This window comes from Ranitomeya variabilis, chromosome 2, assembly GCF_051348905.1.
Source record: "Ranitomeya variabilis isolate aRanVar5 chromosome 2, aRanVar5.hap1, whole genome shotgun sequence".
NCBI classification, from domain to species: Eukaryota; Metazoa; Chordata; class Amphibia; order Anura; family Dendrobatidae; genus Ranitomeya; species Ranitomeya variabilis.
The window spans coordinates 854,737,709-855,314,424 of record NC_135233.1 but is presented as its reverse complement, the minus strand read 5'-3'; the positions used below and the strand labels follow the sequence as shown (position 1 = coordinate 855,314,424).

Genomic DNA, 576,716 nt, shown 5'->3' with positions numbered 1-576,716 from the left:
GTTTCAATACCCTTTACCTTTGCTTTCTGATTTGTTTGCTAGGATTAAGGGGGCTAGTTGGTTTACTAAGATTGACCTTCGGGGGGCATATAATCTTGTTCGTATTAAGCAGGGGGATGAATGGAAAACTGCGTTTAATACGCCCGAAGGCCATTTTGAATACCTTGTGGTGCCATTCGGGCTCTCTAATGCTCCATCTGTTTTTCAGTCCTTCATGCACGACATCTTCTGGACTTATCTTGATAAATTCATGATTGTATATTTGGATGACATTTTGATTTTTTCCGATGATTGGGAGTCTCATGTGGAGCAGGTCAGGATGGTATTTCAGATCCTTCGTGATAATGCTTTGTTTGTGAAGGGGTCTAAGTGTCTCTTTGGAGTGCAGAAGGTTTCTTTTTTGGGCTTCATTTTTTCTCCCTCATCTATTGAGATGGATCTGGTTAAGGTTCAGGCTATTCATGATTAGATTCAGCCCACATCCGTGAAGAGCCTTCAGAAATTTTGGGGCTTTGCTAATTTTTATCGCCGTTTCATTGCTAACTTCTCCAGTGTGGTTAAACCTTTGACCGATTTGACGAAGAAGGGCGCTGATGTGACGAATTGGTCTTCTGCGGCTGTTTCTGCCTTTCAGGAGCTTAAACGCCGATTTACTTCGGCCCCGGTGTTGCGTCAACCGGACATTTCTCTTCCGTTTCAGGTTGAGGTTGACGCTTCTCAGATTGGGGCAGGCGCCGTTTTGTCTCAGAGGAATTCTGATGGTTCCTTGATGAAACCGTGTGCCTTCTTTTCCCGTAAGTTTTCGCCTGCTGAACGCAATTATGATGTCGGCAATCGGGAGTTGTTGGCTATGAAGTGGGCGTTTGAGGAGTGGCGACATTGGATTGAGGGAGCTAAGCACCGTATTGTGGTCTTGACCGATCATAAAAATCTGATTTACCTCGAGTCTGCCAAGCGGCTGAATCCTAGACAGGCTCGATGGTCCCTTTTCTTTTCCCGTTTTGATTTCGTGGTCTCGTATCTTCCGGGTTCTAAGAATATTAAGGCTGATGCCCTCTCTAGGAGTTTTTTGCCTGATTCTCCTGAGGTCCTTGAACCGGTCGGCATTCTGAAAGAAGGGGTGGTCCTTTCTGCCATTTCCCCTGATTTACGACGGGTTCTTCAGGAATTCCAGGCTGACAAACCTGACCGCTGTCCAGTGGGGAAACTGTTTGTTCCTGATAGATGGACTGGTAGAGTGATTTCTGAGGTTCATTGTTCTGTGTTGGCTGGCCATCCTGGTATTTTTGGTACCAGAGATTTGGTTGGTAGGTCATTTTGGTGGCCTTCTTTGTCGCGGGATGTGCGTTCTTTTATGCAGTCCTGTGGGACTTGTGCGCGGGCTAAGCCTTGTTGTTCCCATGCAAGTGGGTTGCTTTTGCCTTTGCTGGTCCCTGAGAGGCCCTGGACGCATATTTCTATGGATTTTATTTCAGATCTTCCGGTTTCCCAGAGGATGTCTGTTATCTGGGTGGTTTGTGACCGGTTCTCTAAGATGGTCCATTTGGTGCCTTTGCCTAAATTGCCTTCCTCTTCTGATTTGGTTCCGTTGTTTTTTCAGCATGTGGTTCGTTTGCATGGTATTCCAGAGAATATTGTGTCTGACAGAGGCTCACAGTTTGTTTCTAGATTTTGGCGAGCCTTTTGTGCTAGGTTGGGCATTGATTTGTCTTTTTCCTCCGCATTTCATCCTCAGACAAATGGCCAGACGAGCGAACTAATCAGACTTTGGAAACTTATTTGAGATGCTTTGTGTCTGCTGATCAGGATGATTGGGTGGCTTTCTTGCCATTGGCCGAGTTTGCCCTTAATAATCGGGCTAGTTCGGCTACCTTGGTTTCGCCCTTCTTTTGTAATTTTGGTTTTCATCCTCATTTTTCTTCAGGGCAGGTTGAGCCTTCTGACTGTCCTGGTGTGGATTCTGTGGTTGTCAGGTTGCAGCAGATTTGGGCTCATGTGGTGGACAATTTGGTGTTGTCTCAGGAGGAGGCTCAGCGTTTTGCTAACCGTCGTCGGCGTGTTGGTTCCCGGCTTCGGGTTGGGGATTTGGTCTGGTTGTCTTCCCGTCATGTTCCTATGAAGGTTTCTTCCCCTAAGTTTAAGCCTCGGTTTATTGGTCCTTATAGGATTTCTGAGATTATCAATCCGGTCTCTTTTCGTTTGGCCCTTCCGGCCTCTTTTGCCATCCATAATGTTTTCCATAGATCTTTATTGCGGAAATATGTGGTGCCCGTTGTTCCCTCTGTTGATCCTCCGGCCCCTGTGTTGGTTGATGGGGAGTTGGAGTATGTGGTTGAGAAGATTTTGGATTCTCATTTTTCGAGGCGGAAGCTTCAGTATCTTGTCAAATGGAAGGGTTATGGCCAGGAGGATAATTCTTGGGTTTTTGCCTCTGATGTCCATGCTGCTGATTTGGTCCGTGCCTTTCATCTGGCTCGTCCTGATCGCCCTGGGGACTCTGGTGAGGGTTCGGTGACTTCTCTTCAAGGGGGGGGTACTGTTGTGAATTCTGTTCTTGGGCTCCCTCCGGTGGTTGTTTGTGATAGTGCAGTTGTCTCTGGGTTGTAATCCTGGCAGGTGTTTCTGCTGATTGCAGCTCTATTCGGTATTTAGGTGTGCTGGATTCATTAGTCAGTGCAAGTTTTCCATTGTTCTTGGAGGTTTTACATCCCTGTCTGGTTCCTTCTGCTCTGCTGCCAATTCAGCCAAGATAAGTGTCTTGTTTATTTTCCTGCAGCACACATACAGTGTGCTTTTCAGTTCAGAACAATTTATTGTTTTGTCTTGTCCAGCTTAGACTTGTTTGGATTTTTTCAGTCATGCTGGATTCTCTGGAGATGCAGATATACATTCTATGTCTTTAGTTAGCTGTGTAATTTTTGTATTTTCTGCTGTGGATATTTTCAGAGTTTTAATACTGACCGCTTAGTACTCTGTCCTATCCTTTACTATTTAGCTAGAAGTGCCTCTTTTGCTAAATCCTGTTTTCAGCCTGTGTGTGTCTTTACTCTTATATTCACCGTCAATATTTGTGGGGGGCTGCCTATCCTTTGGGGTTTCTGCTCTGAGGCAAGATAGAATTCCCATTTCCATCTATAGGGTTATTTAGTCCTCCGGCTGTGTCGAGGTGTCTAGGATGTGTTAGGTACACTCCACGGCTACTTCTAGTTGTGGTGTCAGTTTAGGGTTGCGGTATGTACAGGTACCACCTTCTCCAGAGAAGGTCTCATGCGGCTCCAAGGCCACCGGATCATAACAGTGGAACTCCACACTGCAGATGGTTCAGAGGCTGTGCGAACAGAGGCATGCTGTAATTTATTTGTGGGAGGATACACATACACGGGCAGGCACTTGGATGGCAGACATGGAGTTGTCTGGTGTGCAGAGGTCGAAGCTACAAGCCCTCTGTCAAGTCCTTCAGTGTTTTGAGGAATGCACACGGCTGGTAAGTGCAGACGACGCCATCATAAGCATGAGCATCCCACTAATGCGTCTGCTGATGCAAAGTTTGACGCACATTAAGGAGCAGGCGTCTGCAGCCGAGGAGGAGGGAAGCCTTGATGACAGTCAGCCATTGTCTGCTCAGGGAACTGTCCTGGATGAGGTGGCGGACAAAGAGGAGGAGGAGGATGATGGGGATGAATATTTATGGGAGGAGGATGCTTCTCAGGGGGCAATAGAAACTGGTGGCATTGCAAGGTCAGGTACAGGGTTTTTGCGGGACACAAGTGATGTTGATTTGCAATAAAGTGCTCCTCAACCCAGCACAAGCAGTGAATTGACACCTGGAACATTGGCCCACATGGCTGAGTATGCCTTGCATATCCTAAAAAGGGACCCCCGCATTATGAAAATGATGACCGATGACGATTACTGGTTGGCCTGCCTCCTGGATCCATGATATAATGGAAAATTACAAAATATCATGCCACATGAGAACCTTGAGCAAATATTGGCTACCAAACAAGCAACTCTTGTAGACCGTTTGGTTCAGGCATTCCCAGCACACAGCGGCGGTGATGGTTCTCACACGAGCCGTAGTGGGCAACATGGCAGAGGTGTTAGAGGTGCACAAATCCGATGTGGCGTTGGACAGAGGGGTTTTATGACCAGGTTGTGGAGTGATTTCGCAATGACCACTGACACGACAGGTACTGCTGCATCGATTCAAAGTGACAGGAGACAGCATTTCTCCAGTATGGTTACGAACTACTTTTCCTCCCTTATTGATGTTCTCCCTCACAGGTCATTCCCCTTTGATTACTGGGCATCTAAAATAGACACCTGGCCTGAATTGGCAGAATATGCATTACAGGAGCTCGCTTGCCCTGCTGCTAGTGTGCTATCAGAAAGAGTCTTCAGTGCTGGCTGCTGGTTCAATACTGACCGAAAAAAGGACAGGTCTGGCTACCCGAAATGTTGATGATCTAACCTTCATTAAAATGAACCAATCATGGATTTCAAATTATTTGGCCCCACCTTCCCCTGCTGATACGTAGCTTGCCTGAAAAATGTCTTGCTTTTGGCCTCCTCTTACTGACTGCTCCAATTCCTCCATTTGCAGCTGCTGAATGTCCACCATAGGCCATTTTTATACCTCCTTAAATGGGCTGACTCCCCCCACAGGGCCATGGTCACCACCTGGCGCAAGCACCCGTGCGAGTGCCGTTTGCCTGGACAGGTGGGTGTGCCCACTCTTGGGCGACGGCACTGGCACAGGGTCCCTCATAGTACAATGAAGTGTCTCTGATGGTGGTGGTGCACAACCAGCGTCAGACACACCGTCGTTATATGAGGGGCCCTGTGCCAGTACCGCCGCCCTTGAGAGAGTGTTCCCCCAGCTCAAACAGTGCTCTACCACTTGCAATACTTACCTCTCCCTGCTCCACCACTCTGTAGTCTGTGCTGTTAAATCCTTCAATGGCACTGCCAATACAAATTTGTTGAAATGATAGATGATAGTTAAAATATACAGGGGCCCTGGCCTCCATTTAGACCAGTAAATGTAAAGTAAATACTTTGCGCCTACTACCACTGTCTGGTACTCAGCAGAGGAGCCCACCCCTGTACCTAGCTATGCCTCCTGTTTATTTATGAACAATTTTTTGGCACACATTTAGCCCACTTTATTATTTGGGCCTACTAACTGTGTCTGCCGCTGATTACAGTTGTCCTCCACTGAACAAAGCAATGTCACCTGTTTAGTCCTGTTACCACATTTGAACTGCATTTAGCTCACTTTATTATTTGGGCCTACTAACTGTGTCTGCCGCTCATTACAGTTGTCCTCCACTGAACAAAGCAATGCCGCCTGTTTAGTCCTGTTACCAATTTTGAACTGCATTTAGCCTACTTTATTATTTGGGCCTACTAACTGTGTCTGCCCCTCATTACAGTTGTCCTCCACTGAACAAAGCAATGTCACCTGTTTAGTCCTGTTACCACATTTGAACTGCATTTAGCCCACTTTATTATTTGGGCCTACTAACTGTGTCTGCCGCTCATTACAGTTGTCCTCCACTGAACAAAGCAATGCCACCTGTTTAGTCCTGTTACCACATTTGAACTGCATTTAGCCCACTTTATTATTTGGGCCTACTGTGTCTGCCGTTCATTACAGCTGTCCTCCACTGAACAAAGCAATGCCGCCTGTTTAGTCCTGTTATCAATTTTGAACTGCATTTTGCCTACTTTATTATTTGGGCCTACTAACTGTGCCTGCCGCTCATTACCGTTGTCCTCCACTGAACAAAGCAATGCCACCTGTTTAGTCCTGTTACCAATTTTGAACTGCATTTAGCCTACTTTATTATTTGGGCCTATATCTGTGTTTCCTCCTCATCCTGCCCATTGCCCAGCCACTGCTAGATGAGTCTGCTGGTACATTGACCCAGACCACTACATTCCCCTTGCACTCTACACAGCCAGAATCTGACCCTGCTGAAAGTCAGGTTCCCCTTCCCGCATACTATACCACCTTACACGGGGACAAAGAGGAAAGTGCAGATGAAAGTGCAGGTTCCTTCATCAGGTGGGGGGGCATACTCGTTGGTGACATCACTGGCACAGGGCCCCTCATAGTATGCAAAAGTGTCTCTGCCAGTGGGAGGCGCCACCCGCCATCAAACACACCGCCGTACTATGAGGGGCCCTGTGCCAGTGACGTTGCCAACGAGTATGCCCCCCCACCTGATGAACGAACCTGCACTTTCATCTGCACCTTCCTACGAATGAGTGGGCCCCCCCTGCTTGCTCAGGATCACAGCACTTGCAAAGTTTAATACTTACCTCTCCCTGCTCCACCGCCGTGACGTATTCCGCGTTTCCTGGGCCCACGAAAATCTTGAGCCAGCCCTCCCCTCCCACAACTTTAGCCAAATGACCACCAGTTTTCAGTGCCTAACTATTATTATAAAGTAAATTAAGATTGACAAGCTTAAGTAATAAGAATTGATGTTTTTGGCATGAAAATGGGCACTGTAGGTGTTTTCCTGTCCTCCACTCACTACCGACTTTGATTCCCCATTGACTTGAATTGGGTTTCGTGTTTCAGTCAGCCGCCGACTTTTCGCAATAATCGGCCGATTTCACCCGACCCGACTTTTGACAAAGTCGGGTTTTGCAAAACCCGACTCGATCCGAAAAAAGTAAAAGTCACTCAACTCTAGTCACCGCACATCTAGATTAGTTCCACAGGAGGTCTAGTTTCCAATATAGGGTCACATGTGGGGGAGCTCCAATGTTTAGGCACACAGGGGCTCTCCAAACGCGACATGGTGTCCGATAACGATTGGAGCTAATTTTTCATTCAAAAAGTCAAATGGCGCTCCTTCCCTTCCAAGCCCTGCCGTGTGCCCAAACAATGGTTTACCCCCACATGTGAGGTATTGGTGTACTCAGGAGAAATTGCCCAATAAATTTTAGGATCCATTTTATCCTGCTGCCCATGTTGAAATGAACAAATTGAGGCTAAAAGAAATTTTTTGTGAAAAAAAAAGTACTTTTTCATTTGTACGGATAAATTTGTGAAGCACCTGGGGGTTCAAAGTGCTCACTATGCATCTAGATAAGCTCCTTGGGGGGGTCTAGTTTCCAAAATGGGGTCACATGTGGGGGAGCTCCAATGTTTAGGCACACAGGGGCTTTCCAAACGCGATATGGTGTCCGCTAATGATTGGAGGTAATTTTTCATTCAAAAGTCAAATGGCGCTCCTTCCCTTCCGAGCCCTGCCGTGTGCAAAAACAGTGGTTTACCCCCACATGTGAGGTATCGGTGTACTCAGGAGAAATTGTCCAACACATTTTAGGATCCATTTTATCCTGTTGCCTATGTGGAAATGAACAAATTGAGGCTAAAATAAATTTTTTGTGAAAAAAAAAGTACTTTTTCATTTTTACGGATAAATTTGTGAAGCACCTGGGGGTTCAAAGTGCTCACTATGCATCTAGATAAGCTCCTTGGGTGGTCTAGTTTCCAAAATGGGGTCACTTGTGGGGGAGCTCCAATGTTTAGGCGCACAGGGGCTCTCCAAATGCGACGTGGTGTCCGCTAAAGATTGGAGCCAATTTTTCATTGAAAAAGTCAAATGGCGCTCCTTCCCTTCCGAGCCCTGTCGTGCGCCCAAACAGTGGTTCCTCCCCCATATGGGGTATCGGTGTACTCAGGACAAATTGTACAATAACTTTTGGTGTCCAGTTTCTCTTTTTACCATTGGGAAAATAAAAAAATTGTTGCTAAAAGATCATTTTTGTGACTAAAAAGTTAAATGTTCATTTTTTCCTTCCACGTTGTCACGAAAAAACAATCTCAGAACCGCTTGGATCCGTTGAAGCGTTTCTGAGTTATTACCTCATAAAGGGACACTGGTCAGAATAGCAAAAAACGGCCAGGTCATTAAGGTCAAAATAGGCTGGGTCATGAAGGGGTTAAAGCCAGAAAGTTGCCATTTGAAATGACTTCAGTTTTGTGCCATGTCTGTGATCTTCTTTTTTCATACAAAATAAAACTGAATGAACATACTCAAAGGCCGATGATTCCATAATTTTTGCCAGGGGTTGTATATGTGTATGTATATACACTCACCGGCCACTTTATTAGGTACACCATGCTAGTAACGGGTTGGACAACCTTTTGCCTTCAGAACTGCCTCAATTCTTCGTGGCATAGATTCAACAAGGTGCTGGAAGCATTCCTCAGAGATTTTGGTCCATATTGACATGATGGCATCACACAGTTGCCGCAGATTTGTCGGCTGCACATCCCAAAGATGCTCCATACAAGGCAGGATGGATCCATGCTTTCATGTTGTTTACGCCAAATTCTGACCCTACCATCCGAATGTCGCAGCAGAAAGCGAGACTCATCAGACCAAGCAACGTTTTTCCAATCTTCTACTGTCCAATTTCGATGAGCTTGTACAAATTGTAGCCTCAGTTTCCTGTTCTTAGCTGAAAGGAGTGGTACCCGGTGTGGTCTTCTGCTGCTGTAGCCCATCTGCCTCAAAGTTCGACGCACTGTGCATTCAGAGATGCTCTTAGGCCTACCTTGGTTGTAACGGGTGGCGATTTGAGTCACTGTTGCCTTTCTATCAGCTCGAACCAGTCTGCCCATTCTCCTCTGACCTCTGGCATCAACAAGGCATTTCCGCCCACAGAACTGCCGCTCACTGGATTTTTTTTCTTTTTCGGACCATTCTCTGTAAACCCTAGAGATGGTTGTGCGTGAAAATCCCAGTAGATCAGCAGTTTCTGAAATACTCAGACCAGCCCTTCTGGCACCAACAACCATGCCACGTTCAAAGGCACTCAAATCACCTTTCTTCCCCATACTGATGCTCGGTTTGAACTGCAGGAGATTGTCTTGACCATGTCTACATGCCTAAATGCACTGAGTTGCCGCCATGTGATTGGCTGATTAGAAATTAAGTGTTAACAAGAAGTTGGACAGGTGTACCTAATAAAGTGGCCAGTGAGTGTATATATATAAATATATATATACATACAGTGGGGCAAAAAAGTATTTAGTCAGTCAGCAATAGTGCAAGTTCCACCACTTAAAAAGATGAGAGGCGTCTGTAATTTACATCATAGGTAGACCTCAACTATGGGAGACAAACTGAGAAAAAAAAATCCAGAAAATCACATTGTCTGTTTTTTTATCATTTTATTTGCATTTTATGGTGGAAAATAAGTATTTGGTCAGAAACAAAATTTAATCTCAATACTTTGTAATAAATCCTTTGTTGGCAATGACAGAGGTCAAACGTTTTCTGTAAGTCTTCACAAGGTTGCCACACACTGTTGTTGGTATTTTGGCCCATTCCTCCATGCAGATCTCCTCTAGAGCAGTGATGTTTTTGGCTTTTCGCTTGGCAACACGGACTTTCAACTCCCTCCAAAGGTTTTCTATAGGGTTGAGATCTGGAGACTGGCTAGGCCACTCCAGGACCTTGAAATGCTTCTTACGAAGCCACTCCTTCGTTGCCCTGGCGGTGTGCTTTGGATCATTGTCATGTTGAAAGACCCAGCCACGTTTCAACTTCAATGCCCTTGCTGATGGAAGGAGGTTTGCACTCAAAATCTCACAATACATGGCCCCATTCATTCTTTCATGTACCCGGATCAGTTGTCTTGGCCCCTTTGCAGAGAAACAGCCCCAAAGCATGATGTTTCCACCACCATGCTTTATAGTAGGTATGGTGTTTGATGGATGCAACTCAGTATTCTTTTTCCTCCAAACACGACAAGTTGTGTTTCTACCAAACAGTTCCAGTTTGGTTTCATCAGACCATAGGACATTCTCCCAAAACTCCTCTGGATCATCCAAATGCTCTCTAGCAAACTTCAGACGGGCCCGGACATGTACTGGCTTAAGCAGTGGGACACGTCTGGCACTGCAGGATCTGAGTCCATGGTGGCGTAGTGTGTTACTTATGGTAGGCCTTGTTACATTGGTCCCAGCTCTCTGCAGTTCATTCACTAGGTCCCCCCACGTGGTTCTGAGATTTTTGCTCACCGTTCTTGTGATCATTCTGACCCCACGGGGTGGGATTTTGCGTGGAGCCCCAGATCGAGGGAGATTATCAGTGGTCTTGTATGTCTTCCATTTTCTAATTATTGCTCCCACTGTTGATTTCTTCACTCCAAGCTGGTTGGCTATTGCAGATTCAGTCTTCCCAGCCTGGTGCAGGGCTACAATTTTGTTTCTGGTGTCCTTTGACAGCTCTTTGGTCTTCACCATAGTGGAGTTTGGAGTCAGACTGTTTGAGGGTGTGCACAGGTGTCTTTTTATACTGATAACAAGTTTAAACAGGTGTCATTACTACAGGTAATGAGTGGAGGAAAGAGGAGACTCTTAAAGAAGAAGTTACAGGTCTGTGAGAGCCAGAAATGTTGATTGTTTGTTTCTGACCAAATACCTATTTTCCACCATAAAATGCAAATAAAATGATTAAAAAAACAGACAATGTGATTTTCTGGATTTTTTTTTCTCAGTTTGTCTCCCATAGTTGAGGTCTACCTATGATGACCTATGATTTTGCCCCACTGTATATATATATATATATATATATATATATATATATATATATATATATATATATATATATACGTGTGTGTGCCACTGACTATTCTAGGTGTATATATATATATTCTATCTTTTCTATTATTCTAACCTGTCAGTGTGACTTTACAGTAGCCACATATGAATTGCCGGCTTTTCAAAGGACACCGGTGCGTAAAAATCGGATACCATGGTGCGAGTGCTGTGCAATTTTTTTCTCGCACCCATTGACTTCTATTGGGGATGCGATCTGATTTCTGATTGCAATCGCAGCATGCTGCGATTTTTTTCCAGCCCGATCATGATCTGATCTGAGTTGGAAAAAAAAATGCAGATGAACACACATAGATTAACATTGGTCCCGAATTCAATCCGATTTTTTTATCGGATTGAATTCGTCCGATTTTATTGCAAGTGGGAATGAGCCCTTTGAGAGCGACTCAGGAGGGGGTTAGGATGGGAGTCTGTACAGCGAGTCCAGACAACATAAAACTATTGTAATGTATCAATTTTAGTTCCTTCAATGCTAAACCAATGTTTTATACCTTATATGGACTATTATTGATGATTGCCATAGTTCTCAGCAGTCCGAGTCCTGTTTATACACTCCACAAAAGATCGGGTGACCTGCAGCCTATTTGCACTGAAAGATTACTGTATTGTGAAATGATCATTCTAAAGAACAATTGTTCATGGTAATCTTTCAGTGTAAATGCAGCTTCATAATCCAGGAAAATTAGGAATTTGATAGACAAGGTATTGCATAATACCCCAAGTATGCACATATACTCTTAATAGCCACCAGAGTGAGAAGTACATCTGAAAGATTAAACCATAATTGCTAGGGTAATTACATGAAACTTTTCTTTTTATTACCTTAAAGATTAAACACATTGCGACTTCAACCTCAGGAATCTTCATCAGGCGCATACATGTGAAAAGCAGGTGAGGAAACAAAAGACTTCACAAATTACAAGACCCCACTGGATAAACAAGTTATACATAAAAATTAATTTCAGTCATATTAAAACCAATAAATATCTTATGATGTGATGCTGAGTATTTGAGTTAGGATGGTAATTTCCCTACTATCTTTTGCAAAAAGAGATCTATATAATGCAACATTTGTGAAGTTAATACATTTCTGCTTGAATTAATGGGTCTTCAAGCAGGTTTGTTTTTAGGACCAGTGGAGCTTGGCCAAATGGTAGAAAAGGTGTTGGATGGCAAGTCATAAGAATTTTTTTCACCCTATTTTTAGGGGTCGTCACCTGGTTGGAAAATACAAATAAAACTTAACTTTTATTAAGTAGGTTTAAAAATGGTACAAAGTGCGAAAAAATAGTGCAAAAAAAGTGCTTGTGCTTCAAACATAAGTGCAACAATAAAACCACAAGAGTATCATTGCACATACCACGTTTCTAGATCTTCTATGGATATAAACATTGAGACTCATACATGTAGCCATACAAGGAAATACACAAGATTCTATATCTGTCTGTTACAAATCCAAGATCCTTCTTTTACATATCCTCAAGCAGTCAATTATATAAAAAAATGGAGATACCACTCATTTTAATATCCGCCTCGAATATAGCAACGCCACACAAAAGGCAAATCAATGCATATGGGTATTAATGCGGTAAATATCCGACCTTCAGTTGTACTTTTACTATGTGGTCACCTCCCACATTACCGATATAGAGGTGCCTCCAGTAATGACAGATAGTGGTAGTCCAAAAGTATAGCAAGCTCAAAATCTTGTCATACCAATCATAATATATTACCTAAAGATGTCACTAGAATACATAATACCTCCCACCAGGGATAGGCATGTTCCATACGTAACTCAAATAGGTATACTTTTCAAAGAAAGGTTTTATACTCATCTGTGGGACCATATATTCAATAGGTGCCTTATCTGAGTGTCCAGGATCTCATGTAGGGCATTGGTCTATGCTTGCCATGCCGCCCGATCCTTATAGCAATTGGTGACTCCCTACGCGTTTCGTCTTTTGACTCATCAGGGGGGTAGCGACATCAACCTTCTAATAAACGAGCATTGCTAAGCTCATGGTCTCCTTGCTTGCCTTAAATAGATTCCGTGCATATTCCCACATTGCGTGGTTTCCGGACGCCGGCAATTCACTTCCGGTATTCGGTGTGCTCATGCGCCGGAAAGTGAACGTCACTTCCAGGCCTTGAGCCGCAAGCGGTGAGCATTGGAACGCTCACATCATCTCCGGCTACAGATATAAGCATGGAGATGAATCGCTGACGCAATGCTCGAAGTTCAGATCATGTGACCCACAGCGGTGCATTACGTTAATGCGTCAGACATACATTATGCTGTCGCTATTACATGGCGTCCAGGTGGATATTTTTCATTTACCGCCATGAAGCCTGTCTTTAAAATAGGTTTAATATGTGCAGGTTTTTTGAAATCCCTAAATAAAATACACTTAACGGGATATAAGCTCTATTCTTGTTCTCGTTCAGGACGGTCCTCCATACTATGATGTCACCTATTCAATGCATTTTGTCTCTTTCATATAGATCTGGAAAGTGGAAGACATACATGTACATTCCTTATTGTGATAGAAGCCTGTTAGGACACTCTGGAACCTCCAATACAAATATGCTCATTAGGAAAAGAATAAACAAGGATAGAGAAGAGGTGACCCTCAAAAGTATCCCAAAACCCTAACTGCTGAGACCCTACCTGTCGCGGAGGTTGGCACCCTGGAACCTGCACAGCGGCGCCCCCTGTTGTGAATTCCGTTCTCGGGCTCCCTCCTGTGGTCATGAGTGGTACTTTGTGAGTTCTGTTCTTGGGCTCCCTCTGGTGGCTTTGAGTGTTATGGCTGGTCTGTAGCTGGACTCCAGCTGCCTCGTTTCCTGCTAGGCTTGCTGCCTATTTAACTCCACTTGGACCTTTACTTGTTGCCTGCTGTCATTGTATTCAGTACTGGTTCAGATCTCTCTGGGACTTCCCTTGTGACCTGTCTCCTCGTGGAGAAGCTAAGTTCATGCTAGTCTATTTTTTCTCATTGCTATTTGAAAATGTTTCTCAGTATATGATGAGTTCAGTCCAGCTTGCTTATATGCTATTTGATTGCTAGCTGGAAGCTCTGGGGTGCGGAGTTGCGCCCCTCACATCGTGAGTCGGTGTGGGGGTCTTTTTGTATTCTCTGCGTGGATAATTTTTTGTAGTATTTTATACTGACCGCACAGATTCCTTGCTGTCTTCTGACTATTTAGTGTTTAGCGGGCCTCATTTGCTAAAACCTGTTTTCATTTCTATGTTTGTGTTTTCCTCTTAACTCACCGTTATTATTTGTGGGGGCTGCTCTCACTTTGGGGAAAATTTCTCTGAGGCAAGTGAGGCTTTGTTTCTCTCTAGAGGTAGCTAGTTTCTCAGGCTGTGCAGAGGCGTCTAGGCCGAGTTAGGAACGCTCCACGGCTGCCTATAGTGTGTTTTGATAGGATCAGAATTGCGGTCAGTAAAGTTCCCACATCCCCAGAGCTTGTCCTATGTTTTGGTTTACCTATCAGGTCAGTTCATGTGTTCCTACCACCAGGACCATAACCGCCCCCACTCGACGATGGCTGTCCCTGCAGTTAGAGTCCCTATTCAATGGCCTATACTTAGAGGAAGGAAGAGAAATTCAGCTGTTCATTCAAGCCATTCGAATTCATTGTTTGTAACTGAAATATCCACATGCATTCGCTCTGTAAAATGCGTTTGTCCCAATTACCTCCTCTCTGGGACTGAAAAATCTTGTCTATCCCCATAAATTTAACTGCTCTTAGATCACCATCGTGTAGTCTATTGATGTGATTGGCCACTGATGTATCCCTCTTTTTGATGGTGTCCCTGTGATGCTCGCCTACTCTTCTCCTTAGTTCTCGGCTAGTCTTGCCTATATATTCCATACCGCACATACATGTCATCTTATAGACAACCCCTCTTGTCTTGCAGCTGATGAATTGCCGTATATCATACTTTTTTCCAGTCACATTACTGACAAACTCTTTCCCTTGGGTTATAGACCCGCAATACTTGCAGTTCCCGCATCTATAACACCCCTTTATTTCATCACCTAGCCAGGTGTTTTGTAGGGGAGGGGGAGGGGTGAAATGGCTGTGGACCACCCTATCTCTAATGGACCGTCCTTTCTTGAAGGTGATCTGTGGAGAAGTGGTGATAATGTCACCAAGATCATTATCCATCCGGAGGATAGGCCAATGACGCTGTAAAATTTATTTCAAGTCTCGGGCCCCACTAGTATAGTTTGTTATAAACCTGGTAACATTGTTCTCTTCTTTATTTGTCACTGGAATCAGTAAGTCTTTTCTGTCCTTTGATAGTGCCGACACATGGGCATCTTTAAGGACATTGTTGGGATAACCCCTTTCCAGAAAACGTGTTCTTAAATCATCTGCCTGTTTTTTGTACAGGTGAGGGTCGGAACAATTCCTCCGTATACGGAGGTATTGACCTTTGGGGATACCTTTCCTGAGGGGGAGAGGGTGGTTTGATTCCCACTTCAGGAGGGAATTGAAGGCAGATGTTTTCTATATGTGCTAGTGACAATTTGGCCATCTGTTGTGAATTCTGCTCTTGGGCTCCCTCCGGTGGTTGTAAGTGGCACTTTTGTGAGTTCTGCTCTTGGGCTCCCTCCGGTGGTTTTAAGTGGAACTGCTGCTCCTTGGATTTAGCAGTCAGCAGCTGCTTCCACTGATCGTCTTTCTGGCTCGGCTATTTATCCTGGCTCTATCCTTCAGCTAGTGCCAGTTGTCAATGGTTCCTGGTTGCATTCACATCTCTCTTGGATTATATTCTGACCAGTTCAGCAAAGATAAGTCCTTGCTTTGTTCTTTTGCAGTCCACTTTTTGTGGACTTAATCGTTCGGCACATTATATGTTTTTTCTAGTCCAGCTTGTCAGTATGGATTTATAAAGTTAAGCTGGAAGCTCTGGGAAGCAGATTTACCCTCCACACCTTTAGTCAGGTGTGGAGATTTTTGTAAACTCTGTGGTGGATTTTTCTAGTTTTTAATACTGACCGCACAGTATTCTGTCCTGTTCTATCTATCTAGCTAGAGTGGCCTCCTTTTGCTACATCCTGGTTTCATTCTGTGTATGTCATTTCCCTCTCCACTCACAGTCAATATTTGTGGGGGGCTGTCTGTCCTTTGGGAATTTTCTCTGAGGCAAGATAGCTTTCCAGTTTCTATCTTTAGGGGTAGTTAGTCCTCCGGCTGTGACGAGGTGTCTAGGGAGTGACAGGAACATCCCACGGCTACTTCTAGTGTTGTGTTAAGCTCAGGAACTGTGGTCAGTACAGGTACCACCTCCTCCAGAGCACGTCCCATGTTGCTCCTAAACCACCAGTTCATAACAGTACAACTGGCCAAAAATGAATTAAATTCATCTCAAAAGAAGGAAAAAAAAGTTCTGAGCCATTTTTTTTTCTGTAGTCTGTTTTGTCTTTTTTTTCCTCTTAATCTCTGGGTGGTTCAGGATTTTGGCGCTGGCATGGATGTTCAGGGTTTGTTTTCTCGTGTGGATCAACTTGCTGCAAGAGTACAGAGTATCCAAGATTATGTTGTCCAGACTCCGGCTTTAGAGCCTAAAATTCCTACTCCTGATTTGTTTTTTGGGGACAGATCTAAGTTTTTGAACTTTAAAAATAACTGCAAATTGTTTTTTGCTTTGAAACCCCGTTCCTCTGGTGATCCCATTCAGCAGGTTAAGATTGTCATCTCTCTGCTGCGTGGTGACCCTCAGGACTGGGCATTCTCCCTTGAATCAGGGAATCCGGCATTGCTTAATGTAGACGCATTTTTTCAAGCGCTTGGATTATTGTATGACGAACCTAATTCTGTGGATCATGCAGAAAACACCTTGTTGGCCGTATGTCAGGGTCAGGAAGTGGCAGAATTATACTGCCAGAAATTTAGAAAATGGTCTGTGCTCACTAAATGGAATGAGGATGCTCTGGCAGCAATTTTCAGAAAGGGTCTTTCTGAAGCCCTTAAAGATGTTATGGTGGGGTTCCCCACACCTGCTGGTTTGAACGAATCTATGTCTCTAGCCATTCAGATTGATCGGCGCCTGCACGAGCGCAAAGTTGTGCACCATATGGCAGTGTCCTCTGAGTGGAGTCCTGAGCCTATGCAATGTGATAGGATTTTGACTAGAGCAGAACGGCAGGGATTCAGACATCAGAATAAGCTGTGTTTTTACTGTGGTGATTCTGCTCATGTTATTTCTGATTGCCCTAAGCGTACTAAGAGGGTCGCTAGGTCTGTTACCATCAGTACTGTACAGCCTAAATTTCTCTTATCTGTGACCCTGATTTGCTCATTATCGTCCTTTTCTGTCATGGCATTTGTGGATTCAGGCGCTGCCCTGAACTTAATGGACTTGGAATTCGCCAGGCACTGTGGTTTTTCCTTGCAGCCTTTGCAGAGCCCTATTCCTTTGAGGGGCATTGATGCTACACTGTTGGCCAAGAATAAACCTCAGTATTGGACTCAGCTGACCATGTGCATGGCTCCAGCACATCAGGAGGATTGCCGTTTTCTGGTGTTGCATAACTTGCATGATGTTGTTGTACTGGGTTTTCCATGGTTACAGGAACATAATCCGGTGCTGGATTGGAAATCTATGTCTGTGACTAGTTGGGGTTGTCAAGGGGTACATTGTGACGTTCCTTTGATGTCAATTTCCTCTTCCCCCTCTTCTGAAGTCCCTGAGTTTTTGTCTGATTTCCAGGATGTATTTGATGAGCCCAAGTCCAGTTCCCTTCCTCCACATAGGGACTGTGATTGTGCTATTAACTTGATTCCTGGCTGTAAGTTCCCGAAGGGCCGGCTTTTCAATCTGTCTGTGCCAGAGCATGCCGCCATGCGGAGTTACGTCAAGGAGTCTTTGGAGAAGGGGCATATTCGGCCGTCTTCGTCACCATTGGGAGCGGGATTCTTTTTTGTTGCCAAGAAGGATGGCTCCTTGAGACCCTGTATTGATTATCGCCTTCTTAATAAGATCACGGTCAAATTCCAATACCCTTTACCTTTGCTTTCTGATTTGTTTGCTCGGATTAAGGGGGCTAGTTGGTTTACTAAGATTAACCTTCGAGGGGCATATAATCTTGTTCGTATTAAACAGGGTGACGAATGGAAAACTGCATTTAATACGCCCAAAGGCCATTTTGAATACCTTGTGATGCCTTTCGGGCTTTCTAATGCTCCTTCTGTATTTCAGTCCTTCATGCATGATATTTTCGGCAATTATCTTGATAAATTCATGATTGTGTATTTGGATGATATTTTGATTTTTTCCAATGATTGGGAGTCTCATGTGAAGCAGGTCAGGATGGTATTCCAGATCCTTCGTGATAATGCTTTATTTGTGAAGGGGTCTAAGTGCCTATTTGGAGTTCAGAAGGTCTCTTTTTTGGGTTTTATTTTTTCTCCCTCGTCTATAGAAATGGATCCTGTTAAGGTCCAAGCCATTCATGACTGGATTCAACCCACATCGGTGAAGAGCCTTCAGAAATTTTTGGGCTTTGCTAATTTTTATCGCCGTTTCATTGCCAACTTTTCCAGGGTGGTTAAGCCCTGACCGATTTGACGAAGAAAGGCGCTGATGTGACGAATTTGTCCTCTGCGGCGGTTGAGGCCTTTCAAGAGCTTAAACGCCGATTTACTTCTGCCCGTGTTGCATCAGCCGGATGTTTCTCTTCCTTTTCAGGTTGAGGTTGACGCTTCTGAGATTGGGGCAGGGGCCGTTTTGTCTCAGAGGAATTCTGATGGTTCTTTGATGAAACCGTGTGCCTTTTTTTCCAGAAAGTTTTTGCCTGCGGAGCGCAATTATGACGTTGGCAATCGGGAGTTGTTGGCTATGAAGTGGGCATTTGAGGAGTGGTGACATTGGCTTGAGGGAGCCAAGCACCGCGTTGTGGTCTTGACCGATCATAAGAATCTGATTTACCTCGAGTTGGCCAAGCGGCTGAACCCCCGACAGGCTCGATGGTCCCTGTTTTTCTCCCGTTTTGATTTTGTGGTCTCGTATCTTCCGGGATCTAAGAATGTTAAGGCTGATGCCCTCTCTAGGAGTTTTTTGCCTGATTCTCCTGGAGTCCTTGAGCCGGTTGGCATTCTTAAGGAAGGGGTGATTCTTTCTGCCATCTCCCCTGATTTGCGGCGGGTGCTTCAGGAATTTCAGGCTGATAAACCTGACTGCTGTCCAGTGGGGAAGCTGTTTGTTCCTGATAGATGGACTAGTAAGGTAATTTCTGAGGTTCATTGTTCAGTGTTGGCTGGTCATTCTGGGATTTTTGGTACCAGAGATTTGGTTGCTAGGTCCTTTTGGTGGCCTTCCTTGTCGCGGGATGTGCGTTCTTTTATGCAGTCCTGTGGGACTTGTGCCCGGGCCAAGCCTTGCTGTTCCCGTGCTAGTGGGTTGCTTTTGCCTTTGCCGGTCCCTGAGAGGCCCTGGACGCATATTTCCATGGATTTTATTTCGGATCTTCCTGTTTCCCAGAAGATGTCTGTTATCTGGGTGGTTTGTGACCGGTTCTCTAAAATGGTCCATTTGGTACCTTTGCCTAAATTGCCTTCCTCCTCTGATTTGGTTCCATTGTTTTTTCAGCATGTGGTTCGTTTGCATGGCATTCCGGAGAATATTGTGTCTGACAGAGGTTCCCAGTTTGTTTCTAGGTTTTGGCAGGCCTTTTGTGCTAGGATGGGCATTGATTTGTCTTTTTCTTCGGCGTTCCATCCTCAGACAAATGGCCAAACTGAGCGAACTAATCAGACCTTGGAAACCTATTTGAGATGCTTTGTGTCTGCTGATCAGGATGATTGGGTGGCTTTCTTGCCGTTGGCCGAGTTTGCCCTTAATAATCGGGCTAGTTCGGCTACTTTGGTTTTGCCTTTCTTTTGTAATTTTGGTTTTCATCCTCGTTTTTCTTCAGGGCAGGTTGAGCCTTCTGATTGTCCTGGTGTGGATTCTGTGGTGGACAGGTTACAGCAGATTTGGACTCGTGTGGTAGACAATTTGACGTTGTCTCAGGAAAAGGCTCAACGTTTTGCTAACCGCCGTCGGTGTGTTGGTCCCCGGCTTCGGGTGGGGGATTTAGTCTGGTTATGTTCTCGTCATGTTCCTATGAAGGTTTCTTCCCCTAAGTTCAAGCCTCGGTTTATTGGTCCTTATAAGATTTCTGAGATTATCAATCCGGTGTCTTTTCGTTTGGCCCTTCCAGCCTCTTTTGCCATCCATAATGTTTTCCATAGATCTTTGTTGCGGAGATATGTGGTGCCCGTTGTTCCCTCGGTTGATCCTCCTGCCCCGGTGTTGGTTGAGGGGGAGTTGGAATATGTGGTGGAGAAAATTTTGGATTCTCGTTTTTTGAGGCGGAGGCTTCAGTATCTTGTCAAGTGGAAGGGTTATGGCCAGGAGGATAATTCTTGGGTTGTTGCCTCCGATGTCCATGCCGCCGATTTGGTTCGTGCCTTTCACTTGGCTCACCCTGATCGGCCTTGGGGCTCTGGTGAGGGTTCGGTGACCCCTCCTCAAGGGGGGGGTACTGTTGTGAATTCCGCTCTTGGGCTCCCTCCGGTGGTTGTAAGTGCCACTTTTGTGAGTTCTGCTCTTGGGCTCCCTCCGGTGGTTTTAAGTGGAACTGCTGCTCCTTGGATTTAGCAGTCAGCAGCTGCTTCCACTGATCGTCTTTCTGGCTTGGCTATTTATCCTGGCTCTATCCTTCAGCTAGTGCCAGTTGTCAATGGTTCCTGGTTGGATTCACATCTCTCTTGGATTTCCCTGATATTCTGACCAGTTCAGCAAAGATAAGTCCTTGCTTTGTTCTTTTGCAGTCCACTTTTTGTGGACTAATTGTTCGGCACATTATATGTTTTTTCTAGTCCAGCTTGTCAGTATGGATTTATTCAGTTAAGCTGGAAGCTCTGGGAAGCAGATTTACCCTCCACACCTTTAGTCAGGTGTGGAGATTTTTGTAAACTCTGTGGTGGATTTTTCTAGTTTTTAATACTGACCGCACAGTATTCTGTCCTGTTCTATCTATCTAGCTAGAGTGGCCTCCTTTTGCTACATCCTGGTTTCATTCTGTGTATGTCATTTCCCTCTCCACTCACAGTCAATATTTGTGGGGGGCTGTCTGTCCTTTGGGAATTTTCTCTGAGGCAAGATAGCTTTCCAGTTTCTATCTTTAGGGGTAGTTAGTCCTCCGGAAGTGACGAGGTGTCTAGGGAGTGACAGGAACATCCCACGGCTACTTCTAGTGTTGTGTTAATCTCAGGAACTGCGGTCAGTACAGGTACCATCTCCTCCAGAGCACGTCCCATGTTGCTCCTAAACCACCAGTTCATAACAGCCATCCTCCCCTCTTTAAATAAGAACATCCAAAAAGGCAAGCCTGTGAGCGTTCAATTCAAAAGTGAAATGTAGACCAAGGTCATTGTCATTCAAGCCTGTAGTGAATGTACGGAAACTTGTTTCATCGCCTTTCCAAATGACGAACACGTCTTCTATGTAACGCAGCCACAGGACGATACTGTCCTCGGCTGCGTTCATAGTGTCCCTGAAAATCACATTTTCCTCCCACCAGCCCAGGAGCAAATTAGCATACGACGGGGCACAGGGGCTCCCCATCGCTGTGCCCCTGAGCTGGTGGAAGTACCTGTTATCGAATAGGAAATAATTCCTAGTAAGACAAAATTTAAGTGCCTGAATGAAAAATCTGTTGTGGTCACCGTATTGACATCCTCGCGTGCCTAGGTAGTAGTCCACAGCCATAACACCCTTGTCGTGTGGGATAGAAGAGTAAAGGGCTTCAACATCAATCGAACACAATATCATGTCCCTTTCCAAGGTGACATGATCAAGCTTCAGAAGGAGGTCCGTCGTGTCCCGTGTATATGAGCTTAGAGACACCACGAATGGTCTTAAAATGTTATCGACATACAAACCCAAGTTTTGTGTGAGACTCTCACCCTATTTTTAGTACATTTATCAGGGAGTTTTGGATGGCAGTGAGCATGATAAGGACATAATCTGTAAACATAGTTTATAGGCGACTTAATTTCATTGCAATGAATTTCAATCTTAAAGTCCAGACTATTTGCCAGGGGTTCTAAGGTCTACAGGAGCAGAAGGCGGGAAGGAAACATTCCTGTCTTGTGCTTCTGCAGATTTTTAAGGGGTTAAGAGATGGTATATCCAGTTTTGACAACCCATACTTACATAATCTAGAGGTGTACAAATCTGTGCCCAACACCCAATACACATGTAAGAGAGTGTACAATAAAAGATGAGATTCCCAAGTGGTGTGCATCATTTGTGAGTAGAGGCTTTCAGCTGCAGCTCAGACAGAATCCTACAGAATGAGAAGAAAGAGGAAGTGTTGCAGGGAGGATGGGTCCAAAGAGAGCACCAGATCAGGTGACTTCTGTGACGCAGCTCTCCAATATAAAAGACCGGAGGAGTGACAAGGCGAGAAGGTGTTTGGTGCCAAAGAGAGAGACCAGCAGGTCGTGCGCTGAGAGGCACGTCGCGACTGAGTCACAATTAATGGCCTGAGGGTGTGAATGGGACCCAGTCGATGGCTGTTAAGATCTGCGAGTCAGACTGCGCCTGTCAGGACCTGAGGTCCAGAAACATCTTTCCTGGCCCACCAGATAACCATTGAAGGTCCAGCACTGAAGCCAAGTGCGGATTCCAATCCAGAAGTAGATGTCCACTGTAGTGATCAAGTGGCGCGAATGAGAGGGGCACTTACTTTCAACACTGATGTACAATACAGGGGTCAGTCAAGGGTGGTGCAGCAGACAGGGTGGGGACGGTCCAAAGTGCGAGAAGCACAGAGAGCATTAATTGACTGAGTCAAAAAGACTTGCAGCCCAGCGGGAAGACCCCCGCTAGGACCTACTACATAAAGGGGATCGTTATAGTGGTACCCTTAAGACTGTGGACACTGCTCTCATAAGAAGCGGGATATATGTAAGGTAGTGGAATCTCTCTGCAAGAGTTATGGTGAGTTGATAACTGTGATATTGTATATTGAATTTTGTACTCTGTAATTACTCTATTATCCCTGAACTATTCTTCGTTCAAATCACCCCCTTTCCTATATTCACACAAATTACAGAAATTACAGTTAATTGTACAGGCAGACAATCACCAGAGTTCAACAATCATGGAGGATGCCCCCTGCGGGACAAAAATAACTGCGCTGACAGTGTCTCTCTTTTGTAACATGACACCGTTTTGTCATAGAAAAAAACCCATACTATATTACAGCATGTGAACACAGCCTAAAAGTACAGATAAATGGCATGTCATGCTGGATTTTTACCTATAGCTGGCAACAGTGGGATCATGAACACTCAGCCTAATTGTCATGAAATAGGGGCAAGAAATGGAGAATATTCTGTCTTGACTGTTTGCCGTGGTAGTAGTGTAGCATAACCACCATTCGTCAAACTCAAATCTGACAGGTGCCCCGCCCCTATCAAGATGTATCAAAAAGGGTGTAACCCCTCCTCCCCGCCCTGTCAGCAGCTGACCCTCCTTGTCTGGCTGTCAGCTTTTGATACAGTATGATATTGTTTGATAGAGCAATTATTATTCCAGTATTTTGTTTTTTCATTAGATTTTTCATATTGTTAATTGGATACTTTCTTACCTTTTCTATATAAATAGTGCAATAATCCTCACCCACGGACGGTTTTCCTTTAAAAATATGAATATTACTCAATATAATGCTTTACTTTCTTACCTTTTCTATATAAATAGTGCAATAATCCGCACCCACGGACGGTATTCCTTTAAAAATATGAATATTACTGAATAGTCTCATATCTCGTCTGCCGTAATAGACTCTAATGCTATAACACCCCACCTCTGCTTGCTGTCTCAGATCTCAACCACAGCAATAGAGTCTAATGGTATAACCGGCCACCTCAGTTTCTGTAACAGAAACTAGTTACCATTAACTAGATGCTATTTAAAAATATGAATATTATTGAATATAATGTTTTACTTATCTTACACTAATGCAATAACTTTATACATGACAGGTATATGAATATAAAAAAGTAAAAATCATCACATGTACAATTAACATACATCATTACACTTCTTACAAAATAGAGTATATTATGTATATTCTGACGCCCTGTCAGCTTTTCAAGTGCTACGAGATTAACACAAAACAGTTGTTTGTGGCCTCTGTAATATGTATTTTAGAAACAGCTGACCACTGCACATTTAGAATGAAGCAGCATAATTTACAGCTTATAACGCAGTTTCTCATTTTCAGGAGTTTTAAGGGGTGTCGTGTTAGGTGTGATAACGCCCCACCCTGTACAGATAATGTTTTCCTTTAAAAATATGAATATTATTGAATATAATGCTTTACTTTCTTACCTTTTCTATATAAATAGTGCAATAATCCTCACCCACGGGTGATTTTCCTTTAAAAATATGAATATTATTGAATATAATGCTTTACTTTCTTACCTTTTCTATATAAATAGTGCAATAAAAGTACAATGAACATACAACATTACAACTCTTGCTGTAGTGAATAGAGCTTCTATATGTAATTGTGCTGAGAGTGCACTCTGTAATCAGAGCAATACTGCTAGCTATCAGTGTGAAACTTTCAGACAAGTACAGCTGTGGCTCTACAAGTCATTTACCATGTCAGAGTTTCAGGGGTAGATATACAATACAAGGCAAGTACAGCATTTATTCAGTATATTCTGGACATATTATGTATAATTATTAGTTAATTTTTCACTAAAATTATCATTTCTGCCCGAACAACGGATTAAACTTGAAAATTTTGACAAAGACATTTCAATAATATAAAAATTCTTACAGAATATATGGATATAAAAAGTGAAAATCATCACAAGTACAATTAACATACATCATTACACTTCTTACAAAATAGATAATATACAGCATATAGTTCAGCGATAATTGTTACAGTATTTTATTTTCCCGGTGTTACTTTTGTTCATGTATTACCGGCTTCTTGAAATTTTGATGACACAGATATAACACAGCAGGCTCACTGTACGGGAATATTATGTATATCAAGTGTTTTTGACAGGTATAAAGCGGTTGTTTTATACATGACAGGTATATGAATATAAAAAAGTAAAAATCATCATATGTACAATGAACATACAACATTACACTTCTTGCTGTAGTGAATAGAGCTTCTATATGTAATTGTGCTGAGAGTGCACTCTGTAATCAGAGCAATACTGCTAGCTATCAGTGTGACACTTTCAGACAAGTACAGCTGTGGCTCTACAAGTCATTTACCATGTCAGAGTTTCAGGGGTAGATATACAATACAAGGCAAGTACAGCATTTATTCAGTATATTCTGGACATATTATGTATAATTATTAGTTAATTTTTCACTAAAATGATAATTTCTGCCCGAACAACGGATTAAACTTGAAAATTTTGACAAAGACATTTCAATAATATAAAAATTCTTACAGAATACATGGATATAAAAAGTAAAAATCATCACAAGTACAATTAACATACATCATTACACTTCTTACAAAATAGATAATATACAGCATATAGTTCAGCGATAATTGTTACAGTATTTTATTTTCCCGGTGTTACTTCTGTTCATGTATTACTGGCTTCTTGAAATTTTGATGACACAGATATAACACAGCAGGCTCACTGTGCGGGAATATTATGTATATCAAGTGTTTTTGACAGGTATAAAGCGGTTGTTTTATACATGACAGGTATATGAATATAAAAAGTAAAAATCATTACATGTACAATTAACATACACCATTACACTTCTTACAAAATAAAAAATGTATTATCGGCATCTTCTTCAGTTGTGATTCTCACCTTTTCTATATAAAAATATGAATATTATTGAATATAATGTTTTACTCTTATTTGCAACTGCTACGAGTTTGTTGTGTTTATTTTATATCCTAGGTTTTTTTATTTTTACACTTTAGAGCACCAGGGTCATTATATGAACACATAATGCATGCTCAGCATGTGGTTATGCTAGCTCAACTAAACAGACTAGCTGCCCAAGCCCACCGAAGCTTCAAAAGAAAGTTCGATGACACAAAAATCCCAGAACATCGGGTTAAGCTTGAAATTTTGATGACACAGATATAACACAGTAGGCTCACTGTACGGGAATATTATGTATATCAAGTGTTTTTGACAGGTATAAAGCGGTTGTTTTATACATGACAGGTATATGAATATAAAAAAAGTAAAAATCAACACATGTACAATGAACACACATCATTACACTTCTTACAAAATAGAGTATATTATGTATATTTTGTGTTTTGCATCATTATTTGATACTGTAATTCTCATTTTATATGAGATTTATAACACATTCTCATTTTTATATGAGTTTTATAACACATCACACGCATTTTACGGGCATATTATGTTTATTCTGTGTTTTTGCAGCATTATTTGTTTCAAACTTACAAATCTAAAATGGTCTGTATGTATATGCGCGTTGAAATTGCGGGGCGGCCTTTGATGATGATAAAAATGCTGTAAAACGTCTGAACGATCTACGACATTTCATTATTAGTTAATTTTTCAACCAATAGCCATCCAGGCTTAGTCATGCAGATTTAGATTTATTTAAATTCACAGGTGGGGTGTATGTACACATGCATGATTTAGTTTAAAAGCACATAGTTCAGCGATAATGTCAGGAGTCGGACAGGCATTTATCAATCTTTCATACGTATCACAGAAAGATTTTAGTTTGAGCAGTGCGAGTTTGATATGGACATACTGACCAGACAAGGCAATAAAGATTTTGATGTGTTCATCACGCCACACAGGGGTCTCCGTGTAAGATGAATGTTCAGTAACAGTGTGTTTTTTACTTACGCGGTGCCGCGGCACAACGCGTTTCTTTAGAGGTAGTACATTGTCAAAATCGCTAGAAGATCCTGCAAGAGCAGAATCTGCAGATTGTACAGCTTGACGCCCCCGTATATTGAACGGAACTGTGGGTGACCACATACCCTCGGAGAGCTGTTCATTTTCTCTGTTTTCAGAAGTAACTTGTGGGGTGCTGACTGTGCTATTGGCCTCCTGAGTTATACAGGGACTAGCGATCGGTGCTGCAGATCGCTTTCTTGAAACGTTCTTAGATTTTTGACGTGAAATCTTGGGGCTTGGATTCCCGGAATGTCTGGGTGCAGCGTAGCTTTCCTCACGGTCTACATCACAGATGGGTGAAAGAATCGCTGTTCTCACAGCCACATCAGCTCTTTGTGGTTGATTCTGCGCAGAGCCGTAATTACACCGCTGCAAATCTTGTGGTTGAAGATCCGGCGTATCTAAAAGAAAAGATGCAAGTGTCTGTTATCCGCAAAACCAGCGTAAAATTGAAAAAGCTGCATGGCGGTAGTTATCCATGAACCTGCGTAATATTTGAAAACTTAACGGCGCCAGTTACCCATGAAATCATTGTAACAATATTTGCATAAATCCAGTATAGAGCAGACCAGATATATACTTACAAGTATGAACCGGGAATTGCGCCTCCGCAGCTCCTGGTTTAATGGACCGCGCTTTGTTCAAACTCATCGAGACGGGGATATTCTCTTTTTCAAATTGAATTTTTCTGACAGCTAATTTCGCAGGTGTAAATAAAATATAACTATTAGTTAACACAGAAGTGATTTTCTACACAAAAGTGAGAGCCGTATGTATTTCAAGTGAACCGTTACCTTTTCTTTTCTTGAGACACCTGCTTAACAGGCTTTTAGGTGCTGCGGGTAGCGGTGAAATTACAGTGTTCTTGACATCTATGATCTCGATGTCTGAATCCAGATTGTCACATGGTTCTGGAACACACCAGTTTTCCAGCATATAGACCAATGGATACGTGTCAGTATCTGTATGAGAAATTACACTTAGTTCGTGTTTACATACAGAGGATTAAAGCAGCTGATACAGTATAATATAGTTTTACGGTATAACCGGTGTTTATGGTGTATTTGTTTTATTAATTTAACCGTATATTTATTATGACATAATTTGTGTAATACAATAGTTAAAAGCTGTTAACACATCCTAACTACCGTATTCATCGCTTGAGGTATTTAACCGTGTATAAAGACTTATTACATATGTTTTGTTTAACATAGTCATATTTATACAGTAGGTGCATATTTAGTTGTTGCGGTGTATAAAACGTGTTTGTCTGTGGTGTGGAATTAACATAGATAATATATATATATATATATATATATATATATATATATATATATATATAGCTTTCTTACTTGTGATACAGGAAAGATAAATATCTTGGTACCGTATTACAATGACATTTTTCCCTATCTAAATGCAAAAAGGAGAATCTAGTTACCTGTGATAAGGTGAAGAGCAGGTTCATTATCTTCTAACGGTTCCGCAGCTACGGATTCAAAGAGTTCATAATTCTGCGTGATGAAATCATTGCGATAATCGGGAGACATACACTCCTCTTAAATAAGAAAGAATGAAAGAATATATAATTAATATAAATTACTCGTAATATAATGACTTAATCAGAATGAGCCTTTACTCTACATTATATTCGGTATAATACCTAATGGTGTGCTTGTAAGAAGGAGACTGTATTGATCGCGGGGATATTGGGATTCCATCTTAAATAAAAAAAGGGGAAAAGTTTTATCTGTTTCTATACTGCCGATAAATACAGTTTAAAACTATATTACAAAAATATACGCTACAGACAATGATAATATTAGGGAGCAAATAAATCAGTAAACACTTACTTTTTCAGAGAGTAGAGCAGAGCCGCTGTTCAGATGCACAGAAAAACTGTCTTTAAGATTCTGTTTGTCAAACTGCTTGGCCTGTATTTAAAGAGAAAACGCCGCCCACAAGTTCTGGCCGTGTTCAGCCCTCGTCCCGCCACACGCCTTCTGTTAACACACAGAACACGCCCATACAGCCAATTATTGCGTGTATTAACTCAATCATGATAATCCGGACTAAAACCTGAAATTTTACTCAATTGAGTTTCTGAGAGGTCTAAATTTTCGCCTACTGCATAAATATGTTTATACTATGTAAAACATAGGTAATACGGAATAAGTCTTGCTATGTTAATTCCAGACCACAGACAAACACGTTTTATACACCGCAACAACTAAATATGCACCTACTGTATAAATATGACTATGTTAAACAAAACATATGTAATAAGTCTTTATACACGGTTAAATACCTCAAGCGATGAATACGGTAGTTAGGATGTGTTAACAGCTATTAACTATTGTATTACACAAATTATGTCATAATAAATATACGGTTAAATTAATAAAACAAATACACCATAAACACGGGTTATACCGTAAAACTATATTATACTGTATCAGCTGCTTTAATCCTCTGTATGTAAACACGAACTAAGTGCAATTTCTCATACAGATACTGACACGTATCCATCGGTCTATATGCCGGAAAACTGGTGTGTTCCAGAACCATGTGACAATCTGGATTCAGACATCGAGATCATAGATGTCAAGAACACTGTAATTTCACCGCTACCCGCAGCACCTAAAAGCCTGTTAAGCAGGTGTCTCAAGAAAAGAAAAGGTAACGGTTCACTTGAAATACATACGGCTCTCACTTTTGTGTAGAAAATCACTTCTGTGTTAACTAATAGTTATATTTTATTTACACCTGCGAAACTAGCTGTCAGAAAAATTCAATTTGAAAAAGAGAATATCCCCGTCTCGATGAGTTTGAACAAAGCGCGGTCCATTAAACCAGGAGCTGCGGAGGTGCAATTCCCGGTTCATACTTGTAAGTATATATCTGGTCTGCTCTATACTGGATTTATGCAAATATTGTTACAATGATTTCATGGGTAACTGGCGCCGTTAAGTTTTCAAATATTACGCAGGTTCATGGATAACTACCGCCATGCAGCTTTTCCAATTTTACGCTGGTTTTGCGGATAACAGACACTAGCATCTTTTCTTTTAGATACGCCGGATCTTCAACCACGAGATTTGCAGCGGTGTAATTACGGCTCTGCGCAGAATCAACCACAAAGAGCTCATGTGGCTGTGAGAACAGCGATTCTTTCGCCCATCTGTGATGTAGACCGCGAGGAAAGCTACGCTGCACCCAGACATTCCGGGAATCCAAGCCCCAAGATTTCACGTCAAAAATCTAAGAACGTTTCAAGAAAGCGATCTGCAGCACCGATCGCTAGTCCCTGTATAACTCAGGAGGCCAATAGCACAGTCAGCACCCCACAAGTTACTTCTGAAAACAGAGAAAATGAACAGCTCTCCGAGGGTATGTGGTCACCCACAGTTCCGTTCAATATACGGGGGCGTCAAGCTGTACAATCTGCAGATTCTGCTCTTGCAGGATCTTCTAGCGATTTTGACAATGTACTACCTCTAAAGAAACGCGTTGTGCCGCGGCGCCGCGTAAGTAAAAAACACACTGTTACTGAACATTCATCTTACACGGAGACCCCTGTGTGGCGTGATGAACACATCAAAATCTTTATTGCCTTGTCTGGTCAGTATGTCCATATCAAACTCGCACTGCTCAAACTAAAATCTTTCTGTGATACGTATGAAAGATTGATAAATGCCTGTCCGACTCCTGACATTATCGCTAAACTATGTGCTTTTAAACTAAATCATGCATGTGTACATACACCCCACCTGTGAATTTAAATAAATCTAAATCCGCATGACTAAGCCTGGATGGCTATTGGTTGAAAAATTAACTAATAATGAAATGTCGTAGATCGTTCAGACGTTTTACAGCATTTTTATCATCATCAAAGGCCGCCCCGCAATTTCAACGCGCATATACATACAGACCATTTTAGATTTGTAAGTTTGAAACAAATAATGCTGCAAAAACACAGAATAAACATAATATGCCCGTAAAATGCGTGTGATGTGTTATAAAACTCATATAAAAATGAGAATGTGTTATAAATCTCATAGAAAATGAGAATTACAGTATCAAATAATGATGCAAAACACAAAATATACATAATATACTCTATTTTGTAAGGAGTGTAATGATGTATGTTCATTGTACATGTGATGATTTTTACTTTTTTTATATTCATATACCTGTCATGTATAAAACAACCGCTTTATACCTGTCAAAAACACTTGATATACATAATATTCCCGTACAGTGAGCCTACTGTGCTATATCTGTGTCATCAAAATTTCAAGCTTAACCCGATGTTCTGGGATTTTTGTGTCATCGAACTTTCTTTTGATGCTGCGGTGGGTGTGGGCAGCTAGTCTGTTTAGTTGAGCTAGCATAACCACATGCTGAGCATGGATAATGTGTTCATATAATGACCCTGGTGCTCTAAAGTGTAAAAATGAAAATCCTAGGATATAAAATAAACACAACAAACTCGTAGCACTTGCAAATAAGAGTAAAACATTATATTCAATAATATTCATATTTTTATATAGAAAAGGTGAGAATCACAACTGAAGAAGATGCCGATAATACATTTTTTATTTTGTAAGAAGTGTAATGGTGTATGTTAATTGTACATGTGATGATTTTTACTTTTTATATTCATATACCTGTCATGTATAAAACAACCGCTTTATACCTGTCAAAAACACTTGATATACATAATATTCCCGCACAGTGAGCCTGCTGTGTTATATCTGTGTCATCAAAATTTCAAGAAGCCAATAATACATGAACAAAAGTAACACCGGGAAAATAAAATACTGTAACAATTATCGCTGAACTATATGCTGTATATTATCTATTTTGTAAGAAGTGTAATGATGTATGTTAATTGTACTTGTGATGATTTTTACTTTTTATATCCATATATTCTGTAAGAATTTTTATATTATTGAAATGTCTTTGTCAAAATTTTCAAGTTTAATCCGTTGTTCGGGCAGAAATTATCATTTTAGTGAAAAATTAACTAATAATTATACATAATATGTCCAGAATATACTGAATAAATGCTGTACTTGCCTTGTATTGTATATCTACCCCTGAAACTCTGACATGGTAAATGACTTGTAGAGCCACAGCTGTACTTGTCTGAAAGTGTCACACTGATAGCTAGCAGTATTGCTCTGATTACAGAGTGCACTCTCAGCACAATTACATATAGAAGCTCTATTCACTACAGCAAGAGGTGTAATGTTGTATGTTCATTGTACTTTTATTGCACTATTTATATTGAAAAGGTAAGAAAGTAAAGCATTATATTCAATAATATTCATATTTTTAAAGGAAAACCGCCCGTGGGTGAGGATTATTGCACTATTTATATAGAAAAGGTAAGAAAGTGAAGCATTAGGCTGGGGTCACACTTGGCGTAAGACAATAAGCCACGTATTATACGTCCGTACTACGGCCGTAATACGGAGAAATGTTCCCAAAATATTGATCCGTAGTCAGGGTCTGTCAGCGTATTTTGCGCATGGCATCCTCCGTATGTAATCCGTATGGCATCCGTACTGCGAGATTTTCGCGCAGGCTTGCAAAACCGACATCTAATGGATTTATGTGCTCAAATGTTCATTAAAACATATATACAGTATATATATATATATATATATATATATATATATATATATATATATGTCATTGAGACACATATATATACAGTGGGGCAAAAAAGTATTTAGTCATTCAGCAATAGTGCAAGTTCCACCACTTAAAAAGATGAGAGGCGTCTGTAATTTACATCATAGGTAGACCTCAACTATGGGAGACAAACTGAGAAAAAAAAATCCAGAAAATCACATTGTCTGTTTTTTTATCATTTTATTTGCATATTATGGTGGAAAATAAGTATTTGGTCAGAAACAAAATTTCATCTCAATACTTTGTAATATATCCTTTGTTGGCAATGACAGAGGTCAAACGTTTTCTGTAAGTCTTCACAAGGTTGCCACACACTGTTGTTGGTATGTTGGCCCATTCCTCCATGCAGATCTCCTCTAGAGCAGTGATGTTTTTGGCTTTTCACTTGGCAACACGGACTTTCAACTCCCTCCAAAGGTTTTCTATAGGGTTGAGATCTAGAGACTGGCTAGGCCACTCCAGGACATTGAAATGCTTCTTACGAAGCCACTCCTTCGTTGCCCTGGCGGTGTGCTTTGGATCATTGTCATGTTGAAAGACCCAGCCACATTTCATCTTCAATGCCCTTGCTGATGGAAGGAGGTTTGCACTCAAAATATCACGATACATGGCCCCATTCATTCTTTCATGTACCCGGATCAGTCGTCCTGGCCCCTTTGCAGAGAAACAGCCCCAAAGCATGATGTTTCCACCACCATTCTTTACAGTAGGTATGGTGTTTGATGGATGCAACTTAGTATTCTTTTTCCTCCAAACACGACAAGTTGTGTTTCTACCAAACAGTTCCAGTTTGGTTTCATCAGACCATAGGACATTCTCCCAAAACTCCTCTGGATCATCCAAATGCTCTCTAGCAAACTTCAGATGGGCCCGGACATGTACTGGCTTAAGCAGTGGGACACGTCTGGCACTGCAGGATCTGAGTCCATGGTGGCGTAGTGTGTTACTTATGGTAGGCCTTGTTACATTGGTCCCAGCTCTCTGCAGTTCATTCACTAGGTCCCCCCGCGTGGTTCTGGGATTTTTGCTCACCGTTCTTGTGATCATTCTGACCCCACGGGGTGGGATTTTGTGTGGAGCCCCAGATCGAGGGAGATTATCAGTGGTCTTGAATGTCTTCCATTTTCTAATTATTGCTCCCACTGTTGATTTCTTCACTCCAAGCTGGTTGGCTATTGCAGATTCAGTCTTTCCAGCCTGGTGCAGGGCTACAATTTTGTTTCTGGTGTCCTTTGACAGCTCTTTGGTCTTCACCATAGTGGAGTTTGGAGTCAGACTGTTTGAGGGTGTGCACAGGTGTCTTTTTATACTGATAACAAGTTTAAACAGGTGCCATTACTACAGGTAATGAGTGGAGGAAAGAGGAGACTATTAAAGAAGAAGTTACAGGTCTGTGAGAGCCAGAAATCTTGATTGTTTGTTTCTGACCAAATACTTATTTTCCACCATAATATGCAAATAAAATGATTAAAAAAAACAGACAATGTGATTTTCTGGATTTTTTTTTCTCAGTTTGTCTCCCATAGTTGAGGTCTACCTATGATGTAAATTACAGACGCCTCTCATCTTTTTAAGTGGTGGAACTTGCACTATTGCTGAATGACTAAATACTTTTTTGCCCCACTGTATATTCTGTATTTAGATTTCATTCAGCGCGATATCTGTGAAAAGTCGGTAATTCAATTGCCGGCTTTTCATTTCTCCTGCACAAACCCGACAGGATATGAGACATGGTTTACATATAGTAAACCATCTCATATCCCCATTTTTTTTGCATATTCCACACTACTGTTAGTAGTGTGTATGTGCAAAATTTCAGCGCTGTAGCTGCTAAAATAAAGGGTTAAATGGCGGAAAAAATTGGCGTGGGCTCCCGCGCAATTTTCTCCGCCAGAATGGTAAAGCCAGGGACTGAGGGCAGATATTAATAGCCAGGAGAGGGTCCATGGTTATTGGCCCCCCCGTGGCTAAAAACATCTGCCCCCAGCCACCCCAGAAAAGGCACATCTGGAAGATGCGCCTATTCTGGCACTTGGCCACTCTCTTCCCACTCCCTGTAGCGGTGGGATATGGGGTAATGAAGGGTTAATGCCACCTTGATATTGTAAGGTGACATTAAGCCAGATTAATATTGGAGAGGCGTCAATTATGACACCTATCCATTATTAATCCAATTGTTTGAAAGGGTTAAAAAAAACACACACATGATTTAAAAGTATTTTAATGAAATAAACACAGCGGTTGCTTTAATAATTTATTGCTCTCTCAATCCATTTGCAGGCCCTCGCTTGGCAAAATAATAAACGCACAAGATACATACCCTCAGCTGAACTGTCATGTCCCACGAAGTAATCCATCTGAAGGGGTTAAAATATTTTACAGGCAGGAGCCCTGCAAATGCAGCTGTGCTCCGTGCCTGTAATCCCCGGCGAATGAATGAAATGTAGGTCATTGACCTACATTTCCTTCAGTCGCGGTGATGCGCCCCCTGGTGGATGTCCTCATATGACCTGGAGCGTGGGAAAAAGTTCCCAGGCTGCAGTTCATGAGAACATCCAGCAGGGGCGCATCACCGCGACTGAATGTAAGTATAGATCACTCTGCTTTCCTTTCAGCACCCGGGGATTACAGGCACGAGCGAGTGGTTTATCGCAGCTCGTGCCTGTAATATTAGTTAACCCCTTCAGATGGATTACCTCGTTGGACGTGATAGGACATCAGAACGTATGTATCTTGTGCGTTTATTATTTTGCCAAGCGAGGGTGTTGCTGATGGATTGAGAGAGCAATAAATTATTAAAACAACCGCTGTGTTTATTTCATTAAAATACTTTTAAATCATGTGTGTGTGTGTGTGTTTTTTAACCCTTTCAAACAATTGGATTAATAATGGATAGGTGTCATAATTGACGCCTCTCCAATATTAATCTGGCTTAATGTCACCTTACAATAGCAAGGTGGCATTAACCCTTCATTACCCCATATCCCACCGCTACAGGGAGTGGGAAGAGAGTGGCCAAGTGCCAGAGTAGGCGCATCTTCCAGATGTGCCTTTTCTGGGGTGGCTGGGGGCAGATGTTTTTAGCCACGGGGGGGCCAATAACCATGGACCCTCTCCTGGCTATTAATATCTGCCCTCAATCACTGGCTTTACCATTCTGGCGGAGAAAATTGCGCGGGAGCCCACGCCAATTTTTTCCGCCATTTAACCCTTTATTTTAGCAGCTACAGCGCTGAAATTTTGCACATACACACTACTAACATTAGTAGTGTGGAATATGCCAAAAAAATGGGGATATGAGATGGTTTACTATATGTAAACCATGTCTCATATCCTGTCGGGTTTGTGCAGGAGAAATGAAAAGCCGGCAATTGAATTACCGACTTTTCACTAACACCGCTGCGTATTTCTCGCAAGTCACACTGCTGGTCCGTGTGTAATCCGTATTTTTCTCGCCCCCATAGACTTTCATTGGCGTATTATTTGCGCAATACGCTGACAAACGCAGCATGCTGCGATTTTGTACGGCTGTAGAAAGCCGTATATTACGGATCCGTAATATACGGCTGATAGGAGCAGCCCCATTGAGAATAATTCTGCCGTATGTAATGCGAGTTTTACGGACGTAGTTTCTGCGCTCTTACGTCCGTAAAACACGCATGTGTGACCCCGGCCTTATATTCAATAATATTCATATTTTTAAAGGAAAACATTATCTGTACAGGGTGGGGCGTTATCACACCTAACACGACCCCCCTTAAAACTCCTGAAAATGAGAAACTGCGTTATAAGCTGTAAATTATGCTGCTTCATTCTAAATGTGCAGTGGTCAGCTGTTTCTAAAATACATATTACAGAGGCCACAAACAACTGTTTTGTGTTAATCTCGTAGCACTTGAAAAGCTGACACGGCGTCAGAATATACATAATATACTCTATTTTGTAAGAAGTGTAATGATGTATGTTAATTGTACATGTGATGATTTTTACTTTTTTATATTCATATACCTGTCATGTATAAAGTTATAGCATTAGTGTAAGATAAGTAAAACATTATATTCAATAATATTCATATTTTTAAACAGCATCTAGTTAATGGTCACTAGTTTCTGTTACAGAAACTGAGGTGGCCGGTTATACCTTTAGACTCTATTGCTGTGGTTGAGATCTGAGACAGCAAGCAGAGGTGGGGTGTTATAGCATTAGAGTCTATTACGGCAGACGAGATATGAGACTATTCAGTAATATTCATATTTTTAAAGGAAAACCGTCCGTGGGTGAGGATTATTGCACTATTTATATAGAAAAGGTAAGAAAGTAAAGCATTATATTCAATAATATTCATATTTTTAAAGGAAAACATTATCTGTACAGGGTGTGGTGTTATCACACCTAACACGACCCCCCTTAAAACTCCTGAAAATGAGAAACTGCGTTATAAGCTGTAAATTATGGTGCTTCATTCCATATAATGAATAAACAGCATGGTGTATTATAAAACACAATTTTGACACAATACAGTGGCTACATGCCCTGATTACAGAATGCAATCGCTGTATCCAATTAACAATATGAAAAATCTAATTAAAAAACAAAATACTGGAATAATAATTGCTCTATCAAACAATATCATACTGTATCAAAAGCTGACAGCCAGACAAGGAGGGTCAGCTGCTGACAGGGCGGGGAGGAGGGGTTACACCCTTTTTGATACATCTTGATAGGGGCGGGGCACCTGTCAGATTTGAGTTTGACGAATGGTGGTTATTATCCTAGTATTTGTTGTAATTAGATTTTGATATTATTAGTTTGATACAGCGATTGCATTCTGTAATCAGGTCACTGTGTTTTATTACCCCCATGGTGTGTCGTGTTTCTTTTATAACAACAGCATCATTATATGGAGCTGCGAGATTAACACAAAACAGTTGTTTGTGGCAATTTCGGAAAATCACAGCAAATCAATCACACTATGTGAACATACCCTTAGCCATCTTAAGCATCCAAAACTTTTTGTACCCCTTGAAGAAGCACAATCTGACAATGCAGCCAATACACAAGATTGTGCCCCTCTAACATAAATGATCAACTACTGTTATCAAGAAAAAAATATTACATGTGTCTGTCTATCACTGTCTTTATCTATCTATTGTGACAGTGTCACTGGTAATGTAATAGAGGGGAGATATGTTTCACTACGCCTAATGGCATCAGTGTTATAAAATCCAGAGTTGTATTTCCTCCAGCACAGTAAGTGCTGCGAGGGTTAAGTTATGTTACCGTCTGATTTTAACCCCTTCACCCCCAAGGGTGGTTTGCACGTTAATGACCGGGCCAGTTTTTACAATTCTGACCACTGTCCCTTTATGAGGTTATAACTCTGGAACGCTTCAACGGATCTTGGCGATTCTGACATTGTTTTCTCGTGACATATTGTACTTCATGTTAGTGGTAAAATTTATTCGATATAACTTGCGTTTATTTGTGAAAAAAACGAATATTTGGCGAAAATTTTGAAAATTTCGCAATTTTCCAACTTTGAATTTGTATGCCCTTAAATCACAGACATATGTCACGCAAAATACTTAATAAGTAACATTTCCCACATGTGTACTTTACATCAGCACAATTTTGGAACCAACCTGAGTACGCTGATACCCCATATGTGGGTGTAAACCATTGTTTGGGCGCAGGGCAGAGCTCGGAAGGGAAGGAGCACCATTTGACTTTTCAATGCAAAATTGACTGAAATTGAGATGGGACGCCATGTTGTGTTTGGAGAGCCCCTGATGTGCCTAAACATTTAAACCCCCCACAAGTGACACCATTTTGGAAAGTAGACCCCTTAAGGAACTTATCTAGATGTGTGTTGAGCACTTTGACCCAACAAGTGCTTCACAGAAGTTTATAATGCAGAGCCGTAAAAATAAAAAATCATATTTTTTCACAAAAATGATCTTTTCGCCCCCAATTTTTTATTTTCCCAAGGGTAGGAGAAGAAATTGGACCCCAAAAATTGTTGTGCAATTTGTCCTGAGTACGCTGATACCCCATATGTGGGTGTAAACCATTGTTTGGGCGCAGGGCAGAGCTCGGAAGGGAAGGAGCGCCATTTGACTTTTCAATGCAAAATTGACTGGAATTGAGATGGGATGCCATGTTGCGTTTGGAGAGCCCCTGATGTGCCTAAACATTTAAACCCCCCACAAGTGACACCATTTTGGAAAGTAGACCCCTTGATGAACTTATCTAGATGTGTGTTGAGCACTTTGACCCAACAAGTGCTTCACAGAAGTTTATAATGCAGAGCCGTAAAAATAAAAAATCATATTTTTTCACAAAAATGATCTTTTCGCCCCCAATTTTTTATTTTCCCAAGGGTAGGAGAAGAAATTGGACCCCAAAAATTGTTGTGCAATTTGTCCTGAGTACGCTGATACCCCATATGTGGGTGTAAACCATTGTTTGGGCGCAGGGCAGAGCTCGGAAGGGAAGGAGCGCCATTTGACTTTTCAATGCAAAATTGACTGGAATTGAGATGGGACGCCATGTTGCGTTTGGAGAGCCCCTGATGTGCCTAAACATTTAAACCCCCCACAAGTGACACCATTTTGGAAAGTAGACCCCTTGAGGAACTTATCTAGATGTGTGTTGAGCACTTTGACCCAACAAGTGCTTCACAGAAGTTTATAATGCAGAGCCGTAAAAATAAAAAATCATATTTTTTCACAAAAATGATCTTTTCGCCCCCATTTTTTTATTTCCCTAAGGATAAGAGAAGAAATTAGACCACAAAAGTTGTTGTGCAATTTGTCCTGAGTACGGCGATACCCCATATGTGGGGGTAAACTGTTGTGGATTCTGTTTGTGGGCTCCCTCTGGTGGTTACTGCTGGTACTGGGTGACTTTGGTGGGTTGCGGCCTTTGGTTTCCACCTGTCCATCAGAGGCTGGGTGTTTCCTATTTTACCTGGCCTTTCTGTCATTCCCTTGCCGGCTATCAATGTATTCAGATGTGCTCTGTTTGGTTCCTGCCTACCTGCTCCCAGATCTTTCAGGATAAGCTAAGTGCTGATTTTCAGTTGTTTGGGTTTTTTGTCCAGCTTGCTTATTATGTCTCTATGCTAGCTGGTAGCTCTAGTGGACTGAGGTTCTCCCCATGTGCCATGAGTTGGCACATGGGTTCTTGTAATCTCAGGATGGTTTTTTTGATTAGGGTTTACCGTCAATACATGTGAGGGGGCAACTATATCTTTTGGGGTTCATTCCTCTGGAGGCAAGTGAGGTCTTTATTTTCTCTGCAGTACTAGTTAGCTCTTAGGCTGGTGCGTGGCGTCTAGAACCAACGTAGGCACGCTCCCTGGCTATCTCTAGTTGCGTTTGTCAGGCGTAGGGCAGCGGTCAGCCCAGGTTCCATCACCCTAGAGCTCGTCCGTTATCTATTTGTACTTTGCTTGTCCTGTGCTATCCCTAGCCATTGGGGATTCATGACAGTATAGCCGGCCCACAAAGTGTTAATTGTTTGGGCTGAAGCAGGAGAAAAAGAAGTGTTTAAGGGAAATTTTTTTTTTTTTTTTTTTTCCCTTCAGAGTTTTGCTGCCTAGCCCTTAATTGCTGTCTAGCTGCTTCTTACCTCCTCTTAACCCTTGAATGGCTCTGATCTTAGCTGTTTAACATGGATGTCCAGAGATTGGCTTCCAGCCTGAGTAATCTCGCGGCAAAAGTTCAAAACATACAGGATTTTGTTGTTCACACTCCCATGTCTGAACCTAGAATTCCTATTCCAGAGTTCTTTTCTGGAGATAGATCTACCTTCCTGAATTTCAGGAACAATTGTAAATTGTTTCTTTCTTTAAAATCTCGCTCCTCTGGAGACCCTGCTCAACAGGTCAAGATTGTAATATCTTTCCTGCGGGGCGACCCTCAGAATTGGGCATTTGCATTGGCACCAGGGGATCCTGCATTGCTCAGTGTGGATGCGTTTTTTCTGGCATTGGGATTGCTCTATGAGGAACCTAACCTAGAGATTCAGGCTGAAAAGGCTTTATTAGCCCTCTCTCAGGGGCATGATGAAGCGGAAATATATTGTCAAAAATTTCGGAAATGGTCGGTGCTTACTCAGTGGAATGAGTGCGCCCTGGCTGCAAACTTCAGAAATGGTCTTTCTGAGGCCATTAAGGATATTATGGTGGGGTTCCCTACGCCTACAGGTCTGAATGAGTCTATGGCTATGGCCATTCAGATTGATCGGCGTTTACGGGAGCGCAAACCCGTGCACCAGTTGGCTGTGTCTTCTGAACAGGCACCTGAGACTATGCAATGTGATAGAATTCAGTCCAGAAGTGAACGGCAAAATTATAGGCGGAAAAATGGATTGTGTTTTTATTGTGGTGATTCAGCTCATGTTATATCAGCATGCTCTAAACGCACAAAAAGGGTTGATAAATCTTTTGCCATTGGTACTCTGCAGCCTAAGTTCATTTTGTCTGTGACTCTGATTTTTTCACTGTCTTCCATTTCCGTCGATGCCTATGTGGATTCGGGCGCTGCCCTGAGTCTTATGGATTGGTCATTTGCTAAACGCTGCGGTTTTAGTCTGGAGCCTCTGGAAGTTCCTATTCCTCTGAAGGGAATTGACTCTACACCATTGGCTATGAATAAACCGCAGTATTGGACACAAGTGACCATGCGCATGACTCCCGTTCATCAGGAGGTGATTCGCTTCCTTGTACTGTATAATTTACATGATGTACTAGTGCTTGGTCTGCCATGGTTACAAACTCATAATCCTGTCCTGGACTGGAAAACAATGTCTGTGTTAAGCTGGGGATGTCAGGGGGTTCATGATTATGCACCTCCGATTTCAATCGCTTCATCTACTCCTTCTGAGATCCCTGCGTTTTTGTCTGACTATAGGGATGTTTTTGAGGAGCCTAAGCTCAATTCGCTCCCTCCTCATAGAGAGTGTGACTGTGCTATAGAATTGATTCCTGGCAGTAAGTTCCCTAAGGGTCGTTTATTTAATCTGTCACTGCCAGAGCATACTGCTATGCGGAATTATATTAAGGAGTCCTTGGAAAAGGGACATATTCGTCCATCTTCGTCCCCTCTGGGAGCAGGTTTCTTTTTCGTGGCTAAAAAAGATGGTTCCCTGAGGCCTTGTATAGATTATCGCCTTCTGAATAAGATTACGGTCAAATACCAGTATCCATTGCCATTATTAACTGATTTGTTTGCTCGCATTAAGGGGGCTAGGTGGTTCACTAAGATAGATCTTCGCGGTGCGTATAATCTGGTGCGGATAAAACAGGGTGATGAGTGGAAAACCGCATTTAATACGCCTGAGGGCCATTTTGAGTATTTGGTAATGCCTTTTGGACTCTCCAATGCTCCGTCAGTCTTTCAGTCCTTTATGCACAATATTTTCCGTGAATATCTGGATAAGTTTATGATTGTGTATTTGGATGATATTTTGGTGTTTTCTGATGACTGGGAGTCTCATGTTCTACAGGTCAGGAAGGTGTTTCAGGTTCTGCGGGCCAATTCTCTGTTTGTGAAGGGTTCAAAGTGTCTCTTCGGAGTCCAGAAGATTTCTTTTTTGGGGTACATTTTTTCTCCTTCTACTATTGAGATGGATCCCGTCAAGGTTCAGGCTATTTGTGACTGGACACAACCTACATCTGTTAAGAGCCTTCAGAAGTTCTTGGGGTTTGCTAATTTTTATCGTCGGTTCATTGCTAATTTTTCCAGTATTGTCAAACCATTGACTGATTTGACTAAAAAGGGTGCTGATGTTGCTGATTGGTCTCCTGCGGCCGTGGAGGCCTTTCAGGAACTTAAGCGCCGGTTTTCTTCTGCTCCTGTGTTGTGTCAACCAGATGTTTCACTTCCTTTTCAGGTTGAGGTTGATGCTTCCGAGATTGGAGCGGGGGCGGTTTTGTCACAGAGAAGTTCTAATGGCTCGGTGATGAAGCCATGTGCATTCTTCTCTAGAAAATTGTCGCCCGCCGAGCGCAATTATGATGTGGGTAATCGGGAGCTTTTGGCCATGAAGTGGGCATTTGAGGAGTGGCGTCATTGGCTTGAGGGTGCTAAACATCGTGTGGTGGTCTTGACTGATCACAAGAATCTCATTTACCTTGAGTCTGCCAGGCGTTTGAATCCTAGACAGGCTCGTTGGTCGTTGTTTTTTTCTCGTTTCAATTTCGTGGTTTCATACCTGCCAGGTTCAAAGAATGTGAAGGCAGATGCTCTTTCCAGGAGTTTTGTGCCTGACTCTCCTGGAGACTCTGGGCCTACTGGTATCCTTAGGGATGGGATAATATTGTCCGCCGTATCCCCAGACTTGCGACGTGCATTGCAGGAGTTTCAGGTGGATAAACCGGATCGTTGTCCACCAGAAAGACTGTTTGTTCCGGATGATTGGACCAGTAGAGTCATCTCCGAGGTCCATTCTTCTGTGTTGGCTGGTCATCCTGGAATATTTGGTACTAGAGACTTGGTGGCCAGGTCTTTTTGGTGGCCTTCCTTGTCTAGGGATGTGCGTACCTTTGTGCAGTCTTGTGAAGTGTGTGCTCGAGCTAAGCCTTGCTGTTCTCGGGCCAGTGGGTTGTTTGTTATGGTTCTCAATGGCAAGAGAACATAGCCCAGCAAACATACGAACTAGCTCTTGGAAGGATGGAAACTAAACTGACCATGAACTAAACCTGCCGCACAACTAACAGTAGCCGGGTAGCGTAGCCTGCGTTTTATCCCTAGACGCCCAGCGCCGGCCGGAGGACTAACTAATCCTGGCAGAGGAAAATATAGTCCTGGCTCACCTCTAGAGAAATTTCCCCGAAAGGCAGACAGAGGCCCCCACAAATATTGGCGGTGATTTTAGATGAAATGACAAACGTAGTATGAAAATAGGTTTAGCAAAATTGAGGTCCGCTTACTAGATAGCAGGAAGACAGAAAGGGCACTTTCATGGTCAGCTGAAAACCCTATCAAAATACCATCCTGAAATTACTTTAAGACTCTAGTATTAACTCATAACATCAGAGTGGCAATTTCAGATCACAAGAGCTTTCCAGACACAGAAACGAAACTACAGCTGTGAACTGGAACAAAATGCAAAAACAAACAAGGACTAAGTCCAACTTAGCTGGGAGTTGTCTAGCAGCAGGAACATGCACAGAAAGGCTTCTGATTACAATGTTGACCGGCATGGAAGTGACAGAGGAGCAAGGCTAAATAGCGACTCCCACATCCTGATGGAAACAGGTGAACAGAGAGGATGATGCACACCAGTTCAATTCCACCAGTGGCCACCGGGGGAGCCCAAAATCCAATTTCACAACAGTACCCCCCCCTCAAGGAGGGGGCACCGAACCCTCACCAGAACCACCAGGGCGATCAGGATGAGCCCTATGAAAGGCACGGACCAAATCGGAGGCATGAACATCAGAGGCAGTCACCCAAGAATTATCCTCCTGACCGTATCCCTTCCATTTGACCAGATACTGGAGTTTCCGTCTGGAAACACGGGAGTCCAAGATTTTTTCCACAACGTACTCCAACTCGCCCTCAACTAACACCGGAGCAGGAGGCTCAACGGAAGGCACAACCGGTACCTCATACCTGCGCAATAATGACCGATGAAAAACATTATGAATAGAAAAAGATGCAGGGAGGTCCAAACGGAAGGACACAGGGTTAAGAATCTCCAATATCTTGTACGGGCCGATGAACCGAGGCTTAAACTTGGGAGAAGAAACCCTCATAGGGACAAAACGAGAAGACAACCACACCAAGTCCCCAACACAAAGCCGAGGACCAACCCGACGCCGGCGGTTGGCAAAAAGCTGAGTCTTCTCCTGGGACAACTTCAAATTGTCCACTACCTGCCCCCAAATCTGATGCAACCTCTCCACCACAGCATCCACTCCAGGACAATCCGAAGATTCCACCTGACCAGAAGAAAATCGAGGATGAAACCCCGAATTACAGAAAAAGGGAGACACCAAGGTGGCAGAACTGGCCCGATTATTGAGGGCAAACTCCGCTAAAGGCAAAAAAGCAACCCAATCATCCTGATCTGCAGACACAAAACACCTCAAATATGTCTCCAAGGTCTGATTCGTCCGCTCGGTCTGGCCATTAGTCTGAGGATGGAAAGCAGACGAGAAAGACAAATCTATGCCCATCCTAGCACAGAATGCTCGCCAAAATCTAGACACGAATTGGGTACCTCTGTCAGAAACGATATTCTCCGGAATACCATGCAAACGGACCACATTTTGAAAAAACAGAGGAACCAACTCGGAAGAAGAAGGCAACTTAGGCAGGGGAACCAAATGGACCATCTTAGAGAAACGATCACACACCACCCAGATGACAGACATCTTCTGAGAAACAGGAAGATCCGAAATAAAATCCATTGAGATGTGCGTCCAGGGCCTCTTCGGGATAGGCAAGGGAAACAACAATCCACTAGCCCGAGAACAACAAGGCTTGGCCCGAGCTCAAATGTCACAAGACTGCACGAAGCCTCGCACATCTCGAGACAGGGAAGGCCACCAGAAGGACCTTGCCACCAAATCCCTGGTACCAAAGATTCCAGGATGACCTGCCAACGCAGAAGAATGAACCTCAGAAATGACTTTACTGGTCCAATCATCAGGAACAAACAGTCTACCAGGTGGGCAACGATCAGGTCTATCCGCCTGAAACTCCTGCAAGGCCCGCCGCAGGTCTGGAGAAACGGCAGACAATATCACTCCATCCTTAAGGATACCTGTAGGTTCAGAATTACCAGGGGAGTCAGGCTCAAAACTCCTAGAAAGGGCATCCGCCTTAACATTCTTAGAACCCGGCAGGTAGGACACCACAAAATTAAACCGAGAGAAAAACAACGACCAGCGCGCCTGTCTAGGATTCAGGCGTCTGGCGGACTCAAGATAAATTAGATTTTTGTGGTCAGTCAATACCACCACCTGATGTCTAGCCCCCTCAAGCCAATGACGCCACTCCTCAAAAGCCCACTTCATGGCCAAAAGCTCCCGATTCCCAACATCATAATTCCGCTCGGCGGGCGAAAATTTACGCGAGAAAAAAGCACAAGGTCTCATCACGGAGCAATCGGAACTTCTCTGCGACAAAACCGCCCCAGCTCCGATTTCAGAAGCGTCGACCTCAACCTGAAAAGGAAGAGCAACATCAGGCTGACGCAACACAGGGGCGGAAGAAAAGCGGCGCTTAAGCTCCCGAAAGGCCTCCACAGCAGCAGGGGACCAATCAGCAACATCAGCACCCTTCTTAGTCAAATCAGTCAATGGTTTAACAACATCAGAAAAACCAGCAATAAATCGACGATAAAAGTTAGCAAAGCCCAAAAATTTCTGAAGACTCTTAAGAGAAGAGGGTTGCGTCCAATCACAAATAGCCTGAACCTTGACAGGATCCATCTCGATGGAAGAGGGGGAAAAAATATATCCCAAAAAGGAAATCTTTTGAACCCCAAAAACGCACTTAGAACCCTTCACACACAAGGAATTAGACCGCAAAACCTGAAAAACCCTCCTGACCTGCTGGACATGAGAGTCCCAGTCATCCGAAAAAATCAAAATATCATCCAGATACACAATCATAAATTTATCCAAATAATCATGGAAAATGTCATGCATAAAGGACTGAAAGACTGAAGGGGCATTTGAAAGACCAAAAGGCATCACCAAATACTCAAAGTGGCCCTCGGGCGTATTAAATGCGGTTTTCCACTCATCCCCCTGCTTAATTCGCACCAAATTATACGCCCCACGAAGATCTATCTTAGAGAACCACTTGGCCCCCTTTATGCGAGCAAACAAATCAGTCAGCAGTGGCAACGGATATTGATATTTAACCGTGATTTTATTCAAAAGCCGATAATCAATGCACGGCCTCAAAGAGCCATCTTTCTTAGCCACAAAGAAAAAAACGGCTCCTAAGGGAGATGACGAAGGATGAATATGTCCCTTTTCCAAGGACTCCTTTATATATTCTCGCATAGCAGCATGTTCAGGCACAGACAGATTAAATAAACGACCCTTAGGGTATTTACTACCCGGAATCAAATCAATGGCACAATCGCACTCCCGGTGCGGAGGTAATGAACCAAGCTTAGGTTCTTCAAAAACGTCACGATATTCAGTCAAGAATTCAGGAATCTCAGAGGGAATAGATGATGAAATGGAAACCACAGGTACGTCCCCATGCGTCCCCTTACATCCCCAGCTTAACACAGACATAGCTTTCCAGTCAAGGACTGGGTTATGAGATTGCAGCCATGGCAATCCAAGCACCAACACATCATGTAGGTTATACAGCACAAGAAAGCGAATAATCTCCTGGTGATCCGAATTAATCCGCATAGTTACTTGTGTCCAGTATTGTGGTTTATTGCTAGCCAATGGGGTGGAGTCAATCCCCTTCAGGGGTATAGGAGTTTCAAGAGGCTCCAAATCATACCCACAGCGTTTGGCAAAGGACCAATCCATAAGACTCAAAGCGGCGCCAGAGTCGACATAGGCATCCGCGGTAATAGATGATAAAGAACAAATCAGGGTCACAGATAGAATAAACTTAGACTGTAAAGTGCCAATTGAAACAGACTTATCAAGCTTCTTAGTACGCTTAGAGCATGCTGATATAACATGAGTTGAATCACCGCAATAGAAGCACAACCCATTTTTTCGTCTAAAATTCTGCCGTTCACTTCTGGACAGAATTCTATCACATTGCATATTCTCTGGCGTCTTCTCAGTAGACACCGCCAAATGGTGCACAGGTTTGCGCTCCCGCAGACGCCTATCGATCTGGATAACCATTGTCATGGACTCATTCAGACCCGCAGGCACAGGGAACCCCACCATAACATCCTTAATGGCATCAGAGAGACCCTCTCTGAAATTCGCCGCCAGGGCGCACTCATTCCACTGAGTAAGCACAGCCCATTTACGGAATTTCTGGCAGTATATTTCAGCTTCGTCTTGCCCCTGAGATAGGGACATCAAGGCCTTTTCCGCCTGAAGTTCTAACTGAGGTTCCTCATAAAGCAACCCCAAGGCCAGAAAAAACGCATCCACATTGAGCAACGCAGGATCCCCTGGAGCCAATGCAAAAGCCCAATCCTGAGGGTCGCCCCGGAGCAAAGAAATCACAATCCTGACCTGCTGAGCAGGATCTCCAGCAGAGCGAGATTTCAGGGACAAAAACAACTTGCAATTATTTTTGAAATTTTGAAAGCAAGATCTATTCCCCGAGAAAAATTCAGGCAAAGGAATTCTAGGTTCAGATATAGGAACATGAACAACAAAATCTTGTAAGTTTTGAACTTTCGTGGTGAGATTATTCAAACCTGCAGCTAAACTCTGAATATCCATTTTAAACAGGTGAACACAGAGCCATTCCAGGATTAGAAGGAGAGAGAGAGAGAAAGGCTGCAATATAGGCAGACTTGCAAGAGATTCAATTACAAGCACACTCAGAACTGAGAAAAAAAAAAAAAAAAATCTTCAGCAGACTTCTCTTTTCTCTCCTTTCTGTCAATTAATTTAACCCTTTAGGGCCGGTCAAACTGTTATGGTTCTCAATGGCAAGAGAACATAGCCCAGCAAACATACGAACTAGCTCTTGGAAGGATGGAAACTAAACTGACCATGAACTAAACCTGCCGCACAACTAACAGTAGCCGGGTAGCGTAGCCTGCGTTTTATCCCTAGACGCCCAGCGCCGGCCGGAGGACTAACTAATCCTGGCAGAGGAAAATATAGTCCTGGCTCACCTCTAGAGAAATTTCCCCGAAAGGCAGACAGAGGCCCCCACAAATATTGGCGGTGATTTTAGATGAAATGACAAACGTAGTATGAAAATAGGTTTAGCAAAATTGAGGTCCGCTTACTAGATAGCAGGAAGACAGAAAGGGCACTTTCATGGTCAGCTGAAAACCCTATCAAAATACCATCCTGAAATTACTTTAAGACTCTAGTATTAACTCATAACATCAGAGTGGCAATTTCAGATCACAAGAGCTTTCCAGACACAGAAACGAAACTACAGCTGTGAACTGGAACAAAATGCAAAAACAAACAAGGACTAAGTCCAACTTAGCTGGGAGTTGTCTAGCAGCAGGAACATGCACAGAAAGGCTTCTGATTACAATGTTGACCGGCATGGAAGTGACAGAGGAGCAAGGCTAAATAGCGACTCCCACATCCTGATGGAAACAGGTGAACAGAGAGGATGATGCACACCAGTTCAATTCCACCAGTGGCCACCGGGGGAGCCCAAAATCCAATTTCACAACAGTTGTTGTTGTCCTTGCCCATCCCGAAGAGGCCTTGGACGCACATTTCCATGGATTTTATTTCTGATCTTCCGGTTTCACAGAAAATGTCCATTATCTGGGTTGTGTGTGACCGCTTTTCTAAGATGGTTCATTTGGTGCCCTTGCCTAAGTTGCCCTCCTCCTCTGAGTTGGTCCCTTTATTTTTTCAGAACGTGGTCCGTTTGCATGGGATTCCGGAGAATATCGTTTCTGACAGGGGATCCCAGTTTGTGTCTAGATTTTGGCGGACGTTTTGTGCCAAGATGGGCATTGATTTGTCTTTCTTGTCTGCATTCCATCCTCAGACGAATGGCCAGACGGAGCGAACTAATCAGACCTTGGAAACTTATTTGAGGTGTTTTGTTTCTGCTGATCAAGATGACTGGGTTGCTTTTTTGCCACTGGCCGAATTTGCTCTTAATAATCGGGCTAGTTCTGCCACGTTGGTCTCTCCTTTTTTTTGTAATTCGGGGTTTCATCCTCGTTTTTCCTCTGGTCAGGTGGAGTCTTCGGATTGTCCTGGAGTGGACGTGGTGGTGGACAGGCTACATCAGATTTGGAATCAGGTGGTGGACAATTTGAAGTTATCTCAGGAGAAGACTCAGCAGTTTGCTAATCGCCGTCGCCGCGTGGGTCCCCGACTTCTTGTTGGGGATTTGGTGTGGTTGTCTTCTCGTTTTGTCCCTATGAAGGTCTCTTCTCCTAAGTTCAAGCCTCGGTTCATCGGTCCTTATAGGATCTCGGAGATTCTTAACCCTGTATCTTTTCGTTTGGATCTCCCAGCATCGTTTGCTATTCATAATGTGTTCCATCGGTCATTGTTGCGGAGGTATGAGGTGCCCGTTGTTCCTTCGGTTGAGCCTCCTGCTCCGGTGCTGGTGGAGGGAGAATTGGAGTATGTTGTTGAGAAGATCTTGGATTCTCGTGTTTCCAGACGCAAACTCCAGTATTTGGTTAAGTGGAAGGGTTATGGTCAGGAGGATAATTCCTGGGTGGTCGCCTCCGATGTTCATGCGACTGATTTGGTCCGCGCCTTCCATAGAGCTCACCCTGATCGCCCTGGGGGTTCTCGTGAGGGTTCGGTGACCCCTCCTCAAGGGGGGGTACTGTTGTGGATTCTGTTTGTGGGCTCCCTCTGGTGGTTACTGCTGGTACTGGGTGACTTTGGTGGGTTGCGGCCTTTGGTTTCCACCTGTCCATCAGAGGCTGGGTGTTTCCTATTTTACCTGGCCTTTCTGTCATTCCCTTGCCGGCTATCAATGTATTCAGATGTGCTCTGTTTGGTTCCTGCCTACCTGCTCCCAGATCTTTCAGGATAAGCTAAGTGCTGATTTTAAGTTGTTTGGGTTTTTTGTCCAGCTTGCTTATTATGTCTCTATGCTAGCTGGTAGCTCTAGTGGACTGAGGTTCTCCCCATGTGCCATGAGTTGGCACATGGGTTCTTGTAATCTCAGGATGGTTTTTTTGATTAGGGTTTTTTGCTGACCGCTCAGTCCCCTTTTGTATCGTTCTGCTTTCTAGTTTACAGCGGGCCTCAATTTGCTAAAACTATATATATCATCTCTATGTGTGTGCCTTCCTCTCATTTCACCGTCAATACATGTGAGGGGGCAACTATATCTTTTGGGGTTCATTCCTCTGGAGGCAAGTGAGGTCTTTATTTTCTCTGCAGTACTGGTTAGCTCTTAGGCTGGTGCGTGGCGTCTAGAACCAACGTAGGCACGCTCCCTGGCTATCTCTAGTTGCGTTTGTCAGGCATAGGGCAGCGGTCAGCCCAGGTTCCATCACCCTAGAGCTCGTCCGTTATCTATTTGTACTTTGCTTGTCCTGTGCTATCCCTAGCCATTGGGGATTCATGACAGTAAACCACTGTTTGGGCGCATAGCAGAGCTCGGAAGGGAAGGAGCGCTATTTTACTTTTCAATGCAAAATTGATTGGAATTAAGATGGGATGCCATGCTGCGTTTAAAGAGCCCCTGATGTGCCTAAACATTAAAAACCCCCACAAGTGACACCATTTTGGAAAGTAGACCCCCTAAGGAACTTATCTAGATGTGTTTTGAGAGCTTTGAACCCCCAAGTGTTTCACTACAGTTTATAACGCAGAGCCGTGAAAATAAAAATTCTTTTTTTTTTCACAAAAATGATTTTTTAGCCCCCAGTTTTGTATTTTCACAAGGGTATCAGGATAAATTGGACCCCAAAAGTTGTTGTCCAATTTGTCCTGAGTACGCTGATACCCCATATGTGGGGGGAACCACTGTTTGGGCGCATGAAAGAGCTCGGAAGGGAAGGAGCGCCATTTGGAATGCAGACTTAAATGGATTGGTCTGCAGGCGTCACGTTGCATTTGCAGAGCCCCTGATGTACCCAAACAGTACAAACCCCCCACAAGTGACACCATATTGGAAACTAGACCCCCAAGGAACTTATCTAGATGTGTTGTGAGAACATTGAACCCCCAAGTGTTTCACTACAGTTTATAACGCAGAGCCGTGAAAATAAAAATTCTTTTTTTTTTCACAAAAATGATATTTTGCCCCCAGTTTTGTATTTTCACAAGGGTATCAGGATAAATTGGACCCCAAAAGTTGTTATCCAATTTGTCCTGAGTACGCTGATACCCTATATGTGGGGGGGAACCAGTGTTTGGGCGCAGGACAGAGCTCGGAAGGGAAGGAGCGCCATTTGGAATGCAGACTTAAATGGATTGGTCTGCAGGCGTCACTGTCATGATCTCAATGGCAAGAGAACATAGCATAAGCATATATAGGAACTAGCTCTTGGAAGATGGGAACTGAGCTGACCATGAACTAAACCTAACGCACAACTAGCAGTGGCCGGGTAGCATGCCTACGTTGATTCTAGATGCCCAGCACCAGCCGGAGGACTAAATAAAACTAGCAGAGGAAAATATTAGTCCTAGCTCACCTCTAGAGAAATACCCCGAAAGGAGACAGAGGCCCCCCACATGTATTGGCGGTGAGTTGAGATGAAATAACAAACGTAGTATGAAAATAGGTTTAGCAAATTTGAGGTCCACTTACTACATAGCAGAAGACAGAAAGGACACTTTCATGGTCAGCTGAAAACCCTATCAAAAACACCATCCAGAAATTACTTTAAAACTCTGGCATTAACTCATAACACCAGAGTGGCAATTCCTGTTCACAAGAGCTTTCCAGACACAGTAACGAAACTACAGCTGTGAACTGGAACAAAAATGCAAAAACAAACATGGACAAGAGTCCAACTTATCTAGTAGTTGTCTAGGAGCAGGAACAAGCACAGAGAGGCTTCTGATAACATTGTTGACCGGCAAGCAACTAACAGAGCAGCAAGGTTATATAGCGACTCCCACATCTTGATGGGAACAGGTGAACAGAGAAGATGAAGACACCAGTTCAATTCCACCAGTAGCCACCGGGGGAGCCCAGAATCCAAATTCACAACAGTACCCCCCCCTCAAGGAGGGGGCACCGAACCCTCACCAGAACCAGCAGGGCGATCAGGATGGGCCCTATGAAAGGCACGAACCAGATCGGAGGCATGAACATCAGATGCATTCACCCAAGAATTATCCTCCTGGCCGTATCCCTTCCACTTGACCAGATACTGGAGTCTCCGTCTGGAAACACGAGAGTCTAAGATTTTCTCCACAACGTACTCCAACTCACCCTCAACCAACACCGGAGCAGGAGGCTCAACGGAAGGCACAACCGGTACCTCATACCTGCGCAATAATGACCGATGAAAAACGTTATGAATAGAAAAGGATGCAGGGAGGTCCAAACGGAAGGAAACAGGGTTAAGAATCTCCAATATCTTATACGGGCCGATAAACCGAGGCTTAAACTTAGGAGAAGAGACCCTCATAGGGACAAAACGAGAAGACAACCACACCAAATCCCCAACAGAAAGCCGAGGACCAACACGACGGTGGCGGTTGGCAAAAAGCTGAGTCTTCTCCTGGGACAACCTCAAATTGTCCACCACCTGCCCCCAGATCTGATGCAATCTCTCCACCACAGCATCCACTCCAGGACAATCCGAAGATTCCACCTGACCAGAGGAAAATCGAGGATGAAACCCCGAATTACAGAAAAACGGGGACACCAAAGTGGCAGAGCTGGCCCGATTATTGAGAGCGAACTCCGCCAATGGCAAAAAAGCAACCCAATCATCCTGGTCAGCAGACACAAAACACCTCAGATATGTCTCCAGGGTCTGATTAATCCGCTCGGTCTGGCCATTCGTCTGAGGATGGAAAGCGGACGAAAAAGATAAATCTATGCCCATCCTAGCACAGAATGCCCGCCAAAATCTAGACACGAATTGGGTCCCTCTGTCAGAAACGATATTCTCAGGAATACCATGCAAACGAACAACATTTTGAAAAAACAGAGGAACCAACTCGGAAGAAGAAGGTAACTTGGGCAGAGGAACCAAATGGACCATCTTAGAAAAACGGTCACACACCACCCAGATGACAGACATCTTCTGAGAAACAGGCAGATCTGAAATAAAATCCATCGAGATGTGCGTCCAAGGCCTCTTAGGAATAGGCAAGGGCAACAATAATCCACTAGCCCGAGAACAACAAGGCTTGGCCCGAGCACAAACGTCACAAGACTGCACAAAGCCTCGCACATCTCGTGACAGAGAAGGCCACCAGAAGGACCTTGCCACCAAATCCCTGGTACCAAAAATGCCAGGATGACCTGCCAACGCAGAAGAATGAACCTCAGAGATGACTCTACTGGTCCAATCATCAGGAACAAACAGTTTATCAGGTGGGCAACGATCAGGTCTATCCGCCTGAAACTCCTGCAAGGCCCGCCGCAGGTCTGGAGAAACGGCTGACAATACCACTCCATCCTTAAGGATACCTGTGGGCTCAGAGTTACCAGGCGAGTCAGGCTCAAAACTCCTAGAAAGGGCATCCGCCTTAACATTCTTAGAACCCGGTAGGTATGACACCACAAAATTAAACCGAGAGAAAAATAATGACCAGCGCGCCTGTCTAGGATTCAGGCGCCTGGCGGTCTCAAGATAAATCAAATTTTTGTGGTCAGTCAATACCACCACCTGATGTCTGGCCCCCTCAAGCCAATGGCGCCACTCCTCAAAAGCCCACTTCATGGCCAAAAGCTCCCGATTCCCAACATCATAATTCCGCTCAGCGGGCGAAAATTTACGGGAAAAGAAGGCACAAGGCCTCATCACGGAGCAATCAGAACTTTTCTGCGACAACACTGCCCCAGCTCCGATCTCAGAAGCGTCGACCTCAACCTGAAAAGGTAGAGCAACATCAGGCTGACGCAACACAGGGGCAGAGGAAAAACGGCGCTTAAGCTCCCGAAAGGCCTCCACAGCATCAGGGGACCAATCAGCAACATCAGCACCCTTCTTAGTCAAATCGGTCAATGGTTTAGCAATATCCGAAAAACCAGCAATAAATCGACGATAAAAGTTAGCAAAGCCCAAAAATTTCTGAAGACTCTTAAGAGAAGAGGGCTGCGTCCAATCACAAATAGCTTGAACCTTGACAGGATCCATTTCAATGGAAGAGGGGGAAAAAATATATCCCAAAAAGGAAATCCTCTGTACCCCAAAAACACACTTAGAACCCTTCACACACAAAGAATTAGACCGCAAAACCTGAAAAACCCTCCTGACTTGCTGGACATGAGAGTCCCAGTCATCCGAAAAAATCAGAATATCATCCAGATACACAATCATAAATTTATCCAAATAATCGCGAAAAATATCATGCATAAAGGACTGGAAAACTGACGGAGCATTAGAAAGACCAAAAGGCATCACTAAATACTCAAAGTGGCCCTCGGGCGTATTAAATGCGGTTTTCCACTCATCCCCCTGCCTGATTCGCACCAAATTATACGCCCCACGAAGGTCAATCTTAGAGAACCACTTGGCCCCCTTTATGCGAGCAAACAAATCAGTCAGCAACGGCAATGGGTATTGATATTTAACAGTGATTTTATTCAAAAGCCGATAATCAATACATGGTCTCAAAGAGCCGTCTTTTTTTGACACAAAGAAAAAACCGGCTCCTAAGGGAGATGACGATGGACGAATATGTCCCTTTTCCAAGGACTCCTTTATATATTCTCGCATAGCAGCATGTTCAGGCACAGACAGATTAAATAAACGACCCTTTGGGTATTTACTACCCGGGATTAAATCTATGGCACAATCGCACTCTCGGTGCGGAGGTAACGAACCAAGCTTGGATTCTTCAAAGACGTCACGATAGTCAGACAGGAACTCAGGAATTTCAGAGGGAATGGATGATGAAATGGAAACCACAGGTACATCCCCATGAGCCCCCTTACATCCCCAGCTCAACACAGACATAGCTCTCCAGTCGAGGACTGGGTTGTGAGATTGCAGCCAAGGCAATCCTAGCACCAAATCATCATGTAGATTATACAGCACCAGAAAGCGAATAATCTCCTGGTGATCCGGATTAATACGCATAGTTACTTGTGTCCAGTATTGTGGTTTATTATTAGCCAATGGGGTGGAGTCAATCCCCTTCAGAGGAATAGAAGTCTCCAAAGGCTCTAAATCATACCCACAGCGTTTGGCAAAGGACCAATCCATAAGACTCAAAGCGGCGCCAGAGTCGACATAGGCGTCCGTGGTAATAGATGACAAAGAGCAAATCAGGGTCACAGATAGAATAAATTTAGACGGTAAGGTGCAAATGGAAACAGATTTACCAAGCTTTTTAGTGCGCTTAGAGCATGCTGATATAACATGAGTAGAATCACCACAATAGAAACACAACCCATTTTTCCGTCTAAAATTCTGCCGCTCGCTTCGGGACAGAATTCTATCACACTGCATACTCTCTGGCGACTTCTCAGTGGACACCGCCAGATGGTGCACTGGTTTGCGCTCCCGCAAACGCCTATCGATCTGAATAGCCATTGTCATGGACTCATTCAGACCCGCAGGCACAGGGAACCCCACCATAACATCCTTAATGGCATCAGAGAGACCCTCTCTGAAAGTCGCCGCCAGGGCGCACTCATTCCACTGAGTAAGCACAGACCATTTACGGAATCTTTGGCAGTAAATTTCCGCTTCATCTTGCCCCTGAGATAGGGACATCAAAGTTTTTTCTGCCTGAAGCTCCAAATGAGGTTCGTCATAAAGCAACCCCAAGGCCAGAAAAAACGCATCCACATTGAGCAACGCAGGATCCCCTGGTGTCAATGAAAAAGCCCAGTCTTGAGGGTCGCCCCGGAGCAAGGAAATCACAATCCTGACCTGCTGTGCAGGGTCTCCGGCAGAGCGAGATTTCAGGGACAAAAATAATTTGCAATTATTTCGAAAATTCTGAAACCCGGATCTATTCCCCGAGAAAAATTCCGTCAAAGGAATTCTCGGCTCAGATACAGGTGCATGACAAACAAAATCTTGCAAATTTTGTACCTTCGTGGCGAGATTATGCAAACCTGCAGTTACACTCTGAAGATCCATTACAAACAGGTGGACACAGAGCCATTCAAGGGTTAAGAGGAGGTAAGAAGCAGCTAGACAGCAATTAAGGGCTAGGCAGCAAAACTCTGAGGGGAAAAAAAAAAATTTTCCCTTCAACACTTCTTTTTCTCCTGCTTAGCCCAAACAATTAACACTTTGCTGGCCGGTCAAACTGTCATGATCTCAATGGCAAGAGAACATAGCATAAGCATATATAGGAACTAGCTCTTGGAAGATGGGAACTGAGCTGACCATGAACTAAACCTAACGCACAACTAGCAGTGGCCGGGTAGCATGCCTACGTTGATTCTAGATGCCCAGCACCAGCCGGAGGACTAAATAAAACTAGCAGAGGAAAATATTAGTCCTAGCTCACCTCTAGAGAAATACCCCGAAAGGAGACAGAGGCCCCCCACATGTATTGGCGGTGAGTTGAGATGAAATAACAAACGTAGTATGAAAATAGGTTTAGCAAATTTGAGGTCCACTTACTACATAGCAGAAGACAGAAAGGACACTTTCATGGTCAGCTGAAAACCCTATCAAAAACACCATCCAGAAATTACTTTAAAACTCTGGCATTAACTCATAACACCAGAGTGGCAATTCCTGTTCACAAGAGCTTTCCAGACACAGTAACGAAACTACAGCTGTGAACTGGAACAAAAATGCAAAAACAAACATGGACAAGAGTCCAACTTATCTAGTAGTTGTCTAGGAGCAGGAACAAGCACAGAGAGGCTTCTGATAACATTGTTGACCGGCAAGCAACTAACAGAGCAGCAAGGTTATATAGCGACTCCCACATCTTGATGGGAACAGGTGAACAGAGAAGATGAAGACACCAGTTCAATTCCACCAGTAGCCACCGGGGGAGCCCAGAATCCAAATTCACAACACGTCACGTTGCATTTGCAGAGCCCCTGATGTACCAAAACAGTACAAACCCCCCACAAGTGACCCCATATTGGAAACTAGACCCCCCAAGGAACTTATCTAGATGTGTTGTGAGAACTTTGAACCCCCAAGTGTTTCACTACAGTTTACAACGCAGAGCCGTGAAAATAAAAAATCTTTTTTTTTCCCACAAAACTTATTTTTTGGCCCCCAGTTTTGTATTTCCCAAGGGTAGCAGGAGAAATTGGACCCCAAAAGATGATGTCCAATTTGTCCTGAGTACGTCGATACCCCATATGTTGGGGTAAACCCCTGTTTGGGCACACGGGAGAGCTCTGAAGGGAAGGAGCACTGTTTTCCTTTTTCAACGCAGAATTGGCTGGAATTGAGATCAGATGCCATGTCCCGTTTGGAGAGCCCCTGATGTGCCTAAACAATGGAAACCCCCCAATTATAACTGATACCCTAATCCAAACACACCCCTTACCCTAATCCCAACAGTAACCCTAACCACACCTCTAACCCAGACACACCCAACCCTATTCCCAACCGTAAATGTAATCCAAACCCTAACCCTATCTTTAGCCCCATCCCTAACTGTAGCCCCAAACCTAGCCCCACTCCTAGCCCTAACCCTAGCAATAACCCTAGCCCTAACACTAGCCCTAACACTAGCAATAACCCTAGCCCTAACCCTAGCCCTAACACTAGCCCTAACACTAGCCGTAACGCTAGCCCTAACCCTAGCCCTAACCCTAGCCCCAACCCTAGCCCCAACCCTAGCCCCAACCCTAGCCTTAACCCTAGCCCTAACCCTAACCCTAGCCCTAACCCTAACCCTAGCCCTAACCCTAGCCCTAACCCTAGCCCTAACCCAAGCCCTAACCCTAATGGGAAAATGGAAATAAATACATTTTTTTATTTTTCCCTAACTAAGGGGGTGATGAAGGGGGGTTTGATTTACTTTTATAGCGGGTTATTTAGCGAATTTTTATGATTGGCAGCCGTCACACACTGAAAGACGCTTTTTATTGCAAAAAATATTTTTTGCGTTACCACATTTTGAGAGCTATAATTTTTCCATATTTTGGTCCACAGAGTCATGTGAGATCTTGTTTTTTGCGGGACGAGTTGACGTTTTTATTGGTAACAATTTCGGGCACGTGACATTTTTTGATCGCTTTTTATTCCGATTTTTGTGAGGCAGAGTGATCAAAAACCAGCTATTCATGAATTTCTTTTGGGGGAGGCGTTTATACCGTTCTGCGTTTGGTAAAATTGATAAAGCAGTTTTATTCGTCGGGTCAGTACGATTACAGCGATATCTCATTTATATCATTTTTTTAATGTTTTGGCGCTTTTATACGATAAAAACTATTTTATAGAAAAAATAATTATTTTGGTATCGCTTTATTCTCAGGACTATAACTTTTTTATTTTTTTGCTGATGATGCTGTATGGCGGCTCGTTTTTTGCGGAACAAGATGACGTTTTCAGCGGTACCATGGTTATTTATATCAGTCTTTTTGATCGCGTGTTATTCCACTTTTTGTTCGGCGGTATGATAATAAAGCGTTGTTTTTTGCCTCGTTTTTTTTTTTTTTTCTTACGGTGTTCACTGAAGGGGTTAACTAGTGGGGCAGTTTTATAGGTTGGGTCGTTACGGACGCGGCGATACTAAATATGTGTACTTTTATTGTTTGTTTTATTTTATTTAGCTAAAGAAATGTATTTATGGGAATAATAAAAAAAATTTTTTTTTCTTTATCTAGGATTTTTTTTTTTTTCTTTTTTACACACATGTGGAGAATTTTTTTTTTACTTTTTTACTTTGACCCAGGGGGGGACATTACAGATCGGTGATCTGACAGTGTGCACAGCACTCTGTCAGATCTGCGATCTGCTGTGCAGGGCTGCAGGCTTACCAGCGCCTGCTCTGAGCAGGCACTCGGTAAGCCACCTCCCTCCCTGCAGGACCCGGATGCTGCGGCCATCTTGGATCCGGGACCTGCGGCGAGGAGGGAGGTAGGAGACCCTCGGAGCAACGCGATCACATCGCGTTGCTGCGGGGGTCTCAGGGAAGCCCGCAGGGAGCCCCCTCCCTGAGCGATGCTTCCCTATACCGCCGGTACACCGCGATCATGTTTGATCACGGTGTGCCGGGGGTTAATGTGCCGGGGGCGGTCCGTGACCGCTCCTGGCACATAGTGCCGGATGTCAGCTGCGATATGCAGCTGACACCCGGCCGCGATCGGCCGCGCTCCCCCCGTGAGCGCGGCCGATCGCGCATGACGTACTATCCCGTCGGTGGTCATACGGGCCCACCCCACCTCGACGGGATAGTACATCTAATGTCAGAAAGGGGTTAAAGGAGACATTCATAGAGCGGATAGGAGAGTGTCGCCCCATATCTCCCCCTACAGAGCTCCTGCGCAGGCGTAATTCTCTGCCCTGTTGAGGGCAGCGTAAAGTACTGCAGTGCGCTGGGCATCTCTGACCTTTCTAGGCGCCTGCTCACTGCAGTACTTTGCTCTACCCTCAACAGGGCAGAGAATTACGCCTGCACAGGAGCAGCGACAGAAGCAAGGAAGAGGACATCATCGTGTGAAGATGGGAGACACCGGACCTGGACCTTTAAAACCCATGAGACCCGAACCACACCGGACCCCTCCTGGGTGAGAAAAATCAAACTTGTTTTTCTTATCTTTCAGGTTACATCGGGGACTTATCTACAGCATTACAGAATGCTGTAGATAAACCCCTAATGGCTGTGGCCGCAGCTTATAGGCGAAAAATGGGGTGACAGATTCCCTTTAAGCCCTGACCATGTGACTCCTCCACCACGTGACTGATCACATGACTATGACCTCACCAAGATCCTGTCAGCACACCATGGTGCCAGAGAGAGTAAAAATAATCCCAAAATATTCTTTAACTACGTAAATAGTAAGAAACTAAATAGTCTGGGTGAAATGGTGGATGAGGATGAGGAAAAATCCAATATGCTCAATGACTTTTTTTTCATCAGTATTTACACAAGAAAATTCCATGGCAGATAATCTGATCAGTGATAACAAAAATTCACCATTAAGTGTCTCCTGCTTAACCCAGCAGGAAGTACGGCGGCGTCTAAAAATCACTAAAATTGACAAATCTCTGGGCCCGGATGGGATACACCCCCGAGTACAGCAGGAATTAAGTACAGTCATTGATAGACCATTATTTTTAATCTTTAAAGACTCCATGATAACAGGGTCTGTACCACAGGACTGGCGTATAGCAAATTATAGGCCAGTAAGCTTAACCTCTACTGTGGGTAAAATCCTGGAGGGCATTCTAAGGGATGCTATACTGGGGTATCTGAAGAGGAATAACCTCATGACCCAGTATCAGCACAGGTTTACTAGGGACCTTTCCTGTCAGACTAATCTGATCAATTTCTATGAAGAGGTAAGTTCTGGACTGGACCAAGGGAACCCAGTTGACATAGTGTATAAGGACTTTTCAAAAGCTTTTGATACGGTGCCACACAAAAGGTTGATACATAAAATGAGAATAATGGGGATAGGGGAAAATATGTGTAAGTGGGTTAAGAGCTTGCTCAGGGATAGGAAACAAAGGGTGGAAATTAATGGAGCACACTCGGACTGGGTTGCGGTTAGCAGTGGGGTACTACAGGGGTCAGTATTGGGCCCTCTTCTTCTTAACATATTTATTAATGGCCTTGTAGAGGGCATACAGAGCATAATTTCAATATTTGCAGATGACACTAAACTCTGCAGGGTAATCAATACAGAGGAGGACAATTTTATATTACAAGATGATTTATGTAAACTAGAAGCTTGGGCTGATAAATGGCAAATGAGCTTTAATGGGGAAAAATGTAAGGTCATGCACTTGGGTAGGTGTAACAAGATGTATAACTATGTGCTTAATTCTAAAACTCTGGGCAAAACTCTGGGCAAAACCGTCAATGAAAATACCTTGGTGTATGGGTGGATGGCAAACTCACATTTCGTGGCCAATGTCAGGCAGCTGCTACAAAGGCAAATAAAATAATGGGATGCATTAAAAGAGGCATAGATGTTCATGAGGATAACATCATTTTAGCTCTATACAAGTCACTAGTTCGACCACAATTAGAATACTGTGTACAGTTCTGGTCTCTGGTGTACAAGAAAGACATAGCTGAACTAGAGCGGGTGCAGAGAAGAGCGACCAAGGTTATTAGAGGACTGGGGGGTCTGCAATTCCAAGATAGATTATTACACTTGGGGCTATTTAGTTTGGAAAAATGAAGGCTAAGGGGTGATCTTATAAGTATAATGTTACAGGTTATATATACTGGATTCCTTGATAGGGCGTTGATCCAGGGAACTAGTCTGATTGCCGTATGTGGAGTCGGGAAGCAATTTTTTTCCCCAATGAGGAGCTTACTCTTTGCCACATGGGTTTTTTTTGCCTTCCTCTGGATCAACATGTTAGGGCATGTTAGATTAGGCTATGGGTTGAACTAGATGGACTTAAAGTCTTCCTTCAACCTTAATAACTATGTTACTATGGTGCTAGCTCTGTAGGGGGAGATGTGGGGGGACACTCTCCCATCCACTCTATGAATGTCCCCCTAAAAACTAGCCCATAACAAAACTTAACCCTCGCAACACTAACTGTGCTGGAGGAAATACACTCACCGGCCACTTTATTAGGTACACCATGCTAGTAACGGGTTGGACCCCCTTTTGCCTTCAGAACTGCCTCAATTCTTCGTGGCATAGATTCAACAAGGTGCTGGAAGCATTCCTCAGAGATTTTGGTCCATATTGACATGATGGCATCACACAGTTGCCGCAGATTTGTCGGCTGCACATCCCAAAGATGCTCCATACAAGGCAGGATGGATCCATGCTTTCATGTTGTATACGCCAAATTCTGACCCTACCATCCGAATGTCGCAGCAGAAATCGAGACTCATCAGACCAAGCAACGTTTTTCCAATCTTCTACTGTCCAATTTCGATGAGCTTGTACAAATTGTAGCCTCAGTTTCCTGTTCTTAGCTGAAAGGAGTGGTACCCGGTGTGGTCTTCTGCTGCTGTAGCCCATCTGCCTCAAAGTTCGACGCACTGTGCGTTCAGAGATGCTCTTAGGCCTACCTTGGTTGTAACGGGTGGCGATTTGAGTCACTGTTGCCTTTCTATCAGCTCGAACCAGTCTGCCCATTCTCCTCTGACCTCTGGCATCAACAAGGCATTTCCGCCCACAGAACTGCCGCTCACTGGATTTTTTTTCTTTTTCGGACCATTCTCTGTAAACCCTAGAGATGGTTGTGCGTGAAAATCCCAGTAGATCAGCAGTTTCTGAAATACTCAGACCAGCCCTTCTGGCACCAACAACCATGCCACGTTCAAAGGCACTCAAATCACCTTTCTTCCCCATACTGATGCTCGGTTTGAACTGCAGGAGATTGTCTTGACCATGTCTACATGCCTAAATGCACTGAGTTGCCGCCATGTGATTGGCTGATTAGAAATTAAGTGTTAACAAGAAGTTGGACAGGTGTACCTAATAAAGTGGCCAGTGAGTGTACAACTCTGGATTTTATAACACTGAGGCCATTAGGTGTGGTGAAACATATCTCCCCTCTATTACATTACCAGTGACTCTGTCACACTATCTATCTTACCATAATTATTAATTTTTGCCAAATGCCAGAATGAGAGGCAGAAATGTTTTAAGGAATTTTTCTTACTGCAAAGTCAAAAGTTTACTATGCATTTAAACTGCCCATGTGATGATGTCATGTGTTTGGAAGCTTTTTTTAGCAACTGAGTTAATTATAGACAGACCTTTGGATGTATTTTAATGCACACCTGAAACACACTGCTTGTTTGTGTAGCATCACAGGATAGTCAAAAGAAATAAGCCAAGATATCGGGAAGAGAATTGTGGACTTGCACAAGTCTGGCTTATCCTTGGATACAATTTCAAGACACCTGATGGTGCCTCGTTCATCTGCACAATTATGCGCAAGTACAAAAAAAATGGGAATGTCCAGCCATCATATCGCTCAGGAAGAAGACGGGTTAGATGTCCCAGAGATGAACATTTGCATATCAACTCAAAGACAAAAGCAAAAGACCTTGTGTAGATGATGGCTGAAGTTGGTAAGATTGATCAATATCCACAGTGAAACGAGTACTTTGTCAACATGGGCTGAAAGGCCACTCTGCCAGGAAGAAGCCATTACACCAAGAGAAACATAAAAATGCCAGATTAATGTTTGCAAATGCACATAGGAACAAAGATCTTATTTTTTGGAGACATGTCCTGTGGTTTGATGAAACTAAAATTGAACTTTTTGGGCATAATGACCATCGTTACGTTTGGAGGAAAAAGGGAGAAGCTTGGAGAACACCCTCCCAATTGTGAAACACGGTGGTGGTACATCATGTTGTGGGGTTATCTTTTTGCAGGAGGGACTGGTGCACTTCACAAAATAGATAGCATCATAAGAAAAGTAGATTATGTGGCAATACTGAAGCAACATATCAAGACATCAGCAAGGAAGTTAAAGCTTGGGCGGAAATGGGTCTTCCAAATGGACAATGACCAAAAGCATAATGCCAAAATGGTAACAAAGTGGCTTAAGGATAACAAACTCAATGTTTTGGAGCGGCCATCACAAAGCCCTGATCTAAATCCTATTGAATATTTATGGGCAAAGCTGAAAACACAGGTGCAAGTATTACGGCGCACTGTGATACTCATCTAGCTTCCCGGGTCCCTCGCCGCGTTCCTCCTCCTCTTCCGGGTCCTCGGCCGCACTGGGGAACCTGTTCCCTGCGCCTGCGCGCTAGGCAGCTAAGTTCGCGTGCACTCCCGGCTTCTTTATGATGCTGGGTTGTACTGACCCGGAAGTGCTGTCCTGCCTGGGCAGTGGCCTCCGGGTATATCAGGTCGCTTCCTGCTAGAGGAAGTGTCTATTATTGTGTCCCTCCATGCTCCCACCAGGTCCACTTAGGTTCCAGTACTTCATGTCCCTGTACGCTTCCAGTGTGTGCGTGCTCTGCTCAAATCCCTGTACACTTCCAGTGCATGCTCTGCTCAATCCCTGTACACTTCCAGTGTGTGCGTGCTCTGCTCAGATCCATGTATGCTTCCAGTATGTGCGTGGTCTGCTCAGTACCCATACGCTGCCAGTGTGTGCTCTGCTCTGTCCCTGTGTGCTTCCAGTGCGTGCTCTGCTCCATCCAGGATCCGGTACCCTCTGTGTGAACCCTGCCATGCCCTGAGTTCTGGGTTTTCTCTGTGGCTGCACCACCCATCTGGTCCTTGGTGAGTACCCTGATTCTCCTCAATGTCCCCGAGTCGCCCCTCTGACACAAGCTATCACGGTGTGCCTCCCTCCTAGGCTTGCCCCTAATGATCCCTGTATAGGGGTCAGTTCCACCTGGTCAGCTCGCCTGGGAATGGTCGTCATCGCAATCCAGTGGGTCCACTCCAGGAATCATATCAGCAAGCAAGGTGAGCTACAAACCTGGATCAGTTACACCAGTTGTCAGGAGGGATGAGCCAAAATCCCGACCAACTATTGTGAGAAGCTTGTGGAAAGATATCCCAAACATTTGACTCAAGTCATTCAGTTTAAGGGCAATGTATGTCAAATTTTCACTTTGCAGTAAGTAATAAAAATGCCTTAATACATTTTCTCTCTCATTATTCTGGCATTTGGCAAATATTAATAACTAGATGGTGGCCTGATTCTAACGCATCGGGTATTTTAGAATATGTATGTAGTTTATTTATGAAGATTTCAGAATGCAATGAATACACAGGATTTGGCCGGCCGGGCGCAACCAATTAGTGAAGCGTGGCTCAAATCCCGCGCCAATTCGCAGCCGGACTGCGTCTTTTTCTGATTATTCGCGGCCGGCCGCGACCAATCAGTGATGGCAGGGCCAGCTCCAGGTTTTTGAGGGCCCTGGGCAAAAGAGTCTCACAGCCCACGTAGCATATGACACAGCCCAGGTAGTATATAGCACAGCCACGTAGTATATAGCACAGCCACGTAGTATATAGCACAGCTACGTAGTATATAACACAGCCATGTAGTATATAGTACAGCCACATAGTATATTGCACAGCCACATAGTATATAGCACAGCCCACGCAGTATATAACACAGCCGACGTAGTATATAGCACAGCCCACGTAGTATATAACACAGCCCACGCAGTATATAACACAGCCCACGCAGTATATAACACAGCCCACATAGTATATAACACAGCCCACATAGTATATAGCACAGCAGCGTAGTATATAACACAGCCCACGCAGTATATACACAGCCCATAGCTTTGTGGGCACCATATCCCTTTTAAAAAAAAGAATTAAAATAGAAAAGTTATATACTCACCTTCCGGCGGCTCCCGGATCCAGCCCAGACCTTTAGCAATGCTCCTCGCAATGCTCCATTTCCAGTAATGCCTTGCGGCAATAACCCGTGATGATGTAGCGGTCTCGTGGGTCATTGCCGCAATGCATTCTTGGGACCGGAGCGTCGCGAGGAGCGGGAAAGGCTTCCGCAGATGCCAGAAGGTGAGAATATGATTTTTTTTAATTATTATTTTTAACATTATATGTTTTTGCCTATTCAGCATCAATAGTAAAAAGTTGGTCACACTTACAGGGTTAATGGCAGCGTTAACGGACTGCGTTACACCGTGTTATGCCGCGGTGTAACGCAGTCAGTTTAATGGACTGCTAAAACGCTATGTGGGCGCTGACTGGAGGGGAGTAGGGAGGGGCCAATTCGCAGCCGGACTGTGCCTGTTGTTGATTGGTCACGCCCAGCCGGCCGCGACCAATCAGCGACGTGGGATTTCCGTGACAGACAAACAAACAGACGGAAGTGGACGTTAGACAATTATATATATAGATTATGATAATCCTAATTGACCTAAAATGGGAAAGGTTTATTCTTATTTCAAGTCAGATATTTAGAAAAACATGCATATGTGTCTTTTTATATAATGTATGCAAACTTCTGGTTTCAACTGTATGTATCCATCTATGCACCTTTTATCTATCTATCTTATGACGTTAGCTAGCTATTTGCATGGAATCTTGTGCGAATTTGAAATATTTTCCTTGTTAAATAAACAGTGTAACTTCTCAGCCCACAATTACCTAACATCCTTATTTCTAACTGTATTTTTTTCATGTTTAAGAAAACACTGTATCTTCAGTCCTTACAAAAGACAAGATTACAAAACGTTTGCTCAGCTACAGCAAATGTGTTTCTTCCTTCACTCACCAAGTCTGTGACATGCTTTCAGACTATTTATATCCTCCCAATTTTACTTGAAGTCCAAGGACGTCTTTGGGAGCTGTGACCTTGCATTCCATCCTGTAGAATTACAAAGCTTTGGAAATTAACCATAATACTGTTTTATTGTCAATGTGTTATTTTATGTACAAATCAAAGTATTGTTTTATAGAAGAACACTTAATAAATACTGGATTGGTACGTGGGTTTGGACGTTCCTCTTTTTTAAAAAAAATGAAATGTTAGGTGTTTTACATACATTGTGTGCAGAATTATTAGGTAATTTGTATTTTAGAGGATTATTTTTATTATTGATCAACAACTATGTTCTCAATCAACCCAAAAGACTCACAAATATCAAAGCTTAATATTTTTGGAAGTTGGAGTGGTTTTTTTTTAGATTTGGCTATCTTAGGAGGATATCTGTTTGTGCAGGTAACTATTACTGTGCACAATTATTAGGCAACTTAATAAAAACTAAATATATTCCCATCTCACTTGTTTATTTTCACCAGGTAAATCCATATCATTGCACAAAATTTAGAAATAAACATTTGTGACAAAAACAAAACCCCCCCAAATTAGTGACCAATATAGCCACCTTTCTTTATGACACTCAACAGCCTTCCATCCATAGATTCTGTCAGTTGCTGGATCTGTTTACGATGAACATTGCGTGCAGCAGCCACCACAGCCTCCCAGACATTGTTCCGAGAGGTGTACTGATTTCCCTCCCTGTAGATCTTACATTTTATGAGGGACCACAGGTTCTCTATGGGGTTCAGATCAGGTGAACAACGGGGCCATGTCATTATTTTTTCTTCTTTGAGACCTTTACTGGCCAGCCACGCTGTGGAGTAGTTGGAGGCATGTGATGGAGCATTGTCCTGCATGAAAATCATGTTTTTCTTGAGCAATACCAACTTCTTCCTGTACCACTGCTTGAAGAAGTTGTCTTCCAGAAACTAGCAGTAGGTCTGGGAGTTGAGCTTCACTCCATCCTCAACCCGAAAAGGTCCCACAAGTTCATCTTTGATGATACCAGCCCATACCAGTACCCCACCTCCACCTTGCTGGCATCTGAGTCAGAGTGGAGCTCTCTGCCCTTTACTGATCCAGCCTCTGGCCCATCCATCTGGCCCATCAAGAGTCACTCTCATTTCATTAGTCCATAAAACTTGAAAAGTCAGTCTTAAGATATTTCCTGGCCCAGTCTTGACATTTTATCTTATGTTTCTTGTTCAAAGGTGGTCGTTTTTCAGCCTTCCTTACCTTGGCCATGTCCCTGAGTATCGCACACCTTTTGTAACTTTTTGTTATTCCAGTAACGTTGCAGCTCTGAAATATGGCAAAACTGGTGGCAAATGGCATCTTGGCAGCTTCACGCTTGATTTTCCTCAATTCATGGGCAGTTATTTTGCACCTTTTTTGCCCAACACGCTTCTTGCGACCCTGTTGGCTATTTGCCATGAAACGCTTGATTGTTCGGTGATCACGCTTCAAAAGTTTGGTAATTTCAAGACTGCTGCATTCTTCTCCAAAACATCTGACAATTTTGGACTTTTCAGAGCCCATCAAATCTCTCTTCTGACCCATTTTGCCAAAGGAAAGGAAGATGCCTAATAATTAAGTACACCTTATATAGGGTTTTGATGTCATTAGACAGCACCCATCCGCATCACAGAGATGCACATCACCTGATTTACTTAATTGGTGGTTGGCTCTCAAGCCTGAACAGCTTGGAGTAGGACAACATGTATAAAAAGTATCATGTGATCAAAATACAACTTGCCTAATTCTGCACACAGTGTAATATCATTTTTTTCAGGGGATTCCCAAAGATAAAAAATTGTAGAAGCTTGATGTAAAAAGTACATTTATTTACTTATTTATTACAAAGATCAATGTGGCATGTCAAAACTGCTTACCTGACAAAGAGAACCTGACAGCAGATGCAATATGTGACAGCAGTCAAAAAGTCCGATACCTTGTGGCTTGTCCCCACTGGAGATGAGCAAACTTGTCCGGAAAATGCTCGCCAATCTCAAATTCAGCACGAATGTAGCAAATTTGGATTCTTATTCACTTTTTCCAGTATTTTTACTTAAAGTCGGGAAAATTCGGTCACAGTTTGGTAAATCATCGCGTTTCCACGAATGCTTTTGTTATGACTTTGGCTAGGATAGTGCTGCTGTATGATAAGCAAAGTGGACGGGGGGATGTGTTTGAGGAGGTGAGGTGATGTGGAGAGCATAGAGGAGTGGCACGCTCTTTTTTCCCCCCCTTAACTTTGTGTGTTGATTCCGGCAGCCAATCAGGGTGCAGAAACCATCCACAATGTCATGACATAAGGTCCTCTTTGATAGGCTGCCAAAGTCACAAACTATACCCTTGTTATATACTAATATGTAACACATCAACATCAGCAAGGAGTCATGCATACTGTAGTATATAAGTCCAAAGTGTGGCTATGTGGATTATTGAGTCAGTGTTACCACAGGAACTAGGAGCGCTAAGGTATAGGTACAGAGTTAAGTAGAGATAGTAAACTTACGTATAAAGTTTTTCTCATGCAGGGGGCGTCCACCCCGATGTGCAAAAAGCAGTTGAGCCGAAACGCACATTGGGGTGGACGCCAGCATCACAAGGACAACTTTATATGTAATTTTACTATCTATACTTACCTCTAAACCTTAGCGTTTCTAGTCTCTGCCATAACACTGACTGAACATAATCCACATGGCCACAATTGGGATTTATATACCACAGTATGCATGACTCCATTGCTGATATTGATGTGTTACATATCAATATATAACTAGAGTATAGTATGCATCACTATTAGCTTTGCAATATACCTGTTAACTTTACCTGCACTTGCACCTGCACTTTTTGGAACCCTCTTTTGCCATACACTTAGGATTACTTTACGAGGGTGCCTTAGGCATGGGATTTCTTCCACATGGACCATATACTATCAGTTCGCAACTGAATACACTTAGGTTGTATACAACCTTGTTTTCCCCTGAATACTGATCTGCTACCATCCAGATGTGTGCCCCTTGTTTTTATTAGTTTTTAGACATTTGGCATTGTTTTGCTTTTCCTTGTTATCACCTGAATGTTAATAAAACTTACAAAACATTGTTTCACGATCTCTACACAATGGACTTCATGGCCAGATCTGTTCTTTTTTCCTACTAATATTGGGGTGTAGCGAGGAGGCCCAATTAGCTAATCTAAATCAGTGGGGTTGGGATGAAGACTGTGGTAATGTTTTTAATGAGGTGGGATGGCATTCGGTCAAGTTCATCGGTGGTGAGATGTGATTTGGAGAGTAAAGAGGGAAATTGATTTTCCATGGTGGTGGTGAAGTTGTTTTTGGAGGAGAGTTTAGTATTTATGTGGAGGGGCTGCAAAATCTTTGCCTTAGTCTAGGTTCACATTAGCATTTCTGTGCACAGCATATCATCTGCACGCACAAACGCATACCAAAACGCATGCAAATGCATGTTTACGCATTTTTTATCGGCATCATTTTAAGCATGATGGCAAAAGCGTTGCATGTGCATGAGTTTGTATGCATTTTTTGCATGCGTTTTCGTTGTTTATGCCCATGCACACTGTATTTCCCAATGGACGTGGCTTATGGGATTTCTATAAACTACGGTCCAAAGTTTAGGGTCACCCAGACAATTATGTGTTTTCTATGAAAACTCATACTTTTATTAATCAAATAAGTTGCCAAATGAATTGAAAATCTAGTCCAGATATTGACAAGGTTTGAAAAAAATATTTTTATTTGAAATAATAATTTTTTCCTTCAAACTTTGCTTTCGTCAAAGAATGCTCCCTTTGCAGCAATTACAGCATTGCAGACCTTTGGCATTCTAGCAGTTAATTTGCTGAGGTAATCTGGAGAAATTTCACCCCATGCTTCTAGAAGCCCCTCCCACAACTTGGTTTGGCTTAATGGGCACTTTTTGCATACCATACAATCAAGCTGCTCCCATACGATCAAACAGCTCAATGGGTTTGAGATCTGGTGACTGCGATGACCACTCCACTACAGATAGAATACCAGCTGCCTGCTTCTTCCCTAAATAGTTGTTGCATAATTTGGAGGTGTGCTTTGGGTCATTGTCCTGTTGTAGGATGAAATTGGCTCCAATCAAGCGCTGTCCACAGGGTATGGCATGGCGTTGCAAAATGGAGTGATAGCCTTCGTAATCAAAATCCCTTTTAACTTGTACATATCTCCCAATTAATCAGCACCAAAGCAACCCCAGACCATCACATTACCTCCACCATGCTTGACAGATGGCATCAGGCACTCTTCCAGCATCTTTTCAGTTGTTCTGTATTTCACAAATGTTTTTCTGTGTGATCCAAACACCTCAAACTTGGATTCGTCTGTCCATAACACTTTTTTCCAATCTTCCTCTGTCCAATGTCTGTGTTCTTTTGTCCATATTAATCTTTTCCTTTTATTAGCCAGTCTCAGATATGGCTTTTTTTTTGCCACTCTGCACTGAAGGCCAGCATCCCGGAGTCGTCTCTTCACTGTAGACGCTGACACTGGCGTTTTGTGTGTACTAGTTAATGAAGCTGCAGTTGAGGACCTGTGAGGTGTCGATTTCTCAAACTACAGACTCTAATGTACTTGTCTTGTTGCTCATTTGTGCAGCGGGGCCTCCCACTTGTCTTTCTACTCTGGTTAGAGCCTGTTTGTGCTTTCCTCTGAAGGGAGTAAACACCGTTGTAGGAAATCTTCAGTTTCTTGGCCTTCTTTTTTAAGAACAAGAATAGGCTGACAAGTTTCACATGAAAGTTATTTTTTTCTGGCCATTCTGAGAGTTTAATGGAACCAACAAATGTAATGCTCCAGATTCTCAACTAGCTCAAAGGAAGGTCAGGTTTATATGTTCTCTAATCAGCCAAACTGTTTTCAGCTGTGCTAACATACTTGCACAAGGGTTTTCAAGGGTATTCAGTTAGCAAACACAAAGTACCATAAGAACACTGGAGTGATGGTTGTTGGAAATGGGCCTCTATACACCTATGAAGATATTGCATTACAAACAAGACGTTTGCAGCTAGAATAGTCATTTACCATATTAACAATGTATGGAGTGTATTTCTGAATCATTTAACCCCTTTCTGACATCTGACGTACTATCCCGTCGAGGTGGGGTGGGCCCGTATGACCACCGACGGGATAGTGCGTCATCACCGATCAGCGGCGCTCACGGGGGGAGCGCGGCCGATCGCGGCCGGGTGTCAGCTGCATATCGCAGCTGACATCCGGCACTATGTGCCAGGAGCGGTCACGGACCGCCCCCGGCACATTAACCCCCGGCACACCGCGATCAAACATGATCGCGGTGTACCGGCGGTATAGGGAAGCATCGCGCAGGGAGGGGGCTCCCTGCGGGCTTCCCTGAGACCCCCGGAGCAACGCGATGTGATCACGTTGCTCCGAGGGTCTCCTACCTCCCTCCTCACCGCAGGTCCCGGATCCAAGATGGCCGCGGCATCCGGGTCCTGCAGGGAGGGAGGTGGCTTACCGAGTGTCTGCTCAGAGCAGACACTTGGTAAGCCTGCAGCCCTGCACAGCAGATCGCAGATCTGGCAGAGTGCTGTGCACTCTGCCAGATCAATGATCTGTGATGTCCCCCCCTGGGACAAAGTAAAAAAGTTAAAAAAAATTCCCCACATGTGTGTAAAAAAAAAATAAAAAAAATATCCTAAATAAAGAAAAAAAAAAAAATATATTATTCCCATAAATACATTTCTTTAGCTAAATAAAATAAAAAAACAATAAAAGTACACATATTTAGTATCGCCGCGTCCGTAACGACCCAACCTATAAAACTGCCCCACTAGTTAACCCCTTCAGTAAACACCGTAAGAAAAAAAAAAAAACGAGGCAAAAAACAACGCTTTATTAACATACTGCCGAACAAAAAGTGGAATAACACGCGATCAAAAAGACTGATATAAATAACCATGGTACCGCTGAAAACGTCATCTTGTGCCGCAAAAAACAAGCTGCCATGCAGCATCATCAGCAAAAAAATAAAAAAGTTATAGTCCTGAGAATAAAGCGATACCAAAATAATTATTTTTTCTATAAAATAGTTTTTATCGTATAAAAGCGCCAAAACATAAAAAAATGATATAAATGAGATATCGCTGTAATCGTACTGACCCGACGAATAAAACTGCTTTATCAATTTTACCAAACGCAGAACGGTATAAACGCCTCCCCCAAAAGAAATTCATGAATAGCTGGTTTTTGATCACTCTGCCTCACAAAAATCGGAATAAAAAGCGATCAAAAAATGTCGCGTGTCCGAAAATGTTACCACTAAAAACGTCAACTCGTCCCGCAAAAAACAAGATCTCACATGACTCTGTGGACTCAAATATGGAAAAATTACAGCTCTCAAAATGTGGTAACGCAAAAAATATTTTTTGCAATGAAAAGCGTCTTTCAGTGTGTGACAGCTGCCAATCATAAAAATCCGCTAAATAACCCGCTATAAAAGTAAATCAAACCCCCCTTCATCACCCCCTTAGTTAGGGAAAAATAAAAAAATTAAAAAATGTATTTATTTCCATTTTCCCATTAGGGTTAGGGCTTGAGTTAGGACTAGAGTTAGGGTTAGGGCAAGGGTTAGGGCTAGGGTTAGGGTTGGGGCTAGGGTTAGGGCTAGGGTTAGGGCTAGGGTTGGGGCTAGGGTTAGGGCTAGGGTTAGGGCTAGGGTTGGGGCTAGGGTTAGGGCTAGGGTTAGGGCTAGGGTTGGGGCTAGGGTTGGGGCTAGGGTTAGGGCTAGGGTTAGGGCTAGTGTTACGGCTAGTGTTAGGGCTAGTGATAGGGCTAGGGTTATTGCTAGGGTTAGGGCTAGGGTTAGGGCTAGGGTTGGGGCTAGGGTTGGGGCTACAGTTAGGGTTGGGGCTAAAGATAGGGTTAGGGTTTGGATTACATTTACGGTTGGGAATAGGGTTGGGTGTGTCTGGGTTAGAGGAGTGGTTAGGGTTACTGTTGGGATTAGGGTAAGGGGTGTGTTTGGATTAGGGTTTCAGTTATAATTGGGGGGTTTCCACTGTTTAGGCACATCAGGGGCTCTCCAAACGGGACATGGCATCCGATCTGAATTCCAGCCAATTCTGCGTTGAAAAAGGAAAACAGTGCTCCTTCCCTTCAGAGCTCTCCCGTGTGCCCAAACAGGGGTTTACCCCAACATATGGGGTATCAGCGTACTCAGGACAAATTGGACATCATCTTTTGGCATCCAATTTATCCTGCTACCCTTGGGAAAATACAAAACTGGGGGCCAAAAAATAAGTTTTGTGGGAAAAAAAGGATTTTTTATTTTCACGGCTCTGCGTTGTAAACTGTAGTGAAACACTCGGGGGTTCAAAGTTCTCACAACACATCTAGATAAGTTCCTTGGGGGGTCTAGTTTCCGATATGGGGTCACTTGTGGGGGGTTTGTACTGTTTGGGTACATCAGGGGCTCTGCAAATGCAACGTGACGCCTGCAGACCAATCCATTTAAGTCTGCATTCCAAATGGCGCTCCTTCCCTTCCGAGCTCTGTCATGCGCCCAAACAGTGGTTCCCGCCCACATATGGGGTATCAGAGTACTCAGGACAAATTGAACAACAACTTTTGGGGTCCAATTTATCCTGATACCCTTGTGAAAATACAAAACTGGGGGCTAAAAAATCATTTTTGTGAAAAAAAAAAAAGAATTTTTATTTTCACGGCTCTGCGTTATAAACTGTAGTGAAACACTTGGGGGTTCAAAGTTCTCACAACACATCTAGATAAGTTCCTTGGGGGGTCTAGTTTCCAATATGGGGTCACTTGTGGGGGTTTGTACTGTTTGGGTACATCAGGGGCTCTGCAAATGCAACGTGACGCCTGCAGACCAATCCATTTAAGTCTGCATTCCAAATGGCGCTCCTTCCCTTCCGAGCTCTGTCATGCGCCCAAACAGTGGTTCCCCCCCACATATGGGGTATCAGCGTACTCAGGACAAATTGAACAACAACTTTTGGGGTCCAATTTATCCTGATACCCTTGTGAAAATACAAAACTGGGGGCTAAAAAATCATTTTTGTGAAAAAAAAAAAGAATTTTTATTTTCACGGCTCTGCGTTATAAACTGTAGTGAAACACTTGGGGGTTAAAAGCTATCAAAACACATCTAGATAAGTTCCTTAGGGGGTCTACTTTCCAAAATGGTGTCACTTGTGGGGGTTTTTAATGTTTAGGCACATCAGGGGCTCTCCAAAAGCAACATGGCATCCCATCTTAATTCCAGTCAATTTTGCATTGAAAAGTAAAATAGCGCTCCTTCCCTTCCGAGCTCTGCTATGCGCCCAAACAGTGGTTTACCCCCACATATGGGGTATCGTCGTACTCAGGACAAATTGCACAACAACTTTTGTGGTCTAATTTCTTCTCTTACCCTTGGGGAAATAAAAAAATGGGGGCGAAAAGATCATTTTTGTGAAAAAATATGATTTTTTATTTTTACGGCTCTGCATTATTAACTTCTGTGAAGCACTTGTTGGGTCAAAGTGCTCAACACACATCTAGATAAGTTCCTTAAGGGGTCTACTTTCCAAAATGGTGTCACTTGTGGGGGGTTTCAATGTTTAGGCACATCAGGGGCTCTCCAAACGCAACATGGCGTCCCATCTCAATTCCAGTCAATTTTGCATTGAAAAGTCAAATGGCGCTCCTTCCCTTCCGAGCTCTGCCCTGCGCCCAAACAATGGTTTACACCCACATATGGGGTATCAGCGTACTCAGGACAAATTGCACAACAATTTTTGGGGTCCAATTTCTTCTCTTACCCTTGGGAAAATAAAAAATTGGGGGCGAAAAGATCATTTTTGTGAAAAAATATGATTTTTTATTTTTACGGCTCTGCATTATAAACTTCTGTGAAGCACTTGTTGGGTCAAAGTGCTCACCACACATCTAGATAAGATCCTTAGGGGGTCTACTTTCCAAAATGGTGTCACTTGTGGGGGGTTTCAATGTTTAGGCACATCAGGGGCTCTCCAAATGCAACATGGCGTCCCATCTCAATTCCAGTCAATTTTGCATTGAAAAGTCAAATGGCGCTCCTTTCCTTCCGAGCTCTGCCATGCGCCAAAACAGTGGTTTACCCCCACATTTGGGGTATCAGCGTACTCAGGACAAATTGTACAACAAATTTTGGGGTCTATTTTCTCCTGTTACCCTTGGTAAAATAAAACAAATTGGAGCTGAAATAAATTTTGTGTGAAAAAAAGTTAAATGTTTATTTTTATTTAAACATTCCAAAAATTCCTGTGAAACACCTGAAGGGTTAATAAACTTCTTGAAAGTGGTTTTGAGTACCTTGAGGGGTGCAGTTTTTAGAATGGTGTCACACTTGGGTATTTTCTATCATATAGACCCCTCAAAATGACTTCAAATGAGATGTGGTCCCTAAAAAAAAATGGTGTTGTAAAAATGAGAAATTGCTGGTCAACTTTTAACCCTTATAACTCCGTCACAAAAAAAAATTTTGGTTCCAAAATTGTGCTGATGTAAAGCAGACATGTGGGAAATGTTACTTATTAAGTATTTTGTGTGACATATGTCTGTGATTTAAGGGCATAAAAATTCAAAGTTGGAAAATTGCGAAATTTTCAAAATTTTCGCCAAATATTCGTTTTTTTCACAAATAAATGCAAGTTATATCGAAGAAATTTTACCACTATCATGAAGTACAATATGTCACGAGAAAACAATGTCAGAATCGCCAAGATCCGTTGAAGCGTTCCAGAGTTATAACCTCATAAAGGGACAGTGGTCAGAATTGTAAAAATTGGCCCGGTCATTAACGTGCAAACCACCCTTGGGGGTGAAGGGGTTAATGTTAGCTTCATTGGAAAAAACTGTGCTTTTCTTTAAAAAATAAGGACATTTCTAAGTGACCATAAACTTTGGAACGGTAGTGTATATAGACCCTGCACAGATGACATCCTCTTCTTTTGATGCTGTATCCTGCTGCAAGATGGATCTTAGCATGGAGAACTTCAATGTGAATCTGGATTTATCATTGAAATTGGCTTTTGCTGTGGCTTGTGAGGAAGAAAGGAGAAGAGAAAGAAGGAGAAGACGTCATCGTCGCTATTGGCAACACCCTATTGTTGAAGTCCGAGAGAGCCGTGGAGCCTACCACTCATTGTACACCGAGCTTTGTGAAAACCTGCAAAAGTTTTTGAATACACAAGGATGTCTGAACAGAGCTTTGATGAATTGCTGCATCGTGTGCGAGGATCCATCACCAGGCAGAACACGCAACCAAGCAGAGCAATTTCTGCTGAGGTGACCCTAAGGTATACAATTTTGAAAAAAAAAACACCTGTGATTAATATTCTTGTTATAAAAGCAATGTATTGATTTGTTTCCCCCATTTTCTTTTCCACAGATTCCTGGCTACCGGACAGACCTTAAGATCTTTACATTTTCAATTTCAGATTGGACTGTCCACCCCATCTGGGATTGTTGGAGACATCTGCCGTGCATTATGTGACGATCTGTGTGCAGAATTCCTCCCCAACCCACAACTGAACTCTGGCTGAAAAATGCAGAAAAATTCAAGGAAATTTGTAATTTTCCAAACTGTGTGGGGGCTGTGGACGGCAAACACATTCGGATTCTAAAACCTGCTGGAAGTGGATCTGAGTACTTCAATTATAAAAAATACTTTTCCATTGTTCTCATGGTGATTGCGGATGCTAAATATCGATTTGTCGTCGTTGGCATTGGCTCATTTGGACGAGGAAACGACTCACAGACTTTCAAAAACTCTGACATGGGACGTTTCTATGCTAATAATTTTAATTTTCCACAGCCACAACCTCTTTTGAACACTGAAGGACCACCAATGCCATTTGTTGTTGTTGGGGATGAGGCGTTTCAAATGTGTGCCAACCTCATAAAACCATACTTAAGTTGGGACTTGAATCACACCAAAAGGATTTTCAACTACAGACTGATAAGGGCATGAAGAACTGTGGAGTGTGCCTTTGGTTTGCTGCCAGCTAAATGGCGCAATTTGGGAACATCAATCAATCTGAAAAATAGAGACAATTGATGAGGTTGTGAAAGCGTGTGTTTTTCTGCATAATTACATCCTGGCAAAAGAGTGACCTCACTAGGAACTAGTTAATACCACATTGCCAGATTATCATGCTCACCCTCTGAGGACTACAGTGGAAGTTGTCCAAATGAGGAATAAATTGGCTGCCTACTTTGTCTCTGATATTGGACATGTGTCATGGCAAGATGAAATGGTTTAAGTTGTAAATAAGTCAAATGCACCTGTAATGTTATGTACATGTACTTTTTTTTTACTGTAATATTGACACCTTGAATGTAACTTTAATAATAAACACCTTAGGCTACTTTCACACTAGCGTTAACTGCTATCCGTCACAATGCGTCGTTTTGCAGAAAAAACGCATCCTGCAAAAGTGCTTGCAGGATGCGTTTTTTCTCCATTGACTAACATTAGCGACGCATTGCGACGGATTGCCACACGTCGCAACCGTCGTGAGACGGTTGCGCCGTGTTGTGGCGGTCCGCCGGGAGCAAAAAACGTTACATGTAACGTTTTTTGCTCCCGACGGTCCGCTTTTTCCGACCGCGCATGCGCGGCCGGAACTCCGCCCCCACCTCCCCGCACCTCACAATGGGGCAGCGGATGCGCTGGAAAAATGCATCCGCTGCCCCCGTTGTGCGGCGGAGACAACGCTAGCGTCGGTGACCTCGGCCCGACGCACTGCGACGGGCCGAGCCCGATGCTAGTGTGAAAGTAGCCTTAACTATAACACCCGTTAATACTTCACTCAACAATACACTCAACAATACACACATGTTTAAATAAAGAGCTAAAGAAAACACAGTGAGACAGTTATTGTGAATAAAAATTATTAACAAAAATAAAAACAATTTTAATGAAAAAAAAATAAAAGAAAATGTGATTTACTTTCGGGTTCAGCGGGAGGGAGTTACATGGAGGACCTGGGGGGTGTCGGGCTGTGATGGTAGGCTTGGAGTGGTTGGCGAACTAGGGCAAGTGACACACAATTGGAGGATTGGGTCAGAAACATTGGCAGAGGACACATTGGAGGAAGAGGACACATTAGGAGTGGAAAACAAGTTGGAAGGGATTTACACGGTGGATGGAAAAGAGCCAAGGGAAAGTGTGGACAGACTGAAAAAAAAAGACACATTTGGAGGTGAGGGTGGAGGGGGTGGTTAATGATTATTAGCAGCTTTTAGTTTCCTGGACTTTGTTTTGCTGCTACCTCGGCCTTTTGCTTCCTGTTGCTGCATGGTTGAAGTGGAAGGCTGGGCTGCTGCACTCGGCTGCATGCTTGAAGGGGAAGGCTCGGCTGCTGCACTCGGCTGCATGGTGTAGCTGGGTACTGTTGGAACAGTCCTAATTTCCAGCGGTGGTTGTGGTGGTGGTGGATAGGTCCGGAAATGTGCTGGTGGATTCTGCCACTGATGCGGTCCTGGAGCTTGTTGCCCTGTAGGGAATGAAGTTTGTGCCTGCTGCTGATATCGGGACCGCTACATGGCCTTGGTGTAAGCAGCCTGACAGGCTTTCATCACATATGTTCTGATCTGGTGGCCCAGGAGTAGCATTGGACGTACTCTGGAGAAGGTGGTATCTATACTGACCGCGGACCCTGAACTTAACACCGCAACTAGAAGTAGCCGTGGGATGTACCTACTGATCCTAGACACCTCGACACAGCCGGAGGACTAATCAACCCTATAGATAGAAAAGGGAAAACTATCTCGCCTCAGAGAAAATTCCCAAAGGATAGGCAGCCCCCCACAAATATTGACTGTGAGAGGAGAGGAAAAAACATACACAGGCTGAAAACAGGATTTAGCAAAGGAGGCCAATCTAGCTAAATAGTAAAGATAGGACAGAGAACTATGCGGTCAGTATTAAAATACTAGGAAATATCCACCACAGAAAATACAAAAAACTTCACATCTAACTAAAGATATGGAGGGTATATCTGCCTCTCCAGAGATTCCAGCTTGACTGCATAAATCCTTACACAGATTAAGCTGGACAAGAAAAAACATGAAATGCACTGAACAATGAGGCCCACAACATGTGGGCTGCAAAACAAGCAGAACTTATCTTGGTGAAAAGACCAGGAAGCAGGAGAAACCATGAAGGGATGTGAATCCTCCAGAATAAAATGGACAACTGGCACTGACTAAAGGGTGAGGCCAGACTAAATAGCCCAGTCCAGAGTGGACACACCTGATAACTGCTGTGAAGGACAGACAGCAGCGCTACCACTTATAACCACCGGAGGGAGCCCAAGAACAGAATTCACAACACACATAGAGCTGGAGATCAGCACTAAGGTTTTACGTCACACCCCATTATATAGCGGAAAAATGATGATGCGCCGATCTATTAAGGTCGGCTTCCAGGCGGTCAAGGGGTCTGTGGATGTCCTGGAAAAGTGTGTTCACGTGAGTGAACCCACTATCCAGTCTTTCTACAACCGCCTTCATCCCAGCCTGGAAGACCGAGCTTAAGTGAATAAACTCGGTCATGACTGACCTCTCCCAGGCCCTCTGCCGCTGGCGAGCAGACCCAAGTAAAGTAGTGACAGAGGGCTGGGAGAGGTGAAAACCAGATGGACCGGCTTCCTGTTCCCCAGCCTGTGAAGCCTGCCTGGTTGTCCATCGCTGGTGGATGATTGGGATTGGGCCTGTTCATTGGCTGGTCGATAAGGGGGCGCTCAACAGAGGACGATCCAGGTTCTGTGGTGCTGCACCAGGTTCTGTGTGGAAAATAAATGAAAAACATTAGTAAAAAAATGAAAAGTATAAATAAAAGACAACACAAAAGATACTCACTTGCCTGAGCAAGCGCAGGCATCAGAAAAAAGCACCATAACGCTGTTATCCTGAAGATTAACCCCATATCTGCAGGTTAATAGCATTATTCCTGGTGACAGGTTCCCTTTAAATATTTTCTCTTTTTTCAATTCCTTTATTTTAGAGCTTTCAAAGTAAATTATGAAATTTATTCACACCAAGCAGACATGACTCCCAATTACAGTACAAAAAAAGTACATGTGTCTCTTCGTCTAATGGGTCTGATTTGTCTTCTGTAAACTAGAACCCCAGCAGGTTGCACCAATTTGTGTTGTATGTGTGACTTTCAGGATGTACAGGCGATTGTCAAAAAATCAAATTATCATCAAAAAGTTAATTTATTTCAGTTATTCAATACAAAAAGTGAAACTCATATTATATAGAGTCATTACAAACAGAGTGATCTATTTCAAGTGTTTACTTCTTTTAATGTTGATGATTATGGCTTACAGCCAATGAAAACTCAAAAGTCATTATCTCGGTAAATTATAATACTTTATAACACCAGCTTGAAAAATAATTTTAAAATACGAAATGTTGGCGTACTGAAATGTATGTACTTGGTTGGGGCTCCTTTTGCATCAATTACTGCATCAACGCGAAGTGGCATGGAGGTGATCAGCCTGTGGCTCTGCTGAGGTGCTATGGAAGCCCAGGTTGCTTTGATAGCAGCCTTCAGCTCATCTGCATTGTTGGGTCTGGTGTCTCTCATCTTCCTCTTGACAATACCCCATAGATTCTCAATGTGGTTACGGTCAGGTTAGGTGAGTATGCTGGCCAATCAAGCACAGTGATACTGTTGTTTTTAAACCAGATATTGGTACTTTTGGCAGTGTGGACAGGTGCCAATTCCTTCTGGAGAATTACATTTCCATCTCCAAAAAGCTTGTCGGCAGAGGGAAGCAAATTTCCTGGTAGACAGCTGTGCTGACTTTGGTCTTAAAAAACACAGTGGACCTACACCAGCAGATGACATGGCTCCCCAAACCATCACTGATTGTGGAAACTTCACACTAGACCTCAAGAAGCTTGGATAATGTGCCTCTCCACTCTTCCACCAGACTCTGGGACCTTGATTGAATAAAATGCAAAATTTACTTTAATCTTAAAACAACATCTTGGACCACTGAGCAACAGTCCAGTTCTTTTTCTCCTTGGCCCAGGTAAGACACTTCTGGCATTGTCTATTGGTCATGAGTGGCTTGACACAAGGAATGAGACACTTGTAACCCATGTCCTGGACATCTGTGTTTGGTGTCTCTTGAAGCAATGACTCCAGAAGCAGTCTATTCCTTGTGAATCTCCCCCAAACTGGCCTTTTCTTAACAATCCTTTCAAGGCTGTGGTAATCCGATTGCTTGTGCATTTTTTTCTACCACACTTTTCCCTTCCACTCAACTTTTCATTAATGTGCTTGGATACAGCACTCTGTGAACAGCCAGCTTCTTTAGCAATGAACTTTTGTGGCTTACCCTCCTTGTGGAGTGTGTCAATGACTGCCTTCTGGACATCTGTCAAGTCAGCAGTCTTCCCCATGATTGTGGAGCCTACTGAAACAGACTAAGGGACCGCTTAGGAAGCCTTTGCAGGTGTTTTTTGTTAATTATTCTAATTTACTGAGATAATGACTTTGGGGTTTTAATTGGCTGTAAGCCATAATCATCAACATTAGCAGAAATAAACACTTGAAATAGATCACTTAGTTTATAATGACTCTATATATGAGTTTCACTTTTTGTATTGAAGAACTGAAATAAATCAACTTTTTGATGATATTCTAATTCTGTGAGACACACCTGTATTTTCAGCGGCTGCACAGTGTAGTGTAACCTAGAAAAACCATGCAGCCCAAATTGGCATAAAAAGGTAGGTAATTCGTAGTAAAAAATGTGATTATTTCTTTGTGTTTTTTGACTCAATGGCATACTATTAGTCCATGTACACTCACTCCTAACAAACTCTTTAACATAAGAAAAGCAAAATAAAATGGATTTCCTGCATGACCTTCCACTATATATCTTATCATGTATACCCAACCTTAGCATTACCATCATATCATTACGTTCCTGTTTCCCTAGACATGCCTCAGGTGCTCATTGTAAAGGCTATTTGTGACAAATATTTCCATGCACATTTCAGACGGTAATAAAAAGAGGAAATAATAGTTGCAGCTTCCTGTATGGCAATGATCAGCACGATAAGTGCACTTGATAATGCATATTTAAGGAGCCTTGATACATTATTAAGAAACGTGAAAGCACTAATGAAAATCGATAGGAATTCTGCCTCTGCCTCCTCCAAAGCTGTCAGATTTCTTTTCTATAATAATCTGTGATTCAGCACAATGGAGTTGTATTTATCCATCAAATCAAGTGATTTCAAAATGTTTATGATTTAATGAAGATTTTATATACAGATTTCAAGAGAAATAAAAGTTCACCATAGACAAAGAACATTTTTGGCCATTTTCAGACACAATCAAAACTAGTCATATTTAACCCTCCAATCCTGTTTTCACCTTGATAACCAGGTCAAATTTTACAAATTTGACCAGTGTCATTTTATGAGGTAAGAACGCTTTATCGCATTCTAGTGATTCTGAGACTGTTTTCTCATTACATATTGTACTTCATGATAGTGGTTAAATTTGTTTGATATGACTTGCGTTTATTTGTGAAAATATTGGTAATTTGGTGAAAAGTTTGAAAATTTTCCTTGAACTCCACAGAAGTTTATAATGTAGAGCCATGAAAACTGCTTTTTAAGCCCCAATTTTTTTATTTTCACGAGGGTAGCAAAAGAAAATGGATCTCAAAATTTGTTGTGCAATGTCTCTTGAGTATGCAGATACCCCATATATGGGGGAAACTACTGTTTGGGCGCACAGCAGGGCTCAGAAAGGAAGGAGTGAACACAGACTTTGATAAAATGGTTTGCGGGTGTCATGTCACATTTGGAGAGTGCCTGATGCGCATAAACAGTGTAAATCTAGACCCCTCAAGGAATTTACAGTACATCGTGCAGCGGCATGCTATTCCACCCGGTTTGCGTTTAGTTGGACCATCATTTATTTTTCAACAGGACAATGACCCCAAAACACACCTCCAGGCTGTGTAAGGGCTATTTGTCCAAGAAGGAGAGTGATGGGGTGCTACGCCAGATGACCTGGCCTCCAAAGTCACCAGACCTGAACCCAATCGAGATGGTTTGGGTTTAGCTGGACCGCAGATTGAAGGCAAAAGGGCCAACAAGTTCTAAACATCTCTGGGAACTCCTTCAAGATTGTTGGAAGACCATTCCTGGTGACTACCTCATGAAGCTCATCAAGAGAATGCCAAGAGTGTGCAAAGCAGTCATCAAAGCAAAAGGTAACAACTTTGAAGAACCTAGAATATAAGACATATTTTCGGTTGTTTCACACTTTTTTGTTAAGTATATAATTCCACATGTGTTAATTCATAGTTTTGATGCCTTCGGTGTGAATGTACAATTTTCATAGTCATGAAAATTCAGAAAAATCTTAAAATGAGGTGTGTCCAAACTTTTGGTCTGTACTGTATCTAGGCATGTGGTGAGCATATTGAACCCACAGGTGCTTCACAAAATTTTACAACGTTGATCTGTGAAAATGAAAAAAATATATATTTTCCCTGAAAAATATTGTTTTAGCCCAAATGTTTTCATTTTCACAGTTATACCAGGAGAAAATTGACCCCAAAATTAATTGTGCAATTTCTCTTGAATACATTGATATCGCAAATGTGGCTGAAAACTCCCGTATATACTCTAGTATAAGCCGAGATTTTCAGCCCATTTTTTTAGGCTGAAAGTGCCCCTCTCGGCTTAAACTCGAGTCATTGTCCCAGGGGGTTGGCGGGGGAGGGGAAGTGGCAGCTGTCAAATCATACTCACCTGCTCCTGGCGAGTCTCTGCATGTCCCTGCTTCTCCGGCGCCCGCAGCTCTTCCTGTGTTCAGCAGTCACGTGGTACCGCTCATTAAAGTAATGAATATGGACGCGACTCCATAGGGGTGGAGCGCATATTCATTACTTTAATGAGCGGTACCAGTGATCGCTGAACACAGGAACAAGCTGCCGGCATCAGAGACCATCACATCGAAGAAGAAGAGACCGAGCCGGGAGGGTTATTATATTGTGGGGGGTAAGCATTGCGATATCCACCTGTCCCCGTTCCACTGCCGAGCGCCGCTGTGTCTTCTGCGTCTTCTGGATGTGACGTTCAGGTCAGAGGGTGCGAGGCGGTGGAACGGGGACAGGTGAATATCGCAAGTGACGGTGTCCCCGCCTGCTCAGGACAAGAGGGGAGTATGTCATTTTTTTTTTTAATCACAGCAGCATGGGGAAATTTTTCTATGGAGCATCTTATGGGGCCATAATCAACCTTTATGCAGCATTGTATGGGGCATAATATTCTATGGAGCATCTTATGGGGCCATAATCAACCTTTATGCAGCATTATATTGGGCACATTTTCTATAGAGCATCGTATGGGGCCATAATCAACTTTTATGCAGCATTGTATGGGGCATAATTATTATTATTATTTATTTATATAGCACCATTGATTCCATGGTGCTGTACATGATATAATCTATGGAGTATCTTATGGGGCCATAATCAACCTTTATGCAGCATTATATGGGGCAAATGTTTCTATGGAGCATCTTATGGGGCCATAATCAACCTTTGTGCAGCATTATATGGGGCAAATGTTTCTATGGAGCACCGTATGGGGCCATAATCAACCTTTGTGCAGCATTATATGGGGAATATTTTTGTATGAAGCATCTTATGGGGCCCATCACAAACTTTATGGAGCATTATATGGAGCATATTTTATTATGGAGCATCATATGGGGCCCATCATGAACTTTATGGAGAATTTTATGGGGCGTATTTTGCATGGAGCATCTTATTGGGCCCATCATGAACCTTATGGAGCATTATATGGGGTTCCTGATTCAATATGGATATTCAAAAACACTTAATCTACTGATGTCTCAATTAATTTTACTTTTATTGGTATCTATTTTTATTTTTGACATTTACCGGTAGCTGCTGCATTTCCCACCCTAGGCTTATACTCGAGTCATTAAGTTTTCCCAGTTTTTTGTGGCAAAATTAGGGGTCTCTGCTTATACTCGGGTTGGCTTATACTCGAGTATATACGGTACTTTTCAGGCATAGTGCAAAGCTCAGAAATTAAGAAGTGCCATATTGTAGTCCAAATTTTTCTGGAATGGTGATCATATTGACACCACATGTGGGTCACAGAATTTTATACCACTGGGCAGTGAAGAAAAATAATTAAATTTCTACCACCAAAATGTAGTTTTAGCCCAGATTTTACATTTTCACACAGGGAAATGGATAAAAATTACCCCAAATTTTGTTCTACTGAACGTAGATATACACCATATGTGGCTGTACTGTACTGCTTAGCCATATGGTGAGACTCGGGAAGGAGAGCGCACTATTTGCCTCCTGGAGCACAGATTTTCCTAAAATAGTTTGCAGACTTCATTAACCCCTTCACTCCCGATACATTTTTTGTTTTTGCGTTCCTGTTTTTCGCTCCCCTTCTTCCCAAAGCCATACCTTTTTTATTTTTTCCCTTTTTTATTTTTTCATAAATATGGCCATGAGAGAGATTGTTTTTTGCGGGATAAGTCGTAATTTTGAACGCCAACCATATAGTGTAATGGAACACGGGAAACAAAATTTCCAAGTGCGGTGAAATTGCAAAGAAAAGTGCAATTCCACAATTGTTGTTTTTTTTTTACCATGTTCATCATTGCTAAAACTAACCTGCCATTTTGATTCTCCAGGTCATAATGAGTCCATAGATATGAAGCATGTATATTTCTTTTTTATTTAAAGGGAACCTGTCACCCCCAAAATCGAAGATGAACTAAGCCCACCGGCATCAGGGGCTTATCTACAGCATTCTGGAATGCTGTAGATAAGCCCCCGATGTACCCTGAAAGATGAGAAAAAGAGGTTAGATTACACTCACCTGGGCGGGCGGTCCGATCCGATGGGCGTCGCGGTCCGGGGCCTCCCATCTTCTTACGATGACGTCCTCTTCTTGTCTCCGGCGCAGGCGTACTGTCTGACCTGTTGAGGGCAGAGCAAAGTACTGCATGCGCAGGCGCCAGGAAATGTCAGAGAGACCTGTTATTTCATTTTAATGCCATGTTGCGGCAATTTAAAAAAATGTAATTCTGGTGTTTTAACTTTTTTCGCGTTATACTGTTTACCGATCAGATTATTTTTATATATTGATAGATCGGGCAATTCTGAACGCAGCGATGCCAAATATGTGTATTTTTTTTAATTGTTATATTTTGAATGGTCTGTGAATTAAACTTTTATATTTTTTTTTTTATTTTTTTTTTACTGTACACTTGCTGAAATAGTCTCCATGGGAAACTAGAAGCTGCGATCATTTGATCGCTTTGTGTAGCAGAAATGTTCACTTGCTTTGAGCGCTGACTGCTGGGCAGCGCTAATAGCTATCTGACTAAGATAACCACAGGGGGCTGCTGCAGTCCTCAGGTTGTCATACCAACCCATCGGCGACTCGCGGTCATGGGAAATGGGTGCTGATCATGTTATGAAATCATGTCAGAGATTGACAGTAGCATTTAACAGGTTAATAGCTGCAAGTCAATCACGATTCCACCCGCGGCTGTTAGGGACACATGTGAGCTGTTGAAGTCAGCTGACATGTGCTGGAAAAGATATGGTTTAGCGCTGGAGTCCACATAAAATGGGGAGATCCGACATGAACCGTACATGTACAGCGCATGTCGGGAATAGGTTATCAGAACCCCAATGTGTTAGAAAAACAGAATCCCTCTTCTAGTGACCCCAATTTGGAAATGGGTGTTTTCTAGAAACATGCAGTAGTGGATGTTCCTGAGGAAAAATTGCAAACTGCCATTGTAGTTCCCAGTATGTTGTAGGGTACAGTACCTTATAGTGACCAGTACACTGTAGTGCTCAGCTCATGCTTCAGGAGACATGCACCCGTAAATTAGGAGGGCTCTCATCGCTATAGAAATATCAAACATGCGGACGCTAAATGCAGCTAAGACACACTGTGGGACTCAGAAGAGAGACGGGCATTTGGATTTGGGAGCACATAATTTGCTGAACTTCTTTTGGGGGCTGAGGAGTCATTTAGCTTTTCCAGAGCCTTTGTTCTATCAGTAACGTGGAAGCCCCCTATATTTCCATTAACTGCTGACAGACCGAAGTGGGGACTTGCTTTTTTCATAGATTGATTTGAAGCTTTAGTAGGAAACATTTTACATAACATTTTGGAACACATTTATCCTACGCTATACACTGAGCACTTACTTTGGAGTTTCCATCTAAATCTCCAAGCGACGTAAATCAGATGAAACCCCCAAGGAATCCATTCACTATTATGAGTCACCAGAATTACTCTGGACTCTGTCTGGCGTCTGTTCAGCTTGTCCATCTTTTTAGAGTTGCACAAAACTGTGGCCGACTGCACTTTTATGCATGCCTAAAAAGACGCTCACCGTCAGATCACAGGTTCTATGGTATCCATCCATCTGCCTCACTATAGGGAATCTTGCGGCGGGGGTTCTGTTTGAATCACGTATTTCATAGATTTACATGGAAACCCCGGTGTAAGCGCTCAGTACAGAGAGCATGAAAAATATGTGACGAGCCTTACTGCAATCTTTGGGAGGCAGAATGAAAAAATCAACAGCAGGTGAAGAATTTGTTTTCTCTATTTTTTACGATGTTCCTCATGCGGCATAAGTGATTAGACGACTTTATTCTTCGGGTCGGTCAGATTACAGTGATAACAGATTTAAATAGTTTTTTTCTGTTTGGCTGCTGTCAAACACTAAAAAAAGCTTTTTCTTGGCATTGCCATATTTTAAGAGCTATAGTTTTTTCATATTTTGGCCAAGATAATCTTGTGAGGGATTGTTTTTTTGGAGGACGAGCTGACATTTTTATTAATACCATTTTCGGGCACAAAGTTTTTTGATCGCTTTCTATTCTGATTTTTGTGAGCCAAAATTAACAAAAAAAGCAATTCAGTCATTTTTTATGTCGTTCCTTGTGTGGTAAAAAATGATAAGGCAGTTTTATTCTTGGGTTCAGTACGATTACAGCGATTTCCCATTTATATAGTTTTTTACTTTTTGGTGCTTTTACACATTAAAAACTATTTTCTAGAAAAAATAATAATATTTTTGCATCGCTTTATTCTGAGAGCTATAATTTTTTCACTGATGGAGCTGTATGGCGGCTTGCTTTTTGCGGTACAAGATGACGTTTTTAGCTTTATCGTTTTTATTTAATTTACATCTTAAACCCTAAAAGGTCCAACTAACTCATGTTTAACCCCTTTCTGACATCCGACGTACTATCCCGTCCATGTGGGCTGGGCCAGTCTGACCATGGATGGGATAGCTGACACCCCGCACTAAGTGCCAGGAACGGTCATGGACCGCTCCCGGCACTTTAACTCCCAGAACACTGCGATCAAACAAGATCACAGCTTTCCGGTGGCATAGAGAAGCATCGCACAGGGAGGTGATGGCGTTGTCCTGAGGGTCTCCATGGAGACCTCCGGCACCAAGATGGCCGCAGGGTCCTTTCGGGTCTTGCAGGGAGGTGGCTTCTCAGTGCCTGCTGAGAGAAGGACCTGAGAAACCTCCTTCACTGCCCGTCAGATCGCTAATCTGATATAGTGCAGTGCAAAGTGTCAGATCAGCGATCTGACTTTATATAGTGATGTCCCATCCTGGGACAATGTAAAAAAGATTTAAAAAAAATATTAGCATGTGTAAAAGGAATTTTTTTTTTAATTCCTAAATAAAGAAAAAAATATATATATTTTTCAAATAAATACATTTCTTATGTACAGTTGTGGCCAAAAGTATTGACACCCCTGCAATTATGTCAGATAATACTCAGTTTCTTCCTGAAAATGATTGCAAACACAAATTATTTGTTATTATTATCTTCATTTAATTTGTCTTAAATGAAAAAACACAAAAATAATGGTCCTAAAGCCAAATTGGATATAATTCCACACCAAACATAAAAAGGGGGTGGACAAAAGTATTGGCACTGTTCGAAAAATCATGTGATGCTTCTCTAATTTGTGTAATTAACAGCATCTGTAACTTACCTGTGGCACCTAACAGGTGTTGGCAATAACTAAATCACACTTGCAGCCAGTTGACATGGATTAAAGTTGACTCAACCTCTGTCCTGTGTCCTTGTGTGTACCACATTGAGCATGGAGAAAAGAAAGAAGACCAAAGAACTGTCTGAGGACTTGAGAAACCAAATTGTGAGGAAGCATGAGCAATCTCAAGGCTACAAGTTCATCTCCAAAGACCTGAATGTTCCTGTGTCTACCGTGCGCAGTGTCATCAAGAAGTTTAAAGCCCATGGCACTGTGGCTAACCTCCCTAGATGTGGACGGAAAATAAAAATTGACAAGGGATTTCAACGCAAGATTGTGCGGATGTTGGATAAAGAACCTCGACTAACATCCAAACAAGTTCAAGCTGCCCTGCAGTCCGAGGGTACAACAGTGTCAACCCGTACTATCCGTCGGCGTCTGAATGAAAAGGGACTGTATGGTAGGAGACCCAGGAAGACCCCACTTCTTACCCCGAGACATAAAAAAGCCAGGCTGGAGTTTGCCAAAACTTACCTGAAAAGCCTAAAACGTTTTGGAAGAATGTTCTCTAGTCAGATGAGACAAAAGTAGAGCTTTTTGGGCAAAGGCATCAACATAGAGTTTACAGGAGAAAAAAAGAGGCATTCAAAGAAAAGAACACGGTCCCTACAGTCAAACATGGCGGAGGTTCTCTGATGTTTTGGGGTTGCTTTGCTGCCTCTGCCACTGGACTGCTTGATTGTGTACATGGTATTATGAAGTCTGAAGACTATCAACAAATTTTGCAGCATAGCGTAGGTCCCAGTGTGAGAAAGCTGGGTCTCCCTCAGAGGTCATGGGTCTTCCAGCAGGACAATGACCCAAAACACACTTCAAAAAGTACTAGAAAATGGTTTGAGAGAAAGCACCGCACTGGAGACTTCTAAGGTGGCCAGCAATGAGTCCAGACCTAAATCCCATAGAACACCTGTGGAGAGATCTCAAAATGGCAGTTTGGAGAAGGCACCCTTCAAATATCAGGGACCTGGAGCATTTTGCCAAAGAAGAATGGTCTAAAATTCCAGCAGAGCATTGTAAGAAACTCATTGATGGTTACCGGAAGCGGTTGGTCGCAGTTATTTTGGCTAAAGGTTGTGCAACCAAGTATTAGGCTGAGGGTGCCAATACTTTTGTCTGGGCCATTTTTGGAGTTTTGTGTGAAATGATCAATATTTTGCTTTTTGCTTCATTCTCTTTTGTGCTTTTTCATTTAAGACAAATTAAATGAAGATAATACCAAAGAATTTGTTATTGCAATCATTTTCAGGAAGAAACTGAGTATTATCTGACAGAATTGCAGGCGTGTCAATACTTTTGGCCACAACTGTAAATAATTAAAAAAAAATAAAAGTAAACACCCGACCTATAAAACTGTCCAACTAGTTAACCCCTTTAGTGAACCCATAAAAAATAAAAAAACAACACGGCAAAAAAACAATGCTTTATCATCATACCGCTGAAGAAAAAGTGGCATAACACGCGATCAAAAATACGGATATAAATAACCATGGTACCGCTGAAAACATCATCTTGTCCCGCAAAAAACGAGCTGCCATACTGTATCATCAGCGAAAAACTAAAAAAGTTATAGCTCTCAGAATAAAGTGATGCAAAAATAATTATTTCTTTTATATAAAATAGTTATTTTATAAAAGCGCCAAAACATAAAAAAAGAGGTATCGCTGTAATCGTACTGACCCGAAGAATAAAACTGCTTTATCCATTTTACCAAACACGGAACGGTATAAACGCCCCCCCCAAAAGAAATTTATGAATTGCTGGTTTTTGTTCATTTTGCCTCACAAAAATCGTAATAAAAAACGATCAAACAATGTCATGTGGCTGAAAATGGTACTAATAAAAACATCAACTCGTCCCGCAAAAAACAAGACCTCACATGACTCTGTGGGCCGAAATATGGAAAAATTATAGCTCTGAAAATGTGGTGATGCAAAAACTGTTTTTTTGCAATAAAAAGCGTCTTTTAGCATGTGACAGCTGCCAAACATAAAAACCCGCTATAAATAGTAAATCAAACCCCCCCTTTATCACCCTCTTAGTAATAATAAAATTTTAAAAAAATGTATTTATTTCCATTTTCCCATTAGGGTTAGGGCTAAAGTTAGGGTTAGGGTTGGGGCTAAAGTTAGGGTTAGGGTTGGGGCTAAAGTTAGGGTTTGGATTATGTTTACGATTGGGATTAGGGTTAGGGGTACATCAGGGTTAGGGGTGTGGTTATGTGGGGGAGTGTGAGTACAGCACAGTTTTTTGTTTATTTTTTAAACAAACCACAGCTGCAGGACAGAAGTTCTCTGAAACCAGACTGAATTCCAGTGAATTGCAATTTGTAAGGCAGAGCTGTAATTATTCTCATTGCTGTACTAAATACTGGACACTGCTTCAGATGCAAAGAGGAAAAAGAAGTCAATGAAAACTGAAAATAAAGGTTTGATATGTTGTAACACAAAGTGAGGTAGTGCATAGTATAGAGTGGCACATTAGCAGGAAGTACACACTAGGGGCAAGGTCATATATGACCGACTTACACTGGTATTTCTGCTATAGACATTACATTAGTGGTAATCTTACTGTTGTTAAAGGGAACCTGTCTGTCATCATGATTTAGCATGTTAAAATAAACGTATGGTCACAGTGAGACAGCTGATGCATGGGATCAGCATCTTGCCTAACCTGTTAACAACGCTCAGGGATATGCTTTACCTCAACCACACGGATCACAGGAAACAACAGACTGCAGAAGCTTCGTGAATTCTGTGAGTCTTCCAGGCATGCTCACTGACCTGTGCAAAAGTCACTGTGGAGGGAGGGGAGATGAAGATATTGCTTCAATAATGGGCCCCATATATTGCTTCATGCTGAATAATGGGCCTTATATCATGCTCCATACAGAATAATGAGCTCCATGCAGATTAATGAACCTCATATAATGTACCATACAGAAAAATGGGCCCCATATAATTCTCCATACAGATAATGAGCCCCATATAATGCTCCACAGAGATTAATGAACACCATATAATGTACCATGCAGAATAATGAGCCCCATATAATGCTCCATACAGAATAATGATCCCCATATAGTGCTCCATACAGATTAGTGAACACCATATAATGTACCATACAGAATAATAGGCCCCATATAATGCTCCATACAGAATATTGGGCCTCATATAATGCTCCATACAGAATAGGCTCCATATAATACTCCATACAGAATGGGAACTATATATTGCTCCATACAGAAAGGGAACCATAATACTCCATACAGAATGGGCTCCATATAATGCTCCATACAGAATGAGCTCCATATACAGTGCCTTGCGAAAGTATTCGGCCCCCTGGAACTTTCCAGCCTTTTCCCACATATCATGCTTCAAACATAAAGATACCAAATATAAATTTTTGGTGAAGAATCAACAACAAGTGGAACACAATTGTGAAGTTGAAGGAGATTTATTGGTTACCGTATATACTCGAGTATAAGCCGACCCGAGTATAAGCCGACCCCACTAATTTTGCAACAAAAAACTGGGAAAACTTATTGACTCGAATATAAGCCTAGGGTGGAAAATGCAGCAGCTAACGGTAAATGTCAAAAATAAAAATAGATGCCAATAAAAGTAAAATTAATTGAGACATCAGTAGTATAAGTGTTTTTGAATAACCATATTGAATCAGGAGCCCCATATAATGCTCCATACAGTTCATGATGGGTCCCATAAGATGCTCCATACAAAATCCGCCCCATATAATGCTCCATAAAATTTATGATGGGCCCCATAAGAGGCTCCATATTAAAATATGGCCCATATAGTGCTGCACAAATGCTGATTATGGCCACACGTGTTCCGTGGTCTTCACGATGCTCTCTGTGCTTCTAACAGAACCCTGAGACTATCACAGAGCAGGTGCATTTATACGAAGACTTGATTACACACAGGTGGATTATATTTATCACCATTAGGCATTTAGGACAACATTGGATCATTCAGAGATCCACAATGAACTTCTGGAGTGAGTTTGCTGCACTGAAAGTAAAGGGGACGAATAATATTGCACGCCCCACTTTTCAGTTTTTGAATTTCCACAAAAATATAAAATAACCAATAAATTTCGTTCAACTTCACAATTGTGTTCCACTTGTTGATTCTTCACCAAAAATTAACATTTGGTATCTTTATGTTTGAAGCATATGTGGGAAAAGAATGAAAAGTTCCAGGGGGCTGAATACTTTCACAAGGCACTGTAATACTCCATACAGTATGGGATCCATATTTTGCTCCATACATAAAAAAGTCAAACACTCACCTCTCCTCGCTGGCTGCAGATCTGGACTCCTCAGTGTTGTGGTCTTCCGTTTCTCTGCACTCTGACTGCACAGAGCAGAGGGCGCACAGTAGTGACGTCATTGCACCTTCTGCTCTGAGACGTCAGAGTCAGAAAACGTGGAAGACCACCGGAGCTGCCGAGGAACAGGGAGAGGTAAGTATTGCAAGTGCCGGGACCCTGAGCAAATGGGGGGCCCACTCGTGAGTGCTGGCATGGGCCCCATAGCATGCCAGTGTCCCCAATGGCGAGCGGGTCCCCCGCTTGCTCATTTGCCTGGGTGTGCCGGGTGGTGATGCCGGTCCTAAATATAGAGTAAATAGTGGCAATTAAAATAATAACAGATAAAATCCTAATACCTATCATATACAGCTCTGGAAAAAATTAAGAGACCACCACATGAAAACCCTGTCATGGGCAGCCCAATCTCCAGAACTGAACCCCATTGAAAACCTCTGGAAAGTAATCAAGAGGATGATGGATAGTCACAAGCCATCAAAGAAGAACTGCTTAAATTTTTGCGCCAGAAGCAGTGTGAAAGACTGGTGGAAAGCATGCCAAGACGCATGAAAGCTGTGAATAAAAATCGTGGTTATTCCACAAAATATTGATTTCTGAACTCTTCCGGAGTTAAAACATTAGTATTGTTGTTTCTAAATGATTATGAACTTGTTTTCGTTGCATTATTTGAGGTCTGAAAGTACTGGTTATTTTAATTTTGAGTATTTCTCCTTTTCAGAAAAAAATTAAAAATTTATTGCTTGGAAATTCGGAGACATGATGTCAGAAGTTTATAGAATAAACGAACAATTTACATTTTACTCAAAAATATACCTATGAAGAGAAAAATCAGACAAACTGAACAATTTGCTGAGGTCTCTTAATTTTTGCCAGAGCTATGAGTAAACCATAAGCAGACATAAGATAAATGTAATTCTGAGTAGGTTCAATGTGAATGAAATGAATACTTATGAGATACCAGCCTCCGACGATCCTCCATGGCACCATTTGTGGTCAGAACATGAAATCTCAGCTTTGTTACAGGACTGCCTTCAGCATTAACCCCTTTCCGACTGGGCAGTTTTCTGTTTTTGCACTTTCATTTTTACTATCCCTTCTTCCGGGAGCCATAACTTTTATTTTTTCTTTTCACAAAGATGTATGAGGGAGGGACGAGTTGTAGTTTTGAAAGGCACCATTAATTTTACCACTCACAAAGTGCTGTGAAATTCTGAAAAAAAAATTAAATTCTGCAATTCTTTGTTCTTTTAAAGGGCCACTGTCACCCCCTCCAGCCGTTATAAACTAAAAGAGCCACCTTGTGCAGCAGTAATGCTGCAGTCTAACAAGGTGGCTCTTTTAGTTTTTGATTCAGTTATTCCCTCAATAAAGCGTTTTAAAATTTGCCCTACCTGTCCTTAGACCTGGAGGCGGTCCGAAGCCTCCTCTGTGAATCTCCCAACGGCCGTCACTCTTCTCTTCTGGGGATGTGGTCGCCGCCCCCTTCGCGCTGTTTTTCTTAAATCCGGCGCCTGCGCTGTGCGTGCCTGGTGCAGGCGCAGTCTTCATTGTCCTTCATAGCTCAGATGCCGGGTGCCTGACTGCGCCTGTGCGGGCAGTGCGGCCACCCTGTTGCTGAATCCCCGCCCCGCACTGTGCTACTCATTATGCACAGTGCGGGGCTGGTATTCCTGGGCATGCGCACTGCGCTGTTCAGACGCTCCCCCAGCTCCCCCGCCTTCCAGCGTTGCCGGAATATACAGGTTTCCTTGCCAGCGTTTGGAATGAAGCAGCCGCAAATAACAACGCTGGAAGGCGGGGGAGCTGGGGGAGCGTCTGAACAGCGCAGTGCGCATGCCCAGGAACCCCAGCCCCGCACTGTGCATAATGAATAACACAGTGCGGGGCAGGGATTCAGCAACAGGGTGGCCGCACTGCCCGCACAGGCGCAGTCAGGCACCCTGCATCTGACCTATGACGGACAATGAAGACTGCGCCTGTCCCAGGCAGGCACGCGCAGCGCAGGTGCCGGATTTAAGAAGAAACAGCGCGAAGGGGGCGGCGACCACATCCCCAGAAGAGAAGAGTGACGGCCGTTGGGAGATTCACAGAGAAGGCTTCGGACCTGCCTCCAGGTCTAAAGACAGGTATTTAGGGCAAATTTTAAAATGCTTTATTGAGGGAATAACTGAATCATAAACTAAAAGAGCCACCTTGTTAGACTGCAGCATTACTGCTGCACAAGGTGGCTCTTTTAGTTTATAACGGCTGGAGGGGGTGACTGTTGTGAATTCCGTTCTCGAACTGCCTCCTGTGGTCATGAATGGTACTTCGGTGAGTTCTGTCCTTGGACTCCCTCTGGTGGCTGTGAGGGGAGCTGCTGGTTCTGAGATTCCTTCCCCAGCTGCCCTCGTTTAGGGCTAGGCTAGGATTCTCTATTTAACTCCACTCAGATCGTTACTCCATGCCAGCTGTCAATGTTCTAGTACTGGTTCAGATCTCTCCTGGATCTTTCTGAGGACCTGTCTACTCCAGCAAAAGATAAGTTCCGGCTTGTTCATTTGTTACTTATGGTTTTTCTTGCTAAGTTCTAGTCCAGCTTGCTATCATGAAACTGCCTGGCTAGCTGGAAGCTCTGGGGGTGCAGAGTGGCACCACCGCACCGTGAGTCGGTGCTGGGGTATTTTTTGCACACTCTGCGTGGTTTTTGTAGTTTGTTGTGTTGACCGCAAAGATCCCTTTTCTATCCTCAATCTGTTTAGTTAGACTGGCCTCTCTTTGCTAAAGCCTATTTCATCCTGTGTTTGTGATTTCCTCTTAACTCACAGTCAATACTTGTGGGGGGCTGCTTTTACCTTTGGGGAAATTTCTCTGAGGCAAGTGAGGCTTTGTTTCCTTTCTTTAGGGGTAGTTAGCTCTTAGGCTGTGAAGAGGCGTCTAGGCAGAGTCAGGCACGCTCCACGGCTATTTCTAGTTGTGTTGATAGGAGTAGGGTTTGCGGTCAGCAGAGTTCCTATTTCCCCAGAGCTCGTCCCGATTCCGTGTTTAACTATCAGGTCATTCCTGGTGCACCTAACCACCAGGTCCATAACAGTACAGCTGGCCACAAAGTGTTAATGCATCTCAATAGAGGGAAAAGAGAAGTTCTGAGACCAGTTTTTTTTTTTTTTCTCTGCAGTGTGTTTTGCCTTTCTTTTCCCCTTACACTCTGGGTGGTTCAGAACTCAGGTGTGGATATGGACATTCAAGGTCTGTCCTCCAGTGTAGATCAACTCGCTGCAAGGGTACAAAACATTCAAGATTATGTAGTTCAGAATCCTATGTTGGAGCCTAGAATTCCAATTCCTGATTTGTTTTCTGGGGATAGATCTAAATTTCTGAATTTCAAAAACAATTGTAAACTGTTTCTTGCTCTGAAACCCCGCTCTTCTGGTGACCCTATTCAGCAAGTGAGAATCATTATTTCTTTGTTGCGTGGCGACCCTCAAGACTGGGCATTCGCCCTGGCGCCAGGAGATCCTGCATTGCGTAATGTAGATGCGTTTTTTCTGGCGCTGGGATTGCTTTATGATGAACCAAATTCTGTGGATCAGGCAGAGAAAATTTTGCTGGCTTTGTGTCAGGGTCAGGATGAAGCGGAGGTATATTGCCAGAAGTTCAGAAAGTGGTCTGTGCTTACTCAGTGGAATGAGTGTGCCCTGGCAGCAATTTTCAGAAAGGGTCTTTCTGAAGCCCTTAAGGATGTTATGGTGGGGTTCCCCACGCCTGCTGGTCTGAATGAATCAATGTCCTTGGCCATACAGATCGATCGGCGCTTACGTGAGCGCAAAACTGTGCACCATTTGGCGGTATCCTCTGAGCAGAGGCCTGAGCCTATGCAATGTGATAGGACTTTGACCAGAGCTGAACGGCAAGAACATAGACGTCAGAATGGGCTGTGTTTTTACTGTGGTGACTCCACTCATGCTATCTCTGATTGTCCTAAGCGCACTAAGCGGTTCGCTAGGTCTGTCACCATTGGTACTGTACAGCCTAAATTTCTTTTGTCCGTTACTCTGATTTGCTCTTTGTCATCCTATTCTGTTATGGCATTTGTGGATTCAGGCGCTGCCCTGAATTTGATGGACTTAGAGTTTGCCAGGCGCTGTGGTTTTTTCTTGGAGCCCTTGCAGCATCCCATTCCTTTGAGGGGAATTGATGCTACGCCTTTGGCCAAGAAAAAGGCCTCAGTACTGGACCCGGTTGACCATGTGCATGGCTCCTGCGCATCAGGAGGATATTCGCTTTTTGGTGTTGCATAATCTGCATGATGTGGTCGTGTTGGGTTTGCCATGGCTGCAGGTCCATAATCCAGTATTGGATTGGAAATCAATGTCGGTGTCCAGTTGGGGGTGTCAAGGGGTACATGGGGATGTTTCATTGTTGTCAATTTCTTCCTCCACTCCTTCTGAAGTCCCTGAGTTTTTGTCGGATTACCGGGATGTATTTGATGAGCCCAAGTCTAGTACCCTACCTCCTCATAGGGATTGTGATTGTGCTATTAATTTGATTCCTGGTAGCAAGTTCCCTAAGGGACGACTTTTCAATTTGTCTGTGCCAGAACACGCCGCTATGCGGAGTTATATAAAGGAGTCCTTGGAGAAAGGGCATATCCGCCCGTCGTCGTCACCATTGGGAGCAGGGTTCTTTTTTGTGGCCAAGAAGGATGGTTCTCTGAGACCTTGTATAGATTACCGCCTTCTTAATAAAATCACGGTCAAATTTCAGTACCCTTTGCCTCTACTGTCTGATTTATTTGCTCGGATTAAGAGGGCTAGTTGGTTCACCAAGATAGACCTTCGAGGGGCGTATAATCTCGTGCGTATTAAACAGGGCGATGAATGGAAAACAGCATTTAATACGCCCGAGGGCCATTTTGAGTACCTGGTGATGCCATTCGGCCTTTCTAATGCTCCCTCTGTGTTTCAGTCCTTTATGCATGACATCTTCCGAAAGTATCTGGATAGATTCATGATCGTATATTTGGATGATATTTTGGTCTTTTCGGATGATTGGGAGTCCCATGTGAAGCAGGTCAGAATGGTGTTCCAGATCCTTCGTGCTAATTCCTTGTTTGTGAAGGGGTCTAAGTGTCTCTTTGGAGTTCAGAAGGTTTCCTTTTTGGGCTTCATTTTTTCCCCTTCTACTATCGAGATGGATCCTGTTAAAGTCCAAGCTATTTATGATTGGACTCGGCCTACATCTGTGAAGAGCCTTCAGAAATTTCTGGGCTTTGCCAATTTTTACCGTCGCTTCATCGCTAATTTTTCTAGTGTTGTTAAACCGTTGACTGATTTGACCAAGAAGGGTGCTGATGTGAATTGGTCCTCTGCGGCCGTTGAGGCTTTTCAGGAGTTGAAACATCGTTTCTCTTCGGCTCCTGTGTTGTGTCAGCCAGATGTTTCGCTCCCTTTTCAGGTCGAGGTTGATGCTTCTGAAATTGGAGCAGGGGCTGTTTTGTCTCAGAGAAGTTCTGATTGCTCTGTAATGAAGCCATGTGCTTTCTTTTTGAGAAAGTTTTCGCCTGCTGAGCGTAATTATGATGTTGGCAATCGGGAGTTATTGGCTACGAAGTGGGCATTCGAGGAGTGGCGACATTGGCTTGAAGGAGCCAAGCATCGCGTGGTGGTCTTGACAGATCACAAGAATCTGACTTATCTCGAGTCTGCCAAGCGGTTGAATCCTAGACAAGCTCGTTGGTCGCTGTTTTTCTCCCGTTTCAATTTTGTGGTTTCGTACCTTCCGGGTTCTAAGAATGTGAAGGCTGATGCCCTTTCAAGGAGTTTTGTGCCTGATTCTCCTGGGGTTCCTGGGCCGGCTGGTATTCTCAGAGAGGGGGTAGTTCTGTCTGCCATCTCCCCTGATTTGCGGCGGGTGCTGCAGGAGTTCCAGGCTGATAGACCTGACCGTTGTCCAGCGGAGAAACTGTTTGTCCCTGATAGATGGACTAATAGAGTTATCTCTGAGGTTCATTGTTCGGTGTTGGCTGGTCATCCTGGGATTTTTGGTACCAGAGATTTGGTGGCTAAGTCCTTTTGGTGGCCTTCCTTGTCGCGGGATGTGCGTTCTTTTGTGCAGTCTTGTGGGACTTGTGCTCGGGCTAAGCCCTGCTGTTCTCGTGCCAGTGGGTTACTTTTGCCCTTGCCGGTCCCGAAAAGGCCCTGGACGCATGTTTCCATGGATTTTATTTCAGATCTTCCTGTTTCTCAAAGGATGTCGGTCATCTGGGTGGTTTGTGATCGCTTCTCTAAAATGGTCCATTTGGTAGCCTTGCCTAAATTGCCTTCTTCCTCTGATTTGGTTCCATTATTTTTCCAACATGTGGTTCGTTTGCATGGCATTCCGGAGAACATCGTGTCTGACAGAGGTTCCCAGTTTGTTTCAAGGTTTTGGCGGTCCTTTTGTGCTAAGATGGGCATTGATTTGTCTTTTTCTTTGAACGAACCAATCAGACTTTGGAAACTTATCTGAGATGTTTTGTTTCTGCGGATCAGGATGATTGGGTGACCTTCTTGCCATTGGCTGAGTTCGCCCTTAATAATCGGGCCAGTTCGGCTACTTTGGTTTCGCCTTTTTTTGTAATTCTGGTTTTCATCCTCGTTTTTCTTCAGGGCAGGTTGAGCCTTCGGACTGTCCTGGTGTGGATTCTGTGGTGGACAGGTTGCAACAAATTTGGACTCATGTGGTGGACAATTTGACCTTGTCCCAAGAGAAGGCTCAACGTTTCGCTAACCGCTGTCGCCGTGTTGGTCCCCGACTTCGTGTTGGGGATTTGGTTTGGTTATCATCTCGTTATGTTCCTATGAAGGTTTCTTCTCCTAAGTTTAAGCCTCGTTTCATTGGTCCTTATAAGATTTCTGAAATTCTTAATCCTGTATCATTTCGTTTGGCCCTTCCTGCTTCTTTTGCCATCCATAATGTGTTCCATAGGTCGTTGCTGCAGAGATATGTGGCGCCTATGGTTCCCTCCGTTGATCCTCCTGCTCCGGTGTTGGTCGAGGGGGAGTTGGAGTATGTGGTGGAGAAGATTTTGGATTCTCGTATTTCGAGACGAAAACTTCAGTACTTGGTCAAATGGAAGGGCTATGGTCAGGAGGATAATTCCTGGGTTGTTGCCTCTTATGTCCATGCTGCCGATTTAGTTCGTGCCTTTCATTTGGCTTGTCCTGATCGGCCTGGGGGCTCTGGTGAGGGTTCGGAGACCCCTCCTCAAGGGGGGGGTACTGTTGTGAATTCCGTTCTCGAACTCCCTCCTGTGGTCATGAATGGTACTTCGGTGAGTTCTGTCCTTGGACTCCCTCTGGTGGCTGTGAGGGGAGCTGCTGGTTCTGAGATTCCTTCCCCAGCTGCCCTCGTTTAGGGCTAGGCTAGGATTCTCTATTTAACTCCACTCAGATCGTTACTCCATGCCAGCTGTCAATGTTCTAGTACTGGTTCAGATCTCTCCTGGATCTTTCTGAGGACCTGTCTACTCCAGCAAAAGATAAGTTCCGGCTTGTTCATTTGTTACTTATGGTTTTTCTTGCTAAGTTCTAGTCCAGCTTGCTATCATGAAACTGCCTGGCTAGCTGGAAGCTCTGGGGGTGCAGAGTGGCACCACCGCACCGTGAGTCGGTGCGGGGGTATTTTTTGCACACTCTGCGTGGTTTTTGTAGTTTGTTGTGTTGACCGCAAAGATCCCTTTTCTATCCTCAATCTGTTTAGTTAGACTGGCCTCTCTTTGCTAAAGCCTATTTCATCCTGTGTTTGTGATTTCCTCTTAACTCACAGTCAATACTTGTGGGGGGCTGCTTTTACCTTTGGGGAAATTTCTCTGAGGCAAGTGAGGCTTTGTTTCCTTTCTTTAGGGGTAGTTAGCTCTTAGGCTGTGAAGAGGCATCTAGGCAGAGTCAGGCACGCTCCACGGCTATTTCTAGTTGTGTTGATAGGAGTAGGGTTTGCGGTCAGCAGAGTTCCCATTTCCCCAGAGCTCGTCCCGATTCCGTGTTTAACTATCAGGTCATTCCTGGTGCACCTAACCACCAGGTCCATAACAGGTGACAGTGGCCCTTTAAGGGTATGTTTCCATGTTCAGTATTGGCAGCGCTTTGGACGCAGCACATGTCCGCTCCGTCCAATGAGCTGCTGGATTTTGTACGCGCAGTGATTCCGCATGTGTTCATTGAACCGTGCAGAATCACAGCATCCAATACATTGTACGAGTGACAGTTATCTTGTGGAGACTGAGCGTCTCTGCAAGATAAATAGACATGCTGCGGTCTAGAAGGACGCACCGCATGTCCGGTTACGCAGGTGAGCCGAGGGCGTCGGTACATGCATAGTGGAGATATTTCATAAAATCCCATCCACTATGCTGTAACATCTGGCCTCTGCGGGTTGGACGCTGAGGATATACGCAGCGTCAAATCCGCAGCAAATACTGACCGTGGGAACATACCCTAAAACAGCGTTCATTGACCTTGCAATATGATTTGCCAGGTCAGTACAATGATGGAGAGAACAAACTTTTTTTTCTTTTATAGTGAAACATTTTTTGGGAAATTTGTATATAGCATTTTTTTCTCAGACCTGTAACATTTTTACTTTTTGGTTAATAGAGCAGTGTGAGCTCACATTTTCATAAATATCATTTTGTGCAGAGTTGTGGCGACCAAAAGAACATAATTCTGGGGTTTTCATTTCTCTTGACAGTGTATACCGCGGTATAGGGTAAATTTTATATTTTGATCGGACTTTTATGGATGCAGTGATATGACATTTCCTTTTTAAATGGGTGATTGGAATTTTTTTTTTCATTTTTAACCCCTTCATGACCCAGCCTATTTTGGCCTTAATGACCTTGCCGTTTTTTGCAATTCTGACCAGTGTCCCTTTATGAGGTAATAACTCAGGAACGCTTCAACGGATCCTAGCGATTCTGAGATTGTTTTTTCGTGACATATTGGGCTTCATGTTAGTGGTAAATTTAGGTCGATAATTTCTGAGTTTATTTGTGAAAAAAACGGAAATTTGGCAAAAATTTTGAAAATTTCGCAATTTTCACATTTTGAATTTTTATTCTGTTAAACCAGAGAGTTATGTGACACAAAATAGTTAATAAATAACATTTCCCACATGTCTACTTTACATCAGCACAATTTTGGAAACAAATTTTTTTTTTGCTAGGAAGTTATAAGGGTTAAAATTTGACCAGTGATTTCTCATTTTTACAACAAAATTTACAAAACCATTTTTTTTAGGGACCACCTCACATTTTAAGTCAGTTTCAGGGTTCTATATGGCTGAAAATACCCAAAAGTGACACCATTCTAAAAACTGCACCCCTCAAGGTGCTCAAAACCACATTCAAGAAGTTTATTAACCCTTCAGGTGTTTCACAGCAGCAGAAGCAACATGGAAGTAAAAAATGAACATTTAACTTTTTAGTCACAAAAATGATCTTTTAGCGAAAATTTTTTTATTTTCCCAAGGGTAAAAGGAGAAACTGGACCACGAACGTTGTTGTCCAATTTGTCCTGAGTACGCTGATACCTCATATGTGGGGGTAAACCACTGTTTGGGCGCACGGCAGAGCTCGGAAGGGAAGGAGCGCCATTTGACTTTTTGAATGAAAAATTGGCTCCAATCTTTAGCGGACACGATGTCGCGTTTCGAGAGCCCCCGTGTGCCTAAACATTGGAGCTTTCCCACAAGTGACCCCATTTTGGAAACTAGACCCCCCAAGGAACTTATCTAGAAGCATAGTGAGCACTTTAAACCCCCAGGTGCTTCACAAATTGATCCATAAAAATGAAACAGTACTTTTTTTTCACAAAAAAATTATTTTAGCCTCAGTTTTTTCATTTTCACATGGGCAACAGGATAAAATGGATCCTAAAGTTTGTTGGACAATTTCTCCTGAGTACACCGATACCTCACATGTGGGGGTAAACCACTGTTTGGGCACATGGTAAGGCTCGGAAGGGAAGGAGCGCCATTTGACTTTTTGAATGAAAATTATCTCCATCGCTAGAAGACACCATGTCACGTTTGGAGAGCCCCTGTGTGCCTAAACATTGGAGCGCTCCCACAAGTGACCCCATTTTGGAAACTAGACCCCCCAAGGAACTTATCTAGAAGCATAGTGAGCACTTTAAACTCTCAGGTGCTTCACAAATTGATCCGTAAAAATGAAAAGTACTTTTTTTTCACACAAAATTTCTTTTAGCCTCAATTTTTTCATTTTCACATGGGCAACAGGATAAAATGGATCCTAAAGTTTGTTGGACAATTTCTCCTGAGTACACCGATACCTCACATGTGGGGGTAAACCACTGTTTGGGCACATGGTAAGGCTCGGAAGGGAAGGAGCGCCATTTGACTTTTTGAATGAAAATTATCTCCATCGCTAGAAGACACCATGTCACGTTTGGAGAGCCCCTGTGTGCCTAAACATTGGAGCGCTCCCACAAGTGACCCCATTTTGGAAACTAGACCCCCCAAGGAACTTATCTAGAAGCATAGTGAGCACTTTAAACTCTCAGGTGCTTCACAAATTGATCCGTAAAAATGAAAAGTACTTTTTTTTCACACAAAATTTCTTTTAGCCTCAATTTTTTCATTTTCACATGGGCAACAGGATAAAATGGATCCTAAAATTTGTTGGGCAATTTCTCCTGAGTACGCCGATACCTCATATGTGGGGGTAAACCACTGTTTGGGTGCACGGCAAGGCTCGGAAGGGGAGGCGTGCCATTTGACTTTTTGAATAGAAAATTAGCTCCAATCGTTAGCGGACACCATGTCGCGTTTGGAGAGCCCCTGTGTGCCTAAACATTGGAGCTCCCCTACAAGTGACCCCATTTTGGAAACTAGACCCCCCAAGGAACTTATCTAGATGCATAGTGAGCACTTATAACCCCCAGGTGCTTCACAGAAGTTTATAACGCAGAGCCGTCAAAATAAAAAATAATTTTTCTTTCCTAAAAAATGATTTTTAGCCCAGAATTTTTTATTTTCCCAAGGGTAATAGGAGAAATTGGACCCCAAATGTTGTTGTCCAGTTTGTCCTGAGTACGATGATACCCCATATGTGGGGGTAAACCACTGTTTGGGCACATGCCGGGGCTCGGAAGGGAAGTAGTGACGTTTTGGAATGCAGACTTTGATGGAATGGTCTGCGGGCATCATGTTACGTTTGCAGAGCCCCTGATATGCTTAAACAGTAGAAACCCCCCACAAGTGACCCCATTTTGGAAACTAGACCCCCCAAGGAACTTATCTAGATGTGTGGTGAGCACGTTCAACCCCCAAGAGCTTCACAGAAGTTTACAACGCAGAGCCGTGAAAATAAAAAATCATTTTTCTTTCCTCAAAAAAGATGTTTTAGCAAGCAATTTTTTATTTTCACAAGGGTAACAGGAGAAATTGGACCCCAATATTTGTTGCCCAGTTTGTTGTGAGTACGCTGATACCCCATATGTGGGGGTAAACCACTGTTTGGGCACACGTCAGGGCTCGGAAGGGAAGTAGTGACATTTAAAATGCAGACTTTGATGGAATGGTCTGCGGGCGTCACATTGCATTTGCAGAGCCCCTGATGTGCCTAAACAGTAGAAACACCCCACAAGTGACCCCATTTTGGAAACTAGACCCCCCAAGGAACTTATCTAGATGTGTGGTGAGCACGTTCAACCCCCAAGAGCTTCACAGAAGTTTACAACGCAGAGCCGTAAAAATAAAAAATCATTTTTCTTTCCTCAAAAAAGATGTTTTAGCAAGCAATTTTTTATTTTCACAAGGGTAACAGGAGAAATTGGACCCCAATATTTGTTGCCCAGTTTGTTGTGAGTACGCTGATACCCCATATGTGGGGGTAAACCACTGTTTGGGCACACGTCAGGGCTCGGAAGGGAAGTAGTGACATTTGAAATGCAGACTTTGATGGAATGGTCTGCGGGCGTCACATTGCATTTGCAGAGCCCCTGATGTGCCTAAACAGTAGAAACACCCCACAAGTGACCCCATTTTGGAAACTAGACCCCCCAAGGAACTTATCTAGATGTGTGGTGAGCACTTTCAACCCCCAAGTGCTTCACAGAAGTTAATAACGCAGAGCCGTGAAAATAAAAAATAATTGTTCTTTCCTCAAAAATTATGTTTTAGCAAGTAATTTTTTATTTTTGCAAGGGTAACAGGAGAAATTGGACCCAACAGTTGTTGCCCAGTATGTCCTGAGTACGCTGGTACCCCAAATGTGGGGGTACACCACTGTTTGGGCGCACGTCGGGGCTTGGAAGGGAGGGAGCACCATTTGACTTTTTGAACGCAAGATTGGCTGGAATCAATGGTGGTGCCATGTTGAGTTTGGAGACCCCTGATGTGCCTAAACAGTGGAAACCCCTCAATTCTAACTTCAACACTAACCCCAACACACTCCTAATCCCAACTGTAGCCATAACTCTAATCACAACCCTAACCCCAACACACCCCTAACCCTAACCCCAACACACCCGTAACTCTAATTCCAACCCTAACCCTAATCCTAACCCTAATCCCAACCCTAACGCTAATCCCAACCCTAACCACAACTGTAACCCCAACACACCCCTAACCCTATCCGTAACCCTAACCACAAGCCTAATCTTAACCCTATTTCCAACCCTAGCCCTAATTCCAACCCTAACTCTAATTCCAACCCTAGCCCTAAGGCTATGTGCCCACATTGCGGATTCGTGTGAGATTTTTCCGCACGATTTTTGAAAAATCTGCAGGTAAAAGGCACTGCGTTTTACCTGCGGATTTACAGCAGATTTCCAGTATTTTTTTGTGCGGATTTCACCTGCGGATTCCTATTGAGGAACAGGTGTAAATCGCTGCGGAATCCTCACAAAGAATTGACATGCTGCGGAAAATACAACGCAGCGTTTCTGCACGGAATTTTCCGCACCATGGGCACAGCGGATTTGGTTTTCCATAGGTGTACATGGTACTGTAAACCTGATGGAAAACTGCTACGAATTCGCAGCGGCCAATCCGCTGCGGATCCGCGGCCAATCCGCTGCGGATCCGCGGCCAAATCCGCACTGTGTACACATGCCATAACCCTAACCCTAACCCTACCCCTAGTTCTAACCCTAACCCTACCCCTAGTTCTAACCCTAACCCTAACCCTAGCCCTAGTTCTAACCCTAGTGGAAAAAGAAAAAAAAAATATTTTCTTTATTTTATTATTGTCCCTACCTATGGGGGTGATAAAGGGGGTGGGGGTTATTTATTATTTTTTTATTTTGATCGCTGTGATAGAACCTACCACAGCGATCAAAATGTACTTTGTAATGAATCTGCCGGCCGGCAGATTCGGCGGGCGCACTGCGCATGCGCCCGCCATTTTGGAAGATGGCGGCGCCCAGGGAGAAGACGGACCGACTTCGGGAGGCTCGGTAAGTATGAGGGGGTGGTGGTGGGGTGGATCGGAGGACGGGGGGGATCGGAGGACCGGGGGAGCGGACAGGAGCACGGGGGAGCGGACAGGGGAACGGAGGGGGGTACCGGACAAAAACGGAGGACTGGGGAGGAGATCGGGGGCGGTGGGGGGGGGGGGGGCAGAACATGATTTCCAGCCATGGCAGATGCTATTGCAGCATCGGCCATGGCTGGATTGCAATATTTCACCATTTTCATAGGTGAAATATTGCAAATTGCTCTGATTGGCTGTTGCACTTTCAACAGCCAATCAGAGCGATCGTAGCCACGTGGGGGCAAAGCCACCCCCCCTGGGCTGAAGTACAACTCCCCCTCTCTCTGCAGATCGGGTGAAATCGGAGTTAACCCTTTCACCCGATCTGCAGAGACGCGATCATTCCATGACGCCACATAGGCGTCATGGGTCGGATTGGCACCGACTTTCATGACGCCTACGTGGCGTCAAAGGTCGGGAAGGGGTTAATGGACTTAAACCTGCAATCATCCAATCCCTTATATTACATACTACAATTACACAGTATTGTAGTATATAGAAAAAATGACGGCCTCCTATGAATGCCAGTTCCAGGCTGGCCTACACAGGTGCACCATCATGGTGGGCACATGGGGAGGACACTGCCCGGAAGATAACTCTGTCTCCAGAGCTTATATTACATGAAGAGGAGTTACCAGTGTGATTGCGTAATGGCCGCTTTCTGCTCTCCCTGCAGAGCTGTGTGTGATTATACCTGACACATCTACAGGTTCCTCTCAGCTTCCATCTCACAGGCAGACCGGGCTGCAATAGTGTTACAATACAGCAGAGCTCAGAGAGCTGCATAAGATGTGTCTGCAAGAAGACAAACTTAATTTCCCCTGTTCTGTGTAAGGCTGCTTTCACACTAGCGTCGGTACAGGGCCATCGTGCTGCGTCGGCCCGACGTACCGACGCATACTGTGAAAAAAAATGCCCCACGTGGGCAGCGGAAGCAGTCTTACGACGCTTCCGCTGCCCCATTGTAAGGTCCGGGGAGGAGGGGGCGGCGTTCCGGCCGTGCATGCGCGATTGAAAATGGCGGACACGACGTGCAAAAAAACGCTACATGTAACGTTTTTTGTGCCGACGGTCCGCCGTGACACGACGCAACCGTCACACGACGGTTGCGACGTGTGGCACTGCGTTGCAATGCGTAGCTAATAAAAGTCTATGGAGAAAAAACGCATCCCGCGGGCAACTTTGCAGGATGCGTTTTTTCTCCACAACGACGCATTGCGACGTGCAGTGCACGACGCTAGTGTGAAAGTAGCCTTAGTTACTTGTCTCACACTGGGAACTCCCCTTCATGTTATATGAGCACTGGAGGCAGAGCTATCTCCCAGGCAGCGTCTTCCCCAGAGCCTGGAACAGATCATTTATAAAAGTGATAAGAGGATTTCTCAACCACAAGACATCTGATATTAGACACACATGGAGGACTTTTTTTTTTTTTTTAAAGGCTCATACACACCATGCAAGAAAGCAGTTCAAAGCTTGTACACAGAATGATGGGGGCGCTGTGCGGGGCTCATACACAGAATGATGGGGGCGCTGTGTGGGGCTCATACACAGGATGATGGGGGCGCCGTGCGGGGCTCATACACAGGATGATGGGGGCGCTGTGCGGGGCTCATACACAGGATGGGGGCGCTGTGCGGGGCTCATACACAGAATGATGGGGGCGCTGTGTGGGGCTCATACACAGAATGATGGGGGCGCTGTGCGGGGCTCGGACACAGAATGATGGGGGCGCTGTGAGGGGCTCATACACAGAATGATGGGGGCGCTGTGCGGGGCTCGGACACAGAATGATGGGGGCGCTGTGCGGGGCATATACACAGAATGATGGGGGCGCTGTGCGGGGCTCATACACAGAATGATGGGGCGCTGTGCGGGGCTCATACACAGAATGATGGGGCGCTGTGCGGGGCTCATACACAGAATGATGGGGGCGCTGTGCGGGGCTCGGACACAGAATGATGGGGGTGCTGTGCGGGGCTCGGACACAGAATGATGGGGGCGCTGTGCGGGGCTCATACACAGAATGATGGGGCGCTGTGCGGGGCTCATACACAGAATGATGGGGGCGCTGTGCGGGGCTCGGACACAGAATGATGGGGGTGCTGTGCGGGGCTCATACACAGAATGATGGGGGCGCTGTGCGGGGCTCGGACACAGAATGATGGGGGCGCTGTGCGGGGCTCGGACACAGAATGATGGGGGCGCTGTGAGGGGCTCATACACAGAATGATGGGGGCGCTGTGCGGGGCTCGGACACAGAATGATGGGGGCGCTGTGCGGGGCTCGGACACAGAATGATGGGGGCGCTGTGAGGGGCTCATACACAGAATGATGGGGGCGCTGTGCGGGGCTCGGACACAGAATGATGGGGGCGCTGTGCGGGGCTCGGACACAGAATGATGGGGGCGCTGTGCGGGGCTCGGACACAGAATGATGGGGGCGCTGTGCGGGGCTCGGACACAGAATGATGGGGGCGCTGTGCGGGGCTCGGACACAGAATGATGGGGGCGCTGTGAGGGGCTCATACACAGAATGATGGGGGCGCTGTGCGGGGCTCATACACAGAATGATGGGGGCGCTGTGCGGGGCTCGTACACAGAATGATGGGGGCGCTGTGCGGGGCTCGTACACAGAATGATGGGGGCGCTGTGCGGGGCTCATACACAGAATGATGGGGGCGCTGTGCGGGGCTTATACACAGAATGATGGGGGCGCTGTGCGGGGCTCGGACACAGAATGATGGGGGCGCTGTGCGGGGCTCATACACAGAATGATGGGGGCGCTGTGCGGGGCTCGTACACAGAATGATGGGGGCGCTGTGCGGGGCTCATACACAGAATGATGGGGGCGCTGTGCGGGGCTCGGACACAGAATGATGGGGGCGCTGTGCGGGGCTCATACACAGAATGATGGGGGCGCTGTGCGGGGCTCGGACACAGAATGATGGGGGCGCTGTGCGGGGCTCGGACACAGAATGATGGGGGCGCTGTGCGGGGCTCGGATTCATGTGTATCGCACGCGTTGGCTTTCTTATGACCCCTGGCAGTTGCGCCGCCCTGTATCAGCAGCCATCCGGTCTTATCGGCGATCTACCTGGCAGTCTGAGGGCGGAGTCCAGATTCAGGGGGCGCGTCAGGCGGACGTGCTGAGGGGCGTATAAGGACTCGGCACATGCTTTAGTGAGGTCACTTGGCCGTGCGGGAGGTAAGTGATAGTTCCGGCACATGGCCGCCCGTACCGCTGCCGCCTCTTTGTCACCGGTCGTTGCTTTTGCTGCTGGCAGGACGGACCCGGCTGGTAACTCTTTATGTGCCGGGCTTTCATTCATTGCCGTGTGCTCCTGCGTGCTCCGCCCTGCACTGTCTGCCTCCGTGTGTGGCTGTCATTGGCCCTGCACCCCGGTCCATCTTTACTGAAGGTCATGTGTGGCGGCTGCGCGAGTCTCCTGTGTCTGCGGCCTCCACGCATGACGGCTCGGGATCTGGCGGTAGCTGCCCCATAGCACGTGCTGTCATGGCTGCCCTCCTTCCTGTGGTGCGGTTCTGGCACTTGTGGGGTTACATGTGGGAGCTTTCACCTGTGACTATTGGGAGGTGCTGGGGCCGTTACTTGTTACATGTATGACCTCAACTACCAAACCTCTGTGCACCTTTGGCCTGAAGGTGACCCCGCTGTCAGGGATGTCCCTGTCCTGCCCCAGTCTTCAGGGTGACAGAGACCCTTCTCCTCTGGGCTGTACCCCACCCCGGGGTCATCTAGGGTCTGACGCCGCATTGTTCTGTAATCGGCTTATCCCTATGGAGCCGCCTATGTGCTGCACGGGAATAATGTGACCTTCACGTGATTCTGGGAATGTGGCGGAGCGGACAGACCCGGCTTATGTCGTCGGCCATGAAGGGTCTTTCAGCAAATGTTTCTCTCAGGTTCCTCTATTAGACCCGGTCACCTCTACTTGTTCCTGCTGTAAATCCAAATATCGCTATCCCTCCTTCACTGAAAACCAAACTAATGTTGGGGACCCGGCTTGCAGTGGGGAGATCTGTCACAAAGCTCCTCCTAGATGCCGGCCAGTGACCATGTCTATTTTACATACGAAACATTAAGGGTATGTGCACACGTTGCGGTTTTTGCTGCGGATCCTCAGCAGTTTTCCATGCGGTGTACAGTACAATGTTAACCAATGGAAAACAAAAAACGCAGTGCACACGCTGCGGAAAATTCCGCACGGATTCGCTGCGGAAAAAAGTAGTAGCATGTCACTACTTTCTGCAGATTCCGCAGCGGTTTTCAACCTGCACCAATAGGAAAGTGCAGTTGAAAACCGCAGTGGTTTTGCACTGCGGATTTTCAAAATCCGCAGCAAAATCTGCAACGTGTGCACACACCTTAACACTTGAGTCCTCGGTGGCGGCTGCATTCGGTGGTTTATAACTTTTTTTTTTTTTTTAATGAACACGTTCTTAACATGGCACCTCGTGATGCTTTTCTAACAGTTGTAGTGCCTGTAGATATGAGCAGACAGGAACACCTAGAAAATAGACTTCACTTAGGCTAGGTTCACATTGCGTTAATGTGTGCACGCTAACGGACAGCGTTGCACGGCGAAAATGTCGCAATTAACGCCGTGCAACGGGTCCGTTAGCGCACCCATTGACAGCAATGTAAATTTCGCCTGTAGCGCATCGCTAGCGCGTGCCTTTTTCGGCTCGCGCTAGCGATGTGCCGTTCTTTTGTGACGCGCCGCGGACGCTGCTTGCAGCGTCCGCGGCGCGCCCGAGGTCCGTTCCCCGCTCTCGCAGATCGGGGATCTGCTAGAGCGGGGACGTTAACGCGACCCCTAAACGCGGCCCCGAAAAAAACATTGCGTTAGCGCAATCCGCTAGCGCTAAACGGATTGCCCTAACGCAATGTGAACCTAGCCTTAGGCAGGAGCTGCAGGAAGCTGTGCGCCAAATGGCAAGCTGGCAAATTGTCTTCCCACACTCACTCTTGGGCCACATTCTCACACTCAGTATTTGGTCTGCATCCTCCATCAGTATTTCACCTCAGTAATTGTAAGCCAAAACCAGGAGTGTAGCTTGCTAAAGCTCACAGCTGGGGGGTATTCTCAGGCTGGTTAGGGCCATGTATATTGCCCTCCTAACCCCCAGCCTAAAAATAGCAGCCCAGAGAAGGCACATCAATTAGATGCACCAATTCTGGCGCTTAGCCTGGCTCTTCCCACTTGTCCTGTAGGGGTGGCAAGCGGGGTAATATTTCTGGGGTTAATGTCACCAGTGACTTTAAGCCCACGGCTTAGTAACGGAGAGACATCTATAAAACACCTTTCCAATACTAATCCTATAGTTGTAATGTTAAATAAAGACACAGCCAGAATAAAGTCCTTTAATGAAATAAAATACAAGTTTTTTACCATTTTATTATTCAGGTAATCATTGGACTTCCTCTATCTCCTGAAATAAAAATAACCAACACAAATATTTCCTGTTCTGACGCAGTCCAATATAACGAGTGTCCCACAGAGTAATCTATATCTGGGGGAGATAAAATTTACAACCGGGAGCACTGCTAATGCGACAGCTCCTGGTTGTAAGCTACTGGGGAATGAGGAGAAGCTTCCGGCGCTTGCTTCAGGGACCAGGGGATGATGTCACTGAGCCTTCGCTCCCTCACAGCCTGACCTGAGGTGACCTCTGCACCGTGGGAAAATGCCAGTGAAGAGGTTACCGCAGGTAATGTCTGTTCTATGTACAGGAACTTTATTGGCCTGCACAAAGACAAAAAAATGAGAAAAAAGCAGCTTCTTTCCTGCCAAGAAATCAGGTTTTGCTGCAGGAAAAAAAGCCGCAGAAGCGCCCTGTGTAAACTTACCCTAAGGCTTGATAGATGGGACCATAACTTGGCCACAGTCTTAGGCCGGTTTCACACGTCAGTGGCTCCGGTACGTGAGGTGACAGTTTCCTCACGTACCGGAGACACTGACACACGTAGACCCATAAAAATCAATGCATCTGTGCAGATGTCATTGATTTTTTGCGGACCGTGTCTCCGTGTGCCAAACATGGAGACATGTCCGTGTTCGTGGGAGCGCACGTATTACACGGACCCTTTAAAGTCAATGGGTCGGTGTAAAACACGGACCGCACACGGACGTTGTCCGTCTGCAGTCCGTGTGCGTGCAGGAGACAGCGCTACAGTAAGCGCTGTCCCCCCCACATGGTGCTGAAGCCGCCATTCATATCTTCTCTGCAGCAGCGTTTGCTGCAGAGAAAATATGAATAATAGTGTTTAACATAAAGATCTATGTGTCCGCCGCCCTCCCACCCCCTGTGCGATCCCCCCCGCTGTTCAGAAAATACTCACCCGCTCCCTCGCAGTGTTCTGTGCTGGCCGCCCCTTCTACTGTATGCGGTCACGTGGGGCCGCCGATTAGACTCATGAATATGTGGCTCCACCTCCCATAGGGGTGGAGCCGCCTATTCATGAGTGTAAATGAGCGGCCCCACGTGACCGCATACAGTGGAAGCCGTGGCCAGACCAGGAAGCACCGACAGCCAACGAGGGAGCGGGTGAGTATTTTCTGAACAGTGGGGGGGCGGCGGACACATAGATCTTTATTTTAAACACTATTATTCATATTTTCTCTGCAGCAAACGCTGCTGCAGGGAACATATGAACCGCGGATTCAGCACCAGATGCTCGTACGTGTGGTACCCAGCACGGTGCGTGTGGTACCCAGTGGGCACACGGGCGGCACACGTGTGCCGCAAGTGTGCCACACTGATGTACACAAGAAACGTAGGGGCACACGGACACGGATAACTCCGGTACCGAATTTTCCGGTACCGGAATTATCTGGACGTGTGGGACAGCCCTTAGACCTATATTACACCTGCAATATCTAGATCGGTCTCCTCTCAAAGCCTTTACTGAACCATACTTGGATAAGATGCTGATCACTCTGCTAAGCAAATCCTAAGGCTATATGTGCACACGTTCAGGATTTCTTGCAGAAAAACCTAACATTTTCTGCAAGAAATCTGCATGCGTTTTTGGTGTTTTTTTTTTTTTTCGGGACATTTCCCAATGCATTTTATAGTGGGAAATCCGCAAAATTAATGAACATGCTGCATTTTTTTACCGCGATGCGTTTTTTTCGCGGAAAAAAACGCATCGTGCACAAAAATTGCGGGAATTCATTCTAAATGATGGGATGCATATTGTATGTTTTTTTTTTTTTTTTTTTTTGCAGTTTTATAGCGTTTTTATTGTGAATAATCAGCAATATGTGCACACAGCCTAACACCTAGCCGCACACCATGTGGGCTTGGAATACTCTACATGGGCAATGGCAACATTCCAATGGGCGAGGAACAGAACAGTGCAGGTGGTCGGCATTAGCCAAGATCCAGGCCTTTGATTTGATATTGGAGATTGAAGTCCGCCGTTGGGCATGTGTGGTCTGTGGCCAAGGTGATATGAAATCGCTGTGGGTCACACCCCATTTTATGGCACTGTAGCAAGTTATGGTTGCTGCAAGGGAGACCTGCCAATGTGTTATAGAACCATGTTGGCCTTTGCCCAGGTAGCTTTAGTGCCAACCGATTCTGATGCTTTATGCTCTAGTTGTAATTGAACTGTTCCTGGTTTTTGTACACAGATCTCTCCCATAAAACACAAAATAACCACAGTAGAGCGATCCTGCCCTTACCCTCTGTAACACCACACACATCCATCTAAAACTCCATAATCCACAGCTGTCAATCACTTCACGGTCTGTGGGCACACTAGGTTTGGGGTATGGTTTGAAGACCTGGGAGCTTGTGCTAATAATCTGTAATATGGCTTTTATTGCAGGGGTTTGACCAGGCTGTGATGAAAATGGATCGAGCGCGGACCACAATTACTAATATTGTAAGTATCGCCTTTGAATTCAGATCATCATGTTGACAATCAATCATAGATTCAACACCAGGCAAACCTGTACATTGTGAGGATTATGGAGTGGATTTTGGCAGAGTTGAGGGATAAAAAAAAAAAAAAAAAATGCTTGCTTGTTCTGGGTGGTGTATACTAAGGATATAGGTTTTAGCTGTGATGAATCTGTGCTGCACTTTATCCACATGCTCAGTAGTGACCAGTGCTGTGGGGTTGAAGGCTTGGCTTACAGAATCCACAGCCCTGTGCTGAGCTCTGTATGTTGCCACCCACAACACTAGTGGATTTCTGTGCAAACTGTTAATGGGTAGAAAGCTGCCAATCAGTGGTGGGTGCAGGGTTAGCCGGGGCTTGTGAGTATAGAGGCCGATACGGCAGTCGTGGTGGTCATCTGTTAAGTGACGTTGGCAAAAATACAGTAATGTTGGCTGTAAGACAGTAGTTACAAAATGTATTGCAATAGTTTTGTGTGCTATGGGGTGTTTTTGGTTCTTCCTCTTTCTTATGCTTATTTAGCTGCATTAAAGAGAATGTCACCAGTTTTTTTTTTTTTTTTTGTGGAATCTGAAAGCACCATAATAACCCAGATAGACCTGATTCCACCAATGTGTCACCTACTAAGTTGTATTGAAACGGAAAAACAATTGTTTTACCGGAAGGAGATGATCTCTACAGGACAAGCTGCCTTGTCCTTTCTGGTCCGGCTCCACTAAAAGCACTGCATAGCAGCTTTGTCACTATACAATGTACACAAGCTGCTACTCAGTAGTTTGGATGGGATTATATTGGATCAACATCTGAGCTCTGTTAGATGTGCTGCAGATCCAACTTTTTTTTTTTCTTTCAGGGTATATCTGAGTTTTAAAAAAAATTGTAGTTGCGAAGAGGCATCTACCTTTCGTACCCAGCGCTGGTCATCGACCAGCTCCTGCCAGAGATTCAGCTGCTCTGTCAACAGAGCAGCAGTTTCTCTTCCTGTTGACAGGGCACGGCCACTGGTGTCATGCTGACTGACACCAATCAGCATGACGCCAATAGTTCCGCCCTGTCAACAGTAAGAGAAACTGCTGCTCTGAGGGTATGTGCACACATTGTGGATTTGGCTGCAGATATGATGCTGCGAATTCGCAGCAGTGTACCATGTAAACCTATGGGAAAACCAAATCCGCATTGCCCATGCTGTGGAAACATTGCGGTGTATTTTCCACAGCATTTCAATTCTTTGTGTGGATTCCGCAGCATTTCAATTCTTTGTGTAGATTCCACATCATTTTACACCTGCTCCTCAATAGGAATCCGTAGGTGTAAAACTGCAGGTGGAATACTCACAAAAAAAAACTGCAGGTAAAATGCAGTGCGTTTTACCTGCAGATTTTTCAAAAACTGTGCAGAAAAATCTGCACAGAAGTGCAACGTGGGCACACAGCCTGACAAGGAGCAGCTGAATCTCTGGCAGGAGCAGTCAATGACTGGCACCAGGAACAACGGGCAGGTAGTTGCCTCTGTTAGTAACTACGTGACTTTACTTTTTAGAGTCCCAGATATCGCCTTCAACTGCTGCACCCAGTAAACTAAGTGCATTGCGGAATCGAGGTCTGTCACTACCTAGTGATCCTGTCAGATTACATTAACACCCTACACTAACAATCCATGTAAGAAGTCTCATGGGCATCATTGAAGACAACACCCTTAATAGACGGAATGCAAGCCAGTATAATAAGAAAGCCACACTGGTTTTCTATGTTTGAATAAAACGAGTATTAATATTGAGACACTAGTGAAACTAAAAGTGGGGACAACTGGAGAATGTTCTAAGAAAATGGCTTGTTTCCATTTGTAAATGGATAGCCTGGGTATCTTGGTACATATAGTTACAAAAAGAAACCTGTATGGCTTTTAATTGATTAGAGGATCGACCAAAATCAGTGCACCTCCCATGTAAAATATAATATGGCACATTCTTACCTGTGTACGTATTCCTGTAAGATGCTGACATGTGGCAAGCTGCACAAAAAGGAAAAATGCCCCCCCACCATAGCTTAGAGCAGACTTCTCAGACACGGCTGTGATCTCTTGGCCTCACTTCTGCATAAGTCGGTGTGAGGCAATGGGCCGTGCAGCTGAGTTTAGCTGTGTCGCACTACAAATGCTTATCAGCTCTCCTGGTTAGTGTCAGTAATCCGATTTGTCTGCTGTACTCAAGCAACTTGGGGTATTGTCACACTCTGCAACTTTCCAAAGATCACGACCAGCGATACGACCTGGCCGTGATCGTTGGAAAGTCGTTGTGTGGTCGCTGGGGAGCTGTCACACAGACAGCTCTCCAGCGACCAACGATGCCGAAGGCCCTGGGTAACCAGGGTAAACATCGGGTTACTAAGCGCAGGGCCACGCTTAGTAACCCGATGTTTACCGTGGTTACCAGCGTAAAAGTAAAAAAAAAAAACAGTACATACTCACATTCCGGTGTCCTTCAGGTCCCTTGCCGTCTGCTTCCCGCACTGACTGAGTGCCGCCGTAAAGTGAAAGCAGATCACAGCGGTGACGTCACCGCTGTGCTCTGTACTGCCTTACGGCCGGGAGTCAGTCAGTCAGCGGGAAGCAGACGGCAAGGGACCTGAAGGACACCGGAATGTGAGTATGTACGTTTTTGTTTTTTTACTTTTACGCTGGTAACCAGGGTAAACATCGGGTTACTAAGCGCGGCCCTGCGCTTAGTAACCCGATGTTTACCCTGGTTACAAGCGAACGCATCGCTGGATTGCTGTCACACACAACGATCCAGCAATGACAGCGGGAGATCCAGCGACGAAAGAAAGTTCCAAATGATCTGCTACGACGTACGATTCTCAGCAGGGTCCCTGATCGCTGCTGCGTGTCACAGTGATATCGTATGGATATCGCTGGAACGTCACAGATCGTACCGTCGTAGCGATCAAAGTGCCACTGTGAGACAGTACCCTTACTGCAGCGAGAACAGCACACATGCATGCGTGCACCAATCTCAAAGCAGTGATTGCAAGTTGCGCACCACAGACATAAGTGTGATTGCTGGAGAGTGTGTGGGAAGGGGGAAGTTCAGCTCTGCTGACAGTGCTGTTGAGTACTGCTAAACTCTGCTGTGCTTCCCCCTTGGTACACAGGGACCCTATCTGGAAGGTCTGTCATCTATGCTGTATAATTAAGCAGGTGGTAAGACCAGGAGACCAGTGTTGTATGATCACATTTCACCCACTAAGAAACCTGCACTAAGGCTACGTTCACATTTGCGGTCAGCGCCGCAGCGTCGGGCGGCGCCGCATGCGTCATGCGCCCCTATATTTAACATGGGGGCGCATGGACATGCGTTGTGCTGCGTTTTGCGCCGCATGGCCGCAAGCGTTGGACGCAAGAAACGCTTCAAGTTGCATTTTTTTTGCGTCCAACTTGCGGCCAAAAACGACGCATGCGGCGCAAAACGCAGCGTTTTAGCGTGCGTTTTGCCGCGTTTTCGTTTGCGTTGTGCGCTGCGGCTGCGGCGCACAACGCAAATGTGAACGTAGCCTAAGCTATTGTGAGGGTGTGGTGTGCTAAGTAAATTTTAAATATGTATTTACCACTTCCCTTCCTTAGCTTTCCCCTTATCAGAAAATAACCTATTGATTTGCTTTAGTTACATGCAGGGGTGTGTAGTTGGTAAGCCAAATCTCCAGACTTCTGACCCCACAGAACTGTCTCACTGCTGAGCATGTGCATAAAGTGCAGCTCAGATTCAGCTCAGCTAAAAGCAGAGATCCTTAGATCAGACACAACACATTTATAGGTCATTTAACTTTTCCATTTTATTATGAAAAAATATACAGCATTGAACCCAATTTATTATATATTATAGGAGTTGGTCCACTTTATATTCACTCCACCCAAATGGACCCCAATACCACAGCCCTGGTTACTTTAATTTTTCTCTGCTTTTTTTTTTTTTTTTTTTTTTTTTCTTAATTTTTATTAAAAAAAAAAAAAGGCATTCCCATCTAATAAAATCCTACTAGGACAGTTACACCACTTTTACATTATGGCAGCTGTGTACCAACTCCGTTTTTAACATGAGTTGATGCAAGTGACTATTTCTGAACACCACCAAATCGCCCAATTAGTGGTTGTTCACACTTATGCAACTACATTTTAATGTTAAGGCAGAAAATGAAAATAAACTTGTGTACAGATTGTGGGTGACAAAGGGACAATGTTCTGAAATGATTCTTCTTGGTATGATTAGTGAGAAGCGCTTCCCTGAATCCCAGCTGTTGCATTCCATAGGCTTGCAGCCATTTTGTTATGAAATCTATGGGAGATGCTCTAACAGCTGGGCTCTGCTTGTTGGTCTATGCGAGTTCCTCATTCTCTCCATTGAGGTGAAGGAAAAATGTGACTGGTGGCAATTGGCAGATAAGGATCAACAGACTTATTCCCTTCATGAGGTCCTGCACATATCAAATATCTAGAGTATGTGTTGTAGATGAGGCATACATTTCCAAATGGGGGAATATCCACCTACATGTGACACCATTCTCTAATAATTTCAGAGGTGTGTGTGTGTGTGTGTGTGTGTGTGTGTGTGTTCGTTTAGGCTAGTTTCACACTAGCGTCGGGAACAACCCGTCGCTGTGCATCTGGCCGACGTTCCCGACGCTAGGGTGGTCTCCGCCGCACAACGGGGGCAGCGGATGCATTTTTCCCACGCATCCGCTGCCCCATTGTGAGGTGCGGGGAGGTGGGGGCGGAGTTCCGGCCGCGCATGCGCGGTCGGAAAAAGTGGACCGTCGGGAGCAAAAAACGTTTTTTTTCTCCCGACGGTCCGCTACCACACGCCCAAGCGTCGCAAAACGGACGCGATGTTTGGCAATGCGTCGCAAATGCGTCGCTAATGTTAGTCTATGACGAAAAAACGTATCCAGCGAGAACTTTTGCTGGATGCGTATTTTCGGCAAAACGACGCATTTGCGACGTATTGCAGTTAACGCTAGTGTGAAACTAGCCTTAGCTTGCGTAATGTTTAACTGTTCTCTTTGCTTTAGTTTGGCAGGGTCCCTCTTACTTATACACGCTTCAGTTTAACCCCACAAACGGATGGAGACAGCAGTCAAGTTGAGATGAAGTTGGCAGATGAGGAAGAATGTGGCGATCAGCCTATGGGAGACCATCTTGTTTCACACCAGTCTGGAAAAAATGGATGTAAAAGTCTATGCTTTAAAATCCTAGTGGTTGTTCTTTTGTTTTTGATAGGTAAGAACCACCAAAATGTTGACAAGATGAGTTTAGTAGTTGAAGCATTGAATTGATCATAATGGTACAGAATCAGCAGCGGTGTGGACATGCTGCAGATTTTTAGTTGATAAGGATGTTACAGGAATGCAGCTAGTAATTTATATATTAACATCTTTGTAGTTCAAACAGCTGGTTTTCTTGGTTCTCTAGAAATGCATTTAAAACAAAAAAAAAACAAACAAATGTGAAGAATAGTGGGTATAGTTACACGACGGTCAACTGTATCCTCTATCAGATTCGGGAGTGTAGACCTTATTCAAAGTATGAAGCTGAGACAGGACACCTGGCTCATCGGGTGGTCCAGATTGAACAGCTGAATTGGGGGGGGGGGGGGGGGTAAAAACTCAAACCTTGCAACCTTCCCCCCCCCCCCCCCCAGCAAGGACTTTTTGGCAGGATGAACCCCTGCGGGGAGCCCAAGCTGGTTAACTGCTTCAAAGAGTTCCTCCAGACCTACAGGAGCTGTAATTTCCTAATGCATTAATTGTATGTCCTTGCCGTATACAAATTACACTCTAGGTATCTCTGAAACGAATAGCAAGTCCAAAAGAGGACTAAAATACTCCAAAAATTAAAAGACAAACACAGCAGAAAAAAAACAGCATTTCTTATTTGCCCAGGTCTTTAAACAAATGCATTACAGGATGCAGCCAGCCCATATAGCAAGATGTTAGCAACACAGGTGCATTCATGGTGGGGGTGACTTCTTGGTATACATTTGCACAACAAAAGTCTGTATAGGGCACTGAACACATAAAAGTAATGAATAGTGTCTGGTTCTCTGCCTATTAGTCATGCCCATTTCTATGGGCTAGCCGCCAGCACTCTCACTGCATCCTAGTGTGAACACCCCTGTACCAGACCAAACGTGCTGGGCTTGGCTGCACCCTGAAAAATGGTGCCTTAAAAAAAAAAAAAAAAAGGTAGATATATATCTCTCTAAGGGTCACTTCCGTCTGTCTGTCCTTCTGTCTTTCTGTCACGGATATTCATTGGTCGCGGCCTCTGTCATGGAATCCAAGTCGCTGATTGGTCGCGGCAGCCATGACAGGCAGCTAGCGAGACCAATTAGCGACGGCCACAGTCCGATTAGTCCCTCCCTACTCCCCTGCAGTCAGTGACCGGTGCCCGCTCCATACTCCCCGCAGTCACTGCTCACACAGGGTTAATGCCAGCGGTAACGGACTGCGTTATGCCGCGGGTAACTCATTGTTACTGCCGCTATTAACCCTGTGTGACCAAGTTTTTACTATTGATGCTGCCTATGCAGCGTCAATAGTAAAAACATCAGCATGGCACTTCCGATACCCCCAGGCGCCGGCAGCCAGCATGGCGGCAGAGGCTCTAGTGGTGCGTGAGACTGGCCGCAGTTTAGTGCGCAGGCGCAGCGGGAGTTCTTCCGGGTCAGCGCAGGGGCGCCTGGAAACCGGAAGCTAATGGCGCTGCGGGGGATTTAAACAGCTGAGCAGCCTGGAATCGCTGCTCAGCTATTTTCACCATGAGTGGATCAGAGCAACCCGCAGAATAAATTCTGCAACCCCTACCGAAAAAACGGCCGCAGCAGGACCCGCAACCACAGCCTACTCAGCGCCACAGCTCTGGATCACAATGCAGCAGAGGCTCCAGTGGATCCAGAAGGAAGGCAACGGTTCAAATTGAGGATGCATCTCCAAGATCTGAACCGGTACCTCCCTCATATCAGGAGGGTAAGTGAACTCCGTGAATGTACATATTCGAAATGTTTTTTTTTGTTGTGTCCCTAGGGAAAGAAATGTATGGGAAAAACTAAGCACAAAGAGTGAGAAATCTGCTCTGCAGATTTACCTGCCACATGGGTCAAACTCTGTGCGATTTGCATAGAGAGAACTTTAAGTGAAGAATCTCTCTCCCCCCACCCCCCACCCCCCCAAGATTTGCATCCGACCTTAAAGAACGCAAAAAGCCTTAAAAGGAAACGCAAATCGAGACGTAAATCCCCCAGATCCCAGTTTTAGTGAGGAACACCGTATCCAATATAGTTCCCTGTCCTTGTCGTCATCCTCGACATCGTCAGAGTGGTAGTGACTGTTTTCCTATAGAAGAAACAGATGCGCTAATAAAAGCGGTTAGAACAACTATGGGGCTAGCGGACACTCGGTCTAAAAAAAAAAAAAACGGCAGAAGATCTTATGTTCAGCGGCTTAGAGCTGAGAAAACGTCGGGCATTTCCGTTGAACGAAAAAATACAGACCCTAATAAGAGTGGAAGAGGCCAGACATAGTCCTCCTAGCCCCAAAGAGAAAATATCCGTTCGACCCTGCATGTTCTTCTTGGGCGGGGGGGGGATTAGCACCTAAAATAGATGTTGCTATTGCGAAGGCCTCTAAAAAATTTGCGTTACCCTTTGAGGATATGGGGGTCCGTTAAGGACCCTATGGCAAGAAGGCCGAGGTGTTCTTAAAAAGCTCCTGGGAAGCAGCTAGCGGGGGTCTAAAACCAGGAATAGCCACTACATGCACGGCAAGAGCATTGATGGTGTGGCTGGACCACCTAGAGTCTCAATTGAGGAACAAAACCTCACGGGAAACCATATTGGATTCTGTGTCAGTAATGAGGGGTGCTGCTGCGTATTTGGCAGACGCTTCCATAGACTGAGACTGACGGCAAGGTCAGCTTCATTTTCGAATGCAGCCAGAAGAGCATTATGGCTCGAATGCTGGCCAGGAGACCTACAAACAAAAGCAAAATTATGCTCCATACCATGTGAGGGAGAATTTTTGTTTGGGGCTACCATAGATGACATCCTTGAAGGCCGTAGACAAAGAGAGCCTTCCCAGGGTTTCTTAACCAATCTTACAAACGGCCCTTTCGGGGTAGGAAGTTCATGCGTAAACGCCCTCCAAAAAACCAAAAAGGATGGGAAGATAAAAGATGCAAAGGCTTCATGTTTAACAAACCGGACAACAAGAAGCAATCCCAATGAAGGTGCGCCCCAGGTGGGAGGAAGACTAACGTACTTCCTTCAAGCCTGGGAAAAAATATCAGGGAGCGAGTGGACACTGGGTATAATAAGGACAGGTCTAAAATTGAGATTCTATACAATGCCACACAACCATTTCGTGATAACACCACAGAGAAAATCAGAGGTCGAACAACTGGCCCTACAAAAGGAAATATACAGTCTCCTCGCAAAGAATGTCCTACAGGAGGTCCCACAACAGGAGGAAGATACAGGATTTTATTCTTCTCTTTTTCTCCGAACAAAGGCAGATGGGACATTCAGGACAATAATAAACCTGAAAAAATTAAACAAATATCTAGTGACCCAAAGTTTCAAGATGGAAACAATAAAAACCTGTGTCAGATCCCTTCATCCGTCTTGTTTCATGACAGTATGCGTCTTTCAGATCGACTACAATCATGTGCCTATCCATCCCAGTTACCAGAAATACCTCAGAGTGGCAGTGATAATGCAAGGGGAACTGAAACATTATCAGTTCAGAGCTCTCCCATTCGGCCTTGCTATAGCCCCGAGAGTATTTACGAAACGTCCCATATCTGGACGATCTCCTGGTAGTGGGCAGATCCTCACACCATTGCAGTCAACAGCTAGACAAGGTGATGACAGCCTTGTCAAATTTGGGTTGGATGTTGAATCTAGAGAAATCCAGAATTATTCCAGTACAAATACAACAGTACTTAGGAATAATGATAGATTCGACAAAACAAGAATGTCGTCTTCCAGGGACGAAAGTTACCAAGATGATACAACTAATAACTCAAATAAGGCTTTCTCCAGTCATCACTTTACGGAAGGCAATGTCTGTGTTAGGGTCAATGACAGCCTGTATGCCAGCAGTCCAATGGGCCCAGTACCACTCCAGAGATTTCCAGTGGGAGATACTAGAAGCACAACTCAGATTAAGAGGGGATTTAGAAAAGCGCTTAAATCTCCTCACGAACAATATGTTCCCTAGGTTGGTGGATAGACCCGACCAACTTAACCAGGGGGGTTCCATGGGTATGGCCAGTTTTGTTAACACTAACTACGGATGCGAGCCCATGGGGTTGGGGTTGGGGTGGGGGGGGGCTCATTTGAAAGATCAAATTGCCCAAAGCCCCTGGTCAGAAGCAGAAAAACTATGTTCATCAAACATGAAAGAACTATTGGCAGTAAAATATGCACTTGAACACTTCCTAATTTTCCTCCGTTCCCATCATGTAAGGGTACTATCAGACAACAGGGTGGTGGTGGCATACCTCAATCACCAGGGGGGAACAAGGTCCCGCTCGTTGATGGAAGTGACAAAATCTATCTTGACATTGGCAGAAACAAATCTGTCTTCTGTCAGCCCTTCACATCAAAGGGACGGGCAGATTTTTTTTTTTTTTTTTAAAGCAGAACACTTAAGACGGGGAATGGGAGTTGAACCAAGAGCTATTCAAAAGCATTGTAGCTTGCTGGGGAATACCGGAAATAGTTTGCGAACAAATCTATCTAAACCGCAAAACACAGGCATTTTGCTCAATCGACCCACGGGGGAACCCAGTGACCCTAGATGCTTTTCTGATTCCCTGGAACTTCCAACTGGCTTATGCCTTTCCTCTGATAGCATTAATTCCATTAGTTCTGCAGAAAATCCGGGAGGACAGGGCAAGAGTGATTATGATAGCCCCGTTCTGGCCAAAGAGAGCGTGGTTTCCATGGTTATGCTTGATGTCGGTAACAGCCATGGATTCTCCCGGACATCCCAAATCTTCTACGCCAAGGGCCAATAAACCATCCACGAGTAAAAAACCTACACATGACAGCATGGAATTTGAGAGGTAACTTTTAGCAAAAAAGGGGTTTTCCTCAAATTTAATTTCAACACTCTTGTCCAGTAGGAAACCAGTAACTACCAGAGCATATGGCAAGGTCTGGAAGAAGTTCCTCTCTAATCCAAATGTCAGTGTGTCGGGGAAAATCCCAATTAAGGAAGTACTAGAATTCCTTCAGAAAGGATTAGAAAAAGGGTTAGCAACAAGTACCCTTAAAGTTCAAATTGCAGCATTGGGTGCCTTATACAACTGTGACCTAGCAGGGTATCACTGGATAAAAAGGTTTGTAAAAGCCTCAATTAGGTCTAAACCAGTCATACACCACACTTCGCCTCCCTGGGACCTAAACCTGGTACTTTCTGCACTCACGAAAGCGCCTTTTGAACCCTTGTCTCAAGCTTCCTTAAAGATAATCTCCCCGAAAACCCCTCTCCTGGTAGCATTAACCTCAGGACGCAGAATTGGTGACTTGCAGGCTCTCAGCTTGCCCGCCTCTAACCCAGATACTAGAGGATAGAGTAGTCCTTAGGACTGACCCGTCTTACCTGCCCAAGGTAGCATCACATTTTCATAGATCTCAGCAAATATCCTTACCATCGTTTTGCCCAAATCCCAAAAACGAAAGAGAAGTCCCTACACACACTAGATCTTAAGAGATGCTTGACCCAATATATAACAGCCACAAGGGAGTGTAGGAAAGGCAGGTCTGTCTGTTTTCAGGGTCCAAATAAAGGGCACAAAGCATCAAAAGCAACATTGGCGAGATGGGTAAGGGAGGTATCACCCTGGCATACGCCTCGTCCAGTGAAGCCGCTCCAGAAGGGATCAAAGCTCATTCAACCAGATCAATATCAACCTCTTGGGCAGAGCGGGCAGGAGCATCGATCGACCAGATATGTAGAGCAGCCACTTGGTCTTCTCCCTCTACATTTTTCAAACACTACCAACTGGACCTATCCTGCTCTTCAGACCTAACCTTTGGTAGGAGGGTTCTGGAGGCAGTAGTCACACCCTAATATACATTCTATGAAATTCTCTCCGTGGTGCCGTCATTGGGGTAAGAGAATATCGTAGTTACTCACCGATAACTGTATTTCTCTGATCCCATGACGGCACCCGTATATTCCCTCCCTTTCACGTGTGGATGTGCACACTACTTCTTTTCCGACACCTCATGACTAAACATTAGAAGAAAAAAAAAAAAAAGATTTAATTTTGTTGTTTAATAACCATTTAAGTTACAGCTGAAGTCCTGTGAAGGCTCTGTAAACCAAACTGAGGTGGAAGAGAGGTCCTGCCTTTTTAACCTGTGGGTTTCCTGTCCCTGAGGGCGGACCCCTCTCTCCGTGGTGCCGTCATGGGATCAGAGAAATACCGTTATCGGTGAGTAACTAGATATTTTTTTATCTGCTTATACTTTTCGTACTACCACGTGTATTTGCATATCTGACCTATATATTAAGGCAGGGGTGGGCAATTCATTTTTCTGAGGAGGTGAAATTGGTTCTACTCCACATTAATATGTCAATATTATAACATTGTTATCGCATAATATTTAGCAGAATTGAGTATGCCGACATCCTCCTACATACAGAAGGAGCCCTCACATAGCTTCTCCATGACCAGCCAACCTTTCCATACACATTAAGGGTATGTGCACACGCTGCAGATTTTGCAGCGGAACTGCAGCGTTTCCGCAGCTGCAGGTCTGCAGCGGTTTCCCATGAGTTTACAGTACAATGTAAGCCTATGGGAAACTAAATCCGCAGTGCACCTGCTGCGGAAAAAACATGCGGAAACGGTGGTTTATATTCCACAGCATGTCAATTCTTTGTGCGGATTCTGCTGCGGGTTTACACCTGCTCCAATAGAAATCTGCAGGTGTAAACCCGCAGAGGAAACCGCGATAAATCTGCAGTAAAAACCGCAGCGGATTTATCAAATCCGCTGCAGAAAATTCCACAATGGAATCCGCAGCGTGTGCACAAGCCCTTAAAGAAAAAAAATACACCTACTCACCACTTTACCCCCTGGCGCTCTGCTTCTGCTCTCCGATGCGATGACATCTCATTGTCAGCTGTGCACTGCAGTCATTGCGTCATGTCACGCACACTGGTGGCCCTTCCTCCACCAATGTATTCACCACTTCCTGCATCCCAATGATGCAGACAGTGGTGACAATGGGTGCCGCCGGACAGGCTGGGGAGGGCATGTTGTGGCCTGTGGGCCTGTTTTCAGCATCTTGGTCCTCGGGCCGGATGTGGCCCGCGGGCTGCACTTTACCCAGGTCTGCCTTAAGGCAATTAAATATCCAAGTTAATCTTGGGCTGCTCTATTATCTCACTACACATGTCTGTTCATGGTTTAAGGCTACTTTTACACTTGCGTCGTGTGGCGCACATCGCAATGCGTTTTTTTTATCCAAAACTACGCATCCTGCAAAGTTGCCTGCAGGATGCTTTTTTTTTTTTTTTTTTCTCCATACACTTGCATTAGAGACGCTTTGCGACAGATTGCCACACACCGCAGCCATCGTGCGACGGCTGTCGTGTTTTGGCGGACCGTCGGCACAAAAACGTTCCATGTAACTTTTTTTTTGTGCGTCGTGCCTGCCATTTTCGACCGGGCATGCGTGGCCGAATCTCCTCCCCAGACATTACAATGGGGCAGCGGATGCGTTGAAAAACAACATCCGCTGCCCCCGTTGTGCATTTATTTCACAGCATGCGTTGGTACGTCGTCCCGACTCATTGCGATGGGCCAGTACCGACGCTAGTGTGAAAGTAGCCTAACTTCACATGCTTCCAGTGCTGGTTTCGGACCTGAAATAAACCAGTTAATGGACTGGGCTTGTATCGAACGAGGAACTGGTGGCAGGCCTACCGGGCTGGCAAGGCTTTCACTGGTGCTAGTGAAAGGGTTTCTCGGCCTGTCTGTGTTGTGCCACGTTGGTAGTTGCGTCGGCCACATCCTCTCACTCCCCATGCTCGTGTGGACAGGGGTTATCTGTGTCAGCTGACATTGCGTATCCTCAGGGGTGCAGAAAGTCACGTTGGTGACTGGTTACACGGTACAGTCTCCCCACTGGCATATTGGTGATGTCAGTCTTGGTTTTTGAGGTTCTCAACACCAAAGCAGATGTATGGTAACACTGATCTTGGGCTGTACTGGTGCTGTCTCTTGTGGTCTCATGGTTGTTAATCTCATCTATTTTTTTTTTTTTTTTTTAATTGCATTGTGTGAACGTGCCCTTAAACTTATTTATAAAATTTGGTTCCATGCAGAATCACTTGTGCTTCGTATTTGGAGACCCTTTAACCCCTTCCCGACCTGTGACACAGCGTATGCGTCATGAAAGTCTGTGCCAATCCGACCTGTGACGCATATGCTGTGTCACAGAATGATCGCGTCCCTGCAGATCGGGTGAAAGGGTTAACTCCTATTTCTCCCGATCTGCAGGGAGAGGGGGAGTTGTACTTCAGCCCAGGGGGGGTGGCTTTGCCCCCACGTGGCTAGGATCGCTCTGATTGGCTGCTGCACTTTCAACAGCCAATCAGAGCAATTTGCAATATTTCACCTATGAAAATGGTGAAATATTGCAATCCAGCCATGGCCGATGCTGCAATAGCACCTGCCATGGCTGGAAATCATGTTCTGCTCCCCCCACCGCCCCCGATCTCCCCAGTCATCCGTTATGTGGCCCGGTCCTCTCCGTCCTCTTGTCCGCTCCTCCTGCCCGCTCCTTCCTTGCTCCGATTCCCCCCCCCCCCCTTACCCCCACATACTTACCGAGCCTCCCGGTGTCGGTCCGTCTCCTCCCTGGGCGCCGCCACCTTCCAGAATGGCGGGCGCATGCGCAGTACGCCCGCCGAATCTGCCTGCCGGCAGATTCGTTCCATGTACATTTTGATCACTGTGAAAACCTATCACAGTGATCAAAATAAAAAAAAAAAAATTAAATGACCCCCCCCCCCCCCCCCCCCCTTTATCACCCTTATAGCTAGGGACAACAATAAAATAAAGAAAATATATATATTTTATTTTTTTTTTCCCCCCCCACTAGGTTCAGAACTAGGGTTAGGGTTAGGGTATTCTGGTCCTCTGTGGATTTTTCCACAGCACATTTGATAAATTCGCAGTGTAAAACCGCTGCGGACTTATCGCGGATTCAACGTGGTTTTTCTGCGGATTTCACAACTGCGGTTTTCTATTGGAGCAGTTGTAAAACCGCTGCGGAATCTGCAGAAAGAAGTGACATGCTGCAGAATGTAAACCGCTGCGTTTCCGCGCAGTTTTTTCCGCAGCATGGGCACAGCGTTTTTTGTTTCCCATAGGTTTACATTGAACTATAATCTCAAGGGAAACTGCTGCAGACCCGCAGCTGCGGATCCGCAGCGTTTTCCGCAGCGTGTGCACATAGCCTTAGAATTAGGCTATGTGCACACTGTGTGGATTTGGCTGCGGATCTGCAGCGGATTGGCTGCTGCAGATTCATAGCAGTTTTCCAACAGGTTTACAGTTCCATGTAAATCTTTGGAAAACCAAATCCGCTGTGCCCATGGTGCGGAAAATACCGCGCAGAAACGCTGCGTTGTATTTTACGCAGCATATCAATTCTTTGTGCGGATTCCGCAGTGTTTTACACCTGTTCCTCAATAGAAATCCGCAGGTGAAATCCGCACAAAAACCACTGGAAATCTGTGGTAAATCCGCAGGTAAACCGCAGTGCCTTTTACCTGCGGATTTTTCAAAAATGGTGCAAAAAAATCTCACACGAATCCACAACGTGGGCACATAGCCTTAGTGTTAAGGTACCGTCACACTAGGCGATATCGCCAGCAATCCGTGACGTTGCAGCGACCTGGATGGCGATATCGCTGTATTTGACACGCAGCAGCGATCTGGATCCCGCTGTGAAATTGCTGGTCGCTGCTAGAAGGTCTGCACATTATTTGGTCGCTAGGTCGCCGTGTATCGCCGTGTTTGACAGCAAAAGCGACGATACCAGCGATATTTTACACTGGTAACCAGGGTAAACATCGGGTTACTAAGCGCAGGGCCGCGCTTAGTAACCCGATGTTTACCCTGGTTACCAGCGTAAAAGTTAAAAAAACAAACAGTACATACTCACCTGCGCGTCCCCCAGCCTCTGCTTCCTGACACTAAAGCGCCGGCCCTAAACTGAAAGTGAAAGCAACAGCGGTGACGTCACCGCTCTGCTGTTAGGGCCGGAGCTCAGTCAGCGTCAGGATGCAGAGGCTGGGGGACGCGCAGGTGAGCATGTACTGTTTGTTTTTTTAACTTTTACGCTGGTAACCAGGGTAAACATCGGGTTACTAAGCGCGGCCCTGCGCTTAGCAACCCGATGTTTACCCTGGTTACCCGGGGACCTCGGCATCGCTGGTCGCTGGAGAGCGGTCTGTGTGACAGCTCTCCAGCGACCACACAGCGACGCTGCAGCGATCGGCATTGCTGTCGCTATCGCTGCAGCGTCGCTTAATGTGACGGTACCCTTAGGGATGGAATTAGGGCTAGGGTTGGAAATAGGTTTAAGATTAGGCTTGTGGTTAGGGTTATGGTTAGGGGTGTGTTGGGGTTAGGGTTATGGCTAGAGTTGGGATTCGGGTTAGGGGTGTGTTGGGGTTAGTGTTGAAGTTAGAATTGAGGGGTTTCCACTGTTTAGGCACATCAGGGGTCTCCAAACGCAACATGGCGCCACCATTGATTCCAGCCAATCTTGCGTTCCAAAAGACAAATGGTGCACCCTCCCTTCCGAGCCCCAACGTGCAACCAAACAGTGGTTTACCCCCACGTACAGAGTACCAGCATACTCGGGACAAACTGGGCAACAACTATTGGGGTCCAATTTCATCTGTTACCCTTGTGAAAATAAAAATGGGTATTATACCTACCGATGATTCGGTTTCCAGGAGTCCATCCTGACAGCACTCTGGAGGACGTCCTCCTCCTCCTTGCAGGGACAGGAAACAACACGAGAGGTTAAAAGGTCCCACTCCGCCCCCTTTCCTTTAGTGTTTTGACAAGTACCACACCATGGATAGATACCATTTGAATTTTTATTTAACCAAATCATATTTACAGCATATGACATAGTATACATAGGGGGGGAAGTAACGGTGCTGTCAGGATGGACTCCTGGAAACCGAATTATCGGTAGGTATAATACCCATTTTCCAGGACGTCCCCCTGACAGCACTCTGGAGAATACCAAAGAAACTCCTTTAGGGTGGGATAACTGCCTGGAGAACCTTTCTCCCAAATGACATTTGCTGTGTTGCTAACACGTCTAGTTTGTAGTGTTTACAGAATGTGTTTGCACTGGCCCATGTTGCGGCTTTACAGATTTGTTCTAATGATGCCCCCGCCCGTTCAGCCCATGATGCTGAAATGGCCCGAGTGGAATGAGCTTTTATTCCCACAGGACAATCTACCCCTTCTGACGCATAGGCTTTTGAGATAACTGTAGTGATCCATCTAGCTATAGAGGTTTTGGATGCTTTTTTACCCCTATTTTTACCTCCAAACAGGATAAATAGATTGGGATCTTTTCTCCAAGTACTAGTGGCCTCCAAATAGTCTAGTACTGCCTGTCTAACATCAAGAGAATGTAAGGATTGTTCTTTTGTATTAGAGGGTTTATTGCAAAAGGAGGGTAGAATTATTTCCTGATTTCTGTTTTGTACTGAAGCCACTTTGGGAATAAATGATGGATCTAGTTTTAAGATTATATGATCCTCACGAACCTGGAGGTACGGATCCCTAATTGACAGGGCTTGTATCTCCCCTACTCTTTTGGCCGTTGTAATTGCTACCAAAAAAGCTGTTTTCCAAGTTCGTATTGCAATGGGCATGTCACCTTTTAATGGTAAAGGGATCTTTACATAGGGCTCTGAGCACTAAATTTAAATCCCAAGTGGGAGTTATTTGTCTAAACGTGGGACATAATCTCTGGATTGCTTTTACAAATCTGATTACCCAAGGGTGAGAGGCCAATGGGTAATCCAGGAATGTGCTAAGAGCCTAAATCTGCACCTTAAGGGTACTAGGTCTCAGCCCCATATTGAATCCAGATTGGAGAAAATCCAGAACTCTGGGAACATCCGGGTTTTCCGACATCACGGCCGACCTGCCACCCTTCATACAGAATTTCTTCCAAATCTTGTGATAAATAGCTGAAGTCACTGGTTTACGACTAGTTTGGATTGTTGAGATGACTTCATCCGATAATCCCCGCGATTTCAAGATGTCCCTCTCAGGATCCACGCTGAAAGGTGTAATCGTTCCGGGTTTTGATGTAACACAGGCCCTTGATGAACGATGTCCTTCCATAGGGGAAGTCTGATTGGACTGTCTGTCATTTGTCCTGGTCTTCCTGAATCTTTCTGAGCACTCTCGGAATGAGTGCTATTGGAGGGAATGCATAAGAGTGGCTCGACCCATGTTTGACTCAAAGCGTCGACTGCTTCTGGCATGTCCATAGGGTTGAGGGAATAGAATCTGGCCACCTTCGAATTTTTTCTTGTAGCGAATAGGTCTATCCTGGGAGTTCCCCAATGATGACATAATTGGTGAAAGATTTCTTGATTTAATTCCCATTCTGTCGGACAGACTTCTTTTCTGCTCAAATAATCTGCCAGGACTTTTTGAGATCCCTCTAAGTGGACTGCTGTGATCGACAGGACTGTGTTCTCTGCCCAAAAAAATATTCTTCGTGCCAACTCTTGAAGTGGTTTGTGTCTGGGACCTCCCTGATGTCTTATGAAGGATACCGCTGTGATGTTGTCCGTTAGGACCTTCACATGTTTGTTCCTCAAGCGAGAGTGATTCCTTCTTAGAGCTTCCCAAATAGCGTAAAGCTCTCTGTAGTTTGAAGATCTTTGACTGATATCTTCTGGCCATCTGCCTTGGATGAATGATCCTTCTAGATGGGCTCCCCATCCCCACTGACTGGCGTCTGTGGTAATCACCACACAAGGGTTCAAGGTCCATGGAACACCCACTCTTAGGTTGCTGTTTTGAGTCCACCAGTGCAATGACTTTTTTACTGCTCTTGTCAGATGGATTACTTTGTCCAGTGATGACTGATGTCGATCCCATGTCGAGAGCACCTGATCTTGTAACAATCTTGAGTGAGCCTGTGCCCACCTTGCAAGTGATACAGGCCGTCCTCTTCCCTAAGATCTTCATGGCTGATCTTATAGTAATCCGATGTTTTAGGAATTCCACAATTAACGCTCTCATTGACACCTGTTTTTCTCTTGGCAAAAAGGATTGTCTTGAGGTGGCATCTAGAAGAACTCCCAGAAACACCTTCCGAGATTCGGGCTTTATGTGTGATTTCTCCTGGTTTACAACCCAACCTAGATATTCTAGGACTGAGATGGCTCGATCCCTGTGTAGGATTAAGGTGTTTTTTGTTCTGGCTACCAGCAGGAAATCGTCCAAATAAGGAATTATTGTAATTCCTTCGTTTCTTAAATATGCCACCACCTCTGCTACCAGTTTTGTAAATATCCTTGGTGCTGAGGCCAGGCCAAACGGGAGACACTGAAATTGTAGGTGGCAGGTTTGGTCCGGAATCTTTACAGAAAACCTCAGAAGCTCCTGAGATGTTACATGGATTGGAACCTGATGATAAGCGCTTTTTAGGTCGAGCGTACACATTACCGCATCTTTGTCTATGAGGTGGACAGTTGTTTTTATTGATTCCATTCTGAATCTTTTGTATCTTACATAGACGTTCAAGGGTTTTAGGTTTATTATTGTGCGAGTTTTTCCCGATGGCTTTGGAATTGAAAATAGTGAATAGTGACCTCTGGCTATTTCTGTTTTGGGAACCCGCACTATAACCTGAGACCTGAACAGCTTGTGAAGGTCCGAGAACATTGGTGAATCTTTTGCCACGCTGGTGGGTGGTATACACCTCTGTGGTGCTGGGGATACTAGCTCTATTTTGTATCCTTCTGAAATTATTTTGAGGACATAGGCATTTTTTGTAATTTTTTTTCCAGTTCAGGAAAAAACTGAGTCTGCCCCCTATACCTATGGCGTCATTGTCTCCTAGATCTAGGGCTTGATCCAAATAGGGTATTTCTTCCCCTTCGGTTCTGAGAGTATGCTCCTCTATAGGTATAGGTATAGATATATATATATATATATATATATATATACACACACACCATATATAGCACATCCCCTGCCAGATATACATATAGGGATTTAGCAGCCCTGCTGCACTTACCCCTTGTCTCTGGCATTGCAGACCTCCTTTCCGGCTCGTTTGAATGTGCGTCCCGGTTCACTGTAGCGCTTGCCGAGTAGAACGCTGGACGCTCATTTTCAAAACCGGCGCCTTTTTATAGACGCTTCAGCGTTCCACACTGTGGAACGCATGTTCTGTCACCGACTCCGCCGGAAATGACACCGCTGACGTCACCGGAAGTGACGATACACACTTACTTCCGCATTCCACGCAGTGGAACGCACGCTGAAGCCGGGAGGTTCTGCCGTCCCTGCATGCTCGCCTGAGATCATGTGGACCCATGCGCCTTTTCCCCTTACTGGCGCCTCTTGTTCCTCTTGGCGCCCGAGCAGAGAGCCTCCCCCTGGGAGGAAGCGGCTCACCCAGGAGCGCGTCCGCTCGACTGGTCTCTGGGCACAGGGACTCCCACCCGGGAAGTATGTGCCCTGGGCTATCGACGAGGGGGAAGGATATTGGACCAGCCGCACGATCCCCCTGAGCCCTCCGGTCCGGTAAGCTTGCTTCTCTCGCGTGTCCCTCCATGCAGGGACAGGAAAAACACTAAAGGGGGCGGAGTGGGACCTTTTAACCTCTCGTGTTTCTTGTCCCTGCAAGGAGGAGGAGGACGTCCTCCAGAGTGCTGTCAGGGGGACGTCCTGGAAAAATTGCTTGCTAACACATCTTTTTTGAGGAAATAAAAATGATTTTTTTATTTTCACGGCTCTGCGTTGTAAACTTCTGTGAAGCACTTGGGGGTTCAAAGTGCTCACCACATATCTAGATACGTTCCTTTTGGGGGTCTAGTTTCCAAAATGGGGTCACTTGTGGGGGGGGGTTTACTGTTTAAGGACATCAGGGGCTCTGCAAACGCAACGTGACACCCGCAGAGCATTCCATCAAAGTCTGCATTTCAAAACGTCACTACTTCCCTTCCGAGCCCCGGCGTGTGCCCAAATAGTGGTTTACCCCCACATATGGGATACCAGCATACTAGAGACAAACTGGGCAACAACTATTGGGGTCCAATTTCTCCTTTTAGCCTTGTGAAAATAAATAATTGCTTGCTGAAACATCATTTTTTGAGGAAAGAAAAATGATTTTTTATTTTCACAGCTCTGCGTTGTAAACTTCTGTGAAGCACTTGGGGGTTCAAAGTGCTCAATACAAATCTAGATAAGTTCCTTTGGGGGTCTAGTTTCCAAAATGGGGTCACTTGTGGGGGGGGTTTACTGTTTAAGGACATCAGGGGCTCTGCAAACGCAACGTGACACCCGCAGAGCATTCCATCAGTCTGCATTTCAAAACGTCACTACTTCCATTCCGAACCCCGACGTGTGCCCAAACAGTGGTTTACCCCCCACATATGGGGTATCGGCGTACTCAGGAGAAACTGTACAATAACTTTTGGGGTCAAATTTCTCCTGTTACCCTTGGGAAAATGAAAATAAAAAATTCAGGGCTAAAATCATTTTTGAGAAGAAAAATTATTTTTTATTTTCATGGCTCTGCGTTGTAAACTTCTGTGAAGCACTTTGGGGTTCAAAGTGCTCACCACACATCTAGATTAGTTCCTTCGGAGGTCTAGTTTCCAAAATGGGGTCACTTGTGGTGGAGCTCCAATGTTTAGGCACACAGGGGCTCTCCAAACGCGACATGGTGTCCGCTAACGATGGAGATAATTTTTCATTCAAAAAGTCAAATGGCGCTCCTTCCCTTCCGAGCCTTACCATATGCCCAAACAGTGGTTTACCCCCACATAAGAGGTATCGGTGTACTCAGGAGAAATTTCCCAACAAATTTTAGGAACCATTTTATCCTGTTGCCCATGTGAAAATGAAGAAATTGAGGCTAAAAGAATTTTTTTGTGAAAAAAAAAAAAAAAAAATACGTTTTCATTTTTATGGATCAATTTGTGAAGCACCTGGGGGTTTAAAGTGCTCACTATGCATCTAGATAAGCTCATTGGGGCGTCTAGTTTCCAAATTGGGGTCACTTGTGGAGGCGCTCCAATGTTTAGGCACACAGGGGCTCTCCAAACGTGACATGGTGTCCGCTAAAGATTGGAGCCAATTTTTCATTCAAAAAGTCAAATGGCGCTCCTTCCCTTCCGAGCCCTGCCGTGCGCCCAACCAGTGGTTTACCCCCACACATGAGGTATCAGCGTACTCAGGACAAATTGGACAATAACGTTCATGGTCCAGTTTCTCCTTTTACCCTTGGGAAAATAAAAAAATTGTTGCTAAAAGATCATTTTTGTGAATAAAAAGTTAAATGTTCATATTTTCCTTCCATGTTGCTTCTGCTGCTGTGAAACACCTGAAGGGTTAACAAACTTCTTGAATGTTGTTTTAAGCACCTTGAGGGGTGTAGTTTTTAGAATGGTGTCACTTTTGGGTATTTTCAGCCATATAGACCCCTCAAACTGACTTGAAATGTGAGGTGGTCTCTAAAAAAATGATTTTGTAAATTTTGTTGTAAAAAAAGAGAAATCACTGGTCAAATTTTAACCTTTATAACTTCCTAGCAAAAAAAAAAATGTTTCCAAAATTGTGCTGATGTAAAGTAGACGTGGGAAATGTTGTTTAACTATTTTGTGTCACATAACTCTCTGGTTTAACAGAATAAAAATTCAAAATTTGAAAATTGCAAAATTTTCGCCAAATTTCCATTTTTTTTTTTTCACAAACGCAGAAATTATTGACCTAAATTTACCGCTAACATGAAGCCCAATATGTCACGAAAAAACAATCTCAGAACCGCTAGGATCCGTTGAAGCGTTCCCGAGTTATTACCTCATAAAGGGACACTGGTCAGAATTGCAAAAAACGGCAAGGTCATTAAGGCCAAAATAGGCTGGGTCATGAAGGGGTTAAATATAGTTTATCAATAGTTCAGTTAATCTTGTTTGTTCTTGGTGATCATAACTGTGATTTTACAGATGGCATTCAGCTTGTCAAGAACCTGCTTGCTCTAAAAATGAACGGTGTTGAGCGCCCTCTTGTGGTTGCAGGCATAAACTTGTTAGGTTTGGGTTTTTGTTTGTTTCCATTCTGCAAATGTAAGAAGAAAAAAAATGTGTAAATTTTCTCATTTTAGTAATCGCTGATCGTCATCACGAGCAATACACTGTTGTAGTAATTAAGGTGTACCAGGGTTCACAGGAACTCTGGATCACTTGAACACCCCAACAAGACCTGACAGTCTTACAATAGGGAAGGGCAGACTAACTTCAGCCTGGTACGCTGCCTTTTACACAAAGCTTCTTTATAACGACTTATTACCCTTCCTTATCAACCATGACTAAAATGTGTGAAGCCTGATCCAGACCAGTCAGACTTCGGCTGTATTGCGTAGCAGACATCTACCTGTGACTGCATGGCTGTAGTTTAAAAAAAACAAACAAAAAAAAACCTTTCTCTGCTAAAATAATGTAACTGGAGAAGCTTTGGTATTGAAGGTCAGTACAATTGTGGCACTACGTAATGTATTACACCCATGACTTGTGTTGTTTTTTCAGTTAATGACTGTTTCTGTTCCAGGATTTCTTATTGGGTACTTAACTTACCGTGGTCGTGCCTGCCCCAGGCAGTCCAGTAATGGGGACTCTGAGGCGTGCCTGATGGCTAATGGCGTTACTGAAGATGAGGAGCCTGAGCCGGCTATGCCCACCATCATGTATTGGAGCAGTGTGAGGGCCATGTTTGTGAAAAAGCTAGATGCTACCTCATTTGTTACACAAATTTCGTAAGTGCCCAAAAATGTTATTAAATGTAAAAAAAAAAATTTCTTTTATGGTCACACTATTTCATAGACTTTAGTCCAATTGATGTCAGATTTATTGATGATCATGTCTAACTTCTCAGAATGCAGAGTTTACTGCAGATGTTGGTCCTTGCTGACGTCAAACGATCAGTTTACCATCTGTCACTGGGGGGGGGGGGAATTGTTAAGGTGAACATGTTAGCAGGATTGTGCACAGTAACCTGCAGTGTCATGTCGGCGCCGTTATACTGATTACAATGATACCTGGGTGACGAAATCCGTCTTGTGTCTTCAGTCGTATGGCTTCCGATGCTCGTGACGCTGGTGGTGATAATGAAGATAATTTGGCTAAAATGGTGCATGATAACTTCAACAGCGCAGGCCTAGATAAGGTGTGGGACGATGAGCATTATGTCACTTTACAAGACTTTACCAGGTATGTTCCTCACAGCTTCCCCCCCCCCCCCCCCTTCCTCTTCCCAACAAGTTTCTTACTGCCAATAGAGCAGGTTTTGCCTCTGGGGGGAAACCCACATAAAAGCAACATGTGAACATGGCCTATGAGGCGAGTCATTGCAAAAGTCCCTGGTGGGGAGGAGGGAGCAGCCGGGTCAGGAGTTGAAGAGTGAAATTTACTTCTGCAGGACAACTCCTTTTGTCTACATTGAGGAGAAAAAAAAAATAATTTAGTGGGTAGAAATGCAAAATGAGCAATTGTACGAACCCAGTGCTATCCAGTATGGTAACTGCAATATATTGAGGCTACACTCTTGCTGGGAGTGCTTCAATAATTTGCCTTTTACTACAGTGTGTGCGTGATTTGTTCATTTAACTTGTCTGTTTCCTGTTTTATAGAAATAACAACGTTACCCTTTTAAATGGGGATTCAGCAGAATGGATGCGTACTCCCACTTCATATGTGGCTTACAGCTATGCTGCCTCTGTTACTGTAAGTAGATTGTCTAATGTGAATTTGGGTACCCTGCATTTGGGAAAGGCATTAAGGGGTGGGTCTACATCAAATCGGTGGGGTCTGGCACCCTCCACCAATCAGCTGCCGGATATGAAATTTATGTAGTGGACGCACACAGCCCGACACCGTGTATTGGGTGCTGCTGGGTAGTATAGATCAGATCATTCATTTGATATTGAAGGCCATATTGTTCCATACTCTATTTATGCATGGGTTATATAAATATTTCCAATATTACCGTATATACTCGAGTACAAGCCGACCCCCCCCCCCTAATTTTGCCACAAAAAACTGGGAAAACTTAATGACTCGAGTATAAGCCTAGGGTGGAAAATGCAGCAGCTACTGGTAAATTTCAAGAGTAAAAATAGGTACCAATAAAAGTAAAATTAATTGAGACATCAGTAGGTTAAGTGTTTTTGAATATCCATATTGAATCAGGAGCCCCATATAATGCTCCATATTAAAATATGCCCCATATAATCCTGCATAAAGGTTAATAATGGCCCCATAGATGCTCCATACAGGCACTTGCCCCATATAGTACTGCACAAACATAATAGCCCCATAGATGCTCCATACAGGCACTTGCCCCTTAGTGCTGCACAAACATTATGGCCCCATAAGATGCTCTCTACAGACACTTGCCCGTTTGTGCAGCACTATCGTTATAGCCCCATAGATGATCCATACAGGCACTTGCCCCATATGCTGTGGCTGCGATTAAAAAAAAAAAAAAAAAAAAATCATACTCGCCTCTCCGTCGCTCAGGCCCCCGCACTTTTAATATTTACCTGCTCCTCTTTCCTGTGTGGCTCCGTCTTCAGCGTTCTCCGCACTGACGTTCAGGCAGACGGCGCGCACTGACCACGTCATCGCGCCCTCTGACCTGAGCGTCACAGCCAGAGGACGCCGAAGACTGAGCCACAACGGAACAGAGGAGAGCCCCTGCTCCCCCTCCCCCGCCGACCCCTGGGTATGACTCGAGTATAAGCCAAGAGGGGGACTTTCAGCCCCAAAAAATGGGCTGAAAATCTCAGCTTATACTCGAGTATATACGGTAGTTCTTTGCCATGTAAACTTTATTTTATTTCTTGGGTTTAATGAATTTGCTAAGCGGGTGTAGCTGTGCCTCCAGCTCTGTCCATTTTGGTGGAGCTTACTGAATCTGGCATGGAAAACTCCAAGTCACAATTGTTGCGTGTGTTGCTCCAGAAAACTGAGGGGCTAACTCACCGTGGCTGACAGTGTTTCCAATTGCCCGTGCAAAATATAGATGTGCTGTAGATATGGAAACTGGTAAAGGCCAAACCTAGGACGACTGGTGTAGATCTCGCTGGTGTGAATATTCCCTGTAGCTGAAACGGGTCATGAGATTCAAGCTGCCTGCATTAATGCTTTTGTTATAGGTGACGTTCAGTATTTGTAAGCCACAGCCATTAGAGGGTGAAAAATGCAGGGAGGATGCAGATTTTTCTGTTAAAACCAGGCGTGGGAAAGTATAATAGAAACACGTCACCACTTCTGTATTTCTCACACGCTCCTGGTCGTGGCTTACAGATCTGAGATAAAGTACTGACTGTGTGAATGTGGCCACACTTTTATCTCTGGTGTTCTCAGAAGAAAAAAAATACTTTAAGAAGCGGTCTGGGGAAAACCCACTGTCTACTCACATGAGGCAGTTAAGGGGCGGTTTGTTAATGTGTTAAGACCAGAATTCTGGCGTTAAATACAATATATTGTAAATTAAAATCGGGCCAAATTATTGCAAGTTAGTCCTGGCCAGTTATGCAGAAATGGGCATAGGATGCATAAGTAGTGCCACCTTGGTGACTGAGTGGAGTACTTCTTTGGCAGTGGTGCACGCTGGCTAACAGAGCCACCTAAGTCCTCCTGCTACACTTGGTAGGGCTTTGCTAGAGTACGATGCACCCATTCACTTAGATTGGTGTTGAGAATGCCAGTCCTCAATCTGCCTCCTAGTCCCTGACTAATTTTTCAGAGTATGGTGGTGTTTTTTTGTTTTTTTTTTTTTTTGGGGGGGGGGGGGATTGGGGTGCTGATCTTATGGACATTCCCCTTTAAGGGGGTGCAGCACCAATGTTAAATTCTTCCAGATGTTTAACCCCTGGGATCATGGTCATACGTGGTACACCATTCAGATACCTGAGGCTGTGCTTCTGGCAGACATGGCATAATGCAGTTTAAGCTTGGCAGGAGGATTCCCTGGTCCAGAATAGTTCATTGCATTTTACTGTAACTGCTTAAAGGCAATTGTACATTTCTTTCCAATCTGTTTCAGGGTAACCTTGTGTATGGCAACCAAGGAACTGAGAAAGACCTCAAAGATCTCAGTGGGAAAATAGATTTGAAGGGAAAAGTAATTCTCATGAGATCTGCACTGATACCATTTTCAGAAAAGGTATGTTTGTATTACACTTGTGTAAACCGCCATCAAGAAGCTAAGTAACACCATCACTTAGAGGAATTAATATTGTTCAACACTGGCTGAAACTGCTTTTTATACACGCTAATATTGCTCCAAGCTTTGTCCCATTGTAAGGATATGTTTTTAAAGAAAATGGTCCCTTTAGTACTTTGTTACTAATGACTGTAATCTGCCTGTCGTTACATGTTTGATCCCACCATGGTGCACACGCCTGCTTGTCTTTCCTCATTCTGTCCTCCGCTGGCTTCAATCAATGAACAGCAGGGTGGAGATGGTGGGAAGGTGAATTTAAAGATCTGGCCCCACCATGACTCTCCGAGCGCCTGTGCTTGGTTTGATCAGTTATTCTGTGCTGACTGTACCTCTAAGTATATAATGTTTCTAGAGGTACAATTATATATTGAGGTACGGTTAGTACAGAATGACTGTTCAAAAAGTGTTTAAAATAAATTGAATATCAGCACATGTACATGAATCTAGGCCATGTGAAAACAGACAAATATCCAATATGAATCATACTTCTCAAATATTTTTTCACATTTTTTCAAATTTTTTTCATAAAACTTACAGTAATAGATGAATTGAAGATTCTTAGCGCATAAATTGGCTAAATAAAGGAAAAAGTAGGACCCATCAGAAGGAGATCACCTTGCCGTGGTTGATGGGCACACATGAATTGGCCAATTTATGCGCTAAGAATCTTCAATTCATCTATTACTGTAGGTTTTATGAAAAATTTTTGAGAAAATATTTGAGAAGTATGATTCATATTGGATATTTGTCTGTTTTCACATGGCCTAGATTCATGTACATGTGCTGCTGTGTTCTTTTTTTTTTTTTTATATATATATCTATATTATGCAGTTTGCAGCGTGCACGTGTTCACATTAGGAGTGCTGGTTGGTTTATTTATATATATATATATATATATATATATATCTCCCGATTCTAACGTATCGGGTATTCTGGAATATGCATGGCCACGTAGTATATTGCCCAGCCACATATGTGACAGGTTAAAAAATTAAAATATACTCACCTTCCGATGGTACCCTTGTAATTCTGTTGCCTGCTTCTTGCGCAGGACCTGTGATGACGTCGCGCTCACATGACCGTGACGTCACGGCAGGTCCTTTTCGCAGACCATCCTTGCACCGGAACCTGCCTGGAGCGTCGCAAGGAGCGGGAAAGGTGAGTATATAATTTATTTTTTTTTATTTTTACCATTAGATGTTTTTACAATTGACGCTGCATAGGCAGCATCAATAGTAAAAACTTGGTCACACAGGGTTAATAGCGGCGGTAACGGTGTGAGTTACCCGCGGCATAACGCGGTCCGTTACCGCCAGCATTAACCCTGTGTGAGCCGTGACTGCGGGGAGTATGGAGCAGGCGCCGGGCAGTAACTGCAGGGGAGTAGGGAGGGGCTAATCGGACTGTGGCCGTCGCTGATTGGTCACGGCAGCCATGACAGGCAGCTGCCGAAACCAATCGTCGACTTGGATTCCATGACAGAGGCCGCAACCAATGAATATCCGTGACAGACAGAAAGACAGACGAAAGTGACCCTTAGACAATTATATAGTGGATAAATATATATCTATATATATCTATCTTTTTTTTTCATTTAGTGACGTTATGAATCTTTTAATTCTTTACGCTGTTTTGCTCTGTTCTATCTTTACCTCCATGCTGTCTTGTCTAATTCTTGGTCTTCGTGGTTCAAATAGCGGGTGTATCTAAGTGACTAGACAATATAGGCGATGGGTATCCCTCGACTGTATGTGTGCTCTGAAGAATTACGAGTAGTAATAAAGGTAAACTTCAGCACTCCAAGTTGCAGTAAATGAGAATTTATGAAGACTTGAATTGGACACTAAACCAATGTTTTGGCCCATATGTGGCCTTTCAGGGTAGGTCTATGAAACCTAAAATCTACAATGAAGAAAATAAACAAATACATCATACATAGTGAGAACCTATACAGCAGTTTGCAAGTAGAACGTGGAGGCTGCTGGAATCGTATCAAAAACAAAAAATGTACACTTAGTACTCAGTGCAACAGTGAGGGCGAGATGGCCATGAGGGAGCTCAAAGATGGAGGAGGATTAATGTACAAGGTAAGGGGACATTAATAATGTAGAGATAAATGATAAAAATCAACTGACAACCAAAAGGACCATATAGAATACTGAACTCTATCAAGGGACCGGACCATGGACTGGCAGAAGATGGGTTAAATGCCTGTCTAGAAACTTCTGAAACCCTCCTCTTTGCTCCTACACTTTTGTTTTTTGATTCCAGCAGCCTCCACGTTCTAATTGCAAACTGCTGTATAGATTTTTCACTATGTATGATTTGTTTTTTTTTTCTGTTTATTTTTCATTGTGTATTTTGTTTCATAGACCTACATTACACAAATTAAGCCAACATGTCAGGCTGTATGTGTTTTTTTTTTTTTTAAATGTAAGTTTTCATTTACTACAACTTGGAGTGCCGAAGCTTACTTTTACTATTGTGATTAGACAAGACGGCACTTGCCGCATGGAGTTAAAGAGAAGGAAACTGATGGAGGTTTTCCCAGAACAAAGTATATTTTAATCAATAGAATATAAATCCCTTCCACAATTGGATGTGATTAAATAAAATGTTCCTGTGCTGAGAATCTTATAAATGTGTAACGGCTGTCTGGCCGTACAGGGATATGGTCTGATCACACCACAGCTCCTGGGCGGGGGGAGTAAGAATACAGATCATGTCCCTGCACGGTCAGACAGCCATTACACCGTACACATTTATAAGGTTCTCAGCACAGGAACATTTTATTGAATTTCCATAATTGGATGTATTATTCCAAGATCCTTTTTGATTAAACTGAGATTTGTGGGAAATCTTCTCTTGATATATTACAAAGATTTCTAACTTTAGAAAGGCTGATAACTTTTTTTCAAAAGGAACCTGTGATGTAAAATGGCACTATTAATCTGCAGGTTAATAGTTCCACCATGTGGTGCCATCAGTGAGAGCTCTGCGGCTGAGAAGAGATACATTACGCCTCCGGCAGGCTGTCATAGGGGCTGCGCTGGGATGGTTTCAGTCAACGCTGTGTATATAGAGCCGGAGCTGTGACTGCCCTGATGCTGAGCTGCTGTCAGTCACTGGCGGTGCGGTTACAGGCCCTGCGCTCTATACACCGCGGTGACAAGCTGGTGGTGCCACCTATGACTAAGATGAGACAGGTGAATGCCAAGGTAAAGCACAGGTCAGCTTCAGAACTGCCGGTTAGTATGGCACTGGGGGCCGTTACTGCATTGTGTAAGCCTGACATGTCCCTACTTCATTTTAGGTAAGAAATGCTGAGCGTGTTGGAGCAGCCGGGGTTCTCATCTATCCTGAGCCTATGGATATGAGGTTTCCTGATGGGAAATATAGTGATGACATTGAAGCTCCCTTTGGCCATGTGAGTTATATTCTCACCGCTTTTCTTACTGTGCTTATCAAAATGTCTTGTTGGGCAGAACATTCTAGCGTTTGTTCTCTTGCTGGCAGGCTCACTTTGGTACTGGTGATCCTTTCACTCCTGGATTCCCTTCATTTAACCATACCCAGTTTCCACCCTCAATATCTTCTGGACTCCCCCAGATTCCAGTTCAAACACTTTCCAGCAACGATGGCAGAGTACTTTATGAGTAAGTGAGGTGTATGTTATGGGGGAAGCCTCAGTAAATCCACGGGAGCTTGGAGCAGGTGAGGCCTGACCAGGGGCCTTCACTTGTAACCTCTGTAAAGGTTCTTCTGTCTGGCGTGTCCATACACAGCCAATGTCACACAGATGACGAGAGTCTCGGTGCACGTTCTCTGGCTTATATGGTTGTGTGAGACGCCATGTTCCATAACACGTCCTGTTTTCTCCTAGTAAGCTGCAGAGTGCCGGCTGTGTGGGCAGTGGGCTGAGTGGCTGTACGCTCAAGGTTCTCCTCCAAGTGAACAATACTATGGCCGACAAGAAAATTTACAATGTTTTTGGTGTCATTAAAGGCCTTGAACCAGGTAATGAAAGCACTTCCTTGTTTTTCCTGGTGTGCCTTTCTAGCATTGCCATTTAATGAATAAACGTTTGTTTATCTAGACCGCTATGTTGTGGTTGGGGCCCAGAGAGACGCTGTAGGTATGGGAACGTGCAAGGCGGCTGTTGGGACATCGCTGCTGATGGAGCTTGCCCGCATGTTATCGGAAATGGTTAAGGGTAAGTTGTGTTTTTGTTTTTTGTTTTTTTTTCCGTGCCTAACAGCCAGCAGAGTTGTGAATATTACAGATATTAGATGTAATTCACTTGTCAGTTAAAGCATTGGTTGGCCTTTAACCACCTTTTACCATGTGCACTACATGTATGCAGACTCCCTTAAGGGTTTTCCCAGTAAGAATTAATAGCTTTTGGAATAATAGTTTCCACAATTGGATGTGTTTAAAATAAAATGTTCATGTGCTGAGAATCTTAGACTTGCTCCCGCTGTGTACTGTGATCATACCTCATCTCCAGGGCAGGAGCTTTACTAGGTGCTTCCACTTCACATCAGTAGCACTTGCCGATATCCTTTGCCATGTATGAAGTCGCTGATCTCTTCTGTATGGCCCATGCTACGGCCAACTTTTGTCTGTGGAAATTGCACAGCTATGTTGTGCAATGATTTGCAATGGGTCTATAACGTCCTGAACTCTGAGGAGGGGTGGGCACAACAGTTGATTGGTTACCTATTGTTAATGGTTGCATGGCTTTTTCTGCAACATCCATTAAAAAATATGGAAACAATGGGAGGTTAAAAAAAAAAAAACACCAACTTTTGCAATTGGGCTTCATTTAAAAACTTTTCTGTTTGCCTCATGATTCATTTATGATGTAACACTTAGTGAAAGAAGGGCTATTGAAGCAAGCTGCCAAATTCTTAGATAAGAAAACCCAGTTGCAGAAATGGTTTTCTTCCCCCAAAAAGGTATATGTTTAGAGGTTGTCCGGGCTGATATGTAACTTCTGCAGCAACATTATGCAGTCATGTGCTCTGACAGTGGGCATATAGGGTAATTGTGATGGCATGAGTACCTTCAGTCTCCATTTCAGGCCAGACGGCACAGGTAAAGGCAATTTGACACAAGGTTTTTGCTACTTCATCTGAACAGCATGATGTAGGCACAGAGACCCTGATTACAGCAATGTGTCACTTACTGGGCTGCTAGCTATCATCATGTTGATAAAATTACTTTTTATCAAAACTAAACCAAGCAGCCCAGTAAGACACATTTTTGGGATCGGGATGTCTCTCTGCACATTATGCCGTTCTCAGATAAGGTAACATACATGGTGACGGATTCCCTTTAAAGTAAACTTTCTACCACTCTCAGGATTCTGCAGACTTTTAATTTCAGCCCAGATAACTACTCTTAAAGCATTTAATCTATTTTTTTTTTTTTTTTCCTTCAGAGGGGTATAAACCTAGACGGAGCATTGTATTTGCAAGTTGGAGTGCTGGAGACTATGGAGCAGTTGGTGCAACAGAGTGGCTAGAGGTATATCTTTTACCTGATGTTTTAATTGTGCCCAAAGGTATCCCATCTCGTTGTCATTCCCAAACCTTGAAATTGTTTGAGGAACATCTTTTTAAGATTTCAGCCCCTTACTGACATCTGCAGCACAAGTTGCTAGCAGGTGTAAGGAGCAGGCTCACAGGCTGAGCCTGTCCGTACCTGACATATGTCTGTGACAGTCAGGACCTGGCTCTAACAGCCACAGGTGGTGCAGAGCTCTGCCTGCGACTATTAACCTGTTATCATTCAGTCAGTGGCATTAATGGAGTCTGCATTGAAGCTTGTCACTTTATGTGCCCATCAGCACCCCCATGAAGTGATTACAGGAAGCCAATGGGTTTCTGTAACAACCAGGGGGTAAGTTAATGACTTGTGACTGGCTTCAAAGCAGGCTTTTAACCCCTTTCTGATATCAGACGTACTACTCTGTCCATGTGACCTGGGCCCGTTTGACCATGGATGGAATAGTACGTCTAAGCAATCAACTGCGATCAAAGGGGTGATTGTTGCTGGGTGTCAGCTGACTTTCACAGCTGACACCCGGTACTATGTGCCAGGAGCAGTCATGGACCGCTGCTGGCACTTTAACACCTGGAACACTGCGATCAAACAGGATCGCAGCATTCCAGTGGCACAGAGAAGCATCGCGCAGAGAGGGGGTTCTGCAGGGAGGTGGCTTGCCGGCGCCTGCTGAGAGCAGGCGCTGAGAAGCCTCCTATACTGCCTGTTGGATCGCTGATCTGACACTATATAGTGGGACAATGTAAAAAATAAATAAATAAATAAAAATTCATAAATAAAGAGAAATTGTTCAAATATTAGTATCGCCGCGGCTGTAACTACCCGACCTATAAAACTGTCCCACTAGTTAACCCCTTCAGTGATCACCGTAAAAAAATAAAGAATTTTTTGCTTAGTTATTTTTAATCATACTACCAGCCAAAAAGTGGAATAACGTGCGATCAATAAGACCGATATAAATAAGCATTGTACTGCTGAAAGTCATCTTGTCCCGCAAAAAACGAGCCGCCATACAGCTCCGTCAGCGAGAAAATAAGTTACAGCGCTCAGAATAAAGCGATGCGAAATTTTTTTTAGATAAGTTTTTATTGTATAAAAGCGCCAAAACCTAAAGATATAAATGAGGTATCGCTGTAGTCGTACTGACCCGAAGACTAAAACTGCCTTATCAATTTTACCACACTCGGAACGGTATAAACACCCCACCTAAAACAAATTCATGAATTGCGTGTTTTTGCAATAAAAAGCGTCTTAGCGTGTGATGGCTTCCAAACATTAAAACCCCGCTATAAATAGTAAATCAAGCCAGCCCCTATATCACCCCCTTAGTTAGGGAAAAATAATAAAATGTATTTCCATTTTCCCACTAAGGTTGGTGTTAGGGGTGTGTTGGGGTTGGAGTCAGAATTGGGGAAGGGGGCTCCATTGTTTAGGCACATCAGGACAGAACATGACGCCCGCAGACCATTCCGTCAGTCTGCGTTCCAAAATGTCACTACTTCCCTTCCGAGCCCCGACGTGTGCCCAAACAGTGGTTTACCCCCACATATGGGGTATCTGTGTACTCGGGACAAATTGCACAACAACTTTTGGGGTCCAATTTCTTGTTACCCTTGGGGGAAAAAATGGGGGGGCGAAAAGAATTTTTGTGAAGGGGTTCAAAGTGCTCACCACACATCTAGAGAAGTACCTTAGGGGGTCTGCGTGCCAAAATGGTGTCACTTGTGGGGGGTTTCCACTGATTAGGCACATCAGGGGCTCTCCAAATGAGACATGGCGTCCGATTTCAGTGCAGAATTTGCTGAAACTGAGAAGTCAAACGACGCTCTGCCATGCGCCCAAACGGTGGTTCTCCTCCACTTATGGGGTATCGGCGTACTCGGGAGAAATTAAACCCCAAAAGTTGTTGTACAATTTATCCTGTTACCCTCGGGAAAACAAAAAAAATTAACTAACTTTTTTCACAAAAAATGTCCTTCAGATCCAAATTGTTTTAAACATTCCAAAAATTCCCATGAAGCACCTGAAGGGTTAATGAACTTCTTGAATGTGGTTTTGAGCATCTTGAGGGGTGCAGTTTTTAGAATGGTGTCACTTTTGGTATCTTCTATCATATAGACCCATCCCCACATAGTGACTTCAAATGTGATGTGGTCCCTTAATGCAAATTACCCCCCCCCCCCCCCCCCCATACACGTAGCGTCTCCACTTTTCATGATCTCGGGTTAGGTGAGGATTTTGTTTTTGTTTTTTTTGCATGCCGATCTGACGTTTTTAACGGTATTTTGGTGCAGATATGAGCTTTTGATCACCTATTATTGCATTTTAATGCAATGTCTCAGTGACCTTAATGTAATTCTGGCTTTTGATTTTTTTTTTGATTTTTTTTTTTTTCTCGTTACGCTTTTTAGCGATCAGGTTAATGGTTTTTGGGTTTTTTGTTTTTTTTTCTTAGGGCTATCTTACTACTCTACATCTTAAGGCAATATCGTATATTAGTTTGGATGCCATTATTCAAGGTATGTTACATGACCACCTGTGTAAATGGTGGGTTTTTTTGTTTTGTTTTTTTTATCACTTGCTAAGCTGGGAATCATCTGGTAAACTATAAAGGGAATCTGTCAGTAGGATCACCCCTCCTAAGCATTCTGTATGGGCACAGGAAGCTAATTAAAATGATGTCCTGCGATCTGTTTTATTCCAGAGAGATCCTCCTTATGTTAAATGTAAATGTCCTCTTCAGGTTATGGGGGATGCTGCTAGGAAGCTTATATTACATGAAAGGAAGTTACCAGTGTGAGACAAGTAACTAACACAGAACAGAAGAAATTAAGTTTGTCTTCTTGCAGACACATCTTATGCAGGTCTCTGAGCTCTGCTGTATTGTAACACTATTGCAGCCCTGTCTGCCTGTGAGATGGAGGCTGAAGCTGAGTGCAACCTGCAGATGTGTAGGGTATAATAACACAGCTCTGCAGTGAGAGCCAGTGTCCATTACACCACACTGGTAACTGCCTCCAGTGCTTATATTACATGAAGGGGGAGTTATCTTCCAGGCAGTGTCCTCCCCAGAGCCTAGAAAAGATAATTTACATAGTGATAAAAGATTTATCTTCAACAAGGCATTTGAGCCATACAGGGATCAATCTCTCCTCTGCAGTCTGTAACCTGTATGCCCGATATTAATAGTTTAGACGGCTTTGTACCTGTCGCCACATTTGACCTATATGGATGGGAGAAGCTATCGGCAGAGCCCCTCTCCCTTGTATCTACATAGAATCTCATCAGTAGCAACGGCCATCTCTTATCTCAATCAGTAATGGGAAAGTCTGTTCAGGGAGCTCAGCTTTTACCTCCAAATTGAGAATTTTGTTAATGGCTGATCTGGCAGAGAAAAATGCAGAATCCTCTAAGATGTATTACAAATGTGTTTATTTTTCATCTGTACTATTTATGAACTTTTTTTTTTTATACAGGCTCTGAATCTCTGCAGGTATCTACTAGTCCACTTTTGTACAACATGATTGTAAAAATCCTGAAAGAGGTAATATTCTGACTGATTTAAAACTTATCTAAAATGCATTTTTTTAAAAAAAAATCAACAAAGTGCAATATTGTACCTTTCTTGCATTGTCTTTCTGCTTAGATTCCTGATCCAGTGTCTAATGGACAGATGTCACCCAAGTTTAGGTAAGCCTTTCAAAATCGCTATTTCCGTGCAGACATGCATTAGTGTTCCCCCTTTGACAATACAATCGTACATCTACAAAGAATCTCGTACATGAGAGCTCCTGGACACGCAACCCTCATTGCCAAATCGCAGGTTACTACAACCGAATTGTTTCTATATCTGGGCGGCTGCTGTAGGACTCCTCAAGACCTCCAACACTGGAGAATTTTTACTGCTGGCAATAGGGGGACATTGAGTGGGCCGCAGTCTATGATTCTACAGTAATTTTAGCAAGAATACTTGGAAACCTAGCATTATAGGAGCGCTCTGCAAGGAGTGGAGGGATGGTGCAGTGCTAGAGGCAAGAACCCCCCCACTTGGCTGTCCGCAATAAATATTTGCAGGCTTTGACTTTCAAAATATAAGGCTACTTTCACACTAGCGTTAACTGCAATACGTCGCAAATGCGTCGTTTTGCCGAAAATACGCATCCAGCAAAAGTTCTTGCTGGATACGTTTTTTCGTCATAGACTAACATTAGCGACGCATTTGCGACGCATTGCCAAACGTTGCGTCCGTTTTGCGACGCTTGGGCGTGTGGTAGCGGACCGTCGGGAGAAAAAAACGTTACATGTAACGTTTTTTGCTCCCGACGGTCCGCTTTTTCCGACCGCGCATGCACGGCCAGAACTCCGCCCCCACCTCCCCGCACTTCCCCGCACCTCACAATGGGGCAGCGGATGCGTGGGAAAAATGCATCCGCTGCCCCCGTTGTGCGGCGGAGACCACGCTAGCGTCGGGAACGTCGGCCCGACGCACAGCGACAGGCTACTTTCACACTAGCGTCGGGAACAACCCAAGTTTCAAGTAGTCACTTAAGACATGACTTTCTGGAAATGGTTGTAATCCATTATGCATTGGTTTTGCAACATTGGACTAGACTACCTAAAGATGCACCAAGTTTAGCAGCTGGCTTAAACCGAACGCACCAGATTACGCTGTTAGAATACTCGATGGGGAAGATTTTTATTAACTATGATTTAAAGGAGGATTCCTCTTTCAGAAAAGTAGACCAAAACGCACTAAAGCACAAGCCCCCTGTTACTACTTGGCTATAGTAGTGATTCATGCCACTGTGACGTCACTGCTGCAGCCAAAATAAGAGGGTGGCATTATTCTAGTGCCTGTAACAGGTGACTAAACTTGCACACAAACCAAAATTTCTTTTTACTTCTATAAATGTATTTAAAATTATTCTAATTGAAGTTTACGGTGTTTGATCTTGTATATTGTCTTCAGTTATGGATTCCCCATGGATGACAGTGCATACCCGTTCCTTACATATTCGGGCATCCCATCGGCATCTTTCCGATTTCAGAAGGTATAGTATTTGTGACTGAGAAACTGGGGAAGACTCTTGTCTTAAAAGGTTTGATTTTCTATTGTACTATATATAATTGAATTACACTTTTTTTTTTTTTTCTATTATAGGAAGATAGACGCTATGCATATCTTGGCACTGATGACGACACTTTTGAACATTTTGATAAGTTAGTTAATATCAACAGTATGTGTAGGACGGCTGCAAATATTACAGGCCAGATAATTCTCCGTCTAACACATGACCACAAGCTGCCGCTGGACTTCACTAAATATACAGAGGAACTGCTTAGAAGAACTATGGATCTTAACAAGCAAAAGGGTGCACTAATTGTACGAAGCATTTAGTTTTTTTCTTTTTTTTATTGCTGCACATTACAATATGGCTTCAGCTTTGTAACCTTTACAGGATGTAGTGTATTAAGCCATGCTGAGCCAGGATCTGGCACACAAGGGGAAGAGGTGATTCCCCCGGTGGGCCCTTCTACAGGAGTAGTGCTTGGCAGAATCCTGTTAATTTGCGATTTACAGACAAAAGCGACATCTAATTTTTTTTTACTGTATCTACACTTCTCTATAATAAGCTTAGCAGTGTGCTAAAGTTGTGACTGAAGGTAAAGTCTACATGTAGCTTAACAGTGGTCTCCTACGGTCAGTGTTGCAGAATGGCCCCGGTCACCCCAGTCTGACACGATCAATCATTGTCCTTTAATGTTTTTGACTAAACCGCAAGGCTGGCTTTACATAAGTGTATTTTGCGGTTTGTATATAGGCCAAATAGCCCTCTCTGGCAGCAGGTCTCCTGACCTGAAATTACAGCCTCTTATGTGAATGAGATTGCAAGCTCTGAAGAGACAAGCCGCCGGACTGGGCATTTTGGTCCATATACAGACTACAAAATATGTTTGTGTGAACCTGGCCTTGGCATACCAGCCTGACGAAAGAACGAAGACTGGCTACCAGGGTTGCTGAGCAGAGATGGAAAAGATCCCACTCCAACGAGCACTTCATTGCATTCAAACAGTCCTCACTACTTACAAGGCCACACTCGCTGCAGCAAAACAAACTTATTTCGCATATCCTCCCTGTCTCACAACCCTAAACAGTTATTCAACACCTTCAATTCTCTCCTCCGTCCCCCAGCACCCTCTCCCTCTCCACTCATCTCGGCAGAAGACTTTGCCTCATTTTTCAAGCAGAAGATTGATAACATCAGACAGTTTTGATTGACAACCCCCAGAGCCCTTCCTCCTAACTGCCCAGCCCTCCTCCTCCAAAACCAACTTCTCAATCATTACAGAAGATCGACTCTCTACTCTAATCTCAAGCTCACATCTCACCACCTGTGCACTTGACCCGATCCCATCCCACTTCATCCCAAGCCGCACCATAGTCTTCAACCTAACCCATTTCTTCAACCCATCACTAACTGGTGTTTTCCCCTCTAGCTTTATACATGCCTCAATCACAACAATCTTCAAAAAGCCCTCTCTTGCTCCTCTGCATCTAGCTGTCACCCCATATCACTTCTCCCCTATGCCTCAAAACTACTGGTACAACACATCCATCTTGAACTGTCCTCCCACCTCTTCCTGCTCCCTTTTCGACAGCTTTCAATCTGGCTTCTGGCTGCATGACTCCACTGAATGTGTCTTATCTAAAGTCACCAATGACCTATTAACTGCAAAGCCAAGTGACACTACTGTCCTCCTAGACCTGTCCTCTGACACAGTGAACCATTCCCTACTATTACAGACCCTCTCATCTCTTTGCATCACTGACTTGGCCCTATCTTGGATTTCATCGTACCTAAGAAGAGATCGGACATTCGGTGTCTCTCACTAGAGTCCCATGGCTTTGTCATCTCTATGCCGATTACTCACAGATTTACATCTCTGGACCAGATATCACCACCCTACTAACCAGAACTCCACAATGTCTGTCTTTCATCCTTCTTCCCTAGATTTCTTAAACTTAATATGGACAAAACAGAATTCGTCATCTTTCCCCATTTCAATTGACTCCAGTCCCACAAGCTTGCTGCCTCGGGGTAATCCTTGACACTCGTCTCTCCTTCAAACCACATATCGAAGCCCTTTCCACTTCCTGCCAACTTCAACTCAAAAATATTTCCTGGATCTGTACATTCCTAAATGAAGAATCTGCAAAAACCCTAGTTAATGCCCTCATCTCCTGCTCTGTGGCCTCTCCTCTGAGGCCGGCCTCACACTCAGCGTATGTAAATACGGTCCGTTTTTTACGGCCGTAATACGCAGAAAAGTCCCCAAAATAGTGATCCGTATGTCATCCGTAGGCAGGGTGTGTCAGCGTATTTTGCGCATGGCATCCGTACTGCGATATTTTCTGGCAGGCTTGCAAAACCGACATCTAATGGATTTATGTGCTCAAATGTTCGTTAAAACATATATACAGTGATATATATATTCTGTATTTATATTTAATTCAGCGCGATATATGTGAAAAGCCGGTAATTCAATTGCCAGCTTTTCATTTCTCCTTCACAAACCCGACAGGATATGAGACATGGTTTACATACAGTAAACCATCTTGTATCCTTTTTTTTATGCATATTCCACACTACTAATGTTAGTAGTGTGTGTGTGCAAAATTTGGGCGCTGTAGCTGCTAAAATAAAGGGTTAAATCGCAGAAAATTGGCGTGGGCTCCCGCGCAATTTTCTCCGCCAGAGTGGGAAAGCCAGTGACTGAGGGCAGATATTAATAGCCTAGAGAGGGTCCATGGTTATTGGGCCCCCCCCCCCCCCCCGGCTACAAACATCTGCCCCCAGCCACCCCAGAAAAGGCACATCTGGAAGATGCGCCTATTCTGGCACTTGGCCATTCTCTTCCCACTCCCGTGTAGCGGTGGGATATGGTGTAATGAAGGGTTAATGTCACCTTGCTATTGTAAAGTGACATTAAGCCAGATTAATAATGGAGAGGCGTCAACTATCCATTATTAATCCAATAGTACGAAATGGTTAATAAAACACACACATTATTACAAAGTCCTTTAATGAAATAAAGACGCAGGTTGTTGTAATATTTTATTCTCAATCCAGCTGAAGACCCACGTTCTGTAAAAGTAAAAAAAACAAACAACAATATTCCATACCTTCCGTCGTTCTGTCCCACGATGTAAATCCATCTGAAGGGGTTAAATCATTTTACAGCCAAGAGCTGTGCTAATGCACTCTCTCGTGCCTGTAAACCCCCGGGTACTGAAAGGAAAGCTGGGTGACCTGTAGTTACCTTGAGTTGCGGTGATGCGCCCTCTGCTGGATGTCCTCATATGAACTCGAGCGTGGGAACTTTTCCAAGGCTCCAGTTCATGAGGACATCCAGCAGAGGGCGCCTCACCGCAACTCAAGGTAACTACAGGTCACCCAGCTTTCCTTTCAGTACCCGGGGGTTTACAGGCACGAGAGAGTGCATTAGCACAGCTCCTGGCTGTAAAATGATTTAACCCCTTCAGATGGATTTACATCGTGGGACAGAACGACGAAGGTATGGAATATTGTTTGTTTTTTTACTTTGTTTCAGGACAATGGTCTTCAGGTGGATTAAGAGTCTAATAAAATATTACAACATGTGTCTTTATTTCATTAAAATACTTAGTACTAAATGGTTAATAAAACACACACATTATTACAATTGGATTAATAATGGATAGGTGTCATAATTGACGCCTCTCCTTTATTAATCTGGCTTAATGTCACCTTACAATAGCAAGGTGACATTAACCCTTCATTACCCCATATCCCACCGCTACACGGGAGTGGGAAGAGTGGCCAAGTGCCAGAATAGGCGCATCTTCCAGATGTGCCTTTTCTGGGGTGGCTGGAGGCAGATGTTTGTAGCCAGGGGGGCCAATAACCATGGACCCTCTCTAGGCTATTAATATCTGCCCTCAGTCACTGGCTTTACCACTCTGGCGGAGAAAATTGCACGTGAGCCCACACCAATTTATTCCGCAATTTAACCCTTTATTTTAGCAGCTACAGCGCCCAAATTTTGCACATACACACTACTAACATTAGTAGGTTTTTTTTTTAAAACACAGCTTTGAAGCAAATACTCACAAACGTGGAAGTACAAAAGATTCTCTTTTTATTATAAGTACAATACATTATAAAATTAGTGCCAATCTAAGCAAATTATCACACATTAGTAAATGCAACCAGAGAAAATTTGAATGAGGTGCAGAGATGCACTCACTGAAGTGTGTGGCACAGTGAAAACAACATGGATCTTTAAACTTGGGGGGTACGGGGCAAATACCCACTGCTAGAGGCAATAATAAAGTGCTTAGTGCATGTCAAAAAGTGCTTGCCTAATACAGTGTCACTGCATAAATACAGTGATAATGACAGCCCATTTCGCTCAAAAATAGCTACCAGTTATCCCACATGAACAATGTTCCCAGTCGGTCATCTTACCCATGTTATAATCCACGTGCACACACCCGCGCCCCAAAGCGCGTTTCGCCCTCGGCTTCCTCAGGGGGCTGCTAGATCTTTGTCCCACTGTCAGGTTTTTATATCCTCCCCCACCATTTCAAAGCGGTGCATGCGCGCAATACCCACGGCATCGTTATGCCATCACATCCGGCGTCAGCAGAGGGTCCTGGGCGGGGAAAATTCCGATGACGTCATTATCCCACAAGCCCCTGCTTAAAGACGCCGGCGTGATGCCGCAATAAACCGTGGATCGCGGGCATGCGCACTCCGGCCAGTAGATGTCATAGTTGCCATCTTGATGAAGGGAACCAAGTTCCCATAACATACCGTTCATCACCCCGGATAACCAGGTGACAAACTAACATGGCCCAAAGGCGGGGAAGTTACCAAAAGGTAAAGGTACTATGTCTACTTATAATAAAAAGAGAATCTTTTGTACTTCTACGTTTGTGAGTATTTGCTTCAAAGCTGTGTTTTAATATATCGTCAGAAGCATCACATTAATAGTGGTTAGAGTAGCTTTGTGGAGCTCCCACTGACTACTGTTGATACTAATGGTGCCTGAGATCCTGTATTTAACATTAGTAGTGTGGAATATGCAAAAAAAAAGGGGATATGAGATGGTTTACTGTATGTAAACCATGTCTCATATCCTGTCTGGTTTGGGAAGGAGAAATGAAAAGCCGGCAATTGAATTACCGGCTTTTCTCTCTAACACCGGTGCGTATTTCTCGCAGGTCACACTGCTGGTCCGTGTGTAATCCGTATTTTTCTCGCCCCCATAGACTTTCATTGGATTTTTTTTTTTTTTTTTTTTGTGCAATACGGTGACAAACGCAGCATGCTGCGATTTTGTACGGCCGTACAAGACCGTATAATACGGATCAGTAAAATACGGCTGATAGGAGCTGGGACAAAGGGAATCATTGGGCCGTGTTATGCGTATTTTACGGACGTAGTTTATGCGCTCATACGTCCGTAAAACTCGCGTGTGAGGCCGGCCTAACACTCACGCACCCCTCCAATCCATTCTAAACTCTGCTGCCTGACTAATCCACCTGTCCCCCCGCTATTCCCCGGCCTCTCTCCTCCATCAATCCCTTCACTGGCTCCCCATTGCCCAGAGACTCCAGTGCAAAACCCTAACCATGACATACAAAGCCATCCACAACCTGTCTCCTCCATACATCTGTGACCTCGTCTCCCGGTACTTACCTACACGCGCAACCTCCGATCCTCACAAGATCTCCTTCTCTACTCCCCTCTTATCTCCTATTCCCACAATCGTATACAAGATTTCTCCCGCGCATCACCCCTACTCTGGAACTCTCTACCCCAACACATTAGGCTCTCCTACTGTTGAAACCTTTTAAAAAGAACCTGAAGACCTACCTCTTCTGACAAGCCGACAACCAGCAGTAACCACCAAACCGCTACATGACCAGCTCTATCCTCGCATACTGTATTCTCACCCATCCCTTGTAGATTGAGACCTCGCAGGCAGGGTCCTCTCTCCAGTCCTGTACCAGTCGTGACTTGTATTGATTTACGATTATTGTACTTGTTTTTGTATACCCCCTCCTCACATGTAAACTGCCATGGAATAAATTGCATTATAATAACTACCGGTAGGTATATGGGGAAACATGGATGAAGGGCTCTCCCAGCAGATTTTGAATATGAAGAGCAGAGTAAGTCACTGCCAATCACCTCTGGTGACAACTTATCACCTAAAGAGTTAAGGTACCTTCACACTAAACGACTTTGCAACGCTAACGATAGCGATCCGTGACGTTGCAGCGTCCTGGATAGCGATATCGTTGTGTTTGACAAGCAGCAGCGATCTGGATCCTGCTGTGATATCGCTAGTCGTTGCTGAAGTTCAGAACTTTATTTGGTCGTCAGATCGGCGTGTATCGTCGTGTTTGACAGCAAAAGCAACGATGCCAGCAATGTTTTACAATGGTAACCAGGGTAAATATCGGGTTACTAAGCGCAGGGCTGCGCTTAGTAACCCGATATTTACCCTGGTTACCATTGTAAATGTAAAAAAAAAAAACAGTACATACTTACCTTCTGATGTCCGTCAGGTCCCTGGCCGTCTGCTTCCCGCACTGACTGTGAGCGCCGGCCGGCTGTAAAGCACAGCGGTGACGTCACCGCTGTGCTCTGCTTTTACTTTACGGCCGGCGCTCAGTCAGTGCAGGGAAGCAGATGGCCAGGGACCTGACGGACATCAGAAGGTGAGTATGTACTGTTTTTTTTTTTTTTTTTTTTTTTTTTAAATTTACAATGGTAACCAGGGTAAACATCGGGTTACTAAGTGCGGCCCTGCGCTTAGTAACCCGATGGTTACCCGGGGACCGGCATCGTTGGTCACTGGAGAGCGGTCTGTGTGACAGCTCTCCAGCGACCACACAGCGACGCTGCAGCGATCGGCATCGTTGTCGATATCGCTGCAGCGTCGCTTAATGTGACGGTACCTTTACCCGTGGTTTAATCTTATCCATAAACCTTTAGTACACGTCTTATCTGATATTCTGTTAGCTCCTTCTTCCTCTCTCCAGTCTAAATTTTTTTTTTTTTTTTTTTTTAATTAGCAACGGCCATCTCATACTTCGAGGAATAGGCGAAAGGCAATGCTGCCATCTCTTATCTTGGGAATGTAACAATCTCTCTCCACTGAATACAGATTTTACCTGTGAACGGAGAATTTCGAGAACAAAAGATCAGACCTGGCAGAGAAAAAATAAACATTTTTTCCTAGAAGATATATTAGAGTTGCTTATTTCACATGTACTATTGATTAATGAAATATTAAAATGGTGGTTATTTTTTGTGTATTTAAGCATGCCTGATCCTTTGCTGAGGAGGTCCAGATAAACTAAAGCTGCCTTGCCAGTTCCCAAGAAATCCCTGTATTCACCTCCTTTTAATTTACTATTTTACATTTAAAAGACAAAATAAAATCCTGCACTCTGTAATAGTACACACAGAACCTGGACTAAACGGGTTTTTCCCTTTTTATCTTTAGAATATGAACCTAGATGTAAAATGGATGAATTCTGCTTTGGGAGACTTCAACCGAGCTGTTGCCACACTCAAGAAAGACTTTCTCGACTCTGACTTGGAAAATAATCCTTTTCTGCGTTCACTAAATGATCGTATTATGAAGGTAAAGTTTGTTTGAATTGCCACTTACTATGGATGTGTAGGGTCTTAATATTGTGTGTATGTATGTATGTATGTATGTATGTATGTACATACATACATGCATGTGTGTATGTATGTATGTATGTGTATATATATATATATATATACACATGCAAAAAAGTATTTAGTCATTCAGCAATAGTGCAAGTTCCACCACTTAAAAAGATGAGAGGCGTCTGTAATTTACATCATAGGTAGACCTCAACTATGGGAGACAAACTGAGAAAAAAAAAATCCAGAAAATCATTGTCTGTTTTTTTTATCATTTTATTTGCATATTATGGTGGAAAATAAGTATTTGGTCAGAAACAAAATTTCATCTCAATACTTTGTAATATATCCTTTGTTGGCAATGACAGAGGTCAAACGTTTTCTGTAAGTCTTCACAAGGTTGCCACACACTGTTGTTGGTATGTTGGCCCATTCCTCCATGCAGATCTCCTCTAGAGCAGTGATGTTTTTGGCTTTTCGCTTGGCAACACGGACTTTCAACTCCCTCCAAAGGTTTTCTATAGGGTTGAGATCTGGAGACTGGCTAGGCCACTCCAGGACCTTGAAATGCTTCTTACGAAGCCACTCCTTCGTTGCCCTGGCGGTGTGCTTTGAAAGACCCAGCCACGTTTCATCTTCAATGCCCTTGCTGATGGAAGGAGGTTTGCACTCAAAATCTCACGATACATGGCCCCATTCATTCTTTCATGTACCTGGATCAGTCGTCCTGGCCCCTTTGCAGAGAAACAGCCCCAAAGCATGATGTTTCCACCACCATGCTTTACAGTAGGTATGGTGTTTGATGGATGCAACTCAGTATTCTTTTTCCTCCAAACACGACAAGTTGTGTTTCTACCAAACAGTTCCAGTTTGGTTTCATCAGACATAGGACATTCTCCCAAAACTCTTCTGGATCATCCAAATGCTCTCTAGCAAGCTTCAGACGGGCCTGGACATGTACTGGCTTAAGCAGTGGGACACGTCTGGCACTGCAGGATCTGAGTCCATGGTGGCGTAGTGTGTTACTTATGGGTAGGCCTTGTTACATTGGTCCCAGCTCTCTGCAGTTCATTCACTAGGTCCCCCCGCGTGGTTCTGGGATTTTTGCTCACCGTTCTTGTGATCATTCTGACCCCACAGGGTGGGATTTTGCGTGGAGCCCCAGATCGAGGGAGATAATCAGTGGTCTTGAATGTCTTCCATTTTCTAATTATTGCTCCCACTGTTGATTTCTTCACTCCAAGCTGGTTGGCTATTGCAGATTCAGTCTTCCCAGCCTGGTGCAGGGCTACAATTTTGTTTCTGGTGTCCTTTGACAGCTCTTTGGTCTTCACCATAGTGGAGTTTGGAGTCAGACTGTTTGAGGGTGTGCACAGGTGTCTTTTTATACTGATAACAAGTTTAAACAGGTGCCATTACTACAGGTAATGAGTGGAGGAAAGAGGAGACTCTTAAAGAAGAAGTTACAGGTCTGTGAGAGCCAGAAATCTTGATTGTTTGTTTCTGACCAAATACTTACTTTCCACCATAATATGCAAATAAAATGATAAAAAAACAGACAATGTGATTTTCTGTATTTTTATTTCTCGGTTTGTCTCCCATAGTGGAGGTCTAACTATGGTGGAACGTGCACTATTGCTGACTGACTAAATGCTTTTTTGCCCCACTGTGTGTGTGTGTGTATGTATGTATGTATATATATATATATGTGATTTTTTTTTTTTTTTTTTTTTTTATTTGAGGGCACTTTTCTGCATTGTTGCCATAATTCCCAACATTTTAACCCCTTCATGACCTTGGGATTTTCCGTGTTCGTTTTTCGCTCCCCTCCTTCCCAGAGCCATAACTTTTTTTTTTTTTTTTTTTTTTTTTCCCCCCCGTCAATTTGGCCATGTGAGGGCTTATTTTTTGCAGGACGAGTTGTACTTTTGAACGACATTATTGGTTTTACCATGTTGTGTACTAGAAAACGGGAAAAAAATTCCAAGTGCGGTGAAATTGCAAAAAAAGTGCAGTCCCACACTTGTTTTGTTTGGCTTTTTTGCTAGGTTCACTAAATGCTAAAACTGACCTGATATTATGATTCTCCAGGTCAGTACGAGTTCATAGACACCTAACATGACTTGGTTATTTTTTTTTTTTTTTATCTAAGTGGTGAAAAAAAATTCCAAACTTTGCTAAAAAAAAAATTGCGCCATTTTCCGATACTCGTAGCGTCTCCATTTTTCATGATCTGGGGTCGGTTGAGGGCTTATATTTTTGCGTGCCGAGCTGGCATTTTTAATACCATTTCGGTGCAGATACGTTCTTTTGATCGCCCGTTATTGCATTTTAATGCAATGTCGCGGCGACCAAAAAAAGTAATTCTGGCGTTTCGAATTTTTCTCGCTACGCCATTTAGCGATCAGGTTAATACTTTTTTTTTTTTCTTCTGAACGCGGCGATACCAAATGTGTAGGTTTGGTTTTTTTTTTTTTGTTTTTTTTTTTTATTTTGATTCAAAGGGGGGTGATTTAAACTTTTTATATATATATTTTTTTTTTCTTTCATTTTTTTTTTTTTTTACTTTTGCCATGCTTCAATAGCCTCCATAGGAGGCCAGAAGCTGGCACAACGCGATTGGCTCTGCTACATAGCAGCGATTATCAGATCGCTGCTATGCAGCAGAAATGCAGGTGTGCTATGGGCGCCGACCACATGGTGGTGCTCACAGCTACCGGCGATCAGTAACCATAGAGGTCTCAAAGACCTCTATGGTTACTCTGCAGAAGCATCGCTGACCCCCGATCATGTGACGGGGGTCGGCGATGCGCTCATTTCTGGCCGGAAGCACCGGTTAAATGCCGCTGTCTGTTTGACAGTGGCATTTAACTACCGGTAGTTAATAGCGGCGGGTGAATCGCGATTTCACCCGCCGCTATTGCGGGCACGTCAGCTGTTCAAAACAGCTGACATGTTCCGGCTCTGATGCGGGCTCACCGCCGGAGCCCGCATCAAAGCGGGGCTTCTGACCTCGGACGTATTATCCCGTCCCAGGTCAGAAAGGGGTTAAATGTGGAATTTTCACACTACAAAAAAAATTTGGTGGTTTGTGACTAGGGAGTGTTCACTAATTCAGTGAACATAAAAGCCTCCCAAGTGTTCTACAGTTTTTGAATAAGCAATCTATTGATTCTAATGCAGAGTGTTTTGGAAGCAGTTTTTGTGGCCTATGTAGCTGACTACTAGTAATGAGCAAAAGTGCTTAAATAAGGCGTTATCGGAGCATGCTTGAAAAATGTTTGTCACTGCGGCTGCATGTCTCATGGCTGTTCGACTATTTGTTCGACAGCCGCAACACATGCATGGATTGCCTAAGGGTATGTGCACATGCTGCGGAATTTTCCGCAGCGGATTTTGAAAATCCGGAGTGCAAAACCACTGCAGTTTTCACTGCGGATTTTCACGCGGTTTCTTCTGCGGATTCCTCTGCGGGTTTTCAACTGCACTTTCCTATTGGTGCAGGTTGAAAACCGCTGCGGAATCCGCAGAAAGAAGTGACATGCTACTTTGTTTCCGCGCTGATTTTTCCGCAGCATGTGCGCAGCGGTTTTTTTTTTTTCCCATAGGTTTACTTGGTACTGTAAACTTAGGGAAAACTGCTGCGGATCCGCAGCGTCAAATCCGCTGCGGATCCACCGCAAAATCCGCAGCGTGTGCACATACCCTTAGGGTACGTTCACACAGGACTTTTTTGCTGCTTTTTTTTTGCTGCTTTTTTTATGCTAATTTTCAGCTGCTTTTTACAGTACCAGTAAAGCCTATGAGATTTCAGAAATCTCATGCACACACGTTGGTTTTTTGTTTGATCAGTTTTTTCTGCTTTGCTGCTTTTTTTGGACATAGGGCATGTCACTACTTTCAGCGTTTTTGCAGCGTTTTTTCACCCATTGACTTGAATGGGTGATGAAAAAAACGCTGAAAAAACGCATGTAGCATTATTTGCTGCGTTTTTTGTGCAGAAAATCCTGGCCAGCAGGAAGGGATCTCACAGCCAAGAGCTTAGGGGGTGTGGTTAGTGAGGTGTGAAGAGCCATTGTGAGGTGTCCTGTTTGTGATCTATTGTGAGGGAGTTCCTGGTAGTGAGGTGTGAAGAGCCATTGTGAGGTGTCCTAGCAGCTGAAAATTGGCATAAAAAAAGCAGCAAAAATCTGCAGCAAAAAAGTCCTGTGTGAACGCACCAAAAAACGCACCTAAATTAGCATAAAAAAAAAGCAGCAAAAAAGTCCTGTGTGAACGTACCCTAACAGTCACTAGACATGCAGCCTCGGGGACTCTGATATATTTTTCGAGCAAGTCAAAGACACTTGGTTAGCATATGAGCATGCTCTGATAACGCCTTATCCGAGCATTCACTTATCACTACTACTCCCAAATCTCATACAGTGAGAAAATACTATAAAAATGTGCTCGTTATTGTCTGTAGCGAGGTCTCTTTTTCAGACATCTTAATGTGATAAAAAAAAAATTATATTTTTTTTCTTCTCTACACTTTTAGGTTGAGCATTCTATGCTCTTTCCCTATGTTTCTCCTAAAGAGTCACCATTTCGACACATTCTTTATGGCTACGGCAATCACACTTTTGATGCAATGAAGAAGCACCTAGATTTACTGAAGGAAGACAAGTCCAAGTTTAATGAAGATGTCTTTAAAAACCAGTTGGCCCTTCTTACTTGGACTGTCCAGAGTGCTGCAAATGCCCTGGAGGGTGAGATTTGGGAAATAGATAATGAGTTTTAAGATGATGCTGTACCCCTCCAAAGTGAAGCACTTATTCCTATCCATGAGGCTGAAATGATTTCAATGTCAAAAGGAACTTTTCTTCTGATTCGTCCTGTCCAAACCACGGGCCGCACAATCCTGAGCATGAGTGCAAAATCGCAGGTGATTGATGGGTCTCTCCTTTTCTGTGTACATGGGGAGAGACCTGCACATTTTCTCTAAGTAGCGAAGGAAGAAGCCGGCCAAGAGATGTCTGGGCAGCATGAATCAGATAAGTTTCCTTAGTTTACAGATCTCCTCACCCCATCCCTCTTGTATTCACTTTCTTGAGCCAACATCTGGTGAAATAACTTTGGTTTGTGCCATACGAATACTAGCCACTGGAATAGAGGCGCCACTTTATTTCCCCCTCTCCTTACTTTCTATTGTGCACAAGGTTGGTATTTCAAGGCTGCTAATTCTGTCCCATTTAGAAAGTTTTTATACATGATCCCACTCCATTTTCCACACATTTCTACTTGAAACCCCAGAATAACTGTAGACACTATAGAGAAGCGGGAACCTTTTTAGAGCCCGGTGGCCAGCCTGGATCCGAATGGTGGCCAGCCTGGTTTTGGTTGGCAGTTGTTTGCTGCCCTGTTCAGGTTACACAGTAAGTAATCGGCTGACTACCTGCAGTGCAGGAGCAGTATGGATGGGCTCAAACTAGGAGGATTCTGAACGTATGTTAAGCACTGAATACTTATTTATTTATCAGTGACAGTGATCACTATAAATGGTGTTAATTTTTGTTATTTTGGTAATTATCGGAAGCAGTGACTTCCATAATTGACGGTTATACTGTCGGATTTTATTTTTTTCCGTAATAAAAGCAGCATCTGCTTAACCAGTCTGTCATGATACTGGAATATCTGCTCTCCCTGTGCCATGCAACAGAGGGCTGAAACTCTTGCGATTGCTAGAAATTCTTTCTGTGCTTTAGGTTGGTGGTTGGGTTCCTTAATGAGCAGCATGCATGGAAGGTTATAGAATGGCTATCTACATTTCCACTTGAATAACCTGATGCTGGGTAACACATGACTTTTGGTCAGTAACTTGATGCCATGGTATATAAATTATGTATGTTCAAGTGTGGAGCTTATGAAGGAAGTCAATCACCATCTGAAGGCGTACAAGGGCTTCTCTGTTGCATTGCATAGTCCATAATGGCACGTGCACACAAGCACTTCGAAGCTACATTTTGGCTATTTATCAGTTTTATACCCTTTCTATTAAGGGTTGAGTCACATGGGACATCAATTTAGCAGAGAAAATCGGTAAAATTAATATTCTTGCAGATTTTGCTTTTTTCCTTGGTGAAAAGTTACAGCATAAATTGACATGTTCTGGATTTAAATCTGCAGCGTGTTGTAATCCCTGCTGATTTTTCATGGACTTGCAATCACATGGTTGAGACTCCCATTCTCTCTCCTGCTACACTTCAGACTTGACATCCAGAGCATCTGCCCCATGTGCACGTGCCCTAAAGCAGACTTTCCAGTACCTTGTATCATGAAGCGTACGAGCTTACATTATCGGGAGCAGTGTCTTCCATAATGGATTGTGTACAAAATTGGTAGTTTTTGCCTACCACAGTGTTATATCGGGGGCAGTGATCCCTCATATGTTACACTACAGGTGTACTTAATTATCGGGGACAGTGTTTCCCATAATTAGTTTTAGGTTAAATACTTGCTTGCAATGCTTAGCTCTGTTCACTAACTGTATATTGTGTTGCCTGTGTGCATGTTGTGGTCTTTGGCTCCTCTTGAAGAAAGCGTTTGATTTCTGCTCTGTGCAATTGTCTTTTTAAATTTCTACAATATTTATACCAGTTTAGGAAAAAATTTCCACAAAGATTAAAAATGTCTTCACTTTAAAGATTGCGCCAGGTCTGTACAAATAGTACTGTTAAGTTACACCCTGAAGCTCTTGTTTGGGCCGAGAGTCTTCCTTTCCAGGATGAGCACTTATTATAAATTACCTTGATCCTACTTGGTGAAAAGTCTTTGCATATAAAGAATTTGTTTTGTGGTTGTTGAAAAATGTCGCTAAAACTATACTTCTCTAGAAGTCTATTTTCCGCAGTGCATGTTTCATGTGTGACTGAGCTCATGTCTAATCCATTATGCAAATCTACTGTATCATAACCCTGAGGGTTTACTGGCCTCAAAGCAGGAGAACCTGAGGAATTGTAAGATTAAGCTGACCCGTCGCCAAGTGTGACAGTACAAGCAGCATACATTGATTTCTTAGACCTAATGATACTGGTATACTCACTCTGGCTGTATAACTTGGACATTTTCAGTCTGTAATTAAGGGAAGTATTCCAGTATGATTAGGTGTAAGATAATGTATTGAGTTTGTATTTGGTGGTCTGCTTTGACCATGGCTATTGCCACTGAAATGTCTACACATGTAGGTACTCTGGCTATGCCATCCACTGATGGTAAATACATGCAATGAATTAAGAGTATATAAATATTTGGTCATTAACCCAAACAGGGAGAAAAAATTTTATTTAATGGGTTATACACCCAAGTTTAGACGGTCAGGGCAGTTTGTGGGGAATGATGGTTAACCCCATTAAAATATATTGAAAGCCGATTACTTAACATTCCTCTGGGATTTCCTTGCGTATGGGTCTATGATGTAACTAGCTGTTAATTTTACTGTCACTCTGCTTATAATGTCAATGATTGGCTGTGCTTAATTAAACAGTTCTCCCTAAAGTCTGTCTCCTGTGTGATTTACCTTGGATTTGAGGCACCTTTTGTAAGCCACATGGTTTGTTCACTCATTGCATTTTTTTTTTTTCTTTGCCGGTACTGTAAAACACTGCATTTCTTTCTATGGCAAAAGGCAAAGTGACTAGGATTCCTTTGCAGAATTTTGAACCATCAAAACCATTTTCAAATCTGTGGCATTGCTGCTTTTATTGTTTGCAGCATTTTTTTACTTATTCAAATGAATGGGGGGCACATCAAGTAACAATGTATCAAGCACGCACACAGGTAAGGTACACATTATCTCAGCAGAAATGTCTCCAAATAAAAAGATCTGTTAGTTTATAGAGGGCAGTAAACGGGGTTAGAAGTAGGGATGAGCGAACAGCTTTGGGTAACTCCTTATCCGAATAACTATAGCGCTTGATGAATAGCTGCAGCAGGAACCCGGCTTCCTGGAGCGCTCCCGATAATCAGTGGTTCAGCTCCGCAGCTGCAGGTCACAGCTGTGACTGTCACAACGCACAGGATCTCCATGTATGTGTTGTGACTGTGAAACAGCCGTGACACATGCAGCTATTCAGTAAGCGATATCCGAATAGCTAAATAATAAACTATATCGCTTACTGAATAGCTGCATGTGTCACGGCTGTTTCACAGTCACAACACATACATGGAGATCCTGTGCGTTGTGACAGTCACAGCTGTGACCTGCAGCTGCGGAGCTGAACCACTGATTATCGGGAGCGCTCCAGGAAGCCGGGTTCCTGCTGCAGCTATTCATCAAGCGCTATAGTTATTCGGATAAGGAGTTACCCAAAGCTGTTCGCTCATCCCTACTTATTAAGGCATTTACTCATTTTGCATGTTTACCAGACTTTATTAAAAAAAAAAAAATCGGATAAAATCTGGGCAATAACAGTTGTCAGAATTACTGCCTAGAAACTAGAGTATAGAAATTAACACTTGTTCCTTCCCCTGAATTGTCAAGAGGTGCAAGAGCCAGAATATGAAACAAATTGTACTGCTTTGTTACAGCTCTCAGACTTAATAAAAAGACTTGCTTTCAAACAAAAACCAATGTACCGTATTGTGCAGATTAGATACACCCCAAATTTTGAGAAGAAATGGGGAACAGATGTACAGTACAGATCAAAAGTTTGGACACGCCTTCTTAAACATTTTTCTGTATTTTCATGACTATGAAAACTGTAAATTCACACTGAAGGCATCAAAACTATGAATTAACACGTGTAATTATATACTTTCACACTTTTTTTTTTATTATGTCTTATATTCTACGTTCTTCAAAGTAGCCACCTTTTTTTGCTTTGACTGCTATGCACTCTTGGCATTCTCTTGATGAGCTTCAGGAGGTAGTCACTGGGAATGGTTTTCATTCACTTCACAGGTGTGCCCTGTCAGGTTTAATAATTGGGATTTCTTGCCTTATAAATGGGGTTGGGACCATCAGTTGTGTTGAGCAGAAGTCTGGTGGATACACAGCTGATAGTCCTACTGAATAGAGCTGTGTTGTTTTTTTTTGTTTTTTTTTCTTGCCATAATACAAATTCTAAGTAAAGAAAAATGAGTGGCCATCATTACTTTAAAAAATGAAGGTCAGTCTGAAAAATTGGGAAAACGTTGTGTCCCCAAGTGCAGTTGCAAAAACCATCAAGCGCTACAAAGAAACTGGCTCACATGAGGACTGCCCCAGGAAAGGAAGACCAAGAGTCACCTCTGCTTCTGAGGATAAGTTTATCTGAGTCACCAGCCTCAGAAATCGCAAGTTAACAGCAGCTCAGATTAGAGACCAGGTCAATGCCACAGAGTTCTAGCAGCAGACACATCTCTACAACAACTGTTAAGAGGAGACTTTGTGCAGCAGGCCTTCATGGTAAAATAGCTGCTAGGAAACCACTGCTAAGGACAGGCAACAAGCAGAAGAGACTTGTTTGGGCTAAAGAACACAAGGAATGGACATTAGACCAGTGGAAATCTGTGCTTTGGTCTGAGGAGTCCAAATTTGAGATCTTTGGTTCCAACCACCGTGTCTTTGTGACACAAAAGGTGAATGGATGGATTCTATATGCCTGGTTCCCACCGTGAAGCATGGAGGAGGAGGTGTGATGGTGTGGGTGCTTTGGTAGTGACTGCTGGGGATTTATTCAAAATTGAAGGCATACTGAACCAGCATGGCTACCACAGCATCTTGCAGCAGCATGCTATTCCATCTGGTTTGAGTTTATTTGGACCATTTTATTTTTCACCAGGACAATGACCCCAAACACACCTCCAGCCTGTGAAAGGGCTACTTGTCTAAGAAGGAGAGTGATGGGGTGCTATGCCAGATGACCTGGCCTCCACAGTCACCAGACCTGAACCCAATCGAGATGGTTTGGGGTGAGCTGGACTGCAGAGTGAAGGCAAAAGGGCCAACAAGTGCTAAGCATCTCTGGGAACTCCTTCAAGATTGTTGGAAGACCATTCCCGGTGACTACCTCTTGAAGCTCATCAAGAGAATGCCAAGAGTGTGCAAAGCAGTCATCAAAACAAAAGGTGGCTACTTTGAAGAACCTAGAATATAAGACATAATTTCAGTTGTTTCACACTTTTTTTGTAAAGTACATAATTCCACGTGTTAATTCATAGTTTTGATGTCTTCAGTGTGAATGTACAATTTTCATAGTCATGAAAATACAGAAATCTTTTAAATGGGAAGGTGTGTCCAAACTTTTGATCTGTAATGGGGTTTTTTTTTCTTCAATGTTCGGTTACAATCGGCAAAAATTGCGATTGTAATCCGAACACCAAGTCAGTGGGAGGCAAAACAAACGCCTTCAAACAGACCCAAAAGCTGCCAAGACACATCAAATTAGGGATAGACACTAGGAAAGTAGCCTCAATTCACCCACAGTACAAAATGTAGCATGGCATAGTATCAAGCAGCCATGCATTAGGTATCGTGATCTGGGCCAGAATTTATAGCTTTTACTTAAACACCAAAGTAAGATGAGGTGGTTGAGGATCGGTGTAGGCCTGCTGTGCTGGGAACCCTAATACCACATACAATAGCTCAGATTTTTATTGACAACGGTAGCCTCCGAAACTCGTATTTGTAACACGATAGTTCATTCCCATGAGGTGGAGGCCTGCTGGTCTCAGAGGCCTACTGCTACAGGCAATACACATGAAGGAGAACAAAAAACTGAAAAAAAGCTGAATGGCACTAAGAACCAGGTGGATGCTCATGAAGCAGGAGTAGCTGAGTCAACGACCTCACCCACGGTGAATACACTGGAGCTGGCGTGCTTGCTTGAAAAACACCTATATGGCAGTCCAGGTAAGAGAACGTAGCAGCACCACACAATGGGTCCGGGACCCGTTGACTGCACCAGCTCTGTCTGCAATTCGTCCTGCCCTCTATTCAAACATGCTGTGGACAAGGTGACAAAGGTTTTTATCGGAGTAACACATGAAGGAGACCTAACCAGTACGCTACATATTGCTAAAACTGATGCCACTTTGGCAGTGTCTGCCACTAATTTTTGGAATAGTATAATAGGTACCAACAAGTCTTCCACTACTCCCAACCAGGAGTGATCACATTACCAAAAAGTGTGCCACTTTGTTGGTGTCTGCCACTAATATTTATTCTCTTATGAAATTTATAATGGGGACCGACACACTTTCCACTACAGCCAACCTGCCTATACACATTTCCACAAATTAGTTTTAGCAGCGGCACAGAAGCCAAACTAAACATATCACAAAGTGTGGTTATGCAATATTAATGCAGCATATTAAAAATGCAACCACCTAGCCCAGTCTGTGGTTGGGATGCAAAAGTCCTTGGGGATCCATGTTAATCTTGATGAAAACTAGGCGGTCTACACTTTCAGGGGACAGCCAGCTGCGCTTATGTCAGCATACCTCCAGCAGCGCTGAAGACCCGTTCTGAGAGAATGCGGTCTGCTGGGCATAATAAAACCTGCAAGGTGAGAGGCAAGCTCAGGTCACTCGTCCATTTCTGAAGACCAAAATGTAAAAGGGTCCAAACCCTCCCTGATGGTATTGATATTCAGTTCTAGATACTCCTGCACCATCCTCTCCGTTTGTTTACCACATATAAGACTTGGTGTGACAAAGGTCTCACAGGAATGGCTTTTTGCACTGCTGCTAATGTCTTGGTGTTGACAAATTGACGTGCCGGACTTTGTGCATCACAGCTCTAGGCTTTCACTGTGCTTCACCGGCTTTGGGAAAAACCTCTCTAGGTAGGTTGTGTAAGTGTGTTTTGATAATCCAGCATTTGAGGGTCCCTTTCCAGGGTGGGAAGCATCTGGCAAATTTGGTGTTATAACATGGATCTAACAAAGTAGCAACCCAGTAATCGGCACCATTTCTAATCATAACTATACGGGGATCATGTTGCAAATAGTGCAGCAAGAAGGCACTTTTGTCATGCTCAACCATGAGGTCCAAGCCCATGCTGTGTTGGTGGCTGGGTAACACTGATGCTTATTTCCTCCGTCCCCTCCCGCCAACCACAGAAAAGAGATGAATCTTCTTTTCATCTCCTGAAAGTTGCTCACCAATCACATCATCTTCCTCCATTTGTTCCTCAGAGCTTGCACCTTCACCAACAGTTTCTGTTATCACCAGACCGCCTCGATTGCAGTAATCCACCCTCCCTTGGCGCCTACCTGTGTGACAACAGTCTGGAACTTAGAGACCATGTTATCCCTTCCGCATCCTCCTCTTCCTCTTGGACCACCACCTCCTCCTGCAGGCTATTCAAAGTCTGCTCCAGTATATAGATGACTGTAATAGTGATGCTGATGACGGCGGCGTCTGCGCTAACCATCTAGGTAGCCATTTCGAAACTGCAGAGGTCCTTAATCTGTGCCCGCTCTGTAAACGTGATATGCGCCACATCTGTACTGCTTTGGCCTAGGCTATACAACATGACATGCTGCATTAGGGCTTGTTGCCACTGTCGGCACATTGTTCATGCCAGTTAACAGGTTGATATGCAAAGACCTCTATCGATGCAAGTCGACGACCTAAGGGGTGTGAACAGCGGAAGTGAGCACACAGTTTCCATGCTTTCTGCAGCAGCTTGCCCAGGATAGTGGCGGCTAAAATGCTGTACCAGCAGATTGAGGATGTGAGCCATGCAAGGCACGTGTGAGCTTGCCTCACCGTAGGGCTGCCACTAGGTTTGCACTGTTATCAAACACTGCCTTCCCTGGATGCAGGTTCAGCGGAGACAGCCATTGATCAAACTGGGCCTGGAGAGCTGTCCACAACTCTTCAGCTGTATGACTTCGATCTCAAAGCGATATCAATTTTAACACTGCCTGATTGCAGTGAGCCCTGGCTAAGCAGTATGGAGGTGGTGGGGATTCGCTATGCACTGTTGGAGGCCCTAGAGGAGATAAAGGAGGAGGCAGAAACAGTGGAGGAAGTGTTAAATATAGATGTTTGTCCTGCAAGCCTTGAGGATTCCAAGACTTGTGGAGCAGCGCCTGCTCCACCAGAGTTACCCAGTGCCCAGTCAGAGATGTAACCCCCTTGGCCATGCTTGCTCATCCAAGTGTCTGTGGTGAAATGCACCTTAGCAGACAGATTTAGGCAAGGAACAGGTGATGTCTGTGACATGCTGGTGTAGCGCAGGCACGGCTTTCTTAGAAAAGTAACAACTGGGGGACTGCGACGGACAGCATGTGGACTTGAACACATACTTGCACACTTGCAATAAAATGCAAAATAATTATGTCAAAATCATACAATGTGGTTTTTCTGGATTTTTTTTTTTTAGATTCTGTGTCTCAGTTGAAGTGTACGTGTAATAAAAATCACAGACCCCTCCATTTTTTGTAGGTGGGAAAATTTGCCAAATCCACAGTATACAGTAGAGATAGATAGATAGAGATATATATATATATATATATATATATATATCTCTATTTATTTTTTTTTTTTCATAGGTCCGATTAATCAAAATATAAAATTAAACTGAAAATTAACCACAGTAATGAGAAAAAAATGTATCCAATCTTGATGGTACGATTACTCTTGCTGGCAACTAACATCTGATGATTCAATCATATGAGAGAATCAAATGCTATATGCAAATGCCCCTCAGCCCAAAATCTGCTGGGAGCGTGATCCGAGTGTCATTTTACTGTGCTACGATCCACTCCCTTAATTTCTCCATTCTGTCAGTTCGCGTATATTGGACTGCACTTGGATGACGTCCAAGTGCAGTCCGATGTTTCGCACTTACGCATAGACTTTTATGGGCGCATGCTGTCCAATGCTCGTACTCTGCCAGTTGCAGCATTCAGTCTTTTTTTTTTTCTCATGCCAGCTTGGCATGAGAAAGTAAACCTTAGTTAATTTGGGGGCATAGGCCTACCAAACATAACCGCTATATATTTATCGAATTTAATAAAACAAAGCCAGTACTGGTTTATGCAAGAAGACCCCCCCAAACTGGCTTGACCTTGAAATTGTACATAACCACAATAAATCACCTAAAGAATTGGTTTTTGACCATATCCTAAACAGACCTTGTAATGCCTATGCACATCACCCTATCTTTTCTCCCATTATATACGCCTGGGACAAACTGTCTAAACGAAAGAGAGGCTCCAACAGGAAAATCCTTCTCCGCAATACCCCTATAGAGATTATCATGCTTATCCAAAATATTAACCCCTCTCCCATATGGAGAGACAATGGGATCCAAAAATTAAATGATATCCATGATGGGGTTAAATTTCTCAGCTTCAGCTCTGTAAAACAAAAATTTAAACTTCCCTCCTCAGCCTTTTTCCCTTATATGGCACTGAAGGACCAAGCTCAAAATTTCATCACAAACAAACCAAAAATATCTGAAGCAATTATTAAATTATTAAAAAAAAAAACAAACATCATCTATTTTGGAGCAACAAGCAAATATATCGGTGGTTTAACAATGATACACAATTTAATAAGTTAACTTACATGACAAAATGGGAAAGGGATTTGAATACAACGTTCACTTCAGAACAGTGGGAAAATGCGATCCACTTTATTTACGCATCAAACATCTGTATGACATTGAAAAAGGCCTACTATAAAATCATCACAAGATGGTACTATACTCCGGCTCGCCTTTCTCATCTACCGTCAGGAGGATCTCCATTGTGCTGGAGAGAATGTGGAGAACACGGAAGTTTGCTACATGTGTTTTGGTCATGCCCCCGGGTGAAACCCTTATGGAGACAGGCCATAAAATTAATCAATAAACTATTAACAGACAACACTATAGTCACCCCTGCAATGGCCTTGTTGTCCTTGAACTGGGAAAGTACGGACACAAATGTGAGATCTATTATAATTCATATCTGTCTCGTAGTTAAACAAATTATAGGCTTCCAATGGAAAAACCCGATCTTACCGGCCTTTACCGAAATTATAGACCAAATTAACCTACACAAGACATGAAGAAAACTTCGCAATAGCAAACAATTATTATAAGAAATATGATAGGAAATGGAAGAAGTGGGTTGATGTAGACTCCAACTTATCGCATTAAAAGGAAAGATGGTGGTTACTGCATACCTGTGAGGATAATATATGTTAACCTGTTAAAAATTGTTAATAACTATCAAATTTTGTTATGACTGGACAGCGTGTCCACAAAGTTGTACTTACCCTTTCCCAGTCCCATTTCCCTTACCTCCCTCCCCCTCCTTACCCTTATTCCCTTGAGAGCTGATTATATGACTATTTCCGCATGTTCATACTAAATTTTAAAAGATACAATAAAATTATTTGAAAGAGAAAGTAAACCTTAGTCTGCACTGCTCCATAGTATAACATTGGAGTGAGTGCTATCCAATGAAACTTCAGATAGCACTCGTGCATATTATATGTGGACTACTTGCCAGTGTGAGCATACCCTAACCACGAGAATCATGATTTCGGGTAAGTTTTTGTTTTTCTTTACATTGAATGGTAAAATAAATAATGCCATTCAAAATTACAACTTGTCCTATAAATAAACAAATCTCCATACAGCTATGTAGACAGAAAAATATAAATAAAGTTATGGCTCTTGGAAGAAGGGAAAGGGACAAAAAATGAAAAAAATGAAAATTTGATGCGGAGGAAGGGGTTAACAAATTACAGATTAGTTTGCTGATATTGCCATCTTGTGACTGAAGGTGTAAACTACACTTTCTGAGATACATAGGAAATCTTTCTTACAGATATTGCAGTGCTAACTGCTATGATCTACTTGATCTATATTGTATTGGATCTTTTGCACTTGGATACTTCTAGGCTGCATTGTACAGTACAAGTCTATTTTTACACTGTAAACACACTGTACGTTATTCTGGCTTCTGTATTATGTGCAGAAATTAGTGGTTAGAATCAGGACGGAATGGCATCCCATCCTATAAGGTATAGTATGTACACACAATGTCTTCCAGATCCCAGGGGAACCCGCCTAGTTTTGCAGGAGGTAGACTCTTCAACTAACAACTGGCAGTGGGATTTTTCTGAAGCTTCTTTATTGGCATCCTTTTTTATGCTTTTTTTTTTGTACACTATGTATACAATAGTGAGTGGCTTCCAAGTAGAAACCGCTTGAAGGATGCTCAGATGACAAAAGACTGACTGGCACATCCAGACTAGTGTGAATAGCTGCATACCAGGTGGCGTTACCGCCATATACAATATACAAAAAAAGGTTGCACTCTATCGTGCTATAGCATGTCAATGTGAAATATATGAAATATGAATAGCAATACGGCTTTAGAATATTAGGAAAACATTTTTGAGACACTTGGCCAAAAATTTGGCCAAATTATATCTACCCATCAACCATCGTCAAGGTGGTCTCAAAAACTGATGGGTCCCTACGTGTGTGAATACCTCTCCTAGACTGATGTCTGAATGCCTGCATTTATAGGTAAGTAGGGACCTGCTGTAATTAAAATCACATGTTGAAGGGCGGAGTGCTCGGTCAGTAAGCTAACATACAAACAGGGCCGAATTTAGAGTTTCTGCTGCCCTAGGCACTTTTAGTGCTGCCTCCCCCATTGTTGAGTATGACACTATCGGCTGTGACTTTGGCAAAAATCGCTGATGTGAAGGTAGCCTTTTGCAGCAGATCCGGCAGTTTTTCCGCATCTGCCGCGTAACGGATCACTTACGGCAACACTGCGTTCGCCTCATTCATTCTCTATGGGACTTGCGGACATGTGCGGCACTTGCGGTTTTGCTGCGATCCGGCAAATGCGGTACTAGCAGCAATGGAAAAAAACACTGCTAGCAGTGTCTTTTTTTCTCTCACCGCAAGTGCAAAACCGCAAGTAGCCATCACTACCTGTCCTTGCACCTTGCTAGCTCATCCCTAACCATCCCTCTCTGACCTAAAACTACACTATAAAGCTTTAGAAAAACAATATATTAACTGACATATTCCTGTGATAATGAGGCTCCAGGCTACGGCGTAGACTGGGACGGGCAGTCTCTAGGTCTCCATTCTCTCTCTGTGCACATCCTCAGTCACTGCCTCTGCACAGATATCCCTCCACCGGACCCGGTAATTGCCGCTTGCAGTTGCAGAGGTGTATCTAGGGTTTCTGGCACCCGGGCCAAGAATTCATTTTGGCACCCCCCCCCCCCAAGAACAAGTGAAGCTTGTTGTCACAGGACCACAAGTATGAAAATCGCATATTATTTATTTATATAGCACCATTGATTCCATGGTGCTGTACATGAGAAGGGATTACATACAAATTACAGATATCACTTACAGTAAGCAAACTAACAATTACAGACTGGTACAGAGGGGCGAGAACCCTGCCCTTGCTGGCTTACATTCTATGAGTAAGTATGCAGATGAGTGAAGTGTCCATGTGATGACTATTGGAATCTGCAGAGCTGAGTCCTGACATCGAAAGGCTTCTGAATTCTCACAACTAATGCACTGCACACCTTTAGGATTCTCCTTTGCCGGTTGACAGTCATGTCAGCACAAGCATGTGATTTGTATACCTCGGGCCACACTCCGACTAGACGTGACCAGCCTCACTCAGTCCATTTTCATTGAGTGAGGCAACATATATCTAGTCAGCGCATGACTGCATGTATGTAAATCGCCAGCAAGAGAGAATCCTGACATTGTGCAGTGCGCACTGTGAGAATTCAAAAGTCTGCAGTCACAAAGAATGACTGCAGACTCATTACAAACCTGGACATTCCCGTTAATGCTCCTAACATAAATAAAAACATGAGAATTACCTTATATACCCGAGTATAAGCCGAGACCCCTAATTTTGCCACAAAAAAAACTTGAAAAACTTATTGACTCGAGTATAAGCCTAGGGTGGGAAATGCAGCAGCTACTGGTAAATTTCAAAAATAAAAATAGATACCAATAAAAGTAAAATTAATTGAGACATCAGTAGGTTAAATGTTTTTGAATATCCATATTGAATCAGGAGCCCCATAAGATGCTCCATACAAAATACGCCCCATATAATGCTCCATAAAGTTCATGATGGGCCCATAAGATGCTCCATACAAAAAATATGCCCCATATAATGCAGCACAAAGGTTAATAATGGCCCCATAATGTGCTCCATATTAAAATATGCCCCATATAATGCTGCATAAAAGGTTAAGGTTAATGATGGCCCCATAAGATGCTCCATAGAATAATATGCCCCGTATGCTGCTGTGATTACAAAAAAAAAATGACATACTCACCTGGCCAGGTACTGGTGTCCTGAGCAGGCGGGGACAGCGGTGAGCTATGGGGGCCAGGTGCCGCTGGCTCAGGCCCCCGGCACTTGCGATATTCACCTGTCCCCGTTCCACTGCTGCGCGCCGCTGTGTCTTCCGCGTCTCTGCAGCGACTGTTCAGGCATCGCACCCTTTGACCTGAATGTCACAGCCAGAGGACGCGAAAGACACAGCCCGGCGGTGGAACGGAGACAGGTGAATATCGTATGGCTCACCCTCCCCTGTTATACTCACCCTCCTGGTGCGGTCTCTGCACTTCCCCGCTTCGTCCCGGGGCCTGCAGCTCCTTCCAGTGTTAAGTGGTCACATGGTACCGCTCATTAAAGTAATGAATATGTGCTCCACGCCTATGGGAGTGGAGTCGCGTCCATATTCATCATCTTAATGAGCGTACCGCGTGACCGCTGAGCACAAGAAGAGCTGCCGGCGATGTGACCATCGGAGTTGCAGGCATCGCCGGAAAAGGACGAGTATGATGTCTTCAAGAAGGTGGGGAGGGAGGTGGGTGGAAAATGGAAGTAAATATATTTTCTTTATTTTATTATTTTTCCCTAACTAAGGGGGTGATAAAGGGGGGTTTATTTACTATTTTTTTTATTTTGACCGCTGTGATTGTGAACATTTAAAAAAAAAAAACACAAGGTATTGCCGCATTCAGAAAAGTCAGATGTATCAAAACTAACCCAATTGGTAAACGCTAAACAGAAAAAAATCACAAATACAAAAATTGTGTTTTTTTCCTTTCATTCCCACAACATTGCAAATAAAGGCTGTAAAGAGCAATCAAAATGTTACCTCTATCCCAAAATAGCACAAAAAAATAATCTAATCTGGAGCTGGTCAGATGTGACATCATTTCAAGTTACATCTTTTAAGTGTTTTGTCAGAAATATGCCACAATGGTAACCCATGGTATATTCTCCTTCACTCTGTCATGCCCTAACCCATCTGCTTCCATCCACAGGTACGTTTGAACTGTCTCCTAACCTGGAATACCCACTGCACCCCTGAATCCATGCACCTCTCTCCCTCTGTTCTACCTGGTAAGCTGCTACTTTTTCCCTGACTTTAATTCCATGTATCATACTTCGAATTTACTGCATGCTGATTGATATATCCATGCTCTTCACACCTAACACTATCCTCCCATCTTATTATATCTTTCTTTAGCTTTGATGGTAGTCAAATGTTTCTTTTAACTGCAATCTGCTAATTGTTCCCTGCTGTGAACTGTCCTCCACCTCCTTCCTCCTCCCCCTCCCTCTCTCACCTGGCTTCATTTCATGGACATTTGACTGATATAAGTTGAATGGAGCTGGTCAGATTTGACTTGAGTCAGATGTGACATCTTTTAAGTGTTTTGTTAGAAATAGTCCAGAAATCGGCTAGACGGTAAGACTAACCACTGTATTCTAATTTTACTTGCTTTTCTTTTCTTCCCCTGCTCTTTAACCCCTTACTGACATCGGACGGGATAGTACGTCCGATGTCAGCTCCCCTGCTTTGATGCAGGGCTCCGCGGTGAGCCCGCATCAAAGCTGGGACATGTCAGCTGTTTTGAACAGCTGACATGTGCCCGCAATAGCGGCGGGTGAAATCGCGATTCACCCGCCGCTATTAACTAGTTAAATGCTGCTGTCAAACGCAGACAGCGGCATTTAACTACCGCATCCGGCTGGGCGGCCGGAAATGATGGCATCGCCGACCCCCGTCACATGATCGGAGGTCGGCGATGCTTCTCCATTGTAACCATAGAGGTCCTTGAGACCTCTATGGTTACTGATCGCCGGTAGCTGTGAGCGCCACCCTGTGGTCGGCGCTCACAGCACACCTGATTTTCTACTACATAGCAGCGAACAGCAGATCGCTGCTATGTAGCAGAGGCGATCGTGCTGTGCCTGCTTCTAGCCTCCCATGGAGGCTATTGAAGCATGGCAAAAGTAAAAAAAAAAAAAAGTGAAAAAAAATAAAAATATAAAAGTTTAAATCACCCCCCTTTCGCCCCAATCAAAATAAATCAATAAAAAAAATCAAATCTACACATATTTGGTATCGCCACGTTCAGAATCGCCCGATCTATCAATAAAAAAAAGCATTAACCTGATCACTAAACGGCGTAACGAGAAAAAAAAATCGAAACGCCAGAATTACGTTTTTTTGGTCGCCGCGACATTGCATTAAAATGCAATAACGGGCGATCAAAAGAACGTATCTGCACCGAATTGGAATCATTAAAAACGCCAGCTCAGCACGCAAAAAATAAGCCCTCATCCGACCCCAGATCATGAAAAATGGAGACGCTACGAGTATCGGAAAATGGCGCAATTTATTTTTTTTTTAGCAAAGTTTGGAATTTTTTTTCACCACTTATGTAAAAAATAATCTAGTCATGTTAGGTGTCTATGAACTCGTAATGACCTGGAGAATCATAATGGCAGGTCAAATTTAGCATTTAGTGAACCTAGCAAAAAAGCCAAGCAAAAAACAAGTGTGGGATTGCACTTTTTTTGCAATTTCACTGCACTTGGAATTTTTTTCCCGTTTTCTAGTACACGACATGGTAAAACCAATGATGTCGTTCAAAAGTACAACTCGTCCCGCAAAAAAAAAAAAGCCCTCACATGGCCAAATTGACGTAAAAATAAAAAAGTTATGTCTCTGGGAAGGAGGGGAGTGAAAAATGAACACGGAAAAACGAAAAATCCCACGGTCATGAAGGGGTTAACCATACTCACATTTGCCATCACTTTTTTTCGACCCACTAATCCTCACTTTCCTTCGCTAACCCCTTACCCCTGCACCCTCAACCAAATAACTCCCCCTCTCTACCACCCCCCACCTCGCTTCATCCGCAGACCTGCCCTTCAACTTCAAACCTCACCTACTAACATATAATATAAACCGATTGCTCTCCTTCACCCACCTGCTTTCCCTTTTTCTTCTCATTCTCACTGCTGGCGACATATCCTCCAATCCTGCCCCCCGCCTCATACATCCCACTAATCCTCACCCCTATACTTCTCACACCAAGAGAAACCACCGCAATCCTTCACACTTTAAAATCTGTGCCACTGACCCCCACCCCCCTGCTTCCTCTCTCTGGGGCAGTTTGGAATGCCCGCTATGTCTACAACAAGCTCCACGTGATCCACGATCTCTTTACTTCCCGCAACCTTTCCTTCCTGGCCCTCACTGAGACCTGGCTGACGCCCCCTGACACGGCCTCCCCTGCTGCACTGAGTTATGGTGGCTTCCACTTTACCCACACTCCTCGCTCTGGCAACAGACATGGCCAGGGAGTGGGTTTCCTTCTTTCCAAAAACTGTTACTTCAACCCTATCCAATCCCCACCCTTCCTTATCCTCCCTTCTTTCGAGGTTCACTCTGTACGTATCTACTCTCCCTCTAATCTCCAAATAGCTGTCATATACCTACCATCGGGCTCAGCCACTGCCTTCATTGACCAATTCTCCACCTGGCTTCTTCACTTTCTCTCTGCTGACATCCCCACCATCATAATGGGTGACTTTAATATCCCTACTGACACCCGCCAGCAAGCAGCCTTCAAGCTCCTGTCCCTTACTTCATCCTTTGGACTTACTCAGTGGTCCTCCACAGCCACCCACACAGACGGACATATGCTAGACCTCATCTTCACCCGCCTCTATTCCTTATCTAATCTCACAACCTCTCCCTTCCCCCGATCTGCTCACCATCTACTCACCACCTCATCCTTGTCCTCCTCACCTGCCCCCCATGTCCAGCCACTACCACATCCTCGCAGAAACCTTGCACACCTAGACATTCACAGACTCTCAGACTCTCTTCTACCCCTGTCCTCCATATCTTCACTCCACGACACAGACAGCGCCACCGCTTTCTATAACTCCACCCTCACATCAGCCATAGACTCAGTCGCCCCTCTCATGCATGGCAAAGTGCGACAAATCAATAGGCAACCCTGGCATAACAACCTCACCAAAAAACTCCGACAAGCATCCAGGGTCGCGGAGCGGCTTTGGTAAAAAACATGCCTGCCAGACGACTTCACTGCTTTCAAACAAGCTACATACACTTGCCTTCAAACTACCCCTTACTTCTGCTAAACAGACCTATTTCACTAACCTTGTATCTTAACTATCCTACAACCCAAAACAACTGTTCAGCACATTTAACTCTCTCCTCCGCCCACCACTGCCACCTCCAACACTCCTCATCTCTTCTGAGGACTTTGCCACCTACTTAACAAGATCGACCAAACAAGGCAAGCCTTTACTGTTCCACCACCCCAACCACTCCATATACCAGACCTCTGCCCTTCCCTAATAACATCCCTCTCCAACATCACTGAAGGAGAACTTACTCGCCTCCTTTCCAAATCACACCTCACCACCTGTGCACTTGACCTCATCCCTTCCCACCTGGTCCCCAACCTCATTAACATGCTCATTCCAGCCCTAACCCATCTCTTCAACCTATCGCTATCTTCTGGTACCTTCTCCTCAGCCTTCAAACATGCCACCATCACACCCATCCTCAAAAAAGCTAACCTTGACCCTACTGCTATGCCCAGCTATCATCCCATATCACTGCTCCCGTTTGCTTCCAAACTCCTTGAGCAGCATGTCCACGCTCAACTTTCCTCCCACCTCTCATCTAACTCTCTCCTTGACAACCTCCAATCTGGCTTCTGCCCCCACCACTCCACCGAAACTGCTCTGACCAAAATTACTAATGACTTACTCACAGCCAAAGCTAACAGACAGTTCTCCATCCTCCTCCTTCTCGACCTGTCCTCTGCTTTCGACACAGTCGACCACTGCCTACTGCTACAGATTCTTTCTTCCCTTGGCATCAAAGGCCTCATCATCTCCCTCTTCGATTACTGCAAAACCCTCCTCCGTGGCCTCCTCGCTAGCTCCCTTGCACCACTCCAGTCTGTCCTCAACTCTGCTGCTCGGCTAATCGACCTCTCTCCTCGCTACTCCCCTGCTTCTCCCCTCTGCAAATCCCTCCACTGGCTCCCAATTCCCCAACGAATCTAGTTCAATCTACTAACACAGATCTACAAAGCCATCCAAAACCTGTCCCCTCCCTATGTCTCTGAACTAATCTCCCACTATCTTCCCTCACGTAATCTTTGATCCTCCCAAGACCTCCTACTCTCCTCCACACTTATTCGTTCCTCACACAACCGCCTCCAAGATTTCTCCCAAATATCCCCCATCGTCTGGAATTCCACGCCTCAACACGTCTGATTATCCACCACCCTCGGATCCTTCAGACGGAACCTGAAAATCCATCTCTTCAGGAAAGCCTACAGCCTGCAATAACCATTCTGCCGTCTCACCAGCCACCCGAGCTGCTGCCTTCAACCACCAAGCTGCCGCCTCACCAACCACCCGAGCTGCCGCCTCACCAACCACCTGAGCTGCCACCTCACCAACCACCAGTGCTGCAGCACCCCGACCTCCTGTCTCTTCCCCATTATCCTGTAGAATGTAAGTCCGCAAGGACAGGGTCCTCTCCCCTCTGTACTAGTCTGTCATTGTAAATTTATTTTCTCTTAATATCTATAACCATTGAATCAATGGTGCTATATAAATAAATAATAATAATAACCCTGTATGCTACCCCTTTTCTCAAGTACAGCACCATGGAATTAACCGCTTAATGACCGTCAATACGTCTTTTAACTGACCTGAGATATAAGAGAATAGCCTCCCCATACAAGTGACAATCCAGCAGCTGTCGACTGTCCACTATAACTGACAACTTTCTGCATCAGCCACGATCAATGTTGTCACCGTCCATATCTGTTTAACACCTTAGATGCTGCTGTCAATAGTGACTACATCATATAAATGGTTATCGGAGTGTGGGGGCTTCCTCTTTATCCCAATTGGTGCCCTCAGATCATCATTTTGTGGTCCTGATGTTTGCCATGGCAATTCATGACCAAATAGCGGCCTTAGAGTCTGATGGCTGTTGTAACCTGTTCAGAAGTTAGAGGCATTTAGGTGGTAAAAATACACATTTTCATTCCGGTTATGCCACTTTGCATTAATTCCTGAAATTCACCTGAAGGGTTAATAAACTACCTGACTGCAGTTTTCAATATGTCAGGGGGTGCTGTTTTTAAAATAGTATAAGTTTTGGGGGTTTCCCAATATATGGGACCCCTTAAGGCACTTCAAACATGGATAGGTCCATAAAAAATAAAATTTGTAAATTTCCTTGAAAAAAAATGAAAAATTACTGCTACATTTTTAAACCTCCTAAAATGCTAACAAAATAAAAGAACGTTTTACAAATAGTGCTGATATAAAGCCAACATGTGGGAAATGTTATTTATTAATGTTTTGCTGTGGTATGACTATCTGGATTAAAGGGATAATCATTCAAAGTTTGAAAATTGCTAATTTTTTTTCATTTTTCGCAAATTTCTGATACTTTTTCTAAAAAAAACACAAAACATATCAACCTAAATTTATAATTATCATAATGTGCCACGAAAAAAACAGTCTCAAAATCACTGGGATTTGTTGAAGCGTTCCAGAGTTATTACCACATAAGTGAAACTGGTCAGATTTCCAAAATTTGGCTGTCACTAATGGGTTAATGGTGCTATATAAATAAATAATAATAAATAATAATAATATGTTCTTACACAGCTTTATTGACTTAAAATGTTGTGGGTCTTTGAAAATGGAGACACAATCAAAAAAAAGTTTTTGTTTTTTTTTCCTTTTACAAAGCATTTTTTTTTCTTTCGCTACCACAAAAATAAATAAAAACGGGACAAGTTTGGTATCGCATAATAACCCTGATAAGGAAAATAATATTGTTAGGTCATTTTTACTGCACAATATATGCCGTAAAAACAATAAAAAAAAAACAATGTTTTTTTCTGCGTTTCTTTCGCAGTTTCAACGGCCTTGAATTTTCCTTTTTATCGGTTTCCAGTCTGGCATGAATGGCACCAATCAAAATTACAACTCGTCCCGCAAAAAGCAAGTCCTAAAACTGTACATCTTTGTCAACACAAAACTAAAAAAAGCTATGGCTCTTGGAAGAAGTTAAGGAAGAATCTAATCGCAAAAAAATTAAATTGGCCATGTCAGAAAGGGGTTAAAATGGCCATTGCCTTGTTACAGTGACTGAAATCTGTCTTAGTCCGGGGTCACACTAGACCGTAATAAGGACGAGTGCAATGCGAGAAAAAAATCGCATAGCGCTCGACCCAATGTTAATCTATGGGGCAGCTCCCATCATCCGATATTTTTGTCGGCCGTATTCAGGATCCGAGTGAAATCGCAGCATGCTGCGATTGTCAGCGTATCTTGGCCGAGAATCGCCAATGCAAGTCTATGGGTGCGAGAAAAAATCGGATTCCACACGGACCAGCAGTGTGACTTGCTAGAAAAATGCAGCGGTGTTCTATAGAAAAGCCGGTAATTCAATTGCCGGCTTTTTCTTTCTCCTTCACAAACCCGACATGATATGAGACATGGTTTACATACAGTAAACCATCTCATATCCCTTTTTTTTGGCATATTCCACAGTACTAAGTTAGTAGTGTGTATGTGCAAAATTTGGGCGCCGTAGCTTGTAAAATAAAGGGTTAAATCGCGAAAAAAATTGGCGTGGGCTCCCGCACAATTTTCTCCGCCAGAGTGGTAAAGCCAGTGACTGAGGTCAGATATTAATAGCCTAGAGAGGGTCCATGGTTATTGCCCCCCCCTGGCTAAAAACATCTGCCCCCAGCCACCCCAGAAAAGGCACATCTGGAAGATGCGCCTATTCTGGCACTTGGCCTCTCTCTTCCCACTCCCGTGTAGAGGTGGGATATGGGGTAATGAAGGGTTAATGTCACCTTGCTATTGTAAGGTGACATTAAGCCAGATTAATAATGGAGAGGCATCAATTATGACACCTATCCATTATTAATCCAATAGTACGAAATGGTTAATAAAACACACATTATTTAAAAGTATTTTAATGAAATAAAGACACAGGGTGTTTTAATATTTTATTATACTGGTAATCCACCTGAAGACCCTTGTCACCTGAAACAAAGTTAAACAAAACAAACAACAATATTCCATACCTTCCGTCGTTCCGTCAGTCCCATGATGTAAATCCATCTGAAGGGGTTAAATCATTTTACAGCCAGGAGCTGTGCTAATGCACCCGCTCCTGTCTGTAAAATGTTGTGAATGAATGGAGTGCAGGGGAATGTCCTGTAGTTACCTTGATTCGCGGTGATGCGCCCCCTGCTGGATGTCCTCATATGAACTCGAGCCTTTTTCCCACGCTCGAGTTTTTCCCACGCCAATTTTTTCCACAATTTAACCCTTTATTTTACAAGCTACAGCGCCCAAATTTTGCACATACACACTACTAACATTAGTAGTGTGGAATATGCAAACAAATAAGGGATATGAGATGGTTTACTGTATGTAAACCATGTTTCATATCCTGTCGGGTTTGTGAAGGAGAAATGAAAAGCCGGCAATTGAATTACCGGCTTTTGGGATATCTAGCGCTGAATTAAATATAAATACAGTATATATATATATATATATATATATATATATATATATATATATATATATATAATATATAAAGCTGAATGTGTGTATGTGTGTATGTCTGGGATTGGCATCTGAACCGTCGCAGTTACAGCCACAAAATTTTGCACAGTAAGGGTAAGTTCACACAGGACTTTTTTGCTGCGTATTTTTGCTGCGTTTTTTTATGCTAATTTTCAGCTGCTTTTTACAGTACCAGCAAAGCCTATGAGATTTCAGAAATCTCATGCACACACGTTGGGTTTTTGTTTGATCAGTATTTTCTGCTTTGCTGCGTTTTTTGGACATAGGGCATGTCACTTCTTTCAGCGTTTTTGCTATGTTTTTGCAGCGTTTTTTCACCCATTGACTTGAATGGGTGATGGAAAAAACGCTGCAAAAACACAGCAAAAACGCATGTAGCATTATTTGCTGCGTTTTTTGTGCAGAAAAATCATGGCCAGCAGGAAGTGATCTCACAGCCAAGAGCTTAGGGGTGTGGTTAGTGAGGTGTGAAGAGCCATTGTGAGCCATTGTGAGGTGTGAAGAGCCATTGTGAGGTGTCCTGCTTGTGATCTATTGTGAGGGAGTTCATGGTAGTGAGGTGTGAAGAGCCATTGTGAGCCATTGTGAGGTGCCCTGATTGTGATCTATTGTGAGGGAGTTTCTGGTAGTGAGGTGTTAGCCATGTCTTGGTATAGGAGGATGAGCATTAATGTTTCCCAACTAATCATGGAGGTAATATTTTTTTTAATTTGTGATATATATATCTATCCGATTGTTTGCAATGGTACACTTTGCGGTGCTCATGTGCTGTTATGTACATGTTCATGTGTTCTGCATGTGTATGTTTGTATCTTCCTTGTCATGAATGTTGGCTTCATTTCATCTTGCATTTGGTAATTACTTTTTCATTTATTTTTCCAAGGTGGAAGCAATGCCTGTAATTTGGGATGTAGCTTGCCCAAACTACAGTGATCGTTAAAAAAAGGCCGATGCATGGCATGTAATTCGCCGTAAATTGTTCCCCCGCTGGGATGAAGGCGATGCTAAGCTCCACTGGGGTCACTCAACTTTATTATCATGCACAAATAGAGAAAAAAACGCACCAAAACCGCACAAAAAACGCATCTATTATAAATTAAGCAGCTGTAAATTGGCATAAAAAACGCAGCAAAAATATGCAGCAAAAATACACAGCAAAAAAGACCTGTGTGAACTTACCCAAAAAAACGCACCAAATACGCACCAAAAAAACGCACCTAAATTAGCATAAAAAAACGCTGCAAAAATACGTAGCAAAAAAGTCCTGTGTGAACTTACCCTAACACGTCTGGACCCCGAGAGCGTCAAAGCTATGTTGTGAGGTGAAATTTTAACCCCGCGCTTTCCAATTCACCAAACAATTTTGCCCCTATCTACATAATGGGGAAAAAATGAAAGGAAAAGTGTTGGAGGCAAATTAACAGCTGCCAGATGTGAACAAGGGGGACTTAAAGAATGAGAGTGATGGCGCCAAAGAGTATATACTGTACAGTTGCTAAGGTGGGGCCCTGACATGGGATAATCACCAAACCACCACGGGGATATGAACACACACACAAAATGCGCCACACACTACCACGTGCTCGAACACATATACCACCCTCAGCGCACATTTCACCACACAAACACCAACCTCGCCACATAAAAGTCGAAACACAAAAGTCGACGCTCAAAACTCGCCACGCGCAAAATTCTCCACATGCAAAACTCGCCACACGCAAAACTTGCACACGCGGAAAAATTGCCACATGCACAAAAGTTGCAACACATGCAAAAGTTGCCTCACACAAAACTTGCACATACTCAAAAGGCACCACACATAAAACTCGCCACGCGCAAAACTCGCCATGTGCAAAACTTGCTGCACACAACTTGCTACACTAACCTGTCACATGCAACTCGACACACAAAAAGTTGCTACACGCATGTCGCCACACAAAACTCATCTCACAAAAGTCGCTACATGCATGTCGCCACACGCAACTCAACACACACAACTTGACACATGAAACTCGCCCTAAAACACACACAAGTCTGGTATTATCCTTCAAAAATAAACATCTGATTAATAAGCAGACAAACTACAAGAGCAACAAATGTACCATATAGGAATCCGGCAGCTGTCAGTCACATGACCAGTTATTATGTGTATGTGTGAGCTAATATATACTGCCAGGGGGTGGGCTTACTGTTGGCTGGGGATTTATCAGGCTGCCAATTTAGCTTACAAATACTGAGGTAAAAATACTGACCAAATAACGTGTGAACGAGGTCTAATACAGGAGGAGATGACATACAGATATATACTATATACAGGAGGAGATGACACACAGGTATATACTATTTACAGGGGAGATGACACACAGGTATATACTATATACAGGAGGAGATGACACACAGATATATACTATATACAGGAGAGAGGACACACAGGTATATACTATATAGAGGAGGATGTTATGTGTTATGACCCCAATGGCAGAGGGTCTCAGAAATAATTACTAAGTCTGCAAACACAAAAAACCAGCTCATAGGGCAGTGGTAACTGAGCTGACCATATATCTAATCCTAGCACCACAAATAGCAGCAGCCGGGGAACGTGCCTACGTTGGTTCTAGACGTCTCGCGCCAGCCGGAGAACTAACTAACCCTAGAAGGGAAAAGAAAGACCTTTCTTGCCTCCAGAGAAAAGACCCCAAAAGTTGGATACAAGCCCCCAACAAATAATAACGGTGAGGTAAGAGGAAAAGACAAACGTAAGAATGAGCTAGGAATTTAGCAAAGAGAGGCCCACTAGCTAATAGCAGAATATAGTAAGATGACTTATATGGTCAGCAAAAACCCTATCAAAATATCCATGCTGGATATTCAAGAACCCCCGAACCGTCTAACGGCCCGGGGGGAGAACACCAGCCCCCTAGAGCTTCCAGCAAAGTCAGGAATCACATTTAGTACAAGCTGGACCAAAAATAAGAGCAAAGCAAATAACCAAAAAACAAAGAAGCAGGACTTAGCTTAATTATGCACGAACCAGGACCATCAGACAGGAGCAAACAGAAAGGATCTGATTACAACGATGCCAGGCACTGGACTAAGGATCCAGGAAGTTTATATAGCAACACCCCTGGACTAACGACCCAGGTGGGTGCCAAACTGAGGGAAGACAATCCCAGAGTCATATCACTAGTAACAACAAGAGGGAGCCAAAAAGTCTAATTCACAACAGTACCCCCCCCTTAAGGAGGGGTCACCGAACCCTCACCAAGACCACTAGGGCGATCAGGATGAGCAGCGTGAAAGGCACGAACTAAATCGGCCGCATGCACATCAGAAGCAACCACCCAGGAATTATCCTCCTGACCATAGCCCTTCCACTTGACCAGATACTGAAGCCTCCGTCTGGAGAGACGAGAATCCAAGATCTTCTCCACCACGTACTCCAACTCGCCCTCAACCAACACCGGAGCAGGAGGCTCAACAGAAGGAACCACAGGTACAACGTACCGCCGCAACAAAGACCTATGGAACACGTTGTGAATGGCAAACGACACCGGAAGATCCAAGCGAAAGGACACAGGATTAAGGATTTCCAATATCTTGTAAGGACCGATGAAGCGAGGCTTAAATTTAGGAGAGGAGACCTTCATAGGAACAAATCGAGAAGACAGCCATACCAAATCCCCAACACGAAGTCGGGGACCCACACCGCGGCGGCGGTTGGCAAAACGCTGAGCCTTCTCCTGTGACAACTTTAAGTTGTCCACCACATGATTCCAGATCTGCTGCAACCTATCCACCACAGAATCTACCCCAGGACAGTCAGAAGGCTTCACATGTCCCGAGGAAAAACGAGGATGGAAACCAGAATTGCAGAAAAATGGCGAAACCAAAGTAGCGGAACTAGCCCGATTATTAAGGGCAAACTCAGCCAACGGCAAGAAGGTCACCCAATCATCCTGATCTGCCGAAACAAAACACCTCAAATAAGCCTCCAGAGTCTGATTAGTTCGCTCCGTTTGTCCATTAGTCTGAGGATGAAAGGCAGACGAAAACGACAAATCAATGCCCATCCTAGCACAAAAGGATCGCCAGAACCTGGAAACAAACTGGGATCCTCTGTCAGACACAATATTCTCAGGAATGCCGTGTTAACGAACCACATTCTGAAAGAACACAGGAACCAGATCGGAAGAGGAAGGCAGCTTAGGCAAAGGCACCAAATGGACCATTTTAGAAAAGCGATCACATACCACCCAGATGACAGACATGCCCTGAGACACCGGGAGATCTGAAATGAAATCCATGGAAATGTGTGTCCAAGGCCTCTTCGGGACAGGCAAGGGCAAGAGCAACCCGCTGGCACGAGAACAGCAAGGCTTAGCTCGAGCACAAGTCCCACAGGACTGCACAAAAGACCGCACATCCCGTGACAAGGAAGGCCACCAAAAGGACCTAGCCACCAGATCTCTGGTGCCAAAAATTCCCGGATGCCCTGCCAACACCGAGGAATGAACCTCGGAAATGACTCTGCTGGTCCACTTATCAGGAACAAACAGTCTGTCAGGTGGACAAGAGTCAGGTCTACCAGCCTGAAATCTCTGCAACACACGTCGCAAATCAGGAGAAATGGCCGACAAGATAACTCCCTCTTTAAGAATACCAACTGGTTCTGTGACTAAAGGAGAGTCAGGCACAAAGCTCCTTGAAAGAGCATCAGCCTTCACATTCTTTGAACCTGGTAAATACGAGACCACAAAGTCAAAACGGGAGAAAAACAATGACCAGCGGGCCTGTCTAGGATTCAGGCGTTTAGCAGACTCGAGATACATCAAATTTTTGTGATCAGTCAAGACCACCACACGATGCTTAGCACCCTCGAGCCAATGACGCCATTCCTCAAATGCCCACTTCATGGCCAGCAACTCCCGATTGCCAACATCATAATTCCGCTCAGCAGGCGAAAACTTCCTAGAGAAAAAAGCACATGGTCTCATTACAGAGCAACCAGGGCCTCTCTGCGACAAAACGGCCCCTGCCCCAATCTCAGAAGCATCCACTTCGACCTGAAAGGGAAGTGAGACATCAGGCTGGCACAAAACAGGCGCCGAAGTAAACCGGCGCTTCAACTCTTGGAACGCCTCCACGGCTGCAGGAGCCCAGTTAGCAACATCAGAACCTTTCTTGGTCATATCCGTCAAAGGTTTAACAACCTAGAAAAATTAGCGATAAAACGACGGTAGAAGTTAGCAAAACCCAAGAACTTCTGAAGACTCTTAACTGACGTGGGTTGAGTCCAATCATGAATAGCTCGGACCTTGACTGGGTCCATCTCCACAGCAGAAGGGGAAAAAATAAACCCCAAAAAGGGAACCTTCTGTACTCCAAAGAGACACTTTGAGCCCTTAACAAACAAAGCATTCTCACGCAAAACCTGAAACACCATCCTGACCTGCTCCACATGTGAGTCCCAATCTTCAGAGAAAACCAGAATATCATCCAGATAAACAATCATAAATTTATCCAGATACTTCCGGAAAATATCATGCATAAAGGACTGAAACACTGAGGGAGCATTAGAGAGCCCAAAAGTCATCACCAAGTACTCAAAATGACCTTCGGGCGTATTAAATGCTGTCTTCCATTCATCTCCTTGCTTAATGCGCACAAGGTTGTACGCACCACGAAGATCTATCTTGGTGAACCACTTGGCACCTTTAATCCGGGCAAACAAGTCCGACAACAGAGGCAAAGGATACTGAAATTTAACAGTGATTTTATACAGAAGCCGATAGTCAATACAAGGTCTCAAAGATCCGTCCTTCTTGGCCACAAAAAAGAATCCCGCACCAAGAGGGGAAGAGGATGGACGGATATGCCCCTTCTCCAGAGACTCCTTGATATACGAACGCATTGCGGCATGCTCAGGTACAGACAGATTAAATAGTCTTCCCTTAGGAAATTTACTACCTGGAATCAAATCTATGGCGCAGTCACAGTCCCTATGAGGAGGCAGAGCACTGGACCTGGACTCGCTGAATACATCCTGATAATCAGACAAATACTCAGGAACTTCCGAAGGAGTAGAGGAAGCAATAGACACCGGCGGGGAATCAGCATGAATTCCCTGACAGCCCCAACTTGACACAGACATTGCCTTCCAATCCAAGACTGGATTGTGGGTCTGTAACCATGGCAGACCCAAAACGACCAAATCATGCATTTTATGCAGAACAAGAAAACGAATCACCTCCCGATGTTCAGGAGTCATGCACATGGTTACCTGCGTCCAAAACTGCGGTTTATTTTCCGCCAATGGCGTAGCATCAATACCTCTAAGAGGAATAGGATTTACCAACGGTTCAAGAACAAAACCACAGCGCTTGGCAAATGACAGATCCATAAGACTCAGGGCAGCACCTGAATCCACAAACGCCATAACAGGGTAAGAAGACAATGAGCAAATTAAAGTCACAGACAAAATAAATTTAGGTTGCAAATTACCAATGGCGACAGGACTAACAACCCTTGTTAGGTGTTTAGAGCATGCTGATATAACATGTGTAGAATCACCACAGTAAAATCACAACCCATTCTGACGTCTATGATTTTTCCGCTCATTTCTAGTCTGAATTCTATCACATTGCATTAAATCAGGTGTTTGTTCAGACAACACCACCAGAGGATTAGCGGTTTTGCGCTCCCGCAAACGCCGGTCAATTTGAATAGCCAGCGCCATGGAATCATTCAGACTTGTAGGAATGGGGAAACCCACCATCACATTCTTAATGGCTTCAGAAAGGCCATTTCTGAAATTTGCGGCCAGAGCACACTCATTCCACTGAGTAAGCACGGACCATTTCCGAAATTTTTGGCAATACACTTCAGCTTCATCCTGGCCCTGAGAAATAGCCAGCAAGGCTTTTTCTGCCTGAACTTCAAGATTGGGTTCCTCGTAAAGCAATCCGAGCGCCAGAAAAAACGCATCAATATTTGCCAATGCCGGATCTCCTGGCGCTAGCGAGAAAGCCCAATCCTGAGGGTCGCCCCGTAAAAAAAAGAGATAACAATTTTAACTTGCTGAGCAAAATCTCCAGATGAACGGGGTCTCAGAGATAGAAACAATTTACAATTATTCCTGAAATTCCTAAACTTAAATCGGTCTCCAGAAAACAGTTCAGGAATAGGTATTTTAGGTTCAGACATTGGACTACTGGTAACAAAATCTTGTATGCCCTGCACACGAGCAGCAAGCTGGTCTACACTTGTAATCAAGGTCTGGACATTCATGTCTGCAGCAAGCACAAGCCACTCAGAGGTAAAGGGGAGGAAGAGAGGAAAAAAATAAAAAAAAACTCAGAATTTCCTTTCTTAATATCCCACTTCTGCAATGCATTAAACATTCAATGTTGGCCCGGCATACTGTTATGACCCCAATGGCAGAGGGTCTCAGAAATAATTACTAAGTCTGCAAACACAAAAAACCAGCTCATAGGGCAGTGGTAACTGAGCTGACCATATATCTAATCCTAGCACCACAAATAGCAGCAGCCGGGGAACGTGCCTACGTTGGTTCTAGACGTCTCGCGCCAGCCGGAGAACTAACTAACCCTAGAAGGGAAAAGAAAGACCTTTCTTGCCTCCAGAGAAAAGACCCCAAAAGTTGGATACAAGCCCCCAACAAATAATAACGGTGAGGTAAGAGGAAAAGACAAACGTAAGAATGAGCTAGGAATTTAGCAAAGAGAGGCCCACTAGCTAATAGCAGAATATAGTAAGATGACTTATATGGTCAGCAAAAACCCTATCAAAATATCCACGCTGGATATTCAAGAACCCCCGAACCGTCTAACGGCCCGGGGGGAGAACACCAGCCCCCTAGAGCTTCCAGCAAAGTCAGGAATCACATTTAGTACAAGCTGGACCAAAAATAAGAGCAAAGCAAATAACCAAAAAACAAAGAAGCAGGACTTTGCTTAATTATGCACGAACCAGGACCATCAGACAGGAGCAAACAGAAAGGATCTGATTACAACGATGCCAGGCACTGGACTAAGGATCCAGGAAGTTTATATAGCAACACCCCTGGACTAACGACCCAGGTGGGTGCCAAACTGAGGGAAGACAATCCCAGAGTCATATCACTAGTAACCACAAGAGGGAGCCAAAAAGTCTAATTCACAACAGTTATGATCCTAGTGGCAAGGATCGCAGGTCGGACTAGCTAAGTAACTGAACAGACTACTAGCTCTGGGGAAGTGGTAACTAGATTGACTGCAACCTGATCCTATCCGCAAACAACTATAGGCAGCCGTGGAACGTTACCTAAAAAATCGTAGACGTCTCGTCACGGCCTGAGAAACTGACTATTCTTGGAGGGAAAGTAAGTCCTCACTTGCCTCAGTGGAAGACCCCAAAGATATAGAATAGCCCCCCACAAGTATTAACGGTGAGTTAAGGGGAAAGCACAAACGCAGAGATGAAATCAGATTTAGCAAATGGGGCCCGCTAATACTAGATAGCAGAAAATAGGAAGGAAACTGTGCGGTCAATAAAAAACCCTATTCAAAATATCCACGCAGAGATTGCTCGAGCCCCCGCACCAACTAACGGTGTGGGGAAAGCAACTCCGTACCCCAGAGCTTACCAGCAAAAAGAAATCACATGTTAGCAAGCTGGACTAGACTCATCATACACAGAAATCATATTGCAGGCAGATGAGCAAAAAATATTCAAACAGAACTTAGCTTATCCTGAAGAGGCAGAAAACGAGATAATCAGGAGAAATCAGAATAGCACTGAATACATTGACAGCCGGCAACAAGTGGAAGTGAAGCAGAGCTAAATAGGAGCCTCCCTGGTGAATAACGAGGCAGCTGATCCAGCAGACCCGCAGGATAATAAACCAAACCACCAGGGGGAGCCAAAAAACCAAAGTCACACAATACCATCTGTGACCACAAGAGGGTGCCTGAAAACGGAGTTCACAACAGTACCCCCCCTTGAGGAGGGGTCACCGAACCCTCATCAAAACCCCCAGGGCGATCAGGGTGAGCCACATGGAAGGCACGAACCAAATCGGCCGCATGAACATCAGAGGCGACAACCCAGGAATTATCCTCCTGACCATAGCCTTTCCACTTAACCAAATACTGAAGCCTCCGTCTAGAAATACGAGAATCCAAGATCTTCTCCACCACGTATTCCAATTCTCCCTCAACCAGCACAGGGGCAGGAGGCTCAACCGAAGGAACCACAGGCACCACATACCTCCGCAACAACGAGCGATGGAACACATTATGAATAGCAAACGATGCCGGGAGGTCCAAACGAAATGACACAGGGTTAAGGACTTCCAAAATCTTATAAGGACCGATAAACCGAGGCTTAAACTTAGGAGAGGAGACCTTCATAGGAACAAAGCGAGAAGACAACCACACCAAATCCCCAACGCGAAGTCGGGGACCCACACAGCGACGGCGGTTGGCAAAGCGCTGAGCCTTCTCTTGTGACAGCTTCAAATTGTCCACCACATGATTCCAAATCTGATGCAACCTATCCACCACAACATCCACTCCAGGACAGTCAGAAGACTCCACCTGACCCGAGGAAAAACGAGGATGAAACCCTGAATTACAAAAAAAAGGCGAAACCAAAGTAGCAGAACTAGCCCGATTATTAAGGGCAAACTCGGCCAATGGCAAAAAAGTCACCCAGTCGTCCTGATCAGCAGAAACAAAACATCTTAAATAGGTTTCCAAAGTCTGATTAGTGCGCTCGGTTTGGCCATTCGTCTGAGGATGGAAGGCCGACGAAAACGACAAATTAATGCCCATCTTAGCACAAAAGGTCCGCCAAAATCTAGACACAAACTGGGATCCTCTGTCGGAAACAATATTTTCAGGGATCCCGTGCAAACGAACCACATTTTGAAAAAACAGAGGAACCAACTCGGAGGAGGAAGGCAACTTAGGCAAGGGCACCAAATGGACCATTTTAGAAAAACGATCACACACCACCCAAATGACCGACATTCTCTGAGAGACAGGGAGATCTGAAATAAAATCCATGGAAATGTGCGTCCAAGGCCTCTTCGGGACAGGCAAAGGCAACAACAAGCCACTGGCACGAGAACAGCAAGGCTTAGCCCGAGCACAAATTCCACAAGACTGCACAAAGGAACGCACATCCCGCGACAAGGAAGGCCACCAGAAGGACCTAGCCACCAAATCTCTGGTACCAAAAATCCCAGGATGGCCTGCCAACACCGAAGAATGAACCTCGGAAATAACTCTGCTGGTCCATCTATCCGGGACAAACAGTCTCTCCGGTGGACAACGGTCAGGTCTATCCGCCTGAAACTCCTGCAGCACTCTGATGGCAGACCAAATCACCCCTTCTCTGAGGATACCAGCTGGCTCTGAATCACCAGGCGAGTCAGGCACAAAACTCCTAGAAAGAGCATCAGCCTTCACATTCTTCGAACCAGGCAGGTATGAGACCACGAAATCAAAACGAGAGAAAAACAACGACCAACGAGCCTGTCTAGGATTCAGCCGCTTGGCCGACTCGAGATAAATCAAATTCTTGTGATCAGTCAAGACCACCACACGATGCTTAGCTCCCTCGAGCCAATGTCGCCACTCCTCAAATGCCCACTTCATAGCCAACAACTCCCGATTACCAACATCATAATTCCGCTCGGCAGGCGAAAACTTTCTTTAAAAGAAAGCACATGGCTTCATGACAGAGCCATCAGAGCTTCTCTGCGACAAAACAGCCCCCGCTCCAATCTCAGAAGCATCAACCTCGACCTGGAAAGGAAGGGAGACGTCTGGCTGACATAAGACCGGAGCCGAAGAAAACCGGCGCTTCAGCTCCCGAAAGGCCTCCACAGCCGCAGGAGACCAATTAGTAACATCAGAACCCTTCTTGGTCAAATCCGTCAATGGCTTAACAACACCAGAAAAATTAGCGATGAAGCAACGGTAAAAATTAGCAAAACCCAAGAACTTCTGAAGACTCTTAACAGATGTAGGCTGAGTCCAGTCATGAATAGCCTGAACCTTGACTGAGTCCATCTCAATAGCAGAAGGAGAAAAAATGAAACCCAAAAAAAAGACCTTCTGGACTCCAAAAAGACATTTTGAGCCCTTCACAAATAAAGCATTGGCACGCAGGACCTGAAACACCATCCTGACCTGCTTAACATGGGACTCCCAATCATCCGAAAAAAACAGAATATCATCCAGATACAAAATCATAAATTTATCCAGATATTCGCGGAAGATGTCATGCATAAAGGACTGAAAGACAGAAGGAGCGTTAGAAAGTCCAAAAGGCATCACCAAGTACTCAAAATGGCCTTCGGGCGTATTAAATGCAGTTTTCCATTCATCACCCTGCTTAATACGCAAAAGGTTATACGCACCACAAAGATCTATCTTGGTGAACCAACTAGACCCCTTAATGCGAGCAAACAGATCAGATAACAATGGCAAAGGATACTGAAATTTGACCGTGATTTTGTTTAGAAGGCGATAATCAATACAAGGTCTCAAGGAACCATCCTTCTTAGCCACAAAAAAGAACCCTGCACCAAGAGGGGAGGAGGAGGGGCGAATAAGTCCTTTCTCCAAAGACTCCTTTATATAACTCCGCATAGCAGCATGCTCCGGCACTGACAAATTGAAAAGTCGTCCCTTAGGAAACTTACTACCAGGAATCAAATTTATAGCACAATCACAATCCCTATGAGGAGGTAGAGAACTGAGTTTGGGCTCATCAAATACATGCTGGTAATCTGACAAAAACGCAGGGACCTCAGAAGGAGTGGATGAAGCAATTGACACCACAGGAGCGTCGCCATGAATTCCCTGACAACCCCAACTTGAAACAGACATTGCTTTCCAATCCAGGACTGGATTATGAGTCTGCAACCATGGCAGGCCCAACACGACAACATCATGCAAATTATGCAATACAAGAAAGCGAATCACCTCCTGATGAACAGGAGTCATGCACATGGTCACTTGTGTCCAGTACTGAGGTTTATTCGTAGCCAATGGTGTAGCATCAATTCCCCTTACTGGAATAGGGAATTTTAAAGGCTCCAAAACAAAACCACAGCGCCTGGCAAATGACAAATCCATCAGACTCAGGGCAGCACCTGAATCCACAAAAGCCATAACCGGGTAAGATGACAGGGAACAAATCAGGGTAACAGACAAAATAAACTTAGGCTGTAAAGTACCAATGGTGACAGATTTATCAATCTTTTTTGTGCGCTTAGAGCATGCTGAGATAACATGAGCTGAGTCACCACAGTAAAAGCACAACCCATTTTGCCGTCTATAATTTTGCCGTTCACTTCTGGTCAGAATTCTATCACATTGCATAGACTCAGGTGTCTGTTCAGAAGACACCGCCAAATGGTGCGCAGGTTTGCGCTCCCGCAAACGCCGATCAATCTGAATGGCCAGAGTCATTGACTCATTCAGACCTGCAAGCGTAGGGAACCCCACCATGACATTCTTAATGGCTTCAGAAAGACCTTTTCTGAAATTTGCAGCCAGGGCACACTCATTCCATTGAGTAAGCACCGACCATTTCCGAAATTTCTGGCAGTACACCTCTGCATCATCTTGCCCCTGAGAGAGGGCCAACAACGCTTTTTCAGCCTGGTTCTCAAGATTAGGTTCCTCATAGAGCAATCCAAGGGCCAGAAAAAACGCATCCACACTGAGCAACGCAGGATCCCCTGGAGCCAATGCGAAAGCCCAATCTTGAGGATCGCCACGCAAGAAATAAATAATAATCTTAACTTGCTGAACAGAATCCTCAGAGGAACGAGGTTTCAAAGAAAGAAACAACTTGCAATTGTTCTTAAAATTCAGGAACCTAGATCTATCTCCAGAAAACAACTCCGGAATAGGTATTCTAGGCTCTGACATAGGACTGTGCACAACAAAATCCTGAATACTTTGTACCCTTGCAGCAAGATGATCTACACTGGAGGCTAAACTCTGGATATCCATATCAGCAGCTGAACTCAGAGCCACACCAAGATTAAGAGGAGGAGAGAAGCCAGACACACAGCAGCTAGACACACGGCAGCAAAAAAAAAAAAAAAAAAAAAATATCTCCAAGCTTCTTTTCTCCTGCTTCTGCCATGCAATTAACACTTTATAGGCCGGCTGTACTGTTATGATCCTAGTGGCAAGGATCGCAGGTCGGACTAGCTAAGTAACTGAACAGACTACTAGCTCTGGGGAAGTGGTAACTAGATTGACCGCAACCTGATCCTATCCGCAAACAACTATAGGCAGCCGTGGAACGTTACCTAAAAAATCCTAGACGTCTCGTCACGGCCTGAGAAACTGACTATTCCTGGAGGGAAAGTAAGTCCTCACTTGCCTCAGTGGAAGACCCCAAAGATATAGAATAGCCCCCCACAAATATTAACGGTGAGTTAAGGGGAAAACACAAACGCAGAGATGAAATCAGATTTAGCAAATGAGGCCCGCTAATACTAGATAGCAGAAAATAGGAAGGAAACTGTGCGGTCAATAAAAAACCCTATTCAAAATATCCACGCAGAGATTGCTCGAGCCCCCGCACCAACTAACGGTGCGGGGGAAGCAACTCCGTACCCCAGAGCTTACCAGCAAAAAGAAATCACATGTTAGCAAGCTGGACTAGACTCATCATACACAGAAATCATATTGCAGGCAGATGAGCAAAAAATATTCAAACAGAACTTAGCTTATCCTGAAGAGGCAGAAAACGAGATAATCAGGAGAAATCAGAATAGTACTGAATACATTGACAGCCGGCAACAAGTGGAAGTGAAGCAGAGCTAAATAGGAGCCTCCCTGGTGAATAACGAGGCAGCTGATCCAGCAGACCCGCAGGATAATAAACCAAACCACCAGGGGGAGCCAAAAAACCAAAGTCACACAATACCATCTGTGACCACAAGAGGGAGCCTGAAAACGGAGTTCACAACAGGAGGAGATGACATACAGGTACATACTACATACAGGAGGAGATGACATACAGGTATATACTATATACAGGAGGAGATGACACACAGGTATATACTATATACAGGAGCAGATTACCTACAGGTATATAGTATATACAGGAGGAGATGACATACAGGTATATGCTATGTATAGGAGATGACATACAGGTATATACTATATACAGGAGGAGATGACACACAGATATATACTATATATAGGTGAGATGACACACAGGTATATACTATATACAGGAGGAGATTACATACAGGTATATACTATATATAGGAGGAGATGACATAGAGGTATATACTATATACAGGGGAGATGACACACAGCAGGTATATACTATATACAAGGGAGATGACATACAGGTATATACTATATACAGGAGATGACATACAGGTGTATACTGTATATAAGGGAGATGACAAACATGTATATACTGAAATGAAAATGAGAGGTGTGAGGTGAAAATGAAAAGGTGTGAGTGCAAAATGAGAGGAGTGAGGGAAAATAGTGGAGTGATCGGAAAATGACAGATGTGAGGTCGAAATGACAAGTGTTAGGGGGGAATGAGAGGAGTGAGGGGGAAAATGAGAGGAGTGAGGGGGAAAATGAGAGGTGTGAGGGGGAAAATGAGAGGTGTGAGGGAGAAAATGAGAGATGTGAGGGGGAAAATGAAAGATGTGATGGGGAAAATGAGAGGCGTGATGGGAAAATAAGAGAAGTGAGGTGCTATAACTAACCACAGATATTTACTATGCCCAGGCAACGCCATATATATATATATATGTGTCTCAATGATATATATATATGTATATATATATATATATATATATATATATATATATATATATATATATATATATATATATATACTGTATGTATGTTTAAACGAACATTTGAGCCGAAAAATCCATTAGATGTTGGTTTTGCAAGCCTGCGAGAAAATCTCGCCATACGGATGTCACACGGATAATTTGATGTGAGGAAATCGCATCCTCGCACTGCACACGGATCAATGTTTTGGAAACATTTGTGCGATTCTCATCCGTGAAAAACGGACCGTTTTTTAATACGTTGTGTGTGTCCCCGGCCTTAGAAATATCAATAGGACTGGTAACTATGAGCATGTGCAGTAGGAAGCATCACCCTTCACATTTCCTGTGTATAAAGATGTGTTCTCAGTGTATATACTGATCTAATACTGGATATACCAACGGTGCTAATGTAAGAAGATAAGTGCTCACATTGCTGTCTAGCCTGTCCTTTTGATCTAATAGCACAGGTCTATAAAAAATATTTTTTCTAATCATCGCAGATGACTTTGTACTTTTCTGAATCACCGTTTTGTCCAAATTTAAAAAAAATTATATATTTTTTCTGTAGCACGTATAGTTTCCATGGAGCAGCATCATTATTAAAAGATATAGGAAATATACTGGCAATATTAAGAAAACAGTAATCTACATATCAGAAAAAAATGCTTCACCTTACAAAACAGTTTTTATTGACCCCAAATAATTTCACATGCAAAATAGAAACCGAAATATGAGCAGAAATTAAAAGTGCTTGTCATTGATATTATTTTTCAGGGTTGTCCCTATATAACATCCAACAGTAATCTGCCATCATTGAGTCATTCCAAAAACCCTGGTAGCGGTGTTCCATTACTTTAATGTCCTGGTGAAACTGCTTGCCTTGTTCATTGCTTATATCCCCAAGTTTTTGAGGGATGAAGTCTAAATGTGAATGCAAAAAGTGCATTTTCAGAGTCATGCGACATCCAAGACACTGCTATGCATTTAGCAGTTCCTCAACACCTTCAACATATTCTGGAGATTTTTTTTTTCCTTAGAAGTTTTCACAGATCCACTTCAAGCTTTTCCAAGATCTCAATTCCTTCCATAATTTGGCAAATCCAACACTGAACCTGTTTCACAAAATTTGGCAAGCAGTTTGCTAATTGTAACATGGGAGATGGGTGGACTCGTAGGGTGTCTTGCATTGAAATCTTCTGCAATGACCCGGGTACTACGTTCACCAGACATCAACAAAATTTCTATCCGCTCCTCGTGAATTAACTTCTGCGACATGTCAAAGGCTGTAAACAAAGAGAAACTTGTAAATAACTCATGAAAGAATAAAGTTACGTTAAAACCAAGCACACCATTGTTTTTCTTGTGAAATTCTCAACAGGTTTGATGTGTCACATGACCCTCTTCCCATTGGAAAAATATAGCTGGATCCAAAATGGCTGACTTCAAAATGGCCGCCATGGTCACCACCCATCTTGAAAAGTTTCCCCCCTCCCATATACTAATGTGCCATAAACAGGAAGTTGATATCACCAACCATTCCCATTTTATTTAGGTGTATCCATATAAATGGCCCACCCTGTACATCTGGTACATCTTTTTAATATCATGAGTGATTGAACGTACATGGCCTTTTGGTGTAAAAGAACCACACACATAGCTGAATCTGTTCGAATGGTTGATACATGGTCGGGGCATTTTTCTCCTTTAAATCAGATCAAACAGTAGAGTAAGTTTAGTTCAATGGTGATGACAAAATAAAAAAATATGCGATGAGCCAACCGACTATACGTAGATATTTCCCCAGCGATGACAGAGGCATCTTGTATTTAGAACTGATTTTACTGGACGTAATCTGGTAGATAACTATATGCAGTTGTGAGGTAAACAGGTCAGCCTATTCTGTACAGATGAACATTTGCAGACAGACAGTTTCTCAGCGTTACATTGGCTGCTTTCAGGTTCTCTCTCTGTGGAGACCCTCACTCAGTTACACCTCAGTGGCTGTGCTGTTTTCTTCCCTCTGAGGCGACTTGCCATCCCAGAAATGCAGTGAAAATCCTCTCACAATGGCGGCTGTCCGCTGCTTTCCATTCTATCTCCCTATGGCAGGGCTCAGATCCCTGTACAGGCCTGTCTCCTGTCAGAGTCTCACATACCAGCCCTTGCTGCCATCACCATCCTTTTCTGACTGACTCAAATCTTACCACCTCATAACAGTTAGCTCCTCCCCATAACATGTGACTTTCCGAGAAGCAGTCATTGGTTGACTGCACTGTCAATACTCTTTCCCACAAAACTCACTAAAACCTTTACTGAAAATTCACAATTAGTAAGGCAAGCAAATAAATGGAAATAACATAGGAAAAACCACATACATTGAAAATGCAGAAATAATGTAATAACAAAAATACTTCTGTCTCAGAAACTTTATGTGATAGAGCAAAACTAAGCATATTTTTTATAATCAGCACATCAAACTCCATAAAACAGACATATTACCTTTGCTGATGATTTTTTTGTGTTGACCAGTGTAGTGGAGATATCAGGACTGCTGAAGTAACTAGAGGCTGCTCACACTACTGAGCACCCACCCTATGTATCTGATTTAATAAGGAGGACACCAATGGTCCAGAAGTAAAACGCCACTCATACTGCAGATCTTTCTGACCACTTTCTGGAGTGTTGAGGTAAGCAGAGGCTGCTCACACTTTGGTCCACCCTGTCTTTTTGATCAATAAAGGAGATACGACAAGTGCATAGGTTCCATGTTGCTCACACTATTGTCCACCATGTCTCTTTGAGTGTGGATAGGATGAAAAAGTCTTTGCTCCCTTCCTGATTTCCTATTCTTTTGCATGTTTGTCACACTTAAATTTGGTGATCTGAAACAATTAAATATTAGACAAAGAGAACACAAGTATACACAAAATGCAGGTCTTTATTATTAAGGGAAAAAAGAAATTCAAACCTCCAGGGCCCTGTGTGAAAAAGTGAATGTCCCCTAAACCTAACTGCAACCAAGCGTTTGCGATATCTGGCAATGAGTCTTTTACGATGTTCTGGACAATTTTTGGCCCACTCGTCTTTACCACCTTTTAAAGGTCATGCCACAGCATCTCAATCGGACTTTGACTAGGCCACTCCAAAGTCTTAATATATTTTTTCTTAAGCTATTCAGAGGAGGACTTGCTGGTGTGTTTTAGATCATTGATCTGCTGTGTAACCCAAATGTGCTTCCGCTTAAGATCACAAACAGATGGCTGCACATTCTCCTTCAGGATTTTTTGATAGACAGCAGAAATTGTAGTTCCATTTACCACAGGAAGTCTTCCAGGTTCAGAAGCAGCAAAAAAGCCCCAGACCATCACATAACCACCACCATATTTTACTTTTGGTATGATGCTCCTTTTCTGAAATGCTGTGTAACTTCTAGGCCAGATGTAATGGGATATATGCCTTACAAAAAGTTCCACTTTTGTCTCGTCAGTCCACAGAGTATTCGCCTCAAAGTCGTGGGGATCATGAAGATGTTTTCTGGCAAAACTGAGACAAGCCTTCATGTTCTTATTGCTCGGCAAAGGTTTTTTTCTTGGAACTTTGTAATGCAGGCAATTTTTGCCCAGTCTCTTATGGTGGAGTCATGAACACAGACCTTAATGGAGGCAAGTGAAGCCTGCAGTTCTTTGGATGTTGTTGTGGGGTCTTTTGTGACTTCTTGCATGAGTCGTCGCTGCGCTTTGGGGTAATTTTGGTCTGCTGGCCACTCTTGGAAAGGTTCACCACTGTTCCATGTTTTTGCCACTTGTGGATAATGACTGTCACTGTGGTTTGCTGGAGTGTCTAAGCCTATTTTCCATGACAAAATAAAGCTTTATAAGCACTTCAAAGATGATCTGATTATCATATGGAAGGGGACAGAGGAGGAAGCGGCACAATTAATAAAGGAGCTTAATAATAACAACACCTGGGGATTACGTTTACATCACAAATCAACAAAGTAAAAATGGTGTTTCTTTATCTGGAGATCAGCCATAGTGGGGGAAAAATTATTTCAAAAACCCATTTTAAAAAAGTGGATTCAAATGGCTTTTTAGATTTTAATAGTGCACATTACAAAAAGTGGAAGGTAAATATATCCCACAGTCAATTTTCTTGGTATAAGAAAGAATTGTACGAGAGAATCTGATTATGTGGCTCAGTCCAAAATCCTAAAAAGAAAATTTAAAGACTAAAGATACCCAAAAAAATCTGATAAATGGTGCATATAGAGACAACAAAATAAAGACACAGGAGGAATGTTTAGAAGGAAAAAATAGGAAAGGGGATAATTTGACTATTGGTAAAGAAAAAAGTGATGATTGCTTGAAATTGAATTTTGTGACTACATTCAATAGGGGAAATAAAGTTATAAGAACTGTGCTTTCAAAATATTGGTATACCTTGAAACGTGACCCAGTTTTGGGAAAACATCTCCCTGATAAACCAGGGATTAGATATAGAAGGGGGAAAACTTTGAAAAACTTGGTGGCCCCTAGTAAATTAAAAAACCTGTTGAATTTAAAAAGAAAAAAAAAAATAAGAATCTTATTCTGTTCTTCAAGAAACTAGAGTTCTTAAATGCAACTCCAAAAAATGTTTGACCTGTGGGATGCTAGATCATGGGGCCAAAATTATTAAATGCAATAATATCAGTGATGTTTTTGAGATCCCACAAAGACTCACCTGCAGTGATTAAATTGTATATGTCATCACTTGCAGTTGCGTTTGCAATATGTGGGAAGCACCAAGCAGACACTGCGGTCCCGAATCAATAGACACAGAAATTGAGCAAAAAATAGCTTTTTGAAGCCTAGCCTTTCGAGTCATTTGCTAATTAAACATAATAAAATGTTTAACATAAAAGTAACCCCGATGGAGCTGATACCCTCTGGTGTTACAAACAGGAATGCTCTTTTAAACCGAAAAGAAACGTTTTGGATATTTCGTTTGGGAACGTTATATCCAAATGGTTCGAATGATATTATAGGTGATAACCAGATGGGTTGGCATGATCATTGCTGGATCGCTATGAGTGCTGCCTGGTGGTCAGCGCTCATAGCAAGTGAGCATTTCTGCTACATAGAGCAGGACTGCAGCCCTGCTCTATGAAGCAGAGGCGATCGGACAACTGCAGCTTATAGTCTACCATGGGGACTATTGAAGCTAGTAAAAAGTAAAAAAAAAAATGTTTTTAAAAATATATAAAAAGTGAAAAAATATAAAAGTTCAAATCACCTCCCCTTTTGCCCCATTCAAAATAAAACAATAAAAAAATCAAATATACACATATTTGGTATCGCCGTGTTCAGAATAGCCCAATCTATCAATATATAAAAATAATTAACCCCTTTACCCCCAAGGGTGGTTTGCACATTAATGACCGGGCCAATTTTTACAATTCTGACCACTGTCCCTTTATGAGGTTATAACTCTGGAATGCTTCAACAAATCCTGTTGATTCTGACATTGTTTTCTCATGACATATTGTACGTCGTGATGGTGGTAACATTTCTTTGATATTATCTGCGTCTATTTGTGAAAAAATACAGAAATTTGGCGAAAATTTTGACAATTTTGCAATTTTACAACTTTGAATTTTTATGCCCTTAAATCACAGAGATATCTCAAACAAAATACTTAATAAGTAACATTTCCCACATGTCTACTTTACATCAGCACAATTTTGGAACCAAAATTTTTTTTGTTAGGGAGTTATAAGGGTTAAAAGTTGACCAGCAATTTCTCGTTTTTACAACACCATTTTTTTAGGGACCACATCACATTTGAAGTCATTTTGTGGGGTCTATATGATAGAAAATAACCAAGTGTGACACCATTCTAAAAACTGCACCCCTCAAGGTGCTCAAAATCACATTCAAGAAGTTTATTAACCATTCAGGTGTTTCACAGGAATTTTTGGAATGTTTAAAAAAAATTAACATTTAACTTTTTTTCACAAAAAATGTACTTCAGCTCCAATTTGTTTTATTCTACCAAGGGTAACAGGAGAAAATATACCTCAAAAGTTGTTGTACAATTTGTCCTGAGTACGCCGATACCCCATATGTGGGGGTAAACCACTGTTTGGGCGCATGACAAAGCTTGGAAGGGAAGGAGAGCCGTTTGACTTTTCAATGTAAAATTGACTGGAATTGAGATGGGACGTCACGTTGCGTTTGGAGAGCCCCTGATGTGCCTAAACATTGAAACCCCCCACAATTGACACCATTTTGGAAAGTAGACTGCCTAAGGAACTTATCTAGATGTGTGGTGAGCACTTTGACCCACCAAGTGCTTCACAGAAGTTTATAATGCAGAGCCGTAAAAATAAAAAATCATATTTTTTCACAAAAAATATCTTTTCGCCCCTAATTTTTTATTTTACCAAGGGTAAGAGAAGAAATTGGACCACAATAGTTGTTGTGCAATTTGTCCCAAGTATGCCAATACCCTATATGTGTGGGTAAACCACCGTTTGGGCGCATGGCAGAGCTCGGAAGGGAAGAAGTGCCGTTTGACTTTTCAATGCAAAATTGACTGAAATTGAGATGGGACGCCATGTTGCATTTGGAGAGCTCCTGATGTGCCTAAACAAAGAAACCCCTCACAAGCGACTTCATTTTGGAAAGTAGACCCCCTAAGGAACTTATATAGATGTGTGGTGAGCACTTTGACCCACCAAGTGCTTCACAGAAGTTTATAATACAGAGCAGTAAAAATTAAAAATCATATTTTTTCACAAAAATGATCTTTTCGCACCCAATTTTTTATTTTCCCAAGGGTAACAGAAGAAATTGGACCCCAAAAGTTGTGCAATTTGTCCTGAGTACGATAATACCTGATATGTGGGGGTAAACCACTGTTTGGGCGCATGGCAGAGCTCGGAAGGGAAGGAGCGCCGTTTGACTTTTCAATGCAAAATTTACTGGAATTGAGATGGGACACCATGTCGCGTTTGGAGAGCCCCTGATGTGCCTAAACATTGAAACCCCCCACAAGTGACACCATTTTGGAAAGTAGACCCCCTAAGGAACTTATCTACATGTGTTGTGAGAGCTTTGAACCCCCAAGTGTTTCACTACAGTTTATAACAGAGCCGTGAAAATAAAAATTCTTTTTTTTTTCACAAAAATTATATTTTAGCCCCCAGTTTTGTATTTTTCCAAGGGTAACAGGAGAAATTGGACCCCAAAAGTTGTTGTCCAATTTGTCCTGAGTACGCTGATACCCCATATGTGGGGGGGGACCACGGTTTGGGTACATGGCAGAGCTCAGAAGGGAAGGAGCGCCGTTTGGAATGCAGACTTAGATGGAATGGTCGGCAGGCGTCACATTACGTTTGCAGAGCCACTAATGTACCTAAACAGTAGAAATACCCCACAATTGACCCTGTATTAGAAACTAGACCCCCCCAAGGAACTTATCTAGATGTGTTGTGAGAGCTTTGAACCCCTAAGTGTTTCACTACAGTTTATAACGCAGAGCAGTGAAAATAAAAATTCTTTTTTTTTCACAAAAATTATTTTTTAGCCCCCAGTTTTGTATTTTCCCAAGGGTAACAGGAGAAACTGGATGACAAAAGTTGTTGTCCAATTTGTCCTGAGTATGCTGATACCCGATATGTGGGGGGAACCACCGTTTGGGCGCATGGCAGAGCTCGGAATGGAAGGAGCGCCGTTTGGAATGCAGACTTAGATGGATTGGTCTGCACGTGTCACATTGCATTTCCAGAGCCCCTGATTTTCCTAAACAGTAGAAACCCACCACAAGTGACCCCATATTGGAAATTAGACCCCCCAAGGAACTTATCTAGATGTGTTGTGAGAACTTTGAACCCCCAAGTGTTTCACTGCAGTTTATAACACAGAGCCATGAAAATAAATATTTTTTTCCGACAAAAAGGGTTTTTTAGCCCCCCAAATTTTTATTTTCCCAAAGGTAACAAGAGAAATTGGACCTCAAAAGTTGTTGTGCAATATGTGCTGAGTAAGCTGATACCCCATATGTTGGGGTAAACCCCTGTTTGGGCTCACGGGAGAGCAAGGAAGGGAAGGAGCACTGTTTTACTTTTTCAACGCAGAACTGGCTGGAATTGAGATCGGACGCCATGTTGCGTTTGGAGGGGCCTTAATGTGTCTAAACAGTGGAAACCCCCTATTCTAACTGAAACCCTAACCCAAACACACCCCTAACCCAAACACACCCCTAACCCTAATCCCAACTATAACCATAACCCTAACCACACCCCTAACCCGAACATGCCCCTAACCCTAATCCCAACCACACCCTAACCCCAACCACACCCTTAACTCCAACACACCCCTAACCCTAATCATAACCCTAACCACACCCCTAAATCCAACACACCCCTAACACTAATCCCAACCATAACCCTAACCACACCACTAACCCTGGCACACCCCTAACCCTAATCCCAACCTTAAATGTAATCCAAACCCTAACCCTAACTTTAGCCCCAACCCTAAATTTAGCCAGAACCCTAACTGTAGCGCTAACCCCAACCCTAGCCCCAACCCTAACCCCAACCCTAGCCCTAACCCCAACCCTAACCCTAGTACTAACACTAGCCCCAACCCTAGCCCCAACCCTAACCCTAGCCCCAACCTTAGCCCTAACCCTAGCCTCAACGCTAACCCTAACTCCAACCCTAACCCTAGCCCTAACACTAATGGGAAATGGAATTATATACATTTTTTTAATTTTATTAATTTTCCCTAACTAAGGGGGTGATGAAGGGGGGTTTGATTTACTTTTATAGCGGGTTTTTAGCGGATTTTTATGATTGGCAGCTGTCACACACCAAAAGATGCTTTTTATTGGAAAAAAATAGTTTTTGCATCTCCACATTTTGAGAGCTATAATTTTTCCATACTTTGGTCCACAGAGTCATGTGTGGTCTTGTATTTGCGGGACGAGTTGACGTTTTTATTGGTACCATTTTTGGGCATGTGACATTTTTTGATCGCTTTTTACTCTGATTTTTGTGAGGCAGATTGACCAAAAACCAACTATTCAAGAATTTCTTTTGGGGGGGGGGGGGCGTTTATACCATTCCGCGTTTCGTAAGATTGATCAAGCATTTTTATTCTTCGGGTTAGTACGATTACAGCGATACCTCATTTATATATTTTTTTATGTTTTGGCACTTTTATACGATAAAAACTATTTTATAGAAAAAATAATAATTTTTGCATCGCTTTATTCTGAGGACAATAACTTTTTTATTTTTTCACTGATGATGCTGTATGGTGATTCATTTTTTGCGGGACAAGATGACGTTTTCAGGGGTACCATGGTTATTTATATCCGTCTTTTTGATCGCGTGTTATTTCACTTTTTGTTTGGTGGTATGATATTAAAGTGTTGTTTTTTGCCTCTTTTTTTTTTACGGTGTTCACTGAAGGAATTAACTAGTGGGACAGTTTTATAGGTCGGGTCCTAACAGATCTTTGCACAGCACTGTGTCAGATCAGCCATCACAGCACTTTTGCAGGATGCGTTTTTTCTATAAAACGACGCATAGCGACGTGCAGTGCACGACGCTAGTGTGAAAGTAGCCTAAGTGGTGGAAAAAAAAATTCCAAAGTTTGTAAAAAAAAAAAAAAAAAAAGTTGCCATTTTCCAATGCCCGTTGCGTCTCCGTTTTTCGGGATCTGGGGCCGGGTGACAGTTTATTTTTTGCGCGCAGATCTGACATCTTTCTTGTTACCATTTTGGTGTAGATACGATCTTTTGTTCGCCCGTTATTGCATTTTATTGCAGTGTTGCAGCAACCAAAAAAGTAATTCTGGCGTTTCGATTTTTTTTCTCGCTACACTGTTTACCGATTGGATTAACCCCTTTCTGACATTAGTACTTACTATCCCGTCTAGGTAGGGTGGGCCCGTATGACCACCGATGGGATAGTACGTCATATGCGATCGGCCGCGCTCACGGGGGGAGCGAGGCCGATCGCGGCCGGGTGTCAGCTGACTATCGCAGCTGACATCCGGCACTATGTGCCAGGAGCGGTACGGACCATTAACATGATCACAGTGTTCTGGCGGTATAGGGAAGCATCGCGCAGGGAGGGGTGTTGTGAATTTGGTTTCTGGGCTCCCCCGGTGGTTTCTGGTGGTACTGCACTTGTGTGCTTCATCTCCTCTGTTCACCTGTTTCCATCAGGATGTGGGAGTTTTCTATTTAACCTTGCTCCTCAGTCATTTCTATGCCGGCCAACAATGTTACCAGAAGCCTTTCTGTTGCATGTTCCTGCTCCTAGACTACTATCAGCTAAGTTGGACTTGTAGTCCTAAGTTTGTTTTGCATTTTTGTTCCAGTTCTCTGTGATTGATTCTTCTGAGGCTGGAAGCTCTTGTGAGCTGAAATTGCCACTCTGGTGTCATGAGTTGATATTAGAGTCTTAAAGTAATTTCAGGATGGTGTTTTGAAAGGGTTTTCAGCTGACTGTGAAGTTCCCTTTTCTGTCTTCCTACTATCTAGTAAGCGGACCTCAATTTGCTAAACCTATCTTCATACTTCGTATGTCAATTTCCTCTGAAATCACCGACAATATATGTGGGGGCTACTGTCTGCCTTTTGGGGAAAATTTCTCTAGAGGTAAGCCAGGTCTGTATTTTCCTCTGCTAGGGTCAGTCAGTTCTCCGGCTGGCGCTGGGCGTCTAGGGATAAAACGTAGGCACGCTACCCGGCCACTGTTAGTTGTGCGGTAGGTTTAGCTCACAGTCAGCTCGAGTTCCCATCTTCCAAGAGCTAGTCCTTTTTGTATGCTTTACTATGTTCTCTTGCCATTGAGAACCATGACAGAGGGGGCTCCCTGCGTGCTTCCCTGAGACCCTCGGAGCAACGCGGTGTGTTCGCGTTACTCCGAGGGTCTCCTACCTCCTTCTCCCTGCAGGCCACGGATCCAAAATGGCCGTGGGACTGCTCAGAGCAGGCACTGGTAAGCCAGGAGCCCTGCTTGTCAGATCACACAGTGCTCTGCAAAGTGTCAGATCAGCGATCTGACCTTATAACATGATGCCCCCCCATCCTCGGCGCAATGTTATAAAGTAAAAAAAAAAATATTTAGTTGTGTAAAAAAAAAAAAAAAATTCTAAATAAAGAAAAAAAAATATTGTTCCGTAAAAACATTTCTTTATCTAAATAAAAAAAACAATGAAAGTACACATATTTAGTATCACCGTGCCCGTAACGACCCGACCTATAAAACTGTCCCACTAGTTAACCCCTTCAGTGAACACCGTAAAAAAAAAAAAAAAAAAAAAAACCGAGGCAAAAAACAACGCTTTGTTATCATACTGCCGAACAAAAAGTGCAATAGCACGCGATCAAAAAGACGGATATAAATAACCATGGTACCGCTGAAAACGTCATCTTGTCCCGCAAAAAACGAGCCAACACACAGCGTCATCAGCGAAAAAATATAAAGTTATAGTCCTCAGAATAAAGCGATGCAAGAATAATTATTTTTTCTATAAAATAGTTTTTATCGTATAAAAGCGACAAAACATAAAAAAAAGATTTAAATGAGGTATCGCTGTAATCGTACTGACCCGAAGAATAAAACTGCTTTATCCTTTTTACCAAACGCAGAACGGTATAAACGCCCCCACAAAAGAAATTCATGAATAGCTGTTTTTTGGTCATACTGCCTCACAAAAATCGGAAGAAAAAGCAATCAAAAAATGTCATGTGCCCGAAAATGTTACCAATAAAAACCTTAACTCGTCCCACAAAAAACAAGACCTCACATGACTCTGTGGACCAAAGTATGGAAAAATTATAGCTCTCAAAATGTGGAGACGCAAAAAACTATTTTTTGCAATAAAAAGCGTCTTTTGGTGTGTGACAGCTGCCAATCATAAAAATCCGCTAAAAAACCCGCTATAAAAGTAAATCAAACCCTCCTTCATCACACCCTTAGTTAGGGAAAATTAATAAAATTAAAAAAATGTATATATTTCCATTTTCCCATTAGGGTTAGGGCTAGGGTTAGGGTTGGAGCTAGGGTTGGGGCTAGGGTTGGGGCTAGGGTTAGGGCTAAGGTTGGGGCTAGAGTTAGGGTTGGGGCTAGTGTTAGTACTAGGGTTAGGGTTGGGGCTAGGGTTGGGCTAGGGTTAGGGGTTAGGGTTGGGGTTAGGGCTACAGTTAGGGTTGGGGCTAAAGTTAGGGTTAGGGTTGGGGCTAAATTTAGGGTTAGGGTTAGGGCTAAAGTTAGGGTTGGGGCTAAAGTTAGGGTTTGGATTACGTTTAAGGTTGGGATTAGGGTTAGGGGTGTGCCAGGGTTAGCGGTGTGGTTAGGGTTATGGTTGGTATTAGTGTTAGGGGTGTGTTAGGGGTGTGGTTGGGGTTAGGGGTGTGGTTGGGATTAGGGTTAGGGGCATCTTCGGATTAGGGGTGTGGTTAGGGTTATGGTTACAGTTGGGATTAGGGTTAGGGGTGTGTTTGGGTTAGGGGTGTGTTTGGGTTAGGGTTTCAGTTAGAATAGGGGGTTCGCACTGTTTAGGCACATCAAGGCGTCTTCAAACGCAACATGGCGTCCGATCTCAATTCCAGCCAGTTCTGCGTTGAAAAAGTAAAACAATGCTCCTTCCCTTCCGACCTCTCCCGTGAGCCCAAACAGGGGTTTACCCCAACATATGGGGTATCAGCTTACTCAGCACAAATTGGACAACAACTATTGGGGTCCAATTTCTCTTGTTACCTTTGGGAAAATAAAAATTTGGGGGGCTAAAAAACCCTTTTTGTCAGAAAAAAATATTTTTTATTTTCACGGCTCTGTGTTATAAACTGCAGTGAAACACTTGGGGGTTCAAAGTTCTCACAACACATCTAGATAAGTTCCTTGGGGGGGGTCTAATTTCCAATATGGGGTCACTTGTGGGGGGTTTCTACTGTTTAGGTATACCAGGAGTATATCGGGTATCAGCGTACTCAGGACAAATTGCACAACTTTTGGGGTCCAATTTCTTCTGTTACCCTTGGGAAAATAAAAAATTGGGTGCGAAAAGATCATTTTTGTGAAAAAATATGATTTTTAATTTTTACTGCTCTGCATTATCAACTTCTGTGAAGCACTTGATGGGTCAAAGTGCTCACCACACATCTATATAAGTTACTTAGGGGGTCTACTTTCCAAAATGAAGTCGCTTGTGGGGGGTTTCTTTGTTTAGGCACATCAGGAGCTCTCCAAACGCAACATGGCGTCCCATCTCAATTTCAGTCAATTTTGCATTGAAAAGTCAAACGGCGCTTCTTCCCTTCCGAGCTCTGCCATGCGCCCAAACAGTGGTTTACCCACACATTCGGGGTATTGGCATACTCGGGACAAATTGCACAACAACTTTTGTGGTCCAATTTCTCCTGTTACTCTTGGTAGAATAAAACAAATTGGAGCTGAAGTAAATTTTTTGTGAAAAAAAGTTAAATGTTAATTTTTTTTTAAACATTAAAAAAATTCCTGTGAAACACCTGAAGGGTTAATAAACTTCTTGAATGTGGTTTTGAGCACCTTGAGGGGTGCAGGTTTTAGATTGGTGTCACACTTGGTTATTTTCTATCATATAGACCCCTCAAAATTACTTCAAATGTGATGTGGTCCCTAAAAAAATATGGTGTTGTAAAAATGAGAAATTGCTGGTCAACTTTTAACCCTTATAACTCCCTAACAAAAAAAAATTTTACTTATTAAGTATTTTGTGTGACATATCTCTGTGATTTAAGGGCATAAAAATTAAAAGTTGGAAAACTGCGAAATTTTCAAAATTTTTGCCAAATTTCCGTTTTTTTTTCACAAATAAACGCAGGTGATATCAAAGAAATTTTACCACTATCATGAAGTACAATATGTCTCAAGAAAAAAAATGTCAGAATCACCGGGATCCGTTGAAGCGTTCCAGAGTTATAACCTCATAAAGGGACAGTGGTCAGAATTGTAAAAATTGGCCCGGTCATTAACGTGCAAACCACCCTCGGGGCTTAAGGGGTTAATGACCAAACCAATTTTTACAATTCTGACCACTGTCACTTTATAAGGTGATTCTGAGACTGTTTTTTCGTGAAATATTGTACTTTATGTTACTGGTAACATTTTTTCGATATTACCTGTCTATCCTACAGATAGACAATGACCCAAAACATAAAGCCAAAGCAACCCAGGAGTTTATTAAAGCAAAGAAGTGGAATATTCTTGAATGGCCAAGTCAGTCACCTGATCTCAACCAAATTGAGCATGCATTTCACTTGTTAAAGACTAAACTTCAGACAGAAAGGCCCACAAACAAACAGCAACTGAAAACCACCGCAGTGAAGGCCTGGCAGAGCATCAAAAAGGAGGAAACAAAGCGTCTGGTGATGTCCATGAGTTCAAGACTTCAGGCAGTCATTGCCAGCCAAGGGTTTTCAACCAAGTACTAAAAATGAACATTTTATTTAAAATTATTGAATCTGTTCAATTACTTTTGGTCCCTTTAAAAACAGGGTCGCACATGTTAAGGAGCTGAAACTCCTAAACCCTTCATCCAATTTTATTGTGGATACCCTCAAATGAAAGCTGAAAATCTGAACTTCAACTGCATCTGAATTGTTTTGTTTAAAATTCATTGTGGTACTGTCTATAACCAAAATTAGAAAAATGTTGTCTCTGTCCAAATATATATGGACCTAACTGTAGCTCCATCAATCCCTATATGAGAGACAAATGTGCCAATAGACGTGGTACACCATAGCAAGCTCCCACCCGCCAAGGTCGGAACCGCTATATGCACAAAACAACCAGTTCTCTATAGAAAGTATTGTCTGGTACCAGAGGTACGGAATTTCCTCATTTTTAGAAATCCTCCAATAAAATTATCATGCACGTATCATCAACATAAATATAAGTAATATAAATGGAAGCCAAAGTTTTGTGTAGCAAGACAGTCGTAAAAGCAGACAAAGTTAGATAAATGGTCAAAAAGGTTTGTGAGTAATCAAGTCCTAGAATTCATCTTCAGATTATCTGACTTTTCAAGATCATTTGTGGGGTCCACATTCTAACGCGTATTGATGTGGGTACGTGGACAAGAATTTGTTGGAATAGTAGTTTGGTATGGGATTGATCAAGTCCTAGAATTTTCAGATGACCTGACTTTGCAAGAACATTTGTGGGGTCCACACTCTAGAGCGTACAGACGTGGGTACGTGGACAAGAATTTGTTGGGATAGTAGTTTGGTACGGGATTGATCAAGTCCTAAAATTTTCAGATGACCTGACTTAGCAAGAACATTTGTGGGGTCCACACGCTAGAGTGTACAGACGTGGGTACGTGGACGAGAATTTGTTGGGATAGTAGTTTGGTATGGGATTGATCAAGTCCTAGAATTAATTGTGAAATGGGGTAAAATGGGATCTACTAATTAAAATATTCTTTATCAATTGTTCCAAATTGTTCTACTGGGGCCACTAAACAGAAAATAAAAATTATTGAAAAAAAACCCCAAACTAATAATTGTAGGTGAAAAGGGTAATTGCACGGCAGTCCGTAAAGGTGAGGTGCACGAATAGGGTACCACTCCCAATATTAGAGAAAGAAATCCGGCACTCTCAAATGTCATGCGGAAAACAAGATTCAGAAATGTATTATTGATCCACTGTTGACAAAAAAATCGTTGACGTTTCGGCCAACACCTAGGCCTTCATCAGAACTCTAATAAATAAACATAAAAGATACATATCAGTATAGTACATAGAATATCAAAAGCCACAACAGTGGAAAGCCACAGAACAAATGAAATAATAGAAACCATGATATCAGGATAATTAAAGTTAGTTATGAATCATGAAATACTACCTAAAGCGGATGGTAGGACATCAAAAAATATATAATATACATATAGAGCCAGGTATGGCCATAAGCCATAAAGTAATATGGGATTGTGGAAGAGTATCTAATAGTAAACATATATTATATATTTTTTAGATATGTATCTTTTATGTTCATTTATTAGAGTTCTGATGAAGGCCTAGGTATTGGCCAAAACGTCAACGATTTTTTTGTCAACAGTGGATCAATAATAAATTTCTGAATCTTGTTTTCAGCATGACATTTGAGAGTGCCGAATTTCTTTCTCTAATAATTGTAGGTGGTGTGGTAGGTCTCAAAACAGGGGGAGATACAAAGGCCTGGTTGGGATGGGCATGTGGGGCAATAGAAACGGGAATCACTCCGTCTGCCATGCTTTCTGCAAACTCAGCATCCTTTTTGAGGATACCTTTGAGTGGGAGTGACAGGGACAGGGTGAGGAAAATGGCATTCTGCAAGTCTCCGGGAATCCTCCAGTCGAAGGCTTCCCTCGGTGCCATTGACTCAAATATGAGGCTCTCTACAATTTTTTCCTGAAAGTGCAGGAACATAAGTGGTCCTTGAGACTTTTTATACAGGACAATGCTGTTATATGTGGCACTTTGAATAAGGTAGATTGCCACCTTTTTGTACAAGTCCCTGGTCTTCCTCTTGACCAGGTATGGTTGCAAAACCTGGTCCGACAAGTCTACGCCACCCATATATTTGTTATAGTCTGTGACGCAGACTGGTTTTTCCTTGTCCCTGGTGGACCCCTCTCTCTGACCATCACAGTGGTGTTCGCATGCAGAGTGGTAAGCATGTAGACGTCCTTCCTGTCTTTCCACTTCACTGCAAGAAGTTGGTCACTTGGGAGTGAGAATGACGCCCCTCTCTCCAAACATCTGGACACCAACTGTGACGGAAACCTCACTGTTTTTCCTGACTGTCCCACAGGCCCCTGTATTTGCAGCATGGAGGGATTTATATAGGGGGATGCTCGTGTAGTAGTTGTCAGTATACACATGGTACCCTTGATGGAGAAAGGGCGTCATTAGCTCCCAGACAATTTTGTCTGGGATACCAATTTTCTGGGGGCAGTTTGAGGGATTTATTTGGTGGTCCCTACATTCATAAATTAGGAAGGTGGAAGTGTACCCTGATGAGCTTTCCCAAGTTTTGTATAATTTTATGCTGTATTTGGCTCGCTTGGAGGGAATAAATTGGCAGAATGATAGATGGCCCTTGTAGCTCATCAAGGACTCGTCAACTGCCACATAGTTCTCTGGGGTATAGGAATTTAGAAATTAAGTTTTTAGGAGGGAAATTAGGGGTCTCAATTTATCCGATTGAAGTTGGGGTCAGTTCTTGGGGGGCTTGGGAATTGTCACTGAAGTGGAGGAATCTCATCAGGGCTTCGTAACGGACTCGGGACATGACGACTGCAAATACAGGGGTGCTGTGGACAGTTTTTGTTGCCCAATAAGAGCGGAGTGTGTTTTTTTTTTTACTAAACCCATATTCAGGGTGAGGCCTAAGAAATTTTTTATTTCGGGGACATTTGTGGGGATCCAGGAACGGGAATGAAAGGCAGTGGGTTTTTGGGAAATATATTATCGGGCATAAAGGTTTGTTTGGTGGACGATTAATTGCAGGACTTCGGGGCTAATGAAAATTTGGAAAAAATCAATGGGGGGTAAAATTGGCGACATCTCTTATTCCAGGGACTGCAGAAAAAGGGGGAATTTGAGGGGAAAATGAGGTGTCATTATACCACAGCGGTGGGGGGACTGCGGTACTTGGGCCTGCCTCTGAAGCTTCAGCAGTGACAACCGACTCCGCTACCATCGGGCTGGGGGATCCCGTCGAGGAAGAGTCGTCGTCACTGTCTGAAAGATGCTCAGCTTCAGAGGCAGATTCTGTTTCACTGCCGGAGCTGCAGGAGCAAAGCAGGCTGTAAGCTTGCTCCGCGCTGAAAGTTCTGTGGGCCATTTTATATATTTCCTCTGCTAACCCTAACTCTAATATGTGTAACCCTAGCCCTAATGTGTAACCCTAACCCTAATATGTGTAACCCTAACCCTTATATGTGTAACCCTAATATGTGTAACCCTAACTCTAATATGCGTAACCCTAACCCTAACCTTAACCCTAAAAAATTATTTAAAAAAATTATTAGAAAAAAAATTATATAAAAAAAGTTTTTTTTGTCACTGACAGGGCAGCACTTCAACTGTAGTCTCTCTCTCTCTTCTCTCCCAGAACAACTACAAGGAGAGAAGAGAGAGTTACAGCCCAAGTGCTGCCATGTTTATCAAACATTAGGGGTTTTGATCACTGTCATAGGATCTATTACAGTAATCAAAACCCAGCAGCCAATGAGAAAATTCTCACTGGTTGCCGGGTGTCGGCCGGCAGATCTTGGTGGGCGCACTGCGCATGCGCCCGCCATTTTCTTCCTGTCGAGGAGAAGGGGGGCCGTGGGCTGGGGACCGGGGGACAACCTCTACGGGGACAAAGGTATCGTAGGGGGCTCGGGGGACCCTATTTCACTCCCCTCTGATGTGCGATCACATCAGAGGGGAGAGAAAATGCAAAACAAACTTTTTTTTCCTATATACAGTACAGACCAAAAGTTTGGGTACACCTTCTCATTTTAAAATTTTTCTGTATTTTCATGACTATGAAAATTGTACAGTCACACTGAAGGCATCAAAACTATGAATTAAAACATGTGGAATTATATACTTAACAAAAAAGTGTGAAACAACTGAAAATATGTCTTATATTCTAGGTTCTTCAAAGTAGCCACCTTTTGCTTTGATGACTGCTTTGCACACTCTTGGCATTCTCTTGATGAGCTTCCCGAGGTAGTCACCGGAAATGGTTTTCACTTCATAGGTGTGCCCTGTCAGGTTTAATAAGTGGGATTTCTTGCCTTATAAATTGGGTTGTGTTGTGCAGAAGTCTGGTGGATACACAGCTGATAATCCTACTGAATAGACTGCTAGAATTTGTATTATGGCAAGAAAAAGCAGCTAAGTAAAGAAAAATGAGTGGCCATCACTCATCATTCCATTTTCTTTCTGCCGGAAGAGACGGAGGGGGGCTGGGGGACAGCTTTTCCGCTACTTAAGGTACCGTGGGGGGCTCGGGGGACCCTATTTCTGTCCCCTCTGATGAGTGATCACATCAGAGAGAGAAATTAAATGCAAAACCTTTTTTTTTCTTCTTTTGCGGTCGCTGGTAAAGGGTTAATTACGGGCGATCGCAGTACCGGGGTCGGTAAAAACTGACCTGAATCCTGTTCTCTGGGGTCTCGGCTACCCCCGGCAGCCGAGACCCCGGAGGTAATCTGGGGGGGGGGGGCGCTATACACTTTTTTCACAGTACCCTTAATGACCGTCGTTAAAAGGCGTATCGGCGGTCATTAAGGGGTTAATCTACCATAGTTACAGTGCCTTGCGAAAGTATTCGGCCCACTAGAACATTTTAACCTTTTTCCACATATCATGCTTCAAACATAAAAATACCAAATGTAAATTTTTGGTGAAGATTTAACAAGTGGAACACGTTTGTGAAGTTGAACAAAATTTTTGGGTTATTTTATTGTTAAATTTATTGCACGTCCCACTTTTCAGTTTTTGAATTTCCACAAAAATTTAAAATGACTAATAAATTTTGTTCAACTTCACAACTGTGTTCTACTAGTTGTTGATTCTTCACCAAATATTTACATTTGGTATCTTTATGTTTGAAGCATATGTGTGAAAAGGTTGAAAAGTTCCAGGGAGCCGAATACTTTCGCAAGGTACCGTATTGAACGCCTAATTCACGACGCCATTGTCTCCCGCAACAAACCTAAAATAATAAACCAACATATAATACTCCCTGTCCGACGTAGTCCATTACTGGGTGTTCCACGATGATCTCACGTGTAGAACAGTTGTGACTGCCCTATCTGGCCTGTGGCGATACATGGACAGGAGATAATTGCTCCCGCAGTGTATCACTGAGAGTTCACCGGAGTTCATCAGCTCCAGTGCTGTCACTTACGGCACCTGTAAGAATGTTCACATGCAGCGGTGCCGCAAGTGAGAGCACTGGAACTGATCAGCTGATGAATTCCAGTGAACTCTTACGGCGGCTCAGTGATACACTGCGGGAGCGATTACCTCCTGTCCATGTATCGCCGGAGGCCGGGTAGAGCAGTCACAACTGTTATACACGTGAGATCACTGAGGGACACTTGTTAGGAAATGGACTATGGCAGAAAGGTAAGTATATGTTGGTTTATTATTTTGGATTGCTTGCAGGAGACGCAGGCGTCGGGGATTAGCTATTTGTTGAGTATGAATATTGTGTGCAATTATGTAAATGTTTTTAATTTTTGTTTACAATTGAACAAAGGCGCTGGATGATGGGACTACTCTCCCATCATTGGCTCATGCTGTCACTGTTATATGTGACAGCAGACCTAGCTGCATGGGAGTGGTAGTTCCATCAGACGAAGCCTGGGTACTCAGACACCTGCAGACATGCATATAGTCTTCGCCCACACACTCTTCCTCCTTCTGACATTTCCTTTCTGCGTTTTTGGCAGCACATCCACAGACCTCCTTACACCTGCGGTTTTGGCAGCGCATCCACAGACCTCTTTACACCTGCGGTTTTGGCAGCACATCCACAGACCTCTTTACACCTGCGGTTTTGGCAGCACATCCACAGACCTCTTTACACCTGCGGTTTTGGCAGCACATCCACAGACCTCTTTACACCTGCGGTTTTGGCAGCACATCCACAGACCTCTTTACACCTGCGGTTTTGGCAGCACATCCACAGACCTCTTTACACCTGCGGTTTTGGCAGCACATCCACAGACCTCTTTACACCTGCGGTTTTGGCAGCGGATTTGACTGACACAATGGAAGTCAATGGGTGCAGAAATGCTGCAGATCCGCAAAAAGAATTGACATGCTGCGGAAAATAAAACGCTGAGAATCCGGACGGAATTATCCGCAGTATGTGCACACCATTTCTGGATTCTCATTGATTAACCTTGGTTGAGCAAATGCTTTGCAGATTTGGTGCAATTCCAAGCGGGAAAAAATGCTGCGGATCCCCAGCAAATCTGTAACGTGTGCACACAGCCTAAGGTATTGAGAACTATGTAATTGTCACGTTTCTTTTACTTTTCCAAAAAATAAGTGTGTGATGTATGGAAGAGGTTCCTGTATAGGGTCTGCCCTCACCGCCGCGGGTAGCCACAGGCCGACAGACCCCATAGACTGGCGCTAACCCTCAGCACTTTGTATGAGATTAGACCCTAAAGGCGCTGTGAGTGCGGCCTTTCAAGGAGGTCCAATGGCTGGCGGCATAAATGGGGGCACTCTGGCAGGCGTGGTACCTACAGAGCTCCCCTATGTAGCATAACACCAGTGACGCCATGGTCCCGGCATAGGGGAATATCCTGCCCCCTGTCAGACACAGGCCACATTCCGGCTGGGACCGCCATCACCTGCGCACAGAGCACGACAAGCCAGCGCCGGTTACCATGGTGTCAGGTCTGTGCGGCACGTGGGCGCTCGTCGCTGAGTGCGCGCTCTAGCGGGTTCCCGCCGCTCTCGGGAGCGCGCCCTGCACCCTACAAGCGACGAGGATCTTGTTGTGCTCCCCGGAGAGCGGGGCGACCTACATGACAGGCCAGGTCAGTTGTAGACTCGCTGCTGTTGTGTGAGTGGCGACCACCTGATGATATTTGCTGTGTGTGACGAGTGAGGAGACATGGCTGCATATTCCTGTCAGGGCAAGTGTGTACATCCCCTGTCTGCAGCAGCTCGCCGTGTGCTCCGCCGGCTGGCACCGACGTCACACAGGTAGGTACAGGGATGCCAGGGGGTCTGCACGGCTCGGAGCCATTACTGCCGGTGTGAGGTAGATGGCCCGTGTGTGGCGTGTGTCACCGGTGGCCATGGCCCGTGTGTGGTGTGTGTCACAGGTAGCCATGGCCCGTGTGTGGCGTGTGTCACTGGTGGCCATGGCCCGTGTGTGGTGTGTGTCACCGGTGGCCATGGCCCGTGGGTGGCGTGTGTCACTGGTGGCCATGGCCCGTGTGTGGTGTGTGTCACAGGTAGCCATGGCCCGTGTGTGGCGTGTGTCACTGGTGGCCATGGCCCGTGTGTGGCGTGTGTCACTGGTGGCCATGGCCCGTGTGTGGCGTGTGTCACAGGTGGCCATGGCCCGTGTGTGGCGTGTGTCACAGGTGGCCATGGCCCGTGTGTGGTGTGTGTCACCGGTGGCCATGGCCCGTGTGTGGTGTGTGTCACCGGTGGCCATGGCCCGTGTGTGGCGTGTGTCACTGGTGGCCATGGCCCGTGTGTGGCGTGTGTCACCGGTGGCCATGGCCCGTGTGTGGCGTGTGTCACCGGTGGCCATGGCCCGTGTGTGGCGTGTGTCACCGGTGGCCATGGCCCGTGTGTGGCGTGTGTCACCGGTGGCCATGGCCCGTGTGTGGCGTGTGTCACCGGTGGCCATGGCCCGTGTGTGGCGTGTGTCACCGGTGGCCATGGCCCGTGTGTGGCGTGTGTCATGGGTGGCGTGTGTCACAGGTGGCCATGGCCCGTGTGCCACAGGTGGCCGTGGCGTGTGCCACAGGTGGCCGTGGCCCGTGTGCCACAGGTGGCCGTGGCCCGTGTGCCACAGGTGGCCGTGGCCCGTGTGCCACAGGTGGCCGTGGCCCGTGTGCCACAGGTGGCCGTGGCCCGTGTGCCACAGGTGGCCGTGGCCCGTGTGCCACAGGTGGCCGTGGCCCGTGTGCCACAGGTGGCCGTGGCCCGTGTGCCACAGGTGGCCGTGGCCCGTGTGCCACAGGTGGCCGTGGCCCGTGTGCCACAGGTGGCCGTGGCCCGTGTGCCACAGGTGGCCGTGGCCCGTGTGCCACAGGTGGCCGTGGCCCGTGTGCCACAGGTGGCCGTGGCCCGTGTGTGGCGTGTGTCACAGGTGGCCATAGACCACACCACAAATGCCTCATTTTTTGGTGAATTATGCTTTTATTCGTGCATTCCTTGGTCCTAAGGTATGGGCTCGATGGCAAATTTTAGCCTGTGGGACAAGCTTCTGGCGCATGTGTTATTTATAATAATAAATAATAATAATAATAATGAACAATGGCCCATCCTTAATGCGTGTACATCTGACTGCTTCTTGATCAAATCACTGTATTGTCAGAGTGCTGCCCATAGGAAAAACGGACAGCCCTCGGACCAGTTCTCAAACTGAAATTAGTCATAAAGGGTGTGATAATGGGATTACAATGATTGATAAATTCCGATGCTGAAGTTGGTTTCTTATTTATCCAGTTTCTTATTAGGCAATTTTTTTTCTTTTTCTTTTTTTTTTTTACAGGTTTAGCGACAAAAATATTGTATTTTATTATTGTAATTTTTTATCGTTAAACTTGTAAAAAAACAGAATAAAATAAATTACTAAATAAGAAACCGCCTAATAAGAAACCAACTTTTGAGCATTGTTGTGAAATTCCAGATTACATTTCTGTAGGCGATTCAGCGTTCAGTGATATAATCACCTCATTACTAGTCTCTTAGGCCGGCGTCACACTAGCGAGTTTTACGGACGTAAGAGCGCAGAAAATACGTCCGTAAAACTGGCCAAACAAATGGCACAATTATTCTCAATGGGTCTGGTCCTATCAGCCGTATATTACGGTTCAGTATTATACGGCTTTCTACGGCCGTAGTAAATCGCAGCATGCTGCGTTTGTCAGCGTATTGCGCAAATAATACGCCAATGAAAGTCTATAGTGGCGAGAAAAATACGGATTACACACGGACCAGCAGTGTGACTTGCGAGAAATACGCAGCGGTGTTAGTGAAAAGTCGGTAATTCAATTGCCGGCTTTTCATTTCTCCTTCCCAAACCCGACAGGATATGAGACATGGTTTACATACAGTAAACCATCTCATATCCCCTTTTTTTTTTGCATATTCCACACTACTAATGTTAGTAGTGTGTATGTGCAAAATTTGGGCGCTGTAGCTGCTAAAATAAAGGGTTAAATTGCGGTAAAAATTGGCGTGGGCTCCCGCGCAATTTTCTCCGCCAGAGTGGTAAAGCCAGTGACTGACGGCAGATATTAATAGCCAAGAGAGGGTCCATGGTTATTGCCCCCCCCCCCCCCCCCCCCACCTGGCTACAAACATCTGCCCCCAGCCACCCCAGAAAAGGCACATCTAGAAGATGCGCCTATTCTGGCACTTGGCCACTCTCTTCCCACTCCCGTGTAGCGGTGGGATATGGGGTAATGAAGGGTTAATGCCACCTTGCTATTGTAAGGTGACATTAAGTCAGATTAATAATGGAGAGGCGTCAATTATAACACCTATCCATTATTAATCCAACTGTATGAAAGGGTTAAAAAACACACACACACGTTATTAAAAAGTATTTTAATGAAATAAACAAACAGGTTGTTTTAGTATTTTATTGCTCTCTCAATCCATCCAAAACACCCTCGCTTGGCAAAATAATAAACCAACAATATACATACCTTCAGATGTACTGTCAGGTCCCACGAGGTAATCTCAATGACATATATATATATATATATATATATATATATATATATATATATATATATATACTGTATATATGTTTTCCCGAACATTTGAGCACAGGTTTTGCAAGCCTGCGAGAAAATATCGCAGTACGGATGCCATACGGGTTACATACGGAGGATGCCATGCGCAAAATACGCTGACACACCCTGCCTACGGAGGACATACAGACCACTATTTTGGGAACATTTCTCCGTATTACGGCCGTAAAAAACGGACCGTATTGTCTTGCGCTGAGTGTGACGCCGGCCTTAGACTGGGAACATCAGCATCCCAAACAGAAAAATTCATCATACAGGAGACTTGGCACATTAGACTCTATACAGAATCCTCTTCAGCAAAGAACTGACGCTACTCAGATGCGATACTAGAAACAATCTACTTACATAGAAGCAGTAAAATAACCAGACCTACTACATCGATATCGTACCATGTCCCCACTTAGTGTAAATGCTGTGGGTTTTTTGTACAGAAAATCTGCTTTAGGGTCTGTGCACACGTTGCGGATTTGGCCCTGCGGATTCGCAGCAGTTTTCCATGCGGTTTACAGTACCATGTAAACCTATGGAAAACCAATCCGCAGTGCACATGGTGCGGAAAATACTGTGCGGAAACGCTGCTGTATATTTTCCACAGCATGTCAATTCTTAGTGCAGATTCCGCAGCCGTTTACTCCTGTTCCATAATTGGAATCCGCAGGTGTGAAAATGCATGTGAAATCCGCACAAAAACCGCGGTAAAACGCAGGGCGTCTTACCTGCGGATTTTTCAGAATCTGCATGGAAAAATCCACACACGAATCTGCAACGTGTGCACATACCCTAAGGTTATGTGCAGACGTTAGGATTTTTCATGTTTTTTTCGCGTTTTTTTTCTGCCGTTTTCCACGGAAAAACGCTAAAAAAACGCTTACATTAAGCATCCCATCATTTTAATGCATTCCGCAATTTTTGTGCACATGCTGCGTTTTTTCCGCGAAAAAAATGCAGCATGTTCATTAACCCCTTAGTGACAGAGCCAATTTGGTACTTAATGACCGAGCCAATTTTTACAATTCTGACCAGTGTCACTTTATGAGGTTATAACTCTGGAACGCTTTATCGGATCCCGCTGATTCTGAGATTGTTTTTTCGTGACATGTTGTACTTCAAGTTAGTGGTAACATTTCTTCGATATTACTTGCGATTATTTATGAAAAAAATGGAAATATGGCGAAAATTTTTAAAATTTTGCAATTTTCAAACTTTGTATTTTTATGCCCTTAAATCAGAGAGATATGTCACAAAAAATAGTTAATAAATAACATTTCTCACATGTCTACTTTACATCAGCACAATTTTGGAAACAATTTTTTTTTTTGTTAGGGAGTTATAAGGGTTAAAAGTTGACCAGCAATTTCTCATTTTTACAACACCATGTTTTTTTTAGGGACCACATCACCTTTGAAGTGATTTTGAGGGGTCTATATGATAGAAAATAACCAAGTGTGACACCATTATAAAAACTGCACCCCTCAAGCTGCTCAAAACCACATTCAAGAAGTTTATTAACCCTTTACGTACTTCACAGGAACTAAAACAATGTGGAAGAAAAAAATGAACATTTTACTTTTTTTTGCAAACATTTTACTTCAGAACCATTTTTTTTAATTTTCACAAGTGTAAAAACAGAAATTTAACCACAAATTTTGTTGTGCAATTTTTCATGAGTACGCCGATACCCCATATGTGGAGGTAAACCACTGTTTGGGCGCACCGCAGAGCTTGGAAGTGAAGGAGCACCGTTTGACTGTTTCAATGCAGAATTGGCTGGAATTGAGATCGGACGCCATGTCGCGTTTGGAGAGCCCCTAATGTGCCTAAACAGTGGAAACCCCCCACAAGTGACACCATTTTGGAAACTAGACCCCCCAAGGAACTTATCTAGATGTGTGGTGAGCACTTTAAACCCCCAAGTGCTTCACAGAAGTTTATAACGTAGAGCCGTGAAAATAAAAAATCGCATTTGTTTTCACAAAAATGATTTTTTCGCCCACAAATTCTTATTTTCACAAGGGTAACAGGAGAAATTAGACCACAAAAGTTGTTGTGCAATTTCTCCTGAGTACGTCGATACCCCATATGTGGAGGTAAACCACTGTTTGGGCGCACCGCAGAGCTTGGAAGTGAAGGAGCACCGTTTGACTTTTTCAATGCAGAATTGGCTGGAATTGAGATCGGATGCCATGTCGCGTTTGGAGAGTCCCTGATGTGCCTAAACAGTGGAAACCCCCCACAAGTGATACCATTTTGGAAACTAGACCCCCCAAGGAACTTATCTAGATGTGTGGTGAGCACTTTGAACCCCCAAGTGCTTCACAGAAGTTTATAACGTAGAGCCGTGAAAATAAAAAATCTCATTTTTTCTACAAAAATGATCTTTTTGCCCCAAAATTTTTATTTTCACAAGGGTAACAGGAGAAATTAGACCACAAAAGTTGTTGTGCAATTTCTCCTGAGTACGTCGATACCCCATATGTGGAGGTAAACCACTGTTTGGGCGCACCGCAGAGCTTGGAAGTGAAGGAGCACCGTTTGACTTTTTCAATGCAGAATTGGCTGGAATTGAGATCGGATGCCATGTCGCGTTTGGAGAGTCCCTGATGTGCCTAAACAGTGGAAACCCCCCACAAGTGATACCATTTTGGAAACTAGACCCCCCAAGGAACTTATCTAGATGTGTGGTGAGCACTTTGAACCCCCAAGTGCTTCACAGAAGTTTATAACGTAGAGCCGTGAAAATAAAAAATCTCATTTTTTCTACAAAAATGATCTTTTTGCCCCAAAATTTTTATTTTCACAAGGGTAACAGGAGAAATTAGACCACAAAAGTTGTTGTGCAATTTCTCCTGAGTACGTCGATACCCCATATGTGGAGGTAAACCACTGTTTGGGCGCACCGCAGAGCTTGGAAGTGAAGGAGCACGGTTTGACTTTTTCAATGCAGAATTGGCTGGAATTGAGATCGGATGCCATGTCGCGTTTGGAGAGTCCCTGATGTGCCTAAACAGTGGAAACCCCCCACAAGTGATACCATTTTGGAAACTAGACCCCCCAAGGAACTTATCTAGATGTGTGGTGAGCACTTTGAACCCCCAAGTGCTTCACAGAAGTTTATAACGTAGAGCCGTGAAAATAAAAAATCTCATTTTTTCTACAAAAATGATCTTTTTGCCCCCAAATTTTTATTTTCACAAGGGTAACAGGAGAAATTAGACCACAAAAGTTGTTGTGCAATTTCTCCTGAGTACGTCGATACCCCATATATGGGGGTAAACCACTGTTTGGGCGCACCGCAGAGCTTGGAAGAGAAGGAGTGTCGTTTTACTTTTTCAATGTAGAATTGGCTGGAATTGAGATCGGACGCCATGTCATGTTTGGAGAGCCGCTGATGTGCCTAAACAGTAGAGACCCCCCACATATGACACCATTTTGGAAACTAGACCCCTTAAGGAACTTATCTAGATGTGTGGTGAGCACTTTAAACCCCCAGGTGCTTCACAGAAGTTTATAACGTAGAGCCGTGAAAATAAAAAAATCGCATTTTTTCTACAAAAATGATCTTTTTGCCTCCAAATTTTTATTTTACCAAGGGTAACAGGAGAAAATGGACCCCAGAAGCTGTTGTACAATTTGTCTTGAGTACGCCGACACCCCATATGTGGGGGTAAACCACTGTTTGGGCGCATGGCTGAGCTCTGAAGCAAAGGAGCGCCATTTGACTTTTCAATGCAAAATTGACTGGAATTGAGATCGGACGCCATGTCGCATTTGGAGAGCCCCTGATGTGCCTAAACAGCAGAAACCCCCCAAAAGTGACCCCATTTTGGAAACTAGACCCCCCATGGAACTTTTCTAGATGTGTAGTGAGAACTTTGAATGCCCAAGTGCATCACAGAAGTTTATAATGCAGAGTCGTGAAAATAAAAAATATATATTTTTTAACAATAAAGATTTTTTAGCCCCCAAGTTTTTATTTTCACAAGGGTAACAAGAGAAATTGGACCCCAAAAGTTGTTGTCCAATTTGTCCTGAGTATGCTGGTACCCCATATGTGGGGGTAAACCACTGTTTGGGCGCATGGCAGAGCTCGGAAGGGAAGGAGTGCCATTTTGGAATGCAGACTTTGATAGAATTGTCTGCGGGCGTTATGTTGCCTTTGCAGACCCCTAATGTACCTAAACAGTAGAAACCCCCAACAAGTGACCCCATTTTGGAAAATAGACCCCCCAAGGAACTTATCTAGATATGTGGTGAGAACTTTGAATGCCCAAGTGCTTCACAGAAGTTTATAATGCAGAGTAGTGAAAATAAAAAATATTTTTTTTCCCACAAAAAAGATTTTTTTAGCCCCCAAATTTTTATTTTCACAAGGGTAACAAGAGAAATTGGACCCCAAAAGTTGTTGTCCAATTTGTCCTGAGTATGCTGGTACCCCATATGTGGGGGTAAACCACTGTTTGGGCGCACGGCAGAGCTCGGAAGGGAAGGAGCGCCATTTTGCAATGCAGACTTTGATAGAATTGTCTGCGGGCGTTATGTTGCGTTTGCAGACCCCTAATGTACCTAAACAGTAGAAACCCCCACAAGTGACCAAATTTTGGAAACTAGACCCCCTAAGGAACTTATCTAGATATGTGGTGAGAACTTTGAAAGCTCAAGTGCTTCACAGAAATTTATAATGCAGAGTAGTGAAAATAAAAAAATATATTTTTTTCCAACAAAAAAGATTTTTAGCCCCCAAGTTTTTATTTTCACAAGGGTAACAGGAGAAATTGGACCCCAAAAGTTGTTGTCCAATTTATCCCGAGTACGCTGATGCCCCATATGTGGGGGTAAACCACTGTTTGGGCGCACGGCAGAGCTCAGAAGGGAGGGAGTACCATTTGACTTTTTTAGCGCAAAATTGGCTGTCGTGTTTGGAGACCCCCTGATGTACCTAAACAGTGGAAACCCCCCAATTCTAACTCCAACCCTAACCCCAACACAGCCCTAACCCTAATCTCAACCCGATCCATAATCCTAATCACAACCCTAACGATAATCACAACCCTAACCCCAAAACAGCCCTAATCTCAACCCTAACCATAACCCTAATCAAAACCCTAAATCCAACACACCCCTAACCCTAATCCCAACCCTAACCCTAATCCCAACCCTAATCCCAAACGTAACACTAATCCCAACCCTAATCCAAACCCTAACCCTAATCCCAACTCTAACCCTAACTTTAGCCCCAACCCTAACTTTAGCCCCAACCCTAACCATAACTTTAGCCCCCGTCGTCACAAAAAAAGTTCAATGTAACCTTTTTTTTGTACGTCGCGTCCGCCATTTCCGCGGATGCGTGGCCGTAACTCTGCCCCCTCCTCCCCAGGACATAGACTGGGCAGCGGATGCGTTGAAAAACTGCATCCGCTGCCCACGTTGTGCACAATTTTCACAACGTGCGTCGGTACATCGGGCCGACGCATTGCGACCGCCCCGTACCGACGCAAGTGTGAAAGAAGCCTTAGGCTACTTTCAGACATAGCGCATTTTTGAGCGCTATTTTGCGGGCGCTTTTCAAAAATGCGCAATGTCATTTTCGTCTGCCGGCAAAGTGAATGAGAAATTCACTTTGCCGTTCAGACACACCGCAAAAAAACGCGGCGCTTTTGTCTGCAAACACGCCGGCGTAAAAAGAATTGACATGTCAATTCTTTACGCAGCGGCGTGTCTGCGTATCCCCCTAGGGCCCCATATTACCTTCCACACACAGCGCCTTTGTCCTGGGTGTCGGCGTCTTTGTACGGAGGGGTTGACACCCAGGACCGGACGTGACGTCGGACAGGAAGAGGGAAGCCCCCGCCCCCCAGTGAAGCAGCATGGAGTCCTTCTGTGTGTGTGTGTGTGTGTGCGTGTGTGTGCGTGTGTGTGCGTGTGTGTGCGTGTGTGTGCGTGTGTGTGCGTGTGTGTGTCCCCATGCGACGCTAGTGCCACCATTGTGCTAAGTCGCCGTATGGGACTACTACTCCCATCCGGTATTAGGATGGGAGAGTTGTCCCTGTGTCCGGCGACTTAGCACAATTGTAAAGTTACACAAAACACCTACACACAATACACATACATGACACACAGTACATACAACATATAACACAGAGTATATACTCACCAACAGCACACTTGTAGGCGAAGCCCTCGATCCTCCAGGAAAAAATCCCAAAATAATAAACCAAATTCATACTCCCTGTCCGCAGAATCCATAAAACGAGTGTCCCACGCCGATCGGCTGCTCTCCGGCGATACACTGCCAGGAGCGAAGCTCCTAGCAGTGTATCGCGTACTGTTCCGGAGTTCAATGACTCCGGCGTCTCGGTTAACAGCAGTACAGCTGCGTTGAACTTTCCCACGCAGCACTGCCGTTAAGCGAGAGTGCCGGGGTCAATGACCGCCGGTAAACTCGCTCGCGCATGCGCAGTGACACACCGACAGGAACTATGGCTCCTGTCAGTGTGTTGCTGCAGCCGTGGAGAGCAGACATATCTCTGGATGTGTCTGTTCTCCATGGAAAATCTTGATACGTGGCACTTAAATATGTGGCAATTAAATACGTGACACGTGGCACTTATACGTGATACGTGTCACTTAAATACGTGGCACTGAAATACGTGATACGTGGCACTTTGATACGTGGCACGTGGCACTTTGATACGTGACACGTGGCACTTTGATACGTGGCACGTGGCACTTTGATACGTGGCACGTGGCACTTTGATACGTGGCACGTGGCACTTTGATACGTGGCACGTGGCACTTTGATACGTGGCACGTGGCACTTTGATACGTGGCACGTGGCACTTTGATACGTGGCACTGAAATATGTGGCACGTGGCACTTTGATACGTGGCACGTGTCACTTAAATACGTGGCACGTGGCACTGAAATATGTGGCACGTGGCACTTTGATACGTGGCACGTGTCTCTTAAATACGTGGCACGTGGCACTGAAAGATGTGGCACGTGGCACTTTGATACGTGGCACGTGGCACTTTGATACGTGGCACGTGGCACTTTGATACGTGGCACGTGGCACTTTGATACGTGGCACGTGGCACTTTGATACGTGGCACGTGGCACTTTGATACGTGGCACGTGGCACTTTGATACGTGGCACGTGGCACTTTGATACGTGGCACGTGGCACTTTGATACGTGGCACGTGGCACTTTGATACGTGGCACTGAAATATGTGGCACGTGGCACTTTGATACGTGGCACGTGTCACTTAAATACGTGGCACGTGGCACTGAAATATGTGGGACACGTCGCACAAAAAAGTTACATGTAGTTTTTTTGTGTCGACGGTCCGCCGAAGCACGACGCATCCGTCGCACGACGGATGCGACATGTGGCAATCCGTCGCAATGCGTCGCTAATGCAAGCCAATGGAGAAAAAACGCATCCTGCAAGCACTTTTGCAGGATGCGTTTTTTCTCCAACGACGCATTGCGACGGAAGCCAAAAAACGCTAGTGTGAAAGTAGCCTAACCCTAACCCTAGCCCTAACCCTAACCCTAAATTTAGCCCCAACCCTAACCCTAACTCTAACCCTAACCCTAACTCTAACCCTAACCCTAACCCTAACCCTAATTTTAGCCCCAACTTGTCTTCTCCTGCCGGCCGGCAGATGGCAGCAGATGGCGGGCGCACTGCGCATGCGCCCGCCATGATGAAAAAGCCGGCTGGCAGGAGAAGACAGAAGAGGACCCAGGGACCCCGGGTGAGTATGATAGGGTCCCCGAATCCCCCTATTTCTCTGTCCTCTGATGTGCGATCACATCAGAGGACAGAGAAATAACTGATCGCTTTTTTTTTTTTTTTTTTTTGCGGTCGCCGGTAAACTGTTAATTACCGGCGATCGCAAAGCAGGGGTCGGTGCAAATCGACCCCGATCATGTTCTTTGGGGTCTCGGCTACCCCCGGCAGCCGAGACCCCAAAGAACATCCGGGTGCCGGGCGGCGGGCGCACTGCGCGTGCGCCCGCCATTTTTTCCCGGAAAAAAGATGGCGGCGCCCATGGGGAGACACGAGGAGCACCGGGGGAGGTAGGTAAGTATTGGGGGGCTATTGGGGGCCATCGGGGACCACATTTCTCTGTCCTCCGATGTGCGATCACATCGGAGGACAGAGAAATTAAACGGCAAATCGCGTTTTTTTTTTTTTTTGTTGCGACCGCCGGTAAACGGTTAATTACCGGCGATCGCAACTCGGGGGTCGGTAAAAAACCCCCGAATCATGTTCTCTGGGGTCTCGGCTACCCTCGGCAACCGAGACCCCAGAGAAAATCCGACTCTGGGGGGCGCTATTCACTTTTTCCACAGCGCCGTTAATTAACGGCGCTGTGGTTTAAGTACCCTTAGCGGCCGCCGTTAAAAGGCGTATCGGCGGTCGTTAAGGGGTTAATTTTGCGTATTTTTTGCGTTTTTACGGCTATATTAAAGCATTGGAAAGCTCCGGAAAAAAACCTCAAAAAATCCGCAATAAAATCGTGCAAAAAACGCAAGCGGATTTCCTGCAGAAAAAGTCCGGTTTTGTTCAGGAAAATTCTGCTGACATTCCTGAACATGTGCACATAGCCTGAAGCTGTTCAAGGAATGTGGATTAGTGATGAGCTAGTGTACTCGTTGCTCGCTCGGGTGACCTCCGAGTGTTTATGACTGGTCAGAAATTTAGTTTTCATCACGGCAGCTGAATGATTTACAGCTACTAGCCTGCTTGATTACATGTGGGGATTCCCTAGCAACCAGGCAACCCCCACATGTACTCAGCCTGGCTAGTAGCTGTAAATCATTCAGCTGCCGCAATGAAAACTAAATTTCTGACCAGTCATAAATACTCGGAGGTCACCCGAGCGTGCTCGGGAAAATCCAAACAACGAGTACACTCGCTCATCACTAATGTGGATGTGATTTCATGAAAACTGCTGCCTACTGTATGACTGTTGAGCCTTGCGTGTTTTAGTGTTTTTATTTTCTTTCTCCTTTGAGGAGCCTTAAAGGGAATCTGTCACCCCAAAAATGGCCTATAAACTAAGGCCTCCGGCATCAGGGGCTTATCTACAGCATTCTATAATGCTGTAGATAAGCCCCCGATGTATCCTGAAAGATAAGAAATAATGGTTATATTAGGGTAAGGTTCCACGTTCCGGATTGCCGGCGCTTTGGACGGAGCGAAAAACTCGCTCTGCCCAAAGCGCCGCCCCCTTCTATACGCGCGGTGATTCCGGATGTGTTCATTGTACACATCCGGAATCTCCGCATCCCATACATAGTGCCCTGTGATATACCTTGCGGCACCGGGGACGATAATGCAGCAAGAGGAGGCGGCGCCCGGCGCGCACAGGCCCGGAGTGACGGCTGTGCTGCGTCTGATTAGGAAAGTTAAGACCCGCCTCCCTGGCGATTTCAGGGTATGAGGGGGCACATTTTATAAGTGATTATTTCAGTGTGTGCAGGCATCATAACTAATAGAGCCACCCTGTCAGAATGCAGCATTTGTGCTGCACAAGGTGGCTCTTTTAGTTACAAACGCCTGAGGGGGGTGACGGGTTCCCTTTAATCATAAATAATTTTTATTTTTTTTGCTTTCCTGGTGTGGTCCACATCTATTGATACACAGAGACATAAGGAGATACTATGTCCTCTCACTCCTGTCCCTGCTGCAGCTTTGTCAGTTCCCTGCAACCCCCCATCTCTTTCACAATGGCTGAAAGAAGGGTGAGGGGTTATTTCAGATGTGTGTATCTCAGCCTAGATCTCAGTTAAGTCCTGGCTCACATCTGCATGAAAAAATTGCTCTGATGTTGATCCAAAAAAGTAAGACGAATGTCATGCGAATATAATGTGATTTTTCTCATCTAGCATCTGGATGACATGTGTGATGCAGTGTCCCATGCTGCAGCTTGGGGGCGCTGTATGTGCTGCTCAGGATACGCATGGAGGCGTAACTATAATGGTGATAATGAGATAGTGACTGGCATGATTGTAAATGGCCGGTATGTGTCGCAGAGGGAGTATGCGCTGTAAGCCAGTAATGTTGTCCTGGGACCTGTGGTCCCACAAGTATTCGTATAGTTGTAAAGGGAGGCTTGCAGGGTTAGTTGGAGAGCTGGGCGGGTCTGACTAACCACACACCTCCCACCTGTGGGAGGGGTTACAGGTACATAATGTGACCATGGTGTGGTCACATGATGAAGAGTGTGTAGGTCCTGGAAGGCTTGTGTGTTGAGAATTACTGTGTGTGGATCGGATCCCTGAATAGTGCACTGAGAGGCCTGTGTTGGAAGATCCTGGGAGTAGGACTTCCTGAAGAGCACATGGAAAGGTATGGAGAGCCTGTGATGGCACTGCATTGGGGGAGCTACAGCCCGTCTGAGGATCTGGACTGTCTGGTGGCCTGGTGAGCAAGGCATTGTCCGGGACGGTGATCCCGGTTCGGCAGCTTTCCTGAGAGAGAGTACTGACAGGAGTCAGCGTATGGAGCAGGATCTCATGGAAGGTAACCCAGAGTACGGGGAACTGTGTTCATTGACAGGGGGGTCAGTTAATGAACTGTGCGGTCACCCATGGTAACTGGACAGAGTAAGGCCCAGCATGTGTAGTGCCTGCGAACCAATGTCGTGTGTGTTATATGAATAGAGACATTGATATGGCGTACGGACACCACCGGTAACTAGTCAAGGAGGACTGGTGGGTGTAGTGAATGATCTGTGAGTTAAAGCCGTATATGAAGTATCTAAGTTAAAGCTGCAACTTAATGTCATCTGTTGGTGCCTATTGTGTTCCATGAAGTATATAATGAACTGTGCATGACCCGGTTTATGACTGCATAATAAACCGCATGGACTGTTTAATAGAGAAAATTGTGCCCGTGTGACTGAATCCCGTGGTTAAGTGAGTGTCCCCCAACACATGCAGTAAGCGCTATCTTACACATGCTTATTTTAAACAATTTGTAATTCTCAAGCTTTTATTATCCCTTTAATCCATATAGTAATCCCAAACAAAAACATTAATAAATAACATTTCCCTCATGTCTACTTTATATCGGCGCCATTTGTAAAATGTTCTTTTATTTTGTTAGCATTCTGAGGCTATGTGCACACGTTGCAGATTCTCCTGCGGATTTTTCTGCACTAAAAACCGCACATCTTGGCAGAAAATGCAGGTGCGGTTTTTTGTGCGGGTTTTTTGTGCGGGTTTTTTGTGGCGGTTTTTAATGCGTTTTTCCTTGCAGATTGTCTGTGTTTTTGACACAAATAAAGCTTGAACTGCAGTGGGAAAAAAAAACCACATGATGTCATTTCCTTGTCCAACCCCTTCTTCTTTCATCCTCCATTTTGTGAAAACATCAAAATGAGATGCGCCAATTCTGGCACTTAACCCCTCTCTTCCCACTCCCGTGTAGTGGTGGGATATGGGGTAATGAGGGGTTAATGCCACCTTGCTATTGTAAGGTGGCATTAAGCCCGGTTAATAATGGAGAGGCGTCAATAAGACGCCTATCCATTATTAATCCTACTAAAAGGTAAAAAAAATATATAGGGGGACCCCAAAAAAAAATTGCGTAGGGTCCCCCTATATTTTTAGGTCAGAAAGGCTAGGCAGACAGCTGTGGGCCAATATTTGTGGCCTGGGAAGGGGTTAAAATACCCATGGCTGTTCCCAGGCTAGGAATATTAGCCCACAGCTGTCTGCGTAGCCTTTCTGGCTCTAAACTACAGGGGGGCCCCCAAAAAAAATTGCGTAGGGTCCCCCTATATTTTTAGGCCAGAAAGGCTAGGCAGACAGCTGTGGGCCAATATTTGTGGCCTGGGAAGGGGTTAAAATACCCCTGGCTGTTCCCAGGCCATGAATATTAAGCCCACAGCTGTCTGCGTAGCCTTTCTGGCTCTCAAATATAGGGAGAGCCCCCCAATAAAGTGTTGGGGTCCCCCTATATTTTTAGGCCAGAAAGGCTACGCAGACAGCTGTGGGCTTATATTCATAGCCTAGGAAAGGGGCCATGGATATTTGCCCCCCCCCCCCCCGGCTACAAATAGAAGCCCGCAGCCGCCCCAGAAAAGGCGCCAATTCCGGCACTTAGCTCCTCTCTTCCCACTCCCGTGTAGCGGTGGGATATGGGGTAATGAGGGGTTAATGCCACCTTGCTATTGTAAGGTGGCATTAAGCCCGGTTAATAATGGAGAGGCGTCAATAAGACGCCTATCCATTATTAATCCTATTAAAGGGTTAAAAAAACCACAGACACTAGAAAAAAATATTTTAATGAAATAAAGACACCCACTTTTTGACAAACCCTTTATTACACGCTCAATCCATCTGAAGACCCTCGACCTGAAAAGAGAAATAAAAAAACAAACCAAATTCATACTCCCTGGCCCTGTCCGCAGAAATCCAACGAGTGTCCCACGACGATCTGCCATGGAGAGCAGACACATCCGGAGATGTGTCTGCTCTCCACGGCTGCAGCAACACACTGACAGGAGCTATGGCTCCTGTCGGTGTGTAACTGCGCATGCGCGAGAGGGTTCATTGACCCCGGTACTCTCGCTTTACGGCAGTGCTGCGTGGGAAAGTTCACATGCAGCTCTAATGCCGTAAATAGAGACGCCGGAGCCACTGAACTCTGGTAAAGTATGCGATACACTGCTAGGAGCTTCGCTCCTGGTAGTGTATCGCCGGAGAGCAAGCGATCGGCGTGAGACACTCGTTGTTGGATTCTGCGGACAGGGAGTATGGATTTGGTTTATTTTTTGGACTTTTTCCCTAGGGGACCGAGGGCTTTGCGTACCAGTGTGCTGTATGGTGAGTATATACTCTGTTATATGTTGTATGTAATGTCTGTCATGTATGTTACGTGTATTGTATGTGTTTTACTGACAATTGTGCTAAGTCGCCGGACACAGGGACTACTCTCCCATCCTAATATCGGATGGGAGTAGTAATCCCATACGGCGACTTAGCACAATTGGGTGGCACTATCGTCGCGTGGGGACACACACACACACACACACACACACACACACACACACACACACACACACACACACACACACACACACACACACACACACATTCACATACATGCCTCCATGCTGACGGTCACACTCCGCCCACGCACTTCCACCCACGCACTTCCTCCTGCTTCCCCGCACTTCCTGCTGCAGCGGTTTCTACACCAAAACCGCAAAAAACCCGCAGATATTTTTTCTTCTGCGGGTTTTACTGCGGGTTTGACCCTCACAATGGAGGTCTATCGGTGCAGAACCGCTGCAGTTCCGCACAAAGAAGTGACATGCTGCGGAATGTAAACCGCTGCGTTTCTGCGCGGTTTTTCCCGCAGCATGTGCACAGCGGTTTGCGGTTTCCATAGGTTTACATGTTATTGTAAACGCAATGGAAACTGCAGCGGACCCGTAGCGGCAAAATCGCTGCGGTTCCGCGGTAAAAACGCAACGTGTGAACATGGCCTGAAGGTTTAAAAATGTAGCAATAATTTTTCATTTTTTATGTTTAATCTGGTTTTTAATGAAAAGAAATTCAGAACAATCAGGCTATATGCACACGTTCATGTTTTTTTTGCATTTTTTCGCTATAAAAACGCGAAAAAAATGCTCACATTAAGCATCCTATTTTTAGAATGCATTCTGCATTTTTTGTGTACATGCTGCGTTTTTTTTTCCGCAGCGGAATCACATTCTGGAAAAAAATGCAGCATGTTCATTCTTTGTGCGGAGTTGCGGGGATTCCGCACACTTAGGAATGCATTGATCCGCTTACTTCCTGCATTATCATTTTTAACACTCTATATGTTATAGAGCAGCATCAATAGTAAAAAGTTGGTCACATTTGTCAAACACTAACCAACCTGTCAATCTGTAGCATCGCTTGGTAAACTGATTGACAGGTTGGTCACGCTAATTACGCTTGCAAAATGCTAGTGTTTAGCGGGAAAACGCATGCCAATTCCGCATGCGATATGATATACCCGCGGCAGGAGTTGCAGAATTGCCGCGGAAATTTCTGCAACATGTGTACTTAGCCTCTAGTAACAAAGTATTAAGCAACATAACAATTACTGAGTATAAAAAGAAACTATACAACTGTATATCAAGACTTGTAGCCAACAAGTCCCGAAATAATAGAACTTTCAGGTCAAAAGTCATTTTCAATCAAGTCCATCAAAATTTGAAAAGAAAAATAAATCCATGGCAGATGTAGGTATCCTCTATCCAGGGAGACTGTATGACCTTTGGCGATACATGTGAAGTATCCGCTGAAAGAGAGCGACCCAAACAAGAGGAGCTAGGTCACTCCAAGTAATGGTATAAGCACGAAAGGAAAGAATGAGATGAAGAAGAGGAATAAGGGGGGGAGAGGAGAGAGAAAGAAAAAAAGATGGGAGAGGGGGGAAGAACCATGGAGTCTGATATAAAAGGGGGCAACTTGCATTCCTATAATGGTGTCCATCTAAGGCTAGTTTCACACTAGCGTTAACTGCAATACGTCGCAAATGCGTCGTTTTGCCGAAAATACGCATCCAGCAAAAGTTCTTGCTGGATACGTTTTTTCGTCATAGACTAACATTAGCGACGCATTTGCGACGCATTTGCGACGCATTGCCAAACGTCGCGTCCGTTTTGCGACGCTTGGGCGTGTGGTAGCGGACCGTCGGGAGAAAAAACGTTTTTTGCTCCCGACGGTCCACTTTTTCCGACCGCGCATGCGCGGCCGGAACTCCGCCCCCACCTCCCCGCACTTCCCCGCACCTCACAATGGGGCAGCGGATGCGTGGGAAAAATGCATCCGCTGCCCCCGTTGTGCGGCGGAGACCACCCTAGCGTCGGGAACGTCGGCCCGACGCACAGCGACGGGTTGTTCCCGACGCTAGTGTGAAACTAGCCTAACCTGTATTGTTCAATCTGTCCATATACAAAATACAAGGACTCCAAACCTGCAGATATTTCTCCATTGAACCATTAACCTCAGCGGACAATTCCTTCATACTTTGAAGGCTGGTCATCTCCTTAACCCATTCAGACATATTCAGAGATTGGGAGGATTTCCAGTGTCTCGGGATCACAGTGCGCACAGCAGTTAAGCAGAATCTTAGAAGCCCCTTTTTCTGGAAGCGAAACGAGCCCGGGAGGATAGATAATAAAGCCACCTGGGGGAGTTGGTCACCAAATGACCGTTAAGGGCTTGATAAGCGGAAAAGACAGAATCCCCAAATAGCTTAATATGCTTACATCCCCACCAAATGTGTAGCATGGTACCTCTGTCTACTCAACGACAGCACCTACTGGAGACGTAGGGAAAAGCGGCGTGTAAGGCTACTTTCACATTTGCGTTAGAATTCGCAGCGTATCATCCGCAAACGCATGCAAAAATGCATTCAAACGTCTGATAACGCAGCGTTTTTTATCCGCATCAGCTTACGCATGATGGTAAAAAAACGCAGCGTTTGCATGCGTTTTTACATGTGTTTGCGCTTTTTATGCGCATGCGTTTGATATTTTCAGGAGGGTGTGTCTCTAATGGGCATGCGCAGTCCGAAGTACGCAAGCGCATCAAACGCATGCGTACGCAAAGACGTGTACGCATGCGTTCCCATAGATAGTAATGCGTTTTTTGCCGCATTCCTTGCGCTAACAACCGCATACGTTTCTAGGCGGCAAATTGACGCCTCTAAAATTACTACATGTTGCGTTTACCGCGCCAAACCGCAGACGACGAAACGACGCATGCGTCGTCAAACGCTGCAAAACGCAACCAATCGCAGACTCATATGTCCCTAATGTTAAATATAGGAAAACACAACGCATGAGGATAATTGCGGAAGAAACGCTGCGGACACAACCGCAAATGTGAAACCGGCCTAAGACATTAGGGCAGCGATACCACCTGGTGAGAATTTTGTAATTTTTTTCCCTGTGCGACACAGGCAATAGAGACTTTATGTGAGTATACGAACGCCTTCCTCCACTCCGCCTCCGATAAATCAACTCCCAACTTACCCCTCCACCTCTCCACGTACTTGGGGAACTCGTCTTTGGTACTTTGGTTCAAAAGAGCATATATTAAGGAGACAGCATGCGCAGACGGCGACCCCAACAGGAAAAGCTTTTTAAGCGGCGTAGGAAGGGTGGAGTATGAGCCTGCGCCCTCTGGAGACGAGAGGAAGGATTTTAGTTGGAGGTATTCAACCAATCAGAAGGGCTCCCGTCCTCTAATGGCTGCACGGTTTCGAAAGTGGGCATGGCCGAACCCTTGAGAACATGAAAGCATCTAGTATTGTCCCTTCTCTCCCACCCAAGAAAACGCTCCCTCTTCACCCCCAGAGGAAACTCCGGATTAGAGAAGAGAGGTGTAAGCGGTCCACTGCCTAAGGGCAGAGAGCCTCTGCGGGTCTCCAGATCCCATCCTCTAAGTGTATCTTTAAGGAGTTCAGCTTCAGAACTGAATTGACCTCTACTTTTAGGCTTTGTGCACATGTTGCGGATTGTATGCTTTTTTGCCGCTCGCCGCGAAAACGCATACACAACACAACCCATTGAATTCAATGGGATTCTGCAATGCTGTGCTAATGCTGCGGATTTTTTCGCGGCGGAATCGCATCGCAGAAAAATACGCAGCATGCTCATTCTTTGTGTGGAATCGTGACTATTCAGCACACATAGGAATGCATTGATCCGCTTACTTCCTGCATGGGGCTATGCCCACCATGCGCAAAGTAAGCGGATCATGTGCGGATGGTACCCAGGGTGGAGGAGAGGAGACTCTCCTCCAGGCCCTTAAAAAAAGAATTTAAATAAAAAATAGTTATATACTCACCTTCTGGCGGCCCCCGGTTCCAGCCCAGGCCTTAGCGATGCTCCCGCCAGCTCCCGTTCCTAGGGATGCCTTGCGATAATGACCTGTGATGACGTAGTGGTCTCGCTGCGTCATGTGGGGTCATTGTCGTAAGGCATCGCTAGGAACGGGAGTTACCAGGAGCATCGCGAGGATCGGGAAGACTTTGGGGGCCGCCGGAAGGTGAGAATATCACGATTTTTAATTTTTTAAAATTATTTTTAACATTATATCTTTTTACTATTGATGCTGCATAGGCAGCATCAATTGTAAAAAGTTGGTCACACTTGTCAAACACGATGTTTGACAAGTGTGACCAACCTGTCAATCATTTTTCCAGGCGATGCTACAGATCTCTTGAAAAACGCAAGCATTCTGCAAGCTAATTACGCTTGCAAAACACTAGTGTTTAGCGGGAATACGCATGCCAATTCCACATGTGAATTTCCCGCGGCAGGGAGTTGCGGAATTGCAACGTGTGCACATAGCCTTAGGGCTGATCCAGGGGAGGTTATGGAGTGGAATTTTAGAGCTATCTTGTTCTATTCCCACCCATTGTTTGTCCGAACTGTGGTACTGCCAGTCTAGCAAGCGTGTCAACAGCGCTGCTCTGTGATACTATTTGAAATTTGGAAGACCCACCCCCCGAACCTTTGTGCCTATATAAAGTACCCATGCCGATCCGGGGTCTACCACCCCCCCCACACAAATCTCGAGATGGCTGATTGGATTCTGGAAAAGAAAGAAGGAGGAATTAGAGGAACTGTCTGGAAAATATACAGGAAACGAGGCAGTACATCCATTTTTATCGCATTGATACGGCCGAACCATGAGAGCTTCCGCTTATCATAGCTATAAAAGTCTTTCAAAGTCTTATCCAAAAGGGGTTGGAAGTTTAAAGAATTTACTTTAGTATGATCTGCCGGGATGGTTAGTCCCAAGTATCTTTTGCATTTCTTGCCATTTGAAGGGAAAATTATGTTTAAGATGTTGAACTTCATCTCTGGATAATGTTATATTAAGGGCCTCCGATTTAGAATAATTAACTTTAAAATTACTAAGATGGCCAAATGTCACAAATTCTTTGACTATTGAGGGGAAGGAAATGCGAGGCTGTCATGAGGTCATCTGCATATAAGGCCAATTTACATTGACTTACCGCAACTGGAATACCAAGAATGCTGGGGTTCTTTCTAATGGCTATTGCCAGATGTTCCATTATCAATACATACAAGAGAGGGGACAGAGGACACCCCTGCCCGTGTACCATTGTTGATGTGGATAGGGGAGGACAGGAACCCATTAACCCTAACCCTAGCTGAAGGGCTCCTATATATAGAGAGAATCTTCTCAATAAATTTCGTGTCCAGGCCCAATTGATGCAAGGAAGCTGACATGAAGCTCCAGCTGACCCGGTCGAAGGCCTTTTCCGCGTCAACCGAAACCAAACAATGGGAGTGATCTGGACTGTTATGATCCGGTGGTAGGATCACCAAACTGACCTGATAGGTAAACCTGAATATTAGGACAAGCTCCGGGGATGTGGGAACTATACCGACCGCAATCCTGAACCTATCCACACACACTAAAGGCAGCCGTGGAGCGTTACCTAAAAACCTAGACGCCTCTTCACAGCCTGAGAAACTAACTACCCCTAGAGAGAAGGCAAGCTTCACTTGCCGCAGAGAAGTAACCCCAAAGTTTAGACAGCCCCCCACAAATAATAACGGTGAGTTAAGGGGAAAATACAAACGTAGGAATGAAAAACAGGTTTAAGCAAATGAGGCCCGCTAACACTAAATAGACAGAAGATAGCAAGGAGTCTGTGCGGTCGGTACAAAAACTATCAAAAACAGTCCACGCAGAAAGTGCAAGAACTCCCACACCGACTCACGATGTGAGGGGCGCACTCTGCACCCCAGAGCTACCAGCAAGCGAAAAATCACATATTAGGCTACGTTCACATTTGCGGTCGTCGCCGCATGCATGATCATGCGCCCCTATATTTAACATGGGGGCGCATGGACATGCGTCGCACTTGCGTTTTGCGCCGCATGCGTCTCTGCGGCTCCCACGTCCGGGCGCAGAGGACACAGCAAGTTGCATTTTTGCTGCGTCCAAAATCAATGAAAAAAAGGACGCATGCGGCGCAAAACGCAGCGTTGTGCATGTGTTTTGCTGCGTTTTTGTTTGCGTTGTGCGCTGCGGCGCCGACGCTGCGGCGCACAACGCAAATGTGAACGTAGCCTAAGCAAGCTGGACTGAACTCATCATATACTAAGAAACATTTTCAAGGAAACAATGAGCAAAAGAACTAGCAAGACTTAGCTTCTCCAGCAGGAGACAGGTCACAAGGAAAATCCAGGAGAGGTCAGAACCAGTACTGAGTACAACGACAGCAGGCAACAAGTGAAGGTCCAGGTGGAATTAAATAGGGACCAGCATAGCAGGAAATGAGGCAGCTGAGCCCTGCTACAGACCTGCAGTATCGCTAAAGGCCACCAGAGGGAGCCCAGACGGAATTCACAACACTGGACCTCGCCTGAGCCATCAGGAGAAGAGTTTTATACGTAGTATCTCTAGCTTCCTGGCCCTTGACAAACCCTACTTGATCTGTATTAATAATCCCGGGTAACAAAGGCGCCAACCTATTTGCCAGGGCCTTTGAAAATATTTAGGTGTCCACATTAATCAAAGAGATTGGCCTATAATTGGAAATTAACAATGGATCCTTTCCTGGTTTTGGTAAAATGCTGATGTGGGCCTCCAGGGACTAGGGCACGAATGGGGATCCCTCTGACACAGAACTGAAGACTTTTGTTAGGAAAGGGACAAGTTGCTTGCTAAATACCTTATAAAATTTTGGAGTGTACCCATCAGGGCCTGGGCTCTTTCTTGCCGGATTTGATTTAACAATGGCAGCAATCTCTTCCTCTGAAATTTCCTCCTCCAGAGAGTCTGCAAGGTCAGGATGGACAGTTGGGAGGGCGTTTTGTCTGATATAGTCGTTTATTTTAAGTTGAAGTGACGAAGCTGACATGTCCCTGAATTGGCCTTTAATATTATATAGGTTACTGTAATAGGCTGGAAAGGATTCGGTAACTTGGGTTGGGTTGGATTCTGTGTCCGCCCCCCCCCCCCGATCAGCATGATTTGTGGGATATAACTAGTGTCCTTTCTGGGATGTAGCACCCTAGCCAATGCCCTGCCACATTTATACGCGTGTTCATACATAAATTGACGGAATCTAATTTTTTTGACTGGAATATTTTTGATCCAGTAGGACCCTAAGCTCCTCCCTTGCTTTTAACAGGTCCTCATACACAGTAGAGGATAGAGATTGGTTATGTGAGAATTCCAATGTATTAATCCGCAGGAGCAGACTGGAAATTAGCGAGGCCCTCTCTTTTTTTCAATCTAGAGCCATGCTTTATCAAAAGACCCCTTATAACACACTTAAGAGTTTCCCACTGGGTAGGAAGGGACGTCTGGTCACGTTCATGGATTTCTAGAAGTTCAGAGATTGACTTCCTAATCTCCATAGTGCATAGAGGGTCTTTAAGTAAGTTATCGTTGAGGCGCCATGTCCATGGTCGGTGAAGGCCACTTGGTGGGGTAAGATGGAGAAACACTGGAGCATGGTCCGACCAGGCAATGTCACCAATAGAAGCCTGGGCCTGCCTGGTCAGGGCATGCTGCATGCTGGCTGATTAACATCAAATCTATGCGGCTGTATGAAGAGTGCGTTGGGGAGTAATACGTATAGTCCCTATCCGTAGGATGCAGGATTCTCCAGGCGTCTACCAGGCGTAGGTTCTGAATGTTACGTTTAAGAGCATTGATACGTCTATGGCGCTTAGATGAAATATCCACCTCCGGATCAAGGGTAAAATTGAAGCCACCGCCTGCAATCTGAGTTCCCTCCCCAAAATCCGACAGGATCGACAGAATAGCAGAACATGCTAAAGTCGAGTCTTTATTGGGTAGGTACCAATTGGCTATGGTGAGTACCATTGAGTTAATACAAAGTTTTCGGAGAATGTACCTGCCTTCTGGGTCAATCCTAGAATCTAGGACCGAATGGGCCAATGACTTGTGTAGGGCTATTGAGACCCCTTTTGACTTTGAGTCAGGGTGAAACCAAGACCAATAATATTGATCCTTCAAGGTGGGGAGACAGCCAGCCTTGAAATGAGTCTCTTGGAGCAGGAGGATGTGAGTCCGCTTTGTATGCATATCATACAAGATCTGAGACCTTTTCTGAGGGACATTCATCCCTCGGGCGTTAATGGATCCTATGCTGATCCATTCCATGCTAATGGTAAAGTACTTTATAAGCAGGGGAGAGAAAGAAGAAAAAGAGAAGAGAGAAGAAAAAGAAAAAATATGAGAGGGGGAGGAAAAGAAGAAGGGACAGAAGCGCAGACACAGCAGTGAGTAGAGGGAAGCGAAAGGAACATCTAAAAAGTCAGCAAGGGAGAGAAGAAAAATGTAAGGGAAGAAAACAGACAAACGTACTAGCTAGGTTAGAGTGGATATTCTAAGATACAAACTAACATGTACAAAAACATGTGCGAAGTGCAGTTGGGAAAATTGTTTAACGTCCAACAAACTGACGTGAATTCCCAGTGGGGACTATGCTTTCCATAGAGGGGCTCCCCAGGCCGAGACGACACCAAAGCTGAATCCACCCCATAAGTGCCATTGCCCCCCATGTAAAAACCAAGCATAACAGAGTACAGTTATATAATTAGAATACAAGCCCCAGGACCCTCCCTTGGCCAAGACTATTAACCTGTTCTCTGTCTTGGGAGGGGGGAGAAGGTCACCAAGCCCCAGGGGGAAGAAAACATTGATAACACAACTCCTGATGACAAATATACATAACTAGAGCGACATTCCACAATCAGTATGTTGCTAACTTCTGAACAGGCCACTATAGCTGGCAGATTCTAAGGCCGCTACAGCCGGCAGATTCTAAGGCCGCTACTTGGCCGTGAATTGCCATAGTACCCATCAGGACCACACAATCATAACCTCTGAGTACCGATGGGGTTAAAGAAGCCCCCACACTCTGTTAATCATTTAGATGCTATAGTCACTATTGACAGCATCTAAGGAGTTAAAGGGTCATGGTCTGTGCAAACACTGATGGTTGCTGATGCAAAAAATTTTCATCTATAGTGTACAGATTGCCACCTGTCTAGAGATGCTATTCTCTTATTTATCAGGGGATAAACTTGATTGATAGTTCACTGTCTGCATTCTCTGTTTTCTTTTTTTACCTACTGAAGCATACCTACCATACCTACTTGCATATGAGCATGCAAGTCCTAGAAAGTCGAATAAAGTGATACCTTGATAACTGCGATCAGATGTCTTATTCTAGAGAAATCCATGTTTTTCTCAATATGTAAATGAGGTGTTAGGATCTATGGGCCGTACATACTGTAGATCTCTCTGAGAATCTGCCTCCAGAGCGTATTGAAAATAAAAGGGGGCTTTAAAAGTGTGACACATGTAATGACTGACAGTCTGCTGTGTTGATTTCACTGCAGAGCTGTTGGGAACAGGGTCTGGCCCGGAGATTTTAACAGCTCATTTACATAAAAGAAAAAATTTCTCCGGAAAAAGACATCGACTCACAGATATCAGTGTATCTTTTCATTCAACTTTCTATAACCTCCATACACATGTAGACCGCTTAACCCCTTCCTGACATCTGACGTACTATCCCGTCGAGGTGGGGTGGGCCCGTATGACCACCGATGGGATAGTACGTCATACGCGATCGGCCGCGCTCACGGGGGGAGCGCGGCCGATCGCGGCCGGGTGTCAGCTGCATATCGCAGCTGACATCCGGCACTATGTGCCAGGAGCGGTCACGGACCGCCCCCGGCACGTTAACCCCCGGCACACCGCGATCAAACATGATCGCGGTATAGGGAAGCATCGCGCAGGGAGGGGGCTCCCTGCGGGCTTCCCTGAGACCCCCGGAGCAACGCGATGTGATCGCGTTGCTCCGAGGGTCTCCTACCTCCCTCCTCGCCGCAGGTCCCGGATCCAAGATGGCCGCGGCATCCGGGTCCTGCAGGGAGGGAGGTGGCTTACCGAGTGTCTGCTCAGAGCAGACACTTGGTAAGCCTGCAGCCCTGCACAGCAGATCGCAGATCTGGCAGAGTGCTGTGCACACTGCCAGATCAATGATCTGTGATGTCCCCCCCCTGGGACAAAGTAAAAAAAAAATTCCCCACATGTGTAAAAAAAATAAATAAAAAAAATATCCTAAATAAAGAAAAAAAAAATATTATTCCCATAAATACATTTCTTTTGCTAAATAAAATAAAAAAAACAATAAAAGTACACATATTTAGTATCGCCGCGTCCGTAACGACCCAACCTATAAAACTGCCCCACTAGTTAACCCCTTCAGTAAACACCGTAAGAAAAAAAAAAAAAAAAAACGAGGCAAAAAACAACGCTTCATTATCATACCGCCGAACAAAAAGTGGAATAACACGCGATCAAAAAGACTGATATAAATAACCATGGTACCGCTGAAAACGTCATCTTGTCCCGCAAAAAACGAGCCGCCATACAGCATCATCAGCAAAAAAATAAAAAAGTTATAGTCCTGAGAATAAAGCGATACCAAAATAATTATTTTTTCTATAAAATAGTTTTTATCGTATAAAAGCGCCAAAACATAAAAAAAATGATATAAATGGGACATCGCTGTAATCGTACTGACCCGACAAATAAAACTGCTTTATCAATTTTACCAAACGCGGAACGGTATAAACGCCTCCCCCAAAAGAAATTCATGAATAGCTGGTTTTTGATCACTCTGCCTCACAAAAATCGGAATAAAAAGCGATCAAAAAATGTCACGTGTCCGAAAATGTTACCAATAAAAACGTCAACTCGTCCCACAAAAAACAAGATCTCACATGACTCTGTGGACTCAAATATGGAAAAATTACAGCTCTCAAAATGTGGTAACGCAAAAAATATTTTTTGCAATGAAGAGTCTTTCAGTGTGTGACGGCTGCCAATCATAAAAATCCGCTAAAAAACCCGCTATAAAAGTAAATCAAACCCCCCTTCATCACCCCCTTAGTTAGGGAAAAATTAAAAAATTAAAAAATGTATTTATTTCCATTTTCCCATTAGAGTTAGGGCTGGGGTTAGGGCTGGGGTTAGGGCTGGGGTTAGGGCTGGGGTTAGGGCTGGGGTTAGGGCTGGGGTTAGGGCTGGGGTTAGGGCTGGGGTTAGGGCTGGGGCTAGGGTTGGGGCTAGGGTTGGGGCTAGGGTTGGGGCTAGGGTTGGGGCTAGGGTTGGGGCTAGGGTTGGGGCTAGGGTTGGGGCTACAGTTAGGGTTGGGGCTAAAGATAGGGTTAGGGTTTGGATTACATTTACGGTTGGGAATAGGGTTGGGTGTGTCTGGGTTAGAGGAGTGGTTAGGGTTACTGTTGGGATTAGGGTAAGGGGTGTGTTTGGATTAGGGTTTCAGTTATAATTGGGGGGTTTCCACTGTTTAGGCACATCAGGGGCTCTCCAAACGGGACATGGCATCCGATCTGAATTCCAGCCAATTCTGCGTTGAAAAAGGAAAACAGTGCTCCTTCCCTTCAGAGCTCTCCCGTGTGCCCAAACAGGGGTTTACCCCAACATATGGGGTATCAGCGTACTCAGGACAAATTGGACAACAACTTTTGGGGTCCAATTTATCCTGATACCCTTGTGAAAATACAAAACTGGGGGCTAAAAATCATTTTTGTGAAAAAAAAAAAAGAATTTTTATTTTCACGGCTCTGCGTTATAAACTGTAGTGAAACACTTGGGGTTTCAAAGTTCTCACAACACATCTAGATAAGTTCCTTGGGGGGTCTAGTTTCCAATATGGGGTCACTTGTGGGGGGTTTGTACTGTTTGGGTACATCAGGGGCTCTGCAAATGCAACGTGACGCCTGCAGACCAATCCATTTAAGTCTGCATTCCAAATGGCGCTCCTTCCCTTCCGAGCTCTGTCATGCGCCCAAACAGTGGTTCCCCCCCACATATGGGGTATCAGCGTACTCCGGACAAATTGGACAACAACTTTTGGGGTCCAATTTATCCTGATACCCTTGTGAAAATACAAAACTGGGGGCTAAAAATCATTTTTGTGAAAAAAAAAAAAAAAGAATTTTTATTTTCACGGCTCTGCGTTATAAACTGTAGTGAAACACTTGGGGGTTCAAAGCTCTCAAAACACATCTAGATAAGTTCCTTAGGGGGTCTACTTTCCAAAATGGTGTCACTTGTGGGGGTTTTTAATGTTTAGGCACATCAGGGGCTCTTCAAACGCAACATGGCATCCCATCTTAATTCCAGTCAATTTTGCATTGAAAAGTAAAATAGCGCTCCTTCCCTTCCGAGCTCTGCTATGCGCCCAAACAGTGGTTTACCCCCACATATGGGGTATCGTCGTACTCAGGACAAATTGCACAACAACTTTTGTGGTCTAATTTCTTCTCTTACCCTTGGGGAAATTAAAAAATGGGGGCGAAAAGATCATTTTTGTGAAAAAATATGATTTTTTATTTTTACGGCTCTGCATTATAAACTTCTGTGAAGCACTGGTTGGGTCAAAGTGCTCAACACACATCTAGATAAGTTCCTTAAGGGGTCTACTTTCCAAAATGGTGTCACTTGTACAGGGTTTCAATGTTTAGGCACATCAGGGGCTCTCCAAACGCAACATGGCGTCCCATCTCAATTCCAGTCAATTTTGCATTGAAAAGTCAAATGGCGCTCCTTCCCTTCCGAGCTCTGCCCTGCGCCCAAACAATGGTTTACACCCACATATGGGGTATCGGCGTACTCAGGACAAATTGCACAACAATTTTTTGGGTCCAATTTCTTCTCTTACCCTTGGGAAAATAAAAAATTGGGGGCGAAAAGATCATTTTTGTGAAAAAATGATTTTTTATTTTTACGGCTCTGCATTATAAACTTCTGTGAAGCACTTGTTGGGTCAAAGTGCTCACCACACATCTAGATAAGATCCTTAGGGGGTCTACTTTCCAAAATGGTGTCACTTGTGGGGGGGTTTCAATGTTTAGGCACATCAGGGGCTCTCCAAATGCAACATGGCGTCCCATCTCAATTCCAGTCAATTTTGCATTGAAAAGTCAAATGGCGCTCCTTTCCTTCCGAGCTCTGCCATGCGCCCAAACAGTGGTTTACCCCCACATATGGGGTATCAGCGTACTCAGGACAAATTGTACAACAAATTTAGGGGTCTATTTTCTCCTGTTACCCTTGGTAAAATAAAACAAATTGGAGCTGAAATAAATTTTGTGTGAAAAAAAGTTAAATGTTTATTTTTATTTAAACATTCCAAAAATTCCTGTGAAACACCTGAAGGGTTAAACTTCTTGAAAGTGGTTTTGAGTACCTTGAGGGGTGCAGTTTTTAGAATGGTGTCACACTTGGGTATTTTCTATCATATAGACCCCTCAAAATTACTTCAAATGAGATGTGGTCCCTAAAAAAAAATGGTGTTGTAAAAATGAGAAATTGCTGGTCAACTTTTAACCCTTATAACTCCGTCACAAAAAAACATTTTGGTTCCAAAATTGTGCTGATGTAAAGTAGACATGTGGGAAATGTTACTTATTAAGTATTTTGCGTGACATATGTCTGTAATATAAGGGCATATAAATTCAAAGTTGGACAATTGTGAAATTTTCAAAATTTTCGCCAAATATTCGTTTTTTTCACAAATAAACGCAAGTTATAGCGAAGAAATTTTACCACTATCATGAAGTACAATATGTCACGAGAAAACAATGTCTGAATCGCCAAGATCCGTTGAAGCGTTCCAGAGTTATAACCTCATAAAGGGACAGTGGTCAGAATTGTAAAAATTGGCCCGGTCATTAACGTGCAAACCACCCTTGGGGGTGAAGGGGTTAAACAGGTTGATCCTTTTGACAGATTCCCATTAATATTTTATTTATACCTGATAATATAATTCATCATGCAAAAGACAAGCTGTAAGACTTGATGGAAAAGCTATTATTTTTTCAAAGAAGTTATCATGTTTGTAATGCAACAATGAGATAGCGATTAAAAAAAGGTTGGTCTTCAGAACTGCAGATTTGATGCTCCTGTAGTGGTTAATGCTATGGTTATATTCCATCCTGCTCTGCAGGACTTCTCTTGGATGCAGTTTCTGCACACTTTGTTTGCTTTAGGTACTAGAGTGAAAGCAGTTGACACAACCTATTCAATAACTTTATGCACATATTGAAGAAGTACACAAAATATAGAAGTGATTTTCTAGAACCAAACACGTTACCTAATTTACAATGTTAGTAGAAATTCACAATTTTTTTCTCCAGCTCAGCAATTAATTTGTGCTGACACAAGTGTAGTTTTCATAGTAATCGATAAGTGTGCTTCATGTTTGATCTAAGGATTAATACTAGAGGCAAACAAAATAGCTGCTGCCCCAAAGACACTGTGCTTTTATTAACGAACATTCCCGGAATCGTCTAATTAGCCAAGTCCTCCCCCGGAGCAGGCTGGACAGCTGTCTGTGAGATTAGAGAAACTAGGAACACAGGGTCTCATTCAACTTAAACACTCCACCCTATTCATGAGTAAGGGAGGCTGGGTCCGTCATACTTCAGGGACACATACCTCACCCACACTTACTGAGAAGTTAGGACGCTACCTTTCACTCCAACTTGGTGTAAACAAAATTGCTTTTTATGTGTTTTTTTTTGCCATCTTGCAGAAGGATTAGGATAAAAATGTACCGTACTTAGTAGTGATTTTATTTAGGGTCACATTCAAATGTGCTGCAGACTTTCAAATCTGTCCTGCCGTTTCACAGCTGTGTACTTATCTACAGAAAGTATTGTGACTCCTTCTTCAAACTGACCAGAATAAATGAGGAGTAAATATAGAAAAAACATGCAAACAAAATAGAGGAGATTTGCTAAGACAGAAGACGTCTGACTGCGAGAATTCTAGGTGATATTCTTTTGGTAAAAATGGGCAAGGTTTCAAGAGGCCAGAATTGTATGTTACTTTTGTGTGGAAATTGTATAGGTAACATATTTATCTTGTGGCCTTTTGTTTAATTTTGATATTTTACTTTTTAAAGGGAACCTGTCAGCAGGATTGTGCTCGGTAACCTACAGACAGTGTCATGTTGGTGCTGTTATACTGATTAAAATGATACCTGGGCTGATGATGATATCTGTTTTGTGGTTGTTGTTTAATCCTTATTTGTAGTGTTCAGTTAATGAGATTCTCACGCTTTGGGGCAACCTGTGGGGTGGGACTTTGTGGTGCTCTGCCTCCATGTTCATCTGTATGACTTATGACAGGTCACTGATCCCTCGGTGACCTGTCCCCTATTTTACATACTGCATAGAATATGCTTTGGAAAAAATTCACATTCATCTGGCAGGTAGCGACGTCTGCGCTGTACCATGGTGCGGTGGATAATATGCCTGTTTTTCTTTTTTATACATGCTGTATAGTGGTATTTGACGCAGTAGCATCTATTGCATTCCAATAGATGCTACTGTGCAGGCGCCATTTTAGTGGAGTAAAAAAAAATTAGGCTCTATCAAGATGGCACCGACGTAGTAGCATCTATCGGAACGTGATAAATTCTACTGCGCATCTGTGGCTGCCTACGCCATTTTGATTAAAATATATATATTTTTGTCAAACAGCATTATATATATAACCAAGGTAGAAGGCCCTAGTGGCCACTAGGGAAGATCTAAGCTGCAAAATTAAGACAGCAACCACCCTGATGTCAGTGTGGAATGCACAGCAATTGGGTAAAACAGTGATTTTGCGCTAAAAATCTTATCCGGAGGGAAGGCAGGATGATTGAGGGCTATGCGGGATATGTTCTCGTGGGGCAGAACTGCATGTTTTTTATACTCACACATAACTTTTTTAGATATGAGGTGGACTACTATACCCAGCAGTGGGGTACAGCTATGAGGACCAGGTTCACGCCCAGTTAAGCTAACCTTTATGTGGGGAAATTGGAGTCCGATCACATTTACCCCGGGGGTGTAATGCATGCGGGCCTGGTCCCGTGGCTCCGCTTCATTGATGATATTTTATTCATTTGGGTAGGAGGTCCTGAATCACTGCATGACTTGATATTAATAAAAACAAATTATTTTAACATTTTACGTCAACCACTAGCAGTGAAAAAATTTACTTTTTAGATTTAATAGAGGAAGAGACTGTACAAACTCGCACCTTTATAAACCCACAGATACTAACAGCTACATCTCTGCAGAGAGCTGCCTCCTCCCTAGCTGTCTAATAAATGTACCCAAGAGCTAACTCATGCATGCCTATCGCAACTGCTGGTGACCTCAGGATTTTAACCAGGAAACAAAAACAGAGAAATTCCTAACAAAATCATATCAATCTCCTTTCTAAAGCCAGGGAAACAGTGGAGAGAACATCAAGGACCGATCTTTTGTATAGAAAAAAGTGGGCCATAGACACTAGGGATACATTGGACATAACCATCATCATCCAGTACAATTCTAATGTCCACATATTAAAGAAAATTGAGAAAAAACAGTGGAATATGCTTAAAGATGATAAAATCATACGTGGAGAATTACCCATACTACCTAAATGTGTTTATAAGAATGCCTGTAATTTGGGGAATATCACCCCCCCCCCCCATCGGTTCAAGACAACAATAATATTAAACCTATGTCATTTTTTCAGAAAAACCTCACTGGTTTATTTCCGTGCCGCAAATGCAAAACATGCCAGACCCTCCATACTAAAAAAGCAGTTGGTCATTCGCAAAGGAGATACCGAACCCCCGGATTCGAGATTTCATTACATGCACCACCTCTGGGGTCATCTACATACTAAAATGCCCCTGCAATAAAGTGTATGTCGGCCGAACAAAACGTCCCTTTAAATGAACACCTGTGGAATAATAGAAAGAAATTTCTGGGACATCTTCTACCCAAACATTTCATAGAACACCATGATGGATCAGTGCAAAATATTTCAATGACTGGCGCAGAACTGGTAAAAAGACATTGGAGGAAAGATGATTACATGAGACAAATGTCACGGGCAGGGAGTTGATGGATCTTCCTACTAGACTCACTGAAACCGAATTATTTGGCTTTTACTGACCCACACCTGACAGGCATTGAAGAAGGTATTTAAAGGACCCTCGCCATGTAGAAGACCATCCCTGATGAAGGAAACCGCCATTTCAGAAACGCGTAGATTGCCTTCGGTCCTCACAGCGCCTCATACCAGCAATAACCACTTGGGGTACACGTGGCCTCCAACGTCACACAGGTCCTGCTTGTTCCAGCGGTCATCCGCACAGAAACCGACCGCAACAGCAAAGACCTCCACGCATGTCCGGTAAGTGTCGCAGGGAGAACTTGCCAACGGGCGGGACAGCGCTCCACTTCTCTGCCTGTCCCACACACCAAACAGGAACACGGGGCACATTAACTTCCTGCAGCCCTCACGCCCGGTATGTTCTATCATACCCAACAGAAGTCAAGGGAAAAAAACTTTTTAATCTGACTATACCAGCTATCTGCCATAGGGCCTTTTCAGCCCCCTTTGTATTTGAGCAACCTGTGCCTATTGACTCTGATATCGCCTCAGTGGAGCTACCTGAAGTGAAAGCAGATTCTCCGAGCACCCACACCGCTGCATGTCCTCTGCACGCTTCCAATTGGATGCTCTGTCAACTGTGACCCTCTCCTCTGTGCAGTCCACAGCATATGAATTTTGACTCTTAAGTACCCACTGATATCATACCAACATTTTTTCAATTAGGTACCATTCTCTCTACTCAATTCGGCATTACCATTTTACATTTACTTTCAGGTACACCTTCCCACCGGAACATATCCCGTATAGCCCTCAATCGTCCCAACTGCCCTCCGGGTAAGATTTTCAGCGCAAAATCACTGTTTTACCCAAATAAAATATATTATATACACTAGATGCAGGCCCGATGCTATCACACCGGCAGGGCGGTAATGTCGCGATGGGGGCAGGCTTTGCAGCATTGAGAATCTCTCCCCCCATGTGCTCACCCACCTGTCCACTCTCTCTTTCCCCATGTGCTGACTTCTCCCATCTGTGCTCTCTTCTTTGACCTGTCTACCCCATGTGCTATCTCCCTTGTATGCTGTCTTTCTCTTTTCCTGTGCTGTGTTCTCCCCTCATTTGCTGTCCCGTTTGAGCTGTCTCCCCCCACAGAACATACCACAACTCCTGGGCAGAGGAGGAAGCAAAAGACAATACTAACCTTACAGCAGGAGATCGCAAAGGATTCATTTTGTGAGGTAAAATATTGTTTAACCCCTTTGTGTCATTGGACGTACTATTCCGTCCATGTGGGGTGGGCCCTACTTGCCAAGGAATAGTACGTCCAGCGCGATCGGCCGTACTATATGACTATCGCAGCTGACATCCGGCACTATGTGCCAGGAGCGGTCACGGACCGCCCCCGGCACATTAGCCCCCGGCACACTGCGATCAAACATGATCGCAGTGTTCCGGCAGTACAGGGAAGCATCGCGCAGGGAGGGGGCTCCCTGCGTGCTTCCCTGAGACGATCAGTACAAGGCGATGTGCTCACCTTGTACCGAGCGTCTCCTCCCTGCAAGCCCCGGATCCAAAATGGCCGCGGGGCTGCATCCGGGTCCTGCAGGGAGGTGGCTTCACTGCGCCTGCTCAGAGCCTCCCTTCTGTGCACTTCAGATCGCCGATCTGACACAGTGCACAGCAAAGTGTCAGATCGGCGATCTGTCACTTTACTGTGATGACCCCCCCGGGGCAAAGTAAAAATGTGAAAAAAAAAAAATCCCAAATAAATAATAATAAAAAAAAAAATATATTGTTCCAATAAATATTTTCCTTTAGCTAAATAAAAAAACAAAACAATAAAAGTACACATACTTAGTATCACCGCGTCCGTAACGACCCGACCTATAAAACTGTCCCACTAGTTAACCCCTTCAGTGAACACCGTAAAAAAAAAAAAAAAAAAAAAGGGGCAAAAAACAACGCTTTATTATCATACTGCCGAACAAAAAGTGGAATAACACGCGATCAAACAGACGGATATAAATAACCATGATACCGCTGAAAACGTTATCTTGTCCCGCAAAAAACGAGCCGCCATACAGCATCGTCAGCAAAAAAATAAAAAAGTTATAGTCCTCAGAATAAAGCGATGCAAGAATAATTATTTTTTCTATAAAATAGTTTTTATCGTATAAAAGCGCCAAAACATAAAAAAATGATATAAATGAGGTATCGCTGTAATTGTACTGACCCGAAGAGTAAAACGGCTTTATCCATTTTACCAAATGCGGAACTGTATAAACGCCCCCCCCAAAAAAAAAAAATTCATGAATACCTGGTTTTTGGTCATTCTGCCTCACAAAAATCGGAATAAAAAGCGATCAAAAAATGTCACGTGCCCGAAAATATTACCAATAAAAGCGTCAACTCGTCCCGCAAAAAACAAGACCTCACATGACTCTGTGGACCAAAATATGGAAAAATTATAGCACTCAAAATGTGGTAACGCAAAAAGCATTTTTTGCAATAAAAAGCGTCTTTTAGTGTGTGACAGCTGCCAATCAAAAATCCGCTAGAAAACGCGCCTTAAATAGTAAATCAAACCCCCCTTCATCACCCCCTTAGTTACGAAAAATTAAAAAAATGTATTTATTTCCATTTTCCTATTAGGGCTAGGGTTAGGGCTAGGGTTAGGATTAGGGCTAGGGTTAGGGCTAGGGTTAGGGCTACAGTTAGGGTTAGGGATGGGGCTAAAGTTGGGGTTAGGGTTTGGATTACATTTACGGTTGGGAATAGGGTTGGGATTAGGGTTAGGGGTGTGTCAGGGTTAGGGGTGTGGTTAGGGTTACAGTTGAGATTAGGGTTAGGGGTGTGTTTGGATTAGGGTTTCAGTTATAATTGGGGGGTTTCCACTGTTTAGGCACATCAGGGGCTCTCCAAATGGGACATTGCGTCCGATCTCAATTCCAGCCAATTCTGCATTGAAAGAGTAAAACAGTGCTCCTTCCCTTCCCAGCTCTCCCGTGCGCACAAACAGGGGTTTACCCCAACATATGGGGTATCAGCGTACTCAGGACACATTGGACAACAACTTTTGGGGTCCAATTTCTCCTGTTACCCTTGGGAAAATACAAAACTGGGGGCTAAAAATCATTTTTGTGAAAAAAAAAAAAAAGAATTTTTATTTTCACGGCTCTGCGTTATAAACTGTAGTGAAACACTTGGGGGTTCAAAGTTCTCACAACACATCTAGATAAGTTCCTTGGGGGGTCTAGTTTCCAATATGGGGTCACTTGTGGGGGGTTTCTACTTTTTATTTACATCAGGGGCTCTGCAAATGCAACATGACGCCTGTAGACCAATCCATCTAAGTCTGCATTCCAAATGGCGCTCCTTCCCTTCCGAGCTCTCCCATGCGCCCAAACGGTGGTTCCCCCCACATATGGGGTATCAGCGTACTCCGGACAAATTGGACAACAACTTTTGGGGTCCAATTTCTCCTGTTACCCTTGGGAAAATACAAAACGGGGCTAAAAAATGTTTGTGGGGGGGGGGGAAATAATTTTTATTTTCACTTCTCTGCGTTATAAACTGTAGTGAAACACTTAGGGGTTCAAAGCTCTCACAACACATCTAGATGAGTTCCTTAGGGGGTCTACTTTCCAAAATGGTGTCACTTGTGGGGGGTTTCAATGTTTGCACATCAGCGGCTCTCCAAACGCAACATGGTGTCCCATCTCAATTCCAGTCAATTTTGCATTGAAAAGTCAAATGGCGCTACTTCCCTTCCGAGCTCTGCCATGCGCCCAAACAGTGGTTTACCCCCACATATGAGGTATCAGCGTACTCAGGACAAATTGGACACCAACTTTTGTGGTCCAATTTCTTCTCTTACCCTTGGGAAAATAAAAAATTGGGGGCGAAAAAATCATTTTTGTGAAAAAATGATTTTTTTATTTTTACGGCTCTGCATTATAAACTTCTGCGAAGCACTTGGTGGGTCAAAGTGCTCACCACACATCTAGATAAGTTCCTTAGGGGGTCTACTTTCCAAAATGGTGTCACTTATGGGGGGTTTCAATGTTTAGGCACATCAGGGGCTCTCCAAACGCAACATGGCGTCCCATCTGAATTCCAGTCAATTTTGCATTGAAAAGTCAAATGGCGCTCCTTCCCTTCCGAGCTCTCCCTTGCGCCCAAACAGTGGTTTACCCCCACATATGGGGTATCATCGTACTCAGGACAAATTGTACAACAACTTTTGCGGTCCATTTTCTCCTGTTACCCTTGGTAAAATAAAACAAATTGGAGCTGAAGTAAATTTTGTGTGAAAAAAAGTTAAATGTTCATTTTTATTTAAACATTCCAAAAATTCCTGTGAGACACCTGAAGGGTTAATAAACGTCTTGAATGTGGTTTTGAGTACCTTGAGGGGTGCAGTTTTTAGAATGGTGTCACACTTGGGTATTTTCCATCATATAGACCGCTCAAAATGACTTCAATTGAGATGTGGTCCCTAAAAAAAAAAATGGTGTTGTAAAAATGAGAAATTGCTGGTCAACTTTTAACCCTTATAACTCCCTAACAAAAAAAAATGTTTGGTTCCAAAATTGTGCTGATGTAAAGTAGACATGTGGGAAATGTTACTCTGTGATTTAATTGTATGAAAATGCAAAGCTGGAAAATTGCGAAATTTTCAAAATTTTCGCCAAATTTCCATTTTTTTCACAAATAAACGCATGTAATATCAAAGAAATTTTACCACTATCATGAAGTACAATATGTCACGAGAAAACAATGTCAGAATCACCGGGATCCGTTGAAGCGTTCCAGAGTTATAACCTCATAAAGGGACAGTGGTCATAATTGTAAAAATTGGCCCGGTCATTAACGTGCAAACCACCCTTGGGGGTAAAGGGGTTAAAAACAGTCAGTGAAATATTTAACCTGGCAAAATGAATCCTCTGTGATTCCCTTCTGTAATGTGTAATGTGTTGCCAACGCACTAAATGTGGCAGGAAAATCCACACTTCTTTCAAAAATGCGGATGGCACCTACCAATATTACATCAAATCAGCTATTACTTGTGAATCTACGGGAGGTATCTACATCCTAATATGCCCATGCAACAAGATCTAGGTTGGTCGCACTAAAAGACGACGGAGGGTCTGCATCAAGGAACATTTAGATAATATTGGGAAAGGGTTCAAAGGCCACCCTCTATCGCAACATTTTCGTGAAAACCACAATAACTCTTGTTCAGGGATCATTTTTTATGGCATCCAATTAGTCCCTCAAAATTGGAGGGGGCGATTACATCAAACTAATGTCCAGGGCAGAATCCAAATGGATTTTCACTTTAGATTCCTTGGCACCAAAAGGGTTAAATCAAGAAATAGAGCTTTATGCATTTTAACTGAAGCAGCACTAGGAACAAATGAATAATGATTTAAGTACTAGAATCGGGATATGAATATATACACACCTTTTTTATGCAGGTACACATTTTTTAATACACACCTGCTTTTTATACGCCTTTCTCCCCCGCCTAGAAAGCATATGCTATGTAGCATAAATACAAATCAAAAACACCATAACTCTGGGGTGAAAAAAACTCAGCGGCCTATCACGTTCCCTAATCAGTCATTTTATGTTTGTGTGTGTGTGTAGCCCATTCACTATCTCATCTACCCCCCACCCCCTGAAGATGGCTGGACCATCATTGTAAATACATCATTGTAAATACACACCTGTACTTTGTATCTCCCCACCTCATTGTAGATTGTAAGCTCTCACGAGCAGGGTCGTCTTATTTTGCTTTATTGCTGTATTGTTAACATTGTTACCAATGACTGTTGTGTTTGAAACTGTTAAACTGTAAAGCGCTGCGGAATATGTTGGCGCTATATAAATAAAGATTATTATTATTATTATTAGATATCTGGGGATCATTAATATAACATGTTTTTAACATTGAATCTAAACCCATTAAGAAAATTAATATATACCTCTTATAATGGAAAAGATTGGATCTTGATATTCTATTAATGCTGCAATATAGTGCTGGCCACTGACAAGGCGGTAAATCCGGCAGCCCCCGTGTGAGACGTTAATGAAGGCAGAGGAGGCGGAGCCCGGCGAGCAGATATTGATTGACGGCTGGGAGGCTTTTCTGTCCGGGGGGAAAAGACCTGCCCCCAGGTCTATTTCAAGGTATCAGGGACAAATTATAAAAGCGATTATTTCTGCAGTGGCAGGGACCCGAACTAAAAGAGCCGCCTTGTCAGAATGCAGCATTAGTGCTGCACAAGGTGGCTCTCTTAGTTAAAAACGCCTGAGGGGGGGTGACAGGTTCCCTTTAAACCCTGATTTAGTACACAAGTGTACTGTTACTAAATACTGTATTATCCGATCACTGCTAGAACTATTGATCACTGAGCTCACTATATCCCAATTAGACAATTTTACAATGAATATCTATTGTGCTTAAACTAGGGGTAACCTAGCAGGATACCATATCTGCTTCTAAATAACAGCCTATTCACGCAGTATCAACGGACTATACTACCAACTTTCCACGAATATCGATCTCCAAGTGGTTACACTACCTTACGGTACTTCAGTAAGTACAATTGCAGACACATATTACAATTCATTGTACATAGAAGTCTCATTACTAGTCTTGTTGGTAATAAAAAAGCTCTATATAGGGGGGAACATACCCCATCCCGTTAAATTCTGGGACCAAAACCTTTTTGAACTAAGTACCCCTCACCAGATCCGTATCCTTGGCGCAACCACAGTAAGTTTCTCTTAAATCATATATTTAGTATCCTCCCAATAACTCCCCCACTGTCATCGTCTTTATACATGTATGGAGTAGCGCGGTGATATGTTTTTGATTTCTATTAGGTTGTGTTTTCCAGCAGGTACACACAGAACCTGCTTTAATCACCAGCAGCTCTCCACATAAATCTCTCCCTTGGGTCAGTCGTTCACAGAGCGCCAGTGTTTATCTATATTTCTCAAAGTAAATGTAGTTTTAATGTCCAAAACTTATAAACAAAACAAACAGTGTCCTCTGGATCGCAGCCGGGAAACAAGACAGTCTATAAATGCATCCTGTTGCCGAGGGCGACTGCACCAGCGTATTATGCTGCTGGGTGCCAGGAGTTCGCTCTGCTTGGTTCTGTGTTCCCCCACACAGGCTGAGCTTTTGCAGAGCCGTCTGTTCTGCACCTTGCAAACTCCACACTGACACACCCAACCCTCTGCTGCAGGGGTTTTTACCAAAGAACCGTAGGCCATATGGAAAGCCCGGGCTGGGGAAGAAATGGACCACCCCACTACCCCACTACCTTCCTGTAGTCCATTTAAAAAATAAAAGCCGATGGCAGGTTTTCCTAAATCTGCCTTGGACAAATAGCTTGCCCAAGACCAACACTCACTTTTATTCTGCATTGTAATCACAGCTATGCCTGTGACTGCAATGCACTCCGCAGCCTCAATGTGCTTCTTTGTGCACCTTGCGACACTCGCATATGACCCCAGTCACTGCCTCACAGTATGTATATATGGTATATCTGTATGTCTATGTACATGTATGTTTGGTATGTGTGTACGGTATATGTGTATATAAGTGTGGGTGTGTATGTATGTACTGTATATGTATGTATGTACAATATGTGTGTATGTATGTACAGTGTATGGTATATGTTTATGTATGTAGGGTATGTGTATACTATATATGTGTGTTTGTGTGTGCGATGTATATGTATGTATGTTCGGTGTGTATGTGTGTACGGTATGTGTATACTATCTGTATTTCTGTATGTACGGTGCATGTATACAGAGAGTACAGAAAGTATTCAGACCCCTTTAAATTTTTCACTCTGTTTCATTGCAGCCATTTGGTAAATTCAAAAAAGTTCATTTTTTTTCTCATTAATGTACACTCTGCACCCCATCTTGACTGAAATAAAAACTAGAAATGTAGTAATTTTTGCGAAGTTTTTTTAAAAAAAAAACAAAAAAAAACAAACCTGAAATATCACATGGTCGTAAGTTTTCAGACTCTGCTCAGTATTGAGTAGGAGCACCTTTTGAGCTACTACAGTCATGAGTCTTCTTGGGAATGATGCAACAAGCTTTTCACACCTGGATTTGGGGATCCTCAGCCATTCTTCCTTGCAGATCCTCTTCAGTTCCGTCAGGTTGGATGGTGAACGTTGGTGGACAGCCATTTTCAGGTCTCTCCAGAGATGCTCAATTGGTTTTAGGTCAGGGCTCTGGCTGGGCCAGTCATGAATGGTCACAGACTTGTTCTGAAGCCACTCCTTTCTTATTTTAGCTGTGTGCTTAGGGTCATTGTCTTGTTGGAAGGTGAACCTTCAGCCAAGTCTGAGATCCAGAGCACTCTGGAAAACATTTTCATCCAGGATATCTCTGTACTTGGCTGCATTCATGTTTCCTTCAATGGCAACCAGTTGTCCTGTCCCTGCAGCTGAAAAACACCCCCATCGCATGATGCTGCCACCATCATGTTTCATTGTTGGGAATGTATTGGGCAGGTGATGAGCAGTGGATTTCTCCACACATACCGCTTAGAATTATCACCAAAAAGGTCTATCTTCGTCTCCTCAGACCAGAGAATCTAATTTCTCATAGTCTGGGAGTCCTTCATGTGTTTTTTTTTTTTTTTTTTAGCAAACCCTATGCTGGCTTTCATAGGTCTTGCACTGAGGAGAGGCTTCTGTGGGGCCACTCTGCCATAAAGGCCTGACTGGTGGAGAGCTGCAGTTATAGTTAAAGGGAACCTGTCACCCCCAAAATGGCTGGTGAGGTAAGCTCACTGGCATCAGGGGCTTATCTACAGCATTCTGTAATGCTGTAGATAAGCCCCCGATGTTACCTGAAAGAGGAGAAAAAGACGTTAGATTATACTCACCCAGGGGCGGTCCCGGTGCGGTCTGGTCAAATGGGTGTCTCCGGTCCGCTCCGGCGCCTCCCATCTTCATTCCATGACGTCCTCTTCGGGTCTTTACGCCGCGGCTCCGGCGCAGGCGTACTTTGTCTGCCCTGTTGAGGGCAGAGCAAAGTACTGCAGTGCGCAGACGCCGGGCCTCTCTGACCTTTCCGGCGCCTGCGCACTACAGTACTTTGCTCTAATAATCTAACGTCTTTTTCTCCTCTTTCAGGTAACATCGGCTTATCTACAGCATTACAGAATGCTGTAGATAAGCCCCTGATGCCGGTGAGCTTACCTCACCAGCCATTTTGGGGGTGACAGGTTCCCTTTAACTTTGTGGAACTTTCTTCCATCTCCCTACTGCATCTCTGGAGCTCAGCCACAGTGATCTTGGGGTTCTTTTTTTACCTCTCTCACCAAGGCTTTTCTCCCAGGATTGCTCAGTTTGGCTGGACGGCCAGGTCTAGGAAGACTTCTGGTGGTCCCAAACTTCTTCCACTTAAGGATTATGGAGGCCACTGTGCTCTTAGGAACCTTGAGTAGTGCAGAAATTCTGTTGTAACCTTGGCCAGATCTGTGCATTGCCACAATTCTGTCTCTGAGCTCATTGGCCAGTTCCTTTGACCTCATGATTCTCATTTGGTCTAAGGCTACTTTCACACTTCCGTCTTTTTGAAGATGTTGCAATGTGTCGTTCTGTGCAGAAAACGCATCCTGCAAAGTTGCCCGCAGGGTGCGTTTTTTGCACATAGACTTGTTTATCGGACGCATCGCGACGTATAGACACGTTCCATACGTTGTGCACTGGATGCGTCGGTAATTGGCGGACCGTCGTCACAAAAAAACGTTCAATGTAACTTTTTTTTTTTGTGCGATGGGTCCGCCATTTTCGACCGCGCATGCGCGGCCGAAACACCGCCCCCTCCTCCCCGGACTGCAGAATGGGCAGCGGATGCGTCCATCCGCTGCCCACATCGTGCAGAGAACTCACAACGTCCTTTCCGTACCCACTGTATATGGTATATGTGTATGTCTATGTACATGTATGTACGGTTTGTGTGTATGGTATGTGTGTACGGTATGTGTATACTATATGTGTATATCAGTGTGTGTATGTATGTGTGTGTATGCATGTGTGGAATATGTAGCATGCTATATGTGTGTACGGTATGTATGTGTGTACGGTATATGTGTGTGTGTACAGTATTTGTATACTATGTATTTAAGTGTATATGGTTTGTGTGTGCATATGTATGGTATATGTTTGTATGTACCGTATGTGTGTACATACGGTATGTGTGTATGTACAGTATGTGTGCATGTATACGTTTGTGTGTGTGTGTGTGTGTGTATTGATACATGCATACATGGTGTATGTGTGATCCATCGGATTGTGGATAACTTGCTTATCACTGGGGATTTGACCACTTGCGTCCGAAATTCGGAAAACAGGGCTCTGCAGTCTTGTCCTGGATTGAGCAGAGTTGTGAATGCTGAGTGCTGCGCTCTGTTTCCATCAGTTGCATAGACAAGGAATAGAGCAGATACCAGATGATAGATAGATATAATGTAGTATAATTTACACATGGTTGGGCTCTGCCGTTCCAGCAGTAACCACAAGGAGGTGCTTTGCACACTTGCTGTCAAGTGCCAACTAAGCTCTTTTATTGGAAAGCCTTTTCTACAGTGGGAGAGAAAAATCCCTTTGCCTTTTACTATCCATAAACAGACTGATAATGCATGTCCAGGGATCGAAATTATTGTTTAAGTATTGCTAATACTTGTCATATATTTTATTTATTGAAAGCTGTATTCAAGGTATTAAAGGGAGCCTGTCACCCCCCCCCGGCGTTTTTAACTAAAAGAGCCACCTTGTCCAGACAACACTGCAATACTACTTTTTATAATTTGCGCGCCATACCTTTAGTCTATCCGGGGGGCACATCTTTTCCCCCGGACACAACTGCCTCCCAGCCATCACTCAGCTCCTCCGTATGCCGCCTACTCTGCCTTCAGTAACATACCCGGCGCCTGCGCTGTGCTTTCCTTTTTCGGGCAAAAGGCGCATGCCAGAAAAAAGAAAGCACAGCGCAGGCGCCGGGTGTGTTACTGAAGGCAGAGGAGGCTGTGCCCGGAGGGGCTGAACGATGGCTAGGATGAGGTTGTGTCCAGGGGGACAAGGTGGCTGGACAAGGTGGCTCTTTTAGTTAAAAACGCCGGGGGGGGGGGGGGGGGGGGTGACAGGTTTCCTTTAAAAATACTTCAGATCTGTGGCTACTATTTGGGAACCACGGTAGCTCAGTAGTTAGCACTGCAGCCTTGCAGTGCTGGGGTGCTGGGGTCCTGGGTAGAGATGAGCGAATTTTTCTATGTTCGGTTCGGCTCACGATCCCTGAATCTGCAATATTCTAATCGGCGGTGAAATCATCCCCGTCGGTCAGAGAGCTGCGGTTCCCACGCTGTCAGAAGACAGCGTGAGCGCTCAGCTATGATTGGAGGTAAAAAGTTTACCTTCGATCACTGGTGTCATCTGATGTAATGGGACTACAGCTCCCATCAGCTGACACTTGCTGCCGCTATTAACAGTGAGAGCAGGAGCCACGGATGGGAGTATTCATCAGTCACTCCTGCGCTGTAAATAAATAAATAAAAAAACCCTGCTTGGGTTCCCCTGTATCTTTGATAAACAGCCAGGCAAAACTCACAGCTGAAGGCTGCAACCCTCAGCTGTCAGCTTCAGCAAGGTTGGTTATCAAGAATAGAGGGGTCCCCACGCCGTATTTTTAAATATTTAAATAAATTAAAGTAACAGAGTGGGTTCCCCCTCATTTTTCACAACCAGCCTTGCTAAAACAGACAGCTGGGGGCTGGTATTCTCATGCTGGTATGGGGCCATGACTATAGGGCCCCCAGCCTAAAAATAGCAGCCCACAGCTGCCAAAAAGTGACAAGTTCACCGCAGTTGAAATTCACCACAGTGAAATTCTCCCGGTGAACTCGCCTCTGCACCATGCAACTTTCTCAATGTTCTAGCGGGGATCTCACCGAAGTCACCGCTAGTCGAGCAGCTCATTCACCAGTGGTTCTCAGCCTGGACGGTCACATCTTGGCAGCGTCCAGGTTGAAAACTATTTCTCCCTCAGACATGGATTATGGTGTGGGACAGAACAACGGACAGGTATGGTATATTGTTGTTTTTTTTAGTTTTATTACAGAAGAACATAGGCTTTGGTGGAATTAGGCGAGGTTGTAGGTATTATTTAATTAAGATTATCAAAGGAGTCTGTCATTATTTCAATTAAAGGACTTTTTTCTGGGTGTCTGTGTTTTTATACAATGTGACTATAGGGTTAGTAATGGGGGCGTCTTATTGACGCCTCTCCATTACTAACCTCTGGGCTTGAAGTCACCTGACAATACAAATGTGACATCAACCCCATAAATATGCACCACTACAGGGCAAGTGGGAAGGGCGAGGCTAAGTGCCAGAATTGGCACTTCTTAGAGATGCGCTTTTTCTGGAGCGGTTGAGAACTGATGTTTTTAGCTTGGAGGGTGGGGTTCAGTATCCATGGCCCCTTCCTAGGCTATTATTATCAGCCCGCAGCTGTCTGCACAGCCTTTGCTCCTTATTAATTACAGGGGGACCCTACGTCATTTTTTGTAGGGTCCCTCATTTTAATAGCTAGTAAAGGCTAAGTATACAGCTGTGAGCTGATATTAATAGCCTGGGAAGCTCCATGGGTGTTACCCCTTTCCCAGGCCATAAATATCGGCCCCCAGCCTTCGGCTTTCCCTCTGCTAGTTACGAAAATTACACAGGAGCCCACACCATTTAAAAAAAAAATATATATATATATAAAATGTATTATTTAAATACATGTACAGTAAGCTGCGCACACGCTGTGCTAATTGTATTTGTCACTGACATCTATATATCTACATATTCTATTTGTATTTATTGTATGTAATCCATCTCTTCTATGCTGTCGGCTCCTGCTGGGATTTTACACTACCGTGGCTGCTAATTTGCTGGCTTTCCTTCTATCTATATGTGTAATATACAGTACAGACCAAAAGTTTGGACACACCTTCTCATTTAAAGATTTTTCTGTATTTTCATGACTATGAAAATTGTACAGTCACACTGAAGGCATCAAAGCTATGAATTAACACATATGGAATTATATAGTTAACAAAATTGTGTGAAACAACTGAAATTATGTCTTATATTCTAGGTTCTTCAAAGTAGCCACCTTTTGCTTTGATGACTGCTTTGCACACTCTTGGCATTCTCTTGATGAGCTTCAAGAGGTAGTCAACGGGAATGGTTTTCACTTCACAGGTGTGCCCTGTCAGGTTTAATAAGTGGGATTTCTTGTCTTATAAATGGGTTTGGGACCATCAGTTGTGTTGTGCAGAAGTCTGGTGGATACACAGCTGATAGTCCTACTGAATAGACTGTTAGAATTTGTATTATGGCAAGAATAAAGCAGCTAAGTAGAGAAAAATGAGTGGCCATCATTACTTTAAGAAATGAAGGTCAGTCAGTCCGAAAAATTGGGAAAACTTTGAAAGTGTCCCCAAGTGCAGTGGCAAAAACCATCAAGCGCTACAAAGAAACTGGCTCACATGAGGACTGCCCCAGGAAAGGAAGACCAAGAGTCACCTCTGCTTCTGAGGATAAGTTTATCCGAGTCACCAGCCTCAGAAATCGCAAGTTAACAGCAGCTCAGATTAGAGACCAAGTCAATGCCACAGAGTTCTAGCAGCAGACACATCTCTACAACAACTGTTAAGAGGAGACTTTGTGCAGCAGGCCTTCATGGTAAAATAGCTGCTAGGAAACCACTGCTAAGGACAGGCAACAAGCAGAAGAGACTTGTTTGGGCTAAAGAACACAAGGAATGGACATTAGACTAGTGGAAATCTGTGCTTTGGTCTGAGGAGTCCAAATTTGAGATCTTTGGTTCCAACCACCGTGTCTTTGTGCGACGCAGAAAAGGTGATCGGATGGACTCTACATGCCTGGTTCCCACCGTGAAGCATGGAGGAGGAGGTGTGAGGGTGCTTTGCTGGTGACACTGATGGGGATTTATTCAAAATTGAAGGCATACTAAACCAGCATGGCTACCACAGCATCTTGCAGCGGCATGCTATTCCATCCGGTTTGCGTTTAGTTGGGCCATCATTTATTTTTCAACAGGACAATGACCCCAAACACACCTCCAGGCCGTGTAAGGGCTATTTGACCAAGAGGGAGAGTGATGAAGTGCTACGCCAGATGACCTGGCCTCCACAGCCACCAGACCTGAACCCAATTGAGATGGTTTGGGGTGAGCTGGACCGCAGAGTGAAGGCAAAATGGCCAACAAGTGCTAAGCATCTCTGGGAACTCCTTCAAGATTGTTAGAAGACCATTCCCGGTGACTACCTTTTGAAGCTCATCAAGAGAATACCAAGAGTGTGCAAAGCAGTCATCAAAGCAAAAGGTGGCTACTTTGAAGACCTAGAATATAATACATAATTTCAGTTGTTTCACACTTTTTTGTTAAGTATATAATTCCACATGTGTTAATTCATAGTTTTGATGCCTTCAGTGTGAATGTACAATTTTCATAGTCATGAAAATACAGAAAAATCTTTAAATGAGAAGGTGTGTCCAAACTTTTGGTCTGTACTGTATATACAATAAGTTCAGAAAGTATTCAGACCCCTTTACATTTTTCTTTGTTTCATTGCAGCCATTTGGTAAATTCAAAAAAGTTCATTTTTTCTCATTAATGTACACTCTGCACCCCATCTTGACTGAGAAAAACCCAGAAATGTAGATTTTTTTTTCAAATTTAATAAAAAAGAAAGACTGAAATATCACTTGGTCATAAGTATTCAGACCCTTTGCTCAGACACTCATATTTAAAGGGGTTGTCCACTACTTTCAATTAACCCCCCAATGTATCCCCCCCGGGGCCCCTGATGAATTGTGTAATTACCTTCCGTTGTCTTTTTCGCCTGTGAGCGGCGCTATTCCGGCGGCTGAGTCCGGGTCACGTGACCCCCAGGCTGCAGCCACCGCTTATTTCCGCCGACGTCACGTCAATTTCCAGACTCTGGAAATTGACGTGACGTCAGCAGCAGGCATGAGCCAGCCTCACAGTCAGCAGTCACTCATCAAGAGTAACTGGGCTGTGGGCGGGGCTGGTGGCTGCCTGCGGGGCTGTGCTGGGGGCGGGCGGGGCTAGGCAGGGATGATTGTGCGGGCGCCGAGGTCTGTATGTGCGTGCCGGCGCCGGTATGTGCGTGCTGGGGCTCTGCGTGCCAGCGCCGGTATGTGCGTGCCGACGCCGGTTTGTGCGTGCCGGGGCTCTGCGTGCTGGCGCCGGTATGTGCTGGGTCTGCTGGGGGGGTGGTCTTTGGGGGGTGTGTGTCTCTCTCTGTGTGCAGGCATTGTCCGATGGGACTACAAGTCTCATTGGGCTCTGCCTGCTACAGTGACAGTGAGTGACACATTAGCCAATGATGGGACAGTAGTAGTCCCATCATCCGGCTAATGTGTTGAATGTAAAAAAAAAAAATACACATATACAGTACATACAACACACACCATGTGACATGTAACAACATGCGACATGTGACAACATGCAACATACGACATGCAATGACATGCAACATGTGACATGCGTCAACACGCAACATACGACATGCACCATGCAACATTCAACATGCACCATGCTGCGGCATGCACCATGCTGCGGCATGCCCCATGCGAAGACATGCGCCATGCGACGACATGCACCATGCGACGACATGCACCATGCGACCACATACACCATGTGGCGACATGTGACCACATGCACCATGCGACCACATGCACCATGCGACCACATGCACCATGCGACCACATGCACCATGCGACCACATGCACCATGCGACCACATGCACCATGCGACCACATGCACCATGCGACCACATGCCCCATGCGACGTCATGCCCCATGCGACGACATGCACTATGCGACGACATGCACCATGCGACCACATACACCATGCGGCGACATGCGACGACATGCGACATGCGACGACATGCACCATGCGACCACATGCACCATGCGACCACATGCACCATGCGACAACATGCGTCAACATGCAACATGCACCATGCGACGACATGCACCATGCGACGACATGCACCATGCGACGACATGCACCATGCGACGACATGCACCATGCGACGACATGCACCATGCGACGACATGCACCATGCGACGACATGCACCATGCGGCGACATGCACCATGCGTCAACATGCACCATGCGACGACATGCACCTTGCGGTGACATGCGACGACATGCACCATGCGACGACATGCACCATGTGACGCATTGCGACATGCACCATGCGATGACATGCAATAACATGCGACGACATGCAACATGCCACATACAGTATGTACATATATACTACATACATACAGACATACAGTACATGTAATATAGATTACATACTCACCATCACTTGTCACCTTGATCCCCGAAGCCAGTGTCATCTGTAAAAAAATATTAAAATAAACAACCAATATACTCCCTGATCCGCAGAAATCCAATTAAAAAAGTGTCCCTCGACGATCTCCCGTGGAGAGCAGGAGCATCTGCTGATGCGACTGCTCTCTAAGAGCTCCAGGACTACAATGATGGAAGGTATCCTTCCACAATGTATTCCTCACAATGTATTCCTACGCCCCTGTGAGAAAATAGTCCCTAGTCTCACTTTATGCCATTGCTGTTGAGAAATTTTCCAAGGCAGCAATTGCCATAAAGTGAGACTTTGAACTCAGGTAACCTCAGTGATGCACTGCAGGAGCCATTGTCTCCTGTCAGTGTGTCACTGAGGGTCCTATAGAGCAGTGACATCACCCGATGTCACTGTTCTATAGGGGAGATCGTCATGGGACACTCGTTATTAATTAGACTACGGCTGACAGGTAGTATACGGTTTATTATTTTACGTATTTTGCAGGCGCTGAAGTATGGTAAGTATGGTGAAATGAAGAATATTAAAATACTTTTTTCCTAATGTCTGTGTGTGTTTTATTAACCCTTTATTAGTATTGGATTAATAACGGATAGGCGTCTTATTGACGCCTCTCCGTTATTAACCCGGCTTAATGTCACCTTACAATAGCAAGGTGACATTAACCCCTTATTACCCCATATCCCACCGCTACACGGGAGTGGGAAGAGAGGGGCTAAGTGCTGGAATTGGCGCATTTTACAGATGTGCCATTTCTGGGGCGGCTGCGGACTGGTATTTGTTGCCGGGGGGGTAGACCAATATCCATGGCCCCTCTCTAGGCTGTGAATATCAGCCCGCAGCTGTCTGCGTAGCCTTTCTGGCTATAAAATATAGGGGGACCCCACATCATTTTTTGTGGGGGTCCCCCTATTTTAATAGCCAGTAAAGGCTACGCAGACAGCTGTGGGCTGATATTCATAGCAGGCTACAAATATTGGCCCCTGGCCGTCGGCTTTCCCCCTCTGGCGCAGAAAATTGCGCGGGAGCCCACGCCGTTTTTTTTCCGTTTTTTATTAAATTAAACGCTCATAAAGGCCTATTTCACCCTTGCGTCGGTACGGGTCCGTCGCTATGCGTCGGGCCTACGTACTGACGCATGTCGCGAAATTTGTGCACGTCGTGGGCAGCGGATGCAGTTTTTCAACGCATCCGCTGCCCATTCTGGAGTCCAGGGAGGAGGGGGCGTAGTTTTGGCCGTGCATGCGCGGTAGAAAATGGCAGACGCGACAGACAAAAAAACTTTCACTTGAACGTTTTTTCGTCCCAACGGTCCGCCAAAACACGATGCATCCGTTGCACGACGGACGCGACGTGTGGCCATCCGTCGTGATCCGTCACTAATACAAGTCTATGGGTAAAAAACGCATCCTGCAAGCACATTTGCAGGATCCGTTTTTTTCCCCAAAAAGACGGATTGCTAAAAACGCAAGTGTGAAAGTAGCCTTAGGCTGCTTTCATACTAGCGTCGGTAAGGGGCCGACGCATACTGGTCCAGTCTTAAGACGCTTCCGCTGCCCCATTGCAAGGTCCGGGGAGGAGGGGGCTGCGTTTCGCCCGCGCATGCACTGCGTCGCAATGTGTCGCTAATAAAAGTCTATGGAGAAAAAACGCATCCTGCGGGCAACTTTGCAGGATGCGTTTTTTTTTCCACAACGACGCATTGCGATGTGCAGTGCACGACGCTAGTGTGAAAGTAGCCTTAGAAACATCGGCCTTTCTATTATATATCTATGGATATATCTATCCATAGATATATTTATAGATAGATATATCTATAGATACATAGATGTATCTATCCATATATTTGGCTGCTTTCACATCAGGTTTTTACCGTCAGGCACAATCCGGCGAGTTTTGAAAAAAACGGATCCATTTTTTTCCGCCGGATCCGTTTTTCTCTCTTAGAGTTGTATTAGCGCCGGATTGCGCCTGATGGCCACACGTTTCATCCGTTTTTTGCCAGATCCGTCAAAAAAGCTGTTTCCGCCGGACGGAAAACACATACAGAGGAACGTTTTTTCTGTCCAGGGAAAAAACGCACAGCGACGGATCCGGCAAAAAACGTATGAAACTGAGATGTGAAATGATGAATCCGACCTTGGAATCAGTTTTTTTCATGCATGTTTCCATTCAAATCATGCACATTTTCCGTTTATTTATTTCCAAAAACGGCATTAAAACTGCGCATAAACCGCACCAAAAAAAAGCATCAAAACTGCACCAAAAACTGCATCAAAACTGCACCAAAAACTGCATCCAAACCTGGTGCGGTTTTGATGCAGTTTTTGGTGCAGTTTTGATGCGTTTTTTGTGCAGTTTTGATGCGTTTTTTAGGCAGTTTTTTTTGAACGGTTTTGATGCATTTTTTAATTCGCTTTTGGTGCAGTTTTTGCGCGTTTTTTCTGCATTTTGGAAAGCTAAATAAAGATCTATTGTTGAACAAAAAAAAAAAAAGATTTGTGATGTCATTATTGTCCGACCTCCTCTTTTACATTTGTCCAACCCACATTCCATTACACACACAGATAGACAGATAGATGATAGATGAAATGGATAGACAGATCTACATATAGATAGATCTATAGATGCATACATCTATCCATATATCTATCTATAGATATATCTGGATAGATATATCTATTGATAGATGTATGGATAGCGTAGGGTGTGTGTCCACTGTCCGGATTACATCCGAATTAGCTGCAGATTTAATGCTGCGTACTTGTAGTCCCATCGGATGATGCCTGCACACACACCCCAAAAGACCCCCTGCACAGCCCCGCACACACCCGAACAGTCCCGCACACATCCGAACAGCCCGCAGACCCAGCACACACATACACACACACCGTCACTGCCCACATTCCGCCCAACACACTTCCCTCCTCCCCAACTGCAGCGTTTCTCAGACCCACATCCGCATCTAAACTGCAGATCTTTTTTACATCTGCGGTTTTTGCTGCGGATGTGCCCGACTCAGTGAAAGTCTAAGGGTATGTTTCCACGTTCAGGAAACGCTGCTTGTTTGACGCTGCGCAGCGCTGCAGCGTCAAACAAGCAGCGTCCAGATGTTCCTGCATAGTGGAGGGGATTTTATGAAATCCCGTCTCCACTATGCGTGGAAACCCGCACGCGGCGGCCCTGCGACTACGGACATGCTGCGCGTCTTTTCAGATCGCAGCATGCCCGTACACCTTGCGGGGACGCAGCGTCCCCGCAAGGCATATCACAGGGCCCTATGGGAGCGAGCGATCATCCCGGATGTGAAGAGTTAACACATCCGGCATGATCGCGTCCCAGGAAGGGGGCGGGGCTTAGCGCCGAGCGGCTTCGCCGCTGCGGCGATACCGCCGCCCCTCCGGACCGTGGAGCCATACCCTTAGGGTGCAGAAACACTGCAGTTCCGCACAAAAGAAGTGACATGCTGCGAGAAAAAAAAGTTGCGTTTCAGTGCGGCTTTTTCCGCAGCATGTGCACAAGTCTGCGGCTCCCATAGACTTACATTGGTTGTGCACTACACTGCGGATTTGATGCAATTCAGTGCGGCAAAAAACGCTGCGGATCTGCAATCAAATCCGCAAGGTGTGCACACAGCCTTAGCATTTAATGAACCTAGCAAAAAAGCCAAGCAAAAAACATCTGTGGGATTTGGCCTTTTTTGCAATTTCATTGCACTTTGAATTTTTTTCACATTTTCTGTTACACGACATGATAAAACCAATGGTGTCGTTCAAAAGTAGAACTTGTCCCGCAAAAGATAAGCCCTCACATGGCCATATTGACGGAAAAATTATGGCTCTGGAAAGAAGGGGAGCGATAAACGAAAACAAAAAAGCTCCAGGGGTGAAGGGGTTTAGAAACATGGATATGGACATATCTATGGAAATAGACAGATATATAGAGATATCTGTATCTATCTATCTATCTATCTATCCGTGTGTAATGGAGTGTGGGTTGGACAAATGTAAAAGAGGAGGTTGGACAGAAATGACATCACAAATCTTTTTGAAGATAGAGGGGGGGAGAGGAGGGAGGAGTTGGGGGGTGTTTTGGAGTGGGTGTGCCAGGTGCTGAGTTACAGGCGAGTGCAATGCATCATGGAACTTGTAGTATTAGAGCACAGTAAGGCAGGAGAAAGGAAGTTGTCGATTAACCCCATGAGAGCTGGATCCAGCACTGAAGATGTGCTGCTACAGCATGATGAAAGGTAATATTGCTAAAATAAACACAGTAGATGTTTTCAGTGGCACATAATAGCAAGATTTATGAAAAAAATAAAAAAAAGGTTATAGTAGTGGACAACTTCTTTAAAGAAGTCACAGCCAGGCTTGCTGAGTGCGCCAGTGCGGCCACCCACCTTGGTAATCCCAGCCCCGCAGTGTGTTATGCATTATGCAGAGTGCGGGGCTGGGATTCACAAGCAGGGTGGCCGCACAGGCGCAGTCTGCAAGCCTGGCTGTGACGTCAGACGGCCAGAGCTCTCTGCGCCTGCACCAAACAGCGATACACAGCAGCAGCCGGATTTCATGGGTAAACAGCGCTGAGGGGGCGGTGCCCGGCACCCCTGAACATTTGAGTGATGGCAATGTGGCGTTACAATCTTGTGCTAAAATCTCATGTTTGTTCATAAAGTTCATAAGCCGTTATGCTATTCCTATTCCTTAGATTTCAAACTTCCTTATTTTAGCACAGATGTGTGCAGCCATAATCTATTATTATGTATGTATTTTTTTGGCTATGCACCAGCATTTATAATTATTATATATTGTTCAGTCAGTTTACTTATTTTTAATATGTACTATTTTCTGACTTGAACGTCCCGCCCTTCACCATACCTGTGATTTTTAATTACATCTTAACACTATTGGTTCTGAGCCTCCCTATATAAGAAGGCTTTATCATGTCATTAGCCACAAGCATGTGTTCACATTGGGCAGTAGCTCAGAGACCATAGGTAAGTGTTCACACTAGGCAGGCAGTGTAGTTACCCATTCAATCTGAGATTACCTTGTCGTTGGTGAATGGGCTCACAATATTTGGCCAAATCTTGTGCTAAAATCTCATGTTTGTTCATAAAGTTCATAAGCCGTTATGCTATTCCTATTCCTTAGATTTCAAACTTCCTTATTTTAGCACAGATGTGTGCAGCCATAATCTATTATTATTAATGTGGCGTTACAAGCAGGGGGGTGAGGACCTGCCTCCCTGGCTAAAGAAAGGTATTTTGGCGAAAATATAAAACCCTTTATTTTGGTAATACATGCACCTAAAAAGAGCCACCTTGTTAGAATGCAGCATTACTGCTGCACAAGGTGGCTCTTTTAGTTTATAACGGCTGGAGGGGGTGACAGTGGCCCTTTAAGTCACATGCTGTCCATTTCCTTGTGATCCTCCTTGAGATGGTTCTACTCCTTCATTGGAGTCCAGCTGTGTTTAAATAAACTGATAGGACTTGATTTGAAAAGGCACACATCTGTCTATATAATAAGGCCAGGTTCACACTGCGTTTTAGCGGTCCGTTAGACGGACTACATTACACCGCGGCATAAAGCGGTGTAACGCAGTCCGTTAACGCCGCCATTAAGCCCTATGGCGGACGCATCACTGGCGCACGCCCATAATGGGCATACGCTAGCGATGTGCCGTCATTGAGTGACGGACCCTGGGATGTGGGCTGCAGCATTTCCAGGCCCATCACTGCTAGCGCAGATAGAGCTAGCAGATGCTCTATGACAAGTCGGCACTTGCGTTAACAGCAGCCCGTTAACGCATGTGTTGAACGGGCTGCTGTTAACGCAATGTCAACCTAGCCTAAGACCTCACAGCTCACAGTGCATGTCAGACCAAATGAGAATCATGAGGTCAAAGGAACTGGCCAAGGAGCTCAGAGACAGAATTGTGGCAAGGCACAGATCTGGCCAAGGTTACAAAGTAATTTTTGCAGTACTCAAGGTTCCTAAATGCACATTGGCCGCCATAATCCTTAAGTGGATGAAGTTTGGAACCACCAGAAGTCTTCCTAGACCTGGCCATCCAGCCAAACTGAGCAATCGTGGGAGAAGAGCCTTGGTGAGAGAGGTAAAGAAGAACCCCAAGATCACTGTGGCTGAGCTCCAGAGATGCAGTAGGGAGATGGGAGAAAGTTACACAAAGTTAACTTAACTGCAGCCCTCCACCAGTCAGACCTTTATGGCAGAGTGGCCCGACAGAAGCCTCTCCTCAGTGCAAGTCACATGAAAGCCCGGATAGAGATTGCTAAAAAAAAAAAAAAAACACATGAAGGGCTCCCAGACTATAAGAAATAAGATTCTCTGGTCTGATGAGATGAAGATGGACCTTTTTGGTGATAATTCTGAAGTGGTATGTCTGGAGAAAACCAGGCACTACTCATCACCTGCCCAATACAATCCCAATTGTGAAACATGGTGGTGGCAGCATCATGCTATGGGGGTGTTTTTCAGCTGCAGGGACAGGACATCTGGTTGCCATTAAAGGAAACATAAATGCGGCCAAGTACAGAGATATCCTGAATGAAAACCTCTTCCAGAGTGCTCTGGACCTCAGACTTGGCCAAAGGTTCACCTTCCAACAAGACAATGACCCTAAGCACACAACTAAAATAACAAAGGAGTGGCTTCAGAACAACTCTGTGACCATTCTTGACTGGCACAGCCAGAGACCGGACCTAAACCCAATTGAGCATCTCTGGATAAACCTGAAAATGGCTGTCCACCAACGTTCACCATCCAACCTGACGGAACTGGTGAGGTCTGCAAGGAAGAATGGCAGAAAATTCCCAAATCCAGGTGTGAAAAACTTGTTGCACCATTCCCAAGAAGACTCATGGCTGTACTAGCTCAAAAGGGTGCTTCTACTCAATACTGAGCAAAAGGTCTGAATACTTATGACCATGTGATATTTCAGTTTTTCTTTTTTAATAAATTTGCAAAAGTTTTTTTTTTTTAGTCAAAAGTGTAGATTAATGAGAAAAAAAAATGAACTTCTTTGAATTTACCAGATGGCTGCCATTAATTAGAGTGAAAATATAAAGGGGTATGAATACTTTCCGCACCCACTGTATGTGTGTATGTATGTATGTATATGTATATATATATATATGTGTATATATATATATATATATATATATATATATATATATATATATATATATATATATATATATATATATATATATATATATATATATATATATTTATTTACACCTTTTCTAGTCTAACCTGTCACGCTTTGATTTTACTGAACGCAGCACATAAACTACCGGCTTTTATTCTGTCTCTGTCTCTTACCAAATGTTACCGTTATCGGTAAGTAAACTATATATTTTTTTCACTAATTGGCAGGATTGTTTTCTAATTACTGCTACATTTCAGCTGCTGTCATAACTTTCTATGGCTTTCTGCTCCTCTTTCTTAATGTGTTCAGTACTTTTTCCCTGTGTCAATTCTCATTATTACACATAACTTAATTTATGGATATCAGTGGTTTGATTTCTTTGCCTGTGTGGGTGGGTTGCTACCAACATCTGGTGAAAATTTCATGTTAATAGCACCTTTTAGAAATGTATTTACTTAAATAATTGATGACGTGTTCAATACTTATTTGACCAGCTGTATGTTTTGTATATATATTTTTATCATTTTGTATTGTGAATGAATAGAATATTATATTTTTTATATTATTGTCGGGAGCCTGTTTTTTTTCTTTTCCGATTAGATAAATTGTGACCCGTAGGCTACTTTCACACTAGTGTCGTGTGACGTGCGTCGTTTTGGAGAAAAAACGCATCCTGCAAAGTTGCCCGCAGGATGCATTTTTTCTCCATAGACTTGCATTAACGACGCATTGCGACTTATGGCCACACGTCGCACCCGTCGTGCGACGGATGCATCGTGATTTGGCGGACCGTCAGTGTGCGTCGCGTCCGCCATTTTCGACCGCGCATGTGCGGCTGAAACTCCGCCCCCTCCTCCCCGGACATTACAATGGGGCAGCGGATGCGTTGAAAAACTGCATCCGCTGCCCCCGTTGTGCATTTATTTCACAACGTGCGTCGGTACGTCGAGCCGACGCATGGCGACGGTCCCATACCGCGCTAGTGTGAAAGAAGCCTTACTGTAGGACCAGGTTCATTAATAATACTTTACGTTAAGGTACACATACACGATGCCTCAGTACCTTGCGACTAATTGAATATATGAACTCCAATATTGCTGCAAAACGTTAAGAACATAAAGAAACATAGCAGTTTTTTGATCAAAGAGGGCAAAAGCCATCCAACCACATCAAGGTGACCTTTTAATATCAAAAGTCTCATATGGATGGCTATGATAAAAAAAAAAAAAAAAACTAATTTCCTTTATGTTTTTAACGTTTGACAGCAATATTGTGGTTCATGTGTTCATTAGCCGCATCGTGTATGTATATGTTAAGTATATTGGCCACATAGTGTATTTTTTAACCAGAGAATTAATTTAATACTAAAGGTGTGCGAGCCCTATTTTTTTTCCCCTTTTTCTTATTTCTTTTGTTTATCTTAAAGCTAACTTGATAGATTTATGATGCCAGATGCACAAGCTACATGAATCAAGTAGAAACCAGTCTGACTGTGTTATTGAAGCTGTGTATATTTTACTCATTCTGTGAAATGCTAGCCCACAACTTTGGATCTTGGGTAAGTAGTGTGAGGCAGGTCCTGAGTGTGAGGCAGGTCCTGAGTGGCAGCTCCTTTCTCCGATTCCATAAGCTGACAAGTTTTTGCCTATACACACACGCTTAGGCCCCTTTCACACATCATTTGTTTGCTGTCAGGCAGAATCTGGCGAATTTTCGAAAAAACTGATCCGTTGCAAATTGTGAAAAACTGATGTGACGGATCCATTTTTTTCTCCGGATCCGAGTATGTTGATCTGCCGGCTGAGAGAGAGAGAGATCTCCATCGCCGGGTTCCATAATTTTACCTCCCGTTTCATCCGTTTTTCGCAGGATCCTTCACTGTGCGGTTTTTCGACAGACCGAAAAAACTTTTGCCGGATCCGTTAATTTTTTTGCAAAATTTGCCAGATTGTTCCAGACCGCAAAAAAACTTGTGTGAAAGGGGCATTAGAGGGAAACCTGTCAGTCATGGGGAGAAGCTGCTGGGACTGACTTCTTGGACTAGTCATCCATACCGCCTCATCCCCTGCCAGCTTATCCAAGTATGTTTTACTCTGAAACACTGCAACATTTCAGAGTAAAGCATACTGTACAGGTCTTTAATAAAGAATGAATTGATGCTGTGCCATTGGATCTTGTAACGTCATGTGGTTAATCAGAGCTAAGGTTATAAAAACTGGAATTCTGGTAATGAAACCGGATGTTTCTCAGATATAGTGTGAGCATGTTGCAGCCAATACATGCTTTGTCTTGTAAATTCTCTTGATTATTCACAACTGCCCGGCAGATGACTAACTTTATGTAGTCACGTGCTAAGTGAATATAAAGCAAGCAGTTGTAAATTAGAAATCATGGTGATCCTTAATGGGTTTAGTATGTAATTTTACGTTCACATCACACTATTGTATGCATGCAAAAGTGACCCTAAAACTAAAGCTGTGTAGATAAAACTTCTGTGTGCAATACTACGTGGTTATTATGTAATGATTTTCCTAACTTAAACAGAAGATTAAGGCCATGTTCACACTTTGCGGTTTTTACCGCGGAACCGCGGCGATTTTGATGCTGCGGGTCCGCAGCAGTTTCCATAGCGTTTCCATTTACATGAAAACCCTATGGAAACCGCAAACCGCTGTGCACATGCTGCGGGAAAAACCGCGCAGAAACGCAGCGGTTTAAAACCCGCAGCATGTCACTTCTTTGTGCAGAATCGCTGCGATTCTGCACCCATAGGAATGCATTGAACCGCTTACTTCCCGCATGGGGCTGTGCCCACGTTGCGGGAAGTAAGCGGTTAATGTGCGGGTGGTACCCGGGGTGGAGGAGAGGAAACTCTCCTCCAGGCCCTGGGAACCATATTTGGGGTAAAAAAAGAATAAAAATAAAAAATCATGTTATACTCCTCTCAGCGCTGCACGCGGCCGGCCGGTCAGAGTTGCTGTGCGAAAAGGACCTGCGGTGACGTCGCGGTCACATGACCGTGATGACGCCCGGGTCACATGACCGTGACGTCACGAAGGTCCTTCTCGGCACAGCATCTTTGGAACTGGAGCGCCGCGTGCAGCGCCGAGGAGATCCGGACATCGGAGGGTGAGTATAACCAATTTTTATTATTTTTAACATTACTATTGATGCTGCATATTGCTGCATATGCAGCATCAATAGTATAGGAGTAATCCCGCAGCGGAAATCGCAAAACAAACCGCGATAAATCTGCAGGGATAACCGCAGCGGTTTTGCCCTGCAGATTTATCAATTCCGCTGCGGGAGAACCCGCAGAGCACGCCGCAAAGTGTGAACATGGCCTTAAGCTGCAACTGTAGGTGAAGCTTTATAGATAGTGATGAGCGATTATACTCGTTACTCGAGATTTCCCGAGCACGCTCAGATGACCTCCGAGTATTTTTTAGTGCTTGGATATTTCGCTTCCATCGCCTCCGCTGAATGATTTACATCTGTTATCCAGCTTGATTACATGTGGGGATTCCCTAGCAACCAGGCAACCCCCACATGTACTTATGCTGGCTAACAGATGTAAATCATTCAGCTGCGGCGATGAAAACGAAATCTCCGAGCACTAAAAAATACTCTGAGGACACCCGAGCGTGCTCGGGAGATCTCGAGTAACGAGTATATTCACTCATCACTTGTTATAGATCATCTCTGTCCTATAAGCAAGGGAACATGGGAAAAAGAGGTCAGCCCTTCCACTTGGTAATTTAAAAGGTCAGTAATCCTTTATTAGTAATCTATTAAAAAAACGAAGAGGAACAAATGAAATAATAAAAAAAAAAATGATGCTTTTCTGTCTCGTTATACATGTTTAATCATAGTATATCAGTCAAATCATGGGAGTCTTGTTTTAAAGTGGGCGGAACCTATCACATGCAGTGTAAGAAATTATGTAAATTCAACAAATAGTAAGAAACACTGTACCTGTATTAAGCAGCTGTGGTAATCAATTTTCTGATTTACCTTTCAGTAAGCAAAATGCACTTGTTTCCCTACAACAATTACAAGCAGAAAATGAAAAAAATAGATGGGTGTCATAGAATCCAACATGCCATCCAGTAGAATCAAGAGCATCTGTCTTTGATTCCTTCCAAACATTGGTTGAACGTGATTTGAAAATTCTCCATGATCAAACAAAAAATCTAACTAGACAAAAAAGTTGATACAAAGTGTAAAAAATGGCTGCTTAAAGATCATTATATAATCCCTATATTTCAAGGCTTACCCAAAACGCATAAAAATATTTTTCCTCCACCTCTGTGTCCCATCATTTCGGGGATTAGATCTCGGAATAAGGGGCTCAGCAAATGGTTGGATGAACACCTACAACCATTGGTTGCTAGAAGTCCATGATATTTAAAGGGCAGCTCATCTGTGTAACAAACAAATAGCCGCATTTCCATGTGATGTAATGCTATTAACCTATCGGTATATTCTTATATTCCCTATGATTTTGCTATCAATGCATACAACATATTTAGATAGCTGAAGCTCCTACATAAATTAATTGAAACAATTTATACTTACCAGCCTACATTATTTACTTCGACATCACTATTTTATGTTTAATTCTAAATTGTTGGCGCCCCCAATAGGTGCAAAGTTTTCTCCTTTACTTGCTACTGTATTAAAGGCTTGGTGGGAAGAAAAATTAATTTTTACTGTAACCAATCCTTTCGCGAATGAGCTTGTGGTGTACGGTCGATATGTGGACGATCTCCACATATTTATCAACAATAATTAATTTAACCTATGGTTCACAGTTAATCCTCCAGATACTGAAATACCGTTATTTGACATCTTCCTTTTTGGGCAATCACAATAATTGTAGATTTCACACATCTTTACACGGGAAGGATATATCCGGCAGTGCGATCTTACAATCAACAAACTGTCACAGTACATATGGCAAAACAGTCCCAAATTTGATAAATACCTTACATCTGTCACTTTCACCACCCCTTTCAGTTTGCAATTTAACCAAATTAAACGTATCATGCAAAAAAATCTGATTGGGGTTAAACAAGATGCCCCTTTGAGGCAAATTATTTCGGGGGGGGGGGGGGGGGGTGTTGTAGATGTGTATTGAAGAAGGGGCGATCCCTAGGTAATATCCTGTCACCTAGCTTAAATCAAAGCTCTACTATTAAGACAACCTAGCTTAGTCCCTAAAGTTTCTATAATTGTGCAGGGAGTCAATGTAATATGTGTACCTTTGCTGTTGATAAAACACATCCACCTCTCGTGTCTCCCCTTTTCCTCATAGATTGTAAGCTTGCGAGCAGGGCCCTCATTCCTACTGGTATCTGTTTTGAACTGTGATTTCTGTTATGCTGTAATGTCTATTGTCTGTATAAGTCCCCTCTATAAGTTGTAAAGCGCTGCGGAATATGTTGGCGCTATATAAATAAAATTATTATTATTATTATTATTGCTTTGCCTTTACCACATGATGATGATCGCCACTTCATTGATCTGATGAATTGTGACAAACACCATGTGGTGTGTTGTATAGAATGTAATCTATGCAAAATTAAAAAGCATTGCAGAACATGTCGCCAATATATATAAAAGAATGGATCCTACTCCGATGCTGTCAAACATTTTGCCACCCTACATAATGGAGACACCAGGCATTTCAGTTTTATGGCATACAGAAAGTTGCTTGTCCCTATAGAGGCGGCAGTTGGCAGAAACGTCTCATGCTGCATGAGTGCTTTTTAATTTTACCACTTCACATGAAATGCCCACGGGGCATGAATTAAAAAAAATTATTTATTTAACATCTGTTGAGTTTGATTGAATTGATTTATTTTGAAGTTGCTTAATGTTTATATACAGGTACTGTTTTGATACTATTGGTTGAATATACGGTACTTCATTTATTATCCTGCACCCAATTTAAAACGAGACTTTCGCAATTTGACTAATATACTATGATTAATGGGAATCTGTCACCTCATATTTCGTATATAAACTGCTGCTACCGCCATCAGGGGCATATCTACAGCATTCTGTAATGCTGTAGATAAGCCCCCGATGTACCCTGAAAGATAAGGGTGCGTGTCCACAGTCCGTAACCACAGCGCAGCAGAAAACCCGCTCCGCCCCAAACGCCGCCCCCTTCTGTACGCATGGTGATTTCGGATGTGTTCAGTGAATGCATCCGGAATCTCCGCACCCCATACATAGTGCCCTGTGATTTACCTTGTGGCGACGGAGCGACGCTGCAAGTTTAAAACAGACATACTGTGTTCTAAAAAGACGTGCCGCATGTCCATAAACGCAGGGCCGCCGGGTGCGTGTTCGCACGCATAGTGGAGATGGGATTTCATAAAATCCCCTCCACTGTGCTGTAACATCTGGACGCTGCGGGTTGAACTCTGCGGCTGTACGCAGCGTTCAATCCGCAGCTAATCCGGATGTAATACTGAATGTGGACACATACCCTAAGAAAAACAAGCTAGATTACTCACCCAGGGGTGGTCCCGGTGCGGTCTGGTTCGATGGGCGTCGCGGTTCCGGGTCGGCGCCTCCCATCTTCATACGATGACGTCCTCTTCTTTGCTTCCTGCTGCGGCTCCTGCGCAGGCGTACCTTATCTGTCCTGTTGAAGGCAGTGTAAGGTACTGCAGTTTAAAATTATAAGATGCACCCCCATTTTCACCCCACATTTTTGGGAAAAAAAGTGCGTCTTATAATCCGTAACATACGGTATTTGCTATTGCTTCATTCAGAATCATCCGATCTAGCAATATAAAAAATTATCCCAATCGGTGAAGGGGTTTAATCACCCCTCTATTGCCCCTTTCAAAATAAAACAATTAAAAAAAAAAATACACATAGTTGGTATCGCCGCTTTCAGAATCACACAGTTTATCAATATATAAAAAGAACTAGCTGTTTCCAGCCAGCTAACGCTCGGCATGCTCATTGCTATCTAATTAACGCTGCTAGTGATTAAACTAAAGTAAATAATGACAACATTCAATAGCGCTTACACAGGTGGTAAATTGACTTAAAATGAAGTTAATAACAATAATAATAATTAAAAATCAGAATAATACTAATACATTTTATTCACAGTGTAAAATCAAAAGCAAACTGGATTCGTGTGGTAATGTGTGGGGACGCAGCCACATGTGGTAATGTGTGAGGATGGAGCCTCGTGTGGTAATGTGTAAGGACGGAGACTCGTATGGTAATGTGTGGGGACAGAGCCTCATGTGGTAATGTGTGAGGACGGAGCCTGGTATGGTAATATGTGGGGACAGCCTCGTGTGGTAATGTGTGAGGACGGAGCCTCGTGTGTGTCAGGACTCAGAACATTTTTTACCTTTTGTGCATTACTGCCCTTTTCCAAGATGGCGTCTTTGGTCTCATATGCACTGTGTCTTCCTGCTATAAAACTCCACCCCAGCCTTCAGTCTGTGCTAGAGTATTCTGACTTGAATCCAGCTCCTGACCTCTGATTACTCCCAGGCTATATACCTGCTCCTGTGAACCTGTGGGGTGATCCTGCTACTCTGCTCTGAGTTCCTGCTGCATACACCAGTTTCCAGTAATCCTCCTTCATCTGCTGCTCGTGTTTACTTCCATGTGCATTTGCTGGACATGTAAGCTGTGTCTGCTCTGCAAAAACCTGAGACTATTAACTGTTGTGGATTCTGTTTTTGGGCTTTCTCTGGTGGTTACAACTGGTACTGGGTGACTTTGGTGGGTTGCGGTTTCTGGTTTCCACCTGTCCATCAGTGGCTGGGTGTTTCCTATTTAACCTGGCTTTCCTGTCATTCCCTTGCCGGCTATCAATGTATCAGTGTGTGTCTCTGTTACCTGCTCCTAGGCCTTCAAGACAAGCTAAGTCTGTATTTCCCTGTTTCATGATTGCTTTCATGTTTTTTAGTCCAGCTTGCAGATATGTAATTCTCTGCTGCTGGTTGCTCTAGTGGGCTGAAATTACCACTCATGTACCATGAGTTGGCACATGAGTTCAAGTAATTTCAGGATGGTATTTTGAAGGGTTTTTCAGCTGACCGCGCAGTTCACCTTTTGTATCCTCTGCTATCTAGCTTAAGCGGGCCTCATTTTGCTGAATCTGTTTTCATAACTACGTTTGTGCCTTCCTCTCATTTCACCGTCATTATATGTGGGAGGCTGCTATCTCTGTGGGAATATTTCTCTGGAGGCAAGTGAGGTCTGTTATTCTTCTGATAGGGGAAGCTAGATCTCCGGCTGGCGCGAGACGTCTAGGGGCCCCCCAGGAACGTCCCCCGGCTACTGTTAGTTGAGTGTTGAGGTTCAGGATCGCGGTCAGCTCAGGTTCCATCACCCTAGAGCTCGTCCTGTTTTTGCCCGTGTTATGTTGACAAATTCCCTGCCATTGGGAATCATAACAATTAACCAGGCCTCCCTGGTTGGGCTAAGATATGATTTGAACTGCCTTATAAGCTTATCTATCTGTGTTTGGACTAAGACAAGGATTTATTCTTGTCAAGTATCCTCAAGAATAACTGTGCTTCATAGACTTTCTGCTTGATTGCATTTTCCTCTGAAGTTTCCTATAGACTGCTAAGCTGCATTTAATATTTACACCAGGTGTTGTGGACTTGAGTTTCTCTCTGCACCTGTTTGAATCAGTGTGATAATATAACTTTACCACTTATAAAACTGTGTCCTGTAGTTGTCTTGTTCCACGCAAAGAGTCTCCTGAGTTATCCTCTATAATTATTACAATGTGGTAATGTGTGGGGATGGAGCCTCGTGTGGTAATATGGTGGAGTGGCGGGATTGTGTGTGGTAATGTGGAGTGGCGGGATTGTGTGTGGTAATGTGGAGTGGCGGGATTGTGTGTGGTAATGTGGGGGGTGGGATTATGTGGTAATGTGGGGGGATGGGATTATGTGGTAATGTGGGGGGGCGGGATTATGTGGTAATGTGGGGGGCGGGATTAGGGGCGGGATTATGTGTGGTTATGTGGTGGGGGGCGGGATTATGTGTGATTATGTGGTGGGCGAGATTGTGTGGTAATGTTGGGGGGCGGGAATGTGTGGTAATGTGGGGGGGGCGGGATTGTGTGTGGTAATGTGGGGGGCAGGATTATGTGTGGTAATGTGGGGGGGCGTGATTATGTGGTAATGTGGTGGGGGGCGGGATTGTGTGTGGTAATGTGTGGGGCGGGATTGTGTGGTAATGTGGTGGGGGGGTGGGATTGTGTGTGGTAATGTGGTGGGGGGCGGGATTGTGTGTGGTAGTGTGGTGGGGGCGGGATTATGTGGTGGGGGGCGGGATTGTGTGTGGTAATGTGTGGGGCGGGATTGTGTGGTAATGTGGTGGGGGGGTGGGATTGTGTGTGGTAATGTGGTGGGGGGCGGGATTGTGTGTGGTAGTGTGGTGCGGCGGGATTATGTGGTGGGGGCGGGATTGTGTGTGGTAATGTGGTGGGGGCGGGATTGTGTGGTAATGTTGTGGGGGGGCGGGATTGTGTGTGGTAATGTGGTGGGGGACGGAATTGTGTGTGGGGGCGGAGCTACTGTGCAGGGGGCGGGATTAGCAAGTAATCCCGATGCCTCATATATATATAGATTACCGTATTCTGATCAGTAAACGGCGTAACGAGAAAAAAATTAAAAACTTCAGAATTACTTTTTTTTGGTCGTCGCTACTTTGCAATAAAATGCAATAATGGGCGATCAAAAGATCGTATCTACACTAAAATGGTATCAATAAAAATTTCAGCTCGGCACACAAAAAATAAGCCCTCACCGGGCCCCAGATCACGAAAAATGGAGAAGCTACAGGTTTCGGAAAATGGCGACTTTTTTATTTTTCCACCAAAAAATAACCTAGACATGTTAGGTGCCTAAGAACTCATAATGACCTGGAGAATCATAATGGCAGGTCAGTTTTAGCATTTAGTGAACATGGTAAAAAAAAACAAAAACTGTTGGATTGCACTTTTTTTGCAATTTCAAAAAACAAGTCCTCACATGGCCATATTGACGGAATGCTATAAAAGTTATGGCACTGGGAAGAAGGGGAGCAAAAACGAAAATGCAAAGTGGAAATACCTCTGGCCGTGAAGGTGTAAAGGGCATCAATAAAGGATTACTGGAATTTTACATTACCGGATGGAAATGTCGACCTCTTTTTTTTCCTCTTGTCAGATATCATTTTATCAAAGGAAACCACACAATGTCCCATGCCTCTGATTTAATTTTAGTATTTCTCTGTAGAAGTGCACATTCACTGTGTTCAGAGTTTTATTTTGCCATCTTTTATTAATGTCACCAGGTTTTTGCTACCTTATCAGAGAGCAGCATAATGCAGGAAAAGAGATCCTGATTCCAATGCTGTATCACTTAGTTCATGCTCCTGCATTTCTATACCTTGTAAGTGCGATCAGACTGCAGAAAGTGAAAGTCCCACAGTGGGAATAAGTGAAAAAATAAAAGTAAAAGTACTTGTTTGAAAAATCACTATATATATATATATATATATATATATATATATATATATATATATATATATATATATATATATATATGTATATGTGTATATATATATATATATTTATATTATACCCATAAATAAGTACTATGAAAAGAAAACAATAATCGTATACATTTTTGGTATCGCCACGTCCGGAACAATCTAACTTATAAAACTGTCCCACTAGTTAACCCCTTTAGTGAACACTGTAAAAAAAACAAAGAAAAAACGAGGCAAAAAATTATGCTTTATCATTGTAGCACCGAACTAAAAGTGGAATAAAACGCAATCAAAAACACAAATGTAAATCAAAATACTTCTGAAACTGTCATCTTGTCCCGCAAAAATAAAGCTGCCATCAACCGAAAAGTAAAAAAGTTATACCCCTCAGAATAAAGTGATGCAAAAATAATCATTTTTTCTGTAAAATGGTTTTTATTGTGTAAAAGCACCAAAATATGAAAAAAAAAAAACAATATAAATGAGGTATCACTGTAATCATACTGACCTGAAAAATAAAGGTGCCTTATCAATTTTACCACATGCTGAACGGTATAAAAAAAAACAAAAAACAATTCCTGAATTGCTGGCTTTTGTTCACTCTATCTCCCAAAAATCATAATAAAAAGCGATAAAAAAATTTCTTAAGCCCAAAAATAGTACCAATAAAAATGTCAACTCGTCCCGCAAAAAACAAGCCCTCATATGACCACATGTGGGCCAAAATATGGAAAGCTTATAGCTCTCAAAATGTGATGCAAAAACTATTTTTTTGCAATAAAAAGCGTCTCTTAGTGTGTGACAGCAGCCAAACATAAAAGCCCGATATAAATCTGGTATTGCTGTAATCGCACTGACATTAAAGGGATCCTGTCCGCTGTTTTGGCCGATATAAGATTCGGCCACCCCATTTCAGGGCTTACCTACACCATTCTATAATGCTGTCGATAAGCCCCCAATCCGACCTACAAGTGAAGAAAAGTGGTCTGGTGCGGTCCGGTCCGATGGATGTCGCAGATCCCGGTCCGTCGCCTCCCATCTTCTTGCGATGCCGCCCTCCTGCTTCTTTATCGCTCCCCGGCAATGCGCTTCTGTGCAGGAGAACTTTATGCCCTGTTGAGGGCAGAGCAAAGTACTGCAGTGCGCAGGCGCTGGGAAATGGCATAGAGCACTGCAGCACTTTACTCTGCCCTCAACAGGGCATAAAGTACTCCTGCAGAGGAGTGCATTGCCGGGGAGCGATAAAGAAGCAGGAGGGGGGCGGCGTCAGAAGAAGGGAGGTGCCAGACGCAGACCTGAGACACCCACCGGACCGGACCGCCCCCCCGGTCAGTGTAATAAAACTTAATTTTCTTCACTTGCAGGTTGGATTGAGGGCTTATCTACAACATTATAGAATGCTGTAGATACAGTACCTTGCGAAAGTATTCGGCCCCCTGGAACTTTTAAACCTTTTCCCACATATCATGCTTCAAACATAAAGATACCAAATGTAAATTTTTGGTGAAGAATCAACAAGTGGAACACAATTGTGAAGTTGAACAAAATTTGCTGGTTGTTTTCAGTTTTTGAATTTCCACAAAAATTTAAAAGTGTGGCGTGCAATATTATTCGGTTCCTTTAACTTAACCCCTTCCCGACCTGTGACGCCACGTAGGCGTCATGAAAGTCAGTGCCAATCCGACCTGTGACGCTTATGTGGCGTCATGGAGGGATCGCGTCTCTGCAGATCGGGTGAAAGGGTTAACTCCAATTTCACCCGATCTGCAGGGGGAGTGGTACTTCAGCCCAGGGGGGTGGCTTCACCCCCCTGTGGCTACGATCGCTCTGATAGGCTGTTGAAAGTGAAAGAACCAATCAGTGCGATTTGTATTATTTCACCTATGAAAACTGGTGAAATATTACAATCCAGGCATGGCCGATGCTGCAATACCATCGGCCATGGCTGGAAACCCTGATCTGCCCCCCACCGCCACTGATCTCGTCCTCCGTTCTGTGCTTCGCTCCCCTCCGTCCTGTCCGCCCCCCATCCTGTCCGCTCCCCTGTGCTCTGATCCCACCCCCGTGCTCTGATCCCACCCCCGTGCTCTGATCCCACCCCCCGTGCTCTGATCCCACCCCCCGTGCTCTGATCCCACCCCCCGTGCTCTGATCCCACCCCCGTGCTCTGATCCCACCCCCCGTGCTCTGATCCCACCCCCGTGCTCTGATCCCACCCCCGTGCTCTGATCCCACCCCCCGTGCTCCGATCTCCCCCCTCATACTTACCGAGCCTCCCGGTGTCTCCATGGGCGCCGCCATCTTCCAAAATGACGAGCGCATGCACAGTACGCCCGCCGAATCGGCCGGCAGATTCGTTCCAGGTACATTTTGATCACTCTGATAGGTTCTATCACAGTGATCAAAATGAAAAAAAAAATAGTAAATGAACCCCCCCTTTATCACCCCCATAGGTAGGGACAATAATAAAATAAAGAAAAGATATATTTACTTTTATTTTTCCACTAGGGTTAGGGTTAGAACTAGGGTTAGGGTTAGAACTAGGGTTAGGGTTAGAATTAGGCTATGTGCACATGGTGCGGATTTGGCTGCGGATCCGTAGCAGTTTTCCATCAGGTTTACAGTACCATGTAAACCTATGGAAAACCAAATCCGCTGTGCCCATGGTGCGGAGAATACTGTTGTGAATTCTGCTCTTGGGTTCCCTCCGGTGGTTGTTGGTAGTAATGCAGTTGTCCCTGGGTTGCAATCCTGGGCAGGTGTCCCTGCTGATTGCAGCTCTGACTGGGATATTTAGGTGTGCAGGATTCATTAGCCCTTGCCAGTTGTCCATTGTTCTTGGAGGTTTTGCATCTCTGTCTGGTTCCTCCTGCCCTGCTGCCAAATCAGCTAAGATAAGTGTCTGGTTTTGTTTCTGCAGCACACATGCTGTGTGCTTTACAATTCAGTACTATTCAATGTTTTTTCTTGTCCAGCTTAGACTGTGTTTGGATATTTCAGTCAAGTTGGATTCTCAGGAGATGCAGATATACATTCCATGTCTTTAGTTAGATGGTGGAATTTTTGTATTATCTGCTGTGGATATTTTTAGGGTTTTAATACTGACCGCTTAGTATTCTGTCCTATCCTTTCCTATTTAGCTAGCGTGGCCTCTTTTGCTAAATCCTGTTTTCTGCCTGCGTGTGTCTTTCCTCTAATACAGTCAATATTTGTGGGGGGCTGCCTATCCTTTGGGGTACTGCTCGGAGGCAAGATAGAATTCCCATTTCCATCTATAGGGGTATTTAGTCCTCCGGCTGTGCCAAGGTGTCTAGGATGTGTTAGGTACACCCCACGGCTACTTCTAGTTGCGGTGACAGTTTAGGGTTTGCGGTCAGTACAGGTTCCACCTACTCCTGAGAAAGTCGCATGCGGCTCCAAGGTTACCGGATCATAACAGAATACTGCGCGGAAACGCTGCGTTGTATTTTCCGCAGCATGTCAATTCTTTGTGCTGGTTCCGCAACGTTTCACACCTGTTCCTCAATAGGAATGCGCAGGTGAAATCCACACAAAAAACAGTGGAAATCCGCGGTAAATCCGCAGGTAAAACGCTGTGCCTTTTTAGCTGCGGATTTTTCAAAAATGGTGCGGAAAAATCTCACACGAATCCGCAACGTGGGCACATAGCCTTAGGGTTAGGGTTGGAATTAGGGCTAGGGTTGGAAATAGGGTTAAGATTAGGCTTGTGGTTAGGGTTAGGGGTGTGTTGGGGTTAGGGTTGGGATTAGGGTTATGGCTAGAGTTGGGGTTAGTGTTGGAGATAGAATTGAGGTGTTTCCACTGTTTAGGCACATCAGGGGTCTCCAAACGCAACATGGCGCCACCATTGATTCCAGCCAATCTTGCATTCAAAAAGTCAAATGGTGCTCCCTCCCTTCCGAGCCCTGACGTGCACCCAAACAGTGGTTTACCCCTACATATGGGGTACCAGCATACTCCTGACAAACTGGGCAACAACTATTGGGGTCCAATTTCTCCTGTTACCCTTGCGAAAATAAAAAATTGCTTGCTAAAACATAATTTTTGAGGAAAGAAAAATTATTTTTTATTTTCACGGCTCTGCGTTGTAAACTTCTGTGAAGCACTTGGGGGTTTAAAGTGGTCACCGCGCATCTAGATTAGTTCCATGGGAGGTCTAGTTTCCAAAATGGGGTCACATGTGGGGGAGCTCCAATGTTTAGGCACACAGGGGCTCTCCAAACGCGACATGGTGTCCGCTAACGATTGGAGCTAATTTTTCATTCAAAAAGTAAAATGGCGCTCCTTCCCTTCCGAGCCCTACCGTGTGCCCAAACAATGGTTTACCCCCTTATGTGAGGTGTCGGTGTACTCAGGAGAAATTGGCCAATAAATTTTAGGATCCATTTTATCCTGCTGCCCATGTGGAAATGAACAAATTGAGGCTAAAAGAAATTTTTTGTGAAAAAAAGTACTTTTTAATTTTTACGGATCAATTTGTGAAGCACCTGCGGTTTCAAAGTGCTCACTATGCATCTAGATAAGTTACTTGGGGGGTCTAGTTTCTCAAATGGGGTCACTTGTGGGGGAGCTCCAATGTTTAGGCACACAGGGACTCTCCAAACGCGACATGGTGTCCACTAAAGATTGGAGCCAATTTTTCATTGAACAAGTCAAATGGCGCTCCTTCCCTTCCGAGCCCTGTCGTGCGCGCAAACAGTGGTTCCCCCCCCCCCCCCACATATTGGGTATCGGCGTACTCAGGACAAATTGTACAATAACTTTTGGGGTCCAGTTTCTCTTTTTACCCTTGGGAAAATAAAAAAAATTGTTGCTAAAAGATCATTTTTGTGACTAAAAAGTTAAATGTTCATTTTTTCCTTCCATGTTGCTTCTGCTGCTGTAAAGCACCTGAAGGGTTAATAAACTTTTTGAATGTTGTTTTGAGCACCTTGAGGGGTGCAGTTTTTAGAATGGTGTCACGTTTGGGTATTTTCAGCCATATAGACCCCTCAAACTGACTTCAAATGTGAGGTGGTGCCTAAAAAAATGGTTTTGTAAATTTCGTTGTAAAAATGAGAAATCGCTGGTCAAATTTTAACCCTTATAACTTCCTAGGAAAAAAAATGTTGTTTCCAAAATTGTGCTGATGTAAAGTAGACATATGGGTAATGTTATTTATTAACTATTTTGTGTCACATAACTCTCTCGTTTAACAGAATAAAAATTCAAAATTTGAAAATTGCGAAATTTTTGCCAAATTTCCATTTTTTTCACAAATAAACGCAAAAATTATCGACCCAAATTTACCACTAACATGAAGCCCAATATGTCACGAAAAAACGGTCTCAGAACCGCTAGGATCCATTGAAGCGTTGAGTTATTACCTCATAAAGGGACACTGGTCAGAATTGCAAAAAAAAGGCCAGGTCATTAAGGTCAAAATAGGCTGGGTCATGAAGGGGTTAATAATACTTTGATGGGCCACCTTTTGCTGCAATTACAGCTGCAAGTCGCTTGGTGTATGTCTATATCAGTTTTGTACATTGAGAGACTGAAATTCTTGCCCATTCTTCCTTGGCAAACAGATCGAGCTCAGTGAGGTTTGATGGAGATCGTTTGTGAACAGCAGTTTTCAGCTCTTTCCATAGATTCTCGATTGGATTGAGGTCTGGACTTTGACTTGCCCATTCTAACACCTGGATACGTTTATTTGTGAACCATTCCATTGTAGAATTTGCTTTATGTTTGGGATCATTGTCTTGTTGGAAGACAAATCTCCGTCCCAGTCTCAGGTCTTTTGCAGACTCCAACAGGTTTTCCTCAAGAATGGTCCTGTATTTGGCTCCATCCATCTTCCCATCAATTTTAACCATCTTCCCTGTCCCTGCTGAAGAAAAGCAGGCCCAAACCATGATGCCCCCACCACCATGTTTGACAGTGGGAATGGTGTGTTCAGGGTGATGAGCTGTGTTGCCTTTACGCCAAACATATCGTTTTGGCATTGTTGCCAAAAAGTTCGATTTTGGTTTCATCTGACCAGAGCACCTTCTTCCACATGTTTGTGTCTCCCAGGTGGATTGTTGTAAACTCTAAACTACACTTTTTATGGATATCTTTGAGAAATGGCTTTCTTCTTGCCACTCTTCCATAAAGGCCAGATTTGTGCAGTGTCCTATGGACAGACTGTCCCACCTCAGCTTTAAATCTCTGCAGTTCATCCAGAGTGATCATGAGCCTCTTGGCTGCATCTCTGATCAGTCTTCTCCTTGTTTGAGATGAAAGTTTAGAGGGACGGCCGGGTCTTGGTAGATTTGCAGTGGTATGATACGCCTTCCATTTCAATATGATCACTTGCACAGTGCTCCTTGGGATGTTTAAAGTTTTGGAAATCACTTTGTATCCAAAACCGGCTTTAAGCTTCTCCACAACAGTATCACGGACCTGCCTGTTGTGTTCCTTGGTCTTCATGATGCTCTCTGTGCTTCAAACAGAATCCTGAGACTATCACAGAGCAGGTGCATTTATACGGAGACTTGATTACACACAGGCGGATTATGTTTATCATCATTAGGCATTTAGGACAACATTGGATCATTCAGAGATCAACAATGAACTTCTGGAGTGAGTTTGCTGCACTGAAAGTAAAGGGCCGAATAATATTGCACACCACACTTCTCAGTTTTTGAATTTCCAGAAAAATTTAAAATAACCAATAAATTTCGTTCAACTTCACAATTGCGTTCCACTTGTTGTTGATTCTTCACCAAAAATTTACATTTGGTATGTTTACGTTTGAAGCATACAGTGGGGTAAAAAAGTATTTAGTCAGTCAGCAATAGTGCAAGTTCCACCACTTAAAAAGATGAGAGGCGTCTGTAATTTACATCATAGGTAGACCTCAACTATGGGAGACAAACTGAGAAAAAAAAATCCAGAAAATCACATTGTCTGTTTTTTTATCATTTTATTTGCATATTATGGTGGAAAATAAGTATTTGGTCAGAAACAAAATGTCATCTCAATACTTTGTAATATATCCTTTGTTAGCAATGACAGAGGTCAAACGTTTTCTGTAAGTCTTCACAAGGTTGCCACACACTGTTGTTGGTATGTTGGCCCATTCCTCCATGCAGATCTCCTCTAGAGCAGTGATGTTTTTGGCTTTTCCCTTGGCAACACGGACTTTCAACTCCCTCCAAAGGTTTTCTATAGGTTTGAGATCTGGAGACTGGCTAGGCCACTCCAGGACCTTGAAATGCTTCTTACGAAGCCACTCCTTCGTTGCCCTGGCGGTGTGCTTTGGATCATTGTCATGTTGAAAGACCCAGCCACGTTTCATCTTCAATGCCCTTGCTGATGGAAGGAGGTTTGCACTCAAAATCTCACGATACATGGCCCCATTCATTCTTTCATGTACCCGGATCAGTCGTCCTGGCCCCTTTGCAGAGAAACGGCCCCAAAGCATGATGTTTCCACCACCATGCTTTACAGTAGGTATGGTGTTTGATGGATGCAACTCAGTATTCTTTTTCCTCCAAACACGACAAGTTGTGTTTCTACCAAACAGTTCCAGTTTGGTTTCATCAGACCATAGGACATTCTCCCAAAACTCCTCTGGATCATCCAAATGCTCTCTAGCAAACTTCAGACGGGCCCGGACATGTACTGGCTTAAGCAGTGGGACACGTCTGGCACTGCAGGATCTGAGTCCATGGTGGCGTAGTGTGTTACTTATGGTAGGCCTTGTTACATTGGTCCCAGCTCTCTGCAGTTCATTCACTAGGTCCCCCCGCGTGGTTCTGGGATTTTTGCTCACCGTTCTTGTGATCATTCTGACCCCACGGGGTGGGATTTTGTGTTGAGCCCCAGATCGAGGGAGATTATCAGTGGTCTTGAATGTCTTCCATTTTCTAATTATTGCTCCCACTGTTGATTTCTTCACTCCAAGTGGGTGGCTATTGCAGATTCAGTCTTCCCAGCCTGGTGCAGGGCTACAATTTTGTTTCTGGTGTCCTTTGACAGCTCTTTGGTCTTCACCATAGTGGAGTTTGGAGTCAGACTGTTTGAGGGTGTGCACAGGTGTCTTTTTATACTGATAACAAGTTTAAACAGGTGCCATTACTACAGGTAATGAGTGGAGGAAAGAGGAGACTCTTAAAGAAGAAGTTACAGGTCTGTGAGAGCCAGAAATCTTGATTGTTTGTTTCTGACCAAATACTTATTTTCCACCATAATATGCAAATAAAATGATAAAAAAACAGACAATGTGATTTTCTGGATTTTTTTTTTCTCAGTTTGTCTCCCATAGTTGAGGTCTACCTATGATGTAAATTACAGACGCCTCTCATCTTTTTAAGTGGTGGAACTTGCACTATTGCTGACTGACTAAATACTTTTTTGCCCCACTGTATGTTAGAAAAGATTGAAAAGTTCCAGGGAGCCGAATACTTTCGCAAGGCACTGTAAGCCCTGAAAGGGGGTGGCCGCATCTTATAGCGGCCAAAACAGGTGACCTGTTCACTTTAAGAACAAAGTCGCCTAATCACTTATACCGCACGAGGAACGGCGTAAAAACTAAATACAACCAATTCTTCACCTGCTGTTGATTCTTTTCATTCTGCCTCCCAAAGATCGCAGTAAAGCTTGGCTCACATTTATCCTGAGCGCTAACACGGGGGTTTCCGCGTATATCTCTGAAGTACGTGATTCAGACGGAACTCCCGGCGTAAGATTTCCTATCATGAGGCAGATGGAGGCACTGTGGACGCGGTGTGATCTGTGATCCGGCGGTGTCCATCTTTTTATTAGGAGTGCATAAAAACGGAATCTGCCACAGTTTTCTGCACCTCTGGGGGAAAAAAAGGATTCTACTGAACAGAGGCCAGACAGAGTTCAGAGTAACTCTGCTGCCTCATAGTGAATGGATCCCTCAGGGATTTCATCGGAATTACGTCAGTCGAAGATTTAAAGGGAAACCCCAATGTGAGTGCTCGGCGTAGAGTGCTGGATAAATGTGATCCCAAATTGTTATATAAAATGTTCCCAACAAAAGTTCTACTCAATACACAAATAAAGCAAGTCCCTACTCATGTCCATCATCTGTTCATGGAATTATAGGGGGCTTCCACTTTACTCGTAGCACAAAGGCTCTGGAAAAGTGAAATGGCCCTCACTCCTCAAAAGAAATTCAGCAAATAATGTGCCCCCAAATCCAAATGCCCTCCTCCCTTCTGAGCCCCAGTGTGTCTAATCCACATTTTTTGCATCCACTTGTTTGGCATTTCTGTAGCTGTGACAGCCCGCTTAATTTACAGGTGCATGAGCTGGGCACTACGATGGTAGATTGCAATTTTCACTCTGCAATATACACTGCTGCTTGTTTCTGGAAAAGATTGAGTCAAAATCATCATGACACCCGTAGATAAATTCCCAAAGGGGTATAATTTCCAAAATGTGGTAACGTGAGGGGGGATTCTGCTCTTATAGCTCTTGGGGGTTCTGTATATGAAGTCCACAAACTATTTTAGGAAATCCTGTGCTTCAGGATGCCTCCTGTATGACAGTGCAACTTAGCCATTCGGTGAGACTCGGGAGGGTCAGAGCGCTGTTTGCCAATAGCGCTCTGTCCCTCCCAAGTCTTGCTGTATGGCTAAGCAGTACGGTACTGACACACTTTGGGTATTTCTACACTCAGCAGAAATTGTGGGCCAAAATTGGTGCAATATTTACCCATTTCCCATGTGCAAATGTAAAGTCTGGGGCTAAAACAGAATTGTGGTCATAAAAATGTAATTTATTTTTTTTCATTGCCATATGGTATAAAATTCTGTGATGCACTTTTTGAGTCAATATGATCACTGCATCCCTAAATGAATTAATTCAGGTGTACTTTGTAAATTGGGTCACTTATAGGGGTTTCTGCTGTTCTGGCACCTCGGGGGCCCTGCCAATGTGACATTGCACCCTCAAATCATTTAATATTACAGTCATGAAGCACCAATATACTTTGTATAGATGAGTGGTAAATACCAACTCTCTCTAGGCACTCCTCAGGTGCCCTTCTGGGACTACTCCAAACCAATACATAAACAAAAACACGGAGAAAAAAAGTCCACTTCAACATATTTAGAAAACAATATACAAAAGGTTTATTAAGTAATCAATCATATACAAATACAAATACGTAAAATACAAAACATGGGTGTATTGTCAATACCGCCATATAGCAGAAGACACATAGGAGGAAATGCGGCAATGACCAAGTCAGGGGGGGGGGGGGGGGAGTTCACATATACACCTTTTGGGTGGCAGAGTCAGCTCAGAAAGTAAAGAGAAACTATGATCAAATACAATCACTACGTCTAACTCACATGGCAAAATAGCCCAAAGTACAGGATCATATCTTCATAAGTACGTATATTTGCTGCTTACCCATTATGGATCAGGTGTGTTCTCCCCACCTCACTCGGTCCCCTCGTTTGACGCGCGTTTCGCGTGGCTTTTTCAACAGGGTGTATCCATAGTGTGTCTCATTGTGTTTAAATATCATAAACCCGGAAGTAGAGCCGGTGATGCCGGCGCATGCGCAGTAGCGTCCAGAGTGCATCGTTCAATAGGGCCATCACAGTGGGGAGTGTATGAGAGGCGGAGCTCCACCTTCCAAGCACAAGAAGTGTATCTCTCCCCACTCGTAAGTGATAGGCCCACAAGAAGATGGCTACGATGGACGACACCGGGCATGCGCACCACCAGCTCCCAATAAAAAAGGCCCTGGCTACAGCCATTTTCTTAGTGATAAAAATAGGATCGCTCAAAAAACAGAACGCCGCAGCGTTCCGAAATATACGTAAACCGGAACGCTAGATAGATTAGAAACGTCCTCCATAGAGTGAAAAAGCGGGACGCTAGAAAGATGTAGAAAATAATAACGCACCTCATATGTTTAAAGTGTGTACAGTTATATAAAAACAATAAAGAGAAAAAGAAAAAGAAAAGAAGCACTATAATAAAAAGACAAATTACAAAAAGAAACAATAACATACATATACAATTGTGAACAAAGCATATATCATACGTGTAAAGCATATATGTGATACCGTGTATATGTTATAAAACAAACCCCACTACACAATGGGGAATAAATTATACTATGTATTAATAGTCGCTTACAGCCCCAAAATACATTTTTAATATTAACCCCTTCACCACCAAGGGTGGTTTGCACGTTAATGACCGGGCCAATTTTTACAATTCTGACCACTGTCCCTTTGAGGTTATAACTCTGGAACGCTTTAACGGATCTTGGCGATTCAGACATTGTTTTCTCGTGACATATTGTACTTCATGATAGTGGTAAAATTTCTTTGATATCACTTGCGTTTATTTGTGAAAAAAAAGGAAAATTGGCGAAAATTTTGAAAATTTCGCAATTTTCCAACTTTGAATTTTTATTCTGTTAAACCAGAGAGTTATGTGACACAAAATAGTTAATAAATAACATTTCCCACATATCTACTTTACATCAGCGCAATTTTGGAAACAAAATTTTTTTTTTTTAGGAAGTTATAAGGGTTAAAATTTGAACAGCAATTTCTCATTTTTACAACAAAATTTACAAAACCATTTTTTTTAGGGACCACCTCACATTTGAAGTCATTTTGAAGGGTCTATATGGCAGAAAATACCAAAAAGTGACACCATTCTGAAAATTGCACCCCTCAAGGTGCTCAAAACCACATTCAAGAAGTTTATTAACCCTTCAGATGTTTCACAGCAGCAGAAGCAACATGGAAGGAAAAAATTAACATTTTACTTTTTAGTCACAAAAATGATCTTTCAGCAATAATTTTTTTAATTTCCCAAGGGTAAAAAGAGAAAATGGACCTTAAAAGTTGTTGCCCAATTTGTCCTGAGTACGCTGATACCCCATATGTGGGGGGTAACCACTGTTTGGGCGCATGGCAGGGCTCAGAAGGAAAGGAGCGCCCTTTGACATTTTCAAGCTAAAATTGGCTGGAATTGAGATCGGATGCCATGTCGTGTTTGGCGAGCCCCTGATGTGCCTAAACAGTGGAAACCCCCCATAAGTGACCCCATTTTGGAAACTAGACCCCCTAAGGAACTTATCTAGATGTGTCGTGAGCACTTTTATCCCCCAAGTGCTTCACGAAAGTTTATAACGCCCGGGTGTGAAAATAAAAAATCCTATTTTTTCTACAAACATGATCGTTTAGTCCCCAATTGTTTATTTTCTCAAGGGTAGCAGGAGAAATTGGACCCCAAAAGTTGTTGTCCACTTTGTCCTGAGTATGCTGATACCCCATATGTGGGGGGTAACCACTGTTTGGGCGCATGGCAGGGCTCAGAAGGAAAGGAGCGCCCTTTGACATTTTCAAGCTAAAATTGGCTGGAATTGAGATCGGATGCCATGTCGTGTTTGGCGAGCCCCTGATGTGCCTAAACAGTGGAAACCCCCCATAAGTGACCGCATTTTGGAAACTAGACCCCCTAAGGAACTTATCTAGATGTGTCGTGAGCACTTTTATCCCCCAAGTGCTTCACGAAAGTTTATAACGCCCGGGTGTGAAAATAAAAAATCCTATTTTTTCTACAAACATGATCGTTTAGTCCCCAATTGTTTATTTTCTCAAGGGTAGCAGGAGAAATTGGACCCCAAAAGTTGTTGTCCAATTTGTCCTGAGTACGCTGATACCCCATATGTGGGGGGTAACCACTGTTTGGGCGCATGGCAGGGCTCAGAAGGAAAGGAGCGCCCTTTGACATTTTCAAGCTAAAATTGGCTGGAATTGAGATCGGATGCCATGTCGTGTTTGGCGAGCCCCTGATGTACCTAAACAGTGGAAACCCCCCATAAGTGACCCCATTTTGGAAACTAGACCCCCTAAGGAACTTATCTAGATGTGTCGTGAGCACTTTTATCCCCCAAGTGCTTCACGAAAGTTTATAACGCCCGGGTGTGAAAACAAAAAATCCTATTTTTTCTACAAACATGATCGTTTAGTCCCCAATTGTTTATTTTCTCAAGGGTAGCAGGAGAAATTGGACCCCAAAAGTTGTTGTCCAATTTGTCCTGAGTACGCTGATACCCCATATGTGGGGGGTAACCACTGTTTGGGCGCATGGCAGGGCTCAGAAGGAAAGGAGCGCCCTTTGACATTTTCAAGCTAAAATTGGCTGGAATTGAGATCGGATGCCATGTCGTGTTTGGCGAGCCCCTGATGTGCCTAAACAGTGGAAACCCCCCATAAGTGACCACATTTTGGAAACTAGACCCCCTAAGGAACTTATCTAGATGTGTCGTGAGCACTTTTATCCCCCAAGTGCTTCACGAAAGTTTATAACTCCCGGGTGTGAAAATAAAAAATCCTATTTTTTCTACAAACATGATCGTTTAGTCCCCAATTGTTTATTTTCTCAAGGGTAGCAGGAGAAATTGGACCCCAAAAGTTGTTGTCCAATTTGTCCTGAGTACGCTGATACCCCATATGTGGGGGGTAACCACTGTTTGGGCGCATGGCAGGGCTCAGAAGGAAAGGAGCGCCCTTTGACATTTTCAAGCTAAAATTGGCTGGAATTGAGATCGGATGCCATGTCGTGTTTGGCGAGCCCCTGATGTACCTAAACAGTGGAAACCCCCCATAAGTGACCCCATTTTGGAAACTAGACCCCCTAAGGAACTTATCTAGATGTGTCGTGAGCACTTTTATCCCCCAAGTGCTTCACGAAAGTTTATAACGCCCGGGTGTGAAAATAAAAAATCCTATTTTTTCTACAAACATGATCGTTTAGTCCCCAATTGTTTATTTTCTCAAGGGTAGCAGTAGAAATTGGACCCCAAAAGTTGTTGTCCAATTTGTCCTGAGTACGCTGATACCCCATATGTGGGGGGTAACCACTGTTTGGGCGCATGGCAGGGCTCAGAAGGAAAGGAGCGCCCTTTGACATTTTCAAGCTAAAATTGGCTGGAATTGAGATCGGATGCCATGTCGTGTTTGGCGAGCCCCTGATGTACCTAAACAGTGGAAACCCCCCATAAGTGACCCCATTTTGGAAACTAGACCCCCTAAGGAACTTATCTAGATGTGTCGTGAGCACTTTTATCCCCCAAGTGCTTCACAAAAGTTTATAACGCCCGGGCGTGAAAATAAAAAATCCTATTTTTTCCCCACAAAAATGATCTTTCAGTCCCCAATTTTTTATTTTCCCAAGGGTAACAGGAGAAATTGGACCCCAAAGTTGTTGTCCAATTTGTCCTGGGTACGCTGGTACCACATATGTGGGAGAAAACTACTGTTTGGGCACACTTCGGGGCTCGGAAGGGAAGTAGTGACGTTTTGGAATGCAGACTTTGATGGAATTGTCTGCGGGCATCATGTTCCATTTGGTGAGCCCCTGATGTGCCTAAACAGTGGAAACCCCCCATAAGTGACCCCATTTTGGAAACTAGACCCCCTAAGGAACTTATCTAGATGTGTCGTGAGCACTTTTATCCCCCAAGTGCTTCACAAAAGTTTATAACGCCCGGGCGTGAAAATAAAAAATCCTATTTTTTCCCCACAAAAATGATCTTTCAGTCCCCAATTTTTTATTTTCCCAAGGGTAACAGGAGAAATTGGACCCCAAAAGTTGTTGTCCAATTTGTCCTGGGTACGCTGGTACCACATATGTGGGAGAAAACTACTGTTTGGGCACACTTCGGGGCTCGGAAGGGAAGTAGTGACGTTTTGGAATGCAGACTTTGATGGAATTGTCTGCGGGCATCATGTTCCATTTGGTGAGCCCCTGATGTGCCTAAACAGTGGAAACCCCCCATAAGTGACCCCATTTTGGAAACTAGACCCCCTAAGGAACTTATCTAGATGTGTCATGAGCACTTTTATCCCCCAAGTGCTTCACGAAAGTTTATAACGCCCGGGCGTGAAAATAAAAAATCCTATTTTTTCCCCACAAAAATGATCTTTCAGTCCCCAATTTTTTATTTCCCCAAGGGTAACAAGAGAAATTGGACCCCAAAAGTTGCTGTCCATTTTGTTCTGAGTACGCTGGTACCCCATATGTGGGAAAAAACTGTTTGGGCACTTCAGGACTCAGAAGGGAAGCAGTGACGATTTGGAATGCAGACTTTGATGGACTGGTTCTGAGGGCGTCATGTTCCGTTTGCAGAGCCCCTGATGTGCCTAAACAGTAAAAAAAACCCACAAGTGACATCATTTTGGAACCTAGACCCCCATGGAACTTACTTAGATGTGCCCCCTCTTTGGAACTAATCTACTGGTTCCTAATTAGTAGTGCATGGAGGTGTGGTACAATTTGAAGCAGTCCTTCATACACAGGCCAGGTTTGTCGGGGCAGGTGTCGCATTGATAGATGGTGTCCTTGCGTACTCCTCGTTTGTAGCACACTCGGCACCTTTTTTGTGGCTTACCTTTTCTACCAGTTGGCGGGACCACCCCCGGAAAATGCTGACCTGGTACAATACGAGCACCCTCAGTTCCGGAAGTACTGGGGCCCGCTCCTTCCCTCGTGCCAAACATCAGGGCCTTAATCACTACCTCCTGGAACTGAAGGTACGTCGTATCGGTGTGGCGTGCACATCGTGACAGCAGGAAAGCGTTAAGCATTGCCATTTGTACGATGTACACCGACAGCTTTTTGTACCACACCTTGGCCTTCCTCAAAGCACTGTACGGTTGGAGGAGTTGATCGGAGAGATCAACGCCCCCCATGTTTTTGTTGTACCCCAGTACACAGTCCGGTTTGCAGACCTGTGTAGAGGTACCCCGTACAGTGCTGAGGGCGCTGCCATCACCGTGTATGGTGGTCAACAGAAGGACATCCCTCTTGTCCTTGTACTTGACCACCAGCAGGTGGTCGCTACATTGGGCTTTGCTCTCACCTTTTCTGAGCATCTGCCCAAGTAGCGTCTTCGGGAGGCCTCTCTGATTTTTGCGGACAGTACCGCAGGCTGCGGTACCTCGCGCAGAGAGGGATTTGTAGAGTGGGATGCTGGAATAAAAGTTATCGGTGTAGAGGTGATAACCTTTATCCAGCAGTGGGTGCACCAAATCCCACACTATTTTCCCACTCACTCCCAAGACAGGGGGACACTCAGGCGGTTCAATCCTGCTGTCCTTCCCTTCGTAAACTCTAAAGCTGTGGGTGTACCCTGAGGTACTCTCACACAGCTTGTAGAGTTTGATTCCGTACCTAGCCCTTTTGCTGGGCAGGTATTGACGGAATCTGAGCCGCCCCTTAAAATGAACCAAGGACTCATCCACACAGATGTCCCTTTTGGGCACGTACACTTCAGCAAACTTTTTCCTGAAGTGTTCGATGACCGGCCGAACTTTGAACAGACGGTCAAAATTGGGGTCATCTCGTGCGGGACACTGTGCATTATCGGAATAATGCAGGAATTTGTGGATGGCCTCAAAACGCGTCCGAGCCATGACCATTCGGAACACTGGAGTGTTATATAAAATATCCACACTCCAATATTGCCGAAGGTCTGGCTTCTAAACGATCCCCATGTGGAGGACCAGGCCCCAAAACTGCATCATTTCTACTGCGTCTACAGGAGACCAGTTAGAAAATGATGAACTGGGGTTTTGCTCCAAAAATTGCCGAGCGTACAAATTAGTTTGCTCCACCATGAGGTTAATAAAATCCTCAGAGAAAGACTTTGAAGAAGTCTATTTCTGTGAGGCCGGTGGTGTCAAACCTGATTCCTGATTCTGCCACAAAATCAGGAATCAGTGGCTCGTAATTTTCGGGGGGCGAGGTCCATATGGGGTCCGAAGAAGGGCGCGCTGGTTCATCTTCAGGAGTGGGTGCTGCGTCATCTTCTCTCCTGGGGCGTCTGCGAGGCGGTTCCGCAGGACCCGAGGAGGAAGATGAGGAGGAGGAGGAGGAGGAAGAGGATGAAGAATCTGAAGAGTAAAGGAATGTGGGATCCTCTCCCTCGCTATCAGTGTCGGAGGCAAGAAAAGAATATGCCTCCTCTGCTGAATAGCGCTGCTGGGACGAACGGGACGAACGGGACATTTTTTGTGTGAGTATGGTGTTTGGGTGCAATTTATTGGAACTATGTGTACGTGTGGGGGGGGGGGGGATAGTGTTTGGTGCAAACTTCTGAAAAGTAAAAGAAAAAAAGCAAATAGGGAAAACAAATACCTGTGAAAGGAAAAGTCTAAAACAGCAGGCCCTAGCTCTGATAAGTGAACTGCGTCACTTATCAAAGTTCGGCGCCTGCTGGGTGTGTGAATGGGGATGTGGAAAAAACACCAGGCACGAGAGCTCTGATCAGTGAACCGAGTCACTTATCAAAGTTCGGCGGCGGAGGCTGGGTGCGCGGACGGGGATGTGGAAAAAAAAAAAAGAAACGAAAGGCACGGGTTCAGACACAGTGGCGGGGTGCGCGGACGGGGATGTGGAAAAAAAAAAAAGAAACGAAAGGCACGGGTTCAGACGCAGTGGCGGGGTGCGCGGACGGGGATGTGGAAAAAAAAAAAAGAAACGAAAGGCACGGGTTCAGACGCAGTGGCGGGGTGCGCGGACGGGGATGTGGGAAAAAAAAAAAAAGAAACGAAAGGCACGGGTTCAGACGCAGTGGCGGGGTGCGCGGACGGGGATGTGGAAAAAAAAAAAAGAAACGAAAGGCACGGGTTCAGACGCAGTGGCGGGGTGCGCGGACGGGGATGTGGAAAAAAAAAAAAAGAAACGAAAGGCACGGGTTCAGACGCAGTGGCGGGGTGCGCGGACGGGGATGTGGAAAAAAAAAAAAAAGAAACGAAAGGCACGGGTTCAGACGCAGTGGCGGGGTGCGCGGACGGGGATGTGGAAAAAAAAAAAAGAAACGAAAGGCACGGGTTCAGACGCAGTGGCGGGGTGCGCGGACGGGGATGTGGAAAAAAAAAAAAAGAAACGAAAGGCACGGGTTCAGACGCAGTGGCGGGGTGCGCGGACGGGGATGTGGAAAAAAAAAAAAAAGAAACGAAAGGCACGGGTTCAGACGCAGTGGCGGGGTGCGCGGACGGGGATGTGGAAAAAAAAAAAAGAAACGAAAGGCACGGGTTCAGACGCAGTGGCGGGGTGCGCGGACGGGGATGTGGAAAAAAAAAAAAGAAACGAAAGGCACGGGTTCAGACGCAGTGGCGGGGTGCGCGGACGGGGATGTGGAAAAAAAAAAAGAAACGAAAGGCACGGGTTCAGACGCAGCGGCGGGGTGCGTGGACGGGGATATGGAGGAGAAAAGTGAGCACGAGTGTTGATCGGTGAACTGCGTCACCAATCAACGCTCGGCGGCACTAAGGGGGGTGAAAAAGAAAAGCGAGCACGAGTGTTGATCGGTGAACTACGTCACCAATCAACGCTCGGCGGTTGCTAAATTTGGGCACGGACGGACGCGGCGCAAAGTGAGGGTGGAGGGGGGATGGGGGGAGGGTAAGGGGGGGATGGGGGGGTAAGAAAGATCGGGCCGGGATCGGGGTATCAACACTTACGGTTGTAGTCTCTCTTCTTTCTTCTGTCTTCTTTCTTCTGTCTTCTTTCTTTCTGTTTTTTCAGCGAGAATTATGGTGTCACAGGCTACTGTGGCACCACAAGTCTCAGCACAGGAGGGGGATCTGACAGCGTGACCGCTCTGCAGGAACCCTCACCAAGTGTGAGGATTCCTGAAGAGCGGTCAGACAGGTCAGGGACAGGTGACACAGGTCACAGAGCGGTCACACCGCTGCTGTGACCTGTGATTGGTGGGATCGATGATCACATCGATCCCACCAATCAGGGGAGGCCCTGGTGACGCCGGTGTTGCTAGGCACCAGCCTATGATCGGAGCTCACAGCTCCGGTCATAGGCAGGTTACCGGCAGGTCACCAGCAAGTGACCGGCAGGTGACCAGCAGGTCACCGGCAGGTCACTATCAGGGCACAGCGCGGTCATACCGCTGCTGTGCCCTGTGATTGGCGCGATCGACGATCACATCGATCGCGCCAATCACACCTGCAGGATCCGGAGCACAAGGAGGCAGGGCACAGGAGAGCAGAGGGGGCTGCGGAGCGCGTTACATGCAGGGCACAGCGCGGTAACACCGCCGCTGTGCCCTGCGATTGGCGCGATCGATATGATCGTCGATCGCGCCAATCCGGGGGGTTCTGGCCAGTGCCTGGCGTTGCCAGGCACCGGCCCCAGGATCGAGTACATCGGTACTCGATCCTAGCCTGGGACCTCACTGTTTCAGCCAATCTGATTGGCTGAAACAGTGAGAAAGGCTGTGATTCGCTGTTCAGAATTGAACAGCCAATCACAGCGATCGGGAGGCCGGGGGGGCGGTGCCATACCCCGAAATGCCGAGGCCATCTTCCGTACGGTAAGATGGCATCGGAATTTTAATGCGATCACCGCGACTTAAGTCGCGGTGTCGCATTAAAGGGCATGACGTACTATCCCGTCGGCGGTCATACGGGCCCACCCCACCTCGACGGGATAGTACGTCAAATGTCGGGAAGGGGTTAAAAGGTCCTCTAAAGGCCCTAAAATATAAACCAACAAGGTTAAGATTGATATGTGATCCTGCACATTCTTAAAAGACGCAGGAATGTCAAGTGAAGCCTAGTGAATAACTAATGGCCCCCAACCCCTGGACTAGACCAAAACATATAGGCATACTAACAAACTCATACAAACATTCACTAAGAAATAATGTTTGCATATAAAAGCCACATAAGAGTGCAAACTCATGAAAAAAACACACGTAGACCACGTGTAAGAAAACACATATAAGGACAACATATAGACAATATGTAAAGGACACTCCTTCTCTTCAGGTTCCGAAACGTTCAACGGGTTTTGCTGCGGCGTCATCACCAATGCGTAGCCATGGACAACTAATAAAAACTAAAAAGAAAAACACACAACAAGACAGTAAATACATAAAAATATTAAAAGCGAATGGTGAAAGAGTCACCCAAGAGAGGACAGCCAGGTCAAAGGTCATGGACCATTGTCCATATTACATCCATATTGTATCGCTGCATGTCAGAACAAAGCCGGAAACTTAAAAATATATATATACTTATGGAACCAAGTAAAGGTGTCAGACACAACAGAGAACCTACGGGACTCTCACAGGAAAGGAGCGAAGCTGAGCTGTTCATTAAGTCCCCTAGGGGCAAGGGTGTCAAGGGTGACAATCCACTTACACTCGCACTGTGCGAGTAACTTAGTCATGTTGCCACCCCTGACACCTCCATGTATTAAATCTATCCCTCTCACTTTTAAGCCCCTAGGGTCTGATCCGTGAAACAGCCGAAAGTGCCTGGGTATTGTTTTTAAGACCGATGGATCTTCTACCTCTTTACCTCTTTACTTGCCAAAAAAAGGGAGTGTAAGTGGATTGTCACCCTTGACACCCTTGCCCCTAGGGGACTTAATGAACAGCTCAGCTTCGCTCCTTTCCTGTGAGAGTCCCGTAGGTTCTCTGTTGTGTCTGACACCTTTACTTGGTTCCATAAGTATATATATATTTTTAAGTTTCCGGCTTTGTTCTGACATGCAGCGATACAATATGGATGTAATATGGACAATGGTCCATGACCTTTGACCTGGCTGTCCTCTCTTGGGTGACTGTTTCACCATTCGCTTTTAATATTTTTATGTATTTACTGTCTTGTTGTGTGTTTTTCTTTTTAGTTTTTATTAGTTGTCCATGGCTACGCATTGGTGATGACGCCGCAGCAAAACCCGTTGAACGTTTCGGAACCTGAAGAGAAGGAGTGTCCTTTACATATTGTCTATATGTTGTCCTTATATGTGTTTTCTTACACGTGGTCTACGTGTGTTTTTTTCATGAGTTTGCACTCTTATGTGGCTTTTATATGCAAACATTATTTCTTAGTGAATGTTTGTATGAGTTTGTTAGTATGCCTATATGTTTTGGTCTAGTCCAGGGGTTGGGGGCCATTAGTTATTCACTAGGCTTCACTTGACATTCCTGCGTCTTTTAAGAATGTGCAGGATCACATATCAATCTTAACCTTGTTGGTTTATATTTTAGGGCCTTTAGAGGACCTTTTAATATTAAAAATGTATTTTGGGGCTGTAAGCGACTATTAATACATAGTATAATTTATTCCCCATTGTGTAGTGGGGTTTGTTTTATAACATATACACGGTATCACATATATGCTTTACACGTATGATATATGCTTTGTTCACAATTGTATATGTATGTTATTGTTTCTTTTTGTAATTTGTCTTTTTATTATAGTGCTTCTTTTCTTTTTCTTTTTCTCTTTATTGTTTTTATATAACTGTACACACTTTAAACATATGAGGTGCGTTATTATTTTCTACATCTTTCTAGCGTCCCGCTTTTTCACTCTATGGAGGACGTTTCTAATCTATCTAGCGTTCCGGTTTACGTATATTTCGGAACGCTGCGGCGTTCTGTTTTTTGAGCGATCCTATTTTTATCACTAAGAAAATGGCTGTAGCCAGGGCCTTTTTTATTGGGAGCTGGTGGTGCGCATGCCCGGTGTCGTCCATCGTAGCCATCTTCTTGTGGGCCTATCACTTACGAGTGGGGAGAGATACACTTCTTGTGCTTGGAAGGTGGAGCTCCGCCTCTCATACACTCCCCACTGTGATGGCCCTATTGAACGATGCACTCTGGACGCTACTGCGCATGCGCCGGCATCACCGGCTCTACTTCCGGGTTTATGATATTTAAACACAATGAGACACACTATGGATACACCCTGTTGAAAAAGCCACGCGAAACGCGCGTCAAACGAGGGGACCGAGTGAGGTGGGGAGAACACACCTGATCCATAATGGGTAAGCAGCAAATATACGTACTTATGAAGATATGATCCTGTACTTTGGGCTATTTTGCCATGTGAGTTAGACGTAGTGATTGTATTTGATCATAGTTTCTCTTTACTTTCTGAGCTGACTCTGCCACCCAAAAGGTGTATATGTGAACTCCCCCCCTGACTTGGTCATTGCCGCATTTCCTCCTATGTGTCTTCTGCTATATGGCGGTATTGACAATACACCCATGTTTTGTATTTTACGTATTTGTATTTGTATATGATTGATTACTTAATAAACCTTTTGTATATTGTTTTCTAAATATGTTGAAGTGGACTTTTTTTCTCCGTGTTTTTGTTTATGCACCCTCAAATCAGTCCAGCAAAATGTCAACTCCAATATGGCGCTTCTTCCCTTCTGAGTTTTGCACTGTGCCTCAAAAGTAGTTTTCGACCACATATGGGGTATCAGCGTACTCAGGAGAAATAACACAACAAATTTTGGGGTCCATTTTTTTCCCTGCTATCCTTGTGAAAAGAAAAAAAAATTAAGGCTAAAATAACTTTGTGGGAATTTTTTTTTTTTTTTTTTTTCTTCACGGCTCTATATTACAAACTTCTGTGAAGCAGCTGGGGGTGCATTCCTGGGGGGCCTAGCTTCCAAAATGGTGTCAGTTGTGGGGTTTTTCCACTGTTTAGACACATCAGAGTCTCTCAAACTGAGACATGACACCGGCAGACCATTCCATCAAAGTCTGCATCCCAAAAGTCACTACTTCTTTTCCGAGCCCTGCTGTGAGCCTAAATAGTATTTTACCCCCGCATATGGGGTATCTGTTCACTCAGGTGAAATTGCACAACAAATTGTATGGTGCAATTTCTCCTGTTACCCTTGTGAAAATGCAAAATGTAAGGCTAAAAATCATTTTTCTGGGGAAAATGTGATTTCTTTATTTTTTTTATTTTCACGGCTCAATGTTATAATCTTCTGTGAAGCACCTGAGGGTTCAAGTTGCTCACCACACATCTACATAAGTTCCCTGAGGGGGTCTAGTTTCCAGAATGGTGTTACTTGGGGGGTGTTTCCACTGTTTATAGGCACTCCAAATGCGACATGACGTCCGCTTATTCCAGAAAATTTTGCTTTCAAAAATTCAAATGGCACTAATTCCCTTCCAAACCGTGCTGTGCACCCAAACAGTAGTTTTCTCCAACATATGGTGTATCGGCATGCTCAGGAGAAATTGCACAACAAATTTTCGGTTTATTTTTTTCTGTTACTCTTGCGAAAATAAAAAATTTGAGGTCTAAAGTAAAGTTTTTGTGACAGTTAAATGTTCATTTTTTTTCCTTCCACGTTCCAAAAATTCCTGTGAAGCTCCTGAACGGTGTATAAACTTCTTGAATGTGGTTTTGAGCACCTTGAGGGATGCAGTTTTTAGAATGTCAGTTTTGAGTATTTTCTGTCATATGTCACTCAGTCACTTCAAATGTGATGTGGTCCCTAAAAAAATGGTTTTGTAAATTTTGTTGGAAAAATGAGAAATCGCTGGTAACATTTTAACCCTTTTAACTTCCTAACAAAAAAATTATTTCAAAAATTGTGCTGATGAAAAGTAGACATATGGGAAATGTATTAATTATTTTGTGTGATATAACTCTGATTTAAGGGCATAAAAATGTAAAGTTTTAAAATTGCAAAATTTTTAACATTTTCACCAAATTTCCGATCTTTCACAAATAAACTCGATAAAATTTTACCACTATCATGAATTATAATATAGTACGGAAAAACAGTCTCAGAATGAATGGGATCAATTGAAGCTTTCCAGAGTTATTACCACATAAAGTGACAGTGGTCAGAATTGTAAAATTTGGCTTCGTCATAAAGGTAAAAACAGGCTGAGGAGTGAAGGGGATTAATCACCCCTCTTCTTCCCCTTTCAAAATATAACAATTTAAAAAAATACACATATTTGGTATCTCCGCTTTCAGAATCACACAGTTTATCCATATACAGCTCTGGCAAAAATTAAGAGACCACCACATGAAAACCCTGTCATGGGCAGCCCAATCTCCAGACCTGAACCCCACTGAAAACCTCTGGAATGTAATCAAGAGGATGATGGATAGTCACAAACCATCAAACAAAGAAGTACTGCTTACATTTTTGCACCAGAAGCAGTGTGAAAGACTGGTGGAAAGCATGCCAAGACGCATGGAAGCTGTGATTAAAAATCATGGTTATTCCACAAAATATTGATTTCTGAACTCTCCCTGAGTTAAAACATTAGTACTGTTGTTTCTAAATGATTATGAACTTGTTTTTTTTTTTTTTTGCATTATTTGAGGTCTGAAAGCACTGGTTTTTTTTTCATTTTGACCATTTTTCTTTGTCAGAAAAAAAATACAAAATGTATTGCTTGGAAATTCGGAGACATGATGTCAGAAGTTTATAGAATAAAAGAACAACATTTTGCTCAAAATTATACCTATAAAGAGAAAAATCAGACAAACTGAACATTTTGCAGTGGTCTCTTAATTTTTGCCAGAGCTGTATAAAAAGATTTACCGTATTCTGATCGGTAAACGTTGTAACGAGAAAAAAAAATCTAAACTCCCGAATTCCTTTTTTATTGTCGCCACAAGATTGTATTAAAATTGAATAACGGGCTGTCAAAACATTGTATCTACACCAAAATAGTATCAATAAAACATCAGCTCGGCTCACAAAAAATAAGCCGTCACCCAAGCCCCAGATCCTGAAAAATGAAGACTCTTCGGGTTTCGGAAAATGACTCAATTTTTTTTTTTTAACAAATTATTTTTTTTCAACCACTTAAATAAAAAAGAACCTAGACATGTTTGATATTTACAAACTCGTAATGACCTGGAGAATCATATTGGCAGGTCAGTTTTAGCATTTGGTGAACATTGGGGAAAAACCCCCCAAAGAATAATTGTATAATGTACTTTTATTTTCAATATCACCATGATTGGATTTTTTTCCCCCCGTTTTCTAGTACATTATATGCTAAAATCAATCACCACCATATTTATAGAAAAATAAAAAGCTATGGCTCTAGGGAAGAAGATGAGCAAAAACAGAAATGCCAAAGTGTAAAATTGCCCAGAGGTGAAGGGTAAAAGGGACAGCAGCTGTCAAAATGCTACTGCCAGCTCGAGAACTACCAGCTCAAGCATTCAGCCCCTGGGGCCGGAGAAAAGGTCATCGAGGGCCGTAAACGAATCCTGGGCTTGAGGATCCCCACCCCTATAGTAAGGCATTAATTATCTCCGGCTTTATCACATGGTTAATTAATCGATCTGTTACATACTGTCCATGCTTGTGTATTAGGCTACTTTCACACTAGCGTCGTGCACTGCACGTCGCTATGCGTCGTTTTGTAGAAAAAACGCATCCTGCAAAAGTGCTTGCAGGATGCGATTTCTCTCCATAGACTTGCATAAGCGACGCATTGCCACACGTCGCAGCCGTCGTGCGACGATTGCGTTGTGTTGCGTCGGACCGTCGCCAACAAAAAACGTTACATGTAACGTTTTTTGGTGCGTCGTTACCGTCTTTTCCGACCGCTCATGCGCGGCCGGAAATCCGCCCCCGCCTCCCCGCACCTCACAATGGGGCAGCGGATGCGTTGTAAAACTGCATCCGCTGCCACCGTTGTGCAGCGCTTTCACAGTTTGCGTCGGTGCGCCGCAACGTCGCATTGCGACATGCAGTGCACGACGCTAGTGTGAAAGTAGCCTTATTTGGGTCGGTTCATTGTGCCAGGTGCTCAATCAGGAGCGTATGCACATGGATGGTGGTTTGAGTGCTCTGGTCTGGAAGTGTTCAGAGTAAGTGCAAATGTCAGTGGTGGTATGTGCCATGCTCCTTTTGGCAAAGGTTGCCATGCCTGCTTCCCCCATCTGCATGAATCATTAAATGATCGCTTCTACTCGGTCTAAAAAGGGCTGGCGCACCCCAAATTTTGCAACTTGTGACGAAGGTCACAAGACGTGCGTTGAGGTATTATTTGCCGTTGAGGAATCACACTGTTTTACTACTATGTCTTCGGGTAACATATTTTTCTAGTGTCTTATTATGGAGGGATGATAAAGTTCTGAATTAATCTTGGCTGGGATCTGCGTATGTAATTTTCGTTTATCTGTGGTTTATTTACTGCTGATTTGTGTTTCTGATATTACCATGTAATAACTGCAGACTGTCTGATGCCTGATACAGTTATTTATATGTTATACTGTTGATGGGACCTTGTTACTGGCCATGTAATTTAATAATCCTTATATATTTTTTTGTTTTTGTGTGAACTGGGGATCTATCATTTCAGTAGGTTATGAATGTTAATAAAGATATATATTTTTAATTGTATAATTACTTTACTCTGATCAGAATATTGGCTTGGCTCATTTATCACAGCTGACAGTAAAGTCGTCATTGTCGCCCAAAGCTCAGCATTCATTTTACCAGAGCAGTTTAAAGCGGATCTGTCATTATATTGCACAATACAAGCTGCATGAATCATTAAAGGGAACCTGTCTTCATGAAAGTGCAGGCTGCATGGTATGGGACAGGGGCTGCTGAGTAGATTGAAATGTCAGAAAAGACTCAGCATAACTTTTTTTCATCTTTTCAACTTTTTCTTTGATGTTTGGCCAGTTGACGGTCTTATTAGTGATTGACAGCTATGCCTGTATGCACACTTATACCCTATGGACCTTCTAAACGCCAGAGGCACCCAGGCTGCTAGTATGCCAATACAGAACCCTGTACCTGCTGCCATGGAGCATCGACACAAACGCCGGGCCAATGTACTGCAAATCTTTTTGCTCACCTAAAATAAAAACACGAGAATTTCTAGAATACATTTTTATTGTAACCCTCTCACTGATTGCTTTGTGCAGCTTATATCACAGCTGCTGTATTCAATGTCCTTTTATTACAAGTAACAATGGCTGGGATTCTGTAAGAATCAGTGTCTGATAGTGTTGTCATGTACAATCCTCATTAAGCATAATATAAGGACACCTTATTTCTGCATTGTGCTCAGCACAGTAGTGCCTTGTGTACTGCGTCGTCCCAAAGTGATTTGTGTCCACTATTATCACCACCTGCCTTTCTCAACTGTAATAATAGAATGAATACTGTAAAATCGGCCTGTTATGCAGTGAGAACAATGTGCATGTGATGGGAAAGCTGAGGGGCCCTATATTTTCTGCTTCACTATGCCATTGTGTTTATGATGAGGCATTCTGTCATATCCTGATGTAAGCATAGTAATTGGTGACTGTAACAATTACGGAAGGGGTGTTGCTAGGGTGTATGACGATCAGGGGCATGGTCCCCAAGACATTTGTTTTGTCCTGCACAAAATCATTATCAATTAAAAATGACCAGTTGTGCCATGTGTCAGATGAACTGCCTCCGCAGTCTACAGGCCTTGGGTTTACACGAGCACTGTGGGGTGTATAAATCTGTGTGTGACCGTCTGCAGTCACTACACTAGGAGCAGAGATCCTCACATACGTACCGCCATCATAGTGTAGAACAAGATCCTATATAACAAGACCAACCTTACAAATAAAGCAGAGTGCGGGTGAAATGATGCCACCAGACAGTGACTGAATCTTACTATGTACTAACATACTAAATACAAATATAAAAAAGTCAGAGAATGAAAAAATACTGAAAAAATGTTTTGCCAGTAAATAAACATTTCTTTTGTGAAACCAAAAGTACTCCTAATTGGTGTCTCTTTGGTGGCTTTTTTGATGGATTAGTTTTTTTTTTTACTGGTACCATTTCGAGATACATTAACATTTTAAGGGGGAATGATAAAAGAACAGAGCAGCGGTTCTGTTTTTTTTTTTTTTTTGCCTTTTTTTATGCAATATCAAAGTAGTTTTGATGTTTCTATGCATATGTTTCTTCTATTATTAAACTCATTGGTTTGTGTTGACACCCTATGCAATGTTCACCATTGAAGTTTATTGACCATGCAACTGGCTGCAGAACCTTGGAGAAACGCCACTCCGATAACTGCTGTGATCTTATTGTTCTTTTTTCAGGTTTTTTTTTCTACATTTCTTATTTTTTCTATTGTATTATTTATTTTACCTATTACTTCATACAGTGCGCCTCAGTAACATCAGAAACTGAAGTGCATAGTTGTGGGACGGGAGGGAAGATCCAGATTTTCTTTAGAAGGCTGAGTTGGTGGTATGAGTAAAGGGAGTGATCTCAACACACAACATGACTATTAACCTATAACCACTAGACATTGTCATACATCCTCATGTCAGAGTAATGAATGTTCTTTTATATGCTTGGAGAATGTTCCTGTGCTCAGTATGGTGATGGCTTGTGTAGTATAAGGAAGCCTTTCTCGCTGTATTTGTTTTATCCTCTGATTTTCTTTTTAGGTTTGTGTCTCTGTAATAGAAGAGAATTACTGAAGTTCTTTGCCATTATCTTCTGAAGTGTATGAACAATGGCTTATGAAAAACATTCCACAAGATATCCCACAAATATTTAAGTGAACATCTACTGAAAACAGACGCTCCTGCCAAAGGAGCCTACAGCCAACTCAATGCCATGCATAACAGACACCGTGTGGATCCAGAACACCTTCTATAGAAGTGAGGTGTACAGACAGCCTGGACACATTTTGGGGTAAGACATTTAATCTAAAGAAAGACTTTAAAAATAAGCAAATTGCATCAATGTTTCTGCTTTGTATCATGCAATATATTGTGTACTTCTCATAGGATATGTCTAGATTGCCCTAAATTAACAATAATTGTGCCAATTCATTGACATGTTGAAAATTAGCACCATGTTTATTAAACAGGTAAAGAGTAACCGTTGTTTTAAATTTTTTCTCTCATTAATCAATATTACACATGAAGATGCGAAATGTAATATATTTTATCAGAGAAATCAGCTTTTTTCTCCTTCTGGGCTGATCGATCATTCTTAAAATTCTCAATTCACATGTATCCAAGAAGTATCATTTTTCCTTGCGGAGAGTGACATGTTAAGCATGCTGAGATGAGGAGACTTAAAGCTGCAATGCTTTTCTGGGAAATATGCAAATTGTCTCTTCAGAGAGGAAGAGGACTAGAACTCTAGTGCCACCTATTAGAAGTAGCAATCCTAAAAGTCATTGTTGACCCTTTAGCGAGCCTTGTCACATGACTCAGGATAAAGGCCAAAACCGGCTTGTTAAAGGGTCAACATTGACTTTTAGGATTACTACTTCTAATAGATGGCACTAGAGTTCTAGTCCTCTTCCTCTCTGAAGAGACAATTTGCATATTTCCCAGAGGAGCATTGCAGCTTTAAGTCTCCTTATCTCGACATGCTTAACATATCACTTTCCGCAAGGAGAAACGATACTTCTTGGATCCCGGTCAGACGCCTGTCACACATCCAAACCAGATCTCACACACTGCACTGACGAGGGGCAGTACCCCAAAACACAATGTCTGCAAATTGAAATTCTGGTTTGGCTATTATCCTAAGTCATGTGACAAGGCTCTTTAAAGGGTCGACATTGACTTTTAGGATTGCTACCTCTAATAGGTGTCACTAGAGTTCTAGTCCTCTTCCTCTCTGAAGAGAGAATTCGCATCAGTTCACAGGTAAAATGTGTGTTCAGTGAAGAGACTTTCCCATTACTGCGGTAGAAGATGACCATTGGTGCTCATAAAGTCCTAAGGAGAACTGTAACCTCTCCCCTTCTCCATAGAACATTAAAAGCTTATTTCAATTATAGGAAACTCTGTGTTCACTGCATACAGATTTTACAGATCTTATCCATGAATTGACAGTGAAAGAGGAGAAAGAGCTACATATGTTACGAAGTTTCTTATTTTCATATGTATTAATGACTTATGACAGTACAGAAAAATTATAATTACTGTTGCTATCTAAGTTTTTTTTTCTTTTTGTAATTTGCCCGAGTCTTCTGAAAGGGGTGAGAAAAGAGTGTGGTTTGTCAGTTACTGCAATAGGGCCTATCAATGTCTGAAGACAAAAGGTTGTCTTACAAAGTGAAGCATGTGTATAACCGGACAGAGCGGGCATAGCGGTGGAACCTGTTTCTAAGAGGGTTGTTAGTTTTAGAAACATTTATCATGAGCTGTGTGACATGTTAAAGTGTGTCACAGACATCAGTCAGGTACAGTTTTACACCACGACTGCAGTACTGTGGATTTGCCATCTGCAGCATGTCCACCATGGATTTCACATTTTGTTATGTAGAGAGTGAAATCAGTGGCAGCAGGGCCACCAAACATAGTGAGTGCTTGCTCCAAATGCAGAAGTGAAGGAAGCACAGTGTGTTAGCAAGGGGACCCCACCGCTGAAATTAAAAGTGTGCTTGCACTCTGCAGTACATAAGAGGTGGAGTAGTGGGGGCATTACTGTTTGGAGCGCCCAGAGGCCGAGTTCCCACTACTGTAGGACTTCTGTCGTAGTGTACTGTTAGATGATCATCTGGCACGTCTATGACAATAACAAGTTGTGCCTCCCGCACTAGACCCATAGAATAGAGGAAATGCTCCCTGTGACATATGGGCTATACAAACCAATCATCACTCCTTGTAAGGGTTCAGAGATCACGCCACATGATTAATACTACACATCAGACTTCAGCACATCGAAGTGGCCGGCCACAGAGGATCCACTTATTTCTGTGGCCTAGCACAGTGCGTCTTGATACCTGGAATCCTACCCCAGCTTCTGCTCTCCTGCTCGCTTCATCTACTAATATGATAGACTGGTGGGAGAAGCCAAATCCCTCATTAGATCTTGCTTTATCTCCTGCTCTTTGAAACACTGTGAGGGGGCGGGTTACAGTGCCTACGGGCTGACATCTCTCCTGAAGAGAGCGGGCAGGTCGTAATTCGTTAAGAACTTGCATCGTCCCAGCCCCCTCACACCATAAATGCAGGCCTGGTGTCTGTATTAGTGTGTTTTGTTTTCAAAATATCTAGAAGTTGTTTCTTCCACTAGTTAGCACTACCTGAACTTACTACATAGTGGTAAATCTCACTGTCGGACAGTGACATGATGTGCAGGAGAAACGTTTGACTTTGCACAGCAGACTGTTCCCAGAGCCTGAGTAGTACAGACATACATTACGCAGTGATAATCCGAGGGAATAACGGACAATGGAAAGGTCGACAGGATGGTGAAAAAATGAGCAAATTCATTCAAATAGTAGTTACCAAAGGATAAAGGCTAACTTTTTGATCACTGAAGGTCCGATTGTTGGGACCCTCAGCGATCCCAAAAACAGAGCTCTGTAGCATGCTCAACCTCCCCAACATTCGTTGGCTATAGGACTACCCAAAATAGCCAAGAACAGCACTCGCTAACTCTGGTAGTCCCATAGACATAAGTGGAGTGGTTGTTACTACTTTACTCAGTTTTAATGGGAGTGCCGCAGACACTGTGCAGCACTCGGATATTTCTAGCAGTCCTATAGAGATTGAATAGCTTGGCATAGTCAACCATTTCTCCACTCACACAGGCTCTACAGGGCCCCAGTTCTTAGGGTCAGTGAGGTTCCCATCAGTTGGACCGCACCGATCATAAAATTTTCCCCTATTGCAAGTATAGGGGAAAACTTTGAAATTTGCTACTACCCCTTTTAATGGAATTTTCGAACTGTGAACACCTAATTCAAAGGTTGGGGCGTCTGACAGCTGACCCCCCACTAATCAGAGCATGCTGGCATATTGAAGTGATGTTTCTCTACATTTTGTGATGGAAGTGATGATATGACTGTATACAGAATGATATGGGGATGTTTGCTAGAGTCCAGTGGCCCCTAGATTCTGGGAGCGCTCCGCCTGCTTCTGTACCACTGTATGAGATTGTATACAGCAGTGACCGCACTACTTTGGATCATCATGAACATTGGCTCTTACTGGACCCTTTCTAATTGTTAGTGTACGGTGTAATTTTGGTTTAGGATAACTTCCGTTCATTGTTAAGGTATATTAATATTTTCATGTTTAAATGGCAATTGTTCCTGCTTGGCTAAAAATACTCTTCAAGAATACTAAGAGGAGAAGTGCGACCTCTCTTCACATGTAAAAAGACGCTTACTCTGATGGTTCAATATAATATAGGAAAGCAGATGGATCTGGCTACCTATAATGGAGGAATATAAAAGGAGCAAGTGAAAGACCATGTAAGGACTGTAAGTTCCCTTTACGTTAAGCAGGTTAGCTGAGCTTGAGAGAGAAAGCACAACTAACCCAGGAAGGTAAGCACAGGAGTCCTGGGTGTGGAGTGTTTCCTTTAGGTTCCTCCCTGTCTATACTCCTAGCTCAGAGGAATTAGGCCTGAGGCATGGAGGAAGCTGGGCTGCATTCCTAGGAACATTTCAGGGGGGCCCAATGCATACAGCACGGCTCAGCATGACAGGTTACTGATGCTGATTGTACCTCACTGCTACTTTGTTGCTCTTGTCCTTGTGCTATCCATACAAGATGTTAACAGACTTCATACTTCTTTCCATGTACATAACAATAAAGCATGATTCTGGTTAAACTGGCATTAATACATAATTTATACATGTATTCTTGTTTATTGAATTCCGTGTGTCAGGTCATAAATTGTTAATTTGCAGTAGTGCATACAAAACTGTTTGCATTATTATATTAAATTGGGTTTTCTACCTCCTGTTTTGTTTTTTTTTTGTTTTTTTTTAAGTAGACTGAAAGAAAAAAATATACTTTGTCTATCCTCCATTGCTGCTTTAACACGAACAGGTAGTTAAATGGATCCTGTCATGTCATTTTTAGCATCTAAACTATCCCCAGTGCATTGTTGGCGATGCAATGTTCATCACTAACACGTTTTTAAAACGGCGCTGTAATCATGTGCTAAAAGCACCTTATATAGTTAGATCGTACCTGTTCATTTAGTTATAGGGGTGTGCTTCATTTTGTTCAGTCACAGTTGTCGCCTTCATTTTGAATGATGTTCCCGGGGTTGCGCCGACGTCGCTCAAATCTGCGCTCTGCATAACCCCGCCCACACCATTGATTGGCAGCTTTCTGTGTATACTGTGAATAAGCAGAAAGCTGCCAATCATTGCTGGGGGCGGGGTTATACAGAACTCATTCATATGGGGGGCTACATAACCATTACTCATCCTCTAGTGATAATCTTCTGGTGATGATAACTGATTTTAGCTAGACTACAAGAAGTAGACCAGTAAGTGACACATCACTGGAATTAAAGGTTTCTGCCCCTACATTATGCTGTTCTCAGATTAAATAGGTTCTCTTAAGGGTATGTGCACACGTTGCGGAAAGTGTTGCGGATTTTTCCGGACTAATTTTGGTAAATTTGCAGGTAAACCGCACTGCGGATTTCCTTCGGAATTACCGCAGTTTTTGTGCGGATTCCACCTGCGGTTCAACACCTGCGGATTCCTATTGTGGAGCAGGTGTAAACCGCTGCGGAATCTGCACAAAGAATTGACATGCTTCGGAATAAACAACGCAGCGTTTCCGTGCATTTTTTTCCGCAGCATGTGCACTGCAGATTTTGTTTTCCATAGGTTTACATGGTACTGTAAACTCAGGGAAAACTGCTGCGAATCCGCAGTGGCCCTTCCACTGCGGATCCACAGCAAAATCCACAAAGTGTGCACATAGCCTTAATCAGTTTTTTCTGTCACTAGGTTTGGCTGATATGAGATACGGCCACCACCTTTCAGGCCTGATATACAGTATTCTATAATGCTGTATATCTGTCCCCAACCTGACCTACAAGACAAGAAAAAGACCTTTTATTATACTCACCTGGTCCGGTCGAGTTTCCCTTTAATGCTAATTGCGGCTATAAAAATTGAAACAGAATAACTTGTGAAAACCAAAATCTGTGTTTGTCTTAAAAAATTTTGGTCACGACTATACATGGGAACAAAGTGGCAGCCCTGAAGAGGAGCGAGGTAAATAAACATGGACATATACTGCAATATCCATGCATTGTTTCTGCCACCTCCACTACAGTAGAGACTTTGATTGGGATGCTATGCAACATGTGCGTAATGTGAACAATCACCCATTCTGTCTGTGTACACATATGTTCTCTGGCTAGAAGGTCGAATCTCCAGATTCATTGATCAGAGTGCTTTATTTACATTTGTTAATCACTCATATCTATGCCATTTATTCGCTTAGACTGCCTGGTTATGTTTTTTGATAGTGCGTGTTGCTACTTGGTTCTGACCATGCTTCTGGCTGTATACTTTTTGCTTCCTTCAAGACTGTCTTTTGCCTGACCGTCTCAAACTTGATATACGATTACTACATATAGTCATAACCAGCTAACCATCTGACGTCTTCCCCTGCTTTGACGTTCACCTATTTCATGTGGTATTGTCCCTCGCCAGTATGAGATCTGATTTGGCGAGAAGGTGAGAGACTTAAGACTGGGATCTAAGTGGTACCGTTTCTCATTGTGGAGTGTAACAAGCGAGGTCTCCATATAAATGTATTGAGCGAGGCCACGCCACTGGTCTGGTTCTGCCTGGGAGTATGCATATCGCATACATGACCACCGTTCTAGGGCACACAGCTGGCCGGGGGCATGGTTACAGCTGCCGCTTTGTATATTCAAGAGCCGTGACTGAAACCAGAACACTGCTGGGGAGAATGAAGTTCATTTTCTCCCCGCAGCATTCGCCTAAGGGCTCATTTCCACATGCGAGGCACACGTCCGTATCTCGCATGTGGAAACCAAGCTCTGGCGCCGGCACTTTGGAGCGGAGCTGTGCAGCTCCATGTGTTCCTATGCGGCCGCACGCTCCGCTCTGGAGTGCCGGCTCCACAGCTTGGTTTCCACATGCGAGATACGGACGTGTGCCTCGCATGTGGAAATGAGCCCTAAGTGTGGGCATCGAAACAGGTTAGTAACACTATTAACCTGCAGATTAATCCAATTTCTGAAGGTTAATAGCATTTTTCTGGTGACATGTTCCCTTTAAGAAGTCCGAACTGCTTTGAATACCTGTCACCCCCCCAGGGCCTATTAAAGTAAAAGAGCCACCTTCAGCAGCACTAAGACTGCATTCTGTGAAGGTGGCCCTTTTGTTTATTATCCCTAGGAACGCTGAAATAATGACTATTATAAATTTCCCGCAATACCTCTTTTGAGCCAGGGAGGTATATATTCTCCCCCTGACTCAACCGCTTCGCAGCCGTCCATCATCCCCCACTGGCCTCCGGCCGCCGCCTCCTCTTTCTCGTGATGTAACCGGCGCCTGTGCTCTGCAATCAGTTCTCGGGCATGCGCCGTGCGCGCTGCCTGGGATCTTACATCGGGTGATGTAAGGATATCGCGCCTGCGTGTAGCGGAGGCCCCAGATCCGGCCCCGCAGTGTGTTATGATAAGAGGAGGGGAATGATGGATGGCTGCGAGGCGGTTGAGTCAGGGTGAGAAAACACACCTCCCTGGCTCAATAGAGGTATGGCGGGAAATTTTATAATAGTCATTAGTGCTGCTGAAGGTGGCTCTTTTACTTTAATAGGCCCTGGGGGGGTGTCAGGTTCCCTTTAAGCATCCAGCTTAGGATAAAAGCCACACACGAGGATCAGCTGTATGAAGTGCATACATTCATCAGTAATTGTGAATGCGGTATAAAGATTATTTCTTTATTATTCACAAATGGTACAGGACTACATTGTAGGGACGCACAAACTGGGCGTGTGTCTCTACAATGAACTCCTGTACCAATTTAGAATAATAAAGGAATGACTGCACGTAAGCGTTGAGTGCAACTACTTTCTGGTGTTTATCCTATTAAGGCTGGGATCACACTTGCGAGAAATACGTCCGAGTGTCGCATGGTAATACCCGGCATTGCCACTGTCACTCAGAAGCGGAGAGTGCGGCCACATAGCAATACATTCGGCCGCACGCCCTGCTCCAGAGAGACGGCGGCAATGCCGGGTATTACCATCCGAGACTCGAACGTATTTCTCGCATGTGTGATCCCGGCCTAAGCAGCATCTTTTTTGCAGAGCTCTGACAGAGGAGATGCCATAGCGATATCTGCAACTGTTTTATCTTAACCCCTTAACGAACTCCGATACTCCTTTTAACGGCGACAGTTAAGTGTTCTTATTCCTCAGCGGTGAGAAATTAGGCTATTGCTCCCCCCCCAGCGTCGGAAACTCTACGGGGTCTCGGCTGAGGCCCCGGAGAGCATGATTCAGGTTGGTTTTTACCATCCCCAGTGTTGCGATCTTGGGAAAAAAAGTCCAATTTCCCATTTATTTCTCCTCTGATATGATTAGCACATCAGAGGAGAGGGAAATGGAGTCCCTCGAGCCCCCCGAGTACCTCCTGCATCCCCCGATGTCTTCATCCAGTAAAAAAATGGCGGGCGCATGCACAGTGCGCCCGCCAAGATCTGCAGGCCTGCACCCGTCAAGACTAGGAGATTTTTTCGTATTGGTTGATTTTAATCACTGTGATATGGTCTATCACAGTGATTAAGATAAAAAAAAAAAAAAAAGTAAATCAAACCCCCTTTAACACCCCCTTAGTTAGTAAAAATAATAATAAAAAAAAAGAATGTATTTTTTTTCCGCTAGGGTTAGGGTTGTGTTAGGGTTTGGGTCGTGGTGTTGGGGTTAGGGTGGTGTTGGAGTTAGGGTTGGGATTAGGGTTAGGGGTGTGTTGGGTTTAGGGCTGGAGTTAGAATTAGGGGGTTTCCACTAACGGTGCTCCCTCCCTTCTGAGCCCTGCCATGCGCCCAAATAGTGGCTTTCCCCCACATACGGGGTATCACCGTACTCAGAAGAAATTGCACAACAATTTTGTGGTCCATTTTCTTCTGATAACCTTGTGAAAATAAAGTTTGGTCCCAACTTAATTTTTTTGTGATAAAAAAATGTTCATTTTTTCCTTTCACATTGCTTTAGTTCTCGTGAAGCCCATGAAGGGTTAATAAAGTTTGACCCCCCAAACTCACTTCAAATGAGTATTCTTGTCTTGTATACTAATAGGAAAATGGACCTGTCTACGTCTGATTTTGCATTTTAAAGGAATTTCCACCACTTTGTGTGTTATTTCTTTTAAAGCATGCAACATTGCCAATAAAAAGCATAATCTGTTACCGATCCCCCAGCGCTCCTCTCCTACCAATCCCCAAGCACTCCTCTCCTACCGATCCCTCAGCGCTCCTCTCCTACCGATCCCTCAGCGCTCCTCTCCTACCGATCCCCGAGTGCTCCTCTCCTACCGATCCCCGAGTGCTCCTCTCCTACCGATCCCCGAGTGCTCCTCTCCTACCGATCCCCGAGTGCTCCTCTCCTACCGATCCCCGAGTGCTCCTCTCCTACCGATCCCCGAGTGCTCCTCTCTTACCGATCCCCGAGTGCTCCTCTCCTACCGATCCCCCAGCGCTCCTCTCCTACTGATCCCCGAGTGTTCCTCTCCTACCGATCCCTCAGAGCTCTTCTCCTACCGATCCCCAAGCAATCCTCTCCTACCGATCCCTCAGCGCTCCTCTCCTACCGATCCCCGAGTGCTCCTCTCCTACCGATCCCCGAGTGCTCCTCTCCTACCGATCCCCGAGTGCTCCTCTCCTACCGATCCCCCAGCGCTCCTCTCCGACCGATCCCCGAGTGTTCCTCTCCTACCGATCCCCGAGTGCTCCTCCTACCGATCCCCGAGTGCTCCTCTCCTACCGATCCCCGAGTGCTCCTCTCCTACCGATCCCCGAGTGCTCCTCTCCTACCGATCCCCGAGTGCTCCTCTCCTACCGATCCCCGAGTGCTCCTCTCTTACCGATCCCCGAGTGCTCCTCTCTTACCGATCCCCGAGTGCTCCTCTCCTACCGATCCCCCAGCGCTCCTCTCCTACCGATCCCCGAGTGTTCCTCTCCTACCGATCCCTCAGAGCTCTTCTCCTACCGATCCCCAAGCACTCCTCTCCTACCGATCCCTCAGCGCTCCTCTCCTACCGATCCCCGAGTGCTCCTCTCCTACCGATCCCCGAGTGCTCCTCTCCTACCGATCCCCGAGTGCTCCTCTCCTACCGATCCCCCAGCGCTCCTCTCCGACCGATCCCCCAGCGCTCCTCTCCGACCGATCCCCGAGTGTTCCTCTCTTACCGATCCCCAAGCACTCCTCTCCTACCGATCCCTCAGCGCTCCTCTCCTACCGATCCCTCAGAGCTCCTCTCCTACCGATCCCCGAGTGCTCCTCTCCTACCGATCCCCCAGCGCTCCTCTCCTACCGATCCCCGAGTGTTCCTCTCCTACCTATCCCTCAGCGCTCCTCTCCTACCTATCCCTCAGCGCTCCTCTCCTACCGATCCCCGAGTGCTCCTCTCCTACCGATCCCCGAGTGCTCCTCTCCTACCGATCCCCGAGTGCTCCTCCTACCGATCCCCCAGCGCTCCTCTCCTAATACTGTCAGATGTGTGTGGTTTCTTTTCCAGATGGGACGGTCTTTTGACCTCTGCTGCCACTGATTAGCTGCAGCAGTCATATGTTTGTGCAAACACAGAGTGATGTACTCTACATAGACGAGCTCTGTGTCCATCTGTTTTTGTGACATTGCCAATCAGTTGCCACAGCAGTGACCCCTTGGTATGGTTAGAGAGTACCGTATGTTCCAAGTATTGGATTAATATCCATCTATAAGATAGAAAGTATCTTTTGAAGGTAACTTCCCGATCGTTGGGTGTCTGACTGCTGTTATCCCCACTAATCCTAAAAACAGCACTTTAAAGACCCCTGTGTGAATGGAGCAGAGGTTGAGCATGCTCACTTCATTCAGTCTACATAGGACTACCAGAGATAATCAATGGGTTTTCATAATACCATGCACAGTATGAGGTGCTAAATCAGGTGTATTATCTTCTTGGTTGTAATTATCTACCTAATTATAGAGTCACATGGAGGTTTTAATAACACCATTGACTGCAATATATTTTGTTAATTAGTAACTTCTATGGTTCCTATGTTGATTTGTGCTTTTCAACAGCTCTGTGTTTACTTAACATCATCTTTAGGGTTTTAATTGCCAGGTATTTAATGTAATGGTTTGTAGAAGAAGGGTTGTAATCCAGCTTAAAAAGAGATCGAAGGCAAGATCCCCCTCCAATTGTTGCATCACTCTGGCACTGAATAAAGAATCCTATTATCTCCAATATAAACAGCTCAATATTTCATTTTAGCTACCGTATTTATTTTAAGGAATTACCAGTATAGTCACATGCTGTAGATGGATTATATATTCTAAAGGCCTAAGACAAAAGCTTTTCTAAATAGAATACTTTAACTTTGTTAATAATAAAATTAGTTTTTATAGGGAAGGTGCCACCAGTTTTTTTGTAGTTTGTTTTTTTGTGAAATTAAGCTTAAAATAGTAAGTAAAATGTATTAATACAATGTTTGCACTGTTTGCAAACATTTCTATATGAAAAATATATATTTTCTTACAAATATATATATTGACCACTAGGGGGAGCATTTTCCGTTTTAGACCTCAAGCAGCTATAGTAAGACTTACCAGCTTTACTGTTAGCTGGAAAATTGGGGCAGTAACTGCTGACATCACCATTTCCCTCCCCTTTTGGGTGGTCTAATATCCCTGGGGCAGAATGAAGAGCAGCATCACAGGGCAGGGCCATTTTGTGTGTGACTGCCCTGTGATCTGCTATCACCAGCAGTTACTGCATGAGAAACACAGCTACAGAGTTTACAAAAGAGCAGAACACAGTGGGCTCCGCAGCATGGTGGACTGGAGGAAAAGTGAAGACATGTGGTGTGTATGTATGGAGCAGCTTCTCTCCTGCGATAGAGAGTAAGTGTGGAGCTCGGCAGATAGCACTGGGCTATAATAAAATGGCAGCCAGTCACACCTACAGCAGTGAATTGTGCAGCCCACAGAGGCGTGCCCAGCTCACTGCTAATGCTGCTGCAATGTTAAGAGATAGGGTCTGCGGCGGTCTATTATCTCCTATGTCCATGGGGTGCCGTAAAATGACACTGATAGTGTCGTGAACTGCTGTGAAACCAAGATGTCAGCCCCCAGTGCCTTCTTTAAACTCATATAACACACAAAATCTGTTTCACATGCATTTAAAACTTGGTTATAGCAGCATGTTATGCTACATTACAGTGATTTATTAATGATCTACAAACGCGGTACCTTCCCTTTAAGCTGCAGACTGAATCTGATGGTAGTCATTGGATTTTATCTTGATTTATACTGAGATTTGCCAACAACCACATATTTTAAATTGACCCTACAATTTAGCTGTTGGCCTAACAATTGTTTGCTGGCAATTATCGCTTCTGATTTGCAAAATCATAGGTTTCTTTTACGGGGGAGAATGAAAAACGCTGCTGCCAGACACCTTTAGCAGCAACCTGTTTGCTGTGAAACAAAATTGGGCTTTGATATCCTGACTCTTCTCTCTCCAGCCAAGAGGCTTCCATGCAGGTCAGACAGTCAACCTGCTGTTCTTAGTTCTTCCTTTTATTATGAATGAGGGGCCTTTAGATGTTAGCCCCTTTGGGGAATAGATGGATTAGTCTGACATTTTTATGTGATCCTTTTCCTTCCAAGCAAAAAGTGGCCATGTAAATTTCTCTACTGACACTAAAAGCTATTTTTTGGTTTTGGACAAAAAATCCCTGTCCACCAGTTGCAGTTTGTTTTAAAAAAACAAACAAAACAAACAAAATTTTCCCTCCCCTAGTCCAGCTCTGAGTGTATGACTATGCCTAGGTCCTTGCCATGCTGAAAGGTGGACTTCCTTTTCATCTTCAGCTTCTTGGCAGAGGCCTGAAGGTTTTGATGTAAAATTTACTGATATTTGAAACTTATCATATTTCCCTTCATCTTAACTAATGCCCCAGTTCCAGCTGCCGAAAAACAGCCTCAAAGTATAATATTGGCTCCACCATCTCACTGTGGGTGTGGTGCCTTTTTGATGATGTGCAGTATTGGCTTTGCATCCAATATACCTTTTTAGAATTATGAACAGAATGTCCAACATTAGTCTCATCAGACCATAACACATTTTCCCACATGCTTTTGGCAGACTTGCCATATATTTTGTAAGCCATAGTTGGGGTTGGATGATCAAACATATGAAGAATACAGAGCATTGTTGTCAAATGCAGTACACAACCAATAATAGAAAAAAAAAATCCTGCTACTTCCTTAAAGGGAACCTGTCACCCCCCCCCCCCCCCCCCCCCAGGCGTTTTCAACTAAAAGAGCCACCTTGTACAGCACTAATGCTGCATTCTGTCAAGGTGGCTCTTTTAGTTGGGGTCCCTGCCAATGCTGATCTATTCGGTTTTAGAATTTGCCTTTCCTACGATGTGGGAAGTAAGCGGATAATGTGCGGTTTCTACCCAGGGTGGAGGAGAGGACACTCTTCTCCAGGCCCTGGGAAGCATAAATATTGTAAAAAAAAAAAAGAATTAAAATAAAAAATGATGCTATACTCACCTCTCAGCGCTGCACGCGGCCGTCCGGTCTCAGTTGCTGTGCGAGCAGGGCCTGAGATGACGTCGCGGTCACATGACCGTGACGTCACGAAGGTCCTTCTCGGCACAGCATCTTTGGAACCGGAGCGCCGCGTGCAGCGCCGAGGAGATCGGGACGTCAGAGGGTGAGTATATAACCTATTATTATTATTTTTAACATTACTATTGATGCTGCATATTGCTGCATATGCAGCATCAATAGTATAGGAGTAAACCCGCAGCGGAAATCGCAAAACAAACCGCGATAAATCTGCAGGGATAACCGCAGCGGTTTTGCCCTGCAGATTTATCAATTCCGCTGCGGGAGAACCCGCAGAGCACGCCGCAAAGTGTGCACATAGCCTTAGTGCTGCACAAGGTGGCTCTTTTAGTTAAAAACGCCTGGGGGGGGTGACAGGTTCCCTTTAATGTTACCATAGAACTCTTGGCAGCACACTAGACCATTTCTTCATGTCTTTTCATTAATTGTTTTTAGAAACATCCACTTCTAGGTAATGCCACTGCTGTTGTCCCAAATGTAAGCCACTTCTTATGACAGTCTTCAAAGTATTCCATGTTACAGTGGGTACGGAAAGTATTCAGACCCCTTTAAATTTTTCACTCTTTTTTTTCATTGCATCCATTTGGTAAATTTAAAAAGTTAATTTTTTTTTCTCATTAATGTACACCCCTGCACCCCTTCTTAACTGGAAAAAAAAGAACAGAAATGTAGAAATGTTTGCATATTTATTAAAAAAGAAAAAATGAAATATCACATGGTCATAAGTATTCAGACCATGAGTCTTCTTGGGAATGATGCAACAAGATCCTCTGCCATTCTTCCATACAGATCCTCTCCAGTTTCGTCAGGTTGGATGGTAAACGTTGGTGGACAGCCATTTTCAGGTCTCTCCAGAGATGCTCAGTTGGGTTTAGGTCAGGGCTCTGGCTGGGCCAGTGAAGAATGGTCACAGACTTGTTCTGAAGCCACTCCTTTGTTATTTTAGCTGTGTGCTTAGGGTCATTGTCTTGTTGGAAGGTGAACCTTCGGCTAAGTCTGAGGTCCACAGCACTCTGGAAGAGTCATCCTGTCCCTGCAGCTGAAAAACACCCCCATAGCATGATGCTGCCACCACCATGTTTCACTGTTGGGATTAGATAAACCTCCATTATCTGATCACTGTCCCTATGCCGGAGAGAGCACTCAAATTACTGTCCTTGCTGACAATGGCTTCATGGTTATACCTCATGCGGGAGAGTGTAATTTGTGCTATCTCCTGCATTAGGGACTGTGATCACATAACTGAGGTTAAGCCAATGCTGTCAGTCGTCAAGGACAGAATGTTATAATAAACTTTTTACAATAAACAGATTTACGAAAATAACTATTTTTATCGTTGCGCCGTCTCCTTGAAGACTATGTGGTTAGTTTGGAGTGTAAATTTGGGGTGACAGACTCCTTTTTTAGAGCAGAATCTCAGCATTTCTGCACTTAAAATGTGCACAAAAAAAAAACTCCACAAAAAACAAACGACAAAAAATGCAATAATCTAATCAAATTGCTGTAGCTATTTTTTTGCAGAAAAAATGCAATGGGAAAACAGCGCTTTAGCAATTGAGAACATGACCTAAACATCACTAGATTACTTATAAATATGTCTGGCACTGGAGCAGTTAACATTATTAAAGCTACCAAGTACTATTTATCAGAAACAGAGAAAAGCTTACATATCTGTAAGACCCATGTGTCGTCAATCAATGTATTCTCACCAGAAGCCAACGCACAGGGCAAAAGTGACCTGAGCAAGGAAATGTGTACTAGGATTAAAAGTCAGGAGTTGTGAAGAGCTGCGATTTAGTGAATGTGGCTAAGGTGTATGTAACAGTGTGACAACTGTCCATCAGAAAACTGTCGGATTGTCTCATCAGGTTAGTTGTTCACTGATTGTGTTCAAAATTACATGTGTTCACATGCAGGTTTTCACAATTGGGCGCTTGAAAAATGTCTGCAGATTAAGCTTACAAAGACCTGAACAATTTTTAGAATTTATCCCATTGTGTCTTTGATCGTGCAATCTTTATGGAGTACGGTAAAGATGTCATAACGTCAGGCACTGTATTAGATCTAACTAAAGACGTGTCAGCTGGTGAACCGTATCGTATGAATGCAATAATTACACTGGGGGTGTACTCGTTTATCCACTGCAGTCTCTGTGGTCATCTCACGTGTTCTTCAGTACTGCTGCACCAGGCCTGGCATATGGAGGGTTTTATCTGATCAAAGCTGCTTAGACCACAAGCCTTATGCTTAGTCTAAAGCTTATCCTGGGAATATACTGTTCTATGTTTAATTGATGAAGGAAAACGTACATTTCGTTAATTATGCAGTTGTGGTGCAGTCTGACTGTGCTACTTGGTTTATTTGTACTTGACTATGGATTCCAGGTTCTCAGTTTGGCAATTAGCTGCCATTTTGTTAAAAACAAGAAAAATTATGCCATCTTTACTTCAGTACGGCAGTGTATTTTCTCTGTATGAGAGAGGTGTTTGACATCAGACTGACGTGGTCTAAATGTGATGGTGACCTTTCATCTACATCGATCTTGGCTACAAGTCGAATGTGTAATAGAGAACTGAGCGACCATACCACGGAATATATATCATAGTTCTCTGCCTATCCCGCAGTAAATCACCGCTCAGGTTCCCTTTAAGTGCATTTTCTTCTATTAAAATGATTTTTATGGGACGGATTGGTTATAGTAGTGAATAGTTTGTTGCATACCACACTATTTTTACATAGAAAATAGTCCTTTTGGGAACATTTCTAATGTTTAAAGGGATTTTCCCAGGAATGATAATTCATTTTAACCAATAGATCTTGTAATAAAAATTATTTCCATTATTGGATGTGTTAAATAAAATGTCCCTGTGCTGAGATAATCTTATAAATGTGCCCCTGCTGTGTACTGTATAATGGCGGTGTCTGACCGTACAGGAACATGGTCTGATCATGCCACAGCTCCTGGGCAGGGGGGAAGCAAAGAAGTGTACAGACATTACAGCATCGGACGATAAATTATTTTTTTCTTTGAAGTAAAACATTGTTTAAAAACAGGCAGGGAAATGTTTTATCTCACAAAAAGAATCAACTGTGATCCCATGCTGTCCTGTCTGTATGTAGATGTGGTATGATCAGATTCTATTTCTACACAGTCAGACACAGCCATTACATTTACAATATTTTCTAAGATTATCTCTGCACCGGAACGTTTTATTTACACACATCCAATTGTGATATTATTATTCCAAAATCTATTGATTAAAATCAGATTTTGTTTTGTGGTAAAACCCCTTTAAGTGAACATATTGTTTGTTGTTTGCTTTTACAACAGGAGTCAGTATGTCCAAAGCTATTGCAACCCTGTTTAAGGCTATGTTCACACTGCATTTTTTCTGTGTTCTCTTTTCATGCTTAATTGGCAGTAAAGAAGCTGCTTACAAATAGCTGTTTTTGCTGAGGAGCTTTTGTTGTCTCTGGTGCATGCTGATGCAGTGTTTTGCGCCCCCCTAACTTCCTTAGGTTTTTGTACCAAAAAAGGCCAGCATTTGTACTGCATTTTTGCACTTGCCCATTGCTTTCTATGGGTGAAAAAACGCTGCAATAATGCAGTAAGAATTGACATTCTGCTTCTTTCAAAAACGCAGCAGTTTTCAAATTCAGTCAGGAAAAAAACCAATGTGTTTGCATGAGGTTTCTAGAATCTCTTAGGTTTTGCTGGTACTGTAAAAAGCAGCTTAAAATTTGCATTAAATTCAGTAAAAATGCAACGTGTGAACATAGCCTAAGTGGTGTGAAAAAACACAAAAACCTGAAATGTTTTATGATGGACCAACTAATTGGAAATCTCAGGAAATCCACAAGTGCATTCGATAAATACAGTTGCTTCTAATGCTGTGTAGTCCACAACATGTTGACAGCACAAGTCATAGGGTTGTCTCATAGTAGTCCAATGTTCAGAGCGTTCTCATAGGCGTTAAGATGGGTGCGAATGTTGACTGTATAGATTATTTTAAATTGCTTTACTGCTGTATCTTTTTATTGCTTCCGATGAGTAGTGGCAATTAAAAGGGTTGTCACAAAGCATGTTCTCGACAGCAACAGCGATTCTGCGACAAGGCTACAGCTAAGGCTACGTTCATATTTGCGTTGTTGGGCGCAGCGTCGTCGACGCATGCGTCATGCGCCCCTATCTTTAACATGGGGGGCGCATGGACATGCACCGGTATGCGTTGTACTGCGTTTTACGACGCATGCGTCATATAGACGCATAAGACAGGGCGCAGGGGACGCTACTTGTAGCGTTTTCCCTGCGCCGAAAGTCCAGATCTGTAGGATCTTATGACAACGCATGCGTCGCAAAACGCTGCGTTGTGTACATGCGTTGTTGGTTGCGTCGCCGACGCTGCTCCCAACAACGCAAATGTGAACGTAGCCTTAGCTGCTGTGACTGTTCCTTATGTTCAGGCTCAGTGGGAGTAGGGAGGTGATAATATTGGGTGAGTGGAGGTCCAATGCAGAGCTGTCCAAACTTCTCACTGCGATCTATAGGTTGGGGGAATGGGGTCTCCTTACTGGTCATCAATGGGGATCCCATTTGTCAGACACACTAATGTAAACTTTATTACTTATCCAATAGCTAAAAAATGCCTTTAGACAGAATTCCCATTTGTCAGACACACTAATGTAAACTTTATTACTTATCCAATAGCTAAAAAATGCCTTTAGACAGAATTTAATAATCCCATGAGGGCTCAATATACTGTTTGTTAAAACTTTTAGTGTGCAACATACTCTTATTGGGCCTGTTGCTCTTGAATGTATTTAACAGTAAAGAATCCTTTCATTAAGAAGCAAAGGACCATGAAGTGGGTAGAGGTCCCTTCCCAAAGTGGATATTGCAATTGCTCAGCTTTCAAGGACATGGTAGTTTAATCAGAAGTTGTTCCCACCTTAAAAGTGGATGTTTTGTCAGGAAGTGACCTATTTTATACATTCTCATTTTTATGTAACAATTTTATTGCTAGCATTTTTAATTATTTTACTATTTCTATTTTTCTACCTGAATTCTTGCAGTTTTCATACTGACCATTGAGCTGTACAATAAGCTGACACTTCCTCATGTGTAGAGATCACTTCTCATCAGTTTTCTCAATATAATCACAGGGAAGATTATAATAAGATATAGTTTTGCTCAAAAGTTTACATACCCCGGCAGAATTTTTGCTTTCTTGATATTTTTTCATAGAATATGAATGATAACACCAAAACTTTTTCTACACTCATGGTTAGTGGTTGGGTGAAGCCATTTATTGTCAAACTCCTGTATTTTCTGTTTTGAAATCATAATGACAACCCAAAACATCCAAATGACCCTGATCAAAAGTTCACATACCCTGGTGATTTTGGCCTGATAACATGCACAGAAGTTGACACAAATGGGTTTGAATGGCTATTAAATGTAGCATCCTCACCTGTGACCTGTTTGATTGTATTCAGTGTGTGTGCATAAAAGCTGAGTGAGTTTCTGGGATCCAGACAGACTCTTGCATCTGTCATCTAGCCACTGACGTTTCTGGATTGTGAGTCAAGGGGAAAGCAAAAAAATTGTCAACGGATCTTCGAGAAAAGGTAGTTGAACTGTATAAAACAGGAAAGGGATACAAAAATATATCCAAGGAATTGATAATGCCAGTCAGCAGCAATCAAACTGTGATTAACAAATGGAAAATCAGGGGCTCTGTAAAAACAAAACCACGGTCAGGTAGAGCAACAAAAATGTCATCAACAGCTGCCAGGAAAATTGTTCGGGATGCAAAGAAAAACCCACAAATAACATCAGCAGAAATACGGACTCTCTGAAAACTAGTGGTGTGGCTGTTTCAAGATGCACAATAAGGAGGCACTTGAAGAAAAATTTTCTGCATGATCGAGTCGCCAGAAGAAAGCCATTACTGCACAAATGCCACAAAGTATCTCACCTACAATACACAAAACAGCACAGAGGCAAGCCTCAAAACTTCTGGAACAAGGTAATTTGGAGTGATGGGCCAAAATATAACCTTTTGGCCACAACCATAAACGTTACATTTGAAGAGAGGTCAACAAGGCCTATGCTGAAAGGAACACCATTCCTACTGTAAAGCATGGAGGTGGATCGCTGATGTTTGGGGGATGTGTGAGCTACAAGGCACAGGAAACTTGATCAAAGCTAAAGGAAAGATGAATGCAGCACGTTATCAGCAAATACTGGAGGCAAATTTGCACTCATCAGCCCTGAAGCTGTGCATGGGACGTGCTTGGACATTCCAACATGACAGCGATCCAAAACACAAGGCCAAGTCAACCTGTCATTGGCTACAGCAGAACAAAGTGAAAGTTCTAGAGTGGCCATCAGTGTCCTGACCTCAATATCATTGAGTCACACTGGGGAAATCTCAAGTGCGCAGTTCATGCTAGACAGTCCTGAAATTTACAGGAACTGGAGGCTTTTTGCCAAGAAGAGTGGGCAGCTTTACCATCTTTGAAAATAAAGAACCTCATCCACAACTACCAAAATAGACTTCAAGCTGTCACTGATGTTAGAGGGGGCAATACATGGTATTAAGAAATGGGATATGGGAACCTTTCATCAGAGTCATTTGGATGTTTTGGGTTGTCATTATTTAAAAAGAGAAAACACAGTTTGTGTGACAATAAATGGCTTCACACAACCACTAACCAAAAGTGGAGAAAAAGTTTTGGCGTTATTCATATTCTCTGAAAAAAGGCCAAGAAAGCAATATATATAGTTAGTCATCTCCAGGAACCTCTTATGGTCCTTGAGGCTACTGTAAAGTAAACTGTTAGCAGAACAGCGTGACAGTGAGGCACGATGGCTGCTCATATAATGTACAGAAAATATATTAAACAGCTTAAATCGGAAAACACAAACCTATTAAAGGGAATCTGTCACCCCATTTTAGGCCTATAAGCTAAAGCCACGGGCCTCAGGGGCTTATCTACAGCATTCTATAATGCTGTCAATAAACCCCCCGATGTAACCTGAAAGACAAGAAAAACAAGTTAGTTTATACTCACCCAGGGGCGGACCCAGTACGGTCCGGTCTGATGGGCGTCCCGGTCCGGGGCCTCCCATCTTCATACGATGACCTCCTCTTCTTTGCTTCCTGTTGCGGCTCCGGGGCAGTCGTACTTTATTTGCCCTGTTGAGGGCAGAGCAAAGTACTGCAGTGCGCAGGCGTCGGGAAAGGTCAGAGAGGCCCAGCGCCCTTTAAGAAAATATGATTTATTATTTTTATTATATTTAGTAAGAAAAACTAGGTTATGTATTTATTTATACACATTGTTAGGAAGAATGTTGTCCCAGCATTTCAGTGTGTATAGTTAAGCAGCTCAGGCTTGAATAGCCAATGCCTTTTTTGAAGTGGCAAGATGACATCAATAGGGACTTACGGTAATAAAGTTTTTTGTGTCATTCTCCTCGTCTTTGGATTTCCTTTGTGATGTTGCAGAGCTGTCAGTAAAGCTAGACTTTTCTCTATAAATTTCTCTCTTGCAGAGACTATAGGGGACTACAGGTGTCTTTTGTGAGACAAACCCTTTAACCCCATGGCAACATCTGCTACTCTAGTTCTGAGCGATTCGCCTCTTAGATTCTATGGTAATAGCAATAATAGAATCTATGTGGTTTGACCCAATCTGGCGGTGCTGGTGGGTTGTCATGGTAGCCATGGGCCTAACAAAAGTATGTCATCTTTGTATACATATTTTGGACCTTTTTCACCTGTTTCCCAATTATAAAAAAGTATATCTAAACTGTATTGTAATCTGTTATGACCTTAACTGTATCAAAAAGCTAAATACATTTGGTATAGCTATAATCATACTAATCTCCCCAAAAATTAAAATATAATTTATATCGCATACAGAAAAATTAGGAAAATTAAAATGTCGCACAGCTACATTGACAGAAAATAAACAAGTTGTGTCTCTCATAAGGTAGGAGACGCAGTCAATCCTACATTGATGTCAGTGGTGAAGGGCACACCTCTAAGCCCCTCCCACATCTAAGCCCCTCCCACAACGGTAAACATGTGCAGACAGTTATGTGATGCGTTATGGAGCCCACTGAGGTATTTGTGCCCCATAACATTATCTAATCCTATGTTTATATACGTACATAGTTACATAGGTTAAAAAAAGACCAATGTTCATAAAGTTCAACCTTTCTCTTGGGAATTTTGATAGGAGACCTCTTGTTATGGCAGGTGATGCTTCAGTTGTGGCCTAGCAGAAAACTACAGGTGATCCCGGTAACAGCATTATTTGAATAACTTAATATTGGCCAAAGAGTGATTTTATTTTATTTTTTACCTGGAGTGACTCTTTAGGGTTTGTGCACAAAATCAGAAATGTCTCAGTATTGACTCAAGATTTGACGCAGGTGAAATCTGCACCAAACGTCACTAGCATGTCACTTGCGTTTTTGATGGTTTTTTTGATGCGTTTTTGATGCGTTTTTTCTTCATGCGTTTTTGATGCATTTTTTTCATTGCATGCGTTTTTTTTGTCACTTAAATAAAGCTAATTGAAAGTTGGCTTCTGGGAAGGAAAACCAAAGTAATTTCCCATTTGCAGATATATTGGGGGTAGGTTCCCACAGTCAGTAATTGCTGCAGGTTGGACGCTGCGTATATCAGCAGCACCTAACCTGCAGCATCCAGCTGTTACAGCATATTGGATGGGATTTCAAGAAATCCCATAGACTTTCATTAGATTCAGTAAAACTGCATGATCGGGAGGGAACGCAGCTTACTACGCATGTGTATTAATTTAAATAATGGTGAATCTTGTGACACAGCCAGAAGTAAATGACACAGGAAGTGGAGGAAAGCAGAGAGAGAGGTCCTCTTATTTTTAATAAATAAATTATAATTAAAAAAAAAAAAAAATAGCATTGGATCCCCCTATATATGTTAATCAGCCAGAGTAAAGCAGACTACTGGGACTGGTATTTCAGGCTGGTAAGGATCCAATGTCCATGAACCTTACCAGCCTGATAATACCAGGCCGCAGCAGTCTGCTTACCTTGGATGGTTAGCAAAAATAGTGGGATTCCCGCTAAAAGAATAGCGTGGAGTCCCCTATTTTTGTTAACCAGTGAAGGTAAAAGCAGATCTGGTATTCTCAGGCTGGCGAGGCTCATGGATTTTGGCCCTCACCAGCTTAAAAATAGCAGCCCCCAGCTGGCACATCCAGAGATGCGCTAATTGTGGCACTTTACCCGACTCTTCCCACTTGCCCTGTAGCGGTGGCAAGTGGGATTCATATATATATATATGGGGTTGATGTCACTTCTGTATTGTCCGGTCACATCAAGCCAAGGGCTTAGTAATGGAGAAGTGTCTATAAGACACCTATCCATTACTAATCCTATATAGTAAATACACAGCCAGAATAAAGTATTTTAATTGAAATAATGACATAGGCTCCTTTAATATTCTCAATTAAACCATACTTGCTGCATCGCCTAATTCCACTGAAGCCCTCGATCTCCTGTAAGAGAATTAAAATAAAAAAGTAACCATATCCTTACCTGTCCGCCGAGAAGATATACATACTTTCCCACAACGAGTCTAGCTCTGCTACAGCTAGATGCCTTTGGCTGAACGGTGGCATTATGTCACCATTCATCCTGACATCCAGACACAGCGGAGCTGGAAGCTGATGACCGGAGGAGATAACTCGGTTCCCGGTGGTCACGTGCACAGCAGTTCTCCCAGTCAGCTGATCGATCGGGAGAACTGCAGTGTACACGAACTTCCAGCTGAAACAAGGTACACTATTATGTAAATTAGTACACATGCGTAGTAAGTTGCGTTCCCACACTTAATGTGCATGTGACTAAGAAGATAATGCGGTTTTACTGTATCTAATGATAGTGAATGGGTAGTTTACGCTGTGGAGATGGGGCGTCTCCGCATCATAAATAGACATGCTGCGGTCTGGAAAGATGTGCCGCATGTCCATTTACGCAGGGATGTCAGGGGCGTCTCTGAACGCATAGTGGAGATGGGATTTCTTGAATATTTTAATTATTTAAATAAATAATTAAATAAAAAAACGGTGTGTGCCCCTCCCCATTTTTGACAACCAGCCAAGCTAAAGCAGACAGCTGGGGGCTGGTAATCTCAGACTGGAAAGAGGCCACAGATATTGCGCCCCTTCAGCCTCAAAATAGCAGCCCGAGCTGCAGAGAAAAAGCGTATCTATTAAATGTGCTTATTCTGGTGCTTTGCCCAGCTCTTCCCACTTGTCGCAGTGGCAAGTGGGGTTCATATTTGTGGGGTTGATGTCAGCTTTGCATTGTCAGGTGACATCAAGCCCACGGATTAGTAACGGAAAGGCATCTATAAGACACTTATCAATCACTAATTCTATAGTTACAAGACATAGCTATATTAAAATGAATTTTGCACTCCAAATTCCCCCTCTTTCTGAGCCCCACTGTGCCTAAACCACAGTTGGCGGCTGCATGTTTGGTATTATTGTAATGGAGAGAAGGCACTTAATTTACTTGTGTGTATCACCAGAAGCACAAGCTGGGTGCAATGTATGGAGGTGATACAATATATGGGGATTCTACACTGTATTGGGACACTATGTATGTGCAGCGCCCCAGAGTCCTGGTCGTTGCAGTACTGTGGCTCCGCCACTATGGGGAGCCATGGTGCGTCCGATGGCACTGAAGGAGTTCATCTGATCAGGTATCACAGACACCAATACATTTCACAGCCGGGCCTCCGGGGGGAGCTAAGGGTTCTATTCATTAGGCCACTCCCCACCATAGTGGGTAAACTGGGGGTCAGGCAGGAAGTTAGATCAGAAAAGCTGACTGGATTGGACGAAGCAACACTCAGTGGCAGAGGGTGTTGTGTGTTATGACCCCAGTGGACAGGGTCTCAGAGGAACGTGTAAGTCTGCAAGATACAAAAATCCAGCTCATAGGGCTGTGGTAACTGGGTTGACCAAATAGCTACTCCTAACGCCAACACTAGAAGTAGCCGGGGATCATGCCTACGGTGATCGCTAGATGACTCGCGCCAGCCGGAGAATCTAACTACCCCTAGGAGAAGAAAACAAGACCTCTCTTGCCTCCAGAGAAAGGGACCCCAAAGCAAGATACAAGCCCCCCACAAATAATAACGGTGAGGTAAGAGGAAATGACAAACACAGAAATGAACCAGGTTCAGCAAAGAGAGGCCAGCTTACTAATAGCAGAATATAGCAAGATAACTTATCTGGTCAACAAAAACCCTATAAAAATCCACGCTGGAGATTCAAGAACCCCCGAACCGTCTAACGGTCCGGGGGGAGAACACCAGCCCCCTAGAGCTTCCAGCAAAGGTCAGGATACAGATAGGAACAAGCTGGACAAAAATACCAAACAAAACAAAAGCAAAAAGCAAAGAAGCAGACTTAGCTTGAAAAACAGGAACCAGGATCAGAGGACAAGAGCATAACAGATTAGCTCTGATTTCAACGATGCCAGGCATTGAACTGAAGGTCCAGGGAGCTTATATAGCAACGCCCCTGAACTAACGGCCCAGGTGAGGATATAGGAAAAGACAGACGCTCCAGAGTCAAATCACTAATGACCACTAGAGGGAGCAAAAAGCAAAATCACAACAGTACCCCCCCCTTAGTGAGGGGTCACCGAACCCTCACCACGACCACCAGGGCGATCAGGATGAGCGGCATGAAAGGCACGAACTAAATCGGCCGCATGAACATCAGAGGCGACCACCCAGGAATTATCTTCCTGACCATAGCCCTTCCACTTGACCAGGTACTGAAGCCTCCGCCTGGAGAGACGAGAATCCAAGATCTTCTCCACCACGTACTCCAACTCGCCCTCAACCAACACCGGAGCAGGAGGCTCAGCAGAAGGAACCACAGGCACAACGTACCGCCGCAACAAGGACCTATGAAACACGTTGTGGATAGCAAACGACACAGGTAGATCCAGGCGAAAGGATACAGGATTAAGAATTTCCAATATCTTGTAAGGACCAATAAAACGAGGTTTAAATTTGGGAGAGGAAACCTTCATAGGAACAAAGCGGGAAGAAAGCCACACCAAATCCCCAACACGTAGTCGGGGACCCACACCGCGGCGGCGGTTGGCAAAGCGCTGAGCCCTCTCCTGTGACAACTTCAAGTTGTCCACCACAAGATTCCAGATCCGCTGCAACCTATCCACCACAGAATCCACCCCAGGGCAGTCAGAAGGTTCCACATGACCCGAAGAAAAACGAGGGTGGAAACCAGAGTTGCAGAAAAACGGCGAAACCAAGGTGGCGGAACTAGCCCGATTATTAAGGGCAAACTCAGCTAACGGCAAGAAGGTCACCCAATCGTCCTGATCAGCAGAGACAAAACACCTCAAATAAGCCTCCAGAGTCTGATTAGTTCGCTCCGTCTGTCCATTAGTCTGAGGATGGAAAGCAGACGAAAACGACAAGTCAATGCCCATCCTACTACAAAAGGATCGACAGAATCTGGAAACGAACTGGGATCCTCTGTCTGACACAATATTCTCAGGGATGCCGTGCAAACGAACCACGTTCTGGAAAAACACAGGAACCAGATCGGAAGAGGAAGGCAGTTTAGGCAAAGGAACCAAATGGACCATCTTGGAGAAGCGATCACATATCACCCAGATAACAGACATGCCCTGAGACACCGGAAGATCAGAAATGAAATCCATGGAGATATGTGTCCAAGGTCTCTTAGGGACAGGCAAGGGCAAGAGCAACCCGCTGGCACGAGAACAGCAAGGCTTAGCTCGAGCACAAGTCCCACAGGACTGTACAAATGACCGCACATCCCTAGACAAGGAAGGCCACCAAAAGGATCTGGCCACCAGATCTCTGGTGCCAAAAATTCCTGGGTGACCTGCCAACACCGACGAATGAACCTCGGAAATGACTCTGCTGGTCCACTTATCAGGCACAAACAGTCTGTCAGATGGACAAGAATCAGGCCTATCAGCCTGAAATCTCTGCAACACACGTCGCAGATCAGGAGAAATAGCTGACAAGATAATACCATCCTTAAGAATACCAACAGGTTCAGCGACTCCAGGAGCATCAGGCACAAAGCTCCTGGAAAGAGCATCGGCCTTCACATTCTTTGAACCTGGTAAATACGAGACAACAAAGTCAAAACGGGAGAAAAACAATGACCAGCGGGCCTGTCTAGGATTCAGGCGTTTAGCAGACTCGAGATACATCAGATTTTTGTGATCAGTCAAGACCACCACACGATGCTTAGCACCCTCGAGCCAATGACGCCACTCCTCAAATGCCCATTTCATGGCCAACAACTCCCGATTGCCCACATCATAATTTCACTCCGCAGGCGAAAACTTCCTAGAGAAAAAGGCGCAAGGTCTCATAACAGAGCAACCAGGGCCTCTCTGCGACAAAACGGCCCCTGCTCCAATCTCTGAAGCATCCACCTCAACTTGAAAGGGAAGCGAGACATCAGGCTGGCACAAAACAGGCGCCGAAGTAAACCGACGTTTCAACTCCTGGAAAGCCTCCACGGCAGCAGGAGCCCAATTAACCACATCGGAGCCCTTCTTGGTCATATCCGTCAAAGGTTTCACAATGCTAGAAAAGTTAGCGATAAAACGACGGTAGAAGTTAGCGAAACCCAAGAACTTCTGAAGACTCTTAACTGACGAGGGCTGAGTCCAATCAAGAATAGCTCGGACCTTGACTGGGTCCATCTCCACAGCAGAAGGGGAAAAAATGAACCCCAAAAAGGGAACCTTCTGTACACCAAAAAGACACTTTGAGCCCTTGACAAACAAAGAATTTTCACGCAAAATTTTAAAGACCATCCTGACCTGCTCCACATGCGAGTCCCAATTATCAGAAAAAACCAGAATATCATCCAGATAAACGATCAGAAATTTATCCAGATAGTACCGGAAAATGTCATGCATAAAGGACTGAAAAACTGAAGGGGCATTAGAGAGCCCAAAAGGCATCACCAAGTACTCAAAATGACCTTCGGGCGTATTGAATGCGGTTTTCCATTCATCCCCTTGCTTAATGCGCACAAGGTTGTATGCACCACGAAGGTCTATCTTGGTAAACCACTTGGCACCTTTAATCCGGGCAAACAAGTCAGACAACAGCGGCAAAGGATACTGAAATTTGACAGTGATCTTATTTAAAAGCCGATAGTCAATACAAGGCCTCAAAGATCCGTCCTTTTTAGCCACAAAAAAGAATCCCGCACCAAGAGGGGAAGAAGACGGACGGATGTGTCCTTTCTCCAGAGACTCCTTGATATATGAACGCATAGCGGTATGTTCAGGTATCGACAGATTAAACAGTCTTCCCTTAGGAAATTTACTGCCTGGAATCAAATCTATTGCACAGTCACATTCCCTATGAGGAGGCAATGCACTGGACCTGGACTCGCTAAAGACATCCTGATAATCAGACAAGTACTCCGGAACTTCCGAAGGCGTAGAAGAAGCAATAGACACAGGCAGGGAATCCTCATGAATACTACGACAGCCCCAACTAGACACTGACATAGCCTTCCAGTCAAGGACTGGATTATGGGTCTGTAACCATGGCAGCCCCAAAACAACCAAATCATGCATTTTATGTAGAACGAGAAAACGTATCACCTCGCGGTGTTCAGGAGTCATGCACATGGTAACCTGTGTCCAATACTGCGGCTTATTTTCTGCCAATGGCGTAGCATCAATACCCCTAAGAGGGATAGGATTTTCTAATGGTTCAAGAATAAAACCACAGCGCTTAGCAAATGAGAGATCCATAAGACTCAGGGCAGCACCTGAATCTACAAACGCCATGACAGGATAAGATGACAGTGAGCAAATCAAAGTTACAGACAGAATATACTTAGGATGCAAATTACCAACGGTGACAGGACTAACAACCTTAGATATACGTTTAGAGCATGCTGAGATAACATGTGTAGAATCACCACAGTAGTAGCACAAGCCATTCCGGCGTCTATGAATTTTCCTCTCATTTCTAGTCAGGATTCTATCACATCGCATCAAATCAGGTGTCCGTTCAGACAACACCATGAGGGAATTTGCGGTTTTGCGCTCCCGCAACTGCCGGTCAATTTGAATAGCCAGGGACATGGTATCATTCAGACCTGTGGGAATGGGAAAACCCACCATAACATTCTTAATGGCCTCAGAAAGGCCATTTCTAAAATTAGCGGCCAGTGCACACTCGTTCCAATGTGTCAGCACGGACCATTTCCGAAATTTTTGGCAATACACCTCAGCCTCGTCCTGGCCCTGAGACATAGCCAGCAAGGCTTTCTCTGCCTGAATCTCAAGATTGGGTTCCTCATAAAGTAAACCGAGCGCCAGAAAAAACGCATCAATATCAGCCAATGCCGGATCTCCTGGCGCCAACGAAAAAGCCCAATCCTGAGGGTCACCCCGTAAGAATGAAATAACAATTTTTACTTGTTGAGCAGAGTCTCCAGACGAACAAGGTTTCAGGGACAAAAATAATTTACAATTATTCCTGAAATTCCTAAACTTAAATCGGTCTCCTGAAAACAGTTCAGGAATCGGAATCTTGGGTTCAGACCTAGGATTTCTGGTAACATAATCTTGTATACCCTGCACACGAGCGGCAAGCTGGTCCACACTTGTAATCAAGGTCTGGACATTCATGTCTGCAGCAAGCTTAAGCCACTCTGAGGTAAAGGGGAAAAGAAAAAAAAAAATGAGAAAGGGAAAAAAAAAAACCTCAAAATTTTCTTTCTTATAATCCCACTTCTGCAATGCATTAAACATTTAATACTGGCCTGGCATACTGTTATGACCCCAGTGGACAGGGTCTCAGAGGAACGTGTAAGTCTGCAAGATACAAAAATCCAGCTCATAGGGCTGTGGTAACTGGGTTGACCAAATAGCTACTCCTAACGCCAACACTAGAAGTAGCCGGGGATCATGCCTACGGTGATCGCTAGATGACTCGCGCCAGCCGGAGAATCTAACTACCCCTAGGAGAAGAAAACAAGACCTCTCTTGCCTCCAGAGAAAGGGACCCCAAAGCAAGATACAAGCCCCCCACAAATAATAACGGTGAGGTAAGAGGAAATGACAAACACAGAAATGAACCAGGTTCAGCAAAGAGAGGCCAGCTTACTAATAGCAGAATATAGCAAGATAACTTATCTGGTCAACAAAAACCCTATAAAAATCCACGCTGGAGATTCAAGACCCCCCGAACCGTCTAACGGTCCGGGGGGAGAACACCAGCCCCCTAGAGCTTCCAGCAAAGGTCAGGATACAGATAGGAACAAGCTGGACAAAAATACCAAACAAAACAAAAGCAAAAAGCAAAAAAGCAGACTTAGCTTGAAAAACAGGAACCAGGATCAGAGGACAAGAGCACAACAGATTAGCTCTGATTTCAACGATGCCAGGCATTGAACTGAAGGTCCAGGGAGCTTATATAGCAACGCCCCTGAACTAACGGCCCAGGTGAGGATATAGGAAAAGACAGACGCTCCAGAGTCAAATCACTAATGACCACTAGAGGGAGCAAAAAGCAAAATCACAACAGTTGTGGAGGAAGAGACAGTAGGGTCTCTGTCAGGGGTGGGATCCTGACAGAGGCTTGGCATTGGAAAGAACGTAACGGGTCCGTGCCAGCTCCGGGAAGCGGCGGGATTCAAGAAAGGACTAGAAGCGAGATAGATTGTGCTGAGTGAGAAACGAGATCAAGCGATAGGAGAATTCCAGCAGGGGTCGTGCTGTAAGACCGAAGCAACACCCTACTGAGGCGCACTACCGGTGGCCGGAACGCCGAGGGAGTATTATAACATTCAGCTTCAAGCAATACTCTAAACAGCGGCAGGACAGTCAGTTTAAGGCGGGCTGTCTAACACATATCACCTATGAAGTCTTGGGAGGCAATTGCGGGAGAGGGGCGTCTCTAGGGTCCCGGAAGAACTCCAGGCCTACCCGACAAACGGGTGCCGTTCTAACCGTAACATCAGGGAGGGACGGACGATTAGAAGAACATCATTTAATCGAGTTGTGAGGGAACTTAAGAAACAGACACAACAGTTGTGGGGTACTTTCCGTAAGCACAGCAGGGGAGGACTACAACACATAGCGCTAAGAAGGAAGGCACCGATTTCCACCTGTGAAGAGGACTCTGGAGGTGCCATTGGACCGGCCGGACTTGCGCAGCCTGGTGAGCCGTACTCTGGACTGAGGACTCAGAAATCTCCAGTAAAGAGGTAAAGAGACTGCAACCTGGTGTCCTCGTTATTTACCGCGACCTGCACCCCACAACTGCACCGTTACAACACCACTTATTGCACCGGACGTCCCCCACTGACAGACAGGGCCACGGACCGGGTCTAGCCACCGTGACAACCCCAGAACTGAGACTCAGAGGCCCGGCTCCGGGTACCCCTCGGCCCTGCGGCGGTGTGGGGGCGCTCCATATGGGTACTAGACTGGCAGTTTTGCATTTCTCCAGAAAATAAACATGGCGTGGATGTTACAAAAAAGTCACTGCACCCGTAGATGAATTCAATGAGAGGTGCAATTTCTACAATGGGGTCACTTTTGTAATTTCTCTGCTGTTCTGACACCTTAAGGGCTCTGAAAATGTCTTTAAACTATTTTAGCAAAATCTGTGCTCAAATAGCACTCCTTCCTTCTCCGCCCTGACATGTGGCCTTAGGGCTCATACTCATTTGCGAGAAAAACAGATGAGTGCAATCCGATAAATTATTGGATTGCACTCTGACCAGTTATTCAATGGGTTACATCTCAGCTGATATCGTACTGAGAAAAAAAATCGCAACATGCTGCGAGTGTCCTCGAATATCGGACGAGACTCACCATTGCAATCCTATGGGTGCGAGAAAAAAAATCACACAGCACTCTGACCAATGCGAGAGTTGTCTATTTTTACGCACCAGTGTCCTTTGAAAAGCCGGCAAGTCATGTTCTGAATACAGTAAAATCAGAGTGACAGGTTAGAATAGAATAGATAGAATAGATATATACACATAGAATACATACAGATTCAGTGACACACATATATACAGATCTGGCAAAAATTAAGAGACAACTGCAAAATGTTCAGTTTGTTTGATTTTTCTCTTTATAGGTATATTTTTGACTTCTGACAACATGTCTCCGAATTTCCAAGCAATAAATTTATTTTTTTTCTGAAAAAGAAAAATGGTCAAAATAAAAGCAAAATCAAAACAGTGCTTTCAGACCTCAAATAATGCAAAGAAAACAAGTTTATAATAATTTAGAATCAACAATACTAATGTTATAACTCGGGAAGAGTTCAGAAATAACAATATTTTGTTGAATAACCATGATTTTTAATCACAGCTTTCATGCGTCTTGGCATGCTTTTCACCAGTCTTGCACACTACTTCTGGCGCAATAATTTAAGCAGTTCTTCTTTGATGGCTTGTGACAATCGATCTTTCGTTTTATTACTTGCCAGAGGTTTTCAATGGGGTTCAGGTCTGGAGATTGGGCTGCCCATGACAGGGTTTTGATGTGGTGGTCTCTTAATTTTTGCCAGAGCTGTATGTATATATTACATAGATCAAAAGCCGGCAATTCAGCAGCCGCTTAATGTAAAATCACAGCAGAAGCCGACAGGATAGAATAGATGAATTACATAAATTATATACACATAGAATAGATAGATATGCAGATGTCAGTAACAAATACAATTAGTACAGTGTGTGTGCAGCTTACTGTACATGTATTTAATTATTAAAATATTATTTTTCTGTAAAAATGGTGTGGGCTCCCATGTCATTTTCTGGACCAGCAGAGGGAAAGCCGACGACTAGGACAAATGTTTATAGCCTGGAAAGGGATAATACCCATGAAGCTTCCCAGGCTATTAATATCAGCTCACAGCTGTATAATTAGCCTTCACTGGTTATTAACCCCTTCCCGACCTGTGACACAGCGTATGCGTCATGAAAGTCGGTGCCAATCCGACCTGTGACGCATATGCTGTGTCACAGAATGATCGCGTCCCTGCAGATCGGGTGAAGGGGTTAACTCCCATTTTACCCGATCTGCAGGGACAGGGGGAGTGGTACTTCAGCCCAGGGGGGGGTGGCTTCACCCCCCCGTGGCTACGATCGCTCTGATTGGCAGTTTCACTTTCAACAGCCAATCAGAGCGATTTGTAATATTTCACGTATGAAAATGGTGAAATATTACAATCCAGCCATGGCCGATGCTGCAATAGCATCTGCCATGGCTGGAGACCCCGATCTGCCCCCACCCCACCCCACCGATCGCCTCCCCAGTCGTCCTTTTTGCCCCGATCTCCGTTCCGCTCCCCTCCTCCCTCCTGTCGGCTCCCCCGGTCCTCCTGTCCGCTCCCCAGGTCCTCCGATCCCCCCCCGTGTTCCGGTCCCACCCCCCCATACTTACCTAGCTCCGATGTCCCTCCCGGTGTCCGGCCGTCTGCTTCATGGGCGCCGCCATCTTGGGAAATGGCGGGCGCATGCGCAGTGCGCCCGCCGAATCTGCCAGCCGGCAGATTCGTTCCTGCACATTTTGATCGCAGTGATAAGTTCTATCACAGCGATCAAAATAAAAAAAATAGTAAATAAATCACCCCCTTTATCACCCCCATAGGTAGGGACAATAATAAAATACAGAAAATATAATTATTTTTGTTTTTCCGTTAGGGGTAGGGTTAGGGGTAGGGTTGCACTTAGGGTTGCACTTAGGGCTAGGGTTGCACTTAGGGTTGCACTTAGGGCTAGGGTTGCACTTAGGGTTGCACTTAGGGCTAGGATTGCACTTAGGGTTGCACTTAGGGCTAGGATTGCACTTACGGTTGCACTTAGGGTTGCACTTAGGGTTGCACCTAGGGTTGCACTTAGGGCTAGGGTTGCACTTAGGGTTGCACTTAGGGTTGCACTTAGGGCTAGGGTTGCACTTAGGGTTGCACTTAGGGTTGCACTTAGGGCTAGGGTTGCACTTAGGGTTGCACTTAGGGCTAGGGTTGCACTTAGGGCTAGGGTTGCACTTAGGGCTAGGGTTGCACTTAGGGCTAGGGTTGCACTTAGGGCTAGGGTTGCACTTAGGGTTAGAATTAGGGTTAGAATTAGGGTTAGAATTAGGGTTAGGGTTGGAATTAGGGTTAGAATTAGGCTATGTGCACACGGTTAAGATTTGGCTGCGGATCCGCAGCGGATTGGTCGCTGCGGATTCGTATCAGTTTTCCATCACGTTTACAGTACCACGTAAACCTATGGAAAACCAAATCCGCTGTGCCCATGGTGCGGAAAATACAGCGCGGAAACGCTGCGTTGTATTTTCCGCAGCATGTCAATTCTTTGTGCAATTCCGCAGCGTTTTACACCTGCTCCATAATAGGAATCCGCAAGTGAAATCCACACAAAAAACACTGGAAATCCGCTGTAAATCTACAGGTAAAGCGCAGTGCGTTTTACCTGCAGATTTTTCAAAAACTGCGGAAAAATCCACACAAATCCGCAACGTGAGCACATAGCCTTAGGGTTGGAATTAGGGGTAAGACTAGGGTTAGGGGTGTGTTGGGGTTACGGTTGTGGTTAGGGTTGGGATTAGAGTTAGGGGTGTGTTGGGGTTAGTGTTGGAGTTAGAATTGAGGGGTTTCCACTTTTTAGGCACATCAGGGGGTCTCCAAACGGGACACGGCGCCACCATTGATTCCAGCCAATCTTGCGTTGAAAAAGTAAAATGGTGCTCTCTCCCTTCCGAGCCCCGACGTGTGCCCAAACAGTGCTTTACCCCCACATATGGGGTACCAGCGTACTCAGGAGAAACTGATCAACAACTTTTGGGGTCCAATTTCTCCTGTAACCCTTGGGAAAATAAAAAATTGCGGGCTAAAAAATTATTTTTGAGGAAAGAAAAATGATTTTTTATTTTCACGGCTCTGCGTTATAAACTTCTGTGAAGCACTTAGGGGTTCAAAGTGCTCACCACACATCTAGATAGGTTCCCTTGGGGGTTTAGTTTCCAAAATGGGGTCACTTGTGGGGGGTTTCTACTGTTTAGGCACATCAGGGGCTCTGCAAACGCAACGTGATGCCCGCAGAGCATTCCATCAAAGTCTGCATTTCAAAACATCACTACTTCACTTCCAAGCCCCGGCATGTGCCCAAAGAGTGGTTTACCCCCACATATGGGGTATCAGCATACTCAGGAGAAACTGGACAACAACTCTTGGGGTCAAATTTCTCCTGTTACCCTTGGGAAAATAAAAAATTCAGGGCTAAAAAAATTTTTTTGAGAAAAGAAAAATTATTTTTTATTTTCATGGCTCTGCGTTATAAACTTCTGTGAAGCACTTGGGGGTTCAAAGTGCTCACCACACATCTAGATTAGTTCCTTGGGAGGTCTAGTTTCCAAAATGGGGTCACTTATGGGGAAGCTCCAAAGTTTAGGCACACAGGGGCTCTCCAAACGCGACATGGTGTCCGCTAATGATTGGAGCTAATTTTCCATTCAAAAAGACAAATGGCGTGCCTTCCCTTCCAAGCCCTGCCGTGCACCCAAACAGTGGTTTACCCCCACATATGGGGTATCATCGTACTCAGGACAAACTGGACAACAACATTTGGGGTCCAATTTCTCCTGTTACCCTTGGGAAAATAAAAAATTCTGGGCTAAAAATCATTTTTGAGGAAAGAAAAATTATTTTTTATTTTCACGGCTCTGCGTTATAAACTTCTGTGAAGCACTTGTTGGTTTAAAGTGCTCACTATGCATCTAGATAAGTTCCTTGGGGGGTCTAGTTTCCAAAATGGGGTCACTTGTGGGGGAGCTCCAATGTTTAGGCACACAGGGGCTCTCCAAACGCGACATGGTGTCCGCTAACGATTGGAGCTATTTTTCCATTCAAAAAGTCAAATGGCGCGCCTTCCCTTCCAAGCCTTGCCATGCGCCCAAACAGTGGTTTGCCCCCACATATGAGGTATCGGCGTACTCAGGATAAAATTGCCCAACAAATTTTAGGATCCATTTTATCCTGTCGCCCATGTGAAAATTAAAAAATTGAGGCTAAAAGAATTTTTTTGTGAAAAAAAAGTACTTTTTCATTTTTACGGATCAATTTGTGAAGCACCTGAGGGTTTAAAGTGCTCACTATGCATCTAGATAAGTTCCTTGGGGGGTCTCCTTTCCAAAATGGGGTCACTTGTGGGGAAGCTCCAATGTTTAGGCACACAGGGGCTCTCCAAACGCGACATGGTGTCCGCTAACGATGGAGATAATTTTTCATTCAAAAATTCAAATGGCGCTCCTTCCCTTCCGAGTTCTGCCGTGCGCCCAAACAATGGTTTACCCCCGCATATGAGGTATCAGCGTACTCAGAACAAATTGGACAACAACTTTTGTGGTCCAGTTTCTCCTTTTACCCTTGGGAAAATAAAAAAATTGTTGCTAAAAGATCATTTTTGTGACTAAAAAGTTAAATGTTCATTTTTTCCTTCCATGTTGCTTCTGCTGCTGTGAAACACCTGAAGGGTTAATAAACTTCTTGAATGTGGTTTTGAGCACCTTGAGGGGTGCAGTTTTTTGAATGGTGTCACTTTTGGGTATTTTTAGCCATATAGAACCCTCAAATTGACTTCAAATGTGAGGTGGTCCCTAAAAAAAATGGTTTTGTAAATTTTGTTGTAAAAATGAGAAATCACTGGTCAAATTTTAACCCTTATAACTTCCTAGCAAAAAAAAATGTTGTTTCCAAAATTGTGCTGATGTAAAGTAGACATGTGGGAAATGTTATTTATTAACTATTTTGTGTCACATAACTCTCTGGTTTAACAGAATAAAAATTCAAAATGTGAAAATTGCAAAATTTTCAAAATTTTCGCCAAGTTTCCATTTTGTTTCACAAATAAACGCAGAAATTATCGACCTAAATTTACCACTAACATGAAGCCCAATATGTCACGAAAAAACAATCTCAGAATCGCTAGGATCCGTTGAAGCGTTCCTGAGTTATTACCTCATAAAGGGACACTGGTCAGAATTGCAAAAAACGGCAAGGTCATTAAGGCCAAAATAGGCTGGGTCATGAAGGGGTTAAAATGGGGGACACTAAAAAAAGGTCCCCCTATAATTAATAACCAACAAAGGCTACGCAGACAGCTGCAGGCTGATAGTAATAGCCAAGGAAAGGGCCATGGATACTGGTCCCCCCAGGCTAAAAACATCAGCTCTCATCCGCCACAAGAAAAGGCACATCTGTAAGATGTGCCAGTTGTGGCACTTAGCCTCTCTCTTCCCACTTGCCCTGTAGCAGTGGCAAGTGGGGTGATGGCTGGGTGGGTTGATGTCACTTTTGTATTGTCAGGTGACATCAAGCCCCGAGGTTAGTAAAGAAGAGGCTCAATAAGACACCCCTGTTACTAACCCCATAGTCACATTGTATAAAAACAGACACCCAGAATAAAGTTCTTTAACCCCTTCACCCCCGGAGCTTTTTCTGTTTTTTAGTTTTCGTTTTTTGCTCCCCTCCTTCCCAGAGCCATAACTTTTTTATTTTTCCGTCAATATGGCCATGTGAGGGCTTATTTTTTGCGGGACAAGATGTACTTTTGAACGATACCATTGGTTTTACCATGCCCTGTAACAAAACGGGAAAAAAATTCCAAGTGTGATGAAATTGCAAAAAAAGTGCAATCTCACACTTGTTTTTTGTTTGGCTTTTTTGCTAGGTTCACCAAATGCTAAAACTAACCTGCCATTATGATTCTCCAGGTCATTACGAGTTCATAGACACCTAACATGTCTAGGTTATTTTTATCTAAGTGGTGAAAAAAAATTCCAAAGTTTGCTAAAAAAAATAAATTAAAAAAAATTGTGCGATTTTCCGATACCCGTAGCGTCTCCAATTTTCGTGATCTGGGGTCAGGTGAGGGCTTATTTTTTGCGTGCCAAGCTGGCATTTTTAATGATACAATTTTGGTGTAGATACGTTCTTTTGATCGTCCCTTATTGCATTTTAATGCAATGTCGCGGCGACCAAAAAAACATAATTTTGGCGTTTTGATTTTTTTTTCTCGCTACGCCATTTAGCGGTCAGGTTAATCCTTTGTTTTTACTGATAGATCGGGCGATTCTGAACGCGGCGATACCAAATATGTGTATGTTTGATTTTTTATTTTTTTTTATTTTGATTGGGGCGAAAGGGGGGTGATTTGAACTTTTATAGATTTTTTATATTTTTTAAATACTTTTTTTTTAAAATTTTGGCATGCTTCAATAGCCTCCATAGGCGGCTAGAAGCATTCACAACTCGATCGCCTCTGCTACATAGAGGTGAAGTACAGATCACCTCTATGTAGCAGAAATGCAGGACTACTTTGAACGCCGACCACAGGGTGGCGCTCAAAGCAATCGGCCATCAACAACCATAGAGGTCTCAAGGAGACCTCTGGTTGTTATGGCAATGCACCGATGACCCCCGATCATGTGACGGGGTCAGCGGTGCGAGCACTTCCGGCCACGCGGCCGGGAGCGCTAGTTGAATGCCGCTGTCAGCGCTTGACGGCGGCATTTAACTAGTTAATGGGCGCGGGCGGATCGCGATTCCGCCCGCGCTCATTGCGCGCACATGTCAGCTGTACAAAACAGGGGATCTGCCAGCTGACGTACTATTCCGTCAGCTGGCAGAAAGGGGTTAATTGAAAGAATGACACAGACTTCTTTAATAAATCTTAATTAAACCTTACTTATGAGCTCGCCCATTCCACCGACGCCCTTGTCACCTGCAAAAGTGTTAAGAATTAAAAACAACAATATTCCTCACCTTTCCGCAGAGATTCTGCTAATCCATTTGTCCCACGATGGGACTAGCTCTGCTACATCTAAATGGCAGGCTGCATGGTTGCTTGATGCGACAATACCGCCTGTCATCCAGCAGAGACACTGAGCACTGTGTTCTCAGTGTCTCCCTGTGAACCCCTATTCCCTGTCTGAGAGCACAGCGAGCGTGAGAAAGTTCTCCTCTCGTGGTATCATCAGACAGGTCCTGCAAGTTCACAGCCAATGAACTCACTTCGCCTTTCTGACCTTTCTGAAATTTCGGATTCAGATAGGTTAAGTGAATGTATATGAGTTTCGAAGACCGTTTCCTTTGAAAACGATGTGTAAGTGACTTAGAGAATTACTCAATGTAAAAGTTCATGTTAAAATCGCATTGCAATCACACTGCATTCGGATATAAATTGGATGCTAGGTGTGAAAAATCGGATTGTACTCACATGACATTCGTCCTTTTTTTCGGTCCTCGTATTGGAACATTTTTTTCACACATATGGGTATGAGCCCTAACAGTAATTTCTGACAACATTTGGGGCAGTGCTGCGTTCAGGAGAAATTGCGCAATAAACTGTGATGTCTAGTCTCACCCATTAACCCTTGTGTACCTGACAAATTTGCAGCAAGTACAAAAATTACATTTTTACTTCTAAAATGTCATATTTCCATCTCTCATTGTTAAAAGATTCTGTGAGGCACCTATGGGTTCAAAATACTCACTACATCCCTAGAAGAATTCCACGTGACAGCTCGACAAACACCCGGTGTTCGGGCAGCCGAACCCGAACAGTAACACAGACTTCCTGGTGAAGTCCGTATTCAGTGTCCAAGCCTGAACTGTTTGGGTTCGCCCATCTCTACCTGTTACCCTTGCAAAAATAAAATAAATTGGGGCTAAAAGTACATTTTTGTGGGTACATTTTTTTTATTTTTTCACAGCTCTGTTATAAACTGCTGTGAAGTCCCTGGGGTTTCAAAGTGCTCCCCACAAATCTAGATACATTCCTTAAGGGATCTAGTGTCCAAAATGGGGTCACTTGTGGGGGGTTTCCACTGTTTAGGCACATCAGGGGCTCTAATGGCGTCCGCCCTTGATTCCAGCTATTTTTGTGTGCAAAAAGTCAAACAGTTCTACTTCCCTTCCAAGACATGCCATGCGCTCAAACAGTGGATTACCGCACATATATAGCATATCGGTATACTCAGTAGAAATTGCACAACAAATTATAGATTCCATTTTCCGTTACCCTTGTAAAAACAATACATTTGGAGCAAAAGTAAAATTTTTGTGAAAAAAGTTACCATAAATGTTCATTTTTGCCTTCCACATTGCTTTAGTTCCTGTGAAGAATCGGAAGGGTTAACAAACTTCTTGAATGTGAGTACTTTGAGGAGTGTAGTTTTTAGAATGGTGTCACTTTTGGGTAATTGTTGTCATATAGACCCTCCAAAGTCACGTCAAATTTGATGTGGGCCCTAAAAAAAATGGTTTTGTAAAGTTTTTGTTGGAAAAATGAGAAATTGTTGGTCAACTTATAACCCTTCTAACTTCCTATTTTTTATGTTTCAAAAATGATGTAGATGTAAAGTAGACATGTGGAAAATGTTAGTTATTAACCATTTTGTGTGACATAACTTTCTGATTTAAGGGCATAAGAAGTAAAAGTTTTAAAATTATGAAATGTTTTAATTTTCCACCAAATTTCTGATAGCAACGAAAGTCATATCGAGCAAATGTTACAAGTATTATGAAGTACAATGCATCACGAGAAAGCAGTCTCCGAATCAGTGGGATCCGTTGAAGCGTTCAACAGTTATAACCACATAAAGTGAAACTGATCAGATTTAAAAAAGTTGGTCTGATCATTAAGGTCAAATTTGGCTTGAAAACTAAAACAACAACCAAAAGACAGATTTCATCAACAGAGGTATAATCTTTAATCAGTATAACAGCACCAACCTGACAGTGTCTGTAGTTTACTGAGCAAAATCCTGATGTCAAGTTCACTTTAACATCCGCCAATGTTCAGAATCTGTAGTCTTACAAACATTGACAAAATTGTTGGTATCCTGTTAACCCCTTTACCCCAAGGGTGGTTTGCACGTTAATGACCGGGTCAATTTTTACAATTCTGACCACTGTCCCTTTATGAGGTTATAACTCTGGAACGCATCAACGGATCCCGGTGATTCTGACATTGTTTTCTCGTGACATATTGTACTTCATGATAGTGGTAAAATTTCTTTGATATTACCTGCGTTTATTTGTGAAAAAAACGGAAATTTGGCGAAAATTTTGAAAATTTCGCAATTTTCCAACTTTGAATTTTTGTGCAATTAAATCACAGAGATATGTCACACAAAATACTTAATAAGTAACATTTCCCACATGTCTACTTTACATCAGCACAATTTTGGAACCAACATTTTTTTTTGTTAGGGAGTTATAAGGGTTAAAAGTTGACCAGCAATTTCTCATTTTTACAACACTATTTTTTTTTTTAGGGACCACATCTCATTTGAAGTCATTTTGAGGGGTCTATATGATAGAAAATACCCAAGTGTGACACCATTCTAAAACCTGCACCCCTCAAGGTGCACAAAACCACATTCAAGAAGTTTATTAACCCTTCAGGTGTTTCACAGGAATTTTTGGAATGTTTAACCCCTTCATGACCATAGGATTTTTCGTTTTTCCGTGTTCATTTTTCACTCCCCTCCTTCCCAGAGCCTTAACTTTTTTTATTTTTCCGTCAATTTGGCCATGTGAGGGCTTATTTTTTGCGGGACGAGTTGTACTTTTGAACGACATGATTGGTTTTACCATGTCGTGTACTAGAAAACAGGAAAAAAATTCCAAGTGCGGTGAAATTGCAAAAAAAGTGCAATCCCACACTTGGTTTTTGCTTGGCTTTTTTGCTAGGTTCACTAAATGCTAAAACTGACCTGCAATTATGATTCTCCAGGTCATTACGAGTTCATAGACACCTAACATGTCTAGGTTCTTTTTTACCTAAGTGGTGAAAAAAAATTCCAAACTTTGCTAAAAAAAAAAAAAAAAAAAAAATTGCGCCATTTTCCGATACTCGTAGCATCTCCATTTTTCATGATCTGGGGTCGGTTGAGGGCTTATTTTTTTGCGTGCCGAGCTGGCGTTTTTAATGATTCCAATGCGGTGCAGATACGTTCTTTTGATCGCCCGTTATTGCATTTTAATGCAATGTCGCGGCGACCAAAAAAACATAATTCTGGCGTTTAGATTTTTTTTTTCTCGTTACGCCTTTAGCGATCAGGTTAATGCTTTTTTTTATTGATAGATCGGGCGATTCTGAACGTGGTGATACCAAATATGTGTAGATTTGATTTTTTTTTTAATTGATTTATTTTGATTGGGGCGAAAGGGGGGTGATTTAAACTTTTTATATTTTTTTATTTTTTTCACATTTTTTTTTTTACTTTTGCCATGCTTCAATAGCCTCCATGGGAGGCTAGAAGCAGGCACAGCACGATCGCCTCTGCTACATAGCAGCGATCTGCTGTTCGCTGCTATGTAGCAGAAAATCAGGTGTGCTGTGAGCGCCGACCACAGGGTGGCGCTCACAGCTACCGGCGATCAGTAACCATAGAGGTCTCAAGGACCTCTATGGTTACAATACTGAAGCATCGCCGACTCTCGATCATGTGACGGGGGTCGGCGATGACGTAATTTCCGGCCGCCCGGCCGGATGCGGTAGTTAAATGCCGCTGTCTGCGTTTGACAGCAGCATTTAACTAGTTAATAGCGGCGGGTGAATCGCGATTTCACCCGCCGCTATTGCGGGCACATGTCAGCTGTTCAAAACAGCTGACATGTCCCGGCTTTGATGTGGGCTCACCGCGGAGCCCTGCATCAAAGCAGGGGAGCTGACATCGGACGTACTATCCCGTCCGATGTCAGTAAGGGGTTAAATAAAAATGAACATTTACCTTTTTTTCACAAAAAATTTACTTCAGCTCCAATTTGTTTTACTTTACCAAGTGTAACAGGAGAAAATTGACCCCAAAAGTTGTTGTACAATTTGTCCTGAGTACGCCGATACCCCATATGTGGGGGTAAACCACTGTTTGGGCGCATGGCAGAGCTTGGAAGCGAAGGAGCGCCATTTGACTTTTCAATGCAAAATTGACTGGAATTGAGATGGGACGCCATGTTGCGTTTAGAGAGCCACTGATGTGCCTAAACATTGAAAACCCCCACAAGTGACACCATTTTGGAAAGTAGACCCCCTAAGGAACTTATCTAGATGTGTGGTGAGCACTTTAACCCATTAAGTGGTTCACAGAAGTTTATAATGCAGAGCCGTAAAAATCATATTTTTTCACAAAAATGATCTTTTCGCCCCCAATTTTTTATTTTTCCAAGGGTAAGAGAAGAAATTGGACGCCAAAAATTGTTGTCCAATTTGTCTTGAGTACGCTGATACCCCATATGTGGGGGTAAACCACTGTTTGGGCGCATGGAAGAGCTCGGAAGGGAAGGAGCGCCGTTTGACTTTTCAATGCAAAATTGACAGGAATTGAGATGGGACGCCATGTTGCGTTTGGAGAGCCACTGATGTGCAAACATTGAAACCCCCCATAAATGACACCATTTTGGAAAGTAGACCCCCTAAGGAACTCATCTAGATGTGTTGTGAGAGCTTTGAACCCCGAAGTGTTTCACTACAGTTTATAACGCAGAGCCGTGGAAATAAAAATTCTTTTTTTTTGCCACAAAAATTCTTTTTTAGCCCCCAGTTTTGTATCTTTCCAAGGGTAACAGTTAAAGTTGTTGTCCAATTTGTCCTGAGTACGCTGATACCCCATATGTGGGGGGGAACCACCGTTTGAGCGCATGGCAGAGCTCGGAAGGGATGGAGCGTCATTTGGAATGCAGACTTAGATGGATTGGTCCACAGGCGTCACATTGCGTTTGCAGAGCCCCTAATGTACCTAAACAGTAGAAACCCCCCACAAGTGACCCCATATTGGAAAGTAGACCCCCCAAGGAACTTTAGATGTGTTGTGAGAACTTTGAACTCCCAAGTGTTTCACTACAGTTTATAACGCAGAGCCGTGAAAATAAAAAATCTTTTTTTTTTTCCACAAAAATTATTTTTTAGCCCCCAGTTTTTTTTTTTTATTTTCCCAAGGGTAACAGGAGAAATTGGACCCCAAAAGTTGTTGTCCAATGTGTCCTGAGTACGCTGATACCCCATATGTTGGGGTAAACCCCTGTTTGGGCGCACGGGAGAGCTGGGAAGGGAAGGAGCACTGTTTTACTTTTTCAACGCAGAATTGGCTGGAATTGAGATCGGACGCCATGTCGCGTTTGGAGAGTCCCTGATGTGCCTAAACAGTGGAAACCCCCCAATTATAACTGAAACCCTAATCCAAACATATTCCCAACGGTAACCCTAATCCCAACGGTAACCCTAACCACACCCTTAACCCTGACACATCCCTAACCCTAATCCCAACCCTATTCCCAACCGTAATTGTAATCCAAACCCTAACTTTATCCCCAACCCTAACCCTTGCCCTAACCCTTGCCCTAACCCTTGCCCTAACCCTTGCCCTAACCCTAACCCTAATGGGAAAATAGAAATAAATACATTTTTCTAATTTTTTGATTTTTCGCTAACTAAGGGGGTGATGAGGGGGGGGGGGGGTTGATTTACTATTTATAGCGAGTTTATTAGCGGATTTTTATGATTGGCAGCCATCACACACTGAATGATGCTTTTTATTGCAAAAAATATTTTTTGCGTTACCACATTTTGAGAGCTATAATTTTTCTATATTTTGGTCCACAGAGTCATGTGAGGTCTTGTTTTTTGCGGGACGAGTTGACGTTATTATTGGTAACATTTTTGGGCACGTGACATTTTTTGATCGCTTTTTATTCCGATTTTTGTGAGGCAGAATGACCAAAAACCGGCTATTCATGAACTTCTTTTGGGGGAGACATTTGTACCGTACCGCGTTTGGTAAAATGGATTAAGCAGTTTTATTCTTCGCGTCAGTACGATTACAGCGATACCTCATTTATATCATTTTTTTATGTTGTGGCTCTTTTATACGATAAAAACTATTTTATAGAAAAAATAATTATTTTTGCATCGCTTTATTCTGAGGACTATAACTTTTTAATTTTTTCTTTGATGATGCTGTATGGCGGCTCCTTTTTTTCAGGACAAGATGACGTTTTCAGCGGTACCATGGTTATTTATATCCGTCTTTTTGATCGCGTGTTATTCCACTTTTTGTTTGGCGGTATGATAATAAAGCGTTGTTTTTTGCCTCGGGTTTTTTTTTCTTTGTGGTGTTCACTGAAGGGGTTAACTAGTGGGACATTTTTATAGGTCGGGTCGTTACGGACGCGGCGATATTAAATATGTGTACTTTTATTGTTTTTTTTTTTATTTCGATAAAGAAATGTATTTATAGGAACAATATATATATTTTTTTTTTGGAATTTTTTTTTGGAATTTATTTTTATTTTTTTTACAGATGTGAATATATATTTTTTTTACACTATAACATTGCCCCGGGGGGGGGGGGGGGGGGGGGCATCATGTTATAGTGTAAGATCGCTGATCTGACACTTTGCTGTGCACTGTGTGAGATCGGCGATCTGACGTGCACAGATCCAGGCTTCGCGGCTCCTGCTCTGAGCAGGTGCTGTGAAGCCACCTCCCTGCAGGACCCGGATGCCGCGGCCATTTTGGATCCGGGCCTGCAGCAGGGAGGAGGAGGTAAGAGACCCTCGGAGCAACGCGATCACATCGCGTTGCTCCGGGGTTCTCAGAGAAGCACGCAGGGAGCCCCCTCCCTGCGCGATGCTTCCCTATACCGCCGGATCATGTTTGATCGCAGTGTGCCGGGGGTTAATGTGCCGTGGGCGGTACGTGACCGCTCCTGGCGCATAGTGCCGGATGTCAGCTGCGCTAGTCAGCTGACACCCGGCCGCGAACCCGCAGTGAGCTCGGCCGATCGCATATGACGTACTATCCCGTTGGTGGTCATACGGGCAGACCCCACCTCGACGGGATAGTACGTCTAATGTCAGAAAGGGGTTAAAGTACCTAGTCGCTAGTATTCATGGGTTTAGGAAATCTGATAATTTATTTGTACCCTTTTGAGGTCTGACTAGTAGTGGTCATTATTAAAAGCCTAGAACATCTACCGTAGATATCTTAAAGTGACAATTGCTGCTATGTTGAAGGTATTTGTCTTCTTAATTTCGTTAAACTCCTCCATGTCCGCAGCAGTATCTTGGGCTGAGAAGTCTCTAGCATCTGTATAGCTGCATCATGGATTACTCTACCCAAGTTCATATATATATTTGCTCTGAGGAGGAGACTAGCTTTGTACCTTCAGTTTTGAGCCTTGTGTTTTCACACCCTTGAAGTGTCTGTGCCTGCAGCAAGGAAATTGAGAAAAATATGAAGCTACTTCTTTCTTGTAGTCTAAGGGTATGTTTCCACATTCCATAAAGGCAGCGCTTTGGACACAGCAGATACCCTCTCTGTCCAAAGCGCTGTCGGCTTTTGTACGCACGGTGATTCTGCCTGTGTTCATATTGAACACAGGCGGAATCACCGCATCCTATACATATGATGTTGCTATTTATCTTTCGGAGACTCAGCGTCTCCGCAAGACAAATAGACATGCTGCGGTCTATAAACACGCGCCGCATGTGCATATTCGCAGGTCTGCCACCTGTTTCTTTGAACGCATAGTGGAGATATTTCATAAAATCCCATCCACTATTCTTTAACACCTGGCCTCTGCGGATTGGACGTTGCGGCTGTATGCAGCGTCCAATCCGCAGCAAATACTGAACGTGGAAACATACCCTAAGAAGTGCCATAAGTGTTTACCCTCTCAAGAAACATATGTGCTAAATGCCGTTATTGCTCAGGTTTTTAAAATGACACATTGGGAGGCGGTTAATACAATCTGATGATTCCTGTTGGCAGTGACTTTCATTATTCTTCTGGGATATTGAATAGGAAATCTCCCTAAAATGCCATGATACAGTGTTGATGCAGTGAGCTCTGAAACTTTTATTTCTTACCAGGCACAACTCCATACTTTTAAGCCCATTGTCGGGGTGCCGTAAGGTAGACTGCCTGTGATGATTACATCCAAAGGTTTATTTTAAATGCACCATAAGTCATATGCTCTAAACACTATTGTAGATCTATACATTGACCTATTGATGATTTGTTAAAGGGATTGGCCAAACTGGGGTTTAATATGTTGGGGACATAATTTGTGGCACTTACTACTATGTACAGTGAGTACAGACAGTGTTCAGACCCCTTTAAATGTTTCACTTTTTGTTTCATTGCAGCCATTTGGTAAATTCAAAAAAGTTATTTTTTTTCTCATTAATGTACACTCTGCACCCCATCCTGACTGAAAAAAAACAGAAATGTAGTAATTTTTGCAAATTTAATAAAAAAGAAAAACTGAAATATCACTTGGTCATAAGTATTCACACCCTTTGCTCAGACAGTCATATTTAAGTCACATGCTGTTCATTTCCTTGTGATCCTCCTTGAGTTGGTTCTACTCCTTCATTGGAGTCCAGCTGTGTTTAATTAAACTGATAGGACTTGATTTAGAAAGGCACACACCTGTCTATATAGGACTTTACAGCTCACTGTGCATGTCGGACCAAATGAGAATTAGGAGGTCAAACAAACTGGCACAGAATTGTGGCAAGGTACAAATCTGGCCAAGGTTACAACAGAATTTCTGTAGTACTCAAGGTTCCTAAGAGCACAGTGGCCTCCATAATCCTTAAATGGAAGAAGTTTGGGACCACCAGAAGTCTTCCTAGACCTGGCCGTCCAGCCAAACTGAGCAATCTTGGGAGAAGAACCTTGGTGAGAGAGGTAAAGAACCCCAAGATCACTGTGGCTGAGCTCCAGAGATGCAGTAGAGAGATGTGAGAAAGTTCCACAAAGTCAACTATCACTGCAGCCCTCCACCAGTCGGGCCTTTATGGCAGAGTGACCTGACTTCCGTGCAAGACATACGAAAGCCTGCATAGTTTGCTAAAAAACACATGAAGGACTCCCAGACTGAGAAATACGATTCACTGGTCTGATGAGATGAAGATAGACCTTTTTGGTGATAATTCTAAGCGGTATGTGTGGAGAAAACCAGGCACTGCTCATCACCTGCTCAATACAATCCCAACAATGTAACGTGGTGGCAGGATCATGATATGGGTATGTTTTTCAGCTGCAGGGACAGGACGACTGGTTGTCATTGAAGGAAACATTAATGAGGCCAAGTACAGAGATGTCCTGGATGAAAACCTCTTCCAGAGTGCTCTGGACCTCTGACTTGGTCGAAGGTTCACCTTCCAACAAGACAATGACCCTAAGCACACAGCTAAAATAACAAAGGAGTAGCTTCAGAACAACTGTGACCATTCTTGACTGGCCCAGCCATAGCCCTGACCTAAACCCAATTGAGCATCTCTGGAGAGACCAGAAAATGGCTGTCCACCAACATTCACCATCCAACCTGATGGAACTGGAGAGGATCTGCAAGGAAGAATGGCAGAGGATCCCCAAATTGAGGTATGAAAGACTTGTTGCATCATTCCCATGAAGACTCATGGCTGTACTAGCTCAAAAGGTGCTTCAACTCAATACTGAGCAAAGGGTCTGAATACTTATTACCTTGTGATATTTCAGTTTTTCTTTTTTAATAAATTTGCAAAAATTACTACATTCCTGTTTGTTGTTTTTCAGTCAAGATAAGGTGCAGTGTACATTAATGAGAATTTCCATTACGTCCCTCAGGACAGCACCATGGACAGCACCATGGAGGACGTCCTTCCTTGACCTATAGCGGGACAGGATCATAGAGAGGTTAAAAGGACCCTCCCACCTCCACCCTCCAGTGTTTTTTCCTGTCCCTACAGGGACGGTTGTATGATAGGTTGCTCCTAGAGCGAAGATATCCTGTGGATTCTCTTCCCCCTGTCAAGTGGTCCGTGGCCGACACCTCACTGGGTAGAGGTCCCTCAGCTATCCGTGCTGTACCAGATGGACTCAGAGTTCGGGGATCTCAGCCTTCCCTTTTCCCGGTCAGACGGACCATGGCCGACTCCTCTTTGAGAGGTTTCTCAGCCATCAGCCTGTGTAATGGGCTTAGGGAGATCGTGCGGCAGGTCCAATCCTTCCCCCTGTCAAGTAGCCCAGGGTGGAAACTCCCAGGTGGGGAGTCCCTCAGCCCCAGAGACCAGTCGAGCGGACGGGCTCCTGGGTAGAGCCGCTTCCTCCCAGTGGGGGGCTCTCGGCTCGGACGCTGACCGGCAAAACACCGCTTCCTAAAGTCGTGCGGCGGAGAAGGCCGTTGCGCTCCCAGTGACGTCAGAGAGGAGCGCCGGCACATTTGATCGGCGTGCGTTCCACAATGGAACACGGAAAGGGGCACAGGCAGTAATGCAGCATTTCTGAATGGACGCCGTTTCCTTCCACGGTAGGCTCTCGGCGTTACCAGCTCCCCCTGTCTTCTAGCAGGTATGGAGCCATCACAGGTGAGTGCTTGGTTTAATGTTGCATCGATGGCCGGGGCCTCTGGGCTGACTCTAGCCTCAGGCATTTGTGCCAAAGCTGTACCTGGAACCCATTTGCAGCTAGGCCTTGGACCTCTAGGCTATGGTGGGGCCATATGTCCAGGCTACATCTCATGACTGGACTTTAGTTAGTTGCAGGTCTTGTCTGCACAGAGCCTTATGATCGGGCTTCGGAGTGACTTTGGAAGCATGCTTTCCATTTTCTGGTTCAATAAGCAAGTGTTTCACTTTTCTTTGCAACTTAACTACTCCATCCATAGGAGGACACAAGGTGTTAATTTAGCACATTGTCTCCATGAAGACTGCCCTCCAGCTGCGGCTCATTAATTAGCTCCTTCGGGTGGAGTCAGTCTGACAAATGAGATGTATTGTTCAGAGTGGAGATTTATCTGGAACTCTGATAGATTGCTCTTTTGCTTAAAAGTGTAAGTCTGGTCTCTTGTTTGGCACCTTCAGGCATGGCCTAGTCATACTGCCTCTATGTATCATATTGAGTGCCTCCGTGCATAATACTGCCTCTATGCATCATATTGAGTGTCTCTGTGCATAATACTGTATAATAGTGCCTCTATGCATCACATTGAGTGCCTCCGTGCATAATACTGCATAATAGTGCCTCTTTGCATCACATTGAGTGCCTCCGTGCATAATACTGCCTCTATGCATCATATTGAGTGCCTCCGTGCATAATAGTGCCTCTATGCATCATATTGAGTGCCTCCGTGCATAATACTGCATAATAGTGCCTCTATGCATCATATTGAGTGCCTCTGTGCATGATACTGCATCATAGCACATCTATGCATCATATTGAGTGCCTCTGTGGCATCATACTCTTTCATAGTTACTTCATGTATTATATTGCATCATATTGCTTCATGGTTCCTATGTGCATCATAGCGCTTCATAGTGTCTCTGGGCTTCATATTGCATCACTGTTCCTATATGCATCATAGTGCTCGTATTGCCTTTGTGCATCATATTGCTTCAGGTTTCCTTTGTGCATCATAGCGCTTCATATTGCCTTTGTGCATTATATTACAACATATTGCTTCATGGTTCCTATACGCATCAGCGCTTCATATTGCCTTTGAGCATTATATTACAGCATATTGCTTCATAGTCCCTATATTCATCATATTGCTTCATTGTTCCTATATGCACCATAGCGCTTCATAGTTACTTCATGCATCATATTGCATCATACTGCTTCATTATTTACATCATATTGTTTCATTGTTCCTATATGCATCATAGTGCTTCAAATTGCCTTTGTGCACCATATTTCTTCATAGTTGCTATATGCATCATAGCGCTTCAAAGTAACTTTGTACATCATATTGCATTATATTGCTTCATGGTTCCTATACAGGTCCTTCTCAAAAAATTAGCATATAGTGTTAAATTTCATTATTTACCATAATGTAATGATTACAATTAAACTTTCATATATTATAGATTCATTATCCACCAACTGAAATTTGTCAGGTCTTTTATTGTTTTAATACTGATGATTTTGGCCTACAACTCCTGATAACCCAAAAAACCTGTCTCAATAAATTAGCATATCAAGAAAAGGTTCTCTAAACGACCTATTACCCTAATCTTCTGAATCAACTAATTAACTCTAAACACATGCAAAAGATACCTGAGGCTTTTAAAAACTCCCTGCCTGGTTCATTACTCAAAACCCCCATCATGGGTAAGACTAGCGACCTGACAGATGTCAAGAAGGCCATCATTGACACCCTCAAGCAAGAGGGTAAGACCCAGAAAGAAATTTCTCAACAAATAGGCTGTTCCCAGAGTGCTGTATCAAGGCACCTCAATGGTAAGTCTGTTGGAAGGAAACAATGTGGCAGAAAACGCTGTACAACGAGAAGAGGTGACCTGACCTTGAGGAAGATTGTGGAGAAGGACCGATTCCAGACCTTGGGGAACCTGAGGAAGCAGTGGACTGAGTCTGGTGTGGAAACATCCAGAGCCACCGTGCACAGGCGTGTGCAGGAAATGGGCTACAGGTGCCGCATTCCCCAGGTAAAGCCACTTTTGAACCATAAACAGCGGCAGAAGCGCCTGACCTGGGCTACAGAGAAGCAGCACTGGACTGTTGCTAAGTGGTCCCAAGTACTTTTTTCTGATGAAAGCAAATTTTGCATGTCATTCGGAAATCAAGGTGCCAGAGTCTGGAGGAAGACTGGGGAGAAGGAAATGCCAAAATGCCTGAAGTCCAGTGTCAAGTACCCACAGTCAGTGATGGTGTGGGGTGCCATGTCAGCTGCTGGTGTTGGTCCACTGTGTTTCATCAAGGGCAGGGTCAATGCAGCTAGCTATCAGGAGATTTTGGAGCACTTCATGCTTCCATCGGCTGAAATGCTTTATGGAGATGAAGATTTCATTTTTCAGCACGACCTGGCACCTGCTCACAGTGCCAAAACCACTGGTAAATGGTTTACTGACCATGGTATTACTGTGCTCAATTGGCCTGCCAACTCTCCTGACCTGAACCCCATAGAGAATCTGTGGGATATTGTGAAGAGAAAGTTGAGAGACGCAAGACCCAACACTCTGGATGAGCTTAAGGCCGCTATTGAAGCATCCTGGGCCTCCATAACATCTCAGCAGTGTCACAGGCTGATTGCCTCCATGCCACGCCGCATTGAAGCAGTCATTTCTGCCAAAGGATTCCCGACCAAGTATTGAGTGCATAACTGAACATTATTATTTGATGTTTTTTTTGTTTGTTATTAAAAAACACTTTTATTTGATTGGACGGGTGAAATATGCTAATTTATTGAGACAGGTTTTTTGGGTTATCAGGAGTTGTATGCCAAAATCATCAGTATTAAAACAATAAAAGACCTGCCAAATTTTAGTTGGTGGATAATGAATCTATAATATTTGAAAGTTTAATTGTAATCATTACATTATGGTAAATAATGAAATTTAACACTATATGCTAATTTTTTGAGAAGGACCTGTATGCTTCATAGGTCCTATATGCATCATTTTGCATTATAAGGTTTTGGTGCCCTTTTGCAAGGCAGGGGGTATCAGAGTGTCGGGCTTGGTGCCTTTTTCGCCTCTGGCTGTGAGCCACTGGATCAGACCTTCTGTCTGGTGCCTTGTTGTGTGGCCGCACATTGTATCATCGGCCTACCACTTCACATTTTTGTCTTGGGCCTCAACTCTGGATATGGAGTCCTTGTGTTTTGGACCCAGATCCAGCTTCTGTTACTTCATTCTTTACAACAGGGCTTAGTCAAGCAAACAGATATGCTTGAATTGGCTTAGTAAAATCTGCATTTCTTCTATTCGGAACAGGTCTCTCAGGTAGGTTCTACCTTGAGTGCGAAAGGCACGTCTATTTCATAATTGGCTTTAAAAGATGACGACGTCATTTTGATACATTCTATAATCCTTTAGAAGGACATACTACTGTCCCGGGAGCGGAAAATCCCACGAGTTGAAAGGAAGGATTCCTTCCGCCTCGGAATGCTTTGCCCTAAGATATTAGGGCCATCTACAATTTGCATAGTTTTGGGCGCTCCGAGCCTTAAGACACATTTGTTCAGAGCGGCCTATCACGTTCCCTAATCAGTCATTTTATGTTTGTGCGTGTAGCCCATTCACTGTCTCCATCTATCCTCCACCCCCTGAGATGGTTGTGCCATCATTGTAAATGAAATATTGTTGATACACACCTGTACTTTGTATCTTCCCCGCCTCATTGTAGATTGTAAGCTTTCAAGAGCAGGGTCGTCTTATTTTGCTTCAATTATTATATGGTTGTTACTTATGACCGTTGTGTTTGAAACTGTCAAACTGTAAAGCGCTGCCGAATATATTGACGCTATATAAATAAAGTTTATTATTGTTGTTATTATTATTAATCCATCCCAAACTCTACATTCGGCTATCAGACAGATTCTTGTCCTATAAGTCTGTTGCGTTATGTTTACCAGGGACATCAGCACTGCCTTTTGTACCTTGTGGTCAAGCAGCAGCACTGTCGTGTGGCAGAGGATCCCATACTCGCGGCTCTTAAGGTACCTTCACACGAAGCGACGCTGCAGCGATAGCGACAACGATGCCGATCGCTGCAGCGTCACTGTTTGATCGCTGGGGAGCTGTCACACAGACCGCTCTCCAGCGACCAACGATGCTGAGGTCCCCGGGTAACCAGGGTAAACATCGGGTTGCTAAGCGCAGGGCCGCGCTTAGTAACCCGATGTTTACCCTGGTTACCAGCGTAAAAGTTAAAAAAACAAACAGTACATGCTCACCTGCGCGTCCCCCAGCGTCTGCTTCCTGACACTGACTGAGCTCCGGCCCTAACAGCACAGCGGTGACGTCACCGCTGTGCTTTCACTTTCACTTTAGGGCCGGCGCTCAGTCAGTGTCAGGAAGCAGACGCTGGGGGACGCGCAGGTGAGTATGTGCTGTTTGTTTTTTTTTACTTTTACGCTGGTAACCAGGGTAAACATCGGGTTACTAAGCGCGGCTCTGCGCTTGGTAACCCGATGTTTACCCTGGTTACCAGTGTAAAACATCGCTGGTATCGTTGCTTTTGCTTTCAAACACAACGATACACGGCGATCGGACGACCAAATAAAGTTCTGGACTTTATTCAGCGACCAGCGACATCACAGCAGGATCCTGATCGCTGCTGCGTGTCAAACTAAACGATATCGCTAGCGAGGACGCTGCAACGTCACAGATCGCTAGCGATATCGTTACAAAGTCGTTTCGTGTGAAGGTACCTTAACAGCAGTTGCGGCTCCTAAGATAAATGAAACTGGATCCAGGTCTCTTACTGTTAAGACCCCATAGTCTCACTGCCTCACAGTAGATAATCTCCCTCTATTACGAGGAAGAAACCTACTTTTCTCTAGCCATGGAATATGGTTACTCCCACAATGGCAGTCTGAGTGTATAAAGATCCCTGAGAAGATTGCCTCTTGGGATATGTATGAGCGTAATATGCATATATGGACAAATAAGTTGACATACTTATAATGTCTGGACTAATGACTCGTATAAATGCAGTTCCGAATAATTTCAAGTGTCGGAAGATCTTTACTAGCACTACCACCACCACCTTCATCGATTCAGAGTCCAGACTCCCTGTGTCTAACATCAGTAAAACAGGAGTGATGACCCACGTTTCTCTTTCAGAGCTTCTAATGAGAAGCCAGAAGTTGGTAGTGGTAGGAGATATTACCTGTCGGATGGTGTATTCCTTAGTTTCAATAATATATAACCCTTCTTGGGGTTAGACATCTAAGGATTTGGAATAGACGTGATGGATGAGTACTGTGCGTACACCCAATGCTCTGCCATTATCCATGTACTAACTGTTATTGGTTTGATCTTCCCGCAGTCCAGGACCTCTGTCCTGCAGGTCTCCTTGTAGTACGGTAAGCTGGTCTGTAACCAAGACTTAACCTGAGCCCAGAAGGACCGATGAAGGAGCAGTCCTGGGTTATAAGCACATGCAGCTTATTATTGGTCGGTACAGTCCTCATTGTGTGGTGGCTGTGACTTTCACCATATTTTGCTGGGCAATAAGGTTCTCTAACCCTATTCTGGGGCTGCGATGTCTATAAGTATCTATCACAATAAATAACTTGCTGTGGTTATTATTATTGGTATTGGAGTACAATGGGTGAATTTCACTCTCTGCTCCTGATGCTTATTTCATTTACCACATTCATACTGAAATTGGCCATTATAGATGTATATCAGACACTCACTACGGTGATTTTTCTTTGCGGATCTCTTTAGATATCTATGGTTTTTCTGATCTTTCAGATCCTCTATATATTTAGTCTGGTTTTTGCCTGGGACTTTGATTCCTGGGCTTCTGTACCCACCCTGGGAGAGTTGCTTTGCTTCTCCATGGTGCTGTCCTGAGGGGGACGTAATGGAAAAAGGGAAATTAGACTTACTGGTAATTCCATTTCCAGGTAGTCCCTCAGGACAGCACCCGTAGTTCCCTCCCTTATGTTTCTGTTTTTTAGGATTGTTCGGGATTAATCTACCGGCAGATCGTTTATCCTTCGGGTCACCATGGCTCGAAATTAAGATGAAGCAGTTTAATGGTTATTACAGACATGTTTGTAAGGGCTCATTTAGACCATTTATTTCCATCCTCGGTGGTACTTTGAAACAACACTGGAGGGTGAAGGTGGGAGGGTCCTTTTAACCTCTCTATGATCCTGTCCCGCTATAGGTCAAGGAAGGACGTCCTCCATGGTGCTGCCAAGGTGCTGTGCTGAGGGACTACCTGGAAATGTAATTACCAGTAAGTCTAATTTCCCTTTTTTTTAACTTTTTTAAATTTACCAAATGGCTGCAATGAAAAAAAGAGTAAAAAATGTAACCCCTTCATGCCCTTTTTTGTTTTTGCGTTTTCGCTTTTCGCTCCCCTCCTTCTAAGCCATAACTCTTTTATTTTTCTGTCAATATGGCCATGTGAGAGCTTGTTTTTTGCGGGACGAGTTGTACTTTTAAACGACCCCATTGGTTTTACCATGTCTTGTACTAGACAACAGGAAAAAAATTCCAAGTGTGGTGAAATTGCAAAAAAATCTGCAATCCCACACTTGTTTTTTTTGTTCGGCTTTTTTGCAGGTTCACTAAATTCTAAAACTGACCTGCCACTGTGATTCTCCAGGTCATAACGCGTTCATAGACACCAAACATGTCTAGGTTATTTTTTATCTAAGTGGCAAAAAAAAATTAAAAACTTTGCTAAAAAGAAAAAAAATTGCACAATTTTCCGATACCCATAGCGTTTCCATTTTTCAGGATCTTGGGTCGGGTGAGTGCTTATTTTTTGCGGTCCGAGCTGACATTTTTACGTAATTCTGGCGCTTTGAATTTTCTTCTCGCTACGCCGTTTTGCAAATCCTTTTTTTTTTACTGATAGATCGGGCGATTCTGAACTCGGCGATACCAAATATGTGTATGTTTGATTTTTTTTTTTTTTTATTTATTTTGAATGGGGCGAAAGGGGGATGATTTTTAACTTTTTTATTTTTTTTTTATTTTTTTCAAACATTTTTTTTTTAACTTTTGCTTTGTTTCAATAGCCTCCATGGGAGGCTAGAAGCTGGCACAACTCGATCGGCTCTGCTACATAGAAGAAATGCTCAGATCGCTCCTATGTAGCTGAATTCCTGCATTGCTATGAGCGCCGACCACAGGGTGGTGCTCACAGCAAGTCGGCATCAGTAACCATAGAGGTCTCAAGGAGACCTCTGGTTGTCATGCCGACACATCGCCGACCCCCGATCACGTGATGGGGGTCAGCGATGTGCGCATTTCCTACCCGATGGCCGGAAGCGCTAGTTAAATGCCGCTGTCAGTGTTTGACAGCGGCATTTAGCTAGTTAATAGCGGCGGGTGGATTGCCATTCCACCCTCCGCTATTGCGGGCACATGTCAGCTGTACAAAACAGGTGACATGTTGCGGCTTTGATGTGGGCTCAGCGCCGGAGCCCACATCAAAGGGGAGGCATCAATACTTTACGTACCCACTGTAAGTATTAGGGTATGTGCACACGTTGCAGATTTGCCTGTGGAATTTTCTGCGCAGATTCTGCATCCCTTGGCAGAAAACGCAGGTAAAAATAATCTCGGATTTGATGCGTTTTTTTTTTAATGTGGATTTTCATGCATTTTTTTTTCTTGCGGATTTGTATGCGGTTTTTTAAAACTAAATAAAGATTTATTATTTACCAAAAAAAAGAATGTGATGTCATTTCTTGTCCAACCTCTTCATTTACATACTCCATTGAAGAATAATGTTTACACACACAGACATAGATAATAGATAGATAAATCGATAGATAGATCTATAGGTAACACAGGTCAACAAAAAAAAATTTTTTTTCTGGTGTCCAAAATATTTTAATGAATTTGGGGTATTTTTGGGGTGCTGATTCTGAATATGCTATCAGTTTTGCCAGATTGGCTCAAGTTTTTGACATTTTTGGTATCTTATTTATAGCACTTGTTGGTAAATGCGACGCATCATCTCATTAATTTCTTTGGATTAGTACTTGAACTGAGCAGTTCTCAATATAGTTTTGTGTTAGTGTTCTAAAAGTTTGTTCATAGCTTGATTTTTGCACTAACTTTATGTTGTTGTCTGTTTTCCAGTGAAAAGCATGAACTCATCAAGAAGAAGTTGTCTTAACGATCCAGACTCATTCTGTTACATTTGTGGTGAATACACACTGCCAAAACATAGAAGAAACATAACAGACTTCGTAAAAAAAGTGTATTTTGCCTATTTTGGGGTTATGCTTGGGGACCAAGACAAGTTTTGGGCACCACACATAGTGTGCAAAGCATGTATCGAATTATTACGAAAATGGAGCAAAGGACAAAGAAAAAGCTTCAAATTTGGTGTTCCAATGGTGTGGAGAGAGCCAAAAAATCATCATGATGACTGTTATTTCTGTGCAGTGCAAGTGCAAGGATTCAATAAGCGTAAGAAACGAAAATGGGGGTAACATGGAATCTGCAAGAAGGCCTGTCCCTCATTGTGAAGATGTGCCTGTACCTGTGTTTACCATAAATAACAGTCATCATGATGATTTTTTGGCTCTCTCCACACCATTGGAACACCAAATTTGAAGCTTTTTCTTTGTCCTTTGCTCCATTTTCGTAATAATTCGATACATGCTTTGCGCACTATGTGTGGTGCCCAAAACTTGTCTTGGTCCCCAAGCATAACCCCAAAATAGGCAAAATACACTTTTTTTACGATGTCTGTTATGTTTCTTCTATGTTTTGGCAGTGTGTATTCACCACAAATGTAACAGAATGAGTCTGGATCGTTAAGACAACTTCTTCTTGATGAGTTCATGCTTTTCACTGGAAAACAGACAACAACATAAAGTTAGTGCAAAAATCAAGCTATGAACAAACTTTTAGAACACTAATTAACACAAAACTATATTGAGAACTGCTCAGTTCAAGTACTAATCCAAAGAAATTAATGAGATGATGCGTCGCATTTACCAACAAGTGCTATAAATAAGATACCAAAAATCTCAAAAACTTGAGCCAATCTGGCAAAACTGATGACATATTCAGAATCAGCACCCCAAAAATACCCTAAATTCGATGAAATATCTTTGGCACCAAAAATGCTGTTGACCAGTGTGATAGATCTTTAGATCTATCTATAGATTATCTATCCATCTATCTACAGATATATATACTGTATATGTATCTATAGAAAGATGGATAGATAGATAATTCCAAGCCCTATGTTTAGTAGTAAACAAACACACACACACACACACACACACACACACACACACACACACACACACACACACACACACACACTCTGCATTAGGCTCACACTTGCGAGAAACTTGCATGAGTCTCTTGCATCAATACCCGTCACTGCCACCGGTACTTGGGACCGGAGCGTTCAGCTACATAGAAATGCATGCAGCCGCACACTCCGGTCTAGAGTGCAGGCTGCAGTGCCAGGTATTGAGGTGCAAGACTCGTGTGAGTTTCTCGCAAGTGTGACCCCGGCCTTAAACGCAATATCTGTTTAATTTAAAAAAAAAAAAAAAAAAATTAAAATGGCGTGGGCTCCCGTGCAATTTTCTGTGCCAGAGAGGGAAAGCCAGCGACTGGGGGCCACTGTTTATAGCCAGGGAAGGGGTTAATACCCATGGATCTTCCCGGGCTTTGAATTTCATCCCGTAGCTGTATATTTAGCCTTTACTGGCTATTAAAATAGGGTGACCCCCAAAAAAAATACATGGGGTCCCCCTATAATTAATAGCCAGAAAAGTCTATGCAGATAGCTGCAGGCTGATATTCACCATTACCTGATGAAGGCGGCATTCAGCCACCGAAACACGTTGTGTGTTCAGCATTTTAATAAAGGTTTATACATTTTTTAACCTTCTGTCCTTATCTATATGCCCAGCGCTCTGCCTGACCGCACAGTCTTTCCTTCATTTACTTACACTCGGTTGTGAGTTGCGGATGGAGCAGCACAGGCATTACCATTTGGAGATGTGCAGGACCTGTGGTCATATGGTCTTGTCACATGTCAGCTTGGATTCCACGCCCCACAGCTTGACGGCCGGCTCTCCACTCATCGTAGGCTTCTCCCGTGGTTGTGCAGGGGTGCACAACCCAGACAGGGTGGATCTCCGATTTATTGTACGTTCCTCTTGACCATCAGGTGTAATCCTAGGAGCACCCCCTTGCTCTGTTTTTTATTAGATATTCATAACCTAGGAAGGGACCATGGATATTGGCCCTTACCGGCTACAAACACCAGCACACAGCCGCCCCAGAAATGGCGCATCTGTCAGATGCGCCAATTCCGGCACTTAGCCTCTCTCTTCCACTGCCCTGGATCTGTGGCATATGGGGTAACAGTTGGGGGTTGATGCCACCTTTGAATTGTAAGGTGACATCAAGCCTTCTTAATAATGCAGAGGCGTCAATAGGATACCTATCCATTACTTATCATATAGTTGTAAAATGGTTAAATAAACACACAGCCAGAATAAAGTATTTTAATGAAATAAAACACTACATAGTTTTGCCATCTTTATTGTTTTGCCAATCCATGCGACCCCCTGCAAAAAAATAAAAAAATAGACTAACACAAATACTCCTCGTCCGGCGCAGTCCATATAATAAAAAATAAAATAAAGCAACAGTGTACTCCCTGAACCGATGTAATCCATTTAATAATGACTGTCCCACAACGATCTCCCCAATAGAGCGGTCACATCAGAAGATGTGACAGCTATATAGGCCTCCAGTGACACACTGACAGGAGACAATGGCTCCTGAGTTCAGGCTCTCACTTAACGGGGGGGGGGGGGGCAATATCTATGGTACCTTCCTAGGCTATGAATATTAGCCTGCAGCTATCTGCATAAACTTTTTTTGCTATTAATTATAGGGGGACCCCACGTCGTTTTTTTTTGTTTGTTTTTTTTTTTGGGGGGGGGTGTCCCCCTATCTTAATAGCCAGTAAAGGATAAATATACAACTGCGGGCAGAAATGCATAGCCTATGAAGATCTATGGGTATTAACCCCTTCCCAGGCTTTAAACAGCGGCCCCTAGTTACTGGCTTTCTCTCTCTGGTGAAGAAAATTGCGTGGGAACGCCGTTTTTATTTTTCATTTTTTTAATAAATTAAACATATTGCATTTAAGGCCGGGGTCACGCTTGTGAGAAACTCGCACGAGTCTCTCACATCAATACCTGGCACTGCCGCCAGCACTCGGGAACGGAGCTTGCGGCTGCATGTATTTCTATTGAGCTGAACGCTCCGGTACCAAGTGCTGGCGGCAGTGCCGGGTACTGAGGTGCGAGACTCGTTTGAGTTTCTCGTAAGTGTGACTCCGGCCTAACGCAGATTTTGTGTGTGTGTTTATTTAACTCTTTATAGTAATTATTATGTTTACTAGATGGTGGCCCGATTCTAAAGCTTCGGGTATTCTAGAATATGTATGTACGTCGCGCTGTGAATGGGGGTTAAATTTGGCGCCAATATCGCTGATTGGTCGCAGCCAGACGGGCACGACCAATCAGCGAAGCGTGGTTGAAATCCTGCACCAATTCGCGGCTGGACTGCGTTTCGCTGATTGGTCGCGGTTGGCCGGGCACAACTAATCACCGAAGCGGTGTTTAAATCCCGCAGCAATATCGTTGATTGGTCGCGCCCGGCCGCATAGTATATACAGTAGCACAGCCACGTAGTACAGTATATAGCAGCCACGTAGTATATAGCGCAGCCACGTAGTATATAGCACAGCCACGTAGTATATTGCACAGCCACATAGTATATAACACAGCGATGTAGTATATAGCAGCCACATAGTATATAACAGCCACATAGTATATAACACTGCCCACCTAGTGTATAGCACAGTGACGTAATATATAGCAGCCACGTAGTATATAACACATCCACGTAGTATATAGCAGTCACGTAGTATATAGCAGTCACGTAGTATATAGCAGCCACGTAGTATATAGCACAGTGATGTAGTATATAGCAGCCACGTAGTATATAACACAGCGATGTAGTGTATAGCAGCCACATAGTATATAACACTGCCCACTTAGTATATAGCACAGCAACGTAATATATAGCAGCCACGTAGTATATAACAGACAGCCACGTAGTATATAGCAGTCAGTCACGTAGTATATAGCAGCCACGTAGTATATAGCACAGCCCACCTAGTGTATAGCAGTGACGTAATATATAGCAGCCACGTAGTATATAAGTCACATAGTATATAGCAGCCACATAATATATAGCAGCCGCGTAGTATATAGCAGTCATGTAGTATATAACACAGCCCACGTAGTATATAGCAGCCATGTAGTATAGAACACATCCACGTAGTATATAGCAGTCACGTAGTATATAGCAGCCACTTAGTATATAGCACAGTGATGTAGTATATAGCAGCCACGTAGTATATAACACATCCACGTAGTATATAGCAGTCACGTAGTATATAGCAGCCACGTAGTATATAGCACAGTGATGTAGTATATAGCAGCCACGTAGTATATAACACTGCCCACTTAGTATATAGCACAGCAACGTAATATATAGCAGCCACGTAGTATATAACAGACAGCCACGTAGTATATAGCAGTCAGTCACGTAGTATATAGCAGCCACGTAATATATAGCAGCCACGTAGTATATAGCACAGCCCACCTAGTGTATAGCACAGTGACGTAATATATAGCAGCCACATAATATATAGCAGCCGCATAGTATATAGCAGTCATGTAGTATATAGCAGCCACGTAGTATATAACACAGCCCACGTAGTATATAGCACAGCCACGTAATATATAGCAGCCACGTAGTATAGAACACATCCACGTAGTATATAGCAGTCACGTAGTATATAGCAGTCACGTAGTATATAGCAGCCACGTAGTATATAGCACAGTGATGTAGTATATAGCAGCCACGTAGTATATAACACATCCACGTAGTATATAGCAGTCACGTAGTATATAGCAGCCACGTAGTATATAGCACAGTGATGTAGTATATAGCAGCCACGTAGTATATAACACAGCGATGTAGTGTATAGCAGCCACATAGTATATAACACTGCCCACTTAGTATATAGCACAGCGACGTAGTATATAGCAGCCACGTAGTATATAACACAGCCCACGTAGTATACAGCAGTGTGGGCACCATATCCCTGTGAAAAAAGAATTAAAATAAAAAAGTTATATGCTCACCTTCCGTCGTCCACCGAAGCTGTCCCGCTCTGTTGTGAATTCCGTTCTCGGGCTCCCTCCTGTGGTCGTGAATGGTACTTTGGTGAGTTCTGTCCTTGGACACCCTCTGGTGGCTTTAAGTGGAACTGCTGATCTTTGAGGTTGGCTTTCTCAGCTGCCCTCGTTTATTGCTGCTGCTGGCTTCCCTATTTAACTCTGCCCAGGTCGTTAGTTCATGCCAGCTGTCAATGTCTCAGTACTGGTTCAGATCTCTCTTGGATTTCTCAGATGACCTGTCTACTCCAGCAGAAGCTAAGTCCTCGCTAGTCCATTTGCTGTTCATTGGTTTTTGAATATATTTCTCAGTACATGCTATGTTTCTAGTCCAGCTTGCTATTATGATATTTCCTTGCTAGCTGGAAGCTCTGGGGGTGCAGAGCTGCACCTCCACACCGTGAGTCGGTGTGGAGGTCTTTTTGCACACTCTGCGTGGTTTTTGTAGTTTTTAATACTGATCGCATAGTTCCCTTTCCTATCCTCTGTCTAGAGAAGATTCGGCCTCCTTTGCTAAAATCTGTTTCATTCCTGTGTTTACTTCCTCTTATCTCACAGTCAATATTTGTGGGGGGCTACCTTTACTTTGGGGAATTTCTCTGAGGCAAGGTAGGCTGCTATTTCTATCTTTAGGGGTAGTTAGCTCTTAAGCTGTGAAGAGGCGTCTAGGGAGAGTTAGGTACGCTCGACGGCTACTTCTAGTGTGTGTTATAGGATTAGGGATTGCGGTCAGTAGAGTTACCACTTCCTCAGAGCTTGTCCCAGGTTTTTCCATTTTAACCATCAGGTCATTTCGGGTGCTCCTAACCACCAGGTCCATAACACCGCTCCTCGCGATGCGGCCGGCAGCTTCCGTTCCCAGAGATGCATTGCGAAATTACCCAGATGACGTAGTGGTCTCGCGAGACTGCTAAGTCATCTGGGTAATTTCGCAATGCATTTCTGGGAACGGAAGCTGCCGGCCACATTGCGAGGAGCGGGAAAGCTGTGGAGGCGACGGAAGGTGAGAATAGCATGATTTTTTATTATTTTTTTGTTATTTTTAACATATCTTTTTACCTTTAAACCTTTTTACCTTTTTATCTTTAATAAGTTGGTCCGGGATGGGGTGACACACTGGCGCTGACTGGAGGGGAGTCGGAAGGGGACATCGACTGGAGGAGAGTAAGGAGGGGCCAATTCGCGGCCAGACTAAGCCTGTCGCTGATTGGTCGCGGGATTTCTGTTACAGACAGACAGACAGACGGAAGTACCCCTTAGACGATTATATAGAAAGACTAGATGGTGGCCCGATTCTAACGCATCAGGTATTCTAGAATATGTATGTATGTACATTGCGCTTAGCACAGCCACGTAGTATATAGCACAGCCACATAGCATATAGCACAGCCACATAGCATATAGCACAGCCACATAGCATATAGCACAGCCACGTAGTATATAGCACAGCCACGTAGTATATAGCACAGCCACGTAGTATATAGCAGCCATATAGTATATAGCACAGCCACGTAGTATATAGCGGCCACGTAGTATATAGCGGCCACGTAGTATATAGCGGCCACGTAGTATATAGCGGCCACGTAGTATATAGCGGCCACATAGTATATAACACAGGCCACGTAATATATAGCACTGCCCACGCAGTATATAGCACTGCTCACGCAGTATATAGCACTGCTCACGCAGTATATAGCACAGCCCAAGTTAAACACGTAAAAAAATAAAAAATAAATAAAATAAAATAAAAAAGTTAGATTCTCACCCTCCGGCGTCCAACGAAGCTGTCCCGATGCGCGCGATACTGCCGCCAGCTTCCATTGCCAGTGATGCATTGCAAAATTACCCAGATGACTTAGCGGTCTCGCGAGACCACTAAGTCATCTGGGTAATTTTGCAATGCATAACTGGGAACGGAAGCTGGCGGCAGCATCGCTTGCAGCGGTGGATGTCGGAAGGTGAGAATAGCACAATTTTTTATTTTTTTAAATTATTTTTAACACATCTTTTTACTATTGATGCCGCATAGACAGCATCAATAGTTAAAAGTTGGTTCGGGATGGGGCGACACACTGGCACTGACTGGAGGGGGGCACTGACTGGAGGAGAGTAGGGAGGGGCCAATTCGCGGCCGGACTAAGCCTGTCGCTGAATGGTCGCGGCCGATCAGTGACGCGGAATTTCCGTTACAGACAGACAAACAGACGGAAGTACCCCTTAGACGATTATATATATAGATTACTAAACCTAGGGCTTGGTATTATCTCTCTATCTATAGATCTATCTATTATCTATCTCTCTACCTATCTATTTATCTATCTTTCTGTGTGTATAAACATTATTCTTCAGTGTAGTATGTAAATGAAAAGGTTGGACAAAAAATGACATCACAATTTTATTTTTTTGTTCAATAATAGATATTTATTTAGCTTTCAAAAACGCATACAAATCCGCATGAAAATCCGCATCAAAAACGCATCAAATGCGTGTGGATTTTTACCTGCGTTTTCTGCCAAGAGATGCAGAATCTGCCCCAAAATTTCCTCAGACAAATCTGCAATGTGTGCACATACCTTAACTGCTTCTTCTGCACTTACTAGTACAGCTTTCCTAACACACTGCACAGCTCTCCTGTCCACAATATTTCCGCAGGTCGAGTACTGGTGGATAGCACTGCAGCCTTGCAGCACTGAGGTCCTTGGTTCAAATCCCATCAAGGACAACATCTGCAAGGAGTTTGTATGTTCTCCCCGTGTGGGTTTCCTCTGGGTACTCCGGTTTCCTCCCACATTCCAAAGACATACAGTGCCTTGCGAAAGTATTCGGCCCCCTGGAACTTTTCAACCTTTTCCCACATATCATGCTTCAAACATAAAGATACCAAATGTAAATTTTTGGTGAAGAATCAACAACAAGTGGAACACAATTGTGAAGTTAAACGAAATTTATTGGTTATTTTAAATTTTTGTGGAAATTCAAAAACTGAAAAGTGGGGCGTGCAATATTGTTCGGCCCCTTTAACTTAATACTTTGTTGCGCCACCTTTTGCTGCGATTACAGCTGCAAGTCGCTTGGGGTATGTCTCGATCAGTTTTGTACATTGAGAGACTGAAATTCTTGCCCATTCTTCCTTGGCAAAAAGCTCGAGCTCAGTGAGGTTTGATGGAGATCGTTTGCGAACAGCAGTTTTCAGCTCTTTCCACATATTGTCGATTGGATTGAGGTCTGGACTTTGACTTGGCCATTCTAACACCTGGATACGTTTATTTGTGAACCATTCCATTGTAGAATTTGCTTTATGTTTGGGATCATTGTCTTGTTGGAAGACAAATCTCCGTCACAGTCTCAGGTCTTTTGCAGACCCCAACAGGTTTTCTTCAAGAATGGTCCTGTATTTGGCTCCATCCATCTTCCCATCAATTTTAACCATCTTCCCTATCCCTGCTGAAGAAAAGCAGGCCCAAACCATTATGCCCCCACCACCATGTTTGACAGTGGGAATGGTGTGTTCAGGGTGATGAGCTGTGTTGCCTTTACGCCAAACTTATCGTTTGGCATTGTTGCCGAAAAGTTCGATTTCGGTTTCATCTGACAAGAGCACCTTCTTCCACATGTTTGGTGTGTCTCCCAGGTGAATTGTTGCAAACTTTAAACAACACATTTTACGTATATCTTTGAGAAATGGCTTTCTTCTTGCCACTCTTCCATAAAGGCCAGATTTGTGCAGGGAACAACTGATTGTTGTCCTATGGACAGACTGTCCCACCTCAACTGTAGAGCTCTGCAGTTAATCCAGAGTGATCATGGGCCTCTTGGCTGCATCTCTGATCAGTCTTCTCCTTGTTTGAGATGAAAGTTTAGAGGGACAGCTGGGTCTTGGTAGATTTGCAGTGGTATGATACTCCTTCCATTTCAATATGATCACTTGCACAGTGCTCCTTGGGATGTTTAAAATTTTGGAAATCATTTTGTATCCAAATCAGGCTTTAAACTTCTCCACAACGGTATAACAGACCTGCCTGTTGTGTTCCTTGGTCTTCATGATGTTCTCTGTGCTTCAAACAGAACCCTGAGACCATCATAGAGCAGGTGCATTTATACAGAGACTTGATTACACACAGGTGGATTATATTTATCATCATTAGGCATTTAGGACAACATTGGATCATTCAGAGATCCACAATGAACTTCTGGAATGAGTTTGCTGCACTGAAAGTAAAGGGCCGAATAATATTGCACATCCCACTTTTCAGTTTTTGAATTTCCACAAAAATTTAAAATAACCAATAAATTTCGATCAACTTCACAATTGTGTTCCACTTGTTGTTGATTCTTCACCAAAAATTTACATTTGGTATCTTTGTGTTTGAAGCATGATATGTGGGAAAAGGTTGAAAAGTTCCAGGGAGTCGAATACTTTCGCAAAGCACTGTACTGATAGGGAATTTAGATTGTGAGCTCCATCGGGGACAGTGATGATAATGTGTGCAAACTCTAAAGCGCTGAGGAATATGTTAGCGCTGTATAAAAATAAAGATTATTATTACTGTCCATCAGTCTCAGTGAATGAAAAAACTGCATGTGCAGAAAATTGTACAGCCCTGTCTTCTTCTTTATGGAGCTACTTAAACCGATCTCTAGTCTTTGCCCCCCCATTACGCCTATGAAGTTGAAATAGTTGGCTCACCAGCAGCATCCTGGAGATAGGTTATTAGGTCACACTATGTATGTTAGTCCATACCCCAGAGCATTGCAGCAGTTCTTCTAACAAGTTATAGATACATTTCTTTACTGAAAAACAATGGCTGCTAGTATTGCAAGTCATCACTCCAAATCTGAGAACTGACTAACTGCTGTTTCATTGTAAGACAGAAAAAGTAAGCGGCTGAAGAGTGGATTTATGATTTCATTGTGAGGTATGTTGGACCCCTTGTTTTGTGGACGCATACTGTCCTTTCACATATCACACACGTACCAGAGACCATTCAGTGGACCATAGTAATAGACTCCTACAGCAACAGTCACAGCGCCCTCTAATTCCAGACGCCATGCCATTGTGGGTGTCCACCATAATGCAATGAGCATCTGCCACAATTCCCCACGTTAGCAACTGCAATTTATGTTTAATCTGGTTTTTATTGAAAAGAACTTCAAAACAAACAATGAACAAAGGATTAAACAACATAAAAAGTATTGAGTACAAAAAGAAATCTCATATACAACTGTATATCAAGACCTGTAACCAACAAGTTCCGAAATAGTATAACTTTCAGGTCAAAATCATTTTCAAGTCAAGTCCAACAAGATCTGAAAAGAAAAAAAAATAGGGGTATCCCCTATCCAGGGAGACTGTAGGACCATTGGTGATACATATGAGGTATCCTCTGAAAGAGAGCAACCCAAACAAGAGGAGCTAGGTCACTCCAAGTAATAATGGTATAAACACGAACGGAAAGAATGAGACTAAGAAGAGGAATATGAGGGAGGAGAGAGGATGAAAAAAAAGAAAAAAAGGGGAGGGGGAGGAACCATGGAGTCTGATATAGAAGGGGGCAGCTTGCACCCCTATAATGACGTCCATCTAACCCGTATTGTTCTATCTTCCTTATGGCTTAGAAAAGGGGGATTGAAAGTCCTGAGAGTCCATAAACAAATTCCAAGGACTCCAGACCTGCAGATATTTTTCCATTGAACCGTTAACCTCAGCGGAGAATTCCTCCATACTTTGAAGGCTGGTCATCTCCTTGACCCATTTAGACACACTAGGAGATTGGGAGGATATCCAATGTCTCGGGATCACAGTGCGCGCAGCAGTTAAGCTGAATCTTAGGTGCCCCTTTTTCTGGAAGCGAAACGAGCGCGGGAGGATAGATAATAAAGCCACCTGGGGGGAGTTGGTCACCAAATGACCACTAATGGCTTGATAAGCGGAAAAGACAGAATCCCAAAATGGCTTAATAAGCTCACATCCCCACCAAATGTGTAGCATGGTACCTCTCTCTACTCCACAACGCCAGCACCTATCGGAGACGGAGGGAAAAGCGGCGTGTAAGACATCAGGACAACGACACCACCTGGTGAGAATTTTGTAATTATTTTCCTGTGCGGCACAGGCAATAGAGAATTTATGTGAATATACGAACGCCTTCCTCCACTCCGCCTCCGATATGGCAACTCCCAACTCACCCCGCCACCTCTCCACATACTTGGGGAACTTGTCTTTGGTATTTTGGTTCAAAAGAGCATATATTAAGGAGACAGCATGTGCAGGGGGCGACCCCAACAGGAAAAGCTTTTCAAACGGCGTAGGAAGGGAGGAGTATGAGCCTGCGCCCTCTGGAGATGAGAGGAAGGATTTTAGTTGGAGGTATTCCAACCAATCAGAAGGGCCCCCTCCCTCTGACGGCTGCACTGATTCGAAAGCGGGCATGGCCGAACCCTTGAGGATATGAAAGCATCTGGTATTGTCCCCTCTCTCCCACCCAAGAAAACGATCCCTCTCCACCCCCGGGGGAAACTCCGGATTAGAGAAGAGAGGCATAAGCGGTCCACTGCCTAAGGACAGAGAGCCTCTGCGGGTCTCCAGATCCCATCCTCTAAGTGTATCTTTAAGGAGGTCAGCTTCAGAACTGAATTGACCTCTACTTTTAGGGCTGATCTAGGGAAGGTTATGGAGTGGAATTGTAGAGCTAATTTGTTCTATTCCCACCCATTGTTTGTCTGAACTGTGGAACTGCCAGTCTAGCATGCGTGTCAATAGCGCTGCTCTGTGATACAATTTGAAATTCGGAAGACCCGCGCCCCCTGAGCCTTTGTGCCTATATAAAGTACCCATGCCGATCCGGGGACTACCACCCCCCCACACAAATCTCGAGATGGCTGATTGGATTATGGAAAAGAAAGAAGGAGGAGGAATTAGAGGAACTGTCTGGAAAATATACAGGAAACGAGGAAGTACATCCATTTTTATTGCATTTATACTGCCGAACCATGAGAGCTTCCGCTTATCATAGCTACCTAAGTCTTTCAAAGTCTTATCCAAAAGGGGTTGGAAGTTTAAAGAATATAGTTTAGTATGATCTGTCGGGATGGTTACTGCCAAGTATCTTAATGCTGTTTCCTGCCATTTAAAGGGAAAATTATCTTTAAGATGTTGAACTTCATCTCTAGATAAAGTTATATGACCTACCCCAACTGGAATACCGTGAATGCTGGGGTTCTTTCTAATGGATATTGCCAGATGTTCCATTATCAATACATACAAGAGAGGGGACAGAGGACCATTGTTGATGTGGATAGGGGAGGACAGGAACCCATTAACCCTAACCCTAGCTGTAGGGCCCCTATATAGAGAGAGAATCTTCTCAATAAATTTGGTGCCCAGGCCCAGTTGATGCAAGGAAGCCGACATGAAGCTACAACTGACCCGGTCGAAGGCCTTTTCCGCGTCAACCGAAAGCAAACACAATGGGAGTGATCTGGACCTCGCCCGAGCCATCAGGAGAAGAGTTTTATACGTATTATCTCTGGCTTCTCGGCCCTTGACAAACCCTACTTGATCTGTATGAATAACCCCGGGTAACAAAGGTGCCAACCTATTTGCCAGGGCCTTCGAAAATATTTTGATGTCCACATTAATCAAAGAGATGGGCCTATAATTGGAAATTAACAATGGATCTTTCCCTGGTTTTGGTAAAACGCTGATGTGGGCCTCCAGGGACTGGGGCACGAATGGGGATCCTTCTGACACAGAACTAAAGACTTTTGTTAGGAAAGCAACAAGCTGTTTGCTAAATACCTTATAAAATTTTGGTGTGAACCCATCAGGCCCTGGGCTCTTTCCCACAGGATTTGATTTAGTAATGGCAGAAATCTCTTCCTCTGAAAAGTCCTCCTCCCGAGAGTCTGCAAGTTCAGGATGGACAGCTGGAAGGGCGTTTTGTCTGATATAGTCGTTTATTTTAAGGTGAAGAGATGAAGCTGACATGTCCCTGAATTGTCCCTTAATATTATAAAGGTCACTATAATAAGCTCGAAAGGATTAGGTAGTTTGGGTTGGATCCTGTGTGCGGGCCCCCCCGAGCCGCATGATTTGTGGGATATAACTAGTGTCCTTTCTGGGATGTAGCACCCTAGCCAATGCCCTGCCACATTTATCCGCATGTTCATACATAAATCGATGGAATCTGATTTTTTGACGGGAATATTTTTGATCCAGTAGGACCCTAAGCTCCGCCCTTGCTTTTAACAGGTCCGCGTACACAGAAGAGGATAAAGATTGTTTATGTGAGAATTCCAATGTATTAATCTGCTGGAGCAGACTGGAAATTAGAGAGGCCCTTTCTTTTTTCAATCTAGAGCCATGCTTAATCAAAAGACCCCTTATAACACACTTAAGTGTTTCCCACTGGTTAGGAAGGGACGTCTGGTCACGTTAATGGATTTCTAGAAATTCTGAGATAGACTTCCTAATCTCCAAAGTGCATAGAGGGTCTTTAAGTAAGTTATCGTTGAGACGCCATGTCCATGGTCGATGAAGGCCATTTGGTGGGATAAGATGGAGAAACACCGGAGCATGGTCTGACCAGGCAATGTGACCAAAAGAAGCCTGGGCTTGCCAGGTCAGGGCATGCTGGCTTATTAACAGCATATCTATGCGGCTGTATGAAGAGTGAGTCGGGGAGTAATACGTATAGTCCCTATCCGTAGGATGCAGGACTCTCCAGGCGTCTACCAGGCGTAGGTTCTGAATCCTACGTTTAAAAGCATTGATACGTCTACGGGGCAGGAAATGACGCTGAGATGAAGTATCCACCTCCGGATCAAGGGTAAAATTGAAGTCACCGCCTGCAATCAGAGTCCCCTCCCTGAAATCCGACAGGAGTGACAGAATAGCGGAACAAGCTAAAGTCGGATCTTTATTGGGTAGGTACCAATTAGCTATGGTGAATACCATTGAGTTGATGCAAAGTTTTAGGAGAATGTACCTGCCTTCTGGGTCAATCCTAGAATCCAGGACTGAATGGACCAATGACTTATGTAGGGCTATTGAGACCCCTTTTGACTTTGAGTCGGGGTTAGGGCTGTGAAGCCAAGAGCAATAATATCGATCCTTCAGGGTGGGAAGACAGCCGCAGCTGCATATTATTAGCCACAGTGCCTACATGAAAAACATACCACAGTATATTTAAAGATTGGGCAGTGATCATCTAAGGCCATGTTCACACTTCGCGGTTTTTATGCTGCGGGTCCGCAGCAGTTTCCATAGCGTTTACATTAACATGTAAACACTATGGAAACCGCAAACCGCAGTGCACATGCTGCGGGAAAAACCGCGCAGAAACGCAGCGGTTTACAACCCGCAGCATGTCACTTCTTTGTGCAGAATCGCTGCGATTCTGCACCCATAGGAATGCATTGATCCACTTACTTCCCGCATGGGGCTGTGCCCACGTTGCGGGAAGTAAGCGGATAATGTGCGGTTGCTACCCGGGGTAGAGGAGAGGAGACTCTCCTCCAGGCCCTGGGAAGCCTAAATAGTGTAAAAAAAAAAAAAAGAATTAAAATAAAAAATGATGCTATACTCACCTCTCAGCGCTGCACGCGGCCGTCCCCGGTCTCAGTTGCTGTGCGAACAGGACCTGCGGTGACGTCACGGTCACATGACTGTGATGACGCCACGGTCACATGACCGTGACGTCACGAAGGTCCTTCTCGGCACAGCATCTTTGGAGCCGGACCGCCGCGTGCAGCGCCGAGGAGATCGCGACGTCAGAGGGTGAGTATAGCCAATTTTTATTATTTTTAACATTACTATTGATGCTGCATATGCAGCATCAATAGTATAGGCGGAAACCCGCAGCGGAAACTGCGGAACAAACCGCGATAAATCTGCAGGGATAACCGCAGCGGGTTTGCCCTGCAGATTTATCAAATCCGCTGCGGGAGAACCCGCAGAGGTCACACGCAAAGTGTGCACATAGCCTAAACATACTGCTGTTATTAGTAAAGAGAAGGATCGGCATGAAGAATGCTGGCTCTCAACTCTCATCAGTAGTGGGATCTTTTGTATGGTTTGCAGTATTTCTATGTGAGCGCCTGCCTACCTCTGTGTCCTGCCTTGTGAGTTGGGCTTTATGGGCGCTATGACATCTGCACAAAGGTTTTTTTTTTTTTTTTTTTAAACAATTGAAAATTCTAGTTAATTTGCTGTGGATACAGTAATTTATAAAAAGTATACATTTTGAAATGGGATATTTAATATTCAGTAAAATTATTTTTTGTCTTTTAAAATATAAATTAAAGGGTTCTGTGACTACTCATGCGTAATTTGTATAGTGTACTTTGCAAGGCACTACTCCCATCTGTTAGGCATGTTACCAGTGTAGCCTTCACTGACCACAGTTCAGTGGATGATCAGTCCAGGAGGAAAAAGAAGCCGATTTCTCTCATAAGATATATTACAAAATTACTTATTTCTCGGTCCCCCATGACAGCACTACGGAGAGAGGGGATCCGCCCTTCAGGGACAGGAAACCTACAGATAAAAGGGCGGTACCTCTCCCTCGCATCAGTTGGTTTCCTGTCCCTGACGGGGAACCTCTTTTCGGCAGTACCTGACACGAAGACGCCGTTTCCAAAGGACCGGGACCGGACAGTCGGCTCCTGCCGCGGCTCGTCCGGCACCCGAAGCCGCCACCGCTGGAACCGACGGGTTCTTCAGGGTGTGCGGGGGAGAGGCCGCCGCCAGACTCCGAGGGAGGAAGGGGCGCTGGTCACCCGGAGCTCCGGTGCCGGCTGCTGCACGCTCCGGGTGAAGAAAGATGGCCGCCGCTCCGGAAATGCGGCGTTAACTTCCGGGTCATCTCCGCGCACATGCGCGGTACTCTCTCCTCTCCCTGGGATGTGCGCAGGACCGGAAGTGAGGCAGAACGCCAGGGGTGGCGCCGAATTCAAAAAGGGAGATAGTGCAACAACTATGTGTGCACCATCTCCCTGTAACCATGGAGGACAGCGATCCACAGCAGCTGCAGCCCAGACAGCAGCACCATAAGAAAAGGGGACCCAAAGAGCTCCAGAAGAAGTGAATCAAGCAGTCGGTCCACACAGCGCAGCAGATCTGCTGCAGGGACTACCTCTCCTCCTCAAGAGGCTCCACTGCCAGACCCGGGCCCGCCTCCAGAATCGGTACCTGCCTCCACAATCCGGATGGTGAGTGATCTCCGTGAAAGTGTACATTTTTTATAATAGGGCTCCCTCTTCTCCCTTACTAGGGTAAGAAGAGCCTGGAGAAAAAGAAAAATAGGGTCTGTCCCACCTGTAACAAAGCTTTGCCGGTAACCTGGAGAAAAAAGCTTTGTAAATCTTGCATTCAGCGATTATTATGTGAAGAGACCCCTGACTTCGCATCTGAACTAAAAACTATAATTAGATCTGAAGTTCAGAATGCCCTGTTATCTTCCAAAAAAGGGAAGGAAAAGGTGAAGGAGACGGTATATTCTCACTCTGTCCGATCCTCGTCTGAGGACGCGGACTCTGACGATTCCAAATCCTCCCTATCTTCCTCTGATGAAGATTCGGGCCGTCATTGCTTCCCACTAGAGGAAGTGGACGCTTTAGTTAAAACCGTCACAGCCACTATGGGGGTTGAGGATCCCAGACCCGATAAAACGGCTCAAGATATTATGTTCGGAGGTCTGGGACAAAAAAAGCGGAGAACTTTTCCGTTAAATCCCAATGTCCAGACACTGATCAAAAAAGAATGGGAAAAACCGGACAGGAGGAACTCTTCAGTACCCTCGCTTAAAAGAAAGTATCCCTTCGATGATGAGGCGTCCACTTCTTGGGACAAGGCACCCAAATTGGACGTGGCAGTGGAAAAAGCCTCGAAAAAATTTGCGCTCCCGTTTGAGGATATGGGTACCCTCAAAGACCCCTTAGACAAGAAAGCGGATACCTTTCTTAAAGGGGCTTGGGAATCGGCTGAGGGTAGCTTGAGACCTGCAGTTGCAGCGACCTGCACCTACAGATCTTTGATGGTGTCGGTTGACCAGCTGGAAAGCCAGATCAAGGACGGGTCACCCAGAAGTAAATTGCTGGACTCAATCCCTGCAATTAGGGCAGCAGCAGCATTCCTAGCGGACTCCTCAGCGGACTCAGTACGTTTAACATCCAAGGCCGCTGCCCTCTCCAACGCAGCCAGAAGGACCCTATGGCTTAAGAGCTGGCCAGGGGATCTCCAAACAAAGTTGAAATTGTGTTCTATTCCATGTGAGGGAAATTTCTTGTTTGGGGAAACCCTGGATGACATCCTCCAGAAAGCAGGAGACAAAAAGAAGGGGTTTCCAAACCTGGGGCCAGCCCCATTTAAACAGTCCTTTCGGAACCGTAAATTTTTTCGTCGGAGACCTCCCAGAGAACAGAATAAATGGGAAGAAGGGAGAAGACGAGATAGAGGTTACCTCTTTGGCAACACCTCCCGTGATAAAAAACCCTCCAAATGACATTTTCCCTACGGTGGGGGGAAGGCTCACCTCATTTCTTCCTGCCTGGGAAAAAATATCCAACAACACCTGGATTTTAAGACTAATACAATCTGGTCTAAAAATAGATTTATTTTCTCTCCCCCCCCCCGAAATTATGTAGTGACAAAGACGAGGTCTTCGGCAGCAGAACAAGCAGCATTAGAGAAAGAAATTATTTCCCTACTGCAGAAAGCCGTAATTCAGGAGATACCTCCTCAAGAAATACCGTGTTTCCCCGATAGTAAGACAGCGTCTTACTTTCTTTTCCCACTCAAAAGTCCCACTATGTCTTACTATCGGGGGGGGGGGGGGGGTGTCTTACATTGAAAAAAAAACCTGTGTGGTCGCTGGAGAGCTGTCACACAGACAGCTCTCCAGCGACCAACTATGCGAAGTCCCCTGGTAACCAGGGTAAACATTGGGTTACTAAGCGCAGGGCCGCGCTTAGTAACCCGATGTTTACCCTGGTTACCAGTGTAAATGTAAAAAAAAAAAAAAAATGTGAGGTGTCATATCTTGTTTTTTCCAGAGGTGATTTTGGAGTTTTTGGGCTGTCAGAAAGATACTGATGACTTCCATCTCCGAGGGCGCCCCAGTGCAGGCTGCAGTAGGCCGGCTCTGGCGGCGGGTCCATGCGGGGTGGAGTAGATGAAGCTGGCCGCTGCTTGCTGCTCCGGAGCGCACAGTCCGTGCGGGGGATGGTGCACCGGGCCGGGGGAGGACAGGACGTGCAGGTATCCGCCGCCTCCTGCGCCAACCACAGCGCCGCCCCCGGCCACGAACCCCCCGGAGAAGCTGGAGCATTTGTCTGGGAGCAGCAGCTGGTCGTGCCCGAGGTGGCTTCCCTTTCTCATGGTATGGAGCCGCCGCCTTCTCCGCTCTCCTCCTTGTGACCCCAGTAATCCGCACTGCCCGGCCTGCACCCTACAAATAGCCGGGGCTGCAGTTAGAGCAGGTGCTGAGGTGAGCTCGTCGGAGGGCTATCGAGCACCGGGGGAGGCATATGGAGGACAGATTGTACGGCTGTGTGTGCTCGGGCCCCAGCTCCGACCTCCCTGCCACCACCGCGGCTGAAAAATGGCTCCAGGAAGCTGACAATGAATGAAGGGATGCGGTTTACGCTCGAAGGTCGGAGCTGGGGCCCGAGCACACACAGCCGTACAATCCGCCTCACAAGGAGGAGAGCGGAGAAGGCGGCGGCTCCGTACCATGAGAAAGGGAAGCCACCTCGGGCACGACCAGCTGCTGCTCCCCGACAAATGCTCCAGCTTCTCCGGGGGGTTCGTGGCCGGGGGCGGCACTGTGGTTGGCGCAGGAGGCGGCGAATACCTGCACGTCCTGTCCTCCCCCGGCCCGGTGCACCATCCCCCGCACGGACTGTGCGCTCCGGAGCAGCAAGCAGCGGCCAGCTTTATCTACTCCACCCCGCATGGACCCGCCGCCAGAGCCGGCCTACTGTAGCCTGCACTGGAGCGCCCTCGGAGATGGAAGTCAACAGTATCTTTCTGACAGCCCAAAAACTCCAAAATCACCTCTGGAAAAAACAAGATATGACACCTCACTTTTTTTTTTTTTTTTTTACATTTACACTGGTAACTAGGGTAAACATCGGGTAACTAAGCGCGGCCCTGCGCTTAGTAACCCGATGTTTACCCTGGTTACCAGTGAAGCCTTAGCTGAATTGTCGTACGGCTTATATTTTTCCAACGTGCAGTACTACGTCTTACTTTCGGGGGTGCGTCTTACATTAGCCGACCCCGCTAAAACCCCCACTACGTCTTACTATCGAGGGTGTCTTACTATCGGGGAAACACGGTAGAGGAAGGGTTCTTTTCCCCTCTCTTTCTTGTACCGAAACCCGACGGGTCTTTTCGGACGATTATAAACTTGAAAAATCTAAACAACTATGTAAGAAATCACAAGTTCAAAATGGAAACAATAAAATCTACAATAAAAATTATCTTCCCAAATTGCTACATGGTTGTGATAGACCTAACCGACGCATATTACCATGTGCCCATCCACGAACATTCTCAAAAATTTCTCAGGATGGCGGTGTCCATAAAGGGAAAAATAAGAAACTTCCAGTACAGGGCCCTCCCGTTCGGGATTTCTATTGCTCCGCAGATATTCACAAAAATAGTAGCGGAGATGATGGCCCACATAAGGGAACAAAACATTATCATAGTCCCTTACTTGGACGATTTTCTTATTGCCAGCGAACTCGGCTCAAAGTTGCAGAGAACAGAGAGACCGAGTAATGACTATTCTAACGGACTTGGGTTGGCTCATAAATATAAAAAAATCAAAATTGGAACCCTCTCAAGTGCAGGAGTTCCTAGGGCTGACGATAGACTCCCAGGTTCAAGAATGCCGACTCCCGGGCCCCAAAAAAGACAAAATATTAACCATGATAGCACAAACACTGCAAAACCCCTCCATGACTCTAAGGAGGGCAATGTCACTGCTGGGATCTCTATCTTCATGCCTGCCGGCGATACCCTTTGCACAATTCCACACAAGGGAGCTTCAGTGGCACATACTAGAATGGCAGGTAATATTAAAAAACAATTTGGAAAGCAGGGTCATTCTAAATTCCTCCGTTATTCATTCCCTTCTCTGGTGGGGAAAGAACCAGAATATCTCAAAAGGGATTACTTGGGTACCAAAAATATCTCGGGTGATAACAACCGATGCAAGTCCCAAGGGGTGGGGGGCCCACATGGCAGACAAAGTGGCTCAGGGCAACTGGTCAATTCAGGAACTGTCAGCATCCTCAAATCAAAAAGAACTCTGGGCGGTACATCATGCGCTTCTATCATTCCTTACCTACATTCGGGGACATCATGTCCGAATTCTCTCGGACAATATAGTGACAGTAGCCTACATAAATCACCAGGGAGGAACAAGGTCTCGGTCACTGATGAATTCCTCCGCCAAAATTTTCAGCCTTGCAGAAACAAATCTACTATCCCTTTCTGCACTGCATATTCAAGGTTCAAAAAACGAGAAAGCAGATTATTTGAGTCGAACCCAGTTGAAACAAGGCGAATGGTCCCTGAATCAGTCTGTCTACAAGCAGATCACGAGGATGTGGGGAACGCCAACAATAGATTTGTTCGCCAATTACAAAAACAAAAAAGTAAGCAAATTTTGTTCTCTAAGCCCGGAAGGGAATCCTCAGGCTCTGGATGCCTTTCTGATTCCATGGACACACAAACTGACATACGCTTTTCCACCAACCATTCTGATTCCGGCAGTCATTCGGAAAGTCAGAGAGGACAAAACAAAAATGATCCTTATTGCCCCATTCTGGCCCAAAAGGACATGGTTTTCCTGGCTAAGGATGCTATCGGTCTCAGACCCATGGGTTCTACCGAATTTGCCAGACCTACTACAGCAAGGACCGATCTTCCACCCACAGGAGACGAACTTGCATTTGACAGCCTGGTTTTTGAACGGGAACTATTAAAAAAGAGGCTTCTCAGACAACTTGGTCACAACATTATTAAAATGTAGAAAACCTATTACTACTAAGATATATGGGAAAACATGGAAAAAATTCTTGTCTGTATCCAAAGTTAAAATCCAGGAGGGACCCTCAATTAATAAAATACTTGAGTTCCTACAAAAAGGTCTGGAACAGGGGTTAGCGGTTAGTACTCTTAAAGTACAGATAGCAGCCCTGGGTGCACTCTATAACTAGAATATTGCAGCCAACCCATGGATAATAAGATTCATTAAAGCGGTAACAAGAGCAAAACCTGTAGTTACCCAAAAAATGGCCCCATGGGACTTAAATCTAGTACTCTCGGCATTATCTGGTTCTCCGTTTGAACCAATAGACATGATTCCCATTAAAATACTATCTCTTAAGACCATTCTTCTAGTAGCCTTAACATCTGCGCGCAGGATAAGCGACATTCAAGCCCTGTCCTATAACCCCCCCTTTACAAAAATCATGGATGATAGTCACTCTAAGACCTGACCCGGCTTATTTGCCAAAAGTGGCGACAAAATTCCATAGGTCACAGGAAATATCCCTGCCGTCCTTCTGCCCGAACCCTAGAAATGAGAGAGAGCAGAACTTCCATAATCTAGACGTCAGAAGATGCCTAGTCCAATACCTAGATTCCACCAGGGAGTATAGGAAGGAAGGCTCTCTGTTTGTCTGTTTTCTGGGTCCCAGAAAAGGATTCCGGGCATCTAAAGGTACCTTGGCAAGGTGGATAAAAGAGGCAATAGCGTTGGCATATTCATCCACGGGGAATGCGATCCCGGACGGTATAAGAGCGCATTCCACAAGAGCAGTAGCTACCTCATGGGCTGAGAGGTCAGAGGTATCAATAGAACAGATCTGTAAGGCGGCCACCTGGTCATCACCGTCAACCTTTTTTAGGCACTATAGATTAAATCTAGCCTCTGTGTCTGACCTGACCTTCGGTCGTAGGGTTCTTGAGGCGGTGGTCCCTCCCTAAGCTTAGTCTCTGCAATTCTCTCCGTAGTGCTGTCATGGGGGACCGAGAAAGTCATAGTTACTCACCGATAACGGTGTTTCTCGGAGCCCATGACAGCACTCGCTTATTCCCTCCCATCACGAGTGCGGTGAGCACCTTTAATTACATATGATTTATATAGTTATATATTATAATTTAGGCACGGGGTTCCTTTTTTTTTTTAAGAAATGTTATAATATGGTATTTTCTCTGTTGTAACTAACCTGGAGGTCCTCCGATGCTCTGTAAACCAACTGATGCGAGGGAGAGGTACCGCCCTTTTATCTGTAGGTTTCCTGTCCCTGAAGGGCGGATCCCCTCTCTCCGTAGTGCTGTCATGGGCTCCGAGAAACACCGTTATCGGTGAGTAACTATGACTTTTCATGTGTTATATTGATTTATGAGATAAAAAGTACAATGACTGTTATTGTTTTAACAACTGGCAGTGGGTAGTATGTTAGACCTACGCATTCAACTTCAATATCTACATCTGGACTTTAAAAAAAAAAAAAAAAAGGACTGGAAAGACTCAAAGCGCAAATAGGTTCTTATCTGGGTAACGTTAAGAGTTGTAAAATTATGCTCACATGTTGTTGTGTGCACACCACCATTGCTGATGCTTAAGGTTGCTGCATAGCCATGATAGGATGAAAGTGCAGGTAATGGAGAAACCAATGGGTTAATTCTGAAGAAAACGTTTATATACTTTGAAATGCGTTGACAAATAAAACCACTTACACTGGGGTTGGCATGTTCATCTTTCCCGTATGGCAGTGCAGAAACAAGCAATGCGGAAAATACATAGAAATCTGAGGTATTTGAAGCTAGCCACATCGCCCCTATTGGCCCCTGTGTGTGTTATTTTGACCAGGTTTGGATGAGCTTTTCTGAATCTGACATTTCCTGGCTCTCTTATAGCATGTTGTTGCTGACATGCTGTTCCAATATACACCATATTCCTATATGATGGCTATTCAGCAAATACGGCTGTATGAGAACATACCACCATATGTGCTATGTGTGAATAAAGCCTTATTGTGAGCTGTTCACTATAGAGTATAACATTGACATTTGCCCAGTTGTCGGCACATCTCTGTTTTATGTAAACTAGTTTTTGATATACCGTAGTTTTATTTTTACCATTAGCAGCTTTTAACTGAGATAACTTGGTCTGATCTGTGTATTTTCCTATTACCTGCGTAGAATGTTGTGGGGTGGAGGTCAGATTGTTAGATATACTTTTCACACCCCTAAAGATCGCCATTCCATACAATTTAGTAGATGACAGTTTTTCTCCCTAAAAAGGGCAGACTTTGTGTACAGTCTTCTTCCTTTTTCCCTGGTCTCTGCCAAATGTTCTCAGACTGGTGGGTGGCTGTGTAAATTTACAGAAAACATCCGAGACTGGTAAACACTGCAGATAATGGTAGCATGTCACTGTGATGTTCTGGCTTGCCTGTGAGTGGTCCCTTTAAGAGCTGTGTGACATCACGCTCACGTGGTTAAGAGTGCAGCACACAGGCTTGTTTAGGCTGCTGCTGTCATGCTTCAGGTTAGACGCCTGAGCACAGCATCATGCTGGAGGTAAGGCAGGCGCTGTCCTGTGTCATGTACTCTTCCTTCTCTTCACTTTAACTCCTGCAGTGTACCTGCTTTCTCGTACGCCTGAGATACATACTAAAAAAAAGAATCTGGAGGACTTTGCGTTATTGGAAATGTTTCTGGCTGTACAACAGCATTGCTCTACTCAACTGCGGCCAGATATTGTGAGGTTCTTTCATTTAGTCAGATGTGTCCTTTGTATGCCTGTTATTCTGGATAGATCAAAAACAAAGGCTTGGTGTATTGTCCATTACATAAATATTGGAGACTCTGAGTCTCTATTGTGCATGCTTTTTTTCCATACAGGAGAATAAAACGCATCTGTAATGTTCTTCATGTGCAACTAGGTTATCAAGGAAGATGGCCTAGTAGACTGCAGTTTTCACCTGTAGCATATGATAGAACTAGGTAACATGTTCTTTGTCCCCAAAGAATGTCCCCCTGCAAGAGTAAATGCTTAGGTCAGGGGTCCCCAACCTGTAGCTCGGGATCCAGATGTGGCTCACTGTCCCATGAATTGTGGCTCGCGGCTGTCTGCCAGCTTGGTGCATTAGCTCCAGATTTAGTAAACTGGTATGAAGAGAACATCTCAAAATGGTGAACTTTGTGAGTAACCTGCAGTGAAGAGCAGATCTGGGTACACATCTACTGGTCTTGGGGGTTTAGAGATAATTTAAAGTGAACCTGTCAGCAGATTTTGCCGCTATAAGATGCGGCCACTGCCTTTCAGGGCTTATCTACTGCATTCTATAATGCTGCATATAAGCCCCCTGTCCGACCTGCAAGTGAAGAAAAATCCTGTGCTGTCGAGTCCGATGGGTGTCGCTGGTCTGGGTCCAGCGCCTCCCATCTTCTTGCGACACCGCCCTCCTGCTACTTCATCGCTCCCTGGCATCTGCACTCCTGCGCAGGCGTACTTCTTTGTCCTGTTGAAAGCAAAGTACTGCAATGTGCAGGCGCCGGGAAAGGTCAGAGAGGCCCAGCGCGAATACCTTACTTGCTAGGAGTGCTGACCACTGGGCGGCGCTCAGTCATCCGGCAGTGACAACCATAGAGGTCTCCAGGAGACCTCTGGTTGTCATGCCAACCCATCGGTGACCCGTGACGGGGTCACCTATGGATGGATTTCCAGCACGATTGCCAGAAGCAATCAGTTTGACTGTGGCATTTAACGGGTTAATGGTCGCGGGTCGATCACAATTCCACCCGCGGCTGTGCCGGGCACATGTCAGCTCTTCAAAACAGCTGACATGTGCCGGGAAAGATGTGGACTTACCGCCAGAGCCAACATCAAAGGGAGGGAGATCCAAACCCAGAGGAAAGCAGCAACACATCCGTTTTGTGACGAAGAAACCTTAGTCCTTTATTTCCAATATAAATTCATGGACAAGGTAAACAGGGCAGGGACAGTCCTTTTTACTTGCACTGTCCCTGCCCTGTTTACCTTGTCCATGAATTTATATTGGAAATAAAGGACTAAGGTTTCTTCGTCACAAAACGGAAGTGTTGCTCCTTTCCTTTTCATTTGGATTTATCTACATGTTTCTTCCTGGCAAGCACCCTCCACCAAGTGACTTTACTCCCATAATGTGCCAATAATTCAGAGTGTATCCCTCTATACCAGTAAATAACTCATTACATTTATCTCAGTGCCATTCATTTTTTCTTCTATTTGGACGATCAAAGGGAGGGAGTCTTGCATTGGCGTAAATTTGTACGCCCGATGTCGGAAAGGGGTTAAATCTCATTCACATACTGCAGGTAAAACCATTGTACTATATAATATGCTTGTTATGCTGTTAATTTTCTTTTTAGATCTCATTCTTTTTGGGATCCTAGCTTGACTATCTATTCTCCTGTAAGTGTTTCACATGTATCTGGCCTTCTACATGGTGTTTTATCAAGTCCTCTTTTTAAATTACCCCATCGTCCAGTTCTGATGCTCTCTTGCTCATTGCAGGCACTTTTTGATGTGGATGAGTCAGTATGGGCACACTGACCATTCGGAAGACATTCTGCCTCTTAGGGCTCATATTCCTCTGCGAGGAAAACGGACAAGAGCAATCCAATAAATGAATCTGATTGCACTCTGATCAATGTTAAGCTATGAGTCACAGCTCATCCGCAATTTTTTTTCTCAGCTGAAATCGAACTGAGAAAAAAATCGGAGCGTGCTGCGATTATCCTTGTATCTAAGACGAGACTCATCAATGGGTGTGAGAAAAAAATTGCATGGCTCTCGGACCATGCAAGTACCGTCCGATTTTTACACATCCATTTCCATTAAAATGCCGGCAATTCATTTGCCGTGTACAGTAAAATCACAGCGTGACCCGACAGAATGGAATAGATATAAACACATAGAACAGATAGATATAAATATGTCAGTGACATATATAATTAGTACAGTGCTTGTGTAGCTTACTGCACATGTATTTTTTTACATACTAATTTATTTTCTGAAAAAAAAAAATGGCTTGGTATCCCCCTGACATTTTATTAACCAGCAGAGGGAAAGCTGTCTGCCTGGAGGCTGATGTTTATAGCCCGGGAGGAGGGTAATACCTATGGAGTTTACTAGACTATTAATATAGCTTACACCTGTGTACTTAGCCTTTACTGGTTATTAAAATGGGGAACCCACCCTTCAAAACTAAAAAATGATGTAGGGTTCCCCTATAATTAATAAACAGCAAAGGCTAGGCAGACAGCTGTGGGCTGATATTAATAGGTTAGGAAGGGGCCATGGATATTGGCCCCCTCCCAGACAAAAAACATCAGCTCTCAGACACCCCAGAAAAGGCACTTAGCCTCGCTCTTCCCATCCCACTTGTACTGGTGCAATAGCAAGTGGGGTGATAGTTGGGGGGTTCATGTCACCTTTGTATTGTCGGGCGACATCAAGCCCAGAGGTTAATAATGGAGAGGCATTTACAAGACGCCCCCATTACTAACCCCATAGTATAAAAAAACACACCATGAATAAAGTCCTTTAATTGAAAGAATGACACTGACTCCTTTATTGATTCTAAATTAAACCATACTCAAGTCATCACCCAGTCCTCTGAAGCCAATGTCCCCTGTAACAAATAAAATAATAAAGCAACCTAATCATCATCTCTCCAATGACAAGATAATAATCCAATTGTCCCGCAACACGTCTAGCTCTGCTACATCTGGATTGCAGCCTGAATTGTATGATGCCACATTACAGGCTGCCATCCAGCAGAGACACTGAGCACCGTGTGCTAGCGCTGCTGAGTGGCTCGCTATGATGAACTCCTATGACCTGAGTGACGTGTCCACGAGCATGAGAAAGTTCTGGTGCCGTCAGAAAGGTCCTGCGAGTTCTCAGCCAACTAACTCAGTTCAACTCACTGACGTCAGCGTGAGCTCCGTGGGAAGGTTTTAGGTTTTATTGATGAATTGCCGTGTATATACATGCATGCATACATACATACATACATACATACATACATACATAGAATAATTTTTCCTTGGTAAACTATGTGTAAATGACAGCGTTACTCTATGTAAAAGCTCATGTTAAAATCGCATTGCAATCGGATACCTATCGCATGGTATTCAGATGTCAATCGGACACTAGGTGTGAAAATTCGGATTGTACTCATAAAAAAAATCGCATGACACTATTCCTACTTTTCCGGACTGAAATCGTACTGTTTTTTTTTTCCACGGTGATGGGTACAAGCCCTTATATTGGAATCTGTAATACACAGGGTGTTCTGACACCTTTAATAATCTTTAATAATAATTTTTATTTTTATATAGCGCTAATATATTCCGCAGCGCTTTACAGTTTGCACACATTATCATTGCTGTCCCCATTGGGGCTCACAATCTAAATTCCCTATCAGTATGTCTTTGGAATGTGGAAGGAAACCAGAGAACCCGGAGGGAACCCACGCAAACACGGGGAGAACATACAAACTCTTTGCAGATGTTGTCCTTGGTGGGGTTTGAACCCAGGACTCCAGCGCTGCAATGCTAACCACTGTGCCACCGTGCTGCCCATGCACCTTTCAATCATAGTTTTTATTAACTTTTTCAGCAATTTGTGCTAAAGTAGTTAATGTGAGGGATCAGATCGGACGGGCTAACCTTCACTTCCCATGTGCAAAGATGAGACTTTGGAGTCACAGATTCTGTAAAATATCTGCTTGAATTGGTTAGACCCATTAAAGGGCTATTCTTTTCTCAGCCTTTCATGGTTGAGATGGGAACAAGACCATCCAGGCACCAACCAGAGGATGATGGGGATACGGATACAGCAGAAATCTGCTCAGTGATTTGTTGTTTCCTTAACTCTGTCAGAAATAAGGCTTTGGAAACAACCAAAAGCAGCTGAACAACAATATTTCCATAATTCCCATTCATCATCTGTGGTTGGCGCCTGGACAGAGTTAGCTCTGAAAGGCTGAGATGGGAAAAACATGTCTATTTTTATTGGTCCTTATTAAAATATAAGATAAAAATATAGAAAGAAAAAGGAAAAAAAAAATCTATCTATCTATCATATATGTTGTGTGTGGGTGTAAAAAAAAAAATATATATATATATATATATATATATATATATATATATATATATATATATATATATATATATATATATATATATATATATATATATATATATATATATATATATATATATATATATATATACACTCACCGGCCACTTTATTAGGTACACCTGTCCAACTTCTTGTTAACACTTAATTTCTAATCAGCCAATCACATGGCGGCAACTCAGTGCATTTAGGCATGTAGACATGGTCAAGACAATCTCCTGCAGTTCAAACCGAGCATCAGTATGGGGAAGAAAGGTGATTTGAGTGCCTTTGAACGTGGCATGGTTGTTGGTGCCAGAAGGGCTGGTCTGAGTATTTCAGAAACTGCTGATCTACTGGGATTTTCACGCACAACCATCTCTAGGGTTTACAGAGAATGGTCCGAAAAAGAAAAAAAATCCAGTGAGCGGCAGTTCTGTGGGCGGAAATGCCTTGTTGATGCCAGAGGTCAGAGGAGAATGGGCAGACTGGTTCGAGCTGATAGAAAGGCAACAGTGACTCAAATCGCCACCCGTTACAACCAAGGTAGGCCTAAGAGCATCTCTGAACGCACAGTGCGTCGAACTTTGAGGCAGATGGGCTACAGCAGCAGAAGACCACACCGGGTACCACTCCTTTCAGCTAAGAACAGGAAACTGAGGCTACAATTTGTACAAGCTCATCGAAATTGGACAGTAAAAGATTGGAAAAACGTTGCTTGGTCTGATGAGTCTCGATTTCTGCTGCGACATTCGGATGGTAGGGTCAGAATTTGGCGTAAACAACATGAAAGCATGGATCCATCCTGCCTTGTATGGAGCATCTTTGGGATGTGCAGCCGACAAATCTGCGGCAACTGTGTGATGCCATCATGTCAATATGGACCAAAATCTCTGAGGAATGCTTCCAGCACCTTGTTGAATCTATGCCACGAAGAATTGAGGCAGTTCTGAAGGCAAAAGGGGGTCCAACCCGTTACTAGCATGGTGTACCTAATAAAGTGGCCGGTGAGTGTATATATATAGTATATGTTCTATGTATATACGGTATCTGATAATAATGTTCTATATATTCAGACACAGAACACTGCCTACTTAAGGTTATAATTATAAGTAGAAAGTTGTCCAGACCTGTTGATTCCAGCTAATGCAGAGTGGCCAGTAAAAAAATGCACTCAAAGGGGCTGTTACGTGATAACATGCTGATGATTGGTAATGAGTATCAGAAATGTTGGATCCGACATCTGACATCCCCTCCACTTGTTTACTCTATATTTGTAGTTTTCAGTTAATGAGAGTCTTGCTCTTTGGGGCGGCCTGTGGGGGAGGCTTTGTGTGGTGCTCTGCTTACATATTCGTCTGTATGGCTTATGACTAGTGATGAGCGAATATACTCGTTACTCGAGATTTCTCGAGCACACTCAGGGGTCCTCCCGAGTATCTTTTAGTGCTCGGAGATTTAGTTTTCCTCACCTCAGCTGAATTATTTACATCTTAGCCAGCTTGATTACATGTGGGGATTCCCTAGCAACCAGGCAACCCCCACATGTACTTATGCTGGCTAGTAGCTGTAAATCATTCAGCTGAGGCGATGAAAACTAAATCTCCGAGCACTAAAAAATACTCGGAGGACCCCCGAGCGTGCTCGAGAAATCTCGAGTAACGAGTATATTCGCTCATCACTACTTATGACCGGTCGCTGATCCCTCAATGACCTGCCCCCTATTTTACATACTGAATATAATATAGTTTTTAAAAAAATTCACATTCCTCAGGCCTGCGCTGTAGCATGATACAGGATATACTATGCATATTTTATTTTACTGGTCACTCTGCATTAGCTGGAATCAACAGGTCTGGACAACTTTCTACTTATAATTATAACCTTAAGTAGGCAGTGTTCTGTGTCTGAATATATAGAACATTATTATCAGATACCGTATATACATAGAACATATACTATATATATATATATATATATATATATATATATATATATATATATATATTTTTTTTTTTTTTTTTACACCCACACACAACATATATGATAGATAGATAGATTTTTTTTTAATGGGTCTAACCAATTCAAGCAGATATTTCCTGGCTCACAAGCAGAGCAGGCAAAATCATCAGCAGGTGTCAGCTGTGTATTGTAGCTTACATTCTGCTGTAACGACAACAATTTTGCTGTGCCTATGGTTGCCATGATGACCCTAGACCAGTAATGGCCTTGATGTTAGACAGCTATGGTGGCCTATTAGTCTCCGCTATAAGCAGGGTCTAACGTGCTCCCTGTCAGTGTCAAACTGACAGGCATAATACCCTGCAATGCGTGAGTATTTCAAGATATTAAGCCATGAAAAGGTCAGGTTGAAGTCCTGTAGCCCATTGGACTGTGGAAAAAAAGAAAAAAGTCCATTAAAGTTTGTAAAATGTAACAAAAAAAAAAATGATATAACAGATTAATGCTTTGTCACTACAAAAGAGTATACAAGATTGGTATGGCCGCCGCCCAAAGCACCCAGATCTATAGAGATGAGCAAACCCGAACAGTAAAGTTTGGCATCCATACTGAACACCTACTGTTTGGGCCTGGACACTGAACACTGACTTCACCAGGAAGTCCATGGTACTGTTCAGGTTTGGCTGCCCGAACACTGGGTGTTTGTTGCGCTGTCATGTGCATGATAGCGCGGCAAACACCGCTTCTGATCGGCGGTGAAATCATCCCCACTGGGCATAGAGCCGTGGTTCCCACGCTATCAAGACACCATGAGCGCTCAGCTGTGACCAAAGGTATAAAGTTTACCTCTGGCCACTGGTGGCAGCTGATGGGACTACTGCTCCCATCATCCGATGCCTGCTGTTGCTAATAACAGAGAGCAAGAGCATCTGGTGCGCTGTAAATAAATAATTTAAAAAAAAAAAAGAAAACCTGCGTGGGTTCCGCTGTATTTTTGTTAACCAGCCAGGCAAAACTCAGAGCTGGGGGATGCATCCCTCAGTTGTCCGCTTCAGCCAGGCTGGTTATCAAGAATAGAGGGGTCCTCACACTGTTTTTTTAATTTAAATAAATAATTTAAAAAAATGGATTGAGTCCTCCCACCATTTTTGACAACCAGCCGCCCCCCCCCCCCCCCCTCTAAGTCTAAAAATAGCAGCCCACAGCTGCCCAGAAAAGGCACATCTATTAGATGCACCTATTCTGGCTCTTTACCTGGCTCTTCCCACTTGCCCTGTAGCGGTGGCAAGTGGGGTTAATATTTGTGGGGTTGATAATCACCTTTGTATTGTCAGGTGATATCAAGCCCACGGCTTAGTAATAGAGAGGCATCTATAAGTCATCTATCCATTATTAATCCTATAGTTGTATGGTAAATACACAGCCAGAATAAAGTTGTTGTTTTTTTTTAGAAATAAAACAAAACACACTTTTACTTTTTAGTTTAAAAATAACAAACACAGTTATACTCGCCAAACAGTTTTCAACCTGGACGGTGCCAAGATGCGACTGTCCAGGCTGAAAACCACTGGTGACTGAGCTGCTGTGAGAGCAGCCTCCGTAACCGGCGGTGACATCATCGAGGTTACCTCCGGTCACTGATGCTTTCTCAGCTGGGCTGAACTGCCATGACCTCGATGAGATCCCTGCTAGCACCGTAAGAGCTTTTCACCAAGCTATATGAGAGCGAAATCTAAAATCTGGGGCTAACACAAAATCTTGGTGGTAAAAAGTTAATTATTTTTTCTTCACTGCCCAATGCAATAAAATTCTGTGACACACTTGTGGTGTCAGTGTGATCACTGCACCCTAGATGAATTAATTGACAGGTGTACTTTGTAAAAGGGGGTCACTTAGGGGGGGTTCTGCTGTTCTGGCACTTCAGGGGCCCTCCAATGTGATATGGCACTCTCAAACCAGTCCAGCGAAAGCTGTGTCTCAAAACTAGTTTTCGACCACTTATAGGGTATCTGTGTACTCAGGAGAAATCGCGCAACAAATTTTGGGGTCCATTTTGTCCTGTTACCCTTGTGAAAATGCAACCTTTGGGGCTAAAAATCATTTTTGTGGGGAAAAATGTGATTTTTTAATGTTATAAACTTCTATGAAGGATCTGGGGGTTCAAAGGTGCTCAACAAACATCTAGAAAAGTTCCTCAAGGGATCTAGTTTCCAAAATGGTGTCACTTGTGGGGGGTTTCCAATGTTTAGGCACATCAGAGGCTCTCCAAACGCGACATGGTGTCCACTTATTATTCCAACAAACTTTGCATTCAAAAAGTCAAATGGTGCCGATTCCCTCCCGAGCCCTGCCGTGCGCCCAACCAGTGGTTTTCCCACACATATGTGGTAGGGTATGCACAGGAGAAGCTGCACAAATTTGGGGGTCTATTTTTTCCTGTTACCCTTGTGAAAGTAGAAAAAAAAAAATTGGGTATAAAGGAAAATTTTTGTGAGAAAAAATAAATGTTTATTATTCCATTAATCCCTGTGAAGAACCTGAAGGGTTAATAAACTTCTTGAGGGGTACCTTGAGGGGTACAGTTTTTAGAATAGTGTCACTTTTGAGTATTTTCTGTCATTTAGGCCCCTCAATGTAACTTCAAATGTGAGGTGGTCCCTAAAAAAAAAAAGATGGTTTTGTTAATTTTGTTGGAAAAATTAAAAATTGTCAACTTTTAATCCTTGTAACTTCCTAACAAAAATGTTTTAAAAATTGTGCTGTTGTAAAGTTGACATGTGGGAAATGTTATTTATATATTTTGTGTGACCTAATTCTCTGATTTAAGTTCATAAAAATTGAAAGTTGTGAAATTATTTGTTCACAAATAAACTTGTCATATGAAAGAAATTGTACCACTATCATTACCGTAAGTACAATTTGTCACGAGAAAACCTTCTCAGAATCTGTGGAATCCGTTGACACGTTCCAGAGCTATTACCACATAAAGTGACTGGTCAGAATTGGAAAAATTGGTCTGGTCAAGAAAGTAAAAACTGGCTTCGGAGTGAAAGGTATAAGGCATAACAATTTAAATTTTGAAAAATGTTTCTGTATTATCAACAAATTTCCGATATCCTCATAAACACAAATCATATCTGCGGTACCTAAATTTACCACTTTGAAACATGAGGCTCTGTCAAAAAGGTGAAAACTGGCTTTGGTGGTAAGGGGTTAATCTCATGTAGGCACTATATTAATTCATTTTCAGAAAAATGCATTGCACTCTTCCATTTTTCTTCTATTCCAACTAGGCAGTATCCAGAAGGCACTTGGTCCTGAATCTGAGAATCCACGGTCTGATCAGTGATATCTGTGTATAATGGAAATAAAAGCTCTTTGGACAGACAAAGCTTTTCTGCTGTCTGACAAATATGGTGCAACAGGGCAAAGAAACTCTTCTTCCTAGTATTTCACTTTCCCAAAGCAACTCCTGTCCTTATGGCCTTAGTTATAAATTAACCATTAGAGGCATGGTTGCTTCTGAGTGATGGTGCATGTGCTGAACATTTGTCACACAGTTTCAAGTGGTTCTTTTACCCAGTTGGCCCAATTTTGTAATCATTTAGAAGGAAGATGTGGAATTTGGGACTTTATAGTGTGTGATGATTGGTGGCATGTCCGCTCTAGTGCCGTGCAGCTTGTTGGGAGAACAGAGACAATCGTACAGCACTTGGCCTGAAATGCACCTTACTCACATGTCCTTAGTGGGTGTTTTAGATAAAGCATATTATATGAAGATCTAGAAAGCCAAAATGGAAATCCAGACTTGAGTACTATTTGTGACATTTTCTGTTCTGTCTTTTGCAATCATCAGTCTTGGAAAGAAGCAAACACCCTCTGTGTCCTCCCCACTGACCCTGCCAGCAAAAATGTGCCACACATAACTGAATCAATGATTTCCCTTTTTAGTATCATTAGTGCCTTTCTGTTTTTGCCTTGACTTTGTGGTGCCACCATACAGCAGTTTACATTGCTGTAATGTACTACGTTCCCATTTACTGTCCAAAAGTAGATTTTAGTAAGTCTGAGACAAATATTACAATTTGAGATTCTTCAGTGGTTGATACCTTTTTAATGTCTAACTGAAAATATTGTAATAAATAGAAAGTTTTCCAGACTGAGCACGTGACAAGCAAAATCTGTAGTTGCAGAGCTCTTCATTAGGATACTGGGAAATGTTTAATAAGACTAATAAAAGCCTTTAGTGCAGTGATTTTAGAAATGTTCCGTGTTTCCTGGTGTGTGGGGCTGAGCTGCAGCTCCTGGCAGGCTCCCTGTGCTCAGCATCCCCATGCTCACCCCTCCATCAGATGCATGGCTGTGTGGGTGGTGCTGCCCAGCAGATGTGCTCTGGGTGGTTGCTCCTGGTTGGGAGGCTTTGCTCAACCTTCACTAATCTGCAGTGAGAGGTGGAGACAGAAAGGAGCTGCTGGCACTGACAGAAAGGGAGGGTGAATGCTGTACCCAGCAGTGGGGGGGATGGACGATGCAGGGCAGAACTGATGCAGGGCAGAACTGCGACAGGCTCTTGCATGGCTAGGTGCATCCGTTATGTAGCTGGACCTCCTGTGGGCAGGGTACAGACTGGGCTGACATGCCAGCATCCATTGCTGCACTTGCTCTGTCATTTCCCGGTGTCAGCAGCATTGACGGACACAGCTCAGTATTGTCAGCTGCACCCCCTGCCTGCACTGCACAGTGTTTGCTCCTGCTTCGGATATGTCATTGAAGTAGAAGGCTGCACACAGTAATCCTGGTTCTCAGCGTCCTTGAGAGGAGAAGCCTTGTAGAAATGGCCAGGATCCAGCTTGGTGCATCTGTGTGATGTGTAGCCATGCAGCCAGTGTGCAGATGCCACCCTTCGCTCTCTGTGCTGCCTGCCCGTGCTGCGGACAGTCACACACTGGCTGCACGCCGCTGTCAGTCCATTGAGATGATTTCCACATAACCGCAGAAAGTATGAACACTCGCCATGGGACTGTGCTCTCACTGTGGGACCTCTACCTGATCATCGGCGACTTCCACACGAGACTCTGATTGGTGTACCGTGAGATGATGGGGGAGAAGTCAGACTATCAGAGACTCCCTAGCAAGGAGATCCAAGAGGAGAATGAGGTAACATGGTGAAATAATGGGGGTGACGCTCTTCTTCACATTGATCCATCATTGTGTGACCGTATCAGTGCTGACAACCAGGGAACCATACCTTTTTTAAGTTTTGACAGCAGTGCATCTGTATTATTTGGGAAGGATCTTTTTTTTATAATTAATTTGTTTATTTTTTATATATAGTGTAGCGGGGGTCTAAACTGCGTATACCACCTAGTCCTCATCTCTGCTATGCACTGGATACCTCTGTTTTTCCCTCATTCTGGATCTGGGGTACTCCTTACTAGCCCCCCAGTTTACCATGCTCTCCCATCCTGCTTCTAAAGCTGACTTTAGAATTTCTCCCTAGTTGCCCTGTGGTTTCTATAGCAACTCTTCAATCGCTGTTTGTTGGTTGGTTGATGTTTTTTGCAGTGACAGCCAACTGGAGACCAGTATAAATTGTATCCGCATGGTGGGAATGCATTTTGCTTAACTCTTTCTTGCCAAAAAAAGTCTTGCCAAGTAGCTTTTTGCTTATGAGGTGATTGCAGGCGCTTTATTTTCAGTGTCAAATCAAAATCGGTTTTCATCAGCTAAAGCATCAGTGAAGTTCTCATTTTACCCAATATTGTGCAATGAGCTGATGTGTGTCTGCGATCTGTCCTAGGTACCCTTCTGGTATATCCCAGGTAGGATGTGGTTAGTGTATGCTGGCTGATGGTATCACTTATCTGGAGATATTGTGGACACTATGACCTAATTGCTCACTGTTCCCAGCTTTATTTTTCCCCATTTCTTTTGAGAAGGACAGCAAACACTACAGAAATTCCAGGCATAGTAGGGTGTAATACGTGCCACTTTCTGGGGAGTTTTGGTGATATACTACTGACTGGTCACTATTGTAAGATAAAGAAAATCAATCATTGGATATACCTTTATTGATTTCAGATAAGTTTTATGATCTGACAAAGCTGACTGTACAGTGAAGGCTTCATCCCCCTTTTGTTAATGCTTCACAGAAGGTGGTCTAAACGTCCCCGTCATGTGGTAAGGACAGGTGTACAGGCCGCCGCAGTTCACCTCCGATATGGCATGTATGTCCGCTATGTGCACATTGTGTCCTATATACTAACTGAATTCAACCGTTATTGATATAAGTGCAGAGAATTCCACGCCAGGATATTCACGTTTTCTTACTACAGACATGAGCTCTTGTAATTGTTTTCTGTGATTGGCTCCATTGTCGTTGGGTGCAAAGTTATCTAGCCTTTGGTCTTCAAGACAAATGGCTTTCTGAGCTACACAACATGATATGGTGACGTATGTACTGTCTAGCAATGTAAAGCCAAGCACACGTAGACATTTGTTTGGAGCTCCCCTGCAATCCAGTAGATTTTGGAGCTAATATTAGAGGGAATGTATTCATGGTACTGATATCAGAATATAGTATTTGTGGCTGCACAGAACATGTTCTTTATTTTGGTATGGGCTCACCTGATACCGCTCAGCTTTGATGAATCTTTGGCTATGTGATGTAGTGGTGATCTGTTTGGTAGCCACAGAAGCAGCTCTTGTTCTTCTCTTCCCCAGTGGTCAGTGTTAGCATTCCCTTTACTAGTGATATCAGGATCCTATTGGACAGCATTGGTCTCCTCTCTGGGCAGCTAAGGCTACTTTCACACTTCCGTCTTCTGGGCTCCGTCGCAATCCGTCGTTATGGGCAAAAAACGGATCCTGCAAATGTGCTTGCAGGATGCGTTTTTTTGCCCATAGACTTGTATTAGCGACGGATGGGCACACGTCGAATCCGCTGTGCGACGGATCCGTTGTGTTTTGGTGGACTGCGACGTGTCCGCCATTTCCGACCGCGCATGCATGGCCAGAACTCCGCCCCCTCCTCCCCGCTCATCACAATGGGCAGCGGATGCGTTGTAAAACTGCATCCGCTGCCCACTTTGTGCTAAATTTAGCACAACGTCCGTCGGGCCGACTGTTTGCGACGGCCCCTTACCGACGGAAGTGTGAAAGTAGCCTAAGGCTATGTTTGGACTACGGTTTGGAGTCCGGATCACGTGAAGGAAACAGACATGTCTCCAGAAAGACACATCTGCTGCCAGACGGGCCCCGCTGAATATAACGGGAGCTGTTTGGAATCCGTTAGGATGTTAATTCTGTTAACTAAAATTATCAAGCAGTTACAATACTGAAGCCTCTAACACACGGCAACCTGGATAAACCTATTCTCTTAGTATCCTGTAGCTTACAAGTACTTGTATACAACAACTGATAATAATGCTTGTGTCTGTACGTAAAAGAGAACATTTATTTTATCCCAAAATTCATATTTTTTACCTGTGTACAAATACTAGGACAATATTATGAAACAGGAGGTTACAGAGCAGACAAGTGATTGGAAACTCTTATTTAATCTCGGTGCTCTGGTATACTGACTGTATAAATCAGTATTCATAATCTTAAAAATGGTTTATGAAATGGTTTATTAAATGAACTTTTTTCTCAAATTTTATAGACGTAGGCATAAAAAATGATGAGTGATTTCCATGGGACTGGGTGTGGTGGCAGGAAAAAGAATTACTTCATGTTTTAAAAAAAGAAAATGTGTCATGAGTGAGCAGGTTTCTTCACAACAAGACGTTTTATTTTCTGTAACCATTTAAAGGGAACTTGTCATTAGATTCATGCTGCTTGAACCACGGACAGCATTACTAAGCATGGCTGCACAAGCTTGAAAGGCTGGCCATGGACTATAGGGAAGGGTGTGACTAGTCTGATGACGTCTGAGGCTTTCTTTACTCTGCCAGGTCAGGTTGATTGACATGTTTCTCCCGTCTGTGTATATAGCAAGAGATCTGCCAATTTAACTGGAGTGGGGAGAAGCCGGGGACATTATTGGACTAATCAGGTGTTTCCCTCGACCGACTTTCTGAACTATGGGCATGAGTAAAGCTTTTAAGCTAGAACTCTGGCTTAAAAAGCTTTGAAAAGTCACCGAATTTTGACACAACTGCAGGCTGCGCTAAAACTTGACTGCTTTTGTTGGTTACATTTTCACCCAGTTCACACATGGATGGAGGTGTGACGACTGCTGGTTGTCAGATTCATAACGAGTGGCAGCGTTCGCTACCCTACAACACTTACTCCAGCAGGGTCTGAAGTAGAATGTGTGGCTTGTTGAGCACAGAGACACACGCCATTCATCCGACACTCAGAATTCATGGATCAGGAGCGTCTGACTCCAGCACATCCCTGTGGGCAAGGCTGGTCTTCATGATTTCACTTCTGTTTTCTTTGAAACCTGCAGGGGCTATGTGTAAAACAAACATGGCTACAGTTGTACAGTCGGGCTCTGTTTCATGCTGCCATTGGTTGGGGCAGCATGAATCGCCTTGACAGGTTCCCTTTAACTTTATGATAAGTGTGTTTAGTAAACAAGGTCATGTGGAAACTATGATAAATCTACATCAACATGCCTATAGTAAGTCAGTGGGGTCCATCGGATGGCAGTGGGGTGCATTGTCTGATCTGGCACAGTATGACCGCTTCTGATAAGATAGTGTCGCATAGACTGATCCTAAGGGTACCGTCTCACAGTGGCACTTTGGTCGCTACGACGGTACGATCCGTGACGTTCCAGCGATATCCATACGATATCGCTGTGTCTGACACGCAGCAACGATCAGGGACCCCGCTGAGAATCATACGTCGTAGCAGATCGTTTGGAACTTTATTTCGTCGCTGGATCTCCCGCTGTCATCTCTGGATCGGTGTGTGTGACACCGATCCAGCGATGCGTTCGCTTGTAACCAGGGTAAACATCGGGTTACTAAGCACAGGGCCGCGCTTAGTAACCCGATGTTTACCCTGGTTACCATCGTAAATGTAAAAAAAAAAACAGTACATACTCACATTCCGGTGTCCGTCAGGTCCCTCGCCGTCTGCTTCCCGCACTGACTGTGAGTGCCGGCCGGAAAGCACAGCACAGCGGTGACGTCACCGCTGTGCTCCGCTTTTACTTTACGGCCGGCACTCAGTCAGTGTGGGAAGCAGACGGCGAGGGACCTGACGGACACTGGAATGTGAGTATGTACTGTTTTTTTTTTTTTTACATTTACGATGGTAACCAGGGTAAACATCGGGTTACTAAGCGCGGCCCTGTGCTTAGTAACCCGATGTTTACCCTGGTTACCCGGGGACTTCAGCATCGATGGTCGCTGGAGAGCTGTCTGTGTGACAGCTCCCCAGCGACCACACAACGACTTACCAACGATCACGGCCAGGTCGTATCGCTGGTCGTGATCGTTGGTAAATCGTTTAGTGTAACGGTACCCTAAGGCTATGTGCACACGTCAGGATTTCTGGCAGAAATTTTCCTGACAAAAACCGGACATTTCTGCCAGAAATCCACATGCGTTTTTACCGCGATTTTGATGCGTTTTTTTTTTTTTGCGTTTTTACCCAATGCATAGAATATCAGGAAAAACGCGAAAAAAACGCAAAATGAATGAACATCCTGCTTTTTTTACCGCGATGTGTTTTTTTTTGCGGAAAAAAACGCATCATGTGCACAAAAATTGCAGAATGCATTCTAAATGATAGGATGCATAATGCATGCATTTTTAATGAGTTTGTATCGTGAAAAAAACGCGTTAAAACCTGAACTTGTGCACATACCCTAAGGGTACTGTCACACTCTGCAACTTTCCAACGATCACGACCAGCGATACGACCTGGCCGTGATCGTTGGAAAGTCGTTGTGTGGTCGCTGGGGAGCTGTCACACAGACCGCTCTCCAGCGACCAACGATGCCGAAGGCCCCGGGTAACCAGGGTAAACATCGGGTTACTAAGCGCAGGGCCGCGCTTAGTAACCCGATGTTTACCCTGGTTATCATCGTAAAAGTAAAAAAAACAAACAGTACATACTCACATTCCGGTGTCCGTCAGGTCCCTTGCCGTCCGCTTCCCGCTCTGACTGCCGCCGTAAAGTGAAAGCAGCGGTGACGTCACCGCTGTGCTCTGCTCTTACATTCCGGCTGGCAGTCAGTCCGTCAGGTCCCTTGCAGTCTGCTTCCCGCTCTGACACCGGAATGTGAGTATGTACTGTTTGTTTTTTTTTTACTTTTACGATGGTAACCAGGGTAAACATCGGGTTACTAAGCGTGGTCCTGCGCTTAGTAACCCGATGTTTACCCTGGTTACAAGCGAACGCATCGCTGGATCGGTGTCGCACACACCGATCCAACGATGACAGCGGGAGATCCAGCGACGAAAAAGTTCCAAACGATCTGCTACGACGTACGATTCTCAGCAGGGTCCCTGATCGCTGCTGCGTGTCAGACACAGCGATATCGTATGGATATCGCTGGAACGTCACGGATCGTACCGTCGTAGCGACAAAAGTGCCACTGTGTGACAGTACCCTTAGGCAGGTTAATTGTGACAGACTAATAATCTACTCATTAATATTCCCAATGCAGATTTGAACAGAACGCATGGATTTTGGTGTTTAGATCACAGGGATATAGATTAGATTAGTCACTCAAAGGGGATGTATTTCAATAAACCTATTGTTTAACATCTTGGTGTCCAACAATGTCTTTTTACTGACCTGAGATATAAGAGAATAGCATGTTCTGATGGGTGAAAATCCAGCAGCTGTCCCTGTACACTACAGCTGACACCCTTCCACATCAGCCAAAATCAGTGTTGGCACTGACCAAGGCTGTTTAACCTCTTATATGCTGCTGTAAATAGTGACTATGGCATCTAGATGGTACAGTGTGTGAAAGCTCTCTTTATCCCCGTAGGCACCATGAGATCACGATTGTGCTGTATTGATGAGTGCCCATGGAGACTGTAGTGGCCTGTTCAGATATTAGTAATATTTAGGTGGTAAAAATACAATTTTTCATTCCACTTTGCATTAATTTCTGAAAAGCACCTGTAGGGTTAATAAAGCGCTTTTGAATATGTTGTGGGCTGCGGTTTTTAAAATGGTATCAATTTTGGGGGATTTCCAATATAAGTCCCACAAAGTAACTTCAAAACTGAATAATACAGTTTGTAAATTTCCTTGAAAAAAAAAAAATCTAAATTGCTGCTACATTTTTAAACCTTGTAATATCCCAACAAAATGAAGAACATTTTAGAAATGGTGCTGATGTTAAGTAGACATGAGGCAAATGTTGTTTATTAACTTTTTAGTGTGATTATGACTATATGGGTTTAAGGGATAATCATTCAAATGGAATGGAAAATTGCAAATTTTTTTTATATTTTTGTCAAATTTCTGATATTTTTATAAACTCAAAACATATAGACCTAAATTAGCATTAACGTAAAGTACAACGTGTCATAAAATAACAATATCAGAATCGCCAAGATATGTTGAAACATGCCAGAGTTATTCCCACATAAAATACATTTCAGAACATTTGGCCTGGTCACTTAGGGTATGTGTCCACGTTCAGGAAACGCTGCGTTTTTTTACGCTGCGTTTTTCCGCAGCGTCAAAAACGCAGCGTCCAGATGTTACAGCATAGTGGAGGGGATTTCATGAAATCCCGACTCCACTATGCGTTAAAAAACGCATGCGCGGTGCGTTTTTTCAAAATGCAGCATGTTGCTACAATGAGCAAAACACGCAGGCACACCGCAGGTGACCTGCCAGTGACCTCAGGTGCAGTTTTGGTCAGGATTTTACTTGCATAAAATCCTGACCAAAGCCTGAAGCAAGCCTGAACGTGGACACATACCCTTAGGGTATGTTTCCACGGTAAGTAAACGCTGCTTGTTTGACGCTGCAGCGTCAAACAAGCAGCGTCCAGATGTTCCAGCATAGTGGAGGGGATTTTATGAAATCCCGTCTCCACTATGCGTGGAAACCCGCACGCGGCGGCCCTGCGACTCCGGACATGCTGCGCGTCTTTTCAGATTGCAGCATGTCCGTACACCTTGCGGGGACGCAGCGTCCCCGCAAGGCATATCACAGGGCCCTATGGCGAGGGGTGCGATGATCCCGGATGTGTACTGTACACATCCGGCACCATCGCGTCCCAGAAAGGGGGCGGGGCTTAGCGCCGAGCAGCTTCGCCGCTGCGGCGTAACCGCCGGCCATCCTGAACGTGGAGACATAGCCTAAGGGGTTGATTACAAAAACAAGGTTATTGTCAGAAAAAATGGGCTCCATCAGAAAAAAATGACAGTCCAATTGAACTCCATTTGTGTCTTTGCAGCCTATGACCGGCCATGTCCAGAGCTCTGTCTGAGCCCGTGTCTTCTGTTTTTTTTTTTTTTTTTTTTAACATAAACACTTTGTGATCAGGACCTTAAAGGGAACCTATCACCCCGTTTTTTAAAGATTAGATAAAAATAGTGTGAAATAGGGGCAGAGCTGGGCTTTACATTAGTGCCTTTTTGTTGCCTTTATTCCCCCGTTAGGCTGCCGAAATACCTTTGTGAAGTGGCCGTTTTGTCCTGTCACTCAAGTTGGTCAGGTCGGATGGGCGTGGTTACAGCGCTTTTTTTCCCCTCAGAAACCTGCTCATCATTACGTTGGTGGCGTAGTGGTGTGCGCATGTCCAAAGCGAAGATCCAGTGCCCAGGAGATTCAAAACAGCGCGGGCTTCGCTATTGGCCGTTTACCGGTGGGCGCGGCCATCATTCCTGTGGCCGCGCGTGCGCAGATGGAGCGCTCTGCTGCCCGGGCGACAAAAAGTCGGCTGGTGGCAGCTGCCCCATATGTTAACATTGGTCCGAGTGCAATGCGATTTTTTTATCGCATTGCACTCGGCCGTTTAAAACGCCAGTGTGACGCCGGCCTAAAAATGTTTGTATGAAAAACTTTTCAGTTGTTAGGCTTGTGTTTAATGGCCACAATGGTTACAACTAATTAACAAGGTGAGACAAAAAGTGGCTTCCGTAAACTTATGTAGCCTGTGCATCTGAGAACGAATCTGGTGCAAGGATGTCACTACATCGCACCAGCTGTGCTGAGCTGCAGTTCCTGACACAGACCAGCACCTCGGGGAACAGGGTTAGGTGTGAAATTTTGTTTATTTTTTAATTCTCCTGAAGCATCTGCCACTTGAAAAACAGATGTTTTCTGAGCCCTGAAAAGAGAGGTAGTGTGGACATACCCTTACACCATCCGCTATATCAGCACTTTAGGAGCCATGAGTGTGTCATCTTAGTCCATTGCTTTCTGTCCTGCCGCTCATGTATATACATATGCTTCCTGTTGTGCATCTTTCACCTTTCCCTTCTGCATTGAAGTGTGCACTGAATGTAAAGCAGTTAGTGCTGCATCACTTCCCCCACAAATTATTTAACTATTTCGTTTTGGAGTCTTTGAGACTGCACATGTCTGTCCTGATAGATTAGTTGCTGCACTGCTTGGAGCCTTCTCAGCTTTTTTTTCTTTAGAACCACTGTAAATATCATGTGATGTCATTGATCTTGAACTCTTTGATATTGATATTATATTTGATAATGCTTCAATATATTTTTTCTTCCAAATCCATACTTCTGCCAGCTGCATGCTGCCACCAGGGCTGATCCTTACACATTTGTATATGGTACTTACTGATTTGGAGAAAACATATGTAGATATGAAAAGTAAACATGAATTAATTCACAAAGATCTGTGCAGCGATGACAAGAAAACAAAACATAGCCATTAAATCGGGTCAAAGAAAAACTTCTAATATGTTGCTGGTTCCTTACTTTATCTTTCTACATCAAAATACTCTGTGATTATAAAGGTTTTCGTGTTGATGGTTATCAGAACATTAAAACTTTTCTCATTTTTACTTTTAAGAATAGAGTTTATTGGAGCTGGAATAGTAAAGGGCTATTTTGCTGCTTATTGTTTATGCATTATTTTAGAGAACAGGTAATCCTAAAACATGTATATAAAATTCTGCTTGCATCCGTTCTTTCTATAAATGCAGTTCACCCTCTCTTTGCACAGGAGAATAACCCATATTTGTGTGATCCCAGCCTGGATGCACGACTGGTCTTAAAGTGCTTTAATGTTTCACTGAAAATTGGCTTTAAAAAATTAGTTAGGGAGCACAGCCAGAGAAAAGACAGCACTGCCCCCGGATATCCTCTCCCTGCTCTGCTTCATATGATTGACAGGTCTCTCCTATAGCATTAGGGTATGTGCACACGATGCGGAAAACGCTGCGGATTACAATGTAAACCTATGGGAAACAACGCTGTGCATATGCTGCGGAAAAAAACGCGCGGAAACGCAGCGGTTTACATTCCGCAGCATGTCACTTCTTTCTGCGGATTCCGCAGCGGTTTTACAGCTGCTCCAATAGAAAACCACAGTTGTAAAACCGCAGTGAAATCCGCAGTGAATCCGCGATAAATCTGCAGCAAAAACGCAGCATTTTTGCCCCGCAATCTTATCAAATCCGCTGTGGAAAAATCCGCAGTGGATCATTCTACATGTGCACATAGCCTCATCATTTACACTGCATGATTGTTGGGAACTAGTTTTCCCAAATATCATACAGTGTAATCAGGCTGCCAATCACCCCAAAAACATCAAAATGCTCATTCGGCTGGTGAACTGGTCTTTTGGCCTAGTTAAAGTGTCACTGTAAACAGACCTTGTGATTCCGAGAGCAATGGCAGCCTATGCTTAAAGAGCGATCTGTTACTGACCTTTCTGTGCACATCTGCTGTCTGCCTGTGTAAACTGGCTATTAAAGCAAACCTGTCAGGAGGATTGCTAACTAAACTACAGGAAAGATGTATATCTTTGTACCGTGTTATCCAGTAGATAGAAAAATATTTAGAATTGAGAGTCCTCAGTGGTTGATGCCTTTTAATGGCTAACTGAAAAGACGGTAACACATTGCAAGCTTTCGAGACTACACAGGTCTCTTCATCAGGCATAGAATAATGCAAAATCTGAAGAATCACATATTTATACACTGGGTCATTCCATGTCAAGTGGACCAGTGGTCCCCACTCGACCTTCTCCGATTTTGCTGAAAATTTATAAGGATGTACATGTATGTTTGAAAAGAGGTTCTGTAAATTTTTAGGGCCAGATCTCAAATACATTGGGCACTGTTGACCTTTCACTGGAGGTTCCACCAATCCTGCGGCTTCAGCTAAGAGGATTTTGCAAACTTTGGCACATAGCCATTAGAGTTCTATACTGGCTATGATGCTGAAATTTGGCATACTAGCTCAACTTTTGCTGCTAAACACCATAAAATTATTACCGGCTATGACAAAACAATATTTTGGCCGCAATTTTGTGTCAAAGTAGCTTGAAAAACGCGTCGCATAAAACTTATGCCAAACTTTGCCCATATATAACTCAAGACCAAAAACCAATAGTAACTGGTGCTTTGCCCTGTACACCAAACATCTACATGACTTTGCATTGCTGCAATATCACGGTCAAAGCATATGTATGAAAAACTTAAAAAAAACGAATTTTACCTATTTTTAGGTCAAATTTCTCAAAAAGGGTACCCCTAAAATATATTAATTCTGATATCTTTAGAAAGAGCACATTTTTCTCTACAAGGATCATTAGGTTTTTTTTTTTGGAGTCTCTCAGTTTAAGAAATGAAAAATGCCACTGAACATGGTGTTATTTATTAATACGCAATGAATGGTAACTGCACTATTCAAACCCTTGCGTTGGTCCATGGTGGTTATACCACAACCAATTCCCTAAGAATTGGTATTATAATCCCATTAAGAATTGTAATAATGCTGTCTTTCGAGAATTGGCAGCCCCATCGCCTAGGATCCATGGCCGATAGCTGTGCAAGGTGAGCCTCGGGCGGTCTCTTTATCGCAGGTTCCGAAGCCTGAGGGTGGGAGTCTTTGCCTAGGATCCCAGCTAGCTTCTTTCACTGGCCTGTGAGAAATGATACCTCAGCCAAGCGGCCTGGCCATCTGGTCCGCATCCATGGGAAGATGGATAGCACGGCCTACCTGGAGATTTTGGCCAAGAACCTCCGCTCCTCCATCAAGGATCTTAAGATGGGTCGTCATTTCATCTTCCAACAAGACAACGACCCAAAGCACACAGCCAAGAAAACCAAGGCCTGGTTCAAGAGGCAAAAAATCAAGGTGTTGCAGTGGCCTAGTCAGTCTCCTGACCTTAACCCAATTGAAAACTTGTGGAAGGAGCTCAAGATTAAAGTCCACATGAGACACCCAAAGAACCTAGATAACTTGGAGAAGATCTGCATGGAGGAGTGGGCCAAGATAACTCCAGAGACCTGTGCCGGCCTGATCAGGTCTTATAAAAGACGATTATTAGCTGTAATTGCAAACAAAGGTTATTCCACAAAATATTAAACCTAGGGGTTGAATAATAATTGACCCACACTTTTATGTTTAAAATTTATAAAAATTTAACTGAGCAACAAAACTTTTTGGTTTGTAAGATTTATGCATCTGTTAATAAATCCTGCTCTTGTTTGAAGTTTGAAGGCTCTAACTTATTTGCATCTTATTAAACCTGCTAAATCTGCAGGGGGTTGAATACTACTTGTAGGCACTGTATATACACAGGGAAAAATCTTATAGTAAAAAGCGGATTAATAGAGGACATCATCTTCCCTATTCAACCCATAGGGTTCAAGGGTTTTTAAGGTGTAGCTCCCAAATGCCTCCTTTTCTTTGTTTCTGTACCTTTTCACCTCATCTCCTGGCCAGAGGAAAATGATTAATGACTTGAAAACGTAATTGTGCAACCTTGTGGTTAACTCCTTCCTGACCTGTGACGCCTATGTGGCGTCATGGAGGGATCGTGTTTCTGCAGATCGGGTGAAAGGGTTAACTCCAATTTCACCCGTTCTGCAGGGACAGGGGGAGTGATACTTCAGCCCAGGGGGGGGGGGGGGGGGGGGGTTGTGGCTTCACCCCCCTCGTTCTACGATCGCTCTGATTGGCTGTTGAAAGTGCAACAGCCAATCAGAGCAATTCGTAATATTTCACCTATAAAAAGTGGTGAAATATTACAATCCAGCCATGGCCGATGCTGCAATATCATCGGCCATGGCTGGAAATCCTGATGTGCCCCCCCCCCACAGCCACCGATCGCCTCCCCAGTCCTCCGTTCTGTCCCGTAGTCCCCTCCGTCCGCCTGTCCGCTCCCCCATCCTCCTGCCCCCTGAAGAAGGTGTTGTAACCGAAACGTGCGTCGGGGAGGGCGCAAGGATCCCGGTGACATATCACCCGTCCTATTACTAAGAGGTAATTCATTTAGCCTTGTTTAGATTAGCATCTTGTTATTATGGCTCTTTTTATGATGCATACATTGCAAATAATTATATTGGACGAGCATTAACCTCTTGTTGTTTGTATACATCTATTTATCATGACGGGTGTATTTGTCCTGGGACCCCTGTGCCCTTAACATGCTTGCATGTCTGTGTGGTGTCTGCGCACACCATGCAGTGCTGTACCTCACCTGTTTTTTATAAATTGATATATTTTCCATTTTTGGTATATTTAATTGTTTGAATAAAGATACATGTTTTTATTTATCATTCTATATGGACGTTTGGTCGTTTCTTTTGGGCCCTTGTGACCCAATCTCTTTGACCTATAAAAAGTGGTGAAATATTACAATCCAGCCATGGCCGATGCTGCAATATCATTGGCCATGGCTGGAAATCCTGATGTGCCCCCCCCCCCACAGCCACCGATCGCCTCCCCAGTCCTCCGTTCTGTCCCGTAGTCCCCTCCGTCCGCCTGTCTGCTCCCCCGTCCTCCTGCCCGCTCCCCCCGTGCTCCGATCCACCCCCCCGTGCTCCGATCCCCCCCTCATACTTACCGAGCCTCCCGGAGTCCGTCTGTCTTCTCCATGGGCGCCGCCATCTTCCAAAATGGCGGGCGCATGCTCAGTGCGCCCGCCGAATCTGCCGGCCGGCAGATTCGTTCCAGGTATATTTTGATCACTGTGATAAAACTTATCACAGTGATCAAAATAAAAAAAATAGTAAATGAACCCCCCCTTTATCACCCCCATAGGTAGGGACAATAATAAAATAAAGAAAATTATTTTTTTTTTCTGCACTAGGGTTAGGGCTAGGGTTAGCATTAGGGTTAGGGCTAGGGTTAGGGTTAGAACTAGGGTTAGAATTAGGCTATGTGCACACGGTGCGGATTTGGCTGCGGATCCGCAGCGGATTGGCCGCTGCGGATTCATAGCAGTTTTCCATCAGGTTTACAGTACCATGTAAACCTATGGATAACCAAATCCGCTGTGCCCATGGTGCGGAAAATACCGCGCGGAAACGCTGTATTGTATTTTCCGCAGCATGTCAATTCTTTGTGCGGATTCCGCAGGGTTTTACACCTGTTCTGTATAATCATGAAAGAAAAAATGACATATAAGGGACATAAAACGTGTAACATAGAAATCCCCTTTAAAAATATAATTTTATTGATTAAATAGTTAAAAATACCACTTCCCAGTGAGAACGGAAAAAATTATTATATTATTAAGGGATATATATAGGTGCACCTACCCTACTAGATATCCCTGCACTGGCCTACTGCCCCTACCTAACAGTGGAGGTTGGCACCCTGATAGTGTATTTGGCGCCCCCACTCCGCGACGGCTAACCCCTGCTGGCCCTATAAATTACCTTACCAACTAAAGGGGAGAAAACAATAAGCAAATTAAAGAAATGAAGGAAGAGCAGGCAGGCAGAACTAAGGTGCACACTATATAGATATAGACCAACTCCCTACTTATGGTCTCTTTAGGGACAATGTGCTAAAGGCATATAACCAAAATAGCTAACCTATATTGTGTACAATTGTCCTTGTGTGTACTCACAAAAGATGTACTCCTATCCTATATATCAATACTGAGACTTTTAGTAGGAAGAGGAACACAGATACAAATGACTTGGTTCAGTCCGGATACAGGACTATGCATAATTACACTGTCTGGCAAAGAAGACATATAGATAACAGCATTGCATATATAATGGAATACAGATAGCCAGCCGGCAGTGTACAGATAATATTTTTGACTAGACCATGTAATAGCGCTGCATATAGAATCACATACAGGTGCCACTAACCAGTATTCAGTGTTTATGCTAGTGCAATATGCTAGACCAAAAAGCAATATTCAAATGCTAACATAGAAAGCCAGTGGGAAAGATATTCTCCCTAGAGGAGACACTTAGCTGTAGGTATAACGCCCCGACGCGTTTCCCCGTCATACGGTTCCTCAGGGGGCAGAAACAGATATAATAAACCGAAAGTCAGCGATGCAGGTGCCCTGATACCGGGACAGACCTGTTTAGATCCCCGGAGATGGGACTTATGTAGTAGAGTGCAATCCTGCTAGCAAATCGGCAGGGCGCCCTAAGCCCCTCCCCTCCTCACATTTCCAAACAGACCGGGTATAGCACAGCACAGTATGTGTGAAAGAGATACCAGTGTCCATGTAAGCCAAGGGCTCCCACCCCTTAGCATAAATAAACAGATAGCACATTAGAAGACTAGATTTACATACCGCACAGTACATTTACGCCACAAATAGATTCTAAGCCGCATGGTGTATAGTGGGCGCCGCCATCCTTGATACAGGAGCACCAAATTGCGCATGCGCACAGTCCCAGTGCCTAGGAGGCGGCGCCAGTGCGCTCCATGTCAAAGGAGTTCAAACACTAGAGCAGCGCTCACACTCGGCGCCGCCATGTTTGGTGTGTTGGGCATGGACAGCGCAGGCGCCTGGTCATAATCAGATAGTGAAAGCGGCGTCGGCATATTAAGTAAAAGTAATATAGCGGCAATCGCATCATCCATCGATAGGAGGATCAGCGCTCGCACAATAAAATAGAAGGCACCACTATAAACAAATAATAAATAAAGGTGCAATTTTGATGTGATGACAAAAAATGTCTGTGCAGTAAAGATAATAAGGAGTGAAAAAATAATAATAATAAATATCGGTCACAATCGACCGCCACATCTACTCCGTGGCGAAATGGCATGGCGGTCCAAAATCAGGTAACTTCCTGAACCAGTGCAGGGCAAAACAGTTTGAAGAAACACAGTAATTAAATATATAATAGAAACAAATAAATAAGTCCATTATATTAGAGAAAGCACGTATAGGTAAGGGATTCATTCAGTCCTCCCGGCGCCATGGATTGCATACGAAAAATCCACTCTGTTTCTCGTTTGAGGAGGGCTTGATTAAAATTACCTCCTCGTGTCTTGGGTTTCAACAGATCAATCATGCATAGAGTAATCCCCTCCAAGGCACCCCCATGTACTCTATTCATGTGTCGGGCAACCGGGGTATCCCTATTGTGCCTGATATCTCCAAGATGCTCCCCAAATCTCGTCCTTAGTTCCCTTTTAGTCTTGCCAATGTAGTCAAGGGGACAGGGGCACGTGATCTTATATATTACCCCTGTGGATTTACAGTTGCCAAAATCTCTGATGTCAAAACATCTACCATTGGCCGCACTCGTAAATTGTTTGGTCTGCCTGACATACTGGCACTTAGAACAGCTCCCGCATCTGAAGAAACCCAGTGGTCTCCTCTCAAGCCACGTACCTGATGCCTGTGGTTTTTGGTACAAACTGTGTACCAAACGGTCCCCAATGGATCTCCCCCAGATTTTGGAGGGAAAGGTTGTCTGTATTTTGAAGGGGAGTATCACTGATGGAAAAAACTATATTCGCATCCTGTGCCCACACATTGGTATCAATAGGACCTGAAAGGAACCCCGCCATACCATCAAAATTACAGTATAATCATGAAAGAAAAAATGAAAATGAAATGAAAAAAATTAATTTTGATCAAGCCCTCCTCAAACGAGAAACAGAGTGGATTTTTCATATGCAATCCATGGCGCCGGGAGGACTGAATGAATCCCTTACCTATACGTGCTTTCTCTAATATAATGGACTTATTTATTTGTTTCTATTATATATTTAATTACTGTGTTTCTTCAAACTGTTTTGCCCTGCACTGGTTCAGGAAGTTACCTGATTTTGGACCGCCATGCCATTTCGCCACGGAGTAGATGTGGCGGTCGATTGTGACCGATATTTATTATTATTATTTTTTCACTCCTTATTATCTTTACTGCACAGACATTTTTTGTCATCACATCAAAATTGCACCTTTATTTATTATTTGTTTATAGTGGTGCCTTCTATTTTATTGTGCGAGCGCTGATCCTCCTATCGATGGATGATGCGATTGCCGCTATATTACTTTTACTTAATATGCCGACGCCGCTTTCACTATCTGATTATGACCAGGCGCCTGCGCTGTCCATGCCCAACACACCAAACATGGCGGCGCCGAGTGTGAGCGCTGCTCTAGTGTTTGAACTCCTTTGACATGGAGCGCACTGGCGCCGCCTCCTAGGCACTGGGACTGTGCGCATGCGCAATTTGGTGCTCCTGTATCAAGGATGGCGGCGCCCACTATACACCATGCGGCTTAGAATCTATTTGTGGCGTAAATGTACTGTGCGGTATGTAAATCTAGTCTTCTAATGTGCTATCTGTTTATTTATGCTAAGGGGTGGGAGCCCTTGGCTTACATGGACACTGGTATCTCTTTCACACATACTGTGCTGTGCTATACCCGGTCTGTTTGGAAATGTGAGGAGGGGAGGGGCTTAGGGCGCCCTGCCGATTTGCTAGCAGGATTGCACTCTACTACATAAGTCCCATCTCCGGGGATCTAAACAGGTCTGTCCCGGTATCAGGGCACCTGCATCGCTGACTTTCGGTTTATTATATCTGTTTCTGCCCCCTGAGGAACCGTATGACGGGGAAACGCGTCGGGGCGTTATACCTACAGCTAAGTGTCTCCTCTAGGGAGAATATCTTTCCCACTGGCTTTCTATGTTAGCATTTGAATATTGCTTTTTGGTCTAGCATATTGCACTAGCATAAACACTGAATACTGGTTAGTGGCACCTGTATGTGATTCTATATGCAGCGCTATTACATGGTCTAGTCAAAAATATTATCTGTACACTGCCGGCTGGCTATCTGTATTCCATTATATATGCAATGCTGTTATCTATATGTCTTCTTTGCCAGACAGTGTAATTATGCATAGTCCTGTATCCGGACTGAACCAAGTCATTTGTATCTGTGTTCCTCTTCCTACTAAAAGTCTCAGTATTGATATATAGGATAGGAGTACATCTTTTGTGAGTACACACAAGGACAATTGTACACAATATAGGTTAGCTATTTTGGTTATATGCCTTTAGCACATTGTCCCTAAAGAGACCATAAGTAGGGAGTTGGTCTATATCTATATAGTGTGCACCTTAGTTCTGCCTGCCTGCTCTTCCTTCATTTCTTTAATTTGCTTATTGTTTTCTCCCCTTTAGTTGGTAAGGTAATTTATAGGGCCAGCAGGGGTTAGCCGTCGCGGAGTGGGGGCGCCAAATACACTATCAGGGTGCCAACCTCCACTGTTAGGTAGGGGCAGTAGGCCAGTGCAGGGATATCTAGTAGGGTAGGTGCACCTATATATATCCCTTAATAATATAATAATTTTTACACCTGTTCTTCAATAGGAATCCGCAGCTGAAATCCGCACAAAAAACACTGGAAATCCGCTGTAAATCCGCAGGTAAAACGCAGTGCCCTTTTACCTGCGGATTTTTCAAAAATGGTGCAGAAAAATCTCACACGAATCCGCAACGTGGGCACATAGCCTTAGGGTTGGAATTAGAGTTAGGTTGGAATTAGGGCTAGGATTGGAAATAGGGTTAAGATTAGGCCTGTGGTTAGGGTTATGGTTAGGGTTAGGGGTGTGTTGGGGTTAGGGTTGTGGTTAGGGTTGGGATTAGGGTTAGGGTTGGGATTAGGGTTATGGGTGTGTCGGGGTTAGGGTTGTGGTTAGGGGTGTGTTGGGGTTAGGGTTGTGATTAGGGTCATGGCTAGAGTTGGGATAGGGGTTAGGGGTGTGTTGGGGTGAGTGTTGGAGTTAGAATTGAGGGGCTTCCACTTTTTAGGCACATCAGGGGTCTCCAAACGCAACATGGCGCCACCATTGATTCCAGCCAATCTTGCGTTCAAAAAGTCAAATGGTGCTCCCTCCCTTCCAAGCCCCGACGTGCGCCCAATCAGTGGTGCACCCCCACATATGGGGTAACAGCATACTCAGGACAAACTGGGCAACAATTACTGAGGTCCAATTTCTCCTGTTACCCTTGAAAAAATAGAAAAATTGCTTGCTAAAACATAATTTTAGAGGAATGAAAAATAATTTTTTATTTTCACGACTCTGCGTCATAAACTTCTGTGAAGCACTTTGGGGTTCAAAGTGCTCACCACATATCTAGATAAGTTCCTTGGGGGGTCTAGTTTCCAAAAGAGGGTCAATTGTGGGGGGTTTCTACTGTTTAGGCACATCAGGGGCTCTGCAAACGCAACGTGACGCCCGCAGACCATTCCATCAAAGTCTGCATTCCAAAACATCACTACTTCCCTTCCGAGCCCCGACGTGTGCCCAAACAGTGGTTCCCCCCACATATGGGGTATCAGCATACTCAGGACAAACTGGACAACAACTTTTGGGGTCCAATTTCTCCTGCTACCCTTGTGAAACTTAAAAATTGCTTGCTAAAACATAATTTTAGAGGAAAGAAAAATGATTTTTTATTTTCACGGCTCTGCGCTGTAAACTTTTGCTAAGCACTTTGGGGGTCAAAGTGCTCACCACATATCTAGATAAGTTCCTTGGGGGGTCTAGTTTCCAAAATGGGGTCACTTGTGGGGGGTTTCTACTGTTTAGGCACATCAGGGGCTCTGCAAACGCAACGTGACGCCCGCGGACCATTCCATCAAAATCTGCATTTCAAAAGTCACTACTTCCCTTCAGAGCCTCGACGTGTGCCCAAGCAGTGGTTTACCCCCACATATGGGGTATTAGTGTACTCAGGACAAACTGGACAACAACTTTTGGGGTCCAATTTCTCCTATTACTCTTGTGAAAATAAAAAATTGCAGGCTAAAAAATAGTTTTTGAGGAAAGAAAAATGATTTTTTATTTTCACAGCTCTGCGTTATAAACGTCTGTGAAGCACTTGGGGGTTTAAAGTGGTCACCGCACATCTAGATTAGTTCCATGGGAGGTCTAGTTTCCAAAATGGTGTCACATGTGGGGAAGCTCCAATGTTTAGACACACAGGGGCTCTCCAAACGCGACATGGTGTCCGCTAACGATTGGAGCTAATTTTTCATTCAAAAAGTCAAATTGTGCTCCTTCCCTTCCGAGCCTTGCCATGTGCCCAACCAGTGGTTTACCCCCACATGTGAGGTATCAGTGTACTCAGGAGAAATTGCCCAATACATTTTACGATCCATTTTATCCTGTTGCCCATGTGGAAGTGAACAAATTGAGGCTAAATGAAATTTTTTGTGAAACAAAAGACTTTTTCATTTTTACGGATCAATTTGTGAAGGACCTGGGGGTTCAAAGTGCTCACTATGCATCTAGATAAGTTCTTTGGGGGGTCTAGTTTCCAAAATGGGGTCACATGTGGAGGAGCTCCAATGTTTAGGCACACAGGGGCTCTCCAAACGCGACATGGTGTCCGCTAAAGATTGGAGCCAATTTTTCATTGAACAAGTCAAATGGCGCTCCTTCCCTTCCGAGCCCTGTCGTGCGCCCAAGCAGTGGTTCCCCCCCATATATGGGGTATCAGCATACTCCGGACAAATTGTACAATAACTTTTGGGGTCCAGTTTCTCTTTTTACCCTTGGGAAAATAAAAAAATTGTTGCTAAAAGATCATTTTTGTGACTAAAAAGTTAAATGTTCATTTTTTCCTTCCATGTTGCTTCTGCTGCTGTGAAGCATCTGAAGGGTTAATAAACTTCTTGAATGTGGTTTTGAGTACCTTGAAGGGTGCAGTTTTTAGAATGGTGTCACTTTTGAGTATTTTCAGCCATATAGACCCCTCAAACTGACTTCAAGATAAAACGTCAAGACTGGGCCAAGAAATGTCTTAAGACTGACTTTTCAAAGGTTTTATGGACTGATGAAATGAGTGACTCTTGATGGGCCAGAAATATGGGCTTGAGGCTGGATCAGTAAAGGGCAGAGAGCTCCACTACGACTCAATGCCAGCAAGGTGGAGGTGGTTTACTGGTATGGGCTGGTATCATCAAAGATGAACTTGTGGGACCTTTTCGGGTTGAGGATGGAGTGAAGCTCAACTCCCAGACCTACTGCCAGTTTCTGGAAGACAACTTCTTCTAGCAGTGGTACAGGAAGAAGTCGGTATTGTTTAAAAAAAACATGATTTTCATGCAGGACAATGCTCCATCACATGCCTCCAACTCCTCCACAGCGTGGCTGGCCAGTAAAGGTCTCAAAGAAGATAAAATAATGACATGGCCCCCTTGCTCACCTGATCTGAACCCCATAAAGAACCTGTGATCACTCATAAAATGTGAGATCTACAGGGAGGGAAAACAGTACACCTCTCGGAACAGTGTCTGGGAGGCTGTGGTGGCTACTGCATGCAATGTTGATCGTAAACAGATCCAGCAACTGACAGAATCTATGGATGGAAGGCTGTTGAGTGTCATCATAAAGAAAGGTGGCTATATTGGTCACTAATTTTTTGGGGTTTTGTTTTTGCATGTCAGAAATGTTTATTTCTAAATTTTGAGCAGTTATATTGATTTACCTGGTTAAAATAAACAAGTAAGATGGGAATATATTTGGTTTTTATTAAGTTGCCTAATAATTCTGCACAGTAATAGTTACCTGCATCTAAAATACAACTTGCCTAATAATTCTGTACACAGTGTAGATCAGTGGATAAGTGTCCATTGTCTATAATAGACACATTAGTGTCCAAAAAATTGATAATAGTATCGTGATAATGTATGGTAAAGGAAAGTTTATCCACGCACAGATTTATCGCTGATGGCATTTTAACCAAGGAAGAGTCGCCACCATGCCACACCAGAAAGATGTCATCTATATATCTCTTCCAGAGCAGCACATGCTGTTGGAAGAGAGGGATAGTATAGATGTATTCCTACTTGCACTGTGCCATAAAGATATTGTCATATGGAGGTGCGACATTCGATCCCTTATCAGTCCTGGTCCATTGCATGAAAAATTTGTTATCAAACAGGAAGAACTTCTTGGTGAGGAGTAAAATAAGAATGGAAATACAAAACCATTTTTTGCTCCCAGTAAAGGATGTTACCTTATCCAAGAAAGTCCTGATGGCATGAATGCCCCTACCATGTTCAGTGTTGGTGTACAGATTATTCACCTCCAGAGTGACCAGTATAGAATTTGAAGGAATCTTACCAAGGTCATAGATAAATGACAAGAAGTGTGATGTATCCTGAAGGTACGATGGGATGTGACACATTAAAAGGGAAAGGCTCTTCTCTAGGACTATCGCTAGTGGGGACAATAGGGAGTTAGTTGAGGCCACTATGGGTCAACCTGTTGAGCAGGTAAGATTTTTATAAATCTAAGGTACAGTGTATAGAACTGGTATCACAGGATGTGAATTAATGAGAAATTCACTCAACTTTGCATCAGTCACACCTAGAAACCTGAAGTGGCTGGTCATTTCACGTATATCATTTAATATGGAAAACATGGGATCTCTATCAATGGGAGTATAAGTTTCAAGGTTGGCTAATTGTGAATAAATCTCGGATACATTTTGTCCATCACCACTATTGCTCCGCCTTTGTCTGTGGGTTTTATAATATGCTTATTGGCTCGCAGTCCTTAAATCGCTATATGCTCAATAGTGGAACAATTGTTGAAGATCCGGAGATGTCCTTGATGTATCTCTTGCAATTTATGTCTCAACCGGATGATAGTAGCATTGTGATGTAAAATTACTGGCTTTATGTTGTTGTAATTTTTGCAGAGTGAGAATATCTGTTGAAGGCAACTTGTAATCAATAACCATGTCAACTCGAGAATTTTGTCCAGAAACACGTGCGATTGACTTGTCACGGCAATCCTCAGAAAAATGTACCTTGAGGCGAAGAGACCTGAAGAAACGATGTAACTCTTGGTCGAGGATGAACTCATTGAAAGATGGGGTGGGGCAGATTGAAAGCTCTTTCTGAAGTACGGAAAGTTCTGATGGAGACAAAGCTGTAAGATGAAATATTGTATACTAATTGGTTAGCCGTACCTGCAATCGCATCCGTGATGGCAATGGACTGCTTCCTCTTTTCACGTTTCCTCTTGGAATACCGGTTCCTGGAGCATCTCCCTCATCTTAGTTCTAAAAAATGGGCCAAGCTCTTTGCACCCTCACTGTCAGAGCTGGTGGACACAGATCAATCCCATCTTGTATAGATCTTGCGTTTCTCCAACATACCCGTTGCGGTCTCGGGTATGTTGTAGAAACCACACAGCATATCCGGGACCGCATTTCACAACACAAATCAACAATCCAGTGCAAGCGGACTATGTTGCCCATTCCATCTTATTTTATTACCTTTAACCGTAAGGTTGCACAATTACGTTTTCAAGTGATTAATCATATTCCTCTGGCCAGGAGAGGAGGTGATAGGGTACAGAAACTCAAAGAAAAGGAGGCATTTTGGATTTAGACCTTAAAAACCCTTGAACCCTATGAGTTGAATAGGGAAGATGAGGTCCTCTATTAATCCACTTTTTACTGTAAGATTTATCCCGGTGTATATATTGTGATGCAGTGACCCCTGTTACAGCTAGGGTGCGCTGTATGTGCTCCCCAAGACATGCATGGAGGCATAATGGGGATAGTGAGACAGTGTCCAGCATTGTGGTGAATGGCCGGTATGTGTCGCAGAGGAGGAGGTCTTCTGCGCTGTGAGCCTCCCTTGATATGGGGAGCTGCTCCCTGCAATGCAACCCGGAGTATTTGGTCTTTGGTGCACATGAGCACTAAGAGATTTAGTGAATCTGCGTCGGGGTTGTGGGTAGCTATGAGAGATGGGAGGGTCTGGCTACCCACATACCTCACCACTGGGTGAGGGTGCTCACTGTACCCCTTTTTCCTGTGGGAGGTGCGGGTGTTTTGAGGACCTGCAGTGATGTCAGGATCACGTGACCAGCCCATGTGATCCATATCTCATCTGTGGGTGTGGTTACAAGGTACATAATGTGACCAGGGTTTGGTCACAGGGAGAGAGTGTTTGGATCTGTATGGTCCATGTGCAAGGTCAGGTCTGTGTTGGAGTCTCCTGTGAGTGGAGTCTTCCTGGAAGCACTTAGAAAGACTGTGGACCTGAATGGTCAGGGTGCTGGATTGTCCTGGGATGGACTGGAGTCCTGCAAGCACACCTGGTGAGAGTGTGAGTCCTGGAATGGTCAGGGTGTTTGTTTGTCCTAGAGTGGACTGGAGTCCTGCAAGCACCTGGTGAGACCATGGACTGATGGCTTGTGTGCTGGAAGTGCCTGTGACTGGACTTCCTGAAAGCGCATGGAGAGGCCGTATCTGCAGAGCCTGTGACGGCTTCTGTGTTGGGGAAGCTACAGTTCCTACTGCGGGTCTGGACTATCCGAGGTGCCCTGGTCACAAGGACGGTGATCACAGTGAGGTAGTTTTCCCCCTGTGAACCAGCACTGGCAGGAGTCAGTGTGTGGAGCCGGAGCTCCTGTAAGGTAACTCCAGATAACAAGAGGTTACGGGCAGACACGGATCTGCCATTGGAACAGACTGTTGGCGGTTAAAGTGTTCCGTTGATGTATATAACGAACTGTAATGAACTGTTTGTGTTATGGTTTATTATGTCTAATATACCGAATAAGACTGTTTACGTGGAGAAACCGGGCCTGCGTGCTTGAATCCCGTGCCAAGCGAGTATTCCCCAACGCGTTAGTGAGCGCTATCTTACTATATATAAGAGGATATGTCTTTTCTGCACGTCTTCTTTTGTCAATTACATTGTATTCTTTCTGTCTTTTAGGTCTGATTGCAACACATCAGTTATCCCTTTATCACAGACTTTCCTTTTTTTCCCCCCTGTTGTATTTTCCCCTTCTCTTTTCTCTTCTTCCCTCTCCCTTTTTTCCCCTTTTTTTTGTTTCTCCCCTTGTTCCCTCACTCTCCTTTTTTTTGCGTCCTTCCCTTCCCCCCACCCCTTTTTTTCCTTCTCTCCCTCTTCTTTCATTTTTCTATCTATTTATTTTTAGCACCACTGCGCTCTTCCACGCATGCGCACTGAGTGCCTCCCTGGACTTTGCTGTTCTCTGCTGGCTTCCACCTATAGCGCATGCCCTTTTTTTTTTTTTCCCCTCTTGTTTTTTTTTGCACACTCTTCCTGGTACCTGATTCTATAAGACCTTATTCATGAGCTTGTGGCTTCTGCCAATTACATTATGATTGTTGCTGTGTGATGATCTTTTGTATATCTAGATAGGTCATGTTCTCCCGTAGGCAACACATATTTATATGCTATTTCTGTTTTATTTTTAGCCCTGGGATTCCCTGGAGAATAAGGAATCCCCTATGAGGGGACTAGATCATACTCTGAGGGAGCTGCAGGATAATCTGAGGGGGCTACATTACACTCTGAAGGGGCTGCAGTATACAGGGATGCATTATACTCTATCAAGGACCACGGGGAGTGCATTTTACTATATGGGGCCTGCATTATACTGTATCGTGGACTATATGTGCCCCTCATTCTTCCACTGCCAGAGTAAGGGTAGGTGCACACGTTCAGTAAGCGCTGCAGGTTGGACTCTGCATACTTGTCCAGATGTTACAGTATAGTGGATGGGATTTCAAGAAATCCCATCCCACTATGTGTGCACAAACGCCTGCGGTTTCCCTGCGGAGACGGACATGTGGCGCATCTCTCCAAACCGCATCATGTCTATTTTTCTTGCGGAGATGCGAGCCTCCACAAGATAAATTTCATCCGAACAATGTATTGGACGCCTCGAATTGGCATGGTTCAATGAACACATGCTGATTCACCTGCGTTCTCTAGTCAGCAGCGCTTTGATCCAAAACCATCTAAAGGGGTTAAATCATTTTACACCCAGGAGCTCTGCTAATGCAGTTGTGCTCGTGGATGTAAACCCCGGGGAATGAATGGAAAGCAGAGGAATGTCCTGTAGTTACCTGGAGTCGCGGTGATGCGTCCTCTGCTGGATGTCCTCATATGAACTCAAGCGTGGGAAAAATTCCCAGGCTCGAGTTCATATGAGGACATCCAGCAGAGGGCGCATCACCGCCACTCAAGGTAACTACAGGACATTCCCCTGCACTCCATTCATTCCCCATATTTTTACAACCACGAGCACAGCTGCTTTCGCAGAGCTCCTGGGTGTAAAATGATTTAACTCCTTCAGATGGATTCACATCGTGGGACTTGCCAGAACGCCGGAAGGTATGGTATATTGTTGTTTTTTTATTTTTCCTTTTTTACAGAACGAGGGTCTTCATGTGGATTAGGAGAATAATAAAATATTACAACACCCTGTGTCTTTATTTCATTAAAGTACTTTGTAATAATGTGTGTGTGTTTTATTAACCATTTCGTACTATTGGATTAATAATGGATAGGTGTCGTAATTGACGCCTCTCCATTATTAACCTGGCTTAATGTCACCTTACAATAGCAAGGTGACATTAACCCTTCATTACCCCATATCCCACCGCTACACGGGAGTGGGAAGAGAGTGGCCAAGTGCCAGAATAGGCGCATCTTCCAGATGTGCCTTTTCTGGGGTGGCTGGGGGCAGATGTTTTTAGCCAGGGGGGCCAATAACCATGGACCCTCTCTAGGCTATTAATATCTGCCCTCAGTCACTGGCTTTACCACTCTGGCGGAGAAAATTGCGCGGGAGCCCACCCCAATTTTTTCCGCGATTTAACCCTTTAATTTAATAGCTAGTGCGCCCAAATTTTGCACATACACACTACTAACATTAGTAGTGTGGAATATGCAAAAAAAAAAGGATATGAGATGGTTAACTGAATGTAAACTATGTCTCATATCATGTCGGGTTTGGGAAGGAGAAATGAAAAGCCGGCAATTGAATTACCGGCTCTTATGCTATCTAGCGCTGAATGAAATATAAATACAGTGTGTGTGTGTATATGTATATATATATATATGTCATTGAGTGAGACACACACGTATGTATGTATGTATGTATGTATGTATGTATGTACAGTGGGGCAAAAAAGTATTTAGTCATTCAGCAATAGTGCAAGTTCCACCACTTAAAAAGATGAGAGGCGTCTGTAATTTACATCATAGGTAGACCTCAACTATGGGAGACAAACTGAGAAAAAAAAATCCAGAAAATCACATTGTCTGTTTTTTTATCATTTTATTTGCATATTATGGTGGAAAATAAGTATTTGGTCAGAAACAAAATTTCATCTCAATACTTTGTAATATATCCTTTGTTGGCAATGACAGAGGTCAAACGTTTTCTGTAAGTCTTCACAAGGTTGCCACACACTGTTGTTGGTATGTTGGCCCATTCCTCCATACAGATCTCCTCTAGAGCAGTGATGTTTTTGGCTTTTCGCTTGTCAACACGGACTTTCAACTCCCTCCAAAGGTTTTCTATAGGGTTGAGATCTGGAGACTGGCTAGGCCACTCCAGGACCTTGAAATGCTTCTTACGAAGCCACTCCTTCGTTGCCCTGGCGGTGTGCTTTGGATCATTGTCATGTTGAAAGACCCAGCCACGTTTCATCTTCAATGCCCTTGCTGATGGAAGGAGGTTTGCACTCAAAATCTCATGATACATGGCCCCATTCATTCTTTCATGTACCCGGATCAGTCGTCCTGGCCCCTTTGCAGAGAAACAGCCCCAAAGCATGATGTTTCCACCACCATGCTTTACAGTAGGTATGGTGTTTGATGGATGCAACTCAGTATTCTTTTTCCTCCAAACACGACAAGTTGTGTTTCTACCAAACAGTTCCAGTTTGGTTTCATCCGACCATAGGACATTCTCCCAAAACTCCTCTGGATCATCCAAATGCTCTCTAGCAAACTTCAGATGGGCCCGGACATGTACTGGCTTAAGCAGTGGGACATGTCTGGCACTGCAGGATCCGAGTCCATGGTGGCGTAGTGTGTTACTTATGGTAGGCCTTGTTACATTGGTCCCAGCTATCTGAAGTTCATTCACTAGGTCCCCCCGCGTGGTTCTGGGATTTTTGCTCACCGTTCTTGTGATCATTCTGACCCCACGGGGGGGGATTTTGCGTGGAGCCCCAGATCGAGGGAGATTATCAGTGGTCTGGAATGTCTTCCATTTTCTAATTATTGCTCCCACTGTTGATTTCTTCACTCCAAGCTGGTTGGCTATTGCAGATTCAGTCTTCCCAGCCTGGTGCAGGGCTACAATTTTGTTTCTGGTGTCTTTTGACAGCTCTTTGGTCTTCACCATAGTGGAGTTTGGAGTCAGACTGTTTGAGGGTGTGCACAGGTGTCTTTTTATACTGATGATAAGTTTAAACAGGTGCCATTACTACAGGTAATGAGTGGAGGAAAGAGGAGACTCTTAAAGAAGAAGTTACAGGTCTGTGAGAGCCAGAAATCTTGATTGTTTGTTTCTGACCAAATACTTATTTTCCACCATAATATGCAAATAAAATGATAAAAAAACAGACAATGTGATTTTCTGGATTTTTTTTCTCAGTTTGTCTCCCATAGTTGAGGTCTACCTATGATGTAAATTACAGACGCCTCTCATCTTTTTAAGTGGTGGAACTTGCACTATTGCTGAATGACTAAATACTTTTTTGCCCCACTGTACATACATACATACATACATACGTACGTACGTACGTACGTACGTACGTACGTACATACATACATACACAGGGGTTGGACAAAATAATGGAAACACCTAACATTTTGGCATCATAGTCTTCAAACATGTGATAAACATGCAAACCGTGACATATGGTAATGTTTTGTAGTTGATTATTTGTGTTATGTGATATGTGTATGTAAATTAACTGTTTGTTTTGCCGAATTGTAAGAACAATGATGAGAACCTGATACCAATGGCAGACCTCTCGGATTTTCAAAGAGGCCAATTTGTTGGTGCTCGTATGGCAGGCGCTAGTGTAACAGAAAGTGCCCGAATGCTTGGTGTGTCAAGAGGTAATGACTGCGTTTGAAAGAGAAGGAAAAACGTCCGCAGCAAAGCACAGGTCCGGCTGAAAGTCAAAGCTGACTGAGAGAGACCGTCGGACTCTAAAGCGAATTGTGAGAGAGGATCGCAAGACCACGGCTCCGAAAATCACTGCTGAGCTCAATGAACACCTACAGAACCCAGTTTCCACGAAAACTGTTCGTCGGGAGCTGCACAAATCTGGATTCCACGGAAGAGCTGCAATTAGAAAACCGCTGCTCTCAATGACAAATGTTTCCAAGCGTTTAGAGTGGTGTAGAAACCTCCAGAATTGGTCCCTCAAGCAGTGGGAACATGTGATATTCTCAGACGAATCATCGTTTACCCTATTTCTGACCTCCGGCCGAGTGAACGTTTGGAGACAGCTGAAAGAAGCATTCCATCCAGACTGCCTTCTCCCTACATGGTGGAGGTTCTGTGATGATCTGGGGTGCTATTTTGCGGAGATCCGCCGGGCCAATGATATCCCTTCATGGAAGAATTAACAGCCGAGATTATTTAGGCATTTTGGGCGACCAAGTGCATCCCATGGTTCAAGCACTGTTCCCGGAGGGGAACGCCATCTTTCAGGATGATAATGCACCAATTCATACAGCTAGAATCGTTAAAGCATGGCACGAGGAACATTCTAATGAAGTTGAGCATCTCATCTGGCCCCCACAATCCCCAGACCTCAACATTATTGAGCATTTATGGTCGATTTTAGAGATTCAAGTTAGACGTCGATTTCCGCCGCCATCATCGCTCAAAGAACTGGAGGGTGTTTTAACTGCAGAATGGGCAGTTATTGGAAACAATTCACACCTTCTATGAATCCATACCTCGGAGAATTGAGGCTGTAAAAAGTGGACCTACACCATATTAAACTAACTTTAGTTGATGTATCCAGGTGTTTCCATTATTTTGTCCAACCCCTGTATGTATGTATGTATGTATGTATGTATATGTATATATGTGTGTATATGTATGTATGTATGTGTGTGTATATATATATATATATATATATATATATATATATATATATATATATATATATATATATATATATATATACACTCACTGGCCACTTTATTAGGTACACCTGTCCAACTTCTTGTTAACACTTAATTTCTAATCAGCCAATCACATGGCGGCAACTCAGTGCATTTAGGCATGTAGACATAGTCAAGACAATCTCCTGCAGTTCAAACCGAGCATCAGTATGGGGAAGAAAGGTGATTTGAGTGCCTTTGAACGTGGCATGGTTGTTGGTGCCAGAAGGGCTGGTCTGAGTATTTCAGAAACTGCTGATCTACTGGGATTTTCACGCACAACCATCTCTAGGGTTTACAGAGAATGGTCCGAAAAAGAAAAAAAATCCAGTGAGCGGCAGTTCTGTGGGCGGAAATGCCTTGTTGATGCCAGAGGTCAGAGGAGAATGGGCAGACTGGTTCGAGCTGATAGAAAGGCAACAGTGACTCAAATCGCCACCCGTTACAACCAAGGTAGGCCTAAGAGCATCTCTGAACGCACAGTGCGTCGAACTTTGAAGCAGATGGGCTACAGCAGCAGAAGACCACACCGGGTACCACTCCTTTCAGCTAAGAACAGGAAACTGAGGCTACAATTTGCACAAGCTCATCGAAATTGGACAGTAGAAGATTGGAAAAACGTTGCTTGGTCTGATGAGTCTCGATTTCTGCTGCGACATTCGGATGGTAGGGTCAGAATTTGGCGTAAACAACATGAAAGCATGGATCCATCCTGCCTTGTATCAACGGTTCAGGGATGTGCAGCCGACAAATCTGCGGCAACTGTGTGATGCCATCATGTCAATATGGACCAAAATCTCTGAGGAATGCTTCCAGCACCTTGTTGAATCTATGCCACGAAGAATTGAGGCAGTTCTGAAGGCAAAAGGGGGTCCAACCCGTTACTAGCATGGTGTACCTAATAAAGTGGCCAGTGAGTGTATATATATTTTAACGAACATTTGAGTACATAAATCCATTAGATGTTGGTTTTGCAAGCCTGCGAGAAAATATCGCAGTACGGATGCCATACGGATTACATACGGAGGATGACATGCGCAAAATACGCTTCCACACCCTGCCTACGGATGACATACGGATCACTATTTTGGGAACATTTTTGCGTATTACGGCCGTAAAAAACAGACCGTATTTTCATAAGCTGAGTGTGACACCGGCCATAGGGTTGGGATGTTTAGTATCAACCAGTATTTCAATTAAAGTAATGTGCGATTTTTCTCAAGCAAATGCTAAATGTCACATGTGCTTCAGAAGGGAAGTAATAGTTTGACTAGGTGGCATACGTAAGGTGTTATAAGAAAATGGACAAACGGTTTTGTAATTTTCCTTGTTAGTGGTGAACGAGGGAACACTGTTGTGCGGCATACTCCATGGTATTACTGTGCCATGTCTGTTACTGGCGTGGAGTGCTCACATACAGTACAACTCTTGCATGTCTCTTGGTACTCTGTTGTGATGCAAGTCACATATATATCTTCAGATTCATATAGTTTGCTGTTAGTATAATTGTATTACTGCTACTTTACATCTGATTACTTTGTTAGGATGCGGAGGTTTATCCACTATGACTGCTGTGATTATCTGCCTTAGTATGGAGCCTCATGGCTTTACACAACAAAAAACATTTTTCTTTTTTGTTAGGGGCACTGAAACAAAATAAAAATCTCTGTGCCTCAGTATAAAATAGGAGGCACACTGAGGTACAGTAAGAGCCCATTCTCTTATATGCACATCAAATTCTGTCTCGGCACAACTCAGAGCCATAATGTGGCAGTATATATGGGTCCTAACAGCCGTCAGATTCTTTGTGTTTTTACTGCGTTTTCTGCCTATTGAGATCAGTGAAGCTGAGCAGAAAAAATACATGACAGAAAAACAACACAGACTGACATTTTAATGTAGAATTGCCACTGCATCTTGTACTTAATTTTGTGTAGGCCAGAAATTTTTGAGCAATTTTTTGCTACATTTCGAAAGAGGTGTGAAAACGTGCCAGCTGTCATCAACAAGACACTGGCAGTGACACTTGGTGAGAAGTCAGAACTACTGTGAGGGTATGTGTCCACGTTCAGGATTGCATCAGGATTTGGTCAGGATTTTATGCAGGTAAAATCCTGACCAAATCTGCACCTGAGGTCACTGGCAGGTCACCTGCGTTGTCCTTGCATTGTTTCTGCATTTAACCATTTTTTTTATGACTTTTAGAGCAAACCGTTGCGTCGCTTTCAAAATGTTGGAAAAATTGCTCAAATATTTTTCCATTCGTAAAATGAAGTACATTTGCAGCTTTTTAAATGTTGCAAATGATGAATTGGGAAAACATCTTGAAAACCCGTAAGCGCACTTACAGTAGCAAGTAAAAATCAGGCGAACACATATAAAATAGGCTTAAAAAAGACACAAACCAAAAGATGTATTTTTTGCTAAAAAAAAAAAAAAGGCGCAGAACATCAAAAATGCGACAAAAACAAGTAAAAATACTTGTACCTCTAGTCTAAATGCCAGTCTAGTCCCAATCTACAAACCGCAGGGATCTGCACCTTTTATACATTTATGGCACTTTTTATGGATTTAAAAAATTGCAAAATCATGAATATGTATTGCTTAAAGACAGCTTAGTTTGTGAGCTTTTATTATAGGGCCCTGTTAACTTTCCATTGGGAAATTCAGCTTGGGCTAAGCAGCAGCAGGCACTTCTGATAACATGGCAGTCTGAAGGACGTGTTTGGATAAATGGATATCCGTTCCTACATGTGTGTATATGATGAGCGTGGGAATGCCATGCTTCTGCACAAAAATGCTCTGTGAAATATTCAGTCCTGATTCTGATACCTGCACTCTTTGTTCACACTGCTTTATAAAAAAAAATGCCAGGTAGAATATGTAGGTCACCACCAAATCTCAGAAAAAGCAGTGTATCCTATAATATGCTTACTTGGAACTAAGGAAATTTATTTTAATGACATAACATGGCCAAATTGGTAAAGCAATCAGCTCAGAGTCTTACATAATTGATAGTCCTATTTTTATTCTGGTGCCTGACAAACAAGTTTAACATTTCCTCACAAATCATTGAGCTTAATCTTTATTTTGGAGAAGAATTCGCTAGCCTTAGTTCAGACTTGTAACTGTTAGGGCACAGTTAGATATCACTGATTTTTCTTGAATGCAAAAATACTTTCACAATGACCAGACACTGATGAAAATTGTTAAGTTTTTACCATCAGAATTTCATTATTTTTTTTTCATATGCAAAAAACCTAGACATTTTCCAAGCTCCTCCTATCACAGGGTTTGCTCACATCTGCATGTATAAAGTAGCTGAGATTCTTAGTCAGAAAAGTTGGCGAGTCAGGCGGTGTCATACTTTTTTTTTTCACCTAGCATCCGTATGACATGCTTATGCAGTCTGCATGCAATGCATTTTTAAAGGGAATCTGTCACCCCCTGGACGATTTATATCTATTACTATGGGCATACAGGTAATTGAATGCTCAGAAGATCAATTCAGACACTGTCCATACAAGGGTGGACAGTGTTTTCTTAACTGCATCATTGCACAGCGCATGCGCGGGATTACAGCCTCGACCAGGTCAGTATGACGCTAATGGGTGGGTGGTGATAGTATAATGAAGTGAGGAAGCAGTGATTCCTTCCAAGTACCGCACGCCCTGGAGCCTGGAAGAAATCATTAACTTAAAAGATTATAAATCAATTTCTCAGTGTGTGCACCACTGCTATGAGGCGTACAGGTAAGACTGGTTTAACCATTCAATTACCCGTATGCCCATAGTAATAGATAAGAATCATCCAGAGTGTGGCAGATTCCCTTTAACATCAGCTTTTACATACAGTAATTCTGTCTTTTCAATCTAGTTTTCTAACTAATAAAACAATCTTGTATACATATATAGATTGATGACAGTAACAAAAATGTCTGTGAGATATATAATTAGTGCAGTGCAGTTTGCGCTTGCTGTACATATATTTAGCTAATAAAATAAGAACTAAAAGAAAACAATAACGTGTGGGCCCTTTTATTTGTTATACCCAGCTGAGGGAAAGCCGACAGCTGGGGGCTGATGTTATTATTGTGGAAGGGGCAATATCCATGGGTATTCCCCGCCTATTAATAACAGGGGTTAGAAATGAAGAGGTGACTATCAGACACCCCCATTACTAACCCCATAGTCAAAAGTAATAAACACACAGAAGAGTCCATTCATTGTAAAAAGCACTCCCCGGCCCTCTTTTACCATTTTGTTAACTTTAAGGCTATGTGCACACTTCGCTTTTTTTTCCGCGTTTTTTCGCTATAAAAACGCTATAAAACCGCAAAAAAAATGCTCACATTAAGCATCCTATTTAATAGAATGCAATCCGCATTTTTTGTGCACATGCTGCGTAGTTTTCCTGAGCGGAAACGCTTTCCAGAAAAAAACGCAGCATGTTCATTAAATTTGCGGAATCGCGGGGATTCCGCACACCTAGGAATGCATTGATCCGCTTACTTCCCGCATGGAGCTATGCCCACCATGAGGGAAGTAAGCAGATCATGTGCTGTTGGTACCCAGGGTGGAGGAGAGGAGACTTTCCTCCATGGACTGGGCACCATATAATTGGTATAAAAAAAAAAAAAAAGAATTAAAATAAAAAATAGTGATATACTCACCTTCTGATGGCCCCCGGAGTCATCCCGCCACTCAGCGGTGCACGCGGCCGCTTCCGTTCCCATGGATGCTTTGTGTGAAGGACCTGCAATGACGTCTGGTCTTGAGTGTGCGCGCACCCCATCACACGTTTCGGAAAGGTTTTTCCTTTCCAAAACGCGCGTCGGGGTGCGCACACACACTCAAGACCAGATGGACCTTAAAGGTATATTCCTCCTACCAGCTCACTTATTTTTGATCTACCTCAGAATGTTTACTGGTAAACCTACCCCTATTGAGCACTAAAATATATATAGCCCCTTATTGAGCACTGATAATTACGGCTCTTTTCTCTACTTCTTTTGCACTTATTTGGTTTTGTTATATATCACATTGCACTTTATTCCTATATGGAAACAATCAAATACTGTTGCACTTTTTTGAAGTTATTTGCATTTTTGCACAATTTTTAGGCACTTTAAGCATTCTTTTTTACGGATAGTACCCTTTTTTTTTATTGGAGATAATATATTACTTATTATACACTATTGCTTGGGTCTAATTAACCATCTTCGGTCTTGGAATATATGAAATTATTATTTATTTTATCTTTTTATTTGTATTTTATACTTAGTCTGGCATAATATATCATTCCTTTGTGTGCACACTTTTAATTATTTTGTGTATCATCTGTCACATATTAAATAAGGACAATTTTAATTATCACCTTCCCTTCCTGAGATTTTTTCTTTTGTCTTCCATTGTGTTGATGTTCTCCACTTTGAGTGGTTTTTCACTCACTTTTTCTGTAGTACACCGGGTGTGTCTATTAAAACGTACTTGTTAAATATTCACTTTTTTATATATATCTATGTATATACTCAATATATTATAATTCTACCCCAATAGGTGTTACTATTGTGTTTTACCACGGCAGGGGTTGCAGAATTGCCGCGGAAATTACCGCAGCAATTCTGAAACGTGTGCACTTAGCCTAAAAAATAAAATAATCCAAATTGGTCCATCGTAAATCCACAGGTCCAGGTCCTGTGCCACCCATCTTCTTGTGATGCCGCCCTCCCGCTTGCTTCATGGCTCCCCGGCATCGCGGTCTTGTGCAGGCGTACTTACAGTGCCTTGAGAAAGTATTCGGCTCCCTGGAACAGGTCAGAGAGGCCCAGCGCCTGCGCACTGCAGTACTTTGCTCTGCCCTCAACAGGGCCGATAAGTACGCCTGCGCAGGAGCGTGATGCTGGGGAACCTGTGAAGCAAGCAGGAGGGCGGCATCGCAAGAAAATGGATGGCATTGGACCAGACCGCCTTGCAGGTGAGTATAATGAAACTTATTTTTCTTATCTTTTAGGTCGGATAGGGGGCTTATCTACATAATTATAGAATGCTGTATATAAGTATATAAGCCTGAAAGGTGTTGGCCGTATCTTATATCGGCCAAACCTGGTGGCAGGTTCACTTTAATGTGATGCGCCACTTCTGGGACAGATGAAAGTTGCTATTTTTAGGCTGGCAAGGGACCAGTAACCATGGAGCTTCCCAGCTTGAGAATATCACCTTTGCAGGTTTCACACAATAGGAGGACCCCACATCATTTTTTTCCTTTTATTTATTAGGTTAAACAATTTTTATTACTTACTGCGAAGTCAAATGTTTACATACATTAAGATTACTATGCCTATTACTATTACTATGCACACCTGAAACACACTGCTTCTTTGTGTAGCATCATGGGAAAATCTAAAGAAATCAGCCAATATATCAGGAAGAGAATTGTGGACTTGTACAAGTCTGGCTCATCCTTGGGTACAATTTCAAGACACATGAAGGTGCCTCGTTCATCTGTACAAACAATTATACGCAAGTACAAACAAGATGGGAATGTCCAGCCATCATACCGCTCAGGAAGGAGACAGGTTCTGTGAGATGAGCATGCTTTGGTCCGACATGTGCATATCAACCCAAGGACAAAAGCAAAAGACCTTGTGAAGATAGTGGCGGAAGCTGGTAAGATTGTGTCCACAGTGAAATGAGTACTGTATCAACATGGGCTGAAAGGACACTCTGCCAGGAATAAGCCACTACTCCAAAAAAAAAACATAAAACAGCCAGATTAATGTTTGCAAATGCACACAGGAACAAAGATCTTAATTTTTGAAGACATGCGCTGTGGTCTGATGAAACTAAAATTGCATTTTTTGGGCATAATGACCATCGTTATGTTTGGAGGAAAAAGGGAGAAGCTTGGAAGCCTAAGAACACCATCCCAACTGTGAAATACGGGGGAGGCAGCATCATGTTGTGGGGTTGTTTTACTGCAGGAGGTACTGGTGCACTTCACAAAATAGATGGCATCATGAGAAAAGAATATTTTGTCGCAACATCTGACGACCTCAGGCAGGAAGTTAAAACTGAAATGGGTCTTCCAAATGGACAATGACCTGAAGCATACTGCAAAAATGGTAACAATTTTTTTTTTAAGGATAACTAAGTCAATGTTTTGGAGTGGCCATCACAAAGCCCTGATCTCAATCCTATTGAAAATGTATGTGCAAAGCTTTAAAGGCAGTTTCGAGCAAGGCGATCTACAAACCTGGATCAGTTTTGTCAGGAGGTTTAGGCCCAAATTCCAACCAACTATTGTGAGAAGCTTATGGAAGGATATCCCAAATGTTTGACCCAGCTCATTCAGTTTAAGGGCAATGGTACCAAATACTAATGAAATGTATGCAAACTTTTGATTTTGCAGTAAGGAAAAAAAATGCCTTCAAACTTTCTCTCATTATTCTGCCATTTGGCAAATATTAATAATTATGATAATCCTAACTGACCTAAAATGGGAAAGGCTTATTCTGATTTCATGTCAGATATTGAGAAAAACATGCATATGTGTCTCTTTATATAGTGTATGTAAACTTCTGCTTTCAACTATATCCATCTATTCTATTCTATCCATCCATCCTATCTATTCTCAGGGTTCTGGCTACAAATTTACCAGGGCTGTGGAGTCTTGAGTCTGTTTCCATTTTGGTGGAGTCAGTATAATATGGACACACCTAAAATATATAACAAATTGGGTACAGTAGTACAATTCAGGATGCGCTATACAATGTCTGTTCTGTTACTGATATAAGGATTTCGGCTTTTAGTGGAGATGAATCTGTGCTGCACTATATGCACATGCTCAGTAGTGAGGCAGTGCTGTGGAGTCAGAAGTCTGGGAAATTGAGGCATCTGAGTCGATTGCTTTGGCATTCCGACTCCTCAGCCCTGGAATTTACTTTACTTGGCTGATGCAATGTCTTGATTCTTTTGAGATGTGTGTAAAAATTGGATGGTATACTCATGGTCTGTGTGCCGTCTTTTTTTTTTTTTTTTTGCTCGCACCTATAGACTTGCTGTCAGGAACATGAGGTATTTGATTGTCTATTTTCACGCACACTGAGCTCTGCTACATCCAAGAGCTGAGGACAGACACACTCTGCAGATTCGACCCGCCTTCTTTTCTCTGCCTGCTAGCACAGTGAAAGTCTAAGCCGCTCGTTTCCCTCTCCCTCAGGAATGTCTTTGTTTGCAACTGTGAAGCCGAAAATAAAGAGTAGCAAAGCATGGTAATTCCTTTGTGTAGCTACAGTGGTCTTTAAGACCAAATATATCAAAACAGGATAGTCACAGAAATAGGCTGTTCATATTTCTGGAAACCGCAGGGACAGGGCTCCTAACTAGTGGGGTTGGGAAGCCCAGTGCTTAGCTGAAAGTGAGAAATGCATTACTGCTTAACTGGGGCTCCTAGCCAAGACGTGTTTCCACTTAAATTAACCTTCAGGACTTGCTGAGCATAGTGATAACTATGTCTTTCTGCTACGAGGTTCATACGCCAAAATATGTGTAAAAATAGAAAGGGGAGTATTCAGCCTCTGAGTGAGGTCACCACAGGGGGAGTTTTGAGCACGGAGATAAGTGAGGGAGACCTCAGTCTTCACTAGTCTTATGTCCGAGGATTGAGCTTAGAGTCTGATCTGTCATGCACTGTGATATGTGCCCTTCCCGCACAGGACATGGTCAGCCATGATAAGAACGAACTGTTTTTAATCCCTTTTTTATTTGTAATTGTACTGTACATACAATATTTGTCTTTTATAATATCCTTTTACCCTTTTGTAAACACTGCCTACCTTTTTGGAGTAAAATATAAAAAAATGATTAGCTTAGTTTCTCCTTGCTCTATAACGTACTGTCATGTCCTCTGAAGTGAATCACACTACTAATTTGTGTTGGATCCAGACCCTTTATTAATTAAGTAATCAGAGCTGATGGCAGCGGATTTGTCCTGTGCGTTCCCGCCTGAGTGGGAGTAGTTATATCGCCCTCGCTGCAGTATGCCCATTAGCCAGTACAAAGTAAGGCAGCCTTTCTGGCGACTAATTATCCTGGGTGCAGTACCCTGTCTGACCTGAGGGTAACGGGGGCGCCAGAGAGCTGCAAGTTCCAAACCGGAACTGAGAAGTGGGATATAGATAAATCTCCTTCAGAAAGAACTGGGAAACCAAACAACCCTAGTTCATGACATTGGTGTGAGCTGTGGGGATGATAAAGTTATCCTCCCTGTGAATTGTGAGATTTGCATTGGTGTGTTTCATCTGATATAGGCCTCTTTCACACTAGCGTCGTGCACTGCACGTCGCTATGCGTCGTTTGCAGAAAAAACGCATCCTGCAAAAGTGCTTGCAGGATGCGGTTTTTCTCCATAGACTTTTATTAGCGACGCATTGCCACACGTCGCAACCGTCGTGCGACGGTTGCGTCGGACCGTCGCCACCAAAAAACGTTGCTTGTAACGTTTTTTTGGTGCGTCGTCTGCAGCATTTCCAACCGCGCATGCACAGCCGGAACTCCGCCCCCGCCTCCCCGCACCTCACAATGGGGCAGCGGATGCGTTGGAAAACCGCATCCGCTGCCCCCGTTGTGCGGCGCTTTCACAGCTAGCGTCGGTACGTCGCAACGTCGCATAGCGACGTGCAGTGCACGATGCTAGTGTGAAAGTAGCCTTACTCTGCCATACGCAGCACGCTGCAGCTGAGGAAAAACTCGCAGATCTGCACTGTCTCATTGAATAACAATGGTCAGAGTGCAATACGATTTTTGTCTTACATTGCACTCGCTTGATTTATACGCTAATGTGAGCAAGCCCTAAATGTAATGTGTTCTCTCTACTGCTGTCTGTCACTGGCGGAATATTTTCATTTTCTCTGTTCTCCATACATTTACATGTTGCGCATAGAAAGCAAGATTAGAATTTGATATTGAATGAATCTATATTTTGTAGGTCGGCACAGTGGATTTACGCTTTATGCATTACAATTGGAGAAACATCTTTCAGATTGAAAGCAGTCATGCGGGACATTCCTCAGTCCTCCATTAATTTCCTGTGTTGCAGTGCCTGTGCCCTGTTGATACTTACTATGACCAGTGAGTGGCAGTCTCCTTTGGCAGCGAGCGAGTTAAGGGGATGTTGAGAGATGAGAGAGAGGGACTGTTTTAAATCCCAATGGAGGCTCTCACAGGAAATTAACTCTCCATCCTGCAGTTAAATCTGACCCTTTGGCTTTGATTCAAGTAGTTCGCCATGTGAACACCACAGAGCGTCTGTTTTTAGCAGGGCAAACTTACAGCCCAAGTAGATTGTGCTTCTAGGAAGGAGCTGGGACCACAGGCTACACCCTCTGAACAAGTTGTCTCTGAGTGTGCTGTCAGAGGCACAGAGAGGGCCAGGATACGCGGACGCTGAGGACAACGACCGGCTGGAAGACTGAAATCACAGCTACATCCCAGGGCTGCCCTGCAATATAGCACCAGCGGATTATTTTTGGTATGGACCGTGATCACTGTTCATCCTGGACACTTGTAGATCCACCTCACTGAAGGGAGAATGCAGTCATATTCAGGGCCCTAGAAATGCCTGGAATGGATCTGACACTGAAACGTTACTGCTGATCTTTTACTTAAGAATTCTTCCAAACACTGACTACCTGGACCGAAAATCAATGGCCATTGGAATGCTATTCTATCGAAATTCTAGGTGTGACCTACCACTTGTTCTGCTTTTTTTTCCTAATGTTTAGCACTGCAGTTCTGTTATGGATGTGTTCACAGCTCGCAGTCCTCGGCCAGTTTTCAGCATACCTTTTGGGATAGCTCTTTTATCCACATTATATATTTTCATATTAATCCGGGTTTAATCTGTTGAACTGTAATCCTTCCCAAGAAAACCTGTAAACTTTCTGGGATTTACTGAATTTAAAGTCTTTTCTCCCTAATGCAGCGGCCATTGGTTGTTTACATCTGCAGCTCCGTTTCGTGATGTCATTTCTTTAAAAAAAACAAAAAAAAACCAAACTTTTTTTTCTGGTCTCAAAAGAAAAATGTGTGCTTTATGCCAGTTGGTGTTTTTAGAAGAAAGTAGCAATGCTGAAATGATTGCCAATACAAGAAGCCACAATATATGTGTCTGGAGGAGCAGAGCTGGGGTCTGTACAGGAGCACAGCTGTCCTGAGATGGTTTATCTGGTGGGTCCAGCAGCTCAGGAGGGGAGAGTGGAATGTCCGCCACTGGCGCACAGTCACATCTGCTCTACTGCGAGGACCTGGATTCTTTATATTTTGAAGTTACCCTTTCATATTTTCCTTTCCTTGTCTGTTTTTGGATTATGAATTTTGTAAATATGAAACGATTTCAAGCATGGAGGAACTCCCTACCTTTTATGTCTTATTTTAATATTTATACAGTAAGTACTATATTTGCTGCTTGTCATGTTGATATAGTTTTCATACAGTATATACTACCCTGTACCTTAGATTTATGATTGAAATTGTGCTTTGGTAAAATTTTGGACAAATTATTTTTATCATCAAAATTCTAAAAATAATCCTAGTTGTATTTTTGTATAGTTATGTCAAGTATGTATTCTTTAATCTGTTGTCTGTAATTACAAGTGCCTATTGTGCAATTACTATTCTTTACTACATATACTGAACACTATTCATTTATTTTACTCACTTACATAGTGCCATTAATTCCACACCGACACTGCTCCATTTGGGCTCACAATCTAGATTCTGTATCCGTATGTTTTGGAGTGTGGGAGGAAAGCAAAGTACCCAGAGGAAACCAACATAAACATGGAGAGAACATACAAACTCCTTGCAGATGTCGTCCTTGCTGGGATTTGAACCTAGGACCCCAGAGCTGCACGGCAGCTGTGCTAACCACTGAGCCACCGTGTTGCCAATAAGTCAGTTTAAAGCTCATGTGAGATGGTCTTAGAAAGGTTGCCCAAGCAGATATTATTAATGACATATCAGTATTAGGACAGGTGGTCAGTATCAGATTGGCTGTGGTCAGCCATCCAGCACCCACAGCGATCAGCTGTTTGCTCCATCGGCGGCTGGATGTAAAATATTGAGTGGAGCTAAACAACGCCGCTCTGTTTTAATTTGTTTTCTACTCTAATGCCGCTATCTCTTAATTTATAATTGAGTCTGAGCTGGTAGGAGGATACGAACTACTCTGACATGTCCCATACACCGCACACACAGCAGGATTTTTGCTCTCCATTCCTTGTGAGCACACAAAGAAAAGCGGCTACAGGGAGGAAATTATTCAGCATTCCTCTGCTGTGTGGATGTGATTCCAGCACTAAGTAGAGGTAAAAGACTTGTTAGAAAGCTCAGCATGACCTGCCAGTGGCTGACTTCTTACATTGTTCCTCAATAGGGTTGAGCGACTTTTGCTTTTTTAGGGTCGAGTTGGGTTTTGTGAAACCCGACCTTCTCGAAAGTCGGTTCGCGTGAAATCGGCCGATTCTACTGTGAAGTCGGGTTCCGCATCGGAACACGAAACCCAATGCAAGTCAATGTGGATGTGGATCTTTCTTTCTCTCTCTCTCTCCTCTCTCCTCTCTCCTCCGTGCAAAGCATGTGTTGTGTTTGACTGCGAAAATCACTGCAGCCCAAACGGTAATATGGCTCTATGACGCCGCAGAAACCGGGCCGGAACCTATGTCATCACGCTGCCCACACTCCATAATTGGCTGAAAAAATGGCGGGGAAGGCGTCATACAAAACGTGACTTTGGCGCCAAGATCGCCGACCACGTGGCCGATCCCACGCTGGAGTCGGGTCGGGTTTCACGAAACCCGACTTTGCCAAAAGTCGGCGACTTTTGAAAATGAACGATCCGTTTCGCTCAACCCTATTCCTCAATTCTCCTGACTCCCTCCTCTCTGCACAGCGTCACTCAAATCTTCTTGGCGCCGGGCGCCGTCTCTTCACCGCTGTTTTGAAATGAGCCGGCGCCTGCGTTCTTTTCTCCTGCCTTGGGCAGGCGCAGTGAGCGCTGCCCGTCTGTCCTCATATGCAGTCTAGCTGCCTGCGCCTGTGCGGCCGCCCTGCCTGTGAATCCCAGCCTCTCAGTGAGAATAAATCAGAAGACACTGCGGGGCTGGGATTAACAGGCAGGGCGGCCGCACAGGCGCAGTCAGCTATACTGCATATGAGCACAGAGGACGGGCAGCGCTCACTGCGCCTGCCCAAGGCAGGAGAAAAGAGCGCAGGTGCCGGCTGATTTCAAAACAGCGCTGAGGAGGCGGCGCCCGGCGACAAGAAGGCTTGAGTGACGGCTGTGTGGCGTCTGCAGCAGGGGGGGAAAGGCCTGCCTCCAGGACTGAAGAAAGGACAAATTGGACAACTATTGAGGTCCAATTTATCCTGTTACCCTTGTGAAAATACAAAACTGGGGGCTAAAAAATCATTTTTGTGAAAAAAATATATATATATTTTCACGGCTCTGCGTTATAAATTGTAGTGTAACACTTGGGGGTTCAAAGCTCTCAAAACACATCTAGATAAGTTCCCTAGGGGGTCTACTTTCCAAAATGGTATCATTTGTGGGGGGTTTTAATGTTTAGGCACATCAGGGGCTCTCCAAACGCGACATGGTGTCCCATCTCAATTCCAGTCAATTTTGCATTGAAAAGTCAAACGGCGCTCCTTCCCTTCCGAGGTCTGCCATGCGCCCAAACAGTCGTTTACCCCCACATATGGGGTATCGGTGTACTCAGGACAAATTGTACAACAAGTTTTAGGGTCTAATTTCTTCTCTTACTCTTGGGAAAATAAAAAAATGTTTGCGAAAAGATCATTTTTGTGAAAATATGTGATTTTTTATTTTTACGGCTCTGCATTGTAAACTTCTGTGAAGCACTTGGTGGGTCAAAGTGCTCACCACACATCTAGATAAGTTCCTTAAGTGGTCTACTTTCCAAAATGGTGTCACTTGTGGGGGGTTTCAATGTTTAGGCACATCAGGGGCTCTCCAAACGCAACATGGCGTCCCATGTCAATTCCAGTCAATTTTGCATTGAAAAGTAAAATGGCTCCTTTCCTTGCGAGCTCTGCCATGCGCCCAAACAGTGGTTTACCCCCACATATGGGGTATCAGCGTACTCCGGACAAATTGTACAACAACTTTTGGGGTCCCTTTTCTCCTGTTACCCTTCGTAAAATAAAACAAATAGGAGCTGAAATAAATTTTGTGTGAAAAAAAGTTAAATGTTCATTTTTATTTAAACATTCTAAAAATTCCTGTGAAACACCTGAAGGGTTAATAAACTTCTTGAATGTGGTTTTGAGCACCTTGAGGGGTGCAGTTTTTAGAATAGTGTCACACTTGGGTATTTGCTATCATATAGACCACTCAAAATGACTTCAAATGAGATGTGGTCCCTAAAAAAAAAATGGTGTTGTAAAAATGAGAAATTTCTGGTCAACTTTTAACTCCTATAACTCCCTAACAAAAAAAAATTTTGGTTCCAAAATTGTGCTGATGTAAAGTAGACATGTGGGTAATGTTACTTATTAAGTATTTTGTGTCACACATCTCTGTGATTTAAGGGCATAAAAATTCAAAGTTGGAAAATTGCGAAATTTTCAAAATTATCGCTAAATTTCCATTTTTTCACAAATAAACGCAGGTAATATCAAAGAAATTTTACCACTGTCATGAAGTACAATATGTCACGAGAAAACAGTGTCAGAATCACCGGGATCCGTTGAAGCGTTCCAGAGTTATAACCTCATAAAGGGACAGTGGTCAGAATTGTAAAAATTGGTCCGGTCATTATCATGCAAACCACCCTTGGGTGTAAAGGGGTTAAATGTATCAGCAGCTGAGCACATAAGCTGCTGCGCCATTCAGTGTCCATTCATTCTCTGGAAAACGCCTATTGCTTTTCTCAGCTATCTCAAGCAGTCCATAGAAAAAAAAATGGAGCAGGATAGGTGATATATTTTGTATTTGGCAATAGATCTTTAATATAAAAGTATTTTCAAAGCCCAGATCACCCGTTCATAGACATATTTCTAATTCTTTGGGGAGCATACAGAAGTTATACAGCAGTCAATGGTATGTGCTGCTTTTTATGAAATATGTGTAAAATTATAGCCCTAAGCTGCAAATTAAAGGGGCCATAGTGTTGTCACTCTTGAGGATGGAGTGAGTGCAGTTGGCACAGTTTACTGATGTCACTTTTCATTTAGAAACTTTAGTTGTACAGTTATTGGGCACAGTTCAGTTATTATGTCTACGTTCACATTAGCGTTTGGCGCCGCAGCGTCGCCGCATGCGTCATGCGCCCCTATATTTAACATGGGGGCGCATGGACATGCGTTGTGCTGCGTTTTGCGACGCATGCGTTTTTTGGGCGCAGAGAGCGCAGCAAGTTGCATTTTTTTTGCGTCCAACTTTCGGCGAAAAAGGACGCATGCGTCGCAAAACGCAGCGTTTTAGCGTGCGTTTTGTTTGCGTTGTGCGTTGCGTCGCCGACGCAGCGGCGCACAATGCAAATGTGAACGTAGCCTATAAGAGGCATGTTGTGTGTGTATCACATAATGTAAAGATTTACATGTACAGTATGGCCTTGTGTTATGTGGCGTACCATGGTGTTACCATTAGTAAAGTCTTATGCTACACTTTCATATTTTAGCATTACTTTGGGTATTGGTTGCAATTCATGTTGATTTAGGTGTCTTCATTTCTGGCTGTTAAGTGTTCTAATATTATAGGTGTAATCTGGATATCTAGAAACAACCACAAGGTATGCTAGAATATTTCTGTCCAACTGGAAGTTTACCAGTTCTAGCTACTTCTGGAAGCCTCCATAATGCAGCATCTGATTGAGCATGGCACAATTATTTCTTTCTGATACGACAGCAAAAACCTCTGTATACCTGGTATCGAAAAACTGAATAGAGATTTTTGTATCCACACTTGTGTTTGGCTCAAACTGCGCAAGTGAATTGAGCCTAATAAGATCAGGTCCAGATCTAGTTAACATGGTGCAGTTTGGTAAAATGCTTTACTTGCCTGTTTTAATTTATACCAGGATTGTTAACTCCTTCCTGATCTTGCAAATTAACTTTTTGCGCTTTTCACTCTTCTTCTCCTTCTTCCAAGAGCCAGGAAAGATCTATATCTTGGTACTTTGTTACCATCTTTTCAGTTAGCCATTAAAAGGTATCAACCCCTGAGGACTCTCATTTCTAAATACAGTTATATGAAAAAGTTTGGGCACCCTTATTAATCTTAAGCTTAATGTTTTATAAAAATTGTTTTTTTGGCAACAGCTATTTCAGTTTCATATATCTAATAACTGTTGGACACAGTAATGTTTCTACCTTGTGTCCAACAGTTATTAGATATATGAAACTGAAATAGCTGTTGCAAAAAAAACTATTTTTATAAAACATTAAGCTTAAGATTAATAGGGGTGCCCAAACTTTTTCCTATAACTGTATTCTGCCAAGAGCCATAACTTTTTTCTTTTTCCGTCAATATGGCCATGTGAGGGCATGTTTATTGCGGGACAAGTAGTACTTTTGAATGACTTCATAGATTTTACAATATATTGTACTGGAAAACGGGAAAAAAATTCCAAGTGCAGTGAAATTGCAAAAATTGTGCAATTTTACAATTGTTTTTTGCGGTGGTTTATTTACCATGTTCACTATACTGTAAAACTCACCTGGTAATATAATTCTCTGGGTGAGTGCGAGTACCCAGATAGAAAAGATGTATAGGTTCTTTTTTATTTAAGTGGTGAAAACAAATTCTGAAATTTGTAAGAAACATTTTTTCTGCTTATGTTACCATTTTCCAAGAACCGTAGCGTTTTCGTTTTTCAGGATCAGGAGCTGGGTGAGGGCTTATTTTTTGCAGGCTTGAGTGGACGTTTTTATCAATACCATTTTAGGGTACCGTATTTTCCGGCGTATAAGACGACTTTTTAACCCCTAAAAATTGTCCCAAAAGTCGGGGGTCGTCTTATACGCCGGGTATGGTGTGTGCAGGGAGCGATCCTGAATGTTCCCAGGGTCTGAAGGAGAGGAAACTCTCCTTCAGGCCCTGGGATCCATATTCATGTAAAAAATACAGAATAAAAATAAAAAATATGGATATACTCACCCCTCCGAGAAGCCTGGCTGTCACCGCTGCAAGCGTCTGCCTCCTTTCCTAAGAATTGCAGAGCGTGAAAGACCTTCAATGACGTCACGGTCAGGTGACCGGTCAGGACCGTGACGTCATCGAAGGTCCTTCACCCTCTGCAATTCTTAGGAACGGAGGCAGACGCTTGCAGCGGTGACAGCCAGGCTTCTCGGAGGGGTGAGTATATCCATATTTTTTATTTTTATTCTTTATTTTTCACATGAATATGGATCCCAGGGCCTGAAGGAGAGTCTCCTCTCCTTCAGACCCTGGGAACCACACGCCGTATAAGATGACTGGGCGTATAAGATGACCCCCGTCTTATACAGCAGGCATATCCCAAATTCCATATTTTATATGGAAAAGTTGGGGGTCGTCTTATACGCCCAGTCGTCTTATACACCAGAAAATACGGTATTTTATTTTTCGGACTAAGACATTATTTTTCGGACCATAAAACACACCTAGATTTTGGAGGATGAAAATTTAAAAAAAAAAAAAGGAAGCCAAAAATGTGGTCGTGACGCTCTATTATGGGGGGTATCTGCTGCTAACACTGTTATAGGGGTAACGTTCCCCAATTCTGTGTGTGTGTGTGTATATATATATATATATATATATATATATATATATATATATATATATATATATATATATATATATATATATATATATATATATATAATACACACACACACACACATGGCCCCCTCATCCCCATCCGGTTATACATGGCCCCCTCATTCCCATTCCGGTATATATGGCCCCCATCATGCTGCACACATAAAAAAAATAAACCATTCTGCTTACCTTCCCTCCGCTGCCTCGCAGCGTGGCATTGTGTTCTAATGCCAGCAACTGATTTCAGATTGTAAACCGCGCATTACAGTAACGTCATGCGCTGCTTACATGCCGAGGTCAGCTGCCGGACCTTTGACTTAAATATACATCAAAGGTCATGAAGGGGTTAAAGTAAAGGTATAGAAGAAACGTCCTCTTTTTATGAAATCCAAATTTTGTATTTTTTTTGCACAACCAATTTCTCCACATACGAGAAAAATAGTCCGATTATTCTGATCACTTTTTGATAAGAGTGGCATCATATTTTCTGGGACATGGAGAGAAGAAAAGTTTCTGCACCTTTTCCATTCTGTCAGTCTATGAAAATTGGATTGCACTCAGATTTAATCCGAATGCTTGCTATTTTTTTTTCATGGACCCATAGACTTGCATTGATCCGTTTTGTTCAGCGGACCACTCGTATATGTGTATAGCCCCATAGAATATAATAGGTACGAGTGCCATTTGTGAAAATCAGGAATAGCACTCATACGATAAATTCGGTCACGTGCACCAGCCCTGATAGAGTCGCTGTCCCAACGCTCTGTATATAGAGGCCTATAGGCACATAATTTTGTCTATGCTAATTGTTTTCATGCCTCCAAGTGAAAGGAAAGCTGTCCAAGTTCTCCTACACAGGCATGTGCTTCTAATTGTGGATACATTTTTCTTTAATTGTTTTATTATAGCAATCAGGGACTGTATGATGTTTCTCTTAGTGTTTCAAGGATTGTATACTTGTTTTTACCCTAGTTTAACTTCTTTCTGCACCCTAGTTTACAGCAACCAGTACTGGTTTTGAAGGCTTCTTTTTGGAAGATGTGCATTTCATTTTTTTTTTCATTTATTCCCTCCATTTGGAGTACATAGTGTATTGAGAAACTTTTTTTTCAGGTATAAAATTAAACAGCAATTCTGGAAAAAGACCATAAATTCTGACCTAGTTTTTCACAGTTAAACCAATTCTAGGGTATGTGTACATGATGTCTATTAGACTCTGCCTCCCCCAAGTTTGTGAAGTATATTTTTGAATCATTTTTTTTCCCCATCATTTCTTTACATCTGTGTTTTTTGTAGGGTCTTCCCGTGTTGTTTGAGACACGTTATGTTTTTTTCCTGTGGATTTCTGGTTATCATTTTTTTCACTGCATTGAATAATGAAGAAATTGCTGGCTTTATTTTCTTTGTCTTTGCTAAAAAAAAAAAAAATAAAACTAAATATAATAAATATATATATATATATATATATATATATATATATATATATATATATATATATGTATATGTATATATATATGTATAATATATCTATCAGAATGATCCAAAAGATGTCTGGGCAACTTGAGCTTTTTGCAGCATTTTATTACCCATAGGAAGCAAAAAGTGCTTGCAAAAAATGCCATCAGTTTTTCAGCGTTTTTGGTGAAAACAACACAGGTAGAGCAGGATGTGAAACCCATGTAGACAGGTGTCACCTCGCTTCACTAATCTTGTTCTGCCTTCCTCCACGTATGATGCTGTGTGGATTCTAGCATACGGCTAAACCTTCATCCATTGCCTCAGTAAACAGACAGTATAGGTTCTTAAGTCTATATTTATTGAGATGATGAACGATGAACATCAATAGTGGATGATATTGTGAGATATGCGATATAATGGATGATCTGGTAAAAACTACAAAGGAAATTACAGTGCATCAGTACTTGGCACATTACAGCATGTTACAGGATGCAATAACATGAATAACAGAGATTACAGAGCTAACACAGCATAAGGCAGATACAGTTATCATGGCTATCTTAGGGAAGTTCAGGCTGTCAGCATTGTATTACTTTATACAGGCAAACATCTATCTGCATACAGAGAAACCGCAACATGAAACAAAGCACAACATGCCTAACTACACACTCTGCTACACAGTGGCTGCATAACTGATCTAACATAACACACACATGTAAGTACATTTGTGCCTCACCGGAATCCGCTTATCAAGAGCAATGATCTGCAGGAAGAGAGCCAGGAACATGTGTGTAAGACTCAAGGTCTGGGGAAAAATGGCTACTCTTGCTACTCTAGTCAGAACACAGACTTAAAGCGATAAGTTCCTGGATACAGAACAGGATAAATGTGTACCTAATGACAACTGGTGCTACATTGTGAATTAACTTGCTGCACATTAATGAGCAGAACAAATCTCACTCTTCCTTGTTCCCTTTTTTCTGTATTTTCCTCAGAATCTGCTCCCTCCTATTCATCTGTCTCCACAACCTCCATGCACCCAGTAGCACTTGGTAACTGCACTTGGATACCGGCTGATGACCGGATCATGCAGCTTTATCTGAAGACCCCTATTATATAATGATGCACATTCTACCTATTGTGTCCCCCATATTTCCTTATAGATTGTAGCTTGTGAGCAGGACCCTCACTCCTCCTGTAACTGGTGAACTATGTGTTAGGCCGGCCTCACACTGGGCGTAAGACAATACGCCACGTATTATACGTCCGTACTACGGCCGTAATACGGAGAAATGTTCCCAAAATATTGATCCGTAGTCAGGGTGTGTCAGCGTATTTTGCGCATGGCATCCTCCGTATGTAATCCGTATGGCATCCGTACTGCGAGATTTTCGCGCAGGCTTGCAAAACCGACATCTAATGGATTTATGTGCTCAAATGTTCGGGAAAACATATATACAGTATATATATATATATATATATATATATATATATATATATATATATATATATATATATATATATATATATGTATGTCATTGAGACACATATATATATATATTCTGTATTTAGATTTCATTCAGTGCGATATGTGTTAAAAGCCGGTAATTCAATTGCCGGCTTCTCATTTCTCCTGCACAAACCCGACAGGATATGAGACATGGTTTACATACAGTAAACCATCTCATATCCCCTTTTTTTTTGCATATTCCACACTACTAATGTTAGTAGTGTGTATGTGCAAAATTTCAGCGCTGTAGCTGCTGAAATAAAGGGTTAAATGGCGGAAAAAATTGGCGTGGGCTCCCGCGCAATTTTCTCCGCCAGAATGGTAAAGCCAGTGACCGAGGGCAGATATTAATAGCCAGGAGAGGGTCCATGGTTATTGGCCCCCCCGTGGCTAAAAACATCTGCCCCCAGCCACCCCAGAAAAGGCACATCTGGAAGATGCGCCTATTCTGGCACTTGGCCACTCTCTTCCCACTCCCTGTAGCGGTGGGATATGGGGTAATGAAGGGTTAATGCCACCTTGCTATTGGAAGGTGACATTAAGCCAGATTAATAATGGAGAGGCGTCAATTATGTCACCTATCCATTATTAATCCAATAGTACGAAAGGGTTAAAAAACACACACACACACACACACATGATTTAAAAGTATTTTAATGAAAGAAACACAGCGGTTGTTGTAATAATTTATTGTTCTCTCAATCCATCAGGAACACCCTCGCTTGGAAAAATAATAAACGCACAAGATACATACCTTCTGGTGAACCGTCTCGTCCCACGAAGTAATCCATCTGAAGGGGTTAACTAATATTACAGGCAGGAGCCCTGCTAAATGCAGCTGTGCTCCGTGCTTGTAATTCCCCAGCGAATGAATGAAATGTAGGTCATTGACCTACATTTCCTTCAGTCGCGGTGATGCGCCCCCTGGTGGATGTCCTCATATGACCTGGAGCGTGGGAAAAAGTTCCCAGGCTGCAGTTCATGAGAACATCCACCAGAGGGCGCCTCACCGCGACTGAAGGCAATGTAGGTCAATGACCTACATTTCATTCATTCGCTGGGGAATTACAAGCACGGAGCACAGCTGCATTTAGCAGGGCTCCTGCCTGTAATATTAGTTAACCCCTTCAGATGGATTACTTCGTGGGACGAGACGGTTCACCAGAAGGTATGTATCTTGTGCGTTTATTATTTTTCCAAGCGAGGGTGTTCCTGATGGATTGAGAGAACAATAAATTATTACAACAACCGCTGTGTTTATTTCATTAAAATACTTTTAAATCATGTGTGTGTGTTTTTTAACCCTTTCCAACAATTGGATTAATAATGGATAGGTGACATAATTGACGCCTCTCCATTATTAATCTGGCTTAATGTCACCTTCCAATAGCAAGGTGGCATTAACCCTTCATTACCCCATATCCCACCACTACAGGGAGTGGGAAGAGAGTGGCCAAGTGCCAGAATAGGCGCATCTTCCAGATGTGCCTTTTCTGGGGTGGCTGGGGGCAGATGTTTTTAGCCACGGGGGGGGCCAATAACCATGGACCCTCTCCTGGCTATTAATACCTGCCCTCTGTCACTGGCTTTACCATTCTGGCGGAGAAAATTGCGCGGGAGCCCACGCCAATTTTTTCCGCCATTTAACCCTTTATTTCAGCAGCTACAGCGCTGAAATTTTGCACATACACACTACTAACATTAGTAGTGTGGAATATGCAAAAAAAAAGGGGATATGAGATGGTTTACTGTATGTAAACCATGTCTCATATCCTGTCGGGTTTGTGCAGGAGAAATGAAAAGCCGGCAATTGAATTACCGACTTTTCACTAACACCGATGCGTATTTCTCGCAAGTCACACTGCTGGTCAGTGTGGAATCCGTATTTTTCTCGCCCCCATAGACTTTCATTGGCGATTTTTTTGCGCAATACGGTGACAAACGCAGCATGCTGCGATTTTGTACGGCCGTAGAAAGCCGTATAATACTGAACCGTAATATACGGCTAATAGGAGCAGCCCCATTGAGAATAATTGTGCCGTTTATTTTGCGAGTTTTACGGACGTAGTTTATGCGCTCATACGTCCGTAAAACTCGCTAGTGTGAGGCCGGCCTTACTGTGTGTGGTCTTTACTGTCTGTACTTGTCCCTGCTTAATTGTAAAGTGCTGCAGAATATGTTGGTGGTGCTATAGAAATAAAATTATTTATTCTTCTTCTTCTTATTATTATTATTATTATTAAATGGGTTGTTTATTTTAGAAAAAAAGCATTTTGTTTGGGGGGTTTCTGTGCTGGATCCTCATCTCTTGGCCAGAGTAGTAATGCGGAGTAGTGATAAAGAGCAGCATCTCTCGTTCTGAAGACCCGATCCTGTATTATGTTACGCCTACAACCCATTTACTGGAATAGGAACTGTGCAATGCTCAATTTCCCCCAAGGTGGCGCTGCAGAGAAATCAAAGATTTACTAACTGCTTTCCCCACATTACAGCTAATTGCTGGTGGTCACAACAGAGGGACATTGTGATCTGCTAATCATCAAGGACTCCTAGTAAGTAGAGGTTGTCTAAAGCGAGTAACCATTTAATGGGTGTTAGAAAGCTGGGGGGCAACTCCTGTAGATACTGTATTGGCATGCATATTGTTCTCAGTAGGTCAAAATGGCTTTTATCAGCTTGACAGAAGGGTGACTTCAACCAGTACAGGGCTATAGTGGCCACAGGCTTCAGCTGCCCCCTCTGGCCTTATACCTGGTAGGTGAGGGCACGGTAGCACACTTTGCATTAGGGCCAGGTCACTACTCTTCTGAGCTGGAGAGCCTTTCTGTGCTCTGTGTAGGGCACTATAATCATATAGTGTATATCCATTTCTGTTGCTGCAGCAACCTGTGCTGCCTTCCCATAACAAATGGAAGTCTGAGAGAAGTGTGAAAACTTACACAGGCTCTTGGCTTCACAGGACAGATCACATACACTGGCCATTCTCCTGACAGTGTTGACAGATTTTATGGCCCTAATCTCCTTTTCTTTAGAGCCCTCTGCTTCCCACAGGTTTTCACACTCCAAGGAAGATCTGTCTCTGGAATTAGAATGAATAAAAAGCCTCTATATCACCATATAAGGTTCCATTCATGGAATCGTGCATCACATATCTGACAAGTGTCTGATTTCGATTTTCTTTGCTTTTTTCACAGAGGTTGGGCAGTAGCATGCAGGCAGATGAGGGCTCAGAATGGCTTCTGGAGCTCTTGAGCGAGGTGCAGCTGCAGCAGTATTTCCTACGTATACGTGATGACCTGAACATCACGCGTCTTTCCCATTTTGATTACGTCAAGAATGAAGATCTGGAGAAAATCGGCATGGGCCGTCCTGGTGAGCCAACTAATTTGCTAGTTATCTGTCCACACACTAAAATAAGCAAATTTTTGGAAATGGAAATTTTTTTTCTATTTTTTTTTTTTATGTACTTTACAGTGATGGAAACTGTAAGCTTTTACTCTCAATATAAATCATTGTGTGCTTCATTTATTAGAACAGATAATTTATCAGCATATTTCAATCAACAATTGTGTCCTATGCCGATCCTGTCTACCTGGCGGCAGTATGTCACCCCCAGTGATATTAGGTGACCACGGGACTAACCATGGGACTGTTTATTGCTTTCATTGAATGATTCACAGAGATGAGCAAAAGGATTCACTGGTCCTGCCTTCATATTGGTAGTCCGGGCACCCAGACAAGGATCGTACAAACTTCTCTGACAGCACTCGGATGGCTTCATGATTTGTGTTGTGCCACAACGTCATTATGTTGCAGGGACCTTGTGAACACCAGAGACCCCCAGGAAGCCTGCATTCATGTGCCAGCTGAGAAAGTTTGCAGGACTTTTTGGTCCAGACGCCAGAGAGTACTGATGTACAGAATTACTTTGCTCAACTCTAGTGATTCATTCAGGTGAAATGTAAGGGAGTTATGTGCTTTTGCTGTGCATGGCTTTTTCAGAGCTTAGGATACAATTGTTAAAAAAATATACTGATATGTTTATAATTAGCCAATTAAAAGGGTTGTCCACTACTGTAAAATTTAGAGTGACTAAACTTTATAACTGATTTTGAACTTTTAGCAAGCCTTTGTATTTTCTGCAGATCAGTGGGAGTGGGGGCCCTGAGACACCCACCGACCGTACAATAGACCCGTGAGAAGTGCACAGCTATGCAGACCGGAGCGCCAAACTGATGCATACACAGACCGGTGTATGTATGGATCCGTAGATTGTACCCAAATGCCCACCGATCTGCAGGCAGTTCCACTGCTTGCCAAATAAGAAAAATCAGAAAAGTTTGTTACTCTTTAACCTCAGTGGGCTCAGTGTGGAGTTAGAAATCTAAACCAACAAAAAAAACAGTTACCTACACTCTCCTACCTCACTGGTGCCGCTCCTCCACATTGGGTACTGCGTTTTCCTCTGGTGTCCCAACATCAACGGGTCCTCACGTGACCACTGCAGTCTTGACATTTTGACCAAAGGGAAAGAGTTCCAGCAGGAAGAAACATTACTCTTCATGTGCTACAAAATGCAAAGGATGCAGCCATGACCCAAAACCTATTAATGTTAAGTTCTAAAGTAGTTTCTAACCTTTTAATAGTGCACATTTATATGACAAGTTTGGAATAAATCCTGCTTATCGAAATTATCACTATATCACTGATAACTATTTTATCACGGTTTCTATTTCGCCTGTCACTGCAGAGAACACTAAAGGATGACACACTACACCTGCTCTGCCTGCATGTGGAGACAATTAGTGTTGATCGAATAGCTTCAGATAAGCACTTATCCAAATAACTATAGTGCTTACCGAATAGCTGCATCAGGAACCCGGATACCTGGAGCGCTCCCGATAATCAGATGTTCGGTGCCACAGCTGCATGTGTTGCGGCAGTTTCACAGTCACAACACATACATGGAGAGCCCAACAAACAGGATCTCCATGCTTGTGTTGTGACTGTCACACAGCCGTGACACATGCAGCTGCGGCGCCGGACGCTCTCCAGGTACCCGGGTTCCAGATGCAGCTATTATCGGGAGCGCTCCAGGTATCCGGGTTCCAGATGCAGCTATTATCGGGAGCGCTCCAGGTATCCGGGTTCCAGATGCAGCTATTATCGGGAGCGCTCCAGGTATCCGGGTTCCAGATGCAGCTATTATCGGGAGCGCTCCAGGTATCCGGGTTCCAGATGCAGCTATTCGGTAAGCGCTATAGCTATTTGGATAAGTGCTTATCTGAAGCTATTCGATCAACTCTAGAGACAATGCATTGTGGATGGGTTGTGAGGTCTGTTTAGTTACTTTGATACCTAAAGAGCCAAGGATGGAATCCAGTTCTATGCGGCAAGGAGCAATAGCACACTTGTTTGCTGCACCTGTTGTTCTCCAATATCAGGAGATATAGATCTGTCCACATCATAAGCCCTAGTGCAACTTCAGAAAGGATCTTTTGTTTTCCTTACTCACCATTACATTTAGTGATGTTTAGTCCATCAATTAATTAACGTAATCTCAAAGATGCTAGAGAGTTTGGGGAGTTCATGACAATGGGACAGTCACATACACCGTACTCTAGAGAATGGGTTTGCCCATCAAGACATTGATCTTCTGTTGTATATGTGTACAGTTTTAACAGAAACTATTTAGGTCATTAGTGATTGCAAACTGCTCCACTTTGTGCCTTATTAGTGGTTGCAGAATTCTTCCTATGATACTGCCACCTCAGCATTTCCTCAAGTATTTACTTAACTGCAATTCAGAAAGTAATTTGCTTTCCTGGTATTAATTTGATTTCATTTTTTCCATATTTAGATGTGGTTTGATATTGAGACAAAATTTCTTTTTATTAATCCAAGGGCATTGTACTATGGAAAACACTGATTTATGTTTTCGGGGAACTGCATCAAGCAAACTTGTGTGTAATTCAAAACCGTTGGATGTTAAAAAAGCCATGTGTTCACCATTCCTCATAGCAGCCATCTCAGCAAGAAAACCTAATTTTCAATTAAAGCTTGTCTGGCAATCTTCTGTTTGTCCCAGGCCGCCTTTTGATAACCCCCGATTGGCCATACCTTCCCTCTGCAGTTTCCGTTTAATTAATACTTTGTTAGGATGGTGGGATACATGATATTACAGATAGTCAATGATCTTTTTTTTACCTTCTAGGCCAGAGGCGTCTTTGGGAGGCAGTAAAGAGACGGAAAGCAATGTGTAAACGTAAGTCCTGGATGAGTAAGGTAAGCCAGTATTGCCCACAAAATAATTCTTGTTACTTTCTGAAGTGAAAATGTCTCAAGTACATTCACACTGTGGTAAAATCCAACATGTATTTGCAGTGAAATCAATGCTAGAAATCCAGGGTTATCATCAGATTGAACATGGCTAATCCGTGTGGCTACTTGAATTGGTGCCTGGACAGAATCCACTTCAGTAAGTGACATGTCACTAAGGCCATGTGCACACGTTCAGTATTTTTCGCTATAAAAACGCGAAAAAAACGCTAACATATGCCTCCCATTATTTTCAGTGTATTCCGCATTTTTTGTGCAAATGTAGCCTTTTTTTCCGCGAAAAAATCGCATCGCGGAAAAAAAAGCAACATGTTCATTAAAATGCGGAATTGCAGGGGATTCCGCACACCTAGGAGTGCATTGATCTGCTTACTTCCCGCACGGGGCTGTGCACACCATGCGGGAAGTAAGCAGATTATGTGCGGTTGGTACCCAGGGTGGAGGAGAGGAGACTCTCCTCCACGGACTGGGCACCATATAATTGGTCAAAAAATAAGAATTAAAATAAAAAATAGTCATATACTCACCTTCGATGTCTTCCCGCCTCTCCGCTGCATACTGCCGCTTCGGATTCTATAGCTGGTGTGCGGTGAAGGACCTGCGATGACGTCACGGTCGTGTGATTGGTCGAGACCGGTCATGTGACCGCTCACGTGACCGCGACGTCATGGAAGGTTCTGAACCACACCGGCATTTATAGGAACGGATGCCTGCAGGTGAGTATAACCATTTTTTTTATTTTTTTTATTATTTTTAAACATTCTATCTTTTACTATAGATGCTGCATAGGCAGCATCTATAGTAAAAAGATGGTCACACTTGTCAAACGCTATGTTTGACAAGTGTGACCAACCTGTCAGTCAGTTTTCCAAGCGATGCTACAGATCGCTTGGAAAACTTTAGCATTCTGCAAGCTAATTACGCTTGCAGAATGCTAAAAAAAGCGAAAAAAACGCAAAACAAAAAAAAAAAAAATGCGGATTTCTTGCAGAAAATTTCCGGTTTTCTTCAGGAAATTTCTGCAAGAAATCCGGACGTGTGCACATACTGAAACTATTTTCTAATCTGTTTTAAAAATCACTGGTCGCTTGAATGGGAACCCAGATTTCCTTATGAACGCAGTTATTATTATTATTATTATTCATTTTTATAGCGCCATTTATTCCATGGCGCTTTACATGTGAAAAAAGGCCATACATAGACCAGTACAATCAACATGAGCAATACAATGCACACACAAGTACAGAAGGAGAGAGGAGCCAGTTATTGGATAGTTTGCACATGGTTGTTCTCTAAAATTTAAAGAAAAAAATTCAGTGTGAACATACCCATGGTGCTTTTTCAAATGTAGCTTTTTTATGTTTTACAGTAACAGCAAATTAATGAGTTTTTGAAAATCTCATTCATAAGTTTTACCTGTGGTGCATTTTAAAAAAAATATATCAATTTCTCCAGTGGTTTCCAGCATTTTTCCCTTTTGAGGTCAAACTGGGTTAACACCAAAAAAACATACTGTAACACATAAATACAAAAAAAACCCATCAGAAGCGTAATTTCTGCCTGGGCTGGTGGTGTCCATTTTAGTGCAGTCGGTGTAAAATGGACCAACTCCTACTTCTAAAATCCATATATATAATCGTCTAATTCTGTCTGTCTGTAACGGAAATCCCGCATCGCTGATTGGTCGCACCAGCCGCCTGCGACCAATCAGCGACAGGCAGTCACAGTGCCACGTAGTTCAGTCACGTTTATTGAACAAGTTCTGTCACAGTGAGACGTAGTTCACTCAGGTTTACTGAAGAAGTTCTGTCAGTCACATACATACATATTCTAGAATACCCGATTCGTTAGAATCGGGCCATCATCTAGTATATAATAAATTGGGTACAGTATATCAATGCATGATGCGCTGTAAATGTTTTCATAACAATTTCGGAAATGTCCTTTAAATGTCTGTTCTGTTCCTGATCTAACGATCAAGGCTTTTAGTTGAGATGAATCTGTGCTGCATTGTAGGTACAGTTATGCTCAAAAGTTTACATAACTGTTATGGACCTGGTGGTTAGGTGCACCAGGAATGACCTGATAGTTAAACTTGGAATCAGGACGAGCTCTGGAGAAATGGGAACTCTGCTGACCGCAAACCCTACTCCTATCAACACAACTAGAAACAGCCGTGGAGCGTGCCTGACTCTGCCTAGACACCTCTTCACAGCCTAAGAGCTAACTACCCCTAAAGAAAGGAAACAAAGCCTTACTTACCTCAGAGAAATTTCCCCAAAGGTAAAAGCAGCCCCCCCACAAGTATTGACTGTGAGATAAGAGGAAATCACAAACACAGGATGAAATAGGTTTTAGCAAAGAGAGGCCAGTCTAACTAAACAGATTGAGGATAGAAAAGGGATCTTTGCGGTCAACACAAAAAGCTACAAAAACCACGCAGTGTGTGCAAAAAATACCCCCGCACCGACTCACGATGCGGTGGTGCCACTCTGCACCCCCAGAGCTTCCAGCTAGCCAGGTAGTTTCATGATAGCAAGCTGGACTAGAACTTAGCAAGAAAAACCATATGTAACAAATGAACAAGCAGGAACTTAGCTTGTGCTGGAGTAGACAGGTCCTCAGAAAGATCCAGGAGAGATCTGAACCAGTACTAGAACATTGACAGCTGGCATGGAGTAACGATCTGAGTGGAGTTAAATAGAGAATCAGCCTAGCCCCAAACGAGGGCAGCTGGAGAAGGAATCTCAGAACCAGCAGCTCCACTCACAGCCACCAGAGGGAGTCCACGGACAGAACTCACCGAAGTACCATTCATGACCACAGGAGGGAGTTCGAGAACGGAATTCACAACAGTACCCCCCCCTTGGGGAGGGGTCACCGAACCCTCACCAGAGCCCCCAGGCCGATCAGGACGAGCCAAATGAAAGGCACGAACTAAATCGGCAGCATGGACATCAGAGGCAACAACCCAGGAATTATCCTCCTGACCATAGCCCTTCCATTTGACCAAGTTCTGAAGTTTTCGTCTCGAAATACGAGAATCCCAAATCTTCTCCACCACATACTCCAACTCCCCCTCGACCAACACCGGAGCAGGAGGATCAACGGAGGGAACCATAGGCGCCACATATCTCTGCAGCAACGACCTATGGAACACATTATGGATGGCAAAAGAAGCAGGAAGGGCCAAACGAAATGATACAGGATTAAGAATTTCAGAAATCTTATAAGGACCAATGAAACGAGGCTTAAACTTAGGAGAAGAAACCTTCATAGGAACATAACGAGATGATAACCAAACCAAATCCCCAACACGAAGTCGGGGACCAACACGGCGACGGCGGTTAGCGAAATGTTGAGCCTTCTCTTGGGACAAGGTCAAATTGTCCACCACATGAGTCCAAATTTGTTGCAACCTGTCCACCAGAGAATCCACACCAGGACAGTCCGAAGGCTCAATCTATGAAAACCAAAATTACAAAAAAAAGGCGAAACCAAAGTAGCCGAACTGGCCCGATTATTAAGGGCGAACTCAGCTAATGGCAAGAAGGTCACCCAATCATCCTGATCGGCAGAAACAAAGCATCTCAGATAAGTTTCCAAAGTCTGATTGGTTCGTTCGGTTTGGCCATTTGTCTGAGGATGGAAAGCCGAAGAAAAAGACAAATCAATGCCCATCTTAGCACAAAAGGACCGCCAAAACCTTGAAACAAACTGGGAACCTCTGTCAGACACGATGTTCTCCGGAATGCCATGCAAACGAACCACATGTTGGAAAAATAATGGAACCAAATCAGAGGAAGAAGGCAATTTAGGCAAGGGTACCAAATGGACCATTTTAGAGAAGCGATCGCAAACCACCCAGATGACCGACATCCTTTGAGAAACAGGAAGATCTGAAATAAAATCCATGGAAACATGCGTCCAAGGCCTTTTCGGGACCGGCAAGGGCAAAAGTAACCCACTGGCACGAGAACAGCAGGGCTTAGCCCAAGCACAAGTCCCACAAGACTGCACAAAAGAACGCACATCCCGCGACAAGGAAGGCCACCAAAAGGACCTAGCCACCAAATCTCTGGTACCAAAAATCCCAGGATGACCAGCCAACACCGAACAATGAACCTCAGAGATAACTCTATTAGTCCATCTATCAGGGACAAACAGTTTCTCCGCTGGACAACGGTCAGGTCTATCAGCCTGGAACTCCTGCAGCACCCGCCGCAAATCAGGGGAGATGGCAGACAGAACTACTCCCTCTCTGAGAATACCAGCCGGCTCAGGAACCCCAGGAGAATCAGGCACAAAACTCCTTGAAAGGGCATCAGCCTTCACATTCTTAGAACCCGGAAGGTACGAAACCACAAAATTGAAACGGGAGAAAAACGGCAACCAACGAGCCTGTCTAGGATTCAACCGCTTGGCAGACTCGAGATAAGTCAGATTCTTGTGATCTGTCAAGACCACCACGCGATGCTTGGCTCCTTCAAGCCAATGTCGCCACTCCTTGAATGCCCACTTCATAGCCAACAACTCCCGATTGCCAACATCATAATTACCCTCAGCAGGTGAAAACTTTCTCGAAAAGAAAGCGCATGGCTTCATTACAGAGCAATCAGAACTTCTCTGAGACAAAACAGCCCCTGCTCCAATTTCAGAAGCATCAACCTCGACCTGAAAAGGGAGCGAAACATCTGGCTGACACAACACAGGAGCCGAAGAGAAACGACGTTTCAACTCCTGAAAAGCCTCAACGGCCGCAGAGGACCAATTCACCACATCAGCATCCTTCTTGGTCAAATCAGTCAATGGTTTAACAACACTAGAAAAATTAGCGATGAAGCGACGGTAAAAATTGGCAAAGCCCAGAAATTTCTGAAGGCTCTTCACAGATGTAGGCCGAGTCCAATCATAAATAGCTTGGACTTTAACAGGATCCATCTCGATAGTAGAAGGGGAAAAAATGAAGCCCAAAAAGGAAACCTTCTGAACTCCAAAGAGACACTTAGATCCCTTTACAAACAAGGAATTAGCACGAAGGACCTGGAACACCATTCTGACCTGCTTCACATGGGACTCCCAATCATCCGAAAAGACCAAAATATCATCCAAATATACGATCATGAATCTATCCAGATACTTTCGGAAGATGTCATGCATAAAGGACTGAAACACTGAGGGGGCATTAGAAAGGCCGAATGGCATCACCAGGTACTCAAAATGGCCCTCGGGCGTATTAAATGCTGTTTTCCATTCATCGCCCTGTTTAATACGCACGAGATTATACGCCCCTCGAAGGTCTATCTTGGTGATCCAACTAGCCCCCTTAATCCGAGCAAATAAGTCAGACAGTAGAGGCAAAGGGTACTGAAATTTGACTGTGATTTTATTAAGAAGGCGGTAATCTATACAAGGTCTCAGAGAACCATCCTTTTTGGCCACAAAAAAAGAACCCTGCTCCCAATGGTGACGACGACGGGCGAATATGCCCTTTCTCCAAGGACTCCTTTATATAACTCCGCATAGCGGCGTGTTCTGGCACAGACAAATTGAAAATTCGTCCCTTAGGGAACTTGCTACCAGGAATCAAATTAATAGCACAATCACAATCCCTATGAGGAGGTAGGGTACTAGACTTGGGCTCATCAAATACATCCCGGTAATCCGACAAAAACTCAGGGACTTCAGAAGGAGTGGAGGAAGAAATTGACAATAATGAAACATCCCCATGTACCCCTTGACACCCCCAACTGGACACCGACATTGATTTCCAATCCAATACTGGATTATGGACCTGCAGCCATGGCAAACCCAACACGACCACATCATGCAGATTATGCAACACCAAAAAGCGAATATCCTCCTGATGCGCAGGAGCCATGCACATAGTCAACTGGGTCCAATACTGAGGCTTATTCTTGGCCAAAGGCGTAGCATCAATTCCCCTCAAAGGAATGGGATGCTGCAAGGGCTCCAAGAAAAAACCACAGCGCCTGGCAAACTCCAAGTCCATCAAATTCAGGGCAGCGCCTGAATCCACAAATGCCATAACAGAATAGGATGACAAAGAGCAAATCAGAGTAACGGACAGAAGAAATTTAGGCTGTACAGTACCAATGGTGACGGACCTAGCGAACCGCTTAGTGCGCTTAGGACAATCAGAGATAGCATGAGTGGAGTCACCACAGTAAAAACACAGCCCCTTCTGACGTCTATGTTCTTGCCGTTCAGCTCTGGTCAAAGTCCTATCACATTGCATAGGCTCAGGCCTCTGCTCAGAGGATACCGCCAAATGGTGCACAGTTTTGCGCTCACGTAAGCGCCGATCGATCTGTATGGCCAAGGACATTGATTCATTCAGACCAGCAGGCGTGGGGAACCCCACCATAACATCCTTAAGGGCTTCAGAAAGACCCTTTCTGAAAATTGCTGCCAGGGCACACTCATTCCACTGAGTAAGCACAGACCACTTTCTGAACTTCTGGCAATATACCTCCGCTTCATCCTGACCCTGACACAAAGCCAGCAAAATTTTCTCTGCCTGATCCACAGAATTCGGTTCATCATAAAGCAAACCCAGCGCCAGAAAAAACGCATCTACATTACGCAATGCAGGATCTCCTGGCGCCAGGGCGAATGCCCAGTCTTGAGGGTCGCCACGCAACAAAGAAATAATGATTCTTACTTGCTGAATAGGGTCACCAGAAGAGCGGGGTTTCAGAGCAAGAAACAGTTTACAATTGTTTTTGAAATTCTGAAATTTAGATCTATCCCCAGAAAACAAATCAGGAATTGGAATTCTAGGCTCCAACATAGGATTCTGAACTACATAATCTTGAATGTTTTGTACCCTTGCAGCGAGTTGATCTACACTAGAGGGCAAACCTTGAATGTCCATATCCACACCTAAGTTCTGAACCACCCAGAGTTTAAGGGGAAAAGAAAGGCAAAACACACTGCAGAGAAAAAAAAAATGGTCTCAGAACTTCTCTTTTCCCTCTATTGAGATGCATTAACACTTTGTGGGCCAGCTGTACTGTTATGGACCTGGTGGTTAGGTGCACCAGGAATGACCTGATAGTTAAACTTGGAATCAGGACGAGCTCTGGGGAAATGGGAACTCTGCTGACCGCAAACCCTACTCCTATCAACACAACTAGAAACAGCCGTGGAGCGTGCCTGACTCTGCCTAGACGCCTCTTCACAGCCTAAGAGCTAACTACCCCTAAAGAAAGGAAACAAAGCCTTACTTGCCTCAGAGAAATTTCCCCAAAGGTAAAAGCAGCCCCCCCACAAGTATTGACTGTGAGATAAGAGGAAATCACAAACACAGGATGAAATAGGTTTTAGCAAAGAGAGGCCAGTCTAACTAAACAGATTGAGGATAGAAAAGGGATCTTTGCGGTCAACACAAAAAGCTACAAAAACCACGCAGAGTGTGCAAAAAATACCCCCGCACCGACTCACGATGCGGTGGTGCCACTCTGCACCCCCAGAGCTTCCAGCTAGCCAGGTAGTTTCATGATAGCAAGCTGGACTAGAACTTAGCAAGAAAAACCATATGTAACAAATGAACAAGCAGGAACTTAGCTTGTGCTGGAGTAGACAGGTCCTCAGAAAGATCCAGGAGAGATCTGAACCAGTACTAGAACATTGACAGCTGGCATGGAGTAACGATCTGAGTGGAGTTAAATAGAGAATCAGCCTAGCCCCAAACGAGGGCAGCTGGAGAAGGAATCTCAGAACCAGCAGCTCCACTCACAGCCACCAGAGGGAGTCCACGGACAGAACTCACCGAAGTACCATTCATGACCACAGGAGGGAGTTCGAGAACGGAATTCACAACACACAACCCGGCAGAATTTTTGCTTTCTTGGCCATTTTTTTTTTATAGAATATGAATGATAACACCAATACTTTTTCTCCACTCATGGTTAGTGGTTGGGTGAAGCCATTTATTGTCAGACTACTGTATTTTCTCTTTCTAAATCATAATGACAACCCAAAACATCCAAATGACACTGATCAAAAGTTCCCATACCCTATTTCTTAATACCGTGCATTGCCCCCTATAACATCAATGACAGCTTGAAGTCTTTTGTGGTAGTTGTGGATGAGGTTCTTTATTTTCTCAGATGGTAAAGCTGCCTACTCTTTGCAAAAAGCCTCCAGTTCCTGTAAATTTCAGGGCTGTCTAGCATGAACTGCGCACTTGAGATCTCCCCAGAGTGGCTCAATGATATTAAAGTCAGGAGACTGAGATGGTGTTGTGAATTTTGTTCTCGGGCTCCATCCTGTGGTCGTGAATGGTACTTTGTTGAGTTCTGTTCGTGGGCTCCCTCTGGTGGCTTTGAGTGATACTGCTGGTCTTTAGCTGGGCTCCAGCTGCCTAGTTTTCTGCAGTGCTGGTTGCCTATTTAACTCCACCTAGATCTTTACTTGTTGCCAGCGGTCATTGTATTCAGTATTGGTTCAGTTCTCTCTGGGACTTCATGTGTGACCTGACTCCTCCTGGAGAAGCTAAGTTCATGCTAGTTCATTTTTGCTCATTGCTTTTGGAAAATGTTTCTCAGTATATGTTAAGTTCAGTCCAGCTTGCTTATATGCTATTTTCTTGCTAGCTGGAAGCTCTGGGGAGTAGAGTTGCTCCCTCACATCGTGAGTCGGTGTGAGGGTCTTTTGTACTCTCTGCGTGGATATTTTGTAGTATTTTATACTGACCGCACAGTTCCCTTGCTATCTTCATACTATTTAGTACTAGTGGGCCTCTTTTGCTAAAACCTGTTTTCATTCCTATGTTTGTATTTTCCTCTTAACTCACTGTCATTATTTGTGGGGGGCTGACTTTACTTTGGGGAAATTTCTCTGAGGCAAGTGAGGCCTTTGTTTCTCTCTAGGGGTAGCTAGCTCTCAGGCTGTGAAGAGGCGTCTAGGGAGAGTTAGGTACGCTCCACGGCTGCCTATAGTGTGTGTGATAGGATCAGGTTTGCGGTCAGTAAGGTTCCCACGTCCCCAGAGCTTGTCCTATATTTCTGGTTTACCTATCAGGTTATTCCAAGTGTTCCTAACCACCAGCACCATAACAGTTGGCCACTCCAGAACCTTCACTTTGTTCTGCTGTAGCCAATGACAGGTTGACTTGGCCTTATGTTTTGGATCGTTGTCATGTTGGAACATCCAAGTACGTCCCATGCGCTGCTTCCGAGCTGATGATTGCAAATTTGCCTACAGTATTTGCCAATAACATGCTGCATTCATCTTTCCTTCTACTTTGACCAAGTTTCCTGTGCCTTCGTAGCTCACTCATCCCCAAAACATCAGCGATCTACTTCCTTGCTTTACAGTAGGAATGCTGTTCCTTTCATCATAGGCCTTGTTGACCTCTCACCAAATGTAATGTTTATGGTTGTGGGAAAAAAGTTCAATTTTGATCTCATCACTCCAAATTACCTTGTTCCAGAAGTTTTGGGGCTTGTTTCTGTGCTATTTTGTGTATTGTAGACGAGATACTTTGTGGCATTTGCACAGTAATGGCTTTCTTCTGGTGACTCTACCATGCAACCCATTTCTCTTTTAACTGCCTCCTTATTGTGCATCTTGAAATGGCCACACCGCTAGTTTTCAGAGAGTCCTGTATTTCAGCTGATATTTGTGGGTTTTTCTTTGCATCCTTAACAATTTTCCTGGCAGTTGTGGATGACATTTTTTTGCTCTACCTGACTGTGGTTTTGTTTTTACAGAGCCCATGATTTTCCATTTATTAATCACAGTTTGAACACTGCTGACTGGCATTATCAATTTCTTGGACATCTTTTTGTATCCCTTTCCTGTTTTATACAGTTCAACTACCTTTTCCCATAGATCCATTGACAATTCTTTTGCTTTCCCCATGACTCACAATCCAGAAACATCAGTGGCTGGATTAAAGATGCAAGAGTCTGTCTGGATCCCAGAAACTCACTCAGCTTTTATGCACACATACTGATTTACAAGTAAACAAGGTCACAGGTGACCCATTTGTGTTAACTTCAGTGCATGTTACCAGGCCAAAATCACCAGGGTATGTGAACGTTTGATCAGGGTCATTTAGATGTTTTGGGTTGTCTTTATGATTTAAAAGGAGAAAACACAGTAGTTTGACATTAAATGGCTTCACCCAACCACTAACCATGAGTGTAGAAAAAGTTTTGGTGTTGTCATTCATATTCTCTGAAAAAAGGCTAAAAAAGCAATAATTCTGCCGGGGTATGTAAAATTTTGAGCACAACTGTACATGTTCAGGGGTGTGGGGTCGAAGATTTGGGTTACCGACGCCATAGCCCAGATTTCTGCTGCTATTTACTGGCCATAGTATGTGTTTTTATGCAGAAAAAAAGCTACAGTGTTATGTAAAAGTTTGGGCACCCCTGGTCAAAATTACTGTGTTTGTGAACAGTTATTCAAGTTGAAGATGAAATTATCTCTAAAAGGACTAAAGAGTACACTTTTCCTTTGCATTTAAGGCAAACAACCGGCACTCCTCTATGTGAAAACATGCATGCTGCAAAACTGCATCATATAGATAAAAAAAGAACACAGCAGCACATGTGCATGAATCTAGGCCATGTGAAAACAGACAAATATTCAATATAGATTATACTTCTCAAAAATATTTTTTCACAATTTTTTTTCATGAAACTTACAGTAATGAAATACAGATGAAATGAAGGTTCTTAGCACATAAATTGGCCAATTCATGTGTGCCCATCAACCATGGCAAGGTGACTTCCCTCTGATGGGTCCTACTCTACCGTACATGCCACTTTTGGGCCACCAGCCTACAACTATGGACAAAACAGGTCACTCTAGGGCTAAGCCTACAATTTATGAGCAGGTAGAGCTGATTACGGCCACCTGCAAGGTCAATGGGAGGAGTGCAAGATCAGCCTGGAGGCAGCCAGCATCCAGTGACTAAATAGAGGGGGAAAAAAAAACAACCAGCACTCCTAATTGTAATTGTAGGCTTAGCCCTAGAGTGATATGTTTTGTCCAATTTATGCGCTAAGAACCTTCATTTCATCTATTACTGTAAGTTTTAAGGAAAAAAAAATTTTTTGAGAAAATTTGTGAAAAAAATACTTTTGAGAAGTATAGTCTATTGAATATTTGTCTGTGTTTTCACATGGCCTAGATTCATGCACATGTGCCACTGTGTTTTTTTATTAGAGATATATATATATATATATATATATATGTATATATGTGTGTGTGTGTGTGTATATATATATATATATATATATATATATATATATATATATATATATATATATATATATATATATACACACCGTATTTTTCTGACTATAAGACGCACTTTTTTCCCTCCAAATTTGGGAGGAAAGTGTGGGTGCGTCTTATAGTACGGATATAGCATGTGGGGAGGGGGGCAGCAGCGAGTGGGATCGCAATGATATCCCACTTCAGGATGTCCCCGCTGCCGGAATCAGCTGCTGGGGAAACCACATGGCCCCGCTGATTAAGTGCAGTGAATATTCATTAGCGGCTCCCGGCCCACCGATCAGCTGAGCAGTGAGCGGGGAGCAGCAAATGAATACTGCACTTAAGCAGCGACACACAGTTTCCCCAGCACTGATTCTGGGGAGAATCTGTGTCCGGGGGAGGAGGCAGTAGGGGCCAGGAGATCGCTGCATACCTGCCTGTGCTGGACGCAGAGCTGTCTGTGGTGCACAAGGAGGACCTGTGTGATGTCAGAAGTGGGTGGGCTGGAGCATCACATGGCAGCTCAGAGCCCTTCCTCTTCTGACATCATCATAGGTCCTTCAGACTCCCACCTAGAATCTGCAGCTTCCTCTTATGTCCTGCGCGTGCGCTGTGGAAAGGCAACAAGAGAGAGGGCTCTGTGTGTGCAGCCATGGGATGCTCCAGCTTTTACCTCACCAGAGGCTGGCTCCCACAATTAAGAGGTTAGTCTTTACAAAACACAATAAAGCACTCTGCCACTCCTTTGGTGAACTATAACTCCCAGCATGTCATAGGATCTGCAGGACATGCTGGGAGTTTTAGTTCTCCCATGGGATTTTAAAGCAGCACTCCAGTGTTATTTTGCAGTGCTGGAGTGGTGCTTTCACTATAAGCCATGTGCCCCCATTCTTATACTCACCCTCCAGTGTCTTCATATAGTACTGTACAGACACCACACTGGTCCCGCAGCTTCCAACATAATAACTTACTATTATATATAATAACACCACATATAATAGTATGTTATTTGTTATTAAATATTTTACCACATTTTTTTTGCTTCAAATATTTTTTTCCCTATTTTCCACCTCTAAAACCTGGGTGCGCCTTATAGTACGGTGCGTCCTATAGTCCGAAAAATACGGTATGTATGTATATATATATATATATATATATATATATATATATATATATATATATATATATATATATATATATATATATATATATATATATATATATCTGCACACTGGTTCTCATCTTCACCTGCCTCTGTTCCCGATCTAAACTTTCTAACTCCTCTTTCCTCATTTCTGACCACAACCTACTCGAATTCTCTTCCCTCTCCTCTCCAGATGCACAACCCCACTCCACACACTTGCACACCCTCATAGAAATAGCAAACATCTTGATTTGCACTCACTTTCTGAGTCCCTTCTCCTTCTTGCAGACATAGGTTCCTAACACAATGCAGGTTCTGATGCCACTTTATATAACACTACAACAACATCAAAAATCGAATTGGTCGCCCCCTCACACATACCAAAATTTGCCCAATCAACAGGATACCCTGGCACACAAGCCTGACTAAAGAACTGAGTCGGGTTTCCAGGGTAGACATGGAAAAGATCCCATTCCAGCAAGCACTTCATCACGTTCGAACAGTCCCTTACCACTTCCAAGTCAACACTCACTACAACAAAAAACAAACCTACTTCTCATATCCTCCCTCTCACACAACCCTAAACAGCTATTCAACGCTTTCAATTTTGTCCTCCGTCCCCCAGTACCTCCTCTCTCTCATCTCAGCTGAAGACTTTGCCTCAACATCAGAGAAAGCTTTGGCTTAGTCTCTCCTCATAACTACTCAGTCCTCCTCCTCCAAAAACATCTTCACCATTACAGAATACCAATCTTCCTCTCTACTCTACAGATCACATATCGCCACCTGTTAACTTGACCCTTTCCCATCCGACCTCATCCCAAACTAGTAACACTCAATCCACTGTACCGTTATATCACAATGTCTACCCTCACCTACTTGCATCTTCACCCATTCCTTGTAGACTGTGTTCCCTCATCTACAGGGTCCTCTCTCCTCCTGTACCAGTCGGTGACTTGTATTGTTCAAGATAAAAGTACTTATTTTTTATTATTTATACCCCTTTCACATGTGAAGCTGCATGGAATAAATGGCACTATAATAATGAATAATAAAAATAATAATAACTTTGATGTGAGTGCTTCTTTAATTCAGTAGGGAAAATAAGTATTTGATACACTGCTGACTTTGCATGTTTTCCCACCTACAAATAATGGAGAGGTCTGTAATTTTTATTGTATGTACCCTTCAACTGTGAGAGACAGAATCTAAAAATGAAAAAAAAACAAAAAACGGAAAATCACATTGTATGATTTTTAAATTGTATTTTATTGGATGAAAAGAGTATTTGATCACCTAGCAACCTGCAAGAATTCTGGCGCTCACAGACCTGTTAGTCTTTCTTTAAGAAGCCAACCCACTCTGCACCCATAACCTATATTAATTGCACTTGTTTGAACTCTTTAGCTTTATAAAAGACACCTGTCCACACACTCGATCACACTTCAACGTGTCCACCATGACCAAGAACAAAGAGCTGTCTAAGTACACCAAGGACAAAATTGTAGACCTGCACAAGTCTGTGATTGTCTACAGAACAATAGGCAAGCTGTTTGGTGAGAAGGCAACAACTGTTGGCGCAATTATTAGAAAATGGAAGAAACACAAGATGACTGCCAGTCTTCCTCAGTGTGGAGCTCCATGGAAGATCTCACGTCATGGGGTAAGGATGATTCTGAGGCCAGGAATCAGCCCAGAACTACACGGGGGACCTGGTCATTGACGTGAAGAGAACCGGGACCATAGTCTCAAACATTACCTTTAGTACAGGAGAAAAGGGGCCGCAGTGTTTACCTGCCCAGGTCCCCGGACAAATGCACTATCAGGATGCAGCAAACCCATGTAGTAAAGATGGCGGCAACACAGGTGCAATATAATAAGACAACCACTTACAGCCTACCAATTCATGGACGGGGTGACTTCTTAGTATATGATTGCTCAAAAGAGGCTTGTATAGGGCTCTGTTTACATACACGTAATATATAGTATCTGGTTTACAGCCTATTAGTGACGCCCATACTATTTCCATACACACTCGCAAGTGTGAGGACACTTGACGTGGGTTATGAGCTTGTATACAGTTAAGTCTATATATACTGTATTTGGACAGAGACAACATTTTTGTAATTTTGGTTATAGACATTACCACAATGAATTTTAAACAAAACAATTCAGATGCAGTTGAAGTTCAGACTTTCAGCTTTCATTTGAGGGTATCCACATTAACATTGGATGAAGGGTTTAGGAGTTTCAGCTCCTTAACATGTGCCACCCTGTTTTTAAAGGGACGAAAAGTAATTGGACAATTGACTCCAAGGATATTTCATGGACAGGTGTGGGCAATCCCTTCGTTATGTAATTTCCAATTAAGCTGATAAAAGGTCTGGAGTTGATTTGAAGTGTGGTGCGGGTCATTCCATGTCAAGTGAACCAATGATTTTTACCACTATATTTTTAATTCTTTTGAGATTTTGTTATTTGGTAATAGTGTGTCAGAGAATGCAAAATGTGAAGAAAAAAAATTCTAGATTTTTTTTTTTATTTTTTATTGATTTTCAAAGTTCGGAAAAAGTGCAAATTTCGGTGTTGCCTGCCTTTACATTTCTCCCCATAACTCAGGCTAGAAAAGAGATAGAGAAACAAAATAAACACCATTCTACTCAGAACTGTACAGGCTTTCACCAGATATGTCACAAGAGTATCTTTAATAATAATTTACCTATGCAAACCCAAGCACAAAACTTTAAAACGCATTCCCGAAAAAAACGTTTAATTTAAAAATTTCAAAAACTGCATATGTGCCTGTTATGCTCCTAGCCACATCTGCACCAAAACACAAGCTGGGAGCATGATGGGATCATATTTTAAAAAATAAAATTATTACAGTGTCAGTTCAAAAATCTTGATTTCAGGTCTGTTCAGCCTGTGGTCTAACAGTGTGGGGTCTAGATTTACCAAATAATCCAAGATTGTTAGATATTCCTGTATTATTTTATTATGTTAGAGCTTAGAAGCAGGAGAGGAGAGAGGAGAAGCTTTGTTAGGGCCCAACCTGAGAATGAGCACGGGTGGACAGTGAATGCAGAGCAGATGACAAGCCGGCAACTCCAGCCTCCAGAGGCCACATTCACACCAAATCTTATCACCCAGGCAACTCCTCAAATGGAGGGAGAAAAATACTCTTAACATCCAGTCCATGTATTGTAAAAACCAGGACTACAAAGAGGAGGAGAGTTTGTTATATCGGTTACAGGAAGCAGAACCCATCACAGGGACTCAGCAATACCGGACTGTCATCCCATGTGGTGGAAATAAAGACAGTGACGTCCATGACGTGGTAGAAGGCGGCACAAGATCGGCAATGGATGACAACTGGTTATGTGACCTGTGAATATAATTAGCACTGACGGCTACTGGACTCTCCAAAGATTGTGAAAATGAAGACGTAGAAAGGACTTTTCTGCACCTTCTGGTCCAGCGCCGTCCTTTGTGTATCCAAGAAAATCAGACATTGTAAAAGTGAACAAAAATCAGATATAACTCAGGTGGAGCCGAGCACCATGACAGCCGCACATACTCTGACACAGAAGGAAACGGCCATTGCTAGTGAGCACTTATGGGCAAGATGACATTTCATCCGCTAGAAGGGACACATTGATGATAAAAGGCCAGTGTAAAAACCTACTACTAATTGTTTGATTAGTTCATATTTTATAGTACGAGCATTTAACTACTGGACAATTCTTCTTAAACACTTTAGAAATGACAAGTTTAGTGATATAGTAGAAAAAAAATTGTTCCATGTATAAATAGGTGGTAAAAATATTGGTTCTTTTAATCTTGTTTTTAACATATAATTAGGATGAGACTGTATTTAGAAAATCACACTTGAGGATATGATCACGTTTTTTCTTTTGGCTTGTTCAATTAATTCAGGTTGAAAATGCTGAGCAAGTTGTGTTATGATGATTAAGATGTAATTATTCTGGCACTTCAGTAGTTGTTTTTTGCGTTTCTTTATTGTTACATATAAATGTTGAATGCAATAACTTGTAATTTGAAAAGAAAAAGGGAAGAAACTCGCACAAACCTAAAATCAGATGATTCAAGGCTTAAAAAAAAATACAAATTTGATAGGTCCCAAGATGAATCCCTGTACAAATATAAACAAGGACACAAGTAACACACATGCATGTTTTCACAATTTTAAAACATACGTTTTTTTCAGAATTGCGCATCAAAATGTTTAATTTGATTTCACCAAAACAAAATATAAAGAAACATAGTCTTGTGACATATCAAATGAAAGCCGGTACCGTTCTGAGAAAAATTATGCCTCTCCCACCTCTATATCTTAATTCTAGCCCGAGATATGATAAAAAATGTAAAGCCATACCAGGCCAAAATCTGCGCTTTTTTAAAACTTTAAAAATCTGTAAAAAATTAACTGATGAAGAAAAAAATTCTAAACTTTTAATTTGTAACTAAAGTTGTACTTCATGAAAACAAAAAATAAAAAAAATCTAAAGACGTCAGGTAAAAAAAATATTCATATTTGGATCACTTGATATGGAATGACCCGTGCTTGCATTTGGAAGGTTTTGCTGTGAAGTAAACATGCGGTCAAAGGAGCTCTCCATACAGGTGAAACAAGCCATCCTTATGCTGCGAAAACCGAAAAAACCCATCCGAGAAATTGCTACAATATTAGGAGTGGCAAAATCTACAGTTTGGTACATCCTGAGAAAGAAAGAAAGCACTGGTGAACTCATCAATGCAAAAAGACCTGGGCGCCCACGGAGGACAACAGTGGTGGATGATCGCAGAATAATCTCCATGGTGAAGAGAAACCCCTTCACAACAGCCAACCAGGCGAACAACACTCTCCAGGAGGTCGGCGTATCAATAGCCAAATCTACCATAAAGAGAAGACTGCATGAAAGTAAATACAGAGGGTTCACTGCACGGTGCAAGCCACTCATAAGCATCAAGAATAAAAAGACTAGACTGGACTTTGCTAAAGAGCATCTAAAAAAGCCAGCACAGTTCTGGAAGAACATTCTTTGGACAGATGAAACCAAGATCAACCTCTACCAGAATGATTGAAAGAGAAAAGTATGGCGAAGGCGTGGTACAGCTCATGATCCAAAGCATACCACATCATCATCTGTAAAGCACGGCGGAGGCAGTGTGATGGCTTGGGCATGCATGGCTGCAGTGGCACTGGGTCACTAGTGTTTATTGATGATGTGACACAGGACAGAAGCAGCCGAATGAATTCTGAGGTATTCAGAGCCATACTGTGTGCTCAGATCCAGCCAAATGCAGCCAAACTGATTGGTCGTCGTTTCATACTACAGATGGACAATGACCCAAAACATAAAGCCAAAGCAACCAAGGAGTTTATTAAAGCAAAGAAGTGGAATATTCTTAAATGGCCAAGTCAGTCACCTGATCTCAACCCAATTGAGCATGCATTTCACTTGTTAAAGACTAAACTTCAGACAGTAAGGCCCACAAACCAACAGCAACTGAAAACCACCGCAGTGAAGGCCTGGCAGAGCATCAAAAAGGAGGAAACACAGCGTCTAGTGATGTCCATGAGTTCAAGACTTCAGGCAGTCATTGCCAACAAAGGGTTTTCAACCAAGTACTAGAAATGAACATTTTATTTAAAATTATTTAATCTGTCCAATTACTTTTGGTCCCTTTAAAAACAGGGTGGCCCATGTTAAGGAGCTGAAACTCCTAAACCCTTCATCCAATTTTAATGTGGATACCCTCAAATGAAAGCTGAAAGTCTGAACTTCAACTGCATCTGAATTGTTTTGTTTAAAATTCATTGTGGTAATGTCTATAACCAAAATTAGAAAAATGTTGTCTCTGTCCAAATATATATGGACTTAACTGTGTCCTGGCCAAAATATCGACCAATACCTCACATATTTTTATGTATTTTTTGCACTTTATTTTTCAGGGTGCAGCCAAGCCCTGCACTTTTGGTCTTGTAACCTGGCGTGTCTGTTCACATGGGATGCATTTATATAGTGCTGGGCAGCCCGCCTGATCAAACATTATGGGCGTTACTAATAGGCTGGGGTCACACTTGCGAGTTCAGTGCCCGCATCTCGCATCAATACCCTGCACTGCCACCGGCACTCGGAACCAGAGTGTACAGCTGCATGTATTTCTATGCAGCCTCACGCTCCAGTGCCGGGTATTGATGCGCGAGTTTCTCGCATTGAACTCGCAAGTGTGACCCCGACCATAGGCTGTAAACCAGATACTGTGCATTACCTGTATGTGAATAGCGCCCTATACAAGCCTCTTTTGTGCCATCGTATACTAAGCAGTCTCCCCCTCCATGAATTGGTAGGCTGTGAGTAGTTGTCTTATCAGTATTTTGCCCCTGTGTTGCCGCCATCTTTACTACATGGGTTTGCTGCATCCTGATAGTGCATTTGTTAGGAGACCTTGGCAGGTAAATACTACTGCCCCTTTTCTGCTGTACTAATTCTTGAATTTTGGAGGATTTTTAGTCCTGTTTTTGTGCCTTTGCTAGTTTACCTTTAGTAACACACTACGCTGTCATGGATTAAAATCCTGCAGGTCATGCAAGGTCCCCCTGCCCACGCCAGTACTTGTCCAGGCCCGTTTGAATTTCGCTAATGAAACCATCTTGATGACTCAGAGGAGGCATGAGAGATGGTCAAGTGGTAATAGGAGATCAAAATAGAACTTTTTGGCATCAACTCCTGTTTTTGAGGAAGGAGGAGTACAACCCCAGGAACACCGTCCCAACCATGAAGCATGGTGGGGAAACATACTTTGGGGGTGGTTTTCTGTAAAGGGAACAGGACAACTGCACCTTTTTGAAGGGAGGATTTATGGGGTCATCTATTGTGAGATTTTGGCCAACAACCTCCTTCCTTCAGTTAAGAGCATTGAAGATAGGTTGTGGTTGGGTCTTCCAGCATGACAATGACCCAAAACGCACAATTAGCACAACTAAGGAGTGGCTCTGTAAGATGCATGTCAAGGTCCTTGAGTGGCCTAGCCAGTCTCCAAACCTGAATCCAATAGAGAGTCTTTGGAGAGAGCTGAAACTCAATGCTGCCGAGACACAGCCCTGAAACCTAAATGATCTGGAGAAGATCTGTATGCAGAGGTGGGCAAAAATCCCTGCCACAGTGTGTGCAAAGTTGGTCAAGAACTACAGGAAACGTCTGACCTCTGTAATTGGAAACAAAGGTTTCTGTACCAAATATTAAGTTCTGTTTTTCTATTATATAAAATACTTATTTCATGCAATAAAATGCAAATTAATGTAAAAATCGTACTATGTGATTGCCTGGATTTTTTTTTTTTAGATTCTGTCTCTCATAGTTTAAGTGTACCTATGATAAAAATTACAGACCTATCCATTCTTTGTAAGTGGGAAAACTTGCAAAATCGGCAGTGTATCAAATACTTATTTTCTCCACTCTATGGGAGCCAATTTGCAGTATTTATTGCAGTTAGTTGACTGACCAGACAATATTGTGTGTGACAAGCATTTTATTCTTCATGTAAGTTGCATGCATAACACTAGTACAAGTTAGAAAACACTTTTGTGTATACAGCCTGACCTATTAACAAATACTGTATGACTGGGGAAGGTGGGTTGCTTTTAGGCTATGTGCACACGTTCAGGATTTCTTACAGAAATTTCCTGAGCAAAACAGGACATTTTCTGCAAGAAATCCGCATGCGTTTTTCTCGTGTTTTTGGTGGGCTTTTTTTGCGGATTTTTCCAGAGGTTCCTAATGCAATAGTATAGTGGGAAGTCCGCAAACAATCCGCAAAATTAATGAACATGCTGCGTTTTTTACCGCGATGTGTTTTTTTTTTTCGCGGAAAAAAACGCATCATGTGCACAAAAATTGCGGAATGCATTCTAAATGATGGGATGCATAATGTATGCATCTTTTTCGCGTTTTTATAGCGAAAAAACGCAAAAAATCTGCAACGTGTGCACACAGCCTTAGAGTGGTATGATACGTCTCCATGTGATGTTTTCCTTTATAATAGTGGAAAATTACTGAAATTTTGAAATATTTTTTCTATGTATTAATGGTTTAAGAAAAGATTTTGTATATGTGAGAATTATTATTTTAAAAGTAAAAAAAAAAAAATAAAATAACAGTATAAGGAAGTGCTGCAGGCCAAGTCATTTCCTGCCCTCTTTGTCTGTACATTGACAAATACCGGTATGCATTCTGTTGTTAGCATATGCTTTGTAGACAAAGCTTACAGGGATGTATTGTTCTTTAAAATAAATCATGTAAAGTGAAGAATTGAATGAGTTAATATTGTTGTGTGATTCTTCACTATTCTGTCCTCTGTCTACAGTGTTAGCATTTTTGGGTCTGGGGTTACTCTGAAAATAGAACCCACCCACTCAGTATCGCATGTCCCCCTATGCTCAGTGTCGGGCCATGACTGGTGACACACTGTACAAGTGTCAGCAGTTGTCCCAGGATTTCCTTTCTTGAGTCAGTGAAAGAATAGAGGATGGATTGATCCAGCTGCAGGGCTATCTGGCAGCGGAAACTGGTAATCCCAGATGAGAGATTTGCTCTACTTTTCCGGGATCCACATCACAATATTTGTATTCAATTTCTGCAGATTTTAAATAATACCTTTGCTATGCAGCTTGCAATCTTCTGAGTACTTCGATGAGAATACAATCTGTGTACATTTACTCTTAACTTTATCAAAATTAATTGTAATATTCAAATGACTTTACGTTGTTGTTTTTTGAATATACAGGTGCATCTCACAAAATTAGAATATCATCAAAAAGTTAATTTGTTTCAGTTCGTCAATACAAAAAGTGAAACTCGTATATTATATAGAGCCATAACAAATAGATTATTATTATTATTTATTGTTATAGCGCCATTTATTCCATGGCGCTTTACATGTGAGGAGGGGTATGCATAATAAAAACAAGTACAATAATCTTAGACAATACAAGTCATAACTGGTACAGGAGGAGTGAGGACCCTGCCCGCGAGGGCTCACAGTCTACAAGGGATGGGTGAGGATACAGTAGGTGAGGGTAGAGCTGGTCATGCAGCGGTTTGGTCGATCGGTGGTTACTGCAGGTTGTAGGCTTGTCGGAAGAGGTGGTCTGATGTGTTGTGGTAGAGGGTTCCAGAGTAGGGGTGATACGCGAGAGAAATCTTGTATACGATTGTGGGAAGAGGAGATAAGAGGGGAGTAGAGAAGGATTGATGTATTTCATGTATTTATTTCTGTTAATGTTGATGATTATGGCTTACAGCCAATGAAAACCCAAAAGTCATCTCAGTACATTAGAATATTTTATAACAACAGCTTGAAAAAATGATTTTAAAATCTGAAATGTTGGCCTACTGAAATGTATGTTCAGTAAATGCACTCCATACTTGGTCGGGCTCCTTTGGCATCAATTACTGCATCTGTCATGTGGCATGGAGGCGATCAGCCTGTGCAACTTCTGAGGTGTTATGGAAGCCCAGGTTGCTTTAATAGCAGCCTTCAGCTCGTCTGCATTGTTGTATCTGGTGTCTCTCATCTTCCTCTTGACAATACTCCAAAGATTCTCTATGGGGTTAAGGTCAGACGAGTTTGCTGGCCAATCAAGCACAATGATACTGTTGTTTTTAAACCGTCTTTTGATGATATTCTAATTTTGTGAGATACACCTGTATGTACTAAACGTGTGTATGTCTGAAGTTTGTAATGTAAAAGTTCGGTTAATCAGAATAGGGTATGCCCTAAATGTGGATTAAGTCTTGGGACCTGCACCTATTTCTAGATGGGGGAAAGTGTGACTACATCCCTGCAGAGTTTGTGAATGAAGGTGTGGCTGTGGATGAGGTGGAAGCCTCACCTCTGACATTTATTGTAGATCCTAGTGATGTGTCATAAATGTCTAAAAGGGGAATAACTATTTAATGATCAGACCCATGATTATATTTATGGGACAGACTGAAACGATAATTGTGTGTCCTTTTTTCCAGGTTTTCAGTGGAAAGCGCCCAGATTCAGAATTTTCTTCTCTACCACAAAGTACTTTTCGCAAACCTCCCAGCCCCCCACCTCCTTCTGAAGGTCAGCAGGCTTTGACCTGTCTCATCAGTGAAAAGGACATTTCTCTCTTTGAGAAACTTGGAGATGGTTCCTTTGGTGTGGTTAGGAGAGGGGAGTGGAACACACCCAATGGCAATCTGGTAGGTACATTTATTAACAAATTAAACGTTCCCACACAATTAGACACATAATGGCCCTAAGTTTCCCAACGTGTTGTATACTGACACATAAGGCAGACATAAACACAACATTCACCCCAGGAGCACCCTATCTATACAAAATATTGTCTGTACTAGCTTTTATAAATCTGCTCATTTTTTTCTTTTGAAAATTGTAACATTTTGTTCAAGGAGCTTGAAAAACCAAAGCAGTAGCGAAATATCAGGTCTTAGCTAGATTCTTTCTTATTAGTATGATGCCTTCTGTAATGGGGAGTCCTGAGTAGTCACAAGGAGAGCTCTTTTCTCGCCTCTCCTTAACCCTCTTTGCAGTGACTGACAGTCTGCAGTCTGTGTATACAGCAGCCTTCCGATCATTGCCCTGAGAGGTAACAAATGGCCTATCCTCATGAATACCTGACACTCAGAAATTGTGTCTTTTGGTGATCCATGTATCCAAACAGCTCAACAGTCTTTAGTAATGGTTTGGCATTTTTCTATAAATTAACTGTAATTAAAAAAGGAGCCCTTACCACACATTACACAGGAAACAATAAAACAGAAAAACGGAGTTCATGTCCAGAAAAATACAAAATATTTTATTAAATTACAAGAAATACTGATAAATAACAACAACATGTAATAATACACTACAATAAATATCAAGATAGTTGGAGATGGTAGGTAGCACAGATAAAAAACAGTGCAGCACTCAGGCTGATGCCATGTACACAAAAAATATATATATCATCTGCGTTGTGCAGAGTAAAGTGCAGGTATTAAGCCGGGGGGTATAAATAACACTATGTAGAAAGATATCAAGAGCCCTGTACACTGGCTCATGTCACACCGAAAAAGGAGCATAAATCCCCACCCCGGATTCTTACCCACACAATGGCATCAGGACCGGACCGCACCGTACGCCGCGATTTATATGTTCCCTGCAGCAGCGTTTGCTGCAGAGAAAATATGAATAATAGTGTTTAAAATAAAGATCTATGTGTCCGCCGCCCTCCCACCCCCTGTGCGCCCCCCCCACCCCCTGTGCGCCCCCCCACCCCCTGTGCGCCCCCCCCCCCGCTGTTCAGAAAATACTCACCCACTCCCACGTTGGCTGTCACTCCTTCCTCTCTTCCCCGCGCCTCCTACTGTATGTGGTCACGTGGGGCCGCTCATTTACAATCATGAATAGTCGGCTCCGCCCCTATGGGAGGTGGAGCCGCCTATTCATGACTGTAAATGATCAGCCCCACGTGACCGCATACAGGAGAAGATGGGGCCAGACCAGGAAGCCGCGACAGCCAACGAGGGAGCGGGTGAGTATTTTCTGAACAGCGGGGGGGGGCGCACAGGGGGTGGGAGGGCGGCGGACACATAGATCTTTATTTTAAACACTATTATTCATATTTTCTCTGCAGCAAACGCTGCTGCAGGGAACATATGATTCGCGGCTTCAGCACGATGCAGGGTACCACACGCTCCGTGTGGTACCCACTCGCCATACGGGCGGCACACGTGTGCCGCACGTATGGCCTACGTGAGTTCCCAGGCACACGGACACTGATAACTCCGGTACCGATTTATTCCGGTACCGGAATTATCTGGACGTGTGGGACAGCCCTTATGCATCTCAGTAATATGTCTTGGTGATAACCAAGAAGCCAGCCTCGAGCAGTCTTCACATCGCAGTCACAAACTGACATTACATGGTGCAAATGGCTATAAATTATGTCCCAAAAGTGTCCCACAGCAGAATAAAAACATTATACTGGGGAACAATGCACTAAAAGAACGAATGCATTGATAATTTTGTGTCTCGCAGTCTAAATGCTTTTTTTTTTTTTTTTTTTTAATATTTTTATGTCTGATGTTGTGTAGTTATGATCTAGAAATCCCAGGACCACTTTTGGTTAGATTTAGGAAAATCTTATTAGTGTGCAGCATTCTCTTTCTGAATTTAAAAACAATGAATAACCCTTTAATATAATGCATGTATTATGTTGCTGTGGAAATGTATCATAATCTGCAGGCACAATTGTTTGGTGTTTTTTTTCTACAGGCTTCTCTATAAGGCTAGGTTCACATTGCGTTAGGGCAATCCGTTTAGCGCTAGCGGATTGCGCTAACGCAATGTCTTTTTTGGGGCCGCGTTTAGGGGTCGCGTTAACGTCCCCGCTAGTGCAGATCCCCGATCTGCCACAGCGGGGAACGGACCACGGGCGCGCCGCGGATGCTGCAAGCAGCGTCCGAGGCGCGTCACAAAAGAACGGCACATCGCTAGCGTATATTAGGCTGCCTACATATGAGCTTGTGATGATTTTTGGACTTTGCAGATTTTGTGCACCTATTACATGAAAAAGTATATTAGCATATTTGCATTTTTTTTAAAAATGCAAAACTTAAAATAATCACCAAAAACTCATTATGGGAGCGTAGTCTAAGGGTATATTTCCACATTAAGGATTCGTTCAGGATTTGCCTCGGATTGGACGCTGCGTACAGCCGCAGCGTCCAATCCGCAGCGGCCAGATGTTACAGCGTAGTGGATGGGATTTTATTAAATCCCACCTCCACTATGCGTGCAGGGTTGCATCCGGTGGCCCTGCGTAACCAGACATGCGGCACGTCTTTCCAGACCGCAGCATGTCTACTTCTCTTGCGGAGACCCAAAATAAATAACCCAGTCTATGAATATGATGCCGTGATTCCGCATGTGTTTAATGAACACATTCAGTATCACCGCGCGTACAGCAGGGGGCAGAACGGGATATCCACTGCGTCCAAAGCGCAGACATTACACCCCGTGGAAACATAGCCTTAGACTTCAGAAATGACAGAAAAATTACATGTACAAAATGTTAAAGCATAAAAATGCCACGTCTATCACAATTAAAACAAGGCACAAAGTAATCCATTACTCATTTGCACCATATTAAACATTACATTTGTACAATTAGAAACATAGAATATCATAATTATTCACTCCTCAACATTGAAGTTGCACACAAAAGAACATGTCGTGGAGATATGGCAATCACAGGATGGATAGACATGTTAATGATCTGCATATGGTGAAAAGATGGAAATAAGAGTTTTTGAAACATCTCTACGTATCGGGTATGCGTGCCACATGTGGAAGTACATGCACCCATATGCCTTGGCAATACTGTCAGTGAGGTTATTAGTGGTTGTCTAAGGAATGTTTTGCCATGATGAATGCATTTGGGGACGTAAATCATCAAGATCCGCTGCTGGCAGCTTCCTTTTCTATTGCTGAACAATAATGTCCCAGATGTGCTCGATGAGAGTAATATACCAGTCATAGTGGCATCGTCAATATACAAAAATTTGTTTAACCCCTTAGTGACGGGGCCACATTTTTAAAATCTGACCAGTGTCACTTTATGTGGTAATAAGAACGCTTCGACAAATTCGAGTGATTTTGAAATTGTTTTTTCGTGACGCATTATACTTTATGATAATGGTAAATTTATGTTGATTTGTTTTGTGTTTATTTATAAAAAAAATCAGAAATTGACAAAAATGTAAAAAAATTTGCAATTTTCAAACTTTGAATGATTATCCCTTTAATTCACATAGTCATACCATAGCAAACCATTAATAAATAACATTTCCCACGTGTCTGCTTAACATCAGCACCATTTGTAATGTGTTATTTTATTTCGTTAGCATTTTAGCAGGTTTAAAAATGTAGCAGTAATTTTTCATGGAAATTTACAAAATAATTTTTTTAGGGACCTCTCCAGGTTTGAAGTGATTTTAGGGATCCTATATATTATTATTATTTATTATTATAGCGCCATTTACTCCATAGCGCTTTACATGTGAGGAGGGGTATACATAATAAAAACAAGTACAATAATCTTAAACAATACAAGTCACGACTGGTACAGTGGAGAGAGGACCCTGCCCACGAGGGCTCACAATCTAAAAGGGATGAGTGAGGATACAATAGGTGAGGGTAGAGCTGGTCATGCAGCGGTTTGGTCGATCGGTGGTTACTGCAAGTTGTAGGCTTGTCGGAGGAGGTAGGTCTTCAGGTTCTTTTTGAAGGTTTTGATGGTAGGCGAGAGTCTGATATGTTGTGGTAGAAAGTTCCAGAGTAGGGTTGATGCACGAGAGAAATTTTGTATGCGATTGTGGGAAGAGGAGATAAGAGGGGAGTAGAGAAGGAGATCTTGTGAGGATCGGAGGTTGCGTGCAGGTAAGTACCGGGAGACGAGGTCACAGATGTATGGAGGAGACAGGTTGTGGATGCTTTTGTATGTCATGGTTAGGGTTTTGTACTGGAGTCTCTGGGCAATGGGGAGCCAGTGAAGGAATTGATAGAGGGGAGAGGCCGGGGAATAGCTGGGAGGGGGACAGGTGGATTAGTCGGGCAGCAGAGTTTAGAATAGATTGGAGGAGTGCGAGAGTGTTCGAGGGGAGGCCACAGAGCAGGAGGTTGCAGTAGTCGAGGCAGAAGACAATGAGGGCATGAACTAGGGTTTTTGCAGATTCTTGGTTTAGGAATGTACGGATCCGTGAAATATTTTTGAGTTGAAGGCGGCAGGAAGTGGAAAGGGCTTGGATATGTGGCTTGAAGGAGAGATCAGTGTCAAGGATTACCCCGAGGCAACGAGCTTGTGGGACTGGGGAGAGTGGACAGCCGTTTACTGTAATGGATAGGTTTGTTGGGGGGTTGCATGAGATGGGGGGGAAAGATGATGAATTCTTTTTTGTCCATGTTAAGTTTTAGAAATCTAGCGGAGAAGAAGGATGAAATAGCGGACAGACATTGAGGGATTCTGGTTAGTAGGCTGGTAGTATCTGGTCCGGATATGTAGATCTTTGTGTCATCAGCATAGAGGTGATACTGAAAGCCGTGAGATTCTATGAGGTGTCCCAGGCCAAAAGTGTAAATGGAGAAGAGCAGTGGCCCTAGGACTGAACCTTGCGGGTCTCCAACAAATAGGGGGCGAGGTGAGGAGGTGGTTTGTGAGTGGGAGACGCTGAAAGTCCGGTCTGTTAGGTAAGAACAGATCCAGAATAAGGCCAAGTCTTTGATGCCAAGGGATGAGAGGGTCTGTAATGATAGGGAAAGGTCCACTGTGTCAAAGGCAAAGGACAGGTCCAGGAGGAGGAGGACAGAGTAGTGTTGCTTGCTCTTGGCGGTTAATAGGTCATTGGTGACCTTAGTTAGGGCAGTTTCAGTGGAGTGGTGTGACCGGAAGCCAGATTGTAAGCGGTCGAAGAGGGAGCAGTGAGAGAGATGGGAGGATAGTTCAAGATGCACGTTTTGTTCCTGTAGTTTTGAGGCATAGGGGAGAAGTGATATAGGGTGATAGCTAGATACAGAGGATGGGTCAAGAGAGGGCTTTGAGGATAGGTGTGATTGGGGCATGTTTAAAGCTTGAGGGGAAAACACCAGTTGTTAGTGATAGGTTGAAGAGATGGGTTATGGTTGGAATGAAGACTGGCGAAGTTTGGGATGAAGTGAAAAAGGATCGGGTCAAGTACACAGGTGATGAGATGGGATCTTGAGTAGAGTGGAGAGTCGATCTTCTGTAATGGTGGAGAAGTTGGTTTTGGAGGTGGAGGGCTGGGCAGTTGGGAGGAAGGGCTCTGGGGGTTGTCAATCAAAACTGTCTGATGTTATCAATCTTCTGCTTGAAAAATGAGGCAAAGTCTTCAGCTGAGATGAGTGGGGAAGGGAGGAGGTGCTGGGGGACGGAGGAGAGAATTGAAGGTGTTGAATAACTGTTTGGGGTTGTGAGACAGGGAGGATATGAGAGATGAGAAGTAGGTTTGTTTAGCTGTGGCGAGTGTGGCCTTGAAAGTAGTGAGGGACTGTTTAAATGCGATGAAGTGCTCATTGGAATGGGATCTTTCTCGGTCCCCCATGACAGCACTACGGAGAGAGGGGATCCGCCCTTCAGGGACAGGAAACCTACAGATACATAAGGGCGGTACCTCTCCCTCGCATCAGTTGGTTTCCTGTCCCTGACGGGGAACCTCTCTTCGGCAGTACCTGCAAAGAAGACGTCGTATCCAAGGACCGGGACCGGGCAGCCGAGTTCCGGCAGCGAGGAGGCTCCTGCCGCGGCGTGTCCGGCACCCGAAGCCGCCACCGCTGGGACCGAGGGGTTCTCCAGGGTGTGCGGGGGAGAGGCCGCCGCCGGACTCCGATGGACAAAGGGGCGCTGGTCACCCGGAGCTTCGGTGCAGGCTGCTGCACGCTCTGGGTGAAGAAAGATGGCCGCCGCTCCGGAAATGCGGCATCAACTTCCGGGTCGTCCCCGCGCGCATGCGCGGTAATATCTCCTCTCCCGGGGATGTGCGCAGGACCGGAAATGAGGAAGAACGCCGGGGGAGCGCCGGATTCAAAAAGGGAGATGGTGCACACTTAGTTGTCGCACTATCTCCCTTTCATTATGGAGGACAGCGATTCCCAGCAGCTGCCAGCCAGGCAGCAGCAGCATAAGAAAAATGACCCAAAGAGCTCCAGAAGAAGTGGATCAAGCAGTCGATCCACACAGCGCAGCAGATCTGCTGCAAGGACTAACTCCCCTCCTCAGGAGACTCCACTACCAGATCCCGGCCCTCTTCCAGAACCGGTACCTGCCTTCACATCTGAATGGTGAGTGATCTTCGTGAAAGTATACACTCCTATAATAGGGCTCCCTCTTCTCCCTTACTAGGGTAAGAAGAGCCTGGAGAAAAAGAAAAATAGAGTCTGCCCCACATGTAACAAAGCTTTGCCGGTAACTTGGGGAAAAAAGCTTTGTAAATCCTGTATCCAGCATCTATTGTGTGAAGAAACCCCTGACTTTGCCTCTGAACTTAAAAATATAATTAGATCAGAAGTTCAGAATGCCCTGTTATCCTCCAAAAAAGGGAAGGAAAAGGCGAAGGAGACGGTATATGCTCACTCTGTCCGATCCTCATCTGAGGACGCGGACTCTGATGATTCCAAATCCTCCCTATCTTCCTCTGATGAAGATTCGGGCCGTCACTGTTTCCCATTAGAGGAAGTGGACGCTTTAGTTAAAGTCGTCAGGGCCACCATGGGGGTTGAGGATCCCAGGCCTGATAAAACGGCTCAAGACATCATGTTTGGAGGTCTGACACAAAAAAAGCGGAGAGCTTTTCCGTTAAACTCCAATGTCCAGACTCTAATCAAAAAAGAATGGGAGAAACCAGACAGAAAAAATTCTTCAGTACCCTCGCTGAAAAGAAAATATCCCTTCGATGATGAAGCGTCCACTTCTTGGGACAAGGCACCCAAATTGGACGTGGCAGTAGCCAAAGCTTCAAAAAAATTCGCGCTCCCATTTGAGGATATGGGTACCCTCAAAGACCCCTTAGACAAAAAAGCAGATACCTTTCTCAAAGGGGCTTGGGAATCGGCTGGGGGTAGCCTGAGACCTGCAGTCGCGGCAACCTGCACCTCCAGGTCTTTAATGGTATGGGTTGACCAGTTGGAAAGCCAGATCAAGGACGGATCACCCAGGAATAAATTATTAGACTCAATCCCTGCAATTAGAGCTGCAGCAGCTTTCCTAGCAGACTCCTCAGCGGACTCAGTGCGTCTAACATCCAAAGCCGCTGCCCTCTCCAACGCGGCCAGAAGGACCCTTTGGCTTAAAAGCTGGCCAGGGGATCTCCAAACAAAGTTGAAGCTGTGTTCTATACCTTGCGAGGGAAACTTCTTATTTGGGGAAACCCTGGATGACATCCTCCAGAAAGCGGGTGACAAAAAGAAGGGGTTTCCAAATCTGGGACCAGCCCCATTTAAACAGTCCTTTCGGAGTAGAAAATTTTTTCGTCGAAGACCACCTAGAGACCAAAATAAGTGGGAAGAAGGTAGAAGGTGAGATAGAGGCTACCTCTTTGGCAACACCTCCCGTGATAAAAAACCCGCCAAATGACATTCTCCCTGCGGTGGGGGGAAGGCTCACCACATTTCTTCCTGCTTGGAAGAAAATTTCCAACAACACCTGGATTCTAAGACTCATACAATCTGGTCTAAAAATAGATTTCCTTTCCCTCCCTCCTCGAAATTATGTTGTGACAAAAATGAGGTCTTCGACGATAGAGCAAGCGGCACTAGAAAAAGAGATTATCTCCCTTCTACAAAAAGCTGTAATTCGGGAGATTTCTCCTCAGGAAATGGGGGACGGGTTTTTCTCCCCTCTCTTTCTGGTACCGAAACCCGACGGGTCCTTTCGGACAATTATAAATTTAAGGAACTTAAACAACTACGTAAGAAATCACAAATTCAAAATGGAGACAATAAAATCCACAATAAAGATTCTCTTTCCAAATTGCTACATGGTTGTGATAGATCTAACCGACGCATATTATCATGTGCCCATCCACGAGCTTTCTCAAAAGTTTCTCAGGATGGCGGTGTCCATAAAAGGGAAAATAAGAAACTTCCAGTACAGGGCCCTTCCGTTTGGGATTTCTATAGCTCCGCGGATATTCACAAAAATAGTAGCGGAGATGATGGCCCACATAAGGGAACAAAACATTATCATAGTTCCCTACCTGGACGATTTTCTTATTGCCAGCGACTCGGCTCAAAGTTGCAGAGAACAGAGAGACCGAGTAATGACTATTCTAACGAACTTGGGTTGGCTCATAAATATAAAAAAGTCGAAGTTGGAACCCTCTCAGGTACAGGAGTTCCTAGGGCTGACGTTAGATTCCCGGGTTCAAGAGTGCCGGCTCCCGGGCCCCAAAAAGGACAAAATACTAGCCATGATAGCACAAACGCTGCAAAACCCCTCCATGACTCTAAGGAGGGCAATGTCCCTATTGGGGTCCCTTTCCTCATGCCTGCCGGCGATACCCTTCGCACAATTCCACACAAGAGAGCTTCAGTGGCACATACTAGAATGGCAGGTAATATTAAAAAACAATCTGGAAAGCAGGGTCACTCTAAATTCCTCTGTTATTCATTCCCTTCTCTGGTGGGGAAAGAGCCAGAATATTTCAAGAGGGATTCCCTGGGTACCCGAAATATCCCGGGTAATAACAACCGATGCAAGTCCCAGGGGGTGGGGAGCCCACATGGGAAACAGAGTGACTCAGGGCAACTGGTCAATTCAGGAACTATCAGCATCCTCGAATCAAAAAGAACTCTGGGCAGTGTATCAGGCTCTCCTATCATTTCTTCCCTACATTCGAGGACATCATGTCCGAATTTTCTCGGACAATATAGTGACAGTAGCCTACATCAATCACCAGGGGGGAACAAGGTCTCAGTTACTGATGAATTCCTCCGCCAAAATTCTCCGCCTGGCGGAAACGAATCTACTCTCCCTTTCCGCACTACATATTCAAGGGTCAAAAAACGAGAAAGCAGACTACCTGAGTCGAACTCAGTTGAGACAAGGCGAATGGTCCCTAAATCAGTCCGTTTACAACCAGATCACGAGAATGTGGGGAACCCCAACAATAGATCTGTTCGCCAATCACAAAAACAAAAAAGTAAACAAATTTTGTTCTCTAAACCCAGAAGGGAATCCCCAGGCTCTGGATGCTTTTCTCATTCCTTGGACACACAAACTAACTTACGCCTTTCCACCAACCATCCTAATTCCGGCGGTCATCCGCAAGGTCAGAGAGGACAAAACAAAGATGATCCTTATTGCCCCATTCTGGCCAAAAAGGACATGGTTTTCCTGGCTAAGGATGCTATCAGTCTCAGACCCATGGGTTCTTCCGAATTTGCCAGACCTGTTACAGCAAGGACCGATCCTCCACCCACAGGAGACGAACTTGCATTTGACAGCCTGGCTTTTGAGCGGGAACTATTAATAAAAAGAGGTTTTTCAGACAACTTGGTTACAACATTATTAAAATGTAGAAAACCTATTACTACCAAAATTTATGGCAAAACATGGAAAAAATTCTTGTCTGTATCTAAAGTCAAAATCCAGGAGGGACCTTCAATTAATAAGATACTTGAGTTCCTACAAAAAGGGCTGGAACAAGGATTAGCGGTTAGTACCCTTAAGGTGCAGATAGCAGCCCTGGGTGCTCTCTATAACCAGAATATAGCAGCCAACCCGTGGATAATAAGATTCGTTAAAGCGGTAACAAGATCAAAACCTGTAGTTACCCAAAAGATGCCCTCATGGGACCTAAACTTAGTCCTTTCAGCATTATCTGGTCCACCATTCGAACCCATAGATGTGATTCCCATAAAAATACTGTCACTAAAAACCATTCTTCTAGTAGCCTTAACATCGGCACGCAGGATAAGCGACATTCAAGCCCTGTCCTCTAACCCCCCTTTCACAAAAATCATGGATGATAGAGTCACTCTAAAACCTGACCCGGCCTATTTGCCAAAAGTGGCAACAAAATTCCATAGGTCACAGGAAATATCCCTGCCGTCCTTCTGCCCGAACCCTAGAAATGAGAAAGAGCAGAACTTCCATAACCTAGACGTCAGAAGATGTCTAGTCCAATACCTAGATTCCACTAGGGAGTATAGGAAGGAAGGCTCTCTCTTTGTCTGTTTTCAGGGTCCCAGAAAAGGATTCCGGGCATCCAAGGGTACCTTGGCAAGGTGGATAAAAGAGGCAATAGCGTTGGCATATTCATCCACGGGGAATGCGATCCCGGACGGTATAAGAGCGCATTCCACAAGAGCAGTAGCTACCTCATGGGCTGAGAGGTCAGAGGTATCAATAGAACAGATCTGTAAGGCGGCCACCTGGTCATCACCGTCGACCTTTTTTAGGCACTATAGATTAAATCTAGCCTCTGTGTCTGACCTGACCTTCGGTCGAAGGGTTCTTGAGGCGGTGGTCCCTCCCTAAGCTTAATCTCTGCAATTCTCTCCGTAGTGCTGTCATGGGGGACCGAGAAAGTCATAGTTACTCACCGATAACGGTGTTTCTCGGAGCCCATGACAGCACTCGCTTATTTCCCTCCCATCACGAGTGCGGTGAGCACCTTTAATCACATATGATTTATATAGTTCATATATTACAATTTAGGCACGGGGTTCCTTTTCTGTTAAGAAATGTTATAATGTGGTATTTTCTCTGTTGTAAACTAACCTGGAGGTCCTCCGATGCTCTGTAAACCAACTGATGCGAGGGAGAGGTACCGCCCTTATGTATCTGTAGGTTTCCTGTCCCTGAAGGGCGGATCCCCTCTCTCCGTAGTGCTGTCATGGGCTCCGAGAAACACCGTTATCGGTGAGTAACTATGACTTTTCCATCTCTGCTCAGCAGCCCTGGAAGCTCGCCTCAGTTCTTTAGTCAGGCTAGTGTGCTAGTGTTGTATGTTGATTTTGCGAGCTTTGGTATGTCTGAGAGGGTCAACAGATTCCAAAGCTACAGCTATTGTGGTGTTATATAGAGCGGCAGCGTCATCCACATTGTGTAGGGAACTTATTTCTGTAAGAGGGAGAAGGGATTCAGAGAGTGAGTGTAGATCGAGGTGTTTAAGATTTCTGCGAGGGTGTGCAAGGTTGGGGATTGTACAACAGGAGTGGCGAGGGAAGAGAATGTGAGTAGGTTGTGGTCAGAAAGAGGAAGAGGTGCGTTAGAGTGGTTAGATAGGGAGCAGAGGCAGGTGAAGATGAGGTCCAGTGTGTGGCCATCTTTGTGGGTTGCTGTAGAAGACCATTGAGTGAGGCCAAAGGAGGAAGTGAGATATAGAAGCTTAGTGGCAGCTGAGAGGGAAGTATCAATGGGGATGTTGTCATCACCCAAGATGATAGTGGGGATGTCAGCGGAGAGGAAATGAAGTAGCCAGGTGGTGAAGTGGTCAAAGAAGGTGGTGGCTGGCCCTGGGGGGCGGATAATGACAGCCAGTTGGAGGGGGAGTAGATGCGCACAGAGTGCACCTCAAAGGAAGGGAGGGTAACAGAGGGTGGTAATTGGATTGGGGTGAAGGAGCAGTTATCTGACAGGAGAAAACCAACTCCTCTACCATGCTTGCTGCTAGGGCGGGGTGTGTAAGAAAGGTGGAATCCACCATACGAAAGTGCAGCAGGAGAGGCTGTGTCAGAAGGGTTGAGCCATGTTTCGGTGACGGCAAGGAAGAAAAGTTTGGTAGTAACAAAAAGATTATGTATGTAGGAAAGCTTGTTGCAGACACAGTGAGCGTTCCACAGAGCTCCTTTTAGTGGGACTGGGGAGGCGGGGGCTGGGCGAATGGCGTATAAGGTTAGAGAGGTTACGGAAATTTGTAATAGAGCGTGGATGGGAGATAGAACTGACTGTGGGAATGTGGTGAGGAGGACCAGGATTTGGAGAGAGATCATCAGCAGTGAGAAGGAGCAGAGAAAGTGTTAGCAGGTGGGAGCAGGAGAGGGCATGAGGTGGCTGTCTGTGTTTGGAGACAGAGGATTGTATGTTGAGGAACAGTTCAGAGGAGGGGGTAAGATGGATGGGGAGGATTGAAGAAGAGATGAACAGTTCCTTACTAGGAGTAGGGATTAGGCGAAAAATATATTGGAAAACCCCCAAAAGTGATACCATTTTAAAATCAGCAGTTTTCAATATGTCGAGGGGTGCTGTCAGGTTGTTTATTAACCCTTCTTGTGCTTTTCAGGAATTAATACAAAGTGGCATGATAGGAATTAAAAAGTTGATTTTTACCAGCTAACTGTCGCTGACTTTTGAACAGGTCAGTGTAGCCGGCAGACTCTAAGGCCGCTATTTGCTCGTGAATTGCCATGGCAAACATCAGGACCACACAATCATGATCTCAGGGTTCCGATGAGGATAAAAAGGGAGAAGCTACTCTTCTAGGCTATGTGCACATGTTGCGGATTGTATGCGTTTTTGCCACGTTTTTTCACGGCGAAAACGCGATAATGCATGCACAACACAGCCCATTGAATTCAATGGGATTCCGCAATGCTGTGCTAATGCTGCGTATTTTTCCTCAGCGGAGTCGTATCGCGGAAAAATACGCAGCATACTCATTCTTTGTGCGGAATTGCGGCGATTCCGCAAACATAGGAATGCATTGATCCGCTTACTTTCCGCATGGGGCTATGCCCACCATGCGGGAAGTAAGCTGATAATGTGCGGTGGTACCCGTGTCTGGAGGAGAGGAGACTCTCCTCCAGGCCCTTGGGAACCATATTTCTGTTAAAAAAAAAAAAAAAAAAAGAATTAAAATAAAAAATATTGATATACCGTATATACCCAAGTATAAGCCGAGACCCCTAATTTTGCCACAAAAAACTGGGAAAACTTAATGACTCGAGTATAAGCCTAGGGTGGAAAATGCAGCAGCTACCGGTAAATGTCAAAATAAAAATAGCTACCAATAAAAGTAAAATGAATTGAGACATCAGTAGGTTAAGTGGTTTTGAATATCCATATTGAATCAGGAGCCCCATATAATGCTCCATACAGTTCATGATGGGCCCCATAAGATGCTCCATATTAAAATATGCCCCATATAATGCTGCACAAATGTTGATTATGACCCCATAAGATGATCCATACAGACATTTGCCCCATATAATGCTGCACAAATGCTGATTATGGCCCCATAAGATGCTCCATAGACACATTTGCCCCATATGCTGTGATTAAAAAAAAAGAAGTCATACTTACCTCTCGTCGCTCAGGCCCCCGGCACTCGCTATAGTCACCTTCCCCGTTCCACCGCCGGGCGCCGCTGCGTCTTCTGCACCGAAGTTCAGGCAGAGGGCGGCGTGCACACTAATCGCGCCCTGTGACCTGAGCGTCACTGCAGAGGACGCGGAAAACGGAGCCCGACGGTAGAACACGGATAGGTGAATATCGCGCAATGCCCCCGTTATACTCACCTGCTCCTGGCACGGTCCCTGCACATCCCTGGTTCTTCGGGCACCGGCAGCTTCTTCCTGTGTTGAGCGGTCACATGGTACAGCTCATTACAGTCATGAATATGCTGCTCCACCCCTATGGGAGTGGAGTTGGGTCCATATGCATTACTGTAATGAGCGGTACCATGTGAACGCTCAACACAGGAAGAAGCTGCCGGCGCCTGGAGAAACAGGGACCACGCCAGGAGCAGGTGAGTATTAGGCTGCCGTCACACTAGCAGTATTTGGTCAGTATTTTACATCAGTATTTGTAAGCCAAAACCAGGAGTGGGTGATAAATGCAGAAGTGGTGCATATGTTTCTATTATACTTTTCCTCTATTTGCTCCACTCCTGGTTTTGGCTTACAAATACTGATGTAAAATACTGACCAAATACTGCTAGTGTGACGGCAGCCTCAGACAGTTCCCGCTCCCCTGCCGGCCCCTGGGAATGACTCGAGTATAAGCCGAGAGGGGCAATTTCAGCCTAAAAAAATGGACTGGAATTCTCGGCTTATGCTCGAGTATATACGGTACTTACCTTCCGATGGCCCCTGGAGTCCTCCCGCCTCTCAGCGGTGTACACGGCCTCTTCCGTTCCCAGGGATGCATTGCGCGAAGGACCTGATATGACGTCACGGTCACGTAACTGTTACGTCAGAAAGGTCCTTCGCGCAATGCATCCCTAGGAACGGAAGCCGCCGTGAGTGCCGCTGAGGAGATCGGGGGCCATCGGATGGTGAGAATAACTATTTTTTTATTTTTTTTATAATTTTTAACATTCTATCTTTTACTATTGATGCTGCATAGGCAGCATCAATAGTAAAAAGTTGGTCACACTTGTCAAGCACTATACTTGACAAGTGTGACCAACCTGTCAATCAGTTTTCCAAGCGATGCTACAGATCGCTTGGAAAACGCTAGCATTCTGCAAGCTAATTACGCTTGTAAAACGCTAGTGTTTAGCGGGAATATGCATGCCAATTCTGCATGGGTTATACCCGGGGCAGGAAGTTGCAGAATTGCCGCTGAAATTTCCGTGGAAATTCTGCAACGTGTGCACATAACCTTAAAAATTTATATGATATAGTCATAATTGACAGCAGCATCTAAGGGGTTAAACAGATAATGACGGTGACAACACTGATCGTGGCTGTTGCAGCAAGTTGTCAGCTATAGTGTACAGCTGACAGCTGCTGGATTGTCACCTGTATGCTATTCTTTTATATCTCAGGTCAGTTAAAAGACGTATTGAGAGTCATTAAGGCATTAAAAATCATGCGTTTCAGAACAACTTTGGTCATTTTTTTTATCTGCATATTATGAGCATCTCTATAAATCCTGTGGTGACCAGAAATCAGCACTTCTTGGAGTTGTGGTGTTGCAATTTCATGTTGAGGAGTATATGTTCAATGCATATGTGTGTGTGTATACAGTGGGTACAGAAAGTATTCAGACTCCTTTAAATTTTTCACTCTTTGTTTCACTGCAGCCATTTGGTAAATTCAAAAAAGTTCTTTTTTTTTTCTCATTAATGTACACTCTGCACCCCATCTTGACTGAAAAAAAACAAATGTAGAAATTTTTGTATATTAAAAAAGAAAAACTGAAATATCACATGGTCATAAGTATTCAGACCCTTTGCGTAGTATTGAGTTGAAGCACCCTTTTGAGCTAGTACAGCCATGAGTCGTCTTGGGAATGATGCAACCAGTTTTTCACACCTGTATTTGGGGATCCTCTGCCATTCTTCCTTCCAGACCTCTCCAGTTCCGTCAGGTTGGATGGTGAACATTGGTGGACAGCCATTTTCAGGTCTCTCCAGAGATGCTCAATTGGGTTTATGTCAGAGCTCTGGCTGGGCCTGTCAAAAATGGTCACAGAGTTGTTCTGAAGCTATTCCTTTGTTATTTTACTTGTGTGCTTAGGGTCATTGTCTTGTTGGAAGGTGAATCTTCGGCCAAGTCTGAGGTCTAGAACACTCTGGAAGAGGTTTACATCCAGGATATCCCTGTGCTTGGTCGCATTCATGTTTCCTTCAATGTCATCCAGTCGTCCTGTCCCTGCAGCTGATAGCATGATGCTGCCACCACCATGTTTCACTGTTGGCATTGTATTGGGCAGGTGATGAGCAGTGCCTGGTGTTCTCCACACATACCACTTAGAATAATCACCAAAAAGGTCTATCTTCGTCTCATCAGACCAGAGAATCTGGTTTCTCATAGACCGGGAGTCCTTCATGTGTTTGCAAAAAAAAACAACACCTTTTCGGGCTTTCATATGTCTTGCACTGAGGAGAGGCTTCCGTTGGGCCACTGCCATAAAGGTCCGACTGGTGGAGGGCTGTAGTGATAGTTGACTTTGTGGAACTTTCTCCCCTCTCCTTACTGCATCTCTGGAGCTCAGCCACAGTGATCTTGGGGTTCTTCTTTACCTCTCTCACCTCTCCCACGATTGCTCAGTTTGGCTGGACAGCCAGGTCTAGGACGACTTCCAATATCCCAAACTTCTTCCATTTATGGATTATGGAGGCCACTGTGCTCTTAGGAACCTTGAGTACTGCAGAAATTCTGTTGTAACCTTGGCCAGATCTGTGCCTTGCCACAATTCTGTCTCTGAGCTCCTTGGCCAGTTCTTTTGACCTCATGATTCTCATTTGGTCTGACATGCACTGTGAGCTGTGAGGTCTTATATAGACAGGTGTGTGCCTTTCCAAATTAAGTCCTATCAGTTTAATTAAACACAGCTGGACTCCAATGAAGGAGTAGAACCATCTCAAAGAGGATCACAAGGAAATGGGCAGCATGTGACTTAACTATGAGTGTCTGAGCAAATGGTCTGAATACTTATGACGATGCGATATTTCAGTTTTTCTTCTACTATATAATTGTCTAATGGTCACTTCCGTCTTTCGGTCTGTCCTTCTGTCTGTCACGGAAATCCCAAGTCGCTGATTGGTCGTGGCTTTTTTGCCGTGACCAATCAGCGACGGGCATAGTCCGGTGGCAAAATGGCCGCTCCTTACTCCCCACAGTCAGTGCCCGCTCCATACTCCCCTCCAGTCAGTGCTCACACAGGATTAATGGCAGTGTTAACGGACCGCGTTGCTATTAACCCTGTGTGATCAACTTTTTACTATTGATGCTGCCTATGCAGCATCAATAGTAAAAAGATCTAATGTTAAAAATAATTAAAAAAAATAAAAAATAGTTATATACTCACCGTCCGTCGGCCCCTCGGATCCAGAACAGGCCTTTCCCGCTCTTCGCGACGCTTCGGTGACCGCTCCATGCATTTCGATCTGACGAGATGATGATGTAGCGGTCTCGCGAGACCGCTACATCATCATCTCGCGAGGCCGCAATGCACTATTGGGAACGGAGCGCGCGTGGAGCATCGGTAAACGCTTCGCCTGGATCCGGGGGCCAACGGAAGGTGAGTATATAACTATTTTTTATTTTAATTCTTTTTTTTAACAGGGATATGATGCCCACATTGCTATATACTACGTGGGCTGTGCAATATACTACGTGGGCTGTGCAATATACTACGTGGGTTATGCAATATACTACGTGGGCTGTGCAATATACTACGTGGGCTGTGCAATATACTACGTGGGCTGTGCAATAAACTAGGTGAGCTGTGCAATATACTACGTGACTGTGCAATATACTACGTGGCTGTCCAAATACTACGTGGCTGTGCTATATACTACGTGGGCTGTGCTATATACTACGTGGGCTGTGCTATATACTACTTGGGCTGTTATACACTACGTGGGCTGTGTTATACACTACGTGGGCTGTGTTATATACTGCGTGCGTGGGCTGTTATATACTACGTGAGCTGTGTTATATGCTACGTGGGCTGTTATACAATCCGTGGGCTGTGCTATATTCTCCGTGGGCTGTGCTATATTCTCCGTGGGCTGTGCTATATGCTCCGTGGGCTGTGCTATATTCTCCGTGGGCTGTGCTATATGCTCCGTGGGCTGTGCTATATGCTCCGTGGGCTGTGCTATATGCTCCGTGGGCTGGGCTATATACTACGTGGCTGTGCAATATACTACGTGGCTGTGCTATGTACTACGTGGCTGTGCTATTTACTACGTGGGCTGTTATATACTACGTGGCTGTGCTATATACTACGTGGCCGGCCGCGAACAATCAGCGACAGGCGCAGTCCGGACACGAATTCGTGCAGGATTTGAACCACGCTTCACTAATTGGTCGCGGTTGGCCGAATCCTGTGTATTCAATGTATTATTCTAAAATCTTCATAAATAAACTACATACATATTCTAGAATACTCGATGCGTTAGAATCGGGCTACCATCTAGTTTTTAATAAATTTGCAAAAATTTCTACATTTCTGTTTTTTTTTTTCAGTCAAGATGGGATGCAGAGTGTACATTAATGAGAAAAAAAATGAACTGTTTTGAATTTAGCAAATGGCTGCAATGAAACATTTAAAAATTTAAAGGGGTCTGAATACTTTCCGTACCCACTGTTTGTGTGTATATGTAATATGTGTGTGTAATGATTATCTTGAACGCCATCATATTTCTTAGGTAAAAATGACTGTTGTACAGCTCCATTACTATTACCTCATGTAGCAATAAAAAAAAAAACACGTCCAAATGAGGCAAAATAATGTATCTGCCTCCACAACACAATCAATTAATATCCATGGGAGAATTATATAGTAATCATAATGAAAATTGCGCTGATAATGTGCACAGAGAACTGACTGCAATCCTGCACAAATGGTATATAGATGGCCTGTAATCAGCTAAAGGAAGGATGTCAGAGGGTGGTGCTGTGTGAAAGCACAGAGAACGCACACGGGAGCCCCGGAATCAGTAGACCATAATAATCCCAGAACGCAGTACGTGGATCATAATCCAATCAATGCAATGCAGTTCATGTGGTAAACTGAGCTCTAATGCACCTTTACCACGGACAGACAAAAGGAATTGCTCAGTTAAACCTTTTGGATCTAAGATGTCCAAAGTATAAATCTAATATGCTTCTTTTTATAGAATTCTTCTACTGACTGCATTCTCATTCTTTATCCATTATAAGACACAGACACATAGCATTTTCTCATTGAAATGAGGAAAAATATAAAAACTTGAACTAAAAGCACTTGTAAAAAAACAACTGAAAATGCAAGCAGATCACGCCATTTTTACATGTTTTAAAGTTTTGTTTTGTTTTTTTAAATGTGCAAGTATGAGCCCTAAAAGGTAAATCGAATTATAAGATTCTTTTAGTTTTGATACAGTGAAGTTTAAGATGTTGTTAAACCATGGAAATTATAATGGCATGCCATTGTAATGCTGATTCTCCAAGGGAAATTCCATTAAGTTAATATAAAATATATAATCAGATACAAAACATGTATTAGTAGAACAAGTCGAAAGTATCTCTGTATTGTTTAGTTTGGAGGAATGATCTTAATAGTATGTAATTTAGGATACATACGGTAGTTTAGCAAATTGCACTTTCTTTCAGTTCAATGTAGCAGTGAAGTGCTTGAAGACGGACGTACTTACACAGCCAGATGCCTTGGATGATTTTATTAGAGAGGTCAATGCCATGCACTCTCTCGACCATGTCAATCTTATCAGGCTTTATGGAGTGGTCCTTACGCACCCTATGAAAATGGTATGGTATTATTTACATGTATTTATATTGTGAGGTGATTATGTATTACATTGAACACTTTTTTATGGCACATTGTTTTTGAACTAATGATCAGTTCTATAAATTAAAGGAATTGTCCATTAATAGACAGCCCCTTCTTAATTGATAATGTGCCCCACATAAAATAAAAAAACATATATTTACCTCCTAGACCAGCAACACTCCAGCGATGTCTGCACTATGATTCCCAGCAAGTAACTTCTGCAGTGACCACTGATTAGCTGCAGCATTTCCATAAAGCAATAATAATAGCAAATACCTCTAATAATAAATGTAGTATAGTTCTTCTGATTTGCCATGTCTCTTTCCTCATGTGCAGGCATTGCAGGACCTTAGGTATCCATGGTTGCGACCACTGATATATTGACAGCTAGTTGCTTGGGGTCGTAACCAACTTGGATTGAACTAAAAGGACTTGCTGTGTGTATATTTACAATATAACTATAGGATTAGTAATGGATAGGTGTCTTATAGACACCTCTCCATTACTAAGCCGTGGGCTTGATGTCACCGGACAATACGAAGTATGACATCAACCCCACAAATATGAACCCCACTTGCCACCGCCACAGGGCAAGTGGGAAGAGCCAGGCAAAGCGCTATAATTGGCGCATCTAATAGATGCGCCGTTTCAGAGTAGCTGTTGTCTGGAGAACCCAAGCAGTTTTTTTTTATTATTTATTTAGCGCTCAGGAGCTGGCTGATGAATACTCCCATCAGCCACCGCCTGCTCTCGCTGTTATTAGATGCAGCAAGTGTAGGATGATTGGAGTAGTAGTCCAATCAGCTGACGCCAGTGACTGGAGGTAAATTTTTTACTTCCGATCACAGCTCATTTGACAGCGTGGGAACTGCGGCTGTCTGCCTGGTGGTAATGATTTTACCACTGATCAGTTGAAGATTGACTTATACCTGCAGACAGGCAGATCCCAGTGTTTGGTGCACTGTCATGCACATGACAACACAAGAAATACCCGGAGTTCGGGGTGCCGAACTCGAACAGTAACACAGACTTACTGGTGAATTCAGTGTTTCGGGGTCATTGCCCAAACAGTAGGTGTTTGGTACTGACCCCAAACTTTACTGTTTGGGTTTGCTCATTCCTACTGTTAACATATTGACCTGGAGGATCATATTGCCACACAACTAATGTCATAAACAAAGCTCAAAGAAACTATGGCGTAATTGCATATTTTTCCCGCAATTTTACTGCACTTGGATTTTGTTTTTTCCATTTCCAGTACATTGTATGGAATAATGAAAACGAGTCCTCATTACGGTCATGTCAACAGAACAATAATAAAAAGTTAAGGCTCTTGGAACAAGGGAGGCGATAATGAAAGCACAGCAATTTAAAATTTCCGGGTCCTTAAGGGGTTAAGCAAAACTGTCACACGGAAAAAACTTGAATCTCTGTTAGCCCTTGGTGAGCAGAGTATGGCGATATGATGTGCTAAAAGAAATAAAATACATGTTAAAGGGGAATTTGTCCCCGAATCGCACAGTACAAACTGCTAAAAGGATTTTATGGCCTTTCTGAAGTGGAGTTTCATGTCTTCCTCTAGATTTATTGTGACTGGTGATACATCCTCTTGAAGTTGAAGCATATCTCAGTCTATTAATTCTTGCTGGGTTGAATGTGATGTTTTTCATGTTTCAGCTTTGAATAAATAACTGACTTTTTTTTTCCAGGTTACAGAACTTGCTCCTTTGGGCTCTCTTTTGGACCGCTTGCGTAAGAATCTGTGTCACTTCCTTATTTCCACACTCTGTCACTATGCTATACAAATCGCTAATGGCATGGCCTACCTGGAATCAAAGCGTTTTATACACCGGGATCTGGCAGCCAGAAATATTTTGCTTTCTTCAAATGATCTGGTTAAAATTGGAGACTTTGGCCTCATGAGAGCGCTACCCAAAAATGATGATCACTATGTTATGCAAGAGCATCGCAAAGTACCCTTTGCTTGGTGAGTAATATAAAAAAATTAGGTCTCTGCACAAGTAGCCCAGGAAATATTATACTGTGAATAAATCTTTGTCAGAAGCAGCAGAATCATCAGCTACATGAAGGAGTTGCATGAACTGTACAGCAACAAATTACCGTAGTAGGACATTTTTATTCAATCTTTAGAAAGTGATTTAATTTAGCATTTATGAAGAAAATAACAAAGTGTAAAGATGAACAGAGTCTAACACTTAGGGGTTTGGAGAATCATTTATTAACCCCTTCACGACATGTGCCGTACATGTACAGCACATGTTGTGTCTCCCCCTTTGATGTAGGCTCCAGCGCTGAACCCACATCTTTCCCATGCACATGTCAGCTGTTTTAAACAGCTGCCATGTGCCCGGACCAGCCACAGGTGGAATCGCGATCAACTCGTGGCTGTTAACCCATTAAATGCCACTGCCAAACTCTGACAGCAGCATTTAACATCCTTTTCCAGCAATCGTGCTGGAAATCCGCCCATCGGTGACCCCTGACACGTGATCACGGTTTACTGATAGGTTGGCATGACAAACAGAGGTCTCCTGCAGACCTCTATGGTTGTCACTGCCGGATTGCTATGAGCGGCACCTGGTGGTCGGGGCTAATAGAAAGCGAGTAATTGTGCTACATACAAGCGATCTGATCATCGCTTGTATGTAGCAGAGACTATCGGATTAGGCAGGTTCTAGTCTCCCATGGAAACTATTGAATCATGGCAAAAAAAAAAAAAAGTTTTAAAAATATAAAAAAAATATAAAGTTCAAATCACCCCTCTTTCTCCCCTTTCAAAATAAAACAATAAAAGAAAATCAAACATACACATATTTGGCATCTCTACGTTCAGAGTCGCCCAATCAATAAAAAAAAGGATTAACCTGATCATTAAACGGCGTAGCGAGAAATAAAGTCAAAATGACAGAATTATGTTTATTTGGTCGCCCCAACATTGCACTAAAATTCAATAACGGGCGATCAAAAAATCGTATCTGCACCAAAATGGTGTCATTAAAAACGTCAGCTCGGCACGCAAAAAACAAGCCCTCACCCAACCCGAGATCACGAATAATGGAGACGCTACGGGTATCGAAAAATAGGGCATTTTTTTTTAAACAAACTTTGGATTTTTTTTCAGCGCTTAAATAAAAAAGAACCTAGAACTGTTTGGTGTCTATGAACTTGTAATGACCTGGAGAATCATAATGGCAGTTTTAGCATTTATTGAACAGGGTAAAAAAAATCCCAAAAACAGTTGTGGGATTGCACTTTTTTTTGCAATTCCACCACAGTTGGAATTTTTTCCCCGCTTTTGAGTACACGATATGGTAAAACCAATGGTGTCATTCAAAAGTACAACTCGTCCCGCAAAAACAAGCTCTCACATGGCCTTATTGATGGAGAAATAAAAAAGTTATGGCTCTGGGAAGAAGGCGGAGCAAAAAATGGAAATGCGAAAATAAAAACGGCCTAGGGTGAAGGGGTTAAAATAGGTCTGTCACCATCTGTTGTCTTTTGTTTAATCGTCCTCATAGTATATACCTCAGGATTTCAGGGTGTAGATAACTTCTGGACAAAGCCTTGAGAGGTGTCATGGGCGCCAGCACTAGTATATATGCTTCTGCTCTTCGTAATCACTTTCGGGATATTTTTATTTATTTTTTTTGTCACAGTGGAAACCGTTTTGTAGTTTTTAACTGTCTGAATGAGATGCTTTGTCTCCTTAGCCATTGTTTGTGATATTTAGAATGATATACTATTTTTGGATTGTGAATAAAGTGATTTGGGCTTGATGGATGGTTGTGTGCCTCTATATGATTTTAGATTATAACCTGACATATTGGCATAGGGATTTGGTCATTTACATTATTTCTGTGTAAAGATAGATTGCACACAAAATGTATTGTGCTATTTGGCTGAAGGCTGAGTCACACATAACGATATTGTTAACGATATCGTTGCAACGTCACGCTTTTGGTGACGTAGCAACGATCCCGCTAACGATCTCGTTATGTGTGACAGCGACCAACGATCAGGCCCCTGCTGAGAGATCGTTGGTCGATGGGAATGATCAGGACCATTTTTTGGTCGCTGATCACCCGCTGTCATCGCTGGATCGGCGTGTGTGACGCCGATCCACCAATGTGTTCACTTGTAACCAGGGTAAATATCAGGTTACTAAGCGCAGGGCCGCGCTTAGTAACCCAATATTTACCCTGGCTACCATTGTAAAAGTTAAAAAAAAAACAGTACATACTCACATTCTGATGTCTGTCACGTCCCCCGGCGTCCACAGGGTTAAAACTGCTTTCGGCAAGAGCACTGCTAATATGCAGGCGCTGCTGCCGAGAGCTTCCCTGCACTGAATGTGTCAGCGCCGGCCGTAAAGCAGAGCACAGCGGTGACGTCACCGCTGTTACTGCCGGCGCTGACACATTCAGTGCAGGGAGGCTCTCAGCAGCAGCGCCTGCATATTAGCAGCGCTCTTGCCGAAAGCAGTTTTAACCCTGTGGACGCCGGCGGGGGACGTGACAGACATCAGAATGTGAGTATGTAGTGTTTTTTTTTTTTCCCACTTTTACAATGGTAACCAGGGTAAATATCGGGTTACTAAGCGCGGCCCTGCACTTAGTAACCCGATGTTTACCCTGGTTACCCGGGTGCTGCAGGGGGACTTCGGCATCGTTGAAGACAGTTTCAACGATGCCGAAGTCGTTCCCCTGATCGTTGGTCGCTGGAGAGAGCGGTCTGTGTGACCGCTCCCCAGCGACCACACAACGACTTACCAACGATCACGGCCAGGTCGTATCACTGGTCGTGATCGTTGGTAAGTAGTTTAGTGTAACGGTACCTTAAGACTAGCTGTAATAGAATACAGTGGCTGAGTCCAGTGTACTAATGAGGGGAGTCCTCCCCCACCCACCGCAAACGTCATAGCATGATGACACTGTAATGTAAAATCCTAATCTTCTATCTCAATCATTGAGCAAAGAGTGGTCAGAGTTAATGTGATTTGGGCCCCTGAAATGTGACTTTCTAAGTAGACCCCAAAAAACTTACACTCTTGATTTGGATAGCAATGCAACATTTCTGGCAGTTTTATTAAAATAAAGAAGCAATGCGTAATCTGTCATTTAAAGGGGTTGCCTGACCTTACGATATAACCGTATTAATTATCAGATAGTGGGGGTCCAGCGCCCAGCACTGATCAGCTGTTTTCAACATTCGCATATGAGGTAAACGGTGAACAGAGCTGATCAGCACAGATCCATACACGGTGCAGTGGTCGCCGCCGAGAACTACAGCTCTGGTCTTCTTGAATAGCTGAAGGATGGGGGGCTGGGTGTTGTCGTAAGCTTGGGCAGCGCCTCTAAAGATCATTTCTATTAATATGTCCTCTTTTATTCCTTTCTTGCTGCTATTCTCCTCTGTTGCTATTCTTCCAGGTGTGCCCCAGAGAGCTTAAAGACTCGTACATTTTCTCATGCAAGTGACACATGGATGTTTGGGGTGACATTGTGGGAGATGTTCACTTATGGGCAGGAACCCTGGATTGGCCTAAATGGCAGTCAGGTGAGACTACAAATATCCTACCAGTCTGCAGATGGTAAGATCTGCATGGATTGTAAAATGGCTGTAGAGAGTATTTATATGTTGGATATTTATGGTGAATAAGGAATAAATGAAGGTTCTCCCTTTTTTTTCCTTACATGGGGCTGTTTTTTACTTGTAAAAGTAACCGGTAGGTGTGAGATTGCAAAAATGAGATTCTCCCTTCCTTCATTTATCCGCTTATTTACATGTTGACTCTGACATTTCTTTATCCTCTCCCTGACCTGTGACAAGAATGCACATGACATACATTTTCGCCATGGATTCACACCATCACCTCATGTAAACATATTTAGACCAGCTTCTATTATCAACGACTGATACTGTGATCTGTCTGTCAGAGAGCAGGTCAACTTCAAGTGAGGCCAGTAGGGTTACTCAGGAACATTTCCCAACCCTGTGGCCCCTCAGACTTTGCATTCTTCTACGTTACAATTACTCACACATTGGCAACCTATTGTAATTCAGAAAAATCTTGTTTTTACAAATGCCCTACATTATTTTTCTTTTGCTCTGGCAGTTCAAAGCATCTACTGGCTCCGGAAAATGATTCAAGGCCACACCATTTGAAACGCCAGTGATGTTATGTATGGACTATTTATGAGAGTTGCCACAATAAATCTGCTTCATTTAGTTGAGGCGTACAGAGAAGAGGCCAGGAAATTGATGTGAGAAATGTTATGAATTCCTGGATGAAATTATTAAGGCAATAACACCCTGGTTACTTTGAAACCACTATTCTGATAATCCCTTCTCAATCCCTAGGTTTTCCCTGGTAAAGTAATAATAATCTCCGGTGCTGGCACATTTCCAGCAGTTTTAGCACTGGGGGTATGTTCCCATGTTCAGTAAGCGCTGCAGTTAGACGCTGCATACAACCCACAGCGTCCAGATGTTACAGCATAGTGGATAGGATTTCAAGAAATCCCATCTCCACTATGCGTGCTGAGACGCCCGCGGCTTCCCTGCGGAGACGGACATGCGGTGCAACTTTCCAGACTGCAGCATGTCTATTTATCTTGCGGAGATGCGAGTCTCCGCAAGATAAATGTCACCCGTACAATGTATAGGATGCGGTGATTCCGCACTGTTCAATGAACACATGAGGAATCACCTACTTTCAAAATGCGGCAGCGCTTCGGACGCAGCAGACATGTGTTGCGTTCAAAGTGCTGCCGATTCCAACTGTGGGCAGATACCCTGGCTCTTCTGGGAATCGTGTGGCATTATGTAAGGTGATCCCTGCAGCCAATCAGCGCCGACTTCACTGTCCTTCAGACAAATCACATACATCTGTAGGAGCTCATAAGAAAATAGTGTCTTCTACCAGAAATCTTTTTTTTTTTTTTTTGGGGGGGGGGGGGGGGTCTGCATTACTGACAGTCATGACTTTTTTATTTTTTCATTAAAAAAAAACTGTCGGTCTTATTTTTTGCAAAGTAAATTGAAGTTTTCGTTAGTATATTTTGAGATATACATGGCTATTTGACTGCTTTTTATTCTATTTTTATTTGTACAAAGCAGGATGAGCAAACTCCAGAAATTCTGCCACTGTTTTTTAACAGTTTCATTTGATTCACCATGCAGCATAAATACTTTTAAAAATAGAATTCCAATACTTTCTTTTTATCAATTACAAAATACAAAGTGAGTGAACAAGAGAGAAATCAAAATCAGATCAATAATTGCTGTGACTTCCATTTACCTTCAGAACAGCAATGATGATTGCCTGAACTACTCAGATAGACTAGGTTTCTGAAAACAGTAAAAATTCTGTCTAAAATGTTTAAAAGACGACAGTGTATTATGTTCAGATGATTCTGCAGCTCCCTCTGCGGGACACATACGGACTAACTGGACAAGGTCTGAAGGGATCTGCCTTTTCCTAAGGCTTTCTAAGTATCTTACAATGTTTAGTGTACCAGCCACGTCATTATCACTTAGTGGAATCTTTAGGGATTTCCTACAGACTGCTTTACTTGTATCTTGCGTAAGGTTTTCCTAACCATGCCGGGCTGTATTTGCCTGTTCAATTTCTCTTTTGTAGATCCTACATAAGATTGACAAAGAGGGTGAGCGGCTGTCACGACCAGAAGACAGTCCACAGGACATTTATAATGTCATGCTGCAATGTTGGGCTCACAAGCCTGAAGACAGGCCGACGTTTGTAGCCCTGAGAGACTTCCTAATAGAGGTATGGACGCAGCACACGCCTTGGTTTTCTAGCTACGTGTACCATTATTAAAAGCTACTTGATTTCCTATAATGGAACACGAAACAAGGAGTATGTAAGTCCAAATCATTATTTAAAAACCAAAATACACCTTTATTAAATAGTTGCCAAAATAACAAAAGATTAAAATACAATCATCATTATCATATCCAATATACAGTAAGGCAGAGGAATCAGGAGGGAGACTCAAAGGTAGCCGGGTCAGGTGCATACAACAAAGTACATCCCAAACATGAGTATTAGTATAAATAGTGCAAAAAAATGCATGGATCAGCTGGGATACTATCATAGGCAGTGTATAATACACAATGTCCCCTGCTCATATAGAGCACTAAGTCCACAGCCCACACCTATAGCATATTGATGGTGGAGATTGCACGCTTACCCATTATTAGATTCAGAGGGGAGCAGTCTGCACTTCACCCGGCGGCCCCGGACGCGCGTTTCACGGAATGGCTTTGTCAACAGGGTTAACCCTTTTCTCTGTCTCCTGTGCTTATAAATGCCGCACACCGGAAGTGTGATCGGCAAGCGGCGCATGCGCAGTGGCGCTCCGTGTCAGCAACACCTGAGGGCCGTCATTGCAGGGCGCACAAAGGGCGGAAATCCGCCATATGACGTCATGTAGTGTGCATCCCACAACTATAGACGGCTGCCAGGGGAAGCCGATCGTCAGGGTATCCACCGCGCATGCGCACATACCAGCGGCCATTTTCAAGGAGCCCGGTAAGTGCGGCCATGTTTATGGGGACATAGAAGCAGAAATAAAACGAAAGGAAAACCTACTGTGAAATGAAAAATAACTGTGTAGTTACGTGGCAGGCAGTGTCAGGTAAAAGTGTACATAATCATAAATATAAAATATACTTCAAAAATACTAAAAAGTTTAAGATTGCTAGACAACATATAATGCTGTGATAAATAATGTGAACACATGTGAAAATTATAATAAAATTATAATTATAAGTATAAATAGGGATGTAGAGGGCCGTAAGGGCCACATCCATCCTAACTCTACTGCATTGCAAGACATCATATAAAGTGCACAAGGAAGATACGATGAGTTTTCCAGAGATCTTCAAAATTCCATATAGGACCATCCAACAACATGGCCGACATCTATTGTAAAATATGAGGCTCGTGGTCGTCGTATGCAATGATAACAGTAATGCTAAAAGAACACACAAAAGAACAAATTAAAAAAGAGAGAAAACTGGGACATAGATATTCATATATATAAAGTGGGACACCCTTGTCCCACACCAATCAGGATAAGATGGCCCAAACAGAACGGACGGAGAAGTGGTAGAAGTGGGCGATCACCCAAATAAACCTCATAGAAAGGGAGCAAAACTAAGCTGCTCATTCAGCCCTTTCGGGGCCATGGTGTCAAGGGTGATGATCCACTTACACTCACGTTGTGCTAGGATCTTAACCATATTACCACCCCTGATACCACCATGGACCCTGTCAATGCCTCTAACCCTAAGGCCAGTGGGATCCGATCCGTGATGTAGACGGAAATGCCTTGGAAGAGTTTTGAGGCTAGATATATCCAAGGCTTCCTTTCCCGCCGTTATGTCCCGTACATGTTCGCGTGTCCTAACCTTCAGCTCTCTAGACGTGAGACCAATATAAATAAGGGAGCAGGGACATGTGGCATAGTATATCACATGGGTGGTATTGCATGATATAAATTCACGTATCTTAAATTCCCTGCTCCCATTAGCTGTTTTAAAGGTCCCACATCTCGAGATGTTAGGACACGCGACACATGAACCGCATGGGAAACAGCCCTGTCTCGGGCCCCTTGTACCAAATGGACACCTGGTTTGAGCCACATAGTGACTACTCACCAGGTTATCTCTCAAATTTCTCCCCCTGCGTTGTGTCATCAAGGGACGTTGGGTGAGCTGGGAAGCCAAGATGTTATCTGTAAGTAGAATAGGCCAATGTTTGTTAAGGCTATCACGGATCAGATTCCACCGGCAATTAGAAGTTGAGATAAACCTAACCTCAGAGTCTTGACTGAGTTTGTTTGGTTTGGCTTGACACAGTAAATCATCCCTACGTGCATCCCTGGCTCTTCTATATCCTGCCCTAATGCAGCGGCGGCTGTATCCCCGGGCTTGAAAACGCTCTGTGAGAATGGTAGACTGCCTCTCGAAGCGGGTCTCTGTCGAGCAGACCCGCCTATTCCTCAAGAATTGCCCAACTGGGATGGCTTTAATAACTGAGTAGTTGTGTGCCGAGGAGGCATGCAATAAAGCGTTAACAGATGTCTCTTTCCTGTATAGATCTGTCTCAACAGAGCCATCCTCGGCTACACACAAAGTGATATCCAAAAAATTAATTTTACTCCTGTGCCAAACATATGTGAATTTCAAATTAAAATTGTTGTCATTAAGTTCCTGCATAAATCTGGTTAGGCTGGCTTCGCCACCGTTCCAAATCATAAGAACATCATCAATGTAGCGAAACCAGCCCACCACCGGGTCCGCGGCATGTGCCCCATCACCCTGAAAAATGTGTCGTTCCCAAAAACCCAAAAATAAATTTGCATAAGACGGGGCACATGCCGCGCCCATTGCAGTACCTTGTGTCTGCAAATAAAATTTATCCTTAAATACAAAAAAATTATGGGTTAAAACAAACTCCAACAATTCCAAAAGAAATTCCAAAAAGTGGCCATCCCAGTTGGTACTCTCAAGGAAAAAGCGGGCAGCCCTCAGGCCATCCTCGTGCCTGATAGATGTATATAAAGACTCAATGTCAATGGTGACTAGAAGCATACCCGCCTCCAGAGACAGTCCCTCAACCCTTCTCAGTACGTCAGTAGTGTCTCTGACATAGGAGGGCAAAGTCTCTACCAGTGTCTTTAAGTAGAAATCTATAAATTTACATACATTTTCACATAGCCCTCCCATGCCAGAGACAATAGGACGGCCCGGTGGATTAACAGCGTCCTTATGCACCTTGGGCAGGACATAGAAGGTAGCCACCCTAGGAAACTTGATTTCCTATAATGATGTGCAATCACCAGTCTTTCTATTCCTAGTAACAGCAGTTAGTATCAAAATGTTGCAGCTTTTGGAGGGTTGTCACTAATCACTAATGTTTACTCATGAGTAGGACTGTGATTGCCGTATCTAAAACTCTATCCTAGTGCAACATACGGTCTACCACTGTCCTACGGTAATAACATGGTCGCGTTAACAACTATTTCTTACTAGTTTTACATGAAAAGGCATCAATAATTCTATGATAAAGTCATATGTGAAATTAGTTGTATATCGTTCTACGTAGAATCAGAATTTCTTACATTAAAAATGACAATGGATAATTCTTTGTATTGCAGGCTCAACCAACAGATATGAGAGCCCTACAGGATTTCCAAGAGCCAGACAAGCTGAATATCCAGATGGATGATGTCATAACTGTCATCGAGGGCAGGTACCAGTTCCCTCCCACCTGGCAACTTACAATGTATTGAAACATCTTGTAATGGCTGGGGTAAGGCCACATTCACATTAGGAGCATGGTGTTGGGAGATTACCACGCTATTATGTCCCACCAGAAAGGAGGTCTAACTGAGTCCAAAGTTTTATGTTAGGACTCTTGACTCCCTTTAAGTCATTACGCGTATGCAGATATAGCCCCATGATGGATTGCTCTGCATACAGTATTTTCCTAATGTGAATTCAGCCTAATTTATATAAGGCTATTTAGTCATCCAATTCAACATCTGGTTCACAAAAGTCTGTTAACCCATGAAACTGCCCTCTTGACGCTTAGTGCATTAGGTTGTAGATATCCTATTTGTGTTTCTTACTCCATGGCCTGCAGCCAGTTGTCCTACATCCAGAATTGGGAACAAAACCGAGAGACAAAATACAACAGTCATAAAGCCCATTTAGAAGTAACCAAAGTATAAATCTTTATTATCATCATCAAAACCGGAAAAGGGGACAAATGGGGATATTCTTTTTAACCCCATTTGTCCCCTTTTCCTGTTTTGATGATAATAATGATTTATACTTTGGTTTACTTCTAAATGGGCTTCATGACTGTTGTCTTTTGTCTCTCGGTTTTGTTCACATATTGTTGGTTGTAGTTGGCCCTTATTATAGTCCATAGGATGAGATGTGGAATTATTTTTATTCACTATTCTACTATTGTTTGTGTTAGTGGAGGTTTCCTCCAATTTTTGCCACTACACTATGCTTGCCAATAACTTTATTTGCTAATTCAGAATTGGGAACTAAAACTTGGTGTCACACAGAGGCGTAGCTATGGTTTCAACTTAGGGGGGGGCAAAACATCTGAGTGGGCCCCTAACCAGCTAACCCTGATTACAGCTATGGTTGCGCACTCTAATTGTGAATATAGGGGAACCTCAGAATATGACCGCACTGTTATTGAAAATAAATCTATATACAAAAACGAACATTGACTTTACCGCCATATTGTGACCATATGCAACTTTGATGGTCACAATACTCTGAGTGCCCCTATAACAATGATGCTTAAGTGCCCACTTAACATTTAATAATGTTCCCTATGTTCCTCCATGTACTGCTCCATTATACACAGTATGCTGAGCTTAAAGCTTCCCTATACACAGTATAAGGCCCCCACAGCTCCCCTATACACAGTATGATGATTCTATAACTCCCCTATACACCGTATGATGTTCCCACTGCTCCCCTTTACACAGTATGATGTTCCCACTGCTCCCCTCTACACAGTATGATGTTCCCACTGCTCCCCTCTACACGGTATGATGTTCCCACTGCTCCCCTATAGATAGAATGAGCCCAATGCTCCCCTATACACAGTATAATGCTGACAGAGCTCCACTATAGAAAGTTTAATACCCCCCAGAGCTCCCCTATATACAGTGTAACGGGCCAACAGCTCCCATAAGCACAATATGCCTTCGCAGTTCCCTATACACAGTATTGTGGGCCTGCAGCTCCCGTCAAACAGTATGATATCCCTCACAGTTCCCCTGTACACAGTATGATTGGCCCACAGCTCCCTTATACACAGTATGATGGGCCCGCAGCTCCCTTATACACAGTATGATGGGCCCGCAGCTCCCTTATACATAGTGTGATGGGCCCGCAGCTCCCTTATACACAGTATGATGGACTCACAGCTCCCTTATACATAGTGTGATGGGCCCGCAGCTCCCTTATACATAGTATGATGGGCCCGCAGCTCCCTTATACACAGTATGATGGGCCCGCAGCTCCCTTATACACAGTATGATGGGCCCGCAGCTCCCTTATACACAGTGTGATGGGCCCGCAGCTCCCTTATACATAGTGTGATGGGCCCGCAGCTCCCTTATACATAGTGTGATGGGCCCGCAGCTCCCTTATACACAGTATGATGGGCCCGCAGCTCCCTTATACACAGTATGATGGGCCCGCAGCTCCCTTATACACAGTGTGATGGGCCCGCAGCTCCCTTATACACAGTATGATTGGCCCGCAGCTCCCGCATACACAGTATGATGGACTCACAGCTCCCTTATACACAGTATGATGGTTCCGCAGCTCCCTTATACACAGTATGATGGGCCCGCAGCACCCATATACACAGTATGTTGGACCCGCAGCTCCCTTATACACAATATGATGGTCCCGCAGCTCCCTTATACACAGTATGATGGGCCCACAGCACCCATATACACAATATGATGGACCCGCAGCTCCCTTATACACAGTATGATGGACTCACAGCTCCCTTATACAGTATGATGGGCCCACAGCACCCATATACACAGTATGATGGGCCCGCAGCTCCCGTATACACAGTATGATGGGCCCGCAGCTCCCATATACACAGTATGATGGGCCCGCAGCTCCCATATACACAGTATGATGGGCCCGCAGCTCCCTTATACACAGTATGATGGGCCCGCAGCTCCCTTATACACAGTATGATGGGCCCGCAGCTCCCTTATACACAGTATGATGGGCCCGCAGCTCCCTTATACACAGTATGATGGACTCACAGCTTCCTTATACACAGTATGATGGAATCACAGGTCCCTGTCATGATTTGGATGCCCCGGTCATTTACTCATCCTCCGGCGTAATCACTATGTTGTGGCACTGCTGCAGTGCCGCTGCTTAAACTTGTGAGTGCAGCTTCTGAATGGCCAGAAGTTAGAAGCTATGTCACAAGCGATCAATGTAAGACTATGAGGCTTTGTGCACTTGTTGCGGATTCGTGTGCGGATTTACAGCGGATTTCCTGTGTTTTTTGTGCAGATTTCACCTGCGTTTTACCACCTGTGGATTCCTATACAGGAGCAGGTGTAAAACGCTGCGGAATCCGCACAAAGAATTGACATGCTATGGAAAATACAACGCAGCATTTCCGCGCTGTATTTTCCGCAGCATGGGCACTGCGGATTTGGTTTTCCATAGGTTTACATGGCACTGTAAACCAGATGGAAAACTGCTGCGAATCCACAGCGGCCAATCCGCACCATGTGCTCATAGCCTGAGAGTGAGAAAGAGGCCAGAACGAGGCTCCCATAGACTTACATCGATTAGTGACCTCTGCGCTGCTCCATGAAACACTGGAGCAGCGGACAGGCCACAAACTGTAGGAGACGGAGCCGAGCGGAGACTAAAACAGATGAAAACGCCAGAAGGTGAGTATCAGACAGAGGGCAGGGGACGTGGATTTTCAGCACCGCTCCAGCAATTAAATAAAAAATAATGCTGGAGTGGTGCTGTAAATGTGATGCAGCTCTTAGTTACTGTATGGGGGCTCCTTATACTAATACTCATAAAAGACCCAGGTGGTATGTATCAAAAGCCCCCTACCCCCCCCCCCCCATCTCCAGCCTCCCCAGACAGCATCATCTCACATCCACCCCTCAGTGCCCTGTCCCACCTCACCCACCTTCTGCCCTCACAGCACCCAAATGGTCTTACATTCACCCCCCAGTGTCCTGTCTCCCCTCCCCCACAATACCCCCATAGTCTCACATCCACCCCTCAGTGCCCTGTCCCCCCTTACCCACTTTCAGCCCCCACAATACCCCAATGGTCTCACATTCACCTCACAGTGACATACCTGAATTTAATAAACCTAATAAGTTCCATCCCCAGCACTTACTGATAAAGTTTGCACTGCAGGCAGGACCGGGAAGTGTAAGTGAAATGCAGGTGGGCACTAGGACCCAGCGTGCCTGAGCCAATCCCAGCGTGCACAGAGTGAAGAAAAACTGCGGCCAGGAAAAGCTTCATCATCAGGTCAGAGGGCGAAACCTTTCACTGCAGGAGGGAGACTGCAGCCGCCACTGTGCTAGCAGCGTGCAGTCTTCCTCAGACGGGAGCAGACATTATACTGCTCTGCTCCTATGCGGTGTTCTGCCTCGTCACAGAAGTGGCCCTAGCTCCCAGTGGGCCCTTCATGTGACAGGGCCCGGGGCGATGGCCCCCTCTGCCCCCCCAGTAGCTACGCTACTGGTGTCACATCAACTGCCTAATTGTTGTCCCTAATTAGGAATCTTTGGAGAACTTCATCTTGGGAACCTAGCTGTAGTCAAATAATCCCTAATTGCATCATCCGTATTCTTCTTGAATACCCACCTACCTAGAAGTGGTGATGCAGAATATGCCACGCAGATGAGGACCTAAGGCTGGTTTCACACTTGCGTTTTTGTAAGCTGCGTTTTAGCGCTAAAAAACGCAAAAAAACGCATGCGTTTTTTTTCCTATACTTAACATTAAAAACGCATGCGTTTTTTCGCATGCGTTTTGACGCGTTTTCGGCAACGCATGCGTTTTTTGACGCGTGCGTTCATTTGCAGAAATGAAACCTGTAGTAATTTCTAGCGGCGTTTTTTCGCGGCAAAAAAATGCATTGCTGTCTATGTAAACGCATGCGTTTTTAAGCACATGCGTTTGTCTGCGTTAAAAACGCATGCGTTTTTATAGGAAAAAAAATTAAAAAACAAGAAAACCCTAACCATAGGGATCCAAACCCTAACCCTAAGGTTAGGATCCCTAGTAACCCTAGGGATCCTAATCCTAACTCTAGGGATCCTAACCCTTAGGGTTAGGATCCTAACCCTTAGGGTTAGGGTTAGGATCCCTAGGGTTAGGGTTAGGATCCCTAGTAACCCTAGGAATACTAACCCTAGCCCTAGGGATCCTAACCCTTAGGGTTAGGGTTAGGATCCTAACCCTTAGGGTTAGGATCCCTAGGGTTAGGGTTAGGATCCCTATGGTTAGGGTTAGGATCCCAAGGGTTATGGTTAGGGGTAGGGTTAGGGTTTGGATCCCTTTATCACCTTGATGGTGGGGGGGTGGCTTATCAGTGACCTGGTGACCAGGACATTCTAATAAAAAGCTACCCCTAACCCTAGGGATCCTAACCCTAGCTAATTCTATTAGTGTGTTTTCTAGTTGATTTTGATGATTGGAAGCTGTCACACACTTCTCAGCATGCGTTTCAAAAACGCAAACGCGGGAAAAAACGCATGTAAACGCGGGAAACCGCTGCGTTTTGCCGCGCTTTTTTTTTTTTGCTGCAAAAACGCATGCGTCTAAAAAACGCACCGTTTGCATGCGTTTTCATGCGTTTTTTCACCACATGCGTTTTTTTTAAAAACGCTGCAGATCAAAACGCAAGTGTGAAACCAGCCTAAGATATGGGCAAAATGCAGTTTCATCCTAAAGTCAGTTTGGGTAAATGATGCTCAGGTTACCTGTAGACATGGCCGATAAGGATATGGAAATGAGCTTTACGTGAAGAACAAAAGGTTTGGTTTGTTAGGTTCTGTAGATTAGAAGACCTGAAATGTATCAGTAGGCATAGCCTAAAACCCGTAGTAATGCCCATTGCAGCCTTGTTAGGGGGCCTGAGCAGTCTTTACACCTGTGGTGGAGTGGGTCACAACCAGACCTGGACTGCCATGTTCTGCGCTGTCTATTGCAGTTGGCAGGTGCTTACACATTGCATTGCTTTATGCCACCTGCAGAATATTCATTTTTGGAGTCAGACAATAATGGCTTTTTAAACAGTTCTGTAACCAATGTCAGAAAGTTATGTCACGATTTATTATGTCCGGAATTACTGATTAATTATTCTGCTAACAAGTTACACAGTGAGTATGCCACTGACTCACCCTATGGGTAGGTTATCAGGTCTGGGTGGAGAGCTAAAAGTGAGTCACGGGAGAGCGCCCATCACAACCACACCTCGTAATTGTGCCCAAGCGTCAGAGACAGGCTGAGTAGACTGATAGCTCCAACCAGGCCAGAGAGGAGGATGCGTGTCTTTAACCCTTTCACTGACACAGTTGTAATGTGACTGGCGGCTGCGGAGTTCAGGTGTTCAGTGATGTGTGGTGCAGACAGGGTGTGTATTCATGTTTCTCAAGTCACAGCTTGGACACGTACAGTCATAAGTATTTAATGAGGAGACATTCTTGTAATTTCACAATATTTTGGGGGGATTCGTTCTAATGATAAATGTTGCTAGGGATTCAAGTATTTTTGTATGACTAGTAAATGGAAGTTTATATCACTTTTTGGGCTATCAAGAATACTGTGATCCCAAGAGGTACCTGATAGACTGACCAGAGCCGTCACAAAAGTAATGAATCGTCAGTGGAAATCTCTGCCATTGTTCCTTCTCCAAAACAGTAATCAAAGACCATTCTCTTACCGATTAGATGTAATTCTGACTTTGTTAATCCAAATGCAGTCATCAATTCGGCAGGGAAAAGACGTAAAATGATCTGGTCTTTTAGATCCAATCCTGGTGCTATAAACCGCATCAGAATACAGACCTCATGGATAGGCCAGACCTATGCTATGTAGTCATGGAGGCACAATCGAAGGTATTGAGCAAACACACCGTTCCAACTGTTCATTGCTATGGTTGCATCTAATGGAAAGAGCGTAGACAGCGACTGAAAGGTTGTGTAGGGAAAGCTGTGCAGTAGCTCTGCCTTCATTTCACTCACTTTGGGGCAATGCAAATCCCCAATACTTCTTAATACAAAACCTAGCAAGAAACAAAATGGGAAAGTGTTTCATAATATAGCCAGATAGATAGACTTTTATTCCATTTTGGGTTTGCATGACAAATGGTTGTCGGGGCCCAGAACACAGGAGCAATGGATGGTGATAATTCAGCTGGTGTCACCAGCCAGGACTCCTTGCATGTTGTATGGATAGTGTGAGCAGAACTCGTCACCTAAGATTAGGTCTCCCCACAACTGTGCAGCTCAGGATTTTCTGCGTGTAATGGAGCATTCTTGTGACAAAACCAATGTCCCTGCCAAAGAATGGGTTAAATGCAGTACAAGGAACTTAAATGCACTCATTTCCTTTGACCCTGCCTGTGTACCAATGGCGTGCTGCAGCTTAGATACACTCTTCCACACCCACACACTGCTCCCATTCCTGCTGGCAGCCACACAGCGGGGGCAGGTGAGCTGATCTTTAGAGAAGGGATGGGTTACTAGGGAAGGGGAAAGAGGTGTAAGAGCAGCAAGGACAGAAGTCCTGTCACCATAGGGGACAGAGTTTAGACTCGTCTGTCTTGGGCTCCGTAAGTAACCTTACTACAGGCATACTGTTGGATTTCTTCTGGGAAAATGCTGAAACATGTCACTGTCAAGATTGTCGAATGGTACAGTGTGTGCTTCATGGTGATCGTATTGGGACATACTCAGATAGGTTTCATTACCATTTTTTCTCTGGTTTCTAGTATTGAGATGAGCCCTACACATGATACTTATGGTTTTCACCATAATCGGCAGTGTCTCTCACTCCTCACCTCCACTCTGCTTTTCACTGTGTCTGTTTCTCCCCCCAACCTTGTCCAGTCACATTTTTTACATAATTCAGAATCTAATCCATAAATGCAGTGATTTTGTTTTAATCTTTTACAGCCTCTGACAACTGATCACCACTTAGTTAGTGGTGTCACTAAGTAATTACGGAAGATAGGGTGGCGTGCGACTTTGTACCCGACAAGGTGTGTAGGAGGGAAACTAGTGGAGGGCGATTCTGCAGGTTGGGGGCTTCATTTCCGTTTCTGTGCAAACTATAAACCTGGCTGGAGGTGGATTCCTGTCATGTCTTGTCCATTTCTGGAGTTTTTGGCTAGATGATTAGTAAGGGATGTAAGGCATTCCATGGGAGTACTTGTGACAGATGTGCTTGTGCGTGTCTCCAGGGATGACAGGAAGAAGGGCTGACTCACTCTTTACTATGCATGTACCCACGTGTTAATTAGGCAAGGCGGTAATCGCACAGACTGAACACGTAGCCACTCCAGAAGGGTGCACCTGTATTGCAGGAGGTTCAGGGCAGCTGCAGGTAACCCTCAAAGATGCTTTTCTCTTACACTTGTTAAGGACCCAATATCAAAAAGCTGAACACTGGTCTGTACATTTGTTCTGAGATTTGGGGCCTCACTTGGGTGTACATTACTGTTGCAGAATTTAGCCTATTCATCATGGCCTGATGTCTCCTTTATCTTTCCCACAGGGCTGAGAATTACTGGTGGAGAGGTCAGAACAAGCGAACATTGAAAGTTGGTCAGTTTCCACGTAACACGGTGACATCTGTAGCTGGACTGTCTGCCCATGATATCAGTCGTCCTCTAAAGAACAGCTTTATCCACACCGGTCATGGAGACACCGTGCCTGCTCATTGCTGGGGCTTCCCTGACAGGATTGATGAGTAAGAAAACATTTCCAGAAATCGAAGTTGCTTTTATCCTCTAGCTTGCAGTGCCTTTTTAGTTTCATCTGATTTGCTTATATTTTAAGGTATCTACAGACAATACGATAACCATTACGATTTAGTGGCAAATTAGCGGAAAAGAGGAATGACTTGCGTGTACTAATGCTGTACAATTAAGTTAGGCGATATTCACCGCTGAGCTTATGTTGCGTGAGATTGTTTTCCAGATGTAGCTCATCATATTTCCAGTAACAGTATGGAGATGAATCTCCATTATACAAGTGGCACTGTTACATTGTTCCAAATATATAGCATTATTAACATAAATGTCAGTATTTTATAAAAGAGGCGGAACAACAAACTGTGTTGTAAATGCTTTAGTATATGCCAATTATGGGACAGAGCTGATCCTGCAGTATGTCTTCAAAATGAAACAATCTTATTCAAGGCATCCTTGACCATCACATCCCCTATGTATATCATCATGTTTTATGGCACATGCTATATGGTCATCCCCTACCGTATATACTTATTATAGTGATTGAAACGAAAGGAAGAACCAGGATGCCTTCTTGTTTGTGACACCTGTCATAAGACTAAGTTTTAGCACTTTTATAGACTGTCAGTTTTGTTGGTTTCTTTGCTATTGATATAAAAAAAAATCTTATCAAAAATTGTGTTGTTTTGAAAACTAGCACAGCAAAATAACAGGACAAAACGGACACATTTAGGCTATGATTTTGGTCTTAGTTTGCCTGCGACTTGCTATCAGTCAGGTCGTAAGCAAGTAGCAATTTAATGTGACTTTCATTGCGGACTATGTTGGCAAAGTAGTTTGTAACCTGGATTGTAGGTGATGGAAATGTTGGGATCACATTATGCACATGCTACAACACAGCAACATTAACTTATCATTAGATGCTCAAGGTGATATAAGTCAGTGTGCAGTGTTTCAGCTAAATCAGGGTTCCCTCATCTGGAAATACATGGTGAAACTGATAAAAGGTCCCTCCAGAACCATGGGAATGATACAAAACTATTTTCATGTGACTGTCTAATACAAAAAGAAAAAAAATAGTATGGACCCTCAGGCTCACTTCACTCTGCACTATTAATACTGTCTGGCCATACATTTAGGACTCTGGACAACATCTACCAATGTCCAATAATAAATTAATATTTTCAAATAATTTTTTGTGTAGATTTATTTATTTATTTTCTTTTTAAATAACTAACTTTGCATGTTTCCTTATTTTTAGATGGCCTAAGCTGATTTTAAGAGGTCACTTTGGTGGATATGCACTTTTTACCACATTTTGATGCTCAGACTTTTTTTTTCCTGCAGTGCCCTCTGCTGGATATAAAGTGTAATGTGTCTGTAAAGTTGTACAACCACTGAGGACTCTCAATTCTAAATATTTTTGTAAAGTCAGACTGGATATGGTTTTTCACTAAAATTGACCATGATAAATGTTAACAATCATAAAATAAAATATCACCGTTAACCATGTGTCTGTGTACAAAATACAGTGGGAAATATTTTAAAAAAATATTTAAAGCTGTTTGCAAAGATATATATTCATGGGCCCTTACCAGCCTGAGAATACCAGCCCCCAGCTGTCTGATGTAGCTTGCCTGGATGTCAAAAATTAGGGGGACCTCACGCCGTTTTTAAAATTATTTACATAAATTATTTTAAAAAGGTGTAGGGACCCCTCTATTCTTGGTAACTAGCCTTGCTAACGCTGACAGCTGAGGGTTGCAGCCCATAGCTTTCAGTTTTGGCTGGCTGGTTATCAAAAATATTGGAAAAACCACACCGTTTTTTTTTTTTTAATTATTTATTTAGTACCCAGGCACTGGCTGATGAATACTCCCATCACCCGTGCCTGCTCTCCCTGTTCTTAGTGGCAGCAGGCATAGGCTGATGGGAGTAGTAGTCCCTTCAGCCCGACGCCAGTGACTCAAGTGAAACTTTTTACTTCCCATCACAGCTGTGGGCTCACGCTGTCATTTGACAGCGTTGGAACCGCGGCTGTCTGACTAGTGGTAATGATTTTACCACCGATCAGAGGCAGTATTTACTGCGCTGTCATGCACATCTTTAATTTTGAGGCCAGCAATTATACTATTTTGGTAATCATGCAGTAAAAGGGATTTTATTATATATATATATATATATATATATATATATATATATATATATATATATATATATATATATATATATATCACTATTCCATTCCATTTTGCTCAGAGAGTACATTTGTCTTTTATCATATTGTGATGCAATTAGTTGCTTTTATGCCCTTGCTTCATGACGTTTGCTTCCCCCCGCAGGCTGTACTTGGGAAATCCCATGGATCCACCTGACATTCTAGGACTGGATCAAGGAACACCTAAACCAACTCAGCTTCCAGGGAGGGCAAAGAGTAAGTGGTTGTTTACCATAGATCCATGTATTCAACATGCTTGTGCAAAAGAGAATGTGTTAATCGTCAATCAGCGTCTGCTCCACACTTTTACAATAAGAAAAAATGATCATTTCTTTAACATCTTCTTTTTGCCAGGTTGTTCAACTTGCAGGAACAATTGTTAAAATTTTTTTTTAAGTAAAATTCACAGAAATAGTGCTAAAATGAAGAGAATATATTGTGAGCCAAGTATAATTACTAGATTAAATGGTTTTTTAAGACTGTTTTTGTAAAGTGTTTGGATAAGAGTATCGAATCTATTAAGTGATATTCATATTTTTGGCACCAGCCAAGAGGTGACATAAGGAAAGGAACAGTGTCCAATATGTCCAGCACGGTGCCAAAGAGTTATCTAGCCTTTTTTCATCATTTTAATACATTTGACACACTTTGTGTGATATTTCCCTTTATTTATTTAGCAATGATATTGATAAATCTCCCCCAATGCGCACAAGTCCTCTGCTATGTCTCAGTGACGCTTTCTGCTGGTTCAGCTATCATAGGTACATAGGAAGGATCCAAGTTGTTATCCACATACAGTAAATGCCCACACAGCTGCTAATCAGGTGATAATGTGGAGATTACTAGGAAGGTGCTTTATACCCACTCCGTACTTATAATAGCTGCCATTGTAGGGGATCTAGAGCAGGAACTGAAGTTGTAGGCCCGGAAGGACAGACTAACCTGGCAAAGAAGCAAGTTATTAAAGGGCTGTAGTAAAAAGAATAAAGCATAAATGGTTTGTCCAATAATTGCATAAGTTCTTTTATGCATACGCTTTGTGTTGTCTGGATTGCTTTATGTATATGCTGTAGGCAGCATTTCCTAGGAAAAGAAAGTTGCCGTCCTTTTGTCATTTTGCCGAAACGTGATCCAGCTCTGTAGAAGAGGGTTAACCATAAATGATAGATGCAAGTCCTACCTCTGAGACCTCTACATGACTATTGCTCAGCTGTTTTCAGAATACCCAGTCAAGTGAGTGGAGAGATCAACACTGGAGTGGCCAACTTCTGTTTTCACAGCAGCAGCAAAGATGGAGTCATGTTTCTCAGATAGGTGGGATTTTCATCTATGAGAGATTTATGGCATATCCATCTTTTTTGACAGACATAATTGTGTAGACACAATATTATGTCCAGCAAAAAAACAGACATTGCCAGAAAGGAGGTCAACCTGAGACCAAAGTTACATTATTTTTGGAATCCTTTTGCCTCATTGAAGTCATTGGCTGTGAATGGGGAAGATCTGAATACTGTGGTTTTTGGGTATTCCAACCCAAGCCCCGATGGAGAGATTAGCGGGAATGAGAGAGTGGTGGAGACCTCTGCCTCACTGCTTGCAATTGGCAACATAGCACCTTTGTAAAAAAACAAATACAATACACAATATGTAAACCACCGTGAACTTTTTTGGAAAAATGTTTCTCTATGTTCTAGCCAAAAGTATGTAGATACGAAAGCAGTGAGAAATATAAATGAATTTTCTCTGGCTTTGGCTCAAAAGTCTGCATCAAACATTGCATTAATGGCAGGTGACCGAAATAGGGCATAAAAAACACTGGTCAGCAGCCGGTGTATGTCACCGTGTATGTTACCACCAAACAGATCTTCAAGCTTGATTTCTACTTCAACTCTTTTTTTAGTGTAAACTAATTTTTGATCTGAAAAACCTTAACATAAGTTTAAACTATGCAAAATTGGATGTGTGAAAGAGGGCCTTAATATTGACCAATATATGACACTTTTATGTTTGTTATTCTTTCATTACTACTGCTTGCAGTTACTTTTTTGCCATAATTCACTTTGCTGTTGTATTTCATCATATCTTTAAAATGATTTGTGTGTCATGCAGCCTCCTGCTTTCAGAAATAATTTTAATTTGCATGCCTGTGCCTCATCTTAATCAGTTACTGGCTTTTTTTCCAATGCTTCATGGCCTTTCTTCTCTCAGGAGAGCCTCCGCCTCGCCCTCCTCAACCTGCTGCCCTGGTTAAGAGTAAGTGTCTTCCCTCCCTCTTCAGTGCACCTTGCTCCTGCCCACTCTGTACCCTTGTACTTTCTCTCTCTCAAGGTACAGCGCGTACAATCTATGGATTAACTCTGTGCTGACGTTGTCCTAACACGTGTGCAGTGGAATTAGTGACTTGATACCTCTGAGTCTTAACCTTTTATATACATGTCACAATTGCAAAAGCATTACCTTATTACGGTAACTTTTAAATGTGCAAAGACTAAAGACTTATTTTTCTGCCATATTCATGATCAACTAGATTCTGCTCTTAAAGGGAATGTCTTATCAGAAAATTACTTTCTGTTTAAATCATCTGTGTCTTAAATTAATGAATTTAAAAAAAAAAATGTTGGCAGCAGTGTTTTTTTCTTCCATTACAATCTGTATTAAAAAAAAATGTTATCTTGTAATTTTGACATTGACCACTGGGGCTATTCTAGTCTTTTCAGGAAACTCACATGCAGATTAGTAGCAATAGACTGACGCAGGCCTTATCTTTTGTATAGAAGCATCTAATGAGCACGTGCAAATGTCATTGTGAAGGGAGGAGTAAATGGGTCATCTGCATCACGTATTGTGATTGGTGGATCTTATGTAATGCAACAGTCCTGCCTCTGATGATAATGAGCCCGTTGAAACTCTTCCTAAGGGTACGTTCACACAGGACTTTTTTGCTGCTTTTTTTTGCTGCTTTTTTTATGCTAATTTTCAGCTGCTTTTTACAGTACCAGTAAAGCCTATGAGATTTCAGAAATCTCATGCACACACGTTGGTTTTTTGTTTGATCAGTATTTTCTGCTTTGCTGCGTTTTTTGGACATAGGGCATGTCACTTCTTAAAGCGTTTTTGCTGCGTTTTTGCAGCGTTTTTTCACCCATTGACTTGAATGGGTGATGAAAAAAAAGCTGAAAAAACGCTGAAAAAACGCATGTAGCATTATTTGCTGCGTTTTTTGTGCAGAAAATCATGGCCAGCAGGAAGGGATCTCACAGCCAAGAGCTTAGGGGTGTGGTTAGTGAGGTGTGAAGAGCCATTGTGAGTCATTGTGAGGTGTGAAGAGCCATTGTGAGGTGTCCTCATTGTGATCTATTGTGAGGGAGTTCCTGGTAGTGAGGTGTGAAGAGCCATTGTGAGGTGTGAAGAGCCATTGTGACCTGACCTAGCAGCTGAAAATTGGCATAAAAAAAGCAGCAAAAATCTGCAGCAAAAATCTGCAGCAAAAAAAAGCAGCAAAAAAGTCCTGTGTGAACGTACCCTAAAGGACATTTTTATTGGGCTTTTTTTCCTGTGTTAAAACCACGTTAATGTGCATTGCTTTATTGGCAGAAGTTTTTTTTTGTTAGGTGTGTGACATTACAACTTAGTTAATATATGAATTATGACTTGTACTGATGAAAACGCATGAAAAACTCCAGAGGTACTAAAACACATTGGGCATTGAGTGTACTAGGACTGGAGTTTACGGTAATTAACTGGTCCTACTTCAGAGTATGGCAATAAATGATTTGTTGCATTTCACACACAAATTCTAAGGCGGCACATGTTTACCTGTTCTCTCTTAGACAAGCAAATGCTGCAAGCAGGAGTAGATTTGCGCCGTAATTTACACCAGTTTCTAGTGCCCTTTTGAAGGTAATGAGAGAAGCACAAAGCAGAATATGCCCTTCCAGTTGTCAATAATGGCTTACACAAAATGGACCGATGATAAATGTTAGTCCGGTAGGGCTCTGCTGTGCTGCACTTGTCTGGCTGTGTCCCTTTCGAAGACTCTGAATGAAGCAGGGTACACATGCCCAACTAATGGTCAATTCAGACTGGCCATTGCACTTGTTGAGTGCATGAGAAAACAGGTCCCCAGTTTTATTGATTTATAGAATGGACAGAAGATACATGTTTTATAATGAATAGCAGTTTCCACTTGAATGAAAATGAAATAGCATAAAATATACAAAATATGCTGGATCAATATGCCTTAGTATGTGGCGTAGAGGATCACGCGCTTAGGTAGGTATTAGGTAGTGTTCACCCTGTCACTGGATTCTGGTTTCAAAGCAATGTGATGTTTACTTTCCACAGATTGCACAATGCCAGACAGAAACCATAAACATAAATTCCTAGTCTTGTCCAAGTGGTAAGTTTTCTCCTTGTGGAGAGTGGCATGGCAGGTCTGACACGCCAGTATGAGGAGACTTAAATGCCTGGCATGCTCCTTTGGGAAATTTAAATATGCAAATTGTCTCTTCAGAGAGGAAGAGTACTTGAACTCTAGTGCCACCTATTGGATGTAGCAATCCTACAAGTCAATGTCAACCCTTTAATGAGCCTTGCAATATGACTAAGGATAAAAGCACAATCAGAATGTCAATTGACTTGTAGGATTGCTACTTCCAATTGGTGGGGCTAGAGTTCAAGACTTCTTCCTCTCTGAAGAGACAATTTGCATGGTCTTGTCCAGGTGATAACAAAACAAAACAGACCCTGGTTACTCATACACTGCTGAGCTAGTCCCAGCTCTGTGAAACAAACCGCAATTGTCCATATTAACCACTGATAATTGTAGTTTGAAGTTTGATGCACACAGCCTGTGCAGACTCTTCTCATAAAGATTCTGGCTTTTCTCTTCAATTCCACTCTGGACAGCTTCCTCCAGCTGACTAGTGTGAATACAAAGCATGGTTATATGCAGAGGCCGCCAGGTGAAAGTCAGAGCCTCTAGAGCAGTGTTTCCCACAGTTATCACGGCCCCCAACAGGTATTGTCTTCAGGATTCCCATAGTGTTGCACGCACAAATGAGAGAATTACTGATGCCTTGATGATACTTCCATACCCTGTGCAATGCTAAGGAAATCCTGAAAACATGACATGTTGGGGGCCATCAGGACTGGAGTTTGGGAAACACTGCTGTAGAGCCTACCTGTGGACTATAGAAATTACTTTGCCATTAGACACACCCAAGGTTTAGATAGCAGAAAATGGGGGGATGTATTTAATATAGATAAACTTTTCTATTGGTGTTCAGAAGTAGATGGGTCAATATTACAAATTTTAATGCACTTGTGTAGAATTGATAGATAAAATCTATTTTTGGCGTTTATCTGCAATTTGTGTATTATACAAATATACAGCGCAAACATTATGTACTTTTTATGCAGCGCACACCCATACACATCACTGCTGCATGCACACACAGCTCTGCTACATCAACACAAACACGGCTCTGCTACATCATTAATCCCACTGACACACACATGCTATGCTTATAATATTACTTTCTGAAGTTCTTCCAAACTTATGACGTGACTAATCACTTGATTAAACAGTCATTGAGCTGTCTAGAACTTGCAGCATCCATGGTAGCTTTCTCTTTTTGCTTACACTGATCAGATAGTTCAGCGTTGGGCAGGCAGAAAGAGATACCACTGGGTTCTCTCATTGTTCGGGAAGGACACTGTGTCAGCAATCTCCTCAATGATATGAAGCTTCCTCTAAACCATAACATACACACACAAGATTTTTTTTTTTTTGCTAAAATGTGCATCTACAATATACAGTCGCTTGTGTGATGTGGTATCTGCGTTAAGTAAATCTTTATGTATTTATGAATAATATTTACTAGAGCTTCTCCAAGAAATAAACTTCTACCTATGCTTACCATCTTAGAACCAACTTATCATCCTATCAACGGTGAGGACGACTCTCTGTCAGCTGGAATCAAGAAGCTTTCCCTCAAGAAGACCACAACCAAAGGACTTAAATTGGTTAAACCTTCTGCAAGGGTAGCGGGTACCAAAGTGACTGACCGGCACCTTCTTGGAATTAAAAGTTGCAGCTTTTCTTCAGGAGATGTGGCTTTGATAGACTTTGGAGAAGATATTAGTCCATTAAGCCCAGGGTTTGTTTCTCCTATATCTGAAAAGACTGCTCCTTCTTTAGCTAAATTGGCTATGGATGCCTTCTCATTGCTTGATAAAACCCCTCCCCAAAGTCCCTCGCGCTCACTTCCTCGTCCTCTTCATCCAACACCTGTGGTTGACTGGGATACAAAACCGCTTCCAGCTCCTCCAGCTTATGATGAGGTGGCACAAGATGATGATGATTTAGAAGTATACGCTATAAATAGTCCTGAAGTTTTGGAAAACAGAGATAAAGTATCAATAAACCTACTTCAGAAGGCTAGAGACAAAGGAGAAACCAACTATGGTTATGTACAAGAAAATGAGAGAGGCCAAGTTAGGATTAGAATAGAGGACAATCTGTTCCTGCCTACAAAGGATATGAAACAGTCCACCTTTTCTCAAACATCTGAACTATTTGAGGAGCTGCAGCAAGAATGCATGAAGAAGCTCAATGTTCCTCTCTCCTCTTCTCTTGCATCAACTCCTAGCCCAAGCTCATCTGTTGCGAATATGAATGTAACACTTTCGGAAGACAAACCACAAATACCACCACGCATTCCCATCCCCCCCAGACCAGTCAGACGCAATGAGCATGAACGTTTGTCTGGAGAGCTGTCTCCTGCTTTTGGGGCTGAAGATGTTGGGCGGGCACCCTTACTACCACCACGGGACCCATTGTCCCAGCCATCATCTAGGACTCCGAGCCCTATGGCTTTCCATGTAGGTTCTCCACAGCAGAGATCAAACCTCTGTTCTCCCATGTGCGTTGGACTTTCTACTTCTCCAGGAAAACCTATGCCCACCACCCAAAGCTTTGCTTCAGACCCTAAATATGCCACCCCAAAAGTTATACTAGCACAGGGTAAGGACATTCCCAAGGGCCCTTGCATCTTGCCTATTGTAAAAGATGGTAAGAAGGTTAGCAATACTCATTACTACCTTTTGCCTGAGAGACCATCATACTTGGACAGATTTAATAAATTTTTAAAAGAGGCTGGAACTCCAGAGGAGACATCGGTGAGCAAAAGCATCACTACAGCCACTGTAAGGCCAATGATGCAGCAGACGGATGGTAAAGCAAACTTTTCATCTAACAACAGCAACTGTTCATCCAAGAGTTATGTGAAGACATCTTGCAGCTTGCAAAAAATTGTTTATGACGGCCTAGATAACTTCAGGCACTCAGATCTAATCCGACAGGTGAGTTTCCTCTCATTACCTAACAATATGCTGTTGTGAAAATGCAAAACTTGTATCTGGAAATAATAAGTTTATTTATATAGCGCCAAAATATTCCGCAGCACTTTACAATTGAGTGGGAAAGGTAACTGCACGTTATTGTATGTCAAGATTAAAGGGAACCTGTCACCCTTCCCCCCCCCCCCCCAGGCGTTTCTAACTAAAAGAGCCAACTTGTGCAGCACTAATGCTGCATGTCCCCACAAAACCCCTGCCCAAATAATACACCGGAGACAAGTTTTAACAGTGGCATAAAATGGCCGTGCGGTTTTATTCAGGGTTACATAAATACCTTAAAATATTTCCAATAAATAAACTTCCATATAATATATTTCAAATTTTCCAAAATTCCAAATGTCCAAATCCACCCATACATGAATGATTTTTCCCCACAATTAAAACCACACGACAGGAGGAACGACTGTATAAAGGGAGGGAGGGTGGGCTCTTCTTTGCTCTGTGCCAGCAACTGAGGTAAATAGAACTGCCAATCAGGCTATATAACTTAAAAAAACGCCAAAAGTTCTTACAACCAATCAAAATGCAGCAGGCTTGCCGCTCAAAATTGGCTAAAAATAGACTGTCACAAATCACCACAGATTCTGACTTTGTGTTAACATAAAAATGGCTCAAAATAAAAGCCCTAACAAAAACTACCCGAGCAGGGTTCATGAGGACATGAGACCCCCGCTGTATTGCTTTATGGCTTGAGCGGGGGGGCTTACATTCTGACAAGGTGCAGCAAAAAAGAGAAAAGACTAGACTAATGATGGTATGCACACCCGAAAATTATACATAATCAGAAAACTTTTATTATTACACCTCAAAAAAGACAGACACAGATAAAACCATTTAAAAGGGCCTAAGATATAGGACCGATAAGTGACACCCCTATATATCACAAATAAAGTATAGTACAACCAAAAAAATGTACTAATTATAAGCAAATATGCATAATATAATAGGCTGTACAGATATAAATGACAAAATGTCTCTTGCTCATAGGTTAAATAAGTCAAGTCTCCGAGTATTGAACCAAAACAAAAAAGAATGTCATGACACATAATGTGCTGCAAACATATACACACATAATTGAAACCCTATAAAATAGGCATGACTATAATGAGTAACAGTGTTATCTAAGCATGCTCAATGCCTGGAAAGCCCAAATACTAATATTCATATCACGATGTTAGGCTTGAATGTAGGCACAGACCCCACAATGATATATACTAAGTCCCAATGCCTAAGTCTTCTGATTTATTCACACTGCGGGGCGGGATCTCGGGCAGGGCGGCCGCACAGGCGCAGTCAGCTAGACTGCAAATGAGGACAGAGGACGGGCTGCGCCTGCCCAAGTCAGGAGAAAAGAGCGCAGGCGCCGACTCATTTGAAAACAGCGGTGAGGAGGCGGCGCCCGGCGCCAAGAAGACTTGAGTGACGGCCATGTGGCGTCCGCAGCAGGGGGGAAAGACCTGCCCCCAGGACTGATTAAAGGTATTTGGGACAAATTACAAAACGGATTATTTCTGCAGTTACAGCACCAATAACTAAGAGAGCCACCTTGTCAGAATGCAGCTTTAGTGCTGCACAAGGTGGCTCTTTTAGTTACAAACGCCTGAGGGGGGTGACTGGTTCCCTTTAAAGTAATACGGTACCAAGATATATATCTTTCCTGTAAGATTAAAGTATACTTCCGATGATTGAAAAAATGTTGTTTCTAAGGCTGGTTTCACATTTGCGTTTGTGGCCGCAGCATTTGTACCGCATATAAACGCATGCGTCGTGTTTTCCTATATTTAACATTGAAAACACATGCGTTTTTTTTGTTCGCGTTTTGCCACGTTTGACGACGCATGCGTCGTTTGCGGCTTGGCGCGGAAATGCAACATGTAGTAATTTCTAAAGGCGTCTATTTGCCACCAGGAAACACATGCGTTCGATCGCGCAAGGATTGCGACAAAAAAAACGCATTGCTGTCAATGTAAACGTATGCGTTTTTAAGCACATGCTTTTTGTTGCTTTTTTGAACGCATGCGATGTACAGTAAAATCACACTGACAGGTTACAATAGAGTAGATATATACACATAGAATAGGTATATATACATATATATATGTCAGTGAGACACCTATGTATATATATTTATATTTAATGCAGCGCTAGATAGCATAAAAGCCGCTAATTCAATTACCGGCTTCTGCTATCTCCTTCACAAACCCGACAGGATATGAGACATGGTTTACATACAGTAAACCATCTCATATCTCTTCTGTTATTACACATTCCTCTTCAGTAATGTAAGAAGTGTCTGTGTGTCAAATTTGGGGGCTCTAGCTATTAAATTAAAGGGTTAAATGGCAGAAAAAATTGGCGTGGGCTCCCGCGCAATTTTCTCCGCCAGAGTGGTAAAGCCAGTGACTGGGGGCAGATATTAATAGCCTAGAGAGGGTCCATGGTTATTGGCCCCCCCTGGCTACAAACATCTGCCCCCAGCCACCCCAGAAAAGGCACATCTTGAAGATGCGCCTATTCTGGCACTTGGCCACTCTCTTCCCACTCCCGTGTAGCGGTGGGATATGGGGTAATGAAGGGTTAATGTCACCTTGCTATTGGAAGGTGACATTAAGCCAGATTAATAATGGAGAGGCGTCAGTTATGACACCTATCCATTATTAATCCAATAGTACTAAATGGTTAATAAAACACACACACATTATTCCCAAAGTATTTTAATGAAATAAAGACACATGCTGTTGTAATATTTTATTAGACTCTTAATCCACCTGAAGACCCTTTGTCACCTGAAACAAAGTTTAAAAAAACAAACAACAATATTCCTTACCTTCCGTCGTTCTGTCCCACGTTGTAAATCCATCTGAAAGGGTTAACTAGTTTTACAAGCAGAAGCCTGTTAATGCAGCCGCCCCTGCTTGTAAAAACCCAGGGAATGAATGGATTGGAGGGGAATGACCTGTAGTTACCTTGAGTCGCGGTGATGCGCCCTCTGCTGGATGTCCTCATAAAAACTCGAGCGTAGGAACTTTTACCAGGCTCGAGTTCATATGAGGACATCCAGCAGAGGGCGCCTCACCGTGACTCAAGGTAACTACAGGTCACTCCCCTCCAATCCATTCATTCCCTGGGTTTTTACAGGCACGAGCACTGCTTTTGCAGAGCTCCTGGCTGTAAAATGATTTAATTCCTTCAGATGGATTTACTTCGTGGGACTTGACCTGAGCGAGGGAAGGTATGAGATATTGTTGTTTTTTTATTTTTCCTTTGTTACAGAACGAGGGTCTTCAGGTGGATTACCAGTATAATAAAATACCTGTGTCTTTATTTCATTAAAGGACTTTGTAATAATGTGTGTGTGTTTTCTTAACCATTTTGTACTATTGGATTAATAATGGATAGGTGTCATAATTGACGCCTCTCCTTTACTGGGGTGGCTGGGGGCAGATGTTTGTAGCCAGGGGGGGCCAATAACCATGGACCCTCTCTAGGCTATTAATATCTGCCCCCAGTCACTGGCTTTACCACTCTGGCGGAGAAAATTGCGCGAGAGCCCACGCCAATTTTTTCCGCCATTTAACCCTTTAATTTAATAGCTAGAGCCCCCAAATTTGACACACAGACACTTCTTACATTACTGAAGAGGAATATGTAATAACAGAAGGGATATGAGATGGTTTTCTGTATGTAATCCATGTCTCATATCCTGTCGGGTTTGTGAAGGAGAGAGCAGAAGCCGGTAATTGAATTAGCTGCTTTTATGCTATCTAGCGCTGCATTAAATATAAATATACATATATAGGTGTCTCACTGACATATATATATGTATAAATACCTATTCTATGTGTATATATCTACCCTATTCTAACCTGTCAGTGTGATTTTACTGTACACCGCGCTGAATTACCGGCTTGATTTTTCTCTTGTGAAATTTCTCATCATGCACACCATAAATGCAAACGAAACGCAGAAAAAAAACGCATGTAAACGCGTACAAACGCGGCGTTTTTTAACAGCATGCGTCAACGCATGCGTAAAAAAAAAACGCTGCGTTTGTACGCGTTTATATGCGTTTTTTTTCCACCACTTGCGGATGCGTTTTAAACGCTGCGGATTTAAACGCAAATGTGAAACTAGCCTAAATAAATTAGCAGTTTTTGCTTCTAAATAGCATCATGAAACATCTGCTGTGCATGCTGCAAGGCTGATCATTACTGTGCACTAGGAGACACACTGTCCTGCTCTGTCTTATAGGGTTCCGATCCAGTTCTAGAGCCAATTCTGTGTAAAGTAATGTGATTCTACAGGTACAGAGCATGTAAAACAGCAGGCCACCACTACTGAGTGCACAGCTCATTGTGGTCATATGGACAGATATTCTAATTTCTGCTTAGGAACTCTTGAGATTTTTCAAGGTTACCTTTAGTATCTGTGCTGCCTCTCTGATTAACCCCCTTCAGGGTCAGAGGTATTTCCGTTTTTAAATTTTTGTTTTTTGCTCCCCTTCTTCCCAGAGCCATAACTTTTTATTTTTTAACCCCTTCATTACCTTGGGATTTTCCGAGTTCGTTTTTCGCTCCCCTCCTTCCCAGAGCCATAACTTTTTTATTTTTCCGTTAATATGGCCATGTGAGGGCTTATTTTTTGCGGGACGAGTTGTACTTTTGAACGAGTTTTTACCATGGTTTTACCATGTCGTGTACTAGAAAACGGGAAAAAAATTCCAACTGCAATCCCACACATGTTTTTTGTTTGGCTTTTTTGCTAGGTTCACTAAATGCTAAAACTGACCTGATATTATGATTCCCACGTCATTATGAATTCATAGACACCAAACATGTCTAGGTTCTTTTACCTAAGTGGTGAAAAAAAATTCCAAACTTTGCTAAAAAAAAAAAAAATGTTGCCATTTTCCGATACCCGTAGAGTCTCCATTTTTCGTGATCTGGGGTCGATTCAGGGCTTATTTTTTGCGTTCCAAGCTGACGTTTTTATTGATACCACTTTTGTGGAGATACGTTCTTTTGATCGCCTGTTATTGCATTTTAATGCAATGTCGCGGCGACCAAAAAAAACGTAATTCTGGCGTTTCTAATTTTTTTCTCGCTACGCTGTTTAGCAATCAGGTTAATGCGCTTTTTTATTGATAGATCGGGCGATTCTGAACGCGGCGATACCAAATATGTGTAGGTTTGATTTTTTTTTTTATTGTTTTATTTTGAAAGGGGGGTGATATAAACTTTTATATATTTTATTATTTATTTCACATTTTTTTAAACTTTTTTTTTAAACTTTTGCCATGCTTCAATAGCCTCCATGGGAGGCTAGAAGCTGGCACAACTCGTTCGGCTCAGCTACTTAGCAGCGATCATCAGATCCCCACTTTTGAAGTCCACTCTGTCCGCATCTACTTTTGAAGTCCACTCTGTCCGCATCTACTCCCCCTACAACCTCCAAATGGCCGTCATATACCGACCTCCAGGCCTGACCACTGCCTTTATTGACCAATTCTCCACCTGGCTCCTTCACTTTCTCTCTGCTGACATTCCCACCATCATCATGGGTGACTTTAATATCCCCATTGACACCCACCAGTCAGCAGCCTCCAAACTTCTGTCCCTTACTTCATCCTTTGGACTTACTCAGTGGTCCTCCTCAGCCACCCACACAGACGGACATACATACATTAGACCTGGTCTTCACCCGTTTATGCTCCCTATCTAACTTCACTACCTCCCCTCTCCCTCTATCTGACCACCATCTACTCACTTTCTCATCCCTGTCCTCTTCACCTGTCACCCACGTCCAGCACCATGCGCACCCACGCAGGAACCTCACACACCTAGACACCCACACACTCCCTGACCCACTGTCCTCTATATCCTCACTCCACGACACAGACACTGCCACTGCTTTCTACAATGCCACTCTTGCATCAGCTATTGACACGGTTGCCCCTGTCATGCATAGCAGAGCGCGACGAACCAATAGACAACCCTGGCACAATAGCATCACTAAAAAGCTTCGGCAAGTATCGAGATTTGCAGAACGGCATTGGAAGAAAACGCACTCACAAGATGACTTAAGTGCACTCAAACAAGCAACACTGGCATTCAAATCAGCTCTCACCTCTGCAAAACAGGCCTACTTCACAGCCCTTGTATCTCCCTTATCCCACAACCCCAAACAGTTGTTCAAAACTTTTAACTCCCTCCTCCGCCCACCACTGCCGCCTCCGAGTTCCCTAATCGTTGCCGAGGACTTTGCCACGCACTTCAAAAATAAGATAGACCAAACAAGGCAAGTCTTTGTTGTCCAACCACCACAACCCCTTTCTGTGAGAGACCAATGGCCAAACCCCATAACTTCACTCTCCAAAATCTCTGAAGAGGAGCTTGCTCATCTTCTGTCCAAATCACACCTCACCACTTGTGCACTTGACCCCATCCCACCTCCTCCCCAACCTCACCACCACACTAATCCTATCCCTAACCCATCTCTTCAACCTTTCACTAACTTCTGGTACCTTCCCCTCTGCCTTCAAACATGCCACAATCGCACCTATCCTCAAAAAGCCATCCCTTGACCCAAGCGCTATGTCCAGCTATCGCCCCATATCATTGCTCCCATTTGCATCCAAACTCCTTGAGCAGCACGTCCATGCTGAACTTTCCTCTCACTTTGCATCTAACTCTCTCTTCGACATCCTACAATCTGGCTTCCGTCCCCACCATTCCACTGAGACTGCCCTAACCAAACTTACTTACGACTTATTTACAGCCAAAGCTAACAGACAATTCTCTATACTCCTCCTCCTAGACCTGTCCTCTGCCTTCGACAAAGTTGACCACTGCCTCCTACTACAGATCCTCTCTTCCTTTGGGGTCAAAGACATTGCCCTATCTTGGATCTCCTCATACCTTGCCAACCGCACATTTAGCGTTTCCTACTCCCATACTACCTCTTCATCTCGCCCCCTCTCTGTTGGTGTCCCTCAAGGCTCTGTCCTAGGACCCTTACTCTTCTCAATCTATACACTCGGCCTGGGACAACTCATAAGGTCCTATGGCTTCCAGTACCATCTATATGCCGATGACACTCAGATCTACCTCTCTGGCCCAGATGTCACCTCTCTGATCTCCAGAATCCCAGGGTGTCTATCAGCCATATCCTCCTTCTTCTCCTCTCGCTTCCTCAAGCTCAATGTGGACAAATCTGAACTAATTATCTTTCCTCCATCTCGCATATCTTCCCTACCTGATCTATCTATCAAAATAAATGAAATTACACTTTCCCCTGTGCCCAAAATCCGCTGCCTCGGAGTAACCCTTGACTCCGCCCTGTCCTTCAAACCGCACATCCAAGCTCTCGCCACCTCCTGTCGCCTCCAGCTCAAAAATATTTCCAGAATCCGTCCTTTCCTCAACCCACACTCTACCAAAATGCTCGTGCATGCCCTAATCATCTCCCGCCTCGACTACTGCAACATACTCCTCTGTGGCCTACCTTCTAACACTCTCGCACCCCTCCAGTCCATCCTTAACTCTGCTGCCCGCCTAATTAATCTCTCTCCTCGCTACACTCCTGCTTCCCCTCTTTGCAAATCCCTTCACTGGCTCCCAATTTCTCAGCGTATCCAGTTTAAACTACTAACACTGACCTGCAAAGCCATCCATAATCTTTCTCCTCCGTATATTTCCACACTAATCTCTCAATATCTTCCCTCACGTAATCTCCAGTCCTCCCAAGACCTCCTTCTCTCCTCCACACTTATTCGCTCCTCATCCAATCGCCTCCAAGACTTCTCCCGAATATCACCCATCCTCTGGAATTCAGTGCCTCAACACGTCCGGTTATCCACTACTTTTGGATCCTTCAAAAGAAACCTGAAAACCCATCTCTTCAAAGAAGCTTACAGCCTGTAAAGACCACACAGCCACCTCAACACCATTGGAGCTACTGCAACCCCCGACCTACTGTCTCCTTCCCCATAATCCTGTAGAATGTAAGCTCACAAGGGCAGGGTCCTCGCCCCTCTGTACCAGTCAGTCATTGTTAGTTTTGTTTACTGTAAGTGATATTTGTATTGTGATGTAACCCCTTCTCATGTACAGCACCATGGAATTAATGGTGCTATATAAATAAATAATAATAATAATAATGTAGCTGAAATGCAGGCTTGCTATGAGCGCCGACCACAGGGTGGCGCTCACAGCAAACCGGCATCAGTAACCATAGAGGTCTCAAGGACCTCTATGGTTACTATGCAGAAGCATCGCTGACCCCCGATCATGTGACGGGGGTCGGCGATGCGCTCATTTCCGGCCCGATGGCCGGAAGCGCCGGTTAAATGCCACTGTCTGTGTTTGACAGCGGCATTTAACTAGTTAATAGCGGTGGGTGGCTCGCGATTCCACCCGTCGATATTGCGGGCACATGTCAGCTGTTTTGAACAGCTGACATGTCCCGGCTTTGATGCGGGCTCACCGCCGGAGCCCGCATCAAAGCGGGGGGTTCTGACCTCGGACGTACTATCCCGTCCGAGGTCAGAAAAGGGTTAATCAATATGGCAACGTGGGGGCTTGTTTTTTGCAGGGCAAGTTGTACTTTTGAAAGAAATCATTGGTTTTAGCATATCATGTACTGGAAAACGGAAAAAAATTCCAAGTGCGGTGAAATTACAAAAAAATGCACTCCCACACTTGTTTTTTGTTTAGCTTTTTTATTAGGTTCACTAAATGCTAAAACTGTCCTGCCATTATGATTCTCCAGGCCATTATGAGTTCATAGACACCAAACATATCTAAGTTGGTATTTATTTAAGTGGTGAAAAAATATCCAAAGTTTGGTTAAAAAAAACAAAATGGCTCCATTTTCCGAGACCTGTAGCATCTCCATTTTTTTGTGATCTGGGCCCTGTGAGGGCTTATTTTTTGCACGCCGAGCTGATGTTTTTATTGATACCATTTTCGTGTAGATGCGATCTTTTGATCGCCCGTTTTTGCATTTTATTGCAATGTAGCAGCGACCAAAAAAAGGTTTTGAATTTTTTTTTCTCGTTAAGTCATTTAGCGATCAGATTAATTATTTTTTTTATATTGCTAGATCGGGCGATTCTGAACACAGCGATACCAAATATATGTATGTTTGATTTTTTTTTTTATTGTTTTTATTTTGAACGAGGTGGAAAAGAGGTGATTCGAACTTTTATATATTTTTTTTATTTTTAATAACTTTTTTTACTTTTTGCATGCTTCAATAGTCTCCATGGGAGACTAGAAGCTGCACTTCTTCGATTGTCTGTGTATAGCAGAAATGCTCACTTACTATAAGCACTGACCACTGGGCGTTGCGCATAACAATCTGGCAATGACAGTCATAGAGGTTTGCTTCAGACCTCTGGGTGTCATGCTGACCCATTGGTGACCCGCAATCATGTGATGAGGTCACCGATGGGTGGGATTAACGACACGCTTCTGGTAAGCACAAGTTAAATGCCGCTGTCAGAAATTGACAGCTTCATTTAACTAACATCCGTGGGTGGATCGCGATTCCGCCCACGGCTGTTGCGGACACGTGTCAGCTGTATATATCAGCTGACGTGCCCGGAAAGGTGTGGGCTCAGCGCCGGGCCCGCACTAAACAGGGGGAGTCCGACATCGGCATACTATTTCGCCTGATGTTGGAAAGGGGTTCATGTCCTCGCCTGGACTGATAGTTTTGGTTGGTGGCCCTCTCATGGCAGGTACCATGTTCTTTCCATTTGATGATAATGGATTTGATGGTTATCTCAACAACTTTGTCCCTGACTTGTTTGGCGATCTTTTTGGTCTTCATGCCTCTATCCGTCAGGAACAATATTCGCACTAACTCGTAATGGAACAATGTGCCTGTCAAGCACAGGCTAGAAAAATGCCTAGAATATCTAATTTTCTCAATTTCAGTGATCTAAAAGTGATCAGAGACCTTCATAGGGATGTAATAAAAGAGACTACACATTATCAGGTGCAAAACAAACCCATTTACTCAACATAAAAGTAATAACTTTGATATACACAAATTTCAAAACTCCCACCAAGCACACTTTCATTTATAAGAAAATCTGCCTTATTTATATGAAATATCCACAAACCTTTCTCTATCCATTCATAAAACAAGCTAAATAAACAATAGTAATGACTAAAAACATTACATACCAACCTTATAAAGTGTGATGTGTTCGGGACCAATGAGCCTGAGAAGCCAGCACAGCTATATCTTCCTTCCTGAAGCTCTGCAGACCAACTGTGGTATCAGGTTTCACACAGCAGCTAGAGCCAGGAGACTATCTAGAGGGAGGGGGTTTCCTGAAAATCTGGTGAGAAGGGAGAAATTAAAGTAGAAGAGCTGCGCCTGTCAGATCCATTGTTCCTGAGGGAGGGTGGTGTTGCAGCCTCTGGCCTTTCAGAAAGGTGTGTATATACTGAAAGACAATGTGACACTTAGATTGCACAGAGGTAGACTTCCTTTCACTAAGCATGTGACTTAAGGTAATTTCTGTACTAGAAATTTTTAGGGGCTTCAAAGCAAAAGGAGTGAATGCATATGCACATGCAAATTTTTAGTTATTTCCCATAAACTTAATTTATGCCTATGTTTTTCTCACTTCATTTCACCAACTAAGACTTTATTGCCAATTAGTGTTGAGCGATACCTTCCGATATTCAAAAGTATCGGTATCGGATTGGATCTGCCGATATCAAAAAATATCGGATATCGCCGATACCGATACCAATACAAGTCAATGGGACACAAATATCGGAAGCTATCGTGGATGGTTCCCAGGGTCTGAAGGAGAGGAAACTCTCCTTCAGGCCCTGGGATCCATATTCATGTAAAAAATGAAGAATAAAAATAAAAAAATATGGATATACTCACCCCTCCGACGGACCCTGGACCTCAGCGGTGCAATCGGCAGCCTCCGTTCCTAAGAATGCAGTGAGTGTAGGACCTGCGATGACGTCGCAGTCACATGAGCGGTCACGCGACCAATCACAAAACCGCGACGTCATCGTAGGTCCTACACTCACTGTATTCTTACGAACGGAGGCAGATGCTTGCACCGGTGAGAGCCAGGGGCCGTCGGAGGGGTGAGTATATCCATATTTTTTATTTTTATTCTTTATTTTTTACATGAATATGGATCCCAGGGCCTGAAGGAGAGTCTCCTCTCCTTCAGACCCTGGGAACCATACGCACCGCACACGCCTGGGAACTTATAGGAACTTCCGATTCCGATATCACAAAAATATCGGAACTCGGTATCGGAATTCCGATACAGCGAATATCGGCCGATACCCGATATTTGCAGTATCAGAATGCTCAACACTATTGCCGATGCATCACATACAAATCGGATTACAAAAATATTTAAACACAGGTTGTAATGTAGCAAAATAGGTAAAAAGCCAAGGGGGGATGATGTAAATGGCCTCTTCAGAAGGAAGAGGACTTGATCTCTGGTGCCACCTATTGGATGTAGCAATCCTAATAGTCAATATTGTCCCTTTATGGAGCCCTGCCAAATGACTTGGGATAAGAAGCCAAACCAGAAACGCAAAACATTTGCAGACACACGTTTCAAGTCCTCTTCTTTCTGAAGGGGCTGCTTGCATATTTAAATTGCCAGATGAGCATTGCATGGCCTATAAAGCCCCCGTCACACTAAGCGAGGTCGCTAGCGAGATCGCTGCTGAGTCACAAGTTTTGTGACGCAACAGCGACCTCAGTAGCGATCTCGCTATGTTTGACACGTAGCAGCGACCAGGCCCCTGCTGTGAGATCGCTGGTCGTGTCGGAATGGCCTGGACCTTTTTTTGCTCGTTGAGGTCCCGCTGGGTAGCACACATCGCTGTGTTTGACACCTTACCAACGACCTCGTTGACTACAACGTCACACAGGACGTCCCTCATCGAGGTCTGAATCGTCATAATAGCTGCCATGCGACAGGGTCACAACGACCAACGACATCGTTGTACAGGTCGCCGCATCGCTGCTGCGTCGTTGGGAAGATCTCACTGTTTGACATCTCACCAGCGACCTCATAGCGACGCAGCAACGATCCCTGACAGGTCGTATCGTTGTCGGGATCGCTTTAGCGTCGCTAAGTGTGACGGGGCCTTTAGTCTCACTTGCTTGGCACTCTCCATAAGGAGAATCGCTCCCATTTAGATCATAATACAGATGAAGTGTACCCAGTAGCTACTGATACAAAAGAAGATTAATTGATGTGATTAGTAGATATGATGGTAAGGACAGTTTCAACATACGGAACTGTACGGTATCTGGAAATGAGGAACCCTGATCCTCGGATGTGTGAGACCATTCACTGCTGTCTGTATTTACAATGTTTAATACCCGAGAAGAGCTTGTTTGCTATACACATAAATAGGGCAATGGGACTTTGACATGTGATCTCTGTGTTAATAATTTACTCATGTATGAGATACCAAGATTTATAGGCGTAGTAGCCTGCACATATTAAATCATTGGCAAGATCGTTAAAGGCTCCATGCACATTGCTATTGCTTCAATTGATCTAAAATAACATTAAGCAACTTTGCTAATGGTCTTGATTCCAAATATCCCACCATTTTTTTTACAGCTTGTCTCCATGTTTACAGACTACTAAAATCCCAGGAGTCAACTCAACTTGCAGTCATGTGTTACTATCTATTTTAGAGGAAGCAGATAAAAATATTTCTAAAATTATTTTTTCCTAATGTCACATTACTTTAGGGGATTTAAAGTTGCAGAAAATGGTTGAAATCAAGTTTAGAGCAGTAGGTTTTGAAAAGTGATTGGGCTGGAACTGGACATGTGGTTTCAGCATGGCCATGCGTTGGAATGAGTTAAATGCTGTTGTACTTACATCTGTGGTCAGAATTATTGGCACTCTTAAGGCTATGTGCACACGATGCGGATTTTTCTGCGGATCCACAGCTGCGGGTCCGCAGCAGTTTTCCATGAGTTTACAGTACAATGTAAACCTATGGGAAACTGAAAACGCTGTGCCCATGTTGTGGAAAAATCCGCAGTGGGCCATTCTACGTGTGCACATACCCTAATAGTTTATTATAAAAAAACAAAACTGTACCTTCAGAAATAAGTTGATCTTCTATGCTTCTATAACAGATTTGTGTTTTCCCAATTGTCACTTTAACAGGGCGAGCATGCTCAGTGTAATGCATATATTACACCTGCTTTATTGGCATAGAGAAAGATCGACTCTGTTCTCCCTACATATGCAAGAGAGAATGGCCTAGCTCCATCCTGACAACATCTATATTATTCTTCTGCCACAGAAAATTACTGGGAGGCAAAGGAATTATCGGAGCAGCTCACTGAAGAGCTGGTGTCTGGGGAAAGCCATAAAAGTGAGGAGTACTTCAAGGGGCAGGAGCATGTGTGTATGGAGGGAACGATGCAGCAATTTGATGTCAGGCAGTGAGGCAGATCAATCAGAGGATATTATTACTGGGGGTAGTTTCATCATGAAGAACAGAGGTGGAATTTAAATAGGAGCCAAAACTTGCACATCTATACTGCTTTTAGTGCCAAGAAAGTGAGCGGGATGGGCAAATGTTAGCTGTACACAGCACAGAAGTGTAAAGGGGAGAGCCAGGAAGACAGGCTACGTAGAATGGGAAATGTAGATTCCTAGGCTAAAACTGTGGTAATAACTGATGCTGTACCACCCATTTAACTAAATGAAAAGATCCAGAACAGTGAGGGATGAAAAGTGACATGCAATGTATAGAGCTAACCCAGGTTTTGCACAGTACACTGTATATCTAAAAAGTTATGCTAGCACAAAGGTTTATAAAAAAAAAAAAAGTTTCTTTATGGGAAATCCCTTTAAAGAGGACCTTTCATCAGTTTGAACTTGTTAAACTGACCACCACATAATGGAATATTGGCCACCCAACTGAGTAAAATGTGGTTTTTATTTTTTAATTTCTCCTCTCTGTTGTGAAGATATTAACATGTAAAGTTTAGGTTAGAATTTGTTCTAGTTAAACAGTGTTACCACAGATTTCTCTCTGGGGGCATGCTCTTCTCCCACTGCATGAGGTTGACCAAACCATAAACAGGCAACAACACACAGGAGAAAAAAAGGGCACACCGTCATCTCCTCAGTTGTCTCTGCATCTACTGCACATAAATACATCAGAGCTGAGTAATGTATCACTACAAACCGTTCCAGATCTCAATTTATGGCAGACAGTGTTGGGGAAGTTAACAGTTGACAGCACTTTGAGATGAGATCTGGAAATGTCTGAAATGATGCATAACTCAGCTTTGCTTCATCTTTACAGAGTAGCTGCATTCTAGAGTTATTTGTCATTACATACCCTTCCAGATCATGGTAGCCAGTGTGGGGAAGGGTGAGAGATGACAGCCGTGTGAAATGAGATCTGAAACTCTAATAATCCATAACTCAGCTCTGCTGTATCTCTATACTGTAGTTGCAGAGATCAATGAGGAGAGGAATGTTTGTTTTTTTTCTTCTGTGTGATGCTGCCTGCTTATGATTGGTCAACCTCATGTAGGGGAAGAAGTACACGCCCCAGACAAGTCTCATATAACGCCCAGTTGAACTAACACCTAAACTTTACAAGCGATCTTTGCCTTACTGAGGACCAAATGAAAAAATAAAAACTACGTTTTAATCATCTCTGCAGCTACTATTCCACGATGTAGCCAGTTTCACATGCTCAAACCGATGAAAGGTCTCTCTTGGCAGTCTTTTTAGTTATGTGGGTCTTATTTTCAAATACAATTGTACAGCAAAGTTTCCTACTTTATATTTAAATTGTCGTTTTATTTAGTATTTTTTTTTTTATAAATCAATAGTACATGTGAAAATAAGAAGCTTTGCCCAATACCTTTTTAGATGAATCAGCTTCCTTCTCCATCTGAATTGATCTTTCAAAATAGAAAAAAAATAGATAGATTTTCCCACTATTGAGAATGGAGATGATAGTTGGGGAATTTGCAGCACATCTGTGTCTGCCTCTAGCTCTTCCACCTTCCTTCTCCATAGAATTTTAAAAGCCACAACTGTCACCTTTTCAGTAATGTGAAAATCTGTCTTCACTGAATACATATTCTACCATTGAGAATGTAAGATCAGTCCAGGAGGAGAAGGAAGCAAATTTCTCTGATAATTTAAAAATTAAATCAGTGATTACTCTTTAAGTATTTTTTCCACTTCAACCACAGTAGTATAGGAAAATAATGTACTTCCATGGGGGGTGTGGCAGTACAAAAAAGTAAATAAATCAATTGCACAAAAAAATATTAGAAATTATTGCCTCTCTTCCCCTCCCCTCCCTACCCCCCCATCGCTCCTCCCTCCCCTCTTTTCCTCTCCCGCCCTCATTCCCAAATTGCTTGTTTATCTTTAAATTAAAATCTTTGGAAAAAGAAATTATTGCCTCAGTTTTCTTCATTAGTTCTGCTTTTATGATGTGCATCTTGGGTTTTTTAGGGTAGAGGGTGATGGTTTAGAAGTCTGATGTTAATTGTCAATCTGTTTAGATTGAACAATAACAAATCACAGTTCTGAACCAAGCGTTCCTTAGATTATTCACAAAGCTTAAAGGCATTCTGAACCTCTTAATAAGTGCTAGAAGATATACCAATGTATTTATCATCAGTTATTTATTTTGAAGGTGATTAAATCTATTTGTGATGTAATTTCACAAACCTTTCCCTTTTTCAGGTTCAGGACACGGTACATGGTGTGACAACAGAAGAATGCCAGACGGCTCTGCAGAACCATGCCTGGAATGTCCAGAAAGCTATCCAATACCTAAAGGTATTACCTGAAGTCTGTATGATAAAATATATTGGCAATATTAACAAATTATTGGCACCTAATGAGTTAACACTCACTTGAACTTACAAAAAACAGTTATCAGACAGTTTTTCTGGGGATATGTACCATATTTTTCGGACTACAAGATGCACTTTTTTTCCAAAAAATGTTAGGGGAAAATGGGGGTGCGTCTTATAGTCACAATATACTTACAAATGATGCGGCAGTGGCAGCGGCGGCGGTCCCGATGCAGCCTCCCTTCCTATGCTGGTGTGGCTGTGCTGCGGGCAGGGGCTGTGCTGCGGGCAGGGGCTGTGCTGCGGGCAGGGGCTGTGCTGCGGGCAGTGGCTGTGCTGCGGGGCTGTGGCAGCGGCTCTCAGGGCTCCGACGGCATTTCGTCAAAGCCCAGAGGCCCCCCGCTCATCCGTTAATGGCATGTTGTGGTGGCCTCTGGGAAAATGGCCGCCAGGCCGGCGCACGCTCAGATTCAAATCTCGTCAACGAGATCTTGTCTCCCGAGATCTCGGGGCGAGATCTCGGCAACAAGATCTGAATCTGAGCGTACGCCAGCCCAGCGGCCATTTTCCCGGCGCCCATGTTCCTGGAGGCCACCGCAACATGCCATTAACGGATGAGCGGGGGGCCTCCGGGCTTTGACGAAATGCCGTCGGAGCCCAGAGAGCCGCTGCCACAGCCCCGCGGCACATCCCTTGCCCCGGAGCACAGTCACTATTTCGGAGCCCAGCCCCTGCCCTGGAGCCCAGCCACTGTTCTGGAGCACAGCCACTACCCCGGAACACAGAGCCTCCACCCCTGCCCAAGCACAGAGCACCGCACCAGCCTGGGATGGGATTTCCTGAAGGCCAACGCACCAGCCTGGACCACCGAAAGACCCCTGTGACCACTGCTCCACCTGTGCCGATCCCTTCACTGGTAAGCTGAATTCGGACTGTAAGACGTACCCCCATTTGAAATATTTTTTTTTCCCTTATTTTTATTCTGAAAATTTGGGGTGCGTCTTATGGTCCGAAAAATACAGTACTTTCTTCTCCCTGTATAATGCTAATCATCAGCAAGCAACAACACTCAAAGGAAGGAACACCCACCAATAGTGTGAGATGTGATGACAGACAGCTCTGATCTCCTGGTCCATCCTCTTGTATGAGTCAGTATGGGTTAATGACAATGGGCAGTGCAGGTAAGTTTATTTAGGTGTCACATTACAAAACCTATCATCTGCTCTGCACCATTATAGAATGCTGTATATAAGCCCTGAAAGGGGGTGGTCGTAACAAGTTGTATCTTTGAATGACACCATTTATTTTCTCATGTGATACTGGAAAGCGGGGGGAGGGGGGATTCAAGTTGGCTAAAAAAAGCACAATTCCACAATATTTTTTTTTTGTACACAAACAGAAAAAATTACCTGGCAGAATGATTCTCCGGGTCAATACAATTACGAAGATATCAAACATGCATTCAGTGGGTTCCAAAAGTATTCAGACCCCATTTACATTTTTCACTCTTTGTTTCATTGCAGCCATTTGGTAAATTCAAAAAAAGATAATTTGTTCTCATTAATATACACTCTTCACCCCATCTTGACTGAAAAGAAACAAATGTAGAATTTTTTGCATATTAAAAAAGAAAAACTGAAATATCACATGGTCATAAGTATTCAGACCCTTTGCTCAGACACTCATATTTAAGTCACATGCTGTCTATTTCCTTGTGATCCTCCTTGAGATGGTTCTACTCTTTCATTAGAGTCCATCTGTGTTTAATTAAACTGATAGGACTTGATTTGGAAATGCACAGACACCTGTCTATATAAGACCTCACAGCTCACAGTTCATGTCAAACCAAATGAGGATCAAAGGAACTGCCCAAGGAGTTTAGAAACAGGATTGTGGCAAGGCACAGATATGGCCGAGGTTACAAAAGAATTTCTGCAGTGCTCAAGGTTCCTATGAGCCCAGTGGCCTCCATAATCCGTAAATGGAAGAGGTTTCGGACCACCAGAAGTCTTCCTAGACCTGGCCGTCCACCCAAACTGAGCAATCATGAAAGAAGAGCCTTGGTGAGAGAGGTAAAGAAGAACCTCAAGATCACTGTTGCTGATCTCCAGAGATGCAGTAGGGAGATGGGAGAAAGTTCCACAAAGTCAACTATCACTGCAGCCCTCCACCAGTCAGGCCTTTATGGCAGTGTGGCCCGACGGAAGCCTCTCCTTAGTGCAAGACATATGAAAGCCCACATAGAGTTTGTTAAAAAACGCATGAAGGACTCCCAGACTATGAGAAATAAGATTCTCTGGTCTGATGAGACGAAGATAGACCTTTTTGGTGATAATTCTAAGCAATATGTGTGGAGAAAACCAGGCACTGCCCATCACCTGCCCAATACAATGCCAACAGTGAAACATCGTGGTGGCAGCATCATGCTATGGGGGTGTTTTTCAGCTGCAGGGACAGGACGACTGGTCGTCTTTGAAGGAAACATGAATGCGGCCAAGTACAGAAATATCCTGAATGAAAACCTCTTCCAGAGTGCTCTGGACCTCAGACTTGGCCGAAGGTTTGCCTTCCAACAAGACAATGACCCTAAGCACACAGCTAAAATAACAAAGGAGTGGCTTCAGAACAACTCTGTGACCATTCTTGATTGGCCCAGCCATAGCCCTGACCTAAACCCAATTGAGCATCTCTGGAGAGACCTGAAAATGGCTCTCCACCAACACTCACCTGACGAAACTGTAGAGGATCCACAAATCCAGGTGTGAAAAACTTGTTGCATCATTCCCAAGAAGACTCATGGCTGTACTAGCTCAAAAGGTGCTTCTACTCAATACTGAGCAAAGGGTCTGAATACTTATGACCATGTGATATTTCAGTTTTTCTTTTTTAATAAATTTGCAAAAATGTTTACATTTCTGTTGTTTTCAGTCAAGAAGGGTTCAGAGTGCACATTAATGAGAAAAAAATGATCTTTTTTGAATTTACCAAATGGCTGCAATGAAGCAAAGAGTGAAAAATGTAAAGGGCTCAGAATACTTTACGTACCCACTGTAGGTTATTTGTTTGGTAAATCATTTCGCTATTTTCTGAAACCTATAACTTTTCAATTTTTGGTCAATGCATCTGTTTGATGGCTTCTTTCTTGCACAGAGAACCACTGTTTCTATTGATACCATTTTGGGGTAGATATGTTTTGGTCACCTCTTATTGCACTATTTTGCAGTGTTGCGACAGTAATTCTGTTATTAGTTTTTTTTTTTCTCATTATGCTACTTACCGATCAGATTAAGTAATTTTATATTTTGATAGATCAGACTTTTACCGATGTTACAATGCACGTGTATTTTTTAAAATTTACTTTTAATGGGGTAAAAGGGGAAGTGATTTGAACTTTTTAACTTTTTTCATATTTTTAACCCCCTAGTGACCGAGGCAATTTTGACCTTAACCCTTTCACGACATGCGCCGTACATGTACTGCACATGCCGTGAATCCCCCTTTGATGTGGGCTCCGGCGCTGAGCCCACATCAAAGTCGTTGCATGTCAGCTGTTTTGTACAGCTGACATTTGCGCGCAATAGCGGCGGGTGAAATCGCTATTCACCCGCCGCTATTAACCTGTTAAATGCCGCTGTCAAACGCAGACAGCGGCATTTAACTAAAGATGTCGGCCGGAAATGACGTCATCGCCGACCCCCGTCACATGATCGGGGGTCGGCGATGTGTCAGGACAGTAACCATAGAGGTCCTTGAGACCTCTATGGCTACTGATGCCGGCCTGCTGTGAGCGCCCCCCTGTGGTCGGCGCTCACAGCACACCTGCATTTCAGCTACATAGCAGCGATCATCAGATCGCTGCTATGTAGCAGAGCCGATCGGGTTGTGCCAGCTTCTAGCCTCCCATGGAGGCTATTGAAGCATGGCACAGGTAAAAAAAAAATGTTTTTAAAAATATGTAAAAAAATTTAAAAAATATAAAAGTTTAAATCACCCCCCTTTCGCCCCATCCTAAATAAAACAATAAAAAAAAAATCAAACCTACACGTATTTGATATCGCCGCGTTCAGAATCGCCCGATCTATCAATAAAAAAAAGCATTAACCTGATCGCTAAACAGCGTAGCGAGAAAAAAATTCAAAACGCCAGAATTACGTTTTTTTGGTCACCGCGACATTGCATTAAAATGCAATAACAGGCGATCAAAAGAACGTATCTGCACAAAAGTTATATTATTAAAAACGTCCGCTCGGCACACAAAAAATAAGCCCTCACCCGACCCCAGATCACGAAAAATGGAGATGTTTCAGGTATCGGAAAATGGCACTTTTTTTTTTTTTTTAAGCAAAGTTTTGCATTTTTTTTCACCACTTGGATAAAAAATAACCTAGACATATTAGGTGTCTATGAACTCGTAATGACCTAGAGAATCACAATGGTAGGTCAGTTTTAGCATTTAGTGAACCTAGCAAAAAAGCCAAACAAAAAACAAGTGTGGGATTGCACTTTTTTTGCAATTTCACCGCACTTGGAATTTTTTTCCCGTTTTCTAGTAAAAGACATGGTAAAACCAATGGTGTCGTTCAAAAGTACAACTCGTCCCGCAAAAAATAAGCCCTCACATGGCCATATTGATGGAAAAATAAAAAAGTTATGGCTCTGGGAAGGAGGGGAGTGAAAAACGAAAACGCAAAAACGAAAAAGGGCCGCGACTTGAAGGGGTTAATCCCCAGAGTTTTTTCCGGTTTCGCATTTTCGTTTTTCATTCCCCTTCTTCCCACAGCCTTAACTTTTTTATTTTTTCGTCAATATGGCCATGTGAGGGTTTGTTTTTTGTGGGACAAGTTGTACTTTTGAACGACACCATTGGTTTTACCATGTTATGTACTGGAAAAAAATTCCAAGTGCAGTGAAATTGCAAAAAAAGTGCAATCCCACACTTGTTTTTTGTTTGGCTTTTTTACTAGGTTCACTAAATGCTAAAACTGACCTGCCACTATGATTCTCAAGGTCATTACGAGTTCATAGACACTAAGCATGTCTAGGTTCTTTTTTATCTAAGTGGTGAAAAAAAATTCCAAACTTTGTTAAAAAAAAAAAAAAAAAAATACACCGTATATACTTGAGTATAAGCCGAGAATTTCAGCCCATTTTTTAGGCTGAAATTGCCCCTCTCGGATTATACTTGAGTCATTCCCAGGGGTCGGCAGGGGAGGGGAAGTGGCAGCTGTCTAATAATACTCACTTGCTCCTGGTGCGGTCCCTGGTTCTCCGGGCGCTGACAGCTTCCTGTATTGAGCGGTCACATGATACCCCTCATTACTGTAATGAATATGGACTCCACTCCCATAGGGGTGGAGCCGCATATTCATTACTGTAATGAGCGGTACCATGTGACCGCTCAATTACATGATGAAGCTGTCGGCGCCCGGAGAGCCAGGGACCTGCTTGACCACGCAAGGAGCAGGTGAGTATAACGGGGGCATATTCACCTGTCCCACGTTCCACTGTCCACGCCGCTCCGTCTTCCGCGTCCTCTGCAGTGACGATTAGTGTGCGTACCGCCGTCTGCCTGAACAGTCAGTGCAGAGGACGCGGAAGACGAAGCGGCGGTGACGGTGGAACGGGAAAGGTGAGTATAGCAAGTGCCGGGGGCCTGAGCGACGAGAGGTGAGTATGTGATTTATTTATTTTTTTTATCGCAGCAAAAGCATATGGGGCAAATTTCTCTATAGAGCATCTTATGGGTCCATGTGCAGCATTATATGGGGCAAATATTTCTATGGAGCATCTTATGGGGCCATGTGCAGCATTAAATGGGGGCAAATATCTCTATGGAGCATCTTATGGGGCCATAGTCAGCATTGTATGGGGCAAATATGTCTATGGAGCATCTTATGGGGCCGTAATCAGAATTTGTGCAGCATTGTATGGGGCAAATGTGTCTATGGAGCATCTTATGGGGCCATAATCAACATTTGTGCAGCATTATATGGGGCATATTTTAATATGGAGCATCTTATGAGGCCCATCATAAACTGTATGGAGCATTATATGGGGCGTATTTTGTATGGAGCATTATATGGGGCTCCTGATTCAATATGGATATTCAAAAACAGTTAACTTGCTGATGTCTCAATTAATTTTTCTTTTATTGGTACCTATTTTTATTTTTGACATTTACCGGTAGTTGCTGCATTTTCCACCCTAGGCTTATACGCGAGTCATTAAGTTTTCCCAGTTTTTTGTGGCAAAATTAGGGGTCGGCTTATACTCGGGTCGGCTTATACTCGAGTATATACGGTATATAATGCGCCATTTTCCGATACCCATAGCGTCTCCATTTTTCGTGATCTCTGGTTGAGTGAGGGCTTATTTTTTGCATGCCCAGTAGACGTTGTTAATGATACCATTTTGGTGCAGATATTATCTTTTGATCGCCTGTTATTGCATTTTAATGCAATGTCGCAACCGAAAAAACGTCGGTTGTAAAATTATTTAACCCCTTCTGATGGATTTACATCGTGGAACTTGACTGTAAACGCCGGAGAGGTATGGGATATTGTTGTTTCTTTATTTTTTCTTTGTTTCAGGTGACAAGGGTCTTCAATTGCATTGAGCATTTAATAAACTATTACAACACCCTGTGTCTTTATTTCATTAAAATACTTTTTTCCTAGTGTGTGTGTGTGTGTGTGTGTGTGTGTGTTTTTAACCCTTTATGAACATAGGATTTATAATGGAAAGGTGTATTACTGACACCTCTCCATTATTAACCTGGCTTAATGTCACCTTACAATAGCAAGGTGACATTAACCCATTATTACCTCATATTCCACCGCTACTCCGGAGTGGGAAGAGAGAGGCTAAGTGCCAGAATAGGCGCATCTTACAGATGTGCCTTTTCTGGGGTGGCTGGGGGCAGATGTTTTTAGCCAGGGGGTGCAATAACCATGGTCCCTCTTTAGGCTATTAATATCTGCCCTCAGTCACTGGCTTTCCCACTCTAGCGGAGAAAATTGTGCGGGAGCCCACACCATTTTTTTCCGTGATTTAACCCTTTATTTTAACAGCTAGAGCCCCCAAATTTTGCACACACTTCTAACATTAGTAGTGTGGAATATGTAAAAAAAATAAGGGATATGAAATGGTTTACTGTATGTAAACCATGTCTCATATCCTGTCGGGTTTGGGAGGGAGATTGCAAAAGCCGGCAATTGAATTACTGGCTTTTCTAGCGCTGTATTAAATATAAATATATGCATATATATATGTGTCTCACTGATAGAGATGAGATGGAGATATATATACACACACACACACACACACACACACACACACACACACACACACACACACACACACACACACACACACAGTATATACACTCACCGGCCACTTTATTAGGTACACCATGCTAGTAACGGGTTGGACCCCCTTTTGCCTTCAGAACTGCCTCAATTCTTCGTGGCATAGATTCAACAAGGTGCTGGAAGCATTCCTCAGAGATTTTGGTCCATATTGACATGATGGCATCACACAGTTGCCGCAGATTTGTCGGCTGCACATCCCAAAGATGCTCCATACAAGGCAGGATGGATCCATGCTTTCATGTTGTTTACGCCAAATTCTGACCCTACCATCCGAATGTCGCAGCAGAAATCGAGACTCATCAGACCAAGCAACGTTTTTCCAATCTTCTACTGTCCAATTTCGATGAGCTTGTACAAATTGTAGCCTCAGTTTCCTGTTCTTAGCTGAAAGGAGTGGTACCCGGTGTGGTCTTCTGCTGCTGTAGCCCATCTGCCTCAAAGTTCGACGCACTGTGCGTTCAGAGATGCTCTTAGGCCTACCTTGGTTGTAACGGGTGGCGATTTGAGTCACTGTTGCCTTTCTATCAGCTCGAACCAGTCTGCCCATTCTCCTCTGACCTCTGGCATCAACAAGGCATTTCCGCCCACAGAACTGCCGCTCACTGGATTTTTTTTCTTTTTCGGACCATTCTCTGTAAACCCTAGAGATGGTTGTGCGTGAAAATCCCAGTAGATCAGCAGTTTCTGAAATACTCAGACCAGCCCTTCTGGCACCAACAACCATGCCACGTTCAAAGGCACTCAAATCACCTTTCTTCCCCATACTGATGCTCGGTTTGAACTGCAGGAGATTGTCTTGACCATGTCTACATGCCTAAATGCACTGAGTTGCCGCCATGTGATTGGCTGATTAGAAATTAAGTGTTAACAAGAAGTTGGACAGGTGTACCTAATAAAGTGGCCGGTGAGTGTATATATCTATACTATGTGTAGACATTTATTTTATCTGTTCTATTCTAACGTGTCAGTGTGATTTTACTGTACATCGCGCTGAATTGCCAGCTTTTCTATAGAACACCGGTGCGTATTTCTCGCAAGTCACACTGGTGGTCCATGTGTAATCCGTTTTTCTCCTTCTCCTCATTGGGGAACGCAGACCGTGGGTGTATGCTGCTGCCAATAGGAGGCTGACACTAAGTGATACAAAAAAAGTTAGCTCCTCCCCTGCAGCATATACCTTCCTGCTGGCTCTCAGCTAACCAGTTCTTGCTTAGTGTCTGTAGGAGGCACATGGGTCTGGTTCAGACCCCATCGTTTTTATTTCATTTTTTACTTTTCTGTAAATTTTTATTTTTTAATTAACGGAGTGAAGGGGGCGACGGATCATTTCAAGGTTCCCATCTCCCCCGAACCATCAACCGGCGAGAACGCGGAGTGTTGCCTCCCTGTACCCTCTCCTGCGACGTGGGAAGCCATGCCTGAGCCATGCCTGAGCTCACTTCAGGGGCGACGGTTCCTTCGGGTCCTGATCTCCCCACACCAGCAACGGGCGAGCACATGGAGTGTCGCCTATATGTATCCTCTCCTGGAGTCAGGCCTAATGCCGGACAACTGGCCCTGTCCACCCGGGGGCTTGAACTCCGTGGATGTACAGAGGCTCCATCTCTTCAGCGTCCGAGCAGCCCCCACTGTGCCACTACTGTTAAAGCAGATGGCACAAGGAGGCGGACGGTTTTTCTCCACCTCCCTAACAAAGGGATGATGGATTGGATTGAGGGTTATCGCTTTATCCCTGCACCGTCCACGCTGCAATACCTGACCAGCAGAACAGCACAGTCATCCGCGGCGGCTCCATGCCGGGATGCGCACCAATTGTGAGTGGATCCAGTCAGCGATGGGCCCCTGCAGTGGGATATTAACATGCTGACAGGCAGCCGCAGCTTCCCTGTGGTCCACCTACCTAAGGTAACGCTCCAGCCGGCTGCAAAAATTTAGCTCCCGGCTTCGGTCGATGTGTAGGCCGCATCCCGGAAGTCGCACCCGCACTATGGCACGCTAAGGCGGCTCCGCCCATCTTTTCTGGAGTTTTCTGTCTGGCACGGGAGCATTCACTTTTCTTGGCCCACTGCCCCTCTATTCTACCCCTGGTATTGCTCCTGCTGGCTGCAGAAATTTAGGCCCCGGCTTGGGCCTATTCATGGAAGTCACGTGGCTCCGCCCCCAAAATGTCTCCTCTCGCTCTCTGCGAGACTTTACACCTCTGCATCTACCGATGGCCATCTTGGTCCACCCGGCCGGCAGGGGCGATGGTTTTTTACATTAAAGGGGCACAACGACTGCAGCCGGGTAAGGAAGTAAGTGGTCTTAAAGGCACATGACCAGTATTCCCTGGTTTTAAAGGCACATGATCAAGATTGCCTGGTCTAAAAGGCACATGACCAGCATTTCCTGGTCTTAAAGGCATTTGACTAGCATTACCTTGTCTTAAAGGCACATGACCAGTCCGAAGCTGGTCACCCTAAATGAACTCCGGAACCCTCCGCCGCCGATCCCAGCTTATACCAGAGTACCATATTTCCCCTGAGTGGGCTTCATCACTGCCACATCTCATGGCTTCTCTGATCAAGAGATTAAAGCACTCCGTGAACACTCTGTGGCTCGGAGTGCTCGCAGAACCGATATATATGGTTCCTCTCCTACATGGGAGCCATCGGCTAGCAGGGGCCGCAAGTATTCTAGAAACGTACAGGTGTCTAGAAAATGGAAGCTTCATTTCCTGATCTCCCTCACCAATGATTTCCTGAGAACAAGACTCTGATATGGATCGGATACTGCCTTGGATCTGGACTCACCAGAGCTTCAGAAAAGGATGGATTCGCCTATTTATATCATCAACCAATCTCTGTTGATTGATGAGGGCTACAGTTCTTCTCTAGATCACGCAGTGTCCCTCATAAGGAGACTAAACTCCCTCGCAGAGCATTTGTCATTCAGGGAGCGTCCGGATAAGCGATCCACTGGACAGAAGCCTCTGCAAGCGCGGTATCCTTTTTCAGCCAATATGCAAACACGTGGGGTGTCCCCTCCACGTATACCCCCCTACGACGTGGGATGCCATGCCTGGTCTGATTGTTAGGGGCGACTGGTTCTTTTAAAGGGCACTGATCTCCCCACACCATCAATAGACAAGCACATGCAGTGTCGCCTCCATGTATACTCTTCTGCAGCCAGGCCTAACACCGGAACCAGCCCTGTCCACCCGGTGACCTGAACTCTGTGGATGTACATTGGCACCCTTTTTTGGCGTCCAAGCACCCTCCTCTGCATCTCCACTATCTAGCAGATGATACAAGAAGGCGGACGATCCCTCTCCACTTCCCTGTTAAGAGGGTGGTGGATCGAGGGTTCATCATTTTAACTCTGCACTGTCAAAAGAGAGCGGAGGTAGCAAGAAACAGCTTTTCCTGACCTTCTGGATACAGCCATGCATTCTGCCACTTGGCAGATTAACCGGGTAGAGCTTCCTGTGGTTTGTCTACCAGTATTCCTGCCCGATGGGTCATCAATTAAAATTACAACGGACTGTCAGATAGCAAATCTGGTTTGGTCCGTCTTGCAGCCTCGGGTTGAGTGCTCTACCCTTCCTTAGCCACCGCATGGGTTGCTCGAGCAGTGGTCTCCTGGTTGGAGACCTTAACTACTTTGATTCACATCAGTAACCTTTTCCTGAAGACAGTATAGCTGGTCAATCAACATTTCTTGAGCAGGAGACTAGCTGGTTCACGCCTCTCGGATGCAGCTAGTTGTGCGGTGCTATCAGTAGCAAATGCCATTACACCTAGAAGGGCATTATAGCTGAGTATGGAAGCGTACTCTGCGTTCAAAAAGCCTCTGACATGACTCCCTAGGATCGTATGTTTCCTATAGACCGAACCAGCAGTGGAAGAATTGTCCAGGACGGTCTAGATCTAAGGGATCTTGGTTGCAAAAAGGGGGACCGAAAAATAAGACTGATCCTGGACCTCAAACTTTTACCAAGCTGGACATGGTCTTCCTTCTTCGAATGGAGTTCCTCCGCTCAGCCATTACTTCAACGGAAAAAGGGTGGATTTTCTGGCATCCACCAACATTCGGGATGTTTACCTTCACATTCCTATTTTCCCCTCTTCAAAAATTCCTTCACTTTTCCATTCGCAAACAACATTTTCAAGTCACGACCTTGTCCATCAGCCTTGCTACCGCACCCTGAGTGTTTGCAAGGGTCATCTTCCTCTTGCACCCTAGAGGCGTGGTCGTCCTGCCCTATCCGATCGACTTTCTAGCCGCTCTTCCAGGACTACGCTGAGTCTTCTATATCTGCTATACCCTCTCTCTTCTGGGCTGGCAGCTTCATCTAGACAGGTTTTTCCTCTTTTCCAGCCCAGCAGATATCCTTTTTGAGGATGATCCTGGACACTTCCAGAGGGTTGGTATTTCTTCCTTGAGACAAGGCCGTGGCCCTTCAACTCAGAACTCACTTACTTGATCACTCATTCCATTCGATTTGCTGGGAGGCTCATGAGGAAAAAAGGTGACAGCAATGGAAGCTGTTTCCTTCGCTCCATTCGTTTTCTGTAAGTCAAACAGGCTTTCAGAGGATAGTCTCTGAGCTTCTTCCTCATCCAGTGGAGTTCCTTCCGGTTCAATGATTATTAGTGATCACCGATGCCAGCCTTCTTCTCCCGATCTTTGTTTTGGGGATCTGAACGATACGGCTAGTCCTACAGCAGGTCCTCTGCCTTCTGGCGGGTCACCCCATCTGAATTCAATTGGATAATGCCACGGCTGTGCCATACGTCAATCATCTAGCAGGTACCCTCGGTCAGGCAGCATGGACGAGGTATCTCACATTCTCTGATGGACCGAGATCTATCATTCAGTGATCTTGGCAGTACACATCTCAGGAGTAGATCTCTGGGCGGTAGACTTCCTCAGCCATCAGGGTCCCGCCTCAAGTGAGTGGGAACTTCTCCCGGAAGTTTTCCATCAGATCTGTCTTCACTGGGGCACTCCAGATGTAGATCAGATGGCGTCCAGACTGGACGCTAATGTACTTGTGTTCATGGTTCGGCTTCAAGATCCAAAAGCCATTGCAGTGAGAGCTCTGGTTCTTTCGTGGTACCAGTTTCCATAACCCCCCTTCCCCTACTTCCGAGAGTCGTTTGGAAGCAAGAAGGCCCCCAGTGGTCCTGGGAGAGCCACACGGACCATGTTAGGTTTTTTGTTTGCAGAGCTAGTACTTTTTTCCGACTTATTGCAACGAAACTGCAAGTAGGGACTTTCTCGCAGGGAGTTTTGACATGTGGTCCTTCCATTTCACATACCACTAGATCTTTGGGACCTTAAAGGGAACCGGTCACCCCTCCCCCCAGGCGTTTTTAACTGAAGGAGCCACCTTGTGCTGCTCTAATGCTGCATTCTGTCAAGGTGGCTCTTTTAGTTGGATTCCCTGCCAAAGCTGAAATAATCGTTGTATTAATTTGTCCCTCATACCTCTATTTTGTCAGGGGGGCATGTCTTCCCCCCTGACACAAACTCCTCCCAGCCATCACTCAGGGCCTCCGGGCACCACCTCCATTTCCTTCATGAATGTCCCTGGCGCCTGCGCTGTAAGTTCGAAGGGCAGCGCAAACTGCGCATGCCCGAAAAAAGGAAAAAAAATGGTCCTTGGAGTCTTACAGTAGACTCCTTTTTTTGATCTGGACAGACTTTACTATCAGGGAAGGTCGCCCCTTTTTTCTCTGCAATCCCATCATCCTGACAAGTCTTCGGAGCTAGACGCTCTGTTCTTTCAGACTTTTTTCCTTATTACCATCAAGGCAAGGTTGTCCTCAGGCCAGCCCCGTCCCTTGTTACCATGGTGGTATTGTATTCCCAATATTACGAGTGCATCGTTCTTCCCTCATCTCTTTCGGCATCAGTCCATAAAACGGGAGGGATGGGTTCTCCATATTCTGGAAGAAGTGAGTGCTCTGAGTAGGTACGTATCGTGCTCGGCGTCCATCCGAAGGTTGGACACCTTATTTGGGCTTCCTGACGGTCAGAGGAAGGCTTCCTGACTGTTACAGGAAGGGTTTAGCCATTTCATCGGCCATGTTAGCCTGGTGGATTCGTTACACCATCCAAGAGTCCTCCCGGGTTAGACATCAGCCTAACTCCACTCCACTCTGTCGACTGAGGTTTCTTGGGCTCTTGGCACTAGGCATCGGTAAAGCACGCCTGCAAGCTTGCGGGTTCGTCCAGTCCGCATGCAGTCTTGAAGCACTATAATTCCCAGACTTCCGCAGATGTGAGTCTGGGCAGGCCGACTCTGCAGGCCACGGTGGCGCTCTTGTAAGTAGCGGTTACACAGGGCCTGATCTGATGTTGAACCCACCCAGGGACTGCTTTGGGATGTCCCACGGTCTGTGTCCCCCAATGAGGTGAAGGAGAAATAGGGATTTTTGTGTACTCACCGTAAAATCCTTTTCTCCGAGCCATTCATTGGGGGACACAGCTCCCACCCTGTTATTAGCTTCTGCTTGTTTTATAGTTTGACATGCTATACTCTCATATATAATGCTATACTTTATATTGTTATTGATCTCCTACTGCTTTTGCACCAAACTGGTTACCTGAGAGCCAGCAGGAAGGTATATGCTGCAGGGGAGGAGCTAACTTTTTTTGTATCACTTAGTGTCAGCCTCCTATTGGCAGCAGCATACACCCACGGTCTGTGTCCCCCAATGAATGGTTTGGAGAAAAGGATTTTACGGTGAGTACACAAAAATCCCTATTTTTCTCGCACCCATAGACTTGCATTGGCGATTCTCGGCCGAGATACACTGACAATCGCAGCATGCTGCGATTTCACTCGGAACCTGAATACGGCCGAGAAAACAACGGATAATAGGAGCTGCCCCATAGATTAACATTGGGCCGAGTTCTTTGCGATTTTTTATCGCATTGCACTCGTCCGTATTACAGTCTAGTGTAACTCCGGCCTTAGGTGAATAACGGCAATCGCAAAGATTAGCCGAGACCCCGGAGATTTTCCGACACTGGGGGGCGCTATAACCTTACTTCTTGGCGCCATTAAAAAGCGGCGCTGAGGAATAAGTACCCTTAACTTCCTTCGTTTAAAGGTGTATTGGCGGTCGCTAAGGGGTTAACATAATTGAAAATGGCATTTTAACATTTTTTGACAGTGATCTCTTGTATTGTAACTTTTCACTGTGTATGTTGTTTACAAAAAAAACCTCTTGCTATTCAGGTTGAGCAGCTTTTCGGTCTTGGACTGAAGTCCCGAGTGGAGTGCCACAAAGTCTTGGAGACATTTGACTGGAATCTTGAATTTGCAAGCTCCCACCTCCTGGGGTCATACAACAGCTCACAACAGAAGTAAGGAAACCATACTACACCTATTGTAACTATTTTAACTTCATTCCGTGTGATATTCAAGTAATCATTAATAGACCATATTACGCCCTAAAATGTATCATTTTACTTCATGAATGCATTCCTCATATTTTAATTGAGAAAAGGTTCTGGAGTCAAGTGGTGTGAACTATGTTCCTCAAGGTATACACTCACCGGCCACTTTATTAGGTACACCATGCTAGTAACGGGTTGGACCCCCTTTTGCCTTCAGAACTGCCTCAATTCTTCGTGGCATAGATTCAACAAGGTGCTGGAAGCATTCCTCAGAGATTTTGGTCCATATTGACATGATGGCATCACACAGTTGCCGCAGATTTGTCGGCTGCACATCCCAAAGATGCTCCATACAAGGCAGGATGGATCCATGCTTTCATGTTGTTTACGCCAAATTCTGACCCTACCATCCGAATGTCGCAGCAGAAATCGAGACTCATCAGACCAAGCAACGTTTTTCCAATCTTCTACTGTCCAATTTCGATGAGCTTGTACAAATTGTAGCCTCAGTTTCCTGTTCTTAGCTGAAAGGAGTGGTACCCGGTGTGGTCTTCTGCTGCTGTAGCCCATCTGCCTCAAAGTTCGACGCACTGTGCGTTCAGAGATGCTCTTAGGCCTACCTTGGTTGTAACGGGTGGCGATTTGAGTCACTGTTGCCTTTCTATCAGCTCGAACCAGTCTGCCCATTCTCCTCTGACCTCTGGCATCAACAAGGCATTTCCGCCCACAGAACTGCCGCTCACTGGATTTTTTTTCTTTTTCGGACCATTCTCTGTAAACCCTAGAGATGGTTGTGCGTGAAAATCCCAGTAGATCAGCAGTTTCTGAAATACTCAGACCAGCCCTTCTGGCACCAACAACCATGCCACGTTCAAAGGCACTCAAATCACCTTTCTTCCCCATACTGATGCTCGGTTTGAACTGCAGGAGATTGTCTTGACCATGTCTACATGCCTAAATGCACTGAGTTGCCGCCATGTGATTGGCTGATTAGAAATTAAGTGTTAACAAGAAGTTGGACAGGTGTACCTAATAAAGTGGCCAGTGAGTGTATATGCTTTCTTGAAAAATACAAATTAATCATAATTAGTGATGAGCGAATATACTCGTTACTCAAAATTTCTCGAGCATGCTCGGAGATCCTCCGAGTATTTTTTAGTGCTCGGAGATTTAGTTTTTCTTGCCGCAGCTGAATGATTTACATCTGTTAGCCAGCATAAGTACATGTGGGGGTTGCCTGGTTGCTAGGGAATCCCCACATGTAATCAAGCTGGCTAGTAGATGTAAATCATTCAGCTGCGGCAAGAAAAACTAAATCTCCGAGCACTAAAAAATACTCTGAGGACCCCGAGCGTGCTCGAGAAATCTTGAGTAACGAGTATATTCGCTCATCACTAATCGTAATGTGGACCAGAAAGATGGCATAAATTACACAAGAAATGAATTTGCTAAAAGAAGGAAAAAAAAAATTGAAACCAGCTCACCTGCTAGGCATGTGCTGTGGGGAAGCTCGGATACCGTGCAGTCATCACGTGAATAGTAGAGCAAAACAAGAAGAAAATCCAGCTTCCAAAAATAATCCAATTTATTGAGAGTAAAATGCAAAGTCCAAAAAATGTGGTGAACAAGAGAGTGAGTAGCAGCAGGCTACGCGTTTCGAACAGTGTGTTCTTTTTCAAAGCATGAATTTGCTACATCTTACTCCAGTGCACATTTCATTAAGACTGGCATGCATTAATGAATGAAGGCCATAGTCTAAGGCTATGTGCACACGCTAAGGATTTTGCTGCGGATCCACAGCGGATTTGACGCTGCGGATCTGCAGCAGTTTTCCATGAGTTTTACAGTACAATGTAAACCTATGGAAAACAAAATCCGCAGTGTGCATGCTGTGGAAAAAAAGACGAAACGCAGCGGTTTATATTCCGCAGCATGTCAATTCTTTGTGCGGATTCCGCAGCGGTTTACACCTGCTCCTCAATAGGAATCTGCAGGTGTAAAACTGCAGGTGGAATCCGCACAAAAACCGCGGTAAATCCGCTGTAATTCCATGGTAAATCCGCAGTGCGGTTTACCTGCTGATTTACCAAAATCATTGCGGAAAAATCGTCACACCATACCGCAACATGTGCACATACCCTCAGACAGAGGCAAAAATGATACTGAGTTGCTCACCGGTGACTTCTGCATTTTCTCAGTGTGGCCCAGACCTCCATGTCTGTTTCATCCATCTGTGATTCACCTCTGCATTGTTTGACACACAGATATCTTTGGCTCCATACTTACCCAGCATTTCCCTCGTTTATCCGCTTTACGAACCTCACCCATCTTTCTGCTACACCTTTTAAAACCCTCAAATACAAAATCTCAGATACAGATACCGTAATAATAGTCCTCGGAAACCATCCATAAACTACTTGGGATAATACCCTGTGAAGCTTCTCAATAGCATAGAACACATGACTTGAAGCATAAAAATCACAAAAAAGGTACTAAACAAAAGAGTATATTTTACCATAGAAAATTACCATAAAATACTATTAAATGACAATCAAAATCCAAGTATCACGAACAGAGCTATTTGAATATACGGTACAGGTGCACCCATGAAAAAATGTGTTGCACCACAGAAACAGGGTATGGGCACAGAGGTAATAAAGCAGAGGGAGATTTTTTCAATATAACCAGCAGTATTAGAATAATAAGTGCCGGTGCATAATATCCAAAGTGACCACCCCCCGATCATGCTGGCCCCCCGAGGAAGCCGAAAGCGAAACGCGCTTCGGGGCGCGTGTGTGCACCTATGGAAAAGGATATGGGTAAGAATATATAATTGGAACACTTGTTCTTTCACACGATGGGTTTCTTACTATGCGGTCAGAGACCGATTTTGAATTGAGGGATATGTGTTTCCCCATACCCATGTGTTAGTAGGGGACTGTAGCCACTTTGGATATTATTCACCGGCACTTTATTATTCTAATACTGCTGGTTATATTGAAAAAAATCTCCCTCTGCTTTATTACCTCTGTGCCCGTACCCTGTTTCTGTGGTGCAACACATCAAGGCATGTGTTCTATGCTATTGGGAAGCTTCACAGGGTATTATCCCAAGTAGATTATGGATGGTGATATTTGGATTTTAATTGTCATTTAATTCTATTTTATGGTAACTTTCTATGGTAAATAAAATATACCCTTTTGTTTAGTACCTTTTTTGTGATTTTTATGCTTCAAGTCATGTGTTCTATAACCTTTTAAATCCCTTCATGAATCGGTGATTTTCTATTTTTGCATGTCATTTTTTTTTTTTTTTCATCTTCCTCTTGCAAAAGCCAGAACTTTTTTCCATCGATATGTCTAGCATAAAACGAACCCTAATTTTGATGGGGTTTTATTTTTGAATGACACTAATCATTTTACCATATGATGTACTGAAAAAGGAAAAAAAAATAGTGCTGTCAAATGGCAAAAAACAAACAAACAAACAGCAGTTATGCCATCGCTATTCGGTTTAGTTATTACAACGTCCATTGCACTGTGAAAATGACGAACAGGTTAGTACGATTATACTGATAAAAAATTGCATAGATTTGTAGGTTGTCTTAATTTTTTTCACTCCTGTAATTAAAAAAAAATAAAATGTCATATTCAAGGTGTATATCCCCTTGACAAGTCATATTTTTGCTACTTTAGATTTGATTTTCTTTTCTCTCTCTCTGTTTTTTTTTTTGCAGGCGATGACATAACACCTTCGTGGAGGTGCATCAAATGTCAAATGCACAACTTAAATCTACCTGGACTAATTTGCTTAAGACATTTATTTACTGAAGGGAACATGATGGTATGTCCCTAATCTCAGAACCCACCTATAACAGGAGGTTCCTCCACCCTGAAGGGTCAGCTGTTAAACCAACCCAGTGTTCTGCTACATGGACATGTGTTAATGTTGCATTTTCTCTTTTATTGTGTTTTCCCTTGTTGTTTATTTGGAAAAAAAAGTTTTTATAAAAAGATGTGCAATTTTAATATATATATAAAAATATATGAGTATATATATATATAAATGTAAGATATAAAATTTATTTGAAGAAAACAGAACATTGTGGAGATTTTTCTTTTAATCTAATTGTATTGCCAGGAAAATTTTCAATGATTTTAGAAATGATCAGAAAGCATTGAACGTAATAAGGGCACATACAGGAATGATAACATGGGAAAGTTAAAGGATTTAAGAACCAAGGGTATTTCTGTTTTTGTGTTTTCATTTTTGCTCCCCTTCTTCCCACGGCCATAACTTTTTATTTTTTGGTCAAAATGGCCATGTGAGGGCTTATTTTTTGCGGGACAAGTTGTACTTTTGAACGACACCATTGTTTTTACCATGTAGTGTACTCTAAAACAGGAAAAAAATTCCAAGTGCGGTGAAATTACAAAAAAATGCACTCCCACACTTGTTTTTTGTTTAGCTTTTTTATTAGGTTCACTAAATGCTAAAACTGACCTGCCATTATGATTCTCCAGGTCATTACGAGTTCATATACACCAAACATGTCTAGGTTCTTTTTTATCTAAGTGGTGAAAAAAAATTCCACACTTTGTTTAAAATAAAGACTGTGCCATTTTCTGATACCCGTAGCGTCTCCATTTTTCGTGATCTCTGTTTGGGTGAGGGCTTATTTTTTTGCTTGCCGAGCTGATGGTTTTAGTGCTACCATTTTGGTGCAGATACAATCTTTTGATCGCCCGTTATTGCATTTTAATGCATTGTTGCGGCGACCAAAAAAATGTAATTCTGGCGTTTTAACTTTTTTTCTCACTACGCCGTTTAACCCCTTAGTGACAGAGCCAATTTGGTACTTAATGACCGAGCCAATTTTTACAATTCTGACCACTGTCACTTTATGAGGTTATAACTCTGGAACGCTTTATCGGATCCCGCTGATTCTGAGATTGTTTTTTCGTGACATATTGTACTTCAAGTTAGTGGTAACATTTCTTCGATATTACTTGCGATTATTTATGAAAAAAACGGAAATATGGCGAAAATTTTTAAAATTTTGCAATTTTCAAACTTTGTATTTTTTTGCCCTTAAATCAGAGAGATATGTCGCGAAAAATAGTTAATAAATAACATTTCCCACATGTCCACTTTACATCAGCACAATTTTGGAAACAAAATTTTTTTTTGTTAGGGAGTTATAAGGGTTAAAAGTTGACCAGCAATTTCTCATTTTTACAACACCATGTTTTTTTTAGGGACCACATCACCTTTGAAGTGATTTTGAGGGGTCTATATGATAGAAAATAACCAAGTGTGACACCATTCTAAAAACTGCACCCCTCAAGCTGCTCAAAACCACATTCAAGAAGTTTATTAACCCTTTACGTACTTCACAGGAACTGAAACAATGTGGAAGAAAAAAATGAACATATTTAACTTTTTTTTGCAAACATTTTACTTCAGAACCATTTTTTTTAATTTTCACAAGTGTAAAAACAGAAATTTAACCACAAATTTTGTTGTGCAATTTCTCCTGAGTACGCCGATACCCCATATGTGGAGGTAAACCACTGTTTGGGGCTTGGAAGTGAAGGAGCGCCGTTTGACTGTTTCAATGCAGAATTGGCTGGAATTGAGATCGGATGCCATGTCGCGTTTGGAGAGCCCCTAATGTGCCTAAACAGTGGAAACCCCCCAATTATAACCCTAATCCCAACGGTAACCCTAACCACACCGCTATCCCTGACACACACCTAACCCTTATCCCAACCCTAATCCCACCATTTTGGAAACTAGACCCCTTAAGGAACTTATCTAGATGTGTGGTGAGCACTTTGAACCCCCAAGTGCTTCACAGAAGTTTATAACGTAGAGCCGTGAAAATAAAAAATCGCATTTTTTTCTACAAAAATGATTTTTTGCCCCCAAATTTTTATTTTCACAAGGGTAACAGGAGAAATTAGACCACAAAAGTTGTTGTGCAATTTCTCCTGAGTACGTCGATACCCCATATGTGGGGGTAAACCACTGTTTGGGCGCACCGCAGAGCTTGGAAGTGAAGGAGCACCGTTTGACTTTTTCAATGCAGAATTGGCTGGAATTGAGATCGGATGCCATGTCGTGTTTGGAGAGCCCCTGATGTGCCTAAACAGTAGAAACCCCCCAAAAGTGACCCCATTTTGGAAACTAGACCCCCCATGGAACTTATCTAGATGTGTGGTGAGCACTTTAAACCCCCAGGTGCTTCACAGAAGTTTATAACGTAGAGCCGTGAAAATAAAAAAATCGCATTTTTTCTACAAAAATGATCTTTTTGCCTCCAAATTTTTATTTTACCAAAGGTAACAGGAGAAAATGGACCCCAGAAGTTGTTGTACAATTTGTCCTGAGTACGCCGACACCCCATATGTGGGGGTAAACCACTGTTTGGGCGCATGGCTGAGCTCGGAAGCAAAGGAGCGCTATTTGACTTTTCAATGCAAAATTGACTGGAATTGAGATCGGACGCCATGTCGCGTTTGGAGAGCCCCTGATGTGCCTAAACAGTAGAAACCCCCCAAAAGTGACCCCATTTTGGAAACTAGACCCCCCATGGAACTTATCTAGATGTGTAGTGAGAACTTTGAATGCCCAAGTGCATCACAGAAGTTTATAATGCAGAGTCGTGAAAATAAAAAATATATTTTTTTTTAACAAAAAAGATTTTTTAGCCCCCAAGTTTTTATCTTCACAAGGGTAACAAGAGAAATTGGACCCCAA

General features: G+C 43.7%; 3 protein-coding genes across 12 annotated transcripts; all 3 read left to right on the top strand.

The window, feature by feature from the left end:
• Positions 1-110,607: 110,607 nt before the first annotated feature.
• TFRC (transferrin receptor) lies at positions 110,608-167,876 on the top strand. 3 transcript variants are annotated; one of them, XM_077290245.1, is made up of 19 exons: positions 110,608-110,724; positions 115,378-115,434; positions 120,513-120,720; positions 138,364-138,568; positions 138,882-139,022; positions 139,442-139,535; positions 141,862-141,981; positions 145,355-145,468; positions 145,558-145,697; positions 145,925-146,058; positions 146,138-146,254; positions 147,485-147,570; positions 150,065-150,128; positions 151,086-151,153; positions 151,256-151,299; positions 152,579-152,660; positions 152,771-152,992; positions 160,174-160,314; positions 164,881-167,876. In XM_077290245.1, the coding sequence occupies exons 2-19, from the start codon at positions 115,396-115,398 to the stop codon at positions 165,121-165,123; spliced, it is 2,262 nt and encodes a 753-aa protein (XP_077146360.1). In that variant the 5' UTR covers positions 110,608-110,724; positions 115,378-115,395; the 3' UTR covers positions 165,124-167,876. The 3 variants fall into 3 exon arrangements, with proteins under 3 accessions (XP_077146360.1, XP_077146361.1, XP_077146359.1); XM_077290246.1 differs by lacking the exon at positions 110,608-110,724 and adding an exon at positions 110,758-110,817; XM_077290244.1 differs by lacking the exon at positions 110,608-110,724 and adding an exon at positions 111,019-111,054.
• A 55,546-nt stretch (positions 167,877-223,422) lies between these two features.
• On the top strand, positions 223,423-574,077 carry TNK2 (tyrosine kinase non receptor 2). Of its 8 annotated transcripts, none has more exons than XM_077290239.1 (17): positions 223,423-223,736; positions 319,209-319,458; positions 464,741-464,918; positions 467,761-467,831; positions 490,338-490,547; positions 509,920-510,072; positions 511,804-512,081; positions 515,545-515,671; positions 517,758-517,904; positions 521,302-521,396; positions 529,481-529,675; positions 532,019-532,110; positions 534,103-534,147; positions 537,824-539,259; positions 555,080-555,175; positions 569,794-569,921; positions 573,691-574,077. In XM_077290239.1, exons 3-17 carry the CDS (start codon positions 464,756-464,758, stop codon positions 573,695-573,697), a joined length of 3,243 nt encoding a protein of 1,080 aa, XP_077146354.1. In that variant the 5' UTR covers positions 223,423-223,736; positions 319,209-319,458; positions 464,741-464,755; the 3' UTR covers positions 573,698-574,077. The 8 variants fall into 8 exon arrangements, with proteins under 8 accessions (XP_077146354.1, XP_077146355.1, XP_077146352.1 ...); XM_077290240.1 differs by lacking the exon at positions 223,423-223,736 and adding an exon at positions 223,771-223,905; XM_077290237.1 differs by lacking the exons at positions 223,423-223,736; positions 319,209-319,458 and adding an exon at positions 399,833-399,850.
• LOC143808985 (uncharacterized) lies at positions 496,795-498,442 on the top strand. Its single transcript, XM_077292164.1, has 2 exons — positions 496,795-497,182; positions 497,267-498,442. Exons 1-2 carry the CDS (start codon positions 497,000-497,002, stop codon positions 498,440-498,442), a joined length of 1,359 nt encoding a protein of 452 aa, XP_077148279.1. The 5' UTR covers positions 496,795-496,999.
• Positions 574,078-576,716: the final 2,639 nt, after the last annotated feature.

Bases quoted from the DNA above. Each gene is read 5' to 3' on its own strand.
- LOC143808985 (XM_077292164.1), top strand. From the start codon at position 497,000: ATGGAGGACAGCGATTCCCAGCAGCTGCCAGCCAGGCAGCAGCAGCAT. The intron at 497,183-497,266 runs GTACCTGCCTTC...CTCCCTTACTAG, and splicing joins CCGGCCCTCTTCCAGAACCG to GGTAAGAAGAGCCTGGAGAA.
- TNK2 (XM_077290234.1), top strand. From the start codon at position 452,016: ATGTCCGCCACTGGCGCACAGTCACATCTGCTCTACTGCGAGGACCTG. The intron at 464,919-467,760 runs GTGAGCCAACTA...TTTACCTTCTAG, and splicing joins AATCGGCATGGGCCGTCCTG to GCCAGAGGCGTCTTTGGGAG. The intron at 529,676-532,018 runs GTAAGAAAACAT...TTCCCCCCGCAG, and splicing joins TTCCCTGACAGGATTGATGA to GCTGTACTTGGGAAATCCCA.
- TFRC (XM_077290244.1), top strand. From the start codon at position 111,034: ATGGCTGCCCTCCTTCCTGTG. The intron at 146,255-147,484 runs GTAAGTTGTGTT...TTTTTCCTTCAG, and splicing joins GTTATCGGAAATGGTTAAGG to AGGGGTATAAACCTAGACGG. The intron at 147,571-150,064 runs GTATATCTTTTA...TTTTTTTCTTAG, and splicing joins GTGCAACAGAGTGGCTAGAG to GGCTATCTTACTACTCTACA.